The sequence below is a fragment of the Acanthopagrus latus genome, chromosome 19 (genome assembly GCF_904848185.1).
Source record: "Acanthopagrus latus isolate v.2019 chromosome 19, fAcaLat1.1, whole genome shotgun sequence".
In the NCBI taxonomy this organism is placed as follows: Eukaryota; Metazoa; Chordata; class Actinopteri; order Spariformes; family Sparidae; genus Acanthopagrus; species Acanthopagrus latus.
In genome coordinates, this window is record NC_051057.1 from 3782720 (window position 1) to 4359435 (window position 576716).

Below are 576716 nucleotides of genomic sequence, written 5' to 3' on the forward strand. Positions count from 1 at the left end.
TTTTAACTGTTGCTTCTCATTAATTACTCAGCAAAAATGGCAGGTTAGTGTGTCTCTAGAATGTTCTGTGCATAGGGGGGGTTGCTGGCATGGCTTTGTTGATGTGGGCTGCTTCTGACCAGCAAAATAGTGTGCCCTTTGATGCTCAGGAAGTGCAGTGAGTCAGGCAGGCGGTGGTTAGTCAGCGTTATTCTCTCCATTTTGTTTGTGTGTGCATTTTGCCTGACTTGCTTCTCAGCCTCTGTGGCAAATTGTGACCCCCTTCTCTCTTTCTCTGTCTGCCTTCCTGTGATACAGCTTCAGAATGGTACAGGCTCTCAGTTCAGACACCTCCCTGCTTCATCCTCCTCCTCTGATTTGAGAGCAGGAGGCACTGTCTCCACTGACCATGCTGGAGACATCCACCTGACCAGAGGGGAGCCCCGGGACGAACTCTTACCTACCTCTACTTCTGACACGTCTCTGCCCCCTCGCCAACCAGAGGGCCCTACCTGGAGGTCCCAGGACCACCAGAAGTACAGAGTTTTTCCCCAGGAAGAAGACAGAGCTGATCTCTGTGGAGGCAAAAGGAAGCTGCCCTCTCCTGAAGGAGTGGTCAGGCAGGCCAATCTGCCCCAGCCCCACACTGGAAAAGAGAGGAGGGCAGAGGAGGAGCAGCAGCAGGAGGAGGAGGAGGAGGAGGAGCAGTGGTGGGTGACCAGACAGGGGGCGGCAGTGCAGAGCTCAGAGAGCCACATGCTTCAGGAGTGGCAGAGAGAGGAGGTGTATCGGAGGGAGGAAGGACACTACCCGGACAGTCAGAAGAGCAGGGCCATCAGTGGCGGTAAGAAGAGCAGAGGAAGAAATCACACCATCTGTCTGAGCTTTTTACTCCCTGCTGTCATTATAACATAGATATCAGTCTTTGGAGTTTGTGATACAATTTTTTTTTTTTAGCATTTCCTCCTCTTTGTTGTTTACTTTCTTTGAATACGACATAAAATGATTTAAAAGAAATGTTCCTGTGAGGGCCACAGATGTAGTTAGTATGACAAGTAAGTTGGTGTTGAACAGAAAACAATAAAAGGTGAAAGACATGGAATATTTAAAGAGCTGACTAAATTAGTACAACTTTTAATTTGCTTTTTGTGGAAAGTATGTATGTAAGTATGCTTGTAAGGATGTTGGCTTGGTTAAACATGACAAATTGTTGCACATGTTGGCATGCCAAAATGTTGTAGCCGCAAGGTATTGTGTGGATGTGGGTACCACATGCACAAGTGCATCCACCATCTCAGACCCGTCGATCCGGCGAAACTCCTTGGACAAACCGTGAAATGTGTTAAATTAGTCCTGCGGTCAAAGATGATGGTTGTACAGGTGCATGCCCTTCTCAGATCGGGGAGCTACTGTCATTACGAACGTGTTAGCATACTGTTATTAGCATTTAGCATTTAAAACACAGTTTTTCTTTATTTATTTTTATACTTTTTACACACTAAAGGGAGCAATGAAGTTTGTGGATTTTCAAGAAGTAAGTTATTCTGGATAGAGGAGTGAAATGGGCTTGAAATATATACAGAGCAAAACTGTCAGACTGAATAAACAACAATCAGCAACAATTTCAGTTATCAACAACCATGTCTCATTCAACCACACTTCTGTGAAACTGTCCCATGCAGATTGTGTGTGCCTTTATGTCTGAGCATCTGCAACTCTGAGCCAAACAGTTTATTGGCTCTGTATCACTGAGGGCAGACACATCAGTCAGATGATTGTTGTTGTGTAGTTGTTAGTGCAGAGCAGTATTGATGCACAGACAGAAAGCAGGCAGAAGCGCTTCGACAAGCAAGCTCCAGTGTTTCGACGGTGCAGAGTGGGTAATTTGATTAGAGCTGTGACAGGGAGGTTTGAAGCTGTGAAAAGCATCTGCCCTGCTTCTCTCAGAGGGATGAGGGCCTCAGTAGGAATGAAAGATGTTTGCTCCCATGCTCTTTTGTTTTGCTTACTTTGCACTGTGAGAGTGATGACTGTACTTAAATGTAAAAGCCTGCTGAGTTTTTGAAATATCGTGTTATTTAGAGGAGTCTATCCTAAATGGGGAATCGTTTGATAATAGAATTATTTGGACATTTCCTCTTCTTATTCACATAAGCCCCTCCTAAACAGAAATGTAAAATCTATTCCACCATGGGAACCATTTTGTTCTGTAGATGCTGTCATGTTATTGATTTCACTCAATCCTTTGTGTGTGTATGTCTGCTCATGTGCACAGAGTTGCTGGAGTCCACCGTGGTAACATCCAGAGCAGCGTCTCGTCTGCCCAGGACTGCGTGTCAGCCTCCAGCGGCAGACGCACACGTGAACGACAGCAGACCCACAGCAGGCCTGGTGCAGCCTGAGCAGGGAGACGAGCTGAACGACATGATGACAGCCAGACACATGTCCATCAGAGACAGGTGAGCCCAGCTGTGTGGTTAGCTCGGAGTTCAGTTGTTGTTCTCCTGACTTTGTGCGTCCAGAATGTTGTTTTACTGCAAGTAAGCTCTTTTAAACATTTTTTTTTTCTGACTACATCAGATCGGCCTAAATATTCCTCTTCTGCATGAGGTGGTCAGTAAATAAAGACAACAGAGGCATAGATAAAGGAAGAGGTTTCCGTTGGCTCTCTGCATGACCTGTGGGTTAGATGGACACAGAACATGAGATAATGAGCAGAAAACAGCAAGTTGGATGCTTGTTAGGGTTTTCACTGCTGCTGCATGAGTTCAATATTGGCAATAGCAGTATGTTGGAAATTCATTCATTCATTCAACTCCAAAAAATGCCCCTCCTCCCTCTTGAACAACAAGCATGTTAGCAGCAAAATAGCAGTTATTGACATACCTGAGACCGACAAGGCTAGTCATATGTACACTATGATGTACTGATGAGAAAAAATTTGACCTTGATGGTCCTGATTGCTTCCAACGTTACTGGCATGACAAGGAGATCCCACTTGAGATGTTTTCTACGCGGCACAGTGGAGGGGGTGCCATCATGATCTGGGGTCCTTTTTCCTTCAATGGAACAATGGAGCTTCAGGTTGTGCAGGGGCAGAGGGCATCCCTCATGACTGAGGGCCCTCCTCTGTGTGGTAATGACTGGGTTTTTCAACAGGACAACGCTGCAGTTCACAATGCCCACTGGACAAAGGAATTCTTCCAGAGGAATAACATCACTCTTTTGGGCCATCATGCGTGTTCCCCTGATCTAAATCCAATTGAGAACATTTGGGGATGGATGGTAAGGAAAGTTTACAAAAATGGACATCAGTTCCAGACAGTGGATGCCCTCCGTGAAGCCATCCTCACCTTTAGGCGCAATGTTCCCACTAGCCTCCTGGAACACTCACATCAAGCATACCGAAATGAAGTTTTGAAGTGATCAACAGGAACGGTGGAGCTACTCATTACTGTGTCCTATTTTGTTTCTATTTTAGGGGGGTTTCTGCATTTTTTTAAGCTATGGTCTTAAACTTTTTATCAGCTGATGAACAGCCTATTTCAGTGTAATTGTTGCTTACTCAAATTTTTTTTTGTGTCAATCCCATTTCTTCTTTTTGCATTTTGAAACTCTACTTAAACCTTTTTAAGATCCAACAGTGCAAAATGTAAATTCTTGCAATTTTTCAACTGCCCTTAAAATTTTGATGAGGAATGTATTTCACTGTGTGCTTGTGTGCTAACTGGGTTAGCTGTTAAACAAGGCCGTTGCTGCCGGGCTGTGTGAGCTGTATTAGCTGCTGAACTACAAGTTCAGAGGCTGTGTACTGTGAATACAGTTGTCATTGCTAACCATATTCAGCTACCCCACGTCTCATTTACATATAAGAAACCACCTTACATTATCATAACTACTGCATTGCCCGTAGGAAGCATGTATTCCTATAGAAAAGTGGATTAAGTAGCATTTTCATGGATGGCCAAATAAGGCTGTGTTTGAAGGTGGGACGTCAGGGAGTAGGAAAAAGTAAGATTTTTTACTGTGAAAACCACAAATATGTTTAATGAACCATTTTGATTACTTACAATGCAAAAATAAATTGTTGTACAAAGTTATATGTAACTATTTACATTTAAATGCGAGCAATGCCTCAGGCTCAGGTCTCGCTCAGCTTTCCTGCCTGCTCCACATTCAGCAGTCTCCTCATTGTTTTGACTCACAACACAAATAGACAACTACATTACACACTAAACACACTACACCAAATGCTGCATAATACACTAACTATACACTCAAAACATGCTAAATGTCACAAATCTCTCAACTCTCAAAACTCACTATCACTATCACTGTCACTCTTCTGCTGCTGTCCCTCCCACAGCTTCCCCTGTTCCTCAGCAACCAAATCACGCGTTTTGCCATAAGATTTTGTGATTGGTTGGTGTGGTGCCTTTTTCCACAAATAGGAACGTGTTTTTTTTTGTTTGTAAACACTTCCTGCTTGCGGAAACTTTTGTGACAAAAGCCTGTTTTTACAGTTTCTTCCTGCACCAGACACAAAGCAAACGTGACGGCAATGTTCGCAAAAAAGCGTGGCGGACATTATTTATCGTAAATCCAGTTTTGGACGCGCTGGCACGTCCGTAGACTCAGGAGGTGGTGCGTCCTTGTACATCTGGATCTCCTCAGACTCGAACAGATTTGGTCCGGACTCGTTCGGTCTCATTAATCCACAGCAGTCAGTTTAGATGCACAGAAAGGGACCGAACCACCAGCAAAATCCGGGTACAGCTTGCGCCGCTGCAGGTATAAATCTGCTTATTTCTTAAGGTATGTCGTTGGGGTGGCCTCTGCAGTGACTGGCTCTGGTATGCACGTGGCTATGGTGTGCAGTGATTGGCTCTGGTTCACACGTGGCTATGGTAGCTATGGTGGCTATGGTTGACAATGCTAGCGGAATTCGTAAAGTATTTGTGAAATAATTTATTAACGGTATCTTTGTAGTCCAAACAAATCCGACGTTGCACACCCTTAAAACATGCAGCAGCCATGTTGAAAATCTCAGGTTAGTCTGATCCTGATCTGCAGAGGGATTTGAGGCACACACGCACACACACACACACACACACACACACTCCTTGATTTTATAGAGAGGTGAACAGAAACATTGAACGTCATTATTGTCAGAACTCACTGCTGTCAAGCTAGAGTGTTAGTATTTGGAATTTCTGGCTGCACTGTCTCTTCCGTTATTGTGCTGTTGGCAATATATTTGTCTGGACTTGTGAAAGATTCCAGTCATGTACAATGATGTGCATGAGCACAATGTATGCAGACAGACAGGTAGCTTGCATAGGTAAGCAGACAGGTAGTCTGTCCAATCATTTCAATCAGTTCTGGAGATAGGGAACAACTGGAGGGGCTTCTGAGAGGCCTGTGCCAGACACAATACTGGATATTTGTATATTATTTGTCAGAGCATCTACTTACTGTGGGTAAGAAAAGGTTGGCAGATCAGTGATTCTATATTAGTCATTTCTATATTTTCAGTTTTGTTGTTTGAGACTTTGTTTCTAACAGAAACTAGCAGGAAGTCAAAGCCATGTTGCTGAATTTACTTTATTTTTTATGTAACTGTGATATCACATATTTCAAAATGTACTGTAGTTTTTTAGCCAATGTTTGGTGTATGTGGGACTTAGTGAAGATAAACTACATTGTATGTGTTCATGAAAATGAAGGAGCATGTCACCTTGTGCAGTAGTGTGGCTCACTGGTGTGTTTTTATATGTTTTTATCATCATCACACTTATCCCTGAACATGGCATTCTGTTAATTAAGCACACACTGTGTGTTCATGTTGACTATTGTTTGAATGATATAAAGTCATTTCAATGCATTTTAAATGTCCATTATGTAATATTTAACTGGAGCTCAGTATTGGATTCCTTGAAGAATTAAGTGATGTTTACATAATTGGTTATGTCACATGGGTTAACAAGCACAGTCTGCTGGGCTCGCTCTCTCTATTGATTGATGGCGTAATGGAAGCACTGGTGTGTGTGCATGTTCTGCTTGTACTGTGACATCTCAGTCTATGACCATGTCAGGACGTCTTTGGATTTAACTGCAGGCAGGGTCTGTATTCCACATACAGCTGGCGACATCTATTCAGAGTGACTTTCATCCTGTTATTTGGAATCCTGGGGCAGAACAGGGCATCCCCTCACTAGGTCACAGAGGGGTGGTTGTGAGAGGGGCAGAGGGCACTGCCAACACCCTGCCCTTTTATTATGGGTCTTGTCTGCTCCCTGCTAAGAGATGAGAGCTCAATAATCGAGCCCCTGTTCTTGTCTCTCTGTACTTCACTTGTCATCTTATAATCCTCCATGTGCCTAATCTGTCAGCCCACTGTTCTACATGTCATTTGAAATTCTATATGTCCAAAAGGTGATTTAAACAAAAATAATTACACTCTCCCAGCCCCTCATACACTGACTGACATCTCTAAGTGATTTTAATGCATAATTGTACTTAAGCTGTCACCCGTATGTTTATACTGCACATGAGCCAGAGATTCATAGTATTTGTAACTGTTGGCCATTTTGTTTACCTCTGGACAGAGCAAAGGTCATTCCACTTTATCCAGTCGTTATGCTCAGCTAATATGCCAGTATCTGCTCTACTGTTGATGCAGAGATAACATGAGATAACATTTGTATTATCCAGCGAGCAAGAGATCATATCTCTCAAAATGACGATTTCTGTGATTAGAGATGTTTATGCTGACCAAGAATAAAATGTAGTTGTTAGAGGAGATGATAAAAACATAGATATATTGATAAGTAGCAAATCTGATTTACTGAAACCGTTTCAGTACTCGTTTTCAGGATGCTGTTGTGCATAACACAAAATATAGTCTTGTTATATTGATTTTTTTATTTCAAAAAACAAAAATGTCATGCCTTCCATATATGTCATTTTGTCTTTGTGGAATTGAGAATGGAACTGAATATTCATATTTTTAAGGTATTACATTGACGTATGACGTCACAGTTTCATGGCACTACTTGATAGTACACAAACACTTTTCTGACTTCATCACAGATACACTCACTGAACACTGTCAGTGCTGTGAGTACGACTCTGATCAATTTGAAACTTTTAATCATGATTAAGCAAATTTAAAGTGATTTCCAAAATGACATTTTTGTTTTTTTGTGTGTGTTTATTTGTTTTTATTAAATCATTAACATTTGGTTATGAGTTTCTCTCTCATTATGACCTTAATCGTAACTGTTCTCTCCTTGTGCTCAGAGTGGCTTTGTTGAAGAAGAGCGGTGAGCAGGACTGGAGGAACAGGATCAATAAGAAGCAGGATGTGGGGGAACAACACACCCAGCTCCAAGAGGTGGAGGAGAGCTTTAAGACAAAGGTAACCACCTGACCTGCACACATCAGCAGAGCGGCCTGAGCCAGGCGGTCTTTGGCTTTTCTGTCAGTCATGTCTGTTATTCTGCTGTTTATAGTTAAGACTGTATGCTCCATTGATGTTACTAGTGCACTGCCTGTAGGAAGTATGCACTCCTATAGAAAATTGGGAGGTTAAGTAGCTTTCTCATGAATGGCCCAAGGAGGCTGTGTTTGAAGGTGGGAGGTCAGGGACATTTAGGTTTTTTGTAAAATTCAATATTCCAGGGTATAGTTGGCCGTTTTTGACTTTTTTTTAATTTTACCATTATATTTCACCTTAAAAACTGTTTATCTTGCCTTGCTTGGTGTCACTACTTTCAGTACAACCTCACATGTGTGACAATTATTTTGTCGTTTTGACATACTGTATTAACACAATGGACCTAAAATCACCAAAAAAACCATCAAATCCGAGTAGGAAAAAGTTAGATTTTTTTACTGTGAAAACCACAAATGTGTTAAAAAAACCATTGTTATTACTTATAATGCAAATATAAATTGTTGTTTGCTAAATTTGTGCATATGTGACATTTACAAAGTTATATATAACTATTTACATTTAAATGCAGGCAGTGCCTCAGGCTCAGGTCTCTATCTCTACCGCTGTTTTTGTCACCATCACTGCTGCTGTCTTCTTCCACCTCCGTCCCTCCCACGACTTCCCCTGTCCCCCAGCAACCAAATCACGCGGTTTTCTATATCATTTTGTGTGGTTGGTGTGGTGCCTTTTTCCACCAATAGGAACTTGTTTTTTTGCTTGCAAACACTTCCTGCTTGCGGACACTTTAGGGACAAAATCCCGTTTTTACCGTTTCTTCCTGCACCAGACACAAAGCAAATGTGATGGCAATGTTCGCAAATAAGCGTGGCGGACATTATTTATCCTAAGTCCGGTTTTGGACACTCCGTCGAGTCAGGAGGTGGGGCGTGGGGGTGGGCTAGCAGCTAGCTACACACGAACATCCACAGATTCCGATTCCAGTTTGTTGTCCTTGCGTGTACGGATCTCCTCAGACCCGAACGGATTTGGTCCGGACTCATTTAGTCTCATTAATCCCCAACAGTCAGTTTAGATGCACAGAATGAGACCGAACCGCTGGCAAAAACATGGTCCAGCTCAGGCTGCTGCAGGTATAAATCTACTTGTTTCTTAAGGTATGTCGTGGAAGTGAGCTCTGTGCAAGTAGGCTTTTGCTGTAGAAATCTGCAAATGCACCTGGTAACAGTTTTGAATATCTCTAAACAGAGAGGGTGTGTTGTCCATGTCTTTGTCTTTTAATCTCTCTGTCTCTGTCCTCTGTTCTGTCTCAAACTGATTTCATGTATTTCAGTCACGCTGAGTTTATTTCAACTGTATGGAAGTGCCCTGCTGTCAAAATGACATTTAATTCAATTGAAAAATATATTTTTCTGGTAATGAAAATTATTTTTAATAGTCTCCATTTTCAAATGACAGACAGTGTCAGATTAAATTGCCAGCTAATCTGTCACCATGTATCCGTTTCCATTTACATTCTATAAGTGCCGGGCTAAAATAAAGACATTACCCCCATGCAAATGTCCAATTTGCATTTTCATTTTCAAGTTTAGGTTGTATTTTCTCACTCAGTTTGAAAGCATTCATATCACATCTAATTTAGCTTTATGTCATTATCCTGTTATACTGAGGAGTTTATCATTTTGTTTTGATAGCAGTGATAGCATTTTAAACTATGAAATTGGATTTTGGAAATTTCATAGTTTTGTCAAATTAAGTTTCAATTTGAAATCAATTTGATTTCTTTTTCAATTTTTGCAACCATAGACTTTCATACAAAGCATTTCTTGTGTGTGTTTGTCATAGTTGTATTGAAAAGAGATTATAAGGATCAGAGTACATTTAGCCTAATGTAGTGTCAGGTACACACATACTGAGATGGAAAGTCTGTATTCAGCGCAAAGAGAAGATCATTCTCTTGTGTACAGTTTTCAACCGTTTGTTTCACTGCTAGGACTCAGTGACGGTGATGACTAACTCTCCTGTGTGATGTATCCTGGCTTCATGTGTTCTTCCCACTGAGCTGCATGTTACATGTAACTTTTCACTCTTCTGTTAGCCGTTGTCTCTGTTTGCATGTCCTTCACCTTTTCAAAAAATAAACCCGTTTCATCTTCTGCATGTTGAGTGGCTTTCTGTGTTGGCATCCTCTGTTTACTTTAAAGGGAGAGTTTGAGTTAGACTGTTTTGGCTTCCAGCTGCTCATCAGGGTTTGTTCAGCTCAGCTGCACAACTCTGCTTGGTACATATTATGACTGTAGGTTATTAGCCCGTTTAATGTCTGTTAATGCTCTGATGGTGTTGTGATCTATTGCAATGGTCTGAATTTCCTTTTCCGATTTCCTACATAAAGTTCAGATCAGTACAAGTTAGGGGGAAGGACGTTATCAGGGCCATTGGACACAATTATGGGAATTTTCTGTGTCAGTTCAAAAAAGTAACACTGAAGATAAACAGAGTCAAACAAATGCTTGCAGCAGAGCAAATTAGGACTTCCGTTGTGAGGTTTTTTGATGAAAGCCATATATTGTACACAAGTCTTTATATTTTCAACAAAAATGTATACGTTGCTAATTAAAGGCCCTTAAAATTAACAAACAATTCAGAAAGTCAAAGTGGTGTCTAAAATGTGTATCAATAGTCTATAGGCCATTGATCATGTGATTTGGCCACAGTATCATTTTGGGGCAGCCTTCAGAAAACCTGTCCCCTCTCTGTAGGGGGATGAAGCGCTGGTGATGATCGATGAGTTTGCTGTGTCCGACCAGCTCTGGGTAAGGCCAGCATGCAGGGCTAAAATGACACAAACTGTGGTGATATTTATCAAGTGCACTCAAATTGGATTGGATTAGAGATCTGAATTCTACATCCTTGAATGCATTTCCTTGCTGCTAACACACTCTCTTGATAAATTCATCCTGTGTGTGTGTGTGTGTGTATGGTGGCAGTGGTGTTGGTGATGGTCATGGTGATAATGTGCTTATGGTGTGTTTCATTAAAACATCCCACCTCTGGATTCTGACTGTGTCTCACACACTGTGGATGTGTTTTCTGACCGTCCATATATTCAAGGTTTTACATTTGATTCTGAAATTGAATCCTTGCTGGGATATTTATGAGTAAAGTGAGCTGTGAGCGTTGTTTGAAAGCTGGATCATGACTGTTATCCTTCTCACTCTTGCATTATCTCAAAGGCCATAATTGTTGTTGACTTAAAATTATCTGCTATGTTCACTCCATTTCCAGCTACTGAATGCTTTAAAGGATGGTTTAAAGAAATGAAGAATTTGTCTGTTCAAGCAGACTCAATATGAATTTTAATTTAAAGCTTCACCAATCAATATTTTTGTGTCGACAATTTTCAACAAGTTCACCTGTACTGACAAACAAATAATCAACCAGCTCTGCAGTTCTCTTCTAATAAAACCCACCGTATGGTACCTGCAATGAACTACTGTAGCTTTTGAGCTGCTAGTTGTGCATGTGTGCATGTGCGTGTATGCGCATCCTTTCTCTTGCTTTCCTACCTCCCAACCCACTTCACACTGAGCTCTGTAATATAAACTCAAATCACAAACCCCGTTGTTTAATCATGCAACTTCATCATTTTTTTTGGAGCTCACTGGTTGATGTAGAGTATCTGTTGAATACCCGCTTCAGGAAGTGAGACTTTCCAAAATACTGCTCAGCCATACCTTTGTGCTTATTTGGCCCTGCGTTCTGTACAAACCCCCTCACCCTCCAGCTGCGCTGTGTGTCCCTCAGCTTTGGTATAGTAACAATAATCTGTGGTGTTCTGCAGTTCCTCCCAGCCGCCCGGCTTCAGCTTTTTGCCACTTAATGATTATCCCTGTCCCAAACCTTATGCCGCTGCAGCTTTAATGCCTGTGCAGAGCTCGAACTTTTTCCACCATCTTTTCATTCTTAGTCTCTAAATCCTCATCCTTTCTTACCTTCCTCATCCATCCCTGTGGTTGTGAAGGCTACCAGATCTCCTAGACCCATGCAGGTGGATGAGAGACACCCCTGGAGATGGAAGGTGATAGGTTGATATCATTCTCACTGTTAAAGGAGATATTGCATTTAAACACTTTTAGCAATATAAAAAAAGAGATGTTACAGTGCCCAGTAACCCTTAGGTGGATCGCTCCTTTAACTCTAATTGCAAGGTTTTTCAGTGTAACTGATCGTAACTAACTAACGCTCTCTTTTCATAGAGAATATCTGAGTCTGAGATGGAGTGCTACAGCATTGAGGCTCTCATGTCAATCCAGGAGAGGAAACAGCTGATTGTAGCCCAGGAGGAGGCCTGGAAGACCAAAGGCCACGGAGCGGCCAACGACTCCACCCAGTTCACTGTGGCTGCACGCATGGTGAAGAAAGGTCAGAGGGCATCGCCGGGTTAGGGAACAGAACACTTTCTCTTCAGCCTTTTTTCTCCGTCTCCTGGAAGTGAATGCACTCATGCAGAATTGCACTCAGTCATGACACCACAGAGAGCTTAGTCCTCGGTTCAGTCTCAACTCTCTGCCCTGAGTCCTCCAAAGCCCCCATCTCAATTAGCAGTCAGGGGAAAAGACTCTCTCTATTTGGGCATCTGCTGAGACTCTGTTCAGGCACAAAATCATTTCATGGTTGTAGTTTTTTCCTATTAGCCGCGAGGTAAGCCAGAGGAGGCGGCTGAGGGAAGATTTAATTTTGTGGCTTGAGGGAGTCAGTGGCTTTGGCCAGATTTTGGCTAATGAAGAGTGACGTAAAAAGGATTAGCGCCAGACATGTTTGCCTCAAGCCACTTCAAAGCCATCTCAGACAGTACCTCTGTGGCCTTGGCCACCTCTGAGGCTAGTGTTGTTCACACTAGTTCCAGTGAGTTGAGTCCAGTCAGTGATGCACTTCATTACTCATTTGCATTGCATGTGACACACACCTGTTGTTTTTAACAGGTTTTTGTTTCCCAGCATTGATAAACTGAAAAATTATGCTTCAAACAATGTACAAATGTAAAGACAAAAGAAGTAAAAAAAAACAATCTTTTATCAGCAATATTTTCATGCAAGCATAACTTCAAGTTATTCTGATTCAGAAAATCATCCATTCCGTAAGAATAACCTTGAACAGACCTTAACGGGGATCTATTTTTTTCCTTTCATTTGATTGGTTCACATTACGTTTAATATAACACATATGCACACAATGCCTTCGTGATGTAAAGTACAGTTTATGAAAGCACTTAGCATCCAACCAGAAGTGCAAAAAGAAGCAGTAAAGTGCAAAGTGTGTACAGAATAAATCGTGCACATTTAATAGTGCTCATTAAAGTGTGTTTACTCCTTTAGATGGCAGTAAACAAAGGGTCTTCAAGTGTGGTAAACTAAGCCAATGTTCTGGTAACATCACAGTCTTTTTCTTACTGGAACAGTTCACCCAAAAATTGAAATTCAATCATAATCTCCTCCCCCCATGCCGATGGAAAGTCAGGTAAAGTTTCATAGTCCACAAAACATTTGTGGAGCTTCACAGTTAGACAGAATTTCAGCGTTCTCCTGAACAACTGAAGTAGCTAGGGCAACAGAAGGACAGATGAAAGTCTCCAAAAGCCCCGAGATCCTAAATTGATCGGAACATTTTTCATTTATGTCCTCAATGCGTGATCAAGCTTGTGTACCCTCTTCAAAGTGGAGCATGCTTTTAGCTGATCAGTGATAGTGGAGATATCAGCTTTTAAAGGGGTGTGAATACATTTACCAGACTTTCCATCAAAATGTGAGTGACTGGATATATATACATTTTCATTTTTGGGTGAACCTGTCCCTTTACCTATGGGTTTAGACCAGCCCATGATTTGATCACAGATTAACCATGATGGTAACCATGTCACGCTTCACTGGTCATTGCATGTTCATGTGTGTATGTGTTCATACAACAGGGCTGGCCTCCCCCACAGCCCTCCAGTCTACATCCTCATCCAAACCCAAGAACAACAGCCTTGCTATCTCCAAACCACAGGAAGGTCAGTTTTACTTTAAATTTCCTCTGTGTCTGTGGTTCATACTTCAACACTCTGTTGTCCTCCGGTTACCTGTTATATCACACTGCTGTCATGTGGATCCGTTAAGGTCATTCAGCAGGAGTGCTCAGCTGCTGCTCCAATCTGATTTAGACGTAATGACATGGCTATCGAAAGCCGTCACCAGACACACTTTTTCCAAAACGCGTTCTGAATGCAGTTACTCAACTAAAGTGTCTTTGACTTAGATGGATGCTTGTGTATGATATCTAATTCTGAGCCGTAAATTAAATCCACTGATGTAAAATATAGAGGTCTTGAACTGATTCTGGATCAGATCTCATTTAAACACAGTGTAACTGATTCTCTTTGCTTCCCTTTCAAAAGACACAGAGGAGATGTCTGATAATGAAGGTGTATTCTCTTTTTTTCCATTGGTGTTGCACTGAATGGAATCTTCATTATAATCAACAAAACTTGTCACCAACACTAATTTGGCTGATATTGCTGTGACACTTCTATTATGCTATAAAAGCCTAATAGAACATAAATCACAGGGCAGTGTTGCTGTATGTGCATGATTGTGAAGAGCATAACAATTCATATTTAATGGCAGTTTTAAAAATGCTTGTGACAGTGGCCATGGCCATTAATTACCTACCTGTTTGTACGTTCATATCAACTTCATTATGAGAGTTCATGCTCAGTTTTTGTGTGTTTGTGTGTTTGTTTGTATGTTTCCACGCGCCCACGTGTGTGTGTGCAGAGATCAAGGCTGTACCAGATCTGAACCTCGAGTCCGACCTGAAGCTGGATAAACTGGAGTCATTTCTTGGCAAACTCAACAGTAAAGGTCAGTCAAGCAGGTTCATAGAAGTTCAAGAATCCTGTCTGATTTCCAATTAATAATAAGATAATCTATGAGTGTTATTTTTTTCCAGGCAGATATGTCTGACATGTAGTGAAACCTGTGCTAACAGTTTGTAACAGCAAGTGTGTTTTAATAGAGCCCCTTTCAGACATGCACCGCATTATGTAAATTAGATGAGAATTTAACATGTCCATCTCATGTGTGAATAAGCACCAGAGTCACTGAAAAGTAATGTCTACACACATTTCTACACTGCAAAAGTCTATTTGAAGACACTTACACAAGCAGCACAATGTCGAGATGAAGTGTCTTCTTCAGCCTTCATAAGAGTGCTTTCATAAAACATCACTAAATTATTCCAACGTCATTCCACAGTCATAATCCAAGCAGAGAATAGGAGCCTATAAGGATGAAACAAGCCTCAACTTGATGTCTTGATGTATAGTTCAGTAAGAATTACTTTGAACACACGTTATTGGGGATCTATTTTTTTCCTTTCAATTTATTGGTTCACATTGCATTGCATATAACGCAGGTGCACATGATGCCTTAGTGATGTAAAGTACAGTATATGAAAGCTCCTATAATACACACACAAAGGACCATCCTACAAGTTTTCCACCACAATCATAATCCAAGCATAGAATAGGAGCCTATAAGGATGAAACAAGCGTCAACTTGATGTCTTGATATATAATGGATTTAAAAATCACTGTCTGTTCTCCAACAGTGACGGCTCTCATGATCAGGTGCCTAAATGACACCCTCAGGGTGGCACTTACTGTAATGGTTCTGTCAGGTCTGAAAAAAGTTTTAGTGGATCATGTACACATGATCCATAAAAGCACAAGAGCAACAGACTTCTGTCATAATTTGTGCAAATTGACCACTGGGTGCCACAAATATCGCTTGATTCACTGTTAAAAAAGTGCAACAGTGTTGATTATGGCAACTATATTAGTTTTAAGCTTTAATCAGTGCTAAAACTATTCATCAGTTAAGATCCTCTCCTTGACTTAGAGCTAAGAAATCATTCACTAATATATTCCAATTAAATTTCTCTGTGATCTCAGAAACAGCTGTTTGACTAGATACTAACTGCAGTCTCAGAGCTTTTTCTGGTTTCTGGTTTGGACAAGTAAGAGAGATTAGATCAAGCATAATTACAAGCTGTTTGTCCAAAGATATAAATAAATGAACTCACAGGCTATAGAAAATAAGATCAGCAACACGTGATGTAGATTTAGACACAAAAAGCACTTTCACCTGACCGACCAAAAGGTTTGCTTGTGCCGGACAAATTCTAACATTAATTGTTAAGCTCTGAAGCTTGTGAAGTGACATTAGCCGATACACAGTCAGTCTTTTTCTACTAGCAAATTTTCCAGAAGTTGATACAGCTGACGACGCCCAGTAGCACTGACTTTAACTTTAACTTCATCAAATATATACTAAGCTCACATTAGAACTAACAGTGACTGTAGCTACCTGACCAAGGCATTAACAGCAGGATGGTATGTATCTCTTCAGGTGTCTCCCTCACTGCTTTGTGTTTTCCTTTCTGAATTATAAACTGTGTCCATAGATCTGTTCTTTCTTCTAACAAACAGTTTCATTGAAGCCCTCATGTGGTTGCTACTGAACCACATTTGGTTGGGGACAGCATCACCTGGGAATCTGCACATGTCTGTCAGACAAACCAGACACACAGTTGGTGGAAAATAACATTTTTTTAGAATTTTTTTAGAATGTCACCCACCACTTACATTTTTAGTCCTGTCTTGTTAACCAAAACAAAACAAAACATACACTTCTTCATTATCAGAGATGTATTTTGAGCTTGTCAGCTCCTCATCTTAGTCGAGGAAAAAAAGTTTCCTTTGTGACTAAAAGCAACAATGTGAACATGACATGTATTCATAAGTAAATAAAAAATGAAAAAATGTGTCTTATATATTCATATTCGTGCACTTTTTCTTTAGTAGACTGAATGAATTGTCGATATTGTATAATTCTGACAGAGCTCTAATCTTCTCTCTTCTCAGTGTCTGGACTGCCAGAGGCGACCATAACAGTCACACAGAAGAAGGTCAAGGAAGTGATGACGCTCGAAGACGAAACCTTTTCCAAGTTCTACCGCCAAGTCGAGGAGCTCCCCATCACTACCAACAAGATGGAGATAGACAACGACTTTGATGCCATCTTCGGCCCCCAGACACCAAAGTAAGCTCACTGCCAGAGGTCAACTTTGAAGTAACAACCCCGACTAAATCATCACTGTGAGACTTCACTTTTTCTCTGTTGATCCTTCACCTCTGACCTCTCCTTAGGCTGACCTCGGAGATGGTTCAGCACAAGCGGGCCGTGCGCCCAGCGCGTAACGTCCAGGCCTCAAGGAACCCTCTTAAGATGCTGGCTGCCAGGGAGGACATCAGGCACGAATACACAGAGCAGAGACTCAACATCGGCCTGCTGGAGAGCAAGAGGATGAAGGCTGAGAAGAGTGAGTGAGGATTGAAGAAGAGCTGGAAAGTGCATGAAGCCAAAACACTCAGGGACTCATCACGTGACAGGCCCCTTTGTCAACATGAGCTCTACATTTGCAAAATGATACTAACTTTAATTTTTGATGGAACAACAATGAATTAACAGTTCAGCCATAAATTAATCAATGATTTTCCTTGCTTGTAAGTAAATGGCTTGTCTTCAATGTGAAGCAGTGAGGCAGGGATTAAAGGAAACATTCTCTCAAACCTTAAAATTCATATATTATTTCTCCCTCCATGTTTATGGAAAGTCAGGTGAAGTGTCGTTTGCACAAAATTTGGTGGAGCATTACAGCAAAACGGCATTGCAACATTCTCCTTAATAACTGAAGTAGCTGGGGACTTAAAAAGATAAACCACACTATATTTGTCATCTTGTTTTCACCTTCCTGTCAGACAGTAAAAAGTTGCTGAACTTGTGACTCTGTGTGCCTTTATAAATGTGTCCCTGCAGAGATGCAGTGACAAACACATCTACCTTTTTGTGGAGCAGTTGGGTTGTAATCGTTGTCAAAGTCAAGTGCAATAAATGTATGTGTTGTCTTTTTTTCATAATATTAGCAAATAGATGTAGTCGCCTGCTCACATCCAGCGTTTGAAACAAAAGGCTCCCACTTGAAAATAAGAGGGAGCAGGAAATACTGTTCATCTCAAAAGCTTGTATGTTTATGGCAAGCTTAAAAACAACACCATCACATATCATGTCACTTCCTGCATCTCCTCTACAGCAATAAAACCCTTGAACTGTCTGGAGTGTTCTATGTTTGTTACTGTCATAGACGCCTGTCAGGCTTGAAAGGTGATTTACGCTCTGTTGACTCATCGGTGTACTGGGGGCCAAATGTGATGATTTAATGCTGTGTCTGTTTTCTCTCTGTGCTCTGCTCTGTTCGCCGCAGTGAATAAGAACTCTGGATTCTCTGACGTTGCTCTGGCCGGTCTGGCCAGCAGGGAGAACTTCAGTAATGTCAACCTGCGCAGCGTCAACATCTCCGAGCAGATGTCCAACAACAGTGCTGTACCTTACAAGAAACTCATGCTCTTACAGGTTAAAGGTCAGTTAAGTGAACATGCCCCTATGACCACACACAGACAGGTGCACATGTACTCACAACAGTGTTTGATTTAGGGTTATTTTACTGCAGCATAATTCCAGTGAATACAGAAAAAGATTTTGTGTAAAATAACTAATAGGTTCAATTGTAATGGAGCATTTTTAGTCAAATCATCTATGTAATACCCACAGTTCTCATCATGCCCACATCTCCACAGGCTATTGTTGTCAGAAATGTATCATGAGAAGTATTTATGAAAACAGTAAAGAGCACTGGTTCCGAAAAGGTCTAGATCTGGGTCCACATAGGCTAACTTAACCCCTTTGGGTTTATTTCCATTCGTCCAGTCTACCTGACACTTGATTTAAACCAAGGTTTAAATTTTCTTGCTATGTGTAAACACTGCCAACTCCTGTGCTGCCTGTTTAATATCATGTCACAAAATAAATACAGGAAAGAATTGCAACTACAGGGTAAAATTAGAGAAAAAACAAGTATTTTTTAACTTTTAACTAAAAGCGAGGCTAGTTTCTTTTTCTTTTTTTCGCTTTCATGTAGGTCATATTTTTGTTTGGCCCCACGCAGCATTTCACAGGAAAAGGTGAAGACACGATGCTGTGTTTTTGATAATGTTGGAGGTGGGAATTTCCTGAAACTCCCAGCTTCCGACCTCGAAGTGTTCCAGGTGCACGACACCAAAAGGGAACAAAAAACTTGGCTGACCGTGGCAAAAATGTCTCTTTAACAAGTGTCCACACAGTTTAACCCCCAGCAATGCAGCCTCCCTGCATTAGAAACAAAATAGGAAAACGATGATTTTATCGGGTATGATTCTGGTGTTCACCGTCTTATTTCATCTTGTTAGCATGAAATAAGACGGTGGCTGATAGGAGGCTGATGGAAATGTCTTTAGGTCTGCAGGTACTGGACAGCTGAACAATTTGACCTAATGATAGTGTCCAGTGTGTGGCTGTCCAGAGGTGACATTACGGCAATACCATGAATACCAATCTTATTTAAAACAAAACAAAAACAAAAAAAAAACATGGGTATGGGAGTCAATGGCAAGACTGACATTTCCTCATCCAAACTGAATTGTGCCCTGATCTTACACATACAATTTGTGTTCATTTATACAATAATATTTCACTGCAAAGAAGTCGGAGTTTGCCATTAAACTGATGAAGTATAAGAGTGTAGAAGTTAGAGATACTACACCTGAAGTTACAGACTGACAGAACTTGTGTTGTGAGTTTCACCTTTTATGATTAGCAGATTTACACAAAACTAAATTTTGTTCTACGATCTTTATGACAAACTGTAACAACACTGACCACAAAAAAGTTATTTGTCTCTTGCCTTTCACAATTGTACACATTTCTTTCTAAATAAGTTTCCTGGGGAACACTGGAATGGTGTTACATAGCCTCTCTATGCTAGCGTGCTGATGTTTAGCTGGCATGATTTTCACCATCTTGGGTAATTTTATTTATTATTTTTTTTGCTTTTTTTGTTTTGTTTTTCAACTTAAATTCGGGAAAACTGCACCCACAGTATTTAACATTTGAAGGGCAGCCACATGTTTACAGCAGGAAATCTCGCCAAATGCCAGGCAGCCACAAGTCCAGAAACAAGGGCATCTGTTGAAAACACAACACTTACAAAAGTTAAACTGAGGGCTGCCTCCTCAAATATCGTGTGACAATACAGCTAGGCAGCAAGGGATACAAAAACAATGTATCTACATTTTCCTGTTCTTTTAAATTGCTTTGTTTTGTAGAGAGATAAATGTGATGTATAAAGTGATGTTATGTGATGTATATAGAGTCAGCTTCTTTACCAGCAGTCACATTGCCTTGTTTAAGAGGATAGAAAAACACATAGCTGCTCCTATATACAAAGCTCTCGAGGATGCTGCTTCAAGGGTGTCCTTTTCAGGGGATATTTAAAATGGGAGATGAGAGTTTGTCTATTTTCAGTGTCTCTGTGCCTCCTCCACACGTCTGCTGGTGACAGTTGTGGCTCTAAATTATTCTCACCGTGTCACCTCAAGCTATCCTGGGCTGATCCTCTCCTCCAAACCCAACTGTCTTTAATCCTGCTCAAATCCACCGCACCAGGGGCACCGCTTTGTTCAGAGGTTAGCTGGCCCAATGTGTAGTGAGTAATGACTTAGAACAGCTTCTGCTGGTTTCTGCTTGGATCACCTGAAGGGCCAATAGGATTAGGAAGTAAATGTGGCTGCCAATTAATGGAGGTCTTGAGATTTGATGTAACTTGCATAGTGACTACTTTAGTGCTTGACAAGGTTCCTGCATGTACATACATGTCCATTGTCTAACGTTGATGGCTGTCACTTGTTGCCTCCACACCCGCTGTATGATAATCCAGGCATGCTAACAGTGATAATCAGTGCTGTCACTAATAAGCCACCTGTCTGCGTGTGTGTGTTTTTTCCTGCCCATGTATCAACAGGCCGACGGCACGTTCAGACCAGACTGGTGGAGCCCCGAGCGTCCTCCCTGAACAGTGGGGATTGTTTCTTGCTCATCACGCCACACCACTGCTTCATCTGGACTGGAGAATTCGCCAATGTCATCGAAAAGAACAAGGTCCAGCTTTGAGTGCTGCAAAATTCCACCAAAATGATGAGAAAACAAGCTTGATAGACTTGAGCTTCACTCGTGAAAACACAGATGGAGTGAGAGTGCTGTCAGATAGGACAGAACTCATTGTCCAGGGTGTAAACAAAGCCCTGGGAAGAAGCAACAATGGCACAGCACAGGAAGAAGTGTGTTGATGGAAAGGAAAGGGGTGTTTGTGTGTGTGTGTGTGTGAGTGTGTGCGTGTGTGTGCACGCGCACACGTGTGTGTGTGTGTGTGTGTGTGTGTGTGTGTGTGTGTGTGTGTGTGGTGTTGGTGTGATGTAACAGGAAACGGATGCAAAACTTGGCCATTGTTCAAAGCTGGTCTTATGACCTTTGATTGGCTGAACAGAGCACTGACCTCAAATCAGACAAAAAGGGAAGTCATGAGTCACATTATTTGTCTATTTTAGACATCCAAGTATGAACAGCATGTAGCTGTGTATGATATTTATTTACACAAAAAAAAACATCTGTTTTTGGAATTAAATGAACAAATCACCCATTGAATATAATGCAGTAAAGTTTTTCTCCATCTCTTTGCAGGCGTCAGAGTTGGCAAACTTCATCCAGAGCAAGAGAGATTTGGGTTGCAGGGCTAACTATGTCCAGCTCATCGAGGAGGGTGTCAGCACAAGCAGCCAAGCAGTTAAGGACTTCTGGAAGATTCTGGGAGGGCAGTCCAGTTTTCAGTGTAAGTAATCGAATCTGACATGAACCACGAGGAAACCGTCCCCGAGGCAATGACATGTGACCTGATTCCTTTGTCCTTTCTCTTGCAGCTGCAGGAACACCAGATGAAGATGAACTGTACGAGGGTGCCATTGTTGAGACAAACTGCATATACCGCCTGATGGATGACAAACTGGTTCCAGATGACGATTACTGGGCCAAGATGCCCCGTTGTTCTCTGTTGAACCCCAAGGAGGTCAGATAAATGGTTTCTGAACAGATTTCTTCAGTGTGTTGAGATGTAAATCAGTCACGCCATCAGTGTGTTTTTGTACACGTGGATTTAAACCCCTATGTGGAGGGAGACAGCAGTGCACCTTGATGCTGCTGGGTTTGAAAAATAAACTGCGTCTGTGTACAGGTCTTGGTGTTTGACTTTGGCAGTGAGATGTACATATGGCACGGAAAGGAAGTGACACTGGCACAGAGGAAGGTGGCCTTTCAGCTGGCCAAGCACCTGTGGAACGGCACCTTTGACTACACAAACTGTGACATCAACCCACTCGACCCGGGAGAGTGCAACCCACTCATACCCAAGTATGAAAACATTTAGTACAGTACGCATGTTTGATGATTTGATGATATTTACACTTCAAGACCTCATCTGGTGTCATCGATGGCCTTTGTATAAACGTGCGTTTAAAGCAGACATCACACCGTCTTCAGCTGTGGCGGCTTCTCTCCTGGCTTTACTGTGACAATCCTGGTATTGTCACAATGCAATTTGCCATTAGATTTGATGGAGATTTTAAAAAGCATGAACACCCAAATTTGTTCACAGCTTCCCCTGTTAATCAAGTCATCAAATAAAAAGTCTATTTGATTTTAAAATGAAATAATAAAATCTACTGCTGTTAGTGATGGAGATTCGTCAGCGATAACAACAGTCTGCAAAACCTGTTTGATGATTTAAAAATCCATTACATTTCATCATCACTTTATCTTTGCCTGTCTCTTACTATCTGACACAATACTGAAGCTAGACATCCAAATAAAGCTGAATCAGTTGATTTGCGAACGGTGAATTGTTTCTGTCTTCATAGCTTTATTTTTAAATGCAGTTATGTATGCAGTAGATCACCAGAGTATTCCAATTGCTCAATGGTCCACAGTGCTCTTAGTATTGTCAGATGACTGCTATAACTGTGTATTGAGAGCATTTTATTAACTAAAGGCACTGGTGCTCTGTCACTTCCTGTTCACCTGTAGGAAAGGTCAGGGCCGGCCTGACTGGGCAGTGTTTGGCAGACTGACTCAACACAATGAAACCACCCTGTTCAAAGAGAAATTCCTGGACTGGAGCGACTCCAGGAAAACACCAAGTCCCACAAAGAATACCAACGATCATGTGACTGATCAGAAGGTATCAAGGGTCACTTCTGTATCGTTAAAGTTGTGTTGCTATAATGAATGTGGCACACAGGACAATATACAGAATTAGATGCAGTCTGATTTCTGCCCTTCATCTTAACCCAGGAGCAGTCCATCTCGGATCAGCCCTATGCGTACGACACCTCCCGGATGCTTCCCCTCCATGAAGGGCCAGTCTGCACCAAACTGGATGGGTTCAACGTGGGGCGGGGCTACGGCCTGGTGGAGGCAGAGGAGTGGCGAAGCTGCGAGATCAGCACGCTGGCGGTGGAGGTGTGGCACATCCTGGAATTTGACTACAGCCGCCTGCCGCACCAAAGCATTGGCCAGTTTCACGAAGGCGACACATACGTAGTGAAGTGGAAGTATATGGTCAGCACTGCAGGTTAGCATCCCTTTCTTTCACCTATTTACCATCAAATACTGAGATATTCTGAAGCTCATGGACATTTTTCAAAGATTTTGTTAAATTGATATTATCACAAGTAATGAAAACAGTTGAATTACATTTGAAACGTGACAGTTGCATATTAGAGAAACAGGGAAGTATCTCTCTGCTATCAGTTGGGAGAAGACAGAACCCCGAGCAGATGAAGACAGCCGGGGCCGGGAAGGAGAAGTGCTGCTACTTCTTCTGGCAGGGCCGCAACGCCACTGTCAGCGAGAAGGGAACATCGGCGCTGATGACGGTGGAGCTGGACGAGGAGCGAGGAGCACAGGTATGTGAAAGAGTGTGTGAGCATGTCACCGTGAATCATCCTTTTTTTTGTTATTGTTGTTTTTTTGTCTCTCCATTTATTTTACATAGAACTATGTCCCCTTCATTCCTCTCCTGTGTGATCTGACTGTTCACCAGGTTCAGGTCCAGCAGGGGAAGGAGCCGCCATGTTTCTTGCAGTGCTTTAAAGGAGGGATGGTCATCCACTCAGGGAAGAGAGAAGAGGAGGAGGAGAACTTGCAGAGTAAGCCCACATCACTGCTTCAAGATAGTAATCAGTTAACACAAAGGTTCAGTCTGCGCTTTGCTGCTGTTCCATCATTTCCTGTGCAGCGTTGATTAACAGTCTGTTTAGACCTCCATATGTATTTGTAGTACTTTATCTCTTGAAGTTCTAAATGAATGGCTTTTTAGACTTCTGTTTACTGTTGTGATTATTTCTGTTGCAGTCATATACATTCATCACCTGCCCATGAATGACTCGTATATAGTATGAGAACTCATAAAGCTTAGAGAAGAAGTTGATTTTAGATTAGAAACCATCCTGAGGGATCAAAACAACTCACATAAGTGACTTATTCAGGCTATCAGGAGTTTTCTTCTTCTGCAGTTCTACACCAAACACATCTCACATCAACACATAATCATTACCTAAATGCCTTAAAGTGTAAAAAGCAACAATTTGTGGCAATCTCTGTCCCTGACTACTCCCTCTGTCTCTATGCCCCTCCAGATGACTGGCGTCTGTACTGTGTGCGGGGGGAGGTGGAGGTGGAGGGCCACCTGCTGGAGGTGGCCTGTCACTGCAGCAGCCTGCGCTCCCGGGTCTCTATGGTGCTGCTGAGCGTCAGCCAGGCCCTCATCTACCTGTGGCATGGCTGCAAGTCTCAGACACACACTCGAGAGGTGGCACGCACCGCTGCTAACAAAATCAAAGAGCAGTGAGTGGAAAAACTTAATGTTCTTCCCACAAATTTTAGCCTCCACATGCCAAAGTGACATGAGAGGTGGATATGAATTTGGTGGCACTATTCAATTTGAAAGCAGTCCTGAAGCCTCTTATGATTATCTTGCTAAATGTTTTGGGATCCAGCTGTTGTACTGCAATCATCGTCAGTCAGTGTGACACCTTTCTCTTCCTCCAGCTGTCCTCTGGAGGCAGGCCTCCACAGCAGCAGCAAGGTGACCATCCGGGAATGTGATGAGGGAGCAGAGCCCACAGGATTCTGGGAACCTCTCAGCAGGAGGGACAGGAAAGCATATGACTGCATGTTGCAAGGTCGGGGAACCAAACGGCACAAAAGCTGATATGATTTTTCAGTGTCAGAGATTCGTATAGTGTCATGAACTGGTGTGCTTGGGTGAATGTGATGTCGACCTTTGACCCTCAGATCCAGGGAGGTTTAACTTCACACCACGTCTCTACCAGCTGAGCAGCAGCTCAGGAGAGTTTGCTGCTGTGGAGTTTCTCTACCCGGCAAGAGACCCCAAGAAAATCAACTCCATGCCTTTCCTGCAGGAGGACCTTTATGCAGCTTCACAGCCAGGTACACGCGTGCATAAGACTCACAGTGTGTGTGAAGATTAGTTACTTGAGGGAACTGATGAGCAATCACTTATCGACATTGTCCTCACTCTGAAAGTGTCAAAAGGTGTCGTTGGCTTGTTTTATTTCTCTGACGTCCAGGTCTGTTCCTGGTGGACAACCACCACGAGGTATATCTGTGGCAGGGCTGGTGGCCTCAGAGCGGCGAAAGCACCGGCTCAGCACAAATCCGTTGGGACTCGGACAGGAAGTGCGCCATGGAGACTGTGCTGCAGTACTGTAGAGGTATTCTCTTCTCATCTACTGCTTGATGTCACATTCAAAGCAGCTTGTTTCGGAGCCGGTTTAACATCCTCAGACAGCAGTTTCAGCCACTCTGGACATTAATAAAAAATATATATATATATGACTCAGCTGCTTCTTTCAAACCATTTTGTTTCCACAGAAAAGAATGAGAAGAAGCCTCCTAAAGCGTATCTGATCCATGCTGGTCTGGAGCCCCTCACCTTCACCAACATGTTCCCCAGCTGGGAGCACAGAGAGGACATCGCTGAGATCACTGAACGGGTGTGTGAATCAAATCAGACGCTACATCATCTGATATGAACCAGTATTGATCACAGTTAGTGCATTAGGTTATGCGCAGTGCTTGAAATGCATACACTTCCAAAAATAATTAGCCTTCTTTCTCATGACTACAGGTCCGTCCAGGTGGAGGCCATTATCCTTCATTGATTTTACTCATGGCATTGTTATCTGAATGCTTTTTCTAACAAAGATTGGGTGTATTCTGTGTTTGGGTGTGTTCTTAGGAAGCAGAGGTGTGTAACCAGATTATCCTAGTGGAGGACGTGTTGGCCAGGCTGTGTCAGACCACGTACCCCCTGGCAGATCTTCTGGCCCGGCCACTGCCCGAGGGCGTCGACCCTCTCCGCCTGGAGGTCTACCTGTCAGATGAGGACTTTGAGGTAAAAGTCCACTGTGTCTGTCATTATAAAAAAGCTTGTTTAGAATATTCATTGTTCTCTTCTTCTTCCTCTTCACAATCTTGTCTTTTATCATACGTCCACCATCTGCTCTCCATCTTCTTTTCTTTGTGAACTTATCTATTTCCTTCACTCCACCCTCCAGGGTGTAGGGCTCATGGGAAGGTGAGTCATCTGACTTCCTGCTCCTGTTGCACAGCATCTTCACACCTCACTCCTCACGCAACTCTACCACAATCTCATTTCCTTTTATCTCTAACTCATATGTTTGTTCTTCTGATAAAACATGTGTTTAGCATGCTGTTCACTCACAATACACAAGCTGGTGTGGACACCGTATTGAATCCTGGCATTTTGAGCTCTTCGACTATATGTTACTGAGGGTTTGTGCTCTCACCGAAGCATGAGTGTGTATCCATTCAGAAGTAACATGTACTTTACCGTGCAAGCAGGAGGATTTGTCAGCTCGACATTTTTAACCATTTCTCTGTTGAATGATGATGTGACTGCCTCATGCTGATTGTGTGTTGCTACTCCCACAGAAAGCCCTGGAGATGAGCAGAGAGGAGTACAGGGCCTTGCCCTGCTGGAAGCAGGTGAACGTGAAGAAATCCAAAGGACTTTTTTAAAAGTTTGGAACAGAGAGCTGAGCTGAAGTCATCAGAGAAAGCACACAGGAGGTTGTTTTTTGTTTTTTCTCCCGTTTGGACACAACAGAGGCACAGGAGCTGCCTTCAGAAAGTTGAGGATGAATGAGGGAAGTAATGCAGGTGTGGAAGAGGTGATGAGTGAATGAGGAGTATGTGCTGTTTGTGTTTGCTGGTGTTAAGTAGGAGACAAATGTAGGCTGATGCACCTGTGAGTGGATGTATTAATAGTTGTTCTTTAATGTCACAATCTGTTAATGTCTGTAAATATGTACTATACTGACGGAGGATAGCCAGTGCCCTTACATTATGAGCCATGCAGCCATCTGTTAGAGTGGAGACAGGTCTGTCAGCCTGTTCAGCTCTCTTCTTCTGCTATGAATGCTCATGCATTACAAATGATTTATATTAAATATCAAATCTATATAGGATTTTTTCAAAAAAGCTTCGTGAATATTGACTGAGCTACAAATGACTGAACGAACTGTATAATGACTGTTGAGGATCTTTGTGTCATATGTTAATAAATACCAGATTTTACAGAAGTTCTCTCTTGCTGTACAGTTCACCATTTGCCATTTACAAATCAAGTGACGCAGCTTTATTTGGATGTCTAGTGTCATGATTGTGTCAGATAGAAGTCCAGTATATAGTGCCTTGCTTTGTGTACAGTTTATATACAGAACCTAGTCTGCTTTTTGAAGACTTTTTTTGTGATATAAAGAAATATTAGAGAAATAAAACCTGAAAGTTTGATAACAGAACATTTTTGTTGCCTTTTGATGTTTTTTTTTTTTTTTTTTATCAGACACACTCTTTAAAGCTTATTGAATGATCAGGTCAAACACAAGTACAAAATGATCTCATTCATATACTGTGTTATATACACATCAGCTGCAACATTAAAACCCCTGATAGATTAACATTAAAGATACACTATGAGAAGAAATCCAAACTCAAAAATGTAATATTTGAAATATTAATGAGGTATATACAGGTATAATACAAGTCCAGAAATATATTTTTTTCCATAAGTAAATAAACACATTGTTTTCAGTCTTGAAAACAAAGAGAGTTTCATTTAGTTTGTTGAGGCAGAAAAAAAAATGTCAATGAAGACTTTTTCTCTTCTGGTTAACTTTTTTCCACCAAAACTACAGCGTGTACCCACAATCATCTTACATCAAGTGTTCAGCTGGGAATGCAGTCATCCATGTGGGTGGCATCCACCACCCATCCAGCACAGATGTAATGTTACGTGTGTTACTTCGTGTTTTGGTTTACAGTTTTTCCTGATTATGTAAACATGTTTTATATAGCTCAATTTCCATAAAATTCTAAACAGCCTGAAAACAGTTACAGTCTGTCAAACCGCCACAAATCTCTTACAAAACGCGGCACCCAAAACCACGTTCTCTTGTCAAACTGGTTCTTTAGACCAAACCAGTATATGCACTGTATATACAGAAGCATATTGCGTGAACTTGGGAAAATAAAAATATGTTTTTCTGAATTAGCGACATAATTATCTTGTTATTTCTGATAAATGAATAAGAACAAAAAATGTAATTTACTGCCATCAAAATACTGTCAGTATATTCTTTGCTATGTGTGCCCATGTGTCCTTTTTACAGAGCAGCTTCTTTCCTCAGAGACTTCTCAGCTCATCTTCAACTCTCTATTATAAAAAAGTTATTTGTCTTTCATATGTACCATGAAGAGATTTAACTTGCATTTCGTTCAAGAACCCTAATGACTCTTAAATGAAGCGTTGAACCTTTTGTTTTGTGTCCAAAACTGGTTGTACTGTTTATAGTGCATGCACTATAAAGACTGTTGTCACATTGTAATGCAATGGTGTGGATGTATCATATGAATTTTACAGTGATACATCATTGTATCAGAATAGGACAGAATTCATATTTGTCTAATGAGCTCAATTTGGGTTTCTCGGAGTCAAACCACAAAATTAATACTGCAACCTTATTAGAGTTCCAGCTGCAGGTGCACAATATGTATTATATGCTCTGCATGCTGCTACATTTTCCCAACACAGGAGAGGTGTCTTATTGATTTTAGACTGGCATTTTAATGCAAAATGTATACTCAAGTTCAGTTTTGTGTAAATACAGAAAAAAATGTGAATTCATATATGACCACAGTATGTATACTTTACATCCAGCAGAGGGCAGTATAATACTGATTTCTGTGTCATCAACATATGGCAAATGAAAAAAAATGAGACGGATCAGTTGAATTCATGTTAAGTCTCATTTTAGATTTCTCTTTAAAATCAATAACACTGAATACTCTATCCTCTCATCAAACTTTCCTGCTGTATGGTAAACAGTTGAATACTGACAAAATGAAGCTTACTTACCCAGAAAAACATAATATACCGTGTTTTCACTCCTAAGGGTCGCTGCCCTTATAAGTGGCTGGAATATAAATTAACCAGTGATTGATAACACAGGAAATCAGGAAAGCTAGAATTGATCTTTCTCTTTTAAAGTTTCTGTGTCAGTGCATTTTTTTTCTCATGTACTGAAGGATTCAAGACATGAAACAGAAAAAATGTCCAAGGCAACATTGTGTTGTTCTAAGGGGTCACAACCAACCAGCGACTCAGCCGTCGGTTACCGAAAACATTAGGAGAATCCTAGCGTTGATTCCCGACAAGTACATTCTGCTTAAGGTAAATGTTGTCTGTCCACAACTAATGTATATTTTATATACATGACCACGACCAGGCGGGACAAGAAAAAAAAGCTGATTCCAGTCGTCTTTCATAGCAGGGAAATTAATGTTTCCCAGGGAGCCTACATGAACTATACCAGGACAATAAAGCTAAATGGAATTCAGCAACCATTCATTTAATTATTTCCATCTCTAGTCATCCTCCTGTAAAAAAGGAACAATAAAGAAACAAGTGTTCTGATAGCTCTTCCATGAAGACTGAGGTTAGAAAGATTAATTCATTATTTATCACTTATGTGAATTGATCCAATCAAAAATCAGTATAGTGAGAGTGACTACGGTCTTTAGTATCCTGAAGTGAATTTAAAAGCTGTTATTTTCACCCATTTTAAAGCTGGACTCTTCACTGTAGCTGCTGAGTTGAACGCATTGTGTGAACCCCGTCTGAAGAGCTTGGCGCCATGTCAGGGTGTGAATAACGTCTTTTCAAATAAACGTAGGATGTTGGATTACACAAGAAGAGCTGTATGGAGCGACTATATGGGCTTTACTTTGTTGTTTTCCAACAAGTCTCCAGCCACTTCAGTTGTTTAGCAGAATGCTGTGATGCTGTTTTGCTGTGAAGCTCCATGAATGTGTTGTGGACTACAAAACTGTCCATCAGCATGGAGGTGAGGAGATACAGATTGTTCATACTTGAATGAACTGTTACTTTTCAGAATGATCGTAACTGTGCTTTTAATATGCTACAGTACATACTATTGTCTTTGGGTAAACTTTTCCTTAAGACCTCTCATCACCACTGACTACTACTGGGTTCTGATATGCAGAAACAACCTTCTCTTGGGTTTTCTTGGCAACTTCATGAATTGCTGAACTGTTGAAGCTTAAATCGTGATGCAAACACACACACACACACACACACACACACACACACACACACACACACACACACACACACACACACACACACACACACAGGTGAAATCAGCCATTCAACCTGTCAAACCGCACAGCCTCATTTTCCAGGCCGTTCTCCAACTCTATACACATAGACACACACACACTGAAAGCTCTCAGATGTTCTCAATATCAGCCTTTGGCCTGTGTCGAGGAACAAGAGCAATTAGAGGGGAATTTCATGCAATCACAGTAGAACAATATACACAGCAGGTTTCTGTTCATCCAACTGTTGCTCGAGTGTTGCTCAATATTTTAACAGCCTCACTGACAGCCTGTCCCGAAACAGCAACAAGAGAAAGAAGAAGCCGCTGCCTGTTCCAAAAAGCTTGGCACGGCTCTGCGTGGTTCTCACTGGTTTTCATCTGCTCACTCTCTCTTGCATGCTAAATTGTTGGATTCTACTTGTGTGCTGGATTATTCTGTTACACATGCCTCCTCTGAACTCCTCTGGCCTGCAAGGAGTTTGATGTGCGACACAGTGCGTATCCACCCACCCGCTCCTCCACACCCACTCAGTGCACCATGTTCCACCCCACCAACCCTCTCCATCCCACCCTCTGTATCCAGGAAGACAGTAGAATGTAGGCCACAGTACATTGCTCTGCACACAGCCAGGTGTGTGTAGTATCCCTAAGCCCAATCTGACTCTGAGCCCAGTTACTGTGCTGAGCTAGGAGATAGGAGAGAAACATAAACGCAGAAACACCATGACACACACGCACACACACAAATACCTGTTCAGTACAGTGCAGTGTGTATATATATGGATATATGTGTATGTATGTATATTTGTATATGTGTATATATGTAGATATATATGTATATGTATATTTGTATATGTGTATTTATGTATATGTATATTTGTATATGTGTATTTATGTATATGTATTTCATCTTGCGTCAGTGACCTCAGTTAGCCATCAGGAAAGAGAGAAAGTTTCAAGCTTTAGAGTGTCCAACAAAAGAAATTTTGACCGATTTGAGATGATGATTGATGTCATTCCCTGGGATGATGTATATACTCATGATGATGCATATCAATCTTTCTTCATGTCTTTCAATGCTGGATTTAATAAGTGTTAGTAATCAAACAAAAAAGAATAGTACTTCCAGAAAACCCTGGTTTACCCCAAGTCTCCGGAAGTCTTTGCTAGCTAGGAATAGGTTGCATAAAAAATGTATTAGTTATCCATCTCCACTGAATACTGTTAATTATAAAACTTATCAAAACAAATCCATCACCTTATTAGAAATGTAAAGAAAAAATACTATTCAGACAAATTTGATGAGGCCCCAAATAACTTGAAGGGTCATTAATCAGCTCCTAAACAGGAAAAAAGGTCTCAGCTACTCTTCCTTCCCAGTTTGTTAAAATGAAAATAGAAAATATTCTGACCCTTCTGATACCACATGTGCTTTTAATAATTATTTTGGAAATATTGGCACAGTTCTGTCTCAGAGGATAAATCGTATTGCTGGGTCTCGGTCAGAGTTCATGAAAGGTTGCTATCCTTCTATACAGAATTTTAGTCCTCCTACTGAGAAAGAAATTATGGACATAATTATTGGTTTGAAAGATTAAGCTGCTGGTCATGATGAGATTAGGTCAAGCTTAATTATTAAAACTAGCTCCAACATAATCAAGCCATCAATATGGGTTTAGGTAAAAGATTTGTTTTGTTTTCTTTCCACGAGGGTTGAGGGGCCAAATCCAGTTTTACACCCTGGATGAATTGCCAGCTCATCGCAGGACCCTTACTGATGGCATCTGCACATCAGGAGCAACTTTGGTGTTCAGTATCTTGCTCAAGGATACTTCGACGTGTGGCTCAGTTCCATCCAGGCGAGCCGGGATTTGAACTTGTGACCTTCTGATCACCAGTCGACCAGCTCTACCCACTGAGCTACAGCCGCCCCCTTCTACTGATATGGCTATGCTTGAACTGGTTGCTAGAATTCATACTTTTTTATTTCTTCTTACTAACTCACACCAACCCATAATGAATATGGTTTGGGGATTTTTCTTGACTTATCCAAAGCCTTTGATACTGTTAATTATGACATTCTACTCCAAAAGCTGTCACATTATGACATTATATTAGTTTTCTGGAACAACTCGTATGTGGTTTTATAATTAGGGCCCGAGCAGGTCACAGGCCTGTGAGGTCCCTATTGTAAACGTAGGAATTCTTTCTTATTATTGTTCTGCATTTTAACTGCTGTTTTGGAAGCCTGAACATACCCCAAAACTCACAAAATTTGGAATGTACGTCACATCTGGCGAAAAAAATTGATAATTCAGTGTCATTGGGTGTGGCTGTGACCTGCGGGCTCTGTAGCGCCCCCTATTGGACCCATACCGTCACTCCAACATGAAGTCATCCATTTTGATGTGAAACACCATTTTATGCCTCCTTTGAAAATTATCTTCTACTAGAACTTTAACACCAGAGTCTTCACATTCACTCAGCATCATCTTCATGCCTCAAAGATCAAAAGTTATGGAAATCTTTCCGCTACATCATACCTGATGGGCGCGATGGTGGAAACCATTTTTTTTCGAGAAGTATCAACACTTTATAACTTCGACATACAATTTCCCATCTACACCAAACGTCACATGCATATATAGGGTGTCGCCCCAGCCACTTTGATTTTGACCACCATACTGAAATATTTCTAATCCTCGTGCGAGGACCTCCTCCTACAGATTTAACACAACATACTTCACAGTCGAGGTAAAGCATCAAATCATTGTAACTTCAACATACATTTCCCCCTCTACACCAAATTTCTCAGGAATGTAGAGGGAGTCGCTCTGAATAGTCCCGTAGTCTCAGTCCAACCAAGAAGTCAACCATTTTGATTTTTAGTAGGGTCAATTCAGACTGAAACGTGACTGCGGTGAGCGAAGGTCTGTTTCTCAATGGATTTGTCATCTAGGAGGGCTAAAAAACAAATTTGGCCAGGGTGTATTTTTCAAAATGGCAGGGAACATTTTTTAGAGACCAAAATCCAAAATGGTCATCATGGAAATTAATTTTTTAATGGTTTGACATACAATGATGCACAATACATGGTTTCAGACCTTATTTTTGTCAAGGAATACATATTTCTGGTTTACGTAATGATTTGACCTTTTGTTTTACTTTTAAATCCAAGATGGCTGCCAAATTTCGTGATTTATAGGGATTTTGTGTTTTGTTTTGTTTTTTTCCAAATTGTCACAGAGCCTTCAAATTAGGCTCTAATAGAAGCTGTGCTCATGGTGAATTGAGTTATGGACATAGGGGATAGGTAACGACGCTGGCACTGGAGGCCCTGCTTCACAGTGGACTTCACCCTTGCAATGCTGTTTGCATACCTTGTTGTTGAGAACAGTTGATTCTCAGCCTGTAAAAGCTGAGTCCATCCTTGCTTTAGCTTTGAGTTCAGATTCATTGTTGTTTCGATCCAAAGATCGAGTGGCTGGCAGGAGTACTATACTAGTATACTATAGGAGTACTATAGTAGTATAGGTACTCTGAACCATTTTGTGCATGACATGCATCAAGACATTGTGCAAGTGGGTCAGACATCTCTAAGAATGAGACCCAAAAGTCCCCCATGTCTGTGCCAGGCTTCTCATAAACTCTGCGATCAGCTCCTTCATGTCGGCATCATTCTCAAGATCACAGTAAGCTGTCTGCAAAGCCTCTTGATTTTCAGTCAGTGCATTCCGAAGAATGTCGAGGTTCTCCTTGATGTCTTCTGATAGTTCTTTGTGCTCAAGAATCTTTGACAGTTGATTCTGAATAAGAACGTCTCTCCAGAGCAGGATGCACTGCACACCCCGTCTGTAGTGCTTCCTTGTAGTGCTAGGTCTACAGACCCCTTCATTACAACCCCTGTAGCAACCAGAGTGTCTGCCATTCCAGAGCCCTTGAATCTCTTGTAGATGGCACAGATGGCACAGGACGTTAGCTGGTGGAGAGCTCCAAGGATTGGGATGATGTCCTTGAACACTTCTGGATTCCCTGCCTTTAGCTGAGTGATCGTCTTGTAGGTGGGCAGGTCACCAACAAGAAAGGAGAACGGAATATTCTTCTGCCGTATGGCCTCCACATGTTTCAGCATGACGTCATTCAACACTGACTTGCTTGGAGGTTCATTGTATGTTATGTGGTAGTACGGCTTGCTCTTGTTGGGTGGTGGATGACAGCAGGACTGGGCACCACTGTATCCTGGAACTCACTGCTCTTCATGGAGTGGTCTTGTACCATGACTGTGCAGTGTGTCTACCAGATCTTTACTCCTTGTCATGCCATGGCCATTTAAACCCAGGTTGATGGCAGTGGTGGTGTGCCGTTTTGTGATGTGGTACTGGATCATGGAGGCCAGACTGAGTGTGGCTGGGCTGATGTCAACAGTTTTTATCTCTGGCTGTTTAAGCCAAGTCAAAAGCTTCGCCAGCATCTCACACAACTGTTCACCTCCCTCAAGATGATCAATATGAGGTGGCCAAGGAACCGTACGAGTACCTTTGATTTTCTCTGAAAGCTGTGGTGCCAAGTGCCGTATAAGCAGCTCTTCGCTGATGTGAAGCACTGACATGGTAGCCTCTATGTACTCACTGCCACCCCAAACATCATAGACCCACTCTCTCATGGTAGGATTACTCCTCTCTTTGAATCCAATTTTATCTTCATGCTCTTTAACAATTTTATCTTTATACTCTTTAACAAGTAGACTTTTCACGTAATGTGATTTGACATTGCCCACTGGATAGCCATAGTCACTGACGATGCGTCTATAGTCTGCTAAAAGAGACTGCAGTGAATGGATCTCATGCTCATCAAAGATGACAGTATCGATGTGTCCAAACAACAAATTCTTTGCTTCCATGAGAGACACACTCTAGAGATGCATAGCATCATCCGTCTTGAAGACTGTGTGGTGGATATGCTTCATCCAACATGTATAGTGGTGCATTATATCAAGTGCGTAAGGATCTGATAGTGCTGTTGTTGACTCAATTAGTCTCGTGAGACGATCCCTGAGCTCCTTATCTTCTATGAGTATTGTGTGGCATTTGAGGGAGCACCATGCTGACGGTGTGCTGATCCTTAACAGCTTGCCTACACCATACAGATTTCATTTTGTCATGGAGAGGCCCACCCACTGATGAACGAATATGCTTTGGTGACGGTCCCACTGCATCTTCATCACATAAGGCACTCTCAGCAGGCATTTCATATCTCGAACACTGAGCATCTTTACTTTCATTGTCTTTGCATCACCTGGATTGCTAAAGTACAGCTGAAGATGAGATAGAAATATAACATTACAAATGCATGTAGTGATTGGCGGGCAAGTCCTCCCAGGAGATTGTGGTGTTCACATTACCAAATGTATCAAGTTGTGACCAGTTTTGGGCTTTTAATTGTAAGCTGTCCCATTTGCCTTGATTTATAATATCTGTGGATTTACAGGGCTTACCACATTTTAGGACACATTCACAGGACATTGTAAGCATTGTCTTTCATTGGGGGGAAAGCAACTCGCATAGCCGCTGATGGTAGTGTTTCTACACATTAGGAGTGAATGAGATATATATATATATATATATATATATATATATATATATATATATATATATATATATATATATATATATATATATATATATTTATATATATATGACATGTTAGCAAAATCATCTGCCCATCTGTCATACCTGACGGGCTTGGCAGTATTGTCAATTTTGATTTGCTTCCATTGTAAGAAGCACATCAATGTATGGTGTGTTCCATACAAGTAGTCCACTTGGTAGCATTGCTGTCTTTCAAGTCACATGCAATCTATTTAGGTTGGAACCTCTGGATAATTCCATTGACTGCACACAGGAAGTCAGCCTCAAATTTGTAAGATTTTCTTGAAATAACAAAACATACAAACAAAATGTAGCATAAAGCACTTTATATGATAAAAGCAAGCAAACAAAGCAGAAATTGACATTGATACACAGCCATAAATACATTTGTGAAAGAAGGCAACTGAAGCATTATCTTACGTTCATCCATGTGCTGTGATGACAAACATAATCAGATGTACATGACATTTGCAGGTATAATCACACACCACATGTTGTGAGAAGGAAGTGAAATACACCCCCAGCCTATACTGTCTCAAACACAGACAGTTAACACCTCCATAAACAATAATCAAGCAATGGGGCTTCGACCACAGCACGCCTGGATGTCAGCACTGTTTATTATTACTTGTTGTTGCCATTATTATTATTATTATTATTATTATTATTATTATTATTATTATTATTATTATTATTATTATTATTATTACATGTTGTGTATTATTATCTTTTAATTAATGTTGTATTGAGGTAAGGAGGTGAAATTCATTCTATAAACCTCACTGGGTTTTCTGATCGCACCTGCACAATCTGCTTCTTCTGGATGTTGTTAATATTAATTGTTTGTTTTATAGTGCAAATAAAATAAATAGATAAAATAGTATATGTGTATATATGTATATATGTATGTATATGTGTATATATGTATATATGTGTGTATATATATTAGGGGTGGAACAGTTCACAAAATCCACAGTTCGGTTCATGTCACGGTTTTGTGGTCACGGTTTTCGGTTTGGTTCGGTATACTCTGATCGTTAGGAAAATCAATTATGTCTTGTATAGTCAGGTTAAAACTGCAAGAATGAGGCAGTCTGACATTTGCTACATCATTGTGACAGTCTTAGGTTAAAAGTAGATAATATTCTGGCACTGCAACAGAGGTGATATTGCTAGTTCCAACATGCTTTTCATTTATTTGGCAAATAAAGTTATCTTTAACAAATGCTAAATGCAAATAGTTATTCACTGTCACTAATGTAATGTAGTGGGCAGTCACAGTCAGGAAACTTTCAGTAGCCCTGGAGTAGAGCTGGTAAACATGGTTCCTTTTAAGGATTCGAGTCATTATGTGTCACTCACTAAACTGAACTGGGTTGTGCAAGTCACTTGAGTCAGTATTGCAAAATCACCATGGAAACTCAGTCCTAGCCCATTGTCTCTTAACCACTAACGTAATAAAAACACAATGCAATAAGACATTATATACATGATTGGAAAAATAACAGAGATACAAAAATAAAATAAAACAACATATAATAAATAAAAAAGTACTGAGGTAGGAACGATGTAAATGGATAAAGTTTCCAAATAGAGATAATAATAGCCTACTTACAATATACTTAATATTTATATAAAATATTTATATATGAATTATTTTATTTTGCAAAAATTGATCGACCTAATTTCATTTTACTATGCTACATTTACACCAAACCTACAGTAGCCTCTGGCTACCTGCAGAACATTGTGTAACATTATGTTATTTCAGAGGTGGAAGAATGGCTTCTGTTGTACACTGACAGGTATGTGCTTTTCACGCTGACTGGAGGAAGTCTAACCCAGAGAGTCGCTTGTCTGTTACTCATTCAGAACGTAGCTGGCTGTTTGCGCTTTCCTGCTCTGACTCGAGTCGCTGGCGTTTCTGGCATGGTGGCTCGCGACCTAGTGCTATGACGAGTTGGCTGTGTTTCTGGCGTTAAACCTTGAAAGCTAGTCCGCCATAGACATAATATACGTAGACGCCTGCCTTATGGTGTGCTAGAATGTGATCCCATGTCGCCGCCATCTAGATTGGGTCTCCTCACTGTAGGCTAGCATCAGAGTCAATCGGAATCAACGGAGAGCAAGCAACTATGACCATATTTTGTGCAGTTTATGGTTGCAATTACCGGCACAGTATTGTTACCAGATCTTACACTTTCCTCAGTAGAAATTAGTGTTGTGTTGGTCGCGAACGTGTCGTTCGAACGAACAGATCTTTTCAGTGAACGAAGTGAAAGGGATCACTTCATGGACTGATTTGTTCCTTTCTCAGTTCAGTTGAGCTCAGAGACTGATTGCGCACCGTCCCTCAGTAAGTGTACGTGAACCTCAGGGCTGAATTACAACCTGAATGACCGTTTGGCGGCTTATCAGTTCAGGGAGTTGGAGAGCACTGAACAATTCGGTGAACGAATCTTTTGAACGAATCATTTTACTGAACGGATTCTAGAGATTCAGTTCAGTAAAAAGAACTGCCGTTCCCATCACTAGTAGAAATAAATGCAGGGGGGTCGAATTGGAGACCCATCCAAGATGGCGGCCGCGCTGATACGTTACATCCGATGCCGTTCACTTCCATTGTGGATCACTTCCGTTGTGGCTTTTGTATTTGTGTTGTGGCTTTTGTATTTGTGTTTTCACTTTTGTATTTGTGTTGTGGCTTTTGTGTTGGGCCTGACACCTCTAGGCCACCGTATTTGTGCGTCACAGTAAAAAAAATCCTGCTGTTAACTGCAGGGTTTACAATTACATTGGGTAAAACTAGCATAATAGGGGAATTATTACAACTGGTCAGAATTTGAAGTTTTATCCAAAACTATGGGGGGGCAGCATAACCGCTACTAGCCATATTAACGGGTGGACATATGTCAGCACTGCATCCTTGGATAAGTGGGCTCAATCACCCAGCCTCCCAGTTAAAACACCTGGACACCAGACTGGTCTGAACACAGCGTCAAAGGCCGACAGATTTGAAGAAAGGGGTTACACTACAAAGGTGATTTACAGCAACACTGATGGTTGCTGTGATGACAAGACACAGCAGCTGGGGACTGGAGGGGCATGCAGCGGCAGAGGACAGAGAGAGAGAGTCTGGTGCAAACAGTGTGTAGAGCTGTAATATTTTCACATCATACTCCGAGAATTTAAGATTTATTTGGTCCAAACGAGAGGTGATTGTGGAAAGAAAAACAAAGGTTATGAGCTTTCTTTGTTTTGTCAACTTTGAATAAAATGTGTTTTGTGATGAGTTAATACAACAATTAAGCTTTTCTTAGTCCAGTAAAAGAGAGAAACTCGAATTCCGATGGTGTATTGTTGTATTTCTCTGTTTATTAAGAAAATAAACCAGCCAATGAAAACAAACCAGACTGAGGTCCAAAATCACTGCTCCATACAGCCACATTCGGTCAAAACTTAACAGGACCCCTTTAAAGGGCCCTTAAAAAAGAATGGTCAAAATTGATGGAACAGAGTAGCTCTGATGACATCATCGGTGTTATTTATTTGACAAATGGTAAAGTTCCATTTTTATAGCGCGTTTCCAGCCTACTGACCGCTCAAAGTGCTTTGCAATACATGTCACATTCACATTCACACACACACATTCATACACTGATGGAGGAGGCTGCCATGTAAGGCGCCAACTGGTCAATCAGGAGCAATTTGGGGCTCCGTAACTTGCTCAAAGACACTTTGGCAGGCAGCTGGGGGGACGACCCACTCTACCTCCTGAGGTACAGCTACACCTGCTCTACCTCCTGAGCTCAGCCATGTTAAAAAGACATGTTTTCCTGTTCTCACTCGCTGAGTAATCCTCCATATCCTACCCCATAGCTCTGGCTAGCCAGCAAGGACATGTGTTAGCAGCAGTTTACCATGTTCAACAAGCTCTCTTACCTTTTTAGTGTAATAAATACATAAATAAAACTCTCCACAATACAACAATCATACCAACACAAACTTACCACAGTCCAAAGAAGCTGTGGTTGTTTGCTCACTAGCTCAATAGCGTTAACTCATGTGTAAGTGCACATAGACAGATAGATTAGATAGATAGATCCAATTACTTAAGCTATGCAACTAGAGATTAATGGTGCGAGACAAAAACATCCCCTCCCTGATCAGTATGTGATGGCACGTCATACTGAGTGTGTACACAGAATGATGTTGAAGCTCTGCATCTCTGAAGCTGCGCTGGGAAAAAGGTGAAACTGTAATGTTTGTGATTAATTATTAGATGATGCAAAGGGTAATTAAAATATCACTCAATATTTGCTGGGCCATATGCCTCTGGTGCCTCACAGCCATGGCTCGCTGGTGAATTTTAATATCCCAAACAGGGGGTGAAAGGCACCCTTTGGCAGGTATCTCCCTAATGCTCTTAACCATCTGTCGACGCTCAGCCCACTTTCACACTAACATAATGTTTTGTTTATGATAACGGTGTTAATTCAACACAGGCTTAGGTGCAAAGTGGCACAGTTGAGCTTTAGCACAATTTATTCCACAATATTTGCATTTGGCTGTGTGCCTGCCTCGCAGCACTCCTCCCCTCTCCTCCCCTCCTCAATCCACAGAAGATGACAAGTAGCAAACAATAAGAGTCCAAACGAGGCTTAGCACATATTCCTCTGCATGCTGTGTTTCCTTTTTGTTCAGAGTTTCTATTTGTGTGTGGATTATCACTGGCTCTCAGCATCACAATGGAAATATGGGATCTCCTCTCCTCTCTTCTCCTCTCCTTTCCTCTCTTCTCCTCTCCTTTCCTCTCCTCTCCTCTCCTTTTGGTTGGAAAAAAGCTCTAAGCCCCACACTTCCTGTCCAAAATCTAAGAAAGCCACTTCAAAGACTCTAGCCCAAAATGATTTATGGGAAATGAATTTCAGAAAGGAGACTTTTTTTCTCTTTTCTGGTGCCCTGGGCTCTTAGTGGTAAGCTCTGCTTGTTAACCCAGATTTAGATCTCTACCCCGATGGAGCCCATAAAAGTGGTGTGGATTTATATAATGTGGAGCAGAGCCACGTGCCTCAAGTCCTTTTGCTCTCTGTGTATCTCTTCTGTCTCCTGTCCATTTGAAACCTGGATGTTCCACTGTTTTATGATGGCATTAACCTCTAGATGGAAAATAAGAAGAAAGTTTAAGGAAAGCTGTGGACAGGGCTCCAACAAAAGGTTATATTTTGACAAAATAATCTTAAATTCAAGGTCCAATTCTGAACGTTTTCCAGAACTGTTACTGCATGTCAGATCGTATCATTCTTCTTGTGTCTTGCTTCTGTATGTACATACAAAATGTTCCATGGCAATGGCTACAGAAAAGAACAGGGAGGAATTGAATCCCCAGATTTTAGTGTGTGAAGTGAAGATACTGCTTTTGTCCATAATTAAAGATATACTCACTTAATTAGGCAGATTTTCAGTGATCAGCCACTTGAAATATTTTCTGATGTTATGTTTTATTAATGAAGAATCACACTGCAGAAAGAGAGACAGCCTGCCTTATTTTAAATGTCCTCACAGTTTCCCTATAATTTCCAAGAACCTTTCCTTGAGGGAATTTGTAATTCATAACAGGAAGTTACAAATAGAGCACAGCCCCTATTTCTCATATGAGTAGTACTAAATGACACAGTTGTTAGTGATGATTATGAATAAATGACAAACTTGTAAAATTAAGTGTTATCAAATCTTTAAAATGATCAAAGACCATGAAGACTGTCTGATGATAAAGACTTGTGAGGCTGAAAGCTCGTAAGTGGGCCTTTAGTTAAGATTGTTTTGTCAAACTACAGTGTGTGCTATTTTAGGAGTGAATTTACAAAACAATGCTGAACAAACTTTGCTGAACGACCACTGGCTTTCAATCTCCCACAGTACATAACAAACTGAGTCACATCATTCCTTCCATCCAGAATGAAGAGAAACTGCTACTCTTCAATCTGCCAGGGTCAGTCAAAAGGATCTTAGTGGCCTTTTACAGGAGCTCCCCTACTATGCACTTCATCATTTGGTGTGGCCTTGCGTGCGTGTGTGTGTGTGTGTGTGTGTGTGTGTGTGTGTGTGTGTGTGTTCCAAGTGTACAGCACACCTCCAAATCGAGGCCTTTGGACCGGAGTCAAGAGACTGCCCTCCCACCGCCACCTGGCATCATTAGAGGCTCTGATCCTCTAATCAACACCAACAAACACTCTCCCCTCCCTTCTCCTGCTCCTCCATACATCTACCCCTCCACCTCCCCATCCTGCAGCCCAGCCCCGGGTCTGGCAGCCTACTGTGGAGAGCAGAGTGGAGGACGTTTTTAGGGAGGTGGGGGAGGGTGCTGCTAACCAGGTGGTTGATGATGAGCGGAGCCGGCAGACAACATGCTGGGTGGTGGTGGTGGCGGTGGTGGAGGGATCTAGAGAATTGCAGTGCAGTTCCACTCACATACGTGGTACTTGTGGTTGTTTTCTGTTCACAGGCTCACTGTGGAAGTTATTTTCTGCTGTATGAGTGGGCCAGAGGTGGATTTTTGGATTTGTACAGCAGGAAGAGGTTGCGTGTGTCATCCAGAAAACATGTGCCGCTCAGAACTTAAATGAGCTTGACATCAAACATTTTTGGTGTGTGTAGGGAAAAGAGGAGGGTCAGGTGTATAATTTGAGACGCACAGGGACCCAAACAAAAACACAAAAAGCTGTAACCAAGAGGAGAGAGTGACTCAGCCTCAGGACTCGCTCCTGTGCTCTCCAAAACCCAAAGCTGGGGAAATAAAAACACACGGCTCATCTCTTTAGTTTAGCTCCAGTCTTGCTCCGACTGCTCTTTACTGAGGGTAGAGAGCGATGAAAGGACAACATGAACACTCTGGGGGCCCCTGACAGCACATTCCCTTTACTGTTGTGGCACAGTTCACCCTCAGGTAACAAACAAGCTCATTTTGTGCACATAAAGACATATACACATCAACACAGCCGGACGCCAACTGGAGGGAGAGCAAACAGCTGGCTGCTGTCTGAAGCCTAATTAGTGGTTAATAAAAGAGGCTAATAAGGACTTAGCTTTAATAGTCAGTAGCATAATGAAAATGGACAGAGATCAACAGAGTCTGGCACATTGATTAGACTGATACAGTGTGTGACCTACACCTGTCCAAACTTTTTCTTTTTTTTATGTTTAAGTACAATGATTGTCCACTGATTTCCCAGTCTCCAGGATGAAATTGTTGGCAATCAAGTTTTCTAAAAAGCACTGATGTTTTCTCGTGTATTTAGTATGTCATTTCAAGTTCACTTTACATATTCATGTCCTGACTTTCATAGGAGGTGGAGAGGATGGTGGGGGAGTGAACTGAAAAGGCTTCGAAGAACATGACCGAAACTGCATTGCAGTATATGTCAGCGTGAAACCACTGGACATTTTTAACCAGACCATGGCCATAAGCACAGGGTTGTCAAAAGATAAAACTGAAAACCAAACCAAAAGAAAGTTTAACCTATCAGTGGATTAAAGAATTGTGCATTACTAACATTATTTCGAGTGACTGTGTTGAAAATATTATATGCATGTCACATAAATACATACACGTTATACTGTTTAAGCATCATTTTTGCAAGTTGGTTGGTCATTGGTTGTGTATGCAGGAGGCAACCACTACTACATATGTTCTTCTGAGCGAGGAATTCTTTATTTGTCCTTCTGGAATTTATTCAAGTTTTTATTCCTGCTTCTGTACGTTTTTCAGCTCACTTCACCTCCTACAAATGTTGTAAAATATTTCCCATTCATCCAATTTTTCAAACTTCATTCTGCTACTAATTCAGCATGCATTCACCTATCAAAATGTTTAACTTTTTAAGCTATCATCAAGCTTTCACCGGTGTACTTTCATCTTTCAGCCTCTTCAGCTTTTTAATTAAAAAAAATAAAAATAATAATACAATGGAAGTGAATGGGAAAATCTTCAAATCCTCTTCAAAGCCACCCGTCTTTCAGCCTCTTCTCGTCCCTCATACTTGACCCACAGACAACATTCTTTCAACCACCTTTTAAAGAGCAACAAGACTTTGAACTGTTGAGCATGTATTCAGCTATTTAAAATCTTTTACAGTTTTGAAATCATCACAGTTTTAGTTTTAATGATTTTTAGCTCGTCTTTAGATTTTATAATGGGTGTGTACTGCGTGAGCTAGAGTGCGTGACAGACTGTAACTGTTTTAAAAACAGGTAAAAAAAGGATTTTTTACCTTTTCTCACTCCAGCACCCTTATTGGTTTGTGAATGCAGGAGGCACTCACAACGTATGTTCTTCTGTGCACAGAATTAATTTTCATATTATCATATCTTAACTCCTTCCACATTTTTCAATATATTCACTCCATTTAAAGACTAAAATATTCATCTCAATTGGGAACTGATCGCGTCTATTTTCTCATTGATATCATTCATAATTTCAGAGACATTTGATGTTTCTCTGCTGTTTTCTTTCCCAGTCAAGCAGATTACAGAATGTTCAAAAAATGTTCACACTTTTTCAAGCATTTTCAAAGCTCATCTAGTCATTCTCGCTTCCAGATAGAAGCTCCATTCAAACTCTGAAATATTCCACGATTTGTCCAAATTCAAGGTTGCATTCTTTTTCAAATCCCATGAAAACTTTTGAAAATATTCCACTTTGAAACTTTGTTGCATCGCAATTATAAGTCAATTAGAAATCACTTCAAACCCACTCATTTTCCAACTCTTGTCCCTCCTTCTTACATTCTCCTAGGAACTCCATTCAAACTCTGAAGCGTTCACAAAGATTAGGACTTTCTCACATAAATTCAACTTTTTCATTCATACTTTGACATGAAGCCAGAAACTCCATCTTAATTTTGAAATGTTCCCAATCAGTCTCAGTCTGATTCAGAGTATTTGATTTATTCTCACTGTAACATCTCTTTATACTCCATCAGCTGCTTTTCGACACAAAGTCAAATCAGCATTGCAGTTTGACTCAAAGATCTTCTTATATTTTATTTTCAATGCTTCATTCTCACCCAACCATTAGGAGGCTTCATTCTCTTCAGACGAGACTTTAAATAAATAAATTACAGCCATCAATTCAGTTTGGCCTTAGCTTTTCAACAAACCCTACATTATTTAACAGTTTTTAGATATTATGGACATTATTCAAATGTTTCACGGCCAGCAATACACATTTGGCTTCAGCTTCTCATCAGGTAGCATTCACAACAGAAAGAACATATTGCCAAAAGAGAAGTTGTTTTTTTTTTTTACTTTAACGTTTCATAAAGAAGTATATGTTAATTGCACAATGCAATGGCCATAAACAAATGAAACCATTGGCACTGAGATTGGTGCCCCATAAGCCTTGCTTTCACTGTGCTAGTTTGTCTGCCACTGGAGACAAAATCTACCCTTAAAATGAGGCTGACCGGTGTTCCATTAAGCCTGGCACCATTTCTAAACAGACTACTTAAATGTATAAACTCACATTTTGTTCTGAATTGATGGCAGTTGCTGCCTTAAGGAAAATGGAGGAACAAGTTGTCCTTCTGCTTTAGTCAGAATAAATCACTAATGAATGTCTGTGACCGTCATTTTACAGTCGCTATCTTGCCCTCTGCTTTTGAGCCTTGGCAACTACTTGGACCATCCCTTCCTCCTACCTGTATGGATACAAGTGCCTGCCTGTAAGCTGCTCTCTGTCAGTTACTGAGATCACTCGGCCTGCCCTGTTTGGCTACATCCTGCAAATCTGCTTCTGAATCCTTATCTTTTGATCACTTCCACAGCACAAAAACATGACATCCTCATCAACAGTTGTGTCTGGCATGTCTTTACTTTCAGTGACTTTTACCAAGATCCTCCAGTATGAAAGAATGAGTTGCTGTGCAGTGAACCTGATGACATTTTTAAATTCCTTGTGCCTGTGTAACTTTACAGCATCGGTAATATAACACAAGGAAACAGGAAAATGCTGCATTATGTACATCCCTTGGGTAATCTATGACCCCATAATCGTTTTAGAGCAAACATTTTGGGATGAACTTTAGTGCTTTAGTATGGTTATGCAGAATGCCACTGCATTATTTTCTAACACATCGCCACAGTCTCAGCATCACCAACACTTCATTACTTCACAACATTACATTGACATTTCAGTTCACTGACTATAGAGGTGCAAAGTGAAGTCTCCACATCCTGAAGTGCTTTCCAGTTTTTATGACATCATGTTTTACTGAGAGTAACAATCATGGCCATCTTTATGTTAGCATAATGACCAACATGATGGTCTGTAAATACTGCATGTGCATTATTGACCGTTGACTGATATCAGATGACACCTCATCTTTCAGTTGTGTGATCCCATGCCATCCTCAGTGACCTCACCCACCACACCTCAGATCTTTTCTGTGTGTTCAGCTCTGCATGCTACCTGGCCTGCTGTGCTCACTGTAGCTACGGCCGCCTCACAGCCTTATCACTGCTATGATTTATTCTCAGTACCTGAGGGCCAGAACACATAAATGTATATTTAAAACCTGTAAACTCCTACCATCCATAAAAATGATTAAAGTCTGTATTTTGGTTAACTCCGTTCCCCCCAACTGCAACTGGGTTTGATTTGTCAGCGTAAACCAGATGCAGGTGATGTTCCGTGCTCTCTTCCAGAGATGCAGTAAATCAAAACCAGGACAAGTCAGAATCTGATGAGCTCTGCGACGAACCTGATACCCACTCAGGTCTTGGCGAGGACCTGCAGACATACCTATGGGCTTAGGACTATGGATTCCTTGGGGGTCTGCACTGAGCTGTCTTCCCCCTGAACTAAATGTTACAGCTCACAGTTTTATTACCACCTAGTAAGCACTAATTCAGCCAGGAAGGCAAAATGATGCAAGCTGAAGCAATCCACTGAGTGTGGGTTGCTTTCATTGCATTTCCATTTACCAGATAGCTGTGATCCTTCGCTGTCAGCTTTAAAAAGCTCATCAGCCGGGGAGGCACAGGAGCAGTGCTTGGCCAGAGACAAAAAAAATTAAGATTTTACTCATTTCAATAGTACTATTTGAGTTCTCCCATGGAGCAGTTCATTTGCGACCTGAACGTGAGGATTTCCCAAAATTTAGGATAAGTATAGTCATTTTTTTTATCTGTTAAACTCAACACAACTGTTAAGTTTTTAGCCAAAGTGAGAAGAACTTTTAACATTTAAATTAACAATGGATCAAATGATAAATGTAATGTAAAAGGCACTCATAGTGACAAACCCATATTGAATTATGAAACAAATACAGTTCCTCTCAGCTGTATGTTTAGTTTTAGCATCCTTCAGCTCATTGTTTTGGTTCACGTTTTTTTTAATTTATTTATCTATTTATTTATTTATTTTTTTAGTCCATGACTCTACTGTTTCAGTTCAGACTTACAGCTCTCATCAACCTAATTTCTAGAGGTCTACAGGTGTGGCACTGCACACTACTGTTGAGACTCAGTCTGGTTAAGGTCATGCGTTTTTGTTTTAGGTCTTCCTGTTTTAATTTGTAATTCTTACCCTTCCCTCTCGTTTCAGGTGACTTGACTTCCTGCCCTCATGTTCTCCCTGATTGTTCTCACCTGTGTCTGTGTCTCCCCCTTCCCTTGTGTATTTAAGTCCTGTGCTTAGTTTCGGTCCTTGCCAGTTTGTTCTGTTTGTCACGTCGAGTGTCCCAGCCTTATTCCTCGAGTTCTAAAGTCAAGCCAGCAGGTCTTAATTTCCAGTTCAGTGTTTGCTGCCATTCTATTTTGCCTTGCCTTGAGCTTTAAATTTGAGTTTTTTCTGAACCGTTCTCTTTGTGTCGAGTTGTGCATTTGAGTCCCTGCCACTGATCCCTCTCAACTACAAGTGTTTCCCCGTTACTTGAATTAAATTGAGTAACTGAAGTTCAGGACTAACTTATTACGATAACATTTAGCAATTGAAGTTAACCTAACACGGCTAGTGGAGTGCTATTGGCTTCAGCATACATACGTGTTTCCTGTGATAACAGACAGCTAGGGAAGAACTTGTGGATATTCATTGGCTTTTACAGTAGCAAATAATCCGGAGTGTGTGTTAACCTCACCATACAACCCCCCACCTGGCACCATTAGCGATAGTGGTCTGTTCATTCCTTGTGAACAGGGCTGGACCATAACCGCACAACACAGTCACTGAGAAGACAAAGGCCAGTTTGATGACAGGAATTACAGCACCAAGGTGGCGTTCTTGCCAAGATCGACTTTTGTTTTTGGAGTCAGCAAATGGAACTGCATACTAGCTAACAACAGCTACATTTAGAAGCAGTAGTGATCACTTGAGCAACAAAGCTACTTATAACTTTCAATCAGGAAACACCAAGAAAATATGTAGAATAACCCTTTTTTCCATCTGGACAGGGTAGAACAGACACACTTGAGCTGAGCTGACAAGGAGGGAAATCTCACAAAGGTAGCTTGGAAGTGAGCAACAGAGAAGTGAGAGAAGGAGGCGATAACTTGAAGTTTAATCCAGTTTGGAAAATATTTGAACTAAAAAGAAAACCAGTGATGTATCAGCAGCGTGGCAGTTGCTCCAAAGACAAGCTAGACTTCCTGAACTATAGTAGGCAACAATGGCTGGTGGAAACGAGCTGATCCCTGGAGTTTGTTTGGATTGAGCTAGTCTGGTCTCCTTTTCTTAGGTCTCCTCTGGCTTCAGGTTAACATACATTTCCCCTCCTCCTCCTCCACACACTATATTAATGCATCCCATCCCAATCCACTAAACTGAAAAGACCCGACCTGCATTCACACTCCCCCTCCAAACACGCATCCCCGCTTTAAACTGGGCTGCGCTGAACATTCCCGGCTTGTCTGCTATTCATTCATGTCTGCTAAATGTGTTGTCATGCAATTATTAGTCATATCACCTTTATGAGGTTATATAGACAAGTTTAGGAGAATTAATTAACGTATCAGTTTAGACCATTAAGGAAGCTAGTAAATTAACTTTCACTGATTTATGGTATAGGGTTGGGATTATATAGGTTCATAATTCTTCTCTTTTCAAATATGTACATAACGTTATCAAATGTTGGACAATGTCTTTTGCTTTATGGATTTTATTGCCTGTAAATGTTATTATTTCCATTATATGTCCATCATGCTATTAAGTAAATTTTTTGAAGTTATTTGTTTTTGAACACATTTTCTTGTCTGCTGTTTCTTTGTCTTCTTTCAGTCATTTTCAATTTCAATCAATTAATTAACAATGATCAAATTCAAGTAATTGAATTGAAAAAACAATGAATGCACCTTCATTGCATGTTAGAATGTTGCTTTCACACTCATCCACTGAAGTTTTGCCTCAAACAAGTGTTAAACACACAAGCATGATATTGTGACATCATAACTAGATTAACACACACACACACACTCACCATATCAGACAGATTATAATTCAAAGCAGAGTATTTAGACATGGCTGGACGGCATTTCATCTATCTTAATTTAAAAATCTTTTATGTGAAGGAGACCACCACAGTTTGTGTTTTCTTAACAAAATGTCCTAATTCTTGCATTTGTTATTTTAACTGTCTGTCAGTGTGTAATGACATGTTTGAACTGATAACAGATCTGATGATACATCAAAAACTGAAAATACTACGCTGTCATGTTGTGAAGGGGATAAGTCGCAGAGATCCATTTCCACAAACATCTTAGTCAGTTTTAAAACGGTTTGATGAAAGATGACAGAGAGAACCCCTCAGGCAATTGAAGCAATAGCGTACCCAAATTACCATGAACGTTATTGCAGTTGTCAAGCCCATTTTCTACTTTATTGGTATTTTTAAGTCAGGATAAACCTCAGGAATGGAACAACCATTAAAACAAACAGCGATTCTGTTTTCTCTGGCACAGAGCGGCTTTTTGGGGGCAAAGAAAAGAAAAAGAGAAGAAAAAAGGGGGGAAAGAAAACAACCACGACTGCTTTTCTGGCAGAGGAGTGAGATGTGGTGGTAGGGAGCCGAGAGTGCTCGTGCCAGCACATCCACATGTCATTTCTGTTTAGACACACCTTAGAGAATGTGACCTCTTTCCAAGCCTGGCCTGGCAAGGGGTCCATGGTGAAAGGAGGAAAAGCCCTGGATTGAGGATAACCTGTGCCAGAAAGCTGCCTACCACTGTGTGGATGCATGCATGTGTGTGCTTATGACTCATTTCATGGATGGTATGCGTGCTTTTGCGTGCGGGGTTTGCAGTTTGCAGACGTGCACTCTGGCATGTCGAGCTCTCACTGGCTCTATTACTGTATTGCGAACCACTGGTGTCACAGTGTTGCTGCCACAACCTGAGATCAAAATCCTCCCCTCTGCCAACTTACACTTCTGTTTCGGCAATCATGACTCTTGTGTGGGAGCAGAGGTGGCATGAGTGAGCACACCCAGCCGATGGTAAAATTCTTAAGGGAAAACCATGTCAAAAATTACCCAACACAATGGTGGATTTGAGATGGCAGCTTAGCAGCGAGGGGGCACTGAGGGTGTCCTGGGGTTGCGGGAAAACAGTGGGGGATGAGGTGTAGAGAAGACAGGCAGGCAAAAGGCATTCACCTGTGTACTAGAGGGATAAGCAAGCTGCCAGCCACACAAAGTACAGACACAGCAGAATCCTACTCCCTGCCCGCTATTTGGCCTCCGGCAGCGAGGGATAACTGAATTACAGTAGCAGCAAAAAGCTAATCTCACTTCCTCTGTGGGGGTCGCATGTGTGTGCACTTGTACGGCTGTCTGTGGGAGTGTTGTGAGCATTCGTTTGTGAGGCCATGTGCGTTCGTTCAGGCTCAGCATGGATTTTGGAAAGCGTGTTATCCCGACAGTGAGAGTGTATGTTTACTAGATGAGGATGAAGGCTCACATCCAACTGTCCTACAGCGACCAGAAGGTGAGGAGTAATAGAGGTGAAAAGCATGCAATTGTGTGTGCGTCTATGCGTGTGTATGTGTGTGTGTGTGTGTGTGTGTGTGTTTGTAGCTTGTTCACATATTCTGAGCATGTGTCCGCCAGTTAAAGCACGCCCACTGCTGTCACTCAACTTGGCGAGCTGTCATCCGACATGAGGCTGAGTAACCAAAGCCTCCATAGATTTCCAATGAACAGATGGAAAACACAGCAAAAAAAGGACAGAGCAAAAATTCAGATTGTTTGCTGGGATTTTGGGTATGTTCAGGTTTGTTTGCGTGTCGCGTTTTAACCCTAGTTGTCCTAGATCCGACTTTCATGCTCTGCTTACCAGCAACAACCTCAACGCTGGCTACGTTCATGGTCAGGACGCAATTTGAGCAGGATGCCGTCCTCCTTGTTGGTAAATTGACCCAAATGCATTGTTAACCTGCCATTCCTGTTCTTCATCTCCTAGTAGCAGAGAGGGTTCAGGGACAGAGGAGCTGTTCAGTTGAACATATTAGCCTTATCTGCCTGACTCATTTATAACTATGGCATTTATAACTTCCACCATGAATCTGAAACCAAAGGAACCAAAACAGTCTTTGATTAAATGTTGTGAAGCCATTCGTTCTCTTGCCAAAGTTCACTCAGTCTTTCCTCCCTCCAGTTCACTTGTCTCACGAAACAACACTTTCTTGCACACCAGTCTTCTTTTGCTCAATTATTGATATGTGTCCATTGGACGAGACTCAAGTGAGGTCATTGGCCTGAGACAAGGATGTTGGTCTCAAATAAGCATATTTATAAAGATCTTTATAAGAATGAAGGGCAGCAACTGGATCTTAAGAACTGAAGATGAGAGTTTTTACATGTCAAACATATTGTGACAAGCATAAGTAGAAGGAAGTCTTTCAAGACAGATTTGTAACTTCAACACAGGTCCTGTGGTAGTTACGCAGCAACCACAACTTTATTCACTGTTTACAGACAAACAATTGACGAACATCATCACCCATCTTCTCATACTCAGTCATGGTGTACTCAACAAACTCAACATCTAAGCTTACTTCACAATCAAACATCCTTAGAACACAACAGGCACAACAGCAACCATCAGAACATGTACATGTACGTACTTGGTGTCAAGGTGTGAGACCATGGATTAAATTTACACCGGAATATCCCTTTAAGGAATCACTCCCATAAGTCTTTGGGCCAACAGTGCTCCCCGTAAGCAAACGGTACTCCTCCGATCAATGCAATATGATTGTATCTGCCAGCTCTCAACACAAAATCTGGTGACGTTGGTCCCATCAGTTGTGAGGCTCAAGTCCTATTGCAAATCAGCTCACCAGTCATGATGTGTATACATAGGCAATAATTCAATTAAAACGTCAGTAGCTATGAGGCAGCATGCTAACACCATTGCTCGTAATCATTTATTTCTCTGTAAGCCCTTTGAAACATAAGATAACATAAATAAATACAGTTTAGAGAATTGGAGAAAGATATTTGCAAAATGAATGCAGTCCCCTTTCAGTGTGTTACCTCTTAGTTTATGTATTATATTCATGACTGCTTAATTGCAATTAATCAGTATGACCACTAAACAAATCAAAGTGTATTCCCCTTTAGCTAGACCAGCTCAACTGAACTGCAAGTACTACAGCAACTAGACTCTTTCACTGACGCAACCAAGTGCTTTGAGCTGCCTGAACAGAACCATAAGCATTATCATGTTCTTGTTCCAATGGGTGCATTTTTGAACATGGATTTCAAATGAGTTTTCAGATACACTGTTCATTTAAAGTTTTTTATTTTTTCTATGTTGTTATAAATCCATGCCATTTCATGTCCGTGGACGAGGATTAGACCTACTCTAATAAAGATTGAGTTCTGACTCTTTTTAATGATATACTAGATGATAAAATAATAAAATAAATATAGTATTTTCTTTTCTTTTTTTATTTTCTTCTGTGCAGGGTGACCACAGGTATCACATGACATCTGGGCACAAATGTGAGAAAAAGTGTCTATTAAGACCATAAGCATATCCTGACTGAATAAGATTTTATTAAGGGAGCTTCTACACTATTGCCATTGTTACAGTCAAATGCACACAATGATTTGGTAAAGTTGCATGTTGGAGCTGTAAAACAGACATACCTGTCATGCAGCCTCACCTCTGAGTCTGGACAGCAGAGTGTTGCTGTCTCCCATCTGCTCGAGCAGCGCAGTCAGAACCGGATAACTGGGTTAGGCTGGAGCCTAGGTTCCTGTCCAAACCTCTGAGAAGCACATAGCGTGAGCGCGTGTCGTTATGCTACAGTTTCATTGTGGGTTTGGCTTGTGATGTGGCCGTGATAGAGGTAGGACTTGCTGGTGTTCTCCCACACAGAGAGTGAGGCTGTGTGAGATTTGACTGTTTGTCTACGTGTGAATGCTTTCTTGTGTGTGTTTACATTTGTGTGAACATTGTAAGCTGTGATGTTTGCCGCTAAATGTCAGCAGCTGGCAGATAAATGCACCTCCTGCATTCCAAACCATTTGGCTGAGAAAGATACAGTTGACATCTTTTGACCATCAGACTTCTGGAATGTTCAGAAACTGGAAATAACACTGTTGTAGTCGAAATTTGACTACATCTCCATAAGGCCTGTATTTAATCAGTATTGAAACCTGGAAACAGGCAGGGAGGGTGTGGCACTATCTACATTGGCTGTGTATTGGGCCATGTAGTGTAAATCTTTAGAATATATACTCGTGTGGATGAAGTTAAACTTGGAAAGTGCACAACATAGCTACACTGTGTATCTGTTAAGGACGCACATGAAGCAGACTTCTGAAAAACTTTACCAAAATACACAGTACAGTAGACAACTTCTAATGGAGACGTTCGTTGTATTGTGCTTTCTTAAGATTCAAACCCATATGTGGAACTAAAAGTCAGGATATATTAATCTCGACTATATTAATTTTGGCCATTATTTTTGAAAGCTTGAGTATTCCTGTCCAAATTATATAAAGATAAAGCTTGGTAGTACACAAAACATTTCTGTGTCCCAGCACTCCGCTACGTAACTGAAGTGGCTGGAGACTAGTTTTAAAATGTTTTTATATTCAAACCCACGACAGGCGATCGAGCTTGTGCACCAAGCTTTTAGCTATTTAGCTTCAGTGAAGATGCTTAGCTTTAAAAATCTGAATCAGAAAATTCCTATAATAGTCCCACAAACAGGGAAATCTGTGCGTCACAGCAGCCAAAGGACAGCTGGGACTGGAAGGCATCCCAGGATGGAGCAAAAAGGGGGACAACAACATATATTCAAATCAATTCAGGATGTTTGAGCTCAGTAGATAATGCCTAGTAGTTAGGGAAAGTTATCATTTAAGACACTGACTGTAATGTACAGGAGCTGGATCCATTGTGCCCCCCCAGTAGTGGTACAGTGTGTTGTAATTGGGTGAATGGAATCTCGGTCACTTGTTTCCGCACTATGTAACGTCAGTGACAGGATAGGATCACAGTGTTACATGCATGGTAACTTGAACATGCATGCTTCCACACAAAACACTGCTTTAATGCAATTAGTTTTGTTTGTAGTTAGCTCCTACATTATGTCTGACTAATCATCAGACATTCTAAGGACTTCTTTTGCTGACTTTGCTGACACACACACACACACACACACACACACAGATAGAATGTGACCTCCACTTTCCTCATCAGTGGGATCATATGGTCCTCTCTGATTCAGACTTCTTTGCACTGCTGGTCATGTCGGCCCGGGCAGCAGAGCTTCAATCTGTTCAGCCCGATCTCGAGTGAGGAGGGAAAACAAATGTCTCCAGGTCAACATTTCCTCATCTAAAGTTGCAGACGTGTGATATTGTGTCTCAAATGTGATATGCTAAAAGCTAACCTGGGGTTGGGATATCATCATCAGGAAATTGGGCACACTTAATGCCAATATACATTAAATATATCTAAATTCACCTAATGGTGATGCACTGAAGTGGTTTTGCTGCAGCTGTTTTGTTTCCCTTCATTTCGATCATACCACTGACTAAAACTGGATGCAGAAAGAGCAAGGTAGTTTCCTTTTATTTTCCTTTGATTTTGATGCAACATCTTTGTAATCTAATTTTATTCATTTATTTCTTTCTAGAGTAAACAGTTTTTTCCCTCCTCACAGGTTGATAGTGGGCAAAGAATGTAGCTCAGAAAAGCCTTCTGTGTATTTCAAACAGGCAGATTGAAGGCAGAGAAATCACCGGAGGAAGAGAGAGCTAAACCCTGAGCGATAAAAACATCCCCTTAATCTTACCTTGAAAGCCACGACAGAGGGGAGCCCCCCCTCGGAAAGAGAAACAGGCGGATTATTTCCATTTGAAAGAACATGCCAAATTACACAAACGTGTTTTCAGCCGCTCTTTTCAAAAGTGGCAACAGATGGAGGCCAGTCGGCGTTGTGAACAGGTTGGAGTTGACGGTCTGCCGCTGCTGTGTTTCCTGCATCTGCTGGTGTTTATCAGCACACACAGGTAGCCCAAGAATCCACTAAACAGAGCGCTGATCTCATTCAGCCATACTCACAGAGAGATGTTGTGTGCTGTCTTTCACATATTTTATTTTATTTTTTATTTTTTTTCTGTTTTAAATACAAGCTATGGACTTAAAATGTAGCAGCTGCTGCATAACTTATCTCTATAGGAGTTTGGAACAAAGTGCAGGGAGTGATTAGACAGCTGAAAAAGGAAGCTGGGAGCTAGGTGAGTGTTGCTGGAGATAAATGATTGAGTTTTATTTTAGCTGCAGTTCTGTGGCCAGAACATGTATTTGAGAGTAAGCTGTACGCAGTAAAATATTAGTGTGTTTATAGATGTCTTTTTAATCTTTATTTCCCAAGCTTTTTGAGGCTAGAACCATTGCTTCCAGGGCACCTTTCACCTGTTTCTACCAGATTGTGCGTCCTGTTCACGCAGAGTCAGGCATTGCAGCAGAAATGCTGTGCCTCCCTTTCAGTTAAATGATGTAGGGTGTAGACTGTGGCAACAAGCTGAACGAGAATCAACTTTTTGGAGAACTTCAGCCCAATGTCACACCACAAAAACAATGCAAAAAAGCATTGTTAACACAACCACAATAATTTAATTTAATTTAATTTAATAATACATTTTTATTAAGTGATCAAAACTATTGAAAAACACTTTTTTGTGGGGCCAGCACTAAGATGGCAGGATGAAAGACGGTCTACACTGACAGAATACTATAACGCCCTGCTGATCAGAGAATAAACTCAAGAAATACCAAAATCAATTGGATGGAAGCGTAACAACGGAGACGAGGGAGAAAAGTAAGAAAAACACAGCGGAGCTTAATGAGAACGATGAGGAATCATGAGCCACAGAGGTGAAAATGGCGGCAAAGATGGCAGATGGCAGAGAGGCTACGAAAAACCAAAGGTGAACATGGAGCGGACTGTGCAGGAAATCTAAGAGCTCAGAGGAGAGAACAGCCAACAGATAGATTACATAAAAGACGAGATTAATAAAACAAACCAGGATTAAAGAAGCATTGACAATGTCAAAACTAGGATGCTAACAGTAGAACAGGTGATGGGAAGCATGCACAAAGCTCAACGCCAACACGAGGAGAAGCTGATCGACCAAGAGGGCAGCAAGGAGGGAAAATATAGGGGTCTAGTGGGTAAAATCCTCTCTCAAGATCTGGAGATCATTAATCAGAAAACACAAATTGGATGAAGATATTAAAATTTTGAGTTGGTGTGCCTATGATTCGGATTTCACACCCAATAACTTTGACAGTAAATTCAAGGTTTGGATTAAAAAAGGCATTACATCTCTACGTAGCATTACACAGAAGGAGGCTATCATAAGTTTTCAAACTCTAATGGACAATTTTTCACTGGAAAAACAAGATTTCTATAGATACCTTCAACTCCGACACTACTACAATCATAAAATAAAAAACAAGGACACTAAAGAAGCCAGTAAACCTACAGCTATTTGTTGATGCATATGAATCAAACATTAAAAGAGGGTTATTTCCCAATTGTATAAGAGTCTGCAAAATTTAGAAACTTCCTCAACAAAATACATACAGGACAAATGGGAAAAGGAAGGAGGCCTATCAATAAGGGACAATGAATGGGAGGACATTTGTGTATTATAGAGGAAAATTACAAAATCCCATGCATGGAAGGAATCTTGCTGGAAAAATGTAGCTCTATATTTCATCACTCCACTCATGAAGGTACAATAAAGTAATGGTAATACCCAGTGTTGGCGGAATTGTGGATGTCAGGCCGCAGGTCATTACTATGTGTTCTGGGAATGTCCAAACATACAAAGTTACTGGAAAGACATACATAAAGCAATACAGAATATTTTTAAAACACATGTACCATTTGATTTCAAAATAATGTACTTAGGTTATATCCCCTCAGAACTGAGTGCTATTGACAAATATTTAATGAGTGCACCACTGGCAGCAGGGAAAACAGCCCTCACTAAAAGACTGATGTTGCAGACTGGACCTACAATTGATAATTGCATAGATGTGACCACAGATATATATTCTATGGAAAAGGTTATTTTTTCTCTCAACCTAAAGTCAGACGTATTCATGACACACTGGGAAAAATGGGTACAATTCATCAGACCAGTCAAGGTCTCAAACTTGTCAAGCTGAGGGAACGCCCACTTTTTATTTGCTTTCTCTCTTTTTGGGTTTCTCAATGTATATCAGTAATGTGAATACAACTTAATGATGCCAAACTGCTACAGACATTTCTATTTACTTATTCATTTTATGTATTCACTTTTTGCTTCTTTACCCCTCTGGATGTAAAAAGTTAAAAAGTTCAATCGTATTGCATGTTTTATATATATATATATATATATATATATATATATATATATATATATATATATATATAAAATGTATATATAAAACATGCAATACGATTGAACTTTTTTATGTATATATATATATATATATATATATATATATATATATATATATATATATATATATATATATATATATATATATAAAAAAATGGCAAGCATATAGATATTTTTTTTGTATATATATATATATATATATATATATATATATATATGGCAATTGGCCATTTGGAACAAGAAACTATATTGTTACAAAACCCTTGGTTCTGTACAATTTTGATGTTAACAACTGTAAATCTATTTGTACTTGTCAACTGATGTGAAATTTCCTAATAAAAAGATAATTACAAAAAAGAAGTAAAATGCTTCAGACAAGACCTACCAAAAAAATAAGGAAAACACTTTGTTGTTAAGTGCCTAAAATGTTTGTTATAGCGAATAGTTTTTGTTATAGTTTTTAGTGACTGAAGAAACACATACAGTGTTTTCTGGCTTCGGGAGGCCAGTCAGAAAGATGGAGTGTTTGCAACAGATGCCTCTCTACACATCCTGGTTTTAATTATTCTAGACACACACACACGCACGCACGCACGCACGCACGCACGCACACACACACACACACACACACACACACACACACACACACACACACACACACACACACACACTCCATCCATTCTCTTCACCAGCTTAGATGAAGAGCAGTAATCAAGAGCTGGCAGCAGACAAGAGGCCATTTACTCAGGTGAGGTGCAGGGAGATGGGGGCCACTTCAGGAGACGCAAAGCGTAGCCTAAGGGTGCCACTCAATCATTTCCAATCAGGAAAATCCCCAAGAGGCCTCTGAGCAGCATATCACATGCCTGCTTTTGTCTGATATGTATATCCAAGGTGAAACGGGCCTTTTGAATGACAAGACGCTTATTCACGAAATTGTCTTGAGTATTTTCTGGTCTTACATGGAGAGAGCGAACTGAAAAGACGAAGAGCAGCGAGGGCTTTCCAACAGAGCTGCCCCGGGCCACAGCCGGGATGAAGATACAATCCAGAAGAGGCTTCTCTCCACTTCTCCCTCCTCCGCCTCCTCCGCCTCCTCCTGCTCCTTCTCTCCCCTTTCTCCTCTGACTGTGGCATTTGTCAGGAGAGGAAAGACGAAGAAGGAGAATGGAAAAAAAAAAAAAGACAGGCATTGAAGTCAATCCCTTTGTGAATAAAGCAGCCTCTGAATCCAATTTGGGTGAAAAAAGACAGAGTCAGCATGAGGGTGGTGCCGTAAATAGGCAGGTACAGGCAGATGAATCAGGAACAGGAGAAGCCTTGGGTTAGAGAGATCAAAGATAATGTGGAAAAGAGGAGAAGAAGGAGAGACTGTTGAATTATTTTGGAGGTGTTTGAGGGGTATTTTCCATCTAGCATGTCTAACCTCAGAGGAGCATGTACTGCCAGGTCTCGCTGCATGCAAGCCGCACTCACACACATGAACAGAAGTACCTGCACACACAACAGGGCTTTAGCTTCTGATTCTTATGTGAGACATTACCTTTCTCTTTGCAAAAATCACATTTCCTGGATGGAGGGAACGAAGCTTTTCAAGCCTCTTTCGACTTGCTCTCTTCTACACTCAGTGTCACCGCAGATAGTCAAGTCAAATCAAAGCAGGCTGTATGCTGAAGGAGGGATGGCAGCAGGGTCATGGTGGGCTGTGTCTGCCTAAATCCACTTAAATGTGTCTAATCTAATGTCAATGAGAAATGAGGCACCTCTGAACCTTGTGTGGAGGTGGTGACCCAGAACAACCATATGACTCCACAGCACCTATGGCCCCTGGGCATCCAACCAGCCATCATGACTTCTCCTGTGTGTGTGTGTGTGTGTGTGTGTGTGTGTGTGTGTGTGTGTGTGTGGACCGACTAGCTGTAACAGCTGTCTCCTGCAGAGCTCTCTGGGGAATGGCTGACCTTATGCCTCTCAGGTGATCTCAAGTATTTTCTTCTCCCTTTTAAAGGTCAACAAATGCAGTATGAATGCAGTATCCTTTGAGAGCAGGAATATTACTACTTTATTCAATTGTTTGGACTGTCTACTGTGAAGTTTTTTTTCCCCATTTCATTTGACACATTTTATTATGTGACAAGATCACAAAACCCAGTCTCCTGCATATTTTACATTTCTTTATGTTGCAACTTTATACTATACAGTTTAACTTTGATAATGCTTTGATAGTGCAAAATATGTCCAATGCCTCAAGCAACTTTGCAGTGTTTCACTGCTCTGCTCTACCTACCATGTACTTTATCCTCACTTTTGCTGGAAACACATTTTGGTTTCAAAGTGCAGTATCCAGCTCTCTCTGAATGGCTTTTGCCATGCATTCTTTATTTTAGCACTTGTCCCGGTGCAGAAGTTTCAACTTCAGTTGTCCAGGAGAACGCTGCAACGCTGTTTTGTTTTGAAGCGCCATCATTTTTTTGCGGACTACAGAAGTTCACCTGACTTTCCATCAGCATGCGGGGAGGAGATAATGACCACTTTCATTTTTGGTTGAACTTTTCCTTGAAGTAGGTTAGCTGGGGTGTGAGGAATATTGTTGAATTAAAAATTTGATAAAATGATGTTCATCACTTTTAGGAGAGAAGGAGAGGTGGCTTTTTTTTGGTATCATGATTATACATGAACATTATGTTTTCTTGTGCAGAAGTGATTTTTTTTTTTTTGTGTGCAAACTCTACTAAAATGGGCACAGTACAATGGAGAATGAATGGAAAAAAACTGTATTGTGTTAGTGTTCGTGGTTTGTGACTTGCCACCACATGGTGTCTCTGTAGTGCAGTCTGGAAAGGTGTGAAGCAAGAACTGCAACTGAAACCTCCTTCATCACCGTTCAGAGGCTGTCCATCAAACAGAGCATAAGGGGTTAGGGTTAATAAAATATAAAAAACTTTATGTGCTTACCATCAGCTGTGACTAAATAAAGGCAGGGGACAGTAGTGCTTTATTCTGGACTCTCGAGTGTGTCTCGGAAGTGGGATCCAGTTTCCCAGCCTGGCAGAAAACAGGTGCTTGCGCCAGTTGTTCTTTTGTCCCATTACGCGTCTCGCGCCTTGAAAGTGGAGCCAGCACCTGTTAACATTCCTCAGCGCTTGTCAAAGAAACAGAAATGTGAGAGAAAAAGGAAGAAACGCTGCAGTGAAATACAAATGATCCACGTAGGATGAGAAGCTGACTGACATTCCACAAATTCAATTAAAGACAAACTATCATAAGTTCCTCTCCTTCTTTTTTTTTACATACATATGACCTGCTTACTGAAACATTCTAATATTCTTGGTCTTGATTGTCTTGCCTCAGTAAATCAGAGCAACCTTATCAGTTTGCACAGTCTGCTGCAGTTTTACAGGAAAACCAGAGTATGAAAAATAAGAAAACAGATCCGCTAATTAAATATCTCAGTGGCCTGCATTGTTATTTGAGTTGTGGATCCCAGTAATGCTCCACTCAGCTCTGGCCACAGCTGTGCAAAGCTGTCGGGAGGCTCTGATGTCATGTATAATGGGAGTCCACAGGGATGGAGGGATGAGGGAAGAGTGAGGGGCCGAAACCAGATCCCTGCCCTGCGCTGTGCTGTGCTGTGCTGTGCTGTGCTTTCCTTTGCTTTGCTGCTCAAAGCTGAGGCCGAAGGTTAATGTGGAGCCACCTGCTGCATGCATGTATACATCTGATACTGTCGCACGAGCAGAAAGAGAATAAATTGCGAACAGACAGCGTTTCTTTGTCGTTCTTCTTCTGTTTTACATACGGTGACTGTCAATTTAATTCAAACAAATTGGCCATGCAGGGTTGTGTGTTAGTTCATGTGCATGTGTGAGCGCAGGAGGAAGCATGAGGAAGGACGCAGGCTGACAGTTATGGTGACTTAATACCACTTGATATTTCATGGCTGGGGGAATGTGGTGGCACTCCCTGCTTTATGGAGCTGGCCTGGATTATTTAGTTCGATGGAGTCCTGCCCAGAGGAACAGCTGAATGATGTCATGCACACACAAACACACACACACACACACACACACACACACACACACACACACACGAAAGAGAGAGAGAGAGAGAGAGAGAAAGAGGCATTTTCTGTTGATTCACGCAATCAAGTTGTGGACATGCAGTTGAGGTGTTGTTCTAGTTTGCTCTGCAGCTTTTGATTTGTTTGAGGGTTTCAAACAATGGGATGCTGGGTAATTGGGAAGTTGAGCAGAGAGAAGGTGGGTGGGGTTTGCTAATAAGAGCCTGGGTTGATTTCACGGGGGGGGGGGGCACACTGGGGAGCAGATGTTTGTTTGGAGAGCGAGATGAGAGATTGAGGTGGGTGTTTTCAGGGGCCTTGTGTGTTTGCCGGTAAGCTGACCTCACGGGGCATATGGCCGTGCAGATGTGTGTGTGTGTGTGTGTGTGTGTGTGTGTGTGTGTGTTGTGTGCTCAGATGCACGTTTGTTTGCGCCTGCATGTTCCCGCTGCACAAATCAATGTCTGGCTTCACTCTTAATGGATAGAATCAGGTTCTCCCCTCCTCCTTGCCGCTCACGGAGGAGCTTGTTAGCATGCAAGGCCCTCTCTTCTCTCCTCCATATAAGAACCTAAATATGGAAACAGTGATTGGAAATTGTTTAGACAACCTGAAATGGTTTATCCCGGGGCTGCACACAGCTCGCAGATCAAAGCAGAGGAAACATGAATCATTGGGAGTTTCTGTACGGAAACAAACCCTTCGCCTTTCTTCCTTCTGACATACACACTGGCACAAATAAGAATGTTAAGGAAAACAAAGAGGAAAAAAGGCAAAGACATGAGAAAAAGAGAAGAGTTCAGTGGAATTGACTTCTTCGTTTGATCACACTGTACTTGACATCATGTTGCCTGTGACTAAATAGTCTCACGGTAAGGAACCACCCAGAGAGAATCCTGAAACAACCAGGAGGAAAGTCTCCAGAGATGGAGCTCTTCAGAGATCACACTTCTTTCTTGTAAACTCTCCACCTTTCATTTTTTTCCTCCCTCTGCTCTCTCTTTCCCTCCTTTCCATAAAGATCAGCTCGACAGCTCTCCTGAGGGAGCAGCATCTACCACAGGTTCTGCCTCCTCGGCTCAGCGGTAACTGATCCACTCTCTAAAACTTGAACCTTTTTTGTTCTGTCTAACAAACTAAACGCTTCCTTCCCTCTCTTAAGGGCTTTGATTAGGATTTTCAAGTCTTTTTCCTCACTTATGTGTCACCCTCACCCTCTCACAGTGGAGATTTGGTCCCATGCAGCCTGTGGTCAGCCTGTCTGATCTCTCAGTTTGATCAGCTGCACTACTCAACATTCATCAAGAGTAAAGTAAAGGGTGTCCTGAATAGGTTAGTGATATAAAGAAAGTCACTGTCTTGTCACTGCTCGAATTAAAAATGAAAACGTGATTTACGACTTCCCACTGAGCACTCTCCTGCCCACCTCTTCTGTTTTCTGGCCTTTCTGATGGGCCCTCTGCATTCCCTTCTCTTCTCTCCTCCCGTCAGATGGACAGAAGCGGCTGACTCACTCGTTTCGGGGAAGTGAGGCAGCGTTGAAGTCATCTTGACAGACAGAGCTGTCCAGTAAACACAGCAGATGTGGCGTCAGACATCGTACACATCACTCGGCTGACAGAGGTGCGAGGTGATGTCAGCACGTGATGAAATCATTATGCGGGCACATCTTCCAGCTGGTGATATAAGCATGGCCTTGGCATGACTAAGCGCTATGTAGCCATGTCCCCTTTATTACTGAAAATGAGGTGGAACTTGGAAACACATGATGTAGCTACCTTGCTTGTGTTTTATACATTATCCATTGCAAGGTCATCAATTTGATTTGCTTAACTTGGTTTAATCCGAGTGGAAACACCATGGAAACCCTCAAACTATGATAATGGCAGTTTGCAATGAACGCAATCTTTTCCTAAACACAGCCACAGTCCTTGTGTAGATGAGTAGTCTGTAGTAGAGAAGTTTTGAGGTTAAACTGAAATCTGAGACTATTTGCATTTTGAGTTCTTATCATTTGAATGAACTGTCATACTTAAATGGGTCATATGTCATTTTTTGGTGTGTTTGTGGAGTGTTGTGTGGAGGGCAGGCAGAGCATGGAGGCTGTTGCACTGCTAAGTCGGGTCAAGAGTCAGATCTTCTGGGGGAATAAAAACCTGGAGTCATATCAGAGGGGATGGGTGGAAAGTAATACAAGCATCCTTACAAAAAAAAAACAAAAAAAACAGCACTACAAAGATGCTCCAGCTAGCTTACCAGTTGCCTGCAGCTGCACTTCCAACAATATATGTATGTGTGCATTAAGACATTCACCTAACTGGTATAGTAGTTAACGCCGACAGCGTCTCTCTGGAGAGCCTTTATTTTATTTTTTGGGAAGAGGATTTACCCAAGATACCAAACTTTTTTTAAAAAAAAGGTTGTTGTCTATTGCAGAATGTTTTGTTGAACTCTGAAAAGAAAATGTAAAGTTGTCAGGTATAAAACCAGTGAAATATCGACATATCGATATCTTCAGATGGGTGAAACCCTCTCTGCTGAGACTTAGATTTCACCAGGCACGGCTGCCACGTAGTTCTACTCTAGAGCTGAGCATGGCCACTTTAGGCAATGCTTGTGATTTTAGCAGATGTACTGCAGCTCTCTCCTCTGCTCTACTTGAAATATGTGCCAGTCTATTTTTGATGGAAGCCGCATGAAGCTGCACAGAGCAGATCAAGCCGGGCAGGAAGTCAGACACAGGAACAGCAGAACATCCAGTAAACTTTCAAAATAGAACACCCTGTGCAATATACAATTGTGACCAATTATATATAAAAAATGATACCATTTATACACACAAATCAGGCATAACATTATGACCACCTGCCTAATATTGTGTTGGTCCCCCTTTTGCTGCCAGAACAGCCCTGACCCGTGGAGGCATGGACTCCACTAGACCCCTGAGGGTCTGCTCAGGTATCTGGCACCAAGATGTTCACAGTAGATCATTTAAGTCCTGTAAGTTGCGAGGTGGGGCCTCCATGGATTGCACTTGTTTGTCCAGCACATCCCACAGATGCTCGACTGGATTGAGATCTAGGGAATTTGGAGGTCAAGCCAACACCTCAAACTCATTGTTGGGCTCCTCAAACGATTCCTGAACCATTTTTGCTTTGTGACATGGCGCATTATCCTGCTGAAAGAAGCCACAGCCATCACGGAATACTGTTCCATGAAAGGGTGTACATCAGGGGTCATCAACTATATTTGTTCAAGGGCCAGAATTTTTCTCAGCACACTGTAAGGGCCAGATGCTCATAAAATAAAATAAAATTACAATTGTATCCTAAGTAAAATGTTATTTGATATACACATTTTCATTCCAAATGTATGTTATTTTTTAGCCTCTGTCAGTGTTAACAAACCCATACAATTTTATAATATTATTATCTTCTATAATATTATGACAGATTATGGCCAAGTGTTTAAAAAGACATGAAGGAAGCGGTATCTTTTTACTCTCCTCTCTAAAACTTAGCCAACTTTCTTCTTCTTCTTCTTCTTCTTGAGGAGTGAATTTGCAGCATTTCTCTCTTGCAGTTGTTTTGGGGTTTTGTCTGTTTTTGGTATGTGCTGTATTTTTCTGTTGCATATTTTTTCATTGGTTTGTAAGTTTTTGGTTTTCACATTCCCATTTTTGCAGCGTTTCACCGTTGCAATGCAATATTGATGTTACCTGACTTTATGTGTCAGGTTATGTCATGTCATGTCATTGTCCGCAACGGCTTATCCCTTTCCATGGGGTCTCGGTCGCCAGCTCATCGCAGGGCCCTTACTGATGAGCAATGTGGGGTTCAGTATCTCGCTCAAGGACATTCGGCATGCAGCTCAGCCCTGCCCGGAGCCGGGATTTGAACCAGCGACCTTCCGATCACTAGTCGATCTGCTCTACATGGATGCCCATGACCCTTTCGCTGATTGACCTCTGTTCCTTCCTTGGACCATTTTTGATAGATACTGCAGACCGGGAACACCCCACAATAGCTGCAGTGTCGGAGATGCTCTGACCAAGTCGTCTAGCCATCACAATTTGGCCCTTGTCAAACTTGCTCAAATCCTTACACTTGCCCATCAACTTTGAGGGCACAATGTTCACTTGCTGTCTAATATATCCCACCTAATGACAAGTGCCATGATCAAGAGATAATCAGTGTTATTCACTTCACCTGTCAGTGGGCATAATGTTATGCCTGATCCGTATATATGTCACCTACTTATCTCAGGTAGAATCACAAAAAAAAGAAGAAAAAAAACGACTAAATAAACAAAATCAGGCCGAAAAAAATCGTCCACTTTTCCAAACATTTCCCAGTAGGGTATGAAACCCTAAAAAATAGTTGCATGCATGAAATCATAGAGCCATGCCCACTGGTAAAAACACTTCAGGACAGCATTATCTGAAAAATAGATAGAATAAAACAAACATTGTTCTGTTGTATGGTACACATCATCTAACTACAACATCTTCTGTGTGAATCAGGTGAGCAGGTGAACAGTACACCCTCTCTTCATATTTACTGCTGAAGGCAGGTTCCACCTCTCAGACGAGGCCTCTCAGTGATCTGCACCCCAGACTGTATCATGTGTCGTTTTAAATATACCTCTGCGGATGGTTCATTTCATGGTCACTTGAACATACAAGGCATGCAGAATTTAGCGCCTTATTGTGTCACTTCCCATGTTGCTCAAGTGAAGCAGTTTGAGCTCTAACCAGCTTAGCATGGAGAAGAATTTCTCCTTTGTTTCCTCATGCCCACCGGCTCGATGTGGCCTCAATGTGTAGCCTCAAGGAGTCTTGGCCCTGACCTTGGGCAGGTGCACAGAATGTTACCTAACACAAGCCACCTCCCCCCCCCCCCCCCCCCCCCCCCCCCCCCCCCCGCCTACAATCAAACACTCTATTTTCACACCAACAGCATACACATACTGTACATACTCACAGTGGTTCTCAGGTTCCGCTGCAATAAGAGACTGGCTAAAGATCTATCAACGGAAAAACACAAGTTAATGACATACTTAACTTCCTGGTGTTTGTGTGTACTGGTGTGTGTGTGTGTGTGTGTGTGTGCGTATGTGTGTGTTCGTGCGTGCGTGTGTGTGTGTTGTGTGTGTGCTCCCTCATGGATGCACATGCACAAAATGCAGCCAGGGCAGCATCCCCCAATCCTTCCTTGGCCAACTCGGCATCTTTTGCCTCGCCTCATTTGCTTCATGGTGAAGGGGCTGATTAAATATTTAAAGTATGGAGTACTTTCTCCTGGCATCAGGTGTAACTCACTCCTGTAATCTCGCATAGCCTGGTGCACTGCACAGTAATTATAGTTGAGTTAACGGAGAGAGGTCCACAACAGGCAGGCCTTTGTTGTTTATGTCTGCGTACAAGTTTATGGGCCTGTTTTCTCTGTCACTTGCTCCTGTGTGCAGGCATGTGGCCTTTCTGCATCTGTGCTTGTAAAAGTTATATCTTTCTGTTTTGAAAAAAAAAAAAAAAGTTTTGTGAACATGATGAAAACATTGGATTCACCATTACTGCTATTATTTGAAAAACCAAGGCACCCATTGTTCAGGGTTTATAAATAATAGCTATGGCTTTCTTGATGATAAAAAAATGTACTAATGCCTTACACCTCAGTTACAAGCTATTCACAACTGGCCTTGCCTTGTACTCCTGCCGGCAACATGAAATGAAATGCTCTGTCTGTCTGCCTGACCCTCTGCATGTCGTATCAGAGTCCGTCCAGACTTAAAATTGACCTTTTGTTAAACTCCCAGGGAGAAGATATTCAAACACTCAGTTTTCAGTTTCAGAGAATGAGTTATGTTATTGTGGAGTATTTGAGTTTGTACATTGACTGAATGGATGTTAAACTGTCTATATCAAGAGGGACACCAACAGATAATTAAGTGCAATCATGGAACAGGGAGACAAGAACAGCTGTTGGCAATGATTTTATTAACATCCACAAGGATTCTGTGCAGAGCAGTTATGTTCTTGAAGGAAATCATATCAGATTTGTGTTGCAAAACAATATTTTCAAAGCTGACAGGACAAGGTGAGCTAGCTCACTTTGTGAAAATGAAAGTAACACTAGCGTGTTGTGTTGTGATGGTGTAAGGAATAAGCTTAAAGACAACACAAGTGTCCTAGTGGAGGCACATAATTATTAAGAAATAAATAATATAGCAAGCCCTGTGTTATCCTTTTTTGTGGTTCATATATGATCAATAAACCATTTGTAAATTGTTAATTGATAATGCCATTAGAAACCATTAGAAACATTAAAAAAAATGTACAAAGAAGGTGATGGACAAACATTTACACTCAGCTCACATATGACCATGAATTACAAGCCACGAGTGGTCCAGCTGTATGACTATAGATGGCCCTATTTCTGCCAAGAGCGCAGCCAACTGCAACTACCAGATCTAGCTTCTAGACTTGGCCCACCTCTGGACTGCAGTTCACTGTTGGTGAATTCATGCGGGCTCAGTGTAAATGGCTGAGTTGTCACTGGACCATGCCAACTTTGTTTTCTGGGATAGAGGGTTAGGGTTTGGGTGCTCAAAGTAAAGCTACTTCTCTAGAAAACTTTTCACCTGACAGTTAAAAGCCATATGTAGTTTTTTTTTTTTTTTTGTTGTTGTTTTTCAGCGGGAAATTAACAAATACAAACTGTAAAGGTAATAAGTGAGAAAATCCCATAATCCTGTAGGTAAAGCACGAAAGACTTAAGGCCCAGGTGAGATGCACCACTACATCAAAAGCACTTTTCCCAAATGCTGTGCTATGCTGTGAAGGCTTGTGGACAGCCTCCTTTAATCTGTGAAAACAACACACTTTCAACTATGAAGCACAACCTAAGAGCCTTTAGACGAAGAACAATAGATGGCAGTGTTATTCACCTCCAAATGTCTGCGCCAAGCTCTTCTGAACAGACAATTCAGGAGCTGTGAGAAAGTCACAGTGGGCGGCTGGTGGAACATCAAAGCATACAGTCACAAAGATACAGTGAAGAGGATATATGCCTAAATGTCTGCTTTGTACGTGGAGTGAATTGTGACTTTAATCCATTTAGGTGCCTACCTCCTCCAAAAAGGATCCCTTGAATGTGAGATGAGTAATAAAGCAAAAGGAGCCACATTTATTCTTTACCTTAATCCCACACACTCTAATTTTTGTCACTAATCTGACAGATTTACACCCTTTTATTACCTGAATGTGCCGCCCTCTACATATTCCAAATCATGGAGAATCCTATTTGAAAATGTATAAGTTGGAGGAGCATTTCTTCATGGTTTCTGAGAACGCGTTATCTCAGACAACAGTGAAATAGACTGTGTGGAAAAAGGTGAAAAACGTTTAACTTTAAGATCCTGCCAGCTGTGGAGCTGCAATTCTAAATAAAGTTCCTTGGATACGTTTATTATACCATCAGGATTTGAAATACAAGCCCCTTAATTAACCTTCAGAGGGACTAATGTTGTAAGTTTAGGTAAGATGACAGTAATAACCTGCTAATGCATGAGCCTTACTGACTTTATACTCATGAGGCGCAGAAAAAGGGAGAGTGACAAATTGTTATTAGTCATGTTGTGTTCATGTCCCTGTCTTGCCCTCCGCTGACGTTGGTCTGCAAACTCCTTTGTTAATCTGTACTGTAGCCAAGGATATTTATGAGTTTTTGGCTAGTGATTCAGTCAAATAAACAAACTTCCTCACTGTTTCCACTGCAGGGAGAGTGCTGCTCCACCGTGTACTGTGATCAATGATGGTTTCAACTCCTCACTAACTGCAAGGCCCCATCGTGTTATGAGGTGCTGCGAAGCTCCGCTGAAACAGCTCGTGTGGTCGCATTTGGAATCAGTCTAATACCTTACATGTGTCTGCGAGGATGTGAATTCACAAACTGCGGTTCTCTTTGGCTTGTCTGTCGTAGCTTTTATCACGTGGATTGATGAACTGATTTTAAGGGAATGAATCTGTGAGCTCTGGCGCTTCGGTGATGTAAGTGTTTGACTCTGGTTCTTTCCAGCGGGAACAATGAAGAAGCTCTCCTTCAGCGTTTTACTTTCACCCTCACTTTCTGCATCACCTCAAATGTCCTCCGAGTTGAATTTTTCACATGTGCTTCAGAGAGATGATAGAAAATCTCCCAAGTTGTATTGAGTGGGTGGAGGTGAGTTTTTGTGAAACGGCTGTGTGAGAGGTGCTTGTTTTCCCACAAGTCTTCAGGGGATTCCCCTCTCCTCTCTCTGCTGTAAACCAGCATCACCACATCGCTGATGGACGTCTCTGTTTGGCAGGTGCTCATATACTTGGCGCCTACAGTTGCCCACAGCGATGAGGCTGTCAGGGCAGAATGCTTCCAAGAGTGCAGGGGAACATTATATTTCACATTATCTCAGAACAATAGGCCATTTCCTGCTTGCTGCAGGCCAGAGAGGCTGAGTAGGGGCTGCCAAGCTCCAGGAAGAGAGCATGGGCCTCAGAAGAGGTTGGCGTCTAAAGGGGAAACTGTATGAAGTTGATGAATTGTTAGGTAGGTGGTTCCAGAGTGGGTGCGAGGTAACTAACCTGCCAGTTAGTGTGAACAAGAACAGTCACGGTAGGTATTTTAGGTTTGAACAGAATCACTTGTCCAAGACTTTACAGCCAGTTGGATTTTTTTTTTCTTTTTTAGCCATGCTAGCAACATTGCTCCATGGATAGCATTGTCAGCCTGTCAGTAGATGAATCTGTCAGTCCTAAGCATGGACTGAAATGTCAATCATATGACTATTAATGTGCTGCCAGCAGGTCAAGTTTTCTCTCATCCACTGAAATATCTACGTTCTAGCTATATCACTGTGCAGAAGGAAGCATCCATCTACTAGCTAACAAAGCTAACTGAGGAGGACACAGCTATTATTTACATCCCTGTCTGCCTGCCCATGAGTAGATGCATATTTCCTTCTGCATGGTAATACACTGTAGTGAGTTTTGGGCAACTGAAATTCTACAACTTAAAACAAAACCATCTACGGATAAATAGGACTACAGGTGAGAGGAATAATTTGTATAATTATTTGTTGATTTTTGGGTTAACTGTCCCTTTAAAGAGAACTTCGGTCGATTTAATCATGCAGCTTCATTGCTCAAGCTACCCTTGGCTTGCCAGTGCCGAAGACGCGAACACATTTGGGCCAACCATTACAGGGCTCCGTGAATGGAGAGTTAGCATTGACAGCTAACAGCATGGGGTCAGAACTTTACACTGTGTTTTAAGCTTCTTAACATGCTCCACATCTCACCCCAAAAGTTATGGAACAACAGCAGACACCTTACAACACAGCACTGTAGCGTGTATGACTCAAAGTGAATAAAAAAGTAGTTAAAATAGTGTGTTTGTGCAAGGAGCTACATACCGGTTTGTTGACATCCAGTGCTGTGTTGCATGTTGCAGCTAGTTTAAATCACAATGCTGCCTTGTACGGCCTCACAGTTCTGATAGCATTTCTGCAGACTGTGATGAAGTCATTATTGGAGTTGTTGTGGTGGTTGGTAAAGCTCACTGATTTCAACACTACATTTTATCTAAAACACAATTGGGAGGTAACTCGGGGTCACTGGCTGACCCTCCAACTTACCCAAAATCATCCAGCCAGTAAGCACAGGTGCCAACTGCTTCGCAACCTCTGGAAATACCTTTTGCCTGAGTTCTCTCTCATTCTCTCACCCCTTTCTTTGAGTTGCGTAACTGCTTTTGTGTTGTATTATTGAAACGTTTGGCTCTGATTAGTGCAGCAGATGAAACGGCTAAATGCTAATGTGTGATTTCCCAGGGGGTCGCGCGGCTTATATGGGCTGCAGGTGTTTGCAGGGGAGGAGGAGGGCTTTTAAAATGCATCAGTGGCAATTACGCTCTGCATTATTTGTGTTTGTTACTCATTGGGGCAGGTAAATGCTCCAAGATCTTATGTGGTGCCTCTGGCTGCCTGGTACTGTTGGTATCCAATCCCTCCTCCCGCTGCTCGCAGTGTATGAGCTGTTAAAGTCAGTCAGGCATTAAATATGAGAAATGTTGCGAGCCGAACCTCTCTTGGCTGTACTCTGCAGATAACATGGTATTGATTATCTTGATGGACACAAACCCTCCCACATATCAGCCCTAGGTCATAGATCCATTGTTTTCTTCTCAAAAGAATCTCTGATACCTGAGTATTTTTTTCAACAGCTGAGCGTGCATGTCTAAGGCAGTTTTGCTTTGCATTTATGTTAAAAGATGTTTTTACAGCTCTGGCTCATGAGGAGCATTGAAGGCTCCCAGCTGTGTGATATCCTGTAAGCAAACTCAGCTGCCTTCAAGATCATGCATCCAGGGTCTAAGGTGAGTAACTCACTTTTACTGTCCTGTTTCACCCTACCACTCCTCTTCCATCTCTATCCTTTAAGAATGGACTGTTCTCCATTTCTGCTGTGCTGAGCAGACAGGCAGCAGTGCTGAGCCTCCCGGCTTCCCTTCTCTTCTCCTTCATTTAATTTTTTCTACAGTACATCACCGCAGATTTATCACCTTGTACCGTTTTCCTCCCAAAAGCATCGGAAAAGGAGGGGAATTATTCCTGGGTCCTGACAGGGGGCCTCAGGGTGGTGGGGAGGGGTTGGGCTGTGCGTTGTGGAGGAAGAATAGAAGGAAGGAAGGAAAGTGGAGTTTTGAGACTGGGTCTGAAAAATGTGACTCGTGTAAATGCTTCCGAGGAGGAAAAAAGGATGAGTATAATTGATTCTGACCACCTAAGTCGGATGGCGGTCTTCCCCAGGGGGAGACGGTGAGCGGATCCCAGCCAGAGTCACTGTTGTGGGGGAAGGGACAGAGGACGAGATGGGGGGGGCATATCTCACCCCGCACTTTAAACACACATAAATACATGCACACACAAATACACACACACACAGCACACACGCACCCTTACTCATCTTACTTATCATGTAATCCAATACATCCCTTTCCAATCAGGCTTTGGACAAAATGTGCTGAATTTCAGTCTGCCCTCCTTAATCTGCTCAACCAGTGGTTAACTGCGTATGATATTACATATGAATGAGCTAATTAACCTATCAAATCAGTGATGACAATTTCCCCACTTGTGTCTTTTCTTGTCTTAATTGCAGGTGGGAGTGAGAAGAAACAATGCGTGGATGATGGGCTTCGGCTCTTAAATCAAAACCTCTCTTATTCATAGACAAACATGCACTTGCACACAGTTCTGGGCAGAAGAACCCTCCTGTTATTAGCGCACGCCCACGGCTCCTTGGAGCCAGACTAAATAAATAAATTACAGATTCAGATGCTTGCTTACTTACTGACCGTGTTAGCTTTTGCGCTACAGCAAACAGAAACCTCTGTGTTTGTTTGTGTGTGTGTGTGAGACTGTGTCTACTATGATTGTATTGATGATTGTTAGATCTGTACGTGTGCACTCGTATGAAGGGTCCGTTCGTCCTCCAGCAGGCCTGATTCATTAACCTTATGTGTGTGACTGCTCGGTAAATGTAGGTTACTGCTCAGGCAAACGTAATTCCCCAAAGGCAAAGTGCAGCATTAGCATCCAGTTATCTCGCCACATTCCCTGGAGCTAAGATGACTCCAGAAAGATGCTCTCTGTCTTGTTTGAATTCTGCTTGACACCCCCACACATACTCACACAGTAGCAGAAGTAGCAGAAACAGAAACTAATGTGGGAGAAATGGGGCCAGGGGTAAAATAGGCACATCATGACAAGAATAATGACAAGTTTTTCAAGTCCTAGCATGTCTTTGCAGATGTCTGGACCTCAAAATGTGTTCTACTTGATGTCGTTGACACATCAGTCAAGGTGAAAATCAGGATGGGACAGAATCAGACCTTTATCAGGACTGATCCAAGCCCTTGCATGGAGTGGATGGAGGCTTAGGGAGTTATATGAGAAGGGAGGAGAGGATTGGAACAGATGGCAGGAGTCCCCCTGGGCGAACGGCGCCTACCCTGCTGAACACTGGGAGCTTTTGACCATCTGGACCAAAAGGCAATGAGCAGCGCCCCGTAACGGATTCCCCATTGAAGCGACATGGAAAAGGAGACACAGGCTCACTCGGAGCAATGTCACCAACATACTGTCCATCAGCTCCGTGTTGTTCAATTAAAGTGGCCCACTTACACGTTGCAGGGTTGAGTGATCCGATCTGTTGCTCTTCCTGTACAGGAATGAATGAAGTGGGTTGGAGGTTGGGATAAGATTCATTTGTCATCCCTTCAACAGATTACTGTTCCAAACATTTTACACCAAAACTAGGCTTGTCTTGAAGTTTATGTAGTCTTCGTGTTTACATGCCTTACCTTGGAGAGAAAAATCTTGTCTTATAAAGGTAAGATAGGTGTAAACGAAGGTGCAGATGACTTCGATACTCTTTGAGCTGTACATTGTTTCATGTAAGAAACAGTTGATGGAATGTATGACTTTGAAGCAGATGCACTATAACAAATTGCTGTATATTTATGGTGGATTTACAACATACCTACTGTATTTTATAATAATTGTAAAATACTGTTAAATATTTATCCCTCACATGTAAATTAACAGTTAAATCAGTAAATTAACAATTACAGTAGATAACTGTAATTTAACAGCATAAAACAGTATTTGTAATGAACTGCTGTAAATTTACGGTGGATTACAACAGTATCTTACTGTATTTTAAAATAATTGTAAAATACTGTTAAATATTCATGCTTGCATGTAAATTAACACTTAATGCTCAGTTAACAATACAAAACTGTAATTTAACAGCATAAAACAGTATTTTCTGTCAAGCAGTGGAGACAGGTGCTAACATCCCTTCTCAAGTCCAGTCATTATCCATCAGCATCTTACTGATGCTTGCAGGCGTATGTTTCTATTTTGATGATAGCACTTCTTTACTGATCAAACTCCTCAAACTACTAATTTTCAAGTGACATATGTAACCTAACTGGCTATTCCTGAACTTTACCTTGGAGAGCACAGCTCCAGCCTATTAATCCAGCCAGAAAAGTCCATGTGGAGTTCAACAGAGCAGGTAAAGTAAAGTTATGCTTATCTCCCAAAGTCCAGTGTTGTTTTGTCTGCATGATTATTGAGCTGTTGACATTTCAGATGTTTCATTAGGTCTGTGTCATTAGTTCAGGTTGCTAAATAGGGCCAAGTGAAGCAAACTCCGTAGCTAGCTTGAGCTCAATTAACCGTAGGTGTTGCTGACCTTCATAAAGTTTTTTTTTTTTTTTTTAAATTGTAAAATGTATCTTATCATTTATTAATTCAACTCAATTAACTTAATTGCACACTAGTTTTCCAGAGGTAACTCTCCCTAAACTATAACTAACCACCCCCTCTCCTTTCTGTCTTACTTTTCTCTTCTTTGCACTTTTCGTCCTGTCTTTAACCATTTTCTCTCTCCCTGGAACAGTTTATTGCTCTGGCTCATTTCTCCCCCCTCATTTTTATGTTTCTTTCACTCCCTCCATTAGCATTTCATATTTTTATATTTTACCAGAGATGCTGTTTTGCTACTTTCAACACTGCACATTTCACTTCTGCACCTTTTTCACATATGCTTGTTTTCCGTCAGTCAATATCACATTAATGACTTGAAATTCAAACTTTTCTGTCATAAAATATGTAGAGGAAAACTCAGCAGAAGTAGCTGCTAGATGTTTCTCTGTCGACCCCAAGAGAGTGAGAGATTGGCAAAAAAATAAAACTGAGCTTCAGCGCAAAAGGGCCAGGCTGCCTGGTGGAGGTAGGAAGAAGGCTAGCAAGGAACCTGAGATAAACATGCAGGAATGGGTTATCAGCGAACTGGCATGCCACTTATGAGAGTGTCCGGCATGATGATCAAGGCTATGGCGAAACAAATGCACAAGTGACAGCAGAGATGAGGAGTTTGCCGTGAGTGCTGGTTGGCTAAATCGTTTCCTCTGCTGCAACAACTTGACTTGCAGAACACGAACAACTATTGCCCAGAAGTATGCCAGAGAATTCACAAAGAAGCTGGCGAAGTTGTGATATTTTCAACCCGGATGATTGAAACAATCAGGAATTAAACACCTGTTCCAAATTGCTGCCTGGTCCCAAATAAAGGCCTGGTCTGCTAAGTGATTGAAACAAATAAACGCCCCAGCTATTATTTGGTAATCAACAGTATTTATTCAGAAAAAGAACTACTTTCCCATGTTCTGTAGGAAACTGAAGCTGTCTTTTTATTTGTCCTGTATGATGGTGATGTTACCTAAAGACATGCCTCCATCTCCACTCTTACTCCACTAGACTCGGTTTGTCAATCCACCCTCAGATTCATTACTGGTGACTGTTATTCCCCACATCATTGTTTTCTATTTGAAAACTCAGGTGGGCACTTTTAACAGTAAGACACGACAGCCATTGGATTCATTTTTCTTTGTACAGCCTTGAAGTGCTAGTGATTGTATTATGCTCGGAAGTTCCTCGGGTAAACACTAGATTTGGGATTTTCTTTTTTTTTGTGCTCTCGGCATCATTGAAAATGAGGCCTTGCCCTCAAAGATTTTTCAAGATTAAAAATAAAGGTTGAATTTTCACAGAGGCATGACTCGTCTTCTGAACAGTGATGTATAAGGGCTATTTAAATCAAATTATTCAGATTTAGATAAAAGTACAGAGCAGCACAAGACTGTTGGCAATTGCAGATTTACATGATGTGTGGTCCAGACAGGTCGCTCCAAATCACATCTAGTTGAAGATGAGTCCTTAAAAATCTAATGAAAAAAGATTTTGAGTTACCTGGGTCACAGGTGGTTGTAAAATGCATACACCCTGGTGAGAATCAAGTATAACACAAGCCTAATAATGTTCAGTGTCAGGTGCCCTGGAAGGACATGGACTATTACAATCAGAGGCATCATTATTATTTGCATATTGTATCTAAACGTAATTTAACACTTTGCTAAGTAAATGTGATAAAACTAAGTTCCATCATAAATGAGTCCTGGTGTGTGTTTTTGAGAAAAACCTTGCCCATGTTCTCCAGCAGCGGCTCTTTATCCTTTTACTCCTCATGAAACTGACACAAGCACTGAATCCCAATCAGCCCATACAGCACAGAATGTTGCAGTGATGTACCTGTGCCTGCTTATCCTCCTGAGGTTTCTCCTTCCCTGCTCCATTTAGAGCAACAGCACTGCTCGGATCGATGTCTTTCTCCAGCCGCCCATCATCAATTATTCACCTGATCAGCCCTGCTGCTCATTAGATGAGTAATCTGGGGGGTGAGGAGAGCTGGGACGCTTTGAAACCTGAGACCGAAAGGCAGCAGGAAAGGGAAGGGCGGATCACATCTCCAGATCGAGAGAGAGAGAGAGAGAGAGAGAGAGTGAGAGTTCATGGATGTGGGATTACCGATTTGTACATCTAAGTCCTGACATTCAGGAGGGTGTGTAAATCTTTGATGAAACCATAGCATCACTTTGATGAATGTGCACACTTATCACCAACATACTGCATGTGCCGACAGCAGCTTCACAGATGTTAGTGTATTAAGACAGACTGGCAACAGGGCATCATTTGTGAGAAGTGAGAAGTTGGGAGGGGAGCTTCTAATAACCCAAAGACTGCATGTTGCACTCGGGTTTCCCCGCACCCAAGTTGTTTTTGAGGACATCTGTGGTCAGTGTGGGTCACATTTTTTACTACTCAATAAATCTCGCCCCGTCATTCTTCCAGCAATGCTTGTTTTGTTGCTCTGTGCCTCTGTGCATGTTGTTTAGTGGTCTGGTTCCTTTATTCCACAGATCTGGAATTAACAGATTAATAAACTATTCTGAATCTGAATCTGAATTCCGGATCTGTGCATCAGGGTCAAACAGCATTTTCAAAACTAAAATCCTGCTGAGAGTGAATATCAGACACAGTCTTCCCACACCTTAAAATTAACAGCTACATTAAAACTGATTGGAAAACTTAACACTCGGGTTAAGTAGCACTCTGCAACATGACTGAACCTTGAAACAGGTCACACAGGTACACATACTGAGCAGGTATATTTCATCTTAAATAAACAGATCAATAAGTCCAGCATTTGCTCTCTGACGTGAATTTTAAGAGCTGTACAACTGTTTGTCCCACACCTTTCCTCCTTAATCTCAACGCTTCCAGGGCTGTAGCAGTGCTGAAGGGGGTGTAGCTCAGAGACCCAAAGAAAGAAAGAACAAGAGAAAGAAAGAGAGCAGCCCCCAGTTCTCCTTCTTTCTCACTGATCATGTACAAGCAGGGGGGTGGCTTTGATCTCCCCTGTCCCCCTGAGAGCCACAGTGAGGTGGGAGCGCAGTGTGACGGCTGTGGTACACGTTAGCTCTGATTAAAGGGAAATATGCATCACTATATAGCGCTTTCCTTTTTATCTGTGCCTGCGATGTGGTGCGATGGCGACGGTAGATTGGGTCTCGATATGTTCTGATGTCGCAGCCTTATCTGTGTTTGGAGCTGAAAGCCACCTGAAGTGGAGACACTCTCGTTTGAAACCTTTGAATCCCTCACAGGAGTTTCAAGGAGTTGAGGAGTTGGCGTAAACCTAGCGGAGGTTGTTTTGTGTCGCAGAATTGCTCTCTCTCTCTCTCTCTCTCTCTCTCGGGCTGTTGCCTGTTTGAGTAGCAGCAGAAATCACAGTCGAGGTGCCCTTTGAACTTTAAAAGTGGGGTTGTGTGCCTCCAAATCAACTGGAGCTGAGGACCTGCATTCCACACTGGTGTGGCAGTGACTACCAGGGCTGGGCCTACAGCGGAGAGAGCGTTCGGCTCCGACCGCATAGAAACAATGTTCGAACAGATTCAAATGTTTGTTCCCTGATTTCTGGAAATTTGAAAAGATTAGTTTAGCATTTCTGTTTACTTTAAATGCATCTAAAAAGAAGAAAAAGACAAGTACAGGGAAAAAATGGAGCTCATGCAATGTCATCTCCATTCATTAAATATGAAACCACCACAAAACATATAGCCAGCTCTTCTCAGAACATAGACTGTACCTTTCTCTGAACTTCCAGTCTTTCAAATATTCAAATATTCTGCCACTATTATATTACATTTTCAAGCTAGTTTTAGTTATGTGGATCGTGTGTCGTCCTTTTAGTGAAATAGACAATTTTCTGCACATATCTGTAGGTTTGATTATGCTAAAGCAGGCGGCTGTAAGGTCTGTTTGATGGGGGAGCACAGTGGTAAAGCATATGTAGGCTCTTTAAAGCCCTTTGGTTAACCCACTTTGCTTGACCCTAACATATGACACACATGTACAGACTGAAATATCAATTAACCCCATTCTCTGAATCTCATCCGATTAATACACGGTGACCCTGACCTCTGTCGTTTGTGCTTCAGGAGGTGAAAAGATCACAGCTGCAGGCTATGTGTGAACTCTGTTTTTTGTTGTTTTTCAGTAAGCTACATGCACACGCACAATACTCCTCAAACTGCATAGACTAATAAAGAAAACATAATAAAGTCATGAACATGATGTGTTCATGGTGGAGTGTTGAGGCTGAGTTCAGGAGTCTCACAGTCTGTTGAATGAAGTTGCTCTGTTGTGTGGTGGGAAGGGAGTGGATGCTTCTGTGTCATTTCTCAGACGGCAGCAGGGTGAACAGACCGAGGCTTGGGTGGGTGTTGGCTCTGCGCAGACATCCCCATGCCAGTTGATGATGTTTCCAGTCAGATGGATTTTTATTGTTGACAAGAACTAGAACGAGAGCTATTTTTTTTTTTTTTAAATGTTATCAGTTCTTACACATAATTTCATGGATAACACTTTTGGTCTGTCTGTCAGTCCTCATCACTGTCATTTGTGACGATTTCCCCTGAATTTAGTCTGTCATCATCAGGTCGATTTTTAATTTCTGACAAATACCATCTCATGTTAAGTGACTACAAGGAACTTTAAAGCATTGATGAAACAGTATTGATGATTTTAGATGACCTGTAACAGCAAACAAGACCATCAGCGAAAAGAATGTTATTTTTATATAGTTATCATTATTGCCTGTGCTTGGGTCTGACTGCACATATCATGCATAAAATCACATGTCGTACTGCTTTTGTCAAAGCGTTCTGATAAAATCAAGGAAAACTGAAAATTCCTCATAGTCACTTGACATCATCATCAGCCTTGTATTTTTGTTTTTGGGTCAAACTCATTTTCAATGGGAGTGCATCGTTTGCGTCCACAGAGTTTACTAAAAAGAGAGTTTTTGGACAACTCACATTAGCAGTAGCTTGTTCCGCTAGATGCCGTCCTGCCAGCCTGAAGGATTGATCTCAGAATGTGACGCAACTTGGAGGTGAATTAAGGTGGGCCGCTCCTAAAGTTTAGTTAAATATAAGTGCACGGATAATTCGTTGTTTAGTTGTTAACGAAAAACAATATTGACCTTGAAGTTGAAAAAGGAGCCTCATATAAGGAACAATACTAAAATCAAGAGCCGAAAAAGTTACGTGAGATAACGCGTTGCTTTGTTGCCGTAATTATGCTTTTACACAAAGGTTTGACTGGGGTATTGCAAAAAAAGCAGAGGTTGCATTTTGGCAAGAGTTTCGCTTTAACTAAGATGGTGATCATGACAAACATTGCTTGCATCAAGCCAAAGCATTGGTACATCCAATGCCGTGTTCAAGCCACTCCAAACTTGAAACACTTCTGACCCCTACTCGAAAAAGTACAGTGGAAGGTCACTTTAAGTCAGAAATTCCTACTTTGTTCAGAACACAGCTTAAGTACAACTCCACAGCACCACCCACAGGGCAGGAAACTTGTAGTCCGGTCATCACTGTAAACTGTTTATCTTCAGGTTTTGAAGAAACAATTCAAAGATGTGTTGATGGGTTTTGGAAAATAATGACAGGCAATATCCCCTCTTTTCAATGACATTCTATAGACCACAACAAAGTCAACAATCAGAGCAGCATGGTGAAAATTAATGAGGCCAAAAAAGTCAATTTAGAAAATGTATCACAGATCTGATCTCAATTATACACCTGTCCTTGACCCATAAACTGGTCAAATATAGTAAAAAGACTTCTAAGAAGTATGTCTGTTTTAAGAAAGCAAAACAGTCACAGTGTCCTCAACAAAGCATATCTTTATTGTCATAAACATCAGGTTCTTCAGGTACACAAACAGTAACAAGCACAAACACTTTCAGGCTTTTTTGGACACAGTCAAAATATTAAGTGAGCCAAACACATTATATGACCAAATGTGTGATTTTTCACTTTCTGACTTGTGCTGACAGTCATGTATGTTTGTCATCTAACTGAGTTAAAGAAGAGTCTGACCCATAATTCTGTCACTTCCTGGTTTGTGTTGAGGGCTTGAAAACAAAGGACAGCTCACTGACGAACACCCCAACATGGCATCCAATGAACAGTAATACTGTTAACTCTCGTTGACCCTCTCGATATATATGCAAGTGCAATATGCAAACATCAGTGCTTTGCCCTTCATTCAAAGTCCTATGTTTTGTGTCAGAAACATAAGTACAGCTCGACATGGCTTTTGTTTTTTTGAGTTGCCAGTTTTGGCAGTGATATATATTCATCTCGTTTCCCTCCTCCACTGTGACAGAACAAAGCAGCTGATTCACTAGTTACTCTATGTAAATATATATATTTTTTCTCAATATATCTATATATACTATCTATAGAATTAGTCTATATAGCATACATATACTTTTGGTAGAGTTTTTAAAACATTCAGGTACATTCACTTGACCCTGTGATGTTTTTTTTTTCTTCATGTGAAAGATAACAACAGACAAATGTTAGCAGAGCTACTTGCCATGTAGTAATGGCCTTTCAATCAATAAACAAGACATTAAGCATCCCCCAAATTAGAAGAAGCATACATAACAAATGTCCCAGTGCTGGTTCTTCAAGGACCAACAACAAGCATAAATATACTAAAAGACCTCTGTATTAATCTAGAGTACAAAATAGCATGTTTTCTGGACTTGACAACAGTTTACATTAACTCTAATAATAGAGTCTGGGTGCACACAATTCCACAGGTGCGTACATGAGCTGGCAACCACAGGTAGGCAATTCAATGGTTTCCTTTGCGTATCTACTAATTCAACAAAAGGTATTCTGTCAGTGGTTAAAACGCTTAAATGCTAAACTCACTTTTACAATCACTAGTGTGAAAAGACCCTTGGCATATTACAGAATACATATATAGGCATTTATCAACAAGTCAAGGAGATGGAACTTGGCCTACAGAGATCCACACTGACAATAAGCCACATTACGCATGAACACTGATTTTTTTTTTCCAAAGGCCACAAGGATGTCACTTGGGTGCTGGTTAAAGTGTTCCTTCATGGGTCCAGGTTAGCAAAGGACCCTAATGCTGTCCTCATCAGACAATATAAATTTTCCGTTACAGGAGCAATATCAAATCACAAATCATACACATACTGATTATTTTTAACCTGTAAGAATCCAAGGCCAAAGGATTAATTGACAGCCAGTGTGATAGTAGACAGTGTGCCCTTTTAGGAGATTTACATTTCTCAGTATATGGAAGGGTCAATACCCCCCCAAAAAAAGATTTTAAAAAAAATTCACGTTCCCATAGTGGTATCTAGCTATGCAGATTTGGTAGTTTTAGACCAGATGTCATATTCATGTCACATTCAGGATATATATATTATATAATATATATATATATATATATATATATATATATATATATATATATATATATATATATATATATATATATACACACACACACACACACACACACACACACATACTGCTCAAAATATTTAAATGGTGTAATTTGTATGAAATCAGAAGTCAGAATTGGAAAGTAGCTCCAATATTACATATTGTAGTATAAACAATACCTGCTGCTCACTTTATTCTTTGCTGTAGTATCTATGTTTGGCTGTAGGGATTAGCTGCCATTAGCAAGTAGCTTAATTAGCTGTGGAGCTAAATTGCCCTATGAGCTGATGGGAGTCTTCCTGGACTGCGGCCTCAGATCGGGGGGGGGTCACCATGGCTTTCTTGCAACTTGTCCTTTACATGATCCTCAGTGTAACATGGGTACTATTAAGATGTACGTTTTTATTGTTGGGAAGGCAAAAATCTCAGCATAGATATCTCAAAAACTGATAATAAAACCAAATAATCTGCATGGCTAGATAGTCACAAGAGGTGTTTGGGTGAAATGACCTTTTAACAGTTTTATTGTGTCAGCTAGGTTATAAATTACTCTTTTAATAACATTTAAATAAGCAGTACAAAAAAAAATCCAACAGGATATTAAATACATACCTCTAAACAAAATGAAGTCCAAAAACAGAACAGTGCAAACAAAATATCAACATAAAAAATAATTTTGTCTATATGATTGGATTCTCTGACCTGGAGAGAATATCCCATATGAGTTCTAACACAATTTTTAATTTCCATTTTCACCATTAGCTTGATATTCTTTTTCTGTTCTTTTTGTTTTTTGTTTGGACCACGTCAAATGCCTCAACTGGTGAAAGATGAAACTAGTGTTAAAAGACATAAGAGAAACCCTCCATCCCTGCGCTGCTGATTGTTACGACTGAGTGTGTATGATGTGGAGCCACAATGAAGGGCTCCATGCACATCTGAGGGCTAGGCTGGATAGTGTGGGCTTGGAGCAGGAGTGTCCAGATCCCCGTCCACCTCAGCCTCTTCCTGGCCAGAGTATGAGCTCAGGGCATCCCACAGCAGGCTGGGCTGCTCACAGTGGTGGCGACTCCTCCAGTGCTCCACAACTCCCTCTTTAGTGTCCAAGACCTCGCTGCAAAGCACACAGTTAAAGGCTGCACCTGCTGCAAGAACCCCAAGACCATTGCCACTATCTGGTGACGAGAGGGTCCCGCTGTCCTCCCCCTCCCCAACACGGTGGTGGGACATGATGTGCCTCTTAAGCTTGGAGAAGGAGAAAAACTCTTCATCACAACTGCCGCACTTCACCAGGTTACGCTTCTCATTGAGCTGCCGCCAGTAGTGGGCAGCGTGTTTTACAAGCTCCATCTCAGCCTCACGGCCGCCTCGCTGGTGTTGTCCATCGTGAGGTCGGACCTGGACCTCCTCCCCATGCACATACAGCAAATGCATCTTCATGTCAGCAAAGGTTGGAGTGATGGCCTGGCAGCGACCGCATTTAATCTGCAGCTCCACTGGGTCCTCGCGATCCTGCTCATCTGATGGCTCTGGGGAGTTGGCCCTGGTGAGGAAAATAAAAATTACAGCTTATTTCTACATTTTTTTTAAATAAATGTTAAAAAAAGTTCTGTAGTCAGGCAATTCATATCTTAAGCCACCTAATCTATATGTTGACACCTTTGCATAAAACCTGCTACAGGGTTATTGCCACAATGAAGTAGGTGCACAATTGACAATGATTTAAATTTCTCACCCCTCCACAGACACATCGTCCTCATGATGGGTGATGGACGGCTCCACGGTCAGCACCACTTTGTGGACCTCTCTCAGATGACTGAAGTAAACCCCCACATATCCAAAGGCCTTCTCGCAGAACTCACAGCCGAGGGACCGACGCGGACGTACCTCAGAGTGGTGAAGCTTCATGTGGGTGCTCAGGCTGCCAGAGTGAGCGTACGCTTTGCGGCAAACTGGGCACACGTAGGGCCGACTATTGGTGTGACTGTTCATATGGCTCTGGAGGTGATGCTTGAACTGGAAACAGCGGCTGCAAGTTGGGCAACGGTGGAGTGGACGGCTGCCTATGAACACTCTTGGATGGGAGGCACCTCTCAGGTGGAGGGTTACTGGGGCTGATTGAGGGGGACAGTCCACAGCCTTGGATGTGGTAGTGGCAGGAAGCTGATGACTAAGTACAAGCTCCTGTTCATGACAGTCTGGGGTAATGGCAGGCAAACTAACCAGTTGAGGAACTGTCTCCATGACCAACATGGGTTTGGGTCGGATGCTGCGGTATTTCTTTGAAATATCAACTTCCTTTTGTTTAGAGCCTGGAACTACAGCTGGCGGTTTTTCTGGGACCCTTCTACGGAAGAAAGACAAGGACCTCTTCTTTTTGGCCTCAAATGCCAAGATGTCTTCCATTGTCTTTCTCTTCCTCCCTCTCTTCTTGCCAGGTGGTTTCTGGAGAGTTCCAAACTCAGGCATAAGTGTGGTCTTGGCCTGGGACTGTAGAGTGGAGTTTGGCACCTGGTTGTGACCCAAGGCTTCAGCTGTCTCTAGGGTCTTGGATGTAGGATCTAATGGGCTGGTGAATCCTGTTTGGCGAGAGAAACCCTTCTTCACTGGGGACAAATGGCTGAGCTTGGTGGCTGGGATGAGGCTGCTCTTCATTTTAGAGTATGGCAGGATGGGCAGTTTACCCTTAGGTGGGGATGGGATAATCTGGACTGCTTTGCTGAAGATGGCTGGCGACAGGACAGTAATACTGCCCTGGGGCTGGGCTGCAGCGGTCTTAGACTGGCACAGCCTTACTGTAGTCTGACTTTCCTCTGGAGGTTTGCCTGAGGAGCTTTTTACAGCCGCAGGGTACTGGAGGTTCTGAATAAGGCTAGCAGATCGTTCAGAGCCGTCTGGTGCTAGCTCTAACTGAGAATCTGGGTACTGGACAGCATTGTCTGGGAGTAAAGCAGTAACAGAGATGTCAGAGGAGGCTGGGTCAATCAGAATTAATTGCTCTGAAGACTCCTCTTTCGGCACTAGGGTTTTCTTTGTGTGCTTGGACTCATGTTGTTTTTTCATCAACGCTGTTGATGCCCCGCTCACCACTGATTTTGTCTGTACTGTCATTTCATTCTTGGAGGCTGTTTTCACCCTAGCAGCTAGTGGTGGAGATTTTACCTTATCTGTCACCCCCTTGCTTCTCACTGGCTGGTATCTGGGAATGGGCAGCTTGAGATTCTTTTGAATGGACTGGGTTTGTGGCTGCTGTTGCTGTGGTGTCTGAGAGGAGACAGAAGGGGGCAGTGCCACCAGAGAGAAAGTGCCATCCTGACCAGCTATTTGCATCAATGCATAGTTTTGGGTGGGCACAATAATGGACTTGGGGCTGGAGGCAGTGGAAGCTTCAGGGAGGGCAGAGGGAGGCTGGCAGGACAGGACCGCAGGGGAGGGGGAAGGCACCATGGCTGGGGCCTTAGGGGCGATGCTCCGGAACTGAAGACTCTTCATCTGAAAGGCTGGACTCAGTGGCTACCAACTGAAAGAAAGAGGAAATAGTTTTATTAGTTATTGTTAAAACTTGAACCTTTCCAGACTTCAACAGTGAGTATATGATTGCTTAAATCTGTTTGATTTAACAAATTTAATCAGAATCAGAATTCCTTAATTAGTCCCGAGGGTATTTTTGAAATAGGAGCATTTCAGATGGACACACAACTTCCTGTGGTCCTTATACCCCCCTATTTCCTGGAAGGATCAGCCAGTGAAGCGTAAAAGCTGCCCAACAGCAGGATCTTTACCAGATCAGGAGGGGCTCCTCTCTCATCTCCCCCTCCACTGACCAGCACTGCAACCTGGCCGGGGGCAGTGAGGATGACCCTGAAAAAAGCACTGGATTTACTTTATCATCCCTTGTTCACAAACAACATTTCATGGTCCCCAGCAGGGATAAGGCTGTTCCACACAGTGGATTGCCATTCTGACTGTGTTGATACAAAATACAGCTGAAGTCTAGGGGGAAACTATAACCTCAGAGTGAGGTTTTAAACAACTCTACATTATCTAAATCTACCATAGAGTTTCCATCCATCAATCAAAAGCCACAGGTATGGCTTGAAAAACAAAGGCAAATTCCCTTCATTTATATCAATACTGTATCTTTATATCAAAAGGAGGGAGAGATTACAGTGGAATGCTTCAAAGGGCCTAATTGTAAACAGACTCAGAGGTTTGAATTTCACATTATGACCTGACCTTCAATAGCAGTGTTTGATACCGGCAGAGTTCCAACTCTACTCTGTATTACTAATCAGCTTAAAGTGCAACAATCTGGTGTCACAAAAGGCAAATATTCAAAAACAGCTTCTCACAAAAAACCCTCAGTATTCATTTTCAAAGCAATCTGGGCAAGAAGCTTTATAGTCAAAAAGAAAGGGGAAAAGAAAAGCTGCAAAAGGGCATATTGTTTAACAGCTGGAAGTGTTTCTGTGTGGGGAGATTATTTATACAGTACCCCTACCGCATTACGACTCTATAAATCTGGAGATATTCCCTCACTGTGTGGATAGTGGACTCCAGTTTGACTGTGACTTTGGCTGAACACCAAGTGAAACAAAACCGTGGGATGCGTTGTCCTTTGGGCATTTTATGTGGCTATAGAAAGTGGGAGAATAGGATGGAGGCAACGCTTGGCGATTAAGTCTACGAGGAGAAAAAAGTGTGTACCAACAGCTGGAGAAGCAGCAAGTAGGCCTGTAATCCTTTTGTCACAGATGACTCAGCAGAAATCATCTGACACCAAGTAACTCTGGACAAAAACAAATTCAGCTTTGCCATGTTGTGTAATAGTGTCTGCTTCTACCTGTAAAAGTGGGAATAGAAAAGGAGCAGGATGGTCATCGTTTACCTCTTTTGATCCTTTTTTTTCAGACCAAACTTTAATAGAAGATAGCACTTGCCAAACACAAAGCCTGTCCCTACAATTGTGCTGATTCATATGCAAATATGTTCAGTGTGTTTGGTGTTTCAAACTTGTAATGTTCTTGAGTTGCAGTGCATATTGCGGAATTTGGGACAGGAAGAAAACCGGAGGAATTACACTTGTGATTGGATCTCACTTCCCCACTCTGAATGCATATAAACACATATATACATCACTGGAAGAAATGGATCCAGCATTTTTTGCACAAATAACTTCTTAGGGATGTCACGGTTACCAGTGTCACGGTAAACCACGGTAAAATTCCCGACGGTGAAGGTTACTGTTTAAGTTTAATTGCAAGTTGTTGTGAGGGGCGGCAACACATCCAATTTACTTACTTTCACTTTACGACCATCACCATCAACTGTTCAGCCAATGCAAGGTAAATTAACCTCAAGCTTGTGTGCATGATGTATGTCGAGTTTTCTCTGTCCAATCTGCTGTTGTCACTAGTGTAAACTGACCAGATAGTGGTATAACTGAACGAAGTTGATCCGTGATTTGGCACGTTATCTGAACCGCTTATTAATTGCAGATTTTACCTTTTACAGTCAACCTACTAATTCCCCAAACATTGATGTAGAGGTGCAGTGAGGAGGATTTGAAACAAACACATACTGGGTGGACTGAGTTAGTGAATACAAACTGACTGAGGTGACTCACTTTCATCCATAATCATCCATAATTCATTTAACAACAATAATCCTTTTTGTTTTTTTCTGAAAAAGTATCCAACCTGTTCCTCACAAAAGTGATGTGATCTACATTGTGAGTTTTGTGATCTGTTGGTTGCTCCCTTAGTATTAAGTAACAATGACAGTAGTAATTAATAATGACATTTTCTATTCATTTTTTCACAGAGAGGGTCTGCTGGCCAATCGAGTTGCCACTGGTGGCTGCTGCCACTACATCTCATGCTACCTCTGTAACGCAGACATTAAAGGACACGTTTCAAAAACAGGCTGCTTATGTGCCCTCATCACAAAAAGCCAATGACCTATTTTGCACAGTTTTGATACATTTTTATAATTATTTAATGTTGATTTTGCAGTGTTTTGTTAAGGTATTGGATTTGGACTATTTTAGTACATAATAAATACATTTAAATATAAATCTTGATGAAATTATTTCAATTTATCAGTGTTTTTTCAACATTTTGAAGACATTTTAAAAAATACCACGGTATACCGATAACCGTGATAATTTTGGTCACTATTACCGCGGTGTGAAATTTTCATACCGTTACATCCCTAAAAGTGCTTGCAAAATGAGCAAGGAGGCCCAAAAAGTTAAATATTGGTTGTAAATAGCATTACAAAAAAAGTTGAAAAAGTTTCTGATAACAACTCACAAAACTGACCATTGCTTTAAGTAAGTCTGGGGATCGTCTCCACAGGTGTCGAAGGAGTTGCCTGTATTGGTTACGGTTTACTGCTCACTATCAATTAAACTGTGTTTCCATTTATACATTTCCATTTATACATTTAGTATAAATGAATAAATCAGTTGAAACTTTGCTCCAACAACTGTTGAGAAGTAAGATGCACTATAGACACAGATGCAGACAGGCTGGAACAGCAATATCGGAACAAGGAAAGAAATGCTATTGGCAGTGTTCTAATATGCTCATAATGATCTTTAGCAGGTAATGATTGCAATATTCATCAACTTACTTTGGCATGTAAGCATGCTAACATTCACTAAATAGCGCTAGATATAAAGTCAATTAAGCTTATTTTTTTTAGGTATTTAGTCATATACGTTAGTGTTGGACAGTCAATACAATTTTGACCTGATGATGATGTTAGATAATTTAATCAAATTTCAACTGACAAATAGTGTCCAAGAACCATGAGTGTATATCAGATTGTGTGACATTACATATTGCAGATGTTGAGATACTTCAACAGATACGTGAAATATTCAATCTGCTGGTGGCACTATCCATACGATCGTTGCTGCTCTATTTTAATCTGCACAAAAGCGGTGGGCCAAGAGATCTTAACATTCCTCAAGCCTCTCCACTAATGTGGTTCAAAATAACAAGAGAAGATACTAATCCTCAAACTAGTTCATCAACAGGACAGTCCAAAACAGGCCTAGACTGCCTTATAATGAAGCATTCAAACCTTTTCAAAACCATGGCGATGACATTCAGTGCATTTACTACAAAACGTTTGTTTTCGTACAGTGTTTTCATAGTCAGACTAGATTTTCTAATTTGTATGGGAGGGATCTGGAGTACGGTGAGTAGAAGCCGCTAAGGCCAACTGTATGTATAACCGGTCTGAGAACAGCTGGTATTTTTGCAGTAGAGCGTTGCAATGATGTCTAGAGGCCCTGAAGCTACTGGTTTAACACACACACTCACACTCTCTACTGCAGAAGTACACTGATACAACAGGTGAGTGTCTGTGTTGATGACACAGCCTCAGGTCACATCTAATTATTCAATAGACAGAATGGAGCAGCCTCTTTTAAAAAAGTGTAGGCCAACCAGTTTTACAATGAGAAAAACCCTGAAGGCTGTCCATTTCCACGTCCTCTTTCTATTATTTCTCTACAGCATGCGAGTCCTCTACTTTCATATTTTGCTTTATATTTGGGGATTCTCTTCTGTGTGTGCTTCTGTCAGCCTCATCGGCATATTAACAACTCTGCCTGCAGTTCAGCCATGTGGGAGAGGTTAGAGGACAGCGGATGAGAAGAAAGGAGGAAGGCCTTTATTCTCTTGTTGATGTACCGGTGACAGTCAACTTGCCCTGTCATCATCAGTCTCTTTAACCACTCCTCTATTCTTTAATCTGGACCACTTATAGAAGGCTTTGGAAACAGTAGATCTCTTGCCAAGTATTGGACAAGGGAATCATTTCCCTAATGCTGTCAGTGTGCTTTAAATGCAAAACTCAATGCATTTTGTACAGGACTGCTGAAACACTGTCCTAGAGGTGAGAGTTGTTCTCCATCACCTTTGCGATCAAGCTCTCTTCTCTGGAACTTCTTGGTAGGTTCACACTGGTCCACAGCACTACAGTTATGTGCTTTACGAAATCATGTCTCACCAACTGAATATGACACTAATGCAGATCTATGCAGGGAATCTAGGGCAGGGTTTCCTGCCATGAAGTTTAATTTGATCCATCAGATGTTTCCCGTGAATGTTAATTAAAAAAAAAAAAAAAAAAAAAAGAATTATACAAACTGGTCTGTGCAGATTTATTTTTTAATAAAATTAAAATGTCCTTTAAGTCCTCACAAATATTTTCCATACTCTCACACAGTGAAGTGTGCATAAAGAAAAGTGCTTAAAGGATATGTTTGTCTAAAAATGATTATCTCCTCCCCCCGTTGTTTCACAGCAAAACAGTGTTGCAGCATTCTCCTAAACAACTGAAGTAGATAGGGACTTATTTTAAAACATGAAAAAACAAAAAGGAAAACAAAAAATGGCTCCATACATCATCTGACATGATTCAAGTCTTTGGAACCACCAAGATCATACACTGATTTGAAAACACATTATTTATACACATGCTGTGCTTTTGCACCCACTTCAGACACGTTTGCAGTTTTCCAGAGACATTAAAGCTTTTGTCACCAGCTCCTTCAGTCGTTTAGCAGAATGCTGCAACACTGTTTTGCTGTAAAGCTCCAAAAATGTTTTGTTGATTATGAAACTTCACCTGACATTCCATCAGCTTGAGGGGAGGTGATGATAACTGAATCTTTAATTTTTCGCTCAACTCTTCCTTTAATACTTTCAAAAGCAACAGCAACCCACCTGATATTGAACCCCAGGGCTCAGCTGCATTAGCCCATTAACCAAGGTATTGTCTCAGGGCTTGAAAATGCCCTCTACTGCAAACATGTGTCCAACTGTTGGTGAGATCTGACTGGCTTTGTCTCAATTCTAAGGTGGCATCACATGGCTAAGCAAATGGAGAAATGTACAGGGGGCTCACAGATGCTACTCAAATCTGCTGCTGGATTTGAGCAACCACTCTAATCTGACTGAGGTCAGAGGTCACGGCTAGGTTGATGCAAAAACCTGGTTTCTGGAGAGAATGTGAGGGAGTGAGGGGGAGAAAGAAGAAAAAAAGGGTGGTGGGGGGGGGGTTATCCACAGAGACAGATTATCAGGTAAAGCCAGTGGGGTTAGAGGTGAGGATCTGCTGTTTATGCTGGAAACAGGTCAGGGTTGAGCAGGAGGGCAGTGTTGGGACGGGCCAGGCATCCACCTGGAATGGAATGAAATGGTATAATGTGGACTGCACAAGCTACACACACATGCAACTAACACTCTCAAGCCCGAACCTGAGTCACATGTAGAGGTGGTCCAGCCAAGGCCGATTGACTAACCAGCCAAAACAACCTGCTTATTGTTCGCCCCTAATGCAATTTAGTGTGAGGTTAAAGCGCTGCTCTGTGAAATGTCAAAACAGGCAGAGTGCAGTGTTTTGGTAGCATCCCTGATGCATTCTCTGATTCCACTTTGTCTCGCTTTTGGCCAGCTACTGTTCGAACTGCAGAGTCCAGCCTTTTTGCTCTCAGTCCAGTCTGCAGACCTTGGCCAGGGTCCAAACACAAGACAACCTCCCCTGTTCACAAGAAAAAGGTAAGCTTTTCAAAAAAAACATTCACATGTGAAAATGTCAGTCTGTGGATGGTGTTTGTTGACGGAATAGAAAGGGTAAGGGGAGGTAGATTTTCTTTTTCGGTTTTAGTGAGTTCTAAAAAAAAAATTCTAATCTGAGGTGTTTTGAGGGGAGCAGAGCAGGGAGCAGAGGGGTGTGAGCTCTGTTATCTCCCTTGTAGGTGAGAGCAATGCTCATCTGGGACACAAAGATAGAGCCTGGAGATGGAGGGGGTCTGGAATGAAGTGTGTGTGTGTGTGTGTGTGTGTGTGAGTGAGTGTGGGTGTGGGAGGGAGGGATAAAAACCCAGCAGAGACCAAGCTCCCCCAGGTTTTAGCCCAGATGAAAGGCCAGGATCTGGGCTAGATAAGAGAATAGATCACGGGGGGTCAGGGCCAGCCGGCTGTGAGAAGCCATGTCCGGCGGCCGTCTTTCTCCAACCTCCTCCCTCCCGCCCACATACACACACACATAAACACATGCACACAGCATGTGGGATTAGTGACACTGAGAGAGTTAGACAGGTAGTTAAAATAATTTAACATTTCTCTCTCGCCTTTATCAGGCCATTATTAAAACACAATAAAGGACCACTCTGTGACTCATTCAGTCCAAAGGGAAATCAGATCATTCCATTTGTTTTTTTACTCCTGAGTGAACTTAAGCTTTATCTGTGCTCGATTGCTTCTTCCTGCATGCATGCTAACTGTTCATCTTTGCTCTCCAGGCTAAAGTGCACGTGTGTGCGTGCGTGTGTGTGTGTGCAGGGGGAGCTAGGGTCTGGAGCGATGGCGGTCATGTGGAAAATGAAATTAGTGTTTGCAGTGCTCCTTGTTTCATCTCAGAGCTCCTCTGAACGAGAGAGCCGGGGAGTTGGAGAAAAGATGCATGCGTGCCCCCCCCACACACACACACACAGTGAAAGGTGTTGCAAGTGAGAACATTATGGCACCATATGGTATTCATGGCATGCGAACAAGCACACACCCGTATGTCATCCACTGTCACCTGAGCAAATCAATAAGGAGGAGAAATCCATTCCAATTAGGATCCTGCTTCTCTGCCCTGCATGTGGATGTAGATGAATCGATACAGAAACCCCACTGCTAACCTGTCGTTACTCTTAGAGAATACGCTGAACTGAGACTTGTTCATTTACCCGCTCTTAGAAATGAGAAAACTCACACATCACTTTATTTTGCAGCTGTTTCTAGGTATAGATATTCTAAGCAAAGACCTGGATTGGTTTTGGAATTCCGGCTTGGTGGTCACTACAGACAAGCTGGACACTCAAAATGAGGCAGTACTCTTTGAAGGCAGGATGCTGTAAACCGCTGACAACCACTGACCTTTGACCAGATGTCCTACAAGGCCATGTGTCATCTCTGGGAAGCCGTAAAATCTTCAACCAATCCATGCTCACGGATGAACCAAATAAGCAAATGACTGCACGCACAAACAAACAGTCACATGCTCATGAACAACATGGCTGCTGCCTCAGAGCTGAGTGGCGCTGACATGAACTGGAGGTGACAGCAGTGTGCCCCAGTGTGTGTGTGTGTTTTTAAGGTTTCAGTGTTAGGCTGCCAGCACTGTGTTAGCCATCCAGACTTTGCTTGACACTAAACCTTTACCTGACCTTTCCCTCTGCCGTGACATTTGGACCCTTGTGAATAGGTCAAACAGCACTTAAGAGTGGTGGAAAAATGGAAGAGAGATGGAGGAGCAAAAGACTCCGAGAGGGGCTGTCAAAGCAGGAAAGCGACGACGGATATGTCTTTGAGAATGTGTTAGAAACGTCAAAAACTGGAGGCTGCAATATTCCTCAAACTCCGATCATCATAACTGTCGCAGACCAAATTTAGTGATGAGTTAGTTCTTTGGTTTGTAAAGCGCAGAAGGCCATCACTCTGTGTGACAAAACATCAGGATGAGCAATTTTAAATGCCACTATGCTAAATTCAAGTCTGTGAAAAAGCACTGGCAGTGCCAGATATTTTGTTTCAGAAATGTGCCGGGTCACTGATGTCAGGACGTTGCTCCAAGTAGAGTTTGCTGGGTGACCAAGAGGAACAAGACAGGGACGACAACATGCTGATAAAATAGTTACAGAAGTAGATAACCCACATGAAAAATGGCATACCGGTGGGTGAATGACAAAATAGGCCCGGCGATGTATCACTGTCTACCAGTGTGGAAGCATTTAAACTCTCATTGCAAAGCTGTAAACACTTCTCAAAATTGCCAAATAGTGAGGCTTTGGGTTACTGGGTTAGGCTGGCTACCAAGCCAAAGCATCAGTATTCGATGACCCGGGAAAGAGACTCAACAATCAGCCATCTTCATCAAAGAACTAGTGGCCTGTGTTTGGGCCAAAAACTGCACTTGAACAAATCAAACAGACTACAGCTGACAGCCAGCTGACTCATCTGCCTACCATTTTCAGACCACTCTCACAAATAGAGCAACCTTTTAATCAAGAATATGTTTGATTCAGAGCTGCAAATATCACTGACGAAGAGGCAGAGGCAAATAAATAAAGGAACTGCCTACCTTCAGCCGGGTTTATCAGGGTCCTGGCAGGCATAACCCTAATATCAAGACCATGTTCCCATTACAGCTGGACAAGACATACAGGATATAAATTCTGTGTGGAAACCAGCTGATGATGATCTCTCAGTCATCAGTAAAGAGCCACAAGCATGGAGCTTGGTTAGACCCGGGACCACTGTGCTTCAAATGCTGAGGGGCATGAACTTTGGCACCTAACAATTACACTAATATATACAGTAGGTCTGTGGTGACGTGTCCAAGAACCTGTAAGCTAGCAAAAAAGCCATCCAAATGACCTACAGGCCACGGTATGCTTTGAACAGATCATGTTCCATCTGGAAAGTCTAGTGACTTTCCATTATAGACAATAATGAGGAGGTATAATAGTAGACATTTGGAGATATCTGTATCAGGGATCATGGCCACAACTTAACAGGTTGAACATTGCATACAGGATTTGTACATTCAGACATACAGGACTATTTTCAATAGGGTCATCTCTGAGCTGAAGCCTGCTCAGCCTGCAGAGGCAAATAACAGCTCTGTCCTCCTGTCCTCTCTTCATTCATACAGACAGATGTGCAGATAGACAAAAAAAAACTGTTCAGACACATACACTGCCACATATATGCAGTGCAAAGAATTTGGCCCTTCTAAGGAAAAGCGATGCCACTGCAACCTCGACTGGGACACTAAGAAAACACCTGCGTTCCCAGTCACACCTTAATGATCACTCGTCGCAATGGGAGAGCTTTAATGGGGGCCTCAGAAGGAAGGAAGCTGCCAGCTTGCTAATTTTAGGCACTCAGCATCTCAGATGAAATGCAGGAAAAGGCAGAGAGGAGGCGTGGAGAGGCAGGAAAGTTCTCTGTCTCTCACTTTCTTGACTTTTCTGCATCATGTCTTCTTCTAACTATCATTACCCCCTGTATCCGCTACAGGAGAGTCTCATATCTCTTTGATTCTCTGAACCACTTCTCCCTCTCTTCCTGTTCCCAGCCCTCCCTCTCTCTCTCTCTTCCTGGCTTTCTGTCTCTTTCTCCCTTTTTCCGACTCTCCCTTTCATTCTCACCTCCCTCCCCTTCTGTCGGTACCTGGGTAAATAAACAGTGTTGTGTGGGATGCTAATTAGAGCAGGTTCAGGGACGTGACGAGCCCAGAGACAGATAAACAGCAAGGTAGGGAGGAGAAGAGATGAGATAGAGGGGAGGGGGTGGAGGTAACCCACCCCAAGGGCAACACAACACAGACACAAACATGCCAGCTTAGCGGTGAAGGACAGACAAGAGTGGTTTTGGCTTTCAACCCAACTAAGGGCGTCTTTGAAGCGAAGGGCGCTAGCAGGGTACAGGACTTTGAAGGAGCTGCCATGGAGTGAAGGGCAATAGCGAAGAAGGAGGCACATGGAGGAGTTTCAGCCACGACGAGAAGAAGAAGTAACGTTGTGCAAAATCCTTAATGACGTGCTACTAGAGACCCAGCGCAAGATCAAAAGAATATGCAGATGATTCCAACAGTTCTCCTGTTGAGGTGAGCCCGGGCTTCTGAAAGCAGGTCAAAGTGAGACGGCTTGTTCTTACTGAACACAAGATGGCCTGTCTGGGGGGAATAACCCCCTCGAAACGCAGGTCAAAAGGTAATGTTACAAACACAAACAAGTACGCTCACACTTGGTGGAAACATGATGTGACTCCACACTGTCCAAGCAAAAATATAATGTCATCAGACAGACAGAAACTTACTGTTAATAACCTCTTTAATCACTTGTCAAAAATATTACTACTTAAGATCAATTTAATGTGACATGGCAACAGAAATTCAAACTTATTGTCTTTTTCCATTACAAGAACTTAACAATCTGCAATTCTGTTTTAAACTGGAAAAGGATTTTGCTTATTGTCATATATAACTTATAGCAATATATATTATAATATTTCATAAAGTAAAGATTGATGTTACAGTGCAATGCTATGGAAAAGTTACACCATCCACATATAGACTAGTCCTTTTTAACCCTCCCTTTTACTGTGTCACTCTGTATCCCACTGGGCTGGATTTTAATGCAAAAATTAAGTTTGATTACAACACAGAGCAAGTGTGTCTGCCAATGGGCAAACCAAACAGCAAGAGGTATTGTTTCCCCAGTCACCAACCTCAGGTTATAGTAGAACAACTGAAATAGCTGTGGAAACAGGATGAAGAACCCTCATTGATCGAGGAGGCAAAGAAGGTGAAGAAGGAGAGTGATAGAAAGACCAACAAGAGAAAAACAGCAGTCGTGCAGACATAACATTTAATGTTTCACAGGGGAATAATAATAATAATAATAATAATAATAATAATAATAATAATAATAATAATAATAAGGGAATAAGACTTTGTGGGAAAAACAACAAAGGAAGAATTGGCGCTGACGTTGTTCCTGCAAGCATTACATCCAAGTTAATACTGTATGCTGATGGTGAGCCCGGGCCACTGCTGGGGCCAGAACAAGCTGCTCAAACATGGCCTCCAGTGCGGCAAACCAATTTAATCTAATTTTTGGAATGAATGATGTATTCGTTTGACCCACCACGATCTGCACAACTGCTGGCACCCCCCCAAAGTACCAGGCATTTAGAATCACCCACTGAAAATATAGATCCTTAAAGCCTATCGCTGGGTCTCAGCTGTGCACCAAAACATAAACAGAAGTAATACAGATTTGACAGGAAAATGCAAAAAACGGTGACTGCTACAGATCAGAGAAGTTTTCATAGTTTCGTCTATCTTACATTTCGTCATGATGATCATGAAGTAAAGTAGAAATAAAGCATTCACTCCAGTGGTGCTTCGCTCCGTGTGACCTAATGTTTATGACAAATGGACAAACCACCACTGGGGCGTTAATGCAAGTGTCTCTGTGTGAGAGGGGCGACTCTCAGCCTCTGCGGGTACTACCACTTCCTGTTTGGGACGATGCGTTGACGCAAATTATTCATATCGACGAATTTATGTCGTCGATTACGTCGACTACATTGACGTGTCGTCCCAGCCCTAAGTGTTGATTCTACTTTTTTTTTTTTGCTACAGTGAGCAGTACAGTCCTGGTCTATTCAAATGGACATGGTGGGCTACATGTCTTTTAAATACAGTAATATAGTAGAAGACTTCTCTGAAACTGGCAAGAGACTTCCAACACACTGCAACAGATGAAGTTAGCGTCCGACACAGCTTCTTATTGGAATTGTCCAGTCTACCTTAAGTGGCGTCCCTCCTAAAGATGGCATGTAGAATTCTCAACGGGCCTGAAAATTACAACCCGACTCAACCTGGCCCGCGGGTTTTTAAGCCCGAACCCGACACAGCCCGACCCCCCATGCGCCTGCATTGTTTTCCTCATACACCTGTTATTGTACGCAGCGGCGTCAGGTCTGCGTCTGCCCCTCCCCATGAAGCGGGCAGCCAGACTTACTCTTCACCACACGTTAACAGCGACTATTCACAACAAACAATATATCTTTTACAACTTGCAAGAAATGTGTTTTACAAAAAAAGGAATTTGAGAACTCTAATGGCATTGTTCAGTCATTTTCACGCCAGTTCATGGACTCAAAAGCGTAATAAATGGGCAACCCTGGGCAACAGATTGAAAAGAGGTGCGACGGACTGATCTAATGACACACCTTATCATTTACTCAAGTCATATCCCTGTCTCTGCTCTGCTCTGTGTGTCAAACATACGGACAGGAAGCAGAGTGGAGGGAAAGGGGTTAGAAAACGCAACTGCAAAACACAGAAACGGCCCTGCTGGGACATGCAGGTGACAATTGTTAATTTAACCAAAACAGAACTGGATGTATCTAACACTGATTGGCTGGTTATTGGTTGTGGCAGATTATACTGAAAACCATCTGATTTCTGACCAATTGATCGGTGTATCTCTACAACAATTCTGTGAAAAATAAATGAAGTTTCTTGGCATTTCATGCCCCCCAAAATCACATTCAATACACTCTCTCGGCCCTCTGATTACTGTGATTGCATACTTTTAAAACTGTTATAATATTGCCGGTCATCAGTGCCCTGAGCTGCTCCAGAGGAGAGTCCCGGCAGCAGGTTAGGTTAGGGTGACTGTGTATCACGGTGAATGAAAAACAGTGCTTTACTAAAAAAAAACACCATGAGCTTAGCTTTTTTGCGTAATTAAAGTCTTAAGAAATTATTTCCTTTCTCATTCCTAAAGATTTGGTGGACCCTTCCTTTCTGTCTGTCTGTGTGTGTGTCCTTGTCCATAAATTGAACATCTGCTGAGGTGTCTTTGTTGGGTTATTAAAACTGTAGGAAACACTGTCTGGCAGGATCAAAGCTGGCCTTGGACAGTAATGATCACTGATGCTGCTGTTAAATTAACCAGACGTGAGTGCTGTTCAGTCTGATGGGGGGAGTTCACTCCACTAGCAGAAGAGGTGAAGAGAGACATTGGACCAGTTACAAGACAGGAGAGAACAATGGAGTACAACCACCACAGCGCTGTCTTTAATGTTAGTCAGGGACGTTTCATGATTAAAAGACATCTTATGATCCCAGATTACGTGCAGTTTGGTAATGATAGGTGCAGGGGAAACCTTGCAGATGCAAAGACTTGCGTAAGCTTTTAATCTCGCGTTAAGTCCAGCACAACACTGATGAGGAGCCACAGAGGGGAAAGTGGAAGGTAGAGAGGGCCACGGTATATCGAAGAGATTGCGGAGGAGAGGGGAAATGGAGGGAAGCGTGATAGCTGGATGGATGAGCTATTTTCATAATGAGGTCACTGTGAGCTGTGGGATTTCATTCTCCTGGGAGACACACACACACACACACACACACACACACACACACACACACACACACACACACACACACACACACACACACACACACAGTCTCAAAAGAACTGTGGCGATGTGTCATTCCCTGCTGAGCAGGGCTGCCTCTGTCCACAGCAGGAAGGAGGAGATGAACAAGAAGAGGAGGAGTGGGCAGACAAACCCGGATGTCAGAGAGAGGATCTGGAGGAATTTGGTCACAACCTGATTGGTTGCAGTAGTTTCCCCTCTCTAGCACTACAGCACGAGAACTGATGCTTAATTATTGAAAAGGAGTGACATCCACTCATCTTGCCTTTGTTTCAGGACAAACTAACGCATTCCTCCACGCTCATGACTTCTATCATCTCTATTTCAATACATCTTGAAAACATAAAGGCAGAAAACACTGCTACCAAAGAACTTGGCCCACTGCTCAATTCATCCATCGAAGACTCTTGAATCATCTTTAAACATAAATGTTTGCATATTCAGTACCTGTAATGCTTTTTTTACTTATGCTTCACTTGAATGTAGTTGGTATTCATTATGTATCTATGACTTTCTTTTACCAGTGTAGGATCCATTAGTGTATCTCATCTTAAAAGCAAGTAATCCCAAATGAAAAATTGTTTACCGATTGGATGATCCTTCCTCCTCAGCTGCTCCCTCGCTCTTCCCTCTTCTGGATGGCGCCTGGGATGTGGTCCTGTCCCGCCTCTCCACACAACCCCTGTAAAGATATCAAACATCACACCTTACATTAAAATGGAGTCCTAAAGACATCAGTAATAATCAAAAGAAAGCTAATTAATATCTAAACTTACATATAACGTAATGAATGATGAACACCCATTTTACAAAAGCTAAGGACATTAGAAAATCAACAATAAAAGCAAGGAAATAGCTAGCTTGCTGGCAGTCGTGTTGCCTACTGGGAGGATAAGAACAGGTATGATTCGCTGAAAAGTGGAAAGTGGGCGGTCCCTGCTAACAACTCCACTCTCATGACACTTGATATTATGTTGTAATATCATTGTGAAAAAAGCTAATATGAAATAAAAAATATATCCCCCAAAAAATCTATTTACAATAAAAAAGGACCATAGTCATTGTGTACTATTTGTATTACTGTTATTATACCTACAACTGTAATAACAGTAATAACAACAACAATAACAATAGTATTTTTTTTTTTGCAACACTTAATAATAACCATCATTAATAAATGGTACATTTATAGTTAAACTTCAGTTAAGTTCCCTGTTAACTATAATGAAATGCAATTGCAAAACAATTGTAAAGGTTCCTGAACATCAGCTGCAACTTTATGATGGCCATTCAAATAAAGTAGTTATAAGTATTATAGACAATAAACAACTGCTTATTAAATGGTTAAAAAGCATGTCATTGTTTGTTCAGAGTGAAATAACCATTAGATAATGTTGAATAAACTTTAATTTTACACTTTATTAATCATGGTTGTCATAGGGTGCCACCTTTATTTCTTAATGCCTTAATTATTTCCTAGTGACACATCTGGGGCTCCATAAAATTAGCATCAAAAAGACAGTGTCCACAGTGTGCGCCGTCCTATAAATTACTGGAAGCATCATGTGAAGGGTCTCAAATGTTCTGTCTGCATCAAAAAAAAAAAAAAAAAGAAAAGAAAAGAAAAGAAAAAAAGTAACATGGTGTGACGACATTAGTGCATTCAGTCGCAGCTCTGTACGACCTGTTTGAGAAGCGCACATACACACACTATCTACAGACTCTCTCTTATGCACCCCCTTGCTCACTCTAAATGCCTGTCGCTTTGGACCTCCATTAAGCAAAGCAAGCTCGTTTAGTCGGTGTTTCTGCAGTTGGGGACGCAGGCTGCCCACTCAGTCAGATCCAGCCGTATTAAATAAATAAGGAACGCTCTTCTGGGTAAATTATTCATTTAACACGCCTTATCCTCTTCCAACAACCTTGTTAGAGCAACTCAGGAGTGGAGAGGGGGCAAGCGTGGGGGCCAAGGGGGGAAAGAGGCAGACACTGCGGCTCATGTGCGACTCAGCAGAACCTGTGGTGCATCTCTAAACTCTCTGGGCATTCAGTCGTAGGGGGGCTAATTCGCCCTGACACCTCCTTTGTTTCAGGGGGAAAAGTGATGTGTACACACAGCATTTGTTCACATGCACACACACACAGACAGACACACACACACACACCGACATGCACAAACTCAGAGAGAAAGCGCATAAGAGAGGAAATTTTAGTGCATATTCATAGAATAATCATTCTAGTTGTCTGGATAAATTATTGAGAAACAGGAGTCCAAGACACGCAATGCTGGAATGCGGAAGCTGTTTTTTGTGCTGACTTAACTCCAGTCAGACAACACAACAAGCCATCCGCCCCAAAACAAGCTGATTCTGATGAGCCAGGATGTGGATGGAGAGGGGGATGCTCTGTGAAGGAGGAAAACTGTTCTATCTATGCATGTACAGTGGGGTCCAACATACTTACACCATTAGTCAATATACTTCTACTTTGATTAGGGTTAGCGCTTTTCTCCCATCACTAGTGATACTTGCTTTAAACATTTGAGTGGAAAGAGTCTTGTGTTGCTTGTTTAGTAAATTATGCATCTGAGATGAAGTTGCTTTTCTATCTCTTAGAGAACTGAGCACTTTGGGTCTTCGCTGATCGAGCTGAGTCTCTAAGAGTTCCATGCGCTGCCTCCTGAGAAACCTGACCGGAGTCTACCCATGGTTTGATGCTGAAAGAGAGAAAAAAAAAAAAGAAATGCCCTCTAACAATTTGACTTCTGACACTTTCACTTACTTTCTGAATCTTCAAACTTTGTGATTATTTCCAGGGTTATGCTACGATATAAGAGATTTTCAATGTGGTATCTCTCAATGTGACCCCTTTATTTCTAACCCTGAAAAGTTAGAAAACCAGACTCAATTCAAACTTAACTTAATTCCTAATACTTGAAAACTCTTGCAATCCTTAAGTTTTAAGCCCCGGTGTTAATTCACTCCAAGTATGAGGGGAATTTAATGCAGTCACTGTAAATTAACATGATTTACCTGGAATTTTAACCTCTCCTGTGACCATGAATCACAGTTATGGCAGTTTGAAGAAAAGGGCATTTAAGTGGATTTCAAGAAACTGAGATACTTTTTCTCTAATACCATACACATATAAAAGCTATCGGCTCAAACACAGCAAAAACTGACGGGGAACTTGAATGGTTAATTTGCAGACCGTCCCAGGATCACAGCAGCCCACTACGCTCTCTCTCTGTCTCTCTCTCTCTTTATGTCTCTCTGTCTCTCTCTCTCTTTATGTCTCTCTGTGTCCGAGTCCAGTGTTCAGCCCCAGAGCGGGAGGTTGTTATGTCAACTCTGACAGTGCTCATTACCAGCCTCTACGCTCTGAATTGGAGTTAACAGGCTTTGGCCCAGGCAGAGGCCAGCTAGACCCGACTGCTACAATGGAATCAGTGTGTGTGTGTGTGCATGTGCAGAGAGTTAATCACAAAACGCTCTTTCATTTCTAAATCACACCCCAAGGCCACTGTACATTACAAAGGCACTGATAAACAATGTACCGTGACATCTGCTGCTTATTTCCATTTTACTCTGCTCTGTAGCGTCCTTCTGCTAAAATGCTTCAGTCGGAGTTTGCACGTGAACCAATGAGCAACATTTTCATCACTATCATGCATTTATCAAACCAAACACTTAGTTGATTAATCAAGAAAATGATGAACAACTTAATCGACAATGAAAATAATGACGAGTTGCAGCCCTTAACTATGAGATTATCTCTGAGATCACACAGTAAACTATTCTATGAATAATTTGATGAAACAAAAATACTTGTTTTATAATGGGAAGTATCTTATAGAACTGGCATGTAACTTTTTTGCCCACCCACCCCCAAAGAACTTGCATATTTACATTTATAGGCTGCAGATCTACCACAAGTTTTTATTTATTTATTTTTTTTTTAAGCCACCTATGATGGGAAAGGGAAGTCAATAGTTGAGACCTGCATGATGACATCAATGTGTGAATCACACCAAAAACACCACTGCGTTCAAGATCAATGTGAAGGACTTAGTGGCATCTAGCGGTGAAGTTCAGATTGTAACCGAATGTACACATCTCGTCTCACCAAGCGGGGCCAACTACTAAAAATGCGCAAAAGCCCCAGTCTAGACTCAGGTTTTGGTTTAATCTGATCTGGGCTACTGTAGAAAACATAGCGGAGCAACATGCAGCAGACTCTGTGGAAGAGAACCTTGCTCCCTCTGTAGATAGAAAAAAGATCACAAACTCAACACTGGTCAAGTAAAAGAGTTATTACTAAAGCTACATAAGTACTTTAAAGTTCAATCAACAACACCTTTGACCCCCATTATGACATCACTTTTTTGCAAAACATTTCCTGTCCAAGCTGTCCAGCACAGCTCCTGACCAGGTCTTCATCAGGTTTACTGACACCACAATTAGCCCATTTTTTATTTTTTATTTTTTTCCCAAGTAGACTGATGAATTAAATGAACTCTATATTTGCACTGTTCTATTATTCGTTCTGACAGTGACAACAAAGTCCCTAGGGATGAATAAAGTTCCAGCTACTCTTAATGGAAAGTATACAAGAAGAACACTGTTTTCACTCACTGACTCAATTACTTCATTTATTCTGCTGTCATAGCTCCTTGTGTCTCCAGTGACACCAGAAAACGCATATTAAATGTTGCTGCCTTGATCAAACAATAAATAGGGCATTATTAAGAAAGCAACATACAGATATTTGTGTAATATGACTGTCTGTGCAGATCTATGTTTGTGATGCACATCTGCTGGAGTTGGTGTGAACTGCTCGTTCTTTTTGTCTTTCTTTGTTTACAGGCAGCAAAAGACCACAGGACTTTTGCTTATGGAGTCTTGTATTGTTATTTTAGAATTTCTGTATCAGTGATGAAATCGCTTTTTGATTTCTCAGAGAACTAAGTATCTTCTGATGGTGTAGTCACTTTGGCTCTGTCTAACTGGCTTTGTCTAGCCATATGAGAGAGGAAGCCCCTCTTTACTTAGAAGATTAATAAAAGATCAACAATAATCTCTTACTTTCTTAATTCTTAAACTTTATCATTAGAGGTTTATATGAAAGCACAATAGATTTTCGGGGCAGGTAGAGCAGGTCAGCTAGTGATCGGAGGGTCGCTGTTTCAAATCCCAGCTCCGGGCTGAGCTGAGCTGCATGTCGAAGTTCTGCAATATCACTTTTAGGAGCAAACAATAAAAATGTTTTACCTATCTCTAGCTTATCCCCAGAGACAGAGTCTGTCACAATCCTTTGTCTCCTGCTGCCATCAGGTGTCTTGATGGCAGCCCTGGGACATTTCTGCCCCTCCTCTCTAAGGCCAGAAACCACCAAGCAAATGTCAATGATTACTCTTGCGATTAAAAGCTTTCCACTTCAAATGGGCCCCATGTTTATACAGGCCCTGATATGGCAAATGGGATAAAGAGCAGGTAGAGCTCTGTGTTTGTGTTGGTGTGCATGTGTGTTTGGGTGTGTGCCTGGATTGGAGGATGCATGTCATTACGCCCCGGCTCTGTGGACATACAATCATAATGACACCCCGAATGCCATTCTGCATACTGTAGCTGCTTCTTTCTCATGCTCTTCCTCCTCCACCACCTACGTGGGCCTATAGAAACCACACTGTGCTGTCATATGTTGCTTTAGATTCAGAATAAATGCCGTTTTTAATGCAGGAGGTGGTGGGAGGAGTGATTATTTCTCCAAGGCTTACCTAAGAACTTTGGTGGTTTTGCAACAGGGACTGGAACAAAAATATTACCAAAACCTTCGTGAAGTCCAATTTCCATGTCAGTGTTTTGCTGGGAAAAAGTCTTCAAATGTCTCACCAACAGTTTATTCACTTATCCTTCAGTCTGTCTGTCCTCCTGCAAGTCCATGTCTGGGCATGACCAAAGTCCCTTACATTACCTTACAAAACAAGTTGCTTTTCCCATAATTTGTTTTATCTCTAGGCAGAATGAGAGGGACAAACGTGTGAGGTGTCCCACAGCTGCAGCACTGCAACCTAAATTAGCCCAGACCACATGAAAAGCTGTCGTCTCTATTCCAGTCCGGGGCGGGAAAATTACAGCCCTGCTCGCTCTACTCTAGCATTAAACCTCAATTAGTGCACAACTACACTGATGATGTCATCACCGAGGGACCCAAGAGCACTGAAAATAAGGGGTGCGTCGCTTTACACAGGCAGACACTCACAAACCACCTCAAACTTTCAGGTCCTTTTCTGAGCACCTCAGCGGCTCAGAGAAGTTGTTTTTTTCCATCTAACTGGTGAGAAAATGAGGTGATGCTCTTTTGATACAGCCTGAAAAAACAAAAGCACACGAACCTGTGGTCCGCTTCAGCTAAATTTACCAGGAATGTTAATCCAGAGTCGTGACTGGAGCTTTCAAGAGGTCAGGAAGGTAGGACAAGAAAAACTTATGTTTGACCTCCAGTGACCTGGCAAGAGAGAGAGGAGGAAGATGAGGAGGAGGAGGGTGATGGAGCCTGGCTCAAGTCCAAAGACTGTTTCTACTGCCCATTTGTCAGAACCAGTGATATTGTGCAACAAACTCACATAATCGAACGCTGGAGAAATTTCAATTTCTGCTGCACACCTTGAGCTGAGCCTGAATATTCCTGTTTGATTAAAGGGAAGGTCCTGGTATTCTTGAATAATATTAAGGATCAAAAAAGGTGATTCATATACTAAAATGAGGTAGGTGGTGTCTAAATTGGTTTCAATGGGGACCAGTTCTAAATGAGTAAAATCGGTTTCTCATGTCTTTTATCTGTACTGGGGAGTGAGATAAACATTACAATGAATATGGTTTGGTGTCATTTTTGGTCTTCTGCTTTACACACAGTGGGCAGTAGTCATCTCAGACTGAAAATGGTTTGAAATGTGATTATATTTTTTGCAACATAAATTTGCTGATATCAGATGCCTTCCACGGCTCTTTCCACAGAGAGTCCTAATTCCTAGTCCCAACTTCATCGTAAACTGGTACACTTAAAATTAATACATGAAGCTTGTGAGGCTAGAAGCATATATTTACAACCAAGCTCAAAACATTAGTTTAATTGTATGTGAGGGATGCACTGATTCAACTTTTCCAATGGAGACACTGATTCCATTCCAACTGGGCGACACTGCCTTAGAATAAAATTGCAGCATTTTTGGGTTTCATCACAATACACAATATCTATCTTGATATTTTTGACATCGTTTCGAAGCACTTCATAAATGCTCGATACAGGCGAAAAAAAGCAAATGTCACAATATTTCAGACCAGATCCCTCAATGTCGATGTTGGGACAAATTATGTAGTAATGACTATTGGTTATTTCACAAACAAACAAGTAGAACAGTCTGGTAAGTTGAGAAAATGACCTCAAAATGTTGCTTTTAGAACCAGGAAAAGACAACATTTATAAGGACTTTCTATGACTCTCAGTGCCATCCGGCATTTTCTATGGAGTAGTGTGCTAGAGAAGCAGCATCTCGGCAGCAGATAAGAATGACAACAAAACAATAATGACATCGTATTGAGATATTGCCCAGCCCTACCTCAACTCAGGGTATCTGCTGATCCAGATCAAAGATATAACAATTGTGTGCTCTTTCCAGCAAATGTATTAATGACAAATTACAAGCTCTGTTGGATATAATGTCATCATAACTGATTGGAATGATACCCATGAAAATAAGAAGTAAAGTAAAACCATTGACACCGCACTCAGTGGTCAGCGATTATGTAGTCTAATGTAGTCCCTCTTGCTGCAGGGTCACTGTTCCTTTATGTCGTACAAAGGAGGGAGCACCTTCAACACGGCTCGGCATGGGAACGCTCCCAGGCACCACCTCGTACCTTTTTCCTCTTTGTAACACAGAGAGCCGTTCCCCACACCGTGTGAATTATGCATCGACCCTCACAGCAACTTCTCACCGGTTGTTCGAGCGCGCTGCCCGAGGACCACAAGTCCTCTTCAGTGTGCCTCCATCTGAAGACACGGACCGCTCTCACATCTTCAAAGAGAAGTCAATCACGCCATAGATTGTTAGTACCACCCAGTGGGTTTACAAAACTTATACTCCCTCTCTCACAGGTGCAGAGAAAGGGGATGGGGCCCACATTTCTCAGAAAGTGGAGCAGATTTTTTTTTTTTTTTTTAGAGCCAAGCTCCAACAAAAACTTTGAGCATGGGTGGGTGCGTGCAGTGAGGGGGGTGGTGGAGATCAAAAGCCTGCAAGTTCCTGGCGAGCGGACCCAATCAGCCAAGAGGGCCAAGGAGAGGAGGAGAGACAAGCGCTTCCTTTTTAAATTGATCCCACTGAGACCCTCAAGGTTCCCCTCACAGGACTCGTGGAAAAGCGATAAAAATCTGGCCCTGTGGATCAGACGAGGAACTGGGAGGGTAGAAGGCGAAGAAGAAAGGTGGTTTCGAGGGGGGGGGGGCAGAAGGAACAGAGGGGAAAATGCAGGGTACAGGGGGAAAGGAGCCAGTTGAGGCAGATCAAGGGGAGACAAGGGAGACAAGAAGGCTGGGCTCAGTCTCCGAAGGTGCATCGAGGCATCGCTGTGTGCCAGTAAAGAGCCAGAGTAGGCAGGACTGTGCTATCAGCTATCAAACCTGTGTCGTATGTCTGATGATGTGCTCAACCAATTAACTACGGGTGTATCTTTATCCTGCCCAGGTCCTGGCAGCTGAACTGTTGGATTATTTCGTGCTGGCCTGAGATCAGACCCTGGACGGGGCTGGTGTCGTTATCCTCAGCATGTTGGGGCCTCAAAGGAACAAGCGCTATCAGAGCAACCCAGAGACACCACAGCCTGCCAGACACACCACAGACCTGCCCAGTTGACTCCAGGAGCACACTAATACACAGCAAGGTGGTGTGTGTGTGTGTGTCCTCTCCAATTCCATGGATGTAAATTTTACAGTACGATTTGAAGCCATTATCACAGGGCTTCAGGACAAAAGCCAGATGAAAAATAAAAAGATCTGTAAATTAGATTTACTCAGTGTTTCTAAAAATGCATTTTCTCTTTTCACTGACTTTTAACAGAGACCCTACTGCAGTCTTAGTAGCTGAGTTTCCATTTATTCTTTCTCACTTTCTAAAACTTGGCTGAACAATTACCACAGCTTACAAATATGACTTCCTTATGGTTTGTTCATGTTTCTTTGTCTTCTCAGAAAATACTAATATTTCCTCAAAGGGGAATCACACTATAAAATGAATTCATGACATGACAATAGCATGTAGTTATTTTTCCTGACTGGAATACACTTTCAAAATCACATTACATTTCATAAATTCAATTACAAGACGGAATAGCTTTAACAAGTCTGGCACAAATTAATTTGGCAGTTTTCAAATGGAGAGCTTACAGGACAATGCCACATTTTGCACTCATGCTAGACCTTAACAACTAATGTACAGTATGTCGCTGCATGTCCTTGCTGATAAAAACATGCATGGTCTCTTAATAGATTGGGACAGTATGTCTTAAGTTTGATCTCTACATTTCTCACTGAAAAGCTTCGTGGGGTCTGAACCAAACAAACAGGTGTTTCTTATATCTGGAGAACATTTGTAGGCCAGAACATATCTGCAAGACTACACTACTTAATTGTAATGAGTTTGAGTGCATATTAGATGCCAAAATACATTTGCTAATAATGCAACCAGACAGCATTTTACATCTCTGACATTATATTATGGCATAGGAATAATTATGTACGGAGTAACCCTAAGCATCAGCCGAGTCCCTGATCTAGGCTGATGCTCTCGAGGCTCTCAGTATACGCCTCCAAAAAGAAGCACAGCACACAGATCGAGGCATCAAACCTCCTCCAGCTTAGCCAGATTGCTATTGCGAGTCGATTACCGAGTGTGGTTAGAAATGCTCAATTCTGCTCCCTGTCCGCTCTCAATAATAACTATTATAAACAGGTAAGTAAGACTTTAAGAACTTTGATTGCATTTCCATGGAGTAATAATCATACATTTCCATCCTTGAGCTGCAGAACTCTACTGCACTCGATAATCGACTCACAGGGCTTCCCCACAACTGGAAGCTGTTGTAGGAGAGGGATGAGATGTGTTCACTTAACAATAGGGATGTAACGATGCATCGTGACGCGATTAAGAATCAGTAAAAATGCGTCCTGTTATGGACCCACTCCAGTTTGCCTTCCAACCTGGCACTGGAGTGGAAGACGCCATCATCTTCCTTCTGGACAGATCACTGTCTCACCTGGAAAAGCCTGGAAGCACTGTGAGGATCATGTTCTTTGATTTCACCGGTGCTTTCAACACCATACAGCACGCAGATTTGAGGACAAGCAGGAGCTGATGAGGGTGGGCCAACAACATGCATCCTGGATCCTCGACTACTTCTCCAACTGGCCACAGTATGTGAGGATTCCGGACTGTGTGTCGGACACATTTGTCGGGGGGGCCAACAGGGAACAGTCCTGGCCCCTTTCCTGTTCACCCTGTATACTGCAGACTTCTCCCACCAATCACCCCACAGCCATCTACAAAAGTTCTCTGATGACCCTGCTATCATCAGCCTCATCAGGGACGGGGATGACACATCCTTATTCAGGACTGCATGGACTGGTGCCAGCGGAACTACCTCCAGTTTAACGCCGGGAAGACCAAAGAGCTGGTCGAGGATTTCCTCAGGCACAGACAACCCTGCATACAGGTGAACATCCAGGCAGCTGACACTGAGTTGGTGACATCTTACTCAAATACCTGGTACTTCACCTGAACAATAAACAGGACTAGACTGATCACACTGCAGCAACCTATAAGAAAGGTAAGAGCAGACTCCATCTACTGAGGAAGCTCAGGTCCTTTGGAGTGCAGCAGGCACTCCTGACAACCTTCTATGACTCTGTGGTGGCATCAGCCATTTTCTATGGAGTAGTCTGCTGGAGCAGCAGCATCTTGGCAGCAGACAGGAAGAGACTGGATGAACTTATCAATAAGGCCAGCTCCATCCTGGGATGCCCTCTTGACCCAATGCAGGTGGTGGGAGAAAGATGGATGATGGATAAGCTGTCATCGCTACTGGTGAAGGAGTCCCACCCCCTGCAGGACATTATCACAGCTCTGGGCAGCTCCTTCACTGATAGACTGATACACCCTAAGTGTGTGAAGGAGAGGTATCGCAGGTCCTTCCTTCCTGCTGCTGTCAGATTTTACAATATGCATTGCTCCCAGTAGACCTCACTGTGCACCGTGCAATAAAAACTGCTAACATAACTCATTTCTCATTTTGTTTTTCACTAACCAGGCAATTATCATACTCATATTTACATGTCCTCCCAAACTGAAACATTTAAGAGCACGTAAAAATGTTTGATACATTTCCATTGTACCCTAAATTGTTTTAGTTTTTCCTTATTAAGGAAATACAGGGAAATCTTTACATGCAAAGTAGACATGGAATTCTGAATAACCTGACTGTACCTAAAATAATTACTCAAATAAGAGATGTATTATGAAAACAATAAAGTTTCCATTTCAAGCAGTTTAAACTTCAGCTTGATCCAAAAAATGTTATGCCACTTAACTGGGACCTGAAGCCACCACTCTACCACCTGCTCACTGCTTCTGTCTAGTTACTTTCAGCCCTAACAGGAGTATGGTAAAAATATCAAGTTATAGTTATTAGTTGTTATTATTATTGTCTGTAACAACAAACTCAAAGTACTTTTACCTCATACTCAGCTGAAGAACTTATGTATGTAGTGTGAACTTGATGTGTTGTTAAGTTAATTGCAGTTCACTGTTAACGCAGACCAGTAGCTAACAGCTAATGGAGCCAACTAGCTCTCCTCTTGGTGATCTCAATACAGATTGTGGGAGTACTTTTGACGAGATCAGTGCAACATTTTCATGATGTCCTGACTGGTAATGTAGAACACTTCTTGGGTCTCCTGCTGAGAAGCCAGCCAGTGATTGTTAATGGTTCTGTGGAGAGAGAGAAAGAGAACTATGGTACCAGCATGAGAAGACATGCTGCGCAGTAGTCAGCGTAGTAAGTTCAGTTTCTTATTTGATAAAGAAAAGTCTATGTGATTGCAGCAGAGGAAGGAGCAAGAGGTAGTCTTCATCCACATCTCAGATACTAAGGACAAGTAAGAAGCAATGCAAGTGAAGAAAGACTCACTTGGTCAAAAGGGGGACTGGCAGACATCAGCACTGTAACCCTGCATAGTGATCTGAATGAATATGAGAGTAGCGGATGAAAATAACCTTATCAAATTATCAGACAGACAGTCTGGTAGCAGTACAACTTAACACAATAAACCAACCTAGCTGTGATGGATAGCCAGTGCTGAGCATGAATAACTTACAGCCTCATAAATAAGCAGATCTGAACTAACATCATTAAAGCAGCCTTGGGCTGACACGCCCCCTTATCCCAGTGCAACACCTCCACCAAAGCCTCTCCTCAAATGCTCTGAAATCACGTAACTATTCAATGTCAACATTTTGACATTTCATTCAGCTGACTCTCCAGTGGGAGCCATTTATTCAACTAGCAGAATAAAAATTGGCAGGAGATGCAAAGTTGCGTGACTGGGGCTCAGTTGCCACAGGTAACCTTTTTGGAGGGACTTAGTGTGGTAAATTGATTGCTGAGAGCGCAGACTCATCATGAGTGCTAATTTGCAGCAGCAGCACCCAGCAGAGGGGGAAATAAGAGGCTCTGTTTATAACAGAGGAAAACAGTAGAAGGGGATTAGCTTGTCATTAGAATAAAGAGCAAGAGAAGAAGAATCAATTTCAGTGTTTAAAAAGCTGACAAACACAGTTCACTTACTCGTTCTCTCGCTCTGCCTCTGGCTCTCAAGTCACCTTTTGACTCGACAGCCTACTACCAACAGGATATGATAGAGGTGAGTTTTTTGAGGTGGCAAGCTCAGATTTCACTTTAATGATAGCTTTTAATGTCTAGTCTAATGAGCATCTATTCAACAACACAACTGCCTGAAAATAATAGTGGCTGTCTTCATACCACCAAGGTTGGTAACAGTAGTTGTAGTTTGAGTTTGCTAACCTAAAGCATCTTATTACTCATTTGTGATTAAAGAAAATACTCCTTAATGCATGGTTTCTGCAATCAAAGTAGCCTGACAAACAAAAAAGAAAATCACATACATCTTTATAATCCTAGCAAACCCATCATAACCACAACTCAATCTCTGTGACATGTTCCACATTGTTTTCAAAGATGAGGGAGTCAATGCTGCACTCCACAACGTCATTAGTAGAGGAAAGACTCAGGTAGATAATATGGAACCTTAATCTGTCAGGAGAGAGACACTTTAAAATGCTAAGAACAGTTACAGTCAATTTTCACTGGATACGTGTCCGCTGTGTTACGTCTCAGCCACTCCATCGGAGCTGATAGGTTTCACTTTAGTCTATGTGTCAATTTCCACCAGGTCCGATGCGCTGCGTATCTGCTCCATCCCAGATCCCTCTGGCACAGATACGCAGGACTTCTATCTCTGGAGGATGCCAGAGCACGACACAGCAATTCAGCTGAATTTAGCACAGAGCAGACAGGAAGTCAAGCACCAAAACAATAAACAACATCCAGTTACTTTTCAAAATAAAACACTCCGTGTTGACACCAGCACACAAATCTAAGAAAAGAGACAAACACAAGATATTCTGCTAATCCTTCAGTGAGGAACGCTTCGTGTTGTTGTGTTTAATAACACAGACGTATAACTGTGGTCGAGAGTGATCATGTGATTATCACGGGAACTCCAATAGAAATTGGGGGTCAGGCTGGCTGGCTTTAAGGACAGATCATACAGGTGGGGACAGCAGCAACTACTCCTGAAACAGACTGTGTCTCAATTATGGACTTCCTCAGAAAGATGAGAGGTGTGCTGATGAAGGTTCTCAGTTATCCAGGTCATAGTAACGCCAAGTGCAATATCATAGGCAACTGGACTTTCAGTTTCTTGAAGATGTTTCACTGCTCATCTAAGAGGCTTCTTCTGTTCCATCTAAATGAAGGGGGGTTGCAGGCCTTTAAACCTGGTGTGAGTGTCCTCACCGAGTCTTTAAGGACATGCAGCAACTGAGTTTCAGAGTCTTTTGGGCCACTTGTGAGTCATTGACCCAACCGGCCCGGACTTGAAACAACTCCTGTTGCCTGTGATATAGCACTTGGTATTATGTAAGGCTTTTTTTGTCAACCAATAAAAAACTGCATCTTGTGCATCTACCGTGTGACTTTAAAAGTCATGTTTTTGTCAATGTCCATGTTTCAAAATATCAGGCCAAAGGCAATTTTCCTCCTCATGGACATATCCTTACTAGCTTACTTCCCTGTGGGTGTTGCTAGGATGGGTGAAGCAACACTTCTTTCAGGAATTTGCACTGAGGTCAGGCTCCTTAGCCTAATTTCCACCAAGCAGTCCAGTTCAAGTTAACTTCATTTCACGTTAGAAGGGTACTTTTTGCATTTCCAGTATTAAAAGTTGGGTACAGTACCAGAAGAACTACCCCATGCCATCCTGTTTTTGTTTCCATTCTGCTGAGGTACCTAACACACTGATTCAATACTAAAAGGTGAAGTTAAAACACTGCAGAACACTGACTGGTCATCTTGTAATTTCTGATGTGGATTTCCCAAACTCCAGTGTGTCTTCAAACCAGTCTCCCCTGTGGTTTCCCCAACTGCTGGAAACATGACAGAGATTACCCATGAAGCACAGCCATTACAAAACCCGCCTACATGGAAGAGTGGATTAAGGTACAGCTACCACAGGTTGCATACAGGTTCAAAGGGTACTAATCTGAGACTACTCTGGAAATGAGGCCCATCAACATGCTGGGAATGCGCTCCTTTCCAAGAATAGCCTATTAAATCATGATCTAATAATAAGTGATCAAGATGGCAACGCTTCCAGATAGTTTAGACAAATACTTTGTTTTTGATTTGCTCTTTTGTGTGCATTCTCTTTTTTCTTTTTGTATGTTTTGTTGTTTTTGAAACTATGACAAATATGTGTTCTATTCTATTCGATTCTGTTAAAGTGTTTGATATAATAATTGTCATGATTGGCAGTCCACGTGGTCTCACTTCAGGTGTGCATAATGGAAAAGGCCTTGGAAAAAGCAGCTTTCCCAGCATGCCTTCGGGAGCGAGACCAGGAAGGAAGCTCTGGGTTGATTATCAGGCAGAGCCGGTCCAAACTGATCATCCTACTACCCCTCACCGCCCATCCCTCAGCCCCTGACCTGGGCCATCATGTGCCCGCTGTTTAACCTGGACAAGTCATGGGGACAGGAACCACACAGGAAACAGTGTAACTCGACTAGGACAGGAAATCACGAGGGGGATGCTGAAAACAAAACACCACAAAGTAAACTTTTCCAACAACGCCATATTACAGCCGAGGCGAGTTTAGCTGGGCAGAGGCACTGATACGTTTCTCTAGTCAGACCAGGTTTAGCCCACATAGAGCAGCTAAGCTGGCTGTAGGAGGCAGCAGTGGAGGGATTTATCATTCAAAAAGGATTGCTTAAACAGGCACCAAAAGGGGGGATGAACTGAAGACAACCTCCCAATGTCTCCCATAGAGGAAGCTGCCAAGACTCTTCACATTACTGATACAGTAGCAGGAAAACATATTCAATTAATACACTACAGCAGACAGCAATACTGGACTCTCCAATCCAATCCGCTTATAGAGCATCTAATAGCATACAAGGAGGAAGGATATTGTGCTAATTTGTCTAGTCTGTGGAGCGCTCTGACAACCGCATTGATGCTGACATCTCTTTAACATGAGGTTAGTGGGTGTTTGGCCTCCCTTCCAGCCGTTTGTGAGCTGCAGAGCCTGGGAATGATTAGGCCTGGGAGGGCAATTAGCCTGAGCATCGCTGGGCTAAATATAGTCCAGCTTGGCCCAGCTCCGCTCCTGGGTCATATCCACAACACAGCCTCCACGCAGGCATGTTAGTTCAATCTGGATCCCGTTTGTTTTATGACTGATGCGAAGGCTCAGCTGACTCAGACGAGATAACATAACTCAGCTGTCGATCAGGCGTCTCGGGAGGGAAGTAAGTGAGTGGGAAGGAGTCATGGAAGGAAAACTGAAGGTATGACGTCTGAAAAGGAAGCACATGTTAAACTCAATAGTGGGAGCAGCATGTTCCTGAAGTTGACTCACTCACTCACTCAACGCATTTATTTATTCCATCACACTTTAAATGTGTCTACAGGCAGTGCCCTGCTTTCTTCGAATCAAACCTAACAACCTTCTTTCACAAGAAACACTGTTTAAAAAAAAACAGGGTTGGGAAATCATGCTTTTCCCACAGCCTTTTACCAACTAAACGGAATGCAGAGAAAGAATGCGTTCCCATCTCACGGTGCCCTGCCCCTCCAGTCCCTGTATTTCCCACCCCCTGTGAGAGATTTTATCCCTAAAAAACAGGAGGTTCGCCCACTCGTTCACCTGGGACAGCTCTTGGACGGTGGAGGCAAGCTAGAAGGTTATAGGAGCCTGAGAATGTTTAACATCAAGAAAGCAATCAGAACGTAGCTGGAGCTCTGGGATTTAGACAGGAAACACGGAGAGTAACCCCTTCCTGCCTGAGAGGAAAGAGAGGAGGAAGTGATATGGGTTATGTGAAGAATTTCTACTGTGACCTGAAAGGGAGCCTGTTGTCATTTATAGGAATGCTACAATTTTAAGCGCTAAATTTAGCCTATTTACATTAAGACATATAAGGAACCTGAAAAGTTTCACTTCTCTTGCAAGTAACACTTTCTGGCTGATTTTAATCTACATCAGTGTTCAGAAAGGTGATTCCTGCAGACTCTGTGATACAGGCAAAACACAGAAAGAAAAGGTAGTAGCCATGTTACTCAACACAGACTAAACTTCAATTTCCCCATCACTGACCTGACCTGGTGTATCTTTCGGGAGACTGCGGTGAAACACAAGTGGTAATGTTCTGCCGCCGCACAAATTGCAGAAGACAACTCAGGAAACAGGGGTTTGCTTTCTACCTGAGCATTCCAGTGCGGTCCTGTATCCGAGCTGGACAAAAGAGTTCCACACACAACTACAGAGGAGTACCACTAAACAAGACAAATAGTCTACCGGCACACTATCGGCCATGTCATCCATATATGCTCACTGTAAAGGAAACCAAATTGCAAGAATAGATCCAAGTTGAGGTCCAAAGTTTGAGCAGTCGTTACCGTTTATATGCACATAGATATACATGTTATAGTCATGTTGTTCATTCATTAATAGATGATCAACATGCTTTACTCAAGTGAAACATCTGACCTGCTGGTGGCATCAGAGGAAAGGTCATAGGGTCAATAGGTTAAATCTTCTGGGAAACATCAATGTCTGTGAAAATGTCATGATAATCCATCCAAACATCCCAGTAGCTAAATAGAAACACACTAACCGTAGCGTACCGTAACTTAAAATATGCCTCTTCTGTAAGTGTTTTATTTCTCTATTCTGTGGTGTCTACTTGGAAGTCAACATCTGAGACATTAACTGTTTACATGAGAGAGGACTCCCGTGAAGAATTCTACTCAAGAAGCCATTCAGAGAAAAGATGTAGGATTAAAAAAAGTCAACAAAGTAGGCGACAGCACCACCTAAATATTGCCACCCAGAAAAGGCCCGCTGGCTTTAATCCCAGCCATAAATCACATCCAATGTGCACCCACTATATAAAATTCCCTGTAAGATCTAACATTATGGCCATACCCATAGATATCCTTGCAGCTTGTAGCAGCAGAATAAAAATGGAAAATACATCCATCATGAAGAGAGGTTATTTTGGCGGTGTGCGGCGATGATAAAACTGTGGACATGCTCCGTGCCCTGTTTATAAACTGTTTGTTAATCTATCATTTGCCACAAGAGGAATGAGATAACAATATGGTGTGGTTTACAGTCAGCGCTCCCACCGTGGAAAGATCGAAGTGTGTCCTTGGACTGACATTATTTATTGAAATATATTCACTTAAGCTGAAATATGTATAGCGAATGCATTATGAACAGTGCCTCTGATGGAGCAGAGAGTGCTTTAACTCACCGTAACATTGGCTTGCTCTTTTCAACAGATGTCCCTTGTGTGACACACGGTGGGAATGACAGAGAGGGAAGGGTCTGAACGCTTTAATTTACCCTTTTCATGAATGGAAGGGATTTCCTTTTGATGGCCTGTTTGAATGTATAGACAATTTAGAGACCTTCTCCCAGCAGCGATTCTGATCTTAATTACTTTGTTAATTAGCTGTGATTCACAGGGAGAAGCCTTGCCCTACCCAGAGTCCCTCTGCATTGCTTAGGGGGCTTCTCAAAAGCCCTCACATCCGCCTATTTTAGAGCACCAATCCTGCACTTGTGACACTGATTTGTCTTCCTTTGCTGAAAGTGGCCTTTTTTTTTTCCTCAAATGTCAGCAAACCCCATAGACTCTCTTATTCTGCTGCCTGAGGAAAGCGGACCGGATCAGACACAGACCCCCCCCCCCCACCCCCCAGTCTGCTGTAGACTTATATCACACGGCCGCATTCCACAGATTTATGTTTATCGTTTTCCAATGAAAGAGGGACAGCCGGTGCAACATCCTGCATGCTCCCGTCACTGTGTCATAAATATGGCTCCCTCGCTCTGGGGGCCGCAACTTTGCAGATCGATGGAGCATTTAGCTAATCACAAAAGAAAGCCTTAGCAAAAAAGAATAAAGAGGCTTGTCATAAGCAGGAGGCAGACAAACAATCATGCTTATCATTTGCTTGTGAGGTTTACTTATAATACTTCCCCAGAGGAGTTATCACTCATCAAGGTGGATCAACTTTTTTCTTGTACAACAGGCCGTGCAGAACATGCAGTGCAAAAGTAGGTGTTTTGGCATGCAGGCTAGCTTGAGAGAACAACCGGCCAACTGAAAGAAAAGGTAAGGTCCAGCTGAGGCAGCTGCTTGCTATTACCCCCCCCACACCACCACCACCACCACCTCCACCCCCCTGGCAGGAAATAAGCAATCATTTAGTACTGACAGGTACACGCTGAAGCAATGCTATCTCTGCGCCCAAACCAACCAAATCATGGATTACACACGTTTAGAATTAACCTTAAGCCTCTCAAGTATCTCTGCCAAGGTTTGTCAGTTTTATACCTTGCAGTGTGAGCGTATATTTTCATAAGTAGGATAAAACGTGCACACACCCATGAGCATATGTGAGAGAGATTTTACTTTGAACAGCGAAGAGAGTATCAGCTCACACGAGCAAAGATATCAGATGTACAAACCATCTCTGTGTGTGTGTGTGTGTGTGTGTGTGTGTGTGTGTGTGTGTGTGTGTGTGTACTTTCTCTCTGAGACAGAAAGAAAAACATAAAGGCAAACAAAGAAAAAGCTCTCCTCAAATCCTCCTCAAACATGTGAGGTGCTTTTCTGCTTGTGAAAAGCAGCAATTTAGAGGTCTCTGGTGAGCTGTAGAGGGCTTAGCGTGTCCAACTGGATCTGGAGTGTAGCTGCAGACCTGCCTTAATGCACTGCCAAGTCACCGTAACTATGTGAAAATGGCAACACAAGGCCAGTACGGCTGCTTGGCTCTTGGGGCACATAAACAAGGTGGCAGTACAGGCAAACAGCTAAGAAAGTCCAGTATATACCAAATGCCACTACCCTCAGTGTTTTGCCACACAGGCATGGTGCTCAGCTAGGATAACCAAACCCAACAGCAAATAATACTTCTTCAAACAAAACTTCAAAACACAAGTACTTGATAGCAGTTCACGTGTAATTTCTAAGAAATGGACGGAATTTGAAGGAGGTTCCAAATCTGCAGGGTCAGTATAACTACTATCCGCTGCCCACTGTACTCTTTGCGGTAGCTATCTTCAGATGTAGTGACAAACAAGTAGTAGTAGCCAGTTAGCCATGGAGCTAAATGGCTGACAGGAGTCTGCCCGCACCACTACTTCGGATGATGGGGGGGAGACGAGGCTTACTTCGGCTCAGCAGCCAACCAATGAACAGAGCTTGACACCAGACTGGGACTGAACACAGCCTCTGAGAACATTAGATGCGTTGATGTGTTTTATTTTGTTTATGTCATTTGTATGAAGTGTATTTTAGATGTAACTACAAGGCATCAAAATTAAATAAAAATGTAATAAATCTAACATAAATATAGCATGACAAATGAGACTGTGCCAAGGCAGTGTAAGGGCCAACAAAAATGCCCACGTACATACAGTCAGCTCTGTTTTGTCTGTGACAGCTCTAAGGGCCCTGAGGCTCGGTAGCATTTTCTCCATCTACAAACAGCTCTGTTTTTCCAGCCCCAGATGTCTCATTACTGTAAAACAAGCAGAAAGATGAGCGACATACAAGCCACCGGCCCACAGTTCTGCCTCCCTTTCGATTAGAAAGGATAAGCCTAGCCTGAGCGGGCCTTCCTGTGCGTTATGTTAACTTGCATTGCACAGGACAGCCATATGTCAGACCAAAATAAATTACCGTGGAGCTGAAAGCTTGGAGATATCTGAAAGGGAGTTACTGCTCCACTAGAGTGCACAACAGGCTTAACAGGAGGAGGATGCTGTAGCCTCTATAAAACTTTACACTCTATGAGAGGGCATGGGCAGGGACACAAGTATACACCATCCCTGCCTCACTCTCATAAATCAGACCTATAGGATGCCACAATTCCTCAGTAGATTTAGTGGTTTTACTCTGCCTGCATTAATCAAGTGATAAAGCCAAGCCAGTGAAATTTCTGCAGTGTCAAGCTTTGGCCAAGCCAACTGGACAGATCTCATACCGTCCCATGGCACATACTGAAGGAAGAGAGACCAAACTTAACGGGATAGCGAGGCCCTCATACCGCTGCCTGCATCACTCACTTTTATGAGAATAGGGCGGCGTGGGGTTTAACAAGAGGTTTTACTCGTCAGGGGAACCGACATTACATAACCATAAAACGATGAGGTCCACAAATCACCGGTTGACATGTGACGCATGGTAAGGCTGGGTTTTGCAGCTCACAACCCTGCTGCTAAACTCTTGTGATGGTTGCTGTAAGAGTAAGAACAACAAAGAGATTTTTAATGAAACGTATTTGTTCTACGGTGTAATGGAAGCAGGGCTTCTGCTCGTGTTTACTCCCCCCCCCCCCCCCGACATGAAACTGAAAATACAGCTTTGATACTCCAACTAACCCTGCACCCCGCCACTCGCTCGCTTGTCTGCAGAATTTTCCAGCAAGTCTGTGCCATAGCTGGAGCGACTCCACTGACCAGGGGCGTCTGTGGTTGAATCGCGCTAGTCCGCAGGTCCGGAGACGCAGGCAGCGAGCAAGCAGTCAGGCTCCGCTATGCCTGACATGGAGCACCCTCGCAGGGGGAACGACTGAGTAATGGCAGGGTAACTTGATCCAGGGCTAGGAGGGAGTGGGAGCAACCCTGACGCCTAAATCATAGCTGTGGGATGGAGAGAGAGAGAGAGACACACACACACAAATGTGTTTGCAAAAAAGATATGCAGAGGGGTGAGAGGCTGAGGAGACAGTAGGTGGGACGAGCAGAGAAATGAGCAGCGGTGAGACCGGTTACTTGGGAGGCGGCCAAACGACAGGGGATGAAAGTGAACGCCTCTCTGCTGCCTTCCATGCACGTGCCACGGCGAGGTGGGAGGGGCCGCAGAGGAATGACAAGGCGTGGGATTGGGTTTCTAATTCATCAGTCTGTCTCAAACAGAATAAACATGTGTAGGCCCAAAATGACTTCTATTTTCCCTCGTGCCTGACACTAATTGAGAAACTTGAGCTTGTAGACATAAATAAATGTATACCTCTTTGTATAGGCCAAAGCATTTAACCAGGAATTAACCTGTCCCACAGCTCTATGGGCTCATGGAGAATCACTTAATTACCTCTGGTGCAAAAATGCAATACATTTCAACACAGCGAACTTATTGAGGACTTCAACCATACACTGTGATGCTCCCAGAACTCCAGGGACTCCATCAAGCCATGTAAAAAGCAGAACTTGTGATTCCACAATAAATTAACTAGCTTAAAGGCTGGACAAAAAAAAGTAATTAGTTAGTCTTGTGAAAAATCATAAGAAAATCTTCAATGTAGCTTATTTTGACCTACAAACAATCACAAACCCAAAAATGTTATATTCACTATGATGTAAGTTGAAGAAGAGCACCATAAGGTATAACTTAATCAACCCTGAAGAAATGATTGTTCCAGATACAGCATACACTGTATACAAGTATGTTTTAAAATTAAGTTTCTCTTGACTGACAGACAAATCATTTATAATGATATTACATTGGATACATTTGTTTTAAAAAAGGCCTTAATGAAAGTACCCTTGCAAAAAGGCAGAAAAAACAAACCATACAAAAATAAACAAAAAAACAGATTGCAGAACTGTCATAGCATAGCTACACGGCTAAGACACCATGTCGGGACTGTGGTAAAACTAGTGTTGCTTTCGCCAACGAAAATTATGACTAAATATCGTCGTCAACAAACCTTTATCACGTGACGGACACGAGACGAGACGCAACATAAATGGTGGTCATGTGACGAAAACTATAATCAAATATATAATGCAATATTGTTGATGAATAAAAACGGGACTATATGTGGTTTACAAAATAAAAACTCTGCTAAAGTGTCTCTTAATTTTTGTTGACCAAAACGAGACGAAATGTAATACTGTTATTTCGTCTCGCTATTATTATTATTTTGCCTGTGCTTAACAGGCTTAACGGGCAATTGTAAGGCTCATGACTCATGACAGGCTGTAACATGGACATGTACATTATGAACAGAAAAACAAAAATGCTGGAATACATTTCTATCTGCAAAATTCAAGTTTCAGTCTCTGCCAGTGAGGGAGTAAGCGCACGCTTGAGGGATTGACTAGTTTGGTCTAGCTACCAGAAGGCACGGATGTCAACAAACCAGTATGTAGCTCCTTGCACAAACACACTGTTTTAACTACTTTTGTATTCATTTTGAGTCATACACGCTACAGTGCTGTGTTGTAAGGTGTCTGCTGATGTTGCATAACTTTTGGGGTGAGATGTGGAGCATGTTAAGACGCTTTAAACACGGTGTAAAGTTCTGACACCATGCTGTTAGCTGTCAATGCTAACGCTCCATTCACAGAGCCCTGTAATGGTTGGACCAAATGTGTTCGCGTCGTAATGAATAATAACATGAGGTGTGTGTGTGTGTGTGCTGCTGTTACAGAATGACATTGGCCTATGAGGGGAGAAGGGTACGACATAGCAAATGCAAGACAAGTACACAGATAGAAACTGCATTACTAAAAAGAGACTTACTGTAAGTACAATTGTCATTGACTAAAACTAGACTAAAATGGTCATGGATAATTCTGACTAAAATAAGACTAAAATGCTCAGACTTTTAGTCTAGAGTATAAATGTGACTAAAACTAATAAAAACTATAATGACACAATAATAATGACATTTTACACAAGGACTAGACTACAACTAAACTTAAAACAGGCTACAAAAACAACACGAGGTAAAACACAACTTCCTATTTTTTTTTTTTTTTTTTTTTTTTACATGAATGGTGTTTACAGGAACACCCTGCTCCACACTGAGCCTGTTCAGACCTGCTATCAATATCAGTTTTAAGTGGACAGCTCTAAGTAAAAGTATGAAGACTGCCAACGTGCTATGAGGATGCATCTGAGATCTGATCACTCAGACCACATTTCAGAGGTGGTCTGGGCCACATGTGAACACATTTTTTAAGCAGCGTGCACACACGTGTCCTGCGCTACACTGAAGGACTGCCTACTCAACTGATGTGCTCTGTGAAACAACAAGAAGCCACACCAACAGGCAGGATGGTCTGATTTTCATGTGGTTCACTGTAATGTAGATCACATGTTTGGGTTCTCTCTGCCAATGTTAGCAGAAGATGTTTGTGAACACAATGTCTGTTTCAGCTGATCATTGAAAAAAAAAGCAATATTTCCAGTCTCCTTTAACAAATCTTGTAGTTCTAAGAATTGTTGAGCAAGGAGAGACTTTGTTACAGCAACCTGTAAATAATTTGTGCCTACTTTAATTTTGGGATTACATTTACATCACAATACCCTGTTTTGTTTTCCCTGTAAAAACTGTCAGCAGTTTGAATACACCGTTTCAACTGATTTCATTATCTTACATTTAATTGACAGTATACATGTCTATTTTACGAACAGAGGAAACAGTCTGAATTTCCTCTTTGATTTCCTATCTGTACAATCTCATCTGTTGGAACAGGTTGGGGTTAGGGCCCTCGCTTAGGGTCCACTCAGCGGGGTTAGGAGGGAGGGGCAGATTCATTTGGAAAAGCCAGCCTGTACTCAACTCCATTTTCAAAAACTGACTTCACTTTTTCAGTAGCAACTTGTGATGTATCATAAATATATCATTACACTAAGCGAAAGGACAGATCTGTCTCAGCCGTTGCCATGCCAATGACCATACAGGTCTGATGCTACAGTCTACTCTCATCAACCTCTTACCACACAACGACAATTTTTTAACACGCGCACAGCATACAAAATGGTTTGCTAGAAGTGGAACACCGCAAGGAACTCAACTAATGCTCAAAGGAGCAGTCTAATATAATGGTATGGCTTAGCTGCCTGCAGCCTACAAATCCTGTAAAAGTCAGTCATTAAGCTTCACATGTAATTTTCATTAACTTTTCTTGGAAACGAGAGTCTAGCAAGACCAACAATTTAGCAGAAAAAGAAATGTTCACAAGACCATTACTGAACCACATCCTCCCTTTTCCATCCACAATATGGTCTCCATCCATTATTCAGATGAGAAATGCACTTTCCTTGTTCAACTCTCCACTCATGACATCTTTGGGCAGCACTTAACAGGCGGGATACATATCAGCTGCTTATAATTCAGGTAGAAACTAAAAAAAGAAGACTTCACCAGTTTTATTCAATTAGGCTAAATAGGCTGATGGACGTCTTCCAAAACCCACAAAAAAACCAAAAGAACTCCATATTTTAATGCATGACTAAATTAGCTGTGTATAAAAGTTTTTAGTGGAGACCTTTATTTTAATTTAGTCGTGTAGCACCTATATTAAGGCAATAATGTAGTTATGCCATAATTAGAATAAGTAGGCCAAGCCTTGAAGCAAACTTTTGCTTGGAAAAACATCCTGCAAGCCACTTCATGCAGAGTAATGGAATCAACACGTGTCTGTATTATAATACTCCTCGCGCAAATTGTCAACAAGATTTAGGAACAATCTACACATATTTTTGTTGATACCTTCTAGTTGGACTGTTACTTCAAAGTCTGGCTCAATTGGCGCCTGAGTAAAAAAAACGAAAAAACAAAAAAACTTGTGTGTGTTATGGTTACATGATCTTGGTTATGATTGAGCGGAAATGTTAGACAAGCATCTAAGTTTCCTCTGCCTGCTTCCTCCCTCCTCATCTAGCCACATGTGAAACCACACTGGAACTGCTCGCCAGCCAAAGTAAACTCTCCAGTCATCCACTTGGCATTTGTTTACACTGAATGCCAGCTTTACGTGCCAATCCCTTACTCATATTCTGGTGAATAATGATATCACAAAGTGGAACTATTCTATATAATCATTGTATGCCATGAGTGTGATGCATGTTATGGAGGCAGTGTGTGTGTGTGTGTGTGTGTGTGTGTGTGTGTGTGTGTGTGTGTGTGTGTGTGTGTGTGTGTGTGTGAAGTGTTCCTCTCACTGGCTCATCTATAAAGGTACAGAGCTGCTCTGAGTCTGCAAAATATGGTCAGCAAAAAAATGTGGAGGCTAAATTTTCCAAGTAGTGCCCTGAGTTGAACAATGAATGCAAATGTAATGTCATTTAGCAGATGAACTACAGCCAGAATGAAAGCTGATTTATGTGTGTACGATTAGCTTTAGAGCTGGATATGTCAAATGCTCCAGCAAATACCTTAAGTGAACTGTATGGCCTGTTTACAATCTTACGTAACACGGACTGTACAGAGTTCTCATGAGGCATAGAACAGCCAGTAAAGGCAGAATTGGGCATTATATAAAGTTTAAAGCATGAAAGGGTCAGTTCACCTCCAATAAAAAGGTGCAATATGTATGTATTTTAGTTGAAAACGCAAATAATAACTACAATTATCAGCAGAAAGTGAAGAAATAAAGTTTGGACATTAAAATGTTGTACTATGTTGCAGAGATGTTAGCATGCTAAGCTAGCCCTATCTGTCCTTTTGAAAAGTTTTTGTGTTAGTGGTGTAAACATCAACGCATCTTTAAAAAACATATATATATATTCTGCCTCTTAGTTCTTATATAGTTAGTTTTTATCTTAGTTTTGCATAGCCATGCAACTATTTTCAGTTCTCTTTCATAGCATTCGCTTCGTGTCCCACATTGGGAACGCCTTCAGACTGACATCATTCTGCCAAGAATGTCCTAAGAACGTACAGTTGTTCAACAGCGCTCACACTAGCTGTTACCAAACAGTAGAATTAATTTCAACAACAAGCCAAAACCGAGTGGCTGCACGGTAGCAATAACCTGGCTGAGTAGAAATATTTTCCCGAACTGAAGTTAGCTTCAGCAAGCTAACACAGTACGGAGAAGCAATACTCCACTGTATAACATTATTCCACCTAGAGGTTGAGACCCTCCAAGTTTGTCCATGCTTTCATCTAACTACACCAGGTAAGCAGAAGAACATTACCAGGGACAGCATGATGTTAGATTCACTGCTAATTAGCCCTGCTAGTGACCATGGCTGCTGCTAATGTCCCCATTAAAGCAAAGGGGAAAAAACAGCCACGTGCCAGACTCAACAAATGTGTGTGATGTGTCTCAGCCTGAAACATGCCTAAACTGCCTTTGAGTGCTCACATGAAGCCAGTGCTCCATCAACGTCTGGCTTGTCAGACAATTTATTCAGCGGTGACCAAGTTATGACTTTAACTGTGGCGGCTCAGGAGCTGATGTAGCTGGCTGAGCTGATCACCCTCGAAGCTTGAACGTCAACGTTGCCTAGCTGGGGGAATCAACTTGTCTTCATTGACCTGCTGCTTGTCCTGAGGTCTTTGCTAGTCCTGACTTAACAATGGGCTCGGTGGATTGTCAGAATGTAATGGTGGATGATGATTCGCACGGTCCCCTCTGCCACCCCTCAGAAGCAATGCATCGAAGCAGCTCTGGGGCCACTGAGGAGGAGGGGTGTTCGAGTAGCCATGTACATCAACTACTGGCTTGTTGCAGCATACTCCTGCCAGCAGATCACACAAAGTTACTCACGGAACAGAGGCAGAACTAGGTTTCAAAATAAATCTAGAAAAGAGTGTTCTTCTTAAACCGTCAGAGCCCTTTTTCTCAGAGGGAACTAAGGGCTTATGGCCACAGCCTGGTAGTGGTTCCAATGGGACACTTGCATATGAAGGGTATACAGCATTGGGCACCTCCTTCTTGGACTTGGGGGGCCTGATCAAGGAGAGATCTGTAAACAGGGTCGTCACATGCACTTGTCTATAAATGACGTGGAATTGTTAGCCGTTCAGCTGTTCATCTGTTCATCTGACACCAAAATATTTTTATTCTGTTCTGTGTTGGTCAAGACAGACAACACCACTGCAGTGGCTTATATCAACAGAAGCAGGGGCCTGCGATCTGTTCAGTTACACACACTGGTACATAGACTGATTGTTTGGAGCAGCAAACATTTCCTGTCCCTGAAGGACACAGGGATACTGAACCATGGAGCAGACCTTCCGTCCAGGGGGAACCCCCTTAATGCAGAATGGAGACTTGTGGCAAGCCTGGTTTTGGAATGGTACGGTTGGCAATCCGTAGACCAACACAAAGGAACCTGCTGTCCAAGGCCTGCAGAGAAATATTTCTTACCAATCCAGAGAGACTCTGTGGGCCTGGCCTGTGAGTGGTTCAACCTTAAGACAGGGGGTCTCTGTCCTGGCGTGATTGAGACCATCTAGAATGCTAGGACCCCCTCAACGAGGTCCCTTAATGACAGACATGGGGAAGGCTTCCTCAACCATTAAGGTGTACTTGGCAACTATCTCTGCCTGCCACATTGGTTTTGAGGTGAAAGCCGCAGGGCAGCATCCCTTGGTTTGCCACTTCATGAGGGGTGCACACAATAAGCTGCCGGTCTCTAAACCTTAGGCTCCGTCCTGGGACCAACCCACTGCTTTGGATGCCCTTTTGGCCCCACTTTTTGTGCAACTGGAGGAGGTGGAGCTTAAAATGGTGATTTTAAAGACAACTTTCTTGCCGTCTCTCACTTCAGCTAAATGAGTGGGTGAGATTGATGCTCTTTCAATTCACGCAGCATGCACACACTTCGTCTCTGGGAATGCAAGAGTCAGTCTAAAGCCTAACCCTGCCTTTATGTCTAAGGTGCTGGGGTCATGTTCCTCCTCCTCCTCTGGTGTCCGTTAATCCCCACTGTTCTCCTGAGAGGAGCATCAGCAGTTACATATGTTGTATCCAGTTTTGGCATTATGCATTTTTTATGGACAGGACTAAGTGCTGTAGGTAAAGTGACCATCTTTCAGTGTCATGGGGAAGAACCACTCAAAACATCTCAAAACAGTGGCTCTCTCACTGGATTGTGGGGCACATGGCTTTAGCCTTAAGCTCTAAAGGTTTGCAGTCTCCAGAGGGACAGCGTTAACTCTAGCAGGGACCATGCAACCTCATGGGCCTTTTTCAGGAGGATTTCCATTCAGAAGATCTGTGCTACAGCAAGCAAGACCTCCCTACACACCTTTACTCGGTTCTACACACTCTGTGTTACAGCCCCTCCATTAGCCCATTAGGTTCTTAGTGTAGCTAAACCTTACTTACTCTCAGGGCAGTTTGTCACCAGGTAACATCTGCCCAGCAATCCGGGAGATCTTCCTAGTCAGTGTGTTTACATGACACTCAAGAAAACCTAATTACTGGGTTAGTCCGACTATGATCCGATTTTTAAGATGCATGTATACACCTCAGTCTGACTAAAATTGGACCGGATCGGATTTGTCATAGTCGGATTAACACACCTAGATTATTCGATTGATAGTTGCATTACTGCTGCATGTATACGCTCCATCAGATCAGATCAGATTTTTGCGATCTGCACAGGCTAGAGATTTTTTTCCTGGGGCCATGAGCTGGAAGTAGAAGGTCAGCGACGACGACAGCGACAGCGACGGCAACAGCGACGGCAACGGCAGCAGATTTCCTCCGAAATCACCACAAGCAATTCTGCAGCTAGTTTGTGTAATTATCATGTACACCATACATGAAATGTACAAAGATGTAGCTTCTCCTTGCTCTTCGTATGGCATCTTTTTCGAATGCTGAGGCAGCTGGTGAGGTAAAGAGGTCAGCTGGAGGTTGCTCTATTACCACTAGTTGAAGTAAGTACAGCACCACCTAGCATAACGGTAGCATACATGTTTCGGCCAGTAATTTGATTTTCTCACCATCATGTATACTCGGACAATTGCAGTTGTCTGATTGAGTAGCATAGTCGAACTATGGCTGTAATCTGACTAAGCTGTGCATTTAAACACACTGAATGTGAGACAGAAAACGAATGCTATGAAAGAGAACTTTAGGCCACTTGTGTAACCCCAATTCTCTGAGTAGCATGAGTGAGTGTCTCACCAGCCTACCTTCCTTGCTCTTTCATAGCGAGTGCAATAGCAAGAGGTGAACGTTTTTGAATAACGTAGAGGTTTTTGAATGACCGGCAGTGCAGTGTCAAGTCCTTTTTATAGGGGGAGGATTTCCACCCTCCATGACACTGATGTGCCTTGCCCCAGCCAATCCTGGCTGGCAGAATGCAAGTTTTTGCAATGGGGATCGATTTTTTTATTTAAGTTGTTCCTCCGCCACTCCTCATGGGATCCCATACAGCATAGTGGGCTTCGCCCCCGCATTGACTTTCCACAGAAAAACAAATGCAGCAGCATGCAGCACGCCAAGAGCTCATTCCTAAAATGGCACTGTTTCGTTAGTAGCTTGGTTTTGTGGCGTCGGACCTCAAACAAACCACAGTACCCTTGTTCAAAGGCTGTTGTGACTAAAGACAGTGGACCGACACATTTATCTGAGCCTCTCAAACAGGCGCACATATCAGAGTGGGACACTTGTTGTTCACTACAAGAAGACCGCAGCAGGTCAGAAAGCCCCGCTATAAAGCAGCTAACATTAGCAGACACATTTAATTATTGTGTCCCGTATGAGAAGAAAGGGTACCGCTTGTCAGCTGTTACAGATGCAGTCACGTTGCATATCGTTAGAGTTAGAGCAAATAAATACCCTTAATTTGAAAATGAGTATAGTGGCGCTGACCTAGCAGTATAGCGGTGCAGCGCTGTTATTCCACAGTCTGGGGAGAACCCTGAGGAGTTTCCAATGAGGTCACGCCGAAGGAGTTCCCAATTTGAGACATTCACTCATGCTACTCAGGGAACCGGTTTATGCGGTTAACCAAAAGTTTTGTGCGCCTAAATTTGAAAACAACCCCATCTGATGTTTCCATGACCACCACAACTTATTTTTTTTGATAATCCACAACACAGTAATAACAGTTTCCATTGAACTGAAACTGATGATTACTGACCAATAGTTTGGTCTGTAAAACATAAGAGAACAGTGATAACAATCATGATATTCTAGTTTACAAAGTGACGTCAAATGTCTTCTTTTGTCCAACCAACAGTCCAAAAGGTCGAAAAAAATAACACCGACAAAACGTACGGTGGAAGGATGATGAATAAACTCTTTCTCCTGCTCTGAGTATTACCAGGACAAAGGTAGGAATGCGTCGACCCGACTTTTTCGGTCCCTATACCGATACCGATGCCTGGGCTTTGTGTATCTGTCGATACCCGATACCGAACCGATACCGTTGTTGAATTAATAATAAACGGTATACCTTCCACCTTATACTTTGCTTCCACCATGTGGAAAAGACTGACCCTAACCTTAAAGGCAGCAGACGTTCCTAATTAAACATCACTTTCCTAACTAAGACAAAATAATCAAACAGTTACCAAACATTGTAAACAAAAAAAAGAATTCTTATTTATTTGTTGTTAAAAAAACAAATGTGCATTCAAATCTAAAAGAGAATGTAATCAAACTTCTTAAATTAAAACAAATAAAATGCAGACACAGAAACAAAAGAGTGTATTGGTTGAACATACAATAGAAATCAAACAGTAACCAAACACTGTAAACACGCAAAAAAATATATATTAAGTGCATAGTCCTGCAAACAGGAATTCAAAATAAAACATAGCAGCTGAACCCGAGAATAAGCTAATGAAAGTTGGTCAAACAACAACTTGTGCTCAACACGTGCTGCTGACAAATGACGTAGGATGGGCTGCAACAGAAGAAAAAAAAAACGTGATCGGCCCGTGGATCTGTTCATTTTTCCGATCCCCGATCCAGCTATTTTGTTAATATCGGATCGGTGCACCCTTAGGCAAAGAGTGAAGCAACCAGTGACTATCTGCAATTTTGAAATGTTTTCAAGAGCCATTCAGAGCGGATGAACACAAAAGGCGGCACTTTTTCTGTAGACGGCCATATGCTGCTACAGACACTCATTCCTAAATATAAACAAGTGAAAAACAACGCTGACACTCTGGAAAAGTGACAGTTTCAGAAGTCAAACTGTTAACCTAAGCAAATAGAGTTTTCCACATTCCACAAAAACTGGATCAGTTGTATCCAAAGCAATCAGGTTAAGCCAAAGAGAGAACAGAAGAGCAATACAACAAGCTTAGTTCCCTGAGAGTTAGAAGGGCTATTCCATCACAGATACAGGATTTGCTACATAAACAACACAAAAAATTAGCAGGAGGAGCAGTTTCAAAACCACTTCTGAGGATGGGAAACAGGGACAAACACAGAGGGTGTATGTAAGGAAACAGACAGGAGAGAGAAAGATACCTCAGTGTTTCAAAGCCACAATGAAGAGTCAAGTTAGGGGCTGATTTCTGACTCATGCACAACTGAACTGACTCCACCCTGACTGAGGAGAAGCACCACTCAATTCTTCAGAAATATGCTCCACCCTCTTTGATCTTTGTGGAGAAGGATTCATACTGTGGCAGGATAATGAGCCCAAACACCTCAAAGCTGTAATACAACTACTGAGGACCTAAGAAGACCAAGGAGTCCGGACTGTCATGGACTTTGTGGACTTTCCTCCATAGTCACCTGACCTCAACCCAATTTAACATTTATTGTGGCGCGGGATGACTGAGAAATCTAAACATTCAGTGACACCACACGAAGCTTTGTTGAGTGTCAGATCATGCTGGGATAACATGAGTAAGCATGTTTTACACTAACTTGTGTGGTCCATGCAGCTCAAGAGCATGCTGGCATTAAAACAAAAGGGGGACAAAACAAATAAAGATATTCTGAAAATGTTCCACTTCTCACTTTAAGTTTTAAAAGGAGATTATTTAGACTTTTATGCCCCACTGTATGTAAATATCTAATCATTTACATGGCATTTTATTTATGCAATGCATCACTTATAATTATTGTAATAATATAATGAGGACAACTATCATTTACTCGAGTAAAGAGTGCTGTGACTGTAATCAAACTGCAGAGTGTGACAGCTGGAGTGTAAGTTAGTGCTAGCTTGTAGGGGTAGTTAATCAGCGCAATTTCCCGATTCAATTCCGATTATTGAAGTCTCTATTCAATTACAAATCAATTTTCGATTATCAACGATTATCGATTAGATTTTCGATTATTAACGATTATTGATCATCCATTTAACATCAGTCAGCTGCTGAATTATTTTACTACTACTCTTTTGAGTAACACCTCACAGCACCTTCAATTTTGTAAGTGTAAATGTAAAATCAAAATCATTATTTTTTGTTTTGTTTTAAATGTAGTCTTTTATCGATCTTTGGAAATGTAATAATCGACTCATAATGGTCAATATTACAATCGCAATTAATCAATAATCGACTTTTTTCACCACCCCTTCTAGCTTGTTGCCTTGCTGATTTCTGTGGTGTGCCCACTTTTCCATCATCAGCAGAAAATATTGCTGAGACAGCTATTGTTCTGGGAAAAATTTGTAACAGTGAAAGGTCATAACAATACTTCCTGAATATTAGTTCGGCCTTTGTTGAACAGATCTAAGTCTGAGTTACATCAGATTAACCCCTGGATCAAGGCACCAAAGCACCAAGTGCCCTGAAAAATTGAAAATTGTGAAGTGAAGCTCCTGCTGAAAACTTTTCCAACAAAAATACTTAAAATGTGTGGAGTTTAAGGACCTTTTCAGCATTTCTATGTGACAAAAACTGGGCTTCTGCAGATAGTGAAATAATAAACTGTTGGAAAACCATGAACACTCACTGGAACATACTGAACACCACAGTTTACACATCCAACTTGTTAGGAATTTTCTTCATCAACAGATGAAGCAGATCATCGTCCTCACTGTACTATCTTAGAGCTGTTTAATCTAATTATTCAAGTCAAACCCCTCAGGAACAAGAGATTGTCTCTGACAGTAATATCAATGAGACTAGGTCAGTACTTCATATTCAATGCCACATGAAATCATGGTCTCAGCACTGTCTGTCATATAGAACAAATGCTTTTTTTCAAAAATTAAGAACTTCATTTTAAGATAACAATTTTTAAAAAACTGTTTATTTATTTTCACTATTTCATTTTTAAATGCAGCCCTACTTTTCCTTAAAGAGATAAGAAAATAATACATATCGACAGTATTATATATCTGCATAGTTAAAAGTCAATTGACCATAAATATTTTCAAAATGTTTTTGAAATGTTCTTTCTTTATTAGATTTGACAGTCAGTTCTTGATTACATGCAGACGTTGATACTGAACTGCTAGGCTTCAAGTTTAATTAGTTTAATTTAGATATTAAGCTGACTGTGTTAACTAATAAGTTTCATTGTTTAATTTGTCAAATTTCATTGATATTTTGTCAACTTTCATTTCATCGAATGTGAAGACAATGCCAATGTGGAGGCTTTTTGTTGATACTTTAATAATATAAATAATTTCCTGTAAGTATAATTTTACATAATATGACAAATAACAACACATCAAAAATTGATGATGAGAACACAAGAACAATTATTACAGACAGAGCCCTTCAGCGGGTACTATGAATTATCACAGTATATGTCATTTTATATTATCAGACAAAATATTCTGCAATCCTAGTTTAGAAGCCATATACATCAGTTTCAACAAGTCAAGTGAATTCAACATGCCTTGATGCCTTTAACATTAAAGAGCAAGTCATCAAGCACTTTAACACATGATCAAGCACTTCATCAAATGAATGTACAAACTCCAGTCATACTGAATACAGACTAGGGGAAGACCTGGCTGATTACCAGAGCCAATATTGAGCAATTTTTTTTTTTTTTCGGTATGTGTCATTTTTCCGTGAGATTGCTGGTAAGAAAAACACGTTTGAAAATTAATATCAATATCATAACTAGGGATGTAACGGTTACCGGTGTCACGGTAAACCACAGTAAAGTTCCCTACGGTGAAGGTTACCTTTCAAGTTGTAAATACCATGGTAACTGCTGCAGTCGATAACCACGGTGTGGAAAATTTGCGAGATACTTTATCCAAGTCTCACTACACATGCGCAGTGTACAACGTGTGCTTGTTATGTAGTGTAGTAGACATGGCGGAGGGAGGACGTGATAGTAGCGGCCCTCACGACATCTGAAGTCTGGCTGTATTTTGGTTATTGTAAGACTGCTCAGGGACAGCTGGTCGAGGATGGCAGCCCTATCTGCGTCTAGCAGTGTCTACCTTTGGTTAGCAGCCATATGACCAATCAGATTGACTGAGTCCATTGACAACAGACAAGTAGGCAGACAGAGAGACAGACAGCCAATATATATAAGTAATATCAGATAATACTTGTGGATTATTTGTAGAATAGACTATATCTAAAGAATAATATGAAATGGAAAGTGTCTAGATAGAAATAAGAAACAAAATAGAGTATTCATAATTAATTTAACAATAATCCTTTTTGGTTTGATACAACAAATTATCCTAAAAAAAGTGATGTGATCTAAATTGTGAGTTTTGTGATCTGTTGGTTGCACCCTTAGTATTAAGTAACAATGACAGTAATAATTAATAATGACGTGTTCTACCCATTTTTTTTCACGGAGAGGGTCTGCTGGCCAATTGAGTGCTACTGCCTCATTCTACTGTATTTAAGGTTTTTTTTCACAGTTCTGATACATTCTTTTATACTTATTTAATGTTGATTTTGCAGTGTTTTGTTAAGGTTTTGGATTTGGACTGTTCTAATCTATAATAAATCTATCTAAATATAAATCTAGTTGAAATTATTTCAGTTTATCAGTGCATCAGTGTTTTTTCAACATTTTGAAGATATTTTAAAAATACCATGGTATACCGATAACTGGGATAATTTTGGTCACTATTAACGCGGTGTGAAATTTTCATACTGTTACATCCCTAACTCTCACACAATGCCACAGCAACAACACTATCTGATTGGTAACACATCACAATTAATAGCCCATAAACAATGGATCTGAATCTGTGAGTAACTCATAACTAAATGTATCAAAAAAATAATAATACATTTCTTGCAATGGTCTGCACATATACTGACATTATCTCTTACAGCAGGCATATGTCTTTCATCTTACAGAATATTTAAGCAAACTGCCCAAACCTTGGGCCTGTCTACATCAACTCAGTTGTAAATTAAATTATGTGTGTTATGTGAATACAGTTGTGTAATAAGATAAGAGTCAGTCAATACTAACTGGACTTTGTACTGTGTCATCAAATCTTCTGCTCTAATTGGGAAACTGGTTCTTCACTGCATTTAGCATGTATTATTACTAGTACATTGCCCGTAGGAGCCATGTATTCCTACAGAAAAGTGGGAGGTTAAGTAGCTTTTTCATGGATGGCCAAATGAGGTTGTGTTTGAAGGTGGGACGTCAGGGATATAATTGGCTGTTTTTGACTACTTTTGATTATACCATTATATTTCACCTCAAAAACTATTTACCTTGCCTTGTTTGGTGTCATTGTTTTCAGCACAACCTCACGTGTTACTGTACAGTTATTTTTCATTTTGACATATCATATTAACACTATGGACCTAAAATCACACATAACATAAAATCAGAGTAAGAAAAAGGTAGATGTTTTACTGTGAAAAACCACAAATGTGTTTAATAAACCAATTACATTAGTTATAATGCAAATATAAATTGTTGTTTGCTAAATTTGTGCATAAGTTTTTGAAATTTACAAAGTTATATGCAACTATTTACATTTAAACGTATTTAAATGAATGCCTCAGGCTCAGGGCTCCTCAGCTCACTCCTGCCTGTTCCACATTCAGCAGTCTCCTCCTTGTTTTGACTCACAACACAAAAAAACGGCTACACTACACACTAAACACACTACACTAACTAAATAACATACTAACTATACACTCCAAACATGCTATATGTCACAAATCTCTCAACTCTCAAACTCGCCATCTCTGTCATTGTCTGTATCACTTGCCGGCGTCCCTCACACAACTTCCTGTTCCTCAGCAACCAAACTTGCTGCTTGCAGACACTTTTGTGACAAAAGCCCGTTTTTACCGTTTCTACCTGCACTGAACACAATGCAAACGTGACGGCAATGTTCGCGAAAAAGCGTGGCGGACATCATTTACCCTAAGTCCGGTTTTGGACCTGCTGGTGCGTTCGTCGACTCGGGAGGTGGGCCGTGGGGTTGGGCTAGCAGCTAGCTACACATGAACATCCACAGATTCCGATTCTACTTTGTAGTCCTGGCGTATCCGGATCTCCTCAGACCAGAACAGACTCTGTCCGGACTGGTTTAGTCTCATTAATCCACAATAGTCAGTTTAGATGCACAGAAAGGGACTGAACCACCGGCTAAATCCCAGTCCAGCTCGCGCCGCTGCAGGTATAAATCCATTTGTTTCTTAAGGTATGTGGTAGAAGTAAGCTCTGCAGTGATTGGCTCTGGTGTGCACGTGGCTGTAGTGTGCAGTGATTGGCTCTGGTGCACACGTGACTATGGTGGCTACGGTTGACAATGCTAGCAGAATTCATAAAGAATTTATGAAATAATTTATTAACGATATCATTGTAGTCCAAACAAATGCGACGTTGCACACCCTTGAACCATGCAGCAGCCCTATTGAAACGCTCTGATCAGTCTGATCCTGATCTGCAGAGATGTTTGAGGAACACATACACAGACAGAGATTCCTTGCTTTTATAGAGATATCCATAGCAGTTAAATTAGTTAATTTCACCTGATTAACACCAAATATAACTCTGTTCAAGGCGAAAGCATGGCACACATCCAAGTACACCTAGTTTACCCCTCTGCACAATGTCTCCGGAAAAGAAACAAACCAACATCTACCCAGCATGACAAACTCCCTCCTCCTGGCTCCACATCCATCATGGACTCTTGCACAGCTGCACATCCAGCACTGCTCACACAGAGCAGCTGAGTTGAGGACAGACGTGAGGCTGTCCACGGGGACAGGAACAGTCCACTGTCTGTTTGCACATCTTGCCCGTGTACACATCTTACTGCAGGGAATTCTAGCCTGATGACGTATGCCTGCGATGCACAGCTGCAGGGTTAGCCACAGGCCTGCTCTGCATTAGCTACACACGCTCTGACACCCACGGCACCTTTACCTGCGCGCCGTTTGTTGCATGTGCACTGTGCGAAACCTACACTTTGTGAGGACTGCTATTTCAGTTGGACTCTGGTGTTCATACTGTAAATACAGAGCAGAGCCAGAGCGCCTCACTGCTGCATGTAGAGGCTACCGTGATAACACTGTAAACGATCCCGGTTTGGCTTCATGTGCCTCGGAGAAAGCAGCTGGCAGGGTGAAAATGTCGGAATGACTGTAATCATGTCTCACCTGGATCCCCAGTTATGTGGAGGATGCGCCTTCAATCTACAGGCAGGCTCATTTTTTGTAAATACCTGGCAAAACCGTCGATCTTCATAAATGTTCCTCTCCAGCCATTTTGAGCCAAACCGTCAGCTCGGTCCGGCGGGGTGAAACAAATATGACCGAGTTGTAGATAATCACATTTCTCTGCTTGTGCGTGAAAAGACAACCAGAACAATCAAGTTCAAGTGACGTTAGTGCTTCGACGAACAGTGTGCGTTTCAGACGGGTGAGGAAGTGACATCTTACGGTCATCAATTTCCTGCACGAACCCCCGTGTAGGCGCAAATGGTACTGCTCGTAACATTCCGGAGACCTACTTCGCTGTGCTCGGTGAGAGCAGCCAATGAGCGGCCGGGTAGTAATCTGAGCGGGACAACACAGCGCGTCACTGACACAGCTGAGCGCTTGCCACAGACTGTGGATCTGAGCGTCCTGCCGAACGTTACTGTGATGACAATGCAAGGATGAGGTGTACACACACACGGACACACACACACACACACACACTCATAGCGAAAAGTGTCCCATCAACGGTTTTACGTAATACGAATAAGCGATTGCGATGTGGATGAAGTATTTACTGTCATTACTCAGCTGCAGCAATAGCACTGTGTCATCATACTAAATTAAAGGTAAAAGTCATGCGTTTGATTCTCTAATTAAAAGGAAACTTTCAAGTCCAATGCTAGTGCCCTTCTTAATGGAAAGTGTGCCTATATATAATATATATAATACATAATACTATATGATAATTCTTATTAACTGTCATTTTATAATAAATCAAACTTAAGTGAATAACTAACAATGAAATGCTTTGGGCCTGGAAAGACAGACTGGTGAGTAGATGAGTCTCTGTGTTTGCTGTGATGGCAGTTAATGTTTCAAAAACCTCTGTAGTCTCATGTAGACACTTAATAGAAACTGCCATTTAAACACATATAAAAGCTTCACAATTCACAATTACTGACTTATATCATATCAGAACAAAACATTAAAATCTCTAAAGCTTGTGTTTACTACAGACCTTATTTTAGGTATAAACCAACAAAAAAAAAAAACATTCAAAAACCCATTGAATTTGAGACTAGTGTGCAAAAATGCCAGCTGATTTCCTTCTCCTTCCTTCTTACTGAGTTTTCTGTATTTTCCCCTCCTGTTGTGTTCCTAGTGTTCTTCCCCAGCCTGCTTCCCCTCCACATCTGCCCTGCATCTGCTTTGTTAGCCCAGCCCTGTTCCCAGTGTTCTTCCCAGCTCAGCAGGTCTTCACGTCACTCTGCTCATTTGTGTTTCTCCACCTCTCTTCACCTGCACCTCATCGCCTTGTTAGTTTAGTTTTTATTGACTTCCAGTCAATGTGCTGCATTCCAAAGCACTTGGGGGAAAAAAAAAAAAAAACACCTCCAACACAGAACAATGCAATGGAATGGTTGTCCAATTGAGAATTCCAAGTGCTAACCTCAGACAACCACGAGCCTGGCTTCACTGGCATGAACACACAACATCACAGCAACATGCACACATTGGCCCTCATTTATCAAACAAACGTACGGCAGAAAAACGCGCGTACGACCATTTCCACGCAAGCTTCGGCATTTATCAATTTGGACGTGAGCGGAAGCTACGATCAGATCTCACGTCAGGCCTGAGCTCGTGTGTGCAAATCTAAGCCTGTGGATTTTGCGGTGCAGCACAGCAAAATCTTGCTGAGTCCGAAAATAATTATTAAGCAAACCTCAGCTGTCATTAAGCATAAGCAGTCACATATTTAGAACGGATCAAAATGGATTCTTAAAACGAATAACGGTTTAAAAAATAAATAAATAAATAAAAAGCCCACGTTTTTACTGATGCCACTTTTTTTTGTAAAATAAAATATGATAGGCTAAACAGCCTAACATGACAACTAATTAAAGTAAGGCCTAATAACCCCGCTGGTAAACCCTGCTACAGAGCAGGGCATGTGAGCGGAGCGCGCGAAGTCGGAGCGCAGAGCAGGTTTTTATCCAAAAGGCCAGAGCGATGGTTCCGTTTTGCTCCAGTTCCGTTCCGATACCGATCTCCACGAGTCTTGGGCATGCACGAGTCCACACAGACTCACGTGTGCCTTCAAGGGTTAGCCTACATCGGAGGTCATTCGTTGAGAGATGGAGTTTGTAAAATATTTCGAAAAGCAAGCAGACAGGTCATATAGGTGCAATGTCGGGAATTGCTCCCTCTTTTAAATCTGAGCGAGCGTGGAGCGATTTCGCCGGAGCTGAATGAAATTTTAAGTGAGCGGAGAGCGGTCTTTGAGCGGAGCTGTCTGGTATAACTTTGAGCGATGGAGCGAAGCAGCGAACACCCACATAAGAGGGGAGCAGAAATTCTCACCGCTCAGCTTCGCTCACATGCTCTGCTACAGAGCAGGAGCACAAATTCAATAGTGTGCACACACGCACACGGGTGGAGCTGCTTCGGGTTGCTGAAGGGCAGGTGTCTCCGTCTCGGACCAGCAGGGGGAACGCTGCTGTATACCCCAGAGAAAGTGTGCGATATTATTTTGACCTGTTCAGCTTTGCACAACATTGCATTAGTGAATGGAATGCCTGTGATGTGCTGGCGCTGCCGGGATGCAGATCTCCATCTCGGAAAAGTTTCTCTTCTTGCCAGTGTTTCTTCTCTCCAGGGTTGACCCCAGTGGGCGAGGCCTCCTAGGGATGTAACATGTTAATGACAATCAAATTCAGCCGCCGCATTTATCAAGACCTGGTCATTCGTACGCTGGAATTGGTCAGATACGAATGTTTCATAAATCACACGTGGGTCCTGTCGTGCGACCAATTCTGCGCTCAGATCTGCACACTTTTTCAAGCAAGACTGATAAATGAGGGCCATTGTGAGCAATTACCTTTGACCTTTTCATCACTTTTACTTTCTATAATGTTTGTGAGCACGAGGAGGGAGCACACCGCTCATGTATGTTTTGAAGTGCCCTACCCTGTAAAACCAGCTGTTGTAGATGCTGAAGTTCACAGAGTTAACATACAAACATCCATTTGCTGCATGTGTCCAGGGTTTTCCCGAGCAAATTCAGATTTTCAATTCAATTTCCCCACATATGTTTGAATCTTACTGTTTGATTAAATGAAGAATGAAGAGTCCTGATGACTACTTCTTTGTGTCTTGATTTAGTTTGTGCTTCAGTCAGCTTTTATGATCCTAACTGAGTCCATATTAGTTATAGAAATGTGTGGGGTGAATCTGTAAATACATACTCATAAACCCACACATTTAGACATACATGTGAACTGACAGACACATACACACACGCCCTTTCTACTGGTATTTCACACCACGTTCTTGGTGCAATGAAGCATGGTGTTGTTAGTTTTGCAATTTGAGTCACCTGGGGCTACACATGTCCTGTTCTGTTAACCACTGTCACAGGCCGCTGTGTATAGTCTGTGGCAGGTGGCAATGCCTTCTGTCTGTCTGTGTGTGTGTGTGTGTGAGTGTGTGTGTGTGTGTGTGGATGACAGACAGACAGAAACAGAAAAAGACACATTCAGTTTCAAGCTACTCAGGATTTCTATGTCTTTTTCTGTCTCTCTTTCTCTCTCTCTCTCTCTCTCTCTCACACACACACACACACACACACACACGCACGCACACACACACAGTGAGAAGCAGCAGCAGTGACAGAAGCTTTGAGAACAAAGACATGTAATCAGGAACTTCAGTACAGGTGTTATGACTGCTGCTTTTCTCAAAGTCTCTGTTTCATGCTGATAGTGCTCAGCGAGTAATATCAATATTTCTCATCTCCCAAAACAGGATATGAAAGACAGTTGCCTTTTCTCTGTAACCCTTGATGAAACCCTGAGCCACCACTTACTAGCATGTGTGTCTTGTGACTGTAAACTTGAATAAATCCTCAGGTACGACTCTGAAATGTGTTTAAACATTCAAAATGATATATATATATATTTTTTTTTCAGTGGCATGTCTCTCCAAAAGTTGTGGCAATGTACATTTTTGCTGCATGGATAACTTAAAATTTGGTATTTTTTAAAAGTTGCAACTTGTCAATCATATGTTGAAAAACGCTTTAGTCCCTGGCATCACAATTACATAAAAAAGCAGCTGAAAAGCACTCAGCAGTCACAGGCTTGTCTCGCCTGTGGCTCCACCACCATCTCCTCCACTTCCAATATAAAACTTGATGACTGATGTCAATCAAGTTGACATAGCTGTATGTACAGTGGCCCTGTTGATTAAACATAACAACATTTCCGATCACCGAAAAGGTGGGACTTGATTCTGCATAATCACAGCCAAGAAGTGCTGTTTCACCTTTGATCTGTCTCTCTGTGATCTGAAAAACCAGCCCGTTTTCAGAAATGTAGTTGTGTTTAACAAGTTTTTTCTGAATTGTTCTTCTGTTTGCTGAAATGCTGTGGCGTTTCTGAAATGCCGTCGTGAGTTTACACTCAGGGCCACTGCACATACGTATCGCTAGTCTGCAGGGACTTTCATTGCCAGCATTTCATCCAGGAAACTGGGCCGGGCATGTGTTGTGGACTATATAAGCTAAGTGCCTTTTTTTTTTTTTTTTAACACAACACATAGAGGTCTTAACTGTAGAAAAAAGTAGTTGTGGCATCCTGACTTTGTGATCAATACAAGGATCTTTAGCTCAGGGGCAAATAGAATTAGGAATTGCTTTAGGATAATGACAGTATCGACCAGCGCTCAGTAAAGCGTTTCAAGCTGTGGCAGGTTAATTCCCATCTATGAAGGTGTGCAGGGAGCCAGTCTGAGTCAGGTTTTGATGGTCAAAGTAATTCTCTCCAGCTTGGTGCTGCTGAAGCACCTATTTCCCCCCCTGTATCACACAGCCATTTCAAGCTACTGCAACACAATTTACAGCCTGTTCTTTGGAAATTTTGCAAAAGCTAAACTTACATAGACCACACCAGTAAAATTTAACAGCTGCAAGGTTATGGAATAATTCATCCTCTCCATTGGCACGTGCATACATATCTGTAAACCCAAAAATCCTCAGGCGACTCATGGACGGCAAGTCATGAATTACAGGTCAGTGTGAGTTATTGCCAGATCAGACTACAAAGCATTAAGGCTGACACTGTAATATAACATAATAAGACAATTACAGCTCTGAAACAGGCTTAGGCAAACAATCATGGAAAAGAATTAGCTATTTTTGCATGTTAAAACAACTGGCTGCTCCAAGGACACAAAGAATTCTGGCAAAATACAAAAACGACTGCTGTAAGTTCTCCCTCTTCTTTTCAAGCTGATATATTTTTTAAGCGAGGTCCACTGAGTGAGCGCTCCTTGTTGCTTATTCCCTCTGTGAATAAAAGTAATTTACCTTGCTCATTATCTGAGACGTTGAGGTGTTTTGATGTTTGGAGATGAAAATGCTTCGAGATGAAATATTCATTTTTTTTTTTTTTTTGTTGGCTTAATTATGTATGTGTCCACTGTCAAGTTGAAAACTGCTGCTCCTGTGAGGGATGTTTCAAGCGTACCTTTTTGCCATTGGCGCAGAATACATTACCTCCTTATTACAGGGATTGCCTGGCATACACTCATATGCAACCTTATGGAAATATTAAATGAAGAGGCTGCACAGTTCAGTGGACACACTGAATAAGCATGAGCATCTCTTGTACGTGACTCATAATGTGAAGGTTGGGATGATTGTATTTGACTCATTTACTGAGTCATCCATTGTTTTATTTCAAGACATTGTTCTAATCGTATAGATAAAGAATATACCTTATGCTTTGTTCTGTTATTTAAAATATCATCATCCCAACGGTTGTGTAATGAGTGAGCGCTCTAAATGATGGTAGGTGTGCCTTAGGTGTAATTTGTCTGGTGTCATGAGAGTCCTGTACCTGTGTGTGGGGCTTCATGGTCATGTGAGTAATCAGCATGTCAAGCTGAGGTCTTTTCATAGGGGCCATGTCATATGAATAGGTCAACAGTTTGAGAAATACAAAAAATGAGAGTGAGATGAGAAGACTGATCACACACTAATGTGTGTAGGCTACAGTAAATATGAGGATGCAGACAGCAGCCAATTAGCTTTAGTTAGCATTTAGACTGAAAACCACATCCTGCTGTTTTTACAATCAAGTTGTTGTGGAGATGAAACAAACAGGATATAAAATGAGCTTGTGCGGCAATTTTATTACCACCGGATTGAGTCAGGATAACTAACTCGAGCTGTGCTGATTAGTCAATTAATCAATTAGCTGATAAAAAACAAAATTAATTCCCAACTACTTTGATAACAGGTAAACAATTTCAGTGATTTGAACATTTACTGGTAACAACTCTTAATTTAAGGACTTGCTGCTTTCCATTTATGACAGCAAATGAAATGTTTTTTGTGTTTTGGACCTTTGGTCAAACAAAAGAAGCAGAGCAAGAAAAGAAATGTGATGAGCATTTCCCACATTTTTTTTTATATGCTAAATAATTAATTAATCATGAAAATAATCTGCAGACGAATCGATAATGGAAATATTAGTTAGTCGCTTAGGTCTTAAAATAAGCTGCCCATCTGCAGGCTCAAGCTACAAATTGAACATATACAACATTGACATATATGAAAATGGTATTGATCTTTTCTTCTAATTCTTGATGAAAACAAATAAGCATGATTCCAAAAAATACTAAGTAAATTTGAAGATGGCAAATTCTGAACTGAATCTCTCGTAAGTGGAAAAAGTGCTCGCAACCTTACAAAAGCTCACTAGCATGTTGTTTCTAATTTGTGTAATCAATACACAATCAGAAGTGTTGAAACATGAGGTGGTTTTGGATGGAGTCACATGCAGGTGCTATTTGTTGCTCAAACAACAGCTTGGGTCAGTCACAGTGCACAGGATCCCAAAGGGTTGTTGTCCCAAGTTGGCAGATTTGAGGCCTGCCACCTCACCAACTGAATCATGACTGAATTATGCAAGCCATAGCCGCTACACAGAAGTGCAAATAATGAAACTGTTGGTTGTCATTGTATAGCTGTAACATACAATTCCCACTAGAAAATCAAACTAGGATTTTCACCAATAAAATGTGTTAATTAGAGATCTTCGGAGGTGCTGGCAGGCTAACTGTGTTCGCCATATTTCCAGTATTTATGATAAACTAGACTAAGCATACCCTGACTCCAGCTCCATACCAAGAGCAATAACTTGCCATTTTAGGACATTTTGCTTTCCTGTCAATAGAAACACGTCTGTCTCTAAATGCAGATATAGCCAACAGCCTGTTAGCTAAGACTAAAACAGAGGGAAACCTGACTCTGTCTTAAAATAAAAGTAAAATTTGTCGACTAAAGCTCGCCGTTTCTCACGTAATACCTGGTTTGTGTAATTTGTACAAAAACTGAAGTGTAAAATCAACATCTGTCACTATTTCTTGGCTAGGCGCAGTGATTTACAGGAGTCCCTGCTGGTTGCTTGGCAACCGTACAGTGACGACAATAGCCCACATAAACTCAAGACCAGATTTAGTCCAGCACGTAATCTCCCTTAAAACTGAGTCAACCATCTCCTGGCTGTTGCTTCATATTTACAGCACAGACATGATCATTTTAACAAATTTCTCATCAAACTATTTGCAAGAAAGATAATTAGCATATTTCCCAACATGTCAAACTAATCAGTAAATACTGAAATATGAGAATCATACAAACCTTTTCAGTCTCAGAGAGAAAAATGACTCCTTCAGGCACTTCATCTCAGGGCACATGGGGCAAAGAGAAATGTGGAAAAAGAGAGTCAGATGAAATATCTGCAAAATGAAGGAAGGCACATATTATATTTCATATTCTTTTTCCTTGTTGGATTATCCGGCTGCGTTCTATGAGTGTGTCATCACGCTTGTGGTTGTGTAGTTATGTGTAAGGGTTCCAACAGCCACGCTTTGTTGCTCTTTGGACCTCTCCTCCTTTCCAAGCCATGAAGTCAAGGCCCTCTTGCTCTTACCAAGGTTGCAAAACATAAAAATGAAATACTAGTCTATCTCACACTCACTTTTTGTCCAGATGTCATATTGCTGTGACGCTCTCCACATGTTACTAATCTGGACTTTTGCTGCACGCTTGTCTTACACTTTTGAGGGGAATACTCAAGAGGTGATCCGGGTTGAACTGTTAAAAATACACATGAGCAAAACTGTATGTGTGTTGACATCTGAGGCAACAAAATGCCTTCACATATGTACCTATGATACCTGCGAAACTGGACTATACATAAAGGTTAAGTCAATCTGATGCTCTGTGCCAAAAATTCGAGTGGCTGCTTATAAAGTAGTGTTTTATGTATGAATGAGTCATCTGTCAGAAAATCTCATGAAATTGAGCTAAAAAGCAACCAGCTAGCTAGGAGGTAGCTGAAGTTACTTCAAAACAGCTCACTCTTCTCTGCTCATTTTTTTTTTTTTAATTAGTTCAGTTAAATCAACCATGAGTCCACAGTTGCTACATTTAGACAGGACTGCCATGTCAACTGTTCTCAAAACTCACTGTGCTGATGGCGCAGTGCTACTGAGTGTGGCGCTCTGAATAAGCAAGCCTGTCCTCATCCGAAATAACAAAACATATTAACATATTAATATTACCATATCAACATTTGTTGTTAGCCGGCGACCTGTAGCCACTGTAGTAATTATAGCAGCAAAGGAAGAGATGTAGGAGAAATAGTATGATGCGGGATATTCCCATTTGGAGAGGAAGCTGGGGACTGAAGTGACATTACGTACCGAAGTTACTTAAGTAACATAGGTACACTTGTAACTGAAGTAACAGACGTAACCTTGTTATTCTAACCCAAACCACAATGTTTTGCTTAACTGAACCATGTTGTTTTTGTGACTGAATCTAACCAAACTTTGGCCGTGCGACCAAGGTCTGGTACGTGTGTAGCTGTAGAGCTGCAACAGTGATTTGTTATTTAAGGACTGGTGATATATGTGGTTTTGGGAGTTGCTGCCCTTAGCAAAAACTGACTAAGACTAAAACTGAGGCAGTATACTTGAAGTGTACTTTTTATATACTATATTTTATATACTTAAGAAAAGTATAGTGACCTATACTTGGCTTATACTGAAAAGTGAGTGGTGAGTATGGTAATAAATGGCAAATCTCTGACTTGTGTTTGCCATATAATAAATACTAATACTTAGTATATCTTGATGTAAGTACAGAATAAGGTTAAGTTGTTGACCTGTTCTTACATTTAATTTAGCAGAAAGCAAATGTTTTTCATTTCACACATTTGTTTTGAGGTTTTACCCTTGTTATAAACTTACATGTTAATAAACTAAAATGTCGACTAGAAGTATATACTTAGTACACTGGTAGTATATAGATGAGTGTACTTGTTGTATACTTGAAAGTGTACTTCTGTAAACTTAAAATGACCTTATAAAGTATACTTAAAGTATACTTTTATAAACTTGAAATGTTCCAGTTTAGTCTGGAGAAGTATTAAATTAGTATACTTTCTAGTATGCTACAAGTATATGGTCCATAGTATACTTGCTATACTTATACTCAAGCATACTTAATAAAATGAACTTCAGGTATACTAATTTTTGCTAAGGGTGTTTTAGTAAGCAGCCGGTGCAGTTTGTGCCAGCTTGAGCTGTGCGGTATTTATGAAAAACATCCTTGGTGATTTTATAATGAAAGTAAGTTTGAATGAGCATCGTGTCATATTACTCACATTATTCTGTCCTTTTAGAGACAGCCAGGAAAATATTTAGAAAAAATCTGTGTGTGAACCAAATCCTGCAGTGCATCGCTGATAATTTCCATATGACAAATATAAGAATCCCAGTTGATTTCTTTGAACATCCCCTCATCAGATATCTGAACACACCCACTGCTGGGTAAGTTTCCCTTTCCTGAACACTTCATTAGAAACGCTAAATGAGGACTATCTCTGTTCATGTTTATTTCCAAAGCCTTACTGGCTGTTACGTTATTATTGCAGTCATTTCATGTGCTGGAATTTCATTCTGGGGCTCCCTTTTCGCTCCTAAAAGTTACTAGCAGCCTGTCACCCTTTCAGCACCTCTCGGCTGGCTCTTGTAAAGGTGTGGGTGGCCATGGTTGGACCCTGAAGTGGCCGCACGGACGCTGAGCTGTGAAATTACATTAAGCCGCCAGCCTAAGGCCCATGGCAATCCTCCCTTAATGAAAACAGTTTCACAGCACAAGCTGCTCGCAGCACCGGAGACAATCTGTTTGACAACCAGGGCTTAATATGGAGAGGTTGAGTAAAGGGACACCATAGTAATTGGCTGGCATTTTGGATGTTCATTTATAGTGCACCGCCACTATTCATGTGCATAGAAAAAAAAAATGTTCTGATGATGAGTGTGTGTGGGAAAAGAGTAGGTGTGTGGTATTCATATTCATCCAGTGAAAACAGCAGTAGCCTATCACAGATCGAAACATGAGCGCACACACAAACATAAACCACCCACGCACTATTCACTCATAGAGCTTATCATTGTACCTATACACGCTCTCAGACGTGTTACCACGTAATGGAAATGTGGCATACATAGAAATACACTCACATAGGGGAAAGGCAGCATATTAGTGTGCATTAAAAGGCTCTGTCATCAATGAAAAGTGAGCACCATTATTTTTTGTGAGCTGCTATCTGTCTGTTTTTTTTAAGCGCGAGGAGAAGCAAGTCAGGATATACACATCTCCTCTATTACCTTTTTTTTTAATTTAAAAAAGCTCATTCAACCCATATGGTTTCTGGCTGTTCAGATATTTTTGGTTTGACTCGCCAAGTGCTTGAGATACACACTCTCCAATACAACGTAAAATGAATGGACAGCCAGGAGACTAACATTATTGCAAACCACTGATATGTTCAAATTTGTACATGTTATGGGACCGATATACCACACTGACATTTCTACAATCAAGTCATATCAGATTCACATCATGTGTTGACCTGACTGTCATAACAGGAGTTGGCCAACAAGGCTGCCAAGAATTGCGACAAACTCAGTGGTTTGCAAAAACCTTTGACAACATTTTTTCTGCAGGGAGCTGAAGTTCAGATAAACCCGCTGACCACTAACACCTGTTTGGCAATTACCTTATGAATGTGGTGGAATATAAAGCAAATAATGGGAAAGACATCTCCCTCAGGAGTTGGTGGAGACCAAGATCAGAGCTAAAAGGAGCATGGGCAGGACAGAACACCACTCAGTGAGGTGTTTTCTCCATGTTCTGCTTCCTTCCATGGTGGAGACGGATATTTCAAAACCAGCAGAAAGCTTCCTGCATGGATAGACCTCCCTGGTTGAAAATGTGCATTTAGGGCGCCACAACCCTTTAACAGTGCAGACAGGATTGGCTTTCATGTCCAATCTAAATCAGGTAGGAATTGGGCAAGCCTTTTCATTATAGAAGCAGAAGAGAGTCTGAGGCTGCATTACCAGATTAGGAACATCATCTTGCCACTGCAGCAAACCTCAGTTCACACCTACTATTTCACCACACACCGGTTTCAACTGCGAGAGAAGATGGCTCCAAAAATAACGCCTTGATAGACAGAGTTTGACGTCTTTGCAGAGCGCACAAATGCTGTTCCAGCCGCAAGGACAAATGAACAGTAAAATGCAACAGGCGCTCCAATAAATACAATATAAATTTACTCTGGGCTTTCCAGAGGATGGCTGTCTCCTTTTGACAGTCACAAGAGGAGAGAGAAGACTGGGGCAAGCCTGTCTGGAGCCCTGAGGCTGTGAGTGTGTGTGTGTGTGTGTGTGTGTGTGTGTGTGTGTGTGTGTGTGTGTGTGTGTGTGTGTGTGTGTGCGTGCGTGCGTGTGTGTGGTCATGTGTATGTGCATGCATGTGTTCGGAGAACTTCACACACACATGTAGCTAGCCAAAACAAGTATATATCTTGGCCTGCCGTGGAGACAGGCAGCGTTACGTTCACCCACAGGTCAGGAGCTCTCAGTCCCGTGGCCACCCACCCCCGTGGAATCATGGGAGTAGGGGAGTTCATGTTTGTTTGTGTTACTCCGAGTGTCAGAGGGGGCGTCTTTACCCCCAATTCTCCCTGAAAGTTATCTAATCTTCATTTTTGACATATAAGGTGAAGAAAGATATTGATACAGGAAATTAAATAACCCATATTTTCCCTCTAGTTTTGCCTTAGATTAAAGGTGAACTACACCAACTTTTACAAATCACAGTCACTTTATATGTCATGGGTGTCTAACAGTTGTGTTCTGGAGCAGCTTTGTACACTGGAAAAAAAAATCCAACTTCAGAAATAAGTTTAAAAAAAATTATCTTGGTGATCATACAAACATAATTTAGCAAAAAGCCTTCCAACATTAGAAAGAAAATGTTGCTTAAAGGAACAGTTCACCCAAAAGTGAAATTCAATCATCGTCTGCTCAACTCAGTGTCATTTTTAAGTCAGGTGAAGCGTTGTAGTCCGCAAAACATTTCTGGAGCTTCACAGCTGGGGACGTGTTTTTAAAAAAAAATGAAGAAAACAAACAAACTAATAAAACAGTTCCATACAGCTTGTACAAGTCTCCAGAAGCCCAGCGATCATAGACCAGTTTTAAAAGATATGATTTACATCATATATAATGATCATTTTCACCACAGCTGTTTGGCTAAAAGCTTGGACCCTGTCTGAAGTGGGTGTGCAAGCTCTACTGTGCATTGAGGGTGTAAATGACATCTTTCCAAATCAGTTTGGAAACTTCTGGAGACTTGGATTCCAACGGTTAAACTGTACAGAGCCATTTCATATTTGTTTTGTTTAGTGGACTGTGAAACATCACCTGAGCACCATAGGGTGACTAGATGGCGGCTGAGTTTTAATTTTTGGCTTAACTGTTCTGTAAAGGGACAGTTCACCCCAAAATAATAATTCACTCACCTATAGTGCTATTCATTCAGATTGATTTGGTGTGAGTTTCTGATTTTTAGAGATATCAGTTGCACAGTGTCCTTCTTCCCTTATATAATGGAAGTGAAGGCCACTTTGGGAAATCATGACCCAGTTCTCCAGTTAATCCACAGACCTTGTTGTGAGCACATTCACACAGGAACTATTTTCTGTCTATCGACCCACCGACTGTGTCACACCAACTACAGCTTTGAAATAAATGCACTAAAGTAAAATCCTCACGTACTGTAACTGAGTAAATGGATTTAATCACACTACACAACTGCAATCCTCCGTCTCCTCCATCTGTGAAGCAGTCTCTAAATCCAAGCCTGATCATGATAACGGGGTATTTTGAAATCAGGCGAGACTTCAGAAATATGTCTGAAGTGCTCTGGAACACACTCGGTGACTCCGATGAACACGCACATGACATGGAAACCCTTTTATAAACTCTGTCGCTCCAGTAAACTGTGGACTATGTTTCTGAGGGTGGAGTAGTAGAGGAGTATTATAAATCCATTAGGATGTCTGATTGAGTGTTTTGGTCCTGTCCTATTCACCTTTCCCCCCGACAAAGATGTTTGGGGTGCGGCTCACTCCAACAAGTGTGTCAGCTACTTCCCGTCCTGAGAAAAATCCACAGAGGAAGACGGAAGTGAGTTGCGAATACTCCGGCTTGGTTGAGGAAAACCGCGAGATTGACATCTAGTCCCCCAAACATTGCATTGTTGGCTTTCACACTCTGACAGCATCTATTCAACTACTGTTGAATACTTGAGCTGATATTTGTTTCACCAGCTTCCCCAGGGGGGGGCTGACTCGACCTCTCTTGAGAGAGAGAGACATGAGAAAATTCTCAGGCTTGCAATAAGATCTGTTTATTTGCCGCGAGCCAGATAGTTAAAAGCAGCAGAATTTATAAATCAAAAGCCTGTTTCCCTTCGAACTCCGTTTCCATTCTCACAGCTCTTTTTGTGCACTGTGGCGCTCCACTTCAAGGCTGAAATTGATCTTTTTCTCTTCTCCACAGTATCAGTTGCGATGAAGACTCCAGTTATGCGCTTTTATTGTGTATGTGTGTGTGTGTGTGTGTGTGTGTGTGTGTGTGTGTAAGTGTGTGAGTGTGTGCATCTTTTAGCTGTATATCTGCCTTGACTGCAGCTGAGTGGAGTGCCATGGTGGTGATTGTGCTGTGTGGGGGTTGCTGGTCTGTGGAACAGGGAGGAGGAGGAGGACCTCACATTTAGCTGCCGTCTCGCGGGAGAGATTAAGCAGTTTAGTCTTTGCTGTGTCTCTCTCTCTATCACTGCCACTGCCTCCTGCCTCTCCTCTCTATTTGGAGCAGGGCAGGGTGTACCTGTTCTGTCATCCTCCTTTTGCACTTTCTGTTCCTCCGCTCTACTCTCGTTTCCTCTGTTTCTCCACTATCTCACTTTCTTTCCATCCGTCCAGCCTGCCTCTGACACTCTGAGCCCCAGAATGGTTCTATTTTTCACTCTCTTGCCTCCCCCCTGTTTTCTTACCCACCCCTCTGACTCCCCAACATCCAGCTGATTCTCTTAACTGACGGCTCAGATGGCACAGAGAAATGTGGGTTGTGGCTGGATGTGCAAACGTAGCCCCCCCCCATCCAACCCCCTCCATCCCCAATCTCTGATAGGCTGCTCTGGCTCGGCCATCCCACTGAGCTGATCCCCTGGTCCTGCGTGGAGCACCGTGGAGCTCAACCACTACTCACATTAATCTCCTAAACGATCCTGGACCTAAGAGGATCAATACTCATTTTCAGGGAGCAGCATGATCCCTTAATGTAGTGGAGGATGGCTGCTTATCCCTCACTCTCTCCCCCCCTCCTCGCCTCAGGTTCAGCTCCACATAGGAAGAGCAGGAGTCAGCCTTTGGCTGTATTTCATGGGCCATTTTAGTTAAGATGATGTCTCGACTTAATTGCTGATGTCATTCAGGTGAGTAACACCTGTATGTCCTCTTTTGTGTGAGGTGGCTGTTTCTGTGAAATCAGATGAATGTATTCTTATTGACCAATCCGACCCTGCTTTCATCCAAATCAGACAGGGGCCATCAGGAAAGCCTGCGTGGATCTAACAACAAAAGCAGGAGCTATCTTTGTATTTCTCATTTGCTGATGTATGAATGTTCTTCAGCACAAAATACACAGAGGTTTGCCAGAGAAAATAAATCACCCAGTTTTACTCCAGTTCCTCTGAAACACATCAGAGACGTCTTCAGGCTATTTTGTATTAGTAGTGGTCGTATAATAGTTATTCTTTGTTTTCCACAGGCACTGAAAAATGACTTCATGCTAATAGTGGCGTGATCCAAGGAAAATGGGAAAGACCGGACTTTCCATTGGATAACGAGCATCCTATTTTTCCAGGCTGGCTGTGCAGGGAACACCACCAGGACTGCGCGGTTAACATAGTGTCTCATCATTGATCTCTGCTGATGTCAACTGTTTCTGGGGCCTTTTTCATCAGGGAGGCTGAGAGAGAGCGTTTGGACACCCTCCCTTCACCAGTCCCTCTCAGGCAGGCTGTCCATTGGTGGAGGAGGCCACCTGGAACAAGTTTGGAGGTGTTAGTTACACTAAAGTTATTACTCTGTCTGGGCAGCCTGCCCTGAGAGCTGCTTCTGAATTATTCAGCCCAAAGATCTGCCATCCTCTGTATACAAGCTGTCAAATGTAGCTGAATGATACACTGATTGTCAAGCCATGAGGAGATTGGTTAATTGGTTGGTTTGTCAGCAGGATTATACAAGAACTACTGAACGGATTTTCACAAAACTTGGATGGAGGATGGGTCTCGGCCCAGAATAGACTGCATTAAATCAGGGCATGGATGAATTCTGCATGAAACGGAAAGCCACTAGTTTTAGCACTGAATATAAATCACGCCCCCCTGCCATGCAGTTACATGTTGGCCAGCTCGGTCTGACCGGGCCACCAGGAGCTCAGAGTGAACATGACCAATTAAGTGATTTGGAGCAGGCCCAAGTGGCCAGAGTGGAACCTAACACAGCATCCGAGACAGAAGGCGGTCAATTTGACGACAGGAAGTACAGTACCAGGGTGGCTGTCTTGCCTCGCAATAGTCAGCTGATAAAACCACTAGTGTTAGCTGCATGCCCAAACAAGCAAGCTTTAAACGTGTCACAGTAGCTAAACTCTGTACACCACCTCAGTCCTGGACTCCCTGTGTTCAAACAGACTGCAGTTGGTCTCGGAGTATGTGTTTGGACCCGACACTGGCTGTGTTCACTCGAAGCCTGGTACAGTTAGCCACTCTTAGTGGTTACAGTGAAAACACGCTGCTCCAGCAACACATGTGGGCACTGCCAATCTCTCTCAAGTTAAAGAGCGATTGACAGGTGGTTGACATGACAGAAATATGAGGAATTTGGGGGATTTTCTTTGAATATAGTCATTAAATACATGCACAATGTGAACATGGATGTGATATAAAATGATTTAAAAGCCTTCAACATTGTTCCTCTTTTTTTTTAAATTATCTATTATTCTTTCACAAAACAATGGAGGTTATAGTTCCATCTGCAGTGTTTTGTTGTCCTGTGATTGGCTGTTACTGATCTGCTAAGCTTGAATTATGGTTAAGCAGTTACAGTTGGTTTAACAATTAGATTTTGATGATGGGCTTGATTGAATTGGGCCTTGTCATTCTAGGTACCTAAACACTCCATACGTAGAGTTATGTCGATGTGACATAATATCTGGATATATGATGAAATGGAGTCGCCTCATTGAACAGCCTGTCTTGACAATATGGGACACCCAACTGACAGAACTGGGTTATGTAGTCTAGCTGCCACAAAAGACTGAATGATAAGAACACCTCACATACCAGAGGTCCAGGCACCACAAACCTTACAGTCATCTGCTTCAAGAATAGCAGCAACCGCCACTTCTCTGACCTATAATTGCATGTCCTGGGACCTCAAGCATCAGTTCATTCTGTGCTGGGTTTATAAACTTCATCTCTACTGTCCTGAAGAATTCACCTCAAACATGTGATCTTGGATTTTCCTTTTCTATTTACACAAGAGCCCAGTTTGTGTGTGTGTGTGTGTGTGTGTGTGTGTGTGTGTGTGTTGTGTTTGTACACAGAGGTCTGTCCGTGTCCTCTTCATCACCGCTGCAGTGAGCTGGGATCAGGAGAACAGCAGGGTCTTTCTTTAGGTGGAGGATTGAATCAGTGATGACAGTCTCATGACCTCTTCCTCTCAAACACACACACACACACACACACACACACACACACACACACACAAAACACACACACATCCTCTGTCTGGTGTGCTGCTTTACTGTGCAAAACACACAAAGGTGCACATGGACACAAGCATGACACGTAGGTCAGTGGGTCAACATAGGGTGGCAAATTGTCATATTTGAAGGTGCTTTAATAAATGAATGGATGATTGCCAGTCACTTAATTTATGTCATAAAATAAATCTTCAAACAATTATGTATTAATTGTATGTGTGTGTAGGAGATGGAAGGTGATACACTGCCAAACGAAGCACAACATGACCATCCTAAAAGTATCTTTACGACAACCAGCCCCCCAAATATTCCTGAATAAAAAATGCATTCATTAAATGTCCAACCTGCATCGTGATCAGGTAACAAAGACTAATAGAAGGGGACTAAAGTGTAGTTCACCACGTGATGAACAATATGAACACAACCCTTTAACTACCATCACCTCTACCTTTCACTTACTCATGACCAGAAGACATAGCTGCACATGAGCGCACAGCTCTCAGAGGCTGGCCAGGTACCATACACGCAGTCATCCCTCTCACTTCCAGGACTGACTGAACAATTCTGGCAGCGTGGGTCGGGGAGGTGCGGGAAGGTGATGTCGTAAAGCTGAGTGTCGTAAACCAGGTGCGGAGAAGGGGAGGTGAAAGGGAGGGAGGGAGGAGGAGGGGGAGAGGGGGTGAGAGAGGAGGTGACTCTCCAGCAGCATTTAGACACAACGAAAGGATCATGGCGGATGGCCCCAGGTGTAAGCGCAGAAAGCAGGCGAACCCGAGGAGGAACAACGGTGAGTAAAAGTACTTCCGACATGGAGCTTTTCTTTCAGGGAGACGGTCTAGAGGCTGTTCTATCCCCCGGTAATTTCACCGGAAAGTTTGGCGGCCCCAAAGTCCGGTTTTTAGTAGCGGAAAGTGCTGGGAAGTAGCAAGTGAGCGCTGTATTACAGCCCTGTGTGGTGTACCGTTATACCTGGGTCGCGTCTCTCCCTCCGCCTAGCGGTCCGCTGCGCCGGAGACCGTTATACGCACCTCACCCTGTAATGAGCGGACCAGCTTTTGTCTTCACTTTATACCTCTTTAATCATTTTGATGTACTTTGACCCTCTCTGCGGACTCTAAATGTATTGATTTACTTTTATTCTGTCGAGTTTTTGAGCCCACCACCAAACTCGGACCTGTTTCTGTTTCTGAGGCAGGCTACCTGACTGTTATTGCGACAGTTGTTTGTTTAAATAAAAAAAAATGATAATAAAAAATAGAATAATAGCAAACTAAAACCATTAGATATGACTGTACTTCTGTCGTCTTTTGTGTTTCTGGGACAGATGAGACGCAACTGTTTGGTTTGTTCTTTCTTTCTTTCGCTCACTCGGAGCAGGTAGCGGCAGGACACTGTTGCTGCACTACACGGGCTAAAAGAACACGTTATGTCGGGTTGAATCCCGCCTGCTCCGCGTTTCAGATCAGGTTCATATTATCAGAGACACCATTACAGTGTTTTATGGTTGAAAAAAGAAGAAATGGGTGTTGTTGCGTTAAAGCCCGTTCTGAGCAGCTCTTTCATCTTTACGTTTCAACTTGCCACAGTGTTTCGGTCCTGCTGCTCATACCGCTCACATTACATGTTTGAACAAGGTTTTTGATAGTAAAGTCAGGACAGGCGGCACCACAGAAACATGGATGGGGTAACAAGAGGTTCCGGAGAACGAGGGACATCTCACGCGCTGTTTGTGTGAGCAGCCCATATAAGGACAGCGGATCCTCTCCAGCCGCGCGCTGGGAATCCTGATTCTTGTAGACCGCGCGAGCCTCTGACCACACTCAGTGTTTCCAGTCTGCTCTCCTGGAGCCTGGTATCGCCTATTTTAACACAGCCTTTGTGATATTTATCGATACACAGACTGCGTTTCGGTATGCGGAGCTAAGCGGGTTCACGGCCACCTCACCGTGGTGTGGAAATAGTGTTATTGTCGCTGCAAAGTAGAATAAAAGGCTCCGTGGAAGGACACGGTGTTAATCGATGTATCTCTTGTTTTTTTGTTTTGTTTTGTTTTGTTATTACACACGTATTGTTAATTTTGCGTAACTTCATGCTGAATGGAAGGACTTTGTTGAGTTGTCTGGAAACCATGTCCGCGACTATTTGTAATTATTTCACTGTGAAAGGAAGCCTTTTTTTGTCGCGGCTCTGACAACATGTGTAGTATATCAACTAGTCATGCTCATGTGTTGTGCCACCCAGTGTAGCCGAAAGGAACTGGGCTAATGCTGGAAATCCACTGTTACTCTGTCAAAACAAACCTGTGTCATTAGCTGGTGAGAGGCGCTTCTTCCTGTTGTGCTAAAAGCAGTAATTCGTTGGAGAAAAGACAACGGTGTTCGCTTTTGTGGATATCCGATGACTGATGGCCAGAGTGGCACACGTTATATGCGTGTCGTCCGTCTTTTCATCTGCCATTTAGGTTTGGATGTTGTGCGTTCTGTTGTTCGTTTCGTCCCTGGGGCACGTGTGCAGTAAAATGTGTGGACGGTGTGGACACACCTCAGATAACGGTCCGCTGTCAAGGTGTGGATGTGTCTCTGCCTCCTGAGAGAAGGTAGTCTTATTTACTCTGGAGACAAGGTTTTTTTTTTTCTTCTTCCTACAATGACACAGCCCAAGTGGTTTTTAAAGTCACATCTTTAACCCAAACAGATGTGATTCCTGTTACTTTGCCTCATTTGCATTCGCTTCAAAGAGCCATCAAGGTCTGCTTTTAAGTCCTCACTTCCTGCCACAAGGCTGCTGATGTGTCATGTAAATCACCCTTTCTGCTTTTTGAAGGGAATTCTTCAGTAAAAGTTAGATGAAGGCTAGTGTCACAGCCTTGTTTTTATTACATTTTTTTTTCTGAGAAGTTAAAGTGGCACTGTGTAGTCTTGGAAAATAAATTAAGAAACCCAAATAAAACTAGTAGTTTATAGTAGTACTAATACAAACTCAGAAATATTTGTTAAAAAACAAGGTCCCCAGAACACTGTTTGAAGCTTGAAAGGTGGCAGGGTTCGCCACACATAAACAAAGAGAAACAGTATGAAACTGTGTTGTCCTTTAAGGACAGTTTGTTTATTCAGTTTATTCCGAATTTAGTTTGTATAGGAATGAAATGTATCAATGAAGGTTTTACTCTTATGATTAGCATTTCTCCACAAAAACTACATTGTGCTCCATTAATACAGGCTGTCGTCTTTGCAGGAACCAGCTCCACCCCACTGGCTTCTTTCAGTGTTGTAAAAGGTTTCGATAACTATTTCTCAGGCTGTTGTAATTAAGCAAGCCCTTAAGTTGTGCCCAGCTTGTTATGGTCAGTGGCTTCTGCCAAGTCCCTGGCAAGCAGGGGCAGCTGAGATCAAGGTGAGCACCATTCCCTGCTGTAAACAGAGAGGTGTTAACAGCCCGCAGGACGACAGGTGTTTGCAATCGGCGGGATACTACAGCTTCCTTTGTCACTTCTCACCAGTCAGCTCCCATCAGGAATAGCAGCCGTTCCCTGCAACCGTAATTTAACACAGCAATTTGGGAATAGAAGAACCAGGCCGGTGTTAACATTCTTTGCAAAAATAAACATGGCTGTGCTTTGACAGCTTTGTACCCACGCTCAAGAGTTAGGGCTGGTGTTTTCAGAACAGTGTTTCAGAGATGCCTTGAAGTAAGTGGACATACAGGTAGCTGGGATTTCTGTTTATTTGATAGTATAATAAGGGTCATTTGTCTCATCCTCTAATCTGTTTCTCTCTGTCTTTTTTTTTCTGAGGCATACTCTCACACCTTGATGAATCATCCGTCAAATAAAGAAAATGAGGTTGTGCGCTTGGCACTTGGCAACAACTCATGTAATGCTGAAGAGCATGTTTATTGGCCTGGTAAAACTATACTTAAACTATACTTAGTGCCCTGGACTCACTCACCCTGTCTAGAAGCGATTGAATACGACCACATGCTGTAAGCTTGTGGGAGAACAATACAAAAAATTTAACCATAGCTACAGTTTGTTTGGCGCAACAGTGTTTGGGACTACATATGGAGGCTTTGGAGGAGGTGGGGAGTGGCTCCGGAGCTCCACATGCCACTCCAGTGTTTTAAAAGACATCTGTTTACATTTTAAAGAGGTCCACCCCTGTAGTGTGAAGAGTTTAGCAGAGGAGGACATTTTTCATTTATCTCGCTGCTTTTCACCAACTTCCTCAGCAGCTTCATTTGAAAGTGCCAAGTAAGAAGAAAATCCCCCCTCCCAGCCTCCGCTCTCTCTCCCTGCATCTCTTCCCACTCACTCCTCCTTCCAGAGCTTGTCCTTTATTGGGGGGTTAAGACACAGTAGCTGGGGTACTGTTGATTGCCCCCTGACCTAGGCACCCATGCGTGTGTGCAGGGTATGACTTCACCCCCCCACCCCCCCCACCATTGTGTTGCTTCCAGCATGTCCAATTGTGTTTGTGTTTAAGTCTGTTCAATAAAAGGGGAAGAGAAGAGGGAGGGGTGGGGGCAAGTGTTGGAGCTGCAGCTTTTTCTCTGCTCCATCTATTCCTCCCTGACCCCTTTAACTGTGGGCTCCGTGTTCCTGTGGAGTGGAAAGGGGGGGTGTGTGGAGAGACTCAGTGAGAAGGCTGAGGTGAGGCTGAAGAATTTTACAACAGGTGACAACTGAGAGGCTGGCAGATGAAAAGCACGGCACACATGGTGGCTATTTTCCACACCTGGGTATGTGGGTGCCTTACTCTGAGCATACTCATCATAACAAAAATATACTGAAGACCATGTAGAGGTACCGATTACAACCATTCACTTTTTCCTTTATTAAAGGCCTGCAAAAAAAGTTTGATTTCTGGCGACGCTTCATCCGTCAGCGTGTCCATCAGGGTGGGAAAAGGCCTGACCATCCAGCGGAATTAAAATGATGTGATGTACGACCACACTCCCACCTCTGTTAAGGCAGCTTAATGATTAGCTGCTCCCATGGAGGCTGAGAGCATTAGCCTATAAAAAGGTGCTCTCCTTCGTAAAGGAGTTTTAAACCCAGAGTCAGTTTCAGTAACCCCCTTAACTGCGCTTGGATGTGCTTTATTGGGGTTTGTGTGGCTGAATGCTTAAATGAACCATTGTGTGTTCAGGCTTTAGTGAGAAAGCCTGAGGAGAAAGAGCCTAGTTACCTTTGCAGTTTGCCTGCTCTACCTCATACACTTTCAGTGGCAGAAGAAAAGGCCCATTCAGCAGGCCCGGCATGGGGAGGGAGAGCCCTTTTCACACTCAGCTTGTGGGAAACTTCTCCTCCATACTGTGCATGCCATTTGCATATGACCCATTCTTTTCCCAAAGGTCCCCGTGAGGGAGGAATCCGTGGAACGTTCACAGAATTCATCAAATCCCTCTCTCACGCAGCCCTCGGGCCCTCAAGGGCCTGCTTTGCAGCTCTCTGTTTGACATTTTTGTCTCGGAAATGTATCTTACGTCTACGTCATGCATGCCCTCCTGAATATTACAGCCGACGCATCCCTGTGGCGTTTCTGGCCCGTGTATTTTAAAGTGGCGATGTGCACTACCCAGCATGCTGTTTTTAATGTCAAGTTGAGAGCTTGATTTTACACAGCGGACAGGAGTTTCCCCAGATCCTCAGTATGGGCCATGAGGTGTCCATCTGCATGACAGGACAATGTGATGGCGGGCGTGTGTGCCTCGGAGGCTTCCTAACTGATGGTGATGCAGCCATCGCTTACTCTCTCCCTGAAAGGACACACATGTTGTACATGGGAGCTTGTAGCGACGCGTCAGCTCAGTGAACTGAACAAAAACACTCTGGTGCAAAATGTGGCCCCCCATCAACAGCAGCCTGGACTTATTTTCTTAGGCTGTTGTAACCAGAGCTGCTGCCCTGATGTGACGACACGTGGAACAGCATCCACACCGGCATGTTTGTCGTTGAGTTAGTTGTGTTGGTCTGTAGCAGCTCTGAGCCTAAACACTGACAGCGATACAGATAGAGATGCACGTACTTGTTGCAGTGCAAGTAGGGAGGAGAGCTCACTTAAGTGTAACATGGAAGCTAACTGAGCAGAAAAGCCTCCTCTGCCCTCCTCTTCTTTCCTGACTCCAGAGCGTGGTGAGTCATGGGCAGACAGGTGTGTGTGAGGATGACTTCAAACTCTCCAGCTTTTCTTTTCTTTTCTTTTCTTTTCTTTTATATTATGTGAACTGTCCCTTGCTCCCTCTCGGGTCTCTCCCTCCATGCCAGCCCCTCCCCTCACATGTAGGGTCGAGAGATAATATTCTTTGGTATTGTGTGTATACTTTAGGGAGAGATTACCTCTAAATTGCCATCCCAGCAGAGGTAAATATTGTGTACGGTGTGCCCGTCGCTGCCTGTTGATGTGTGTTTTTAATCATGCATTTGGCGGCTGCTCTTCAGGTCCCTTTGGGTCTCTCTGCAGACCCCTCCTTGTCCCCCATCATCACCACCACCTCCTTCCCTTCTCCTGCCCATCCATCCCCTCCCCTCCTTGTGGTCCTCAGTGGAGCGGTTAATGAAAAAGACTGGACCTACACAATAGGCAGAAGGCGGGCCCGGTGAGGGGCTCTTAGGCCAGCTTATGTTTGTGGCAAAAACTCATCAGGGCAAACCTCTGCTGAAACTTTACTTCAGACCACCTGACTGTCACTTTGTGTTACTTTCTTAGATTATTTTGTGACATAGATGTTGGATGTCTCATCCCTTTTAAATGTGCTTGACCTTATTACAGTCCCACAGTGTCTCTGTCTACAGGGATGAAATGAGATGACATCAGTTGAGGAGTAATCCGCTGCCATGTATTGTGCTTTGAACACAGTATATTGGCTGGCATTTTGCCAGGCCGTTATGATGACCATATTGATTTTCCTCTCTGCAGTACACAGAACTGATAATGACCCTCCTGAGGGGGTACGCATTCATATTCACACACTGATTTCAGTTGCGCAGCCTGGCTGTGATGTGACTAACAAATTGAATGTCCCTCTGTCCCTCTAGCCTGCATGTGCATTGAGCTAGGCTAGCCCTGCAAACTCCATCAAAGAAAAAAAAAAAAAACCTTAGTCACCCAGTTGGTTAGTCAGAGAGAAGGCAGGCTGCTATGTTGAATGTCAACATGGATAAACATCCACACAGGATTAATGAGAGGAGAATGGGCATCCTAAAACGGGGGGGGGGGGGTTAGCAGCGTCACGCAGCTTCCGCATCGCCCCATTTAACTCATGAGTGTTTTGTGTTGAGCTCCCCATGGACCCCGCTACTGTGGCCTGATCAAAAGGGGCAGCTAAGCCTAGACACACTCATAGACTGCTATAAGTAAGGAGCTACAGTATGTCTCTGTGAATGACAAACCAAAACAGTGCCTGAACAAAAAGGTTAAGGGCATCAAAATAACCACATCTAAGGTTTAAGTGTCTTTTGCGCAACTTGAACTACTTTCAGACAATTCCAGACGGCCGTGTCCTTTATCTAGAATACATCCACTGCTCAGACCTAGTAGTGACAAATGCAACAGTCCCAAGTTTTCACTGATACACATGTCCTGGTAGTGTTCCAGCCTTGACCATTTTGGCTGATTCCTTTCACACAGTCAGGAGACAAGTTTGCCCTTCTGAATTTCTTGTGTGTCAGAGAATGTCGATTGTTCACATTCATATTAAAGGAAAGAGCCAGATGTCAGTGGGTGTTGGGGTTTTTTTTTTGTCCACTGAAAGAAGTAAAGAAGTGGGCTGCCCTACCCACAGACTCTCATGCTCTGGGACCTTGCATCTATCTACAATTTGAGAAAATTTGAAACTCATTTACATCAGAGGGAAAGTTGAACATGGTTTGAGGATTGCTCCTGGCCTGATGTAGCTTAGCATAACCAACAATCTCCTTTAATGTACTACTTCATATAACTACTGCTATACTTATGCTTAGTTAGGAGATCACCTTACTCTATTCAAGATTCTGTACAGTATTTGTTCTAAAAACAAAAGTAAATCATTTGAAAAGAAACACAGATTGACATATTGAACCATTCAGGCTTGATGTTCTGTCTGTACAACAGGGTTATGTCTGGGATCTTGCTCTTGTTGACCAGCCTGTAAACTTCGGCTGTCCACCCCTGCAAGCACCTGTCACATGCAATCTACAGCTTTCCAGAGCAAAGTGCATGGTGCAGTTTTTTTACACTGGGAACTGGAATGAAGCCAGTGACCTTTGACCCGTCTCAACCCACCTGTCCTGGCTCAGTTCACCGCTGCCAGTGTTCAGGTGTTTGCAGTCTAAACACACTGGGGCCTCCCCGAGCACGTTCCATAAATACATGTGTGGGTGTACAGAGATGTGTGCATAGTGAATGAAGAGGGAGCAGATCCCCTCGGATCCCCACAGCCAGACGATGGTACATCTGTCTTCCTCCCCGTGCTGACAGGGCCCTCCCCTCTCCTGTTTCACTGCCGCCGGCACTTTTGCTCGCAAGTCAATGAAGCATGGCCTTTAATTGATCACGTTTGGAGTTGTAAGACACTATTAATTAGTGTTTGCTCATCACTTGTTTGTTCTGTCCTACTGTTCTCATCAGAACACTCATCATTGGTTGCATGATGTGTCAGCTGCATGCCACTGTGCTTACAACATCTACAAAGCCACATGCTACAGCCTCCACCCTTCTGTGATCCTCCGATTCTCTGTTTCTCATAAAGTGTCACACTCTGGCTCCTCTTTGTATTCTTTTCTTTCTGCTGTCTCTCTTCCTCCCATTCGTCTCTCTGGCAGCTGCCTTGGCTCTGATTCTCCAACACCAGCAGGTGCTGTAGGCATGCAGCAACTCAGCTATACAGCACTCATAAATAACACCTGACAAAAGTACGAGAGAGCCAGAGCTACAGTGGAGTGAGGGAGGGAGGCAGAGATTGAAAGTTTCCTCTGGCAGGAGAACAGGGTGTGGCTCACGGTCAAATGCTGGCCTTCTCAAGAAGGACATGTTCAGAATAGAGAGAGAAAATGTGAGCGTGGCAGAGAAAAGAGGAATGTGAGCTTTTATTGCCATACATGTGTGAATGTGTTTCCTGCTCTTCTAAACTTTGCATGTCTCCTCGATGCAAACTTTTAAATAAACCCTTTCATGCAAATTTCTAGTAAATGGATCTTTTAAAACACAAGGCCAGCACTAAGTGACTGGTTAAGAAGGAACTTCAATTTGAAGGAAAGGTGTGTTATCTTTTCTGTAATTAGGATGTTAGAGCGTGGAACAATGTTAATTGTGCTCTAAAAGCAAATGAAGAGGTCAGGGATGAAATTATATTCACACTTTTATAATCATCATCAGTAATGAAGCAGCACTTGGAATAAATGAACCCATAAATCAGCCTCTGATCAAGGACAATTAATGAATGCTGCTCAAAATCAAATCCGGCCCGTTTCTTTGTCATTTTATTTTGTTCAAGCCCACCAATGCCAGACACACATCCTGTCGCATCAGAAGCTATCGATCAGCCTCTCGGGGCGAAGGTTAGTTTGTCATTTTCTCTTGCCTTACCGCGAACAAAACCAGGAAGTGTGTGAGAGATTACGGCCCAGGATGCAACCTGAAAGCCCTTTATCTCTGTGAAAACAAGAGGCTTCCTGCGGCCCTGCTCCCATCCAGGCCACCTCCCCCTCCTTCACCTCCCCGGCCCCCGGCACCTGTGGCAGCCTATTTAAGGCTCCTCATCAGGGGCTGTGGAGACCACAAACAGGCAGAAAAAAAAAACATGAAAGCCTGGAAAAGAATCAGTGCTATTGGTGAGCTGTAGAGCTGTCTGATTCATAGCACACAGAGGGCAAAGAAAAACAGCATTTCTTTTCAGACACATTTAAAAGGTTTGGCTGTGTAAATTGAAGGGTGAGCCCAGAACCAAAGGTCTTTTTTTTTATCGGTAGAGCACCTTGCTATCATGTCGAGTCTTGGAAACTCTACAACTTTGTCAACCCACTGACTCCCAGTGCTTCCAGTCACTTCTGACCTGCCGATAAAGAGCAGAGAGTGCCTGGACACAGTATGACACGCAGGCCTGAAGAGAAAATGGTCAGCTCTGTTCGCCTGTCATGTCGGAGTCATTCTTTTGAGGAAGGTTCACGACTTGAATTAGCCACATTCGTTCGGCTTCAGTGAAAGAGTTTTTCGGAAAGATTCCACCTCTCATCTGCTAGTGTTGATGAGTAAGCAGTGGCACATCAAATCTTGTCGGTCACCTAATGTTGTGTTGTTAACCCAAAAGCCTCAGCCATAGAAACCCTCCCTCGCTCCTTTGAGTTGCTGCCACAGCTGGCAGGGCCGGTTTGCCTTGACAGTAGCCTGCGTAGAATTTCAATGACCCCCCGTCCTCCCCCTGGTCTTATTATGCCATCGCTGCTAACTGGCTCCTATTCACTGCAGTGTCCTGACTTCCCAGAGGGGCCTAGATAAACAAGGGCTATTCAGTGACTGAAAAGCCCACCCCCTGCCAGCCTCGGTCCCTCCTTGTTTCAGTGCCAGGCTGCAGCGCGTCTCGCTCACCACCGACGCCAGCAGCAGCAGGCAGCGTGCCATCAATTCTTCTGCATCACACAGCACACTTTTTAAAGGGATTAAACTTCGACTTAACTGTGATGACTGATAAATGGCCACTGCTAATGTAATGTATGAATGATGAGGACGGCTGGAGCGGTGCAAGGAAGGGGCATCTGTGTGGCTCCCTGCACGGGCGTGAATGTTTGAGTGTTAGTATGCGCTGTGTGTGAAAGAGTTATCTGGAGGTGTGGTGTGGTGTGGTGTGGTGTGATGTTGCAGGCCAAGCTGACTTCCTGTTGTTCTCGTCCATCAGGGAGATCAGGGGTGGGGGATGCTCCCATGAGACTACCCCGTGAGAGTCACATGGTCCGCCTGCAATGCATTTAAAGACCAGTGTGTGTGTGTGTGTGTGTGTGTGTGTGTGTGTGTGTGTGTGTGGCTTAGTGCGTTAAGCGTGGCTTGTGGATGCATTCCTGACCTCCACCTGAATCCTGACCCAAGCATGAACTGTCTCTGAGGTTCTTCCTTTCTTTTTTTTTGTTTCATTTTCCGCGCTTCCCTCCATCCTTCCTCCCAATCAACAGATCTCAGAGGAATGGCTCACACCTCCCCAGGGTGCCCCTCTCGCTCTCTCTCTATCTCTCCCAACCAGATGTTTAAAAGCTGTTTGTTTGTTTACACAGTGGAAGTCACTTTGATGATGGCGACCATAAAACTGTGCCGCATACCTCTGTAATAAAGAGAATATCATAGGAATAGGACTAGGACTATCTAATTGCATCAGCAGTTGTAAGTGGAAATGATTGCAGACGTCATTGTAATGGCTGGCGACTGTAAACCATTGGTAAGCAGGAGGGACAAGCGTCCCTTAGGCAATGGCCCTCCTGTCCAGCCCACCTCCATCATTCCCCAGCTAATTTAAAGCAGTGCCCTTCTAATCGAATGGCTGTCTGATAAATCTATTGAATCAGGACAGATGTCCGGCTGGGTGTGGCAGTGACACAGCGTCTAGACAGGCTGAGAGGTAAGCAGACGACTCCAACGTGATTCAGATCCAAAGGAATCTCACCCCGATGCTCTCCTTGACTCCACCGGTCGTGTCTGCTGACGTGCGCAGAAGCATTTTAACCAAATCTGTTCCACCTGAGCGTCTGATGGTCGAGTCCTTCGGAGGACACTGAGACATTTTCAGGCTAACGTGGATTATTATGGACACACATAATGACTGTAGAGCACACGCTCAGAAATGACATTAGAGCTGACTGAAGTATGCATTATGGTAACAAGGTAGCAGGCTTATATTTGGGTCAGCCTCTTCTTAGGGAGCGGGCAGAGGCCTAGGGCTGAATCCCACCTAATAATTGTATTGCCCCATGACAGATAACATTGATGTAAAGCTGTTTATTGTCGATGATGAGTCTATTGAACCCAGGCATGCTCTTTCCCTCGTCCTTGGGGAGCTTATCCCTCAGGCAGGCCTGGCTGTGTGTTTTATTAAAACCCAGGTTTAAATGGAGCAGGTCCGCTGATCGACAAGCAGATTAACCAACTAATAAAACATACATCACAATATATAGAGGGGCCCCCTCTGAGACTCTGGCTATTAATATACAAATATGGAGGATTACTGTCTGCCTGTCTCCATGGCCGTGGAGAGGGGATTAGGGTCCTGGTCCAGACAGATTGGATTTAATGTGTGTGTAAGACTAAACGATTGCTGTTGTACAAAACCCTCCTGTACGTACAGACTGATTTCTGCTCTCTGGCTGACACGTCACTACATCCTGTTGTGGGTCAGTTACATCCAGTATATTTGCGGGTCAGAAACATCTGATTTTTATTGTATCCTCTATTTTAATGTACCATACCTCCCAGTTCTAAATGTTCCTGCCTCACAGCCAGGCACTAATCATGTTTTAGTTATATAAAACTTGACCAAATATGTAGGTATGCAAGCAACTCGATCACCAAAATAAATGTTGGCAGTGTATGTTTCAGCAAACTAAATGTATGTTAAAAAAATATATATATATATATATAAATAAATATAAATACATGCTTTTTGTTTCCACAGACACAGCTGGAATGTGTGTGTGCGTGTGTATATATATAAATCAACAATTTCATAGTCTACAAGTATGTGTGACACTGGAAAATGCAGGTCTGGTATACGTGTTGTTCACTCTAGCAACTGATGCACTGTTGGATTGGCAAATGACTAGATAATGCACAAAAGTACAGACCTTGATTAAAGCATCATGATTTATGTGTATACGTCTATTAAAACATACAAGTATACACCCTTTCTTTAAGACATTCCTCTCCAAACGTAAGACACTCCAAGTCACTGTATGGGGGGAGTCATCGTTCTCACAAGAGAATTGTTTTGAATCCTCATAGAGGCAAATATAGATCTTTAAAGGAAGATGGATGAATGCACAGACAGACAGAGGAAAAGACTCCGCAGCGTACAAGTGATTCGACTGACTGTGGCTATAATGACTAGAAAGTGAAAACATGTGTAGGATCCTATCCCACAGATGTCCTCGAGATAGCACTGGGTGTGTGTCCTTTACCTGTTTTAACATGCGGCCCACACAGACACACATACACATGCGTGCGTGCAGACACACACACACACACACACACACCCCCTAGGCTGTTTATCCCCAAGGGCGCCCAGCTAAAGGAGAGAGAGCCCCTTAATCATGTCCCTGTCCCACATCCTCGTTATCAGCCACGATTAATGAGCTCTCCATTAATGAATAAAAAAAAAAAAAAAGGCAGGAGTTGCCCACCCCTCCTGTAGGAAAAAGAGGCAGGGGGGAGCATGTGTGTATGTTTGTGTGTGTGCGTCTGTCTGTGTGTGCGTGTGAGGGGGGCTGATGGTAAACGCTCCCCAATGACATCACCCTCTGAGGTAGCTGTCACAGTTCACTTTCTTTAGGGATGACAGGTCGTGTGTGTGTGCGTGTGTGTGTGTGTGTGTGTATATTAGTACATGTGGCCTCACACTCTATACAGTGTTTTGATTGATCAAACCTAACCTCTGGGGTCTAATCTGTTTTTCCTTTGTATATCTGTCCTCCTCTTTTGTCTATGGTGGCTATATGGCGTTAGAAGGCGGGAGGGAGGGAGGCGAGGGATAAGGAGCGTTTGATGAGACAGTGGAAGAGGAGGAGGTGGAGGAGGAGGAGGAGAGGGCGGCAGGTGCAACGGACACCCGGTGCAATCACCAGCGCTCGGCAAAAGCGGCGACAGGAAATCAAGGTTGTCTTGGCAACCTGGCACTATCGATTAAGCGCCGCCATCTCCAAGCAGACATCAGAGTCCCGATGGAAATGTTGCTGCGTTGGGTTTCAGGAGAGGACTTCAGTGAGGAGGAGGAGGAGGAGGAGGAGGAGGAGGAGAAGGAGGAGGGATAGGCAGCAATGGCTTCAGGTGACTGCATCTGGCTCAGAAGTGTCTCCCCAACACTTTGGTCGTCCACCTCAGATATATGTTGCTCTTCATCTTTTAGGTTCGTGGATGCAGAATAGTATGAGAATAGTATTATCACTAGGTCATTTCCATGGTTGAGGCCCTCTCAGAACCATGCAAACATTTAGCATGTCTGCGTCTTGGTGTCCTGTCCTGCCTCCCTTGTACTGCGTCTGTCTCTGTATAAGGGTGTATGCGAGCACAGTTCTCTCAGTTTTTCCAGGCCATTAGTTCACATTGTGCCGTCTGATTTAAGGACACATGAACAGTTTGTTTTTCCTGTCTCTAAAGGGCAAAACAGGTTGCTGTGCAAACCCCTGCCTGCACACACTGATTTCACCATAATCATACACTGAGGTGGTGATGTTGCATAAGCCCTGCACAGAAGTAATCAATACACAGTATTGACTTGTAAGGAGGAGTATTTTTGGCTGATACTGTGCTCATTGGGTATATCTAAGATGGGCCATGTCTCTTTCACACTCGCTCCCCCTCTTTTTCTCTGCCTTTCTCTCTCTCTCTCTCCTGATAGAAGGTGAAATCACCATGTCCCAAATCTCGATCAGATGTCTCTCCTCTCTCTCTCTCTTTCTCTGTCATACACACATTCACAATTTCAACACTGAACAAATTACAGTTTAATGTCAGATGAACAGTTACTACTGTCACCTCCTGTGTGATGTGCAGTGAACCCTTGTTAAACTGGAAGCTGTGCTGCTTGAGGAGGTTTACTGCTCTCCGCTGATTGGACGGACAACAGAACAAAACTGTCCCTGTCTCCGTGCCCCTCTCTCACTCGCTTCCTCCTACCCCCCATGGTCAGTGGAGCACAGAGCAGTCTTCTGTCCTGCCATCATGTGGGTTCTACAGCCTGGTTAACCCGTAGCTATCTGCTGAGCCAGGCTCTGTATTGTCTCACACTGTGTTTCATTTAGTGAACTCAGTCACTTACTTATCCCGGGCACTGAAAGGAATAGTCAGGTATTTTGAGAAACATTCTCATTTGCCGTCTTGCAAAGAGTAGATGAGAAGATCAAGACTTCTGTCATGTTTGGAAGCTCAATATAAAGCCGTAGCTGTCAGCTACAATTTAGTGCAGCTGATTATGAGACAAGGTTTGCTTGCAAATAGATTTTTCATTTCACATGTCTCTGAATAATTGCCACTGACAATTCATATTGTAAAAAAGAGTGCAGTCAGTGTTTTTTGTAATTATTCCCTCATAACTTAATGATCTATCATGCGAAATTAAAAGACATGTCAGACAGTGCAACATTAAAACAGATATATGACAAAAAGTAACTCTAGTAGCTATTAATGACAATGACAATGATTTCATAATACATAGAATGAATAATTGATACAAAGGAAACACACACATAAGGTTTGATTCTGCATGTCAGATGTTTCTAGTAAAACAAAAAAAATCAACATTATAACATGAGACACTGTTTATGCATTTTTTTAAAATTATTTTTTATGAGATGAAAATTTGAAATACAATTTAAGGAACACTGAAAGATGATCCTGTCAAAACATGTTTTCGCCAGTTCACTTATAACCACAGCACTCAGGAGAGAAAACAATCTCTCTATAAAAGCAAGGAATCTCTGTCTGTCTGTCTGTGTATGTGTGCCTCAAACATCTCTGCAGATCAGGATCAGACTGACCTGAGAGTTTCCACATGGCTGCTACGTGGTTCAAGGGCGTGCAACGTCGCATTTGTTTGGACTACAATGATACGTTGATAAATTATTTCATAAATGCTTTACTAATTCCGCTAGCATTGTTAACCATAGCCACCTTAGCCATGTGCGCACCAGAGCCAATCACTGCAGAGCCCACTTCAACTACATACCTTAAGAAACAAGCATATTTACACCTGCAGCAGCGCGAGCTTGACCAGGATTTTGCCAGCGGTTTGGTACCATTCTGTGCATCGAAACTGTTGTGTTAATGAGACTAAACGAGTCCGGAGGTCTGAGGAGATCCGGATACGCGAGGACTACAAAGTGGAATCGGAATTTGTGGATGTTTATGTGTAGCTAGCTGCTAGCCCAACCCTAGGCCCACCTCCCGAGTCAATGAACGCACCGCCACGCTTTTTCGCGAACATTGCTGTCACGTTTGCTTTGTGTCTGGTGCAGGAAGAAATTGTAAAAACATGCTTTTGTCACAAAAGTGTCCGCAAGCAGCAAGTTTGGCTGCTGAGGAAATGGGAAAGTTGTGTGAGGGACGCCGGCGGTGATACAGACATCGAGAGAGAGTTTTGAGAATTGAGAGATTTGTGACATAAAGCGTATTTGGAGTGTATAGTTAGTACGTTATATAGTGTTTAGTGTAGTGTGTTTAGTGTAGTCGTTTTTTTTTGTGGTGTGAGTCAAAACAAGGAGAAGACTGCTGAATGTGGAACAGGCAGGAATGACCTGAGGAGCCCTGAGCCTGAGGCAGTGCCTGCATTTAAATGTAAATAGTTACATGTAACTTTGTAAATTTCAAAAACTTATGCACAAATTTAGCAAACAACAATTTATATTTGCTTTATAACTAATGCAAGTGGTTCATTAAACATATTTGTGGTTTTCACAGTAAAACATCTAACTTTTTCCTACTCTGATTTTATGTTATTTTGTGATTTTAGGTCCATGTCAAAATGAAAAATAATTGTACAGTCATACTTGAGATTGTGTTGAAAATAATGACACCAAACAAGGCAAGGTAAATAGTTTTTACAGTGAAATATAATGGTATAATCAAAAGTGGTCAAAAACAGCCAATTATATCCCTGATGTCCCACCTTCAAACACAACCTCATTTGGCCATCCATGAAAAAAGCTACTTAACCTCCCACGTTTCTATAGGAATACATGCTTCCTACAGGCAATGCACTAGTTTTTTTGTTGTTTTTTTTTTAAGTAACCCCGGAATTTTCCACCTCAGTTGCCTCTCTGGGCTTCCTTTTGCATCTTAACATGATAGGTGTTTGCTTGTGCCTCATGGTCCTCCATTACATTTCAGTTTTGGCACAGTTTTTGAGCCCTGACATTCATGTACAAGAAATAATTAGTAATTCAACATGTTGACAATTGATTTTTAAAAACCTGTGGAGATGACAGTGGGTCCTTTCATATATGTATGCCACTATATCTGAGGGAGAAGAATTTTACACAGGCAGCACTCATTTTGACTGAGCTTATACTAAATTGAATTAAATAGTGCAGAATAGATACAATCACACTTGAATTAAGCACATGGAAAGGTGAGAATAGAAGAGACCTGACCTGAACACAACTATATGCTATGTGGCCTGAAGTAATGTCTTACAAGACTGTAGGGGCGCCTAACATCCCCTCTCCCCTCTCATCTCTCTTTATTTGGGGCTATTCTGGGCTGGACTAATGTGGCGGCGCTGCTGCGTGCTGAGTGAGTCAGCGGTCATTAGGGCATGCAGACAGCACTTTGCCTGAGGCCACAGGAGCCAGTCAGTCTAATGATGAGGCCAGTGAAGTGCCAGGGACCTGGGAGCTCAGGACGTCCTATAGCTCCATCCAATTAGGCTCCCCGGGCCCTGCCCATTGCCACCGATACTTTAACCACACAGGACAGCTGAGAGACGGACATCGCAGGGTTTAGGTTTGAAAAAGATGTCTGAGAGACACTTTTACGATTGAGGTGCTGTTGATTTCAGCTCCTCATTTCCATAAAATCTAATTATTGATTAATTTCACAAATGAAATGCAGTCAGTTACTGATATATTAAATGCAAATAAAAGACATTTTGAATATGCTGTGTTGTGTGTATTGAATAATATGTGCTTATCTTTTTCCAAAAAAAAAAAATACAAAAAAATCCATGTTTTAAAGACTCAATCCAAATGTAACTATCATGTAACCGATTTGAGCCACAAGAGAGAGGCTCAGCCACAGAGCTCAGATACAGTCATCCTCCCCTGGGAGAGGCTGACTGAACAGGAATGTAAACACGGCAGCTAAATAAACTGCTGTGTGGGCCACGCAGAAACAGAGAGACAGAGAAGAAGGCAGAGAGGTCGGGATCAGTCGGAGAGAAGGACAGAATATTACAGGGGAGATGTTTTAGTGGATGTAATCAAATAATTAAAGGGGAGATGACATCCACTGTGCATCGAGGCTTACAAGGACAGCTCAGCATTCCTCTCCTTTTAACACCTTATCTCAAGCTCTCACTCTAAAATAAGATGCACTCACACCATGTCACATGGCAGCAGCCATCACCCACAGCTCCTCAAATACTCCCCACACTCGGAGAGCTTGAGAGTGCAGGCGGCTGTGTTCAGGCTCAGTGGTGCACAGTTGGGGTAGATTTCATGAACAGCAAACAGGACTTAACACTTAAGTGCACAATAAAGTACATTAACATGTCTACCATAAGTGTCTAGCCATGTTTGTGGTGACCAAAACAGGTGTTTTAAGCCGAAAGATGATCTTTTACTAACACTAACCAAGTGGTGTGTGTGTCCAAACATAATGAAACCATGAGCACAGTGCTGTCAAAACCTTAAACAGAAAATGTAGCTGTTGCTCACAGAAATGTACATTGCTAATATCGATTCAGGCTATAATATAGTATTAGTAGTGATCAGTAGTATAGCAGTGAAAAGTGTCTTGAAAAGCGTCTCCGTCTGCAGCTTCTTCAGGCGCCCTTTGTCTCCACCCCCAGAAGCAGTCTAATCCTGCAGGCTTGTTTTGATGTGGTGACCTGACTGTTGAGCACAGGTGCTGCCGGTTGCTGCCATGAGGCCGCTCTGCTTGCTGTAACCCAGGGCAGGTGGCAGCCATTATGACTCTGTCTGAGGTAGCAGACTGGCAGTCACCATCCCACAGCCTGTTCTGCTCTCTCAGCCCACCGGTGGATGACTGTTGACATAGCTGATTAAGCTGTCATGTGCCATGGCACAGTGTCCCACTGCCTCCTTTCCATTCTCACCTTCTCCCCAAAAACCACCAGCATTTTCTTAAGGGCGCTGCTTTGGAGGCCTGTTCTTCCCTGTTTTTCTTTTTTTTCTCCTCCCTCAGTGCCTTTCATTTTCTCCCGAGGTGGATCAAAGAGAAGAGGTCTGTGGAGGCGTATGGAACCAGACTCAGTGTCACCAAGAAGCTTTCTCTGCTTCTTACTCAGTGAGACTTTACTGTGGAAAAATCCCATTACAACTTCTGAATGCTGGATGTTTAGTTGCAGTAGTCACAGAAAACTGGTGCCAACATGTCCTCCTCTAACACAATGTTACCCTCAAGCCAATGTTATATATCTCTCTTATTCACCAAGTCATGAGTGCTTCCCGATATTCTACCTGATGGGTTTCTCTCATCCCTCTCTGTCCTCTCCTTCCCTCCATCCCTGCCTCTAACACTGGGCGCTGGGCCAGAGGTGCTAAACAGCATCTTAACCTGGTGTCTGAGCTCCGACTCATCCTTTATTCATTCCCATTAAAGGAGCATGAGAGTTGTTCTGCCTGTAGTTGCTGCTGTTCACCCCTCCATTAGAAAGACAAACGGCCGTAGTGCTGGTGTAGCTACCTAGCCTTCCATACATAACTAATAAGTAGGTGTCAGTGAAATATGCATGCTAGGTTTCTCCTGATAGCTATGATTCAGGTTTGTGACAAGACAGGCCATATGGTGATGCTGGAGTAAGACACTAATACAATACAGGGTATCGTATGTGGGCTTGCATTAAAAAGTCTTTTTCTGATGTCTTCACGTGTTTGAATTTAGTTTTTGTCCTCTTAAAATGTTTCTTGGTAAACCAGTGACAGTTTTACCTTCTCTCATTTCAGTTCAGATCTGTGCTTCGATACAGTTGTAATGGTTATCTTGTTTATTGAATTTGGTCTTAAGCTGCTTTCAAAGTGGTATGAAATGGTGGTAGGAATCTTCATTTGAGGAAGCCTGCAATCATCTTGAAATATTTATACTGTACAACAGAGGCACAGAAACAATAGACTCACGCACACAAGTGCCTCCACCAGTGCCATTCAGCTGGCAGTATGCCAAAATCTTCCCAAGGATAGAAGTCCCTAGGCTCTCTTATATACTACTGCATGTAGTGCGCACACACTCACAAATCTGCCAAACAATATCAGCATCTTCCACCTTTACAACCTTGTTTCACTGTGAGGAGCCTGTTGGAAGAGAAAGGGAGAGATAAAGAGAGAAGACGGGGGATGAAGGGAGGAGAGGAGTGAGATAAAGGTTAAGAATGGCGATGAAAACAAGGAAAAGTGCTACGCCAGCAATTCCGGCAGGGAGACAGACAGGACTGAGCATTTCTGCCCCGCTGGTGGAATTTTGAGCGTGTAGGGAGTGGTGTGTGTGTGTGGGGGGGGGGTGTTTAAGGTAGGTAAATTGAATATCAGCATATCCTGTGGACTGTCATCCTCACCCGCTCTCTCTTTCTCCCTTAACCCTCACTGGACTGTACTCACTGCATTGTAATCAATGAACATAAATGGTACCATTGGTCGGAGACCCGAGGGAACAAAGATCATTGATGGCTTAAAGAAATCGAGAGATTCTTCTGTGTGTTTGTGCATCTTTGCATGTGTATGCGGAGGACGGGGAGTGCACCTGAGCACTAATCCAGCCAGTTAGTTTTTGGAGAAGCCATTTAAAATGAGCGGAGGCATTAGAGAGAGGTGGATGAGGAGGTCAGGATTTTCCTTTAATCCTCACACTGCCGCTGCCAGAGGAGAGTGGGGGGGGGGCGGGGCGCCGCCCCAGACAGGCAGCAAACTGCATGACTGTGACGGCATGTTTGGGAGGGTTGAGGCTGGCACTGTGCCACTGTAACACTGTATGTTCGAAAAAAAAGACACTGAGCACTAATCACAGTCAGTTAACATGCCAGTGGGGTTATTCAAATATAAACACATGCATACAGAAAAGGATAGGCCAGATGTAGTTTAATGTATATAGAGGTCCTGATCATCACATACACACACACACACACACACACACACACACATTCCCTGCCTCATGGCTAAGGGGAATTACAGTGGCAGGTGTCTGTCCATGGCAGCAATGCACAGGTTGATTTGATGGTAATCTATAATCTGTAAGGCTTTGATGCTGCGGTTGGTCTTATCGGTGGGGTTTGTTTGGCCAGGCTCACAGTGCTGGTTTTAACAGGATGACAACATTGCACAATTAACCTCTGGTTGGTTTTTCGGCGCTACTCTTTCCATCATTGGAGCTGTTCTTATTCATGCATGAATGGACTGATGCTTTTGATGGGGTGTGCACAGGCATTTAAGTGGGTGAGTTGTGGGGTTATTTTGTGCTAAGAGAAAATAGGTTGTATTTTAATGACTTAACCTGGACTCAAGGTCTAAACTCATAGTTTCATTTTTTATTACATTTACATGTACATTTAAGGCATTTAGCTTTTCTCCAAAGCGACTTGCAATGAGTACGTCCGCCACAAGAAAAAAAAAAAACACAACATTTCACCGTATTAATCCAAATTTGTTGGTGGATCCACCTTGTTACGATGTGCAGGCTGGAAATGCAGCAGACAGCCAAGCTGTTAGTGGTGACATGTGCAGCTCACATGGCGCCAACTGCTTTTATTGGACAATAATGGGAGGCTGCCATGGATGACTTAGAGGGACACAGCTGAAACCTTCCACATGGACGGATTTTATTAGAACGCAACACACTTGGTGCTGTAATGCATGTGAACCACTGTATGATGTATTTTCTGGAGGCTTCATGCAGCAACACCTAAAACTGTGAGTGGGTGTGCCTGTTGGGTGTATGATTGATTGTGTTTGTGCCTCATAGTGAAGGATTTTTAAAACATGCATCATAGGTGATTAGTGGTAGTACATCTGCTGGTTACTTTTTATGTTTTCGTGTCCGTGTGTTTGTGAGTGTCTTTTTACTTGTGATGCTTCAAATGTCCCAGGTCTCGCATAAATTGGACATATGGATCTCATGTTACGACAACAACTGATACTAGATAGACGTCAGTTCCACCATATCAGACAGGACTTCAGGTTATTGCGTAGTCCCGGATGTTGAACTCAAGCAGCTTGTTAAAGAATCAGGTCTCATCATCTCATTTCATAGTCTGGGGATAACGCTAATGAGTTAACAGTGTTAGGTCATCAGATTAACCTAACATTTACCTCCATGGGATTACTGCACTGTGGAATTAAGAACATTAAAGGTCCTATATTGTTAAAGTGAGACTTCCAATTGTTTTTTTAATCTTATTAAAACTGATCTAGGTGCCATATAAATACTAAGAATTAAAACACTATATCCATGGAGAAGTACACACAGTCTGCATTAAGAGAATGTGCTTTTTAAACAAGCCAGCAGGCATTCCATATGGTTGTGATATCACAAGTATACAGTCAACACCCTCAGCCTCACACCCAGCATGACTGGAAAAATGTGAACATTGGAAACATTTTTTAACATCAATACCTTCAAATCTACTAGTAGACACCCAAATAATGTTCTAAAAAAAACCTTCAAGACGGTTCCTCATCTGTGAAGTTGCGCCTGAGTCCTGTCAGATGAATTGTCATCAGGGGTAGTCATTGTTTAGTGGTGTGTTCACCAGCAGTGAAGCAGATTTGGCTGTGAGATAATTTGTGTTTATTTGCCCCAAACAGGAAGATTAACAGTAAGCTAGCGAGCAATGACAAATCCTGAGGTTGTGTGTTTGAATCCAGGTCAGCCGCTCACTAAACTCAGCACTCACAAGATTCTGGTTTCTTGGTTCTATTCCCCTCTCTTCTGTGTAATGTTACATTCGTGAAGCTAAGTCCATCTCCACATACACAGATCTTTGCTGTGGACAGGTTGATAACAGGAGTGATGAAGAATCTGTTCTGCCCCTGTTGGTAAACAGTTCAGGACCAGAGCAAAATCTGTGGTGTTTATTCCTCCTCTTGGTCTGGCTCTGCAAGTGACTCTCTTCTCCAGAGCTGCAGCTTGTGACTACATGCAATGTGCTGTATGTTCAATTCTACATCAACTATTTGTAGCTCATTTATTCAGTTGTTTTTGGCAAAATTAAGCGGCTACCATAATATGTAGACCCGGTTACCACATAGGCCAAAAGTTGGTATTATTCTATGGTAATTAATATCACCTGCATGTCATCGTTGTCTTAGAGCGAGATACATTCCGTGTGTCATAATTCACAGCCAGACTAGCTTCCTCTGAAAGTAGTCGCCATCCTGTCTCCTCTGTCAGGTACTGTGTTGTGTCAGCTCTGTGATAGCTCCTTCAACTTCCTTCTCCTCCTAAGATAAAACGTTCCCCTCCTCTTAAGGGCCTCACCAGGAGATGATCTGTGGAAACACGCTGCAATCTGTCTGCAAAAGAGAGTTTATATTAGAATATGATAAAGGTTGGTTCTGCTATGATGCATGGAACTTATGGCTAATTATAAACAAGACAAACACCAGTACCTCTACTTTCATGAGTGTTTCTTGTTCTCTTAGGAGCCCGCCTCTCTCTGTTCTCTCCCTCCCTCTCTCTGTTGATGTCCAGCTAGAGCACCTGGGATGAAGCAGCTGTAGGTGGTGATTACAGTTCAGAGACTTCAAAATAACCTCTCCTCCTCCCTGCTTGCTCTCTCCTTACATTCTCTCCTTCTCAGCCGCCTTCTCCCAGCCTTCTTTTCTCTGAATCATCCCATCACCCCCCCAAAAATAATGGAAGAAGTCAGAAAATAAGAAATTAAAAAAATAAGAAAGACTTAGGCAGAAGTTCTAAATTGCCTCCATTTCTTATGTGTGTTCCTGTGTGTGTATGCGTGTAGTCATGTTAATAAACTGACTGATACACACTGCTGGGCTCATCAATATGGAGGGCGGTAGACTCAAACAGATGAACACAAGATGAATAATGTTAGCTGAGAATTGCAGCATATGACCACCCCTCTCCACCCACCTCTGGGGTGTGTGCACAATTGTGTGTGTGCATGTGTTTACTGTGCTAAAGCTCCCATCAATCACACGCCCAGGACCTTTCACCAGGCTTCACACACACACACACACACATATACACACACACACACACACACACACACACACACACACACACTCCTGCTGAGTTTATTAAAAGCCAAAGTGTTATCACTGATCTGTCTGACAACAGCTGCACACCGGTGCACACAAACACATATACACGCAAACATATACTCTCAGCTCTAACACAACACAGCCATCAACACAGGTCACAATCATGGTGGTGTTGTGACAAGAGGAGCTAGTCCTTGGACAGAACTGTCTTTCTTTCCTCTTCCTCTGGGCTACAGAGCACATCACCAGTTGAACAGGAAGGCGAGTGTTCAGGGTCACACACTGCCCAGTGGAATTCCCCCTGAACCACAGGGAGCTCACACAGCTCTGTTTGACCCACTTCAGCCACCATAGTGTCAGAGGAACAAAGAGCAAGTATGCAGTGGATGCAGGTCAGGGAGTAAGCCAAGAGCTAATAACAACAGAACTGTGACTCTTTGTGTCTGCACTGATGTTTTCTAGGGATCAGCAATCTGGCCAAAGAATAATATCACAGTCTATTAAATCAGAATTTCAATCAATGATCTAACTTGATCCTTTTTGCCAATTTTGAAACACCATGTATACTCAACCAGACACTTAAGCACAATGAAGTTCTCCATTTGCACCATAGAAATATAATCTAGCATTAGATATTTTGTAGCACAAGCTCCTCATCCTCCACTTTGCTAGCTATGTGGCTTTGCTTGTGTGCGTTCACGTAGTACAGATCAGTCAGTCCATATCGTTTCGTGAAGTTTGGAAACTGAATTAGGAGGGCATTAACTACCGTGAGCTCTACAGTTGTTTACACCTTCAAGATCGATCACAATCCAAAATCATCAGATTAACCCTGATGTTTGCTGCCTTAAGTAGTACAGTGTTTCTTCGATAAGACATTTCAGAAGAGAGTAGTGGAACAGAAAGGGTGAGGTTGTTCTGATCAAATGTTTCACTGTCCCCACAGTTGCCAACTGTGGAGCTATCTTCCTAAATGCTCCAAGGACTAAACTGTTATCAGATAGGTATCTTAAGTGTTCCTGCTTGGAGATACTTGACATAAAAATAGAGGGAAGGATCTATCCCAGAAAACATCTGGCTGCTCCATGCTGAATGACTTCACATTATGGGTGACATCACATGGGATAGTCCCGAGCATTCTGTCCAATGATTGCAGTGCGCTTGGGTAATCGTTGTCCCACCCTGCTGGCTGTCGCACACTAGAAAACCCTGCTCTGGCCTCCATCTCTCAGCCTCAGGGAGCTGCAGCCAGCATCCGACCAGAGCAGAAACAGAACATGACTAAGCTGAATGAAAGACAAGACAGCTGTTTGTAACTTACAGTCACGGATGTAACATCACTATTTGGTTTGCGGTTTAATCAGTCTTAACTGTATCACATAATCAATCAATTCAGCATTGGAGTCTGGCTGACTCACTTGTGTTCCTCTTCGACGTTCAACAGCAACAGTTCATTTTGCCCCTGTTTGCGATGCTAGAATACACTAAGTGAGGTGATATAACACTATCGTCCCACAGCAGCAGTGTGTGACTCATGTAGACCCATTACCAAAGATGGCGGAGGGGAGTGAGAGATCCGCGCCTATCGATCGCCCCAGCTGGACTGTCAATACTCCCCTTCGAATTCTGACACAGCAAACTAATGGTCTCCCTGGCCGGTGGCAACCAGACTCACGCCCACGCACCATCCCAGCACCTCTGGGTGTAATGGACAAAAGAAACCCGTCAATATGTCAATACGTGACGAGCGGCGCTTACCTGCTGCCTCAGCCATTTCACCAATCAGCACCACATGGAGAGGGTGCATTAACACCAGCGCTGCTGGCTCAGCCTGTGATTTTTCATCTGTCCGCCCATTTTTTTTTTCAAATCATAGCTCATGTGTTAGTCATAACAAGTGCAATCACAGTGAAAGGGGAGGATGTTGAATTGGAAGAGGGGCACAGTGGACTGATTTGACCCCGTTACACACACTTAAGGGAAGGTCTTGCAACACGTATACAAACACGTACTCACTCTTTGTCATCTGGTTTAACGAGACAGATTTTTGTAGCTGTCCGTCTGCCTGTAGTCATTTAGCAGCACAGTAATGGTGTGAGCACTACTGGTTGACTGCTCTTCAGCCTTAGCTGCCCTCGAGGCTTGTGTAGTGGGGAGAGGGGGCTAACCCTTCCTGATCACACGGGGCAAAGCCACTTTGCCCGGGGAGAAAGGAAAGGATGTAAAGGGGGGGGGTTGTTGGTGGAGGACTGAGGTGACAAAAGAGCTTTTGTGGATGTAAGTTTACGGCGTTAACCCCTTTCTCTCCCTGCATCACATGAATAACAAGAAACTACTGTGACAACTGAACGATAGCCCCGGGCTGTGTGTTTGAGTGTGTGTGTGTGTGTGTGTGTGTGTGTGTGTCTGTCTGTCAGGGGTTGTCCAGGACGTTTGGCCTCGGGTGTCTTGTGACAGAGTCGACATTCTGGAGAAATGAGAGAGTGGTCAGCTGTTGTCAAAATGCCACAAAGAGGAGGATTTTCTACAAAAAAAAAGAAAGAGCTCTCGCAGCACTTTTGTGCTTTAGTGTCAGAATTAGTGGAGCTGCAGTAGGTTGTCAACATGGATCTCGGCCTTTGGCTTCGCTCTGCCAAGATGTAGATGTAACCAATAAACAAAAAGGCTCTCTTGGGTTATTTCCGCACTCACACCTGTCTGTGAATGTGTGTACAAGTGTATACGAATGTGTGTGCGTGCGCTGCCTGTTGCCCTGTGGCCTGTCCCCTCACTGAGACATCTGTCATGCAGAGCCACAGCATCAGCAGTTGACCTTTCCTGAGGCACAGGCACCCTCAGCCTAACTGCTGTCCATTGCCTTTGCTCTTTTACTGTCTGTCTCTCTTTCCTCCCATCACTTCCTCGTTGTCTTGCACCCTTCATTTTATTATTCACTCGATTTTCCTCCTTTAACATCCACCCTCGTTTCTACCTTTTATGTCTCCTTTCCCCAGCCCCCATCTCTCCTGTGTTGTCTCCATCTTTCTCTCTCTCTGACAGTTTGTGACACTCCCTCCCCGGGGCAGCCATCAGTTCAGATGAGCATTGTACGTGACAGGCCAGCTTTGTCTTTTTAAACCATTAGCAGTTCTTCTCCTCCCACCTTGCCATCGTTCCCTCGTTTACCTTTTCTGCCCTCTTTTGTGTTTGTGCGTGCTATGTCTGTCACTGCCGACTGGCAACCTTTGCGTTAATCTACAAACAACAAACACAGTGTCGACTTGAGTGAAGAACGGACGAAGTGGAAATATGCAACACTGCTGATGATGGTGATGCTAAGTCTTTGAATCAAACTGACGTTTTAGGTGGAAGTCACTGATGCCAGTAAGCACGCTTTAAACCAGTTTTCCAGTTGGAGAGTTGTTTGGCTGTGTAACTTACTCCCTCCTTCTTCATAGGCTGGTGTAATTCTCCCAACTCTGTACTCTCCCACAGTAAACTGTCAAGCCTAATACAGGCAGGAATGTCCAGTCACCTGCTCCTAAAATGCAACAGCCCTGTGCTACACTAACCTAATGTAGACCTGCATGACACACACAAGTTGGATAGCACCGTTGTTGCTCATTGCATATATTTAAACACACACCTCAGCAGGCCCCAGCTCAGTGGCTAGGCCACAGTCCTATGTTGTGGATACTAACATCATGCTCTCCAATTATGTGATTTTCGAAAATATGTCAATACGACAAAAAATGGCGGATTAGAGTTGTGCCAGTGGTTGTTCAAAAAGAAAGTACAAGTATTTGCATGATCTGACGTTGCCGTGTTGGTGCTGCTCCAGGACCATCATTGAAACCAGTAGCAATTCTACACGGGGGCCTACAGGGGCCAGTGCCACTGTAAAAATGTCCCTGGACCCGCTGTGGCCCCCCCCTGAGCTGACTGAATAACAAAATTAAAACAAAATAACTTGATCAAGTTATTCCAATTGCGGCAGCGGCAAAAGCGGAACTAATGTGACTTAGTGTTCTACACGGAGTAATTAGAGTTACGCACACAAACACTGCTTTGCCAGGTGCGCGATGAGAATGGGGACGGCAGCAACAAGTTTTGATGAGAATTACTAATGTCTTGTTGCAGGTAAGCAAAACAATTTCATCTCGTAAAGTGATTTGTTGCACGTAACTGTGTTACTGTTGTTCCTCGTTCCGATAATAACCTAGTTTGTAAATGTCTGGTCTCGCTATATTTGAATATCAAGGCAAACTCACCAAATCCAAATGGTAGTATCCTAGCTAGTTCTACACAATGTTGTGACATTAACCACGTAACTTTATCAGTCTTGGCTGTTGCATTTCGATAAATAATACGTTTATTGAGAAAAGTAGTCAACAGTATCTGCCCGTGTTAAGTCGGGAGGGATGGTTACTTGTGAAATGAGATGTTTGCCTCTACGCTGTCTTTCTTCTTCTAGTAGTTATCATGAAATGAGGAAGGGGCATTGCAGCCTGTTTTGCCCCAGTAAATAAAAAAGTGAGAGACATATCAAGGTATTGAGAGAGCTGAAGAGTTGATGGAGGTTGGAGAGAAGGAGATATCAGCAAGTCCAAGAACAATGTAGCAGGACAGCACAAGTTGAGGGGGGCAGGGGTCCATGCCCACCGTTGCAGCATTGTCCTCTTTATGTACAAAATATACTTTTGTATGATTTCAGTGTGAAGCGAAATGAAAGTGTTTAATGTTCAAATATCATTTGTTAACATTTTCTAATTTGCCCCTCTGATTAAACACTGGCCCCACCTTGGCCCCCCCCCCCAGTAAAATTTGTCTTGAACTGCCACTGATTGAAACTGACCAATTACATGTTTGTAATGTCAGAGCTCAGAGACTCTGGGAAATGAGAGGTTATTCTCTCAAACAGGTGTTTAACATTGTAAAAGGGTCTATTTTAAACCCAAAGTATGTTTTCCTAAACCTAACCAAACGGCGAAAAAATAACCAAATTGACAAGTGAAGAAGAGTTTAACAATATGTTCCAAATGGGATGAAGACCCCAGCGTACTGACAGAGAGTCCCGTCCTTTTTGATGCTTTCTCATAAGTTGAAATGATGATCCTGGAAAAATACTAACTGTAATGTTCCAGCAGCAACACCATCACAGTGAAATCAGATACACCTCAGTATTTGTGATCCTTAACTGTGCTTTTAAATGAAAACATGATGCTGTTAAGCAAAGCACTGTGCAGTGCTACCAAGTATGACGAAAGACTGGTAGTATGTTTATGGTGGTAGCCCTGAAACGCTGTGTGTGTCTGTACCAGAGCTTGGATCAAGATGTGAAATTTGGATTCTGTTGTCTGACAACACAGACAACAGGCTCAACAGTTTGGTCTACCACTTGTTGGTGACAAATGATTATCACACCCTATAGATCCATTTGCTCATTGTACAGCCTTGATGCATGACCGAGCTGATTTTCACACATGTGGGCTAAAATGGTATCTGCTGACCCAGTCCTTTTGCTCTCATTAGTGCTGAAGAGGTTGGAGAAAAAAGGAAACAAGCTATGTAATGAAGTTTGACGCTACTGATGCAACTGACTGCATTTAAACAGGCTACCTTCAGGCAGTCGCTCTAATAATATCCTCCCAGAGACTCCACTCAAAATGTCAAGCCTAGACACAAACTGGCAAAATCAAAGGGGAAGAAGACCATTATACCACTGCACAGCTTTCAAATCCTATCAGTGTGTAACTGAAGCCTGAATGGAGGCTGACAGCAGAGGTGACAGGGACGTTTCATTTTGCCGGCGACACTCCAATGAGGTTTGACGGAGGCAAACGCAACATTAGCCAGATTTGTGTTTGGTTGCCTGCCTGGTGTTACAGAGGCTCTGCGCTTAACTTTGAATGGCTGCTAACAGGGGAGCGACAACTGTTTACCTAGATGTGTGAGCGTTTCATGCAAAGACTAAATATTTGCGTTGCTCTTTTGGTGTTCTGTGTTGGAGGTGATTTCCAGTGAAGTCCTCTGTGACTAAAATCGAGCTAAATGAATGGTGGAGCTCAGATAACATGGTTCGTTATTACTCGGTGTGTAGAGGCCTGATAAGTGACTGACAAGTGGGAAACACAGACCAAGCATAAAGGCATAAAGAAGGAGCAAGGAGGTTAAAGAGAGAGGGGGAAGTGAGGTGGTTGTCGGAAGCGTGACTGCAGGTTTTTGTCCTTACCAGAAACTACAACAGATGTTTCCTCTCTTCACCTCACTGTCTTCCTCCCCCCTGCTCACCCACCTCTTGCCCACCTCCTACATCACTGCTCTCTCAGTCACCTGCAGAGAGTTCAGTTGCTGCATTTGTTGCAGTTTCGTAGGGGGGTATCAGTTTTTAGTGTTAGGTGAATTTCTAAGGTGAATTTCTAATGATTCATCATTGTTTTCTTTCAAGGGTAAGCAGCCATGATCATGTGACCACCTACAATGACTGAAAACCTTCTACTTGCCTAACATGCCTCTTAACAGCTTAACATTCAAAGCACACCACATGCTCTTCACTCTCACTTAGGTGTACCACTGTTATTACCTTGGATGGGGCTGTCTCACCTCCAATATAAACATAGGTCGGGAGACAAGTGTAAACTTTGTAGATGGCATCGCGGTGGATTGTGTGTGTGTGTGTATGTGTGTGTGTGTGTGTGTGTGTGAGTGTGTATCTGGTGCGATCACACCCTCCAGCCCCTATCAGCCCACCTGGCCTTATTTAGAAGAGCCGAGAGGAGCCAGGAGCAGCAACACTCTGAGGACGGTGGTGTAACAGAATGTGTGGCTCATCAGCACACTCATTAGCCCCGCAAAGACATACCACAGCCTGTGACTTCCCCTCAGCAGAAATACAGTGTATTATCTGGGTGTCATTTAGGTATAGCAGCACTATTAGGACTAACCATGAGTAATAAGGGCATGTGGCAGGCAAAGCCCATAGTAGACAAGGTTTAGTAATTTCATGTTTGAAAAGCATTCCATGATCACGGAGGTGCCGTTAAGACTTTTTTTTTTTTTTTTTTTGGCCATTCCTGACATTCATTAACACCCACTGACTTCCTTTACACTTCCAAGTGCCATCATGCAGATTAACAGAACAATAGCCACCATTAGCATTAGTATTATCATGGAAAGTGCTCATCAGATGGGAGATGAGTGACCCGCGGAGCCCCATTAGCTCACATGCTAAAACCTTGATCAGAGTCAAGAGACCAAGAGGCTGAAATGATTCCGATGCTCCTCGGGGTGTTGAGTGACTCTGGCGGAATAATCTTAACCAGTGGTCTGTGTCATCCAGGTATTGTTATTTGGCTAGTTGAGTTTATCATTCAGTGGACCATTTGATCTATTGTAGTTGTAGAAAATACAGAACTACATCAAAAGTGACTACTCTGGCATATTTTAAACTCAGTTCCATGCTAGTGGTTCTGCTTTTCACCCTCCCAGCCTATATTAGAACATGAGTAAGAGTCATTTGATGTTGTATGGGGAGTTTTTGGACCTGATTGTTGTGCCGTGTATCCATGGAGACACTGTCCAGGATATGACTGGTCCTAGATGTGACTGGCCTCCTCTGGTATGGTTGGCAGGCACTTGTGGCGGGGAAGCTTGGCATTCTGTGCTAGGCAAGGCCGAACCTGCTTGCAAAACAGTCTCTTGGGACCCCTAGTGCCCTCTACAGCTAACTGACTGTGTGAAGGGAAACTGTTGTGTCCACAGTTATATCTCCTAAAAACTCCTGGAACAAAACAGTCTTTGCCTGGCCTGAATAGTCTCGCAGGTTTGAGGCAGCCTGCAAACAAGCAAATCATGAAAAAAAAATCCCCAATTCTTTTGTTTTGTTATCGGCACTTGAGTTGACCTTCCTGACTCTGTGGGAGGAAGGCTGTTGTTTTAACAAAACCAACAGCGTTTACCTCAGCGCTGAATGAGGCGCCTCACCTTGAGACGGCATACTTGAGGTTTTGAATGGCACAGCTTTGTTTTACTTTGGTTGGAGCTGGGGTTTTTTTGTAGTGGTTTGCTTCCCTGAGAAAATGGCATTGCGGAGCCGCAAGGGCAGACTGTGTGACGGCAGGGTCTGTGCTCTTTGAGGATGCCTGTGGTAGTTCCACTGCTGCCTGCCTGGCCCTGAGCTCCAAATGAGATAAGTGGCGTACCTCAATGAGGGAGCCTGTACCAAGGCTAAATATAGAGACAAGAGAGAGGTAGAAGGCCAGACAAATAGTTGCTGCTGTTTGTGAGGAGTCAATCTGTCTAATCACAAGCAGAACAACCTCAGAATATGTGTTGGTCAGTTGACTGAATTAGTAGCAGGGAGCGAGCACACCCTTTGATCTGTCTCTTTAAGGGCCAATCTCGGGAAAAGTGTTTTGGTTGGACATTCCAGACATACCTCCTACACCTTCTGGTATGGGGTTGTTGGCCTGCACATAAGACGTATGGGTGTAGGGTTCCATACAGATGTCCTTATAGGTAATGAATCAAGATAAAAGCTAACTTCTAATAGTAATGTGTTTGTTCACAGGCTATATATGTCTGTGTTCTCATTTGAAGCTCAGCTATTAAGCCAGTCACTCACACCTTGAGGGCCTCAGAATACAGAGATAGCTCACTCCTACAGAGGTGGAGCCATGTTGCCATTCCTCTCTGGCACTCCTCGGTGTATGAAATGACAACTCGAGCGATTAACTGTTGTGCAACTACAGCCATATGGTGAGTTTTAGGTCCTGAAATGTGTCTTATTCATCAACCAGGCCAGTGTTAAATAGCATGACAGGGGGCAGCAACTCACCAGAAAGTTGGGGTGTCATATTAACCCCGTCAGTACTGTCATACAATTAGCTGACATTACATTTATGAGCTATCTCTAAATGCCCCATGTTAGCATTAACAGCTGTGTATTTATCAGTCTAGAAGAAACATGCGGCACTCAACTGATTCATCTGCTTAACACAATACATCTGTGACTTTGGCGTGAGGTTATAACTTATTTTTTCACATTCTTTTGATAATTTTAGTCAAGTTTTAAATTAATAGGAATTCAACTAAAGTTCTTACATATGGCTCCTTTAAACAATAAGAGGACAATGTGATAAATGAGCCTGTGTCAAGGGGCGCATGGCACCAATGACACCTGCCAAGGCGATCTCCTCCAATGGGGTTATGTTAGGCTTGTTTGGGGAGTAACCCACCCAGTCACCCAATTCCTTTGCTGGTAATTGATACAGCCTGGTAGGTGTCATAACAACACAGCCCTTTCTCTCTCCAGCAGGCATATTTAAGTGTGGCTGACATGCACTGCCTGGCATTGTCCTTCAGTAGACTCTGGGAACTTTGCAAGGGGGAGAGGGGGTGAAGAGTGATGGTGAGGGTAGATAAATTCAATATGATTTGGCTTACTGGGGAACTCTAGCAATTGATAGCTATTGTACACATTTGCAGCACACTGTAGGTGAAGAGTGACTAACAGAGGAGAGGATTTCATATCAGTGAGCTTGTCTGCTACTAGCTAGGAATAGCTGGAGCTGTGACCGGGATGCATAAGGTCTTCCCTCGTAAAGGTCTGGCTTATAATGTCACATATTGATATATCGATTAAAGTCAAAACTGAGTATTTGTAAAATGTTTTGGTGTTGAACATTGTAAATTGATACATTAAGGTATGGTATCAAAGTAAGTAATTCCAGTATCATGATGACACTACAGGCCTTTCATGTGATGTTGATGATGTGATGAGCCTTAATGAAGACATGTTGTGTTGAGGCTGCTGAGCTTGCTTTGTGTCCTATTAGCCCGAGCCTGAGGACTTTTCTGTGTGGGAGGATGGTGGAGAGGTGTGATCTATGGCCAGGGGTTACGCACTAACTTAAAGCCAAAGCCATGGTTACAGGCCATTATTTTCTCAGGTGCTGATCACACTGCAACCTGTGGAGGAAAGCAAACTTTTTTATGAAGGAAGCTCTTCACCTCCTCCACCTACCAGTGCTTTCCCTCTCAGCTGTGTGGGAGTCTTCCTCCTGTTGTGTGCTAGCATGCTAGCGCTAATGAGGCCAGCTGTCCAAATGCTCAGCCGGTCAGCCAGAAGGGACTGCAGCCTTTGTTGACACTAGGTGTTATATCTCCTGTTGGAGCACACATTTTTGTCTCAACACCGCCAACCATTTGGCACAGGAAGGCCATGTCTGTTCACCCCCACACCACCAACACCATCAATCCTTTACTCTCTCTCTCTCTCTCTCTCTCTCTCTCTCTCTCTCTCTCTCGCACACCAATTTTTGCTGTACTTCGCAGCTCCCGCTTTTATTGTCCTGCTGGCCGTTGCCACCTCCCGTCTGCACACAGCAGCACATTGATTTTCTCTCTACAGCTTTATATTTGATCATTTTCTCTTGACACTGCCGGCTGAGAGTGTTGCCTTTGTAATCGCTGACCTCAGCTCCACACCTGAGTGGGTATGGCCTTAAACAGCCTCTCAGACTTGTTCTAAAGCACCTTCTGTTTCAGAATGAAGTGTTGTGCCCCGTTTGGGCTGCCGAATGGTACAATACATCATCTGGCAGAATCACTCTGACAGAGAGGAGAGGTTGGGGATGGGGGGAGAGAGGTGGAGTGAGAGTGGAACAAGGACGGACATGTTTATACTGTCCATATAAATCCAATTAATTATCAGTTTATTTGAATGGGATCCCAGCTTTGTGGCTCCCAGCTCTTCCATTGTTGGGTTTGCTTGTTAAGAACCTTAAATAGACTATTACACATAGCTTGGATGGCAAGCCAGGTACAAAGGATGTGCGTCACCCCCGACTTAGCTGAATGTAACTCTTGAAAAGAACAATATGGAAGCGTTCATGAGGAAGAAAAAAAAGATGATATTGTGGAGTGAGAAATAGTGTGAGGAGAGGAGTGAGGTTGAGAATGAAATAGCTCTCCTGATGAACCCTGATAGGATTTTGCAGCTGCAGCGCAGCAGTGTTGACCCCGCGAACGACTCGCCAAATAACAGCGCTTCTCCCTCCTCCTCCACCACCTTTCATCCATCCGCCCCCACACCTCCTTCCTCCCCCTCAGACTGAACCCTGCACGTCTACTGAGTTTGTGTGAATACCAAGCAGTTGTAATGACCTGCACAATGCGGAGAGAAAAGGGAGAGACCTCACTGAAACAATTCTCATTGATTGAAACGGAGGATCATGATTCTCTCCCAGATACGCCTCCTCCCGACAAAAAACATCAGCAGCCACTTCAGAAAGAGGTGGGCGAGTGGAGTTGGGGTGACTGAAGATAGACAGAAAAAAAAAAATGTTCGGGTGCTTTGTACATGGAGCGCATATTCTGAGAGTGAATGCAGGTGGTGTGTATGTGCGAGCACTGAGTGTGTATGATGTGAGATAAAGTAGCTGGAGAGGTAGTTTCGGTGCTGCAGCCGAGGCCCTCTGCTGACTGGGCTGCTCTCACCGGAGAATTGATTTGGCCTCCGAGAGGATCTGTAGCTCTCTCAGTGGAACAGAGGGATGGAGGGGGTGGGGATGGGGGGGGGGGGGGGATGGGTGGGTAGTGGGTGGAAGGAACACAGGTGGAATTGAGAGATGGAGGAACTGGTTGGAAATGAAAAGAGGACACAGGAGCACACACTCTAACACATGAAGCAGGCGACAGTCGGTCAGGAAGATGTAGTCCCTGTAATAATCCTCTCTGTGGACTGGCTTCTTCTGTGTCTCCTGGCTCCTTCAGTCCATAACACAACCCAACCAGGTCACACTGACACCCACACAGCACGCACACCACTTCTGCCTGCAATCTAATGATCTCACACAGTGGTAATGTGTGTGTGTGTGTGTGTGTGTGTGTGTGTGTGTGTGTGTGCGTGTGTGTCCTTAGTATGAATTGTCTTTGTGAATCTGTTGCTCCAGGGTTTGTTTTCACCATGGATCCATATCTGTCTCAAATTGTCAAAATTCTTACTCCACTGATGCATCAGAATCATCAGGTGCAGTAGATTTAATCGCCCTCCATTTACTCTGCTGTTAGTGCCCTCACTGTTTTATTCTCTCCTGCTTTAACAAGCCACTTCTCCAAAGGGATCATTTCAAGTTTAATCTCACTTACTAGAATTAGGCCATTGTCCATTTAATTGGTGTTTTTAGCTCCCTCCTACTCTTTTATAGTTTTGACATTTAAATTACATAAAACAAATGTTTAACCTCTCCCACCCATGGCCTTTCACATTGAGTGATCAGAATCAAGTAGCACATATTATCTGATCAAAGTTACCTAATTTGTGAAACCTCTAATAAGCTTTTAAAGACTTATTTAAAAGATGTATTAGAAAATGTGGCCTACCAGTCTAACCTCTGCCCCTCGTGTGCCCTTCTGTGCAGTAACTAACTACAACAATGTGGTGGAGGCCAGATCAGACTCAGATGATGAGGACAAGCTGCACATCGTGGAGGAGGAAGGCAGCCTGGCAGATGGGGCTGACTGCGACAGCACCCTGCCAGACGACGAGCACCCCAGGGGGCATTGCTGGGACAGAGGTGAGAACAGGCACTCACTCACTGGACGCATTGATATCAATCACACATCCGCACAAAGTCATGCAAAACAAACATGTCGTCTTCCAGCCCACCACTTCCACACTGTTCTGTGACTTCGGTCCCTGCATTTTTTCGAAAAGTTTTTGTTTTTTTCCTCTTCTGCTTTATTGACTGCATGCACTTGGCCTGGCATGGACTCAACAAATTTGAATCAGTGATTTATTTTCTTTCTTTTATTCTATCACTCAGGAACAGAAGTACACTTCATATAATGATATCCTGATACGGTCACACTTTCGCTGTGACTGATCCAGTTTCTGCAAAGTGTTTTAGAGTTCAGTGCACAGCCCACTTAGAAACCTTTAGTCCTGGGCACCAAGGTAGCTCAGCTGGTCCTCCCCAACTGCAACGGTTCAAATCTGACCTGTGGCTCTTCGCTTCATGTCACTCTCCCTCTCTCTCTCATCCTGTTTACTGTCACGAAAAGGCCAGACACATAATTTCAGAAGAAAAAAAAAAACTACTTTAACCATGATTTGGCTTGACTTCGTACAGCAGCAGGATAATGAGCCCAGACACACCTCAGAACTTTGACAGCACTACTTGAAAACCAAGGAAGACCAAGGAGCCCTGTCACAGCCGCAGTCACCTGACCTCAACCACACTCGACATTTATGGGGGCACTTGAAGACTGTGAAAGACAAGCATCCTTTGACATCACAAGAAGGTTGTGGAGTGCGTTCACATAATGCCAGGATAATATAAGTCAGCAGGTTTTACGTGAACTTGTGGAGTCCATGCAGCTTGAGTGTATGCTGTCATTAAAGCAAAAGGGGGACAAAACGAATACGAAGATATTCTGAAAAGATTCAACTTTTCACACACTGTTCAGCTGACATTATCATCTGTAATGTAAACGACTGTATTACACTGAAAACAAATGCCTCCAGCGCATAAACGTTCTTTACGTTTTGTTACAGCATCAATTGTTTGACTGCTGCTGTGTCATTTTGACCTCACTGACGTGATGCAGGCTAAGTTAAGACATTTCTCTCTGACATCTGTGTACAGTTAAGTACCAGGCTTTGTCTCATTGTGGGTCGCGGCGTGTAAGGAAACAGGTACTACACGCTGTGGGTTTCCAACTAAGGCAGGAAGCATGATATTAAACAAAGACAATGCCAGCAGAGGGAGAGACCTTCACGCTCAGAAAATAGCCTCAGACCCAGTCGAGAGCTTTATGGCACTGGTGGGCATTGAAGGGGCCGCCGTGAACTCCTTTTTACCTCAAACTGCGTGGAAGTGACATCAGGCCCGTTGCCACAGGAAGGGCTGACGTCACAACCCAGCCGCCCCCCCCCTCAAAAAAAAAAAAAACAATTGCAGGTGCTGAGGGATGTTGGTATTTTCAACGTGAGCCCAAGGCCTCTGTGTCGAATCTCTGCATGTGCATATAAATCCTCTCCCATTGTTTTCAGGCCTGTGCGAAATACAGTATATACAACAGTGTGTACAACAGGACCATATGAAATGTAATTAGATATTAAGCCACAAGAATATTTACTTAAGGGTGTTGCTCCGAGCAGATTTTGGCTGGATCTTTTCACAGCTGAGAGATGTGTGAGACGGCGGAGGGGGGGGGGGGCTTTGCTTTAGCAAGAGGTCGAGTTAGCACACAAAAAATGTCAAGTGACCTATCACTTTCAGTTTAGGGAGGGATTTTTAGAAATTCCTCTCCAATGAGTTTCAGCTCTGTCAGTTTCAGTTGCGAGGTTTCGGTTTGCACGTGCACGCTGACATGTACACGGTTAAACCACAGACCTGTGCACAGCGTAGACACCTATTCCCCAGACTGTGCTGTCATTTTCATCAGCGCTCTCCAGCTGTACCTCCATGCATAAAGGGAAAGTTGGAGGAAGAATAATGTCATTGGTTTTGGCTGGGGCTCGTGAACATTAAACACTTCAAAAGCATGAGTTACACTGAAACAGCTCAGAGAGCTGGCTGCGCTCCACAGTTATGCCTGATCAGGCATATTTTCTTTTGCCTTCACTCATGTGCACACACACACACACACACACACACAACTCTCTTTCTCGCTCTTTCTGTCTCCAGCCCTCATCTCATACATCACACGCACTTTGCTGTCGCTCTGGATCGGACTGATGAAACATGGAGAAAGCCACAGTCCTTTAAACAAACACCAGACTCTCGTCTCTCATCCCGTCACCCCTCCCTCCGTTGGTTTCACTCCTCAGAACAGAGAAGTCTCTGGTGCAGCCTTGAAAGTGACCACCACCCACTAATCTTCTCCTCAGTGTAGCCCAGCTCGCTTCAAATTAAAACCTTGACACCCCTTCTCCAGAGACTGCCGCGCTCCAAAACCAAAAGGTGCTTTTTAAGGGCTTTGCCATCTCTCCTCTGGTCTCCTATTCCTCCCCTGCTTTTCTTTTTTCATGCTCTTGTTCTCTCTGTTTCTCTTGTTCTGAATCACTTCTCTTGATTACATGGTATCATGGGCTCCCTGCTTGCTGTCATTACTCATTCACTCCTAAATACTTCTGTAGTGGTGGAACAGCCCAGTGTCGGTGCAGTAAACTCCAGCCTGCCCTCCTCTAAGAACAGGCTAACTAACCCCAGGGGAGGAAAAGGCAGAGGGAGTGTTGACCTGGGAGGGTTTCTCCTCTATATGTGATGAGTTTAGAGAGCATGATTACATCTCAGAAAATGGGCAGGGTGAAGTTTGAGAGCTTTGATATGGGCAGGCTGCATGGCACTTAATGAGAGTGAAATATAGCTTAAAGCCACTAGAAGACGAGCTGGTTGTTTGTTGAGTGTGTTTGATGGGCACTTGTGTGGCACTGCATTATTCCAACCAGCAGTGAAGTTTGCAAGGCTTTCACGCAGGAGGACACTTGACTGTTTCTTCACTGTTGGCCTGACGTGCGATGCCGATATTTGATGTTACTTAGAATTGGTCTAAAAACCATTTGGATCATTTTGTCAGCAGGGACAGTGTGGACACACAGGAACACCTACATTCCTGCGTGCCTTATGTCACAATGTGATTTCAAAACCGAGCCACCCTTCTGCACAGGAAAGGAAGACTCTCTAGAGAGCTGGGAAGATTGTCCAGTGGAGACGCATCTCAAATGCTTGATAGCACCAAGCCAAGGATAAGCAAATCATCCTAGATTTGGAAAGAGCTCACATCTCTCCCCTGTTGCCTGTTCCCTCCTGTCGATGACAGATAAAGGCTAACATCTTTACTAATGATTGTGGAATATTTCAGCTGTTTGTGCAAATCCTTATCGCTGATATGTCTCTCACATCCAAGATAGAATCTAAAAACGGGCCTGGAAGCACGACCACAGGAAGTGGTGGGGGCAAAGGTCGGCCAGGGCAGGAAATGCATCATGGGATACCGCTGTATCATGTTGCAGAAGATGTAGGCAGAGAAGGATGAGAAGGGAATGGGGGAAAGAGAAGAGCAGAGAGTGGGTGGTCTGCTGATTTTGTTTGAAGACACACCATAGGTTACACTGTAGAATAAATAAAGAACAAACTCTTTTTTTTTATAAATCCGGACTGCAACAAAATGTCCTGCCATGACCTCACGGGGCCCTTGTTTTGAGGCTTTTGAACTGATTTTTTTTTTTTCACTTGTGCAGTGGTGCATTCACATCCCTCTGTCAGCACATAAATGGCCTGTGTGATGTTTCATGTCAGGGGAGCAGCCTGATAACACGGGGCCGCCTCAGCGAGGCTGTGAACCCTTCTGGCCTCGCTCTGTACTTAACAAAGAGCCGAGAGAGACACACACGCACAAAGAGATATACAAGGAGTGAAAACAACAGCTTGTCATACCTTTGCAGTACAGACCCCCAACTGGGACTCCCACTTCACACACATGCTCAACATTTAGTAGCCTAGAGGTGTGTTTGAGTGTTTGGATGCTGCCTTTGAGCACAGGACGGGATCTAAACACAGGCAGATCAGCACTACATTCAACATGTTTTAGGATGTATTGTCAACAATCACTTCATTTCAAACTGTTTCTTTAAGATGGTGAACACTGTTGCAGACATATCTAAGGTATGTTGCTGATGCTGTTGAGGTCATGGGAGAAATGCTGTGTAAAATGGGGGACGGGGGGGTTAGCAGCCCCTGATGTGTTCCTGAGCCTCCACTGTATGCTGAGAATTCCTGAATTCAACTTTCTCAGCACCTGCTGTTGGCTTCTGCTTTACACACACATGTTCACCAACACATAGCCTCTTTCTCTATTATCTCTCACGGGTGTTTTAGAGCGCGGGAGGTTTCTTCGAGCGGTCTCCAATAACCATAGCAACAAATGAGTGTGCTCATATTGTTTCACAGCTTTGTCAAGGTGCACTAGAGGAAGCCAGAACAGTGCTGTAGCTAAGAGTACTGGTATTCACTGTGCATCGGTGACTCATGAAGTGCTACACCTGTTCCTGTCTCCACAGAGGACACAGCTGGCCCCGTCTTTCAATGCACACACAATTCACAAAACACAATTCTCAAATCTCCTCTAAGCAGGGGGAGTGCTTAAATCAATTCATGAAACATCTGCCCAGTATACAACCACAGAAGCCTAACTTTGCTTTCAGCGCGTAAGTCACCATTGTACTTACTCTGTGTATTGATACACACAGGCGTACGAACAGATCCATTTAGGAATAATGCTCGGTTTAATCGCAGACACACTACACTTGGTTCCGGTATCCACTTCAGGAAGCTCTGGGGGAGCAGAGACGGAAACAGCAAAGGAAGCTTTGGTCCGTCCTCAACCCCATCCTCAGGTTACACTTCCTATAAGCTGCAGCTCGGTAATTAGTGCTTGTTGGACTAGCTAGTCGGGCTCATGTGAGGAGAAACACGCTCGGCTCCCACATGCATGTTCTCATTTGCTGGGATATTAAGCACAGTCTCAAGGCCAAGCCTCTCCAGAGAGCACAGCAGCGCGTGTGTGTGTGTGTGTGTGTGTGTGTGTGCGTGTGTGAGTTCCTATGTGATATCTATCAGCACAATACATCAGGACAAGATTCATCACCTAATTATCAGTCGTGGTCTCAACAAGTACCCTTCCTAACATTGTGAATAGAGGCTTGCTATTCAGTTCTTACAAAGCGCCCAATGCTCATACAGTAGCCTGTGGCCTTTGATGCTAATTAGTTTTCACATCCCATTGTGAACAACAACATTCAGGATATTTGTCTTTTTTTTCCCCAATGCTGCGCACCTCATTCCAGGCTGGTGAACTTGTCATGATCAAGGGCCTTGACAGCAAGATCCGGTTGAACTCTGACGACACTCTGACATTATTGGATTATTGCATTTCATATGCAAAGGTTAAGGTTTCATATGTACAGCCTGCGTCAATAGAAAAAACATGTTCTGCCTCGATCATCACTCTAATTCAGTGTGCGTTTGTCCCTTCACAGTGAAGGAGGATTGTGGGTCAGACGGTGAGGACGACGTAAGCGCAGATGCCCTCGTTGAGGAGATGCTCCAGCAAGGAGACACGGCTGTCATCTACCCAGAGGCCCCTGAGGACGAGCCTCAACGTCAGGGCACTCCTGATGCCAGCATCCATGACGAGAATGGTACAGGATATCGTCACACAGCCATCACATCCCGCTAATGTTAAACAAACTAGAAATGTGCCCTGGTAGCTCAGTTGGTAGCGCTTGTGTCCCAATTTACAGAAGGGTTTCCAACCTGCGCCATTTTTCTGCAGTCCTCAAGATATATTGTCAAATAAAGGCACAACAAGGACAAAATAATAATGATAATTAAAACATTCAAATAATTTAAAAAGGGTTATTTCATGTATACTCAACCAGAATTCATAACTTTTCCCAGTTCACGTTATGGACTTTCTTGAAAAATTCATATGCATATTTTTGAAGCAGGACCAAATAACTAGCAGATGTGATATGTGATACTTAGTTTGTCATTAATTTGATTTCTATAGATATTCTGCAACAACTATTTAAATAAACACCCCAGGGTTGCTTGGATGTTCAGGACACATTTCAACCCAGTCCAGTAAAAAGTGCAATTGGTGAGGCTTAGAATACACATACATACATTTTTTAAAAATTATGTATTGTATGAAGTATTTGGAGTACAGCTGTTGGACTTTGCAGGATCCAATGAATTTGATAGAGATTTTTACATATTCTTTCAAGAATATCCAGGCCATGAACTGGAAAAGGAATGACTGAAAACACTCTTATATCCCTTTCCAGAAGGAAGTATGTGTGCTTTGTGCCATTCGTATCATTATTAGTAGCACACACATGCAAGGTAGCAGTGTCCTTAAATCACACATGCACTGAAACACACACCACCATTTCCACCCAAGCTCTCACACTCATTGCTGCACCTACCCAGTAATTACTCGCCCCCCAGGGATGGCTCTACCTGCTCTCTGTCTCACCTCAGGTGTTAACTCCACCCCATTAACACCACTCTCCAACATCATTACACACACCGCTCTTTGTTGAGTGCAGCGCACTGGGGCCTTTATTGCTCCCGGGCTTCTGGCTTTTACCTGTTAACACAGCAGGGGAAAAAAGAGAGGGGGGAGGCAGAGGGGAGGAAGAGAAACAGCAACACCTGAGCAAATTTGTCACGGACGTGCGAGCTCTGACTCACAGCTACCTGGGCAGTAATGTGTGTGCATTCCCATCCTGAGGCCCTCACCTGTCCCACAGGGGAACTTAATACATCACCTGTTAACGAAGTAATGCTTTACCTGTGTGAGAGCCATTCCACCGAGACCCTCTGTTCACCAGCTTGGACGTAAGCGGGCGGCTGCTGTTTGCCAAGCTCACTTTTCCTTCCATGCGTGGGCGTTTTTGAAAGGCCTCTAATGCACAATAGGCAATCACATGATGGAATTTCAGGCGTGTGAAAGCTGTAATCGCTGGGCTTTATGTCAGCGAAAAGTACAAAAGCAAAAAAATAAAAAATAAATCCAGCCCTGAACTGGCTATTTTTATCAGGACGGGAAGGCATTGCTATGGATCACTAATCAGCTTTTATCCATTCGATTACCTGGGTGCTGTTTACCTGTGGGGGAGGATCTCTCAGTGATTGGTGAACTAGCAGAGGAGTGTGACTGTGGCCGGCCTTGTGTAACATCAAAGAACCCTCCTTATTGACCATGTGTTTGTAATCCCCTCTTCTCCTCCCCCTTCACTCCAGCATGTCATAACAACACTTTCCTCTTGTGCCTTTTTTTTCATTCAGGAACTCCTGATTCCTTCTCTCAGCTGCTCACCTGCCCGTACTGCGCACGTGGCTACAAGCGTTACAGCTCCCTAAAGGAGCATATCAAGTACCGGCACGAGAAGACCGAGGAGAGCTTCAGCTGCCCAGAGTGCAGCTACAGCTTCGCATACCGAGCTCAACTGGAGAGGCATATGACGGTCCACAAGGGTGGACGGGATCAGGTAAAAACTGACTGACACACTGGTCATGACCGGATTCTGATAAAACAGTTTCAGCTCAGGCAAAAAAAAACTATCCCAGTGTGGAATGTTTTTGTTAGACACGTTTAACATTAAGTTTATTTAACCAGGATTAAACCTGATTAAATCATAGTTTCCTCTGTCTTTGAGAAGTTAACTGAGGAAAATGATCAGTTAAGTGGAAAAAAAAAATGAGGGGACAGACTCAAACCACATGTGATTTATGATGCTGCTGGATTTCTATCAAGACACCAGTCCAGTAAGATGTGGAAGACTGGACTGACAGTGAAGGAAACCCAGCTAGATAACTGTAGGGCATTAAGACATGCGCTCCCTTGGTGGTAAAATGCACATTTTATTCTCTGCAGTGGTGAAAAGAGTACCAAAAAAATCTACTGAAGTAAAAGTACTGTTACCTTGATGCAATTTTACTTAAGTAAAAGTAAAAGTACTGGTGTAAAAATCTACTCAAGTAAACGTTAAAACGTAGCTCATTCAAAATGTACTCAGAGTAAAGGTTACTTAGTTAATGTAAGCAATAAAAAAGTACAGAAACACAAAGCAACTCAAACTCACTTTTTCACTTAATATTCAGAAATAGCATCATTGTTTTCAAGTTGCACTGACACACCTGTGTCATATTCAGGTGTACAGAAATACGCATGTATCAAAAACTGCACAAATTATTCCAGATTTTACAAAATAATCATGACTTGATTCATGCCTGAGCTTTCATTCACAACTCACTGTACAACAACAGAGGCCTTCACAAATGAAGTGTGTGGCACACACCCACTGCCACCAAGTCTGATGTTTTGGCTTGTTTGCTTGGGTTTTTTTCTGGTTCTATGCCATGAGGTCAATGTAGACTTTCATGTTTGATCGAGATTTCCTCTCTGAACAAAGAACAAACATCATCGTAGAAATAACCAATACCATGTTTTCATCAAACATACAGTTAAAATATATTTTATATTGATAAATTAATTCATATTTTTCAAATGTCACGTAGAAAGAGCAGACTATATCATGGATGGGATCAATCAATCAATCAATCTTTATTTCTGTAGCGCCAAATCACAACAACAGTCATCTCAAGGCACTTTACACATAGAGCAGGTCTAGACCTTACTCGACCATCACTAGACCAGTCGTCCATAAATGTTGAATGGGGTTGAGGTCAGGTGACTGTGGAGGAGGGTCCATGACAGCCAGTATCATTGGTCTTCTTTGGTCTTCAAGAAGTCTTTGCAAAGCTCTAAGGTGTGTGGAACACTGTCAAATAATGCTGGGACAACATGAGCCAGCAGGTTTTGTACAAAATTGTAGAATCCATGCCAGCTCGAGTGCATGCTGTCATTAAAGTAAAAGGGAGATGGATATTCTGAAATGTATGGACATTTTTCAAAGATTCAACTTTTCCCTTTTTTTTTTAATAGAAATATATTACATTCTAAACAAATAGACAAACAAGTAGTTTCACGCATGGTATCATTCTGTTGGACCCTGCTGTAGACACCAACCTGTATCACATGTTTCTGTGATTGAACCGCTCAGTGCAGCTGGATCAGTTGTGACTGGATTCAGGAGCACACTACTCCTGACAAAGTGATTCTTAATTATGTAAACCAACACAGAAGCTCAGTCCCGTTTCTTCAGCAGCTTGCTTCCAAACATGACAAATAAACATGTGCCTTTGCCGCCTATTGATTAATGACAGTGTGACATGAATTAGTAGCAGTTCAAAGGTTGTGTTTTCATTGTGGGTCTCACTGAATGTCCCCTCTCCCCTCATTCGACAGAGACACATCACACAGTCGGGAGGCAATCGTAAATTCAAGTGCACTGAATGTGGCAAAGCGTTTAAATACAAGCATCATCTGAAGGAGCACCTACGCATCCACAGCGGTGAGTGGACCAGCCCTGTCACCATGGCAGCATTCTGTGTGTGTGTGTGTGTGTGTGTACATGCACTTTAGTGTGCTGGTCACATATGTTTCAATGTCCATTGAATCAATATTTATATTTTATTTATGTTTGAGACAATTACTTGTATTTAGAAATCCTTCATGGTGTTTCAGGCCATTGTGTGCTCTTTCCTAATGTTGCATAATTGTGTTTCTTTTGGCATTATGGGACAGCAATTAAAGGAGGGCATTTCCCAGTGGTGTCATTACATCAGCGTTTAAGCATCATTGAAATGCATTAGAGCCTTTTCCTGCCATACTGTTCATTGCCTAGCCTGCTCATTTAGCTTCATTCACTAATGGAAATCTGTTTCTGCCCCCACCCTCTTTCTATCTCCCCTCTGTCACTCACTTTTTTTTTTTCAGGAGAGAAACCCTATGAGTGCTCCAACTGCAAGAAGCGCTTCTCCCACTCAGGCTCATACAGCTCCCACATCAGCAGTAAAAAGTGTATCAGCGTCATCTCAGTTAATGGCAGACCACGCTTAGGGAACGCCAAAACCCAGACCCGGGCTCCATCACCAGTGCTGTCCACACCGCCCTCAGTCCTCCGCACCCAGATTAGAGAGAAGCTGGAGCACAGCAAGCCCTTGCAGGAGCAGCTGCCCCTCAACCAGATCAAGACAGAGCCTGTGGATTATGACTACAAGCCAACGGTGCTAACATCCCCAACGGTGAGCGCCATGAACGGTGGGATTTTTAATGGAGGTGCTGCAGCTCCTCTGCAGGGTACAGTCCAGGCCGTGGTCCTGCCCACTGTCGGGCTGGTGTCGCCCATCAGCATCAACCTGGCAGACCTGCAGAATGCTCTCAAAGTGGCAGTGGATGGTAACGTCATTCGGCAGGTGCTGGAAAGCAATGCCAAAGGCCAGGGACAGGTGAACTCGGGGTTAACCACTGGAACTCTCCACGCCCCGCAACAGCAACTCATCTCAGCCATCAGTCTGCCTATTGTGGGTCAGGATGGAAATGCAAAAATCATTATAAACTACAGTTTGGACCCCAACCAGGGCCAGCTCACAGCCCAGAACCTGAAGAAAGAGCCTGAGCCAAACTTACCAGCTCAGACCACCACTGACACCTTCAAGTCCCAGAAACTTCCAGAAGATCTCACCATCAGAGGCGCCAAGCCCAATGAGACTAAAGGCAAAGAGGAAAAGACCACTAAAACTTGTCTCCTGTGTGATAACTGTCCCGGTGGGCTGGAAACACTCCATGCCCTCAAGCACTGCAAGACAGATTGTCTCAGGCTGAATGGAGCAGGCCTGGATAAGTCTGAGTCTGCTGTTGCTGCCCTGCTGTCTGAGGGAGGACTCTGCAACCAGCCTAAAAACCTCTTGTCCCTGCTCAAGGCGTACTTTGCCTTAAATGCAGAGCCCACCAAGGATGAGCTGGCCAAGATCTCTGACTCAGTCAGCCTGCCGATCCATGTGGTTAAGAAGTGGTTTGATAAAATGCAAGAGGGTCAGATATCACTGGGTGCCCCGACACCTCCCTCAGAGGAAGAGGATACCTGTGAAGCAACCAGTGTGGTGTCTCTGGTCCCAGGGAAGGATACGGCCAATATGAGCCCTTCGGTGACCCAGGATAGCCCTACAGAAGCCACCCCAGCAGAGACCAATGGCACCCACAGCTCCCCGGCCTCGCCCTCACCACTCAACCTGACAGCTGGCGGCCCCGTCCCAGCCCAGCCACCCCAGAGCACTGAGGGACCCCTCGACCTGTCGCTGCCAAAGCCAGCCAGAGAAGAAGCAGAGAGAGTCGTGGCTAAAGCCCACGTATACCCCTCCCCTTCCTCTGGCTCGACCAATGTGGATGAACCCCTGAACTTAACTTGCACAAAGAAAGAGGCATCGCCACTCTCAGCCATGGGCACCAGCCCCATTGCACTGTACACCAGCCAGCCAAGTGCCAAACCCCTTGACATTGTGACCACAATGCAATGCCTCAGGGCACTAGCCACTAACAACAAACAGACTATCCTGATCCCCCAGCTGGCGTACACCTATACCACTACAGCAAACAGCCCTGCGGGGACTGAGACACAGGAAACCATCCACCTCAATGGAATCAAGGTGTGCACCCATATATTTAGAACCTTCCTGTCTTTTGTCTTTGTTAAAATTACGTGTTGACATTTTGATAGATACAGTTATTTGCTTTATTGCGAGTTGGATGAGAAGATTAATTTTACACTCATAACTGTATGCTGAGCCTCTAAGGGTCACTAATCCAGGTGCCCTGTTGAACTTGTTTGATTCAAGGAACAGTTCAGTCAGTACCTCCATGCCGATAGAAAGTCAGGTGTTTTGTTCTCCGCAAAACATTTCTGGAGCTTCAAAGCAAAACACAGCAAAGAAGTAGCTGGGAACTTGTTTTAACACATATACACTCATACAAAAATTCAAGATCTCGATGATGTGCTGCAATTTTATGGAGGGGTCACAGTACTCTTTGTCACTGTCGGACCACTGTGATAATTTTTTTTCATCAAGGAAAATCCTCATTTATTCACTTAAATTCAGAAACAAACTTGTGTAATACGTTTCCTTACTCTTGTGATATTTTTCTTTCTAGTTTTCTAACCAGTTTTCTAATGAATAGTAATGATAGCAACTTCTGATCAGCCAATCGATAAAGATCATTTAGTCTGTTGAACAGATACAGGTGTAGATTTTTTACGAAATAACTCCAACCAGGAGCACTTTTTCTTAATCTTTATTTACATTCGCATGTCAAGCTATGACTTTAAATGATTCTGTCTTTACCCCTCAGTTACTGTTGCCTGCTGTATACAAGGGAAGATGTTATTTTTGTTCTTTCACGGCTTTATTTGCTCTCTCAGCATTCCGGACTAGTGTTTGCTCCTCTAGTTTTTTCAGAGGCCGGCCACAGCAAACAGGTCTAACTGTAAAGCTGTAGTTTCTGCCAGGTGGTTAACAGGATGACAAACCAGTAGGCAGTTTTACACGCAAGTGAACTGGAATAAAGTTGGCTTTTTCTCTTTTAAGGGCCATCAGTCAAACCGTGCAGTCCACATCATTATTTCTCAGCGTTCAAAAGCACGAGGACATGATAGATAGGTTGAAACCGTCCAAAATCTAATCAATAAGTCATATATAGAAATGTCAGGATACAGTGCTTTGTAAAAATGATAGCCCTTAATAGTTCTTCATTGTACAGACACCTAATGGGCCCGTAATGATGGATGCAGATCTCTCAGGGTGTGTGAGTGATCTTCCGGGGCTGTCACCAAGAGGACATGAGGCTGCACTTTACTGCAGAGCCCCTATTGATCTGTGGGAATCTGTTTAAGCGGCACGCCTCTGCCTGCCTCATTGATTTATTGTTGTTGTATTATACTTTTGTGTTAAGTAGATTGGCATAGATCTGCCTTGTAAAAAAAAAAAGAGCCCCGTGTATACGTCTTCTCTTTGATATTGCTCCACATCCTCTCTCACTGGCTCTTCTACCAGCTCAGGGACAGGAGAAAACTGTAGGTGCTCTCATAAGTAATCAGCGGAGTGTTATGTTGTTGGCCAAGGGGATGTTAGTTAAAGGAACAGTTCACCCAAAACTTAAAATTCGGTCATTATCTCCCTCCATGCTGATGGAAAGTCAGTTGTAGTTTCATAGTCCACAAAAGCTTTGCAGCAGGACAGCGCTGCGGCATCTGGAGTGAATGCGCAAGCTCACACACGCATTACTTCACTTGTCGCTTTGAATTCCTACATCTGTGATTTCTTATGTTCTCCAGGAGGAGAAGCAGGACTCAGAAGGCGTGTCCACTGTGGAGGAGCAGAACGACTCCGACTCTGGCCCTCAGAGGAAGAAAATGAAGAAGACGGACAGCGGCATGTACGCCTGTGACCTGTGCGATAAGATCTTCCAAAAGAGCAGCTCACTGCTGAGACACAAATACGAACACACAGGTAAATACATGTGCTTCCCAGGCCTACACACAAACTTAGCCAAAACTCACAGATGGAACCGGAACTTGTCTCACCATCACTCAGTGTTGGGTCCCGGGAAAGATGAGTCACAGTGTAAGCGAAAGGGGATTTTGAGCTACAGCGTAAAGAAGGGTGGACACCACCATTCCAGCAGGTATTACTCAATATGCACAGAAGAGGTCTGAGAAGTTCTTTCCGCCAACTCCCCACCTCTGCACTGCCAGCTTCTCATGTGAAGCACCAAATGTTGCAAGAGGCGAGCTCTGGTAGTGATTTGAATCGCTCCAAGATGATGATTCTGTGGCCAAGTGCAGGTCAACGCTCTCAGAGGCGTTTTATTTTTTTCTTTATTGCTCTGATACCTGGCGTGCAACCATAGTTTTCAGCTCCAAATGACCTCATCCAAGGTGAAACTAGCTGTTCCCTGCCTAGATAAAGTTTCCTTGAAGGTTCTCAAGCACAGTTGTTGTGATTTTGTTGTATTGTTTTGAAGTTTTCCTTGGATACATTGATGATGGATGCTGTTAGGAGTCTATCAACCTTCCACGCGATAATGTGACGAGATTCACTGCCATAGCACCGGAGTTTTTTGTTTTCCTCCCATGCCTGTGCTGTTTTGCTCAACAGCAATTTTCTTGTGTTCTTAAACACAGACACTGACATGTTCATTTTCGCTGTTTCTGCAGGGAAGCGACCTCACGAGTGCGGCATCTGCAGCAAGGCTTTCAAACACAAACACCACTTGATCGAACACATGCGGCTCCACTCCGGGGAGAAGCCGTACCAGTGCGACAAGTGCGGCAAGCGTTTCTCCCACTCGGGCTCCTACTCGCAGCACATGAACCACCGCTACTCCTACTGCAAGAAGGAGACGCAGAGCCAAGTTGGAGGCCGGGAGAGCCCTGAGGAGGACGGCGAGGTACAGGCCGAGATGGAGGCCCTGAGCCGGGTGCAGAGGCGGCTCCTGGCCCCCTCCCAGCTGGACTCAGATGAGCGAGGGAGCAGCACCAGAGAGGACGAGGAGAGCGAGGAGGAGCTGGAGGAGGAAGAGGAAGGTGCGGTGGACATGGACGATATCCAGGTAGTGCAGATAGGTGATGAAGGAGGGGATGAGGAGGAGGAGGAGGAGGAGGGAGACAGGAATGAGGAGGAGATAGAGAGAGTGTTGGTGGAGGGAGGAGGAGAGGAGGAGAAGAACGAGGTGAGAGAGGAAGAAGAGGAGGCTGACACAAGGCAAGAGGAGGTGCTCGGGAGCATTCAGGAAGAGGAGGAAGTCAAGATGGATACAGAAGAAGGGTTGACTGAAGAAGGGGAAGCAGAGGGGGAGGTCGCTGAGGAGAGTGGAGGCGAAACAAACAGGAACACGGTTCCTGAAGACTTGGAGCAGGCGCGGCAGGAGGAAGGAGATACTGACTAAAAGAGGAATCAGACTCCTCCATGAGACACAATCAGATTCCTCCTCTCCCCGTGCAGAGGAGGAACGCAGGAGATGATGTCTGGTCACCCTGACAGATCGTTTCAGTTCACTACTGTGTAGAAATCCAGGTGTGCCTGAAAAAATACTAGTGACTTTTCCACAGGAGAACGATTTCTCACTGTTCGAAAGATCCATTTGTAAAGAAAGTGATGAAGACTAACACAAATTTTAACAAACGGAGGACATGCATTATACAGACTTTGGAAGCTAGAGCCGACACGTTTTAGATAATGTTTTATTACTAAAACACCTTGGGTCATTTCTTTTTATCAGTGTTACTAATTTTATCACTCATATTTTAACCTTTAAAAGCTGTACAGTTGGGAGATATTTCTATACCTTTTTATTGCCAATGAACAAAAAAAAAATCAGTATTTTATTAAGTTGGAAGGAAATTAAGAAAAATCCTGTGCACTACAAGTGGCTTGGTTTACCTATGGATTGAACAGTTGAGTTGTGTTGTCTACCCTTCAGTATTACCGCACTAGATGTACCACGCCATCATCACGCTAGCAGACGTTAGCATAACATGTCTATTCGATGTTCTTTTGATTGAATTGTGAGCCTTAAGAAGAAAGAACTGCGAACTGGTCTTTTTTCAGTATTTTAGTTCCTTTTAGACACAGTGTTGTCAAATTTTCCTTACAAATCAGTGTTCCATAGGAATTAGCTTGACATTTTGGGAAATATGCTCATTTGTGTTGTGGTTAGCGTTAAAGGAGAACGTCTGTGCCACTCTCATATTTAAGGGGTAATGTCTGGCGAGGTGTTCATTACTAAGAATGAATGGACGAAGATGGACACCTTGAAGGGCATCGTCCCACTAATACCGTGGTCACAAAAGTTTACTGTTCATTTACATTGCCATGTTTTGCAATCAAAAGTTTTCTACGAACTCTGTTTCCCTGGCAACACGTGAGAACAGCTGGAACTTAAATTACCACCCCCTAAGGTTGTCATGCTATGGTAATGTATAAGACTCCATTAAACAGGACGCACTTTAGATGCCACTTGACAACAGGAGATAAACTAGTCCACTCAGCTCATAGAACCCTCACTCAGCTGTTAGCCAGACAGCTAATGTTAGGCAATATTCAAAGTCAGTAAGATTGCATACGAACTTACTGTTCACAATTTGACGGCATGTGTAGCATCAAAAGCAGCTGGCTAACCAGTCATTGTCCCAAAATCAGTGTCAAGATTTTCAAGACTAAATGATGTGTACTGTCAGCTGCAGCCTGAAGTAGAGAGGTGAAGGAGCGAATGGCTTGTGTGTTACAGCGGCCATCCTGTGGTGTTCAGAGGATGATGCACTAAAGGACTACACCCAGTGAGATATTCTGATAAGACACAGGCTGTAATGTGTCAATTTAGAACTGTGAACAGACAGTTTCACTGGAACTATTTATTCGTTCCACAAGTCCATTGATTTATCAGGACACCCTGCAGCCAATCAGAATCGAGAATTCACCCAGACCAAGGTAAAGCTATCCGTTAAATATGCAGTGAGCAGCGGCTTAGCCTAGCATAGCATGCAGACTGGAAAAAAGGAAAACAGCTGTTAAGTCTTCTGTTAAGCTAACAGAAATACAGCAGGCTAGCGTTTTCCCCCTGTAGTATTTATGCTAAATTAAGCTCACCATCTGCTGCTTCATATTGACCTGACCGATACGAGAGTGGTATTGATCTTCTCATCACCTCCATGCAAACAATTAGAGTGTTTTCTCAAAGTGTTGAACTGTTGTTATAATGTTCAGAGCAAGCAGAAAGGGGATGTAGAAAACTGTCTGACCCTCCCTGTACCTACCCCTGCCCCACTCTGAGCCATATGCAAAAAATCTAAAACAAGACAAACATGCATATCAGAAGTGCCATTGAATATTGCTGTTGAAGCTATGATCAGGTATTGCCGGGTCAACCAATACGCCGGAATACTGTTGACTTTGGCTCACCACCACACCTGAAAGAGTAGAGTTTAGCTGACCACCTATTCATGTATCATACATTTTAGATAAGTTGCTTTTATTTCTAACCTGAGGGGCTAAAAGACTTATAATGCACACGTTTTGTAATGGATGATGATGAAGTATGAGTTCTAATTATTAACTGTGTCCTGCCTTTCAAAGCTTATTCAGTGCACTTGTTTAACACACCATGAAATGCTCAGATGTCTCTTCAGGTAACAAAATGTAGGCAAATCTGAATCCCAGGAGTTTAATTCAACAATGTTTTTACCTGTCAGTATTATTTTTGTCCCTATGTGGTATGTTCTGTTTCATGTGTGTACTGTATGTTTTCAGCAATGGCAGTATTATCCCCACCCCCAAGGAGATGGGTATGTCTGTTTAGTCATAGAGAACTTTTATATTTATGTGTCTTATTTTTTATATTTCTTTATGGTTATTTATTACACTATGTAGTGTACAATACTGTAGTTTGTATTAATACGATAATATATTTTATTATGGAAAAAAAAATTATTCAAAGGCAAATAACTACAAGCCTCGAAAAATAAGACTCCGGTGTACTGAAGTATGTTTTTTCGAACAAACAAAATTATGTTTTTCCTTGGAAAAAAAAAAAAAGAAACCTGCACCCTGCAAGCCTGAAAATTGGAACTTGTTACCTTTCTGCATCCATTCTCATGTTATTTTAGTTTTCTTTCCCCTCTCTAATATGAAGCTACTGAACTCTTGAAAACTAATAGTATGTCTAATAGCATGAGTGTGTGCTGTTTTTATTGAAGGATTATCCTTAACCACACAAACTGTCCTTTTTGCCAAGCCAAAATAATATTGATGTATGTTCTTATGTTTTTATTGTGCCAATGTGTTACTTTCTATGTCAGTGTCATGACCACCCCCATTTTATATGCCCATCCCCCTTTAACACCCTCATCTTTTTTTTATAGTGATTGTTTTTTTTTGTTTGTTTTCTTTTTTTGTTCATTTTTTATGACTCCCCATCTCACAATAAAATACATCAATTACAAGTCCCTGCCTTTGTTATTGAGTATTTCATATTCCATTAAGTTGTGAGCAACAGAGCAACTCTTGTAGAGTAGAGCATGGGTAGCGTGATGACAAGTGATAAGTAATATCAGCGTGAACAGGAAAGTTTGAACCATAATAACTGTGTGACAAGGTGACACAACCTCAGTGCTTCAGTTACACTAACTGAGTCAGGCTCAAGCGTGTTTAGACACATAAAAAAAAGCCCACTTGCTGACTTCAGAAAAATCCAGCTTGAACTGAGGGGACAATGAAAGAAAAGAAAGATTTAGCATAATTTATATTAAATATATTTTCCTAATTTCAAGGCTACTGCTCATTTTGAAACAATGACATGTTAGATGTGTGCTACAGAAAATGTCACATTGCCTCAGTTTGGCATGGCAGACAGACCAGCTGTACAATATGGGTAAATAATGGATGCTTGTGTGGACAGGTAGTCGGAGGTTCTATGACTGACAGCAAACTCAACTAATGTCTCTGTGCATGATAAAATATGGTAGATGTCTTTGTGAATCACTTTTTGATCAACTGAAAAATACATGCGTGAGCATGCCTGCCTTTTTAACATGATACATTTGGTGTAATAACTGTTTTAGGCACATTTCTGCATAAATCTCACCAAACATATCGTAGTTTGTGACCAAAACAAGAGCTACCACTTCAATAATGTGCTATATTTGGATTGAGAAGAAAAGCAAGCAGGCATAGTTTCTGTTTTTGAGAAAAAAAGGCTTCTTAGCTATCAGATCAATAATATGCTAAATATGAAGCCATTGTAGGTGATTAGCTTAGCTTAGTTTAGCTTATCTTAGCTTACTTGAGTTTATCTTATCTTAGCATATAGACTGTTGAACCGAGACCAGATTGCACCTGGCTATTTTTGATTTCTGGACAGAGCCAGGCTAACTGTTCAACCACTGACTCTTTTTTTGGGGGGGCATTCTCGCAAAAAGTCAGGATCCAAAATTTCATACAGTGCCTCTAATATCTTCTGTAACAAGCTCCGATATTTGAATATGTGATTAAATGAGCAGCACATTATCGCTCAGAGATCAGTCAGAACCTCCCTCTCAGTCCAGTCTGACTGTTAGCAGCCCAACCCAAGGTCAACTCTATTGATCCAGATCAGGTTTCCAGCAGGGCCCCCCACCTCCCATGAATTAGTAATGGCACTAAAAATCTATAGTCTGTTGAGGGGCTGAAAATGATACAATAGCTGTTGAACATATTTGATAGTTCTCTCTGTTTCTCTCTCTCTCTCTCTCTCTCTCTCTCTCTCTCTCTCTCTCTCTCTCTCTCTCTCTCTCTCTCTCTCTCTCTCTCTCTCTGATGTTCTTTGTTTTCCCAGAAGCACCAACTCACTCTGCTGCCAGTGGAGGGTTTTGGGGGCTTTTCTGGAGAGTCCTTAAGTCTTAAGAAGGTGTCTCTGATTTGGAGTCTTTGTTTTAAGAGAAAGCAGGTGTGAGTGGGATGGGATTCGTCCTGCCACAGCCTTTCTTTGTCCATTGATAGAGTGGGAGCAGTCCATTCCATTGTACATCTTTAACTACCTGAGCCTGCAGGAGAATGTGTTTGTATGTGAGTGTTGGTGTGTGTGTGACAGAGGAGGTTTGACCCTGCCATCATGCTGAACGGGCCCCCAGAGACACTTGGAAGAGGGGGCTGGTGATGGAATAAAGCTTTATAGGATAGCTTAAGCCATAACATCACTGTGTCAAACTCTTCCAACAGCATCTTGTAATTGTGCCTATTATAGATGTCTTTAACAGTGGTCACAGCCACGCCGAGGCAACGCTCTGGAACTCCAGAAAGGTCAGAGAGTGTGTAGCCCGTGGCTGCATGTTCAGGATGCGGGACCGTTTTACAGGCTTCCAGTTCAATCCGAGACTTAAAGCCAAGATATTGCCATATGTTCTGCTGGGCTCAGCATTTCAAAGGAAAATTGAAAAGCTATAACTGCTAAGAGGATATGGAGTGCTCTTGCCAATAATGGTGCAAAAGCCTGATGAAGTATCATGGCTGCTGGGACTCTGACACCGAGCCAAACCCAGGGGGCTGAAATTCCCCGGGGAAATTTAGAGAAAAGCCAGGAGGAGGAGGTAAAAAGAAAAGCCTGCGCTCAGGAAATAGCAGTCACTTAAATATCATGTTCATTTACTCAACCACTAAATAGCAGAACGTACACAGAGACATTGTGTGTGTGTGTGTGTGTGTGTGTGTGTGTGTGTGTGTGTGTGTGTGTGTGTGTGTGTGTGTGTGTGTGTGTGTGTGTGTGTGTGTGGGAGGACGAGTGTAAAGGGGCAGGTTAATATGCCATTTCATGTGACAAATGGCTGTTACAGAGCTCCATTTTCAACACAGTGGTCAGCATGAACTCATCAGTAACTGAAAATCAATGTATTTACCTTTACAGCACAACCTGTGAGACATACTGTATCTATCTATATATATATATATATATATATATATATATATATATATATATATATATATATATATATATATATATATATATATATATATATATATATATATATATATATATATATATTACTAGACACATTAGTTAATTGTCAAATACCTGTTACTAAACCCTCACTACTGCATTGGCTAATGTTAATGAATTGTAAAGTTATTGTAAGTTTAACCGCTTAGCATAACAAAAGAACTTGTGATTTGACAAAAAATGTAATACAACACAAAACATGCGTCATATCTGTTATCAAAAGAGATGTAGAGACAAACGGTTATTGGACAGTTCAATACCAAAATGACTTTTATTGCTCAACAATGGCATAAAGGAGTGTAATTAAGTGCCGTGCGTAAAAGCTGCACCCAGTATCGCCTGTAAAGACTCTCTGGCATTACTTTTGAGAGCTGACTTCCTTTTGTTGTCGAAGTCCAACTCCAGGGTCAACAACTGAGGCGGACAGTTGGAACATCCTTGTGTGTGTGTGTGTGTGTGTGTGTGTGTGTGTGCAGCAAAGGGTTGATTGGATTGTCATTGCGCTGTATTTAGCTCATACCTTAAACATCTCCCTGGAGAATTACCCTTCAGCTACAGTAATATGAAACCAATCGTTAACCACGCAGAGATCCACACTGAGGTTTCAGGTGTCCTTGTTTTGCTTGGAGTCATTATCCTGAATCCTGGTCACCTTTAACCAATCATTTCAATCACCAATAAAGCTTCACTTCTCCCCAACATACACGCACACACACACACACACACACACACACACACACACACACACACACACACACACACACACACACACACACACACACACAATAACACACCACTGCACTCACATCGTTCTTCTCTTGCCTTCCAGCTGAATCCTATTACAGTGTTTCTCAGAGATAAGCCCTGGTGAAATCTATCTATAAATGAAATTTATGCATCATCGTTTAAGCTTGTAATTGCTTAGAGACTCTATTAATTTTATTAGACAGCATATCTTCTCTTTTGCTGAAGCCACTGTGTTAGTAATCGTGTTATTTTGTCCTCTTTGTGCAGTTTGCTTTCCTTTGTAATAAGGACAGGGAGTTGATCGCTTCACATGCAGACATTCTCTCACTTCAACTCTAACTCTCTGTCACACACACACACACACACAGATTTAGTATTAATGCTCTGGCAGTTTCATGCTTTCTTTTCAGGGTGAGGCTCAGGGCTGACTTTCACCACTTCCCCTTCTCGTTACCACATCGGGACTCGAGTTGCACTAGAAAAACACCAGCTCAACCACAATCACCTCACAACCCCTGCCTCTAGACACACACACACACACACACACAGTGTTTGCAGGTATGGCTGGCCCTCCCACACTGCTGGGACAACATGGAGCGGTTCTCAGTCATGACTAGAATAACAAGGAGCTGCACAGAATTCAATTAAATAGTCTTGCTCTTTGAAAAGCTACCACCCACCTGCCTGCACACAAACATACACACACTGCACTATGTTGTAAGTAACACACCTTCACCCAACTACCAACTCTTGTATGCTTTGGTCCTCCCACACACACAGGAGAGCGTGCATGAACACACACGGGCAAATATCCACTTCTGCTCTCTCCCGTGTCTCTGCTGTGTGCGTGTGTGTGTGTGTGTGTGTGTGTGTGCTCTGTAATCCCATTGTCCCATCCTCCTCAGAGAAGCTTGGACCTTCAAACGTTGTCTCAAAAGCTGCCACCTGATTGGCTGCTAGAGGTCAGTGGATAAGCCCATAAAAAGGTGTGACATCTCTTTACACTCCCTTAAATGTTCACCTTTTTGTCCTTACAGCGCCCACGTGCTACAGGACCATATCTCACTGTCTGTGTGTCATTCACTGAGTGATGTCTGTTAATGAAAGGAAATACACAGCGCTTTGCATGGAGCCCTGTCTAAACTGCATAGACATTATGAACATATTAACCATATACATGATGCTTTATGACAGTAATCATAGCTCATTATTTCGATATGGAAGTTAAAAGTTTGCTCTGTGGAGATAAACACATAAGAGCGCTGCTAAAAGGCCACAGCCACACACACACACACACACACACACCACTGACTCCTCTCCTGTCAATATCAATATGGATATATTCAGATATGGATGGTCAGTTCAGCTTATCATTCAGGATTGTGTGTTTGTGATCGGTACATTTTCTGCCATCCTCGACGAGGATAGCAAAGTGAGGCCGTCGGGTTCAAGCTAACAGGTAACAGTGCTAAAAGCTGAATGAGCTAACAGCTAATGGCTCACAGGGCTAATAGTTTACAGAGGAACACACAGCAGGACTGAGATCTTCTGCTCAAAAGCAACACGGAGTGCTTGTGTTTGTTTGAAATGTATTTCCTTGCACACATACAATAAAATAAGTTCTTTTTCATTGCTCAACATTTTTCAGGTGATTTTACTATGCTACTTATAACTCACTATAGATGATAATAAAATGAAGAAACATCCTTCTGATCAGTGATCAGTGTTTCCCCCCAAATCCTGATCGGGGCACCCTTGTTTATAAAGCATTATAGAGATTGGCGTCATACAGAGTTATACATATTTATGAGTGCTTATACTTATGATTATACAGTGCTTCAGGCACATTATAATACACTGTAAGTATGTGCCTGATGCATTATGATGCATTAAGGACAGGGCTTCATAGAGAGTGTTACCCAAAATGCTCTCCTTCTCCAATTCCTGCTCATCATGAAGGTGATGATGCTACTTCTGGCAAGAAATCTGTGATTTCCTCACAAGTTTCTGATGAAAATCACATGAAAACAGCATCTTAAATTTGCTCTGTTTGATAAAAACAAACGAGCAATAAGCTTTCAACGTGGAACTTTTCTCTGAATCCTGAATATGTTTCTTTTTGTGGTTGGATACTGTTTAGTTTTTTTTTAGAGGGCTATATATTCATCACAAAGGGCGGTACCATTCGTGTTACACCATTTTAGGGGGATAAGTGGGATTGGGCTAGAGAAGCAGAGGCAGGAGCAGAAATCAAAAGAAGAAGGAGAAGAAGAAGAAGAAGAAGAAGAAGAAGAAGAAGAAGAAGAAGAAGAAGAAGAAGAAGAAGAAGAAGAAGAAGAAGAAGAAGAAGAAGAAGAAGAAGAAGAAGAAGAAGAAGAAGAAGAAGAAGCTCTCTCAGTTGGCAGACCTCTCTCAAAGACCCCTGCTGTTTTTTCTACATTTTCCTCTGGGAGATGGCTGGTTTTGTTTCATTTTCTTCTTTAGGTCCATGGATTAGTATAATAAGTATTATCATCTATTATATTGCCATTATCATAGCCATGATTTGTAATGTAAGAAATTAAAGATATGAATATATCTGAATGCATTCTGTGTAGAAAATCCTCAGCAACCAGCTTTTAGAGTATGAGGTATAGAAACATGGAACTGTTTTTAAATGAATGATTAAAACGTTACGAAACTACAGTGGAACAGTTGTGTGAATTAAGGACTACTGATCTCTTTAAAATGATCTGCGTGGACTCCTCTCACCATACAGCCCTGCCTCACAACTGCTCTGTCGACCAGAAGGGGATAAGCAAAGTCATAAAGCCAGCATCCAGATGTGGAAGGTGCTGTGACTCACTCAGCACCCAGCAGCTGAACTCAGATAAACTAACTCTCAGACCTTCTCCGGTTCGGGTTGCCTCACCACTGAGACGTTTTCCTTTTTGCTCATCTCTTTTCTGCAGCCCACCTCGTCATCCATCGCTCTTATTAGGAATGTGTCCACCACCTCTGTCCCACCGTGCTCAACCTTTGGTGCCTCCCCAGGTGTACACTCCCCCGCTAGAGATGACCTTTAACCTTGGCCTTTGTCTGACTCCGCGGGGAGATGTTGGTGTGTGCATGTTTCATGTGAACAGAGGTTGATATGAATGTGCCATGTTCACAGCACCAGCCCCCCCCTTTCCACCATTAGCAGAGCTGCTGTCCTCCATTTACCTTTCTGCACTTACACACCCAGCTGCCTCCCTCACAGTCTCTGTCCATTCTCACCTCCTCCTCCTCCTCCTCCTCCTCCTCCTCACACACATTTCACCCTCAAATATGTGCTTTCCCTGCTTCTCCTCTGGATAATCAGGCTGAGAGGCTTGGATGGCACCTGTTGTTTCAAATCCAGTGATTATCAACAGTTATGGTCTTCCTCCCCTCTGCTAAAAGCACAGACTCAGAGTTCAGGCTGAGCTGCTGATGCGCCTAAATCACCAGCTCCAGAGGCTCCAGAGGCTCCTGAGGCTCCAGAGCTTCGCATAGAGCAGTGTAAATAATGAATGAAGTTTCTATCTGGTAATCAGAGATGGAAATTAGTTTGTGATCATTTCACATCATCACTTTGCAAACAAAAAAAAGTTTGATGATAATGTATTTGTAAGTGGCTGTTGAAAATGTTTTCTTAGTCCTGCTGAAAGATGGCAGAATGCTCTCAACAATAGCTGAACCACATAGAGAAAATTGCTGATTAGATCTCCATATGTACAGCTGTTCCTCAGCCATGGTCGCCAGCTGTGGCGCTATTTTGGATCACACTACCTCGCTCGGCATGACCCGTCCTACTCTGCGTCCGATTGGCTACATTTGGTGCAATACTCACCAAAGACGGAACAGAGACATATCACTCTGTTGCTAAAACAGAGCGTTCAAGACACTGTGTGAAAAGGGATGCTGCAGCAATCCACCATGTGAGAATGTACCCCCAAATAAAAGTATGAACATGAAAGTTTGCATAATATGTCCTCTATATAGTAAGTCGTTTGCATGAATTTTGCACTGACTTGCTAGATGTTTCTTGATATTATCAGAAAAAAATAGACTGACAGAGTATATTACCTTCAATACTTCCAATGGAACAAACAGGTCTGGATAAGTGACAATATGCAGTCAACACAGGTTTTCTATTATTCAGCAAGAACTGGAGGTGAGATTTTAAGTTTCTGTCCGTAGTATGTTAGCTGATGTTAGCCTCAAGGGCTACAGTGTTTATAATCGCTTGGCAGCATCATCAGCTATTCCATAATAACTCTCTCACTGGTTGTTTAGTTGCAGCTTGGAGGACTGACCGGAACTTGGTTGAAATTAAGAATAAAAATTACTTTGTGAAACTATTTCCTTTCTTGAGTTTTATGAGTTTTTCAGTTTACTTCTTAGACTGTGTAGTGAACACGCTGCTTTTTCATCTTGCAGCTGAAACTTAAGGGCTACTAGAGGATCTCTTCTTGAGGTACAAAGTGGTTTTAGGAGACAGGACGGATGGTGGTAGCTGGTTAGCATGCTAACTTTAAACATTTCAGTGCCTGGTCTGAAGCTGAATGTTAGTCGGTGCTCTCAAAGCAATTTCTGCTTCAGCTACACCTCCCCCACATCTTGGGCAACTTGAGCAGGCTGTATTTTTAAAAGTGTTTATTTTAGAATTAATCTGGAGATTTTCAGTGATCCGCCACATCCTGACATATATGTATAAATCTGACTTGGAGACATCATCACCTTGCCCCGGGGCTGCCAAGGTGGCTCATCTCAGCCCTTGTATCTTCAAATGAGGCGAAAAGTGCCAACATTTGAATGATGAGGGTTTCCACATATCAGAGGAGATAGTTCTCTGTCAATGAGAGCAGCTTTCAGAGATACTGACAGTGATTTTGTGTTTAAAATACCCTAAAATGACCAAAATGAAAGCTAATTCCCATCATTACTCAAAGTATCGATCATGCAGACACGCTCATTTGCTTTTCTTATCATAACCTTTGAAAACCACCCGAGAAATGAGGCTCCCAGTCAGAGGAGGGGTGATAGAAGGAAATGAAGGGAAAAAGGGGGGATTGGTGGGATGATGAGGTGGGATCCTAATCATTGCAGGCAGCATCCATTCTCTCCTTCTGTCTCTGTCTGTCCCCATTTCCTCAGGCCATTTTCATTAAGACACCAGAGGCTTCGTTTCTGCTCCGGCGTCCATCAGCACCCCTGACCTTTTGATCCCCGCCCGGGCCCCCGTGTGAGGGTTAAGAGATGTGTGCGTTTCCTTTTTTGGATGGCTGGGGGGCCCCACCCCTCTGGTCTCTGTCACGGCTTCTGTCCCCATCATCATTCAGTGGGTGTGTGATGGGGGGCATTGTGTAATCCGGTGGATTAGTGTGGATGATCTAGACGAAGAAGCGGACAAAGATGCGCTTCAACAAAGGTGTGTGAGCGCACAAATATGAGATACCATTAAATCCCAACGAGAGCATGTGCATCATGTGTGTAATCCAACCCATCTCTCCTGATGCCCCCACCTCCCACCTCAGGAAGGAGAACAGGTTGGAGCCCCATCTTTCTGTGCCAGATGGCTCCACATTGACAAATCAATTAGGCTCCACCTCATCACCACGGGGGGGGACCGGGGCTACAAACCTGCCCACCTCCACCCCCACCACCCTGGGGCCCTCGGTCGACCACTCCTCCGTCTCTCCTCGCCTTAATCACCCCCCTGATCCCCAGAAAGCTTTGCTGGGGTAAAGAGGGCGAAGAGGCAAGGGGAAAAAAAAAGATAAAACAAAGAGGCTGGCAGCACATGAATCACCTAGCATCAATATGGATGACTTCCATGCTAATGCAGAGGGGGCCGGAGAAGAACAGTGGCAAAAGCTTGATTTTGTGAGTGTCTGTGTGTGTGTGTGTGTGTGTGTGTGTGTGTGTGTGTGTGTGTGTGTGTGCGTCTGTCTGTTTACAAGCTCAGTCAGGGCAGATTTGCCATGTGCTGAAGAGCCAAGTGTCTCTAGTTGTTTTTCCTTCCCTGTGTGGAGGTGGGAGAGGAGGAGGAAGATGATGAGGAGGAGGATGGTGGACGTTTGGGGAAGTTAATCCAAGGAGAATAAACAGCGCAGCCTGGAGCAGGTATGCATCTGGGTCGCGGAGGAGACCGTGAATCCATGTTCTTCACTACACCCTAGTGGGGGAGGAGAGACAGAGCAGGGAGCGAGGCGGACCTGAACACACTCGCGGCGTTAGAGCAGAAACTCCTGGTGGATTTAATCACTGTAGCGTGGTGATTTGATTGAAGTTTTGAGCAAAAAAAAAAAAGTCAAAGTTTCATATAAGCGCAATCAGAGCAAAATGTCCCTGAAGTCAAAGGCCATGCTTGAATGGAGACAGGGGTCACCATTTCTCCCTACACCCCCACGTTTCTGCACCAGAGTCGGGCCGGTTTACTGATGAAGCCCATTAGACTGTGTTAAAAGTTAAGTAACAACAGCAGTCAGTGATAGAATGTAATTTTTTCAACAGTTTTATTTGTACTTTACTTGGTATTTATAAATTCATATATTTTGTCTGCATCAGGCTGAAGGGAGACCGACTGTGACAATAAAAAAAAAGTGCTGAATATCAGATCTGAGAATCAATGAGCCTGATAATCAGGCCTCTGTAGTTACAGTATAGACATATATGTACATATACATATAAAGTACTTACACTTAATACATTTGATAAAAGATACTTTCAGACTTTTACTCAAGTACTGTTTGTCTGGGTGACATTTAAACACAACATAGATACTTCAGCTAAGACTTTTGGGTGCTTTTACAACACTGCTTAAAGTAGTAAAACTACTCATAATGCACAACGTTCTCTTTAGTGTTATTTATCACTGGGTTATTGTTATTGATACAATTACAAACTGTAAGTTAGAACTTGAATAGATGTACTTTGTGGTCATGGGCCTGCGCTGCTTGGTGCTGACGGTGTTTTATAGGTTTTGTTGAAAACAGGCTTGATAAGAACCAAAACATTAAAGTTGCTCCCTTTTCATTGTCGACTGTATGTAAGCAGCCGTCCAGTGCATTCTGGTACCAATGCATTGTGTTTTTTAAAAATCGGGTGTGGTGTTGCCCACTCCTCACTTGCAGTAGGCTGAGGTCTAGGCTACTTAACGCAAATCAGAGGCGTCCAGCACTACACTCTGCCCAAACTATAAAACTGCTGAAAAACACAATTTCTCATAATATAATAGAACATTTGCCACGTTTGGCATCCCGGGGCCGACAGTCCACGAGTTGCGTTCATCCAATCAGTTGCAGCCAGGAAGTGTCCTGTAACATCCCATACTAGGAAAAAGCTTCCAAAAAGGAAGACGTGCACCATCATTGTCTGTGGTCTTATCAGTATGGCCTTCCACATAACAAGCAAGCCAGTTCATTGTTTTACGAAGAATAGTGTAACATGGTGAGCAGTGCAGCTGTTAAGAGAGGTATAAAAGCCACAAGAAGGGATCTTATTCTGGGGAATAAAAGTTGAGGCCTTGAGCTGGCTGATGAAGGAGTGAGGGGAAGGTGGGAGGCAAGGTTTGCATGTTGGGAGGAGCAGCAGGGTGATGAAGAGGTGTGTGGGTGCCCTCCTGGCTCGCCTCAGTTTACTCATCCGATCTGGGGGCAGCGACGAGAAAGAAAGAGAGAGCGGATGCTGAGACCCCTGGGGAGAGATTAGCGCTGACAGCACAACAAAGAAGAATTATGCCGGAGGCCCGCGGCTCTTCGACAAATTCAAATGTAATGTATGGCTTTAACTGCGCCAAGGAGGATCAACATAATATATGATCGACCCACTTTGCGGTGCGCTCTGTTGGCAGTGATGTAAAAGCGATTTATGCCCGTAAAAATGTGCAGGCTAATTAAGTAAGACGTTGGCACGGTAGCAAATCCAATGAGCTTATGAGAGAGCTGGCAAACTAGTGCGGCCTTCCCTCTGAAGGTCTACCTGCGGAGAGAAAGAGCGAGAGAGAGGGAGGGGGATAGAAAACTTCTACTTCAAATCAGAACTGCTCATAATGGAGAAGTGTCTGATCAGATGTGGGCGTCCACGTGTGAGGCTGTTGATCCTTTAATTAAATTCTTGTTTGTGATTTGTTTAGGGGAAGTGGTGGGGACCTGGGGCCTCTGTAATTACGCAGGGCCTTTTCTCCAATCAGACAGCTGTGTTGAAAAGGCTGTGGATGAAATGTCCTGATTACATACTCAGTGGAGAAGGCTGCACTGGGGGAATACATGCGCTGTTAGCACATTCTGGAGCCAACAGTGTTAATGAGACAGAGAGGAAAGACGAAAAAAAAAAAAAAAAACAGACCACCACCCCCTTTTTCACATTAATCAGAGCACCTAGTTCCTCCTGTCTCACTGTCAGTTCTTATCATGAACAGCCTCAGCCTCACATCTCCATCCTGGCTGGAAGATCACTTCACTGCTGTTCTTATTTCCCCCCTCAAACAGGGAACCCTCCGTTTCTCGCAGTCCCATCCATCAGTGTTAATCAAAAGAAACACACAGGGCACTTTCTGACTGTAAAACAAGAACACACCACCGACCCATAATCCAGGGTCTCTGAGGGGAAGAGTGCGTTGGTGCAGAGGAAGGAGGGGCATTCAGCCGGCGCAGCCCATCTCTCTAATGAGCTGCTGAATAGGCTGTGTCACAGACCGACAGAGGCTAACTGCCGGCTCAGGCCCAGGGTACTCCACTTCACGGAGAAGGCAGACAGTATATTGGATGTTAATATTCCAGCGTGGAGGAAGATGGTAGAACCACCGGTTGACAGAGCTGAAGAAGACAAAGTGTTTTTTTTCTCTTTTAGCAGCAGTAGGAGTGCTGCTGGGATGACTGAAGTCCCCGTCCACCTCTGCATACATACGGCATGGCACTATTGTCTTTGTCTTCTCACTCTATCTACAGTTAATTTCCCCAGACCCCCATAGCAGCCACCGCAGGTAGGCCTCAGAGAGGTGTAACATGGGGCCTCATCTCAATTCTCCTGCACGCCTTCCTTCTCTAACAGCCAGCCTGCTTCCATCCTCAATTACAGCGGGAGAGAATATCATATAGACGAAGGCTGTTAAATCTTTAGCAGGTGAAGAGAGGACTAGCCATCTCAGAGTACAGAGGTGTGTGTCCGCTGGAACAGCCGCTGTAACTGTCCACGGGTAAATAAATAGATATTCTGTAGAAGGGCCATTATCTGTCATACAGTCTTGCCTTGTATTTATTGCGTACTTAATGGACTTGATTGTATTACTGAAGGTAAGGAGGGAGGAAAAAAAAAAAAATCCATTGCCAGCGAGAAGGTGCTTTCAGCATCCTGCAATTACCTTATGTAAATCCTGGCCTGGAATGTTGATCCACTGCTATTTAAAATGCATTGAATTTCCATGGAAAATGATCCACTCCTGCCGCCTGCAGCTCATTAATAACAACGATGAGCCGTCCTGACATTTGGAATACTTACACGCTTACTTAGCATTGCCATGCATGTGAGAACACAGCCGAGTCTGCTGCGCGCCGCAGCCATGACAGCACATTTGGAAAACGGATGGCTTTGAATTAAAGCGCACCAGCAAATGAGTTATTTCTGCAACTGGAACCGGTTCTTCTTCTCTTGCATGATGTTTTGCTGTAAGTGCTCATGGGAACCTTTGATGGTGCAGGCAGTGTGCAGGGTGCTGAGGCAGCCTCAGCCCCCTGATTCTTACCAGGATATTAACATGAACACAGTGCACTGTACCATGTATTTGTAGTGCTCAGTGTTTTGAAGAATTTAAAGGGATCACTAACTTTTGCAGGGCTATCTCAGATTAGGGCTTGGAGTTCTAATCTTTAACAGATAATGAGAGATGCTATAGATGCATTATGGGAATAGTAGGACTCTTTTTTTTAATATAATATAACCCTATAAATCTGGGAATCTCAGGGATTACTTTATCCATTATGACTAATATTGTAATCTGTCTCTTATGAATCCGTAATTTCCACTACTAGGTCTCTTTATCAGAGCAAAACACCTTTGCCTTGTGCTGGGCAGAGTGGGGGGGCGCAGAGCTGATGCCCTCAGAGGAATAAATACTCTGCTGCTGCTGCTGCTGGGTGAACTGACCCTTTCTTAGATCGCTGAAATGTTTTGGTGGCTCTTGAAAAATCCAGCATGTGATGGATCACAAGACTCGCACAGCGAGTCACAACAGCTCTGCTGAGTCACAAGGGTCTTCTGTAAATAAGGCTGCGGCACCGGCCTCCCAAAGGTTGACGGAACATCAGTCCTGATAAGTGAATGGGGAGCCAAGGTGGGGGCCCGGTTGCCATTGGAGACCACAAACAGGAGGTCAGTCAGCTGTCACAACATCGTTCTAAGAGTGGAATAAACTGGCAGCGGAAGTCAATACTGTATTTGAGATTCTGGTAATTATGATACTTTAAAAGTGTCCTCTGAAATACTCTCCCTGTACTGATTTATAATCACAAACATACACAGCCATTTGTTCCCTGAGCTCGGAGTAAAAAGCAGTGGGTAGAGCAGAGGGGTGTTGACCCCAGAGTGGAGAAAACTCCCATCCACTTAGTTCCTCATGCAGCCACTTTGCCGACAGTCCACCTGCAAATGAAGCAGGGGGGGGAAGTGCTAAAGACCCATAAATCTTTTATGCTCCATAATGGCTTGTTCACATTACCTGCCCACACCTCAGCCTCCGAGGAGAAGTCCAGGCCAGCAGCGAGCAGATCGGGCCTGAAAACCACCGCAAGCATATGGAGCACTTCAAACACTCAAAGCCTCCCTGGGCCTGAGCTGTGGTCGCACCCATGAATTATAGAAATGATCTAATTGTTTTCTCATTTGGAAATACTGGGGCCCTCCTCTCTTGCGTTTCTGTTTTAACGGCCTGCGGTTTCCAACGGGGTGCATGATTCAGAGCTACCTACCCCCGACACGTTTGTCCAATCCTAGGTGGTCCGCGCTGTCAAAACAGAGCTAGATCTGAGGTGTAAGCTAAACCTGTTGCAGTAAATTAACACGTAGGCCCGAACAGAGGGGAGAGGGTTCGATTTGGCATCAAAAAAGGAACGGTGGTGATCTGAGGAGGGAGGAGGGCACATGTGGTGGTACATACGGATATCTTAAACTTCGTATGACTCATGTTTAACACTTGTGAGGAATCATCCAGAAAAAAGAAGATAAATAAACAATTTGAAGAGATCTTGCAAGCAAAATGTGATCGTGCAGAAGGGTAAAAGAAGTGTGCCGTACGTGCTGTACTGCTAGGAGTGGTTTGAAAGTCATGGAAAAGTCTGCCCGGAGTCTTCGGTTTCTTTTTTTGACTGACGAATACCAACTACTGCCGCCTGGTGGTATACATAGGTATTTTCTTTAACACAGTTGCAGAAAGTACAAGCTAGCTGGCCTTGACTTGAGGTCTTTGGGGTGTGTTCAGTGCAGCTTTCTGACTGAGACACAGGTGACATGAGGCACTGCTCGTCCTTCAGTGAAGGCCTGGTGTATCATGCTGACACTGGCCAGTCATCAGGACAAAAAGTTAACAGTTAATGTTTTGAAGTTTACATTTCGATGTTTGAAACACAGGTTGCTTAAAAAACAAAATGCTGATTTCAGCTTAATGGGAAACATTCTGATTATAGCTCATAATCAGGAATTAGTATCTCATAAATTTGACTGAACCAGACATTTTGACCCGATGTAAAGAAGTTTAGTTTTTATGTTTCCTAACTTTAAATCTATGTCTTCCCCCTTTTTATGGCAGAGATGGTCTTCTGTACGTTTAATATTAGCCACCACTGCACAAAAACACAACCTGCAGTAAAAAAACAGGGGGAACACTCGATGGAAGCTTTCGCTCAGTGCTGCCGGCAGCAAGCAGCTTTGCTTAGCACTCGGCCTGCCTTGTGCTTCTTAATCAAAACTGGCACCATGGCAATTACCTAATTAGACATCAATTAATCCACACCCTTCAGGTCTGCAGCCAAGTTTGACCTGAGGAGTAATGACAAAAATGCCTTCGAATAACGGGAGAAATCGGATTAATTGAAGCCGAGTGGCAGAGGTTGTGCTGCATTTGAGAAATCTGCAGAAATATACTGCAGTTCATTTCATAATTAACAGGTAGGGATATAATTGATTGAGACACGAAAGCTTAATCACTGAATTCAATAACCAGGATATCAGCTGAGTAGATTAATTCAATTCTGTAATTAAAGCAGAGGGAAAGGTGAAGCATTATAGCTGATTGAAGGTTAAACTGCAGACTCACCTTTCTCTCTCCCGTCATACGCTGCGAATATTTAACGCCACCTTTCTGACAAAGGCACACTTTACAGTTTCAACTTTTAGTTTGTCTTTTTTATTAGACATAGCAATTTCACAAACAGCAGTTAGCCTGAAAATTACATTCAAAATGTGCAGCTGACCATGCGCAAACACTCCAGATACACCTTCAAACAAAAGTCACAGTCCATCATGTGTCTGTTTTCCCACTATCTTTGTACTGTCATGTTTTAATTCAAATTTACAAAATCAAAAAAAAATCAAGATCATTTTCACTATTTCACCATCAAAGCATACATACCTGCCACTATTACACATTTTAACAACTAGTTTCGGTCACTGTACATATGCTCTGAAAGGTTTTAAAGGCTCTTCTTTGAATTCTGACACCAGGATGCCCCCACATATCAACCTTTGAAATATTCCCAGTACCGTTTTCCTTCTCTGGATACTCTTTAATGTTAGCTTAGTTGAAGGGAAGGGTCATCAAGCCGACACTCGGAGACAGTTCATGTAAAAATGAGTAACATTGCAGTTCTTAGAAATCCACTTTGTTTTCCAGTAAAACCAGGACCTCGGTGGCATTTCCTGCCACTGAAGAGACCAACACTGAAGTCCACAGGGGAGCACAGACAATGACCCCCGGCAGCTTAACGCACACTTTACCAAAGCACGTAAGACTATACGACATACAGTTTGTACAAAGTGGCAAGACAAGGATCCTTCTGCTCAGGTTAATTCACACACGCACACACACACACACACACAGACACAGACAGGGTCAGTCCTCCATCATTCAAGTCACAAGACACTCTTGTCACAGGGTTAATGCTTAATACTGGTTGATAGGGGGAGGTGAGGGTGGTGTGTGGGGGTTAGGGTTATGGTGATGGGGTCGGGGGGTGTTGCTAGGGGAAGTTGGGGACACAATCTGTAACTCCAGTCCAGTGCCAAAAGACAGTCTGTTAACATAACACTGATTAGTTTTTCGACCTTGTCCAACAACACACATGGCTGATACATCACACACGAAGCTCCAAGACACAGAAAACGTATCCAGTTCGGATTCAGCTCACTCCTTCAGAGAGGGGGTGAGGCTGCCGATTTGGCTTTTAATGCCGCGCGGTCCCGTCCGCGATCCGCCAAGGTTCGGTTGCCTTCCACCAGCTCCACTTTGAAGTTTGAAATACTGGCCACAGGGATCCAGTGTATGTGAAAACACCTGAATACTCAAATCCACCAAAACCACAAGGACGCTAGCACGTCATCACGGCCACTCTTAAACACTGTCCATAGTCCGGCCTGCTTCTCGCAGCAGGAATGGCAACTGAAACGCGGGTGAAATCTGTACACCTTTTTCTGAAATTCATCTCCAAAACTTCTGTAAGTGCAACACTTTTGTAAACTGTCCTGTCAATGAATGTTAATTTTTTCCTCCAACTGCTTGGTCCACAGCAATGTTCAGCTCAGTCAAAGAAAAGAGGGGAAAAAGGAAAAGAAGCCAGCATCCTCGTCTGAGTGGGGGCCTCTACCTGCCGAAGATGCTTTCGTACTCGAGCAGTATGAGCTCCACTATCTGGTTCTGGTAGACCATGTGGACCGCGATGTTGCCTGTCTCGGTCTCGGGCCGCAGCAGCGTGGGTCCGAACACGATGGCTACGCTCTGGGTGGTCATGCGGTTGGCCTCTCCGTGTTCAATCACCCTGAAGGCAGAGAAAAGTAGAACACGAGGACATTTAAACATGGACCGTGTCAGAAATGGCTTCAGGTAAGCGAGGATTTGTTTGACAACCTTTCGTTTTAGTGTAGCTTCAGGGTTTCATCTAGAAAAACAACATTACGATCTTTACACACATCCTTCGGGCTCGAGACCAAGCGCTGAGGCGAGCCTCACGACACACACTCTGTAGCAGTGCTGAAGGCTCCAGGGTAGAGCATAATAGCCTTTTTAAATAGAATCTACATCCTTGCATGCAGATGCACAAAACAATAACATATTCATGGAAGGGAGAAAAAAAGAAGATTAAATCCGCCCGCTGATATACGTAGACTCATACACTGAATGTCACGCTATAAATTCCCTCAAGAAACACCACTTCATAGGTACTGAATTACAGCATACACAGCGCCATATAAATGCAAATTGGAAACCTAGGCAAATGTCATTGTGAACGTATGATATTGCCACAGGCTCCAGTGGGCTAAGGATACAAGGTAAACCTGGTTGTAGTTTGTGTTTGCCCACGGGCTGATCAGTGCGAGGGAAGGTAAACAATCAGAGCCTGAAACTACTTGAGCCAGTGCCGGGTTCAAGAGCTGTGTAGTCCATCTAAAGAAAGTTAATGGCCGACTGTTTTGTAAATTGTCATTTTCAAGTCAAAGTCGAAGACAAACATTTGCTGGTTCCAGCCCCTTAAATATGAGGATTCACTGCCTTTTCTCCTTTTCTCCTCAGAATAATCAAAGAGTTGTTGGGTTTTGATGTGTTGGCTGGACAAAATAATGCATGAATATATTTCATCACTGGTTGTTCTAAATTTTAAACACTTTCCTGTTTACTGTAAATGTATATCAGTTCAAAATATTGGTCTCTTTTTGATTACTAATAATCAGTATCGACACTGAAACACAATATTGGTAGATCCCAAATATAAATCCTGATGATGTGACATTTGGATCTGCACCAAACAAACATGTTTCTGACATCTTGGGAAGGCCAGGACATCTCTGTAGCACTGCAGTACTTCACAGTACATATCTGACTTTTATCAAAAACGTTGCACCTTCTAGCGATTTGGGATTTTACACTTTAATTTATAATCGGAATTATATTAAAACTGGTGCGTGAGCTGTTTTGGTCTTCGCTTACCTGCGCAGGTGTTTGAAGAGGACCTGCATTGTGTCGTGGTTGGGTTTTGGCAACTTCTTGATCAAGTCTTTGATTGAATTCAGTCGCTGCTTGTAGTCTGAACATTCTGAAGCAGAGACACAGATGGCCAGTCAGTAGATGCACTTGTGCACAGCACCATCTTGTGGCCAAACGAGAGATAAACGATGTATAGTCAGTGCCTGCTCATAGTGTATGTGAACAGTAAAGTGGGTTACTCACTGATTGCGTTTACAAAGTCATTGAAGGATCCGTATGTGAAGAGAGGCTCAGGAAGTTCCCTAAAGAACATCTTGAGGGCTCCGGTGGTGACATGGATGTCCTCCCACTTACTGTCATCCAGATCCACCTTCTCATCTGATGGGGGAGGATGGAGAGAGGCAGTGATGGAGACGAGCGATCACTACGGCACAATCAACGTGTGTGTGTGTGTGTGTGTGTGTGTGTGTGTGTGTGTGTGTGTGTGTGTGTTTGTGTAGAGAGTATGTGTTCTGTGCGCTGAGAGCTCATTACACATCCCACAAATGGCCACTGTACCATCCCATATAATGCATTAATGTTTCAGGCCTGTTAGTGGTCGGGCAGTGGACAGGGGTCCTACCATGATTCACAGCAAAGCGGAGCTTCTGGATCACTGCCAGGTTCCCGCTCACTCTGTATAAGCCGTCGACATCGAGACCTGCAGGAGAAGGATGAGAAGAGGGAAAACTGTGGGTCTGACACGCCGAGCTCACCTCTGACTAACAGCACCGACAAAAGTTGTCTGATCAAACATTTGGCATGTCCTTGCGCCACCTTGTGGCCTCTGTTAAAGAGATGCAGTTGAACACAGACACTCCATCTTACATCAGACTGACCATCAGCATTGCAGAGGTGTTCTTGCAGAGGTCGTCCCTATACAATCTTACCGTATTTTTAAAATGTGGATTGATATGATGTCTGAATAGTTTTTTTAAAGAAGGGGGGACAGGTGGAAATTAAGAAGCAACTGTTCTAGTGAAATCACAGTATCGTGGCCGGTGGTGGGTGACATTTAAAAGTCCACAAAACATTTCTGGAGCAAAACAAAGTTGCAGTACTCTCCTAAACAACTGAAGAAGCTGGGGACTTGTTTTAAAATGAAGCAAAACAACTATAAAATTGAATAAGATAAAAAAAATTAATAAAATGGGTCAATCCAGCTCATACAGCATAATCCAAGTCTCCTTAACACCCAAGATCCCAAAGCAATTCGACAAGACTTTATTAACACCTTTTATTAAGCAGAAAGTGTTACTGCACCCTGTCTGAGGTGGGTGCACAAGCTTGACCACATGTTGAGGGTGCAAAAAACTGTCAATTTGGGATCTAGGGACTTGGATTAGGCTGGATGAGCCGTATGGAGTCATTTTATTTATTTATTTTATTTTAGGTTGTTTTTGCATTTTAAAACTTGTCTCAGTCTACTCCAGTTGTTTATGAGAATGCTGCAATGTTGTTTTCCTGTGAAGTTTTGTGGACTACAAAACTTCCTCTGACTTTCAGCTATGAACTATCAGCATGAGGGGAGGAGATAATGACCGAATTTGCTCTTTAAAGAACAAAGAGCTAACAACGCTTGGCTGATATGATGTTTCACTTCCTTTAAATTCTTCATGATGAAAGCACCCTGTTATTTTGCAATCTGAAACACTGTATTAAGAAGCAGCAGATTCAGGAAATGTTGGGTTTTCAGATAACTTTGGCTGTGAAATGGTGCTATTCAAATAAAGATTGATTGATCAGTTGATCGACTGATCGGTTGATTGGCTACTGAACAGAAAACTTTTGGAGCACCATGATGTCTCCAAGTCATGAGCTGTGATGCATCAAACAAAATGATTCAAATCAACAAAGCGTTTGGTTGTTTCCACCTCTATGACAGACCTGGAGATGAGAGCAGATGAAATGAGCTCGTACCTGTGTTCTCCACATGGTCAATGCACATTTTCACAAAGTTGGGAACTGATGTGTTCTCCCGCTGGCAGAGACTGGTCAGACTGCAGCCAAACACCTGATCTGTGATTACAAACACACAAAGGTTTCCAACTGTCTGCTATAACATTCCAAGAGTGGCAGATGATCCAAAATGTGGTGACTTCCTCTTCTGTATTCTGTCTTTATACCTTTGATGTAGCCCTTGTCTCGGACAGCCTGATAGGTGGGTCGACGGATCAGAAACTTTTTGAGCTTCATCCTGGTTTTCTTCTGGTCCGATGAGTCCATACTCACAGAGGTCTTCATGGCTGAGGAAGACAGGAAGGGTATGAGTGTATTTCTTAGAGACACTGATACAGTGCTTCTAAACACCAGCTGACCCACTAAAAATCGCTGATTGTCTCCTTTTACATTCCCAGTGGAGGAGTTTGCCTCTCTGTTGTTTTACTTTCTCATGTGTCAGGTTGGTCATCACGAATGTGTCAGAAACCAGGGAACAGTAGAGAGCAAAAATCTGCCACCTGGTTGTTGTGTTTCCATCACAACCACACAGATCTGGAGCTAATAAACAGCTGGGACAACTGCAGAGGCCACTGACCTGGCAGTGAATGCTAACAGTGCTCATTCAAATTAAAGACATAAGCCAGATGTTACTGTGAAAGGGGTATTCAAATAATACATAATAGTCTTTATTATTGGAGCAAATGTGTAACAACGACAACAAAACATAAATGCAGATGACGGGCAAATATGTAGACGATTAACAATTATAATTACTGTAATCACTGATGATATTTGATGAAATGTGAGAGTCCAGGAGATTAAAGGTAGTTCATGCATGGTTAGAGTGTGTGTGAGGTTGTTTTTACATTTTCATGCGAGGCAGTGACATGATGGATGTGCAGTGATGATATCCTGGTCATGTAGGTTTGGTAGGTATGTGGGTATGGAGCGAGATGTATGAGTGGCAGACAGAGGTAAGGGAAATTTAAATAAATAAATAGATCAATAAAAGGGGGGGGGTGTTAATATAATAGTGATTTTAAATCATGTTACTCCTAAAAATGTAAAGATAATAGTATAATAATTATATGATCATCGGTTAATGTCCCCCACAGCAACACAGCCAAAATCCCAGCAGCCCTGCAGGCGGCCCAATCAGAATGGTTCTGCAATTTCTTTATCACCACTAAAACACATACAGTACATGTGTTGTGCCTCTGTTTGTCTCACCTCTGTTTTTCTTGGAGTCCCTGTGATCTTTCTCCTTGTCCTGTTTCTCAGCTCCAGGAGACTCAGGCATGTCTTCCTCAATGGCCTCGTCTGATTCCCAGGCCTGGAGAGGACAGAGAGATACAGATCAGACTCAAGTCAGTTTAGGCTTATTTCGCTCCAAAGGCCCATTCTTTCCAACCAAGCCTAGAATGGACTGCAGCCCAGCCATATTCATCTATTTCTTCTCCGGAATAGAGTTTTCACTCTGGTTTGAATTGGACAAATGAAGCAGAGGGAAGATGACGCTTTTGACATCTCATGATTTTGCTAATGAAAGATGTCTCCTCACATGCGTGTTGATGGTCTCTGTGAGGGCCCGGTACCAGTCGTTGATGACACTGTCGATCTCAGACTGGATCAGTAGCTCTGTGCCTTGACGAGTCTTCAGCTGAGGCAGGAAAAGTCCACGTTACTTTTTACCAAAACACCATATTTAAATTTACGAGGTAAAGTGAAACCTGACAGCAGCTCTGCTCTGCTGCATCTGATACCTCGATGACGTGTTTCTTGCTCGACTTGTCCTTGGAGGCCCAGTCCACTGACCCACCTCGCAGATCAACAGTGAACTCAGGCTTTGACTGGTTGCTGCCAAACTTCTGAAATCAAGGAAACAGTATGAGACACCACCTCTTACACAAAGATGATCAGACAGGGACAGGCTGCTGGTTTAGGAGGATTTTCAAGATCAAAAACAAAAAAATCAGAAGAGGTGATTAATGTCAAAATGTTAGAGAACTGCTCCGGACATGAAACCAAATCTACCACACTGCTATTGGGAATCTTATTTTGCAGCTCTTTAGTATCGTGTTACCAGGAAAGCAGAAAAAAACTGTTAGTTGTTGTTTATATCGTACATATTAATGAACACACAATGTGTTTGGTTAGAGTCAAGAACAGAAAACTCAAGTCAATCAATAGCTTTCAAGCTCTTCTCACTTCTTTGACTTTGTTCTTTCAGGGTTGTAGCTGAATCAAACAGGGTGTGATGCAGCATTTCAGTTCATATTATTCATTTTTGGGATAAACACTGATAAATCTTTACAACCCTAAATGATAATTGTTGTGACACATTAGCTTCTGCTTAAACCCCACAATTGTGAGTAAATGAACAACTAAGTGTAGCTGGGAATTCTGTCTTTATACCAGTCCCCCGATTTTCTTCAAGGTTATAACGCAAAGCAGCAATATTTGTTGCACGTCTTTCCTTAACTATGCCTCTCCTGTCAGCCTGCTCACCTGTCCTAACCACTCTGATCTAAAACAGGCAGAAAACTCAGATTTTTTTTCTCATGTTGTCTTGCTAAATCAAGCCAACAGAAATTCTACTCTACAACCTTACTGAGGCTGAGCTGAATTTAATCTTCCCATCCAACTTAAAGCTGCAATAACTGATTTATTTGCTCATTACTGACATATATTAACACATTATAAAGACTGTTATGATGAACATGTTAGCCAACTGTGTATCTACACATACAGCAGACAAAGAGAACATTAGCATTTTGTTAGACTCATGTTTGTGTCCACCAGGGTTTCCGTGATCCGGTAATTACCATTATTCCCTCCGCCAAGAAAGTTTTGTTTTCGCCTGTGGCCCTTTGGTGTTTCTATGTCAGCAGGATTACACAAAGACTACTGATGGATTTCCATGAAACTTTGATGGCAGAGGTTTTTTCCCATCACTTCCATTAACATTCCGAGATTTTTTCCACATTTTATCAACATTTGTCATGGAATAATGAATGGACCCTGATGGGAAATCTGGTGTATTTAGATAGCTGGTATTCAAGAGTAAGTAAAGTTTGATGTAGATCCTAGATCTGGTGATCTTTAAGTGTGAATGAGCAGTGATCTGCAGTTTTAAATTCAAGATTTAAGGTTATCGAGCTTGAAACTGAATCAATCGAATTGACCGAATTAAAGGGGACTGTTGGGCCTCATGGAGATACACACTCTACCATGTGCCATTCCAGGTTTTACTGGGAAAAACCTGCTAATCTGCTCTCCTAAGGCTCCATATTTGAATCTGTTTGCTCATACCATCCACTGAAAATAATTACCTTTGAGCAACATCTGAACAGTGGAGTAAGTGGTTCTGGAAAAAGACTGTTGAATCTCATAGGTCATCAAATACACATACTTTGGGTTGGTAATGAACAGCAGTCACTGTGAACTGTTTTTAGTCTCAATAAACAAGTTCACATTCATTGAGCTTGTTCATGTTCTTATTCGCATCACTGCTGTCAAAAGACATTGGCAACTCTGTATTACAGTATATGCAGTCATAGCATTAAAGCCACTTGAACAGAAATTGAAACCTTAAATGTATTTTTCCAGCAGCATTTTTGGCCGCGTCGAGTCAAACTGACGAGCCCACTTGATAAATCTTTCAGCTCTGTATAGGCCTCAGCCAGCTCATGAAAAAAATACCTGACTCTTAATCTTCAAAATGCCCCACTGTGCTTTCTCGCTGGTGTAAAATGGGTTTATTAGAGCTCTTTTTGGCTGAAAGCAGCACAAGCCTGCTGCTGGCACTGCGGCAAACAACACTGATGAGGGATGTGGTGGGACTGAACCATAGTAGTGACTTCTGGGACTGAAAACCAAAACAATGAGCCAAAAAATGCTAAACCACTTTGTACATCTGAAAGATATTGATTAGTGCAGATCAATCAAACTTCACACACACACATAAAAACACTTCCTGACAGTTAAAGCAGGAGTGAGTGAAAGAATGCAGGACGAGCAGCAGCAACACATGCAGAGAGAAAGAGGGACATACAGCGGCAGCCTGCACAGGCCTACAGTTCACATAGGAGACAGCAGGACGGGGCTTGACTGAGCGCTTCCAGTTGCTAAGGAGAGTGAGGAGCAGCTCGGGGATGGAGCCACTGTGGTAGTAAGACTTCAGGAGGAAAATGAGGGGAGGGGAGAGGAATGACAGGCAGCAATGAAGACAGGTGACTATGCAGAAATAAGGAAGAGGGAAATAACACAGAGATGAATGGAATGCTACAAAAAGAACACAAGCCTCCTGGGCTTGATGGGATACGTACCCAGCTGGTGCTGCCCCCCTGACCTTTTGCAAAGAGCAGGGAGAAGCCCTGCAGCACTGTCCACGAGGAGGTCCAGTTCTTCCTGTTGTCACAATAAAACAAAGACATTATCGGTCTGGCGTCAAACAACTCCCTCTAAAGCTCGTCAGGGTTTGAGCCATACTTGTTAAGATTCCTACCTGACTTTCTTTCCATTCTCTGTGATTTTGGTGACATTGAGGACTCCACATTTTTCTGAAGGCTGAGGAGGAAGGCACAGATAAGAACCTGCTTGGACACATCCACACACACACACACACACTGAGGCTTGAGAAGCAAATGGGACAATGCTGTGGTCTGGAAGTAGCTGTGCTTGTTGATGTTACGCTCATATATTACCAGCAGAGGATGCCCTAACACTGCTGTTCTGCTGGTGGAACAATGTTTAGACCTGCTGTTAGATGTAATGCAGTTAGATGTAGGATCTGGCATGCAGCTGATGAGAGAAACCAAATGCAATGTACAGATGGAGAGTTTAGGGGATGTGAAAATGTTTGTATGTTGATGCAGTTAAAGCAGGATGATGGTAAGTGTGATGCGATACCATGCAAGCTGGGATACTAACTGTTGCAGGGTGCTTAGGAGATGAAGGGCAGGAGTCAGAGTCTGGAGAGCTCTGCTTGGGCGCCGGAGCACACTCCTACCAACAAGAGGCACAACATGATGAGTCGATAAAAACTAAGAGCAAACTACAATGACGTGGAGAGAGTCAGTCTGAGGTTAGTGAGAAGAAGAAAGTAGATCAGCAACCTGAGGATGGTAAGTTTGTTGGATGTTAGTGTAAGTCATCAGAAAGTAAAGATGAAGTTATTATCTAGTTTGCAAACAACATGCTTCTAAGCCTGTAGGGCTGTTGATTCAACACCAAGAAGAGTCATTAACATCGTGTGCTTCTTTCCTGTTTATCCGATCCACGATAAGAACAAATCACATACTTTGATTGACATAGCTTTGATTTTCGTATTACCACAGCTAGCTAACGAAAACACATAGACAGTGAATCAAACGGATCATGTTGATTGGAGAGGGGGCTGGAGAGGAGAGGCTCTGTGTGGTACCAACTTTATTACGGTAAAGAGAGAGCCGAAATCTCCTCTTGGGCGAGTCGGAAGAGAAGCGCCAGAGTTTAAAAGAAAACTGCAACAAAACCACCACAGAGTTAGCCTGCAATGTATATTCCTCAGTCTCAAAATGTTTTTTTGAGACCAATGTTTTCATTTTAAGCAAATACAAGATTCTCTTATTATTGTTTTGCAGCACAAGGTTGAATAACAAAAGCTGGGTAGTTGTAGTCCCTCTCTGCTATTAAAACATATGTTAAAAATGTAGCAAGTTTCTAGGTCAGATAATTAATTAAAAAAAAAATTTTGAATTGAGTGTGGAGGATGAATTAAGAAATCTGTCATCTGAAATGACAGGGAGCAAACACATTAGACTGGTATGCATTATGGGAAATGTAGGATCCAAAACCTGAAGTTGGTTTTCACTGTCTGACATTTGAAACAGAGGTCGAAACCCAATTTTCACTTGAACAACAAACCACCCTTTGCTAAGATTTCAAAATAAAAGAGACAGATTAAGCCATTGTAAGCCTTTTCCTCTTTGGAGCGTCATTAGAACTTTGGGATTAAACTCTCTGCCAATAAGACAGGTAAAGGAAAGACCAAATGAAAAGTTTGCCAGAAAGAGTGCATGTGTCCAACCCAATCAGACCTACAGTCTGTGTAACCATGAGTTTTTGAATTTTGAGTCCTGCCATCTTCAATATGTCTTACCTTGTCATTGAGGTCTAAGACGTAGGTGCTGTGTCTCCACTTGGTGAGGACGATAGGATCCTGCTGCTTCCTTTCCAGACTGCGACTCTTGGGAACTTCTCCTGACTGAGGGGAGATATTGTACTGCAGAGACAGACAGGAGAGTTGAAACTTAGACATCGAAGAGTTATTTTAGCACAGTGTCTCCCGTCTCTTCTCCCCTACCTCTCCTTTTACCCTCCACAGCACCATTGGACAGAGGGACTTATCCTACAGTCCAGCCATGGTCTTAAAAAGCCCCCAGTAAAGTTCACTGAATATGTCCATGTCCGTGCGACTGTCTATTCACCCTGAGAATGGACTGCTTGTATCTGATCAGCTCTCCAGATTAAAAGGTAAGTAGCCAGTAATAGTCCGTCACCCAGAGTTCAACACAAACTTGGCTCCTGTGTGAGCCGTCACTTATCCACTTACATTGACAGGACCAGTCTTAAGTATACAACAAGGGGGAGGAGTAGTCACGCAGAAGTGTGTTATTGGGTGATGTAATGTGTGAAGATTTCTATTTCCAAGAGAAGGAGATTACTTTAAATGTGGTGTGACTGATGTAACAGGGAAGACAAAAGCACACTAACAGCCAGTGTTCGGAGGGTAATCTTACCTTGGGGAGCTCCCATTCTGACCTGGATCCATCAGCACTGTAGTAGTAGGGTCGGCCTTGTTCATCCACATGTTTTATCCACTGTGGACACACAGACTAGTCAGCCTCCACGGAGCAGTAAAACAACACCGTTTGACGGAGGTATCAAGATAAAAGAACACACAGAGGTTAAACAATGAGCTTAAACTCTTCCTCCTGGACAACTGTGATCATTCTATAAGCTTCATGGTTAATCAATAGACTGCACCTTCTCCTGTGTGTACTCAGAGACATAGAGTGTGTGTCCATGTTCATCCAGCTCCTCAGACCAGCCTCTTGGTGGTGACCCATACTGGCTGTCAGACTGACTCGAGTGGGTGCTGTGACAGTTTTCCTCTGAGGACAGCGGCTGGGGAGGACAGAAGAAGAGAAAGGGAGCTTGATAACACTGGTTTCATAAAGTCAGTGGAGACATTTACCTTCTGCTGTACTTGCGTATTTATATGCTCCTTTAGTAGCTACTAGCCAGTTCACCATGGATCAGTGACTTCTTAGCTGTCCCACCTGTTTTATTAAGGTTCTATGAACTCTGTAGTCTGTAGGTAATTCCATTTTGCTGACCACTACAACTGAACTACCTCCTTCTCATCCCACACAGACACTGACTGGGGAGGAGAAAGAGGAGAGACATCCAAGTGTTGTTGGCAGAATCTGATATGACATGCTGGTGTTGTCCCTGGTATACATATTCAGTATCGCTACAGGACCACGTGGGAGAAGTTGTACCTTCTAACATGTGTTTAACATTGTGAAAGGGTCTATTTTAAGCCAAACCATATGTTTCATGCATTTTTGTTGCCTAAACTGAGCAGTAACATAAATATGTACTTGCAAAAATAATAAGTCACCTGTATGATAAAATCATTACACATGATGTTCTAGGAACAGCATCAACACTAATCTCACCAAGAGGGTAATTACAATGTCTATTTGAGTTGTCCTTCTGGACTTACTTTAGGCTACTTGTTTTATACAGTTTGGGATTTCTTTGCACTTCATTGACTGAGTGAATGAAGTAGAAGCATGTTGCTGACAGAATAAGAAAGCATAAAAGAAAACTTTACTATGTTTTGTAGTCACACAGCATTTTAGCTTAGGTGTTGCTGGAGATCCCAATACACTATAAAGCAGTCAAACAGACCTATGATCAGGGGGTTTATGGGATCAGTCTGTGTAAAATTCTATTGATGAAATATTTGTTTTCCCCTCAGCTAAACAAAAGAAGATCCATATTTTTACAAAAGTGTATTCAAACACTGCTTATTCCTGTTAAACCACTGTAGATTTTACTGAGATTAATGTGGCCAAAACAGTAGCCAACTAGGCATTACAACCATATAACTATATGTTTTTAACTACCTACATCTGGATGGGCTGAAACTAAGACTTTGGAAATGATGAGGCAAGCCCCCATAGTCTTTGGAATGGAATTTGGGGTATTTGGATGAGTTTGTGTATTGAGTATATCATCCATATCTAGAGAAAAAAGTTGCATTGACAATACAATGATGAAAAAGAAAGACAAAACAGCAGCGGACAATATCTTAATACAAGTATCCTCCTTATAGTATTTTTCTGTAGCTAAGCAACCAACCACAATGTATACAACCTGCTTTCCATTCACACCGTCACACACTTTTGTGGTGTATGTAAAAGGCCACGTGATATGGGTTTCAAGTAGTATGGACAAAGATTATTTCTTAAATGGTGCCAAAATGCTCCTCTACATTGAGATTTTTCTCTTTCAAAACTCTTTTTGCAAAAATACCTATTCACGTGTCGAAGAGACCTTCGTTAAAAGGAGAAAAACAGAACATTCTTACAAATGAGAAGCTGGAACTTCTGGTTGTAACTATTAATGAAACAATACATATGGAAGTTAATTCATTTTCATCAATTCAGCACAGCGGTATATTCAAATCATACTGTACTTGTTGCAACTTGAGCTGATGTAACAAGTGAATTTGGGATAAATAAAGTCTATCGTATCTAATCTAATTATTAGCCATAACATTTGAAATAACAAAACCACCACATGGGGGCGGTGTTGGATAGTATAAAGCAGAAATGCACAACCTGGCAGGAAACCTTCACATTCCCCCATCGAAGGTGCTTTTGTTTCCCTACCTTCACTGAACACCACAGCATTTTAAAAGTCCTTTGAGGTTCACCACATCTTCACCACAGCCTATTTGTTTAACACAGACTGCTAGAGAGTCCATCACACTGTTTAAGCGGCTTGAGCTGACACTTTTCCCTCACATGCAAGCTAAATATCCAAGTGATCGCACCTACTGTAGGTTTGTGGAAAAGTTGCTTTTGTTGCAGTAGTATGTTTGTTTCGCGCATGTTTCCAACTGATAAGCTTTTAAACAGTCACAGTCATGTACTCTCACAACTAGATCTTCAGCTGGCTTTAGCAGCCCTCACCTCACTCTCTGCTGTGCCCTGGCTGTCTCCTCGGATACTGCTTGTGCTGCCACTCGCGTCCCTGGTGCGCGGTGGCTTCCAGGTGCGCTCTCCGGTGGCACGGTTGTAGTAGAAATGCCTGCCGCTGAGATCTTTGTGGGTCTCCCAGTCGCCCAGGATGTGTAGAGGGGAGCCGGAGGGGACGGGCGGCAGGCTGGACTGAGAGATCTTCAGCTCCTGGAGGTTGGTGTAGACTGGCGAGTCAGACCGACCCTGACCTGTAGGGGATGTTGTCTGGAAGAAGAAAGAAGAAAACAGGAGAGGAGGTCACAACATGCACAACTCTGTATGATTTATCTATGATCTATACATTCTACTTTTTCTGAGATTTACTAATGCGTTTTTCGAGACTCCATAACCAGAAGGCACCCTGAAATGCCTCCAGAGTCTGCAGACATCTAAGTATCTGGAAGAATGTTGGTCCTGTCCATCACAGCAACCAGCAGCTATCACATCGTGGACTGAAATGTAACAGTCCGAGCCGTTAAAAGTTAAAGTCACAAACATGCACATTTAGCTGCAAAAAGCAGACCTTCTTTACATAAACCAGACTTGTCTTTCTCAGAGTATGAAGGTGAGGCACCGAGTTATCAGGCTCTCTGACAGAGCGCACGGCAGGATGCAGCTGCTGATAAAAATCAGAAGACACATGTGGCTCGCAGATACTTAAAAACCCTTTCAGTCCAATTCTAATCAGGTCATTGAACCGGATGGACTCAGGACAGTTATGTAATCATTTTTCTGTCTACTCAGAGACCAGAGACAAATGCTATGGACTTAAAGGGCTACTGGTATTAGCAGTAACCCTAACCCCTCCCAATAAATCCTGAAAGGTGAAAGGAACCAATGGAAAGAAGTTTAATTTGGATTTCAGCGTGATATATGCCTAGCCCTTTTCTCAAAACCTTCTGCAGAGTTGTGAACTTGGGATGTGCACAATGAGTCGACTAGATAAATAAACATCTCTAATCCAGCTAGTTGCTGCGAGAAATAGAAGTTAGCTAAATCTTTTTGTTTATTAACAAACACATACTAATTACTTATTGACATACTGTGCACTGAAATGTTATATCTTTCTAGTCAAGTCAGCTGCATTTAAAATGCAATTTGGTTATTGGAGAATGTAATTAGCAATTACAAATGGATCTTACATGCAACATTTTGAGGGACAGTGTTCAAGTTCATACATTAAATCACGCGAAATTTGTGGTTTGTTTTTTCAATTTGTCAACTAGCCTAAGTTTTAAATTTTGTTTAAAGGTAAGGGAAATTGGTTGTTAGGAACATCGCTATACTGGACCAGCTTAAGCTGAGCAACAGAAAATTTACAAAGGCAGATATTAAAGTGTTAGCAGGGATTCAGACTGAAACAGCTCAGCATCAACACAGCACAATGAACAGTGACACAATGAAATGTGGGAAGCGAGTGCAGTGGCAGGAGCGACATACAATGCATTCAAAGCCTCATCAGATGCCAAAACACTGCACAAGAGCTCATAATATACACAGACAAGTCTTGACAACTCCAGTCATCACGATGGTAACCATTATATCTTTCATCACACATACTGTGAGGTAAACAACAACAAAACCTGAGTTTGCGTGATTTGGATAAGCCAACGCAGTAATTTATGGGATGACGTTGTACAAAAACACAAAGTAGAGAAGATAAAGCAACAACGTTTAACTTCTGGTTGGATGACCCTGTGTTGGCACCATCAATGCCAACGAATGAAGTAACATTACTGTCAGTGTGAACATGTCCTAATAAAAGCACATGAGCAGCATGACTTTTTTTCAAATCATCAGACTGAATATGACATTTCAATCGGAGTTTAAGTTTTATGTTGGAATCCGATCATACTGCATCCATACATTATATATGTTAATCTCTTCTCTATACTAATATTTGAGGCCAATATTGTGCCACATGTGAGCAGAGCGCACATTCATGTTGCAGGGACTGATGCTGTCATTTTTCTCTGATGGAACATTCAATCTTTCCTATTGCATAACAAAGACTGGTTAAAATGAAGAAGAGAAGAGTGTGGAAACAAGCAGAGAGGAAGAAGAAGTGGTAGATACAGCTGGCCTTATTGCAAAGGACTGCTGTTGATAAGGTGTCTAAGTAGCACTGTTTAAGTAGCATCAGAGTCTTGAAGAACTATTAGACGATGAGCTTTGTGGAAAGACTGTATTGTAGTTACTAGACATCTGGTTGACAATTTAAAATACACTTGAATGGAAAATTCTTTTGTAAATTACTTTTTGAAAACTAACCACAGTCCACACACACATTAAACTTAATCACAAATGCTGCCCTGCAGGGTCAGCGCAGGAACACTTCAAAGACAGAGCTTTAAATATTTGGCAGCATCCGAAGGTCACTGCACAAAAGCCACAAAGCTATGTTTGGTGGCGACAGCTCAGATAATTAAATGCGCTTCTGAAAGCTACTGAAAAATATTTTAGGGTTTCGGAGTGGAGCGGAGGTTCTGAGACTGATGCCAGCCTTGTGTCTCTCTGGAGGAGATCCAGTACCAGACATTCTGTAGAACACAGAGCAGATAAATGCCCGAGCAGAAAATAATTTGATACCAGCGGCTGTGCCAGCACCACACCTCTACCCCCACTTTGTTACAGGTGAGGAATGTGGACTTCAGTCAGAGGATTTGAACTGTTTTCAGGACACAGATGGGATTTCCTGCCGATCTTGGAAAAAACAGGAATATTTTTCACATAAATTATCATTTAATATCCTGAACACACACGGCAGCAGAGGAAAGGTTTCAACGGTGTCCTGCTGTTTTCAGTTAGATTTACCCGCTGGTTCTCAGTTTCAGTCCAACACACAGCAAGTGCTCGAGGATAGAGGCCAAATGCTGAAAGATGACTCTTTGGCTGAACTCGTCTCAGACTCATCAGTCACAACCAGTGTGGAGCCAGTGTGCTGCAGCTTTAATTGGGATTTTTAGGGAATAATGTGGTACTGATCGAGTCTAAATGCAGAAGATTGAGTGTGTCCTGAGAGTGAGGCTGGGGTCAAAGCTATTTAGATTCCACTCAGCCCAGACAAACCAAACTGCATATGGTAATTAGAAAGCGTTATCGTCAATTCTGACAGAAGTTAAACCAAAACATTTTACTGCGGTCTCCACTTTCACGCAGAAAGTAATTTTAACAATCATTTTAGACAGACAAGAGTGTTTACGTAGGCATATCACTGCATAGAGGAACACAGGCCCACTGTTGATATTCATACTGCACATTTCACAATCAGTTAACCTTGGACTTAACTGGACTTCAAGAAGTAGTTAACAGAACTGCACCATCATAAAGTTAACTGAAGACTGATTATTGAATAGAACATACAGTATTTTTCAGATAACTGAAATATAGGTTTTTTTGTATGACTGCCAATTAAATCAATTAATTCAACAATGCGTTACTTTGGCTCTGATGAACTGACATCCCACGAGACTATCTGACTGGATAAATGTCACAGTAATAACCTATCAAAATGAATAATCTGAATCTGCAAACTAACTAGTAACTTGAGTTATCAAAAAACCGTATTGCAGTAAAAATTGCCACCTTTCCTCTGCTGCTGCATGTGTTCAGGATATTAAATAATAAGTTATGTGAAAAAATATTCCTGTTATTCAAAGACCGGCAGGAAGTCCCATCTGTGTCCTGAAAAATGTTCAATCAACTCTGGTTTCATTATGCTCACAGAAGTTATACTTTGAACTTGACAAGGCTCCCTTATAAGTCATAGAAGTCATCAAACAACTGTCTCTTTGTTAATGTGTAGAATTTATAGAATGATATTATTTTGCAAGCAAACTCCCACACACTGTCAACTGTCTATTTACAGGATTACTAATAACAGATATCAGCCGTGAAAAAAACATCAGTCGACCCCTAGCTACACCTAACAATAATTTTCATAACAACAATCTGACATTGTGTTCACAGTTATTAAAATAATCTTTGAAGACTCTTTATTTGCAATCACAAATGAAAGAAAAGCAGCAAATGGCCCATTTTTAATAAGCTGGAATAATCAAATGTTTGACATTTAACCTGAAAAACAACTGAAACCATTAATTGATAAAATAGTAGGTTTCAACTGACTAACCAATTAAATCAACTAATCATTGTTGCTCTATCTAATACATCAGTTTATAACTTAATCCCTGCAGAACTAATGACATTCCCCACAGCCTTAGCTGTATTTAATGTTAAGTGTGTAATTAGTAAATGACAACATGTCAGTGATAAACTACAACCATACAAAAAACACTGACATAATCAATATATCGCTCAAGCTCTTGCATTACACCTTTAAAAATCTCTTGAGAAAGAAAAGCGGATGACTAACTGCTCACTTGAAACTGAGCAACAACCTCAAAATAGCAGTGATGCCAAGAGACAATGGGTGCCCTCTTTTGCAAAAATGGACTGTTCTGTATCAGACAGAAAAGCCTTATGCAATGTGCACCATATGCCCAGAGAGAAGTCCAGCACATGCCTGGAAAAGCAGAAGACAGCACTTCTCTACAGTAAATGTTTCATTGAACTCAACTTCAAGCGCTTTACTGGCAAACTGCAGGCAGATAATATCTGCTCATTTCTGACAGGGAAACTTTTGTTAGGACCTTATTACAGCTACCTGGAATTTAACTGAACAGTTTAAACAGAGCAAAGCTGGCAATGGCTGCCAGCAGCTGACAGCGGATAGAAAATCGCCCAGCTAGAAACGGAAGAAAAGGACACCAGGAAATTCATTGTTACAGGACAAGAAATCCATCTGCGGGCAGAACAGACACCCCCTCTCTTCAATAAAAACTGAAGAGCACAAGGATACCCCACATGTTAAAGACATCACATTCAAGACATATTCAAGACATACAAAGAAACACATTTTCTGTCCATTGTGTCTCATTTCAGGTCACCTTGTGTCGGGGGCTGCACACAAACACCTCGTCATCATCCTCGCTGGCTCTCCTGTAACCTCTGAATACACTGAACGCACGACGCATGGTGATGTGCTGCGACCATCAACAGTGACCGGACACACACTCACCTCCCTCCAACACAGAGAAACCCACACAAAGCCCTTTTATCCTTTCTGTCTGTGTAATGGTTCGGTTGAGGGTAGGAGTGAATGTGATACCGACTCTGAAGAGGCAAAAGGGGAACAGGATCTCTCTACCCCACAAACACCAAGCACAACACACATCTAACACAACAGGAAATGAAATGTTGAAGCTTCCTCTATCAATGTGGTTCCGTGTGTTTGAGTCAAACACAGACACAGACAGAGGTCTTGTGGACAGCAAACCTGCAGTTTGGAATGTTTCACCAGAGGCTGGGCTCTACATTTAACCTTGCCACTATGCTCCACACACCAGAACAGAGAGTGTGTTAATGGAAAGATAACACCACTCATCACTACTGTGCAAGCGTGTCGGCCTGCTCTCATCTTTCACCTGAACAAATGAACACTAAGGAGAGGTTCCACTGAGCAACAGGGCTTTAGCAAAGTTATTGCCTATTTGGAAGAGCAACTAAAAGGATGAAGATGGAGAAGAAGGCAACAGAAATTAAAAAAACCCTGATATGCAGACAGATGACAGATTAAGCGGTGATGAGGGAAATTAATGCTTTGAAATGCATACTAACATCAACTAAGTATCAACGACAACAATTTCCTCAACATTTTGCAACGTGTGTTGTAATGTAACTAGGCTCTTTCATCATAACAGTAGATGTCTTTTGTCAAACAAACATTATTTCTGTTTTTTGGTTGTTAAGTTTGATATTTTTTCTCTAAAATCACCAGAGAAGTTTAAGAGGCTTTAATTTCTAAATACACTGAAATTCACACACTGCATGGTTCATCACAGGCCAGGACAGGAAGGATCTACAGCAGGTATTTAAAACCACACAGGACATCACTGGTACCATCTACATTGACTCAGTGACATCTGTGAAAGTTCACATTAAAATACAAAAAAAATGGGTTGTCGAGGTCAACACACTATATGAATGTGAATCAAAGACACTTCTTATAGATAATGTTATGCTATTTCTTTTTCTTACACTTACCAGTATGATTAGTTATGTTATTCATTTGTTTCAAATATTTTCAGGCTTCAGTCCGATTATTTTTTGTTTTTGGATGCTGTGTTACAATTTACCATCAGCTAAGAAACTGAGGTTCGATATCACGTAATGACACTGATAACAACAACCAACGACTGAGCTCACTCATCACACATATTTATATCTGAGGTCCTTCCCACAACATATCTGCAGACCTATCCCTGTGTGCCAAACTGTAAATCTATCCTGGCTGTATTCTAATAAGCAGATTCCTGGTTAATCTGAATTGAATGAGACATGGCAGGGAGCTGGGAGGCATAGAATTGAGACCCGGGGTCTCTGACAGGTAATTAAAAATAGAGAGGGGACCTGAAGGGGCTGGACAGATCGCTGGTACAGTTCAGGGGGGAGTCGTATAAATGAGGGATGGATGTAGTGAGAGATATAGGCAGGGGAGAGAGAGGTGCTGTTGAATGCAGAAGGGTCTGAAGCACAGCTGTGATTAATGAGTTTCAGTATAGAATGAGGTACAGTACAGAATCCCGAAAAACTGCATTAGAATACATTATACAGCCTGGAGAGTGTGTAGGCACACCCAACATGGAAATATGTGATTAATTCAGCTCAGAGGTCTAATGGAGTATGTGAAGGCAGAGGGGAACAAACCAACACACTCTCACTGACCAGATGCACACAGCAAAAGCAAAAGAGCTGATGAGAATTGGCTCACTAATAAAGCCTGATGAGATTATACTCTGCAGCATAAACGCAGCTTACTGAATCCCTCATATTTATCACCATGTTGGGAATTCTACTCGGTATTTCCCCCTTCCTCCCCCTTCTCCACTCTACCCAGCGTCCTGTCTCACTGTGCTTGTTCAATCACTTGAAAATGCCTGCGCCTCGCACCATAAATTATTCTGCTGGTAAAGAAGTGCAGATCAGGGTGAGGGCAGCAGGGCTGTGGAGTTGTAGTTATAACCCAAGTCCACTAGGTGTCTCTCTCAGGTTGGAAGGCATGAAGGGGAGCAGGGGCGCTGGTGAGTGGGTGGGAGTCTCCATCAAATGAATGTGGCCATGAGGTGAGTTGCTTGAGAGGGAGGGCTCTCTCTTGGTACACACCATGTGTGTACCAAGAGAGAGCCCTCCCCAAGCCATTCTGCAGCATCTCCATGCTGCACTTTGAGACATTGTTACTATCTGTGCAGCAGTTTTCCCTGAGACGCACCCCATACATCCACACTGCAGCAGCTCAAATGCTCCATCCTTTCCGTTATCTTGAACAGAGCTGTGATGTAATTCAGTCATCTTGCTGCAGCTGATTCAGAAACTGCGGCTGATTCACAATAATGCTGCTGCTGCGGCCAGGATTCTGACTAACAATGGAGGTAGAAAACATTACATCTGTTCTCCAGTTAACACTGGTGTGTAACAGAAAAGAAAATCTTCATGATTGGACTGTATTTAAATGACTAGATGGCAAAGCCCCAAATGAATAAATGAATAGCCCTAATAAAATGACAAACCTATCAAGGGTTCAGTATACCTCAAGTTAATCAATGGGTACAAGGTGTCATGACAAAATCCATAGTCCTAAATGGGCACAGTTAACGGTTTAAGAGCCTACATCATAGCTAGCCTCTTCCAGACTATGTCCCAGAACTTACTCTATGAACTTCATGTCTTGGCATGTCTTTGTAGTCCCTTTCTGATTGGAATCACAAAATAACAGCACACGCTTGAACCATCTCCCGTAAAATCGTTGGTGATCCAGTTGAAGTGGCTATGTGCAGACTGAAAAAGAGGTTGAGAGAGAAGCCTTGCCTACTTTAATGACGCTGCTTAAAGTTGGCACAATTGGAGAATTTTCTTTTCAAAACGTTTACAAATGGTGCAAATCCAAGAACATTAAACACTATAATCTGGCCAGAAGGACAAGTGAAAAATACTAAAATAGAGTCGAAAGACTAGATAATGCTGCATGATATCCTTTTCTGGAACGTTAAAACTAATAAAAAATAAAAATATTTTTCAGAGCTTCCCTTTAAAAACTATATATATATATATATATATATATATATATATATATATATATATATATATATATATATATATATATATATATATATATATGACTATTGGACGATATACTTTATCACATTTTATATACCAGCTTATTAACTCTATTATAAAAAAAATAGGCTAGGGCCCTATGATTTTCGCGATCACGGAATCGTGGACGGAATCGCAGAACTGGCTGATTAAAACGGAATCTATTTTTTAACGCGGAATCTGACATAATTTCACAGAAATGCTGTTTTCGTGTGGAAGAGGAATGTATGTCTGGGGATAACTGCATGGGGGGGAATCAAAACTGGGTGGCACAACAAGCCTCCTCCACAGACTGAGCTCTCCCCCGTCTGAAGTGGCTGCCCGGCTCTGTCTTCGTCAGCGAAAAAACTCAGAAACTTGACTTTTACCCCTCAGTACAGAGCCGTATCAGTACAGGTTTTAGTCGAATTACTGACGCCCCTGGTCTATACGTCGACATATATTTTCTGTTTCTTCCTAATAATTTGTATTATATGATGTGAACATTTAACTTTCTTTACTGTCCTCTTCATTTGGTCTTTGTATGGCTTTACTGATAGAGAGAGGGGGGTGACATGCAGCCAAACGCCCCAGGCTGGGACTCAAACCCAGGGCCTCTGCAGCGAGGACAAAGTCACTGCATGTGGGACACCCACTCTACCAACTGAGCTAACATACATCCTCTTTAAGGCTAAAATGTTCGTACAGCACTTTGAGTTGTTCTTAATAACCGACATGCAAAAGAAAAGTGGAAGCACTAGTCAAACCGGAACAGACACAGATCTAAGTGTGTGACACCCATGGTAACATAATCACATCAGTAAGGCTTAAATATTTATTCTACGTTGCGTTAAAAAGGTCTTTCCTTCTTCCGTCACAGATGGCATCAATGTTACACCTCAGCGCATGTGTTCTCCCTAACTACGTTACATAATGGGATTGTGTAATTGAATTAGATGGAAGCAGGTTAAAGGAAGTGTGGTGGGGTGGTGGGGAGCGGTGGCATGGTGACTGGTTAGGTGTCACCATGGTCACAGATGCAGTTCAGTCGATCAGGCTGTCGTGCAGAGGAGTGTTTGAAGACGGACCGTGGGGTTAGAGGGGAGGAGGGGGAGCACAGCACCTCTGAGCCAATGCATCAATCCACTCTGCTCCCTCTGTTCTTTTGTCCTCAGTCCTCTCATCTATGTCCACTGACCTCCTCCATTTCTCTCTTCCATTTCCCCTCGCAGCAAACACTCCCTGGCCTTTTACGCTGCTGCATCCTCTGATAATCATGCACCGAGCCTCTTTGGCCATTCTCTGCCTCTCTCTGTGCCAACGCCCCTCTCCAGCCCCTCGCCCCTCCCCCCTCTGCTCCAGGAGGTATGATGCTGATCATGATGGTTGTGTCCATATGACCAGATTAACCTACATTTCCAACTCACTGGGTGTCAGACTACATTCACCCACTCCCCCATCATCACATTTGTGGCATTTGACAAGCCAACCCCCCCCCCCCCCCCCCACCTTCCTCTTCCTGAGCAGAGACTGACAGAAATGTTTTAATATGAACGCAAGAGCAGATGCTTACAATCACACGCTCTCCTAGGCAACCATTTCCAGCTCTCTACTGTACTTAAGCGAGGCATGGTGAACGAGGATTGAATACTTCAGTCTGGGTTGAAAGAAATGTTAATGGAATGGAAATATTGACTTCATTCACACATACACAGGTCAGCAAAACATGAGCAGGGTTTTTGAGTGAAGGCACAAGAAAATCAAGAGAAACCCTAAGATGAAAGTGAGTTGGCATCTTTTCGCTCGTCGGGATGACGACAGCTACTTTCATTTCACGGATCAGAAGACTCGGCAGCGCTCACAACCTGACAGAGACGACAGTAATTAACCTTTTGGTCCCGAGCTGATATCGCTCGGCTAAAATGTCAGTAGTTTGTCTGTGGAAATAAACCCCGCTTCTGATAAAACTCTAGTATCTCAACCGATGCAATGTCTATAACTGGTCTGATAGACACTGCTGCTGCTTGGATACTGCAGACAAAAGAAGCTTCAAGGCTGCAGAAAAGGGCGCTTCACCAGATTAGAGCACAAAATGGTATAATCATGTAGAAAACAAGCTGTAATTGACAGCTCATCTAAAGGTTTTGTGTCGAAATGATCTGTTTTACATAATTGCAGACTCTACAAACTAGGGCTGCACGATATTGGAAAAAACTTACATTGCGATTTTTTTTAACCCTGCGATATTTTCATCAGATGACCTGAATAGCACTTTATGTTATGCTGCACTGCTGCTATCTTGTGGACAATTAACCTGCACTGATCTGACCTCTTTTTGTCAATGTTATGAGTATGGCCTCTGTCTGTGTTTAGAGATATTCTTATTATCTTTCATCGCTTGCTTTTATTGTGCAGGGACCTGAGTACATGTTTGTTCTATTATGTGCAAATGTGAATTGAATGATTATAAACAAAACTTTGAACCTTTTGAGCTCTCCATCTTAAAATGGAACATTCTAGCATCATAATTACATTAAGTAATTAACAATGAGTGATAAATAGGTTATTCAACGACTGAAATCTGTTTTTTGTTTTGGACGACAGTCAGATCTGGCTTTGCATTCCTTGTACTGAGCTGTGTGGCAGAGTCTTACAGGGGTTCGGGTACCCGCTGGTGACCCGCACGATTTGGATGAAACAGGCGAAAAACAATGTATTGTGTCCGACACAGGTGCGGATCGAGTCGGACGCCTGGAGAGCGCGGGTCAAGTTTTGCGATTGCCATTTTCAAGGCGTCACGTGAATGAATGAATGAATAAATGAATAAATAAAATCAGTGACACAACTACAAAAATATACCTGCAAAATGATAAGCATTTATATTTCATATGAGCTCATTCATGCCTGCTCGCACCTGCCAGAACTCCCATTCCCCATGCTGGTTTACTTTCATTTTTAAAACTTGCGTCCATCTAATTTTCCTTCAGGTGCGGGTCGGCCATAGGTATCAATTTATAGCATGTAGGCTCGGGTGCAGGATGTAACTTGTGCTACTGTTGGAAAACGTATGCAGTTTTAAGTATGGCGGGTACGGGCGGGTGCAAGTTTGCAAGATAGGACCCGTGCAGGACTCTGCTGTGTGGTACTTACGTAAATGGTCAAACAAATAAGTTGTGTTACCTCTCGTTGTGGCAGAGAACACGTGTTTAGTCAATATCATCCTTCTTGTAGCCAAAATAATTCCAGATAACTAATGTTGCTTTTCTTTTTGGCACCAATTCGTGTCTGCTTCAGCACACTGAATTAGAGCTAATGACTGGTGGATCGCTGTCCATGCAGTATGCATTCACAGTGTGTCAGGTTCCTTTGAAATCAGATGAGTTCATTTGCCTCCTACATTGCAGGCTCTGCATGTGACTATCGCACACACATACATCGCGATGATGATGCGCAAACGATATATGGTGCAGATCTACTACAAACACAGAAGACTGGTCAAGCAGCATCTATGTCGTTTTCATGTCTTCTGTGTGAGTAGCAGAACTGTGCAGCACACTGCCTCTCCGATCATATTCTCCCCCTGAAATGTTAATAAGGAGGACGGGGGAAGCCTCCAGCTCCCCTCCCTCATGCACAGTCTCATGACGCCGTCATTGGCCAAGAACCAGTCTGCAGTATTGGGCCACAGATTTTGCAGTATGAGTGTGCCAGTAAATGAGCTTAAATAGAGCGAGGGAATCAAACAATTCATATCTGGGACAACACGTCCATGGTTATTTTATAGGCACCAAATGGATCAGAGGGTTTGGATTCTAATGGGGACTAAGGTTCGAGTCAGAGCGTAAAAGCAAACACAGCTGAGCCAGAATCAGCCAGACATCTCCTCTTTAGTCCAGTTCCCCTCTTTCAAGCATATGGACACATTCCTCGAGTGTTGAAGAGTATGTGTGTGTGTGTGTGTGTGTGTGTGTGTGTGTGTGTGTGTGTGTGTGTGTGTGTGTGTGTGTGTGTGTGTGTGTGTGTGAGGATGCGCAGTTGCAAGGCACACAATTGGAGACCAGGACTTGCTTACTGTCAGTGTGCATGATATGATTTGTGTAACAAGCTGCTTTGTCTCAGTTCCCCTGGCATGTGTTTTTCTCCTCTCTGTAGTCATCAGATCTGCTCATCCAGGCACAAACAGCTTCTTTTGCATAGTCACAGTCCAAAGTCTGCATGTAAGTTTTAGCTGTGCTAAAAAGTGAACAATTTTCTACTTTTACCTATATGTTCTATGTCAAGACATTGTTAACCTGTGAGGTTCTCAGTTGCTCCTACATTTGTGGCAAACTTCATCTGTGAAAAAAAAAAAAAAAACTGAATGCAGAATGCCCAAGACTTGGACTGAGACCACAACATTACACTTTACATACAGTACATTCCTGGAGTGCACAGAGAACCAAGACGGGTCAAGATTATTAAATCAATATTATTACACTTATTATAGTACTTTTAACCCTCTACCAGTGACATGTAGCTGGCATTTTGTTGCCAACATTTAGTAATGTAACTCTGTAATGATGAAAGGCTCTTGATTGATGATGCTCACTATTAGAGTAACTTTAGTACATCACACAGTACATCATCTTTTGAAATGTCGAAGTCATGTTCTTTTTCTTTATTTTCCCATTATGCATTCTGAATACCATCTCAAGTGTCTAATAAGACAAATCTGAAATCTAAAATCCCCACCATATTAGGGACCATCATCAGTAACTGGGGGCCACTGTCAACAGTCCAGTCCAATCCAACTACCCATGCTGCTGTTATTGTCAGCCGCACTTGCCCCCACAGCAATGGCGATTCCTCTAAATCGTGAAACACACAGATCGGTTGCCAAATTCATCAAGAGGTGGACTCACAGGGCTAGGTGCGAGCTAGGCACTTACCCCCAGTTTCCACTGGATGTGGGTCCACTGCTTTGTGGCTCCGATCCGGTTTTGCTCCGCCGTCCGGCAATCCCCACCGGTTGCGGTGTGAGTCCGCCACAGCACAGTACGGTAGACAGCTGGTGTCGCAAGGCCGAGGAGTTCCCATGATAATCACATAATCACCCGTGACCGCAGTTATAGGTCTGTGTTATTAAAACAACAACACAAAGTGTTCCCGACCGAAGGATCAACAGAAGAGCTTGTGTATGTCTCTCTTTTGAGATTTGTGTGCTGGTGGTATTTTGAAAAGTAACAGGATATTGTTTGTTATTTTGGCACTTGACTTCCTGTCTGCTCCGTGCTAAATTCAGCTGAATTGTGGCGTCGTGCTCCGGCATCCGGCAGAAATAGAAGTCCTGCGTATCTGTGCCGGAGGGCTCCGGAGTACCGGAGCTGGGACGGAGACAAATATGCAGCGCAGTAGACCTGGTGGGGATTAACACATAGACTAAAGTGAAACCTATCTCCTCCTCTGACATGGCGGAGACGTAACGCAGTGGAGACGTATCCAGTGGAAATTGGCCATTACATTCTAGCTGGCTGGGCCAACAATACTCCATCGCAAAAGTTTTTGGGGCTTCTCTCTGTTTTCTCTTCTGATCTGTTTACTTCCCCCTGGCAGTTTGTTCACCACTATACACAATTACAAAGTTACTGAACTAAGAAAATGAAGCCCTCACAATTAACAGGATTGCTAATGGTTGTTGGTACCATGTGATTTGTGACTGCTATTTGTGGAGACTTTTTTACTCCATCAGGAGGTTAATGGCAAGTGGACGGTGAAGACAGCAATCTGGGGACTCCATCCCTTCAAAATGCAACTGCAATTGCTCAACAAAGAAAATGTGTGGGTCAACCGTTACTAAAGTTGACCTGATGCCAAAGATTTGCTTAGATCTACTTCAAATACATGGGACCTCACTTATGTCAGTAATACTATTGGAATTAACTTAATCTGCCAAATAATATATCACCATTTTAAATGCTGGTGTGACCAGGCTTTTTTCCAGAGAAACATCTAGAGGGAGGAGTGTAAGCGAGAGGGTGAAACAGAAACAAAGGGGCTACATGTGCACATAATGCAGAGACTCCTGCATTTCTCTCTTCTGGGGGGGTCAGAGGACACAGATCCACACAGCAGGTGTGACATCCAAACCCCCAGCAGTCCTCCACCCCATTCTTCATCCTATCTTCTAAAACCTGGACTCAGGTGCACCACTTCTTTAAAAGCTGCACAACAGTCACAAGCCAGCGTCTGTGCTCAGCGATCAAAGCGTGAGACAGACGGCCAGACTTGTGGGACGGGGTGACAGAGCAGCACTGCAATCTGTTACCCACACAACCATCCAATGAAAAAAAAAAAGGAAGAACGGGATGTGATGGATTCTGCGTATACTCCTGAGAGAGCAGACTGAACGGGAAAGGGCCCGGTAAATGAATTCTGGCTGCTGAAGTCAAACGACCTGCCAGCGTCCTGACAGCATCAATTTGTTCTGTTTAGTTGCAGACAGGTTTGGGGGAAAAACATATCGACAACGCGCTGAAGGAAAATTCAATTTCTTTAATGGAACCGGCATTGCCAAATCTCTCTCTTATTACTCATTTCGAGTGGTCTTCGCCGTACAAAGACTGTGTGTTCAAAGTCACTGCCATCGGGTTTTCTCCCACTGCAGGGCCAAAACAAACAGAGGCTCTGCTCTGTGCTGACACCACTAAAAATGGCACATTACATTCTCACACTAGGGATAAAAACGCGGTTAATGAGTGCCAATGCAGAGTGTTTTCAAATCAGTTTTTGACAAAACTAGAGCAAAATATTCTTAAGGATGTGAAAAGAGCAACACCCAGGCTACAAGAGCGACTGACACATGTCTGGTACCTGATCCATCCACCAGTCGTTCTGGATATTAACACAACAGCAGACAGCACTGCTTTGATTTTAAGAATGATTTTGCTAGGACAACTATTATTTCTCTAAATGTCTCTCCTGGTTGCAGAGAGCACAGAGCTGAAGCAGAGACTTAGCGGCGTTCCTCTGTAGCTGATAGCTAAGCCCCCAGTTAATGACTAATCCTGCCCTCATGAATTCAGCGTGATTGGTTCAAGCTAATTACACTAGCAACCTTCTGTGGGCACTGAATGGCTAGCTAGATGGGCTGGGGCAGGGGTAAAGGCAGTGAGGGCCTGTAGAGCCTGTAGCCTGTAGCCATCAAGGTGCAGCTCAAATGATGAAAACTGATTTCAATTCAATTATTTCCAAACATTTGATGGTTTCAAGCATCTCAAATATGAGAATTTGCTGTAATTCTCTTTTACATTATAGTTAAGTTAACATTTCAGGGGTTTGGAAAATAGTCGCACAGCAATCTGAAGATACTTAAATGGACTGAAGCAAACTGCGATGGGTATTTTGGGCACTTTGCGGCCGCCCTGTGGCCAGCACCAGCACTGCCAAAGAAGACTAGCTTCATTAAAATTACTAGTGCATTGCCCATAGAAAGTATGTATTCCTATAGAAAAGTAGGAGGTTAAGTGGCCTTCTCATGGATGACCAAATGAGGCTCTCTCTCTCTCTCACATAAGTATACATGTGTCAACACACATGCAGCATATTACTGGTTGCTAAATCAGTTGGTGCTATTAGTTCCCCATATAATTTGTCAAAAGCAACAGGGGAATAGCAACACTGGAGGCAGGTCTCCATACGAAAGAAAAAAAATGGTCTCAGACATGTCAACTGACACTTCAAACCAATTCCTGTTTTTTCGACCTTTGTTGGTAGAATGTTACTTTACACGAGATAAATGCATGTTTTGTGCCCGACTGAAAATGTAAGCAGGCATCATAAAAGCACATAATCACTTTGTGACAGCGCACTATACTAGAAATCAGCTCATATTAGTCAAACCTCCAGCAGCTCACCCTCTCTGTCTTTAGAAGTGGCCTGGAAGGGAGCTGGCTGTGGTTTATAGTCAGTTATTAATATTCTTCCTGCTAATCTGCTCTGTTTGTGGGGAAACAGATAGAGATCTGCAGATGATTTCTGAGAGCTGGAGGAGGCCAGAGGAGAAGAGGGGGGTTATACCACAGAAACCATCAATCTCCTTTGAAATGGGATGATAACATCTGGAAAAATAATAAAAGTAAAACCTTCAAAATAAGGGAGTTAACAGAACACAGAAAACTTCTTGGAATACAGCAAATATTATTCAGTCTTTTAAGTGAAATTGGACAGGAAAAATAAAGGAAGTGTCAAAGTACGACAGTACATGGCCAAAATTAAATGGACACCCAAACATTACATGTGCGGTGATGGTGACTGTTGAAGTAATCTGCTGATCGTCAGATTTGCTGGATTTCCAGCAGATTTTTTAACCTTGCTGTAGGGATTTGCTTCAGCTGAGGCACAAGAGCATTAGTGAGGTCCAACACTAATGTTGGGCAACAAGGCCTTGCTCAGGGACAGCTGTTCCAGTTCATGCCAAAGTTCTTGGGTAAGGTGCACACCGGCTCATCCAAAGCAAAATGGGGAAACTATTTCTTCCTGGATCTGACTGTACACCAGGTCATCATCATGCTTAGAACCACAACCATTAAGTGATTAACTGAATAGTCAGTTGACTGACAGATTATTTGAGGAATTTCTTAACAGGAAATGCCTAAATTCTTTTGGTTCAAACTCCTTTGTTTTTATTATTTGCCAGTTGCCAAGTCATTGCATGCTTCAATATTAAGATTCCCCTTCATCACACAGTGTATATTTGCCAGTGCATTGGACAATGACTGCCAGTCAACTCGTTCCACATATCAGACTTCCAAAGACTTTCCTTGCTAACTAGTACAAGATTTCAATTATTCTAACTGTGGAGTGTCATTGCTGTTAACAGTTACTTTGGGGATGTGCATCATGAATTGTGTTTTTATTTGTAGCAGACCCGACCAGCACATGAATGAGAAGTCATTTCTGTGGCACATCAAAGACAGAACATTCACATTCTTGTACAAACTCTCGCCTTGAGACAACAGAATTTATGCACGTCAACAAATACCATTTTACACATGTGCGACACAAACAAACTCCACGTGCCTAATAAAACCATGAAAAGTACATCAGCCTCAACATGTAAAGGAACAAAGAGCCCTCAGAACGTCCTGTTTCAGTGGATTAGCTTTCAAGAGAAGCAGATTACATGAAGTGGTGAAGTTTCTGTGTTGGACTGATTAATTAATGACTGATGTAAACATGTTGCTAATTTTATTACACATCTTGTAGGCTGCCTGTGTGTGTGTGCACGCGTGCGTGCTGGTGTGTACGTGTGTGTGCGTGTGTGTGTGTGTGTGCGTGCACGCCTTTATCATCTGCAGCAACTTGAGATAAAATCTCATACGTCATGCAATTCCATTGCCAGTATGATTACATGGCATGTTGAACTAATAAAGTGGTATCAGTTTGAAAACTAGAGTTTATCTAAGTTTAAAAATGCAAATAAATCAATGATCAAAATGAGCATCAGTTGATGACAAGTACTCTTCCAACTTAATCTCAGGATCCAGAAATGTTCCCACTGCAGACGTCAACACATCAAGCTGGGATTGTGACAAAAGCAGATAAAGTTACAGTCGTCACAACACAAATGCCAAATATATCAAAGAGTCATCTGCAGCTGAGCTGAGATATCAACATGTTAGATAACAGGGACTCTCCAGTAACATTTATTCACTGCTCCTCACAGATTACTAAAGCCTACATCCCTGCTGATAGGAAACTGATTACATGTGTGCCTTCTACAGACAGACACCAGACAATCAGTTGGGAGACAAAGAAGAAAGTAATCATATTGAGCCACACCAGACGAAGTGCCTTGCTACTAAGATTGGGACAATAAACGATTTTATCACAGATCCCAATAAAGACATTTTTGGGATTAAATAAAATAATATATATATAGATATATATATAAATTGAGGTGGGTTTTGGTAAATCCAGATAATTGTGTACAGTGCTGTGTTAGATTCCTGATTTATTTTGTAATTTGTGATGCAATAAAAAAATATTTCCTCACAAAATAAAAGTGATTCCAGGACGTGCAATTTTAAGAGACAGAGAATATTCTCATGAACAGGGTTATATTGTGAATCAAGTTTTATGTTGGACAGGGTAATCGTGACCTGTTTTTTTCACATCATTCCGTGCATACTTACTGCCATCTGATAGGTCAGAATCAACTAGCAGAGACTGTGTCTTGCCCCAGGACACTTTGGCCGAGTATGCTATTGTTGGCATAAGGTATCAATTTCAAACTTAAAGCACTCAAACTAAAGCAAGGTCTCATGCATGTGCCTTATCTCATGATGATACCATGCCTTACATTTGAGAAGTGTAATATTTACCACCTTGTTCAGAAAGTGGTTTCATACCTAGTTGGTGTTTGTTGAAAAAACGTTATACAGTTTTTTATCTGCACTGATGAATATGAGGCCTGAAGAGTATATCTCTAATAGACAGCCTACAGTGGCCTAGGTTAGTGTATAGATGGCTAAACAAAAGTAAGGTAAGAAAAAGACCAGATTAAATTTGAGGCATCAGATAGCAAAGTCTATATATTGTGTAGCTGCCAGGAATGGATACACTGTTCTGGGAAAGTCTTAAGCACCTGTTATGAACAAGGATTTGCTATACTAGCGCCCTATAGATAATCATGCCTGGGTCTTAAAGGGTATGAAAGACAACATGGTAAGGGATCAAAAATACAAATGAAATTTCATCTTCAATTGTGTCACAATTTGATGGCATGACCTTTTCTCTCAGCCAAGACTTCTACTGAAGCCTTTATCACAAAGTGGAAAAAAGGGCACAAAAATAATCAGCGATCCAGGTCGCTGGAGGCAATGCATGCAAGTTACTCATTATTTTAATTATTGCAGTAATTATCTTGGTTAATTTCAAGCATTGACAATGGGCTCTGGTGGTCGATAGACACATTAAAATGAACAGAATGGGAATGGGTGACTGCTATCTATCCATGCTGGTGGCAGATTGGGATTTCTGTGTCATCAACCCATACTGTGCAGTACTGTACTGTACAACATAGTAATGGTTTGTTGTCATGGTGGGATATGGGTATCACAGGGAACCTCACAAATGGGTTAAACCGTTACTGTGATAGTTGTGTAGAACTATCACAGTAACAGTGTAACCCATCCCATTAGGTTGCATTACACTTGTATAGGCCTTATCACAGCAGACATTTTGACTTGTCATGGTAAGAAAAGCACAGGTGTTCTCTATTGCTGATAGTTTCATCAGTGCTTTTCCTGGTATGACACATCCTAATGTCTGCTGTGAAAAATGCCTGAAACTGAAGCAGCAATAAAATCAATCATCTACACCTGTGCTTTTCCTGCTGTGACGTGATGTGAAAATGCCTTTCATGAAAAAGTCCTAGACTGTGCCTAAAATCACTCTCTATGTGCTACATGATGCACGACCCTGTGACATGCCCTCAAAATTGTCCAGACTTTCTGTGAACAATCACACAATGCAAGGTTTTAAACTTAGCTAAAATTACCATTTTCCCTTTTCAACTAACTAAATGGAATACAATCATCTTTAATGTTATAACTTACATTTTTGTTTCCCTCATGTAGAGTGGTCTAATGTGAAATAGGTCATCTGCAAGATAGTCATCAACTATATGGTATTATAGTAACATTGTATCTGATATACAAAACATACTTGTGGGAATTATTATCTACATCGATGTTGAATTTTTGCATAGTTTTTGGACAATACTGTCATGAGAAATGATCAAATTCAGTAAAACAAGGATGCCTTTACGCACCAGTATCACAAGACAACATACTAAAGACCTCGGTGCCAAAAAAATCAGTCCATTAATCTATTAGTGTGTTCTGATAAACAACAAAATGATGAATCTTTTTTCAACTGCATTTACAAAGATGCAAACTTCTTCAGTGCAAGGAGTTGCTTCTATCATTTGTCAAGTATGGGTTAAGGTTTTTTTCAGATCAAACAAGGAAAGAAGATGATATTTTGAAACTTGATTTTAAATGTGATTCTATGATATTTTCCAGTCAAAAGAATTAACTAATAGAATAGGTAACTGGCAGATTAATGAGGGATAAAAATAATTGTTAGCTGCAGCCCAAGTAATAGATGTTAATGTATTATTGCCATATTGATTGAAAAACAAAACAAGCTGGCATGAAACAAAATAAAACATTAATTACAAAGCAGTCCAGTCAAGGAAATGCTTAAATGTTTTTTCTGGATGAAATTACCCTTTAAACTATAGGACCTGATTTGTTTGAATCCTAACTGCCACACAGATTTGGGGGTTGATGGGCATGACAGAGCAGACCCAGGGGGCCTGGTGGCAGTCGGCCTGAGGTCTATTGATGCTTTGCCACATGAAGTGCACAGACAGCGTGGGACACAAGGGCTCTTGGTACAGAGGAAAACAATGGCCAGTCAGCCTTCAGTTACTACAGTTGAACAGCTGACAATGACTGGACAAGAGAGAAAGAAATGAAAGGGGTGTTAAAGAGAGGTGTGAGGAGTCACAGGGGTTATTTGGCCTTCACAGGAGGGAAGGAGCAGGCCAAAATGCTGTGACACAGGGTTCCAGACAGAACTGGACTGGAGCAACAGGGAATAATAAGCCACAGTAGGTAGATTAGACAGATGTGGTTACTGTGGAGAATTGAGAGTGGAGAGGGTAAAGCCAACAAGGCTTAACAAGGCTTGTCTTTTCTCAGTCTTTACTGTCCTGTGAGGAGGGCAGGTGTGTCAGAACTGAGCAGAAGAGGGCCTTTAACCTGTTCAATACTGAAGAAAAGCTTTAATCCTGAATACAATCGCCTTTGTGCACGGACATGAGCGCACATATGCAACCTCAAGGCACTGTCACATCTCACAATATCAGCTCTGTTTACTGACAGACTTTGTTCTCATCAGCAGGCCATTCGAGTTGAACTGCATTTGCCCTGCAGTTACGTGAAGGTCAGAGTCACTTTGTATTCTGTCTCTGGATCAGGTATTGACTCCTTTTGATGCTGAAAGTGGACACTGAAAACAGCCACTAAACTCTCCTCAGTTACGTAGCACAAAACCTTAACAATAGACAACCAAGTGCCCCTAGAAGGAACTTAAACAGCAAGCATGTGGCTATGAAGAATGACTGTTAAATCAATGTAGCAGACAAACAAGTACCATATCTATAGAACAAGAATCTTAACTATCAGTTCATACAGCTTTTTAAGCCTGTGTTGCATATCTTTTTCCCCAGTTTTTGATAACCACATTCACTGCAAAAAATATTTGTATACTCTCCAATACATCTATTTCATAGTAAGTCTGATTGTCTGTACTGATCATGATTATCAATACTAGATAATTTTGTTAAAAATCACGCATTCAAGCAAATAAAAGGAAAAGTTCAACCAAAAACAAAAATTCGGTCAAATGCTTTGTGGACTACGAAACTTCACCAGATTTTCCATCAGCAGGAGGATATGATGACTGGATTTCAGTTTCGGGTGCTGTTCCTCTAAGCATTTCTCAAATTTCTAAGACCTTGTATGAACCCTTAGCCCCTTACAAATTCAATCTACTTTGGTCATTTTCACCCGATAACAACTAAACAGTAATCCAACAGAGTACACAGTTAGATCAGAAACTCAGTGGGTCTTGGTTCTTGTAATGGTTTGACTGCAGCGCTGCACTGACAGACTAACACCTGCTCTACTTTCCTCTCAGCCAAGTAGCCTAAGCCTCAACGCCGCCCGTCACATTCATTCATCCTGCTTTTAATGCAGAACAAAAGCTACTCACAATGTAGTGTGGGCTCCTCAGGTATGAAAACATGGTCCAACAGAGAGAGGCAGGTCCAGTCGGGGCTGCAGGGTCCCGAGCAGGTATGCGAATGTGGCTAGCTACTATCAACAACCTCGCTGCATCCAGACAGTCGTCACACAGAACAGAGGAGGCCTCAGCAGCTGATTAAAGGATCTTAAGAGATCTATTTAGGGCTATGGTGCTCGCCTTAAATAGGAGTGCTCATTAGCCGAATGACCTGAGCCTCTCAGAGACACAGGCAGAGAGAGGGACGGAGCAAGGAGGAGTGACAGAAAATACAGAGCAGATGAAGGAAAAGAAAGAGAATGAGACAGTGGATTGCTTGACGTGTGGTCATGCTCAAAGTTCAGCCAACATGCCATGAAAGGTCAGAGGTTGTGAACCCAGGGTCGTTAAGTCTGTGGTTCACACGATCCAGTTCCACAGGCAGATCTGCTCTTTACACTGGCATGCCTGATACACCAATATTGTATCATTACCCTGATACAAGGGTAGATATTGTTTTAAAGAGGTCATATTCTGCTTTTTGGGTTTTTGCCTTTCCTTTATTATGCTGTGTGGCAGTTTTGGTCTGTAGACTCTACAAGCCTTAGGTCCACACAAAATGGACTTACTTTTTCCCACACAAAACACCAATCCTGGTCTGGAGTCCATCCTTTACTTCTGTAACTTATCTACATCGCTATGTAACAGTAATTTTAAAAATTACAGTATGTAAACCTGTTGCACCAAATACACGTACATATCTGAAAATTGGTATACTATGACCTCTTTAATATGTTGGACTTTGCCACCTTTAAGTTTTCCAGTTTAAAGGCTGCACTACATTAAAGTGAGTTTTTGAACTTACCAGACTGTTCTACTTGTTCCAATACTTGCTCATTACATCCATGTTACTGATGATTCACAAAATAATAACACAATGAGATTTTTGATAAAGTATCATTTGTCATCTCTACAGTATTGTTTCAACATCGATACTGAGGTATTTGGTCAAAATCATTGTGTAATAAGTTGGTGTTGCCCAGTCTTCGCATTTTTAAAAGGATGCTTTTGAGGAGATTCAAAAAAATCTAAGATTTTGACAATCAAATTCAAAGTCAAATGAATGTGGTTTTAATGTGGCTCATTTCCCTGTTGTTGACATTCTACTCAGTCAAATGTGTGTTCAACAGAGAATTTACTGTCAACTTCTAGGCTGCAGATACACAATGTGTCTTCTTTTCTCCAGTTCAGTTTCCCCTAAAACTGCAAATGTAGTTGTGGAATGTTTTTTCTGTCAGAAACAGAGCTCACCAGGTACTAATTGTACATTTAATTTCCATTTGGTGGGTAAATCTTGTACGACTCTACACCATATTGACAGTTTGTACTGAAAGTCAATTAACAATGATACTAATACATTTTATTTAAAAGCGCTTTTCTAAATACTCAAAGACACTATACAGAAAAAGAACATGAAATCAGCAAAACAATATAAAAGAGTACACTAAAAACACATTAGACTGAGTTAAACTTTAAAAGCCAATTAAAATCAAAGAAAAAAAAAATACTCTTCTGTTGTCTCATTTTGGTATCATTCATCTCCATAGATTTATCTCTGCTTCTGTCTTCTGCTGTCCGTCTATAGCACAGCTGTCAGTGCTGACAAAAAAATGTTAATGTCACGAGTCAAATTGAATTGCGGATTTGAAGAATAATGACACCTCTATGAAAAATATTATGATAATATTTCAAAGATGCATCACCCAGTCCTACCTGCATGAAACAGAGAAATAAGCTAAAAACAACTTAAACGTCTAATCTCAGCAGGGTCTGACTTAATTATACACAGCAAATAACAACCAACAGGTTGCACTCATCAAACTGCCAAAATCTGCTGTCATTCGACCCCTTTGTCGGGTGTTGTAAGAAGAATATGGAGATTAGAATCTGGAGTTGTGGTAAGTCTGCCACCAGCTGTGTGTGAAAACAAAGTGATCACAGCTGATCCCAATGCCTCCGTCAATGGTTCCTCCCAGCCTGTCAATGGAAAGGTCAGCCAAAATAGATGAGGATGATGACAGATTAGTGCAATTATCTACCATGTTAGTCGAGTGGCAGATTGGTGGGAGGAGCTAGCTGCCATGGGAACTTCACAGTTCTATTGTGATGAGCCAGGTGAGAGGCTCAGTGAGAGTGTTGTCTGTGGTGTTCAGCGTGGGTAAAATTACTACGACACTGCTCCAACAAGTGTATGCACCTTTAAGACTTGTTTAGGGATGTGAAAAAAAAAGGTTTTGAAATTAATGATTATGATTGTGAATAGTTAGCTAGTCATATTTACAGAACATTTACATGAAAGTTAAGCTCTGAAATTCAATAGTACCATTGCACAGTTAACAGTAAACATTTTTGGGGCTAAAATAAAAAAACAATATGGAATGTTTTAGGTAAAACTACGCCTAGGGGGTCTCTCTAGGAAAACAAAGACGGGAGCAGAGCGTCCTGGAGGAATAAACAGCCAGAGTCTAATCAGATTCTGTTCTGATCCAGAGCAGTTTACCTACAAGAAGCGAGTTCAGAGATTACTTTTAAACTTTTGGGATGAAAAAGTGGATTTTTTTCTCACTCCTCTTCTTCAAGCAGACTGCAGCAATGATCCGCAGGGAATCAGGTGTTTGTATATCCTGACTGCTGCCTGGAGCTGAATGGGAGATGTACTTAATGTACACAGACATGCATACACTCGCGGTATTTTGATTTTGCTCACTAGTATAGATTAGTATCTAGTATCTTTTTTTTTAATTGATCTTTGGAAATTTAATAATCGACTCATAATTGTCAATATCATAATTGTGATTAATCAATTATTGATTTTTTTCACCACCCCTATTAATTACATGCACAGACCATTTGTAGGCATCCCATTAAACACGAAGTGAGTAAAATCACAACCATATGCATGCAGAGTATGTTCTTCCATTACATGCAAAGGCCCAACAACTGCAACATTACAGCACTGTCTGGGCAAAAGACTACAACTTGATTTTAATATTTGAGTGAATATTGTATGTATTTTGAATGATATCTCAGTAGATAATTGCCTAAAGCAAAGCGCACAGTGTTCAACTTGTACTAGTACTGTACTAGTTGTTTCAACAGTAGCTAGTTGTTACGATATGAGATACAGCTTGTTTGAGTATGCTAACTGAGGAGTTATTAACCTACTTCTACTAATTTCTTTTAAATGAGTCAACTAATGCTTTAACTTAACTGAATTGTTTATTTCTTTCATTTGTATGAGAAGGGATTTGATCATGCCTGCTTCTGAAAGGGTAAAAAATAACCTCTGTATTAACATTTTATTCCCATTATTTACAATAAATTCCTGCTGACAAGTCTTAAATAATAGTGATTTTCCATATCAATGTCATGTTGGGAATCATAAAATCATTCAAATTTGTGAAAATGACATTACAGCAACAGAAGAATCCCCAAAAGCTAGGTCAAGTATTGGCAGAACCAATCTACGACCAAAACTGGCTTACCAAAGTATGCCGATACATCAGGACACCTGTTTCAAATAAAAAATGAATCCCTGATTACAGCTTCTGAATGGCAAGTAATGAAGCAACACAGCACTACAATTATGGATGAGTCACTGTGTAAACTATCAAGGCGCAAAGAAGTAATTTGTACTGTTGAACTGTTCTGCACCCACATGGGAAAACACGTCTCATCATCATCCTGCCTGGACTCAGCTATCATTTGGTACCAGAAAACCAAACATGACAGAAAAGCTAAGTTAACTTCATCTTTAAAATCAAGGCCTAATCTTTATTAGCTTCATATCTGCTCTTCACTGAATGCCCCGTAGCAGAGACAAAGATGAGTGTGTCTGCATGAGCTCAAACAGATGATGATTCATTACTGGTAAGAACAGAGAGGGAACACCTTGAAGCTGCTGAGCACTCTGGTTGTGGCGCATCAGGGTATTAACCCCAGTGAATCAGGTTAATTGAAAATCAAACACGCAGCAAGGAGTGCTTTTATCTGGAAATGCCATTTCAGCTGCAAAATAAGGAAAAGGATGGTACACTGCGGTGTGAGTCAGTGTGTAGCTAACACTTTGTCACTATGCGATTGTGTTTGAATCATGCATATGTATTAGTGTATGTTTGTTCTCAAGTACTGATTTCTTATGCTCCAAATTTAATGATCCCCCTCTTCAGCATGTGACCCAGATAAGCGCCACCCTGCCACCCTGGAGCTTCAAGTGGCATAATTCCATACACCTCTCCCTCTTTCCTTCTCTACTGCCACACTCCCACATAATCCTTTAACCCTTTGCAGAGAGGCATAGGGTGTATTTGCAAATATAGTATAAGTATAAGGGTATGTGTGTGAAGATGTGTACATTAACAGGTGACCAGAGGCTGAATTGTTCAGGCCATCCGTCAGTATAACAAGCCTCATTCACACTGCCTTTCAAGGTGGGAGCCTTGCACTGATATTATGCCTTGCCGTCTGTGCTCAAGTTAAAAAGATGGAATGGAAGGACAGTTTTATTCCACCTCTGATCTGCCAGCAGACGTAGTAACCCGGCAGCAACAGAAGCAAGACGCGTCTATGTGAATGAATGGAAATGCCAACAGCGCAGGATGGGAGTGTGTTCGTCTGACTGTGGTCACAGTCTGACAACTAAATGGATTCTTCACTCATCAAATTAAAGAGAAATGTCCCACACTTCAACACAAAAAGTAACATTACAAGACCAAGCAAAAGTGCTGTGGTAGCAGGTCAGGTCTTCAGCATCTTATAGGAGTGGAAAAGTCATTCCGACTCTTCACATTTCTGCCTCGGTATTGAGGGCTTGGCGGCTCCCGCATTTGAATGGCGATGATTATGTGCTATGATTTCAAGCAAAAATGTGTGCTTGTCTTTGTCTTAGTAACTGTCTCTGACAACCTATATAGAAGAAAAATCATAGTGACGGTCAGCACTCCTGACTGAGACTTCAGTGAACTTTCTCCTGGAAAACAGCATCTGTGCATGCAGGTGAAAAGCCAGACAGGGTCCACTATTGACTGATGGTGATTGGTTGAGCTACAAAGGTCGCAGGGTCCGCCACATATAAACAGACGAAAATAGTAACAACTTTGTTGTCCTTTAAGGTCAGTTTGTTTATTCAGTTTATTCAGTCATGAATACAAAGAGAGATCATTTATTTAGTTTGTTTAGTCAGAAAAAAAATCTGTTAGTCGTTGTCTTCTGATTAACATTCAAAAGAAGGTTGAGAGTTACCAAATTTGGCTTTGTGAATATGATATTTCCCTAAAATGATCAACAAATTAATTAGGTATATTTCTTTCTGTTTTTTGCATTTGTTGTCATGGAAACCAAGCAGTACATCTTTCCACAACAAAGAAAAATCAGAGACAAGTTTATCAGTAATGTATCAGACTAGAACTTTCCAGAAAGTGGTGGTGTAGGGTCACTGCCAGAACAGGTACCCCATTGTGGATTAATGAGACTAAACAAGTCCGACCGAGTCTGTTCCAGTCTGAGGAGATCCGGATACGCGAGGACAACAAAGTGGAATCGGAATCTGTGGATGTTCGTGTGTAGCTAGCTGCTAACCGACCTCCACGCCCCACCTCCTGACTCGGGGACACGACGGCGCATCCAAAGCCATACTTACGATAAATAATGTCCGCCACACTTTTTCGCAAACATTAACGTCACATCTGCTTTGTGTCTGGTGCAGGAAAAAACGGTAATAACGGGCTTTTGTCACAAAAGTGTCCACAAGCCGGAAGCAAGAAAACATGTTCCTATTGGTGAAAAGAGGCACCACACCAACCAATCACAAAATTATATGGCAAACCAAGTGATTTGGCCGCTGGGGAACGGGAAACTGTGGGAGGGACGGCGGCGGAAGATTGACAGCAGCAGCGACGGTGACAGAGATAGCGAGTTTTGAGAGTTGAGAGATTTGTGACATATAGCTTGTTTGGAGTGTATAGTAAGTGTGTTATGTATTTGGTGTAGTGTGTTTAGTGTGTAGTGTAGTCGTTTTTTTGTTTTGTGAGTCAAAACAATGAGGAGACAGCTGAATGTTGAGCGGGCAGGGAGGAGCTGAAAGAGACCTGAGCCTGAAGCACTGTTTGCATTTAAATGTAAATAGTTAATATAACTATGTAAATTTCAAAAACTCAAACTTAGCAAACAGCAATTTACATTTGCATTATGAGTAATAAAAATGGTTTGTAAAACATATTTGTGGTTTTCACAGTAAAAAATCCTACTTTTTCCTACTCTGATTTTATGTTTGATGTGATTTTAGGTCCATTGTGTTAATACAGTATGTCAAAATGAAAAAAATAAGTGTACAGTCACACATGTGTCCCACAGCGGGGTAAATGCATCTACAATGAGGAAATGGAATTACCTGAGCAGATAGAGAAAACCAAAAGCACAGTGGGTGGTTTGGACAACTCATTCTATCCTCTGCCTAAGGCACCTCACAGCAGGAGACATCAAGGAACAGCAACAACCAAATGTTTACAGCAACACTGGTCTCTTTTCTTATAGTCCTCAGGAAAAAATAATACAACAAACATACACAGGATTTGCAATAATTGCTGGCAGAACAAATCATGTGGGGGGGAGGTTGACAGTGCTGCCAAAGGGCATGCAATAATTAAATTAAGGTTAGAAATACAAATGCTATCAGACAATGGGGCAGGACTGGCTTGTATGATCAATGTGGCTGCCTGAATTCCAATATATAAATCTGACTGACTGATTCAGCCAAAAAAAAAATATCTACAGATTGATAGATAATGTAAATAAATTGCACCATTAACCCACCACTTAATATACACAACTGATTTGGCAAAAAGGCCATTTTCCACTGGCACTTTTGGCCATACCAAATCGAACCAAGCTAGACAGAGAGACTGTTTACAGACACTCATCTGACCACAATACAAGCTATGTACGTAATCAGTTAAAGACATACCTTCAAACAGGCAGTCCTGATGTGATGGAGGCTGACTTGCTGAGGCAAACCAAGCACAGCCAGGTCAGCAGATGCAACAGAAAAACGCCACTATTGTTCCTACCAAGCCCTCAAGGCTATGTTTATCCCTCTATTGCTAATTCTACTCAGAAGAATAAGAGAGAGATGAAACAGTTGCTCAATCTATTGACCAGAAGTCAAATGAAAATGCATTTTAATGATGTTGTATTCATGTATCAGGTAAGACTACCAAGCATGTATTGACTACAGCTTTTAAAACATAAAGATATACTTGTTTTCATCTGTTATCAAACTGAATACATAAAGTTATTCAGCTGTTCCACAGATTAAATAGGCAGCATCGATTTTGGACTCATTTTAGATTAATGAATAATTGTAGTGAAAGAGCCAGGAAACATGCCACAAAATTAAAAGGGCATATTTAAATTTCCAGCCCATCAACTCATTGGCCCACATGCCATGACTCAGGGTGTTTGAGTGTGTATGCGTAGAAGCTGGGGGTGGAGAAGCAGTGACAGACAGATCCATTGTGTCCCAGTTCCATGGGTCATGGGTCACTCGGCCCACTACCCACAGACTGCCAAGCTAGCCAGCACTCCCCCTCTCAATCCCCCATTCCTCTCTATATCCATCCAGAAAAAAGTTCCAGTAGCAGACCAGCCACTGTAAAGCCATTGTTGTTTACAGTCCCTGCCAGAGAGAGGGCTGCCTTGTCATCTATACTGCCCTGTCACATGCTTGGGTTCTTTAGAGAAATGAACTGCAACATCAGCTGGCCATTGGTCTGCATGTCAAACTGAAAACATGACCAAATACTGAACTCTAGACAGCCTGCCCCCTCTTGATTAACATGTCAACATATTCTTGGCGATCTAACAACCACCTGCTGCTGTGTGATACCTGCTGCAAGAAGCACTTGATCTCAATGATCCCAGTACCTTAAATTTGGATAAAGAACAAACAACTTATTGGCTTATGAAACAAAATGCAAAACACTGAATGCTTCAAGTTTACTTGATAAAACACTCACCAGATCCAGGTAAATAATGACACTGCTGTAAAGTACCAGCCCAGAACCAACTGTCCTATTCCCGGGTTGAATATCTCCAAGTGGACCATCTTGTTCCTATTCGGCCTCTGAGTGACCCATAAAAGGGTCTTGGTTGGGTAATTGATTGTAAGAGAGCTGCTTGTGTAGAAAGCAATTCAATTTCAACCAGGCATGTCTTGCCACATTATCCAGAATGGCGCTATTGTTTTGTTGAACCACCAATGGCACGCAAAGGCAACTCTGTCCGCCAAATTGTCCGCGGCCTATTAAGAGAATGTGTACCAAGCTGGGCAGGGACTGGGGCACTCGGTAACTTTGAGCCAGGAGGTGTTCTCTCCTGCTGAGTGTGGCTGACAGAGATCTGTAGCAACGGTGTCATTGGGTTGGACTGAAGCAGCAGACAGGGTCAGTGGGTTTGTTTCAGAGTAACAAAGGGGCACACTGGATCAGGGTCAAATGATGCCAAGAGATGGCTGAGAGGAGCTAGGATGAGATTTGTTCCCATTGCCTGCTCAGGACAAGGAACTGAAAGCGCTTTCAGTTTATGTACTCTGGATTTTATAAGTATGACAATGGTCCAAACAAGAATATGCTGAATAGAAGAACTGTTGGAAGGAGTTGTTCAGAGGAGGAGTTTAGGGAACTGAGATTAGGAGAACTTTTTAGAGAACCAATGACAAAATCTGCTGCTCCAATCAATTCACTTTCTGATTCCGGGTATATTTTGCTTGGAAACTACGCCTAAGGCTCAGGACACATTGAAACCTGTATTTACGATGGGGGAAAATAATCATGCCAACCGCAGCTAATGTGCACTCTAGCAAATTAATTCTAACGTCCACATTCCCTGGATATTACTACTGTGATGGGATATGTAATGGTTCCTTTTAATTACTTATTCATTTAAGGGACAGAGAATGCCAAACTTGTCCATAACACCACAGCCCAATAGTAATGGCTGAAGTGGCTGCCACCTCATTGAATAATATCACCAGAGCTACCATCACCTACTCAAATCAAATCAATAGGAGCTCAAGAGCCAGGGACTGGCTGGTAGATCAACGACAAACTTCTCTACTGGCCACCCAAAGGGGGTCCTGGCCCGGGCCACTGAGCAGCATATTAATTGTTATAATAATTATTACTTGCTTTTCTGTAAACACCAGTAAGGAGAACGAAATTGTGAACTCTGTAACAACAAAGAAATAGCAGAAAACACTGACTTGATCCCCATAAATAGTCTGAGAGAACCATAGCATGGCACACTTAGTGCTGGACAGGACAGTTGTGTTTTTACCATCACAATCAAGGTCAAAACCAATAGCACAGAGCAAATACAAACATTGTTCAACAAGATTAGAAATGTCAGATCATGTTGGTGTGGGATGAACAACACTTTGGGTGGGGGGACGCAGAGGGTTTAACCCAGGAATGTACTGTACACAACCCCTTAATCCAGATATGTAAGAAGATTGCATTTTAGTGTGCGTGTGTGTGTGTGTGTAGGGGGTTGTCTGTCCGGGCTTGGTCTGACCTGTAAGCCCCTCTGTCCCACAGTTTCTGGACGAAGCTTACCCAGAGAAGCCAAAAACACTTTTAAATTGATTTTTATGATTTAACCAATAACAATTTTCCTGTAGCAGTTTTCATACCACAAAAAAACAGACAAACGCTGTGTTGCTTCAAACACATGCACAGGCTTATTCACTGATACACCCAAACAAAAGCCTCTCATACTGAAAGTAACACAGAAGGAAGTCAAAGCTACCTTACTCAGACAATTGACATTTGTCTTCAGTAGTGTTGCAACTAAGAAGCAGCCAGTCTTCACAATGATGGTATCATTTATGCAGGTCATACAGAGGGATTAGTATTAAACAACAGTTTCATAACCTGTTCAAAGTACCATAATTATGTGTGAATCCATACACATGTAATACTTCCAACCTGGGTCTCATGACCACCAAAATAGTCAGACTACACTTACTAATTGGAACATGAATGCACCTATGTTAGAAAATTAAGGCATAAACAAGTTCATTTGACCCCAGCACTGCTAACCATCTTTATACTATGTAACCTCCATCAGTAGTAGTCACTGTCACTTACTGCTCCCCCACAGAAGAGAAAAACAGAGATATATTGCAGGAACAATGAAGCAGGCTTAGACAATGACAACATTTCAGTGCTATTAAGTAATCGTGTTGTATTGGTAAGCATTATCTCTTTAAACACGTTCTGACATTTTCAAGTAGGTCAAATCATGGGTGCCTTTCTGCAAGCCGGTTACATCCAAGATTAATCGAAGACCAGCCACGTGCTGAAAAGACGCAATTTAGAGGATATCTTCATTAATACACCCCATGACACTGACACAATTGAATCTGTGTCAACTAGGGGTGTCACAAATTCTATTTCAAAACAAACAACAATGAAAATGAGCCTTCAATTTCGAGTCATCAATTGATCAAATGCTGTATCGATGATCCCGTGTGCACCCGGCCACATCCAAAAGGAGGACACACCTAGCCTACTTGTAGACACTTATCCTGTGCGCAGGAAGATGAACAAGTGACTGGTACTAAGGAATTTAATTCCGATGACATCTCAAATGTTTCAAAGATCCTTTATTACATTACTTTATTTAATACAACAAATTGTTAGTGACATTAAATAAACAGTATGGCTCGAAATCATCCACAGCGGCAAAAGATATGTGGACCAACAGGCCCTTTTGTGTTCAAGAGCACTTCTTAAAAATGAGAATGACAGTTGCCAGGGCATACAATTCAGTGTTGACAACATTTTTAAAATTGAAAGCTGAATCAAATCGTGACCTTAAAATTGAAAGTCAAATGGAATTGTAGGTTTGGAGAGTCAAGACATCACTAATATCAGCACAGAGAGTCACGATTGAAGTCTGCATGATTTAGTTTTTATAATATGGTCCAATTTCTGAATTCACAAGAATTTGAGAGGGGAAGTTAAGCATCATGACAACAGAAAAAGGTGCACAAGGTCAGAAGCCAGCATTGGCACTCACACTCCCGTAAACACACACACACAGACTCAAAGTTTGTTTTGCCTCTAAAGCTTGGATAGTGCTGAACTGACAGAGGTCCACAAGAAATCAGGGAAAAAAACAGCTACCATACTTTGAAAGGGAGACAGAAATATGAAACTGAGGTACCGGAATATGGAAGGTTTTGGGGCATTACTGATGACTGAAGTAGATATTAACGATTCTGTTTATGACTCAAACTTTACAAACCCTCTGTGACATTTTATGCATAATCTACAAGCAGTCAATCAACTATACAAGAGGGGTTCAAACCAGCCAATGCTGCTGTGGAGTCAACAGAGCATGAAGGAAACACTGAGACATCCGTTACCGCTGGCATATCCATTTCATTAATGGACAGCGGGAGAGCCTCTCTGCCAATCAAATGCAAGGGCACTGAAAGGCTGCTAGCCTTGTAAGACTCTTCTGTGAACACTGTTCAGCCTCCTAGTGGCTCTGCTTTACCTGGGAGCTATTTCTGACCAGCTTTGAGGAAATGCACAGAGACATGTATTGTATTCCCCCGAAAGGCAGAAGTCTGTTGGCAAGCTCCCTGCTGTGCCCAAAGCCCATCTGAGTGCAATTATAGGATGTGTATTAATGCTGTGTTAAAATTGGATTTGCTGTTTGAAATTACTCTTTGGGTGCAGAGTCACAAAGCTGGCAGAAGGATCCAGAATGATCCACAGTGGTGTAGTGTGCATCCTTTCTGTGTCCCCTTTGTTTGTCACTGTAGCATCTCTGTTCAGTGACAGCTGCTAGTGGAAAGTTCTGAGGACAAAAACACAGAGTTTCTAGAAAGTAAATTCAGTGGTCAAAATCACAAGGCTGATACAGGACTTTAGGAACAGCCGACCCCAGCTATGAGTGTACAAATGACGTACAAAACGAGAACTAAACCCACAGTAACTCATCTACACTTTTCCATAAGCCTGCAAGCAGACAACCAGAGCTGCTACATCATAGCAGACCAATTCTAATCTCCTTTTCACAGTAAATGACCTCTGGCAAGACAGACACGAGCTGAACCATTTCAGCGCTGATCGATTCACAGCTCATCCTTTGTCTCTTTGGCAGCCACATGAGGTAATTAGCAATAGGAGTGGCATATGACAGAGACAATACGTACCCCTTGATACCCAAAGACGCCCACGCTCCGCTGCTTCCACTGGTACTCGCACATGCCAGCAGCAGCTGTACCTCTCCTGAGGGAAGCAGCGAGAGCACAGAAACACTGGATTGTGCACAAATATTGTCTTTGATCTGCAGTTATGTGCCATATTGTTACACAAAAATCACTGAGAGATATAAGCTGTTATCCTAAAAGACAGAAGGCGACAGGTCAAAGAGCGGCCAAAGCTTATGAATAGAGGCGAGTGTTAAAGAGGAAGGTGGGAGAATAGAAAAGATGCACTTCTGTTACACAACAGATCAGAGTTTCCTAATGCTAAACTCAGTAACTGTTTGATTTATTACGTGACTATTCATTGATAACCAGCTGCACAAGTCTCCCTCTGATGTGATGTGTAACATCCCAAATCACATTACTCGTATTCAGTTCTTGAATAAACAATATGATAAGCATTTTAACAGGAGGTTTCATCTTTAGTATCATGAATTTCAGTCAGTCTCCATGCAGGCTAAACACCAGTGTGGGCGAGAAACAAGGTAAGGTAAATAAACACAGAAACAAGCACTGTGGGGAAGGACGGCGTTCTACTTCAGCACTTTGCTGACTCCAATCCCTCAAGGTGGAATGAGAGGTAAAAGGAAAAATTGGAAACAGGGCACACCACACAGAAAGCAGCACGTAAATCAGCTCTGGAAGAGATACTTAGGAAAACAGTTTCCCAGACCGTGATCGCTGTCCTCAGAGGGCTGAATGTAAGCATAGCTCGACCTGTCCACTCATCCAAAGGACGAGGCCGCTGGGGGGAAATGACGAGCAGCTGTTTAAAAGACTCTGGACACAGTCAGCATCAGTTATGCAATACTGAGAGCCCAGTGCCCAGAACATCATTGCTTGTATGCAAACACAGACCTCAGTGGAAAACACAGCGGAATGCGGTCAAGTTACTTGCTAAATCAATCCCACACATAAACACCCACACGTGCCCAACACTATATCAAACCCATAACAGCACACAAAACAGTTAGTGCCATCAGTCTGAATGTTTCAAGTCGAAATGTAACAGGTAGAAGGGGCAGGGAAAGAAATTACACTGGAAGCTAAAAATGTCCCAAAGAGCCAGATCTGGGGAGGTTTCTGGCTGAGAGAAAGACAGGGAAGCAGAGCAAACAGGTAAATAAATCACCATGCCTTCAAAAGCTAGCCAGTTAGCTTACCTTCTCTGGGTACATGCTGTCCCAGTCCACCAAGATATTGTGGTGAGCCAGGCCCAGAGAAAGGGACAGTGAGCGACAGAACAGGGACTGAATGAACCGCGGCAAGCAATGGCGTGAGGAGAAGAAGAGGGGAAGAGCAGGACTGAGCAAACTGAATAGGTGATGTATCCTCATCATCCGCTCCACGAATAAATGCCACGCTGCATCACAGGCTTACAGGCAGAGCAGCTTTACAGACGCTGGAGTGGAAAGAACTACAACCACCACTGCATAGACAGAGGAGAGAGAGCGGAAGCCTTGAATCTCCACTCTGTCACTGCGTGTTTGTCAGTGACAAGAGCACTCCTGCAGTTAATTCTACTGTAAACCAGTTCCCCAACAATCAAATTCTTAAAGTTTACATTTATTACCTCACTTTGGTGGAGCCACAATTAAGTCATGCAAAGTTCGCATGAAGTCAAATTGATGTTTAATGTTACATCACATATGTCTGTCTCACCTAAACACCAGTATCGGGTCCAAGAATGGCAAAGAAGTTGATTTGTATATGTTGATGACTCATTCTGTATGAGCATACACTAATTTGCATCCAGTAAAAAAAAAATTTAAAAAATCACTAATTAATGTATAAAGTGGCCTCATCGATTACTGTATCAAAGCAGAGCTTTATAACTTTTGCTCAGGATAGATAGCTGTTGTTGCTAATGTAACTGCTAACTAGTGCCAACCAGCAGCCTCCCAATGAACACCACGAGACTTATAAGCCATAAACAGCTTAAAAACACAACAAGAAGGATGATATAAGGAGTTTTCTGATGGACCTATTAACCTAGCATTGTTGCTAAAGCGATCACCAACTGTTAGCGATCCTGTGTGCTGACTCACCTCCATGGTGCCAAGAGCCAAACCCGGCATGAAAACCAGCCAAATACTGTATTCCTCTTTGTCAAACGAACTTTCTTAACAAGGGGCTGAGCATCTCATTATATAAATCTATCTTGTCACCCAAAATGTGATGGTACCATTCCCTCAGTGGTCAGCACTGTTTATGATTGGTTATAGGAGCAAATATTGCTTGTCAATATATCAAAACGCTGCATACATTCATCTAAACTTCCATGTGGAGATTATGACCTCCAACAGCATAGAGCATACATAGAGCTGTGTATCTATTAATGGGACCCTATTGTTTTTATCTTGTGAACATGAACATAGGCGGAAGTGAGGACACATCGTCACATCATTCCACTGATTAAGAGGTGCATAATGCACGAAAAAGCACTAAGTAGGTTTGTTTTTCATTAGTTTCATTTCAGATGAATCACGTTAATTACCACAGTTTGAAGTGGGAGTTAGAATAAAGAACTGAAACAGCACTGACAATGTGCGATGTGTCCTGTCTGATGCAGCATTAAGTAGCTGCTACCCCAGCTTCAACATTGGCATGACAGTATAGAATAAAGATCTTTTTCAAAAATGGGATCCCACTGTGTGCCAAGAATAAAATACAGAGGTAAACACTGAATATTTTATCAAGTTTTGTTGGCATCACTGACTGCTTCCATCCAAAATTGTTGGTCTGACAAATCTATGCCTTAGACATAAAATAAACAATGACTATAATGGAATATAGGTAAGCCACTGCATCCTTCTCACCTTTAGCCCACACTTCATGGAGAGACTTACTAAAGGTTAAATCCTGAGCTGTTCACAACACAACTGTGTCAACGTCAGCTCTTGTGGTCGTCTTGAAGGCTCAGCCTTGGGGCAGGGGGGGGCTTGAGGATTTAATCCTCTCGTTATATCACAGAGGCCTGTGTCAGGATGAATGTGGGGAATAAAAAAGGTGGCCACAGGTTGAAGAGCAGTACAAAAGCTCTGAGTTTCCTCACTGCCCTTCACTGAGACCACATGTGACAACAATGCTCAGTGTGAAAAACGATGGCAGAGACGGGTGAACAGAGGGGAATATAAGGCTAGTAGAAGTAGAAGTGGAAGCAAAAGAGACAGAGTGAGTGGGAAAAGTAGAAGAGAAACTAGAATGTCCAGACAGAGGAAAGAGAAGAGAAATACAAAAATGCCAGCAGGCGGATAAGCAGACAGACATATAGAGAGCTGAAGACTCTCACATGAACACAGTGGATGCACTATGCACTACTAGGTTTAATATTAGATTACGAAAAAAAGGGCCAGTGCTTCACTTTTGAGGCAAAAGAAGACCTTCAGTGACTTAGCTTGCCTGTTGCCTCACTGTATGTGAGTGTGTGCGTGTAGGCACTGAGACAGGAATGTCAAGTATGCACTGGAAAACAAGCAGGGGCCTCCTTTTCAGCCCGTCCAGGAGTAAGACTCTCGGCAGAGTTCCAGATTACAGGACACAGCAGGCAGGAGATGGTTACACTTTACAGCACTGCTCGCACTTACATTTGATGGTATATAGGAGATCATTATGCATTGAGAGCATGCACTTTATTGTACTTACTTCAAAAGATGTCAGTTTATTTGCAAATTGGCTGTAAAGAGTACTCTGCAGCAAATTTTAGACGCCGCAGGCAAAGAATCCACTTAGCACAACGTGTAATTAGCAGGTTATGTGGCGTTGGGAGGTATAGATCTTTTCGGTACAGTAAACTGAAGAGTTTCCCAGGACCCTCAAGTGTGACAGACAGAACCTCTAATCAGCCACCACACTGTCTTTTATAGGAACAATACACACATGCTGCTTCACGTGGGAGAAAACTCACATCACTGGACAATAATGATCCAATTCAATGCACAAAAACAGCAGCAGCAAACTGATCAAACCTTTCTAGGAGTGAAAACATTTTTAAAAGTGCACTTTAGGTGTCCTGTCCACCCACACATAGCAGTCTATTTCACAGCACAGCTTTGCCCCTGATACACATTGTCAGCCCTTTGCTGTGTTGCACAAGTCAGCAAGCATAGAAGTAAGTAGAACCAAGCAAAGAACGCACATGTGCATGTTGAAAGATACAACAGTGCACAATGAACAGTCCACCTACATTTGAGAATATCCCAATGGAAGACCATCAAGACATCCAGGTTTAATACTCTCTACCATCTTTAATGGTGGCCTTGTAATGTTGCTCTTTCAAGTCATTCATCTCATTGCAGCAGCCATTCAGAGGTTTACATCTCATGGGCTTCAACCAATCTCTCTAAAAAAACGTATCTGTCTGGCTTCCTGTCCTCAGGTCTCTGCCATCCTATGACGACCCTTTCAGGGTGTACTTTGTCCCCATCTCCCTACACTCACAAACCCTACCCTCCCTCCTCCTGCTCCTTCAGGCATCACCAGCTAGCAAGGAAGACCACACAGCAGGCTGAAGGCAGACAGACTCTGGCCTAGACTCAGCTGTTTCCTTTAGTTCTTAAACCCGCTGAGAATCTGTCCGGATACAATTACCAGCCTGTTATGTCACTGACTATAAGCGCCCTTAAAAGTGGATTCTTCAGGAAATGTCTGTGAAACAAGACCTGTCACTCTAGATGAGGGACTGATCCGGCTTCTAACATCAAGGAATTACTGATTTTGTTGTTAACATGAATTGCTGCATGGTACGGACTACAAGGAGTTCTTAACAGCTAATTGTGTTGGAACTATGAACGACATAGCGAGCCTATCAGTGGTTGGTATCTTGTTGGGAGCGTGATTGTGTGAAACTGTATAAAAAGCGGAGGCGTGGGGGCCTCTCAAGGTCTTTTTAATCAGACAGTGAGTGAGCGCAGGGCAGCCCGCTGGCTCCACAGTGCACAACCACAGACACAAACACATCCAGGGCCACCGCATCTTCCCCTCAGTGACACATCTCAGAGAAGGAAAAGAACAATCTGGCCTCTCACACAATCCTACTGAGCAGTCTCTATCCGCCCAGTGTGCTTTGGAAATAACCGTTTCCCATCAGAAAAGTACCAATCCCTTTCTTAAGAAGACATGAGTCAAATTAGTCCAAAATAATCCAAGTCAAAATAACTTACAAGACTCTGTGTGGTCATGTTTTTTTTTCTGCAGAATTTTAAAATAGGCACAATGGGAGTGTCTTCAAAACTGAAATGCCATGAAGAAACTCAATATGTTTATGTGAAAAACAGGCGTTTCAATCCTACGATCTGCCACATTCGTTAAAGAAAACAAACAATCCATCCCACTACCAGGTTCCTGAGAAGTGCAGAAAAGAGGTTTATTTTGCCAATCCCTTAAGAGCATAGGAGCTGTGCTGTTAGAGAAGAGGGGAGCACTTTGTGACTAAATAGGATTCAGGAGGCCGGCTGTGTTACAACAAACCCCACCAGCCCCTTGTGGTGGTGAGGAGGTTGAGAGTGAACTATCGAGGTCTGCTGCTGCCACAGCACCAGAGATAAGTAAATTACATATGGAAAGCATGGAGGGACACAGAGGTGTTAATCGTCACCCCGAGATCAAATCTAATCAATTAGGGGTGGCCAGCTGGCACTCAAGGGGAGGCGTGTAAGCGACAAATCCATCTTATAGATCCATTCTTACAGCAGCTCTCTCTCTCCTTCACAGGGCGGACGTCTTAGGGTGAAGGATCTGCAAATTGTTTCTGGAGGGGAGACTGAAGGTGAACTTTTTTGGTGGTTGAATAACAGAAAAATGGAGAGGAAGTAAAAGAGCAACGGGACGGCATCTTCATTTTATCTACAGTCCAATATTTACATATCAAGTTTGGTTTACTTGTCTCAAGGAGTCCTACACTCCTATTAAAAACAGTTGTATAATGCAATTGTATGATATATAATGTGAGGTACACAAATGAAAATGATGCTCCCTGTAGAGCCACATCTTTTTTATTGTCGTGTGACATCAACAATGTTAATTCAACCAGAATGATGAGACTACAATCTTAGCAAAGAAAAAGCAAAGTAAGTGATGTTAGTAAAGAGGGGCTGAACAATTAATCAAAACATCATCTCTATTGTGTAAAATGTGTCTGAACATACTAGGGCTGGGCAAGATGGCCTTAAAATAATGCCCTGATATTTTTTGGGATAAATTGTGATACACGCTGTACATGTCAATAACTTTGAAATCTCCTCAGCCCTTCAAAATTGGTAGATAACAAAATCAAATATCATTATAGTGTTTACCAAATACATTGATATCCATACTGTTACAGTTATTAGCGGGGATGACTATTGGTACCATTTGTTGAATAAGAAATCATCAGAATTACAAAAATAGACACCAAATGGGTATGGACAGTATCAGAACAAGTAGATCAGTCTACAGTTTACTACATTTATGTCACAATACAACAATTTTAAAAATCTAAATCTGATCATATATCGTCTCATAGCATGATTGACAATAAAATACTGGTATGCTGCCAAGCCCTACATCTAACATGATCACCGTCTGTAACATGGAAATGTTAGATTTGCGCACAGCTGAAGAAACAAAACTGTGCTTTATAACAGGAAGCAAGGCTGGGGTTTTATACTGGCTGAGAAGAATGTCAACTTCACATTCAACTCTTGTCAAGAATAGAGAGTATTATAGCAGTGAGCTGAAAATGCAACTGGGTTGTTTTGCATTGCTGTTTCTGCACATTTCCCTCCTGGTTTCCACTTATAGCAAAATAGTTTCACTGTAATGTGACAGATGTTCACAAGTTTATTTTTCAATTGCAAAATGTCCTACTCAGAGCACATGATATGTTGTTCAAATGACATCTAGTTCTAGGGGATCCTTATCGATTGGTCTATACAGCTGTGTTCCAAAGACATTCCTTACTCAAATATTGGCATCAACTTCAAAAATGTGTCATTATTCAGGCTCTTGTGAGCTCTAATAACTAAGGAATCAATTTGTATAACACAGCATTGTCACAAAACAATCTTCTCTCTCTCTCTAGCAGGTTGAGTTTGTTTGCAGCCCAGGAATGACAGGAAGCAGTGTAAGTAGGAGTGCAAGGGTCATTCACTAGCCTTGCAACAGGCCGAACAGGACACACTAAAACAACACCACAAAAGGCACAAAGATTGAGGGAGTGGGCTCCACCAGCCCCGACGACCACAGACAGCGATGAATCCCGTCTGCTGTCTGTTTCTTATCCTCCCCTTCAGCACAACTGTAGGCTGACAAAAAAACACTCCAAAAAGCTGCCCATGCAAATGTAAATGCCTGAGAGTGAAATGTGTGTTTATTTTCGCCCATGTGATTTGACAAGCGTGAAATTAATTCAAAAAGGTTGGTGCAGGCAGGCAGCAACACGGGAAACAACCCTTTTCTCGCCCTGATAGGGGCTTTTGAGATATGTCAATTCCGACCCACAAACCATTTAAGTTGTCCTCCATGTGGGGCTCTGAAGCTGTAAAGTGTTTGCCATGCTTCCATTCTCACTTGCCTTTCCTTGATATGGCCCATCACACATGGCAGTCACACCCACACACGCTTTCGCTCACACAGTGGTCCCCACCGCGGGGCGACTGGGGGCAACAGACTGATCCTCCGCAGATATGACCTAGTTTCTATTCAAGCCTGTCTCTCTTTGTTCACTCATGGTAGAGGATGCTGCTGCAGCCTGTGGAACAAAGAACACAAGCGGCACTTGGAGCCTTCAAACAAGCTGACCCTGCCTAGATACAGCCACCCCAAAATGGCTCCTTCTTTTTCTGCTTTGATCTACCTCGGCTGCAGACGGGGGAGGATAAGCCCCAGTTCCTGCCGTCTTCCACCTATTCTCCTGGCTCAAAAGGATGAATAATATCATGGAGGTGGGAGGAGGTCTGTGTTATCAATCGTGGGACTGCGGGTATGGGGGGAGGGGGGAGTTATTTAATTTATATGTCTGGGGCACCAGGAAGTTTGGATCCATTCACAGGGCTTACTTTACACCGATACCAAATCCCTTGCTGAGATTAGCTGCCTCACAGGCATTTGTTTTGGGTGTAATAACACATTAATACATACCTCTGTTGTACAAACAAGTTTAAAAGCATAAGTGACAGCAGTGTTACGAAACTACATCACCAAGCATTTGTGTTAGGCTTTTCTTTGTATCAAATGGACCTGAAGACTCTCAACTACAGAACCCTTCATTAACAGTGGAGCTGTGAACACACCATTTAGTATTTAATGACTCGACTGCAACAGCCACCTCCCCAGAAAATGCCCATCTGCACAGTCCACACAAATTACACTTCAAGGCCAACAGTAGAGGAATTTAATAAGCACCAGCAACTGCTGCCGTTTTCGTCAAATCTGGCAAATGAGGCACAACATTTTTTGAGGTCAAGTGTTTTATGCCTGATGAATGAATTCAGCTCTGCAAGAGACAGCCGGGGAAGAACATGCAATCTGTGTACAGGCAATATCGCAGAATCTGATGGGAGCAAGGGTGGATATCTGCAGCCATCCCCAGAGAACAAATTCAGCACAGGGTGGGAAATAAACCGGGGAGAATGGAAGAAAGGGATCAAAAGTGACAACCAAAGTTACAGTGAAGGTCAAAACCAGCGGTGCTCTTGAGAGCCACTCCTCAATTTCCAGTTTAGAAGGCAGCAAAGACAGAGGAAGGCGCATCTGTATTGTGTGCAGTGCCCTTACGAACTCTGGAATTGAGTTTGCATTGATTATTCCCTTAAAACAACCAATAAAGGACAAAAGCAAAACTGGTACATTTTTTTACAGAGATTAAAGAAGCAACTTACCTGCATATGTTCTGTTGAGCTGCTGCTCAGCTCGTCCCCAGACTCGGAGTCATTGATGAGCCTGTTCAGCCCCTCTGCTTGCATGTCACTCGGTGGGGAGGTCTTGTTACTATCTGGACTTTTATTGAGGCTGTTCCCCACTTTGAGTGGAGGTGAATCTGCCCGTGTCCTTGGCAACGTGGAATTGTTGGTGTGGTGATGGTTGTTGTTGTTGTGAAGAAGTACCAGTTCGGCTACCACCTTGCAGTGATGGGGACTTCCCAAATTCTGATTAGCATCTTTGGGCAGAGCTGGCGGTGTGACAGAGGATGGCGATGGGGTAGAGGAAGGTGATGGACGCCCAAAGCTCGACATCTCCGGCTGGGATCTGTTGAGGTTTTCATTGGATGCGCGGCAGATATCCAGAACAGTGGGTTTAGCCCTTACTGCAGGCTTCTGCGGAGGCATGAGTGCCCGACGCACCTCCCTTACATACTGTGCTGGCACGTAAAAGGCCTTTGTGCCCTCCTCCTTCTTCACCTGCCACCAGTCCTCATTGGTCTTCCTCACCAGCATGTACCATTCTCCCTGGCGGATCGTCACCATCTTGTCTTTGGCCTTGTACTCATAGTCATACTCCACCTCAATGTAGACCTGGCCCGGGGCGATGGGCAGCCCCTCTCTGTCAGCCATGACTGCCGAAACACGCACTTGAACTCTGACCTCAGCTGCTCAGCGACCCAGGCCTAGAGGGCTCCTCATCGCTGACCAGAGAAACTGCTGCACTGCAGGAGATAAGAAACACAGGGAGGTTTTTTTTTTTCTTCTTTCAGTTAAAGGTCACAAGCTAATTTTTGAGCCAGAAGCCCGAGGGCAACACACACTCACCAAACAACGCAAACTTACTTGCATTTCTTGTACAAACCACCAACCCTGTCAACCCCAACACTATTACTTACCTGATTACCACCAACCACAAAGTACTACCACTTTAACGCACTCACATTATGAGCTACTTCCAGACAGACATACTGTATTGGTCAGTCAACTAAGGAACACCACATGAAAGCTCTTCGCTCTAATCATCAAAAACCACAATAGATAGTCAACACTGATTGGTAAGTGATATCACTGCTAAGGATAGACAGGCCGGTAACCTGATCACCCTCTGCGGCCCTGAAGATGGTGACAACATGACCCCACGTGCTGATCCTGCATGCGATTCAGTGACTATAACAACTCCCTGGAGCTCAAATTCCCTCAGAGACTGCACCAAAAATAAAGTGTGTGTCTTTTTAAAGATTCTGCATTTTGGCATCATTACACATTAATGCAGTAACAAGGCAGAGTCTAAAACCTTTAAAGAGCTGAGGGCGAGCTTCTCGATTTATCATACACAGCATGCGAGTAAGAGGACAGCTGGGCCCTCACCACTCCTGCAGGGTTTGTTTTGGGACGAGGCCTGTCATTGATCCGTCTGTCAGAGAGTCTCCCTTCGTCTGTAAACTTAAATAAATACCTGGACGCTCCCTCAGCAGAGGAGCTGCCACCCAGCCACAGCTCCCCGCATATCAAATTCTTCCTCCCTGAAATAGTATCTACTGTGGACAGACATCCTGGAAGTGCAGGCGGTAAAAGCAGGTGCTTTTAGTGAGGCGTGAGAACACGCTGCTGAATCTATAAAGAGAGCCGTGCTTATGTAAAGGAATATGAACACACATTCTAAAGCTCAGACTGACAGCTACGCACCAAGAATAGTTTTATGCTGAGAGCTGTCTGGGCCAAAGTGCAAGCCCATGAGAGATGAGCAACCTATTCATAACTGGCATAAATTGTTTCTCTTTTATCTGTTTCAACTCTGTAAGACACACACATGCATGCACACACACGCACGCACGCACGCACGTACGCAAGCATGCACAATATTACATCATCATCAGAGTGTGGCTCTTAGTGCAGCAGCCCAGTCCGGGCCTGTCCCAAGACAAGCTGCAGCCATGATGTCAACGCACATGTCCAAGCCTTCATGAATGACTGTCTCTCAAGGAACAGTCACTCACTGTTTTAATTGGTGTATACATTGCAATGAGTGTTGAGAAACGGTCACAAATCCTAATGTAACCCCACACAGACACAATGTACAGTTCACACCATCCCCAGAGGTGCCAGGGAGTCAGGAGTCTAACAAAGCTTCAAGTCACGCACATGATAACACACTATCAACGATGCTCAACGACAGCCAATGTCCTAACCTCCTTACAGTGAGTTCACACTGATGCTGCACACTTTCTGCTGGGTGATTTGTCCCTTGTCCCTCCCTAGGATATTGTGATTGCAAACAGTAAAGCAAATTCAATCAGTTCTAAACAACCTGGCAATTGAAATCAAATCAGCACAGCCAGGGCTGCACAATGTGTTGTCTCAGCATTGACACTGCAGTGTACACACGGTGGTACAATGTCCACAATAGAAACTTAGATTACGAAGATTGCAACAATTGATAAATACAATGTTCAAAATAATGTTCTTGTTTACAGTTGTGAATATAAAGACATGTAACACAAACATCTTTTTTAGTATTAGTGCTAAAGACCATGCAAGGCAATTATCTGACATTCTGCCCAAAAGCAAATAAAAAATGGCAATCGACTGATATTGTTTCTCAATGTCAATACAGAAACAGAATATCAGCAATAGAGGAGACCAACAGAATACCAGTGATGGAATGTGAGTATGTACCATCAATGCAAGTACTGTGCTTACATACTAGGTTGGGGTGATTTATGTGAGTATTTCCATGTTCAGCTACTTTATACTTCAGATACTTTAGTTATTTATCTGATAACTTTAGTTGCTAGCTACTTTGATTATTTAATGCCATTACTTGTGATGGGTAAACTGTTGGATAGTGTAGTAGACAGGACATTGAGTGAGACCACTGAGCGTTACTACAGAACATAAAGAGTGGATAAAGCATCAGAATCAAAGTAACACATTTTAAATCAATGTATTTAACTGACAATGGGACACAGAGAACACCACTAAAGACAACATCAGCCTTAATAATCGGTCAGGCCAACAATCGGTCTATCCATTATGGAAAACACAGGAAATACATCGACTGACTTACTCTAGCTGAAACATGAAGACTGCACTGCAAGACAATACACGTCACATTGACAGAGGCTGTTGCATCCAGGTCCTTCAGGCTACAACAATCCCCCTAAAAAGCTAGAAAGATCTTGAAGGGACTGTTTAGCCGTGTGTACTGTATTGTAGGATAATAGATAAATGAGAATGTCACGCTGTTTGTCCAAAGATAACTCTGTCTGTTGGATAACAAGCAAGCTCTTCATACCATTTGATTCTGAAGTTGGAGACACTTATTCAAAAGATTAAGGTACCCAAACGTACAACAGTGTAACCAGAACCTCGTTCCAGGCAGCATCAAATAGCTGATAAAATGACCTTAAATCTTAAGAATCTAACCCTAACTGCCTTGCTGCTGAAAAAACAAAAGAGAAACCTTAAAAACCAGACAGGAGCTGGCAGGAGATCGAGCATGACATCACTCACCTATGCAGAAGCCCACAACTGAGTCACCGCGACAAAAACTTACTGTTACACTGACTCAGACACAATACAGCAGAAATTTACAACTCCACTCCCCCCCCCCCCCTCGCTCTCAACCGCCGCAGTGTCTCAGAGCTCTGGCAGAGGGCCCGAGAGAGTAAATTTCACTACAAATAAATCACAGTCACCGCGTGGTTTCAGAGCAAAGTGAGGTCCGTTAGCCAACTTCTTCCACTGTGAAAACCCAAAGGATGTCCCTGCTCGTGTTTAAAAACTGGTTGACACAACTCAACACAGCAGTCACTTCAACACTACTGTCCATCTGTCTATGTCGTTTTTTTTTTATTTTGGGAATTAATCAGTTGAGGTCTAAGCTGTCATTAACAGTAGGTCTTATGAATTTGTTTTGATCAGGTTTGACTGTGTGTCCTAACTTGTTCACGGTATCTTACACCAGCCAGGCATTATTCGACCCTCAAAGGAACTATTAGATGGCCAATACATATTTCATTACTGTAATATAAGCTATAGGGCACCTTCCAAGGTACCCAAGGACAAAAAAACCTTTCGATTCATTAACTGATCTTTCATCAAATGACGTTATGTTGTCTTTGTGGCTGCTCTTCAGGGCTCTGGGGTACGACTACTTTGCTCACACACGTGCACAGAAGTTGGCCAGGTGTTACTTAACATTTTCATTGGTTGCACTGGTGCAGCTGTATTTGGTCTGAACTTAGAATTTATAGCTTTACCACAAAGTTTAAACTTTCATGTCAATGAATGTTTTGTTTTTTTTTATAATAGCCTAATGATATTTTAGGTTCATTTATTTCTCCAGCACTTTAAACAGCACATTGTAACTTTAATAATAACCAACTGAGGTTACTGCAATTCTTTACTGCATGCGCTGATTTGAATAAAGAAAAAAAAACAATCTGTACCTTTTTTGCTGTTTAAAATCATTTCTATAGATACTTATATAAACGTAAATGAAAAAGCAATGTGCAACAGTGTTACCAGTATAAGAAGCAAGTCAGAAGCCTTGAATGTTACTGCAAAGTAAATATGACTCAATTTTTATCTGTAGGTATATGTAATTCTATAGAAAACGTCTGTATGTCTATGTCTGTACTGTAATGCCAGAAATCAGCTGTATAAACTGCATTATGGCAAAGAATTCTAATATTCCAACAGCATTCAAAACTAGCTGCCACTTATTAAGGTGAATGAGTGGCAGATAATCAAGCTACTGCATTAGCTCAGAGATCACGACCTGTGCTTTTGTCTGCATACATCTGCAGACCAGCCGCTGTAGCAGCAAAACACCCTGAGACTGACTGCCTTTGTCCCTGTGCTTCATTCAAAACAGATGTGGCCGAGCATCATCCACTCCAACATGTGCTGTTGCATTTCACTCCCATCTATGCGGCTTCCTCCCGGTAGATTGGTTTATGCGCGCTAACGAAAACAGTGTTCTTTGGTCATTAGGCAGTGCAGAAGCCCTGCAAACAAACACCGTGGGTGGATAAATTGTTGGGGCTGAGCGACCAGAGCATGCCCGGGGCGGGAGGCGGTGGTGAGGGGGGCCATAGGTGGGGGGCAGGGCCCCTTGTAGCCCCACACAGACTGCAGAAATACAACACAAAGGAGTTTAATCCGTGTGCATTAATAACAAAGGACCCGGACTCGACATCACCAAGGATTCCCAGGAGCGAGAGAAGGGCAGGGACGTGCCTGTCGGAGAAAGCCCCCCCCGAACGTGGACAACCAGCACAAACACACCGTGACAAAACAAGATAAACCTATAGGTGTGTGTCATACCGGCTGATGCTATCACGTGGAATATTTTGGTTACCCGCCTCTTAAAATGCCCATAACGTCCTGAAACGACCGCATTTCGATTCGTTACCGATGGGAGACATTTGAGTGACAATATCCAGAAGCTTCGTGTGTGGACAAAAGCGCTGCAGGTTCACTGACACGAACCCTCCGATCTGCAACAGCGTGCATAGCAACAAAGTAACTCCGACAGAAGCCAATAGCCTCTCGCTGACCAGGCGGCGACCAGTGCCACGCAAAACGGACACATACTAACCTCGAATATCCCTGGTGGTGTCTCCGTTTCGCGCGTCGACCGTGGAGGTAGTTAGCAGGAACTTTTCCCACCTATTTTGGTGACAGCGGCTCCGACTGAGTCCGCAGCAGACCTCCACTCAGTCGGTCTGTTCGCAATCCCCCGCCTCTCCACACTCGGTCAAACTGCGAGGGCTTCAACGCGCCATATCCGGTCACAACCTTCAAAGTAAAGCTTTAGTCCAAGAACGTGGCTCACGTTTTGTTTCTAGGGTCTCTTTAATTTCTCTGTCATGGACGAGGCTTCTTCACACTTCTCCCGTATTTGATTTGATTTGATTTGATTTAGGGAAAGATGTTACCTTGATTAATATGTGTGGTGGAGTCTGTTGATGCCAATGATTAAAATTCTTGAATTCAAAGAAATTATGAAAAGGTCGAAAAAAGTGTCTTTAAATACACCTCCAATCACAAGTTCACAACCAAGTAAAAATGTACTATAATAATTGCTATAGCCTCAAATACATAGGCAAACATACCTACACACATACTGTATTTTGTCTAAACGTTGATGCCGTAAGGTGTCTGGAGTTTATTAGAATGACTTCTTAAACTTTAGTACGGAGAACTTTCCTAAATAGACTACTGAATGCAAGCATGCTGTCATGCTACATTGTAAATGGGGCTATACATCGTTTGATGTTAACGTAACCGCTGTTGAATCCAATTTCCCATGCACCCAAAGGTTGTTTTATTTTGAAGGCAAACTCGGCAGAGATCCGGGTTAAATCACCGTGCTTCCGTTCAGCTTGACTTGCTTGTGGTGTTTAACCCTGCAGACGCTGGTCTGTCGCTCCACACCCCACCAGTCTGTCACCGCTGATGGACGGCGTCCAGAGCCCCGCGGCCGGCCTTTAAAGCCCCACTGTCCGGTGCCTCTCAAACAGGGGTATGCGGACACAAGGGGGTTAAAACTCTTGCCAATTCACTTTTATTCAGGTCCCTGAGAGTCACTGCAGTTATGGCCTAAGAATAACTATTCCAAAATAGAACATCACTTTAAAGCCATAATCTAAATGTGTAGGCGAAACATATAAACACGTGAAGATGAAAATGCCGCCTCTCTCCTTTCAGGCAATCACAGCAGGGAGTCTCGCCATGTGAGGAGGATCATGAATGATTTACTGCCTGGATGATCCAGGAACACAGCAAGTCCTCAATGGCGAACACTATGACTATGGAAGAGTAAGATGAGCCTGAGGCAACCAGGCTAATTTCTCCTTAATTAGACAGAATAATGCATGAACATGGTCTATACAGTCATTTAATCACACCATTGCTCATTGTTTGTTTGCATATTTGTGTAAAAGCACACCCTGTTGATGCAGAGAGGGAAGTGACAGACGTGGATTTCGGTGACTTCCAGCATTGTTTGCTGAAATCTAACGACTGATAAACATAGGTTGATATGAAAAGATGAAAATTAAACACAGAGCTCATTATTATCTTGCACTCTGATCAAGATATCATTGGGAACTAAAACATTTTTATTTAAAATAGTAATGTTTAATTTGTGCTTTCCCAGCTTTCTACTTATTTTCAAAAACCTTTGACCCATTTATAGAAATTAACAATCATTAAAATAGAAACTCAGACTTTTGTTTAGGATCCAGTATATATTTGGGACAATACTTCAAATAACACTGAAACAGGCTGTGTGACTCAAATCCTCTCATTGTAAGCAAATAAATAAACTACAGTGAGGTTTCCAATTTAAATTTAATATCTCTGGATTATCTCTGGAATAGCATTAGAAAAAGGCGCTTTTTAGCAAAAAGCTCATGAGTGACAAAAAACAAGTTTCGCATTCAGAAGTTGGAGTAAATCTTGCATCAGAGGCTTTAACTTTACTTACTTTACAAAGAGTGCTAGTACGGCACCTACCACAGAGCGAACAGACTTGAGAGTGTTAGTGTTACAGAGTAAGTCATCATCAACTTTTCTGCTGTAAATTCAAGCATTTCCAGCTCAGTCTGGATACATTAACAGGAAACACAACTGATGTCTTGGCGGACAAATTAAACATGAGTGAGCGATTGCCTGGAGAAACAAATCAGGAATAAATACAATTTGTCTCTACCTACTCCCAGTGGCTTTTTTGCCCTGGACCAAGGGCTAATTCTGGTGTTAAAGCTGGGGTTGGTAAATTATTCCAGTAATTTTATCAATTTATTTATGCATATATTTTCTGTAGTAATTTAACATACAGACAGCAATCATAAATCAAAAATCCAGTCTCTGTGGCTGTTGCAGGCGTCTCATGAAGCCCATCCAGCAAACTTGGAATAGTTAGATGGCCATGGCGAGCACAGTACACAGCCCCTGAGCCTGCTGCTCAGCAGCTAGCTCAGTCAGTAGCAGGGTGACCAGCGACGGCAGCAACAGATCTGTTCAGCGGCTAACCTGGTAAGCACAAAGCAGACACCTGCTTGGGTAGCCTTTTTGGACAGAGGTCTGTTTGCGACATTAATTTGTATTTGTATAGTTGTTGCACATAACAGAGTTGTTTATTATCTTTATTAGACTGAAAATGCTGATAGACCTTGTTGAATGTAGCAAACTGGCTGGTGTAGGAGGGGCTCTGCAGGGAGGGGACGGGATTCTTTCAGTTGGTGACGTTCAAATTTTAGAATGCTCTTGCTGTTTTATCTTCATTGTTGTCAACCCCAGCTTTAATGGTTTTAACAAAGCAACATGTCACATTATGTGTTTATTATTTAGCAAGACAGTAATGTGTTTAAATTTCTCTTAGGCTTGAAGGAATGCACAGTGCACAGTACAGGCTATACTTATATACAATATATACACGCTTTGATATTGTAGGAATGGTCCCATTGGATTCAGGTAAAAGTTCAGTGCTTTGGACTAAAAGCATCTCTGGACCTGGGGCTTTGGCTCCTGGCGGAGCGACTGTGCCCCATCCTCAGGAGCTGTGGACGGAAACAGAAGAGAGACAAGAAATTAAACAGACTGTCCTCTTGGGTTAGCATATTAGCTGTTTAGATGTCTGACCTTGATGGGGACATACAAAGACAGAACAGACTGTGTATTCTTTGCTTGCCTGCTGTTGCCTCCTTCTATGATGCTGGCAGGCAGGTTGTTCTGGATGAGGTTGGACCTGATGATGCTGGGAGAGGCTCCCGGCAGCTGGCCTGGTCTGATGGGCTTGGCTGGGTTGGATGCAGACAAATGACATGGGTCACAGAGAGCGGGTTGACAGAACACACCCTTCATATTATACATACAGTTCTCATTTCTTCATTAAAGTTCAAAGGAATAGTTTGGGTATTTGGGAAAATAAGCTTATTGACTTCTTTTTGAGAGTTAGTAGGGAGGTTGATACCACCCAGATCAGATGTGAAAGCATCAGGGGGCAGGTAGTTAGTTAGCCCAGCTTATTGCTTATTGCTAAACTGAAAACTCTCCTTACATATGAGATCTCCTTATAAACACACACATCTGCATCTTCTCGTTGTTCGCCAAGAAACAGTTAACCTGCAGTGCAGGGTTTTTACATATAAAGGAATGTCTTAAATTTTTGCCCAACGAGTTCACAATGCTGATTAAGCCTATCGCTGCCAGATACATCTCTCTGTATTTCCCAGTACACTGGATAGTTTAAATGTGACTGTATACTTGTGACATCACAATCTTATGGAAGTGCTGATGACTCGGGCTGTTGCACTCTGTGGATTGAGCATCATAATACTGTCACAGTATCTATATAGCACCTTCTTTGTTTCACCTCCTTTTCTACAATACACAACCTTTAATACAAGATTTCATGCTTGTATACTCTTTGGTTTTGACTCGTTAATAAACCTTGTAGAGTGTTAAGTTCTTTTTGGACTTGGCAGTTTTCCAAATGTTGGGATATTACCGCATTATTCTTCAACACGTCATCATTATTTTTGGTCCAGTGCATGAAACAGAGTCAGATATTTACATGTCTGCGTCCACCTACCTATCTGCGCCGAGGGTCTCCTGCCCATGTTTTTGGGCCTGGCAGCGTCCTTAATGCGCTCCATCTCCTGCTCGTAGCGGCTTCGGTCTCGAGCTGCATTCTCTTTGGCCTCCTTCAGAGCTGACTCCAAGGCTTTGACGCGCTCAACAGTCGCCCGCAGGCGCTTCTCCATTTTAGGAATCTCACCACGAAGGTCAGCGTTGTCCCGTAGCAGCTACATAAGGGAACGCAGAGAGGGGGGGAGAGGGAGAGGGGGAGACAGCATGCAGCCTTTCAGCACAAAATCAGGTGTAAGTCACTTTTTTTTTTTAATCAGTGTAGCGCTGTGGTATGTTTCTACATGGTTTTACCTGCTTGTGAACTTTGGTGAGCTGCTCCAGGTTGTTCTCCAGGAAGCAGATCTTCTGTTTCTGGGCATTACTTCCTTCCGAGTCGTCCATCTGAGCGTTCTGCTCAAGCACAACGCACAGCTTTATTTATAAACCGTTTTCTCTAACATTTTACCCCTGCCTTCAATTATAAATTTACCTTTGTAAAATTGATTTGTAACATTCAATTCTCATGACTGTGACCAAAACCCCTTGAGCTAAAGCATTAGATGTGTGTCTAAATGAGATGATAAGTAGGAGATTTGTGATGGTGCAACACATGGCGTCGTCTGTGTCTTCCAGGAAAGCCTGCTATTCCTTTGTTTATCTCACCAAGCTTGAGCCTGGGGGCTTGAGCTGCACGCCAGGATCAGGGCCCAGGTCCCTAATTTACAGCTGCTACCTTTGAAGAATCAGATGGCCTACTTATTGCAGACACTTCTTGTTGTGTTCCCCGGATTCATAAAAATTTCATCACAGTGCAAATTAAATGGAGTGCAGGCGGCGCGTGAGCGAAATATGGATCTGTTTGTCTCATTGCAGGTGAGCGGCCTTGTCGGGCGATATCTCACAAAATTGGAGATTAAATCACACGCAGAACCAGATCACAGGACGAGGATTGCAGTGATAGGGTCCAACGCTGCTGAGACTTTTTTTTAAATTTTTTTTTTTACCTTTTTGAGTCTAGTGGCCAGGTCTTGGACAAAAAGCCTCCGGAGGTTGTGGAGTGTCTGCAGCTCTCGGGCCTGTGTGAAGTCAAGCAAACCCAGCTTAGAAACAACAGTTCACAGACCATTAGTGAAGGTTATTAGACACATTAGCTAACTGTTAATAAATGGCAATTATTGAATAAAACTCAAATCATGTATATGTATATATTAGTTCAAATAAAGACCATGAAGATTGTTAGTAACATTATTAGTTTACTGTTAATTGTTAGTTCATCACTATATAAACTAATGTTTAAAGCATCTCTTCAAAGTATTAAATACTGTATAAATACCTTAGTTAACATAAATACCATTAGTTCATATTAACGACATATTAGTAAAATGCTAATTAACTGATGGTTAATGTTTATTGCCGCATCAACTACTGTTAAAATTATCCATATAATCTATTATACAATGTAAGCTATAATTAATATCTTAGTCAACACAAAGACCATTAGTACAGATTAATAGACACATCAGTTCACTAATTGATTAAGTAACATGAAGAGCTGTAGAAAAGGTTAGTTAATGTGTCTGACCAGTCATAACAAAGTCAGTGTTTTTAAATGTTCTTAATGACAGATTTGCATCAGGTTGCAGGCTAATGTAAAAAAATATGTTGCGATTATTCTGACAGATCTTGTAATTGTGATATGGTTTACAATTAAGGGGAATTATCATGTTTGCAATGCTACAGTACTTCACTGTCATGTCACCTTTACCTTTATCAAAAAACTGCAGCTTCTTGCAATTTGAATATTGTGCTTGGCCATATTGCAGCTGCAATTATATTTTGATTATTTGTGCAGTCCTGATTTTTGGTATATTTTATGAGGTAGAAATAATAGAAGTAAAGGAGTAGAAATACCATCTATGCAAAATCTTCTTTGAAGTGTGTAATATAGATTTGGGACATAGCTTCAATCCTAAAGTTGAATATTGTTTTGTATGTAAAAATCCATTAAAATCTTTTGTATTTTGGTTGAATTTGGACATGCCAGTAACTGACCACAGTCTCCTCCAGTCCCTTCAGGTCCTGTCTGGCCTGTTCCCGTCTGTCCTGCTGCACCCTGCAGAATGTAAAATTGATGTTACTTTGTGCAAATGGCACAACGGGAAAGGGCTGCAGTGGATGACACGTAGAGACATTACGTGAGTTCTTGCAGTTGGCGGCTCTTCTCCTGGTCGACAGCCTTGAGCTTCTCGTGCTCCACCCTCAGCCTTTCCTGCTCCAGCATGATCTTCTGGTTTAGACTACAAATGTCAGTGACAGCATCAGTACTGAACTATTAGTCCCATTTAGCAAGAGAGGTACAGGCTGATATTGCGTCTTACTCCTGCAGCTCTGTGAGCAGTTTCTCCTTGTTGTCCAGCTCATCCCTCAGGCTGCTGATCTGTTTCTGATGGATCTCTCTGTGAGACTGGATCTGCCTCTCCACAGCATCCTGCACAGACACAAGCCACAAGGTGGAGTCAAAATATCGATTAGGAGAGCACACTGGTAAGGGACAGCTCAGTAGTACTGTACCTTGACTTCATTGGCAGATTGGATCTCGCTGTCCTTTTCCATGGTGTTGACTCTCTCTGGAAGTAGACATATACATATTATTTTTATATATATATATATATATATATATATACATATACATATACATATACATATACATATACATATACATATACATATATATTATAAGTGTATGATATTATACACAATACTAAAATTGAGATCAGAATTTTTGTGTTTCACTTGATTGTTTACTCTAATGTCTTTTCTGGAGTATTTCTCATGTCATTCCGTTCTATAAGCCCTTGGAAAACAAACTAAATTACAACTCTGAACAGGTCTGGTTCTGGAAAGCACCAAATTAACAGCTAGTGATGGCTCAGTTAGGATGAGTTCATTAAAGCTCAGTTTTCAACAAAATATCATAAGTTCAAAGTTGTCCGAGAGGACAATGAAAGGGTTGAGGCCTAATTTGTTCTATTGCAGCGCAGTAAACTGTACTGTGCTCACCTTGGGCTTTGATCCGGACTATTTCCTCATTGAGATTGTCCAAAGTTTCCTCCAGGTGCCTTTTCTTCTGCTCTACATTCTGGAGGGAGTCTGTCAGGGACTTGATCTTCGCTTCATGCTGGACACCAGCGGGAAAAAAAGCAAAACATGAACAATTATAAACTGTCACCTGTGACACACATGCAGAACAAACACTGTTAAACATCCATAAAAACCATCAGCTGGCTGTTTGACTGGTAACCACATGATGCCATTTTAATTAAGGGCCACATTTGTCACTATGGTGACAGTATCCATGCTGGCAGAAGCAGCAGTTACCTGGGAAATGCGGAACTGGCAAGCAGTCAGCTCCACCTCCATCTCCTCTCTCTTCTGGGTGCTCTCAGCCTGGGTGCTCTCCAGCTGTTTGCTGCGCTTCACCAACGTCTTCACCTCTGACTTCATCTTACTGATGTAGAGACGGGCCACAGTGAACTCTTCATCAATGAGACCAGTGCTTTCTTGTTGCTGAGAGGTCAGAAAAACAGTAATCAGCCATGAAAGATCCTCAGGTTTTGTCTCTGTCTTTGTGCCCGTATAAATTTAATTAACAGTAAGTAACAGTCTGTCGCATATTTCTACCAATGATTCACTGGAAACCATTGAATAACCATTACAGCTCCACACAGAGAAACCAAACTATCAGCCATTTTCAGGACTGCTTAATCTGGGGATACGTTTGTAGATTAAGTTCACCACAAAATGATAATTCAGTTTACGCCCTTTTTTAAACCCCAAATCTTCACTGTAGCTGCTAAGCTAAAAACATTAGTGCACACTGAAGTGGGTACCCAAGCTCCACTGCACATTAAGGCTCTAAATAACATCTTTTCATTTTCATGTTTCATTTTAGTAGGTTTTTTTTCATATATATAATTTTAAAACAATTTCCCAGCTACTACAGTTGTTCAGGAGAATGCTGCAGCTCTGTTTTGCTGAAGCTCGAGAAATGAATCATGCCTGACTTTGCATCAGCATGGGGAGAAGGAGATGTTAAATTAATGTTCATTTTTGGGTGATCCGATGCTTGAGCTGATCAGCTGATTATTCTGTAAACCGTACAGAAATGATAAAAATGCCCTAGATGACATCTTTGAATGGTTTCGTTTGTTTAACCAACAGGTGACAAAAGATTTGAAAATGAAAATGATATCTGATGTATTACATCAGATCAAAGCAGCAAATCCTAACAAACTGGAACCATTAACAAATGATCGGTTATCGACATAGATGAACACAGAAGATCTATGAGATGGTGATGCAAAAAAAAAAACGAGACACTGAAGATTACCATTCTAATGAGTAGAGTGTGGGTGCAGTTAACTTTCCTCTGGGAGCTTCAGTGTTGTAAGGCTTTTACAATTACAAAGTGCAGTTTTTGTACGTTTCCGTCAAGAGATAGTTGACATATCTCTTCTGGCGAGGCACAGAGTTTAAAAATAGGCCGGCCAGGAATTTAACCCTTCAGCTGCTAATACGCTAGAAACTAAAGTCTGCGCAAAATGAAACTGCTGTCATACTGCTTCTGAACACAGCACTGCAAACAAGTGTCAGCATACTCACTTCAGCATGAAGTGGGCCCATAATAACACTATACAGCAGATAGGCCTGCCAGATAACGAGAAACTCACCCCATACTTGCACGATCACATTCCTCCGTTACACTAAAACCTTGATCCAAATATAGATCGACAGAAATGTGTGTACAGACAGCGGTAGGGAATTGCGAAAAAGCATTTTCGCAGTTTACTAACATCTTTTTAGACTTAAAGGAGAAGTTCAAACGTTATCGCCCCACCCCATGCTGGTGAAATTTCCCACAAACCATTTCTGAAGCTTTACAGCAAAACTGTGTTGCAGCTTCCTGTTTTTTCTCTCTTGTAAAACTACTGGTATAAAAACAAAATCTATATAATGGATCCATACAGCTCGTCATGAATAATCCAAGTCTCCAGAAGCCCCAATATCCCAAATTGATTTTAAAACAGATTACTTACACGTCTCGCAGTCGAGCTTGTGCACCTTTTAGTTTAGAAGCTACAGATAAGAGTTCAGCTCTAAAAAGGGTGTAAAAAATGTTTTTTTTTCACATTAGTTTGGTACATCGGGGCTATTAAAAAAAAGTCCTCAGCTACTTCAGTCTTGTAGGAGAAAGCTGCAGCAGTGTTTTACTGTGAGGCTCCAGAAATGTTTTGTGGGCTACAAAATGTCACCTGACTTTCCATCAGCATGGCGGAGAGGCCTTTGTGTATTATTTGCCATTTTTCTAATATTAATTACATGAATATGTATCAGGGTTTGTGAGTGTGGAAGGACAAAATAAGCAAATTAGTAGAACTTGTAAACTTTTAAACTTCACGCATGCACTTAATGAAATGAAGGACAATAGAAATAATTGTTGTGACACTTGGTGATGATAAATAAATTCAATTTTGACATGAGAGGAACATGATGCAAAGAAGCACAAAAAAATACAAAGCACGTGGCCCACAGGACGCATGCAATGGTAGCAAATGTGTCAGCCACTATAGAAGCATAATGTCGCTAACACCAGTGTGTCCTTTTGGGTTGAACAGGTTGTTGATGCTCTGACAAATGTCAGTGTATTCTTTCTCTGCATTTTGTTTCTCAATTCGATAAAACAATACGTCACCACCAGGACTGGTAACCTTTATGTCGTTGCTTCCCACAGCGATTCCAATCTCAGCCAGGTCTTTGAGTAATGATGACATCATCTCAGTGACCCTCTTCTTCTGGTGGTTGGTCATCTCCTTCAGCTTCTGGAGTTCAGAGTCAATGGAGGCCAAGGAGCTCTGGTGGCAGATGACATAACATAAATAACACACACCGTACAAAGTGATCACGCACACTCAGTGTCATCGTTGTCAGTGGGGTCAGATAACAGTACCGATTTCTCATTCAGCTCTTCGCTGAGCGCCTCAAACTCTCTTGCTCTGTCCTCAACTTCCTGACTCTTCTGGTCGTAGTTGACGGCCAGTTCCTCGAGTGCCTGCAGCACCTCCTTCACCTCCTCCTTGGAGGCTTCGTTCTCTGCCAGCAGCCGGTTCAGCTCTGTTTGCAGGGTGTCGTGATCTTGGCGGGAGGAGGATAAGAGCTACAGAGTGATGATGAAGAGGGTGAAACAAGAGTCAATCCTGAAATCCATAACAGGATTTTTTTTAAAAACAAAACGAAACATGACTACACAGTTAAAAGAACCTAATGTGTGCAAACTATAAGGTTGCAGTAATGCCTGCTGAGGGTGAGTTACAGTCTGACCTCTCCTGCAGGGCTACTAATGGTCTGCCATCAGCTGTCAGATTGGGTTTGTGCTAACAGGAATGGCTGGAGGGTTGAGAAGCAGGGTGGGGGGGGGGGGTGGAAGGGGGATGGAAGGGGAGAGGAAGGGGGGGGGAGCTGTATCACCTCCTCCTGGTCCATCATCTGTTGCTCCAGCTTCTCCACCAGCTGAGACTGCTGGTTGATCTCATCATCCTGGATGAAAGGAAGGATGGTGAAGAGGAGAGAAATGTCATCCATGTTTCTTCCACAGCGATCAGAAGCACTACTGAACAGAAGCCAGTCAACGCCACCTGTTGACCAACAGGAGTACTGCACTCTAGCAGGCCAGCTAAAGTGTAGCACTCCTGTTGGTCCTGTGTGGCTGCATCTCATTATGGCAGAATACTGTATGAATACGATGGATACAAGCAGAGTTAATGTTAGCAATATTAACAATTTTTCAATTTCATCAAATCAACATATTGTATAGTAGTCAACTTTAACATGACTGTATCATTTAATGGTAGCACTTGACTATGATCCTCATTAACAAATGGTAATGGTGATGGTTTATTAAATTTAAGTTAATATTAATATTCACCACCTGTAAATAATGTATTAATCATATGTCTGAAGATGAAGCTGTTATGCTATTTTGTAAATAGTTAAATAAATACTGTGTAGTTCATCTATAAAATTATGTGGATGCCTTTAAAAATGCACAACCGATTACAATCGTTTATTTAGTTAACAATGATATAAATATGAACGAGTGGTTAATGAAGTATAAATGTTCTGCTTTAGTTTGACCGTCCCTGGACTACTGGGGTGAAATCCTTTTTTTTCTTCTTCTTTATTTTGTCATTATTTTACAAAGCCAAGACTGAAGCCATCAGGTTCATGATCCAGTCTGACTTGAGGTCACACATCTGATTCACAGTCTTTTAAGTGCATGCAGGCTGAGCTTGTGCATGTTTCCACCATATGGCAAATAACCACATCTCAGTTGAGAGGACCTACATACGTACATACATACATACATACATACATACATACATACATACATACATACATACATTCAGTGGACAAATATGAATAAATATGGTCACTTTGCTTTCATTAAACCAAAAACTGTGTTGTGGTTCTGTTCTTACCTTATCATCCAGCTCTTTGTAGAGCTTGGCAAGTTCTGCCTCGTACTTCGCTTTCTCTGCGTCTGTAATCTTGACCCCGGGCAGGCTGCTCAGGGCAGGTTGTGTTGGTGTCTTATCATTGTTGAGCGCACTGTCCAGAGCCTTGACCTCTTCTTTGGCCTTTTCTTTATCAAACTGTTCCTCTGCTGGCACGCTCTCTCCTGCAGTGGGCGGCAGAGAGGCACATCAGCTCCAGTCCCTGCACGTAGCAGAGCTGTGTGACGGTTGCTCAATCATTTCCTTGTTTTATCACCGAGACCTGTGACAACTCTGTAGCTCTGATGTTCTTTAGATGAGCGTAAAAAAGATGATGATCGTGCACGTGTTTTGTAGAGAACAACGCCAGTCATCAACATGGCTTTGCTAATATGGAAACAAAGGATTATTTCTTTAGGCGTGTCCTTTCCAAATCCAAATTAGCACCAGTGTGTTATTCAGCTCAAACAAACTAGGATAAGGATACTTTGGAGCTTGATTTTCAGAAAGGAGAGGAAATCTCAAAAAGAATTGTTGAGCAATTTGTACCACCAATGTGGTAAATACAATCCCAGATCTATAATAATTCAACAGATGTCATTTAGGTGCTAACACTGCCCAACGCTTATTCATAATGCAGCATATGCGGCATATAGAATTGTGAGATATTACTGGACAGCGTATTCCTCACCGCTCCTCCACCGGTTGAGCTCGGTCTCGAGCCAGGTGACGGTGTTTTTCAGCGTCTTGTTCTTCTCCTTCTCTTTCTCCCACTTGCTCTTCCACTGCTCTGCGGTCAGCTCCACATTCAGACACACTGTGTTCTTGACCGTCTTTGCCCTTGTGAGACAGCAAGGTGTGAATTATGCAGCAATCTTCATTGAATATCACCAGCACAGCTACTTTTAGACAGGTCTGACTGTAAGGCAGGCTGACTAACTGTTGCCTTTTCCTTCTGATATTATTAACAAGTCCAACAGCAAATTCATCCCACTGTCATGTCTGTGTGCTAAATACAAAGCTACAGCCTGCAGATGGTTAGCTTAGCATCATCAAATAGGACAGAAAGCCTGGTTAGTCTTTAAAATGCACATTGACTTTCATCCTCATCTGTGAAGGTGGTGTGACCATTCCCTGGGACTCACTGTTGTGCAAACAAACATATGATCGTTCACTGGCTTCCCATATGAACAGACCAGGCTGGTTATTGGGCACAAAGGCACTAGCCTCAACTCCAAGTGTATTTGTTACCACAGCATTAGAAATGTAAAGCCTGACAGGCAGTATACACAGCAGATGTACTTGTACAGGATACTAATGCAGGGATAAACTTATAAGATATGTTTGATTGTTGAACTTATCACGTGGATCGGCCACCATCGGATGGATTTACATTAATCTCTTTGTCAGTGTTATTTATGAATGGCAGACCAGCAACATGCTTTTTAGCATCACAGTAACATCTGGCCCTTGTGTTGTCTTACATAAAACATTGTCAGGATTTCGCTGTGTGGTAAACAGATTGTGTCTGCATTTCAGTGTGTGTGTGTGTGTGTGTGTGTGTACCTCTGTCCAAACTGCAGCGTGGTCCTGGTCTCAGCATCATTGAAAGAGGAAGGTGAGCAGCAGATGACCATGGTGGTCCGACAGTTCCCTCCCAGGGAGTCCTGCAGGATCCTGGTCATCTTACTGTCTCTGTATGGTACATAGCTCTGACAGAGGACACAGGTTCAAATCCATAATGCAATACACAACATTTATTAACAACACTGAGTGCTTCCACGTGGAATGTTAGGTATACTGTGTCATTCGAGTATGGCATAATGCAATCATTTCCAATTAACTATTACATTATACACACATTATTATGAGTTTAAAGTCATAATGTTGAGAAATTCTTACAAAAGACATAACTCTGTGGGAAAAAAGACCAAAAAGAAATAATTCTAACTATTTATCTCAGAGTTATGAGAAAAAAACATCATAATTGTAAAAAAAAAAGAAAAAAAGACAGAATTCTGACATGGTTCTTATAATTGCTAGGAAAGATAAAGAATTGGAGGAAAAAACGAAGAAGCCTGACAAAAGGACAGAAATCTGAGAAAGAAGAAATAATCCAATCCTGAGGATTCTGAGAAAATAGTCAGAAATCAAATACATGCACACAGTGGCTCTAATCCTCTTCAGCTTCCACCTTTGTGGGAATCCTAAGTGAGAATTTCAACAGTCGTTAAACACAGCTATGATGGACCAATCCATCCCCTCAGAACTGTGACTAACTCACCGAGCCCTCTGCCAGAGCTGAAATGACGATTCCCAGTGAAGACAGGGACTTGTTGATCATCTTGGCTTCATCCAGCACTGTGCCCTCTGCTCCTGTTTTACCCACCTTTGAAACACACCAACGAAGGAGAGTTCTGTTAATGACAGTGACAGGATTGCTCTGCAAAACATGTTAATGTATCTGCTGGAGATGAGTGTTCTCCTTAGTTTATTATAATGTCGTACTGCTGGATGCCATATCTGTAGCACCCCCTGTTGGAAGAAGCAGCAGCAGCTTGTGATTAAAGTTTCATCACACTAGTACATTGCCCGTAGGAGCCATGTATTCCTACAGAAAAGTGGGAGGCTAAATAGCTTTTTCATGGATGGCCAAATGAGGCTGTGTTTGAAGATGGGACATCAGGGATATAATTGGCCATTTTTTACTATTTTTGATTTTGCCATTATATTTCAACGTAAAAACTATGTACCTTGCCTTGTTTGGTGTCATTATTTTCAGCACAACCTCACGTGTGACTGTACAGTTATTTTTTTCATTTTGACATACTGTAGTAACACAATTATCACAAAAAAACATTACTGTGAAAACCACAAATATGTTTAACAACAATTTTTATTACTTATTATGCAAAATAAATTTGAAATGTGCAAAGTTATATGTAACTATTTACATTTTAATGCAGGCAATGCCTCAGGCTCAGGTCTCCCTCAGTTCCTCCCTGCCTGCTCCACATTCAGCAGTCTCCTCATTATTTTGACTTGCAAAACAAAAACGACTACACTACACTACACACCAAAGACACCACATTATACACTAACTATATACTCCAAACATGCTTTAAGTCACAAATCTCTCAACTCTCAAAACTCGCTCTCTATCACCGTCACTGCTGCTGTTACTCTTTCACCGTCGCCCCTCCCACAACTTCCCCGTGTTCCCCAGCAACCAAGTCATGTGATTTGCCATATAATTTTGTGATTAGTTGCTGTGGTGCTTTTTTCCACCAATAGGAACACGTTTTTTTTTGCTTGCAAACACTTCCTGCTTGCAGACACTTTCGTCACAAAAGCCCATTTTTACTGTTTCTTCCTGCACCAGAAACAAAGCAAACGTGACGGCATTATTTATCGTAAGTATGGTTTTGGACACGCCGGTGCGTCCGTCGAGTCAGGAGGTGGGGTGTGGGGGTGGGCTTGCAGCAAGCTACACAAGAACATCCACAGATTCTGATTCCAGTTTGTTGTCCTTGTGTATCCGGATCTCCTCAGACCCGAACAGACTCGTCCAGACTCATTTAGTCTCATTAATCCACAACAGTAAGTTTAGATGCACAGAATGGGACCGAACCGCCAGCAAAATCCCGGTCCAGCTTGCGCTGCAGGTATAAATCCACTTGTTTCTTAATGTGTGTGGTCGAAGTGGGCTCTGCAGTGATTGGCTCTGGTGCGCACATGGCTGTGGTGGCTATGGTGGCTATGGTTGACAATGCTAGCGGAATTCATAAAGCATTTCTGAAATAATTTATTAATGGTGTCAATGTAGTCCAAAAAATTCTGACGTTGCACACCCTTAAACCATGCAGCAGCCATCTTGAAAATCTCAGGTCAGTCTGATCCTGATCTGCAGAGAGATTTGAGGCACACATACACAGACAGACAGACTGAAAGAGATTCCCTGCTTTTACAGAGAGATGAATCGGTTCAACACAGGAAAGCAAAGTGTGCCGTCAGGAACAACAGACGTGAGGCTAAAAGATCAGACAATTAATGGCAATGTCTCATCCCAAATGCAACTCTGAGTCGAAAAAACTAGGAAAACTTTGATAAAGAAAATAGAGGAAAGATGCAGAACAGAAACTGGGAGGCAAAGAGACGGAGACAGAGACATATGGAGGAGGAGGAGTGTAGATGGAAACATACTTTCTCACTCCCGGCCAGATCAACGAGGTACAGCTTGCCGGTCAGCTTGTGTCCAGTCTGAGTGTTTTCCTGCTTTATGTTAATGAGGAAGATGCTGTGACTCCTGGAGCTGTGCTCGTTCATGTCTGACACACACACACACACACACACACACACACACACACACACACACACACACACACACACCAACAACGAAAGTCAGGGGAGGTTTCCTAGTCCAAAAAACAGGGGGGCGCGCTAACGCTTTTAGCCTATAGCTACAGTGAAGATTTCGGCTTGAGAAAGGATGTAAATAATGTCTCTTAAATCAATTTGGCTCCCCGTCGGCTGTAGTTGTTTAGGAGAGTGTTGCAACACTGTGTGAGTTTCTGTTGGCAAGGGGGCGAGTAGATAACGACTGAGTTAAAATGTTTTAGGTGAAATGTTCCTTCAGATAAATTCTTGTGGTGGCATGGAACTGCAAGCTAATACACACTTGACACTTTTAACTTAAATATTAATAAGAATCAGACAATATACCAAAGACTATGATTAATCTCAGATTTACCACAGTTTAAGCAAGGTAGAAATACTTTTCGACATCACTTATTTGGTTGTGTGGGACGCACATACAGTGTCTTGGCTGATGGGAGTCTTGCTGCAGTCAGGAGACCCAGTGAGGTTGAACCCATGAGGCCCAGCCACACTGAAGGCGCTCAGTGTATGAACTCACTTGTGACAGCCACGCTTCGGTTGTTTTTCCCGTCCTCTATGGCTTCCATGACCTCGTTAGGACTGCACACAAAACGCTCTGTACACCCCTGGGGACACACACAATCACAAGGAAACGCTGTGTCTAACAGCCCCGCAGCAGGCCGGCTTCACAGAGAGACAATTATTAGCTGAGGAGACCGTGACATACTGTATCAGACTGATGCTTTCACAGGGAAAATTACGAAGAAAGAGTGATGCTCTTACTTCATTTTCTCAGAAACGTTTCAGTCCGCTATCTAATCAATTAAAACTTACGTATCAAACGTATATGTTGTAAGAACAGTACGACAGAGAAAACACCCCATTCCATTCAAAACAATGGCTGTATGAGTCTGTGTTGCACAGGTTACAAACAGTACACTATCATCTCATCCTGCAGATCACAGTGGCACCATTGTTTTGATGATATTCTCTTGTGTATTCATATCTAATGCATTATAACCAGCCGTCACAAACATGTGACTGTGTGATTGTTGAACTCAACAAGAAACGGCATCTTGGCTAAAAGTTAAAGTGAAAATAAGCCCAGAGTCTCACCTTGACATAAGGCACCCTGTTTTTGTCCTCGTGTACGGAAAGGTTGGTCTTCGTCACTGTGGAGGAGAAAGAAAACAAGCATCGTGCCTGAATAAAGCTCCTTTCCCGCATCAGGGTCTGAATGATGACGATAAGAGACCGAAACGTACCATCCAACAAGTCTTTGATTTTGTCCAAATAGACTTCAAAATATGAAACCTGCAAAGCAAAGCTTCCAGTGAGACTGTCTGATGTGTACATGCTGACGTTTGAAAGCACCTGGTCGAGGCGTTAACATACTTTGATATGAAACTCCAGGTTCTGATCCATGGAGTAAATGTAGTTGAAGATGTCTTGAACAATCCTGGGGATGACTCCCATCATGTCTGGGTCATGAAGTTTCCCCTTTAATAGACAATTATATGAACAAGTATCAACAAGACAGAATGGAATGCCAGATTTTTGAACTCAACACTCTATTCTTCTATAATTATATTATTATTATTATATCTTTATATTACCTCCATAGTGTGTGTTTTGCCAGAGGATGTCTGTCCATAGGCAAATATTGTCCCATTGTAGCCCTCCAGGACATCTGTATACATCAAGACAAAGAAAACACCTCGGTTCAGGCTTATATTCCCAGGTGTCACTGAGACTACATCCATATTCTACTGAATTTCTTACCTTTGACAATCTTCTGAGCCACAGCATTGTAGAATTGTTCCTGAGTTGTGTTGGACTGGAAAACGCGGTCAAAGTAGTACGGTTTACCCTGTGAAGAAGAGGTGAGCACCACGCCAACATTAGTTTTTCACATTGCTACACAGCAAAAGGCCTACATAACTCATATGTGCTCACTTTAGCAATCCATGTGCACTGATCAATAAACTGTAAGCGTTCTGTCTGCATGCATTCATGTGAACAATTGGACTTTCGAAATGGATCTCTGACCCTCGAAGAGTAATGTGACAGTAACATGCTATAACCTATAACACAAGTGATCTGTGAAATAAATTCAGGGATTAATACCTGTGTCATGTATAAACATGGTGCTATCTGATTCAAGTCCTATTTGATTGTTGAATGTACAAATCAAATGTGTGGACAAGTTGAGCCGTGTCAATTCACTAACTTTGTGACCACTCTTATTTGTTTACAATGATTCCATACATTTCACTAGTGGCCACAAGGGATGATATCCATCAAGTAGCATCACACTACAGTAATGCAGCACATCAGTTCTGATAAAGATCTAATTGTTTTTAGAGAATCATACCTCTGTGCTTTTACTCTGAAGGTCAGATTCCCTATGTCTTCCTTGCATGTTGTGACATATTTTGGCTTATAAAACCAAAAGACCATACAACTTTTAGAGGAGAGATGAGAGATTGTTCTTCTCACCTATGAAAAGTTGAATCCATAAGGAATACAATCATACACTTCAGTTCAATGAGATACACTTTGGCAGGTTTGGCTGTTGCAGCTTTACTTAATCTGGTATGGCCAGCAGCTTTTGGCTAAAGTTAGGTAACATTAATTACGTTAGTTTACAACCTTATGACTCCTCTCTACATGTGATATACGCTATGTTCTTTTTCATTTACCATTTACAATAATTCCATAGATGGCACTAGTCACTACAGGGGCTACACAGGGCTAATTAGCCATTATCACCAGGTTGCATTAAGCACAGTATATCAGATAATTCACTTCATTTTGTTTTTTTACAGAAACATAATTCTCCACTTTTATTCTGAATGTCTACCTTCAAATATAAAACACTCAACTTTGAGATATAACTTGAGAGCTTCATCAATGAAAGAGGGACTTACTTTGGTTAATCAAACCAAAAACTATAAAACTTTTGAAATAAGAGATGACACATTCTTCTTCTTACAAACCAAAAGTTGAATCCATAAACAATACAATCACGCACTTATTCAGTGATATACACTCAACTTTTGCTGTTGTAGATTTTCTTACTCTTGTATGGCCAATAGATTTTAGCTAATGTTAGCTAACATTAGCAATCTGTATTTATTAATAAAAGACAGTTTACTGAGTAAAGTATATGAATATTACAGCAATCTTTTATAAACTAAGGTTCAGACAATCCAATCTGAATATTAAATGACTGTAAACACTTGGATTAGAGAGTGTGTTTGTTGTGCTTTGTTCTGAGAGGAAATATAAATCACTTGAGATTCTGGGACATAATGATCATATCGTAGTGATGCGCCTAGCATTAGCTAGCAGTTTGGTGAAATTGATACAGTTGACAGCACAAGACCTGAGCTAACAGATGCAAAAAAGATGAACAATTATAACACAGCTGGGCTCGTGGGGCATACAAATTAAAACTGAACTAAAATCAGTACCCCAAAATAATAGCAAGAGAAGGGCCATCATACTGTTCTCCCATCAGCTGCAACACATGACACATATTTTGCATTGCAATACAAGTTCATCATAGTCATCATGTTGGTGTAGTGGTCTCCTGAATGCCCAGTACAGTAAAGTAGCTGCACTTTCAACCTACATTTACAACTGTTTCACACAGATGTCATATGTTAAATTTGTTTGCTTTCAAAATCAAAATAGGAGATATAGCACAAACTCATGACAGCAAAATGACCTCCAGTCTTTTGTACAATAACACACCAGAGTCTGATGTAGCAGCAGGTACCATACAAGCATGGAGGAAGTGACTTCATCAGGCTTCTGTGTACCTCTGAATCTGTTTCCTGGCCCTGCAACAACCTGCAGTCCCAGTTAATGCTATACTGGCTCAGCAGCAGTGGTTTGCAGTTTGCAGCAATCAGGTTCAAGAGACAGATGATGTCCTGATTCTTTTTTAGAAAGATTGGGCAACTTTAACAAAATAGTAGAAAAAGCAGTTTATGTCTGAGGCCTGGTCCTCGACACGATCTGCACTGGATGGAGTAGATTTCCACTCGAGGCAACTGACTAAAAGTTGGCCTGTGACTGGAAGTCAATACCTCTGAACAAAGCAGCCATTCTTTGTTTTCATTTTCAATGGTCATGAGCACCATGGGTTATAGTTTGCCATGGAAATGTATATTTTCTACTGATCTAAATGATCACCAGGAAAAGTCTGATGCAACACCTGTCACATGGAATAACAAAACCTATCTTGGCCTACAATCAATCAGAGTATATATAAGTATATAGCAAATAAATGTCACAGCACAGATGGGTGTCAAATGGATGAAAACAACATCAGGACTTTAGTAAGGAGTTGTTCCACCACTGACCCCAAGAACGTATTCAGTGTCATACACTCTTCCAAAAGATAAGCCCTTAGCAGGTGTTTTGATGATGAGGGTGGACAGTGCTGTTTGACATGTCACGCCAAAATCCCCCACAAGTGTAGGCAGATGAATCACACAATTTCATAAATCCTTTATTCAAACATTTTGGATTTGTTATTTTAACTTGCGTATATTGTGTCATTGGTGTCCCACTAGCTATCCACTCATTAACCTATGAAGTCTTTCAGCTAGAAGGCTATGTACAGTGGCCATTTTGAAACATTTCAAATTCATCTTGTTTCGTTTCATTAAGCTCAGCTTAAAGTCAGCATCAAATGTCCTTTTTCCCTAACATGGCACGCTAACATGTCGGCATGCTTGCAGTAGCATGACCCCAACTGTGGGCTTGACTGATCCAAGTCAAGACTGGTTCAAACTGAGAAATGTCTGACAACATACAGCTGTTCTTGAAAAAGTGTTCTCTGAAAAACGTTGTGGAAAGTGGAAAAGACAACCAGATAGGATAGATTGCTAAAATCAAACACTGAACGAATGAATGAATGAATGAATGAATGAATATGTAGTGATCAGACCACGAATAAAACACAAATTAAGTTATAGAAACAATAGATGCCACAGGAGCCTTTCTGGGGGCCTGGCCTCACTGTTAACAGAACAGAACACTACTTTATAACTTTATATTTCATTATATTTCATTATATTTCATTGTATTGTCAGAGTTTACTGATGGACACACAGCTTTAGGCTACTTGTTGCTGCTTAGCTGCTTAGCTCAGGTAGCTGTGTAGCTAGCAGCCCTTTCAGTTGATCTGCTCGGACTCGGAACATCAGTTGAGTGTTGGTGTCTACACCTCTAGCAAAGGAGCTTTGAGAAGGAGGTTCCCAGGAAAATATTAAAGAAATATGTGTGTAAATAAATGGAAAAATGGGAAAGTAAATGACTAGGGCAAACAATACAAAGCTAAACAGGCTTAATGCAGAAGCAAAATGATAAAAATATATCAATGTGTCATATTTCTTTATGTCTTTTTGTTTTTGGCAGCTTCAGTCCTCCGTACTACAGAGGCCGAGAACAGCCGTGGATTTTTCTTTTTAAAAAACAACAAAAAACAAAAAAAAAAACACCTATTTCTTGATAACAACTTATTATCTCCTTATCAAAGATTGTTTTCTCATGAGAACGAATTAATTAATAATATGTTACAGAACACATTATTCGTTATCATGAGAAAACAATCTTTGTTACATGGAGATAACAAAAGAAATGTATTCATTATCACCAGAAGACAATCTTTGTTACATCGAGATAACCAGATAATAAGTCTTTACGAGATAACAGTGCATTTAAAAAAAAAAGAAAAATCCATGGCCGTTCTGGACTTCCATACCTTTTGTCTCAAAGGCGTGTTTAGGTGTTGTGACAAAGAAACACTGTTAAAGTTAGAAATGAGGACGTTATTGATCCGCCTTGTACTTAATACAGTAATGCAAACATATCTTGCAATAGAAAAAGGCCGGTGTTTTAATTTTCACGACATGAGAAGTGGAACACAGGGAAGACAAAACAAACAAACAAACAAACAAACAAACAAACAAACAAACAAAACCACTCACAGCAATCGAGACACAGTCATCTCCTTGAAACTTCGGGATGTACTTGTCTCCCCGGGCCACCTCCGCGCTGTTGAGCGGCCTGAAGCGGCACACCACCTTAATGCAGGTCTCCGCTGCGTCCGTCATGTCCGCCGCTGTGGAGGGATGGAGCGCTGCGTCCTCCCGTCCAACAGTCCGCCGGCTGCAGGGGAGAGGAGCAGGCCGCGCCCCTCACAAGGAGCTGTCAGCTGACACAGGAACCCTCGCACCTGAACGCACCTCAACTTCAAACGAGGATGAACCAGACCGGACCAGCTTTGTCTCCAAAATAAAAAAAAATAAAATAAAATTAAATTAAAAAATCTTTAGATAGAGGTGCTCGTTAAATATTAATTTGCACTATTTCTTTTTTTTTTCTTTACAGTTAGTCTATTGATAAATACTTGCGGACATCACGTCAGCCGCACAAGATAAAAATAAAAGATGAGGTAGAACTTAAGGGAAGGACAGTCACAAGGGTCCACTTTGATCCTCAGAATAAATAAAATGCTGCTGTGATCAGGGCGGGACCAAAACATGGTTTAGAGCACGTCTCATGTGAACAGTCACATGGGGCTTCAGGATCTGAGAAACAGTGTGAGAGTTTATTACTGATGACTGGAGACTGTCTTTTTGCTTGTGCTGTCCAGTGAATAGATTGAAGGGCCAGTTTAATGGGAAATCATTTTATTTTCTTCAACCTTGATTGATTGGTTGGAATCATTGCAAACCATTTCTGAGCAGTCTGTTCACCCTGCTGCCATCTGACAACAGATACAGAAGTACCTGCTGCCGCACCACCAGACTACAGGGCAGCTTCACTCCACAGACGGTGAGACTTTGCGACAGGCTCTTCGTGATGTTGATCCCCTGACGCCTGAAACGGTTCACCTGCTGCACCTCAGTCCCACAGCAGCAGCCACTGAAAGTTGTCAGGTTATGGAAAACGAACACGCAGTTGCTCATTACAGCGTGAGTGCGCTGAAGACAGGCACAGGGTGTCTCTGAAGTTGGTTTGTAGTGTGTGTACACAATCAGACAGCCACTTAGAAAAGGCAACTACAGATGTGGTTGAATTGTATCAGTGTTGTGGAAACTGAGGAGAAAACCTGGGTCCAAGTACAAATACACAAAGCTACACTTTAAGGGGCACTGTGCAGTCAAACTCAGACAACAACACATTCTAATATCACATCATATTCCATATTTTAAATAGACACTATATTATATTTCAATGTGTTTATTATACTTCATTTTCTTTTATGAATATTTACAATATTAATGAGGTTATAATACAAAGAAGAAGTATATATTTTTCCATAAGTGAATAAACAAACTGTTCTCAAAGGAAAATATGGTCCCAGAACACTGTTTGAAGCTGGAAAGATGGCAGGGTCCGCCACCTGTATGAACTTGCGTTGTACTTTAAAGTCAGTTTATTCAGTCCTTGAAACAAAGAGAGTTTGTTTTTTTATTCAGGTGGAAAAAAAAAAAAAGAAATCAGTCAATCAGCCAATAAAGATCTTTCTCTTCTCATTAACATTTCTTCAAACAGAACTACAGAGTGCTAACTTAACAGAGGGAGCAACGAGAGGCTGATGGGGCTGTCCGTCATCACCAAGGAGACAGCTGAGAGGCCTTCTCCCCAGTTATGCTGTCTGTGGCACCACCAAGTGGATGACTAACAACTGTCTGCTCAATGACAAAAAATAAAAATGACAGCCTCTATTTTTCATAAAGAAATATTATGTGCAACAACTAATCACCACTGAAATGTGACAAGGGGCCACAACTAGACTAGAACTGTGTTTTTTATAAAGCGTCACAAGTCAGTTAGGACCTGGCAGTTCATTCCTGTCTGTGAGTCTGGCAGGTCAAGCACCATTTTTGCATCCTACCAGTGATGTAACAACTTTCCAGTGATGGGTGTGGCCAACAGAGTGCCCTCTTGGGAGCCAAAATTCATGTTACAGTGCCCTCTTGGTTGGCACAACACACTAAACTGGCCCCTTGGCTGGTTAAAACATGATAAACTGCCCTCTTGGGTGGCAAAAAACGCTCACTGAAGTGCCCCCTTCCTTTCTTCTTTTCGCCCCTGCCCTTCAAAAAGTCTGTGCACGCCACTGGTCATTGAGCTGTCAGGAGAATACTGAACTCAAGAACACATGACACAGATGTTAAAATCTAAAAAAAAAATATTTCTTCACACTCTATTGATCATTTCAGTAATGTTTTGGTTTGGGTTTAATGTTACCCAGCAGTACTGTGCCACATTTAGCTGCTTCCTGAAATAATGTTCCCATCCTAAAAAGCTAAACTGTTCTTATTTTTCAGTGGAAACATACCATAAAATGATGCAAAGTTTAAACATCTACTAAATATTCATAAATGTGAGGGTGTCATCCTGACAATAAGCAGTAGAGGGTGCAGCATCTACATCAGCCAGCAGGGGGCAGCAGGCGCTTTCAATGAGTTGTGTGCAGTCGAGGAGGAGCTGCAGGACAACTGTATGTCCTCAAATAAATACAAGAAATATGACTATAACAAAACATATCAGAGCAACAATAAAGCGAACAATGCAAGGTTTTTTTCTGTATCATTTAGTTTTCGTTCATCACACAGTCAAAACACCCGCAACAGACAGACACTTACACAAGTCAATATGGATGTTCTTTTTTTCTTTATTCCATAGAAACCACAGCATTAGACAAGTGCTGAAGCCGTAAACCATGTTGCAGACAATACACACACACACACACACACACACACACACACACACACACACACACACACACACACACTTGTTTTCTCTCTTTCACACACACCCTCACTCATACACACACATTCAGTCAGTCAGTGCTGACCACTGGTGCAGGGAGATGGGACGGTAAAACACTGAGTCAGGACCAACACAGTCAATCAGAAGAAAAAGAAGAAGGGATGAGAGGGCTCATTGAACACGAGTGCACCATCACACTTATCAGCACGCAGAGGATGGCCTATTATTTCTGCGACGTCGGCTGACCTCCTTAAAATGGCATATTGTCCTTAACGGATAGAAAATATAAATTATCCCTACAGTAAATACATTCTCTAGATTAAGAGCCATAAATATGCGTTTGAGAGCTCAAATTACAGTATGTACAGAGGTCCATGCGTCCACAATATGCATACATGACAATAAATATTGGATATAAGCACATTACAGAATCAAGATGGTTATTTGTTTGAGCAAGTTAAGGGCACAACAAGACATAGCAGGAGTCAGCATTCATAAACCAGCTGAGGGCAGGCATTCACAACATATGTCTGTCTGTTATTAGGTTTTATTAAAGGGCTCCCACAGGAAGAGAAGAGAAGAGAAGAGAAGAGAAGAGAAGAGAAGAGAAGAGAAGAGAAGAGTTTTAGGGGGAAGAAGCACCAGTGAGCTTATATTCCAGGCTTCAACCTGACTCACAATGGAAAGAAAAAGAGATAAAGAGGGGGGTGGAGAGAAAAAAGAAATAATAAGATAAGAGAGAGAGAGAGAGAGAGAGAGAGAGAGAGAGAGAGAGAGAGAGAGAGAGAGAGAGAGAGAGAGAGAACCTAGTTTTGGCAATGTAGCTTCCAATTGCTAAGTAATGGTCTCCGAAAGCAGAAGAGTGGCTCTTTGTGTTATCTTCGAGGTTGTTTGTCTCTCAAAATTAAGAACTGTCACCTCCCCCACCTCCACCTCCACCTCCACCCTTTTCTCCTTCAGTATGGGAATACCTTTCCTGCAGTTTGTGAATGCTGGCACAGAAAGAACAAGCAATTCAGAGTCAGAGAAGTCAGAGTGCAAAGTTGGAACTGTACGCCTCCTGTCTTATTATTCTGCAACGTCTTTTTCTGATGCACACGGACGGTTTGTCCTTAACAGGCAAACAAACAGAGAGCTGAATGATAAGAATATCTACATCAACAAGTCCATAAAACACGGCAGTTGTTAAATATGAAACACGAGGGAACGAGCTCCGCCGTCCACACCGCTGCAAGGATGATACAGCGTAAAATCACCTGAGCATCAGTCTGATCGTTAACCAGCTCTTTAATTAAGATCAAATAAAAAACACTCCGTGAGTCAACATTTGAAAGAACACATGAGAAAATGAGTCCAGTGAACATTTCAATGCTGAGTTTTGAAAATGTATTAAATCCTTGTACTCGACTGTATCAGCTCATAAAATTCCACTCATTAAATATTCAGCGCTTCAGAACTCAGATCTGTTTCAGAGTGCTGCCCAGTGGAACTCATGCATAGATGAGTAATCTACACCCAGCTGCGGCTGATGTCACTGAAAGGCCTTTGCAGACGTCTCACTAATACACAGTGAGGTTGCGATGCATGAATATCCTCCCTGCTTCACCATCACAGAATTGTAACCAACACGCTAAATTAAGCGGGACTTTTGTTCCCGTGTTTTGCCAAGTCTGTGCACTGGCTCAAATGAAAAGCCTTCTGGTCCTCTGATGTTCCTAATGTGAGGCTAATGCTAATGGCACATTCAGCACAGTGCATGGGAAGCTGGCTGACGATGTGTCTGCTGAGCTGTCTGCGTCTCCATGGAGCAGGTTGGGTCCGCGTGGACATGGATAAACCTCCAGCTAGCATCACCAAACTGTGAGTAAATCCACCTTTCAGACACGTGAAAGAGCTCAAGCTAATGTTGAGACACAGTTGGGTTTTTTGAATATCTTTCACCCTGGGACAGTAATGTAGTTAATTCAATCTCAGCAGCTGATTTAAGCAGACTGGATCTATTGTGAGAGGATCCTCACACACACACAGTCCTGGGTAATGAAACCATGACAGCCAAGTTGCCGTGTTCTGAAAACAGACGGTGGATTAGGAGACAAAAGGGAAGAAATGAGAGAAGGTTGAAATAAAATGAATACATTTAAAGCTGAGTTTAGTTTCTCTAAACTTTGACTAAATCTGACTCCTGTTGTGATTCTTTGGGGGCTTACTGAAAACTATGCTAAACTAAGACCATCAAACACACTCCTTTGCTTTTACCCTGCAGAATTCTCCTCATGGACCATGATAACAGCACTGGCAAAACAAGTATGCAGAGCAATGACACATGTCACGGCTGCATCTTTATTCAGCTACATTTCCAAATACAAAAACAAACTTAATTTTGCACGTTTGTAAATTCTCAATAATTTCCAACTGTCTTGTAAGTATGGAAAGAACCATGGAATGCATTAATAATAATAAAGAAGGGGATTAGTTGGCTATGTGGGATTGTGGGTAATGTAGGCACAAGGCTTTTGAAAAGCACTCATATAACACTGGTGGACACATTATGGGGAGGTTAAAAACAAATGAACAAAACAGATTAATTTTTTTATTTCACACATTTTTCTTTCTTTTCAAAACCTGGTGCCCACATTACCCACAATGCAACTTAGCTACTGAGTGGTATTACTGCAGGCATATAATCAGATTCCATGCAACCTCCTCCAGAGACACAAAAGAGTTTTACTTTTTTCACAGACTGTAAGCAGCAGCACTCCCCAAGACCTGTAAACATACTTTAATGTGTAAAATTGATGGAGTTAACCTTTAACAACATATGGGTTGAAAAGGAACAGTTCTGTCAAGGACATTTCTCCGAAATCAATAATAAACCCAACTTAGATAATCAGATTAAATGACAGTTTCACAAATTTGTATTTGAACTAAATCACGTGATGCTTTCCAGGACACATCCAATAAATGGTCACCCGCAATTAAAGATTTACAAATGACTATGGCATGAAATGGATCCTAGTGGTGAATCTACCACAAACAAATCATTTTGTGACTTGTAAATCATATTGATATGAACTTTCTTCAGTTGAGTCAAGGACTTCAACTAGTGGACTAAACCATTCTCAGACTTTGGGGAAGAACTGTCTTTCTTGTTGAGAATTCCTACCCAGATTTACTTTCTATCATCACTGGTATCCAGGTTTCCATCTCTAGTCTCTCACCGTAGGTTCCCTGTACACATTTATCAGTGGATGATTTACATCCAGACTCAACAGCAAAGGCTATTACAGTCATACATGGTGGCAGTCAGGGGGCTACCAGTGACTTCATGTTGAGAGTTTCAACATTTCTAAGTGTGAAACCACTGGCTATTTTTTTAAGAGGACTTTGGAACAATTTCCAGCTGGGATATCTTTAATGAGACCTCCAGATATTTCCAGCCCTGTTTGTTGTGACCAAAGCTGGTCTTCCTAACCCTAGCCAAATGGTTTTTGTGCCTAAACCTAACCAAAGCACAGCATTGTCGCAACATAAGATAGAAGACTGAACCTAAAGAAACGTAAAGTTGCAGCATATCTGTGGTCAACATGTATTCTTGAGACTGGGCATCCTTGCCTACACCTAAATTCAAGTATAAATCATGACATTAATTCAGGACCACTTGTTGACATATCTCAGCTTAATGATGCTTTTTTTAATTAAACTAGAAGAGGGAATTCCAATGAACACCTTGTGCAGGTTTAAATCAGGCAACTGTTATCAGACAGAAGGGGGGAAAGTCTATACGCAGATTTGATAAGGCGCTTGGTACACAAGGAGCAATAATCAAACTTGAGCAATCTTACATGATGATAGTTTATCAGTGTTGGACTCAGAGCGTTTTCAGGCATTTTAGTCAAAGAGGGCGCTTTTCTTCTAAAAATGTGCAACCTCTAAGCGTGACACAGTTCTGTGCAGCAGATCGCACCACAGCACGCACTGTAATGTGTCCTGACATCAACAGGACATTGAGTGACAATTCGAACACTAAACAATAAAAGGGAGTTAAACATTATTACTACTGATACTTTGCACTGTGACCAGCTCACTTTTCATATCAGTGTTTGCACGGGATGACAGTGAGGTTATGTCGGATCATGACTGTGTTGATTGACGATCCATCTTCAGAGCCAACATAAAGCTTTTCATAACAGCGTCAAGAGAATAGCGTTTTGGTCGGTAATTCATAGAAGGGGAACTATAAAAAAGCTGATCGCTCCAAGGCCTCAGTCTCCTGGAAATCTCCTAAACACACTGCAGGTTAGTCCACAAAACTTTGATAGCATAAACGAAGAATAAATACCTCAACACTCATCAAAACATCCCAGTTGCTTGTTGTTGTTTTTTTTTTTACAATTAAAATACATACAGTACTTGTTCATCTCTTTAGACAACCGCATAATGTTGTTTTATAATATTTTCATATGTACATTTTCAGTAGTCATTACATAGATAGTATTTCAGCACAGCTTAAGAACTTGAAACCACACAGGGGAACAGAGATGCATCAAAAAAAAAAAAAAAATCAATCTTTTGGCTTGTAGGTCAGTTCTTTTACCTGTATCGGGTAATATCAAACCTGTATTTGCAAATAATTTCTGACGGTTTGTTTTAGCTCTCTTTTGCGATTGCCATACAGTAAAAAAACAAAGAGTAGTTGGAGTTCTGAAGGCCAGCTGCACTCATAATGCACGCACGTTATGCCCTAAAGGATAAGGCTGGTAATATTATATATATATATATTTCTCCATAGAGCATCAAATGTGGATTAGTCAGCAGCTGAAAACAGTTTCTGATAAATACACATAAACTGAAAATACAGATGTTTGGGGGGGAAAATGGTTGTAAAAAAAACCCCAAAAGAAATTAAACATATATATGTTCTTAAAGCTTCTTTTCACAAGAAATGCTTGTCCAATTTTATTTTTCTTTTAGCTCTGTTTTTCTCTCTGTTAGTGACCCTCTTAGCTTTTAATGCTCCATGATGTTTACCAGCGAATCGTTAATTTTGTGTGTATTGTCAGCGTACCAGACCTTTTTCGCTGAAAAAAAGCTGCCAACGAGGTGAGACTGAACCAAAACAGCTGTTGTCCTTAAAGAGCTGAAAGATGCTTAAACGTTACATAGAGTTAAAGGAAACTGCAGAGTCAGGTGATAATACTTTGTGGGTTGATTGCTATTATCAACACCTTTCACATTACACATTGACCGTTATCATTTGACCCATCATTAATGAAAAAAAAACATTGATTTGTGCAGCTTTAAAGATTGACATCTTCGATAAGAATCAATGATGATTGATGCTGAGTGCCACAGTTGCGTTGTGAGCAGTGCTGATGGGTGGATTTATTTTGTTGGTTTTGGTCTTTTCATTGCATTTGCTGGAACTAAGAAAAAAAAACATAACACCAGCATCCGACCAACATTTAACAACTCTAACAGAAACATAAAGAAATGCTTATCTTAACTGGCTGCAAGTTCCCAGTCTCACTGTAGACGTCTAATTGATGTGATGGATTTCACCTACATTTCACTGCTTTAGAAAGCATGCTAAACGCTCAATCACAGTAGCCTGATGCAAGTGTGACCCGTTGCATTGCAATATGAAGATAATACCCGAACATTGTTCAACAGACTGTATTTATATCCATACTTAAGGCTCAGCACAGATACGTTCACACCACACAGAATTCTGTGTATTTCATGGCCATGCTTCATAAAAATAATTAAAAAAAAAAGCATTCAATAAATAAGAACATTAGTATCACTGTACTGGCCTCCCATGCAGGACTTGCAGCCTGATGCAAAGGCTACTGCAACTGCATAAAGGCATATCATAGTGTGTTTTAACCCTTTACTCCAGGCTGGAAGATACAGTATATTGCATACATAAACCAGAAGGCAAACGCCTCTGAAAGCCCACCAGCCAAACTATTGATTTCTTTTTTCTCATGTTTCACACATACAAAGCAAGCCTAAAGAACAGACAGACGCTGAAGCTATCAAGCATGTTGCTTTTTTTCTTTTTCTTTTTCTTTTTTTTTTTTCAAAACATTCACTTGGCAAACTAACATGTACATCAGACCTTTAGCAACGACACAGCGGCACAGCTTGAACTGAGAAGACTATCATTCTTCCTTGGCTGTCCTCGTTTGGACCCACAGTGTAAGGTGTCTTCCAGACCAAGTCATGTAGAAGAGGAGCTGAGATGAGAGGTGCAATACCATTAAGGTCAAGCAGAACACGATAGCATTAGTTTCACTCTCTGATCTGCCTCCACTGTAGGACTATATCTTGTCTTTCTGTTGCATGATTCAGTTTGACTCACAAGCGAATCTCCCTGGAAGGACTCATTCCTTCTGTCTGGAGGGGAACACAGCAAAGGCTTCCATATAAATAAAGGTTTGATTATTGATCACATTGCTTTTCCTCTAATGCAGAAGCAGGGTAACCTCCCTGTATCATAGTGGTGTAACCTCTCCGTCTGTAACAGTAACAACAGATTTGACAGTGTTAAAATGAACCCTCACTGAATGTAAGAACTAAACCCAGTAGCAGTATGAATACAGTCTCAACAACGGCAAAGCTTTTGTGGCACCACCTCCAGGTTCGAAGGTAACACTGCCGTTCAGCCATTTAAAGGGGTCAGCACTTTACCCGGATGCTAACAGTAGAGCGACATCCTGCTCCGTCGCATGGCCTCGCTGATCAAGTAGGCCGGGCTGATCTCGGGTTCCTCCGTCATCACCACAATGTTCTGCCACTCTCCGCACTGATTGGATTTCTTGATGGTATCCACCACACAAAGAGCGTAAAGACAGTCCTCGAAGGTAGCAGCCATCGTCAGAGGCCTCCCGTCCCATGTCCTCCTGTCGTCTTGGTCTTGAAAGGCCTGCCGCACAGCCTGGATCATGCGGATCGTTCCTATGAGATATGGGGACGGTATGTCACTGAAGGCCTTCTCTGGTAAAGATGCCTTCTCAAGTGGTGTGCTGTCCTTGAGCAGGAGTTCAGGGCCTCCGCCACCTCCTCCACCCCCACTGTTCTTCTGTCCGTACAGGTCTGTCCCCATGACCGTTAACCTTCCGACTGTCCCCACAACAATCACCTCCTGCCGAAACTCTCCGGGCACGTTGAAGTTGAGCGTGACGGTGCAGCAGGCGCCTCCCTCCAATACCATCTGGAACGTGCAGAAGTCGTCACTGGTGATCTGACGGATGCCCCGGATGTGATCCGTTTGTTTGACAAAGGTCTTGAGGAAGCCGTGGACCTTCGCTGCACGCTGACCAGTCAAAAACGTCAGCAGGTCTATGATGTAACTGCCCACCGAATGCAGACCACCTCCTCCCATCAGGTCATCGCAGCTCCAGTTGTATTTCTTCCCCAGGAGACTACCGCTATGGACCTTTAGGACAAAGAGGACAAACCGTGACAGTATTTTTTTGACGATGTATTAGATCTCTTTTTACTTGAATGTGACCAGGACAACTGAGGTCAAGAACATTAACAGTCGTGGTAGAATCTATGTGCCTGCTGCTCTCACTCAAAACTCAAGTGGAAATATAACATTGTTGTCATCATTATAAATGGTAACTGACAAGCAACTGAAAAATCACCATTTTAAAAGACAAGCATTTATAGTTTGTATCATACCTGGGCCTCACAGACCAGAAGCTCCCCGATGTACCCTTCCTCTAGCAACTCCTTCATCCGAACAAAGGCCGGCAAGAAACGAAGCACATTTCCCATAATGCTCAGCAACTTGGGGTAGTACTGGGCTGCTGACATCATTCTGAAGGCATCCAGAGGCGTTGCTGTCCGGTCGCAGATGACATTCTTTCCAATACCTTATAAAAGAGAGCAGAGACAGTTGGGAATGAGCCAAGTGAGCTCTGCTGTTTTGCCGGACAATTTGAAGGTTCTGACAGTTCTTGTTTTCTCTTTACTGTCAATGTAAAGATATAGTGAGCAGTTAGTAAACAAGAGAGGATGAGAGAAAGTAACGTGTCTTTTGGATGTTGTTGCTACCCTGCTAAAAGGCGCAGATTAATGTTAACATTCAAACTGATTTCCAGAATCAAAACACAGAGCCATAAAACAATAACCAGAATCTTAGGACAAAATCTGGATCCCCGAAAGCAATTAAGTAGGGCTTTAATGTTGGCCTGATGGAAGCTGAAAAGACAAACACAGAAGGTGTAGGAAAGATGGAGGAGGAAAGAAAGAGTTTGTGGTCACAGTACGAAACCTTAGTAAAATTATGTTCAGCACATTACAGGTCCACCGGTGCCAGCAGCAACCAAACACAACAGCGAGAAGACAGACAGAGATGTGAGGAGAGACAGACAGAAACACTTCTCTGTTATGACTTTCCTTTTTACTGGACAGTGGACTGGGAGGAGACAGACGGGAGCCGGTGAATGACAAGCAAAATAGATCATATTATATATATAATAATAGATCATATATATATATATATATATATATATATATATATATATATATATATATATATATATATATATATATATATATATATATATATATATATATATATGAATGTTAATAAATGCTTAATTACATTTCACATGACATAAGCCTACATTTACATTACCTTAGCTGAAGCAGCCGGATAGAGGGGAGTTTATATGTGCATATTAAACACATGGGTCTTGTTGGCATGGAGACAAGTCCCGGGATACAAGTGCTGACCCAACCAAAACACATTGTGAAGGAATAATAGTTCGGGGCCCATCGGTCTGCCAGCCGCCATTTGAGAACCACTGTTCTAGATTCTCTGGATATACAGAAAATACCTATCATGGTTTTCTAATTTCAGCCATTTTGAATTTTTTGAAAGGAAGGATGTAATGCAAAATGCAAATATATGGTAATATCACAGAGGTAGCTTCATTACACTTCTGGAATATGAGCATACTCACTGCAAGTATGAGCTATGCCTGAAGTGAGCAGCTCCTGTGTCCTCAAGTGACACAAGCTGAATGCTAAAACACAATATAATAGGAGCACAAGAAGATAAGACACACCACGTCAGTAGCTAACGTTAGCCTAGCTCTGTTTGAGCCTGTCCACTTAGTTGAAGGGCTGGATTGCTTCCCATTGAAAGAAGGAAAGTGGCTATGCACCTGCATTATCAGGAGTGGTAAGGTAAGCAGACATGCATTTTCCAAATCAACATCTTAGGCCTGACTCTTTAAGTATTTCACATGTTAAAACTGAAGACGAGAACCCTAGTCACTCTAACGGGAAGGGGCAGCTATGAGCTCATTCCACAATCGAAAACAATCTTGAACTATCCACACAAAGGTGATATTCACGCTTTATCTGAACCTTTTCCACAGTGTATGCTCCTTTTTATGAAGTGGAACGTTTAAAGGACCATAAGCGAGAAGACTAGATATTTTCTACATATATAGATGTTATAGTTCACTGAGTTCAGATTCTGACTTATCTGGGTTGGTTCTGAGGATGAATTGAGTCTCACAGCCTGAAGAAGGAAGTGCTCTGTAGTGTGGTGGTACAGCACTTAAAGGTTTACTTTGTTTAACTATCATCATATTAATGTTATGAATCTGACATAGCCACAAATAGACACAGTTCCTTGTTCCTGCAAACAGCTGAGATAAATTGCTTGTGTTGCCTCTTTCTTCCACTTTCTTTCAAGAAAAGCCTTATCAAGATCTTCACCACAGGAAGTGATGGTGTTCATACTGCTAATGTCCAGAGGGGCTGCCAAAATCAACACTAAATATAAGTTCCTTGTACTCGCTTTAACTTTCCTACCTCTGATGAGTTACTGGACACTGCAAATCCATAAGGCTGTGGCAGGACAAAAAGGTGTATTTTATAGCTTCTGAACGATCCTTTTCACTTGTAAGATGAAGAATGTGTTATTTGTTTGAAACGTTAGTCATGTAAGTCAAGTCTGAAAACACAGGACTGAGTAGAAAGATACTGGTTTGCGAAACCTCACAGCTGTTAAGGCAGTTACTAAGACCACTTTGGACACTGTTAGCTCACAATGTCATTGAATTGCTTAAGTCACACACGATCACCAGGGAGTCAGACAAAAAGTACATGAGTACACAGTCTGGGCCGGAGCGTTACTCAACACACACATTCACCGAAAACCCTGGAGAGTGAAAAGCGGCGTGCTGCCTCCCTCCCACAGTCCTGGCTGAGGGTTGTGGGTGGGAGCGCTGTTTTGGAAGTGAAACTTCCCATGCTAATCTGCCATTAGCTTCCATCGGACAGGCCAGGAAATTAATCCTTCTGACCCAGTTCCGAGGAGCGCCGTGGGAGCCCCCACCCACACCGCACCCCCGCCGACACACAAAGTCAAAGCAACAACAGTGCACCACCGTCCCCTTCTCTTTGGCAGATCCATCCACAGACAGATACTGGAAGGTTGCTTTGTCTAGGGTAAGCCCCTTCTGGGTAAATGCTAAATGCTGATGATTTTTCTGGCACTCATATTGAGTTTGGTGTCTTTATAGAGCAATAGCTTGGCTAGCTACTAAAATGCCCAAAGGAAGACTTCACTCAATTTCACCCACAGCTTTTCTCTTCATGATTTTGGCCAAAATACATTCACACAAGTCTCTTCAGCGAGGTCTACAATCAGAATTGAGACGAAAGAAGTTGTCCTTTGCAAAATCATTTCAGGTTATGACTGTATTGACCTGTCACCTCAGTCTCGAGTGTCACCTTGAAAGGGATGAAAACAGCTCCTGCTCAATCAACAATGACCTTCTGCTCCACGAGCGCAAAGCTCTGAAAGGTTGAGGCTGGCTTAGATGGGTGAGCCTGTTGAGTCATCAGAGCTAGTGAGCCACAGCCCCCTTCTGACGGTGACAGGATGGATTGTGTGTCCATGCGCTCACCTGATTATGGATGCACCTACAGCACACACACACACACACACACACACACACACACACATAAAGATGCCCCACTCATGCCTCCTTTTACAGGTTTTCCAGAAATGTTTGAAAGGGGTCCCAGAGGCAGACCCACAGCTTGCTGGAGATTACATAAGATGTAGCTGGAGGAGATATCTGAGTGAAGGATATCTGAGGTTAGCTTTCTTAGCCTGCCTGAAACAAATGTCACCCAGAGACGTACTGGAAAACAGATGGATAACTCAACTAATTCTGCACCGATTTTGGACTGGAGAATTTTCTCACAGGAGGTCAAAGGCCAGCGTCAGTGCAGAAGTCCTGTAGCCTTCATCCTACAGTCAGTGTCAACCGTCTGCTCCGGTGGAGCTTCTTTTAAAACTGATCCTCTCCCAATCATATTCCTGGATACTGGTGCCAGGAAATATCTAGGACTTGAACTAGATGAACAACATGACACGAAGTCTTTGCTTTTCTTAAGGTACACTTTCCACCAACGAGCATTAAGAGCAGCAGGAATGACCCTTAACACACTGTATTTTGACCAGCGTAAACAGATACTGTAAGAGTGTGACACTGAGGGCAAGGGTTAGTGCTACAGTAACTCTGTGATAGCCAGGGTGAAGTGAAGCTCAACTCACAGGTAAAGCTCCTGGTCCTGGGGGAGAGCAGTAATGGAGCAGAAAAAGAAAAAAAAAAAAAACCCTCCAGCACAGCAACTTAGTCCCCAAACGTCAATAATGCACATGTATCACACATCTATCTTACTGTAAAGACAGAGAGAAAAAGAGAAAGAGCGATATACCGTAGAAGAGGTGAAGGACAACAGCCATCCTGTAAATATTATGCAAGTGCTGCAGAAGAATTGTATGTCGCAAGGAAAAATAGATAAAAGCTAACAGGTGGAACCAGACCACAGTTCATGTACATCGCTCTGCCTTCTAATATTAGCGCTTCTCTCAGCAGCAATGGTGGCAGCCTGCTTGCCTTCAGGTGCCTTTGGATGCCTTTGATGTGCAGACTACTGACATCCTGTCAGAGAGCATCGGCTAACCTCACAAACTGAAATCGCATCCTGTCGTCTCACAGACCTGAGGCCTGAAACCAATCCAAGTGCAATTGTTAGCTGTGTGCTATCACAAACAGCAGGGCCTTCATTCTCAGAGAGTGATGCACGAACATACGCTAACCAGCGAGGTGAACATCATCAACATCTCATTTCACATCACCACTTAATCATTTGATAGCAGCTACTCTGCTCATGATCACCTGCTGAAAAACACGACATGAATTCCCTGATCTTGTTAAAGAGAGAGGAGAGTAAGAGGGGGAGAGGTGTTATGATTAACTGGCTGGAACAGGTGACTTACTGAATATTCATTAAATGTGCTGTGTGCAGCGTTTAAACATCACTACAGTGAGGATCAGACAGTGCACAGCAACTTGAAACACATGAGACCACTGCCAAGATAAGCAGCCTTTTATACTGATGCAACGTGGTCTGATAAATCAGGAAGTTGGCTGAATGGTTTACAACACAGGGCATGCAGAGGGCGCTGTTCTTCCAGTGAAAGCAGATTTTGGTATGAAAAATTACTTGATCTGTTACAGGGCCTTCATTTTATTCTTGCTTTTTAAAACAAGCAAAGCATTTCTGCTTGGGCGGGGGTCACAGGTAGACAAATTCAGTTTCTTAAATTACTGTTATAATTATGTCTTACTCTCTTAAAATAACAGCTTCAGAATACTGATGATGGTACTGTGTGTTGTTGCAGGGTGACTGGCGTTTCTGTCTCTTGTTTCTGCACTATGTAACTCCAGCGAGAGTGAAGGATCACAGTGTTATATACATTCCACGACTAACTTTGTTATGATGTTAAGTTTTATAAGTCTGATACATTTCTGCCACTTTCTACATAATGTATCTTTAATGAAATTGCATTTAACATTTCATTTTGACAAACACCAGGGCAGTGACGGCATTCATTTATGGTTAATTGTAAGAGTGACAATCTGGTTCACAGTTTTACAATAAAACATGGTGTAACAAATCAGATGGAAATCTGATGCATATTTTCTTTATGTTTACACAAGTTTCAGTCATGACCCTGCTGCATGATATCTCAATCTGCTCAAAATCTCCTTCATTACTGCCAGGACTGGGCAACGGAAACAAATGTCACAAGACTTTTGGCCAAAAACTTCCAAGATGATACTGCAACAACACTGTAAGTTTGACTATTGTTACTTTGACACAATATTAGATTTTTGGTCAATAATCATTATTAAAGTGGATATAAAGACGACGTGGGTAAAGCCATAGAACATAAAGAGCAGTCTGCGAATGACATTACTTTACTGTAATGCAGCCTGCCAAACCAGGAAATAGCAACACTGATGCCATATTACAATATCAAAAATCTCAGAGCATATATAGTCTCATGTCACAATAACAATATTATATCAAGACACTGTCCAACCCTATGCATATCTTTGGAAAAGCAATTTTGAGAATCTGTAATTAAAGCATGTTATGATAATCAATGCAATCTGAATTGAAGTGATCAATCTATCTATAACCTAATACTGTATGTCCTTTAAGAAATATGTGTGTCTACTTTTACCATTGTTATCATTTGGTCATGACGGCAGGATGAACTGGTTACACTTCTTTAAAGAAATACTAACATAAAAGTAAAAACAGGTACAGAGAAAGGAAGTGAGACAGGGAGGCAGAGAGACACGCAGAGACAAAGACAGGCTGAGACAGAGAGAGAGAGAGAGAGCAGCTGCATCATTACAACTGAAGGCCGACTCTCTCCAATCCAACGCTCCTCTCGGCTCACTGCCACACACATCAGCTGGGCCTCGCTGCATGGCTCCAGTGTATTCTACTGAACACCAAAATTTGTAGCAACACACACACACACACACACACACACACAGGGCACGGCCAAGGCCAAAATAAGGCATTGAGTCTGTTGTGTGTGTGTGTGTGTGTGTGTGTGTGTACATACGTGTGTTTGGTGGGTGGGTGTGTATGTGTGTGTAGGTGAGTGGGTGTGTTGCCATCACTGCATGATATCTTGAGCGTTCACGCCTACAGTGACAGTTCACAGCAGTAGTGTAAGGCTCAGGAAGGAAAGGCTAGAAGTGGCTGCTGCGCAGGAAGGTCAGGCTGGGTGTAAGTGAGGGCGAGGCTGACAAATTGCTTCTTAGCAAAGCTAACTTGAGAAGCATGTAATTATTTCTCTTCGTTTACTGTTGTACATTTCATCACAGCAGGATGGAAACTTCCTCTGGTTACTGTGACACAATACACCTAATGTGATCCAGTGGAACGAGCTGGAAATCAGTGCAGAGGAAAATCAGGTGGATTAAGAAGGATGCTGAATGCCACATTGTGACAGCCTTCACAACAGACCCTTCACACAGGGATGCCAGAAATAGAGGAAGCCAGGGGAACTGGTCGGGAGAAATAGCCATCTGCCACGTGTCATGCCGTGCCGTGCACGTGCTCCTGCATGGTGATAGTCAGGGAGGGACTTTTCAAATTCCTACATATTGATAACAATCTTTTGAGGAAACACTGTCAACACAAAGTTCATGATTTACATGCAGGACTGAGTATCACGTTATGTTTTAATGACAGGTTGTCTACAGGTTCCCTCGACTCAAAGTCATCAGTGAGTGCCATTCTTGAATTTAGTACTTCAGTGATTAATGTTGTTGATCAATCAATCAGCTGATCAACAGAAAATGACTCACTCACTCTGTTGTCAGTGACTTAATTCTTAATACTTTTCAGGTTCCAGCTTCTAAGACACAATGTTGTGGATCTTTTTCAGTGTTTAATATCATAATAAAAGCCTTTTGGAGATTGCAACTTACATACACAAAAAAAGAGATTTACATCGCACTAATCACTACTTTTAAGTCAATAATGGTTCAAAAGACTATTTGATTGCAGAATCTGCCCCCATTTATTTAGTTTATTACAACCCGCGACCTTAATGTTGTAATTTGCAATTAGTTAGCAATTAGACTAATGACCTGTGTTAGTGGCTAGTTAGCAATGTTCCATAAACTCTCTTACCTTTTTTAGTCTAAAATACATGGACAACTCCATTAGCCATTGAACTAGTCTGTTGCTCACTTGGCTCAGGGGAACTGAACTGTCATAATGACGCAGACAACAGGCATGGCTTTTGTTAGTACTCGCCTGTCAAGCCAGCATTTGTTCTTGCTAGCAAGTTGTTCGATTCTTTAGTGACCAGCTCCACCAGACCCTGGTCTTGCGCAACAAGTGCACAGGCAGAGTGTGTGTGGGCAGACAGGTATGTACTGTTAGTAGAGAGACAGGTACACTCTCCAGTTATTTTATAGGGCCAGAATGAAATGATTGGATGGGCTTATTACAGGCCTGCAACAGCCACAGATACAACATTTCAAAACAAATGTGTCTAGAAATGTCCCCACAGGTTCTAAGAAGCCCCGTGGTTACAAACAAAGAGCCTAATGGTGCATTTAGTCACTCAACAGCTGGGGTGTGTGCATGATGACACAAGTATATAATACAGCGTGTGGCAGCATTGTGATCAGACAAAAGGAGGCAAGTTGGCCTGAAATATCACAAAGCAGCCTCCAACACCAAAGCACTGGAAAAGTAATTAGCTTGGTCTGTTGTACCTCTGGAGATGATGCACACAGACACTAAAACAGCATTCGCAAATGTTCAAAGACAGACTACTAGCTCATCTTTGTAGAAACGGGCCTGCGTTGTGTGGTCTGCTCAATAACAAACGCTCGTGTCAACAGAGGGTTCAATATAAAAACTGGTTTTAATATACAGCAAAGGTCAGGATTTCTTGTACGTGTTAGAGGAGAAAAAACATTGGGTATAACCTTGTAAAAAAGCTGCGCATGGACATCTGTAGAGAGGAGTAGACACTTGGAGAGACATGCCAGGATCATCTTTCTGTTGATTATCCCAAATCAGATTTGGCTTAAAGCAATTACAAGGATAGGAGGGGTGTAATAGAGAACCTCACATGGGCAACTATTCATTCGTCAGTATAGAGTTCTCATGTGAAAGTAAATCCAAGAAAACAAGCCTCCTGCTTGGTAATTTGTCCTTATTGTGTAACTAGCATGCATTCCCAGTCTGAAATTAACATGGAAATAGCAACTTTGATGGTGATGTTTGTCTTTCTCCTGCAGCTGAAGCAAAAGCAGAGGCACAACCCTCTGCTGTCATGTAGAAACACATGAAGTCAACGTAGAGCACTGACGTTTGTCATCTACTGCCCAGTTTGAAAGGATTTAATGGGTTATTATGTGTGTTTCAATGTGTTTCATAAGACAGACAGTCGGCCTGCTCAGTTTGGTGGACAGATGCTGGTGACAGCAGTGTGGAGAAGCGTATTGTCAAGCATTACAAAATCAAAATGAAATCACGTCTATTCAACTCTTTTTTGTAGTTAAAAAAATAGCGTCAATGGTTTTTAAATGTAGGTTACCTTTTAAACATGTTATTGTTTTACATTCATCACAATAAAAGCTTCAATGTGGATACCTGGACCTAATGTTTGTTAATGTTTAGCGAGGCCAGTTAAGTCTGCTGAGTATCTACTAACATAATGACTTAGGAGATACTAACTCCCAACCAAGTGAGGTTGGTAGATGTACTGCTGAAGATAGATGCTAAGCTCATGAAGTTAACCAACCTAACTAACTTAATGAGTTGGAAAATACTGTGCGGAGCTGACAACTGCATGATTAAGTGTAATGGTAGTGAGTCCGATGTTAAAACACCGTCAGTGGACAGTCATTAACCAGCAGTTAGCTTACTATAATGCCATTTTTAAATGCCACAAGGAAATTAGAATATTGATTCATTTTTAGTATACCACAGTGTAAAATTCTGATAAATGACAGCTAAGCTGATCAGTTTTACAGTAGAAAACTAGAGGAAGTTACATTTTTTCTGACTAATATAACAAAACACTGGGTGGATCTCTACAACGGGGAACTACATATTTTCTGTATACACAAGATAAGTTTGAGTCTCGCAATTATGGAAGATGATTAAGGCCACTAAGAAAAAAGGATGATGCAAGAATAATAATCATAATAATAATAGATTCAATTTATATAGCGCCTTTCGGGGTACCCAAGGACACTTAACAAAGTGGAACAAACGTATATGAAAACAAGCAAAACAAATAACAAATGGAGTGCCTGTCAGTCAGCACGGAGGGAACAGCCGCACTCAACAAGGCCGCCAGCACCGCAGCTACATGTAAAATGTTTTCATAGTGGCCAATATTCTACAAATAGTTCCCCCTGCAGGTAGAGCTGCACGATATATATCGTTTGTGCATCGTCATTGCGATGCACATGTGTGCAGTAGTCACATTGCAGAGCCTGCAATGTAGGAAGCAAATGAACTCATCTAATTTCAAAGGAACCTGACACACACTGTGCATGCAGACTCTGCATGCAGCGATCCACCAGTCGCATTAGTTCTTATTCAGTATGCAGAAGCAGACCAAAGATTTGGTGCGAGAAAGAAAAGCAACGTCAGTTATCTGGAATTACTTCAGCTACAAGAAGGATGATATTGACCAAACATGTGTTCTGTGCCACAATGAGAGGTAACACAACTGATTTGTTTGACTATTTACGTCGGTGCCACACAGCAGAGTCCTGCACGGGTCCTATCTTGCAGACCCGCACCTGCCCGAACCCGCCATACTTAAAACTGCATCCGACCCGTTTTCCGCCAGTAGCACAAATTACATTCTGCACCGAGCCGACCCGCTATAAATTGATACCGACCTGCAGCCGAAGGAAAATTATACAGATGCAAGTTTTAAAAATGAAAGTAAACCAGTGAGGGGAACGTACGACGAACGCAAAGCCAGATCTAACTGTCGTCCATAACAAATCAGATTTCATTGGGAATATTGATATTATCTGTATCCCACTTTGTTAAGTCTATGTTGATAATTATTGTGAGAAATCATTAACGTGATCAGTGTCTTCACATAGATGAGTATCATTAATCATTAATAATCATATATACCTAAAGGCAAAGTGAGCAAATTTGTTATTTCAGAAGAGTGTATCAAACTGGTAGCCCTTTGTATGACTCGGTATCCATGAAGTAGCTCTCAGTTTCAAAAAGGTCGGTGACCCCTGAGCTAGAATGTTCCATTTTAAGACGGAGAGCTCCAAAGGTTCAACGTTTTATTTATTGTCATTCAATTCACGTTTGCACATGATCGAACGAAACATGTACTCAGGTCCCTGCACAATAAAAGCAAGCAATAAGCGATAACAATAAGAATATCTCTAAACACAGACAGACGCCATACTCACAACATTGACAAAAAGAGGTCAGATCAATACAAGTTAAATGTCCACAAGATAGCAGCAGTGCAGCATAACATAAAGTGCTATTCAGGTCATCTGATGAAAATTCCTGTATTTTTTCACATCGCAATATATATCGCAGGGTTAAAAAAAATCGCACTGACAGTTTTTTCCAATATCATGCAGCCCCACCTGCAGGTGTGACAGATGGGTTTGATGGTATTGTTTGTTTCCAGTCTTTGACAAAAACAGTCTACTAAATTGACTCCATGTAACACACTGATTGGAATGATAAAGCAGCAGCAGGTTAGGGTCTGTATTTTGTGTGTTGCAGCTTCAGCTCCATTAGCACACAGCTAAACTATGAATGATGACATGCCATTAGTCTCACTCAGCCGGCTTTCCCGTTCAGCTAATGCCCTTAAGTTGCAAAGGAGTTCAGCATTCCTAAATGTGTTTAAGTGGTGCCATTAACCCCTGAACCAGAGGGGCTGGCTGGCTGGCTACTATGGAGATGAATAGTAACCAAAGGAGTGTCTTCTGCCAACATGGCTCCTAATGCGTGCACTGAAAGCACATTAATGATGGACGTGCACTCAGAAGGCTGCTACGTCAGCACACTTGCCAGATAATAGTTCACTGCATATAGGTTAGACACCAAACATTGATGTTTAAACCTCAAAAACCCACTGTACCTACCATTCTAACATTAGTGACAGTGCTGTGGACAGGCTGCAGTAGCATTTTTTGTTGTTTTTGTTTTTACAGTCACCCGAATAAAATGTTAGCTGAGCATACATGCACATTTGTGCAGGTCATATGTACCATATTGAACTTTTTATAATACATGTCATCATGTTCAGATTGCATGTGTATTAGGTTACTTTTATGTCTGGTGGTGGAGTTGAATATGGGCAATAAGGCTGACTAGCCAGTGACCACAGCTCACAACTGCGTTTCAACATTTGTAAGTGTGACGCCACTGAATATTTTCAAGGAAACCTCGGGACATTTTCCGAGCCAAGTTTGCACAGGCAAAAAAAGGTGTTTTTAACAATGCAGCTGGCTTTGTGGCAACAAAACCAGGTATTTCAAGCCAGTGCAAGATATTTTTCTAACCCTAACCAAGTGATTTGTGTGCCTAAACCTAACCATGCTATAAGTACAGCATTGCTACAACACAGAACATTTAACCTCAAGAAACGTAAAATTGCAACATTGAGAAATGTAAAGTTGTATTATATCTGTGGTTTGCAGAAATGTACATTGCCAACATCTATTCTGGTGATAGGGTTGTTATTATAATGTCATGTAGACTATTAAATTATGTTTTTGAAAACACATTTTAAAGGGACATTCACCCTTTACAAAACATATTACAAAAATACCTCTTTTAATACAATAGTTTTCATAATGGAGGGACAAAAACACTTTATTCTGTAAAACCTGACAACTACTATTGCTGCTGCTGCTACTAAAACATGCAAACATGAGCGTGTATGTGTGTGATCAGCCCTCCACCTGCACACACTGTTATTCTCCAGGGTCTAATTAACTGCTGGGCTGAACTGCTACCCCTGCATTATAATCACACACACACACACACACACACACACACACACACACACACACACACACACACACACACACACACACACACACACACACACACACACCCTAATCAGCAACTTCCCCTCACAGCTCTAATGGTAACACACACAACAGACAAATAGAACAAATAAAACATGGCTGCCAAAGAAAGCGCTGTCTGCCTCCTCACAAAGACTCGTTTCAGAGCCTCCCTTGGCCATTTGCATGTTTCCTATCAGAGCAGCCGTTATTTGTCTCTGTCAGGTAAAGGTCAAGCAAAAGTAATGCTATCTGGACACACTCCTTTATTTTGTTCCCTTAATTGCATAATCAAGGTGATTCAAAGGGCAGTTCAGCTCGTTTACATACTAATGAGTGGTTGAGGTGGGCTCTTACTGCTTTGCAAATATTAGCCATGCTTACTCCTGTTTATGTGTCCCAATTCATTAATTATAGAAGAAGAATAAATGTCAGGCTTTACAAGCTGCTTTGAAGGGGGGGGCAGTGTGTGAGCAGTTTGCCCGTAGACTGCTGACATGGCTGAGGATAGCTGCAGTGAACACCTCCTAGAGACTGCCACCGGTCATTAATAATATATATGTAAGTGATTCTTTGTCCCATAGTAGCAGTGCTGTGGCTGCTTCTTGTGTTCTGGTGACAGAGTTTGGCCACAGCAGGTTACTAAAGGAGCAGTAGGGGAGGGCAGCACATAATAGATGATTGGATATTGCACCAACAAATACTATCAATATCAGAATATACAAGAGAGACAAGAGAGGTAAAAGATGTTATGAATTGTTCTTATACACAGACCACAGCATCATATTCAATCTAAGAAACAAAGGCTGTAGCAGCTGTATCTCAGGAGGTGGAGCAGGTCACCCACTGATCAGGAGGAAGCAAACTGCTCCTCCTGTACCTCCACATTCCTTCATCTTCTCAATGATTTCTTTCGGATCTGCATTCAAATGCAAGAAAGGAAGAAAGGGTGCTCGATCAGAGACACACACACACTTTTGGGAAAAGTCAGGCTTTGACAAACACGAGGTGAGCTCGGCCCCTCTTTTCTGGTGGCTTCTGTCGGGGGCCATGAAGGGCATCTTTGTGCTGGACGAGGCTGCTGACAAGTGAATGAAGGAGATGGCGGGAGGAAGCTCTGAATGCTAATGCGCAGCAGAGAACTAATAGTTACTGGCCACTAAAAAAAAAAAAAAGCCCCTTTTTCCACACACACTAAAACACATCGACACACTGCTCATGTAAGGAGCACATGACCCGCTGCACGTGATTGTTATTCAGCCGGCTGCTAAGCTTATTACTGTCGTACTGTGTGCTGACAGAAAGCCAAAGAAGAGGAAGAAAAAGGAGTTTTGCCTTGTGAACTTTTGAAAATTGAACAAGTTCAAAATTCAGGCACGACATGCAGACAGGAGATTTAGCGTGATGAGAAGACCCTCAAGAACCAACACTGATGAGATAAGGGGGGGGGGACTTTGTGCCGTGAGCTGACACTGTAATAAAAGACACCGAGTGCTCATTAATAACCATTAATGTCCTGAGGCGCACGGGCAGCCAAGTGACCTCAGGCACAAACTAATGGATAGAGACATCTTCACTGAATCACACTCACTGCAGGGCGGAGATGCTTCCTCTGAACAGCTGTGTGCCAGTGAGGCTCCACTATTATTCAACTCACTGTCAGGCCACTCTGGTGGAGAGAAACAGATGAACGTCCCTTTTTGATTCAGTTAAAAGAGAAAAGAGAGGAGGGGAGGAGAGTACACTCACTGATGCTTGGTTGAATGTGGATTGTTTCCATGGTGATGACACCCCCCCCCCCGACATCCCTTACTCTCTGTCTGTCACTGGGGTCGAGAGAGAAAGAGGAGCTGGAGGAACGATAAGACTGAGGGAAATGGAGGACAGATTGAATTTAGTGAGAGGATAATATCAGCCCAGATACTGAAGACCTGTGGATTGTATTGCACCTGCTCGTACATCTATTACAGTTTTTGTGTTTTCTATGTGGTCACCTGCCATTTCTAGACTTACTTGACTTACAGTTTTCAGTTTTTTTAGTATCATTTTCAATTTTCAGTCAGTTTGGTAAGGATTAGGCAAAAAAAACCAAACAAACAAACAAACCAAAAAACTTACTGTGACTATTCCAACAGACATCTGAGGTGCAAATCTCCACTCAGTAAACTTACAAAAAGCAGGTGCAGGCATACTGTTAAATGTATTACTCGGGAGTTTTGATATCATAGCCGAGGGAATTCAGTGTTTACAACGTGACTCCTGAGAGACACGTAACTGTCTGAAGGGCTTGCAGTCTGGCGCTCTGAATCACTAAGATGAGATCAACAGTGATGTAACCTAAATCAACCATGATGACATCCACCAACTATTGACACATACTTGCCCTTTGAGACAGCATGCCAAGTTGAAATACCGTCTTTCCTAGTTGTTTGGGTCATTTGTTACTGACACAGTTGGGATTTGGCTGGCTGTCTCCTGGCTGCTTTGGAGGATATAACTCTTTGGCTGGCAAACAGCAGACAGGGGACTGATACAATGATCCATTTACATGTGGCTCTGGTGGGGTGTGAGACAAACAAGATGAACAATGACTGGGCAGTGAACAATTACAAGTACACCTGGAAAAATATCTAGACTCCTGGTAGACAGTGTGCAGGTCAGTCAGCGTCAGGGTGTTCTCTGAAGAACAAGCCTGATATTGGATCGTTTGTCGGAATAAAGTTGTGACATGGAGTGCAACCCGCTTCAGTGTGCAGTTGTCAAAGTGTCTTCAGAGATCCATACTTGCAAATCCATCACTGAAGCATATTATATATTATATATATATATTACATCTGCCATACAGGTACACTACAGTTGTAGTTCCCTGTGTGGATTTGAACAGTTGAGTGGATACTGTGAACCTTGTATGCAAAATCACCCATTTGCATCTGACCATGTTGATCTAATCCCAACATTCATTATCATACCTCAACAGAGCACAGCGGATCCCTGTCCAATGAACTGACCTCACTTTCATTTCCAAGCATCTCAGTTTTAATCTATGCACTATTTATTTGGAGTCAGTGTTGTTGTTAGTGTAAAGACTGAAGAACTGACTGAAATGCTGGTTGAGTCCGTGGAAAACTGCAGTAATAAACTCAGCCCTATGCTACAGTGTGAGTAAGTCGTGCATGAGAGAGCAAGCTGGTCACACGGCGTGGCCAAAAATAATAAGGATGGAAAGCAAAATCGGCCTTTCAGTAACGCGAACCTGTGACCAAGATGATATACAATAAATGGCGAGACGGAGAGAAGGATGGGTGTCTCTCTGTGGGAACACAAGCTGCTCAATCCATCTTTCCATCCCTCCATCTCTGACTCGGGCGGCAAATGACATCTCTCTTATTCACAAGTTCAGTAAGAAATTTAATGATGAGACATACACTTCTGCCTGCTGCTGACAGGAAGTGATTGAGAAGAATAACAAATTTCCCCAGAAACCTTAACATTTCCACGCACTACACACACACAACAGGAAGCCAGACACACTTCACTGCGGTATACCAAAATATCACTTCCTGTTGCAGCTGCTTGGCTGTAAAACTGTTTTATGCTTTAATCCGCACGTTCAAACTTTGTCAAATCATTCATTCTTGCGTCCTGTATTAAATGTGCTTGTCATCATTCCCATCCTCTCCTAAAAAGCATTCATATCTGAAGTAAAAAGCCCCAAAACACACTGTAGTAACAGTGTCAGTGTCAGAAGAAGAACAAGGCCTCTCGATCAGAGGTCCTAACTGTCAGAGGCGTCTCCTCCCTGCTCTCAGGTCTGCAGCTGCTTCTTGTCCTCTGTCCCTGATGGCCAATTAAGAAACACAGACGGGCCTATTCCTGAACACGGGCACATAAAGGACCTCTGAACAAACCCATAATGGCACAGCTTCACCCAGGGAATACACAGGATAACCTGAGGGCAGAAAATAAAGAGCCCTAAATAAAGTTCATGACACGGCGCGCCAGTGAGCAACACAACCCAGAAAACGATCAGAGAGGGACACTTCGGCACATGTTAGTAGACTCACGGCACAGGGTTTGTGAAATACTTGTCAGGTGATTTCTCAACACCACAGCTGATTGCGCAGGTAGCTTTGTTTTGGCTTGCCACAGTTAGCCCCGTCAGCTACACACACACACACACACACACTAGGTGGGTGTGCACTAATACTCTCATCAGTGAAGTATTTTAAGGCGGAAAAGAATTAAGCTCATAAGTTAATGCAGCTGCAGGTCATAACATGATAGCTACACTGATGAAGAGCGGAGGCAGCAAAGGTTGACCAAAACTACTACTGCCACAATCCATCAGACGGGAACATTTGATTTGTTTCTGATAAAAGCAAAACTTTCTCTCTGCCTCTGTTTGATTTGTCACCCATCTGTATATCGATAGTGTTGCACGCCTGGGTGCACCAGTCAAGTTGCTGTTCTTGAGCTATGCTGTTGAAAAATTGGGCATTATTTTGGATAAATATTGTCTTTGTCATAGTGGAGCTAACCTTTGCCCTTTTGGAGACAAAATATCATCACGTTATCATTTCATTCGATTCCACAACTGTGTAATATGGCGTCTCGTATGAACTGTCAAAGCTGAAGCTCACTTCTCTCACTGAATGACAGCAAGTGGAATAATGGGGCATAAGAGAGAGAGACAGACTGGTCAGCTGTTTAGATTTTACTGAGTTGGCTGATGTGTGAAACAAAGATAACAAAAAAGAAGAAAAAGGGAAACTCAAGTTTTTTTTTTTTTGTTTTTCCAGAACATTAAGCACTTTATTTAAAAGGTGCAGTATGGGGAAGAGATGTTATTGCAAAGAGAAAGCTCTTCATTGGCTGATTTTGTTTCCAACAAACTGACCATAACGGACGACACAGCGACCAGTGTGCGCCTCCGCTCACTGAGAATGTTATCCTGCCACGCAGTTCCGTTCACCTGTGGCTCCCAAAAGAGGTTTATCTCTGAACCATTCATCTGTTTAAAGAGGATCATTTAAGACCTAAAAATATTTACACATTTCTTATATTCAAAAGTGTTTGGAGATCATTTCTATTACAGAATTTAAAAAAAACATTTATTATTGAGAGTGAGAAAATATACTATAATGCTGCACTTTGTAATTTGGGGGAAGAGATACTAGGTTAATACAAGGCTACTTCAGCATACTGTATACAACACTGAATCCTAATGCAAGTTACACATTATGAGGTTCTAGGACTTTGCTTGAGGACATTTTCTCTAACTGGACCCTGCTGAATTGTAATTGAACATCTCTGGTCTAGAGGTTTAAGACACAGGTATGTCACTCCAACACCCCCAGTTCATGTCTTACCGGAGACCTTTCTTGTGTGTCATCCTTTGTCACATCATTACTGTCCACTGTCAATTTGAAGGAAAATGTAGAAAGAAAAAAAAAACGTTTGAAACAGTGTACAGATTTGACCCAAGGAGCAAAAAGCAGCCATTCATCTGTGCTAACAAAAAAAAAAAACCTCATTAAGACTCTAGTCTAATAATGCAGAATTGTTCCTCGTTGCAAGCCTGCGTCCAATCCCATTCTTTAGATTTATTGGAATTATTCCATATCAAAAGCTTAACCTCTTTCTTGCCCCTGGATTTACTAATACAATGTGATTCCTCATCCACAGCCTGCACACCAAGTTCACCACCACACAGCAGTTCCTTATGGACCCATGAGAAGAAAAGCATCACTTTGAATGGGCGGGGACGGGGAGGTCCTCTGCTTTCCCCGTTTCCTTCAGGAATGCTCACTTGTCAGCGCAGCGTGTCGGCGGGCTGAAAGAGCCTCCCCCATCCAGCCATTCATCTGTCACACAAAGGCAACTTCACAGGAAGACAGGCTTTCTCTCTGCCATTCTTCCTCGCTGCTCCTCGTCGTCTCTCCATCCCTTCCTCTCTGCCGCTCACCCATTCACACACACACTCCCAGGCTGTCATTAGCATACTAATGGACGCACGGGAGAACGTGAATGTGACCAAGTGAGAAACTTGGGATGAAAAAAAAAAAAAAAAAACGACAATGGTGACATTGAGAAAGTAAAGCCTTGGAATGGTAGTGCACCTCTCTGTCTGCGGCTTTCTCCTGGCTGACTCAGTCTGAAGCAGTAGCTGATGAGTCTGGATAAACCTATTCGGAAATACAGCTCGACCCGAAGGCCTTAATCCATCAGACTGATGAATGCAAGGGAAGTCACACTGAAGGAAATGGAATAGATTCAGCCTGTTCTTCCTGGTCTGGAAAGCTGTTTCAAGCCTGGTTACATTAACACTTTCATTTTATATATTTGTATTTCGCTTCTCAGGCTTTGAGTAAATGCACCTGGAGTTGACAAAACTGATTGTAGAAAGTCTGCGTGCTTGATATGGGAACACTTTTTTTTAAAAACTTAAAAAACTTTTTGCAAATCGTTCCTGCTAAAATTAAAAAAATTTAAAAAAGTATATCTGATGTCAAACATTTGTATTTTTAAAACTCTCGAAGTGGCGCAGTGTGTTTTCATGAACAGTTGGAATGCCGGTCCTCGTGAAATGTAGAAACTGAACTGAACTGATGGGTGAATTCACTAAAACTGGTAGCCTGCATTTCTAAAACGTATTTTCATAGACATACTGTACTGTCAGTATGTCTAAACGTCTCATAACATTGTCCTCCAGAGTCAATAAATTACTTAGTTCAGTCACAGTTGCAATATCTGATATAGCACTAAAAATTGCTTGTAATATCACTTATGTTCTGAAGGTTACAAAGACTCTCACTAAGATTTGACAGTCTGTCAGTCATTTGCTGACACCACGGCTGAATCCGGGAAATAGACTCAGCTAACAACCGGATAAAGTATGTCCTTTCAATAATGTGGAAGAAAGACAGCAAGGCTAGGCTAACCAGCTTTCACTTTCCAAGAACAAGCTAGTTAGCCTAAGTTGCTAACTGAAACTTTCTTAGAGGATTACTGAAGCTGAAAAACCTGCACAGGCTGCTGTTCAAAGTGCTTGTATTCTATTGGAAAATAAAAAAGTGGGGAGGATTTCAACCCTTTTTTCTCCATGTACACTGTATAACACTCTTCAGAAGATTTAATAGCAATACAGAATATCTGAAATCAGAAGAATCATCTTTCTTAATCTCTCAACTCTTTTCTGGGAATGTTACATTGAATCAGCCAAAAAAAAAACATTTTGGGTGTACTGTCCCTTTAAAAAGTTGAGCGGGCTGCCAGAGAGCTCATCACCGATTGGAAGTGCAGTTGCATAAGAGCATCAGCGGTGGGAACATGTATTTATGATGACGCTTGTTTGCCCTTTGCAGTCAGGTTATAAATAGCTCTTTGCCATTGCATGGTCCTTCAGAGCAGGTGTCTGAGAGCTCATCGCAGTGCTGATGAACCAGCGCTACAACTCAGTGCTAACAATAAAACAATCTCGTGCAGATATCATATGGTGTTCACTCTCATCTGGATCATGACACACCTTACTAAATCATGAACACTTGGTAGATCCACATAATGGTAGGGTAACTAAATCCTTCAAAACACCTGATCCTGCTCAATGGTGTCAAGTTCCTCTCACTGTCATCATGTATTCATTTCTGCTGTCATATTATATAGAGTATTATAATAAAAAAAAAGTTAAATTCCTCCAAATAACACCTAAAAGAGGAGAGAATCTGCTGCACAAAAAATATATACAGTGTAATATATCATCTATATACAATGTATATGAGTCTATTTCTATTTCTTACCCTTTTATTTTATTATATTGTTAATCTTTTACTATTATTATTGTTTATTGCAGTATTACTGTCCTTTGGCTGCTGTGATGAAGACATTTCCCTGTTTGCAGAACAAATAAAGGAATTCTGATTCCAATTCTGATTCTGACTTTCATTCAGTATCCATGCAGCAGTTCGAGGGATGGTTCCCCCCCCCATGTGGATATGTGACAGCTCATCACATGCGGTTTTAATCAGAGAGGAGGTAAAGCTCTGGATGTAATGATCGCGCTTAAAGCTGTGAGAAAGGTATGCCATTAATCAACCTCAGAGCATTTGACATCTTAATTCATTTTCTCAACTTCAGCTAATCAAAACTGGCATCACATTCAGTATATTATTTGTCTTCTGTTGTAAAGGATCAAGTCAGTGAAAAAGTAAGCAGGGAGACATCATATTGTGTTACAGACAGTCATGAGACAACCTGAAGAAACACTTTCATCATAACAAATTCAGCTAGCATGGCTTTAAACTTGCATGTTTATTATTGATTACTATTATCTATACATCTAGACACAGAGTAGCTTGAGCAATAACTTGGAGTCATGTCTTTATGAATGTTAATCTAATGTACACTTAAAAATATACACACATCTGATCTCTAAATCTCTCTAATTACCCAGACTTGCTGTCTACTATACTATTACTGTGTGTATGTGGTGCGATGAGCATCAGATGCTATTCTTAGACGGCGCTGTCTGGTCTAATCGGCAGGGATGACCAAGCGTCTGACAGCACCTGCTATGAGACCAGATAGCTTCTATCACGAGACAGATCAGATCCATTTTGGATATAGCCTACATTAAAAAGGTTCGCGGATGCCTTGTTTTACTGTGTCTGTGTCGGGATAAATGAATTGACACGACTATATCATTATACCAAGTGGCTCATTATGAGAAATCAGTCCGATGATTCTGTTGCAAATAGCCCACTGATGTGAAGTCCGTTTCCTCTTCATTAGTCATGCAGAATCAGTCATTATTGCAATATGTAGCGCTGCTTGACCGCTTCAGCTCCCTCCAGGCTGTTTTTCACTTTATGTAATAACAGAATTTGTACTGTTTCACAATCTCACTTATCGTGGAGCAAAGTGATGAAGGGGACTTTACAAAAGCGTCATGAAGTGATGTTAAAGGCTATAAAAAGATCCACTTCCATGCCTGTTGCTCATCACTGTAAAACAGTCACACAGGGCTGAGCTGAAGGGCCCCTCTCCCACCACTTCCTCCTCCCATCGTCAGAACAGAACTGCACAAAGGGACAGAAAGTGCACCTGAAACTTTCCCTCCTGTAACGTTTCCTCTCAGCCGTCAGATTCCCTCTCAAGCATGTGGCCCCACATACACAGACGCCACAGTTTCAGCAACACACTGCAGGGACATGACGAAAACGTACCAAAGCTAGAATGGCACTTAACAGGGCGCATACCTCCGCCGAGGTCAAAAGGTCAACTTTTGTACTCACTCATAGAAACCAGTGACAATGTTAAAGAGAGCCAGGAAAAAAAGTCCTCGGTCCACCCAGGCATCTATCCATTCCTGCTGACAAACCAACTAACCAACAAACAAACAGACACAGAAGGAGAGAACATGAACTCCTTGACAGAGGTATTAAGGGGACAGCCTTAAAAAGGTGGCACCGACAATTAAGCGATTCATTGAAACACACTTCCTAGTTTCAGGTGCTTAAACACTAATGAAATCACAACTATGAATAGTATATCCTGTTCCTGCCAACTGACCCTACAGTCTTACATACTGAACAAGAAACATAGGGGCGTTGTTTTAAGTATCACTATATCCAGGGCCTTTATAGATCATGTATTTGTGAAAATAATCATCAGAATAACAAATAAATAGTCAGTAGTTACAGCCATAAACAAATGAGCTATCTTCATGACATTTCATGGGATGAAAATGACAACAAATCAGACTCAATGTACTAGTGAAGGCAATCAGGTGTGTGCCTTTTTCTATTTACATGGTTTATTATTACAAACCTTGACCCGAAGAAACTACACCTCTGAAAACAATACAGAGCTATTGTTTTAAGAGACTGTAAAATGTAGATAATATGTAATTCTTCTGCAACACTTTATAACTGAGAAATAATCTACCAAACCCAAATGTATTTCATATAGTCTCTCACACACACACACGCCAGTTTGAACTCCCCAGGCAGCAGTATATTGGAAATGCTAATGTATTCTCTGGGATCTGTAAAAAAAAAACACACCAAAGAAGCTCCAGTCTCCTCTGGTTTAGGAAATCAGACTTTCACAAGCTGGTGGCCAAGAAATGCTTCAGGCTCACACAAGTCTGCCTTTGAAAGCAGAATGGTGAGTGTGTGTGTGTGTGTGTAGGAACAAACAGCATAGCATGAGGTTTCCTGGCGCGGCCGCCCTCCCGACACACCACGAAAGCCTGAGTGACATCAGACGCCTTAGGAATGCCGCGGTAGTAAGAAAGAGAAAGGAGACCAAAAAAAAAAAAAAAAAAAGGAAAAGAAGTGGAAGGAGAGATGAGGCTCGACCAGACGGACCAGTTTGCGGTGATGACAATGGGTTTTCAGGATTCAGGGGATCGGCCTGCTCTGGTAAAACCTGAACGACACGTGCAGCATCTTGTTGACTTGGACCAGTGTTTTTCCATTTTCCTCACCACTCTAAATCCCTTTGGTTAATGTAAGCATTTAATGAATACACATCAGTCAGTTTATGGTTAGTTTATGCCATTCACACAATTAATATAATGATTGTCAACCCTTTTGCCATAGCTGCTGGTACAATACAGGATCCGTCCCAATTACCTGACACAGTTGCATGTGGAGGTTCTATTCAAAATAAACAATGAACTGAAAGACAACTCAAGGCAAAAAAGTAACACACTCAAACTAGAGCCGTCAAAGCCAGAGTTAACATTCCTCTGTCGAAGAAGCCTGATCACACTTATCAACTCGGCTCATGAGGTAGAGCAAGCAGTCAGCCAGCCACAGGCAGATCACTATCAGCTCACACACCCCTGACAGAAGAGGAAGTTAGTTTAACTCTGTCACACAGCCGGCTGCTCTGGTCAATGACCAGTCACTGGTTGCGTAAGACTTTATCGGCGATGTCATGCATTTACGTGACGCAATTCGGTCGAACTTTGACAGGAGTCTTGTGGGGATAACTCGAGCGTGGTCATCTTAGGTGATGGTGATACAGATCCATTTCATTTCACCGACACTGACGCCGTGTGATTGTCCATACAGTTAGATACGCCGTAACTGAGAGGACTGAGACTGATGCAGAGGTTTTAACAACACCTCTTTGTCAGGGTCGCCTCATAGGCTGATGCAGAAAATAATGTTAACATGGTCAGTGTCCTGTGGAAACCGTGCATCTCAAAAAGATCAATTATTTATCATTAGCATTATTCATCCGTCAGGTTCCATCCAGGCTGGTTGGGGGTTGGAGGGGTATCCTCCACAGCTGTAGCTACCAGTAAATGAAGTAAAGACCTTCATCCCACCAATTTTGTGTGTTTATCAAATATAACCAAAGAAATATGTGGATATTCTGGCTTGTCCTGATCACTGAACCCCAGGTTCAGCAGAATTTGCAAACACTGTTTTAAGCAAACAGGACTGGAGCCAGACTTGGCTGGGTGACTGTGGCTGAGGAGGAAGAGAGGTGGGTGGGAAGAAACAGGCAGCGCTCGCACAATGACGCCGTTAGGAAACGAGCCGAGAGGAAGGGGAGGAAAGAATGGCCATTGACAAGTTTGCGGTGGCTAGTGTGCAGGTTGAGTCAAGTTCACTGGGACATGATTCTGGCCCAGGATCAGCTGGCATGTGCAACGTTCATACGGGGCGACATTTGGACTCCACAAGAATTTCATGCAGACGGTGGATTGAAGAAAGGTTTATTAACTAATCAACAGGAAGGAAAACTCAGCATGTGTTTGCATGTAGCTTATGATTCATCGCATGCAAATACAGTATATGTTTACCTCAGTGTAGTCATGGTATGAACAAACACTGTCTACTGTATTCAGGCCTGTCTCTCCTTTTAGCTCCTGCTCCCACTTCACAGGATTTACCGAAGCCAACTAACAAACAAGGCAACAGTGTGAGAGTAAATGGAGCTAAATGGGCTAAATCTTACCGTTCGGTGCCACCGACTGCTTTACGGACACTTTTTCCACCCCACCAACATGTGAAACGCACATAATTCAATCGGATTATAGCCTACGGTCATATGCGACCCTTTTAATTTCAATTCAGTGTGCTGATCATGATATCACAATCATGTAAAAAGCCTGCTGACACACCATGACATTCAGCTAAAGCCAAACAGAGCTCGCTAATACCTATGAAATCATATCAGCCGGTCACAAGACCTCCTGCGCAAAAGTTCCTTCTGCAGCTCACACACAGATCCGTCATCCGTCTCTGTCCCTCACACACACTCACAGTCGGTGCTGATCGTCCTGCCGCGCCACAACAGCGTGACAGGTGATGTAACTTGTTTGGATCTGGGACAATGCTACAGTCAATAACTGTGTGAATGTAATAACCCCAGCGTGTGGTCAACAGAATGCAGTAATGACAGTTCTTACAGCAACAGGATGTGAGTGAACACGTCATGTATCGTGCCCATTCTGACAGACGCTGTAGCTGCAATGTGACTCCATCGCGGAGCTTCAGTGTTAGTTCTCGACCTGGGAACATCAGGTTTGACAAAGGTCACAAGGTCAGCTTTTAAAGACACTATATGTAACTTCTACCACGGGGGGTTTCTCTATCAAAACACAGTGATACCAAAAACACACTTTTACACATTTTAATGGAGAATTCTTAGATATTAGATTTTTTAAACCATGGAGTGAATGATAGATTCTCGCGAGGATTCGAGGATTTGCTGTTCAATTTAGTATTTTGTTTGTTTGTTGTTGAATCACATCAAGCAATATTAACATGTCACCTCGAACTCTAGGAGAGTGTGTCAGTTTAAAAAAAGAACATCACTGCTTGCAGCCCTGGTGTGCTCCCCCTGCTAAATCTTCAGTAGCTCCGCTCCAACACTGTTTCCAGATATAAACCAGTTCCCCGTGGAGACTAAGCATCTTTGGACCCATTTGTTTTTCAGTCACAAACCTGACCTATTAAAGCACACTGCCAGCTGAGCTCTGCTGCCAAACTGTGGGGGTAAATAACGCCCGTGTGGAGTGCAGCTCGGCGGACCTTGCCACCATTCTTTTCACAGCAGCTCCTGAACACGATCTCCAAAATAAACCGCGTTGCTCCAGATTTAAAAACTAGAACGGCCTCTTCTTTGTGCGTCCGCATTCAGGCCTCTTCTCTTGGGCTTCTGTTTCACTAACGCAGGTTAAGTCTAGAGTCTGACTGAGGACGTGGTTTTAAGGGGAAGTCCGGGCAGTGCTGCTGAAGGTTTGTTGCCTCGCACTGAAGACAATCAGGCCTCTGGTAATACAATACATCCCCTGCACAGAGGCAGAGAGCGCAGCGGTTACAGACAACTGTTGTGGCGTTATGCATTATGTGTGAGGAGCGTATCGCTGCAAGACTAACTGTGATGCTACACTGCAACTCAATCCTGTCAGAGCAGATCACAAGGTCTAGTGAATGATCAGTTCCTGCCCTACACTTTACAACTAGCTGCTGCACAGACTGCGGCACCTGAGGAGTCCAGGGGCCTTGCTCAAGAGCACTCAGACCGGAATGCTGACTCCACCTTAAGACCAGCAGCGGCCGCCACATAAGGCAGATAGGAGGGCAGCTTCATGGGTAAGATGCAGACAAGGAACACATGTGATGCTCCTGGTGACATCTTTCTCCTCTACAGCCACACATACTACTGCAACCTCACTACGGGGCAATAAAGTTGACATGTGAACGCGCCAGTGGCCCGGTGGCCTGTCTGTCAGCTCGCCCCCCCACCCCCATGATCAGCCCCCACCTCAGCAGGGCCGCAGCATCCATCCATCCATCCATCCGCCCAGCAGCAGCAGCAGCAGCAGCAGCAGCAGCAGCAGCAGGACTCACCCAGTGTTTTGACTGCGATCTGCCGCGTCAGAGGCGGCGGCAGGTTGATGCAGACCAGATCCACATCCTGATGCAGCAGCACGTCGTCGATCCGGTTGGTGTAAAACGGTACGTTCATCTCCTTGGCCAGCTCCTCCGCCTCCTCCTGCGTCCGGCCCCACAGCGCTTTGACGGCGAAGCCCTCGTTCTTCAGCAGCGGGATGATCACCCTGGCGGTCAGGCTGGTGCCGAACACGCCGACCCCTGGAAGCATGGCTCGGGTGTGTTAGTCTGACGAGGCTCTCTCTGTTTTCACTTTGTTCTCGCAGCTCCGGGTGAAGCCAGACCTGCTGCGGCTGCAGCGGCGGCGGGTCGGGAGTGAAGCGGCGGCTGGGACTGTCAGGTTGGCCATCCACCTGCAGTCAAACACCCGCTGCGCCGCATTCTGCCGTCGCTCCGGCTCCGCGATCGGACATGTAATGTCGTTATTCTCCACAAAATAAAAGAACCCAGAGATAGATGGAGACTGAGCCAGGCTTCCTCAGCGTTACAGAGGACAATTTAAATGCACCATTCCGGTCTTCACCTCGTCTCCGCCTGACGGCGATCAGCGCGCTGACTGCGCCAGGCAGTGAAGGGCATGTCAGCTCGTCCTCAGCTCTGTTATTCCCCCTCCAGCAGGAGCCTCCCTCCAGACACAGCAACAACAGGCAGGCAGAGAGGAGCGCTGTCTGCCGGCATGCTGACACAAACACCGCCGTCGCTTTCTGTCCGCTCCCCGGAGGATCAGCAGCAGCGGAGGCGGAGGGCTGAGCTGCTGAGGGCAGATATGATGTCTCAGCTTAGAGCTGCACGTCAAGTCACAGACCATACACGGAAGCGCTACTGCTACAGAACTTTCAGAATAAAACCCTCATCGCGCCGCATGATGGTTAGCGCCATTGTGGGCTCTGAGGAGTATAAAACATACAGACCTAAACACATGTAAAACTCCCTGATACATCAACGAGTAGTCTTTATTTATTTTTATATTCTGTTTTCATGAAATCCACGCAACGCTCAAGTAAATGTATTTGAATGACATATAGTGACACCATGAAACACAAAGTGACCTGCACCTTTACATGTCCGAATCATGATGACCTCCATTTTATCATGAGAGGATAGTTAATATTCTATGATATGACAACAAAGCCATTACTTTAGGATAATGGAGAAACATTTTTTATACATTTTTATCTATTATTATTATTATTATTATTATTATTATTGTTATTATCATGATTATTATTATTATTATTATTATTATTATTGTTGTTGTTGTTGTTGTTGTTGTTGTTGTTGCTGTAACTCAAGTTTTACAGACACTGGTTACACTTTTATTTCTATGCAGCCTGCTTAACTTCCGGTCTGCTCCTGCCTCTCCGTGTGTCACTTGACGCAGCTTCCGTCCGCTCTCCTCCCCGGTTTAACCCCTCAGCTCCTGGACAGAATCGGCTCCACTGAGGTGTGTGTGCTGTTCTCTGTATGATCATCGAGTCATCACACATTATGAAATATGAGCTAATGTCACAGTGCGAGTCTGTCAGCAGTCATTATCTACACATCAGGTCAGCAGCCACAGAATATGTCTGAGTTGGTTTCAGTGCAAAGGGCCGCACTTTATACTGTCTTTATGACATCATTTGTGAGCTGTAATGTTCACAACTGAATTCCAGTGTTTTGTGAAGAACAGCCTCTCCTCTAACAAGTTGCAATTTCAGACTTAGTGGTTCCAACAGAAAACTTGACTTTTTTTTTCCAAGCATGCATCTATTATCAGTCATCTGGTAGCTGTAATGTAATGTAATGCATGGTATGTCCTCTTCTACTGAGCGCTGAGCATTTCCTGTATGACACACCTCACTAATATCCTTATCTCTGTTACATTCTCACTTCAGCGTACAAACACTGCACCACGCTCTGCTGTCCAGCCTCTCTCAGCTGCACGGGGAACTGAAGCTCTGACCCTCCTGTATACCGTATACCCTACCCTATTTCAGCCATTACGCTCCATAGAGCTTTGTACCTCAGCCTGACAGGACGGAACCAGGCAGATTCTGTCAGTAGGAAAAACATCATTTTCGAAGGTTGCAGATTTGATGGAGTGGAGTTACTGCAAGCCGGGATCAGAGGCCTCCGAAGTGAGGAGAGGATTTGAATAAGATCAAGGCTGAGTCCACTGTGTGCCGCACTCCTCCACACATCATCATCATCCTCTGGATCTCGCCACAGCTGTTGGTTTAGTGCATGCTGATCTGAATAATAAAGAAAGGATATGAAGAGGAGGACGAATCTTTGGAAATGTAACTGAAACTGACGCAACCCATTAAGTTTTGGCTCTAACTGATGGGTGCGGGGGTGTTTGGGGGAACTCAACTGGTATTGTAGTCATTCTTGAAGCTGCAAGTGATGGCCACACCCTCGGCCACAACAGCAGACTCAAACCACTGATAACACTGGGTTCCCTCACCTCTCTCACTTCAACTAGTTCTTATCTCTCACTCGCTTGTTTGGAGAAACAGTATGCGGCTGTGACTAAGTGGTAGAGCCAGCGACTTGTTGCTGGTTCAATACCCCTCGTCTTCATGTCGAAGTGTCCTTGGGCAAGATACTGAACCCCAAACTGCTTCTGATGTGCTGGTCGTCACCATCAGTGTACGAATTACTGTAAGTCGCTTTGGACAAAAGCTAAACGCCTTAAATATGTTGAGTTATGTACTTCGGGTACATCATCCCAAATATTTTCAACAACGTTTAAACTTAGAGAAAGCCACGAGTTTACTCATGGTAACAGTGTGCGTCATCACTCGCCATAACTTATGGGAGAGACATTTGTGCCTGAGTCACGTCGGAAAGACTTTCATCAGGGATGGTGGTTGTTTAACGGTGTGTTCGCCACCAGTGATGCGAGTATAATCACAGGATAAATTGTGTTTACTCGCCTTACTTGCATGAATGTTTCCTCTGGTTCTTTCTCTTCTTTTTCCCCCTCACCTCCCTGAAACATTACCTTGGTAAGTAAAGTACGTTTCGCCTCCAACTGCAGTCAGCAATCAACATTACGCATACACATAAACACCCGACAATCGAGGTCATCTCCGCGGTTCACTGCTGTAGTCAGGTTGATGAACAGGAGTGAAGATAAATCTACTTTTTGATCCTTTAAATTGAAGAGCAGAATCCGGGACTCCAGGTGTTTATTCCACCATAAAGTCTGGATCTGCACCTGACTCTCCCCTACAGAGCTAGCCGGCTCCGAGCAGCTAAGCAGCTGCAGGAACAGTGGGTCATCCCAGTAATTGGAAGGTCACTGGTTTGATTCCCTGGCTCCCCCAGCTGCACGTTGTAGTAATCTTTGCGTATGGTACTGAACCCAAAACTGCTTTCTGATGAGCAGTTGCCACCTTGCAGTAACACATCGCCATCAGTGTATGAATGTAATGGATAAATGTGAGTGTAAGTGTTATAAAATGCTTTGAGCAGTCAGCAGACTGAAAAAGCGCTATAGACATGCAAATCTGACCGTTTGGACTTGCTGTTTGTCTTTAATACATATTAAAGGAGAACTCCACCGATTTTCAAATTAAAGTTGTTGTTTTTTATGGCAGTTCTAACACAGATATGAGAAGATGTATGAAGCCTTTTGGAGGTAACAGTGTCAAAATGCCTTGAGTGACGTCATCCTGGTTAGTGTGGGGCTGATGGAAAAAAATCTGTTGGTGTGGAGTTAGAACAAAGTGAGCTTAGCAGACCTCTGTAGCTGCTCCTCATCTTTTCCACAGGGTCCAGACCACAACAGCTGATACTACCACAACACACCGAATTACTGTCTTAGCTGTTGATGGGTGGAGTTGCATTATGGGTCATGTAGGTGCCAGGCTTTGACAAGGAAGAAGCATGTGTGCATGTGTGTTATTGGAATTTGAGTTATATGTTTGATAGTAAAAAGTTAAACTGGGAAAAGCAAATGTTTTTTGTTTTTTTTTCTCAGGGTGGGGCATCATACAGAAATTATACTAAGGGCACCAAAATGGCTATCAGCAGCACTGCAGGTAAAGTTGTATAAGAATGATAATTTGCATATAGGGAGGAGGCAGAGGTGGATGGTTGGGTTAAACAAGCTCAGGACTTTCATTCAGGAGACCGCTGTACCTGTCCAGTGGGAAATTAGAAGTCAGTTGGTTTTTCCTAAAAATGTAGTAAAGTGATGTCATGTATGTTCGTACAAGACGTTAACTGCTGTTATTAAAAAGTGATGGTATTTTAAGACAACCCATGATACTTTTCTAAACCTAACCAAAGTGACGAAGCTCTGGTTCACCTGTCGTTAGTACAATGCAGTGGCCGTCTCGTCTGTGGGAGTGACCCACAGTCAACCTAGTCAGTCGTTCAGGAATGCAAGTGTGTTGTCTGCTTTGATACAGTGAAGTGGTGGTCATTTCCTCTCATAATGATAAAAACAACACAATCCCTCTACTTGCACATCTATGCATCCGTCTGTCCACTGGCTTTGTCCTTAACCCAAAACATCCAAATAACCCAGCAGGACCTCTGCTGAGCTGCAGCTGAAGGGATTAATCAACATTTCAGCTGATGGAAAAAGTTCAGCGTCATAGCATGAATCAAATATGGCGAGCATACAATGTAACAGCAAAGTGTGCTGTTCATTGTGCTCATTCTGCTTCAGCTGAAAATCAATGAGAACATTTCTTTGGGCCTTTCAATCTTTGTCTGACGCACACACACACACACACACACACAGTTGAAGTTTGGACACACATCGTGCTCTGCTGTCAACATCGAGTCTTTCTTATTGATCTGGCCAACAATGCAAAGAGCAAAGAAAAGATAAAAAGTTTGGACTGACACATCGTGCTGACAGAGTGGTGAAAGGCAAGTGGTCAAAGGTTTGTGCAGGATAAAGTGCAATGTTTGCATATCAGAGACTTTTTGGCAAAATGCATATGCTAAATTCAAAGAAACCAGCAACTGAAGCTTTTTTCGAACACCATTGTTTGGTAACAGGATTCAGGCTCAGGGCAACATGAGCAATACATAACTTCCTCCTTAAGTCACTGCAATGCAGGTCACAGTAATCCTCCAAGATCTGACTTCTTTCACCTCTTAACAGGACGACAACACTTTCCTCTGCACCACGCATTTGACTGCATGTTCGATCACGTTGATGGTAACAGTGATGTCAACATGAAAAGCATCATGTTGGCTCTCTCAGCGGTCACGCTCTAATTGATTCTGATGTCCGTATGGTTTGTTCGTGTGAGACAGAGCATGTGAGCGGTCAGTTCAGGCCTGGTGGATCGCTGGTTGTCCAGTTGGATAGAAGGGGAGGTGCAGATGGGGCAGGAGAAGGGCTGACACCTCCCACAGCAGACGATAGCCTAACAGTACAAACCAGCAGGCATACCAGTGTGTTGACCTGCAGTTCTGACTGTATCTCTGGAGGTCATCGATACTAAATTGGGACCATATGTGATTTAGCTCTGAGGTAAGTCTCCAGTGAGCGGCTGCCATCACCTGCAGCACAAAGCTTAGTTTAAAGGAATTCAAGGCTGCTCTCTAGTGGACAGATGTTGTTCCAGCAGTGTGACCGGCAATCTGCACACTCACCGCTGTGCTGAGCGGTTACACCAGTGGTGTCAAACTGATCCAGTAAAGGGCCATGTGGCTGCAGGTTTTCATTCCAACCAAGCAAAGAACACACCTGATCCAAATGAGGCGTGTTCTCGCTTGGTTGGAATGAAAACCTGCAGCCACATGGCTCTTTACTGGATCAGTTTGACACCACTGCTTTACACCTTCTCTTACTGCAATTCTGACAGATTATTTTACAACCTTTCTGCTGCCGGCTCCTTAATGTTTAGTGTCATAGACTGCATGTCCTTTTTACCCTTCTCAGACTGATTCATATTATTGCTTTTAGAGGGGTGGAATGGTAAAACTAGTGTCTCACAAGAAAGAAACAAAGATTAGAGAAACATTTGGTTAAATTAAACACACTATTATAATCTAGTTTTTCTAAATCACCTTACGACCTGGTGCAGGGCTCCTGAAGACATGATACAGCACAGAAACTTTTCCAAATTTGCTAACAGTATAATGTCATTGTGTTGCACTGACAGCCACACCAGCGAGCTTTTCATACAGCACACATCAACATGGCTCATATAGCTCATACAACTGAGATACTGGAGCTCCCAATTACAGTAAAAAATCACTTTGGTGACCCAGAGTCAGCAAACATTAGCATGCCAACACACAAAACAAGGATGCTGAACATGGTAAACATAATACCTGCTATACAGCATGTTAACACTGCTATTGTGAACATTTTGAAATTTTAGCTTAAAGCAAGAACAACCCAGTCACCAGAATAATGTTTGTAGTGTACCTTTCTGCAGACAAAGATTTCTATCTTATGTTGTGACAACGCTGTGCTTATGATTTGGTTAGCTTTGAGCTCAAAATCAACACGGTTAACGTTAGGAAACGGTCATGCAGTCACTGGATTGGCAGCCTTCTCACCTGTAATCTCGCCTCCGTCCACTTTTCCTTATAGTAACAGTCAGGTCATTGACATGTGATGTGAATGTGATAAGACATGTATTGTTGAAATGTCCAAAAATGTCATATGACACGTACAAATGTGAGAGTATCGGTGGTTTGCAGAAGCTTTAACCACCGACATTGTACCCCATTGATCACTGGGCTCGGACAAACTTTGAATGTTGCTAGCATGATTCCAAACACAACAAATAAATACGTTCTTTATGTAGGCTAAATCATGATAACACCAAAACGCTTCTCAGATCACAAGGGTTTCGCTAAATCGCTGAAACTGACATGTGGAAAGAATCAGGGCAGAGAAAGGTTGTTTATTTCAGCACTTTTAATAATTACTCAGAGAGGCACAAATACAATTTACAGGGCTACCCTCCTCTATATGTGTGCCCACAAGTGACTTCCTTTTCCAGCCCGTGAGGCCTGCCGGCTGAGCCAGACAACAGCAGAAACACAAACGACTTCATCTCACAACAGTATGCATAAGGAACACACACACACTCACACACACAATTCTGCTGGTCCTCTCACTTAGCAGAGGCTTCTTTCCTTTCATAAATCCATACGGAACATCAGTTGTTGAAAGAGATGTGATTATATTTTTTTCCTTCAGCCAAGCCTCAGTGAGGTAGATATCATTCTCTAGCCACCTCAAATATTAGAGCTGTGAAACCCACACATTGCTGACAATCCTATTTTCCTCCTTTTCTTTATATTTAGCATCTTCTCGTTAAGGTTTCATGTATGTTATGTTTTCTTTCTGCACAGCTACCGCTATTCAGCTCAGTAACCAAATTATAAACAAAGAAACTTTTTCAATAATTTATCTTTACAATGTTCAATGTTTCAAACTTCTTAAAACTAGAAATTTTGTAGGTTTACACAAACAGAACTGTTTCATCTTTGGTGGCTAAAATATAAAACTGAATAAGGAAACTGAAATATGAACTTCATGTAGTGACAGAGATATTTAGACAATTCATTTGTTCCCCCGGTTGCTTCGTTCAGTTTCTTCACCCTCTTGAGAGGTAATCCTGAGGGGTTTTCAGTGTGTTGTACATGTTGTGTTTTCTGGTGGGTCCAAACAACGCACAAAACAAGTGCTGCTGTCCTTACACATATACCGCCTCGCTCTTCCTCCTTCCATAAAAATCACACAAAGAAAAATTAACACTTAAAGTAACAGAAGGTCGATGATAATGCAACAAACACTATAACTAGTAACACAGGCATACATCAACAACTGGACGACACAACAAAACACGGATGTTGCATGACTGACAGTCAGAAATGGTCGTTCCCCTGCGAAGAACTACAGGTAAACGCGCCTTCCTGCTTTACAAAATACTGCACATCTAATTTCAAAAAGAAACTGTGGAGGTACACACAAGGGAAGTTTCTGTCTTCTTTCCTCCGACACAAAAGTCGGTGAGGTGTTGGCTGGTGTAAGATTCCCTGGAAAATGCACTATTAGTTGCATTTGCTTGTTTACTCACAGGCAGAAGTTCAGAGGAATTCTGTCTCTGTTGCAAAATAAAGTCAATATTGTGGATTTCCAAAGATCAAAGCAGTAGCGTCTATATGGCCATAATAATACTTCCACAGTTTCTTTCATTTTTGGCACTTTGTCTCCTAAACATGCTCAGAACAAGTTATCTACTCAGTCTGGGGCGCAAAGCCTAAAGAGTTTGTTTGGTAAGTTATTATTAAAAAAAACTATGGAACATGGGTTTTATGAGCTCATGTATCAGTGTGTCTCTCCACTTAAGTCAGAAGGATGTAGTCGTAGATTGACCAGAACAAAGTGTCACAGTCAGCCAGTATGTGATGAATTAAGTGCTGAAAGATCGGTAGTGCAAAGTCAATAGTGCTGTAACTATGTCCGTATGGGAAGAATTACACTAATTCATGTGTCAATTTGTGCTTTCACGTTTTAAAAAGTCTACTTTGATAAATGCCAACAATTCTGAAGGCAAATTGTGCGAACCAATTAGCCAGTCTAATATCTGATTAACCTATTGCACGCTGTCAGACAGCCCTTGAATTAAAAAAAAAATCTAGTTCTAGTCTTAACTGAGCACTACTTCAGACACAATAAATATTTATACATGTGCATTTCATATGTCCACTATAAAGATTACAGGGAGCTACAACATGAGCTATGGCTATTTTTCCCTATTAAAACAATAATGTTCCGTGAGGGTGGAAATTGTTGACCTGCGAGTGTAAGTACCCAACATCACCGCCTGAAGGGAGGAAGGTGATCCAACGCTCAGGCCAAAACCCTCAGAGCACTGTGACTACAGATGCTGCTCTAAGATGGAGCTCTCAGCTACTGACAGGCTCCCAAGTTCCACCTAACAGCATGTTTCAGCAGCGCCTCATCTGTGGCTGAGACCGAGAGCAGTTTCTTCAAATATATTTGAAATGAAAACATCATGTACATATGGTGACGCAGACCATACAGATCAGCTGTATCGGATTATTGAATATTCCTGATGTGTTATTATGAATGACCTTCCTACGCAAAGCCATTTTGTAACTTCCTCTCTTTCCATGTTTTTCTCAGGTCCAGCAAACCTCCAAGAGTTGAGCACACCACACGACATGAAAGACTACGAGGTTCATATCAACAGCACACATTCACTTCTTTGCTTATCTGTACACAGTGAGTGCCAGTAACTTGACAACATAAACACAAGAGGGAAAGAATTTGAAAATGTAACAGAACAGGACAACATTTTCCAGACTTAAATGAACAATATAAAGTGTCTCTATGCTCTATCTTCCATGTGCAGGGGTACAGTGGCCCAGCGTGGACACACACTGTGCTCGTACTCTCAGCCAGTAAACTGCTTCAACCATAACTTTTTCCTTCATCCTGAGGGCCTTCAATCACAAGCGGTCCCGCCTTCCTCAAACCCCCGCCCCTTCATTATTAACCAAATTTTCTGCCCCCGAAAATGCCCGGTGACTGGTATCCATGATGACAGCCCATATGTGCAGGGTGGGGCCTTTTTTTTTTAAGAGTAGATAGTAATGACTTCACGGCCACCGCCTCGCACCAGGAGGACCCGGTTCAGACCCTCAAGGAGAACCTCCAGGAACTCCATGTCTGAGACAGCAGTCAAGGTAGACACATACAGAGACACATCTCATTACTTTGTCTATCACAATGAGCTTTTCACTACAGTTACATCCACATCAAAAATTACATCACAATAAAAAGGAATGGCAGCAATTAAACATGCAATAACTAATATTTTTGAGCATTTAGAGGCAGTGAATATCCAGTAGTTATGGAGCTACAAAATTATTTATCTGGTTTTGTCTCCACCAGTTTCTCAGGGACATATCATTTCCACTATGTTCACCAGCTCATCTGAACTGTGTCTCGCTGCTGCTTGCTTCAGAGCAGGTAGCGGCTTTTAGTTTAATCTTTGACTGAAAACAGCTGCTTGATGCTGCTGGAAACCTATTTTCTCTGTTCGCTCATCACAACAAGAGACTCCTTTTCACATTGTCATTTCACATGTGGTTATAATGCAAATATGGTTTCCAGCTGCTTTAAGGATACAGTTTTCATCCCCTCCTCTGTTCTTCGGTGGTCCGGGCATGTTGAGCAGAACCAGGTGGGCTCCCTGCGACTTGTTGACCACTACCTCGTTCAGCTTGACAGCTGTGTGCATCCGACGAACATTTGACTGGTTCCTAGTTGGACAGTAAGGTCAGAGTGAGAGACAATACAAGGAAAACACTCATGACCAGATACTAACTAAACTAAACCCTAAATCTCCCATAATATAAAAATTGGAACAGTCATGATATTAAGTTGTTTCTAAGACTTGTTCAGTACTTCATCAAATGTTTTGTCCTGCGATAAAGACTTTCTTTATGAAGAGAGTCTGTTGAGGATACAAGTAATCCGAGAATCTCCATGCCTACAATAGTCCTTTTTCACAACAGACATTTTTACTCATCCTAGCAGAAAAAACACAGGTGTTACCAACAACATTCCTGTTTCTCTTGCCCCATTTACACCTTGTATTAAAATGGGAACTGTATCCAGATAAGTTATCCGGATAATAAACGATTCAATGTTTCCTTGGCATTCAGACTAGGTATTTTTATCCCTTCTTATTATCCTCATTTAGATCGGATCTCTGCCTTCAGCAGCAAAGCCTGCCTGTGAGTAATTTGAGGTCACAACAGCCCAAGACTCCCTAAAAAAAATAATAAAATCACAGAGTTTTTGTAGGTTGTTGTGTTAGGGGAAACTCAATAAACTTTGTGAGATGCTGTCTCAACAAATTCCTAATTAGTTATCCCCTCTTGTAAATTTGGCAAACATAATACATTAAGTTATTCCTCTCTTGCTACTGGTCTGTTCTGTTATAGAGAACTGTACTGCCTAGATTCATTATATATAAATGCAGATCAGTTGCACAGATAAGTGCAACGATCATAGTTATTTCTTACTGTCATCATTTCCAAGTATTTCACATTCATATTGCTTTCATTTTCACAGTTTTGTTGAATAACATATCTTTAGGTGCTTACACAGCACAGATTAGACAAATGATCAGTAATCATAGACATCTTTCAGCCTTCTCACCTACTCATTTTCTAAATTTGAACAACATATATAAAACACACACACACATATACATATATATATACATATATATACATATATACACATATATACATACATATATACACATATATATATACATATATATACATATATATATACATGTGCAAAATATGCTGAAAGCAAATATCTGTCTTTCTATACAGTTGCCAGCACATTGTGCGGATTGCGTTTGCACATGGCTGCTCGGATCTGAAAACAATGCAAGCCAGACTACCTTCACATGTGATCAGGCAGATCCAATCACGTCTCGATCAAGTCACATTTTAATTGTGCATTTACAGTCATTTTTCCTTTTCAGGGCACAGACCGCATTTTAATGAAGGTGTAAATGGGCTCTCTGTTCTATTCAAGTTTCCCAGTAAAGCATGACAGTGTGACAGTGTGCCAGACACACGCTATCACAATCCTGAAACTGAAGCAGCGATATCACTTCAGCCATCATTAGTTTTTGTATCCACACCTGTGCTTTACCTCCTGTCACATGTAAAATGTCCTCTGTGTGAAAAGCCTATTGTGAGAACATGGCAGCACTCCAGGCTAAAATAGGAGCTGCACACCAGAAAGTCCTTTACTCATGCCATTCTCTTTAAAGTAGAAACTCATGGAGAACAAGCTCTCTTATTCAAGAGTCGCTTGTTTATGAGGTTAAACAACGGAATAACTAAATTTGTTTTTCTGACTTGCTTATAATGAAAACATCAAAATGACACTGTGTACTTATAAACAAAAAAAAACTTATTTAACCATAATCACTGTATTAATAACATTAATTTAGTAAAAGCATTCTGTAGGTTAGGCTCAAACACAAATGGTAAAACAAAGCATGGTTACGGGACTGAAGCGTATTCAATTCCAAATAAAGAGACAACATCTGAAGACAAAGGGGGCATGCAGTATCACACCATGACCTCCAACATGATCTCACTATCATTATCATTATTGTAATAATTTGTAGTAATTTGTCATAGCCAATTGCACATGCTGTATTCAAACTAATCCAGTTTATTAATAGTGTCTCTTTAAATGTTGTCTCTTCATCATCACCTTCACAATGTTAGACCACAAAGCAATAAAGCACATGACATCAAACTGCCAGAAGCCAAATGATATTAAAGAGAAAAACAAGACAATTCAACAAAATTCTGCTTTCCATTCTACTGAACAAGACAAACGTTTCTATTGTAATGTCACGATCAAATGAAAAGTTTTGTCTTCGCTTATCACCAAAAGCTCAATGGAAAGCACAAGTTTGCACATGCATGTACAGAATGTCATGAATGTTTCATGCTAATTAAATCAGTAAAGGCTTTTCCATGCTCAAACAGGACGTCCATGCACATTAGGACACAGACAAACACAGAGGTATGAGCACATGAGCTGGAGGACATTGAACAAAGCTACAGTCACCACAGCAGCAGTACACACATACAGCCTAGGTCAAAGAGAATGCGACTTACAGACTCTCCCACTCTCTAGAAGGAGGAAAATGGGACAGAACAACAGAAACAGGCTTAGATGCGTCCTACATCAGCTCTCCAGCTCTCTCCACCACACAGCGTGCATCCAACTGTCCCAAATGGTGGGTCATGACACCCTAAAGTGACCGAGGTTAACCCCAGGAGGTGACACGGGGTTGTTTGATGTAAATGGTGAGGCTTGGGGAAAGATTAGCCTTCATTTCTTCCTGTCCTGCGAGACTTTATGCTGTGATGAAAATTTTAAAGTAAAAGCTTTATAAGCCAATAGAAGTGCACTGGGACACACCTGATGAAGTCCACACACTGATCACATGGACAGTATGGGATGAGAGGTGTTAGTCTTAACGGCAACAAGGTGTGCGTATGGGCTGCGTGGTCTGGCCATGCACTAAGACTGAAATGGCTGGAAGTGTACACACATGCGCACACACACCAAATGCAGCCTGAATGCACACGCCATGCAGACAGTTGTCCCATTTCACCCTGTCAGCCTCATGACCGCTACTGCTACAACTACACATGCTGTCCTCCTGCACTGAGGCTTTGGCACCATCCTGAAGGATCGTCACTATTGTATGAGCTGCACTTTACGCCTCAGATAGTTTCTATGTTTTGACATATAAAACATGGGAAAAGCAATTCAAAATGGTGCAAATGTCTCTCACAAGGCACATGCAACAACAGTATGTTATGTACCACCACCTTAACGATATATTTCAGTAACAGTAGTCAACTTTTTTGGGAATGAATCTTAAAGACACAGATATACATGACACAACTTTTTCTTCTTTCAAGCTTTTAAGATAGAAATGTAAAGGCTGTTTTTTGTTTAAAAAAAACCAAAAAACTTACGGTTTCATGTTAAACAGGTCGCGCACAGCCACATTAGCGTTGCACTCGCGGTTACGATTTCGCTCTGTGAAGAGCTTGTCCTTTGTCCAGGTCATGTGGACCTGCTCAGGCCCACTTTCTGCTTTGTCATTTATAGCGGCGTGAGATGCTGTGTTTCTGTCATGGATGAGCTGGGCCTGGAGGAGAGGGAAAGAGAGAGGTGAGGAAAATCGGATATCAACCAGAAGATTTTTAGGGGAGAGACCAGAGGGAAGACAATAAACAGAAGACATTTAAACAAGGAAATAACAACTGACAAATAACAAATAACAGGATGCTAAGTAAGAAACAAATCATGAGAGAATGATAAGGAGGTGGTGAGGTTTCTGAGTCCAAGATAACACCAGAAAGTCAAAAGAAAACTATTTTGGGAGAAACAAGAATAAAAACTGGAGAAGGAGGAAGGTAAGTAAGGTATCAAAAACAGAATAATGAATTAAAGTAACAGACTGGCCAGCATGGATAATACATAAATAGCGCGGGAAACCAAAACATTTCCTTCTACATATTAATAAAAGCTGGGCAAAACCATGCTAAAAAATGGGAATAGTACAAACCTGTTCAATACACAAGGATCATGAAGGAGCTAATATACACTATGCATCATAAGACATCATAAGGTTGAAGGTCCCCCAAGCAGGGGTGAAACACAACATGCATGGGTGACTGACAACAACAGGGCAGTGGTGGTGAAAATGAACCAGGCTGGGAAGATAAGGAATGATGTCAACCAAGTGTTCAAATTGGATACAGGGCCTCCAGAGATTACTGTACATGTTCAAAATATGTTACTGTAGAGTATATAAAGCAGGTACAGAAGCATAGGATGCAGGGATAATGCAAAACAGCATAGCATAGCAAGGCAGGATTTATACACAGCATTAGAATTTGGTTTTATTATTTAACGAAGGCTGGGAAATATATTGATATTCTATATATTAGACTATGTATGATCTTAGATTTTGGACATTGTTATATTGACATGAAGTGTTGTCTTTTCCACTGTTAAAGGCTGAAATACAGTATAAGGTTAAAAGGTGAATGAAATTCCATTTCTGAATTGTTTTTCCAGTCTACTTACCATTCATTCCATTCACACATACAGTCATACACTGATAGCCAAGGCTGCCATGCAACATACCAATTGCTCATCAAGAGGAATTTGGGGTTCAGTATCTTGCTCAAGGGTACCTCGAGCTACAGCTCCCCCTTGTCATTTACTGAAATTGATCAGCCTGTTCTACTTGTTCCAATACTTGCCTTTAACCCGTCCTTTCATCCATATTACAGATGATGATTTATCAATCGTTTCCTCTTTAGGGCAGTCCTAGCATTTATGAAGTGCTTTTGACGATATCTCAAAATACTGAGTTTATGTATCACAACATTGCCAAAAAATACTGTAATATTATTTGAAGGCCGTATCACCCAGCCCTACATTTGAGAATAGCTTTCTTCATTTCTGTTTTTGTGACTGTGCTACAGAAAACAAATCCAACAGGTATATTACCACAGCACAGTGCCTTTATTATCATCCATCATCATCACTGGTTTTTGTATGTGTTGGTGTTCCAATTTCTGGAAGATATAACTCTGGTTACAGGTGTGAGCATGAGGAGATGACTGGGGTCAGGACTTTGTCAAGCAAACTGAAAAAAGTGGGCCCAGTATTGTCGAGTCAGAAAAGTGAGAGTAAAAGATTCCTGGGTAAAAAGTACTTGTAAACTGTTCCTGAAGCCTATAGCCTGATAGCAGCTATGATGTCTCATGACATCAGTTATCAGGACAATATGCCAAAAGTCAAAGATAATTTCCAGGTTTCTGAGACAATACTGTCCACTCTTTCCTCTCACATTCTGTAGGGAGGTAGGGATGAGGTGGGATTATGGAGGTACTGTAATGGGAAGTCAGGCAACAGTTTAAGGGTCCAGCAGGCTGTTATTCACAAAGCAGCTCTTAGTGACAGTAATACATAGTAAGTAGAATTGCTCTTGGGCCAGTCTGGACTGGCGGTTAAACTGTCAGATATGCAAAATGAATGCTATCTGTTATCATAAACTGCATTATTTATAAAGTTGTATTGCCGATGACCTTTCCCAACAGGGCTAATGGCACAGGTTTTACAGAGATACAATAACTAGCTTGTAGTCCTGGGCTGACAACAACTTCATGCTGGTGCCTTCTATGTACAACAACTGGTTTTGCCCAGCTGGAGCTGCACCAGATCAGCTGTATCCCTGATGTAACTTAATATCAAAGTACACTGAACAAGTGCTAGCACATAGTATGAACATGGTATATCAGCCATGACCAGATGCCTTTGATAAGCCGACAGTGACAAGGTTATAATACACTATAGATTATCCAGATTATCCAGATGCTATAACTATGTAGGCCTTTTAGAAGCTTATTCTTATAGAAGCTACAGTAGCTGCCACTCTTTTGTAGAGAAGACTTGATATAAATATAAGTGCAAACATTTGCAACAGTAAGTCTTGTTAGCAAATGCGAACAGAATTATTGTATAGTGAGGACAACATAATTTGGACAAAAACTTCAATTAACTATATCTTAATCATGTCAATCACAATGGCCCTTATCCTCCTTCGTACTAACTCAATAATTATGGCCATATAGGCCTGAAATGACTTTCCAAGGACATTTCAATTTGAAACTTGAGCAGCATTTCTACTGGATCATCCTTTTTATATTTACTGTACAGGTATCACATGTCCACACCAGAGAAAAATATGTTCAAAATGTATTTTATTTTAAACCATGCTGATGATAATAGTAATTGAAACAGTGGAACTGTAGCCAAAGATCCAACTTTGTGAAGACAGGCCCGTGAGTCTAACATTGAGGGACAGTGGGTTGACAAAATTGTCTACCTCATCCTCCTGAGTGTCCTCCATCAGTGAGGACTGCTGGCTGAGGTTGGCGCCCTGGGCAGCGCCCTGGTTCTTCCTCCGGATTGAGCTACGTGATTCGTCAGTGATACTCTGAATCTGAGCGGTGTAGCGCGGCACAGAGTGATGGCAGATGAACAAGGAAAGGGGCCAATTGTCATGTTAACGCAGTGGTAGGCCAGATTTGACCAAAATGCTGTTTAGAGGCAACTATGAAGTATTTTCTTTAAATAGCAAATTAACTTAATAGCTTGTTTTGTATTCTTTATAATCTGACTTGTGTGATACTAAAGCTACTTAGTTGTGTTGTGAGTAACAGGGAGAAAAAATAATGACATTCTGTAATAATAGTCATATTCCTGAAGATGTTAATGAGCTGATCTTATTAGTGTCTAATCTAAGACACACTATAAAAATACAGTCTCTTGCGTTGAATCACAAAGCAGCTAGAGAGACAAAGTGACAGTGAGTGCCGGCTTGTGTTCGGGTAGGTGAGGTTTACATTACCTCTCTCTCCCTTTCAGTCCTGGAAAGCTGCATCTGTTTCAGCATCTGAGACCTCTGCTCCATCACTAGTGTCTTCTCGTAGGTGAAGGCTGAGATGTCATTATCATGCTGCACAGGAGAGGACAGAAATATGCTCATCAACACAATATGGAGCAATAAGAAACTTCACACAAACCCCTGCCAGCACCGCGGAGCCTCCACAGCAGTTGATGTTAAATGTTAAACTTATGTCCCAGATACAATAGAAATATCAAAGTGTATTCACTGATCACTGTATAGGGTCCTCTAAACGCCAGATCTGACCCAAAAACATTGTCAAAAATATGAAAAAGTAAATAATATATGTTAAACAGTAAATGAATATAGTTATTTTATAAAAGAAATATCTCTGTTTATTTCTTCAGCTTCTTGATAAACTTTCTCAACATATGATGTCACTGTATGAGAGGCCCATCAGCCTAATTCCAATGTAGTGATGCGTCACTACCATTGCAGGAAGTTATTCAGTTCTAGTCTCACCATCTCCACCACTTCCACTTCTGCATCCAGTCGTAGGTGGTAAAGGAACATCTGGAGATCTTTCTTCATTTGTATGCTGTTGTCATCCATCTGGGCAACAGTGAAGATACGCATCTTACACTTCCTCCACACCTGGAGGAGGAGGATACACATTTGTTTTGGAAGAAAAGAAAAGAATAACACAAGTCCATCAGTCAGAGGTCAATGGATTGATTAGTGTGGTGAACTGAGTGAAAGAGAGGAGGGGCCGAAGTGATATCGATGTCAAAGATTCATAGATGGTTTATAGGTGAGTATGACAGCAGGAATGCATGAATATGAAAAAAATAAGGAAAAGAAAATATTTGTAGCAAAGGATGTCTCAGAGGGAAAACCCACACCAACCTTGTGCTGTCGCAGCAGGAAGGGCAGCAGCATCAGCATGCCTCCATCGTGAACCACCCACCACACGTCAATGGTGCCCTCCCCCAGGCGGTCCTGGTTGGTGGGAAAACTGTCCACATTCTTAGCCACAAGCAAGGCATGATGGGCTGCTGTGGTCTCCCTCACTGTCTCTGGATGGGTAAAGGAAGAGAGGTGTCTGAGCACAATGTTTCATGAATCACTGTGAGACATCCATTTCAGTGGAAGGACTGCATAAGCAGATATCATACAATTTTAGATGTATAACGTCACTTTCTGTACATTTTTACATACTGTATGTACAAACATACTGTACAGTATGTACAATCTATTGTTTAGCTGTTTCCCCCTCTGTACCTATGAAATTCTTCCATGACTGCGGGTCATTGGACTGCCTCCAGGTGCCAGGCCAGCCCATTAGGACTGTGTTGTGCTTCATGCCTCCCAGCCCCGCAGACTGGATGAGGTGGGAGAAGCCATCTCTGAGGTTTGAAGACACCACAACATGGCAGAATCCTTTTGTTTTCTCCGTTGACATGGCAGACTTGATGTTCTGGACAGATACAAAGAACAAAAATTAAGTACGAAGGAGGTAGGAATATATACGTTACTGATGAAAATGTCTTTTTTTTTAAAAAATGGCACGGCCTAGGTTCCCCATTTAATTCTGGTTGTACTGATCCTGGACTGTGCTTCACCATTCAGCACTCTTGTTACTTCCATCCAGAACGTTTAATAATGGTGGGTCTAAACAATGCCCATGTATACAGCAGTCTGTGTAATCTGAAATTCCGCCTTTGCACGATTGCTTTTTGTCAAAAATGTAATCCACAGATTAGAAACTCCTTAAAGGACAGTCAAATCAGGCTGCCAAGCAGAACCCAAACACTTGCTCTATTTTCCCAGTAGAGGGCAGAGTTTATCTACAGTTGAGGCATTTTCCTTTCCTCAATCCTGACTTACAAAACAGATTGTGGGCACAGTGGTGAATTTCAAGCACAGCCCAAAAAGAATGACTGTGGTAATTTGGTGGATTTTGACTGTAATGATTAGCAATGGATGGACTGTTAACAAATGAGGAATAAAAAGACATTTGATATCTTATCAGCAACTGTGCCCACATTTGGTAGAACACAGTCATCATAAGGTCGACATCTAGATTAACAACAATATACTGCACTAGAGCCTGTATTTTCATTCAGCCTGTCTGTGGATACATCTTCATCATACCTGTTCAGCCCTCTTGGCCTCTGCATCTTTGGTGAGATAGGTTCCCTCTAAAACGTTTCCCACAATTGTGAGGCCTTTCCCTGCCTTCAGCTGAGTGGTGAGGGACAGCAGACGAGGGTGTTTGACTCCTTGATCCGAGTCGACATTCAGGAGCACCAACAACTGAGGCCTAGATACATGAGGACAAGAAGGTGAGGGGGCGCAAAGCCAGACTGCACTGATTTGCAGGGTGGAATAGAGCAGGACAGATGGAGTCTTGCATCAGAGGGTTCAAGAGGAGCAAAAAATTATTTTGTTTAAGACACAGTGAAAGAACGCTTCATTTGAGTGTACAAATTAAATGTACTCAAATTTCTAAGGTGACAAAACTCTCTATATCCATGACTTGATTTCACTCCCGTTTTGACGATCATGATTTGATTCAGTTTAAATTTCTTTGCTGCACTGACGGCTGTTCCATCGTTCGACTTTTGCACGGGGTTTTGTAAAGATCTGCAGATCATTGGTTTTATGCCCTGTCATTTACATTTTCATATTCTTCCCTGGTGGATTTCTGCAGGTAAGGGTTCAAATAATTTAAATATTACAGAGATCACCTTACATACCATCTTTCAGTGAGTAAATAACAAACAACACAAGAGAAAATTCAATTTGTCACCAAGTTTGGTTTCTCAAATCGTTCTTGAGAAAATCTTCATTCTAAGCAAATTAATGGTCTCTGAAAAATGAAATAAACAGTATTACAAGTTCACACTCAGCAATGCAGGGAGACTAATTGGAGTAGAAGCAGCCTTACAGTCCTGGACTAAGGTACATGTTTTTAACAGAGAAAGATATATTAGCAAATCACTCCTTATTTTTGCAGATATGACTTTAGACAACGCAAATAAATATATACATGTTTATAGATACTGACATATTTGTGGATTATGGTACAATTTGTGGGTTATAACTATAAAGTCCAACACTGGCGTAACAAAGCAGTTACCCTTAATGAGAACCATCTGTATAACTGGAAACATCACATCCGTACAAAGTGAATATGCCAAGAAAGTAAATGAAACGTGTTTACTTTCAAATTTATATTTAGGGCATTTAGCTGAGTGTTTGGTTTTTGTACAGGCATTCTGCAAGGTCAGCCAGTGTGGGCCACAGTACAGTATGAAGGCTCATCAACCTTTTCTGTCAGATTAGATAGAGGACCAAGAGATTAATTCAACGCACCCTCTGTGTCTATTCCTGTCTCTCTTCAGTCCACCACAGCCGTGACAGATGGCACTGTGTCAACTGTAGCTACAGCCATATAAAACACACACAAGCACACACACAAGCACACACACACGCACACACACACACACACACACACACACGCACACACACACACACATAAAATATACTGTACCTCCAGTTCTTAGTGTGTGGTGGAGCCTCCTCAAGGCGAATGAGGGCATAGCGTGCAGCGTTGAGGGACAGGCCACGGATGCCATCTCCCCACTCCTTCTCCGCCCTAAAGCCAGAAATTGATCGATGAAGCACAAAAAATGAGAACACACGCAGAATGATATAAACTAATGCCAGTGTATGGATCTCGACAGATCTCATTGTTTTCATACCTGTCTTGTGTGGTTTAAAGTATTTATTGTGTGTTTTGCTGATTTAGTCCAGTTTCTTTGTGGCTGTGAGAGCAATTTCTGTGGTAAACCTAGCAGACTTTTCTTTAGATCCAGCCAGACAGTCAAAGCTGGATTTAGTATAACTCAAAAGGTTAAATGTAAATGTATTACTAAACCCAAACTTATTTTTCTTTGAACATTTAATTTAATTTCCCTTTTATTAAGTCTTTTTCCTGCCTGCTGATATAAGTGAACTTTTTCCTTTTTCAAGGTTTACTCTATACCTATGAATAACATTACACACATTACACATGTATTCTTACCCTCTGTATTCAATGTATTTGTAGATGCAGCCAGCGATGACCATGGCCACAATAGCATAATACCAGGAAGAGATGAACATGAGCGCAAGACACAAGCTCATTCCCAGGAAGGACAGAGCCCTGTAGGAGAGAACACACACTTTACCACTCCAGTCTATTGATGACATGACCATCCATTTAAAGAACAACCCTTTCAGGTTTTCTGCACTTTCATTCATGGAAATGTCTTAATGGAATGTAACCAGCTCAGAAAGGACAGCAGAGAGGCTTAGACCTCAAGTAAAATGATGAAATGATGCTAACAATAGTGCAGTTTTGTATTGTCCTCAACCTTTGTAGTGGAAGTAATCTTAGTAAAGGCCGTCATCAAACTGAACAGGTGTGGCTGCGGTCTGTGTGTGTGTGTGTGTGTGTGTGTGTGTGTGTGTGTGTGTGTGTGTGTGTGTGTGATTCCTGGCATGTTCATTAGGAAAACCTCAGTCATCTCAATGTCCCTGACTGGTTAAATAGGTCTGACAAACCTTTCAGACATTGCTTATTTGAAACCTCAAGATACACTCACTATTCTCCTCCATACAGTAACTGTTAGAGAGTTAATACAGAGAAGGTGGGAGAGGGAAATTGTACTTGTAAGACTGAATCATTCATCACCCACCAGTGGTAGTATTTGAAGCGCGGCCTCCAGTTAGGCGTTCGCAGCAGAGTCTGAACTGCACAGGCCAGGTTGACAAACAGGTAGCACATAAGGAAAAACCTGTAGGAGGAAGACAATAAGCCAATATCTAACACACTATTATGACCCACTGTATGTGCCTTTAAGAAGTCAAACCCTTTACCTGTTGATCTGTTTTTATGAAAAGCAAAAGAAGACTAAGAAAACAGATACTGACATGGAGAGAATCGGAGCCACAGCGTCCAGGGAGGCAATGAGGATGCCGATTTCACAGATCCCAGCAGTCAGCAGCAGAGCCCAGGTAGGTTCTCCATTAGCTTTACCATGACCAAACACCTAACACAAACACACACACACACACACACAGTCAGGTATGAAGAAAATTCAAGTCAAAAAACATGAGGATGAAATTTGCTTTGACTGTACTGATGTCGACTGCGTGTACCTTACCTGTAAGAAAGGTACAATGCCATCTCGTGCGATGGCCTGCAACAATCGAGGGGCACCAGTCAAACTCTGTAGCCCCGCCCCACAGCAGGAGAAGAATGAGCCAATCACAATGACCCAGGGGGAGGGCCAGGATAGTGTGCCTATAACAAGGTTCCCTTTCACCGAGTCACCAAATCTGCAATGCAAAAACGTATTGGATCATAATTACTTATTCAGCCATATAATATACTTAATACTTAACCTAATGTCAAACAATTTAAAGGATACATCTGGTGATTATCTTAGTTTTCCTTTTGTCCTCAAATCCTAAATCAACAGTAAATGTAAGAGTATATACAGTGTATATCTATGACCTGTTTTGAAAAGATAAACATCAATCGGATTGATGGAATAGGAGTGAATAAGCTTGGGGTTTACAACCTTCGACAGGCTGGAGAGATACTGTGAGAGAAAGTGTTGCGATATGGACTAAAGAACTGGTGCTTTTGGTCTTTCATGGGATTTGTTGACACTAACAAAAATAGAAAATAACACAAGCCCTGTCCCCTGAAAAAAAAAATATTGAAAGACAAGTTTCTTTGTATTCACTGAGACAAAATATCCATTTACTTTGCATTAATAGGAGACAATTTGTGAATTAAATAAATTATGATGGGTCTACATGTTTTAATAGAAAGCACACACTGGGTTAATATGTACATCTGATGCATTGTAAAATATCAAAGTTGTTAGAATACTTCATTACATAGTTAAAAAAATCACTATTAAATTATTATCAAGGACCTTCAATGGATCTTGTGACTCAGAAAAAGGATAAAGAAGTGTTTCAGGGGGCACAGTGGTCCATTCACATCACATGAATGTAAAATATGTGCAAGTGATTATGTCTGAAAAAGATCAAATCAGTGATAAGGGCACTTAGTGACTCAATAATTTTAACTATTTGCCCTCAAGGCACAAAAGTTAAAAAGAGACAAGCAGAAGAAATCTAAATGATTCAAAATGTCTACAGTTTAGCTGCTAAAACCTTTTTATAAAAATGTTCCAAAGTTAAAAAATAGGGTGCTCACTTATGCTTACAAAACTTCCATTTCCGACTTCCCAGCATGGGGGTAGGTACATACTGACTGAATTTTCAGTTTTGGGGAAATTTTTACTTTAAACTCTTACTTGTCTCGAAGCAGAACTCCCTCAATGCAGGCACCAAAGAGCACAACACAGGTGACGTCTGGGAAGCACTGTTCAGGAGAGTAAATCCAATCCAAAGATCATGCTGCTGTAAAGCTTTAGACACACTACACATCATCTAACAGGTGGGTGTAACGAAGTATTCCTGCCAACATCCTATAAACCTGGCAGCTGCTAATACTGAGAGTTAAATAACCTTGCAGCAATATCCAGCAACATTATATGCATACATCTATGTAAGCACTTGAGGGCAGAGCTGACCGAGCTAAAACATTTTGATAATAGAATATAACATTTTTAACTCTACAGTTAAGGCTGTGTGACTACATTTTTTGGTATCAGTGTCACAAAACTGTCGAAGGATACAGATGAAGGAGGTGGTAGCGATAGCCATTATGGTCCCAATGGGGATGGACTTTTGGGCATCACGCAGGTCACCTGACCTGTTTGAACCCGCCATGATACCTGGAAGGGGCAGTCAATACAGAAAATGCGAAATGTGAAATAGTCAAAATGCTGTGCTGTCCAACTTGAACCACAAAGGAAGTCAAAAGCTATTACACAATTACTCCCACATCATACTGTGTGTGGTATGTGGCTCTTATCGAATCTCACCAGTGACAGACGGGAAGTAGATGCCGACCAGCAGAGTGAAGAATGTGGTGATATCGTTGACTACGTAAGGCATGTAGATGTCCTGGGCAGGGTCACTCCCTCCAAAAGACGACAAATTCTTGTTTTCCACCATCATACCCAGAGGGCCATACACTGACCACATGTTTTCTACAGGGCACAAGGAAACACAGAAGTTTGAATTTAACTTAAAAAACACAAGCATAGCTCTTTACAAACCAGGATGTCAAGCAGCCTGTAATTGACCCCAAAGAAAATGTGTCTTCTGTATACAGACTGACAGATTAAAGTTAAAGACAGAAACTAGAGAAATGCACTGAGAGACAGAGCCACAGAAATAAAACAGCCAGAGACTGAAATGTGCTTTCAAGAGGTCCATCCAGTGTCATGGACGTGAGTCAATAAAGGTAACTTGACCGATGATAACAAAATTTTTGCATCATTTTTGCTACAAACATATAAATGACAAGAAAGGAGCTGGCACATTGTGTAATAAAACACTGCACTCCATGACTGTGTAAATTCTGATGGAGATGTTGAGTGTCTGACATTGTCCAAGCGCTCCATTAATCTTTTTTTTTTTTTTTTTTACAAGCACACCACATTAGCACACTGCTACTGTTCCAACCTGAAATGACTCCACTGGTCAGGCCTGGGATGCCCTGTATGCTGGTAACATTGTTGTTGATGAAAAATTCGTTGCAGGTGGCATTGAACTCGGACCCATCACAGAATAGCTTCCACAGCTTGGTGGTGACCGTCATGTTACCTATAACCTCCATCTTAAGGCAACTGTCAAAGTTGTGGTTCTGCAGAGTGCGGTTCCCTAACATACAAACACTGCAAAGAAGAAGACAGGACAAGAGAGAGATCTTGTAAAATTGATACAAGTTTAATGATCTAAAGGTAAAACATACTGATAAACACTGAAATGTCATCTTTATTAGTCTATATGACTGGCTGACAAATCTAGCCTGATGTCACTTTTGGATCATATTCAAGGTTATTGTTCACTGGACTCACGGAAAGTCTGGTGGCTCAAAGATAGTCTTGATGACTCCAGCATAGATGGCAAGAATGGAAAGAATAACACAGGCCAGGAAGACCAGTGCCAGCTTGTTGACATATTTCACCCCTACAAAGACAACTATGGACATCAGTGCTAGGCAGCATGTGCCGTAAACACGCATGTTATTGAGCAGGGCATCCACCTCATCCTCCTTTTTCTCTGCCACAAAGATGGCTGCTTTAGGCACGATGTATGTCTGCATGGGAGGGAGGGGAAAGACAGAGAAAATAAGAATCTACACTTATTTTAAGTTTATTAAGTAATTACAAACAATTAATTAATTCAAATCAACTAACTTACCGATTTTAGTGAATAGTTATTTCATTTTAAGCAAACAATTAGATGCTTTATTAACCATTTATTAAGCAAAGATAGTTTTATGAACATCACTTGCAACTTTACAATATACAATAACCTAATTAATGGTTTGAAAAGCATTTAAGTGTTTGTTAACAGTATAATTACTGATCTGATACCTTTATTCAATGATGTTTAAACACTCAGAGTTTCATCTACCATCTGAGTAACATTCACAGGTGGTGCACCAACAGTGACATGGAGCAAACAGCAGAGGATAGCCACTCTATAGACGCAGTCACAGCACTCTCTCACCAGTAGAATCTCTATAGTACCCAGGATGTACATGGAGCCAGCGAAGGTTGTGCCCAGATAGAAACAGAGACCCACAGCTCCACCAAACTCTGGACCCAGAGATCTGGAAATCATGTAGTACGAGCCTCCAGCTGGGAGAAAATAGGGGGAGCAGAGTGAGAAAGGGTACTATGCAAAAAAAGCAAACAAACTTCTCTTCAGTCAGCTTTTCAGAACGTGCAGAATTTCAAATACGTAAATGTATACCAATGGAAAAAAGTGTTTTGGTAAAGCCTGAAATTGCAAGTCAATAATATCTGCTGCCAATTACCATAAAATCAGCCAACAATGAAGGAAAAGGTGGATTTTATTACATACAAATGCGTAAGGCTGAAAAATTGTTTTATTCAACAACCAATAAAAAAGCACCATTGCAGCTGCAGCCCGAGTAGTCACCCTATGAATTGCTGTAACTCCATTTTAACCCCATGACAAGTCTTTTGTCTTAATAATTATGAATCTTACCTGGCACAACACCATTAGTAGCGATTGCACTCATGGATATGGCTGTCAGCATTGTCTGTGGAGAGAAGACGTCACAGAACAACACCAGAATAAACTCAACTTCACACTGATGAAATTCTTCTGAAATATGAGCTTTTTCAAAAGCCCATATTTACAGGCATTTAATTATTTTCAATGCTGCATTATTAAAAGAGAATTTGTGATGTAGTTATCACCCATTCAAACGACAATTTACACAAAACTCCTTAATCTATTTTTCATGCACACAAGCTATTCAATTTATATTTATTTTCCAGATCCAACAATAAAAGACATGAAGAGGTTTATCTAGCATTTAGCCTGTTAAAATACTTCTAAGGGGCTTTAAGGTCTAAATCTTGCGGATCTGTAATGGATATGAGCTTTTCCGTGAAATCAGTAATTGTGGCAAAAGATATTTACGTCAGCATGTTACCTAACAGGGCTTCCGGATGAGAGAAAGGACAGATCAGAGAGAAGGGCAGGGAGACAAGATAACAGGAACAAAGAAGAGAACACAAAGAAAGACGGGAAAGTTAAAAGTAAGAGGATGAAGTATAGAGAGAAAGGAGAAAGCATGAAGGTGAGAGAATAGAGGACAAAAGCAAGAGGAGGATGAGCACGAAGCGGGAGGGGGGGCTGGGACAAGGACACGACCAATATAAACCTTGTAGTCTTTGCCGGGTGTCCGGTTTAAAGTAACAGACAAGCTGGAGTAAATCCAATTAGCTGGCAATTTTACCTCCCACTCCGTCTAAAATCCTATGCAGCCAGGCACAAGATGGTCTTTACCACAAATGTATCCAAGAATTCCAGGCAAAAAACAGCGCTTAAGCAGACTTCTAGAGGAAATTCAACCAGAGTACTACTACTAGACAAACGCAACCATTTACAACATTAACCAAAAATAACTCCGCTTAATTAAACCAATACATCAGGGCAGCTGTAGCTCAGTTGGTAAAGTGGGTTTAAATGTCCTTGAGCAAGATACTGAACCCTAAATTGCTCCTTTGAATGTGTGAGTGGTCAGTAGACTGGAATAGTCTGCAAGACCATTGACATTACTAGCTGTATAATTCATCACCAAAAAAGCTACATTCATTTATTTATAGGCAAAATCGATTAAATCAAACTGCTTGAAATTTTAAACTATCTCAGATCAGGTTATTTCTATTAGTTTCGTATAATAACTTCTCTAGTGTGAAGATGAAATGGTTGATACAGTCATGATAAAGCTGCCTGATGTGTTGCCTGAAAATACTAACATAGAGATATTTTGGTTTTATTCAATATATACAGTACTGAGAAATGAAGGAATACCTCCCAATACCGTCAATGGCCCTATCTGGAATGCTTCATTCTGGAATAATTGTAGGGGATTTTGCGGGGGAGTCTATTTTATGGGACAAGTAAAGCCATACGTTTCATGTAGATTAGTTGTAGAAAATGGGAGCTGTGCAAATGTTCCTTTTGGATCAAGCAATAAAAGAGTTGTAGCAAGACATGTTTGAGTTTATCTGCCACATTTGACATTGTGCATCCTGTGATGTGATTATTGCTGATGAAGCAATATTATGCAGCCCCAATTTAAGTATGTTCAGAAAGGCATACCACTCAAAAAGTGCAGCCATTAAAGCTTCGATTCAATTTACTAAATACTCACATATATCTAGTTTCCTATCCGAGAAGCAGAGAAACATTAGAGTATGGTGCTACAATGGAAAGCAATGTCACCAATAGCAAAGTTGAAATATTTTATTGGCAGTTTTCTAGTATGATGTGACCAATGCAGTCTTGAAAACAATACCACATTGTACGCACAAATGTAATCATGACCTCAAGAGTCAAAAAACAATTATACCATTCCTACCACTATTCATTAAAAGCAGTGAATGTAGCGATGACATGGAAGCATTTTAGAAACCCAGGAGCTGGTCGTGACCTATAAACACAATGCAACCACTGTGTACATGTTGAGCAACACATACGATGGAAATATTCTGTATGCAGTGCTGTGTACTGGGCTAATGAGAAAGTGTGTTTTATACTTGATATGTTAGTGTGAGACCTCTTTGTTTTTATCTGTCCCTCTGCAATGAAATAGACCTGACTAAATCAAATTATATGAGAATAATGCAGTAACACTTTTAGAAACAGCAATTGAACTTTGTTTAAATTTATTTCTGGTGTTGGGTTGAGGGATCATGAATTCTGGCCTATAAACAGTTGGCTTATGTGGAAGCATCAGTTCAAAGTCAGATGTGATCTAAGCAGTGAAAATGAACATTAATCTGTTTGACTAAGCTTGGCTCTCTTATTATGTAACCGCAGCGATGCAGTTGAGGGCAAACCCTCCAAACGCACTAAACTAGATTGAAATATATAAGTGGTGTCCCAGTCTTTCTAGGCCAACAGTTTTTAGAGCTACAGAATCTGATATTTACTTTATAGCAGGCAGAAGGAACTGGGTTACAATTTTCACTGATGGTTTACAATACAAACATTTTGGAAATTAAATAAATAATAATATTAATATACATCCAACATTTGCGGCTTTAATTGCTTTATTCAGTCAAAAAGGAATGGAAATAATTTTTTTATATGTGATGCTTTACTTTGCATAATCTGCACTGTAGTCACTTTGCTAGACTCAGCCATAAATGGAATTGACCGTGTTAAACCATTAAAGCATTCCAGTGTGAGGCAAAAAGCATTCAACTGAGATAGTACTTGAGGTCTTGGTTTGTACTTTCCCTGATTAAACTGATGTAATCCATTGTCTGCTGTGGGATTTGCAAATATAGCCACTGTGTGGGTGTGCATGTCGCTATGTTTCTGACACTTTTCAGATGCAGGGATTACACATCAAGCTGCCAGGTACTATTAGAAGCAAGGAACGTATATATATATGGATATGGACATTCACAGCGGCTAAATTTAGGAGGGATCAATGGCCACTATGCCAACTTGCCAGTCATTCAGTACTGATGTCATCAAGTTAACAGCGTCTGCCCCTAATATCAGCACAGCACTCCAGCAGCATATGGACACATATTCACACTCATGTTCTAATGTATTCATAACGCATTAAAGAGCTGGACGTGTACCTTAAGTTCACTCTTATATATTCTTGCACGTCATTCCCCTAATGGCTTAAACTGCAAAAACCTTGATAAAGTACAATATCATGAGTACCATATCATGAGTCAGACCAGCCAACTGTATTCAACAAACATACGAGCAGGGGTGCAAAATGTTCTAACAAAGACGGATAAATCATGAGACTATTCATGAGGGCTGAGTACTCACACAAGAGCAGCACAAGGCGACAATTGCCAGGGACTCCAAGATGCCGGCGGTGCCGACAATCCATGTAAGTCGCAGAAACAGGATGACGCCCAGAATGTTCTGGAGGCAGGGAAGGTAGACGCCCATGAAGGTCCCCATCTGAGGGCTCTGTGGAGGAGGGGAAGGGATGAAACAGGACAGAATGACAAAAGACAATCAGTCAAACTGATTAATGTGTGATTAGTAATAGGAAGGGGAAGGAGGTAGATGGGAGAAGTGAGAATTATGGCAATGCTGGCAACTATGAGCAGCAAAAAAGACAAGGTAGAAGAAGAGCAGAGGGGGAATGGGGGAAAAACAAGGCCTATGTTAATGGGCAGTGAGGGGGGGCAACAACTGTTTATATACAGTAATATGTACATGGTATGAGACAATTTGGCTAAGACTTCCTCACCCTAATTGCAACACAATGGACAAAGCATGACCATGCAATTACAATATCTTTGTGCTCTTATCTAAGACAACATAAAACATACTTGTTGAATACAATGCTGTCAGTAACAAGTAACAACACTGCATCCAATCTATATACATACAGTTTCTTCATCTGAGACACTGTTGAATATCCTGAATCATTTTCCTGTTCTTGATAATGACTTATAAGCTATGTTTTAACTCATGCAACATTTTATTCTAACCAGCTTTTTGACATGCCATCATAATTGCAAAGCAAAAGCTGCCACAATGTAAAGATCGTACTTAATGTTCTTCAAAACATGAATAAAGCTGTTGTTTGATATAGTTTTAAGACTTACATCAGGCAACATTCATATAAACCACTGTAACTGCCCCGTAACCAGCAACAAAATTTGTCGAAAATCCTTCAATGCTTCCACCCCAAAACATAGCATTCCTTGCAAAAAACAGTAGTTTCGCAACAGCATGTAAGGAGGCTAAGGCAACAGGAACATATTACATTTTTTCTGACAAAAAACACGAACATTTGAATCGATCACTTCAGATTGACAAGTAGCTACCTTTTCAGCCATGTGTCTCCAAATGTACAGCACAAGTCACACCGGTCCAGGCAAAAAGGGGCAACAATGGTGTCAGTCTAATTCTTTAATAAGAAGTCCCTGCAAGCCAATGGGAGGTGCCCGAGGCTGATTTCCATGCAGGGGACAGGATGGAGCAACTGGCATGGGACTGAAGCTGTGGTCACAGAAGCATGTATGTGCCACATGGCAGCACTGTGGCTACTTTTTAATTTTTCTTCTCAAAGAAATTGAAACATGAGTATCCAATGTTTCCAGAAGAAAAACAAGAGCATTTGTGACTGTCGTACAAGAGCAAGGCTTGGGCTGACTCACAAGAGTACTGGACTATCAGCAGTATATTTCTTATTACATCTATATACTGGACTTTGATAGCTGTTCTGTCACTCAACCAATAGGATGTAAATTATGGAATATGGCCAGTATTCTAAAGTAGCTCCAAAAACATAGGAGGCAGCAGCTCACCAGAGTAACTGTTGCTCTTTGCTAGGTTTCCTTGGCTGTAGCTAGCTATAGTTAGCTAACCGGTTCAGGGCTTGGTCAGCCAAGGAGCGAAGAGTTTGTTTGGACTGAGACCTCAGATCACGGGGGAGCCTAAGTGAACACAGCAGGAAACCAGACTAGGAGTAAACACAGCCTCTTAGAATGAGGGAGGTCAATTCTAAGATAAAAGATGCAGTATGGAAGTGATTTATAGCAGCTCAGAAGAGGCATAAAGCAGCAGAACACTGAAAGAGAGTCATTGATGTGTAGAGCTGGAATATTTTCACATTTTACTTACTTAAATTAAGTGAGTTATTTAGATCAAACCAGAGGTAATTGTCAAAAGACAGTGAGCTTGATTTTGTTTATGTCGAGTTGGACTTAAGTGTGTTTAACTACGAGTTAATGAGGTGGTTAAGCTTGCCTTAGTTCAGTAAAAGAAAGAAATGTGATGGTGTATGGTTGAATTGTCCTGTTTATTTAAGCAAATAAAAGCAAGCATATTTCATTACTTGACATTTTGTGAGTTTATCAAGTTTATTTGTCACACATTTAGCTGGCATTATATATATCTCCCAGCTGGAACTACCTGAGCTATAGGACTATTGCCTCTTGACAAACAAAATGCTATTATGAAATGGGAGCGGCAGGGGCTTGCTGGTTAGCATGCTAATTTCAGTAGACATCTCTGCATAAATTAATAAACTTTAACTCTAACTTTAACTTAACTCATATCTTACAAATTGTTCCTTTAAAGAAATGGCCCTTTCTCTACACAAAATATAGCCTTCAAATGAGAGTGTTGCCTCAAAGGAAGCTTGTTGTTTTCGAAGAGTAATACTTGAAAGAGTTTGGTTATACATGAATAAAATTCTCTGATATGGGTCCATTAATTCAGTTTTTAATACAGGCTTAGTTGCTGGACTAATTCAATTTCTTGTAAATCGATACTCCAAACTTCCTCTACACACTGTAAATCAATGGCATACCATAGAGTTTAAAAAACAAAACAATCATTATTGCGGCATCTGCAATGGTACATAAGGAAAAGGGTAGGCGTGGAAACAAAACGCTGCTATGGAGAGGAAAATAATGTCCTCCACTTGGCATACCCACTCAGAATGTTCTGAGGACAAAACAAACGGCAGGGCTTCATCGGTCAAAGACCCTGTTATGTAATGAGGTTCAGCATGTTTAAAAGTACAACTGTTAATATGCAACTCTATGGTACCTTACTGTACTGTATGTAGACAACTCCACCTCATAGCTCTGACAGACATTGTATAAACAAGGCTCTCCGGTCATGTACCTTAACAGCTTTCTTCTTGGGCCCCTCGTCCTCCTCAGCCTCCTCGTGCTCCTGGGCCCCCTGGGTGAGATTGGTGTAGTTTGCCAGTTTGTTGAGGAGAGATGACACCATGGGGTTGCTGTCCATCTCCTCCTGCAAGACGAAAAACATCTGTTCATGTTCTGAACAAAAGTATCACTTGGACTAACTTCAACAGTAATATAATGTATGTTTTGACAGCATATAAAATTTGATTTTTAAAATACTCTTATAACTTTATTTTGGCCTTTGAGTAATTCAGTTACCATAAACTTTTCTGGGATCAAAATGCACAGTGCAATATTTGATGCACTGTTCAAAGTATCTTAGAATAGTACAGCTGGGTCGGCTTCATGCTGAGTGGGGAAATTAGAAGCTGCTGTGCTTAATTGATCCTATACATGTGCCAGTCACCACAGAGCAACAAGGTCTGCCAAATGGCAGAGCAAGGCACCTGGCAGAGGTTTGGCTGAATAAACTTGGAGGAATGCAGTATTTATGGAAAGGACACTTTCTGATTGGTGGATTGAGTGCAGACAAGATTGGTACTTTTACCTCCTTGTGTATATATTTAGTTCACCACCCTGATGCTTTTGCATACAGTGCATTCATCAAGTGCTGTGCTTTACAGGCAGGTTCAAAATAAAAACTGCACAACTAGATCTGCTGGTGAATCCTTACTTAAAAAGAATAGTATTATATTATGTGTTATGTATATTATGTATTATGTATTTGCAGCTTCTATCACTTGACTTCGGGGTTTCTCCTTCATGGCCAAAAGGACATTGCAAAGACAAGTAAGACTGGTTTTCTAGTGTAGTAAAACATCACTCTGGCCTGTGTGAAGAAGCTATATCAACTCAATGATGATGAAAGCTACAGGACCGCTACCTCAAAAAGGGCCATGTTGGTGCCATCATAGCTGTTGCCTTTGTCGATGTCTGTGTTGTTGATGAAGGGGCTGTTCTCCTTTGGGACGCCGTCACCTGTGGAGACACAACACAGCTGTTTCTTTAAAACAAATGTAGTTTAGGTTTAACATGTGTTGTCTGGGTCTGGGTCATACCTATTCTGTTCACAACATAGTCAGAGGGATCTCATCATCATGACCTGATAACATAAAAAACAACATGCAAGTGGTTCCTGCTAACAATCCCAAGCCATTATCAAGGTGAAAGTATTTTGATTTTGAACAGTGCAGACTAAATGCTCCAGAGCCACTGAGGAGTCTCTGCCATGCACTTAACTGCACTTGAGTTTCATATCACTATGTACATTTTTAATAATCCAGGATATCATGTTGAGGACTTCTCATAAAATGCATGAATAATTCAAATCTAAACTTTAGAAATGTAAATGGACTCTGACTTTATGTAACTGAGCGAAGAAAACCAACAAACCACACTCTGACAGCACTCAAATCAGTATGTTTTTTGCAAATTGATACACTTTTCAGAAAAAAATATATCTTATTATTATCCATTAAGATTCTATTAAACATATGTAATCATCAAAATTATACACTGGGAGAGAAAAGAACAATAAAAACAACTTGATGCATAGAAAGACAGCCTTAAACAAGATAATCAGCAAGAACTTGTTCACAAAACTAACCAAATGTACTACAAAACCTGAACTGAATCCAAAAAATTTTGCACCAGATTATCTGAGCAGAATGTGACATTGAGACGTTAACACGCACATCACATGGCACATTGAAAAAAAGATGCATGACACAGCACCAACAGCACATGCGCAAGTGGATTTGACAATCACAGATTGAACTAATTGGCATACCTAAGCAAGTGGTTGAGATATTTGGCTGATGCATTTCTAGCTTTTAATGTGAAAAATGTTTTCAAATTTGTAATCTAAGGATTAAATAACTTTCCAACTAAGAAGCATTGAACATACGACATGATGACATTATTTACTTGGAAGATGAGCCTTTTAAAATGTATAAAACAAACAGAAAATGGATCTGAATAAATCACAATCAATCTGTTTTAACTCCTTAATTAAGAATTTCATCTCATTTTGAGCTCCTACCAAAGTAGTAGGGCAAAAGATGACCTAACTTCAAAGGTCTTATGTTCGACCAAACTCACAACAGTCGAGCCATCTTCACAGACATTCTAACACCAGACTGTGAACAGTGTCTTTGCTGCTGCCTATACAACAACACACTGAGCAAATGTTTTGAATGAACAGGCAGTGTAGAGTGTTGGGCTAAGATATCTGTAAACAGTTAGGGATGTAATTTCGAAAATATCTGTGTGAGCGTGTGTGCTCCCCTTATATTCATCATATGAAAGAAGAAAAAAGCTTCCCTTGTTTTCATTATATTGAATTGCATCAAATTAATTGAAAACACAAAATGTATTCATTTATACATGCCAATAACTGGGATGTAAGGGATTTGTATACAACAACAAATTCATTCATTTGGTTTGTTTAAGGGGAAAAATGACAAAAGCAGCAGCACCAACAAAAATGGTACGTTCTATTGTATAGACAACATTAGAAGTTAAAGTCACTAAGACAAACAACAAAACAATAAACATGGGATTCTAAAAGAAATACTAGAGGGAAAATGCAACAGGAAATGGAGGTGGTGACTATAAACCTCTTAAAGTGAAGGACAAAGTTGTCCTTACTAGAGCACCCTCAAAGAAATAACTGGATTACAGGTAATGAAAGAGACAGCAGCACATCATCCAGGCATAACAAATGGAGCCATATTTTGCAAAAAATAGTCGCATAGTTACCATTTAATTAAAATCCAATGCCTGTATTGACCTCAGAACCTGATAAACATTCAGGTGAGGATCCACTTTGCAAGCTCTAACTGAACGCTCTGGAGGTAGTATCAGTGCCGTATTATTGGTGAACCGAACCAGTATGAAATGAACGGATAAGCTGGCAGTGCGGAGCGAGGGAGTGTCGATCGGATGGTCAGTTAACTACACAGGTCCTTCACTCAACTTAATGACATAGTAACTGTCTTTGGCAACTTATATGAGGAAAAAAATCCCACAGCTGTACGTGGAGAAGCATCTGTCCTCCCGCCTGTCCTACCGACCCTTCGTCACATTTCTGCCCAAAAAACAGCGTCTGTCACCCACAAAAAACTTTAATTCACTAAGTGTTGGTTATGAAAATAAATCACTGCAACGGTCAGCCGCCATCCCCACGAGTGAGGGAGTCAGATTGACAGACACCTTGAAAACACACCAACGTCATCATCATGACGTCACCGTCATGCCTCTTTAGGCGCCGTAGCGCTGGCTTTTTGTGTGAATTCATGGCGGTTCATCTTTAAGGCGGAGATGTTTCCCCCTGTGTGTGAATCACCATTGGCGGAGGATTGGCAAACCGCCGCTCCACCTGGGGTTACCTTTGACAAACTATTGTTCCATGCACTTGGTCTGCAAACAATTTGTGTTTGTATTGCTTTATGTGATAACTTGACAAAGATGAATCCATAACTACACAGAAAAAACAAAACAAAACAAAAAAAAACATCCAGCATGACTTCTCAGAGCTGACTGACATTTTCAAATTGTTAATTCTGATGAGTGGTTTAAACCCAAAGAAGTTCAATTTACAGTAAAACTGTAATCCTCCAATCTGAGCATCTGAAACCAGAGACCGTTTGGCTATCTCATCTGAAAAACTGCTCAAAGGATTCATCAATTATCAAATAGTTACAGCTTTACTCCCTGTTGGACGAGATGAAACGATTGAATTCATAGTTTAATGGATTACTTTACTATACACTGTGAGGAAAGGAAATTTGTTGGACATCCTCAGTTCTGTTTTAAAAGGATGAACACCTAACTGAAGACCAGCTCTGTCCAGGGATTCCATGCAGATCCGTGAAAACATGTTAAATATCCAATACATTAACATTATTACAGATTGAGGGCTTTTTTGTTATTCAAATATACCATTCATCTCCATTATCAATCTCAGTTCTACAGGAAATATCAGGTATGGATGTGGCCATGGCCAATGTGAACGATTAAAAGTACTATAATAAAGTGATTTAGTTCATGAAGACTCGTTTATAAAAAAAATATTTTATGAAGGGACACTATAGTAGCCCCAGACACTACAAGAAATGTTCACAATCATAAGAGTCCATTGTTTACCCGGCTCTTTGCCACATCTTCTTCATTCATTAGTGGAGCTTCCTACTGTGAACTCTGGCTGCTATGGGGATTTCATGGGTAACTTTTACTGCTTGATCCAGCTGCAGGGGGAATAAGAGGCTTGCAGCATGGCTTAGTGCAGCAGTAATCACAGGGAAAGTCACTACGTCCTTGTACTGAGAAGCTCTTTAAAACATAGTCTGATTGGTACAGTAGAACACATTGGATGAGGGCGCCATGATTCCATAAACTGAGATGACGGAAGAATGAATACAACTTAATGACCATTGTAGTGTGAGGATGCAGCCTAGGCTGAACCAACCTGTCAGTCATCGCTTAGCTTGGTAGGCTGCTACACACCACAGGTAATCATTGTCTTAAATGACACCAGCTAAATCCTCTTTGAGGCCTGGGGGCAGGCTAAAACTGGCAGCATCCTTTCTAAATCAGCTGAACTTTCAGCTTTTAGAATGTGCCCACGTGTCAGGTGGTTGAGACATCAATCAGGAAGTGAACAGAATGAGCATAATGGTTACATGACATTATACAAGTCAAATAATACAGTTAAGAAAATATATTGTGACACAGCTATAAAATGGTTTTAGTAAAAATACTGTACTGTGGGAATTAATAGTCTAGTGTTAGTGGCTGAGATAAGCTTTATGACTCACTGCCAAGGCAGAGTGGAAGATGACAAAAACCATTCAAGCAAATGATTTACCAGCCAAACTATACATTATATATATTGACTTTAGTATTTAAGTATTTTAAAAAAAATGCAGCAGTAAAATAGTTAGAATTATTACAAAAGCACTTTGTAACCTATTGTTCAGAATAATTGGTTGGGTTGCAACATAATAATAGATACGATGTTTTTATAGAGAGTTTTTAAAATCTATTGTTGTAGAAATAAATAGGATATTTTTAATGCTTCTGACTTTACAAGGTGCACTTCCTCATAAAAGTCACTGTCAGTGCTCACTTGTATGCTTCGCCGTACAAGGCAACACAGATTTCAGACTTAAAGAGGCGCACCTAAATCCACCATAAGGTTCAGGTCCCTGTGTGTGTCAAACCCTGAGACAGACAGGCAGTAAAGGACAGAAGCAACATGCCAGTGAATTAGCGATTGATGGAATACTTACCTTTTAAATAAGAGGAGGATCAAGGATCAAGTCTGAGTGAAATAACGAGTCAATGGTGTTTAAATCCAAGTTTTCTTTTAATTTTGTCAATTCTAAGCTAGAGTCATCAAACTTGTGAGTCAAGATCTAAGTCAAGACCAAGTCACGTGACTCAACTCCACCTCTGTCAAGACATAATGATATAAAAATTGTTAGGTAGAGTTGTAGTTTAATGTGTTGAGGTATGTTTCTGGTTGTTATAAAAAAAGAAAAAAGATCATCTGTAGAGGCAACTTCTACCAGGGGACACACAAACCATCAAAAATGTACTTCAAGCCATAGACGAGGCAGTGTACATTTCTGAATGTTGTTCATAAAGGAAGCAAACTGAGAAAAACTTTTATATCTTATGTTTCATGTCTAAAGGGAAATAAAAATACCATCACAACGTGGTTACATGCTGGGCTTTCAGGCCGCTTTAAGCTAGAAACACTGAAAATGTCTGAAATTGTGTCCACTCCTCCTGTGACCTAAGGCTTCCCTTACAAATCACCACCCAAGCTAGGCCAAAGTACCAGCCACCAAAAATCCACAAATACTGCTATTACTGCAGTCATTGTAGATTATGTACTAAAGAATAAGCACAGGCACAAAGAACAATAATTCTACAGAAGGTGGAGGTCAACAATGTCTGTAGATGTCAGTCAGTATGTTAACATATCGTAACTATCGGTGTGTAAACGTTAACATGTGTATGTGTGAGTGTGCTTTGGTGTGCTGTGGCTAACAGTCCTAGGGGACATGGTCCAGATTCATATACAGTAGTCGTGACAAGACTCTGGCCTAGTTAACAGATGTTGGCCTCTGTGCACATCACATGTGTTGTCATTTATCTTTGACTAGTTCACTCAGCTTCCTGGAAATCCATGTCAATTTTCTCTCTTTTAATGGGACTTACAACTATATGGGATTAAAAATAAAAAACTGAATGATAAGTAGTCTGGTTTCAGCTTTCAAAAAGCTATCCTAATGTGTGGGTTGAAATCTGGGGAGAAAAGCGTCAGATCATGCTGAGTTAAAATAATTTATAAAGCCTCGACCAGCTCTGCCTTCCCCTGAGAAAATCTATTCAGTTACAATGACTGAATAAGTACATACTGCAAAGATGGCAGCCTGCTCTTTGACAATATTACCCATCCTGCATTGCAAAAACTCTAACATCAGCTGTTCTCATGTCAGTCCAGGAATGCTGAAAGTGCACAGCATATACAAACTCGTTCATGAAGAGCAAATTATGTAAATGTTGGCAAATATGCACCTGCTGTAGGGGAGAGCATGAGAGAGGAGGAGAGTAACACTGAAGATGAAAGCTGCAAGGAGCGTGTCCGAGTGTGCAAAAAACATCCATTTATCCATCTATAAAACCTAACAATGTCTTCAGCTAAAGTGATCTTTATCATGTGATACTGCTACATGCACTATAATGTACCTGATACTGAATTTATTCAACAGACAGGCATGCAATGATACATTTAAACTTCATTTATCTGCACCTTTGTTCCTGTTTGCAATCATTTACATTATATATGATGTTAATAATTTTTTTTTTAATTGAATTCACAGCACACGCAACAGGATAAAAATAACCTCAATTGTTTAAAAAAAATAAAGCTACCAAGTGCTGATGCTGAATATCAGGTGCATCAGAGCAACTCATGAAAATATTTTCATACAAACATACACATCCTGGAGCCAGACATTCTATTAAAAAAATGCAAACCTTGAATCCCACCAAACCCAAAACTACACTGAAACCATAAACATGCTTTTTAAGCACACAGTACTTGAGCTGAGATTACAGCCTTTGCATATACAATGTTCTGTATGTACCTGAAGAGTCATCTTACTTTAAACTCAAAGAAAAGTTCTGCACTACAGGCCACAATCCTTTCCTCTTTCTTGGTATGGTGAAATAAGTTTATGTGCCAGATTTAACGTACAAAAGTGCGTGCAAGGCTACATAAATCTCTTTTATTGTGTTTGTCCTCTTCTCAACACTTATGTTGTATCTTATTTTGTATGTATACAGGCTTGGTGGTGTCTGAACATAATGCCAGACTCCCATACTTGTCATCAGTGTGGCCTGCAAAGGAAATCCAACAAACAAAGCCTAGGTCAAATAAGACCAATGATTGTGTTTTGCCTCTGAACAATAAAATCTGGTACTGAAGTGAAATGTGTTGAGTTGTTGCAGTCACAATCTAACTATTGTGATGACAGGAGCCAGGAATGGACACATTCTGCTTCACTATGTCCCCATTTTCCACAACAAAACATACCATTCAAACACTAGTTAATGTTCTGCGGTATGACAGGCATACAATTAAGTAGGGAATAAATCTCTTAATTACTATGTATAGCTTATTGTATATTTTGACAGTTACTTCAAAACAGGAAGACCAGACAAGATTGTGAACAGTGGAACTCTGTCCAACTTGCTCACATCAAATAGGTTGTCAGCCAAGAGAAGTTGACCAAAGCTAGACATATGGAAGACATTGAATTTTATTGCTCACTCCTTTTTCTTTCTTTTCTTTCTTGTTGTGAAAATATTTTTTGGAATAACCATTCACATAAAAGACAAAAAAGATCTCAAGACATGTTCCTCTAAAAGATCCCTCCATAGAATAATGCAAAGAAGAACGTCACTCAATTTTACAGCTCTCCAAAACTCTGAAGTTTCTTTCACCTTTTTTACTTTTTGGAGATGACAACATCTGGCTGTTAAAGAGACAGATATTTTGTTGGAACTGGTGGAGACAAAACAACAGAGTAACATCTCAATATATTGAATGTGTTTGCCAAATGATGTGATTCATGAAATTTTAACATTCATAAATGATAACACTTAAACTTTCACAGATTACGCCAGACTGAATACAGAATCCAAGCAACCCACAGGCCTGTCTATAATAAAGAGGAAGAAAGGCAGAAGCGTAAAATCTCTTGTGTAATTGTTGATGAATGTATGCAGGTGTGTTCGGTGGGGAGAGCTCTGTGTGTGTGTGTGTGTGTGTGTGTGTGTGTGTGTGTGTGTGTGTGTGTGTGTGTGTTCTACTTGTGCAGGTGGCAAGGAGAGTGTCACTGCGCTATGGTGCATTAGACGACCCCTAAAAATGTGACAATGCTAGAGACTATACAGGACATTAGATAGACACAAAGATTTTTGTTTTTACTGCAAATATTTATTGGTTTCAAATATTGGTTATCGGCCTGCATTGTTACTATTAATCTGTATTGATATTTGCCCTGAAAAAGCTGTATCAGTTCCCTAATGACATGAGAAATGAAGAAGCTGAAACTAAAAATGATGTGGCTCATTTCATATATCTTTATGTATTTTATTTAACTGCTGTGTCTCTAATTGACTGCACACTTATAATCAATGAAAGAGCTTGCTGTCACTGACACCTAAAGCTTTAAACCAAAACGATAAACTTTGAGCACTGTCAGGAAATACATTTTAAAAAATGCCTCTAACTTTATTCTGCTTGAACTTGTGAGTGCCAGAGCAAACAATTCCCCAAGTGTACAATGTTTCGGTCAAAGTCATGGTATCATTGCACCATAAAGCAGTTACATGTGCAGATGGTTTTGAAAATCCTCAATGCTGCTGCATGCTGCACTGCCCTGACATCGGATATTCAAAGAGCATTCTTTTACATCACAGTCAGCGATGTTACATAAGGTAGTGGGATTCCCTGACCCTGCCTCAGAAAGCAGTTATTCATCAGTCTGTCATTTGTCATTAGTGAAAGATTGAATGTGGCGCTTTTGCCATCAGGTTTCTTTAATTCTTCTCAGCGCTTTGTGATGCTACAGAAGCTGTGGTGAAGCTCGGGCTGAAGTCAGACTTCATCAGCACTCTACTAGCTTACAGCAGGTACACTGAGGATGTGCTAATGGTTCGGCTCAGCCTCTCTGGTCACTCTGGTAATAAATGACCATGCATCCTATTTATAACCACTAAGCTGCCATGCTGTGACGACGCTGTAAGCTGCCTAACACTGTCGGAGTTGGCCTGTGGCTTAGAAAAAAAATAAAGAGGGAAGGACAACGGGAGTCGAGAAAGTAGAATGTCAAAAACCAGTCAGAGGTTAATGTAAAAAAAACAAAAAAACATTCATCAGCTTTAAGTTTAAGAAGCAGGAGGGAAAAAAGGAAAATGACTTGAGTCATATGTACTTTGGCTAATGTGAGCCAATCATTTATATGGTGAATTTCTCAACACAACTGGTTCAGTTAGTGCCGGCATTTCTTACAAAGTGATCCACACATGACCACATTCATTAAAATATCATGATTTGAGACTTAGTGAGTGAAGCACAATAAAGTAATTTACTGTAAATACTTTTCCATCAGTTAAAAAATTCCAATTAATCTGGTATAGGGAAGCGACACACTAACACCTCCTATTAAGTAACATGTGTCTTTAGTGGAACAAGTTATCTTGAACAGAAGTATTATACAAGCCAACACACTAAATGCTATCCAGGCACACTACAGAAAGCCCATCAATAAAACAAGCATCCTTACCAACCAATCCTATGAAAAAAGACGGAGAACAAAAACACTGCACATATAACAAAATATCCTTAACATAGCCCCAGTGAAAAAGCCTGAGTATAGTTGTGCTAGCGAAGGGCAACTGAAGGAGTAGCTCAATTAATAAAAACTTACCCTTCCGTCGAGAGCCAGCCCTCTGCTCCATTCTGAGGAGCCAGGCTAAAAAAGGGGGGTGGAGGGGATGGGGTCCTAGTAGTGGTCTCTGGGGAACTCCAGTTACTGGGCTCCAAAATATCGAGATACTGACAGTGAGGTGCAGAAGTCAGGAATGCTGCCTGTGCTGGCTGGATAATGTGAGGATCAGCTATTTCTGTGACACTGTGTGTGTGTGTGTGTGTGTGTCTGTGTGTGTGTGTGTGTGAAAAAAAAGTGGCTGTGACGACGATGTCAGCGACATCATCCACGCATCACAAAGCACCCTCACCACGCGCACATGTGCACACACACACGCACGCGCATGCATACGCACACACACGCACACCTCCCTCTACTCAACCTCCTAGAGCTGCTGATCCCTGCTACACGCATAAACGCACATGCGCATGCATGTTTCAACACACACACACACACAAGAGGGGAGGAGCAAAGAAAGTGAGGGAAGCAGGAATCAGTAGTAGAACAGACACAGCTTTAGAGCAGAGTGTGGCACTTGCCATCCAAAGTAAAAGCTGTGCGCTACATCTATCCTTTTGAATCAATAACTGTTACTATTCTCAGCTGCAGGTGCAGTCTGAGTGAGCAGTTTCATTTACAGTCTGACCTCCAGGGTGTCATAGGTGGAGATGGTCAATTGACCAGCACAGCACAGGCAGCACGTACAGCCAGAGGCTATGACCATGAGCATACTGGACGAGAGGATACTAGTATGGACTAATGAAATCACAGGCATCTTTACATCAGTTTTAATGTCAATAGATTATCATAAACCATTATAGAAATATTTGCTGACTGAAAGTTTAGTAAATGTAAAAAAAAAAAAATCTCAATACACTTCAGTCATAATTTTGTGGTCCAGAATGGTGCAGAATGTCAAGTGGCATCCACATATGAGATGCCCCAGTAGCTCAGTTGGCAGAGTGTGAAACAGAGCCTTGACCTTGCTGCAGTGGCCAGGGGTTCAAGTCTGACCTGGGGCCCTTTGCTGCGTGTCATCCCCCCTCTCACTCATCCCCACTTTCTGTCATTTCTCTATGCTGTCCAAGGACCCAAGATTCCCAGCAGAACACTGCATTGCAACAAGTTCATCAATGATATTCATATTCAGTGTTGTGGGTGATAACTATATATATTGCCCAGTTTGCTCAGATACAAAAACTAGGAACTAACGTAAAAATAGATGACTGTGATGATTTATAATCATTAAAATATTTTTGAGTTTTATGGTTCCAGTGCACTGATTTCATTTTGGGCAATACAGTTTATTGTTTAACTGGTAATATCCTTATATATCTATGTCACAAACACATTTGAGGGAACACTGCAAAAAAGTTGTGTTTATGCAGTTGGTTTTGTATATACCGTATGTGGAATATTGGCCAACATTCAGGGTCTACTCTATTTTACTATATACATTATTGTTGATTGCTTTTTGTAAACTGATTGATTAATCCACTCATCATTTCAGGACATGAAGCCGTCCAGGCTACCCTGCATCCAGAAAGACTCATGAAGTTACTGCACAACAACACATAGTTTTATTGGGAATACATGTCATTATTTAATTAAAAATATGTTCCTCATGTTAATATATACACGTGTATCTCTGTATCAGCTAGAGGGGACATTGCTGATGACACATTTATAATCACTAATATTATCAATATGGATTTATTTAAATAATCTTTGTTTACTTCTTTCTGACTCAATTATTATGCGCTAGACAAATGTAGACCAGGCTCTGCCCCAGCCTTTACCCCAAAGCTTTGGTAAACTTAGTCCTCTGCGGTCTACCTTTGTCATGGCTGGTCATTAATCTGTCTGTCTAAGAGCATGTGAAGTGGGCACTAATCCCTTAACCAGATTAGGCTAATCCTGAACTTTTTATAAAACGCAAAGGCTCAATTTCTGCACCGTGTTCTAGCTGGCTGCCTGTCAGTCGGGTGAGTGACCTTCACCACGCTGAGACATACTTGCTGCTGATCATTCAGCAGAAATGGGAAAAGCAAGGCTCTGGAGCCACCTGTGTGTGGAGTTGTTACTGTCATTACCAACTTCACTGTGATCACCAACTCACTAAGGACAACAATAGTTTGACAGTACTGTCTGATTTCTGAGAGCAAATTCTAAAGAATAATTTCAGAATTAAAGACAAATACACTGACCTCTTGAATAAAAAAAAAACACCCAATATCCACCCATCTTTCAGACACCATGTGAAGACTTAACTGAACATCCGTTGCCAGCATCATTAAATTGACAGATGTGTCAAGGCACAGCTTAAAGAGGGGCTATCAAATCACACAGTAAGAAGGATTAAGTAGTATCAAGCTCCACTTGGTCTGATGTCAGATGGCTGCTGTTATAGTTACTTTGTGTGTCTATGTGTGTGTGTTGCATTTTATTATATCCTAAGCCTTTAAACCCTTCAGGTAAACAACACTGTCTAGTTATGCAACACACAGAATGGGTGGGAGGGATAGGACAGCAAGACACTACTTACTGATAGTGAGTACTACTGTCTATATAGGCTTTGAGGCTTAAAAAAACATCCATACTATGAAGAGGGAGACGGTTGGAAATGGACTGACAGGGTAAAATTCAACATCTGCATCAGAAATATTTTTCAGTCAAATCCAAGTATTGCATGCAAATATAAGAAGAGTACATTTATCTATAGTAGAAGTGGTTAAGAAAGGGTGGAAGTATGCCACAAAGCAAAAAAAAAAGAAAAACAAGGGTCAGCCAAAGCCAGTGGGATCAGTGTTACTTAGTGCAGCTTACACCTGAATCCTCACTGCCATGTGTAAACACAAAGCATGAGATGGGTCACAAAAAATAGTGCATTTGTGATTGCTGGCACAGATTAAGTGCTACTAACAGAAGTCACTCCACTGCCACTACCCGATACTTATAAACAGAACATTCATGTTTTTGAGTTGAGATGGGATGTAATACTTGAAAATCGTCTTCTAAAAGATATATCTTCTAAATAATTCAGGACTGGACTGGACAAGTTAATAACTTATGTACATGTGTATCAGAATTTGTCAAACTTAGATTTAATAAGTGTAGTTTATCAGCAAATGATATTATATATGCAGAGAATCTATAATGTTCCAAAGAATGTAGAAAACTGATGAACATTTCAGATATCTGTGAAACATTGGTGAAATGTCCTACAAAATCATGTGATTGCTCACAGGCACGCACCCTTTCCTTGAATTAAGATGCCTCCACAAGCACAACAATGCCATTTTTATGACCTCATACAGAAAATGGACGCACAAACATACACACACACACACACACACACACACACACACAGAGTGAAGTAGATCCACCTTCCTCCAGTTGGTGTCACTCTCCCACACTCTGAAATAAACAATACATCCACACAACAAAGCTCCCCTAATCACATGTTGACTATGAACTCCAGCTGTAGCTGGCAAGCTAAACTATAGGATTATATCCTGCTTTAAACCAGACCCATCTCTTACCCTTCTCTAATAACTTCCAGTGTCCGCTTTTAATGTAGCAAATACAATTTCTTGGGATATGAAGGGCTCTAGGAACCAGATGTTGGATGTGCTTCCAACATCTGGTAGTATGAGTACTGAATATAAGGGATGGTGTTGAATGGTATTCAAACAAATGAAGAACACAGGAATGTCCGCTCACCATTTCAGTTTTCCCAAAAACGTTATTTAATTGTGTAAAAATCATCCAAAAACATCCAACTTCTTTTCTTTAGGAGGCAAAAGATGTGGTCGGCGGTTCGGTGATGAAGCTGTGGTCAGCAAGTCCACCCATAGATGAATCCGGTGACCAATCTGTGTGCTCCACATAGCGGCACCAGCATTACTGCAGTGGCAAATCATAATGACTCCTCGTCTGCAGTGAGCTGCTGAAAGGACCGCCCTTTTCAATCTAAATTTTAGAACACCCATAACTGCTTAACCATAATTTAAGTTCACCTGATCTAGGATCCACATCCAATTGTACTCACTCATAGATCCCAGCCACCTAAATACAACTGTTTTTTCGTCAAGATCAGCAAGGGGTCTATTCTGGGTCAAGACCTATCCTCCATCCTAGTTTCATAACCTCCTTGGCAAAGTAAAAATAAAATAAAAAAACACATTTGTATATGTATCTGACAGTTCAGCTGAAAAATACTGATCATCCTGTTACAATGCAATGTTCTACTGGAAAATCTTGGGTCCTGGCATTCATGTGGATGCCACCTGACACACACCACCAGCCTAAACACTGACACAGACCAAGTGCACCCCCTCCCTCGCAGCAGTGTTTAGGTGGGTGGTGTGTGTCAAGTGGTTTCAACATGAATGCCAGGAAGCCATTTCCCACAGGAACAATGCATTGTATCAAGATTATCAACATCATTTACTTCACTTGTCAGTGGTTTTAATGATTGGTGTATATTTTGCCAAGAGGCTCTGGCTACTGCATGAAAATACTGCCTGACAGCTATTATACAAAATGGGAATGCATGATAACCTGTATTTCGCACATAACAAAATTCTTGGCTCCTCACCTGTGATGTAACTGGTAAACAATTCATAAAGAACAATAATTTCCTCATAATTTTGGGGAGATTTAGGGGCTTCCTTAAAATGGCTGTAATTTAAAAAAAAAGACTTTTACATGGCCATTTATATCCAAAACCACAGGTATTCGTTGAGCTGTAATGCCTCAACACGTGTTGCATCACATTTGATGATGTAAATGTGAGGCACGTCAATAACAGTGACCAAACACTGGGCCATGCAGAGTAAAGAGGCTGTTAGCTGTTGTTTGTGACCACAACTAAGGGTGGGGCAATTTTAAAGCTATTAAAATGTAGCTTGGTTTGAACCAGAGTTTTACCAACGAGCTAACTGAATCCTGTTTGTTGGACTGCTTATGATTAGAACAGCAAAGTCACTATATTTCCACTGACATCAATCAGTCATGTCACACCCACAATGTACAGAATTTAAACTGATGTTGTTTACCAGTCAACAAGTCCCGGAAAAAATCCAAGAGTGGAACTTTCAGACTTTCAAGTTTGTGAACATTGTGAACAAGTCTAACACCAATAAAAATGACAAAACAGGATTCCTTTTTGCTGGACGTCACTGTTAAAGACATCTGGTTTGTGAGGCTTGTAAACACAGTCAAAAAGGCGGGACCGTGTTTGTACAATCTGCGAATCTATGTACATGAGAGCCATGTGAGAAGTGAGGGCCTCATACAAACCACAGCCAAGGGTGTTAAAATACATAGAGCGCAAAGAAATCTTTGTGTGTGTGCTTATTGGTCTGGGCTTATCAGAGACACCATATTGAGAGGAGGGAAGGAGGAGTGGGGAGGAGATCACTGCACAGGAAATAGGAAGCAGCAGTCAGAGAAGAGTAGACTGACTAAACCATCCAAACAGCAGGAATGGAAATTTTCACTTGGTTGAAAGGTACAAGGTTAACTACTCTTAAGCCTGAGTCGATATTGTTCTTTTTTTCATGTTGGGATTTATCTAGCTGAAGGTCATAAAGTGGCTTTATTAGGAGGTACGTGCAGACAAGACAATGACACAACAATGACAGACAACTCTGCAACTACAACAACAACAGTGTAATGATGTCTTTCAGAGCAATCTGATGAATGATAGACACGCTGACAGCCAATCAAAATCCTACTGAACTTATAGGGCATCAACCAGCTTGATTTTGGGAACATTTTCCAAAAGAATAGTGTTGCAGGATTGCTTATTGTATTAGTTTCTAAATGCAGCCTACCTCTTTTATATAAATTGCAAATTACACATACAAAATGTGATTTTACCAGGAAAACAAAGTTTGTTTTGTCTTTGACGATTGCAAGGATAATTGATGTTGACTCCAAAAATGTCAATAAAATCTCTTGTTGAATATGTTGAATGCTCCGACCTCCTCTTATCTTTGAATACTGTCATTAAACATTTCCATCTGGGTTATCTTTGAAGAACACAAAAGGTCATCAACATCCATTTTCCTGAGCTGCTGACACAGTAGGAGAGCACAACACATCCTTAGCACAAATCAATCAATCAATCAAAAAAATCAACCCAATTAATTTATTATTTAAAGTGCAAAATCACTATGATACATGGTCTTAATACACTGTACAATAAAATCAAGTACAATAATAACAGACAATAGTAAAACACCAGAGGAAAATAATAAAACAGTTATGAATTAGTTTAAACCAAAATATTGGGTAAAGAGGTATGTTTTAAGGCGGGGCTTAAAAATTGCAGTGGATGTAGCTTCTTTGATATCTAGTGGGAGGCCGTTCCATAGAAAAGGAGCACGGTAATAGAAAGCCCTGCCACCAGCTGACGTTTTTATTGATTGATGGGATGACAAGGAGGTTCAAACTAATATAACGAAGAGGGTGTGGCAGAATGTAGGGAGAAAGTAGTTCAGTTAAATAAGATGGTACAGGCCCGTTTAAAGCCTTATAAGTTAAAATAATAACTTTAAAATCAGCTCTAGCCTGAATGGGCAGCCAATGTAATGATGCCAGGACAGGAGTTAAGTGACAGAATCTACTTGTTTTTGTTAAAAGTCTGGTGGCTGAATTTTGCACAAGCTGAAGACTCCTAGTGGTACAGATGGGGAGGCCAGAAAAAATGTGCAGCATGCATGCTAACATCATTATCTTTAAAGTATGGTTACACTGATAGTTCTTGGTATGGATGGCCCTTTATAGTAGGTAGTAGATTCCATAAGTCTAATTATGGAAGTCTCTTCCATTCCCCCAAACAATCTGAGAACTGCAATAAATAAAACCAAATGATGCACAAGTAGATAACATGATGAGTACATTTCATCATGGATTTCCATAGCCTGTGCCCAATATTTGTCAGATAACCTTGGCTAGTAAACTCAGAGCTTCTTTTCCATTAAATCCAAGTGCTTAAATACTGACAACCCAAAATTTCCCACACCTAAGAAGCCACCCTGAATCACTGGAGATTTTGAGAAGTTCTCCTCTGGGAAACTGTTGCTGTATTTTAACAATTACTGATGGCTGTGCAGACAGGCAGACTAATGCAACACATAGGAACAGAACTTGTTCGGTTTAGTAAACATTTTGACCGAAAAAAACAAACTGTCTTAGCCGAAAAACACATGAAGAGTGATTATTTAAGCTTGATATAACAGCACAAGGCTGATAAATTGAATGTTAATGAGTGAAATGTTATTGGATAAACCTTCCTATTCACAGATGAACATGTGTTACTCACTTTAATCAGGAGAAACAATCTTGCAAAGTATCATTTATAACTCCAACCTCAGACAGGTTGCTGAAACCATGTTACATGGGGTGCTTGTAGAATACAACTAGTAACATGGGCAGCATGAAAAAGCAAAAGAGTATAGAGTTTTAACAACATAATAAGGAGAGGAGGAGAAACAAATTACACACAGCTGCTTTGAACAAAACCAGACCTGCCTGGGAAATAAACAGGAAACACATGTCTAGGACAGATGGGCCAACAGGCCAACGGACAGAAGCAGCAACGCCCAAGGCACCACTGATCACCTGCTCAGTTACAGCTTAAAACAACACTGAAATAAAGTTGCAATTTACTATAGCAGGTTTGTCCTCAACTTGTACACAAGTGATTTATTTGAGGGTCACAACCAACCACAACCAGCACTTAAACTACAGCCACTGAAGCCATGAGCTGCACATCGTACCTTCTCTGTGTCATTTATTCACGAGGCGTGGCCTTGTGCAGCATCATCTGTAAGTCTGTGTAGCATTCCCTGTGTAGCAAAAATTAAAGCACTAACTGACCAAAATGAGGGTTTACACGCACTCTTTTGGAGTCAATACTGAAGGTCTGCACAGCAGTGCTCTTTCATATTCCTGCAACAGTCACCTCCAATAGAATTTTTGCCAATTACTGTATATACACTCTCGCTCAGACATCACCCTACCCCACCCACTCCCACAGAAATTATGATCATACTCCATCTACAACACCGTGTTCTGCCAAAAACCTGTCTGCCCTATGCAACAGAGAAAGTATAAGACATATAGGGTTTTATTTGTCTAAACAAAACACTTTGAGACAGTTGTTAAATGAGTTTGTTTTAGATGACATTTAAAAACAGGCCTTAAAAAGAGATAAGAAGCAGCTTCAATGCAGGGCAGTGTAATCCTGAAGTTACAGATCAAGTCCCTCAAATGAAGAATTTGCTTGAGTCAGATGGAATCCTTATGTTGAATCCACAATGTTGGTATTTCCAGGAGAACTAACACAGATTAGTTATAGTACTCAGCAGTACAGAGTCAAACTGCGACCTTCAGTCCAGCTACACACGGTGCACTGACACTATCAGAATTCTGCAACAACAAAGAACTGTGTTTCAAATGTTTTAAACAGCGTATGTTTAAATGAGAATACATACAGAGGAGTAAAACAAAAAGCAATAACCTGGCCAAGATATCATGGTGGTATGTAAGGTCTTGCTTTGTTCCTGGTTACAGTTATCTGGTGTTACTATTTACTTACTGGGAAAATGTGTAGAATGTGGAAGATATTTTGCTCACATACCCAGGAAAATAAATCCCTCTACACACAATTTTGAATTTTATTACAAGCAGAGCGATTCCCGCGTAAGACAGTTAATTGTTTGGGTTGGTGATGAACGGGACATAAAGGAATGTCCCATTTGTCGAGGGACACAAATATCTTTCAGGACACATGAACAGGCACAGAAACTATGTAAACTACCTCATAGTTTTAACACTTTCCCTCTACACTGAGACCAAAAATAGTCTATTTTTAAATTACATTTGGATTGCTTGCCAAAGTTTTACTGTATGTCAACTACAGGCCAATTGATGGTCATTTTGGAAAACTGTATGAGACACAACAACACCCAGAAAGAGAACAGAGACTGACATTATCTGCTGTACTGCCAAGGTACTCAGGGTTTCAGATGTTCACCATAACATCATGAGATGCAGAGTTGGCTATGACATAGACATGACCTCCAGAGAGAGGATTAATAAGCATGGGGATAGAGACAGAACTTAGAACTAGAGAGGGAGGGTAGGACAAAGAGTTTACTCAGAGTGGATGAGCAGAACTGGAGTACATTACATTACAGCATGTGGGTGGGGTCTCACCTCCCCCCACTCAGCCAACGGGGAAGCAAGCCAGCAGGATAATCAATAACAGTGACTGCTGTGTGATTCAGGCCTCCCTACACAACATACTTGTGAGCCAGCAGCACTTGTGCTACCAAGAACTGTTCCAAGGAAACCCTCAGCCATTCCTATTTCTCGGTCCATCCAGCCTTTAGGTATCATTTTAACCATACGAAGATATCTAGTTCTCATCAAATCAAACAGCTATGTCTGGTAAACATAGGCTATCCTCTGGATGTATGTAAACAATACAATTGTTCTTCTAAAAGCAGCAACAGTACAAAGTGTGTGGTCCCAATGCTTCAACTAGCCAAGTGACAGCACACAATTTTGTGGCTGTGGATCCAATGCATGAACTTTGTGACATGTCACCCCCTGCTCTTCCACTATTGTTGTCACCTCAGTCATTGTCAGAGACAAACGGTTGCATGCGCACAGACGTGCACAGGGGAAACCAAAGCATGCTGCACAACCATCATAATAAAATGCCGTTCTCTCCCCCACAGTCTGTAAAAACTAACCCAGCAAGCAGCCGTAATTGCAGCTCCACAGCAGAAATTAAATACTGAGAACTGATTCACTCAGCGCCATGTGAAGTGCTGTAAAAGAAGCAACAGTCTGGCAAAACATGGAATGTTAGAGAGGAGTTTGTAAAATATACTCCATGACCTCCAAATTCTCAATATTCTGAAGAAAAAAAAACAGAGGCTTGAAATGTTTCCCTGGCTTTATGCCTTCAGCGAGGTTGATATCAGGTTGCCTCTGTTGGCAGAAGCCAGAGAGAACGTTTTGTTCCAAGAAAATTCTGATGTTACACATTGATGAACACGTCCAGAAAGAATGACCATTTCAACATCTATCCTGTGTGACAGGAAGTGTAGGCTTTTAGTATAGTAGAAAAAAGTTTAGTCAACTGGTCTTGAGTCGACAAAAATGGCCTCCTACCAACATCCAACTAGATAGATACAGGCTGTATAAATATCATGCTTTACAAAGTATTCCTAACTGTGTAAGATTTGCTTAACTTCACATGTAATATACCAACCAGCATGGTTTAACTTGAGAATATGTATCCTGCCTGAGCCAAGGTTCTGTAAAAGTTGTTATCCTGTTGTTTGTAACAAGTTCACTGTAAGGTCTTCTGTGGGTGAGTCATGTTGGAAGTTGCATGTCAATGGTAATCAACACAGAGAGATGTGAGGAGTCATGGGTGTCCAAATTAGAGCATCTGTGCTGGTCCTGTGTTTGTTACAACAACACAATGGAACCAGGCAGCATAACTGAAAGACTCAGTAAACAAGAATAAAAAAAGGCAAACGGTGGTGTGGAGGGGGCTAAATACAGGGAAAGATATTCAGCAAAGCTATTCCATGCCAATTCACATTGGAAGTGGCGTGTGAGGGAAACCCTCTCATCTCACGCAGTTCCAGGAAAATGAACGAGCCTTCCCTAGAATTCAGTGTCTTCCCTGCATATTATCCACCCACACACAGACCATAAACAGTTACAAATACAGGCAACAGAAAACCATGCAATAAAACCAAATTATCAGCTTGCATTGGATACTGTTAGCAAAGCCTGTAACTTTTCAGGACAGCTTCCCCATCCTCTGTCTCAACAGGAAGGTAAAGGTGCTTTGCAAACTTTAAGAAAGGTTTACAGACTGGCTTAAGTCTCACTTAAAAACAGAAAGCTGTGAATTTATTAAGCATATAAAGTTGTACATTTGAATATGCATTACATATCTAATTATCCACCCATGAGCTAAAAGAATACCTAATCTCACCTGTGGCGTTCTCCTCTTCCTCTCTCAGCACATTGTTGTCATCCAGATCCTCCTCCTCTTCAGCCTTTTTTGCCTTCCCCGTGCTGTCCTTCACCGGGACCACAGTAAAGTTGGTGGGCATTTTTACACCATGTGCTTCCTCTAAATGCCTCCCGTTTGTCACACTCTTATCTCTCTCCCCTTTCTCCTCCCTCTCTGTTCTGCTGCTCCTCTCTCTCTTTCTCTCTCTCTTCCTTGTCCAACAGCTGTCACTCTTTTCTGCTTTCTTGCTCTTCTTCTCAGTCGTTTTTGGTTTTGTTCACACTTGCCGCCCTGGTGTGCTTCCCCTCCAGAAAAGACGTCTGATCTTTCTTCTCAGTTTTTGGTCCTATCGCTAGGATTCTGCTGTACACCCATGTGACCCCGACCCCCCCCCCTCCACCCACTGTCCAAATAAGGAACAGCAGGACTGCCCCGCCCAGTGGGGGCAGAACACACAAAAACACACACACTTTCAGGAAAACATGACATGCATTTGTGCTCATGAGTGTGTGGGAGCATACATGTGGCTCTTTCTGTGCCTGAGGGCAGGTCCTCTGCCCAGGAATGTCGCTCTGTTTCACACACACAAAAAGCCGGCAAAGTCAGCCTTTGTTCAAAGAGGAGAGGAAGTCCAGAGCTGCTCCACTGAGGAAAGTTTGCGCACACACACACACACACACTTATATTTCCTCACTTCCTTTGCAGTGTTATTTGATCCTATATGCATAGTCAGGAGTGGGCAGGGCTGACTTAAAGACGTATACTGGCCATCTAAACACACACCCATACAGAGAATTGGCACACGTGTATGCAAATGCTAACAAATACAATCAATGTATGTACACTTCCTTGTCAATGTCCTGTAAGCGTGAAATCACACTGAAAGAGGGGGAAAGGGTACTGAGAGAGTGTGGATTCAAAGTGAATCAGAAACATTTGCTTGAGAATTACAGTGTTCTTGTTTGATTTAAAGCTTTTTGGAAATTACATGATCCAGTCTCTCCTGTCATTGTGTGTCACTCATATTCACATTCATCACCAGAGTCATGGCTAAACCAAAAGCAATGAGTCATTTCCTCAAAGTATTCAAAGTGATTTGAGGTATTAGGTCTAATCCCAAGTAACCAACCCTCCTGCGCTTGAGCAAAAAAGAGCCTTGGACCCTTGTTTAGCCGCTTCACATCTGGAGTTAGCCTCTCCCCCCCTTTGGTTCTCCAACATGATGACATACAAGATCAATACAGTGAACGGAAGGGTGGGGGCTGCAGGAAATACAAAAGGGAGGAGGTGAGACAGAAGACGAGAGAAAAAAAGAGACAGGAAGACAGAGTGACCAACTTACAGGAAAGCATTGCCTCTTTTTACAATTGCAACTCATGCAAGGCTCAGAGTTCATTTCCGAGAACTGAGCCAGAGCAAAAAATCAATTCAGTACACATGGTCAAGACAGTTGCTAAATGTTTAAACTTTTATTCACTACAGAGGTTCACAGGCCTTGACTGAAGTAGCTTGATAATATTTAGGGGTTGTGCGGTTGTGTACCGAACTCCGAAGTACCGACTGAAGGACATTGGTACTACAGAGTACCGATTCACATTAAATCAATCACTGCCAGGTTTTGGTGCCTGAGAGCACATCTAACAACATGAAAAAGATAGAGAAAGAGAGCGAGACCCCTGCAAAAAGTCACAGTCAGTCAGGGCAACATTTGCTACAATATTCATTCAAAGTCAATCAACACATCTAACCTGAGGATACACTCACTTAAATATACAATACATCTGTAAGTTGAAGAGTGCACCGTATTTGATAGCCTGACAGTCAGGTCCCCTGCAGCAGCTGCAGCTAACATTAGCACAACAGCAGCCAGCGTTACTTTTGTTCACAAAGAGTTGATCCCTTCTACATGAATGATAATGCATCAACATCTTCATCGACATCTTTATGTAATTAATTAGCAAGTTCAAGTTCTTGTTGAAGCTAAACTGGGCTTTTTTCTTTTCGTGGTTGACATTATCTTCACATTTTTCATAGCATTAGCAAAATATTAGATTACAATGTAAATGGCACAGAACCATATTGGGTTGCAAAATTTGCCATTAACTGGCTTTACCAGAATGGACCAACTACAGTGATTAGTTTCATGGAGGTGATATACTATAAAAAATACAGATTTCAGTATGTGTAACAGTTTACCTTTGTACATCCAGTCTATGGTTTCAGCTCTTTACTGTAATCGACTATTTATTTATCCCAATTTTCCCCTGCAGCCACTAATACTAGCCTTCCAGTTACATCTATATCGATTTAAATTCTAGCTTGTTTTCACCTGTGCCAATACTGTTTTTTCCCTTAACTGATTCTGCAGGAATCTGAACTTCACTATACTCTGGAAATGTGAACAGAACACATTTTTTCTTATCACACACTAATATCTCAATTAGTTAAGTTTATTTTGTCTAAACATGCTGCTATCCAGACAACAGGTCAGGTTTCAAAAGTCATAATTCCAGTATGTGGGTGTGGTTGCAAATATGGGTCTGGCTCCAAGCAATATGAAAATCCAATGTTCAGAATGTAAAGTGGGTTATTAGCTAAGTATAGCAGCTACCATTTCCTCAGTCACAGGAGTCATTTCCCAACTGAATATTCACAAAGTATTATGCTGCTACTGCTGAGGTAACAAAGAGATTACTAATCTAATTCCTGACCAGTTGATGAGGAGTGATGTAATTGACATCCGCTGATTAGATGGCCAGACAGTAAGACTGCTTCTCAGGGACAGTTGGCGCATCCAGGCCAGGAGAACAATAGCCCTTTTATGAGAGAGTTTACAAGACTGCACAGTGGGGACTGAAATCTAGGCTGAAACATTGTGCCACAAGCAGTTCTCAGCCGGATTTTTTATTATTATAACCATGTCATGTTTCACGCAATATCTTGCAGCCAAAGCAAAATATGAAACAGAGGAACAAAAGGGTATTTATTACATAACTTCATACTAAAGACTCTAGAGTCTACTGAAAAGCAGTTAATATATCACTGTTTAGTGACAATAAATGAGTGAATATTGAAATAAAAAAGTTGACCTATTTTTCACCATAGCTGCTAATCTTAAACTCTATCCCACATTGAGGGTGTAATTATTGTCTTTTCAAATCAATTGAGGATGTTTATCAGTTGTTTTGTTTACAATTTCAAACAAGTCCACAGCTACTTCAGTTGTTTAGAGAAATGGGGGAATGATTGATTTTTTTTTCAGTTTTGGGTGAACTGCTCTTTTATCTCGGAAAAAGCCTTATAGGCCGACATGGCCAATGTGACAAAGGCTCTACTGTTAAGTCACTACTGTTACACACTTCAGATAACCTCCATATGTGGAGTCAAGTCAAGTTCTAACCTCACATATCAATTAACAACACAGTGTATTTTTCTGTGGCAACAGCTGATCACTGCGTGGGAAAGGATGAGTTAAAGTGAAACTCTCACCAAAATGCAACCTAGGCTTTTTTTGTGAATCTATATGAGTCAACCCTTCGTGTAAAAACAGAATTACAATGAAAGAGGCACTTTAAAGATTGACCGTGTTTTTGTTTTCAGCTCATTTTCAACTCATTTTCGATGGGAGTGCATGGGGCACTTTTACGATAGCATCATGCTATTTTTAACACACTAAGAAGGCTTGACACAACATAAAACTTTGTTTGTAATGTCACATTCACAAAAAAAGCCTTGGTTGCATTTTGGTGAGCGTTTCACTTTAACTATTATGTGTATATACTGTACAGTCTTTGGTAAGGACCAGCTCCACAGACATCAGCCCCAAAAATAACAACAGTCCAACTGAGCTGAACTTTTCCTCAACAGGCTCAGATTTCTAACCGCAAAGTAGATGTATTGATTGGTTCTAGAAAGGAAGATGGGAGGAGACAGACACACCAAGTACAGCTCAAGGACGCAAACCCCAGAAGTGCTATGCTCTTTCTACTCATGGACACCTCTTTTTATCCAAAATGGAGATCATTTCACCTGTTGTACAGTCTCGCAACTCAAGTTATTTTTTATTTTTTTCCAGCTCAAAACTGATGCAACTGATACAATAGTTTAAGTTGAAGTCTGTGACTGCTTTTTTGTTATATTTGCTTACATTGTCATTATGATCTGAAAGTAGAATAAGAAACAGTTCATATGTGAATGAATCCACTGTCTGTGGCTCAGCCCAGTGGCTGTAATTTGATTTGCCTGAATCCACCACTCCAGAATCAAAACAACAAATCAGAGCAAAGGGGAGTGTCTGAGAAGTGTCAATCATGCTCATGCATACACAGCTGGCAGCCCGCTTCCCGCACAGTGTGTTCTCAGCAGTGCCCCTCCCCTGCTCAGACGCAGTGCCTGCTGTTACCTGGTCAGATACGCTCAAACTCAAACTGTAAACAAGGGCAACAGCAGAAAAATTGCCCGACCATTGCCCAAGTCAAAGAGAAAAAAATAAGAAGACTGACAAAGAAAAGCAGTGTAAAAAGAAAGAAATGGACCAAGCTAGAAAGAAAACTAATCATATCAGAGCGTTATTTCAGAGGTGGCGGGAGCTGTGGGATTTGTAAGGACTCAAGAGTGATGCAGAGTTTGCCGCTTTTCTGCTGGACCAGTAAGGACCGCTGCTTGATATACGTTTCCTTCTATGTTTTAACCACAAGGCTAAGATAGCGGTGGTTACAATAATACTCGCAGTCGTGCCTATTGCCTTATGATGTTACGGTCGAGCTACATAACTTGTACGTAAATCTAGCTTGTTAGCTTGTATGCTAACTCCGGTGTTTTGCTTTGTATTTATGGCTACTGGTTAGCGAAGTCTTTCAAGTGACCGGGCAACTGGGGCGCTGCTAAGCTCAGTTAGTAGAGTAGTGTCCCATGTACAGAGGCTTTGTCCTTCCTGAGCAGCCCTGGGTCTGAATCCCGGCCAGACGCCCTTGCATGCGCCCTGCTGCATGTCACTCCCCCTCTCTCTCATCCTGTTTCCTGTCATATCTTGAGCTGTTCTATCAGTGAAGCCATATGAAAGGCCAAAAAAATATACTTAATAAAAGGGAAAGAAAAGTGACCGGGCAGTTATAATGTTGTGTTCAGTACACTCTGAAGTGACTGAATTGGTTTAGAGAAATAACATTACTTATGCTTCAGAAAGCAAGGTAAGGCAAAAATGTTGCGCCAGGTAATGATTAGATGGTAACTCCATCTTTCCCTCTGGATATCTACAGTGATCTGCATGAGGCACTTGTCATTGTAATTTAGTTGTATTGATCAGAAATAGGACAATTACGGCTTATGATGCTGTAATTTAAATGCGCCATCTTGGTTATCTGGCGTCCTCTGTTTCCGTGGTTACAAGCCTGCTAGTGCACAGAAGCTCCTCTGTGGGGAGGGGCTTGAAGGCAGGACTACAGCAGCAGAGAGGAAGTAGGAGGGACCTTTTTTTTTCAGAAATCCAGACTGCAGCTTCAATCAGTTGTAATACAACTGTACATGAATACTGATTAAGCCTTTTGGAAAAGACATACTTTTCACAGTCATAAAACATTACTTCAAAATGTCTGCGACATCACCCATCTGCCCTGCTCAAGACCCTTTCGGTAATACACTGACTCCTCAGCAGGAATATATGGTGCCCTCTGGAGGAGGCAGGAGGAGAAACAACTTTCCTGGTATACAGACGATACAATACACAGAATGAAACTGTGTAAATCTCTGTAATACACAATAAAAATTGCATAAATCTAAAAGAAATCATGGTGGCTATCAAGCTAGAATATATTTTATTTGTCATGTCATGTGAGTTTAGATCATGGCTTCCCTTTCCCTCGATAACTCCCTCCTGCACCAAAAATGGCGTTTCAAGGTAAAAGGAAACCTTTGATATACTATAAGGTACTAACATTACTGCTGCATATATTGCAACTGATGGAAGCAAATTTGATTTTTAGCTCAGGATTGGTCCACTAATTCCAACAACTCCTGAAAAGACTTCCTGGGTCATTTGATTCTTTGCCTCTTCGTCTCAGAGCCTTGCTTACTTCAGCTCTATGCCTTCTGGAAATAGTGGACAGCTGATCTGTGTGACATTATGTGCTTCGACAAACCATCTGAATGTGACTCATAGTATGTGTACACTTTGTATTTGAAAGCTGAAAATGTCCCAGTGTCCTTATGCAACACGTTTGTTACCATTGCAGTCAGCCATTTCATTGGACCAAACAGAAAACTCACACCTGGGTTATTGCCTGCCACTTAATGGCTTCTGGTGTTCTGCGCTCAAATTTGACTGTTCTCCTCTCATCACACAGCAGATAGCTGAAGACTAACAATGACACTCTGTTGCCCCCAATTGATCACATCAGGAAATACAAGTTATACCACCAGCATTACAAATGATGAGCTATTTTTTTCTACATATCTATAACAAAAGCCCAACCAGCACCAACCAAAACACAGAGCAGTAATCTCATATAAACTGGCAAATGGAAAGGCCTTTTAATTTTTTTTACAAGCACTGACTCAAGTAAAACTAAGGGGAAACAGTGCCAGCCATCATATTCAGTCAGACTTTCCTACTGTCCGACTGTAAAATGGTGACTGAACCTTTTAGTTTCCTCTCAGAAACATTTCCATGACTTATATTTATTGGTCTGTTATGGGAAAATCCCACCAGTCACAATAAGCTACTCAGAGTCAAACTAAGCCCCAATAAAATAGCTAAGCAAAGGTAAACTACATGATTGGAGACAGCATGAAGTCTGTAGTGTCTTTACTCCACACATGGACAGCCACAACTCAACCATCTCAGGTTACAGCACACTTGCCTGCTGGTCATCCAATTAACTATGTCTCACACAAGGGGCTCGGGTGACATATTCATCTTTTCTGAAGCTGAAGATTTCTTTATACCTATTTTCTGTAAATGCTGTGTCTCCTCTAATCAGGGCTAATGCCTGTTACAGATTGAAAGGGCACTATGTAGTTTTAGAGAAGAAATTAAAAACACAGACACTTTACAATATCAATGAGGTAATTATACAATATATTTTTTTTCATAAGTGAATAAACAAACTATATACCTTAAATAAGGGATGCTCTGGCGGCAAACAAAATGGAGAGAGGTTTACATCAATTTCTGTAATCTGCAAAGTAATTCTGAGTAATTGAGTAATATCTCAATCGGTGAATTTGGCAAACAACATTAAGAAACAAACTTTTATCATAAGGTTAAGTTTCTCACTGTCAACTCCTATATTACTCCTATATACTCTATATTGTAGCATGTTTTGGTGCATACACATTGTAGCTGTTATTATTTTTGATCCCTTTTAAGTGTTCACTACAAGTCAGTGACAACCAGCTGAATTCAGTGAAGTAGACAACACAATCTAAAATAAGAAAATCAAGTGGATAGCAGCGCTATTGATGAAAATTCTTTTGAAACCTGTTTTCCAAACTGATAACTGCACAAACATCATTACATGGTTACACTAACAGGATCCCTGAACTGTCCTTGAAAACTAAATCTGTCACCACTTCTTGTGTAACAACAACTTTGTCTTGTCTTTCTCTTTGTATGCTCGGTAGCTGGACATTAATATCCGCCAGTTGAGCAAAAACAGAAGTTGACTCAAGTGTTTTGTCAGCGCAGTTCCTTCTTTTTGTTCTGCGCATTTAGCTCAGGTCAAGTCACGAGACATGCTGGAAATGACTGAAGGTTCCACTGTATCAGTTTCATCTCTGGCCTTTGACTGTACTGCAGTCATTAAGGCTGCTGGTGACAGGGGTTGGGTTAAGAAGGTTAGCCTTAGGCTCCTCATTCAGAACCAGCAGAACATGATACTCAGACTTTTCCCTACACATTTCTGACATCTGATATCTACCAACACCACACTAAGGAGCTCTTACTGTACCTAGCTATCTTCTCTCCTCCCATATACCTAGAGTGGACACAATAATTTGAACATCAAATTATTTAATTAATGAACTGGACATAAAAGTATTGCTTAATTTTTGCGATGTCTGCATTCAACAGACCTACAATCAGATTTTCTACCCAAGGCTGCACAGACGTTAACATTATTACAAATGCGTTGGAGTGGGTTCAGTGACTTTTTCTGCACCAACACTGTGTGCAAGGTGTTCACTTAAAAACATTGTTTGCCTAAGATTTAACTGTATTTTTGCTGTGATATGAAATAGAAATATTTTTTAGTTTTGTATCCAAGGTCAGAATTATGGAATTATAGCAAACTATATATCTCCATTCCCTTGTAAGCTACTTGTATAGAAAAGACAATGAGGCCAAAATGTCTGACTTAGACTGAAACTTACTTCACCTTACACATACTGCTGATCAAGGGCCTGAAAACCCCATGACTACCAATTTCCAATTTTCTATAGTTTTTTACGCAATATCTGTTCGACATCTGTCAGCTGATGGAAATTGTTACTGTTACTAATCTGACCACATGTACTGTGTGTCTGAAACAAACAGTCGCTGTATTTTATGTACAAAGCATAAGAAGAGATAAGACCAGGATTTCAGGTTGAGTACAGTTATATTTAGGGATTTTAAAATCAAGTATTTTTGGCCCAACTTCTGATTGTGTCCCTATATTAACCATGGGTCACCTGCCAATACTGACAACAATGACTTGTACGTTAATATGGAAAAAATAGGTATCTGGCACATTGAAAAATTTGACACACCTTGCTCTTCACAAACAAATTTTATTTACCGTTTTCAGATTTTTCAAATGTATTTAAACTTAAACTGAATAGAGACATGAATATCGGCCTCATAACTATCATTGGTTGGCCCTACACTTCCAGTTTGCCACAGACCATTAACACATGGCTGCCATAACATAACGCTTTGGACTGCAAGCACATGCCAACTATATCTTGCTGACAGCTGGAGCTTTGTATCTCACACAGTGTCTTTCAGTAAGGGACAAAAGGAAACAGACAGTGCGTTTACATGACACCCAAGAAAACCGAATTATTGCGTTAGTCCGACTATGATCAGATATTTAAGATGTTTGTATACACCTTAATGTAACTAAAATCGGACACCATATACGAAATGTACAAAATTGTAGCTTTGTCTTGCTCCTCGTATGCCATCTTTCTCGAATGCCAGGGCAGAATTTGGTGTTGCTAGTGACGTAAAGAGGTCAGCTGGAGGTTGCTCTATTACCACTAGTTGAAATGGGTACAGCGGCACCTAGCGTGCCAGGGTATGACATGCTTCGGCCAGTAATTTGATTTTCTCACCGGCATGTTTACTCAGACAATTACAGTTGTCCGGTTGAATAGCTTAGTCAAACTATGGCTGTAATCCAACTAAGCTGTGCATGTAAACATACTGAGTGTAGCGTTTTTTTTTCAGGTGAAGATATATGTGCACTGTGTAGCTTGTTGTGAGTTCACATGGGCAAAAGGGGTTATTGATAGGGATTGATAGCTAGGCCTGTCACGATAACAAATTTTGCTGAATGATAAATTGTCCCAGAAAGTATTGCGTTAAATGATAACACTGTCATTCTGAGACAATTTTTCAACTGATATAATGACAATGGCACAATACTGTAAGTACACACTTTCAAAGATCAATAAACTTTTATTTCTAAAGAATATTTAACATTGGAATTGAAATGTCAAGAAGACATTTTAAATATCCAAAATACATAAACAAAACAACCAGAAACACTAAATAAAAAGGACTCTCAGTCGCTGTTAGCAAAAGTTGCACTTGAATTACACACAACCAAAAACAATAAACCTAACCCTTTAGTATGTCGTCAACAATGATTCAACATCTGAACCGAAAGCATCACCTGCACACACACACACGCACACACATCCAAATTCACATAATGAAATAATCAAAACTTCTGAAGCTCTGACCAGAGATAATCAATGATGTTAAAACAGCATGTAATAATGAATCACAAACACCAAAGTTTGAGGAAGACTGCTAGAGGGGATAATGTGTAATTTTTTGACTCAAGACATGTAAGAGAAGAAAGATGTGTCCCTGCATGCCTTCAGGTCAGGATTGATCAGAAATATACTTGCAGCTGAAATTGACACTGACAGACAACAAACCTCGTGTTTTTCTCCAAGGCTACTGAACAACTGTGAACATCAGAGACGTTAACCTGCATTATCATTATTTTGGCAAGTATGCTATTAAGCATGCTCTGAATCAAAGGCATGACACCACTGTTGACTATGATCCTGATGAAAAGGTATTTTGGATTTTTGGCTTAAATTTGTTTGTGCTTATTTGCCGAAAGAGGAGGAAAGTTTTCTGAAAACCCTTCTGTCTGACCAACAAGGGACACACCCCTCCTCTTAAGTGTTGCGTGTAATTAAGGACCAACTGGAACCACATTGGCAGGGGAGGCGGCGGACTGGGAGGCCACTCAGGAGCAGGAGCAGATATAGTGGAAGCCAGGGCCCAGTTGGCGTCCATGTGCTGACTGTTGGGCTCCAAATAAAGCAGAGGGCAGCACATGATAGCCCAAGGTGCATGCCTCTTTAAACATGAATGCACACACATGCATGCAAACATAATTCTGTGCGGTGAGGACATTCTGAAGACTCACACTCATTTACCAACCCTAACATATTCACACTGATACCCCCGACAATATCTATGCTGTGTTTACCATGTAACCTCAGGCTCCACCTGGAAAATAGAGCCACTCTTTTATGTCCTACACACACACAACACTTCTCTGTTTTTGAGGTCCATCTGGAGCCAAATGGTTATAAAACCTTGCAAACAATCATGAGCATTTATACGGATGGACACACAAGCACAAACGCACACACGTGCACGCACACACACACACGTATTTGTTCCCTAACTGAATAAACAAGCTGAAAATAAGGTCCAAGAACAGTAGCCCTTTTCACAAATAGACGCCGCATTATCTCTGCAGCGGAGGTTCGCCAATTCTCCACCTTTGTTTACAAGCAGCTCCGGTGTAAAGCCGCACCAGTGTGTCAATTCATACAGAAAGTCGGCACTGCGGATCAATTAGAGGCTTGGCGGTATATGTCATGATGATGATGTCTGTGTGTTTTTTTCCAACATGTTTCCCCCCAGTGTCTACCTTTTAATCTAAAGGCAGGAACACACCCGCCCAACTGCTGGACATCTGAAGCCTTTGGGGAAAATTGGACGATGTTGGGAGCAGATCTGTTCGGTGTGTTCAACTGTGTTGGAAGCTTTCGGAGCCGTGCGGACGTTGTCTGCTCCAATTCAACATGCAAAGTCTGAGGAGGTGGGCTGTCAGCTGTCTCTGATTGGTTGTGTGCTAGTTGTATGACCATTCTGATTGGCAGTGTGCTAGTGAATCAGCACGGTGTGTGGGAGGGGCGGAATACTGTGCGCTTTGTTTTTCTATGCACTCTGCTCCATCATTTCCTGTTTTCATGGAGCGCCACCCGCTTAGACGTCCAACTGCCTTATCCAACCACTCTCCGACCACTCTGATGTCTGACCTGTTCGAGATGCAATAAGCGGGTGGCGCTAGTGTATAAAAAAGACACTGGACTTGAGGTTTATGCACGTAACTCTCTTTACTTTAGATCAAAACGAAACTTAACTATTTCAGACAAAAACAGCTGCATACTCAACATGCAGTGAGGCATTACCAAAAGAACACAGATTAATTTGTCCTGAACGGACATAATAACAGAATCAAATGGCTCAGACGTCCGACAGCCAACCTCCTCAGACTTTGCATGTTGAATCGAAGCAGACAACGTCCGAGAGGCTCCGAAAGCTTCCAACGCAGCTGAACACACCGAGCATATTTGTTCCCGACCTCGTCCGAGTCTCTCCAAACGCTTCAGATGTCCAACAGTCGGGCCGGTGTGTTCCTGCCTTAAGTGTTTGTCTCCTTCTGCTATTGTGTTGTTGTAGTTACTGTCTTAAGTTAATTCAAACTTTCCCCCAGAGAACAGCATCCCTCCCCATAAGTGAGAGAGTCTGACAGCCTCCTGTGTACTGATGGAGAAAAACGTAACCGTGTCACTTTCCAGGATGCATGGTGGGTAAGTAACTCAATCACACCTAATGTGTGTCTCATCAGCCGTGACACCCCTTTCAGATCCCTTATGACCTCTGACAGCTTAAAGGCAAAACAACATCACCTAATAAGGGCACAACATTCCCACCTTGAACAGGCTGAGTAAAATGGGTTTCGGATTCCATACGAAGAATCTCAAATAATGAAAATGATGCACAACACAAAGCAATTTCATTGCACAGAGGAAGCATGTATTACAGCAAGGTACATCTGCTGCAACAAGCAGAATGAGTAGTTTGAAGCTTTATGTGCTACTACTTCAGCTTAAACAGGATTTCACCAACCCTAAATATATGGCAATGTGTCTACCGTCAGACTGACAATCACTGTCTGCATACTGTTGCATCATGCTTAAATCTGACACCTTTTGGAGACCCTTATCCCGGTACAACCTCATCAATCTTTCACTGCCTGCTTAATCCCTCATAAATCCAAATGTAATCTTAGTCAGTCTCTGTATCTGAGGGAAGCAGCAGGGTGCATTCTCTGCTGCACCCTCTTCATGTGTTTTCATTAACTATTAATATATTAATCATATCTTTATTTATTTAGACACTGTGTTTACAGTGCATCAATATATACAATCGCATCTTTGACTATGTGCAATATACTTAATACATAAAACTTTTTTATATTTTTTTATATATCACTTTACTTAGACTAGGCCTTTGCTTCACATAGTCTGTGCAAGAAACAAGCAAAAAGGCTCATGATTAAATGGCCTGAGAGGCTTTAACAGGAGAGAATGCCACTGAAACAAACAGCACCACCTTCTTTTCTATCGTTTCCATTTCTTCATAACCACCACTTCCTCTTTGCAATATGTCTGCAACCTAATCTCCTACAATATTTATTTGTTTTGTAATCTCAATGACAGGACTAACACACAACCCCCGTCAGATGACTTGTTTCACTGTCAGAATTTGATCCAATAACAGTTGGATAGTCTAGAAGAGCTGCCCAATTAAACTGTTTTAGCCGCCTTCAAGTTAGCTGGGCACTAAACTGGCTAAGTCGGCAATCCAGGTATCTTCATAGCCTGGAAGTCGATCTTTTATTACTTCAAAACCCCACTGAGCAGCTTTCATAGGAATGAATGGCAAGTCCTTAGAGTCCTTAATAGACTGCACCCTATATTCCTTCTTTAATTATGCGGGACCACCATGTGTTGATAATGCGTCATCAGGCCGAGCACAGCAGAATTTAGCGTAGTCACCTAGGTCTTGCATTTAAATCAAAGCCCACCCAGGTCAAGGTGATAAAAACCTGTGTCAACTGCAGACTCCATTGACCTGGGTGTAAATGCCGAGTTTACACATTCCCATTGCACATAAAATCCAATCTTAAGTGGGTAAAACTGGGATTCTTGGCCAGCAGAAAAGGGGTATTAATTAACCCTGTCCATCTTAACTGTTAACAAACACAAATGAAAGAACCACCATAATTTTCACATGATAAAGCCACAGACTTTCATTGTGTGATCACAAAGGGGATACAATCTTCTTCAGTGGTCATGAGATTAAAATGTTTGCTGATGAAAGCTCACACACATACTATTCTCTATCACTGTTTAAGTGAGAGAAACACAAGGCATCGGCCATAACAAGACCAAGCACTGCATGCTCAAGCTACTCCACGTGCATGAGTGCACTTGCACACCCATCTTCTTACAGTAACTTAATCTGATTTAGAATGAAATTCAATCTATGCATTAAACCTGAATAGACAGGATCCAACCTGTCCTTGTATCACAGTGGATAAAATCAAGGAAGGCAGTTCCACAGCTCTGCAGCTCTGTGTTACCTGGGCCCTAAGATAGACACGTCTGTTATTGTCCTGGGGTGGTTTTAGACAACATTTCTACACTCTAAATCAAGCTACAGATGATAAAATCAAAATCAATTCAATCTTTATTTCTTATCATAGGCTATGAAGAGCAGATATCAATCTTTTTACACAATCAGAATTGCATTACGTTTGAAATAAAACAGAAGTCTTAAATTGTCTAAATCTTGTTTCGATACCAAACAAAAGAAATGGAACCCATTAGTTCTCATATCATTTTGGTACTCCTCTGCAGTTGGGCCTGAAATGGACTTGTTATCTAGCTGGCATCTTGTATTGGCCCTGGTTCAGTGGGACATATTTTATTGGACCCAACATAAACACCCTGGCACACTGTGTCATTAGCACTACTCACTCACCATCGCCGTCGTTCATCACCAGCACAACAATAACCACTTCAGGGGCCGTCTCATTTGTTTTCATCTACATTTTAACGTGTTTATGAGTTGTTTCATGGTTAATGTTTTCCTTTTTTTATTTATTTTATGACACCCATGTTCATCTGACCAAGACACAAAACTCGAGCCTGACTGATACTTGATTTTCAGGGCAGATGATGATATAAAGAAGCAAATATTACTACAATCAGACGTGGCTTTTTGCTGGCATCACCTGTAGTTCTCCAGCAGATTAAAATGCAGCAAAAAAAACAAAAAAAAGTCTGGAGATAAATATGTCAAATCAATCGATTAATAAACAGAATATTGAATGACCCTCATATTGTGTTCCCTATTAAATATTGCCAAGACAACAAGAAATTGAAAGAGTCAGCATTTAGTGTTGTTTATTCACCTGCAGGGTTTTTTGTTTCTCTCAATTGAAAACCCAGATAGCCCATAGAACTCTTACTAGGATTTCAATAATTAAAGAGCATCTGTATAACACCCAAAAATGAGTCGGTGCATATTAGGCAACACATACCTGATACGGGTATGTGATTGATCAATTATAGCCGCTAACATTGGCCAACTGATATATGCCAGGCTCTATTCAAAATAGTCCAGAACTAACTACCTTCTTTAAGCAGTTCAGCACCATTTAACAGAACAGGCTTTTCTCTAATGGTCACCAATCGATATACACAACAGATTGCCTGCACACATGAAGACATCAGCACACTGTAATTTAGCATGCTTGCTTGGACAGTGTTCCAGGCAATTATTGCAGCTGCCCTCATCCTGTTGCTATAGAAGCACCTTGTTTGTGAGCAACTGAATAGACAAGGCTTGAGGACAGAGCGCAGCCAAATCATGGTTCAGAGAGACATGTCATAATAAAACAGTTACCCTGCAGTGGATTTTAACTGCATACCATGCAAGTGTCATTTCATATATGAAGTTAAATGTTTCTTTAGAAATAAAAGCCTAGAATGACCTAATGACATCATGTTGAATGCCAACACGCCACAGAAACACCTTTCCATTCTCAAGGATTACTATAGTGTGTTCAAATAGGAGGACATCTTGTTCAGAAGATTTGTTAAGCCTAACTCAAGTTTCTCTTCTTTATTTTGATCAGCTCTCCATTTGAGCTCGCCATTGTTCAAGACTCAAGCTGAATTTTCTCCATTATTTTTGACAGGCACAGCGACACAAAACAACTGACTCTACTTACACGTTCGTGATAAAAGAAGAAACTGAAGCACATAATGGCTGCAGTTCAGCTTATTAAGTCGTATTCATTTGGTTGAGGCTTAATTAGACATAGGCCAATGCTAATTTAAACTCTGTTTTTAGGAAAGCGTCCGATTCTTCGAGAAAACTGAGGTGCCACTTTTCTCTGAGTTGAGACAGACGACCTTTCTGACGCCACCAAAACTTAACCAGCTTATGACTTTCAACAGGGGTTCAAAGGCTTCGTGACTCAAGTTAATGCCAGGTATATCTGCCTCACCACAACTTCAGTTTTGGGGTAATGACGCCCCGGCTTCATTACATAACTCGGAGTGCAGACAGAGCCCAAGCGAAATGCACCGGCTAATCCTAGACAGATGAGATAAGAAGTGGGACACGGAGTTTGTGACAGGCAGCTGTCTTACCGTATTTGTTGGGCTCCCTGTTGTACTCCAGGATAGGCACCACAGCGTCGGGGTCCTGCGGCTCGAACACGGAATCCTCCCCCGCCTCTCTATCATCCACTGTGCCGCCGCCTGTGGTGCTGCTGCCGGTGTCCGGTGCCGGGTCAGAGACAACCGCGTCCGAATGCACCCCCTCTACGGCGACCCTAACCCCTCCGTCAACCGGGACTACCACAAATCTTTCGCCCATGTCCCTCCTTCTTACCCCCTCTTGTTGGACTTTTTAAGGGGGGGGGGAAACACGCCGGCCGGCTAACCTCTGCGGTTCACACTCGATGAGAGCGAGCACACAGGACAGCTTACAGAGGGACACACGCTCACGGGGTGATCAGAGGATTGATTACAGTAGAGACGCGCCCGCCCCCCACCGTCGCTCATTGGTTGAGAGAGCCAAGGAGCGCTGTCAATCACCTCCAGAAGCAAATCACAGTGGGTGAAATTTGGTAATTGTGGAATGAGTGAGTTCTAAAATATGCCTCGACATAATTAGATTCTCAACAAAGTTGGACCTCTGTAGTTTTTTTGATGTTACATAAGTACATCTAGTTAAAAATGAATAAAATATAAATGGTTTACTCTTAAAGCCAAAGAACAACTACCGTCTGTCAGATGGAAAAGGGCATTATATACAGTATAAGGCTACATATGAGTTAGAGTAGTTTTTTTTTTTGTTTGTTTGTTTTAAATTTCACTTAATATCTTGCCTGTACATTTTGTATGCTTTGGAGCATGTAACAGCATATCTCTAAACTAAACATACACTAAAATTTGTATTGATAAAAACATTTATTGTGGACTTTAAAGTTAAGGTAGGCCAAGAAGCCAAACAATACAGCTGAGCACAAACTCATTACAAGCTTCTTTAATGGTCTCCAAAGTACAGGGTAATTAACACTTACTCTGTACTTCCTCCACTATCAATAGCCTGCTACAGGAACTCAGTGCATCATTCTAATTTAGAAATCAGTGATGGTTTAGTCATTTGTCTGCCCTTAGCCAAAATAACTTCAGCATGTAACAGCGTAGAACACATAGTTTGTCAGTAAATCAGGATGGGATACTCGCTCATGTTTGCCGGCAGGTTGTGATACATAGCCTTCACTGACAGGTCTCAAAACACTCGACTGCTGAAAGGACCACATTGGAACCCATCTATGTCAAACTGGAACAACTATCTTTGAACAGAGGAGGTGGCCTATGACATTACTTTTTACCCACCTATGCAGTACTGAGTTCTCACCCCAGACACCATTCACACCTGGGCTCACCTAGCCCTAGCAATGTACATGATGGCCACTTGGGTCAGTGACCCACACATGGCCCTAACGAGTCTGAAACTCAGAGCTCAAATGTGTCCTTAAAGACTTTTTAAGGACACTCCCACACAGAGTTTTAAAGCCCGCAACTTCCCCCCAGTTAATTAGAACTGAAGAAACCTCTTGGATGAGAGGTGAAATGTCCTCAAGGAACTGAAACAGGTCCGGTTGCCTACAATACAGCACTTCGAACATTGCAGCTGTTTCAGTTTGACACAATTTAAAGTACAGGTCACTGCCTCAAAAAAAATTCCAAAATGTCCATTTATACATCTGTAGCAGACTCTTGCAATCAAGCTTGTTCTTTAATCATATTATCAGCTTGAAATAACATTTATATGTCTTTTGGGTTTAATGAAAATACATGATCATCTGGGGTTGGAAATCCCAGATCAGGATCCCCGCACCGGATGAATAAAGTGTTCCCTGTGCAAAGACCCATTTGTTGGCCAAATTCAAGTGGACGTGTGTTGAAAACGTATCCTCTTCCCATGAATTAGATTACAAAGCATAGATTGCTTCACTGAACGTCTTGAGCACACCATAATAAAACAGTTAATGAAGCATGGAAATCTCAGGTCAGAAGGAAGACGGGACACATTTCTGTCAGGGGCAAGGTAAGGGTGGTGGCACACCCACCATGAATACAACTACCCTCACCCCACTGAAATAGGCAGGAGAGATGCAAAATGACAGCAAAGAGGCACAGAATTACCAAAAAGAAACACAAGGCTTGCATGGATGCAGCGGCCTCTCTAGGGATCAGCGAGAGTGAAAGTTTTGGGTGTTCTACCTATCCCAGACGTTCAGTCTGCAAAATTTACAGCCGAGAGACTTTACTAAGAATCAGGGTAACGCTGGCTGACACTTATGCCAGAATCCTGTACATGGATTTCAGCTCAGCATTTAATACCATCCTCCCCCAGAGACGAATGGAGAAAGTCCTCCTACTCGGCCCGAACACCGCCACATGTCTCTGGATCCAGGACTTTCTGACAGAGAGACCTCAGTCTCAGTCCCAGTCGGAAATAACACTTCCAACTCCATCGCACTGAGCACATGATCTCCTCAAGGCTGTGTACTCAGTCTATTGTTGTTTACACTGCTAACGCATGACTGTGCATCCAGACACGAGGGGAACCAGATCAACAAGTCTGCGGCGGACACCACAGGGGTGGGACTCATTTATAAAAATGAGGAATCTATGTACAGAGAAGAAGTTAAACACCTAGAGGGTAGATCCAGAGAAAACAATCTGGCGCTCGATGCGGACGAAAAGAAGGAGATGATTTTCGACTTCTGGAGGTCACAGCCCGAGCAGGGCCCTCTCAGCATCAGTGGCCGCACAGTGGAGAGAATGGAGAGCATCAAGTTCCTCAGAGTGCAGATCTTGCAGAACCTAATCTGGAATAAAAACACCTCAGGGATCACGAAATGGGCCCAGCAGCGACTGTACTGCCTGAAGAAGCTGAAACAAGCCTTTCCCCATCAGCATCCTCAGGACTTTTTACAGTGGTGTGGTGGAGAGCGTTCTAGCGCCTTGACATTGTACTCTAGCTGCAGTATGTCAGACAAATAAGCCCTGCAGAGAATTGTTAGAGGAGCTGAGAGGGTCACTGGAGTTTCCCTCCCCTCTGTCCAAGGACTCTTCCTAAGCCGCTACAGGAGCAGGGCACTGAACATTGTCAGGGACGCCTCCCACCCTCTCCACACATTCTTTGAACTGCTCCCATCAGGAAAACGGTTCAAACTAACAAACGAATCGACAGCTTCCTTCCACAAGCTGTTAGATTGCTGAACTACTGATCTGGAGCATGTGCACTACTGCATTTCATGAGCCCTTGTCATAGTTTTAGTTCTAAATGATCATATTCATATATTGGATGTATTTATTGTGTTTGTGTTATGGGATCCCGGAGAAATGTAATCTAATTTTTCTTTGCACTACTTTTGTTGGTACGGCTAAATAACAATACATCTTTGAATGATTGCTTGATTGATTGATTGATTGATTGATTGATTGAATGAACGATTGAATAACTGACTGATAGATGTCTCCGTCCTACATATGACATGTCTGTGTCCATGGGAGTGAAATATTTATCAATGCTTATTCCGCTTATTTGCTGTTTATTTGTTTATTTGTAACAAACATTAATAATGCAATATTACTTTTGATTACATTTACTGTACGGTACTTAAAAGTCTTTAACCCCCAGCTTCCAGCCAATCCCTGATTGTTGTATATACTGACTAATAGACTGGTTCCTGTCATTTCCTATTCAAGGCTCTCAGGTTGCAACTTAACCTTGTCAAACAGGCCACCATTTACTCTTCAGCTATCCAAACCTTCAGAGGAGGGAATATTTTGGATGAACTCCAAGAGACCACTCAGACAGTAATTGCTTGAAAGTGTTACATGGACATCTAAAATAGACAGCTGGCTGGACAGCTGGTTTACCAAGGGGTGGTGGGGTCACTGGGAGTGGCTGTATTGAATAGTTTAAGTCACTTTATTTCAGCTCCTGTTTAAAACATCACCTGAAATTGCCTTTGACACAAATGAATGTCATTGTGTTTTGTGTCTTGTGTGTATAATGATTTTTTACACATCTTTATGCTGATCTTCTTGTCTTTTTAAATCTGACTGGATGAATGTAAGAAGGGTGCATGCAGCACACCCAGGCTGTGAGCCCAAAATACAGGGCTGACAAAATAAGATGTAATCCTCCATGTCCATGGTGTTTTACTCATCCGCAGTTAAACTCATCACCTCAGTTCAAAATGACTTGCAAAATGAAGTGCAGATTACTTTTTTAAGCTGGGTAAGAACAGATGTGCCCTTTACAACACAGCCACAGCTGCAAGTGTTCAGGGTGACACATGTCAGCGTTCGTCTTTGTGCTGTCCTCATTTTTGTCTAGTCATATAAATAATGGAGATCCAATTCTTTAAAGAAAATGTGGAGGATTTGTTCTGTTATCGCGACCTACATTTATGTTCTCGTTAAGCTGGATCTATAGACTATATAATTCCCAATGTGAGTCAAGATTTTGACGTGTTTAACTGTCTTTCTCATAATTTTGACTTAGTTGTTAAAGATTTTTTACTTTACTTCATCTAAAACTTTGACTTATGAGTATTTTTGTACCACTGGTTGGTTGTTTTAAATGACCATATTTCATAACCATTCAATTGTTTTAATCGCAAGTATTTTTACATGACTGTATTAAATTATCTGGCATAACTGCAGTTTAAGGGATTTATAAAACTAAATTAACTGAATGTTATTTTACATTATTTTAAGAGACTATATCCGTTTTCAAGATCGGCTTTTGCTATCTTCTCATTAGCCTGTTGTGGGCCTGCTTTTACTTTGTATTTTTACTATTTAATTGTTTTGTTTGAATCGATGTCATTGTAAAAGAGAGTACTCCTCAATGATCTCTTGGGTAAAAATAAAGGCTGATTGATTGATTCATTGATTGGTTGATTTTCTTGTCTAAATGTCTAGCTTTATCTGGGCCTGGAAAAGACCCAAATAAAGCTGATAAAGTCACTGATAATGACCAGTTACTATTCAGTGCATTCCCAAAGAAGACAGCCTGTTGCAGGCTTAGCTTCATAGTGACAAGCGCATTTCTTTCTCTATTTCTTTAGTTAGGCTTTAGTTCTAATAAAGATAATGGTTTAGTACATTTGCTTAACTGCATATGACTGAGTAGAATATGAATTCTATATTCATATTGTAAAAATGTATTATTTAGGTGTGTCATTACACTTTTCTTTGCAAATAGAGTGACAGAAAAGTGCAGGTTCGTGCAGTTGACTCCGATACACACGATTAGTCTTGACTCATTGGAAACATGGATGAGCAGTCGACAAACAGCCTCCTCTCTCCTTGCACTGTTGTCACAGAGCTTGTCCTCTGGGAGAGAGCTGAACAAACTGGCTGCTGAGGGGAAGTTGTTGTTGTCAGAGTTCTTGACTGAGATATATTTAACCCTTATCTTGACCTAGCTTTTTTGTTTTTTTAATGACAAGAGAGAAAAGATTGTGACATGGTTGGGAGCACAGTCCAGAATATGGTTACTATTTGATGATCCAGACATTAAAATATTATAGTTATTGCTGCAGTAATGTCCAGTTTGTATTTCTGGATCACTTTAGTTTCTTAAATGTAAAACATTTTTAAGCTGAGTCTACTCTTAACATTGCTCTGAGTCACGTTTTACTCTCTAAGCCTTCAGAAAATTAGAACGAAGACCAATATTTGACTTACAACTTGCTCATGTAAATGTCACTACTTCACTACTATCCTCAAAACTGTCTAAATCCAAGGTGGGTAGGCTGTTGCAGTCAATGCTCCTCCACTGCGGTCATATACTGCAAGGCAGCCGTTCACTGGACCCCTAAAGACTGCTCCAGCTGTGTTGGCGAATTTACCGGAGCCAATGATGCATGCCTGGAGTGTATGTGGGTCAGAGCTATAGCATGAAAGAAATCTTTTATTCTGAAATGGGTCCCCCACTGCTGTGTTATTGTTCTCCCACGTCTTACAACAGACAGTGGAGGGTCATCAGCGGTACATCCTCAGCTCTCTAGTCTGAACAAATCTCAGAGGTGAACATGACGTAAGAGATGCTCTGAAGAGCAGAGGCCCAGCTGCAGCACCTACATGTGTTTAGAAGAGCACCACAGTAACCAGTTCAAACAGATTCATACAGTTTAACATTAAGGTCTGATATTTCAAATTTTAGAATTAAAATGTCACTGCTGACAAAAGATTTACAAAGTCAATCATGGGAACGGCTTTGGGCTGATTTTGCTTTGCTTTTTTTAGGTCTCACAATTTCAGTAATAAATCTTTGGTCTGATTTTCAGATTTTTTCTGGCAGGTGAAAACTCAAATGTATTGATTTTCATGTGTTGATTTAGCGGAGATAATAATCAGCCCCTGTGTGTGAAGAGGAAATGGATATATATTACTGATTGTGTTCAACACATTAAATTCATCTTGTGCGGCTTTTGTAAATAATAGTTTCTGTAACACGGTTGAACTTGCATAAAATGTCATTTATATCATTATGAGCATGAAAGTGCCTGTATGTTTTGTTCCATATTTGAGCTTCCACATGAAAATGTTGTAATCACTCCTCATGACAATTAACCCTTATTTATTCAGGCGGAGTGATGTTCTCTTGTTACACCTCAGTGGTGGCAATGAGAACGGAGGAGGCGCAGCTTTTCACTCTCCTGATTCACAGATTTATCATTCCAGTCACTTCTACAACCTTCGGGCCGCCACTGCCCAACTTGAAAAACTTGAAAAAACATAATGAAACATAATAATTTGCTGATCAATAATGACAAAAAATAATTAGTTGCAGCACTTAACATATGCATTATGATTTAATAAATCCTTTGTGAGACACTGTAAAGTTATGTTCATGTGTGCAATCATCAATTACATGCTATTTTACTCTGTGCTATGAATCCTTCGATTTGTTTACACCAGTAAGATATGTTTGTAGAAGTGAAAAATGCTGACAGATATTGATAAACACTTAAAATGAACTTTTTCTCTCCTACATAGGAAGTTATGGTCACCGATATGAGGCTAATTTCTCTGGGGTTTCCCTAACATTAGCTGGATAAATAGTTGTGTTCTTTCCTTTTTCAGTTAACTGAAGAGTAGTTAAAGCTTTGGTAAAGGTTGTGTGATGGAAAGCACAGTCCAAAGGGGGTTAGAGACTAAGTCGGAGTTAATATAGAGACAGCAGTCACAAGACTTGTTTTTTTGTCTATGTGCAGATGGCATGCTGCTGGTAACAAGATCCCATGGGCTGCACTAGTCAGGAGGGAGAATGTGTATTGTGCAGACAGATAGAGATGATATGAGTGTAGTTCACATCAGGGCGTTATCGCTGATTTTTCTTTGCAAGACCTGCACTACTGCGGTTGAGCGGCATAAGATCAAGCGGGAGGCTGAGGAGGTTGTTGTATTTACAAGGAAAATTACAATTCATAATTCACTGTATCAGAACTAAGATAAACAGACAGACGTGACCAGAGCTACGCTATGACTTAACAGTTTGAGTCAAGCATGCAGAAGGCAACCAGCAACCACTCAGGGGCGAGACGTGAAAAGAGGACATAACAGAGCAAGGACGAGCTGTTAAATCCTCTGGAACAATTGTCTTTACCTTGCCGTCACTCCTGTGATCCCAGACTTTGATGTGTGGTTTGTGGGTATTGGGTGTATACTAAAGGAAAAGGATCGTGACCCTACTTCAAATTTGTGAGCAATACATTGGATAGAACTGTCAGTCCAAGTAAAGACAAATAATACAGCCTGTGTTGTACAGTGTGATTGTTTTGAAGAACAAATATAATCAGAATCGGAAATTCTTTGTTTTCATTTTTTTAAACACTACATTGGTGGTCCATTAGCTGTATTTTAAGAAGATTATAAGAAGTTATAAAATAAGATAAAATGGTGAAGTAAATAAAATAAAATGCTGAGGTATCGTGGAGTTAAAGGTAAGTGGAACTGTAAGGTGCAAGAGCATAAGGTGCATTTTGATGTGAAGAGATAATAATCTACAGTGCAACAAATAATGAGTGTGTTTTGGAGCGAGCGTTGTAAAGTCTGATGGCACCAGTTAGGAATGATTTCCTGTGCCGTTCCTCTGGGCAGCGAGGTTGAGTGAGTCTGTTGCTGAGGCTGCTCTTAAACTTGTTCAGAGCTTTGAGGAGGGAGTGAGAGGCATTGTCCATGATTTCCAGCAGCTTTGCCAGCATCCTGCCCTCCTCCACCTTCAAACAGGGTGACAAGCTCAGAGCCAACAACAGACCCTGACTTCTTTATGAGTTTGTTCGCTCTGTTTATCCTCTTATTCAGGAAAAAGAAGGATGTCCCAACACTGAAGTTATGGCTTACAGGGTTGGTGGACACACTTCATCTAGAGATATCCGGTTCTTCATTAAGGACAAACTTAAAGACTTATTGATTATTGAAGAAAGAAAACTTGGCCAGCCTTGGTATTAAATTGCAGGACTCAAGCTGAATCTTGATCGCAGTCCTGGGTGGGTTGTTACAGGTAAGGGATATGGGTCTTTTTTATTTTATTTTTTATTTTTATTTTTTTTTACAGAAACAAGAAAACATGCTTAAATTTTCCACAGCAATGCAGTTTAGCTCACAGTCAGTATCCAAGCCATTAAAGAACATTACAGTTGGTATGAGTTAAACACTGAAATAATAAACATTTTTCAGTTTTAAGGACATTTAATTTTACAAAAAGGCTATAATGGCAATTTAACTACAGTATTAGGGTAGAAGATCTCCTCAATTAGAAGGGTAGCACGGCGGTGCAGTGGTAGCACTGTTGCCCCACAGCAGGAAGGACCTGGCTTTGAGTCCTGGCTGGGGCAGGAACTTGCCCCAGACAAGTTTAACTGCAAAAAAGTTTGGTTAATCTAAATTGCCTGTAGGCATAAATGGTTGTTTCTCTCATGATCTCACATGTGCCTTCAATGGCTCTTGGGGGCGTTAACATCTGTACTTCGAGCTGTCCACTTGTGATCAGATCACTCAGGACAGATGATAATACCATGTCTAAGTGCTCTAAGATTAATTGACAACTCAATTTACCTACATCATGAAATCTGTCAATAGTAACTGACTGCAGTTATCATGACAGTGATCTTGCTGAGATGTGCAGCCAATCGCCTGCGGACCTTAATGCGACCACTCGCCGCAATTTATACTTTCTTGATAAGAGTAAAACCTATTACACAATCAAATAGTGAAATGATTTAAGAGGCATTTTGGTTAACAACAGAGGTCACTTCTTCATTTGATGACAAACTCACTGCATTACCTGTGGACACTTAACACTGAAATAAAAGTCAGCCAGTATTTTGCAAGTTGAACCTTTTTAATATGATTCTGTTTCCATCAGCAGTACCTTAATTCAGCTCCAAGAGAGTGAGTGATGACCAGTATGGACATTATCAATACGATAAAGCTGTGCTGGATTACATGCATCCATAATTTCTCTGCGAGTCCCTTTTACTTAGGCAAGTAATCTTAATACAGCATGGGAGAGGCGGACCCCGCCTCTAGCCCCTGTACTGAGAGAAGAAACTTTTTCACCACAACTCTCAGTCATAGCTCTCTTCCTCTACAGCAACACAACGATGTACCTTCAAGGATTTTGGCCAAGCAAATAATCTTTTGCATTGAGAACACCAGTATGGTTTCTCTCCAGTGTGACAACACAGGTGTTCATTGTAACTACTTAATTGAGTGTATCTCTTTCCACATCGTTCACACTGATATGGTTTCTCTCCAGTGTGGACTCGCAGTTGCGTCTTGTAGTTACTTAGGCGACTAAAACACTTTTCGCAGTGGTCACACTGGTATGGCCTCTCTCCAGTGTGGACACGCTGGTGGTCCTTGTAACTACTTAACAAGCTGAAACTGTTTCCGCATTAGTCACATTTGTATGGTTTCTCTCCGGTGTGCACAAGCAGGTGTCTCTTGTAATGACATAAGTAACCAAAACTCTTTCCACAACAGTCACATTTGTATGGTGCGGAATGGTTACACAGGTGCGTTCCATATGAACCCTGGTTGCTGAAATGTCTCCCACATTGGTTGCAGCAATTTGGTGTTTCTTTATTGTGGGTGAGTAAGTGTAGCTTGTAAGCTGTAAGTTCATTGAAACTGCATGGCTCACATTGATTTCTCTGCCGTTTGAGTGATTCCATGTCTTCTTAGAAGACCAAACCAGCACTTCTGACATCAGTCATGTCTGCATCTGTTTCAACAGGGAAAAATAAGAAAACAGAAACAGAGAAATTAAGATCAGTTTAGCATCCAATAAAAATGCTGCTTGTCAGTCAGTAGCCATGCAGTAGAACACTACAACTGTAAAATAATTTGCTTCCTAAACATCACATTCAAAATTCTGTCCTCCATATTGGCCGAAAGTTGCCATAATCAATAAAACTCTGGCAAGATGACCACGATGTTACTCAGGGCTTAAAGGTCACAGAGTCCCGATGCCCGTCGCATTTCCAAGGTAACATGATGCTGTGAAGAAGCTCCTGCTTTTGTTCAGCAGTTACCGTAAGGGTGTGCTTTTGGTGAAATGTTTCAACCCACTCATATCTCAGTGACTGCCGAAGGAACAACATGTTCTTCAGAAGGAGACAGAGCCACCGAGGTCTGTTCCTTCAACCTGATTGATGCTGCTGCTTGCTTCCTCTAACAGGAGGACAGCCTGCCATCGCTAGCTGCTAGGACGCTGCAGCTGACCCTTGTTTAAATTAAGAATTTCATTGCCTGGTGCAAACTGTGTGTATGACAATAAAAACATCTTGAATCTTGACCTTAAAGGCCTGTTTGATGCTAGAAAGGTGGCAGCTAACACTTCTGAGATTGTGTTAGTACCTCATTACTAGTGCAAATATTAAACATTCTGAGTATGAATGTCTTCTCCAGTACTACAAGGTGCTCCTTCAAATGTCATCTTGTTTTCAATGTTCTTTTTGTTTGTTTGTTTGTTTGTTTTTTGTTCTTCTTATACTTTTCCCCAACAACAACTGCACTGCATGCATTACATGCCACTGGTCATGAAGTCAGTTTCATTTCATAATGGAATTGTCTATTATTTCAATATTTGACTTCCGCTCACTCAGGGCATCAGACCCTTCAGTAGTCTGAACACTACTGACCAGTCAGCTAGCATGTCTCCGGCTGGACTGACAAGCTTAAAAACCTGTTGTCATTAATGAGAAATAAGACGAGAGAAAATAGAGCAGCGTACCTCTCCACTCGTCTTTGTGCTCACCTCCCACCAGATGAGCGCCTTCTATTGCACAAGCCGAGGCGGGTCAGGTGACAGCCGGAAACAACCGAAGCATTTAAAGAAATTAAACACTGTGCATGTCAGCCACAGACATGGGGAGCAACGCGTTGTAAAAAAATAGCAACAATTGATTGTCCACAAGATATTAAAACAGTCTTCGACCATGAATCCTAATGTTGGTTGACAATGGTTTATCAGACAAGTGAAGTGCAGACTGGAGTCTCTGGTGAAAGTGACAAAGATGCATTATACTGTGTAAGCTCAATGAATAACATTTGCAGAATGTACAAGACAGCCCAAGTAATAATTTTAAAAAATCCAATCGACAGCTTTTCACTATCAGATATGGCCTAGCACCTGTGAGCTTCCAAGCCTCCCTTCACCAGTACATATTAACCAGGCAAATGTGAACAAGTGATTCAAACAGCTGAATGACTTGAATATTTTGCATTCATGACAAATATGTGATCATTAATGTTCTCTCACTGTGGTGACCTGGAAGGCCACACAAGATAATTAGTAATAGACAGATCGGACTTAAGAGGCATCACATTTTACAGAAATACAGGTATAAGGAGAAACTGAAACACAGTGAACAGTAATGATCAAGCAGAGCCCTTAGTGTGAAGATCTGGTTCCGTCACCATGTGAGACAGCAGGAGCCAGGAGAGGTAGATGGTCCCAGGGGCCCTTGGTCCATCAGAAGGGAGCCTGAATGAAAAGAGAGGAGGAGGCAGAGGAGGACGAGGTGGAGGAGGAGGAGGAGGAGGAGGAAGAAGCTATAGAGAGTGACACAGCATGCAACTTCTAGGGACAGAAAACCAAACCAAAAGTTAGACAAATGCCACTGAAGAAAGTAGCAATCAAAGTAAATGACTAATTAAAGGCTAAGTCAAAGAAGTGAGTTTTGAGTTTAGATTTAAAGGCGTCAGTAGAGCCAGATTGTCTGCTGTCAGCTGGGAGGTTATTCCAGAGGAAGCGGGGGCCCGATAGGGAAAACCCCTGCAGCCAGCTGACTTCTTCTTAACCCTGGGGACCGTCAGGAGCCCTGAGTTTTGAGAGCGTTGCTATGATTGCTGGGCTGCTATGATGAGGAATTAAAACATTTGTGTCACCGGTACAAGGACAGGCTAATGATGCTTCAAGTGTTATAAAAAAGTGGTCCGACACAGCAGAAGAGACAGAAGCAACATCCAGGGCTGACACATCTAATCCACGGGAAAGGGTCAAGTACAGAGTGCTACTACTGGAATGAGTAGGTGTGATGAACAAGCTGAATGAAGCCTGAGATATCAAGAAGTCCAAGAAAAGCTTTACTTGGAGGGTCAGAAGACTTATTGAAGTGGATACTGAAATCTCGAATAATTAGGATCTTATCTGCATGAGTCATACGATCTGCAATAAATTCACCAAATTCTTCTAGGAATTGGTTTGAAATGGTTTTAAAATGAGAGCCTCAAATGACGCACATTTAATATCCTGGTTTGAGGTTAAATTGAAAATAGATTTGTAGAATAGAGCTTCACCTCTACTGTTGGTCTCATCATTACCCTGCTGGGTTAAGGGACCAGAGACAATTATTTGATGCCGACCCATCTTTTGTGATCTTTTTTTTTTTTTTTTGGGAGACTGCTTCTGACGATTATTGCTGGCGCCAGCATGAATTTCATGACGCTTGCAAGATGCGCATAAAAAACTGGTGTGGAAAAATCAGAAATGTTACAAAAAATAAATATTGCTAAATCAGTTTTTACACTTCAGTAGCTTAATTATCTGTGGGGATATGTGACCTAATAACCTGATTCTGCCTGCAGTGTACTTGACCTGATTCAAGCACTTTGCAGTGAACATGGCTGGACACCAGAATGGGTCCGAACACAGTCTCTGAGAAATAGAGTCCAGTTTGAAGACAGGGGATACAGTACAGAGGTGATTCACAGGACTATGACTCTGGGGACAAGAAGACATGGCAGGTGGGGATAAGAGAGGCCTACAGCAGCACAGGAGAGAGAGAGTTTTGGACGTCACCAGTGGGTGAAAATGACGTGTAGAGTAAAATGCTTTCATATGTTATGCAGAGAATTGCGGATTTAATTGGACCAAACCAGAGGTGATCGTGGAAAGACATACCACGTCTGTTTTGGTGAATGAAGTTTATTTCAGATGAGTTCAACGACCGATTTAAATTTGTGTTAACTGCCTATCTTAAATGCTTCTCAATACAATAATGAAATTCTAATTGACTTTTTTTTCTATGCCAAAACAATCCAAGAAATTGTGCTTCAATTTGCACATTTGGATGGAAACTTGAATTTATGTAATTTTCTTGTATGGACCAAATGTGCTTTCCTTATTAAATATACTGGTAAATCCTTTTTAACACCCAACAAGTTTATAAGGTCACACAACCTGTGAAGAGTCTGACCCGTGTACATGCTTCTTTCCTTGTTTCTTTACCTAGTTTATCTTTTACTCTTCTACTTCCAGCTGTGTTTTTATCATCAGACACATCACTGCATTTAAACCTCTGTGTCAGCCCCACAGTGTGACACTGGGTATGGAGATGTTGCATGTTGGAATAATCTGATTCAACACTACACCCTGTTTTGACCCAGCTATGAATATCCTATGAAAATGAGTCAGTGACACAGCAGAGTGTTTCCAGTGGTGTAGAAAGATCTAACAGTAAACACATTTGTACTGAGCGTATGTATTTCTGGAACAGACGTCGGGCAGCTGAGGCAAGCTTGAGCTTTCCTTTCCTTCCAAATCACACCCTCTTATCACACTGAACAAAATGAAAATAAAACAAATTGCTCTTTGTAAAATAACATTTTAAAACTTCCCCTATAATGTCTGAACATGATTGAGAGGGTTGTGACTTGGCAAGGAACACTCATATCAGATTGTTCTCATTTAACAGTTAGTGGAGGACTGTTTGCTTCAGCATTCTGACATGTCTGCATTCTTGTGTTTTAATTTAGCTAACAGTGCTAACTGTTCTTTATCTTGGACTTAACAGTGGAGGAACATACCCCAGTGTTTTGGATTAACGAGCAACCTTACCTGGCAGACAGCTGCTGGAGCTGGCGACCTCTGGAGAATAGAGACATGGGCAGATCCCGGAGCCTCTGGAGGAATGAACACCCAGAGCTGGCGAGAGAACAAGATTTAAACTTTTGGGAGTAGAAAGTGGATTTCATCTTCATTCTCACTACTCAACCTGTCTGCAGCAAACCCACTGTAATCTACTTTACTTTATGAACCTACAGGGAAGGGACGGTAAAAAAGGAAAGACACTGCAAGCTTGTGTTGCATGAAAATTGCAGCTAAGGAAGAGCAAGGTATTCTGACTATTCAACCTGCTTGGAGTCACATTCCCAACCACTTCAACACATTTAAAGGCATTCTGCCTCCTCTTGCTTTTGGATCCAGCACAATTTAGTCAGCATTACCAGCCATGACAACTGTGGCCAAACTCACTTCTTTTCATTCATTTTGTTATCCCAGGTGGGAAACTTGATTTGCAGTCAGGGCCGCACGATAAATAACAAACAAATACAATAAACAAAATTACAAAAACAAACAATACACATCACGTATCATGCAAATAACCTGAATAAACATTAATTATCCCGTGATCAAAGATTTGATTATCTGTATGCATGAACATAGATGGCTCGCTAGCGTTAGCTAGCTTGGTAGCTTCCAGCTAAGTGAGCTTGTTAACCATCTCAGTTTGCTTCCGTTCACCCCCACGCTGCACCTCTCAGGGTGTAGTTTCAGGCACTGCCAAGACGGCTACAGTCACTACCACCCACTTTGACTTAAAATTAGGGGTTGTTGTGTTGGCTGAGTCCACTAAGGCCATGTTGTACAATCAGAAGTCTGCCACACAAAGGAGACAAGCCAAAAACAACACTGGAAACAGTGTTCCTGAATATCTTCACCCTCAGTTTTCACTCACCTGAAATGCTGTTTACATGTGTACGGAAGGCTGAAACCACAGGCAAAGTTTTGTTCTAAGAAATACCCATGTACATGTGTACTGGGCCTAAAATACCTTTTCAAAATACCTATAAAAGTATTATTTGCCACTGTTTGGCCTGATGCTGGCATACAGGTGAGATAAAGCAACACAGGAACTAGATGTACGGTATAAAAACACTTCTGGGAATCAAAAGAATACGTTTTCTTGCATGGCATATAAAGGACATTTTTATTTTTATTTTTTCTTCCAGAATTTGAACACTGTAAACTGTATTCATTTAGTAAGCAGTTGAGAGATAAACTGAACCTTGAGGATCCTTCCCCTCATTAAGCAAGTATGTGTTCGAATGCACGTATCTGTGGGTGATTTTATGTGCATGGTGCATGGTGATGTGTGTCCCTGCTGGTATGCCAACCATCCCATTCCTCTTTGTCCACTTCTCAAAATAACCCCCACCCCAGAGCAGCAGCTGAAACAAAACTTCAGACAGACAGACAGTCTCCACAAAACAGAGAGCAAGAGAGAGAGAGAGAGAGAGGCATTAAAGGAGAGATGGGAGAGCCATTTAAATCACCTTACACAGGTGGATTTTAGCTAGTCTCATATCATCTGTGACCAGAGCTTAATAACACTGGATCTTACACTTGGCATACTAAAATGTTTTTGTGTTTTTAAAAAATGGACCCATCCTGCAAGTTCCACACAGGACATTTATTCATGTGGAGCTGATTTTGGAGTCTGAGAAGTACTCCCCATGATGAATAAAGTGATCGTCACATGTAAAACTGATGCAGTTTCCCTTTACCTGGAAACATTTCTCCTTAGAAATTAAGAGGTGTTTCATGGTTTACTTTACTAATCAAAAATTTGTGCAACACTCGGCAAGAAGGTAAGTAGCTCCTAAGGAGAAGTGAATCACAATCACTAGAACTATATGATGATTGATGAATCGTTAATGAGTAGTTTCCTGAAAAGCTTTTAAGGACTATATGGGAGATAATGAGTTACTAGAGAACAGACTGATGGATGATACATTAATGGGGCCACCTCTAATACATTCAGGGGCAGTAGAGTGGTTTGTCCAGTAATCGGAAGGTCGCTGGTTCGAATCCCTGGCTCCCCTGGCTGCATGTTGAAGTGTCTCTGAACCCCAAATTGCTCCTGATAAACAGATGGCACTTTGCACAGCAGCCTCTACCATCAGTGTGTGAATGTATGTGTGAATCAGTGAATGTGACAAGTATTGTGCAGTTTTTCAGTAGACTGGCAAATATAGATATAATTAATAGTTAATCCAGAACAACTCATGAAGAAAGTGGTGAGTATGTTGAATCACAGATATTTATGAACTAATCATTACCTAATGATTTGTAATGTAGTACCACCCAGTCTGTTCTCTGGTAGTTCATCATATACAATATTTTCCTCAATTCACTTATTCAGTAATTACTCATTAATAATGCAATACTTGTCAAGTCATCCCTGAGTTATTCCTCACTCACTCCTTAGCATCTACTCACATTTTATTGTACATTATTGGAAAGTGTTTCTTTAGGCAGACAAACACATGGTTAGAACATGCACAACAGTTTTTATATATGCATGCTAACTGAAGAGTAATGATGTACATTTTCGAAGGACTTCCATGGCATGTATCCACTGCAACTAGGCTTCAACTGATGATCTGACCGAACAAGCAATTACTCCAGAACCCACTAGGTGGCGACACCTTATCAATTAAGTTCCCAGGCATTTTATTTGGGGACTGTAAACCTTTAAAAAACAGGAATGTGTTGTATAAATGCAGACATATGGGTGTGTTGGTTGTCTCATTGATTTATGCAGATTATCTTTGTAGTTACTTTTGTTTTATCAGTATATCTAAGTGTAGACCCTATATTTACTCTCACTTTACTATTATTTGTGATCCAGTGTCCTGTTAAACTTAAAATTAAAATATATAGGCTTTTATTTGTCAGTATTATTTTACCTTTTAGGCTGCTTTTAACAGTATGCCTTCATCAATTTCAGACTGTCCATTAAGTCACAGAGAGATTTCACACCACACAAGCTCAATTATTTAAGGGCATCTCAGCATGACATTTACCTTTACGGCATTTAGCTGATGCTTTTGTCCAAAGCAGCTTACAGTAGTTCATACATAAATTCGTACACTGATGGCGGTGGCTGCCATGCAATGTGCCGACCAGCACATGCTGGGGGCTTCAGTATGTTGCACAAGGACACTTTGAATTTACAGACCAGGGGAATCGAACCAACACCCTTCCAATAACAAGACGCTGGCTCTACCCTTGAGTCACAGCTGCTCTGAGTGTACTGAACTTTTACACTGATATGTAAGCTGTTGTACACATAAAAAGAACCACATTGCCATTTAGAATGTATAAACTTGTCTCATGTTAACTGCTTCCCTATAGTTTTTTTTTTCTGTTGTGACGTCAGGACCGTCATTGCCATGGAAATAGCCAGAGGAATGCTTGTTACCCAATTCACATTGTTTTTTGTCCTCTCCTCTAACGCCGTTCATTCATCCATGCATGCATTGCTTTCATGTTATTCCTCTTTTACCACGCAAACTGTAAAACATCAGCACACACTTATAAAAAGGGTTTTTAGAACAGTTGTTGGCCAGAATCCTTTTCCCAAATCCAAAACACTAATTATTTACCCGTCACACAAACCGACTGTTCCACTGCAAAATCCACCTCTGTCTGTCCTAACAGTTATATCTAGCTTTCAGCGCGTGTTAATCGTTGCTGAATACAGAAGACAAACAAACAATATGATCAACAGTTTGATTTATTCTGCACTTCATTACATCTTTTGGTTGAGAACTATAAAGTTACACTGGTATGCAAGGAATGTGTACATAAAAGACAAAGCAGCTACATGTGCTGTTGATATTGAGTACATTGTGTCATATTGTTTGTAATGTTAGGTTTCCAGGGTGATTGCCCAGCCAGGAGGTATCCTGGACTGTTTGCAGGGAAGGATCCGGAATCAGGCTGTTTGCTCTGTAAGGCCTGTTGTCTTTCCAGTAAAAACATTCCCACAGTAGGGGCAAGTAGTGCACGCTGAGGGCCAGCAATTTACCACAAGCGGGGCGGATACGGAGCATCCTGCATCCTGGATGCTCGCTACTGCTAAACCTCAACCATGGAGACCCAACATGGGATTACAGGAGCTCTCAAGGCCCCTTATGCCCCACACCGCCTCCCCTTACCTCTGTCAGGTTGCATGTGCGGTTTCATTTGGTGTGGTACATTAACTTTGACATTTAGATTATCTGTGCATGTGTAATATGTATTGCAGCATGAACGATTGGTGAGAGGCAGCGACAGACATTTAGAGCAGTTAATGCAGCAAGTCTTATTTTATAGGACAAAAAAAAATAGGATTTGAAGTTATAGTCTACCAGCAGGCAACATTTATGAAAACAAATGGGACACTACACCAATTTTTCTCTTCCTCTTATCTGTCTTTTTTTTTTTTTTACATGGATCTTGTTTTGTTTAAAAAGTAAATATTAAAGTTTTCACACTGTAAAACATTACAAAGAATAAATCTGACTACATGTAACTGAAGTGATTATTCTAATTCTGAGATTCACGATTTGCAATTAACTTAAATGGAGCAAAAATTATATTGGCACAAAGAGCAGTTTTAGACTCCTGCATATGTGCCATTGTAAAAGAATGGCTTGTCTGTCACACAGTGACCTATGACCTCAGGCGTCCATCTCTGGACCTTGGGCTTGCCGTCCTCGCCTTGCCGAACAATCACGGCGCTTCTGGATGCCAACGAAGGGTCTTCGTTGAAGAAATTGAAGGGTCGGAGGAAAAAGCCAACTGCGTTGCCGGGTGTTGCCGTGTTAGGGATGTCCTCCGAGTGAGGCACATGCAGGAAGCCCACTGTCACCCAAGCAACCAGGTCCTGCACACAGGAGAGTCAACATTATACAAGGTTTTCAGAGTAGGACACATAACAGGTAGTTTTTAATCTACTTGAAAGTGCAAACAGACCAAAATGTCAGCATTTGTGAGTCACCATGATGGTCCTGACCAGAACGGATGAACAGATTATTTTAGGAAGTGCAAATATGAACCATTGACGTAACCTCTTAGAAAACACCCTGTTCCTGAAATGTAAACCACATTTCTACGGAGCTAGATGCAACATCACAAAGGATGGTGTCCATTTACTTTAATCATAACTCACCCTTAAAATTCCAGAAACCATGTAACAAAAATGACAATTGAACCATCACCTTGGCTGGTGATCATAAGATGATATTACAAAATAAAACACTTTTCTGGATCCATTTTTCCTCAATGATTATTCAAGGTAATCTGTACTTGTTGCCAGTTTTCATTAATGTCCTGTGTTGTGAAAAAAAATATAGATTTAAATGTTTCTACCAAACAGTTTGAAGTTGGAGATGTTGAATATTTCACTGGAAAACCGTTTAGGTCAAAGCAATGGTTCAACATTTTGGAAAATAGGTTTGATTTATAACACTTTTTAAAGCAATTGTTTATTGTGAATTTGGAGCCAATGTTTAATGACACTTTGTAAATGGTTAGTAAATACTGCGTATATCATCAACAACTTATGTTCATAAACCATTACCACTGTTTAATAAATGGTTTATAAATTATTTCATTGTTTGTTAACAGTCAAATAACTATTAACTAAAGTCTAATGACCTATAATTCACTTTTTTTAATGTTAGTTATTACAAAATGTTACCTTACCTAATTTCCGTCTGACTTTCACAAATATCGTGGACAAAACCTGTGGATTTGTGACGTGTATAAACAGGGAATGTAGATGCATCTGGACTGTACCTGGTTCACTATGTCTTCATTGTTGCGGATGTAGTCCTCAAAGGACACTACAGGTTCCCAGGGGTTGTTCTGGGTGTAAATGCTACTGCTGGTCGCTTCGCTATCTTTATGACGAGTCACAGCCAGAGGATACCTGTAAGGAAGAGTGTTTCATACTCACTCTGTAACTTTGACATTTGATTGAGTCCTTCTCCTTACATTGTTTAACCTTAGTTATATTGATTTTGTCCACACAGTGATCTTCCCCTGGGTAATGAGGAAGACGGATGTTTCCTGAGTCAGGTGCAAACACTTAACTCAGATAGCCCAATGGTTGGAGTCCACAATTAGGGGACAAAGACAACACTGTAAAAAATATTATTTGGCTGTTAGCTGCACCTCTGTTCCTCCATAAACATAATTTGATCTGACCAACAAAATTCCAATCAAGAGATTAACCTCCTGAGCCCACTGATCCTCTGATGTGTCGATCATTACAAACTATGTTGTCACCACAATTACGTGTGCAGACTTTCTTAAAATGCATTTATATAGTGGACATTCAAATTCTACTGAAGATACCCACGTTTCCAGAGATAAGATATATGATGGATTTGGGGGGAAACGTGTCTAAGATGATGGATGAGACATTTGGAAGTGTGGCATACATAGAAGATAGTATCTGAGGTTTTAAAAGTTTGACTCAAGTTATACATTTATTTTTGTCCAACAACAAAAGGGGTACAATTGTTATTACCTTGACCAACTGATGCCGTTTTCCTCTCTCCAGCCTCTTGGAAGGACACTGTGGGCATGTGAGTTTAACTGAATACGGTAACTCTTCTCGTGCCCCCACTTATTTTTCTCATTGGGGTTCTTAAAGTGCACGTAGCGGGGGAACTTTTTGCCAAAGCGAAAAGCTGCAGATCGCTCCGTCTTGTGCTCAGTCCTGTGGAGTTTCGACTGGACAACAAAATTCTCTGGGCTCCAGGGGTTTGTGAAGTTGACAAATTTCAGATCCAGCGTCTCAAAGCTGTTCGCTCGACCTGTGTCACAGTGAAGGAAAAGTGGGTTTCAGAAAAGTTATAAGCAGTCTGTTGAGATACTATACAAAGTTTCACGTCTGCATCATGAGTCTCCATTGCTTTTTCTTTTAACTCAGAGTAGAATTAGTAGACAGGTTTAACAAGCTTGAGTTGTTGTCTATGCATGGCACAGAGCCTAGATCATAGATAGCCTGGATCACACATTTCAACAGAACAGTCTTGCAGAATTTATAGGTCAAGATTGGCTCCTTTATGACAGGGTAAAGTCCAGAAAGTCATCCATTTTTATCTTGAAATCAATAAAAGCCTTGGTCAAAGCAAAGTTTCTTTGTGCCTTTCTTTCATCTCACTGCACTGCTTTCACAGCTTCAAGTTGAAATCAAAGCTCTTTGAAATGCCATGGTGTTGAAAGGTGATATACTAATAAACTTTCTTTGCCTTTCCTTCAAAAATACACACTATAAACCAAAAAATAAAGGTTGCTTTTCCACTTTCCTTTGAAGACCACATTCCAGGCATTCTGGTTACCCATTGTCTTATGTCAATATAGGAAGAAAAAACACTGGATCATCTTTATGATCAGTACCAATGTTTATGAGATTCTCACTTTCTTCATTCAGCTTAGTCTCACACTAAAGTGAATAATAGACCTGCTGATCCACCAGAGGACAATATTGTGAGCTTCAGTTTGCCTAGGTGCGAAAAGCTCACTTGTTTATCAAGGTGCAATACCAGCAGGGGGCGATAATGACAGTGTGTGTATGAACGGTGGTTGCTTCTGATGAGCAGGTGGCAACCTCTGCTGTAAAAAACTAGACACCATAATACTCACCAGCAATATCCAGGTCCACTTTATAATGGATGAGGTGTGTGTGCAGGTTCCCCAGCACATAGTTGTATACTTTGGTACCATAGTGAAGTCCGTTAGGTGTAAAGAAAGTGGCGTGGATGTATCCAGTAGCGCTGACCTTTACCTCCACCACTCCATTCTGGTAGAAGAGGAAGTCCCAGATGTAATCATAGTTGTAAACTGTCGAGGTCGTCCGCAACACCAGCACAGTGTTCTCTAGCCCTCCATAGAAGTTGTATCCCCCTTGGAAGTTGGAGTTGAAATGTCTTCTCAAAGGCATAGCAGTGGTCATTTCGAAAATACACAGTGCATTTTTGTGGTGCACAGGTTTGTCCGTGTCATAGTAGTGGTAGAGGTCAACAAAGGTGGCAATTTCCGGACAGTCGATTCCAGGCGCCAGCTCAAAGGTTGAAGTGCCCATTGCCCAGCCAGCATCGATGTACTTTGTTTGCATGGCAGCAGGGGTGTCACCAGCATAGAAGGCAATAGCTTCTTGGAGGCTGACCTCATAGGCAATCCTTTCTCCATTGAAACGAAGGTCAAAGACTTGAAGTCCGGCTGATGAGCGGACTCGGTAGGCAAACGACCATCCAGCATATTCAACAAAATTGTGGTCAATGTGATAGCGAGGTCCCTGGGGCTCGACAAGCTTTGGCCCGTGGATATCAGTGGGAGTGTTGCTCTGACCTCGGGGGATGTAGGTGGAGTAGAGGTCATTCTCATCATGATCGGGTAGTTTGACCTTCTCGACACCTCCTGATTCATATTTTTCTACCAGTTCCTCAACACTGTCAAAGTATATGCCGTTGTACCAGACCTTCTCAACAGTCCACTTTTCTGGATCCAGGTCCTTGTGGTTGACCAATACCTCAAACCCAACTGGGTGGATGAAATAACCCTCCACAAACTTTTGCAACATGATCCAGCTCGACCTCTCACCTGGACCGACCCCACGAGGGGCTATGTCTGAGAATGTCAGGCACCGGTCAGAGCAGTTAGTGAAGGAAAACCCTCCCGTGGTCTCAAACAGGAGCTTGTGCGCTTTAGTGGTGATCTTTGTGAGGATGGCGATGATATGGTCATACTCTACTGCGGTAATCGGCCTCGACTCAAACTGGATGGGCTTCTCCCCCTTAAACATCTTGACTCTGTGGGAATTTGGAGATGGCAGAGGACTCACAATGTACTCAGTGATGTTGGGCTTGGTCTGGTTCCCGAACTGGATGATCACGCGGGCTTCGCGTGGGGGTTTGGCCTGTCCACGGTCCAGAGCTCTCAGGGCTTCATGCTTCCTTGGCACGTGGAGTTCCATCAGTAGGATGTTGTTCTTCTTCAGAGTCTTGCTGCGAGCATTAGTAAGCTGCATCTCAGGAATACCATGCAGGTAGGCCCGGACAGCTTTCATCTCAGGCACAGTGAGGTCCGAAAACATTGGGGCGCCATGATGAGCCCACTCTCTTGATCTGGAAGCACTACAACCAGCCAAGCAGACCAGCAGTAGACAGATAATCTTCATGGCTCTAGTATAAGGAGAATAAAATATCCAACATTAATAAAGTGAATGAAGGTGGAAAATCTTCTAATCTAACATTTTTCTTAGATTTATGCTCTTGTCAATGACATCATTTCTCGATTAAAACTAGAGTAATTCCTGTGCTTGGCTCTCCCTTTTTCCTCCACTTTTCAAAGCCTGATAAGCAATTCTTCCTTATTCGCTTAACTCTATTTGCTATCTTCTCTACCTCTCCATGGGAACACAATCAGTGTGGATCAGCCTCTGCTGTAACACACTCACAGTCACCACTGTCATTCTCTATACTCTATCTCCCTGCACTGTTTAGGCTGCACATTTATGAGATAGAAAACCATCAATTTCTCAATGCGAGTCATCACATTCTTCAGGACTCATTTGATTTTATAAAATGCTTGCATAATGGTATTTTTGTAATATTACTATAATACATGGTGTACTTATTGAGAAACACTTTCAGCTCTACATCAGGAAAAAGAAATAAACCATGCTGACTGTACCTGCAGTCGTCCTCCTGCTTCAAGCACTTTGCGCAACTAGTTTGATCAGTCCGGTCGTCCTGCTTCGCCCAATGAAGAAAACTCTCCAACGTAAACAAGGATCACTGCACTGCTGCTTATGTTTAACCTCCTACTTTGCAGTGACGGAGGCTGATTGGCCAACGGTGGGTCGTAAATATGATGAAATAACAGGTGCCATTTTAGGTAATGCTGCTGATAAACTGAAGTTTAGCACTGTGCCAGAAAATCACATCGTCTTAGACAGTCCAGTAATATGCTGTGGTGAAGGCATGCAACGCTGAGATCTAATAATACCAAGGGGGAAACATGGGCTTTATAAATAGCAGTGTATTAATTTAGGGAACAGACTAAATATTTATGTTGTGTATTTTGATTTTTTTTTTTTTAAATTGAGAGCATTAATGAGCAACATTCTTAGTTAGAAATAGAAATTGCTTTTGTTCAAGTGTGGTAATTCTTTACTAATATATGCTGGGGAAATAAAATGACTTTGGAATTGATGCATGGGAAATCATAAAAAAAGAAGTGTTTACATTGGGAAATCTCAAGTTATACAGATAGTAGTGTGAATTTCTGTAGAAGTTTTGAGGCTTCATAAAAGCAGAATACACTTGATTACTATAACATCACCTTATGGAAAATGTATGCAATTTGTTTTAGAGGAAAAGTTTACATGAAGTTTACACAACATGGAAATTCAGTTATTATATCCTACCTCCATGCTGGTGGAAAGTCAGGTGAAGCGTTTTAGTCCAACAAAAAAGTTTCTGGAGCTTCACAGCAAACAGTTTGGCACATTCTCCTAAGTAACTGAATTAGCCCGTTTTAAAATAAGGAAAGCATCCAAATAACAAAAAAAACAAACATTGCAGAAACTAAAATGGCTCCATCTGAATCCAGATTCAGAATCCAGAGATCCCAAAATGACCCCTCATGGCCCTGTGGAGGTGAATGAGCTAGATCACAAGTCAAAGGAGTAAGTAACGTCTTTTCAGGGTGTAAATGTGGTATTTACACCTGATGATCCTCAAGAGACTTTTTTTAATCTTTTATTTTATGTTTCAAAACAAGTTTCCTTTTAGGGGGAACTTGTACTAAGCAGATATCAATGTAGAATGACATTATATATGTATATGTGTGTGTGTGTGTATATATATATATATATATATATATATATATATATATATATATATATATATATATATAATTACTTACTTACTTACTGTTAGATAATTACTTTAAAAGTAACTTATTACAAGATTACTGACATTAAAGAGTAGCTTGTCACGTAACTGTGTTAAAAGTTTGCATAGCAGTACTTTAGAGTTACCAGTAATATGTTACTCATTGCACATGTTGGTTACATTGTCCGGACAGCGTGTTGCCAGCTGTACATGTACCCTTGAATGTGCTGACTCCACCATCATTTTATAGCCTTTTTTTACAGCCCACAATCTGTAACTAATAATAGGAATGACAGATGCAATATCACATTTATAGCTCTTCATTTTGCTAACAATCTGAACGTGAACAAGGCAGAGGCATACAGTATTAGGCACAACTGTTAACATGAAAACAACACGACAAGCATTTATCCTCCAGGCACAACTTGTGTTGTGTTGCGCATGCTTTTCGCCCAAAAATTCTAAATAATGTGAATATTCCGAGAAAGTCAATGGTGTCGATCTCTGCCATCTTGCTACCGACACAACAATTGGTTTACCTTCCACTGGCATGCAGCCCAACACTGAATCATCATATCATATCATATCTGAACACTGAATGTTTTGAAAAATACAATTTTGATAAAAATCTTGGTCATATAACCTAAAATGATTATGTTCTCCTTCAATCAACTGAACAGTTTGTTCTTTCCCATATTAAATAAACCTTTTTGGGCAATGGTAGTAATCTTCATCAAGAAAAAGTGCTTGTTGTAGATTAATGCTGTTTTGGTTTTACACACATTTAGCTCCTCATCAGCTGGTTAAACAGCTTGATGCACAATGTATGACTCTTCCTCAGGGCTACAATACTCAGACGGTTTCTGCATTTCACCCTGTGACTGCATGCTAGAGCAGTGTGTAGTGCAGACACAATCCACTGCAGAGTTCTTAAAAAATTATTATTTCACCTTCATTTTGCAAGTAAGAACTCGTGCTGATGTCTGTGTCGGCATACCTCAGCGTTAATGCAGGGAGTAAATTTGCATACTTATTTAGTTGGAAGTTCAGTTTGTTTTTAGTCATGGCATCAGAGATGGCAATGTCTGTCTGTCAGTCAGTTGGTCAAACCCTTTTTGGTCCAGACTCAGTAATTATCTAAACAATTACTCGATGGATTGCCATCAATTTTTGTCCCCACTGAGCTAATCGTAATGACCTTGGTAATCCCCCGAAATTTTGCCTGGGTACGTGAGCAGACCAACATTTTAACTATTCCAGGGAAATACCTCAATTGGATAAATTGGCACAAATTCTTAATAAATTATCGCATATGAAATAAAAACTGTACTGAACGCAGATCAAAAGCTACTTCATACAATTAATTATTAAACTATTTTCCATGTCTGCCCCCAGCCCCAAAACAAAGAAAAAAACAATGCTCAGACAGGGACAGCCCACACACACACACACTGTATATACATATATGTATATATGTATAGGGTTAGGACTAATTAACGTACAAGTGTATTGATGTACAAATTAACAGTAAACCACCCAAAACTACCCAAGTGAGTCAAAAAATACCCAATCTGGCATGCTAGCTTCGGGGTTCCCCTTACTTAAAGTATCCACAGCCATCTCGGATGGATTATCATTAGTATGGACACCTCTATAGCAAAGCCATAAGTGTCCATAGTGGGCTGTGTACACACAGAATGAGTTGTAATAACTTTGACAATCATCTGACTTTTCATCTAGCGCAATCATCAGTTCAAAATCTTAATTTGTCCATTACTTATTGAGGTGTCTGGACGGCAACACATTCTGGCCTTTAATTCAACTCAGTTTAAATATAACCTGTTCCTCCTTGTGTGACTTAGGGAATGCAGACAATACGGGGCTCACAGCTCCAAGAGACCTTGGAGTCAGCATTCAGCTGTGTGTGTCAAAGGTTAGCAGGGGACAAGGCCACTATAGGAACTGAATTGGAGCCTGACTACTGTGTCAGATGGAGGATGATATCTAAATACATACATCTCCAGAAAAGGATAGTGGGCTCATCTAGGTAATTTTGGAGGACAAGCCTGAAGGAGTGACAGTAACAGATTTGGTCATTTATGGGAGATGAACCTTCAACCCACCGCAGTGACCAATTAGGAGTAAGCAGGTACTGCCCAAAGGACTTTAAGAAGGGTCCACGAGTAGAGACGGGGGGTGGCACTTGGTAGAATTCCTAAGAGCGAAGGCGTAGGAGTTCTGATAGGGCAAGAAAGGCAAAAACGTTTGGCATTACTTTGCCCTAGATTGGAGATGATGTGGGGCCACACTCTGCTCGGACGCTAGGCTCAAGTCTGTTTTAATAAAGATTGCTCTATCATTCCACCCAGCCTTGCCTCCGCAGAATTTTTATCAACCTACTACACGCCGACATTTTTGAGGCAGACAGCCCAGAAACAACATTATCTTATTGACAAATTAATTACAAACTGTTGGCATTCCCATCAGCCGCAGTCTTACTTAGTATTCAACGCTCATTAGCATATTTTAGCATGCTATCGTGGGGAAGTAACATTCTGTACATGGAAGATCTGTCAAACATTAGCATTGCCATGTGGCAATGTTAGCACGCTGATTAGCATTAGCACTGCGTTCTGACTCCAACTCTTGTTTCTTGTTGTGGGAATGTGAAGCTCATATAGCCCTGACCTCCACCTCCCTCTCTTCCCTGGATGATGACGAAGCAATAAACAAAGTTCATCCCTTGGGGGGGGAACGTGGAGGAAAGACGAGGAAACTGTGGCACACTGTTTTGTTATTCCATTAAAGCGAGCCCTTGAGACAGTAGCTTGTTCTTTGTCCCCTCTGGGCTCGAGCTAAGGTGTACTGTGGTGACAGCTGTGTTTGAGCCTCCTCACTCCGGGGTCAGGAGGTCGGACTTGGGATATTGGTGAGTCTCAAAGCCTTCAGTCTCCATGTCTGTTTACACGCTTCATTGAATAAATGCCCCATCATCCTTCCCGAAACGCTACTCTTTACAGGATTAGGCTCTGACAAACATCTCTTTATTCTGTGGCTGAGACACCACCACCCCCGCCATCACCTACGGCGTCCTCTAATGTTTGACGGGGTGAGGTCAGAGGATGTGTCCGTCACAGGTCCAGAGACCAATGCCTGTGCTCCCAGCTGGGACTGTATCACTTATATCCAATAGCAGCAGGTTCAGATGCGACTGTACATCCCAAGAGTCACCCCCTATATTTAAAACCCTGCATCTGGGTCTCCACTCCCCCATAAGGCAAAGTGTCACTTCACTGAGGACTCTATCACATACTGTTGACCTGACAATAAGATAAATAGTGACAAGAACCGTGAACCCACAACAACTTATTAGTATTGATTACAATCGAGCCGAGGACTTTTTAAGATTTCCCAAAAGCACTTAAAGGTAAGCACACCGTTTGTTAATTGTGGGAGGAGGACGATAATCAATGAATGTGTATAGCTTCAAGGAAGTTTATATAGATTGGTTGGATTGGTTTGGTCACTCACAATGACATAACACAACACTCAATCCTTGGATTGGTTAAAGTGATTTGGCTGCTTCTCTTTTATCAATATATGTCAGGAAGAATGTCATCAACTGTCTGTGAAGAAGTATTTATTTTTATTCTTGAATCTTCACTTAAATTGAGGTTTTAACGCTGATGTAATGATGTTTAAGAAATCATGAATATAAAAACTTCTTTACAGGATTTTTAAGCACAAACACTCCGGAAGGATAATGGAAATACTGCTACTGACTCTGTTTGGACTGCAGTCAGTGATGGGAAAGGGGTGAGTATAATTCAGATCAGTAGAAGCAGGATTAATCACATTTTGTAGACAATATATTAACGTATAGGAGTATAGAGAAATGCGGGAAAAATAGTGCAAGGACATGGAATGAGCAACCCACTGACAAACTCGGTTTAAGGAGGAATGCTAGTTTACATGCTGTTTACAAAACTGTTCATGAAGATTATCGGGATAAACATTATAAAGCTGCAAATGATGTTTATAAACCTTTACAATTGCTTAATAAATTATTTATTAAGCATTTAATTATTAACAGACATAACTGAAGTTTAATCAACTATGAATTTTCAATTCATTGTAGTGTTACCTATATCACGTTGCATAAGAACATGGTTACTGATGATATTTTAATACTAATTTCAATGTGCTTTTTTAATAAAAGAACCTGATTCTTTCAGGTATGATGTATAACAATTTGTGATTGGACACATGACTGACCAACTGCAGATGCATTTTACTGTTTTACTAGAAAGCACTGGGAGTTCCTTCTTAAGCCTTGGAATTCAGGCGGTTGAACTAAACTTAAAGGACAAATTGAAGAAAGTGAACTTATGTAGTTTAGGAGTTTAGGAGAATGCTTCAATGCTGCTTTGCTGTGAAGCTCCAGAAATGTTGTGTAGACTGCAAAACTTCACCTTCATCAGCATGAAGGGAGGGGATAATGATTAAAATTTCATTTTTGGCTGAACTCCTTTTAAGCAATTACCTGTGTCCACGGCAGCATACCTGAGCACGAAGTACTTGAGGAAATTAACTCTGTATTGTGCTGCAGACACTGGTGTGACCACACTGTGCAGGAGAGAGTGGAACGAATCCTATCCCCACGTCTGCAGCTTGAAGTGGGCTGTTCAGAAGTGTATCAGTTTAACACCCAGGACTGGAGGCTGGACGTGGACAGGATGCGCATCAAGCATGGGGGTGATGATGGCATTGCATTATACTACAAACAACAGGGCCCCAAGGCATCCTGTTACTTGTACAAGTAAGTGAAAAGTTGAGTCTTTCGGCCTATTTCCTGGTCTCTGTGGTTTAAAAGAGTGAATTAAAAGGCAAGGCAAGTTTATTTGTATAGCACAATCCAGTCATGAGGCAACTCAAAGTGCATTACAGGGGCATACAATTACATTAAAAAACATGTAGGAAGACATCAAAAAAACAAAAGGTTAAAACAAGTTAAGAATAGGAAATTAAGCTAAAATAGAATAGGTTTTAAAGACTAGAGACTTAAGAATGAAAGTCACAGGACAGTTCAGTTATAGTCCCCTGGTGATATAGTTATGTAAATGTGTGTGTCATCTGCATAACTATGGTAACATATTTTGTTATTTTCCATTATCTTAGCTAGATGGAGCATGTAAATGTTAAATAGCACAGGCCCCAGAATAGAGCCATGGAGTACTCCGTAAGTCATTTTCATCCACTTAGATGTGTAATTACATATAGACAAAAAGTAGTCTCTATACAGTTGTCAGACCCAGTTTTCCAGCCAGTCCAGTAGTGTATTGTGGTCGACAGTGTCAAATGCCACTGTCTGAGTTTGAATGAATGTCATTGAGGACAAGAGCAGTTTCAGTGTTGTGATGTGGTCCAAATCCTGATTGGGTGTCATGCTCTTGAGTAAATGCAATTAACTACATTCAGTCACTGGAAAGCAGTCCAGGAGTTATCACCTACATAAAAGTGAGATATTTCTGAAGCAATGCTTACTGTGACATGCGACAAGGTATGTCTGTTCATCCGTGGTACATGTTCATTCATTTGAAGGTTCAACAGTATTGAGGCCCATGTTACCCTTCATTTAGCATGTAAGTGTATCATGTATCTGTACAGGGTGCTGACCCCGAAGGAGGAGAATGTGAAGAAATGTCCTTGTTTCACAGTGACAAGCCAGTTGAATGAATGTACACGTTACTGTGAATATACTGACCATTCAACCAATGTGTCTGTCAATCTCAGACCCCCAGAGATGGAGAGCCAGGTGGTGAACAGGACAGTGAGGGCGTGCTGTGAGGGCTGGGGTGGACCACGCTGCTCTGAGGGTGAGAACAGGCAGCATGCATGGATCGTGCTTATTTTACATGCTAAATGAAACCCTGCAAATGCAATGCCTCCTGATTTGAAATATCACACACTTGCATATAGAAACCTAGAAAATATGTAAATGAAGAGTAATGTTAAAGACAATGACACTACCAGCATTCTCCTTCTCACTGACCCCTTCTATGCCCTTCACTTTCTCGGCCATTTTCACACAATATCTCTGTGTGCTTTTCCTCGAAGGTGTGGGTGTGCATGGCCAGTGTTACTCTACGTGGAGTTGCAAGGACTTCCCTGGCGTTCACAACTCCTCATTGATGCAGATGGAGCAGTGTTGCAGCAGCCTTTGGGGGCTGAGCTGGAGGAATGCCTCTGACCAGACATGCTTGTCTTGCAGCTACACCCTCCTTCCCGGTCAGAGAAGATGCATGAGCATATGCACATACACACAGCTTTTCCTCCTTTTAACACACAAGAAGTCTGCAGCTGCAAACTGCTCAGACTTTATCTGACGGCATCATACCTGGCTCTCCTTCCTCTCGCCCTCTTCTGCAGACTCCCAGTCCTCCCCTCTGGTGCGTGGTGGTCTGCTGGGTAGTGTCAGAGTGCCTCAGAGCTCGGCCACCTGCATGTCCTGGGGTGGGGCTCACTACCGCACTTTTGACAGGAAGCACTTCCACTTCCAGGGCACCTGCACCTACCTGCTGGCCTCATCTACTGATGGCACCTGGGCAGTCTACATCAGTACAGTCTGTAATGGGAGAGGAGACTGCAGTAAGGTGGGAAATATTGATGGATTTCATTAAATGTGATCATTAGTGGTGTACTTTTCTAGACTCCCAGACCACCACTAGCCATAATGTAGCAGCAGTTAATGGTGATGGTGGCATCATCATCATCACATTCTGACTGCTGGAAAAGCAGCAATGCAAGTGACTGCTTATAGCTTGTTCTGTATGTGAGTATATGCGTGTTAATGTGTCTGTGGCCGTCTGCTTTCAGGCTCTGAGGATAATGCTGGGTCTGGATTTGGTCTCAATCCATCAAAGGAACTTAACTCTGAATAACCTCCCTGTTCCTAACGGAGAACCACTCTTCCAAAATGGTAAAATAATTTCAGCAGTCTGAAAAGCTCTCTCTTAGTGCCATGTCCTGTCTGATATGAGTAATATGAGACCTATAAGTCCACCTCGTGCACTTGTTACATCATTGCCACATCAGTACCTGCACTGAACAAACTGAAGCAGGTGAGCTTATGACTTCCAGTTAGACTTGACAGAGACTTGGGAGTTAAAGACTCATTCCTTGATTTGACTTGACACAGCCTGTGACTTGACTTGCTTTAGCCTTGGACCAAATGACTCGATCCTCACATAAAAAAACAACAACATTTTAGTTCTTCATAAATTGATATTCAAATTCGAGTATCTTATTGCATCATTTGGCCAGTTTCTGTAATGAGCTCCTGTACATAACACATCTAATAGGACAGCAGATCAGTAGCTCCAGGTCTGTCTGTTGCTTCTGCTGGGCCATCAGAAGATTTTGTAAATATGCAACCGATAAACAACGTAAAAAAATGATTCATATAGTGTAAAACACAATATGTATTAATGCAGTAGTATAATTTAAACAAAGTACCTTCACTCAAGTAATGTGCAGTATAACTTTGAGATACATTACTTGAGTATCCTGCCTTCACTCCACATTTTGGAGGCAATTCGGGCAAATATTGTACTTTTTAGTCCATTACATTTGTTTGATAACTTAAATGATTAGTTACTAACTAGACCCAAAAGCAGCTTTTTCTAAATGAATGTCTTTTATTGGCAATCATAAGAATAAAAAAAAGAAAATCTGCCAGGCCAATAATCAGATTACTTGTACTTTTGATTTGTAGTACATTTAATATCAGATATTTTGAGAGTTCTCTGTGGCATTTTTTTGTCACTGAGATGAACGGATGAGTATAATAAGTGTAATAAATTCCAGTTAATGATTTATGAATTACGATATGGCAATTTATCTATAGTCTGCCTCGCTGGCTTTACTTGTCATCAATATCTGGTGCACTCATTTTTTAGTCGCACTTTATCTTAAAGTACACTAATAAGATGTAATAAGCAAAAACTAGACATAATATGGTCTTTACTACATAGTAAGCAAAGACAGTTAAAAGCTAAATACACAAAAAATCTATAATTTATATTAAATTAGAAACGATACGGTTTTCACTAGACGGCAGACACAATGCTACACTCTAAGTAAACTAATAAAGAAGTAATAAGCCATAATCTGCACCCAATAAGGCAAAAAACAGAAATGATAAGGTCTTTAATTAAGTTTACACTAGTAACATATTACGGGTCTAAAAAGGTTTTTAATAGAAACAAATTACCCTGTAATAAAATTGAACTATGTTTAATATAGCCCAATAATAATTGTCTGACCATTATTAATATGGCACTGCATTCAAACCAGCCTGTGTTGTCTAATTAAGCCATAATAATTATAATTATATGCAGTTTGTAATTACAGTGTGATTTAGGTATTTAGGTGTGCTTTATAATGAGGATATGAATAAGGATAATATATATAGTTTTGACCTGATTTAATATAATATACAATTTTTTTCATCTGAGTTACTTAGGATATCACACCATTTGTTTCTAATAAAATATATATTTCTACTTTTTTTGCCGACTTTAATACAAATTATGGCTTATTGTGTCTCTATTATACTACTTATCGTAATACGTGTATGTTTACTGTCTAATACAGACAATATCATTTCTAGTCTTACTACATCTTATTAGAGTACTCTAAAATAAAGTGCGACCCATTATTTTTATGTTAACATATTGTAGCGCAAATTATGAACCTTTTTTATCTTGTTAGTTCAGGTTTTGTTGCTTACCAACAACATTGTCTTTATCCAAATGCATGCACATACGAGGTGATAGCTTTCTTACCCTCCAATAGTAGAAACAGAATGCAACATATATACATATTTTTTTTCTACTTCTTCCAGGAGTGAGTGTTCATTGGCTCGGGGACTTTGTGTTTGTGGAGAGCGGTCTGGGTGTTAGAGTCAAGTTTGACTTGAGCAACACAGTCTACCTAACAGTGACTGCTGAGCACCTGGCAGCCACTAGGGGTCTCTGTGGAGTCTACAACAACAACGCTGATGGTGAGGAAGGTGTAAAAAGATGCAAAATATTCTTTTACGCTGTGATTTATTTATGGCTGCTGCCTCAGCCAAGAAATGATGAACTCAATAGGATTTCCTGGTAAAATTAGCTTGAAAAAAAAAGAAAAAAAAAAGTCACCAGTGCTGTTAATTCACAACCCAGAATAAATGTTAGTAATTATTTTAAAGTTATGTTGTGACAAAATGCTCTGGTAAGGTTTGGGCACAAAAACATTCGGTCAGGGTCAGAAAAAAATCACATTTTGCTTTTAAGTACCACAAACAGGTTTATAAAAATGTCCTGACATCTCGTTAAAAATATCCTTTGTTATCACGTTTCATGGAAAAACAGAACAGTATCTCAAACAGTGGTTCCTTGTTAACAATATCAAGCGGTTTCATGCTAGATTTCAAACACCGTCTCAAACTGTGGTCTCTGGCAAGTCCCCCCCCCTCCTTTTCATTCGACAAACTGCCGCTGGTCTATTTCCCATAAATCCAGTCCAGGTTTTGCAGATATGTTAAATGCCAACATTTATTTCTAGTGACTGGGCTGTTTTTTTTTCCGTTGCACTACCCATTTGTTCCCCATCTTTTCTTAATAGGCCATAACTTAGCTAGTAATGCTTTTTAATGTTCACATACCTTTGCTGTGCCTCAGTAACCTATTTGTGTCTTGGTGCCACAGATGACTTCACCACAATGGGTGGAATTGTGTCCCAGTACGCCGCCAGCTTTGGCAACTCATGGAAAGTTCCTGACCAGCAGAATGAAGTACTGCACTGAATGCATCGAATGAGTATCTCGCTTCATTGCAACAGATTATGCCTTTTTGTCACCGCTATTGTTGTCTAATGTTTTTTGGATGATACATCTGTGCTCTCTGAATACACACTGAAAGCAACCACATCATTTAGATGCTTCGAATATGATCCCAAAAGTCAGAATCTGTTTCCGCAGCTGTCATTTGGCGTGCATGTGGAGCACTGAGACGCTTCTGAAATCAGTGGCGTAGTGTATTTACGAGATGCACTCTGTGACTGAGTATCTCTGTGTCACATGGTTCCTCTCAGGGCTGCAGCGACGCGGCTGAGCTCGGCCACAGCTGCGATGTCTCAGGAGACCCTGTCCTACGCAGGCAGGCGGAGTCATTGTGTCACCAACTGCTGGAAAACCCCTTCACACACTGCCACCTCCGGGTCAGACACCTCTGATATGAGTCACCATCACATGGCATACTTAACGTTTTCTACGTTTATTTCTTACTCGATGGCAGGCCTTTTGGAGAATATGCTTTAATGTCATTTCTATGTAAGCCAAGCCAGTGACGGGCTGTAAATCTACATGTTCCTCCGAGTAAATAATTTACCAGGAGTTAATTGTTAGAAGAGTTCCTAGAAATAGGTTAGATTAATAAAGGCCACATGGAGAGCAGCTGAGAGCCAGTGGCAGTTACTCTTTAGTTTGTAATAAAATTCTGGTTAATAATTTATGAATCAAGATATAGCTATTTATCTATTGCCTTTGCCTGCCTCTCCCCGACTTTACCTATCACCCAAACTGGGGCTCTCATTATTTTTATGATTACGTATAGTAGTGCATAATAAGCATATATGTTATCCTGTTTGTTTTTTTTTTGTTTGTTTTTTTGCAAATATCTTCTTTCCAAGTGCCTTTGCCACTTCTATTTATCACTGGACACAAAAATTAATTCACTTTCTGCTTCACACTAAGCTTACAACCAACACTGTATATCTCTGTTGATTAAAGCACAGGATTCGTAGCCTCATAGTTTCTGACTACAACTTCTGACTGTAGACTGTGAGTGGTTGTATCTGACAAGCTTTTGTCTTTGTGTATTTCAGGTGGACCCAACAGCATACATAGACACCTGTCTCTACCTATACTGTAGCCTACAACCTAAAGAAAGAGAGTCAGCAGTGTGTGACACCCTGGCCAGCTACGCCAGAGAGTGTGCCCAGCAACACATCATCATAACATGGAGGACAGCTACCTTCTGTGGTAATCACATATAACTGTTATGTTGGGACGACTGAGTGAGTGTGGGGCCTCGAACTTAGATGCTGTGAGTTTTGGCAAGTCATCCTCTCTGTCTATCCCTGCTTCAGTGTGAAAAGGCTACTCGCTGTGACAGTTACTCCTCACCGCTGTAGGTGTGCTGTGTGCTAACCAGATCAACTAGCTGCTACACGACAAGCTCTGGGACTGTGTACTGTGCAGCACACTGTTGTCATCACTATCCAACCACCTCATGTCTCATATGTGGGAAAGCATCTAACATTATTAAAATAATGTAAATAAGGATTATGCTCTCGTAGCTTTGAAGTCTGATAAATGCCTCATTAAACAACACTGTTAAGATTACAATCAATATACGCAAAATAGCTATCACAAATCAACCTCTGTCTGAAAAGGCTGCCCTGCACGACAGCTTGTTTGGTTATGCTAAAAATTGTCATTATGATCTGACAGTAGAGTAAGATGAAGGCCAGCTGTGTAAAAATCCACTTTCTGTGGCTCCACCCAGTGGCTGTGATTTGATTTGCAAGAATCCACCGCTCTGGATCAACACAACCAATCAGAGCCAAAGGGAGTGTCTGAGAAGTGTCAATCATTCTCTTGCAGCCCCCCTCCCTTACGCAGTGAATACTAGTGATGGGAACGCAGTTCTTTTTGCTGAACTGAATCTCTAGAATCTGTTCAGTAAAATGATTCGTTCAAAAGATTCGTTCACCGAATCGTTCACTGCTCTCCAACTCCCTGAACTGATTAGCAGCCAAACGATCCGTCACTCAGTCACTCACTGAGGGACGGTGCACAATCATTCGCGGGAGATGCAGTGCTGCTCTGAGTGGTATACACGCACTAAAATTATTACACGGTGAAAGTGTCCTCTGTGAACAGTAAAATCACTTAACATGATGCTACATGGATGTTAGCAACACAGCGCTAATTTTCGCAGTACGGTTATTGAACGTGAATCATGAGAATCATGAGTAAGAGACAGTGCGTGAACGAGAATCACGTCCTCAGCGTCAGTTCTCCGCCTGCAGTAGGTTCACGAATCATGAATGAATGACAACGCGAACGTGATTCACGTCCTGGCGTCCCTCGTTCGCGAGCGACCTGCTGAGGACGTGAATCACGTTCGCGCTGTCACTAAATCAGCGTGAACGTGAATCACGTTCGCGAACTTGAGTGACGGCAGCTGCTGAGAATCACGTTTGCGAACGTGAGTGACTTTTACTGTGCAGTAAAATCACTTAAGATGATGCTACACGGATGTTAGCAACACAACGCGAATTTTAGCAGTACGGTTACTGAATGTGAATCATCTCCTCTGCCCTGGGTGAGTGTCACAGCGCCATTTTCAGCACAGTACCTGAACGACAATCACGTCCTAGGCGTCAGTTTTCTGCCTGCAGTAGGTTCGTGAATCATGAACGACTCATAGCGCGAACGAGAATCACGTCCTGACAGTTCTCTGAGTGAGTCGCGGCAGTTCCACTCCCGGCCGGCATGATCGCGGCTGAGCTCAACTGAACTGAGAAAGGAACGAATCAGTCCAAGAAGTGATCCCGTTCACTTCGTCCACTGAAAAGATCCGTTCCCCTGGCGCAAGGTACAAGTGCTCTTACCTGGTCGGAAACGCTCAAGCTCAAACCCGCTGTAAACAATGGCGGAAAAGTAACAGAGCTGAACTAGGATAAATATTGGGGCTTCATTTCAGAGGTGGAGGGAGCTGCAGGATTTGTAAGGACGTTTCTGCTTCATATGTTTCATTCTATGTTTTAACCACAAAGGGTATGGTGGCGGTGGTTACAGTAATACTCACAATAGCGCATATTGCCACACAATGTTGTAGTCGAGCTACGTAGCTTGCTGCTAAATCTATCTTGTTCGCTTGTATGCTAACTCTAGTGTTTAGCTTTGTCTTTATGGCTACGGGGTAGCAAAAGTGTCTTTCAAGTGACCAGGCAGTTATAACATTAGTTTGTGGAAGAAAGAGGGACCTGGGACCTGTATCATGCAAATATTCTGACATATTCTGAAGTCCACTTTTTTCTCAAACCCCCAGTCTGCAGCTTTAACGTTTTAGGTGTGTGATTTGTCATAGTTGGGTTAGCTGATGACTCAGGGGCTGTGTCCTGTGAGCACAATGCATTGTTGTCATTCCTACCTCATGTCTCAGTCACAAGTAAGAAATGTAATATTAACATGAAATAAAAACACGTAATTCAAGAACATGGCTGTTGGTAGCACTCACTGCTGTTAAGCTAGCACGTTGGTATTCGAAAAGTTTGGCTGCACTTCCTCTTACATTCTTGTGCCACTAGTTTGCTATTACATTTTGCTTTTGTCAGAGAATTTGACTTATTATTATTTGTAACAGAAAAATAGTTGTGTTTCCTATTTGAGTTACATTGTCTTGCTGTCAATAACTATTATTTAGCGTAATGCAAAGTGTGTTACTTGACATTATTCTCAATCATTTGCAAATATTCCCATAATTTGTACGAAAAAACAATCCATTACAGTGACTATTTTGTTACTTATATGATGTATAGTCTATTGCAGAATAGCAATAGTTTCCCCAGGCACATAAAGCAGTCAGCAAATAATAGAAAATAAATGCCAAGAAATGTTGTCCCTGCAATTTGATGAATCCCTGTCTATAAAAACGCAACAGTACTCTGTGGAAAAACTGTCATGAAGAAAATAAAGTGCATAATGCTAAAACAAGCGACAACAGTAGTATGGTCTTTAACTATTTCTTCCCATTTTTCTCTGTCTCCCCAGGTCGTGTCTGTCCCAGAGGGCAGGTGTTTTCAGACTGTGTGTCCTCCTGTCCCCCTAGCTGCTCCTCTCCCCAGCCCCCCGGGCCTGCTGCGGCCATGGGACAGTGCAGGGAGGAGTGTGTGGGGGGCTGTGAGTGTCCACCAGGAGTCTATCTTCACCAGGGACGCTGTCTAAAAAGAGACGATTGTCCTTGTTTCCACCGCAGACGCACCTACCAATCAGGGGACACGATACAGCAGAGATGCAACACCTGGTATGAGAAAACTCCTTGTGTGTTCGCTTTTTCCTTAAAATTCCTTCATAAACCATTCCCATTTTTTTTCTTTCTGACTCTCCTTTCTACTTATTCACTCTTAATCCTCCCAGTGTGTGCAAAGCAGGCCAGTGGCAGTGTACTGGGGAGAAGTGCGCCGCCCAGTGCAGCCTGATGGGGGCACTACAGGTGACCACCTTTGACAAAAAGAGGTACTCACTGCAGGGAGGAGACTGTCCCTTCACTGCTGTGGAGGTGAGAGACATAAAATGCAACCATGCACACAGTTAGATACACATCAAAAATACATTTGACATTTGTGTGTGTGTGGCTAGTTCTCCTTTGTGCTGATGTTCTGTGTGTTCAGGATTTCGTTGACAGGAAGCTGGTGGTGAGTGTGCGCTGTGGGGAGTGTACAGCCGGAGGAGGACGTGGAGGAGGCCTGGGCTGTCTAAGGGAGATGTCAGTTACAGCACTGCGCACCACAGTCACCATCACTGACACTGGTTAGTTGATTCTAAACTCTGACCTGACCATTTGTGTGTGTTGGAACTGCAGAGTGAAGCAGTTTTCTGAGATATGGCCAGAACTTTGGTTAAAAACATTCATGAAATATACATTATCAAAGACATCCCTTGCAGAGATGTTTAATGAATTTTGCAACCTAATCAGCTAAAACGTCCCATCTCTTAATACTACTATGTAACTCCAGAGGCGATTGTCAGAACCTGTAGTTTCAGCTGGTTATATGTACAATAAGTCACTTCAATTCACAAGCTGTCCTTGCTCTTGTGTAGCAGGTGAATGAAATAAACTCACAAAACGGAATTACCCTTACACCTCATCAGTATCTTTATTAAAGGTATGAAAAGCTATTTTGGAAAAAAGATAGTTGATTGTTGACTCGTTCCCATCAAATACTGATCATTTGGGTCAGTATGTCGGGCCGGCCACGAAACCAGAACGTCAGTATTTTACAACTTGGGAAAGAGACTCATCAGTCATCTAACAAATTGCACTTTCATGAATTCATCGGAAAACACACTTCATTCTCAACACAAAAAAATTAAAACTCACCAAAACAGTCTTAGTTTGTCTTTCCACACTTACCTTGGGTTTGGTCCAGATTCATTCAAAATATCAATTCATAGAGAGAGATGTGTAAATATTCCGGCTCTACATGCTGTTTTTGCACATTCCTTCTGTCCCCACCTGCCATGTGTTTTCATTCCAGTGTTGCAGCGTTAATGAGAGCCACTGTAAATCACCTCTGTACTGTATCCCCTGTGTTTAAACTGTTCACAGCCTTGTGGTAGCTCACACTTGGTATTCTTACTTCCAGGTACAGTGACATTGAATGGCCAGAGGGAACTGTTGCCTTTGGTGACAGGGGACCTGGTTGTCCATAGGGCCTCCTCTTCATTTCTCCTCATCAAGACTTTTGGAGCCCAGCTGCTTTGGCACCTAGATGGACCTTTGGCTCTCATCACCTTGCAACCTGGTTTTGCAAACAAGGTGACCCTCACGCCTCAGATGGTTCTTTCACTTGAGCTCTTCTTGTGTTTTTAACTTTCCAAGCACGTTGCACTATACTTTACTTGGTCTATACCTCTGTATGGAGTTGTTCCTTTGTTTGAGCTGTTGATGAAAAAAAAAAAGGTGTTAATTCCTCTATTCAAGGTACGCGGCCTGTGCGGAACGCTTACCTGGAACCAGCATGATGACTTCACCACCCCAGAAGGAGATGTGGAGAACAGTGTGACATTGTTTGCAGGGAAATTCACAACAGAGCATTGTGCTTTACCGAGAGGGGCTCCACCTGACCCCTGCGCCACATACACCCAGAGGAGACGGTATGCAGAGACAGTGTGCTCTGTCATACACAGCACCATCTTTCAGGTAGTTTGTTGCTCCTTAATCTCCTGATCTCCTGAGTGAGGCAGTCATCTCTCTTTTATTCACATCTTCGTGATTTGTCTTTGTAGGCGTGTCATGACGTGGTGGAGAGGGAGCCGTATTTCCGTCTCTGCCTGTCGGAGGTTTGTGGCTGCACTCCACATAGGCCATGTCACTGCACCATCCTTACCGCCTACACCCGACAATGCGCGCAGGAGGGTGTACCCATTCACTGGCGCAACCAGACCTTCTGCTGTAAGTGTGGAGACCAGTGGTTAAAGTGACTGGTATTTTGTGTGATTTGGCACGTTGTTTTGAGCTTACGTGTGTGGAGTAAAGGAGGCTTAAAGCTCATTACGGTTTCTGTTTTTGTAAGGTTGGCAGTAGTACTTTGAAGCTACAAAACTTGAATTAGAAATGTGTGTGTGTCTGTACACCCTCATATGGACATTTCCAACTGAAACAGTTTCCTGAGAAACTCTGACAGAATGTTGTGCCACTACGGTTTAACCTTGGTGTACCGAGCTATTTTGAATTTTTCAGATTTTTCAATTTTTTCTCTTGTCTTGTCTTCGCAGCGGTCCAGTGCTCAGGAGGTCAGGTGTACCAGGAATGTGGTCGTGCCTGTGGCAGCTCCTGTTCACAGGGCTGGAATTGCGATGATGGTGGTGATGAGATGGGTCTTCAGACGTGTGTCCCAGGTTGCCAGTGCCCACCTGGACTAGTGCAGGACCACCAGGGCCAGTGTGTTCCCATCACTATGTGTCCCTGTGTGCAAGGAGACAAGATGTACCAGCCTGGGGCTGTTATTCAAAACAACTGCAATACCTGGTGTGTAGAAACTGAGTATTCGTTGAAAAAGGGTTTGCTGTGAGCACGATCCAATTTACTTGGTTCAATCAAACCACAACTTAAACTATTATATCTGCTAGATAGATTTGAGCTCATCAAAACCTTTGACTTTTATTGGCAGAATATCCTTAGGTGTACTAAATATAAATGTAAATGTAAGTTAGACCTAAACAAGGCTGCATGGATACAGTACTCTTGCAACAAAGTCAGCAGACATGTTAAACCTGTCAAAGAAAATGTCATGGTAGAGGTTAATTAGGTTCAAGCTCATACTGACCCAGTTGCAAAGATGATTTTTTACAGCACATCATAAAAGCAGTCCTTTCTCTTTTATGGCTTACTGTGCACTGATTTTATCATGTGTCAGTTGTGATAAAGAATCAGAGGGCATGAGCATGTTCTCTCTATTGTCAGTGCATTGTCATGCACCTACAATATAATATTGGCACAGTTTCATGAGCATGGTTCTAGTATCTTTGAATGAGTCTTGATCTCATGAGCTAACTGAATCCCTGAAACAGATTTATTAGGTGCTATTTTTATGTAAAGGAATAGGTACATTTTTGTATGACGAATTTTCAGATTTGATTGCATTAACCTATTTGTAACCTGATAATTTAACTAATGCTATCAGAACAGAAAAAACTACACTTTGACGGTTTGAGCAAAATCTATATTTAAGGATATGCTTGCCTTACACTGAGTGTAATTTTTATGTTGAGTATGAGAACATGTTGTCCCCCAGTCCCTGGTGGTGCAAGAGCTCTGATGAAATCACCCTATGTCCTGCTCTTTGATACAGGATAGGTTGATTTCATTGTGTCTCTTCACTACATACCCACAATGATCATTGCTTCATGGGTGAGTCGTTTGTTAGCCCCCCCCCCCATTCACACACACACACACACACACACACACACACACACACACACACACACACACACACACACACACACACACACACACCATGAATTATTTAATGTAGGTGTTAAAGTTAAAAAAATGAATTCCCTTCAGTCAGTGTCAGTTGAAATTCTGCTCATTCTCCTTCCATTCACAGTGTATGTAAGCAGGGAGAGTTTAACTGCACTCAGCAGCCCTGTGAGGAGGTGAACCAGTGTCCAGGCTCACTTATCTACTCTCCACGCTCCTGCCTCCTTACCTGCACAAGCCTGGACCCTCCTGGCCAACAGCAGGGGTCCGGTGAGACACAGCGGAGCTGCAGAGAGCCCCTGTCTGGCTGCGTCTGTCCTCAGGGCACTGTGCTACTGGTGGGTGAAAAATGTATACATTTTTTTAATTGAATATTTTTCTAAAATGTGAAGTGACCCTACAGACATTAGCGTTCAGGCATGTCTGATTAATTAAGGGGAAACACAGATAGTAGACACTTACAAAATGCAAGAATTTGACACCTGTTTTGCACACTCAAAACAAACAGGCAGGGAGCCTATCATTGTAGCCAGTAACTACTGCTAAGTGTAGCTGCTCTTAGTTCTCAGTTCCCCATGCAGCTAGCAGTTCAGACTGGGAGCTTGCTAGTGCAGAGGCTTTGGACCAGGACTGGCTGTCGATAGCTGGTTATGCTAACTTCAATAGATACCTTTGCAACACAATGTCATAGTGTAAAAACTGTATTTAGTCACATTCTGTGGATCATTTTAGCATATTTTTGAATGTTTTTGAATCAGATTCGTACATAGAGCCACTTTAATTTTATCTAATCTATATTTTGATTACTGGATGATCTACTTTGCAGGGTGATCACTGTGTTCTGCCAGATGAGTGCCCATGCCACCATAACGGTCGGCTTTACTACAGCAACGACACCATCATCAAAGATTGCAACACATGGTAACGTATGCAGCTGTCACATTTCATCACATATCTTTGTGATTTCATCCTCTCAACTCTTTATTGATTCCTGCAGTGTGTGTAAGGAGCGCCGCTGGCACTGCAGCCAGTCTGCCTGTGCTGGCGTGTGCGTGGCAACTGGCGATCCACACTATGTGACGTTCGATGGCCGCTGTTACTCTTTCCTGGGCGACTGCCAGTATGTGCTGGCGAGGGAAACCAGCGGTTTGTTCAGTGTCACGGCAGAAAATGTGCCCTGCGGGAGCACCGGGGTCACCTGTACAAAGTCGGTCACCCTCAGTCTGGGAAATACCATCATACATCTGCTGAGAGGTAGGAGAGTTGATGGTGTGGGGAAGCAGAGGCTTATTGTTAGGGACAAAAGACAGATTATGTATTAGGGAAGAGCTGCTTGAGGTAAGCTTTCTTGTCTCTGTTCTTTAGGTAAAGCTGTGACAGTAAATGGGATGCCAGTCAGTCTACCAAAGTCTTACAGTGGCAGTGGTCTGACTCTAGAAAGAGTCGGACTGTTTGTTTCCCTTTCCTCCCGGCTGGGGGTCACTTTGCTATGGGATGGAGGTAGGACACACACACCTCGCCTTTTGCAACCTTAAAGGATAAGTTCACTCAAAAATAAAAATTCAGTCAATATTTCCTCACCCACATGCTGATGGACAGTCAGGTGATGTTTTGTGGTCCACAAAACATTTCTGGAGCTTCACGGCAAAACAGCATTGCAGCTTTCCCCTAAACAGCTAAAGTAGCTGGGGTAAAAAAAACTTACAGCTCTTCCAGCGTTATCCAATTCTCCTGAAGCCCAGAATACTGACTTGATATGAAAAGATGTTTTTTTTAAAACCTTTTCAAAAGCTGTATCTGTACACTGTGGCTACCTAGCTAAAAGCCTTAGCTTGAATCCTGTCTGAAGCTCGACTGAGGGTGTAAATAACAGCTTTACAAATCCATTTTGAATCTTGGGGTTTCTGGAGACTTGGATAACTTTGGACGAGCTTGTATGGCAAAAAGGTTTTTTTTTCTCCATCTAATTTTGTTAATCTGTTAGGAGCATTCTGCAATGATGTTTTAATGTGGGGATGAGGGTATAATGACAGAATGTTAATTTTTGGGATAGCTCATCCTTTATATGATGTCTTAAATAACCCTTTCATGCTCAGGTCATGTGTCTCTACTCTGTAAATGGTTTTGTCAATTTCTTTTATTTTCTTATTTATAAATCTGTATGCCAAGACATGCCACTTATTTGTTTTAATTGTTTTCTAGAATATGATTTACTCTAGTTTAATTTTGAACGTTATTGTTCAGAAATTTAGCTGAGGGCTAGTTACAAATCAGTGGTAATGTATTTTTCATTCGACATAATGTCTGCAGGTATGCGAGTATATGTACGTGTTGCGGCCCACCTGCGGGGTCGGGTTGGAGGGCTGTGTGGAAACTTTGATGGAGACACAGAGAATGACTTTACGACACGACAGGGCATCGTGGAGTCCACTGCCGAGCTGTTTGGAAACTCCTGGAAGGTCAGCCCCTCCTGCCCTGATGTGGCAGACCAGGACCTCCGAGACCCCTGTGCTGTGAGTTCAACACAGACACATGCACACATACACATAAGTGCACACACACACACACACACACACACATTTGGAGGAGCATGTTTTTGGTTGTCTGGCAAATCAGTTTTGCCAAAAGTCCAGTTTTGCTTTTTCTCATAGACACAAATGCAGAAGCGCATTACCTGCTCTCTCTTTGTCTTGTTCAGCTGAACCCCCACAGGATGACCTGGGCCAGGAAAAGGTGTGCCATCCTGACTCAGGAACTCTTCTCTCTATGCCATGCTGAGGTGCCTTTCCAGCAGTATTATGACTGGTGTGTCTTTGATGCTTGTGGGTGAGTGACAACACTAATCTACACTGAATGCCTCAAAATGTCCTGCTTTTAAAGTCCACTTCTACTTGCTTTCTATGTCCACTACCTGTGCTGTATACAAAAAATAATGTGTCTTGCCCCATGCACTGATTTTAGAACCATTTTTCCTAACTTTCAGCATTTTGGATTTTAGTAAATGAACCCTGGTATTCACATGAGAATGTGTATACCAGGGTTAATTTACTAAACTCCATTCACTGGCACCAAAAAAAGATGTAATTATCCTGAAAACCCCTTGAAACATTTTGAGTCAATTGCCTGCCTCTGACAACATTTGCCCAGCCTTTTGAAACCTACATTGTTGAGATGCAAACTGTTTTCTTATTCATATATGGGAACAATTCTTTATACATAACTGTTCCCAAGTAATGTTCCACTTAAGTTAGCAGAAATGTAGAATGTGTTCACATTTTAACAAAACCTCATTCATCTTTTTTTTCCTACAGTATTAGAAGGACCATGCAGCAGCCCATACTAATTCACTGTATTGTATATGTCTCAGATGTGACTCAGGTGGCGACTGTGAGTGTCTCTGTACAGCCATTGCTGCCTATGCTGAAGAGTGTAACCGCAGAGGGGTTTACATCCGCTGGAGGTCCCAGGAGCTCTGTCGTATGTCAAAGACACACAACACCCTCACACACTGCACATGTATCTTTACTCCTGTCTTTTGTGAAACTTGTTTTTTTTTTGTCCTAGTCCTGCTGTCTTTCTTTAATTATTCTCTGTTTCCCTCCCTACCTGCAGCTCTGCAGTGTGACAATGGGCTGGTTTATGATCCCTGTGGTCCAGCTTGTTCTCCCTCGTGTCCCAGTGTTCAGCAGAGTCCACATTCACAGTGTGATGCTCTTTCCTGTGTGGAGGGCTGCTTCTGTCCTGCTGGCACAGTCCTCCATGGTAAAACAGATTAACCAAACTAATCCTGAACCACTGAGGGTGCAAGACTTTTTTTCTAATGTATTAATGGGCGCATTCATCTCATTTATGGATAGTTGGATCCTCCTCAACACTCAGGGCCCTATTTAAACAATCTATATGGCGTGATCTGTAGTCCATGGTGCATTTAGGGCATGTCAAACTCACTTCTGCTTGTTAAAGAGTACATAATCTGGGCACAAAGTAGGGTGTAAGGTGCAAAGGGGTTGTGTTTGAACTTAGATTTGGACATACCATAAATGACACCAGGGTGTAATTTTCCATTCCCTTTAATAACATTTTTTAACAACGGTACTCTTCTTCACTGAAGGACAGCTATGTGGCAGCTGGTCCCCATCTCCTGTACCCCATTAACACAAGGGTTACAGTATCTGACAGTCACATTTCCAGCTGACAGGAAGCATTCCCCTGTGCTATAATGAAGGCGGTTTTAAGAAAATGATAGAACCTACAAAAAAAAACAACTTTCTAGAGAGAAACCTTGCTCAAAAATGGTTCGTTTTCAGTGCTTCCCATGGTCAGTGGTATGTGCACAGTATCTGGTTTTCAAGTTTTTTGTGAACATGCTCTTCCTTCACTGTTTTGATGGGTGGGCCATAGATAAACAGATTTTAATGGGAAAAGGAGTTCAATACAACACCAGCTCATAAAAGTAATAGAGATGAGATGTGAGTGGGTGAAATAATACATTGTTAACAAGAAAAATATGTATTGCCTTACCTGCAGCAATCCTCTGGCAGCAGAAATGATAAGGATGCTCTCCATTAAGAGAGAGAATTTACGCACATCGCACAGCTGCTTAACTTCTTTGATTATTTAAATCAACACGCCGACAGCGTCTGTTCATCTTCACATTCTTACAGTTAAATTGTTTTGAGTAAAACAGCTGACTTCCTGATAAATCCTGAGCTCCATCAGAGCTGTTGATTAAAATTTATATAAATAGCTTCATGCTGTTCTATCTGGAGACTTTCCTCTGTCCTGTCTCGTTTCTAACTACAGCTTTTGGTTTTGCTGCTTAAATGTGCCACTATACTGTCTGTATTGACATTACTATAACATATAAAATGATTAAAAGCAGCCTTTCTGGTCATTACAGCAGAGTTTATGCACATTATGTACTTGCCTCTGGAAGCCAATTGTACTATCTGAATAATACACTAAGATAAATGTATATATTTAATACACGTGCCACTTTGCACCGGCAATAAAATGAGGTCTTTAAGTGTTGATATTCATGTACCCCAGAGGATCATTTATCATGCTTTATTGACCAACCTTTAGCATAGATCCTTGCCTAGTCAGATGGAGTGAATGCATTTTGGTGACTGCCTAATGTTTTCGAAACCGCCACCAACAGACAGATTTGATTTGAAAAATCAAAAAATACATCAAAATATAATGTGCAGATTGCACTGAAATATACTGAGCACATTCATGCTTCCTAGTAGATGAAGCTTTTCTGCTTTAGACAGGTGAACTTTGACTTCTACCAAATTTGGCCTAAAGATGGCCTAAGGAGATAGTATGTTTTAATTTGATCATTTGAAGTCTCTGATTTTAATAAGATGTTCTTTCATCTTGCTCCACCCTCAGGACAATTTTCTTTTACTTCTGGCAAATATGAAAAAATAGCAGAATTGTCTGTATGTTTTCTGCTCAAAAGGGGAGAGCTGTGTAGTTCCCACTCAGTGTCCATGTGAGTGGGATGGGTCCGTTTTTCCACCAGGAAGTACCGTCACTCAACACTGCCAGAACTGGTCAGTTGATCTGAATGCTTATGAAAGTATATTCCACTCTTTTTTCCCCTGTCACAAATCAGAGGTTTTTTTTGCCTGTGTTTGTCCAGTTCCTGTGAGGATGGTGTGTGGCAGTGTGAGGGTGTGGCTTGCCCCCCTGTCTCCCCTCCCTGTCTGGAATCTGAGTTTGCCTGTGTTGGGGGGCGTTGCATCCCCTCCCAGTGGGTGTGTGACAACGAAGATGACTGCGGTGATGGTTCAGATGAGGTCTGCCCGTCTACCTGCTCTCCAGACCACTTCAGCTGTACCAGCATGCCAAGGTGAATCCAAAACTCACTTTAGTTTGTCAATAAGCACAGATCGTACAGGTTGAGATACGGAAGACTAATAACTGAGGGATTATGCTCAGCCAGAATAAATCAAACATGATGTCATAACCTCAAAACTTAGTGAGTGGAGGCATTTTTAAATTTACATTTTAGGTCTATTAGCAGACATTTTTGTCCAAAGCGACTGTATGAATGTATGTAATTCATACATATATACACTGAGGGTGGTGGCTGCCATGCAAGGTGCCGACCAACAAGACGGTGGCTCTATGCCTGAGCCACTGCCAACCTTTTACACATAAAGAATACAAGATAGACCTGTATTATTTTTTTAACCATGCTAACAAATAAGCTCACATAATGTTAGTGTTTGTTTTCCAGCCTTGAAAACTGGACAGAGTGAAACATCTGGATAACATTTATTGGATACATTCAAATTTCCCAAAGGGTAGACAGATTTTTTGGTCTATGTATCATCATGAAATAAATATTGATTGCACAATGTAATGTAGAATAATGACACCATCAGCGTTTAGAAGGGTTCGCAAGGAAAATAGAGGCTGACTGGTGATTCAGTCAGCTGGCAGCCTGGAACCATATATATCTGTTTTTGCATGTCAATTGTAGACAATTGTTTTGTCCTGTGTTGTTGGTAGTTGCTACCCTGAGGTAAACAAAAAAATTGACCCCAGTGGCCCCAACAATAACACCAAATGTCTGTTGCAACTTTAAACAGATTTTGTGTAAGCTAAAATGCAAAGTGTCATGGGCTAACTCATGCAAAGTTAGCAAATTATGGAAGCAGAATAAACACATTTTGTTGTTTGTTGAAATATGTTTACTGAATGTGGAGACCTGTTCTCAAAGGCTCCCCTCAGGTGTGTTGAACAAAAATTAGCATGTAATGTTTAGCATGTGAGTGTTAGCATGCATATTATTACAACAATATTTGCAATTTTTTCCTAAATATTACATACTAGCTACCACAGCAGTTAATGTGAAATTACATGCATGATAACTTCTAGCAGTTTGCTAGATGATACATGTTTGCCTCACTCGTGGTGAGCATCACAGCCAAAGTCTCATGTCTCATGACATGGCTCTAGATATTTATTCGTATTTCTATGTGAAAGAGTCACTCTAATCTGAAATAAAGTAAATTGACCCCAACCCTGCAGTGGACCATGTATGAACCTGGCTCTACGTTGTGATGGCCACCCAGACTGTGCTGACCAATCAGATGAGGAGTTCTGTGGACCTTCCACCCCCGTGCCCCTCTGCCCACCAGGGGAGTTTCAGTGTGCCAGTGGAAAGTGTCTGCCTGCCAGTCGTTTGTGTGATGGACGGCTGGACTGTGGTTTTGCTGATGGGTCTGATGAGCAAGGTAATCTATCACTGCACTACACTCCATGTTAGCAAATGTATAACAAAAGGTACACTTGTCTTCTGTGTTTTCATATGTGGCCACACCTTGATGATTATTTTTTGTACAGTGTGTATGTGACTTCAATGAACTGTACTTTTGTTGGTCAAGACTGTGGTGTGGTGTGTGACGAGGGAGAATTCCTGTGTGCTGGAGGACGTTGTATTCTCTACTTGCACCGCTGTGATGGGCATGATGACTGTGGCGACCTCAGTGATGAGAGAGGGTGGGTTTTCAGTTCTGCTGAGTTTTGGTGCTCTCTAATGCTGATAGGCAACAAACAATATTGAACTTTCTTCATCAGTGTCTCTGTGACATTTTCTGAATGCTACATTTATTACACACCTTAACAGTTTTTTTTTTTAAATGTCCATGAAATGATGATTTCACGACACACTGATTTTCTTTTAGCTTAGTGGGTTACAGCTCTTGATGTGATTTTTATCTAAATATTTTTGGCTGGTTTTAGGTGTGTGTGTGGACCAGGGGAGTTTCAATGGTTACAGCTCTTGATGCGATTATTATCTAAATATTATTGGCTGGTTTTAGGTGTGTGTGTGGACCAGGGGAGTTTCAGTGTCCTGGGGACAAGTGTGTCCCTGCAGACAGAGTTTGTGATGGACTCAGAGACTGCCCGTCCGGAGCAGACGAAGCCGTGTGTCCAAGTAAAGGTACAAATCATAAAACAGCATTGATAGTTTCATCACTTACATCAAACTTATATAGAATTGTGTCAGCTGTGAGATGAATACAATTTTGCCCAAAGCTGCCCTCCATGGTTTGATCACATTTCATGTGCCTTGTGTGTGGCAGTGACCTGTGCTCCTGACCAGTTTGCCTGTAGTGATGGTACATGTGTTGCCACTACTCAGTTGTGTGATGGAACAACACATTGTCCAAGAGGAGAGGATGAGAACACAACCAACTGCCACACCATTATCACTACACCGCTACCCTCAACTGTCACCCTGACTACGCCCACTTCAGGTAATGATAGTCATGATTAGAGATTTAGGAGGAGATTTTTTTTACTCAGTGTTTCCCTTAGGTCTTTTCTACATAGAGGTGGGTATTTCTCAGATCATAGGTTTTTCTATTTGTTTTTACCTTTCGTACATACAAACATCATTTTAGGTCACTCAAGACAGAAGTTTTGGAAAAGGCCATTGTGGCCACACGTAACTCAACTGCTGTTTTGAAAATTTAATCATTGGTGGAAAACTCCAAAACATGAGATGTGGTTTTGGGCCACATTATAAAACATAATTCTGATAAGAAAGTCAATAGATCAGGCATTTACTGAGAGAGAAGACAGAGACGGCAAGCCATTGTGTGTGCATTAAGGTGGACGATTATAGCAACAGGCGAACTTGGAAAGTGATTTTGATAAAGATAGTTGGTTTTTGAGTCTCATACTCAGGTCGTCAGATACCTAACAGTTAACCTCCTTATTCCTTATACCCTGTTTTCCAAAAAACCCTGTGTACACATGGGCTAGTCCTTATTCAACCCCTGATTCTCCAGCTTGTAGGTCTTATGAGTTCAGCTGTGCCACTGGTGGGCAGTGTGTGCCTCAGGCCTGGCGCTGTGACGGAGAAACAGACTGTATGGATGGCAGTGATGAGCAGCAGTGTGCTGCTCCCTGTGGCCCTGGCCAGGTACCTTGCCAAAGTGGGGACCAGTGTGTGGACTACCAGCAGCTCTGCGATGGCACCCCACACTGCAGGGATGCTTCGGATGAGAGTGTCGACAATTGTGGTAAGTAATGCTAAGGTTAAGGCACAAAATATACTTTAAACATTGAGAAAACCCTACAAATGATATCATTTAGCCACATTAAGAGTTTTTTGGTGTCTAAAATTGTGTTAATGAACACTGACAATAATTCCATCCGTCTCTTAGGCTCTACATTGATACCTCCATGTCCAGGCAGCTTCTCGTGTGACAACCGCACCTGTGTGAATATATCCCAAGTGTGCAACGGCGTTCCAGACTGTCCACGGGGTGACGATGAGTTGGTGTGTGGTGAGTTCTCAGATAACAGGGAAAAAAAAAAGGTGGGAATGACGGTGTGGATGGATGGAGTGAGGATACGGAGCAATTGACTGAAGAAGATCTTACAAAATGTTGAAAGAATGGGGATTAAAAAGGAAGTGGGGATAGAACGACGACTGAGAGGATGGAAGGCAGGGGTGTATAGAGAGAGAGGGGAAGAAATAAGGAAAGGAAACCTGAAGGCTGATTAAATCCTTGTTTCTTATATTTACACATTTGATGATGACTGATGTAATCTCTGTTGTGTTTGATGATATTTTTCAAATGTTGTTTTGTCCAGATAAAACTGTCTCACCAGTGCCCCCTGGTGGTAGGAATACCACTGTCACCTGCTCTGAATTTACCTGTATGGATGGATCCTGTGTCCCCTTTAATGTGGTAAGTCAATGACTGACATGGCATTGACCATCAGGAAGCCAAACTTTATGTATTTTTGGCAGTGAGTGCTTGATTAGGTACGAAAAGGGTTGGCCTCGTTGGTGCAAAACAGTTTCAGCTGTTGCACTGCATAATTGCATCATAATTTGAGAGTTTGAATTCTTCCGAAAGTTTGCAAAATGGTTGCATGTTGATATTTGTGCTGTGCTGTTAAAAGAAAAGACACACAAAAAATTAATTTTTAACTAACGTTGTAAGCTGAAATCTTCACTGTAGCTGCTGATATAAAAGCATTGGCACACATCCTGTCTGAAGTGTGTGAATGAGCTTGACTGAATGTTGAGGATCTAATTAACTTTCTTTCTAAATTGATGTTGGATCTTTGGACCTCCAGAGACTTATGCTGGATAAACAGTTTGGAGTTATTTTACGGTTGTCCCAAGCTACTTCAGTTGGTGGCTTTCTGTGAAGGTCCAGAGATGTTTTGTGGAGCATGATACTTCACCCAGCTTTTCATCAGCATGAGGGGTGGAGTTGATGATTGAAATTCATCTCTGGGTGAACTGTTCCTTTAAATTATTACATTTAGGAAAAAAAATCTTAATTCAGATACAGCTGTTTTGCCTATGTCTGAAAAAATGTTAACAATTTCATTATTTCCTCTCAGCTACAAAACCCAAGCTACAAAAATGAATGCTTATCACCTACAGTTTCATTCAACCCATCCTGTCTGCTAACCTGATTTTGTTACAAAGGTGTGCAATGGTGTGGCTGACTGCCCAGACTCCTCACTAACAACACTAGAAGGTCCCTCTGATGAGCATGGCTGTAGAAGCTGGAGCTCCTGGGCTCCATGGAGTCCCTGCAGCACATCTTGTGGTGCAGGCTACATGAGCCGTCAAAGAACCTGCCCTTCAGGAGACCCACTGCGCCACTGTCGAGGACAGGACTTCCAGAGGCAACAATGCTTCAACATCACCTGCCCTGGTAAGGAGGCGGGCATGTACTAGATTAGAATATAAATATGTTTTATGATAAACAGTATTGATGCGTAGTTTAAAATCAAATATGTATTAGTTGCTCAAAACTGAAGTTCTCTCATTTCCGTTTCAGTGGATGGTCAGTGGCTGCCATGGGTGAGCTGGTCCAACTGTTCCAGTGGTTGTGGTGGAGTGCAGGTCAGACACAGAGGCTGCATCCCTCCTCGCTATGGTGGCCGAGACTGTTCCCAGCTCCCTGGACCATCCAACCTACCCATGGAAATCAGTAAGAGTCATCTAGATTCTAAGTTTGAAATGAAATGCCTCGCTCTAGGACAATAAATGAGGAAAAGAAAAGAGACTTTAATGAATTGTTTTACCCAGAATTCCTGTGAGAAAGTGGTTTGTATGAAAACATATTGATCCCAGAGTAAACGCGGCTGTATTTCAGAGAAATACAAGTTTCCTCAAAAATGTTTTAGTACAGTGTAAAAAGTATGGAAATGCTAAGCTCCATCACAAGATTGAAAATAATGAACTTCTCTCCTCCCTGTCTCACTCCAGAACCCTGTCCTGATGATGGATGTGCCAATACCAGCTGTCCCACTGGGCTGTTGAGATACAGCTGTGCTCCCTGCCCGATGTCCTGTGCCCACATCAGCAGTGGGACAACCTGTGATCAACCTCCAGCAGCCTGCTCCTCCGGTCAGTCAGTCTGGGGGAATTTGGAATATATTATGCTTAAAATAAATTGTCACCTCCTGCTATTTTGAAATTGTTGTGTTAATATATTTCTCGCAGACTTCTTTCTAACATTTCATGTGTCACTTGCTTCAGGTTGTTGGTGTCCGGAGGGCCAGGTGATGAACCATATGCAACAGTGTGTGTTACCAGAGGAGTGTGTGTGTGAGGTGGCAGGTGTGCGCTACTGGCCGGGCCAGCAGATGAAGCTGGACTGTGAGATTTGTGTTTGTGAGAGAGGAAGGTCTCAGAGATGCCAGCCTAATCCAGACTGTTCAGGTGAGTCACATACGCTTACTTGTTTAATTTAAAGATCCAATCCACAGTTGAGTGTTAGCTTCATACAGTACTGGGTACCCTGAATGTCTGAGCAATAGTAACTGGTCAGCTTTGTCATGCTGCAGTGCACTGTGGCTGGTCGTCCTGGTCTGAGTGGGGGGAGTGTTTGGGTCCCTGTGGTGTTCAGAGTGTCCAGTGGTCATTCCGCAGCCCAAACAATCCTACCAAGCATGGAGACGGGAGAACGTGTAGAGGAATTTACAGGAAAGCCCGTCGGTATGAAGCCCTTTCTTAATGGACTGTTTAAAACTGTATTCTTTTCTACTCGTCATCTTATACTCCACATACCACACTTGTGCTCATTTACATTCATGGTCCCTGTAAGAACATTTTTCAAAATTTTGGTAACCTCACTGACGTTTTCCAGAATGTACACTTCTTCAACATTGGTCCAGCACACGTTTAAGTAATGGCAATATTTCCACTCTGCTGTGCATATTCAGCGTCCCGAGAAAATGAACAGCAATGGGTGACACTTTAAACTAATATAACATTATTAATAAATGGTACGTGTATAGTTATTTTAACTACACTATAACTGACACTATAATTCTGTATAAACCATTTATTAAAGTTCCTATTTGTAAGAAAAGTTGATTTTTGAGTTTCATTCCAACTCATCAAATACTGACACTTGGATTGTAGGTCAGCATTTGCATAGATTTTTAAACATGAGTTTAAACATCATCTAAACTCTTTTTAGGCCTATATATGAACTACACAGTATTAACCATTTAAAAAGTATTATAATCATCATAAACAATTGCTTAATATATGGTTTATAAAGCATTTCATCATTGAACAGTGAGATACTATTAACTAAATTTTAATTAACTACAAATTTGTGTTGTTACCAAGCCATCATCCTGTATTAACCTAAATGCTGAGGTAAATCAGTGTAAATCAAAATTTACTGAGGACATTCAGGTTCCTCTTATGGAAAACACTAAAAACTTACAAGTAAAGACATATGCATCACATCAATAATGCATGCGTTTTCTGTGTGTGTGTGTGTGTGTCTGTGTGTGCACAGGTGCCAAACAGACCCCTGTGATGAGTGTGAGTACCAGAGTCAGTCCCATGCTGTGGGAGACAGATGGAGGTCAGACCATTGCCTGTTGTGTCATTGTCTGCCCAACCTCACAGTGCAGTGTTCCCCCTACTGTCCATACGCTGTCAGTGGGTGTCCACAGGTAACAATAAGAAATGTATGACAGTCTGTGTGTCTCATGTGCATTTACACATTTACACACTCATTACTGCTTGTGTATGTGCCCATGTTTTATGGATATATGATTTGGTACATTTGCACATTTTTAATGCATCTGCAGTTCTTGTTCTATCTTATCTCATTTAAACAGTCCAGGACATAGTCTCTCCTATCCTCAGCTCCACTTCCTTTGTATCCTTTCCACTACGTAGTAGTGTCTCATAGCAACTCTACCACGCGTGTGACTGAGTCAAATGTTGAATGCTGGTTTGTTTGTGCAGGGTCAAAGTCTGGTGCCTGGAGAGGGAGACAGGTGTTGTTACTGCCAAGGTAAAATCAAAACTGTTGTCTGCAATCTGTCTGTCTCTTTAGTGACTTGCATTGGTTACTGATGTTGTAACTGAGTGATCACTGATGTCACAGATGACGTTGATCCCAATAAATGAAAGGAAATATTTTGTTTCTTTTACCTTACACACCTTCACCCTATCTGTCCAGCCTTGGCGGGAGTGTTTTATTTTCCTTTTAATCCATATATGTGTCCTTTTTAAAAGGTTGCTTGTATTGAGACAGCGTCACACAATCTCGAAATTTAGCACAGAGATGGGAATCCCCGCTCCCCTCTTCTTCAAAACAAGAGAATGGTGGTTGGCAAGGGACTTAACAGTTTATCAAACACTAGCTCAGTGTGTTTTAGTTTGTATAAATGTATAGATGAACTAAGAGCTTTTGAAGAGGAAGAAAATGTATGGAAATAATGATATGTAAAACAAAAGCTATATAAAGATAATTTAGTCCCTCACAACAAAATTGCAGCCCTCCAAATATATATTAGTCCACTTTATTGCTGTGATAAACAAAGTAAGTGCTGTTTGACACATCCTGTAGGAGAAAACGACACCATGCTTGTGACTATCAGCCCCGTCAGTGTGACTTCAAAACCTGCAGTTGGCACTACACCTCTGGTTCCAACATATCCACTTCCTCCTGGAGGTTAGTGTCTTTTTTAGTTCACAAGTTGGCGTTTCACAGGTAGAGCATTTCGATACTTAAGTATTTCATAGATTGCGATGTCCATTTTATCTCACCTTGTGTCCTCTTCTGTTCAGATGAGTGTTGGTCTCCTCTGGGTGTTCAGTATCTCCCGGCTTCCAGTTTCAGTGCCTCGTCACAGCAGAGTGGTCACCCTCCTGAAGCGGGTCGCCTCCATGCCTGGAACCCCCATCTTGACCTCCAGGTACACCAGGCCTCCACGTAAACAACATGACCAGACCGCTGTTTGCATTGTTTGTCCTGGTGAAATGTCCCCACCACCTCCAAGACTGCTGTTCTGTAGCTGACCCTCACCTTTGAAAAAAGCAATGGGTCAGATTGATTTATCAATATTAATCGGCAAGATCCAAATGAAAATACACCTGACTGAAGAGGACAGGTACTAAGACCAGGGTTAGCAAAAAAAAGGGTTGACAATTTGATTGCTTTAGAAATGTAAACCATTAAATTTATAAAACATTTTTTCTATAACTGACCATGGTTGCACTGTTCACACTTGTAAGGCCCTTAATATGAACTGTATTTTGACCTTCAGGGATATCAGGTATAGGAATTCCTGGACCTGACTGTTGCTCCTTTGGTTTCCAATCCCAGGCACCTAACAATGTCAGCTGAATGATTGTTTGGCCTCTCCACCACAATAGTCCAGGCTGAAATATTTTCACAGTTGTTTGAGGCAGACATTCAAGGTCGCCTGGGTATAAATCTGAAGGTCTTTGGTGGTCCTCTCACTACCACTACCTCTAGTGACCGGAGCAACATTATACTTCTGGAAATACTTCTGGAAATATATTCAGTTATTGTAATTTTAAGTAAAAAAAAAAAGACTTTAAAGTTATAATTCCAAAAGGGAAATTTAGATTTTTCTGAAGGAAAGTAATGCTTGGCATTTACTCAAACAGAAGAGTGTCAAAACCATATTAGATGCCTCATACCAGAATGTTGGTCGATGTAATTAAACCAAAATATCATGGATGGTGTTTAAATCGTGAGTGCACAGTAATTTAATAATCCCATGATATAATCATACAGCTGTGATGGTGAGGTGACCCCTTTTGAGTCATCAACACTCAAATCTTTCCCAGCTCTACCATTAATGAAGGTCTTATTTTAATTCAAAAGCACTGCTGCTGCAACTTGAACAAATCTGTAAACCTTTCATCTGCAGGGCTGGAGTCCAGAACCCGAGGAGTATAAGGACCTACCACAGAGGCGACCCGAGGGACACAACAGCAACACACAGAGCCCCTTTCTACAGGTAGACCTGCTGAAACCATACAACATAACTGGTAAATATCCATGCACCATCAAGCAAGTACATATTGAGATGCTGTTTTTGTGTACTGTGTGCTTAAAGTCAGTTCCTATGTGACATTATGTCCTTTATATCAGTAAATAGATAAAATGCTTTCTACCTCCCTGCTCCTCTGTAGGTGTGCTGACTCAGGGTGGTGGTATGTTTGGCACCTTCGTGTCCAGCTTCTACCTCCAGTTCAGCCAGGATGGCAAACAGTGGCTCACTTACAAAGAGCTTGTCACTGATGCACGGCCCAGAGCCAAGGTTAGACATCAGACAAGTCCTGCAGCTTTACATCATATACATTGAAGGCCATCTTGAAACTTTTTGTTACCGTTTTCCCTCCAGGTTTTCAATGGTAACCAAGATGATCGAGGGGTGTCAGAGAGCCGACTGGACAGGATGGTGTCGGCTCAGTTTGTCCGCCTGCTGCCACACGACTTCATGAATGGCATCTACCTTCGACTTGAAATAATGGGCTGTGTGGAAGGTTAGTAGATGTGTCATGCTACTTTGCTGGTATCACATAATTTTCTGTACTAATGTGATTTTAAAAACGGTCTCCTATCCTCCTCTCCTCCAGGCTTGCACTGGTTGACGACCCCCACTCCTCCCTCCTCAGTCACTCCAGTAGGTGGCTGCAGAGAGAAGGAATTCCACTGTGAAAACGGTCGCTGTGTGCCAGCAGGTCCACTGGGAGTTGTCTGTGATGGGGTCAATGATTGTGGAGATGGATCAGATGAGACGTACTGTGGTAAGAAGTTTTCTTTTCTCTTTCTTCTGAGATTTGTTAAAAAAGAAAAAGCTCTTACACTGATGTTATTGACAAATAACTGTTAGAGATCCCTTGTGGGATATACTCATTCTTACATAGTCTGACCTTTTCATACATGCAGGTACTCAGCCATCCCTAATAGCCACCAGTCCACGCAGCTGCCGTGCTGGCCAGTTCTCCTGCCCCCCACCAGGGGGCTGCATTGAAGCAGGACAGCGGTGTGATGGGGTCCCCGACTGTCCCAAAGGAGAGGATGAAACCGGCTGTCATCCTCACGGCAACGTCACTACCCAGTCAGACAGGTGAAGGGCATTATTGTTATTTGTGGCTGTGGTGGTAATGGTTCTACTTATTTTAATATTTGGTGAATCATGCTGTTGTGAATGCTGCTTCTTACTTTTTGTCTCATCTCTGTTTATCAAGCTCTACTTTCATTCTTTGTTGTTTGTTTCATTCATTGTAATGTAATTGTTCTGAATTCCTCGTGTTACAGAGACCGTGTGGGTTACTGTGTACAGGGTTAAAGTGCAGTGAAATCCTCCTCATTGTTGTTTGCTAATTCACAGACCATACACGCCCACTCCTGCTCCTCTCAGGACTCCAACCATGTCTACTGTCACTCATCCTGCAGTAAAACCAACAGTAAGCAAACATGTAATGTATTTGTTATCATCAGTGCCTCCAAATGCTGCATTTCTTCTTTTCTGCCTAATGTGATCTAAAGTGAAAGGATAAGTCAGGTGAAGTTTCGTACTCCACGAAACAGCATTGCAGCATTCTCCTAAACAACTGATGTAGCTTTGAGCTGAGAAACTAAATTTTGAGTGAACTGTTCCTTTAAGAGTAATGGCTAAACAAGGTTCTCAGAGATATGACACATGAGCCAAATTGTGATTATTAGTTATAGATACCTAGAAACACAAGCACTGTATATGCTTAGACATACAATAATATAACACAGAAACAAGCTTAAGGATTAATCGGTGATGACATCACCTTGAATGTCTTTATTTGAGTCCTATACAGTTTTACCCGTCCCTGTTTTCACTAGTAAGAAATGCATGCATACAGAATTAGACTGACTCAAGAAGTCAGGTGTTAATAAAGGTACACATCATAAACACTTTTTTTTCTAATGTGTTTACAGGATGGTGGCCCAGGATATCGCGGTGAGTGTTAAATGCAGTCTTTTTATGGACTTTTTTGGGAACAGTGTTGTCTTTGAATTTCTTATCAAGAGACATTATGTAACTTTTTTGATGCTAAATGTTGCTTAAACTAACAACTTCAGAATCATGTTGATTGTCCAATGTTTTGTAAAAGAATGAACGGTGTCTTGGTCATTTGTTTCTGCACTATGTAACTTAAGTGAGAGGGTGGGTACACAGCATTATATATGTGTTTATTTCAACATACAATTTTTCAACGCATAACACTGTTTTAATGTAATAAGTTCTCTCTATAGTTAGCACATTACATCTGAGTAATTGTTACACACCTGGGATTTGTATTTACCACCGTGATGTTGCACTCAGAAACTGTAGGGGGCGCCAAATCAGACAAAATGCCAGTTTCTACACAATGTTGCTTGAAAAAAGGAGATATTCCTGCAAACCAAATACTTTAATGTCTTTGAGGTGTTCATTTTGCCAAACTGGATCTGATGGATGCTCTAAGAATTCCTCATCTTCTGCAGGCATCTGCTCCTCTACACTTGGACTGGAGGATGGGAGAATTCGATATGGTCAGCTGACCTCATCGTCTCATCGTGAGAACAACCCTGCTGATGGTGGACGACTGAACATCATCCCAAATGTGTGAGTGATCCAGTCTTTGTATGGTTGGTGCCCTAATAGCATATCTCAGCCTGAACATTTGGTTCTCCGCGAAGCCTTTTAAATGTACTCCTGTTAATTCTTTGGAAAGGAGAATAAAAAAGCAAACAGAAATATTGTCTGTGCAGTCAGGTTATGGAGCCTGGATGGAGCCCAGTGCCTACAGATCCCCAGCCATATTTCCAGGTGGACTTCCTGGAGCCTACATGGGTATCAGGGGTGGTGACTCAAGGTAGTGAACGCATGTGGGGTTACCTCACTAAATACCGGCTGGCCTTCGCTCTGCACAGCAGCCTCTTCACAGACTACACGGAGGATGGGAAGCCTGGTAGCCCTGTTAAGGTATTTGTAGTAATTTAGATAGTAAGACTCATATTTAACAAGCCTTATCTATATTTACATGCAGTATTCCTACATATGATGAAGTGTTTTTTAGTCATTGTGTTCACACATGAGAGATTCTTTTTGTCATCATGTGCTCATGTGGAAGTTTATCTTTGTCTGGTTGTAGGTGTTTGAAGTACGAATGGTTGGTAGGACTCCTGTGACCCGCTGGCTGGATAGGCTGGTCAGAGCTCGCTACCTACGGATCATCCCTGTAGAGTTCAGGCACACCTTCTTCCTGCGTGTGGAGATCCTTGGCTGCAGGGGAGGTGAGGAAGTGTACTGAATCCACAACCAAATCACAGAAAAATGATCTAAAAATTCTTAGTTTTACAAATCCACTGAATCACATCTTTCACATCAGTATTAATATGAAGCCTTTTCTCCTGCTCTTGGAGATGAGCTGATGACCCCCAGCAGTGTGACCTCGTCTCCCTCTGGTGGTGGGAAAGTGACTGTGCAGAGCTGTAAGCCAGGCCAGTTTGCGTGCCAGCACAGTGATGAGTGTGTCTCTATCTCTGTGCTCTGTGATGGTCGACCGGACTGCAAGGACCACTCTGACGAGATCAACTGTGGTGAGAGCTCAGCTTTGTTTGGTCATATGTAATTTTAACGTATTGTTAGTCATCTCACAGCACCAGTTTTTAGTCTCCTTAAGCGTAAAGGTAAGTAAGTAAAGTAAGTAAAGTAAGTAAATACAATGAAGGCGTAAATCAATCTTTAATTTAATCAAAGACACTTTAAAAGTTAAAAAGCGTAATATTAAAAACAACACACCAAAAACATAAAAAAGATACATTTAGTGTAGATGTCTTGAACAACAGTATAGTTGACCAAATGGTCTGATCCCCTGATAATGTGATCAGCCACTGCAACATGATGTTGGGGTGGGGCTTTCCAAAAGTTTATTCTGTTTTAACTTTTCACCCCAGGGCCACTGTGTTTGTTGGTTTGCTTCTTTGTTTGTTTTCCACTGGCAAACCCCTGTAGCCCACACTGCAGCAGCTTAAACATACTGCTTAAACATACTGCTATCACTTAAAGCTGTAGTCTCTAACTATTTTTTGTTAGAGACATCTTTTTTTGTTAGAGACTACTTATATTTGCAAAGATTGTCATTATGATCTGACAGTACATTAAGATAAAAGTCAGCTGTGTAAAAATCCACTGCCTGTGGCTCCACCCACTGGCTATAATTTGATTTGCAAGAATCCACCGCTCCTGATCAACACAACCAATCAGAGCCAAGGGGAGTGTCTGAGAAGTGTCAACCATTCTCGTGCATAAGCAACCCCCCTCTCCTGCCCAGTGCATACTGGGCAGTGCCTGCACTTACCTGGTCAGATACTTTCAAGCTAGATCCCAAACTGTAAACCTGTAACCCTAATGGCTGAAAAGCAACAGAGCTGAAAAATGCTCCACCATTGCCCATGTCAAAGAGACGAAATAAGAGGACTGACAAAGAGAAGCAGTGTAAAAACAAAGAATTGGACCAAGCCAGAGAGAAAACTAGCATAAATATCAGAGCATCATGTTAGATGTGGGGGGAGCTGCAGGATTTGTAACAGCTTTTCTGCTTGACAATGAAGGACCGATACTTGATATAAATTTCATTCTATGTTTTAACCACTAGGCTGTGGTGGCGGCAGTTACAGTAATACTCGCAATAGCACATATCACCATACGACGTTGCAGTTGAGCTATGTAGCTTGCTGCTAAATCTAGCTTGTATGCTAACTCTTGGTGTTTAGCTTCATGGCTTCTGGTTAGCAAAAGTGTCTTTCAAGTGACCGGGCTGTTATGACATTAATTTCTGTTCAGTACGCTCCGAAGTGGTTGAGTTGGTTTAGAGAAATAACGTTACTCATGCTTCAGAAAGGCAGCGTGGTGATGATGATTACCTGGTAACTCCGTCTACCACGATGTGAGGAATATAGTTTGTTCCTCAGGTTGCTTCAGTGACTTGGCATATGGCACTTGTCATCGTAATTTAGTTGTATTGGTCAGAAATAGAACAGGGCTTATTTTGTTGTTGTTATTTTAAATGCGCCATCTTGATTATCTGGCCTCCTCTGTTACCGTGGTTACAAGCCTGCTTGTGCACAGCAGGCTCCTCTGTGGGGAGGGGTTTGAAGGCAGGGCTGCAGCAGCAGAGAGGAAGAAGGAGGGACCTGGGAGGTGTATCATTCAAATATCCTTTCTAAATTCACTTTTTTCTCAGAACTCCAGACTGCAGCCTTAAAGAGTTCATGTTATGTTTATTTCCAGGGTTCATACTTTTATTTGGGGGTCCAGGTAGAATAAGTTTACATGCTTTAGTTTTTCAAAATCACATGATATTTCTCATATGGTGCATTGCCGCAGCATCCCTTTTCTTGTTGTGTCTTGGACGCTCTGTCTTAACTACGTGTGAGACAGCTTACCTCTGTTCAGTCTTTGGTGAGTATTCCAAATGTGCATTACGAAACCCCTGTTAACACCTGTTACATAGTTGCTCACATAAGTTACAGAATTAAAGGCTTGACTCGGGTGTTTCAGGCAGTGCAAGAGCAGTGTTTTAACTCCCTTTGGTGTGGACTTTGGGCTTTTTCTCTTTGTAGAACTTTTACAGAACAAAAATGCTACATAACAAAATAAAGGAAAGGCAAAACCCCAAAAAGCGTAATATGACCCCTTTAAAGTGAATGGGATGACTGGTGCTCTTGCTTCAGTTCCTGCTTTCGTCTGAATGGGGACTTACACTCCTTGGTGTTCCATTTTCACAACTCCATGTCTGTCTCTCCTCAGGTACGGCTCCAACCAGAGGCTCTCCTGGGCTGCAGAACCAGACCAGCTCCACTGGGAGACCAGGTTTTCATGGTGACAGTACGACAGGTGCCCCAGGCTTCCATACCACCAGATCCCAAGGTGGCGTTCCTGGTATGGCTAGCCCAGGGGTCACGGGTCAACCTGGACTTCATGAGGCTACACCCTCAAGTACAGTTAGAAACTGCTTTTGATCAAACTGACTTTTCACTCATTGTTAAGCTTCTACCAAGAAATTAACATGGATAATCTTGGGTATGACACCTAAACAGGCAACTGGACCAGAACGTCCATCAACCCAGGGGTGACCACAGGTCAACCTGGACTACATCTATCAACATCCATCCACTCTGGAAGACCTGGGTTGCAAACGACAAAAGGTAAGAACACAACAACCTTGTTATCCTACAACCAGACAGGAACGATGGATCTCTACAGAATAGAAATGTATTGGAACCTCCATTTTATTTCAATTTACAGCCCCCTGGATTGCTACAACCCCTCATGATGGCGGCCTACCGAGAGTGCTTTGTGTGGAGGGGCAGTTTGCATGCTGGTCATTTGGCTGTATCGACGCGGCACGGGTGTGCGACGGCAGACAAGACTGCTTGGATGGTTCAGATGAAGAACGCTGTGGTATGCATCACAGGAGAAAAGTGTGTATTGATAAAATTAGTACCATAGTTTAGATATATACTGTGGTTTCACGATGGACCTCATGCCAAATATGATATAAAATGAATGCTTGGGATAAGTGATAGTTGATCTTTTTTTCTTAGATAAATACTTGTGAAAGTTGAATAAAGTTATGTTATTTTGTTCATGTGTTTTATCAGGCACCACAGTCAGACCAGCCGTAACTCCACAGGGCCCACTGGTGCCCAGTCCCTGCTCCTCAAAGCAGTTCTCTTGTGCCAGTGGGGAGTGCATTCACCTGGACCGCAGATGTGACCTGCAAAAGGACTGTGTGGATGGATCAGATGAGAAAGACTGTGGTAAGATATATCGTATGCCCACCTCAAAAGTTATAATAAGGCTGAATAAAATATCTCATTTCATCTAATTTCCTTTCCTCTCCTCAAGTGGACTGCATCATGTCCCTGTGGACAGCATGGAGTGCTTGTAGTGTGTCCTGTGGTCTGGGCTCCTTGTTTCGGCAGAGAGACATACTGAGGGAAGCTCTACCAGGAGGGGCCTGTGGTGGAGCTCAGTTCGACAGTCGAGGCTGTTTTCCTCGCGCATGTCCAGGTCTGTTCCTTGAACATGATGTCAGGACGTGTCTTTCACATCTCCAGTATCTGATGTAATGGTTTTCTTAGTCTCATTCTCCCCCGTCCTCTCTTGTAGTTGATGGTCACTGGTCAGAGTGGACTGAGTGGTCGGAGTGTGATGCTCAGTGTGGAGGTGGGGTCAGGCAGAGGAACAGAAGCTGTTCTTCTCCTCCTCCCAAGAATGGTGGGTGGGACTGTGAAGGCATGACCCTGCAGAGCCAAAGCTGCAACAGCCAGCCCTGTACCAAAGACATCGGCACACAGACAGGTGACTCATTCTCTGCCACAGTCAGCTTTGTTGTTGGTGTTTAAAGTCTCTAGTTCTTCTCTTCCAGCCTGAGGATGATAGTCGAATGCCCTGACCACGTTAAATATTTCGTTGCTATGTGGCAAAGGCTGTCAACTGTCTGAATCTGTTCCCTGTTTGGTCTCTCAGGCTGCGTCAACGGCATGTTGCTGGTGACGGAGGCAGACTGCCAGGCTGGGAGGGTCGAGCCCTGTACTCCTACCTGCTCGCATCTCAGCTCAACCAGCAATTGCACTGCAGCATGTACACCAGGTAGGACAGAGAGGGGCAGATGGCGTGACATTTTGGAAGTGTGTAGATTGATGTCACTTTTTGATTTATTATGTAGGTAATGAGAGCTTGAAGTCATTTTCAGTACATTTCAGAGACCCAGTGCCAATGTGAATGAATAGATGTTTACACTGTATTGCTTACGAGGTTGAGTTGATGATGCTGGATATATACGGCAGGTGAGTGTGAAGTGCCATACAAAACTTTAAATGCCGTTGAGCCATTCAGTCTCTACTATTGCACATAATGCAAGCAAGTACTTGATAAAGCCTCTTTTATAGATTTTCATAGTTTTAGTGCATTCTATACATTTTTAGACAAATTAAACAAAAAAATTAAAATATATTTTTAAAAACCAACAACTGAAGTAATGGACAATGTATTCTAGAATGATTGTATCTAATTTAGGACCTTAATTGTGTCTCATCCAGGCTGTCGCTGTCCTGATGGTCTGTATCTTCAGGGTGGGCGCTGTGTTAATGCCAGCAAGTGTGTTTGTCTCTGGGACGGTCAAACATTGCAGCCTGGACAGACGATCAGCAGGGACCAGTGTACCACATGGTGACAGACACACTCATTTATTTGTTATTTTCCCCTTTGAAAAAGAGCCTGGTATTTAAAACTGAACAGAATTGTAAAATGCTTACTAAAATTTTACTCTCTAAAATATATTTAGTTATGCAAAAAAATGTTTATTTGTGTGTTACTATTGATTAGTGTAAAACATATGTTTTGCCCCCAAAGTATATGTAGAGATGGACGAGTAACCTGTGACAGCTCCAGTTGTGTAGCAACCTGTCGTTGGTCAGCCTGGTCATCATGGTCACCATGTGATGTAACCTGTGGTCTGGGGCTACAGCAACGCTACAGGTGAGCCAGGTCTCAAATTATTATCTCAGCCTCATTTTATTTTTTACAACAACAATATGATTTTATTGAATTAATCAATAATTCTAAATCTTATTCTGTGCTTATTTCCCCTGTTCCCCCTGTCTTTTGTACACTCCAGTGATAGTATATATTCTAACTGCTTACATTATGTATTCTCCCTAATATTTAGGAATTCTTGGTTTGTACATGTTGAGTGTATTGTTATGTTGAGTTTGTTCATACTTCCTACTATTACTTTATACATATACTAATGTTATTCTCCAACAATGTGTTAATGCACCTGAAATGCAACTATGTTTTTTATTGCCCACCTATTGAATTTGGATCAGGATAAACATACAATAAAATACTTTATTGATCATTTACATTTACAATACAAACTCCACATGTTTTATGGTATAGTTACAATTTATATTTATGATTACGGAAAAAAACTGAAAACACAGAATTCAATTTTTTCATGTGTAAAACCGAGTGAAAAAAATCTTTTTCCATGATTTTTTTTTTCTAGGGCTCATTTTGTGAGTGTTTGTTTCTGTTATACAAATTTTGACCACAAGAGACTGAAGTGCACTACAGATTAGCACCACGAGTGACACATTCCTTGCCAAAATTAAGACACAACAGTAATGCTACATAACTTGCTAACAAATAATAGATGTATCTTGTGTTTACTATGCATGCAGAACTCTAAACTCTACTGGAAGAAACTTGAATGCTTTTAGTGCTTATTAGATAATGAGGTTGTGGAGCACTTCAGCCTCATGTGATTGAAATGAATATTACACAAACAAACATTTTGACAAATTAGCCTTTTTTACCCACTCAATTTCACAGATAGAAAAAAACAAATAGGAAGTCAAGTTTATCCTGGTAAAACATTTTTTTTCTGTTTTTTTTCCCCCACCAGTTCTCAAGTCATTAACAGTGGAGAGAAAACATTTAGATCAGACTAGATGGATCACCATTAAAACAAATATCTTCGTATACCCCTTAGGACTTCTGTAGTGAATATAACCTGGATGGCTATTATAAAGCTGCAAATGTTGTTGATGTTTATAAAACTTTATAATTGCTTAGTAAATGGTTTATAAAGCATTTCATTGTTTGCTATGCTAAATTTACCATTTATTACTGATCGGCTTTTTAAAGTGTTAACAGTACTCATTATACCTTGACTTTGTCTCCACAGGTCTCCAGTGAACCCAGCTGGGGAAGTCAGAATCCAGCCCTGTCCAGGAGACTCCTCAGAGGCCCGCCGCTGCTCCAGTCCCTGCCTCCCCGGTACAACAACTCACAGCCCAGACACACATGATCAAACCTTTGTTTCCCAAGATAATTCTAGCTGAGATCAGGGATTTCCTTTCACAGAGACATTTTGAAAAGTACCTTTCTTTGTAGCATCAGGTTTATATTTTTTAAAAGTTTTAGTAACGTGGACTTTCTTTTTTAACACTGTTTATGTTGTATTATAATAGGTCAAAGAGTATAATGAAGCCTGTCTGATAAAGATGTAATGAACAAAGTCAAACCTTCCTTCAGATATAGTCCCAGGCCAGTGTCATAGTTGCCTGTGGCTTATTTGCTCACTGTCCTCCTCTTGTGTAGCGGTACCAGATGGAGTGTGGAAGAAATGGACCAGCTGGTCAGAGTGCAGCAAGACATGTTTCAACCACGTAGATGACGTTGGAATCAGACGACGTTTCCGCAGCTGCAACCAAACGCTCGCAACTTTAAGCCACACACACCTGGACTCTACCTGTGATGGAGACAGTGAGGAGCAAGAGCCTTGTAACACTATACACTGTCCAGGTATACCACACCCATAAACCACAATGTCCATGATTTATCTGTCCCCTCCACTAACAGTGGAGTGATAATGATACTGTAAGAGAGTAGACTAAAAAACTGATTATATTTGTTTGCTTCCAGTGAATGGCGGATGGTCACTATGGTCAGTGTGGTCTCAGTGCTCATCAGAGTGTGACTCTGGTGTCCAAACAAGAGAGCGATTCTGCAATTCACCCTCCCCACAGCATGAGGGCAGCAGCTGCCCCGGGCCTCACATCCAGACTAGAGACTGCAACTCCCACCCCTGCTCGGGTACTGCATCATGTTTTCTTATTACTCAAGCTCTGGAAGGCCATGGGCAAATATGTGTAGAACTGTCTTTGTGTTGCTTTGTTTTAAATTCAAGCATATTTCAGTTTTTTATATTATATATTTATATTTTATAACATTCAATAAATGTGTTCATGTCTAATTTACAGTCCTGATTTTCACTCCTCTCCTCTCAGGTGTGTGTCCAGAGGGCATGGTGTACATGACAGCAGCAGAGTGTGAGGCTCACGGCGGTGCATGTCCACGGGTGTGTTTGGACATGACCTCCACAGAGGTGCAGTGTGCTACTGCCTGTTACGATGGCTGCTACTGCTCCCTGGGCTTCTACTTGCTCAACGGCAGCTGTGTGCCCCTGGCACAGTGCCCATGTTACCACCAGGGGCAGCTGTACCCAGCAGGTGGCACCCTGCCTCTCGATGCCTGCAATAACTGGTACTGTCAGCACAAATTGCTAAGTCTAAAATTTGCATGAGAGTTTGAATTAGTGTTTTGATTTTTGCAATGTATGGCCATTTCTGAAATCAAATTGTGTGCCTCAAACAGCACCTGCACTAATGGAGAGATGGAGTGTGGAACAGCTCCCTGTCCTGGTTAGTGGCTTTACTCATCAGTTTGAACTCTCCTTGACTCTCCAGAGACTCTACAGGGGTACAATCTGATGTGATGAATTTTGCATATTTCCCCCCCATCCCCACCTTCTATCTTGTGTGTGTGTGTGTGTGTGTGTTTCTCAGTGGACTGTGGCTGGAGCAGCTGGACCCTGTGGAGCGCGTGCAGTCGAACATGTGATGTTGGTGTCCGAAGGAGGTATCGTTCAGGAACCAATCCTCCTCCTGCTTCTGGGGGTCGCCCCTGCGAAGGAGACAGAGTTGGGATTGATACCTGCAGCATTGAACCCTGCTTTGGTAAATACTCAGAGTTGCCTGATACAAACAATCCACAGATCCAAATAAACAAAAAGTTGATGTAGTTGTGATGTGTCTGAAGGTGTGAAGGAGCCATGGAGTGCCTGGTCAGAGTGCTCAGTAACGTGTGGAGGAGGTTATAGGACCCGGACCCGTGGGCCCATTCGAATCCACGGCACTGCTCAGCAGTTCAGTGCCTGTAACCTGCAGCCCTGTGGTACAGCAAAACCCACACTCATCTATAACTATATTGTCATGTTTGATATCAGAATTGCATAAGTTGGTACTAGAAGGCATAGCACAACATTTTTACATATTTATTGCATTAAACACATTATTTTGCGCAAAAAAAAGAACGGTAAGAAGTCATTAGGAGAACCAGTCAAGGTCTTGAAGGTGCTCAAACAGCATTAACAATTCATTTTAATTTAATTTCAGTGGTGTCATAGGGAACTACAAAAAAAAGCAATTCTCATCTCTATTCTAATATATCAAATTCTACCTGTGTAATAAATGCTTAAAAAAGAGAGGAAGAAAAAAGAGGGCATAAAGTATTTATGCATAATTTATGACATAGATGGATTTCACTGCCAGGTTGATGGATTCTACAGTATATATTGTTTACGATTCAGGCCTGTGAAGGCCAAATAATGTGAGGAGCTTCTGCTTCAATAATAAGGAGCTTCTGTTTTGAATACTGAACAACTCCGGATGTTCGGTTATTAATCAAATCAGATAAAAAACGATTTAGATGGGGTTTTTTTTATTACACTGAGAGGGTTTTCATTGATCTCTGCATGGACTCTGTTGCTGTGTCAGGAGATGGCAGGGTGTGTCCTCCAGGCCAGGAGTGGAAGCAGTGTGTGAGGGGAGTAGTGTCATGTACAGACCTCACAATGAATCTGAGCAGGAACTGCACTCCAGGCTGTCAATGTCCACAAGGAACTGTCCAACAGGTGGGTGGGGTGGCTAAAACACACACACACACACACACACACATGCAAACATGCACACACTCACACCCATACACATACAATAGTCACAGCCATATTGTTGATTGTCTATGTCTTCAGGATGGTGTGTGTGTGCAAGAGTCTGACTGTCGCTGTGATGTGGGTGGAGAGCAGTACAGACCAGGAGACATTGTGCCCACAGACTGCAACAACTGGTAAGTAAGATTGACTTTATTCTTTATTTTGTTTATGAGCCATAACGAATCTAGAACCACCAGCTAGTGCTTATGTTCACCATAAAGAAGAGATTGAATTATGATTGCTCTTGCGTGTGTTTATATTTCAGTACATGTGAGGCGGGGAGACTTGTAAACTGTTCTCAAATCAGCTGCAATGGTAAGCCAATGATGTTTACTCAGCCAATTTAGCTTTTTCCTGAGTATTCATTTCATTGTTGTCCTGTCCTTATTTAGATCACCCAAAACTTGAACATTCATTTCTGGAGCAAAAGAGGATTGCAGCATTCTCCTAAACAACTGAAGTAGCTGTTGACTTGTTTTAACAGAAAAACCAACTGAAAAAACACAAACACAAGATGGCTCCATCCAGGTAATTTGGTGTAATCCAAGTCTCTGGAGCCCAAAGATCTTAAATTAAACTGATTTGATAAGCCATATGTTTTTGTTTTGTTTTTTGCTTGTTTTCTTTACAACAAGTCCCCCTCCTCTTTCATTGGGTAGGAGAATGCTGCAACACTGTTTTGATGTAAAGATGGTTGAGTAGATATTATAGATAATGACTGGATTTTAATTGTGAGTGCATTTACCTTTTTAAGTAGATCATTTGTTCACACTTTTATTCTTGTGTTTGCTGAACATACAGTTGTATGCCAATAAAATCGAACTCATCTTCTGTCTACACTAAATCATCTCTAAAACTGAGCTTCTCAAGTTTGATGAATTTGCCGTATAAGGCAAAACAACATATATGAATAAATTGCATTTTTCTTCCTAAAATATATCTTTCTTGTGCTGCTCCCCCACATACAAACACACTCTGCAGTTGATGGCCATTGGTCAGTGTGGACTCCTTGGGGTCAGTGTTCAGTGTTGTGTGGAGCAGGTCTCCAGTCCAGGTACCGGTTCTGTTCTAGCCCCCAGCGCTCTGGCAGTGGCCTGCCATGTGTGGGCCCTCACAGAGAAGACCAAGTCTGCGTCACTGCCCCATGTGACCGTGAGTTTGATTTGCATTAGTGCAATTCAATTTAAATTCTTTATAATAGCCTTGAAATTATTTGAAGTCCTCTCTGGCTGTTGCAGGTGACGGTGTCTGGGGTCAGTGGAGTAACTGGACAGATTGTACCAAATCATGTGGTGGTGGTGTTCGAAGCCGAAGGAGAAAGTGTGACAGTCCCAGTCCAGAGGGGGAGGGGAACTACTGTGAGGGGCTGGGAACTGAGGTCATAGCCTGTAACACTGACCACTGTCCAGGTACGTGTGTAGAGTGCAGATAAGGCTCAAACTATGTTTGGTGTACATCTGCATATTGAGTCTTATACAGCTGATTCTTGGACAATGTTTTGAAAGTTTATCATTATGTGTATGTTTTAGTGGCGCCATGCTCACAGGTCCCAGGCACAGTGTTCAGTAGCTGTGGTCCCTCCTGCCCTCGCTCTTGTGAGGACCTAGCTGTGAGTATCACTCTAACCTTGACTGCCGGTTTTACTAATTACTGCTAGTTTTAACAGGAAATCAAACTTTGAAAATATGAAGAAATCTGGTGGTGATAATAGCAATTTTATCCTGACCCTCAGTATTGTGAGTGGCAGTGTGAGCCAGGGTGCTACTGTACAGAGGGGAAGGTCCTGTCGGCTAATGGGACAGTCTGTGTTGCAAGAGAAGACTGTCCCTGCCTGGACCTTAGCACTGGACACAGTCTGGAGCCGGGAGAGACCACTAAAGCCCCGGATGGATGTAACAACTGGTCAGAATAGTCACACACATGGAAAAAATACTTTGCATGCATATACAACACATTTGTCATTTGGCAAAAAGGGACAGGAAAATAAATATGTTGGCTTTCCTCTTTGTTTCAGCACCTGTGAGGGTGGGAGGTTCAACTGCTCCAGATACCCATGTCCAGGTGGGTGAAACCAGCTGTGGATAATCAAAGCACAACACATGAAACTTTTTTTATTGTTTGTGCAGTCTTCTTCACCTGCACAAAAAATGTATGCAGTCTATTCCGACTGACAATTACAAGACGATACTGCATTGTAAAGTGATGTCTAGGGTCGGCCATAAATGTAGATGTCACATCCCTCTGCGTGTTTCCAGTGTCAGGTGGTTGGTGCGAGTGGTCAGAGTGGACTCCATGCTCCAGGACCTGTGGGGCAGAGTCTGTGACCCGCTATAGGAGCTGTGGCTGTCCCGAGCCAAAGGCTGGAGGAGCTGCCTGCTCTGGAGATCAGGAAATGCACAATGGGGTTGGAGTTCAAATCCAGAGACAACCCTGCCCTGTCATCACCTTCTGTCCAGGTAAGTAGCCACCACTCATGTCATTATTTTTTAAAGACTGAACCTCAGCAAAGCACTTAAGTAGTTTTTGACAGTATTTAGCCCATAATCTTAACTTCTCAATCACAACACTTCCATTCTGTCCTCTCCTGCTTCTTTTCTTTGTATCTATAAGTGTGTGTCTTTTTTTATTATCTTCTATTCTATTACCTGTTCTATAAGTAGGTTAAAATAACTTATTTTACTCACTCTCCCTCTAGTCCATGGTTCGTGGAGTCCCTGGTCAGTTTGGTCAGAGTGTGATGGGTGCGCTGGGTCGTCCACTCGCACAAGGGAATGTAATAGTCCTCCCACCAGGTTTGGTGGTCTGCCCTGTATTGGAGAGCGCAGGCAGAGGCGTGGTTGCCATGACAACATAACCGTCTGCTCAGGTCAGCATGATAAAGGGTTGAATGATAATTGTGGATTCATGTTGAAAAGCATTTATGTCCCACTTCAAGGAAGGTTAATGGATGAAAATGAGGATAAAATGAGCAAAGGAAGAAGAAAAGGTGGGGAGAAATTCTAAGAAATGAAAAGGCCTCACAAGATACAGGACGGCACCTATTAGCAGTTCTGTCCCCTCTAGAGTTGGATGCCAAACGATTTATTAAAACGAAATGGCTGCCTGTAAGGGAAGATCATTTCATCAGGCTGACAATGTTTTCCCGACTCTACAGCCATAAGACCCATGCTTCCACTCTGTGTGTTACTCTTTTCAAACTGCTCTCCCTCCTGTGTTTATAGACTGTGGTGGAGGCCAGGAAGAATGGCCTTGTGGGAAGCCCTGTCCTCGCTCCTGTTCAGATCTCTATGGTGACACAGAGTGCTTGGACTCCCCCGGGTGCAGACAGACCTGTGGTTGTCCGGGTGACATGGTTTTGCAGGATGGCGTGTGTGTGGCCAGGGAGGAGTGTCGCTGCAAATACCACAACAACTCTGCTACTGGTTAGATCCACAATCTGTTTGTGTAAACATTGCTAATGGAAGTGGTTTCATTGTATGGGTTAACTGTGTTGGACTCAGCAGAGATTGGTCTCATCAACAGATTTTTTTCTCTGATATAGAAATAACATCCAGTATGCCAGATTCCAGTAATGCGTCATGGGTAGGGCCTGGTGGAACTGATTGGCAGTTTGCAAATCCAGGAGACAGCATCATGAGTGACTGCAAAAACTGGTACAGCTTGACTGAATTGCTCTACGTTTTGATTCTTGTAACAAGTTTGATTTGCATATGTATAACTGAATTCATTTATATGTACAAAAAAAACTCAATTCTTTTATTTTCCTTCATTTTGCTGTTCTGTCATCTTTCTCACTATATCTCAGTACATGTGAGGCTGGGGTTCTGCAGTGTCAATCTGTCCCTGGTTGCCATGTTGATGGTGGCTGGAGCCAATGGGGGGTCTGGACTGAGTGTTCACTTCCTTGTGGAGGAGGAGTCAAGTTCAGGAGACGCCAGTGTGATAACCCCTCCCCTCAGAGTGGTGGGAGAGGCTGTCTGGGAGTCGCTGAACAGCAGAAAGACTGCAACACACACCTGTGCACAGGTAGTCCTGTCAGACCAACCCAGTTTAAACTTGAAAAGATGAGAAAAATAGAATTGTATCTCTCGCATTACCCTTTGGAAACAAAAGATGTTTTCCTCCATCTGGCTAACTTGAAAGTCCTTACCTACAATGCTATTGTGTCTTTTCATCAGAGTATGTTTTTGCTTCTAGACTCGGCGGGCCTGTGGCTCCCATGGTCTCAGTGGTCTTTGTGTTCCGTCAGCTGTGGTGGAGGACAGCAGTCTCGTTCTCGTGTCTGCAGCTCTTCACTCTGCAGCGGCCTCAGCCGCCAGAGCAAAACCTGCAACACCCAGGTCTGCCTCGGTGAGTCCTGCTTTCCTGTAGATCACCTGTAGCTAACGCATTCATGTGATTTGAACTGTGACGTCCAGTGCAACTCTGTAGTCATTTTTTGACTCTTTCTGAATCTCTTTAATCTGTGTCTCCATGCTGACATCACGTTGTACAGAAGTGGGCTGTCCTCCTGGCAGGTTGTACAGGGAGTGTGAGCGAGGTGAAGGCTGTCCATTCAGCTGCGCTCATGTCAGTGGCAGGGAGGGCTGCTACTCTGATGGCTGTGAAGAAGGCTGCCACTGCCCCCCACAAACCTACCAACACCATGGAGCATGCCTGCAGGTGAGTCCCTGTCATCTGAGCAACTTTTCTAGAACTCTTCTATTATTTTTCTGCTGTTGTTTGTTTACTTCTGTGAGGCACTTTGAGGTACTGTTTTCTGTATGAAAAGCGCCATATAAATAAAGATTGATTTGATTTGACATTCTGATATAGAGATGATAATTTGCAGCACAAATATTAAAGCTTGTGGCGCATTTTCACAATTTTCCACATTTTCAAACTGTGTTAAATGGGCTAGAATGCTTTTTAATTTAATAAAAGCTGAAGATAGTCGCTGCAAGTTTCCTAATAGACTTAACACTGATTTCTGACGATGAAAACAAAAGTACCGAAAGTTTTAAATGCAAAGCAAATGTGTGTGTTTTAGGAGTGTCCGTGTCTGGTGGACAAAGACTTTCTGGCCTCTCTGCAGAGTTTTTCTGTCACACCCGTCTCATCTCTGCTCCTCCATAACATCTCTGAGGGAGTGGAACTTCAGCCTGGAGACACTCTGATTCATGACTGCAGCACCTGGTGAGCACAAAATCTTGGGCATATTTGCAGATATACTTTTTCCATATAGTCCCACACTGCCTACTACATATGCTAACTCATACTGCAGGACAGATAACAAGGTCTCTTCTATCCCAATATAAGACCTTATAAACTATCAAAATAAAACATACCGACCTCACAATGTTTAAGAAAGAGAAAAGACCTATCCTATCCAGATTTCCATCCAAGTTTCATGGAAATAAATTGTGTATTTTTTGTTTTTCTCTGCTGACAAACCAACCAACCAACCAACAAACAGATACAGGTGAAAACATAGGAAATTTAAAACATATACTGTATCATGAATTTCTCCACCTCTGCTCCCTGTAGTGGCTGTGAACATGGCAGATGGAACTGTTCCTTGGAGCACTGCCCAGTTGACGGCGGCCTGTCACCCTGGGGCTCCTGGAGCTCCTGCTCGCTGTCCTGTGGTGGTCTGGGACTGAAGACTCGCACCAGGGGCTGCAAACAGCCCGCTCCGGCACACGGAGGAAGAGACTGCCATGGACCACGCCAAGAAACCACCTACTGCCAGGCGCCGGATTGTCCAGGTACAGAAGCCAGTAGAAGAGATTATTCATTTGCTGCCATTATTTATGGATATACCAGAGACACTGAACAGTATACTTTGTACTCATTGATTTTGTGTTTGTTGTTGGCAGTTATTGTTGGTCCAACAGAGGAACCATTATTACCAGGTAAGTTAAGTTTAATACTAGCTAGTCTTCTCCGTTTTTCATTTGCTGTATTTTTTACTGAATTACTTTTTTCTTTTTTTCTTTCACATATTTTTTGCTTTCTGCTCACTTTCTGGTGTTTGTAATTAACTGTCTACATGATAAATTACAGTATATTGTGATATTTTATGTGTGTTTTTCCTTTACATCTAGCTACCATGGTGTCACTCATGAAACAAAAAGAAAAAAAATCCTATCCTTCCTATCTCCTCCTTCCTCTTTAGATGAGGATGCTGGCTTCTCTCCCTGGTCGTTATGGAGTCCCTGCACTAAGACCTGCACCAGTGCTCTGACCCCGGCCATGAAGTCTCGTCATCGACAGTGTATCAAACCTCCCTGCTCTGGAAGTTCTCACCAAGAGAAGGCCTGTAACCTGCCCCAGTGTCCCGGTACAGCCACTCATAATGTCTCTCTTTGCTGCTGTCAGTGTTTATGGTTATTGCTTCTTGTACTACTAAGGCAAAACTTTCACAAGCCAAAGCTGTTTTGCATTGTAAACATGTTATATGTTGATGCCTTTCTAGTGCTTTATGCAACATTAATAGGGAATTTGGGGTTAAATTTGTCTGTCAAAAATAATTGATGATTATCAGGGACAAGTATTATTTATGATAAATAATAAGATCCAATTTCCATTAGACTGGACAAAGAAAGACTACAAATCAGATGGCTTATTAAAAGGGACTACAAGATTGCTGATTGAAGGGTTGGGCTCAGGTCCAAGAGGTGTGTGTGTGTGTGTGTGTGTGTGTGTGTGTGTGTGTGTGTGTGTGTGTGTGTGTGTGTGTGTGTGTGTGTGTGTGTGTGTGTGTGTGTGTGTGTGTGTGTGTGTGTGTGTGTGTGTGTGTGTGTGTGATGCCGGGTTAGTGAAGATGGTCAGTTGCATGCAAAGACCCTGAGTCTGTGTGAAGTAATATTCACCTAATGTCAAGTTAGCCATGTAGCAATGCAAATTACCAATAACTGGATGACAGAAAGATAACAATAACACCACATCAGTGAACAAACACATTGATTGAACACATGTGCATTACATCAACCAGAGTTAAACAGTCCTGTGTGTAGCAGTGCTATGCTATGCGTTTCGGCCAGAAATGTGACAAAGAGTTCCCTCATATAAGTTGCCAAAGACACTACCAGTTACCACATTACCGTTGCTTGGTCTTGTAACATTGTTTTTTGGGTTGAAGTGTGGATCATTTCTCTTTAATTTGATGAGTGAAGGATCTATTTAGCTGTCAGACTGTGAACACCATCAGACCGACACACCCCTGAACCGTGCCTCTGGCTTTTCCATTCACACAGACACTGTCTTGCTTCTGCTGCGGCTCTGATACTGTCTCTGGAGACAGATAAGAGCCGCAACGAAACTGTCCCCCCTTTCCACATCTGAAACTTTCATTCAGTGATGCAGAAAATCGGTGCAACAATACCGATAAATGAAGCTGGCTGTGAAAACATTAAGTGAGCTACTGCTTTGACAAAAAAAGCCTGCAGACTTTGTGATAACATCAAAACTACCAGTTTATATCAGATAATACAGGTTACATTATTTAGATATTAACAGCCTGTGTGTGAGCGAGCACATGATGTAAGCCATGAGATTTCCTCAATTAAAATTATTTAACAAAGATCCAGAACATCTGTCAGTTTGCCATTTGGAATTTGTGTTGTGGTTTGGGTTGTTTATCTCAGAGATGATAGAGCAGAGTTTGTATTGCCTTGCTCTTTTATTTACTGATCAGCTCAGATGTCAGTATCAGGGTGGATAAACTCTTCATCTGAAGTTTTGATTCCAGAAAGATTGTAAACTGTGGCATGCACAAACAAATTATCCTGCTTCAAACAAACTAAAAAGTCCAGTGTGTAAGACTTAGGAGAATTTATTGGCAGAAATTGCGTCTTAGTGGTGAAGTGAGGGATGTTCAGTTGGTTGGGATTTGTGTTCAAAACAAGCTCTGTGCACAGTTTCTGTTTTTTTTCTTTTTTGTTTTTTTTTCTTTTCTGCCTTTATTGACAGAACAGCTGAAGACATGACAGGAAACAGGTTGAGAGAGAGCGGAGGCCCACTCTACCAACTGAGCTAAACGGCGCCCACAGTTTCCTTTTTAATGATAAACATTGCGACATTGCAATCAATGCCATAAACAAAAGGTTCATACTAACTTTAGTAAACTGTTACAACTGGACTGAGAAATAGAAAAGGAGATGCAATGCCAGCAATGAAATAAACCATCACAATTAATTAGACTGAACTATACAGATGTTGAACTATAATATTAGACAATCACATGTCTTTTTGTAATATGTTCCCAGATAGAGATGACGCATGTGTAGGGGCTGACTGTGCACTCAGGAACTGTTCATGGACAGAGTGGGGGGAGTGGGGCTCTTGTTCGCGGTCCTGTGGAGTGGGTCAGCAGCAGAGGATCCGAACCTTCTTGAGCCCCGGCACCAATGGCTCGTGGTGTGAAGACATCCTGGGAGGAAACCTGGAGCATCGCTTCTGTAACATCAGGCCCTGCAGAGGTCAGTAATCTCTCTACCATGTAGAATTAGCCTTTTTCAATTCAACCCATTTGAAAGTTCTGCTTGTCATTGTTCATCCTATCTTGAGTCAATGTAGGGATTGGCAAGCTTTGTTTCAGTTTTTGGAGCATATTGATTTCCATTCATTTAAATAGGGTATGAAAATCCGACAATAGAGACTATCAGTGAACCACATCTGTGGTAATAGTCTGAATTACATTGCTGGTGTGTTGCAATGTTGTTGTGTTTTTATAGAAACATTTTCAAATGATATAATGACCACAAATTCAGCCTGGTTGATAAGCCAGCCTTGCTCAGTCACCAACCATAATAAACTTTTTCTTCTTCTTTTCTAACTTTAAAGTCTTCACTGTAAAACTGATTAAAATATAACCCCAGTTTACTGTTTCAAAATCCCAATCTGCATATATAATATCCATCAAATTAACTGCAGTAAGGAGTTCCTTTGGTGGATACACTGTTATCATAACCAAGATAAATGATGGTCAAAATTACAAAAATGAAGACCCAGATGAACTAGAGTGTATATGTGTGTGTGTGTGTGTGTGTGTGTGTGTGTGTGTGTGTGTGTGTGTGTGTGTGTGTGTGTGTGTGTGTGTATATATATGTGTGTATACTGTATGTATGTATTATCAGACATGCAGAAACACTGTGTCGTATTGAATGTCTGTGCTTATTTTCATGTTTGTGTGTTGCTGCTGTAGTGGATGGGGGTTGGTCTCGCTGGAGTCCCTGGTCCCGCTGTGATAAGCGCTGTGGTGGCGGACGCTCTATACGGACTCGCTCCTGCTCCAGCCCGCCACCCAAGAATGGTGGGAAGAAGTGTGAGGGAGAGAAGAACCAGGTCAAACCTTGCAACACCAAACCCTGCGGTGAGACAGACCCACCATGGTCACTTGCACTTGCTATGTTTAGATTGCTAAGAGCTCAAGGATAGTTCATCCTGTGCAAAGACAACTGCTCATTAATTCAGCACATGGATGTTTTTTTAGGTCTTTGTTCAAATAGTCAAATAGCGCAGCCTGTGATCAGCATTCTTGGTGAGGCACATTACACGGAGAGAATGCCTGCAGCGTCATGGGAAAACTCATGACCTTCTGTTTATGTATTGTCAGATGAGAAAGGGTGCCCGCCAGGCCAGGAGTTCGTGTCGTGTGCCAACCAGTGTCCACAGCGGTGCTCGGACCTCCAGCAGGGCATAGAGTGCCAGGGCAACACCGAATGTCAACCAGGCTGTCGCTGCCCCAAAGGCACTGAGGATGCTATCATTTTATTAACAGATAAGGCTGTGTGTGTGAGTGAGTGAGTGTGTGAGTGAGTGTGTGTTTTTGTCTGCTTATCTCAGGGATTCTTTCCAAAAGGTTCTGTGCCTGCTTCTGTTCGAAAGATAAGCACAATATAATGGTGTTTGTGTGTGTGTGTGTGTGTGTGTGTGTGTGTGTGTGTCTGTGTGTGTGTTTGTGTGGGTGTGTGCATGTGTGTGTTGGGTGCACAAGCTACAGTATATCTAAGCTACAAGCCTTGTTGCTGTTAGCTCAAATTGTATTTTCCAAAAATGTCCAATTCTTATTCATATTCAGGGGTCAATTCACCTCAACTTCTGTGGCTACACAGATGGTTTTGGGTTTATTCATCCAGGTCTCGAGATATCTGTCTCTGGCATGTCATAGGATGGTAAAGTAACATAACTTTTAGAATATGAACTTGTCCTGACTCTCGCTGCTAATAGTTTTCAGTATCCAGGACCATTTACACTCATTTTCATCATTCATTTTTCAGGGAACTTGGGGGTTTCAATGCCATCAGGCTCTTACATATTGAAATGATATTATAATTGCATTTTAATAATGTACAACTGCCAGATGATTTATAGCCTGACTCCTTTTTGTGATCAGAGGATTCAGTTTATGTCCTCAAGGAAGTAACCATCAAATTCAGAACTCAACCTGAAAAATCCAAATAGTTTGAAAAAAAGAGACAAGAAACAATTCTCTCTAAATTCTTTCTAAGTTTTATTTATGACTTATGACTTTTTTAAAATTCTGTCTATACCTCAATTGGAATTTTTGCCTTTGCAATGAGGTCTACAGATTATTGTTAGACACAATGTGGGAATTATGTTTTTGTAATAGTTGTTGCTGTTGCATTTTTAAGTTTTCAAGTCTGTGAGCAGAACAAATGGCTTGACCTCCACTATACTGTGTTTGAGGCAGAAATCTCTGACAGGCATCTCAAGACCTGGACTAATGAAACTAGAGGCTATATTCATGAATACAGATAGAGGTAGGGGATTAATAATGTCTTTTGCTATTCTGGTAAAATGACCTTTAAAGTGAAACTCTTGCCAAAATGCAACCAAGGCTTTTTTTGTGAATGTATATGAGCGGAACAAGCTACTATGTACTGTGTACACAAACAATGTTCTCAATGCTCGTGTTCATGTGTAGAGACCCTGGTGATACTACAAGCAAAGTTTCATGTTGTGTCGAGCCTTCTTAGTGTTTTGAAAATTTAAATGCTAACATAGAATTTGCCCCGTGCACTCCCATTGAAAATGAGCTTGACCCAAAACGAAAATACGGCAAATCTTAAAAGTGCCTCTTTCAACGTAATTATACACAAAGGTTTGACTCATCTACATTCACAAAAAAAAAAAGCCTACGTTGTATTTTGGCAAGAGTTTCTCTTTTTCTGGGGTTATCTTAGAGGAACCTACAGTATGTCCCAACTGCTGCTGTAATCTAATGCAATGATGCCTAATCAACATTCCTCATGTCTGTTTATTAAAATAGCAACTAGCCTAAATGACTACTGTGTGTGTGTGTGTGTGTGTGTGCGCGCGTTCAGGCCAGTTGCAGCAGGATGGGATGTGTGTGCAGCTGTGGCAGTGCGACTGTGTTGACTCACTGGGACAGATTTGGGCAGCCGGCAGCTGGCATCAGGTGGACTGTAACAACTGCAGCTGCTCTGACGGACAGCTCCTCTGCACCAATGACAGCTGCCAGGCCTCCTGCGTTTGGAGCTCCTGGTCCAGTTGGGCATCATGCAGCGTTTCCTGTGGGCAGGGCCAGAGAACTAGATACAGGTAAGGGAAGGCAACTCATAAATACCTGATTAACACCTTAGTTATTACATTATTGCTCTTTGAAAATTGAAATCTATAACACCTGTGCTCTCAAGGAAATATACAGCACACTAAACCATAAATGTACTGTTGTGTGTCAGATCTCTTATCCCGGAAACTGATGGAGCAGATTGCCAGTTTGAGGAAGTGCAACATAAATCCTGTGACCCGGGACCCTGCCCACCTCTCTGTCTCCATGACAATCAGGAGCTTAGAGTGGGAGACACCTGGCTGCACGGCGAGTGTAAACAATGGTGAGAATGATGCAAGAAAACACAGACATGAAGTAAAAGTTGCAGGAAAAAGGTTTGGTAATAAGAATTATCTCTGTTTTAAAATCTGTAATTTGTTTGCGTACTAGCACGTGCACCCCAGAGGGACATTACTGCCAAGACATTGACTGCAGAGGTGAGTGACTGCATTTACTTAAAAAGAGTAAAGATAAATGAGAATATACAGATAAAATACACATGTCCATCATTTGCATTAGTGTCAAATGAGCCCTGTGTGTTGTTTCCAGTGGATGGTGGCTGGACCCCATGGTCGGTGTGGTCTGACTGCTCTGTGACCTGTGGTCAAGGCACACAGGTTCGAACCCACGCCTGTATCAACCCACCTCCACGTAACAACGGCTCTGACTGCAGCGGGCCAGAGAGAGAGACACAGGACTGTCACACTCCTCCCTGTCTGGGTTGGTTTAAACATGCCACTATTGTATTCATTCATAAAGTATCTGTCTATTACCAAGACCGACATCATTGGAACTTATATTTTAAAACACACTGGATGAACTGTATGTAGAAAGAGATTGTCAGCAAAACAGGATTATGAGGTAAGTTAATACAATTTCCTTTTCCTCTTATGATATTGACTCTCCTTTCTACAGATGACCTTTGCCCGTGGTCGCCATGGTCATCGTGTTCCCGAAGCTGTGGTGCTGGTTCTGTGTCAAGGCGCAGGGTGTGTGTGTGTGAGGAGGGAGGAGATGCAGCGTGTCCAGCTGAGATTGAGGCAGAGAGGAACAGAGAGGAGACCCAGCTGTGTTACAAACAGCCTTGTCCAGGTACACACACGCACACGCATGCACACACGCATACAAAACTCAGCAAACAGTACTGTTGCTTTTTGTTGGCAACTAGGTAAACACATGCTGGACAGTCAAACAGCAGGAGCCACTGTACAGCAAAGTAAAAACTCCTCACTCTTCAATTCAAGACAATTAAAAGCAAATTAAAATGAATTATTGTTGTTATAATTTTTATTATTATTAAATAAATGTTGGGAAGCAAATTTTGTTGTTGGTATTTAAGGCTGGAAAATATGGCCTACCATCTGAAGCGCAGCTCAATATATTCTCATATTTACCTCCATTAAAAAATAGTGTATATCTTTCCTTGTGTCTGCTCACTTGCTTGTCCTGATTAATTACTAAGTGCTTGCTTTACATTGTAGGTACGATATTGAAACTGTTGTCAGTAAATGTATATCTGCTTATACAACAAGTAGTTCCAACCAAGCAATCTGATTGGTCAACAAGAAATTTAGAACGTGTTCAAATCAGCATGACAGCACGCCTGACTCACTACTCAAAATACTGCTCCGCCAAGTCTGTGGCAACATTGTATTCATCTCCATGGCAACACTGTAACTGTCAGAGCTAGAGTAGGAAACGCCGGAAAAATATGCTACAAAATGGATCAGTTTGTAGTTAATTTTGATTATTTGGCTGTCTCAATTTGGATGAATGGTTGGAGGAGGATGAGAAGAACCAAATGACAAAAAAGGGAAGATTTGTTCCTATGTCACATGAAGAGCTCAATCAACTGGAATTGTCCAGGAATGAACAGACTTCATCCTGATCAACTGCTATAAACAGTAGCCTACCGAAAATTACCAAAAAATAATAGCCGGGTTTCAATTAACTGCAGGGTCTTCTTGTTAAATACCTGGTGCAGGTATATTTTGGTAAATAACTGCCAGTTCCAAATAAATGCCGGGTCTAATGTATTTATTTTTTTAAATCAAGGAAGAAGACGTGACCACTGACACGCCACGTTTTTCCTCTTCCCCTTTAACACGTATTGTGCTTGCTTTCTGTCAGTCAATATCACATTGATGGTCGCCATGGCATCGCCATGTACGACTTGGAATTCAGATTTTCTGTCGTAAAATATGCAGAAGAAAAGACGTGTCTCTATCGATCCCAAGAGAGTGAGAAATAGACTAACCAGGACTAACACTGGATAACAGAAGCACATAGGCTGCTTCACAGATTCTGAGTGAATCTCCAATAACATGAAGCGTTTGTTTAAGCATGTAGTAGCTGATTGGTCGATCTGTTTTCTCCTGCAGGCTGTCCCATGTCAGAGTGGAGTGTTTGGTCTCAGTGCTCCTGTGAGTCACAGAGGCAGCAGCGCTACCGTGTAGCTCTCTCCCCAGCAACCAGGGGGCAACAGTGCACTACTGTTGAAACCCAGAGCAGGTCATGCAGTGTCAGTCATTGCAATGGTGAGTTAACAACTACTGTAAAAGGAAAAGGGAAAATGTGTATAAGAGAGACCTGTTAGCGGTCTTGCTATTGTGCTTATCAACTTAAATTTTATTTTTCTGTCCTTCCAAAAGCAGACTGAGCGCTAAAGAAGCACAACCCAAGGAAATCAAACACCTTGTTGTGTGTTTGATCCAGTACATGTGTATGATTGTCATGTTTTAGTGCATGTTGATACTATCCATTTTTTTGGGGGTTTTGCTCATATTTGTAGATTGTGAAGCCCCATTTGTGTACTCAGCATGTGGCGCGCCCTGTGAGAAGCAGTGTGCATTGCAGGGCCATGAAGATCTGTGTTCAGGTGTCAAGGAGTGTACGCCTGGCTGCTACTGCCCACAGGTGAATGTTAAATCCAAAGTCTATTTTATATCATATCAAATTAATCACAGTGTTTGTTTTACCATAATTTACTGGCAGAAAAACTCTGTGTCTTGCACTAACTTACAGATAATTTTATCATCTTTTGTCATCTTATGTCGTTATTTCAAATTGGGTTCATCAAATTAATCTAAAACGCATGTTTGATGTTAATCAATAGCAAAACTTTTACTAACATTAGGATGAGTAGGAGACCTAGTTAACCAGTTTGGCCACAGTCTAAACAAAATGACTGCTTGAGTTTGCCCTAAACTAGCAGTAAGACCGAGATTTTGCTGTTGTTTAGATATCAAAGATATCTAAAGCACCACAGTACATAAAATAAGCATAGCAGAAATAGGATCAGGTAAGATAGGTCAGACCATCTTGTTTTACTATATACAAATCTCTGCAGCACAACTGTTGATGTTCTGCCTGGAAGTGATTGTTTTTGTTTGTGCAACGTCACAATGATTCGGTCCATGTAAATATTGTTTGAATCAAGTTTTTACATGCAATAAAGCAAACATTAATTGGATCAAAAACATAACAAAAATAATAATAAAAGATGTCTTCACTGTTCAGGATAATTGTTTCTGTAAACGGTCATTTGGTAGGTGAGACTAATCTTGATACTGTATGGATAAAGGCACATTATTGGTTACTGTAATGAACAGTAACCAATAATGTGCCTTTATCTGACAAATGCCAACCAGTTAGTTGAATCAGATGAGTGTAATGTAAAAAATGCAGATATTATTGATTGATTCTGTTTTTTGACATGTTTCACAAACCACGGTTATATTGAACACATTGTGTACGCAAAACTACCCCTCTACTGTTATCGGTGAAATGGTCGACAGCAGTTGAGAGAACAATATGTGAGTGGTTCATACAGTATAAGCCATGGAGAGTTACTCTACAAATGTAGCAAGCGTAACAATAGGCCAGACCTCTTTTTATTTTTATGGATCATCAAATGTCATTATTTTGTTAAAATATACGGTTTTGAGAGTTTCTATTATTTACTTGTTCTTGCCACGAGTTTCCTTTGATAGAAGTCAACAACAGGACTTGAAATGGCAAACTGCAACACAGGTAAATAATGACAGTAAATATGAAAGTGATCAGAGTTTATATCAAGAAGGTCTTCCACTTTGTGGTCTAGATAAATCTGTCAGCATTTAAATAGCAGTTTGTGGTTGCAGAGTAATGATGTACTGTACTTGAAGAAAACTAAAAAAAGACAGTCCTAAAAATGAAACCTTACTGTCTTGTTTTGCCTGTGACTCAGACTACACATTACGTGCACTGCAGGTATTGCCAATTCAAAGATATTTTCCACTGCACATTTGCTCTGCATGAGTCTGCATAAGTAACGTGTTCAGCGCAGCAAAATAAAACACCTCGTAGTGCTCATTCTATATTTATGCCTTAATTATATTCTTGAATACATGAGCTGTAGAGGTAAGTAATCAAAGGGTTGTCTGTCTGGTTGAAATTTCTGCTCCTCCCTCACAGTTTGTACAAGCTCTGTGCTTGAAATATAAAGATTTTAAATGTCACTGCAGTAAGTATGTGCTTAACATTGGTGATACATAAGTCTGACAATATTGCAATCTGCATGTCACAGCAATTCTTTATTGCTAGACTACTGTGTTGGCAAGTCCCGGGCAAAAATATGCTGGCATGAATTTAAATGGTTGGGGGAGAGCTACTGCCTCAGGTGGAGGAGTTTAAGTATCTTGGGGTCTTGTTCACGAGTGAGGGAAGGATGGAGCGTGAGATTGACAGGCGGATCGGTGCGGCGGCCGCAGTAATGCGGTCGTTGTACCGGTCTGTCGTGGTGAAGAGAGAGCTGAGCCGAAAGGCGAAGCTTTCGATTTACCGGTCAATCTACGTTCCTACCCTCACCTATGGTCATGAACTTTGGGTCATGACCGAAAGAATAAGATCCCGGATACAAGCGGCTGAAATGAGTTTCCTCCGCAGGGTGGCGGGGCGCTCCCTTAGAGATAGGGTGAGGAGCTCTGTCACCCGGGAGGAGCTCGGAGTAGAGCCGCTGCTCCTCCACATCGAGAGGAGCCAGTTGGGGTGGCTCGGGCATCTGTTTCGGATGCCCCCGGGACGCCTTCCACGGGAGGTGTTCCTGGCATGTCCCACTGGGAGGAGACCCCGGGGAAGACCCAGGACACGCTGGAGCGACTATGTCGCCCAGCTGGCCTGGGAACGCCTTGGGATCCTCCCAGAAGAGCTGGAGGAAGTGTCCGGGGTGAGGGAAGTCTGGGTGTCCCTGCTCAGACAGCTGCCCCCGCGACCCGGTAACGGATAAAGCGGTAGAAGATGGATGGATGGATGGATGGATGAATTTAAATGGTGAAATTTGGATTGCTGCTGCATATTTTTGTTTATACATTGCTGCGATATAAGTTGCAATGACAACTTTATAATGTTGTTTGGTCCAGTTTGGGAGCCTCCAGCTTTGATTTATTGCAAGAACCTGGAAAATTGTCTCTGATAGACTGATGATATGCACATACAGCAGCAGGGAGCAGAGATAATGAAATATGGAACAGAGAGCAGATCACCAGAGGCGCACAACACGCCCGTAACCATTATTCATTTAACAACTATGGATTACTTTTATGTTTCATTGAATACTTAAACCTGCAATAAGTGATTTATTTGACCTTCAGGGGTCGGCAAAAACAGTGGGTGTACAGTGAGTTTATCAGATCTTTTTCACTGAAAACAGCTGGTGGCTGGGGCCAAAACGCTACAAACACTAGGAAAATGAACCAGAAAATAGCAGTGTTATGTTAAGTTATGCACTGGATAGCTGAACAATGAGCAACTACACCATAAGGCTCCATGACGCCAAGACCAGCTGATTATTTTCCTTTCACTTTGTCGTTTGATAATCTTGAAGTCCCTTATTGCCGCTCTATATGTTAAAATAATGACCAGCTGCAACATAAATGCATATTTTAGTGATGTTTTTGTTTGTGCCTTGTGTGTACAGTCAGCAACATATAGTATATTCACCAAGCATTATACTACAGATACAGGGGAAAAGAACTGTTAGATTTCAGTGTACATCTGTACAAACAAAAACACCATCACTGCACCAGTTCTCCTCTCATGTGAATTGTGTGTTTTCCAGGGCCTGCTGCACCAGAACGGGAGCTGTGTTCCTCCAGAGGAGTGTGGCTGCGTCCACCTGCAGCACCAAGCTTCAGGAGAACCACCCAAACCTGTCACTGTCCCTCAGGGGGCCACGGTCACCATAGGCTGCAGCACCTGGTTGTTAAAATCATATATTGAATATGTTTTTATATTTTAATGTGGAGCCATTGTAGAGGGTGTTTCTTTCTACATATTTTTTCCTGTTAAGCCAATGTAGTTCAACTTTACAATTTTTTTTTCATAACATAAATTTGGGTCTCTTTCTAAATAACAGCCACTGTGTTTTAGTTTGAGATGTATTTAAGCCATTATTTCTTCACAATACCAATTCATGAAGAGTTCATCAACTAACACTGTGTCCCAATTAAATACCTGTGCATTACGATACATATATACTATTCCTTATACATGTACTCAGTTTATATCCAGTACAGTCAAAATTTGAGACCACCAACCAAAATGCTTATAAACTGTGTACTGTGAACTAATGACTGTCATGGACTTTGATCCACAGTTACATGACCTCAATACCACTGATCATTATGTGGCACACTTGAAGGCTGAGAAAGCTAAGCACTTAGACAAAACAGATCCTAAGATGTTTGGAAATGTATAGACATTATTCTCAAGTTTCACTTCAAATTTTAAGCTAATATAATCATTTGTAATGAAAGAAAAATAATATTGTGTTTAAAAACAAATGAAAAATAATAAGAAGTATTTTGACTAGTGGTCTCAGACTTTGGACTCTGGTCTAAGAGTTGCATACAGGTGTACTGGAGGCATATGCTATATTGATATCCTATCAAAACAACCCTAATTCCGTGTGTCACTACACCAAGCAATGCTTAAAAACAAGATCAATGCAGTTTGAGGGACTTTTGTCATGGTTAACAACCTCTGTGTTGCATTTCAATCTGTATCTACTATTTCTCTTTTTATTGACTCTCTGTTTTCTCCCTTCACTATTTCTCTGGGATCGTTGCCTCAGTTTGACAAATTGTTCTTATCATCTTTTGGGCTCTTCTGTCATCTAGCCTCTGCCATGATGGAACTTTACAGTGTGACATTAGAGAGTGTGAAGGTAAGAAAGCAGATAAATAGGAGTAATATAAGGAGCTCCTGGGTTAACAATCCCATCACTCTGTTACCCTGCCTTTTTTTTTTTTACCTTCTTTTAGTCATCCTCAGCGAGTGGTCAGAGTGGACTCCGTGCTCTCCCTGTGTGCCCTCTGCCTCCCTGCTGCACAGCCCCTCACAAGCAGGAGTTATCACTGGCAGCAAAATGGTTTCATTTCAGAGGCGTTTCCGAGCCTGTTTGGACCTGGATTCTGGTCTTCCAGTCTCTAGAGAGGAGGAGGACAGCCAATGTCCAGGACCACTGGTAGAGGAGAGGCCCTGTCCAGATTCTAACATCTGCAGAGGTAATGGAGGTGTCCAAGAGGACAAAAGTGGTTCACTCTGAAGCGAGTCAGCCTTTTATCTCAGAGCAGAAATGCAGTCAGTTCTTCAGTCTGCCTTTGTCAAACTCTAGTTGCTCCTTCAACTCCTCAGTGAGGAAAAATAATGAATGGGACAGTTTTGCTCCACCAGAGTGTCCCTCAGCATGTTGCAGCAGTTTGATACTTTGCCCCAACCATGAGATTGTATGCATACAACACAGTGAATGAGACAGAGCTAGAAAAGCATGGCACCAGATTGGGTCAGACAGTGACTGTTGTGATGAAATGACTCTCTCTGAGATGGAGAAGGAAACACTTGGATGCCAAAATATGGCTAGGAAACAATGCAAGGCGAAGGTACTTGTACTTACAACTTTCACTATTGAGAAAATTTGTGATGTGATTTACATAAAACATATAAGACATTAAGACAAGAAAAAGGAGCCAATATAAAAAGGATTTTGAATAATTGAATGAAGGATCAATATAAAACAGTAACAGTATATTGAGACATGACTAAATAGTTCGTAATTTAATTCAGCTCTATCAGAAAGCAGAGGAAATAGAAACATCTTTGGCATATTATTTATGAATTCAGTTGCAAGAATAAATGTTGGTGATGTACATTTCTGCTAATTACAGATTTGTTTAAACTTTACATTTCTCTATGTCACAAGTTTGCTTAATCCCTTTGGTTTCCCAAAAAGGTCAGGGTCAGGAAAAGATTGTGTTTGAGCTTAAAATACCTGCTTTTGTAGCCACAAATGCGGCTGGAGATTGTCCCAATGTCTCCTTAAAAGTAACAAGTGGTTTCACTCTAAGAAGTGTTAAAACACATTCTCAAATTGCATTCACTTGCTTGACTGCCTTATTACCTGCCCTCCACCTCCTATTTAGAAAGTTGTCATAAAAATTTGATGTGAATGCAATATGAAAGGTATTGTAAAAATGACACAATTAATGGTACAATTTAAATGTATCAGTGATTTGCCATGAGCAGTTTATCCTGGGGACTGGGCCAGAAAAAAACTGAAAATTTTTTGTCCTGGCCCAGTTGCCAGTGGGATTTGGAGCCTTAAAACTACAGGTCGTTTCTCCATGTTTAGTTATGGTCCAGGGAATAACCCTGTCCCAGAAGGCATAAGAGGTCTTGACAGCTCATGATGTAGCAACAGATCATTGATGTATTTTAGCCCTAAACCCTTTGATGCAAGATCAGTTATTTGACACACAGGAGGCCAGTGCCAAGACCTTTGAAGTTTCTAGTCTGAGTGGGGGTTTAGCAGCCGTGTTCTGAATGAGTTGCACCTGATCCATCACAAGTCCTTTAATGCTTGTTAAATTCTAAAAATCATATTAGGCTTATGCAGTAATTTTCTTAATGTGAATTAGATTTGTAGAATGCAGTTACTCAGTGGTTTTAGGGGACTGTTGTTACTTGGTAATATTGTTCTGTAAATCTGTATGTAATTCACATAATTATGGTAATTATTTACTTTGTCTAAGTTGGTGGGAGGTGGTTGTAAAGGATGCACAAAAGAGGCCCAAGAATGGGGCCTTGGGGTTCTCAGGTAACACCTTATAATAATTATATTATTAGTAAATGGTAAATGTATCGTTAATTAAACTTTAGTTAATAGTTATTTCACTTTTAACAAACAATAAACTGCTCTATTAATCAGTTGCAACTTTATGATGGCCATCCAGCTACACAGTATTTATTACCCATTTAGTATTATAAACAACTTTACAATTAACACTTGCCTACTAAATGGTTTGTAATGCATGTCATTGTTTGGTTATAGTGACATAACTATTAATAACTATCAGTGATGGTTATTATAAAGTTTTAATGGAACTAAGATTCAAACAAGGTTAGAAAAGTGCCACAAAGTCACAGCCAATTTTTTTTCTTAATATAAGTGAATTATGATGACTGATAACAGTTTTTCATCAGTCTTTCTTTTTGAACGTCAGGTCACTGCTGCCTGTTCAGATGAATAGTTACCATCAGTAGATCGTTTAGGAGCTTGCAATCAGTGTCCACTGTGAAAAATTCAATTGTATGTGCCCACTGCCCTATTTCTTATTATTCCCTAAAGGAGTAAATATGGGAAAGCGATTTGAAGAAGAAAGGAAGAGTTTGATGTCCATATGTCTGTGGGGATACATCAGGTTGATTGGATTTGGTGTTGTGTCTGTGCAAAGAATGATTCATCTTCATCATCCCTCCATTCCTCTCTGACCTGTCCCTTTTGGACATGAAAAGGGAATGGCTTTGAATTACTACCATGCCTAATGGAGCTTAGGTCTGATTTGCATTTCAAATACTTGATGTATTATACTTCATCACTGTTAGTCCAGATATCTGAGATGTGTTAAAATAAGTACAACAAACTGTAATCTCTGATATGAATCAAAAATCTCACCATCTTATGTATGCTTGAACATAAATCCATAAACAATACATTGGCTTTTGTTATTGCTGATGATGATGAGTATAATAGCAATTATGGCTGTTACAGCAGTCATCATGATAATTGCAGTCATTATAATTAGGAGGAGAACAGAGCTGATGGTAGTTATGATAATTATTCTACCCTTTCAGATTTGTGTCAGTGGAGTGTATGGAGTGCCTGGACAGCCTGTGCAGAGCCCTGCAGCGGTGGAGTCAGGCAGCGCTACAGACGGCCCCTGGCCTCTCCTCAAGGGCCTTCTTGTAAAAGCCAGCAGACACAGAGTCAGAGCTGCAACACAGGACTCTGCCCAGGTACAACTCTGTCTTTTTTTAAAATTTCACTAGACTTAGATATCAACATATTGTAGCTAACACAAGGGACGTTTACAGAGAGGTAAGTGGAAACATCAGGCAGCACTTCGGGTTTAAAAAAAGGTCACAAGAAGGTAAAGTCACTTCCTGAAGCACATTCAGTGAACTTTGCTTATATCTTTATTCATGAAGAGTGGGAAAAATTGATTCCTTGCTTCCTAGGTGAGCGCTGTGAGGATAGGGGACGGACCTACCAAGGGAGCTGTGCCAATCAATGTCCTCGCAGCTGCACCGACTTATGGGAGCATGTGCAGTGTCTCCAAGGAGCCTGTCACCCAGGTAATCTTTGCCTTCTAATAAGAACAATATTCTAAAATATTTCTGGATCAGACAGCAACATTTAGAGAGAGACTATTTTTCGATTTCTCTTACATTTTTCTGTAATCCTTACCTTTTTTAGGTTGTCGGTGTCCAGAGGGACAGTTGTTGCAGGATGGCCACTGTGTGTCAGTGACAGAGTGTCGCTGTGGTATCCCATCAGGCAACGGGACGCTGGAGTTCCTCCCAAAAGATGAGCTTTCCTTGGACTGTAACACCTGGTGAGAGTGGCTTGGTGTCTGTCTCATTTTCAGATGTGAATAGTCAAAATCAAGAGTTTGAGCTTACAGAACAAACTGGTCTATAGTATTATAAGAGGAAATTTACTTGAAGAGCAACTTTCAGACTTTATACTGCACAGGTCTGTTCAACCTTTCTTTTCTGGTAAACATGCTCACACTTTATCTCAATTTTCCAAACACCCCTATATCCGCAGTGTGTGTGAGAATGGCACTCTGGTATGCACCGAGCTTCCCTGCCCGGTGTACGAGCCTTGGAGCCCATGGAGCTCCTGCTCAACCTCATGTGGGCGTGGCCAGAGGAAGAGGATGCGGCTCTGCCAGGAAACAGAGGGTGGTCCTTCCTGCAGTGACACTAATCAGACAGAGATCTGTGATATGCCATCGTGTCCAGGTCTGACATGGAACAAGTAGCCGCGTGCACAATTGAGAAAATGTTTTGCACCACACAAATTCGACCCAGTGTTCATTAGACACATTTCGGAGGCTGTCTTTGTTTTCACCTGTCTATCCTGTGTCCTTTGTCCTCTCCCCAGCGGGGTGTTTGTTGAGCGAGTGGTCACCCTGGAGTGAGTGCAGCGCCACATGTGGTGGTGGGTTGTCAATGCGGAACAAGACAGTCCTCAGAGAGCCAGAGCCTGGTGGGCCGGCTTGTGTCAGACCACTTGAACAGCACACTGTCTGTAACACCAATAGCTGCCTGCATGGTAACGCTCCCATCTACTCATTCATACTGGAATTAGAAATGTAACTTAACTTTCAAATTTTCCACATCTTTTATACATTTTGGATACTACTCAGTTTTCAAATCTTGGGCAAAGTACTCAGAAAACCTTTACACCCACTCATCTTAAACCCTGTCCCACTTATTCATACAATTACGCAGACGTTCCGATCAGACTTTAAAAGATCCACAACTCTCTAATTCAACTTTTTCACATCATTGATTGCAGTTTTAAGTTTTCAAGTCAGCCCCCCTTTACAGTACTATCTGTGGGGTAGAATGTTCAGAGCTAAAGTAGGACAAAACAAAGTGGGGAGGAGCTTTTCAGTCTTTTTTACTCGCCAAACTTTAACCCAGTATACATTACATAGACATAAAAAAGGGACATTTTTGCCTCTCACAGACATCTAACTACAGAAGCAAACAGACTTAGACTTTTGTCTCCTCCAAACGTAAGTTTCCCTTGCAATGCAGTTTAGCTCCCAGCCCGTATTTCAAGTATTCATTTTAGCTACCAGACATTATTCAAGCAATGCAGTTTAGTTCTGTGGGATTAAGGCAACGCAATTTGTCTCTTAGCTTACACTATTTTTGCATCCTTCATCTCCTGCATTATTCATCAGCAAATATTATACTCTTTTCAACCTTTATCCACTAATTAATTCTTTCAGAATTAAACCCCCGTAAACTTTGTAATGTTCCACATATTTCATCCAATGAGTTGTATTCAGCTTTATATTATAATAATCATACCAATCATTCAACTTATACACATTATTGATAATATATGACTTTGAAAGCCAGCAATGCAATTTGATATCAGCTTTTGTATATCCTGCATTTGTTTCTTCAGGAATTTCTTCCTCTAGTGTATTAACATTCGGAACAATCTGTTCTAAAAAGACACACTTTGTTAAGTGTGCATAGAGAAATAAACACACAACTGTTTATTCAAATATATTTGAGAGGTGATGTTAATAATTGTATTTCCATTTGTCTCTGTGTGATGCAGATTGTCCCACTGGGAAGGTGTTTAGTGACTGTTCTGGTTCATGTCCATATACCTGTGAAGACCTGTGGTCACACACTCAGTGTTTGCAAGGACCCTGCACCCCTGGGTGTACTTGCCCTCCTGGACAGGTCTGGGCACTTTACTTTATGCTTGTCTCTGTGTTTGCATGTGGTCAGATGTGATTGGATATTTTTACCCATGATAAGATCGGATTCTTGCAAGTTTCACTGTGTCTCTCATAGGTGTTGCATGAAGGCTCCTGTGTGTTCCACGCTGACTGTCCCTGTTCACCACTGTCTTTGCCGACTCCTTACCAAAGCTGGAATATCAGCACTGAGGAGCTCAAAGAGACTCTGCTGCCACCTGGAACAGCCATTCAGAACCTCTGCAACACATGGTAATACACCACACATGGTTTCATCAACTCATTCGTTGATTTAGTTATTTTTTAGGTCGCCACGGTCATTTTAAGAGCATCCAGCCTTTCTTCTTCTTCAAACAGTGGAGTATAGGATCCTGATAGACACTGCTTGTGTTACTAAGACATAAAAAGCTGCATTACTTGGACACATTTGAAAGATCCATTTTGAAATATGTTATGCAGACTACAGAAAGTACAGCCCAAAGCCCATAGTATGCCTCTTATCTTTAATGCATTCAAGAGCGGAGAGCTCAAACAGGAGGGGATATGATAAGCAGCTTTGACCATGCGTGCTGTGGGACTGAATAAAGTTCATGTAATTTGTCAGTTTCAAGAGAACTGCAGATATTCTCAATAGGGCAAAACAAGGGATTGTGGTGGGGGAAAGAAACTGATACCTAATGTGTTCCATAGATGTCTTCCTGAAAGTGGACAAAGGTAAGCACAAAATAAAAATGTGCATTTTCTAACATCAGTCAGGGGTGAGGAGTTATGGCTGTGTGTGGTCAGTGAACCTGAACTTGATTTTCACTGAGCGACTAATATAGTATGACAGTTTCATTTTGTTTGATTGAGACTCTTACACTGAGGTGGCTTACATTTTTTTATCAGCATTGCCTCTATTTGATTTTATTACGAGTTTGTCGCTTTTGCCTCTTAATCAAGTGGTTTCCTGAATATTAATGCAGTCATGTATTTATTCATCAACGGTGGCCCTGAAGAACAAATGACAGAGACAAAAGGAAAAACGCAACCACAAAAAGAAAAACACATCGACATTAACAAAAACATGACAGTAACAAAAACAGATTGACATTAACAAAAACACAATGACAAAAAGAAAAACACAACACATGTTTTTGTTAAGTCGTTGTGTTTTTGTTAATTTGTTGTCTTTTTCTTTTTGTTGTCTTTTTGTTTATGTCGTTGTCTTAATTCATTAAAAATTCCTGAGGTTTGTAATATGCAATACATAGTCTGCCTTGAAGAGAGAGAATTCCCTCTTGCATTAATTAAGTGAGATTTTCATCCCTTCATACTAAGACCATGCAGCATCTCATGGGTATGTACCTCTAACAATAGCTTAAAAAATGATTCAAATGTAATTAAATCATAAGAGTCTTCAATTGAATATAACATAATTTATAAAAAAAAAAAAAGATTTATCATTTCTTTTTCCTAAATTGCAATTTCATGACTAAATAGAGATAAAACATGCATCAAGCAATTGCTAAACACACAAATCATATTTTAGTAATTCAATACTTTCATTGATGTACTCAGCCTTGATTCTCTCAGTTCTCTCAGTGTAAATTATTAGTGGAAAGTGTAACATTTTAATCACAGAAGAAGTGTTAGGATCAACAATACATTTTGATAATATATGTTCCAAACAGACCTCCAAGCCTTCCAGAATAACTCCTCAGACCAATACAGAAAGGGAGTACTTTATGATCTTCTGCCACTTTGGTCCAAGGTGAGTGAAAGGTTGTGGTCCTGCTTAAATTGAGCAATGGGGACGCTTTAGCATAAGGGTTGGTGGTGGTGTCCACCTCAGCTTCAACATGCTACTCATATCATCTTCAAGTGCAAGTGCTGAGAGTGTCAGCAGAGTTGATCAGTTATACAGTCATCACCAGTCCAGTTTGGTACTATGATATTTCCTGTAATAGATAGTCTGACGTGCAGCAGACATGCCGTAAGTCATTTCATCTACCTCACAGTGGTTTTGATAATCATTTGATATAGTCTGATGGTCTCAACTGAGTGACATGGTGGTGGCATTGATGTGTCAGTGTTCAGTAATATCAACCTCACTGTTTTGTCCCACATACTGTATAACCTCCCTTGCCTGATTCGTCTTCTAACTTCTTCCAGCGTGTGCCAGGGAGGAGAGTTCAACTGTACCTCAGAGCTCTGTGATGGTGAGTGATAATCCGTCACAGCTGTTCTCACCAGGCACATTTTCTGCACTTTATGGGGCCTCTCTGTTTTAGCTATGAAAGCACCAGCAACAATATTCTTTAGGTGACCTGTCAGGATCATGATAGATATGTCCGCCTTTCTATAGTTAGTAACAGCTGCTGCAACAGTTGGCTCAAATAACTGAGCGGCAGTCACATCAATCACATCCTACAAAGACCTTTACTGGGTTTTCGTTTTATAAACATGCGATACCATCTTGAACTAGTGGTAAAGTGCTGAAAGATAACAAGGAGTAGGTTGCAACCCCTTGTATCCTCATAAGAGAATTTGTGAATAGCTCTGTGATTTGACCCAGGATTTTTGCTTGCCGTCATCTCATCAGCCATGCCTTTTATCCTCCTCTCTGGCAAGAACAATGTTGATTAGAGTGTTGAAAAGTGCTGCCTCCTACAGCTTTCAATAGAACTTCAGTTAAACAGAAATCATGGAGGTGACAGCTTACAATTTGTAAAAATAGGATCTTTTTTAACACTGATCAGAGCAGTGATAAGAAAACAGATCATGTACTAATTATTGATGGCATTAAGTGTATAGAATAGGTTTGACTTCCCATCGTCAAAAGTGATAAGTTTAAATGCGTAAAAAAAAAAAACAGTTTACACAAATAACCTGTTAATGCACAGGATTGCATGATTTCTTTAAATTGTTTAATTCTTCTGGACTGTGGATTTCTTATTGGAGGGACTAAGGTCAGATTTTCCACGTCAGTCCGAAGTGCCTCTCCCTGCTCCGCTATCAGAGAGCAATAATAGCCCATGTTAGTTTGAAATGGAGTCTTCTGTCATTAACTGACAACCAGTTTCCAGCTCAACACAGTAGTTCCACACAAAATATTTAAAATTTGCAATTGGGAAACTTTGGGAAAGCAGACAAAATCCTTCTCATCTGCCCCTCCAACTCTAGCATACACAGCAAAAGTAAGTCACATTCTCACATCATTGGAAACCGATGCATGAATAGAGCAGTTAAATCAGCCTGCGAGTAAGTCAGTAAGATGATCTGCATTGCAACGAAATTCACCACAGTAGATGTAGAGATTTGAATTGTTTTAGGTTATTTCTGTGTTTTACTTTGTTCTTGCCAGAGTCTGTGTTTCTCAAACCTCTGCATGGGAGATGATGAGTAAAGGTTCTTATTATGGATACAAATAGGATGATAAGAACTGGCTGTCGCTAACTGATGTAAACATTTATGCAAACAGATTTATATGTGTGTCCTTTTTCTTGCTTTTTACATTTTACTCTTTTGCTCTCTTCCTTTTTTCCAATCTCTCCTTCCCATTAATGCTTAATTTTATCCAAGACATCTCTAAGTTAAATCTAAAAATATAGCAAACATAACATTTGTCTAGAATTTGTCTAAAACTGTACACATCAATGAGAAAACAACCTTATTTCATCTTATGTTGGCATTCAGGGTTTTTTTCATAGCATTGTTCCTGCTAGGTGTTAACAAATGGTTTTAATAAAAAGCAAGTGCTCAGAGGACAGTTTTTTTTTTAATACTCAGCGCTTCAGGTAGATGAAGGTAAGATTAACACACTGACCTAAAGGTGTTTGTACTCTTCTCCCACTCTCTCCTCCTACAGTGGACTGTGAGTGGTCCAACTGGTCCAAGTGGAGCCTGTGCTCAGCAACCTGTGGTACGGGACGACAGAGCTCCACCAGAGTCATCCTGCAGTCCAGCCAGTATGGAGGGGCTTCATGTGAGGGCCCCAACCACCGCACCACAAGCTGCATGGCTCCTGACTGTGGTGAGTGAAAAGAGGGGAAATTGTTCATCATAACCAATAGGTTATATTGTTAAATGATAATGATATTTAGTAGAGACCTCAAAGTTCCTACTGGCATTTTTGTTGTGGCCATTATGCCACAACAGCTTGACTGGTAGAGGCATACAACCACGATGCAGTGAGTCTACCTAACATAAACTTTAGCCCCACAAATTATGTAATTATGACCCTAGGTGTAATTACCAGACGGGGCAGGAGGAACACAAACTCCCATCCTCGGAAAGATATGTGTGCCCCACCCAAAATATCACCTGAAACACAACCGTGGTATTTAAATGGTATTAATAAGCCCTAGAAGTGGCACATGAAAAAGGTAGGCCAAAAGTATGTGTGTGGGGATCTGAGTCTGTTGTTGGTGGCTGACCCACAGTGAGAATTTCAAATAAAGGATGTTACATTTTCTTTAATTCGCACACTACAATAAAACACATTTATAATTGTCACCAGTTGTCTTCATTTTCTCTGCAATGAGTAACAGGTCACTCTAAATGTTAGCTCATGGTTAGGTGACATTTGCGATCCACAGTAACATTAGCCAGTAATTTGAAGTAGCAAATGTAGCAGTGTAGCTTCCGTAGCTGGCAGTGATTGTAATACCTTTTCAATTCAATTCAAAATACTTTATCTGTCCCTGGGGGCCAATTTAAGGCACGTGGAGTAGTTGTACACAGAAACAAACAGGTCAAGTGTCCCAATCTAGAGTAGGTTAAATGTAGTAGACCCCTCTAGAGTTGATATTAGATTTTTGCTCCTGATTACAACCTTGACTTAAAATAAGTTGTAAGGCTAAAAAAAAAAAAAAAATCAGGTATTCCTTTTTTGACATACACTTAATTGTAAACTGTACACAGACGATATATTGAATGTTTTACCTCATCGGCTTCATTAATTTTTGTGAGTATTTGCTTGTTCTGAATTTTATGGCAGCAACATGTTTTACACAAGCTGTACTGGGACAGGAGCGACAAAAGGCTGTCAAAACACTTGTTGGAACAGTCCACAGGTTCACTGGCCACTGTCATGATTGGGTGTGAAAGGGGCATCCTCGAAAGGCTCAGTCATTCACAAGCTGGGCTGGGGCGTTGTTCGCCACTTTGTCAAACACTTGAATGTATAAAGGAGATTACTGCATGAGCTTACGACCACTCTGTAAAACCGTTGTCTGTAAACACAGTTGTTTGCAAATGATTGCATCGTTTTTTATTTTCACACAGCAGCTCAATGTTTTTGGAATCACGCTTATAGCTAATGAAGCAGTACACTGCTGCACAGGGTGAAGAGTAAAAATTAGGATCCCACTAACTTTGTGTAGTTACTCTTCTATTGCAGAGCTCTGCATTGTTTACTAGAGTCCGACCCACTTGGGAATATAAAAATGTAAAGCTTGACCGGCCCGCTGTGTCTGCTTACACGTGCTGAACTCTGATTGTACCGTGTCTGTTGGGTTGAGTTGTTAATTGAAAGATCAGTTAGCATTGCATGTTAATAAGGAAATATAACTTTTATGTCACAGCAAAAGTGAAAGGCACTGAGAGACACAATTCATTGTTGTTATGATTAATAGTGTGCCTTCAAATGCGCTGTTTCCCTGTGCTCCCTCTTCCAACTTATCAATCACCTCTCTCCACCCTGCTGTCTACCCTTTCCATTTTCTCCTCTCCTCCTTGACACGTTTTTTTTTTTTCGTCACTCCCTTCTCTCTCCTTCGTCTGCAGTGTGTCCTGTTGGGGAGCGGTGGAGGAGGAGTGTGTCTGAGGAGGTCCTGCTGTGTGAGAGGAGTTGCCAGGACATTTATTCGCCTCCCATTAACTGCAGCCACTCTGCCGAGGGCTGCGTGTGTCAGGAGGGGCTTTACCGAAACACTGAGGGTGTGTGTGTCATCCCCGCCCTCTGCCCCTGCCATGACCAGGGCATGCTGTGGGAGGTATGCATACACACACACACCCACACACACACACTGGCTAACACCCAAACAAGACATCTGCTGCCCAGCTAACTTGGTAGCTTGTCCCCATTGTGCCTGGATCATTGTGGCATTTATCTGAATCTTACCTTTAGCGTGTTGTTTACGTCCCCTCCCTTCACCCCCATTGTGTTATTTACTCATAAAGAAGGGCCTATTAGAAGATGATTGACATGCCCCGCGGGCCACATTACACCACAATGCCTTCAGCCTCATCAATTATGAAGGAAGTGCTGTAGAAAGACGGCACTCAGGCCGCAACTTGGCAGGCCTGTCAGGAATTATTTATTATAGAGGGGATATTATAGGATTATAAGAATTAATCATACACTGACAAGTGGTCATATCCCCCCTCTTGATCTTCCTTCTGTAGGCTTTTCTCTTTCATTCTTTATTTCTTTCTTTATCCTATTGTACCTCAGCTTTATCGTTCTCTGGTCTCTCTTCTGCTTGCCTTGCACGATCTTGAATATCTCACTTCCTTTTTCTCCTCAGCACCTCTACTTCAGTCTTCCTCCTTCTCTCTTTTTCTCCCTTCATCTATCCCTCTCAGTAATTCCTGCTACCTGTCTCTTTCTTTCTGCTTGTCTAGTCTGTTTATCCCTCTCTTTGTCTGTAGACCGGCAATGACTAATGTCCATTTACCTAAAGACCCTCTGTGGTTTCTTAATCAACCACCTCATGAATATAACACTAAATGGCTCAGTGCGAGTTACGAGGGCACTCTCTTGTGGATGCAAATCACAGCAAATACACCAAGTAAATAATTTCGCTCACACAAATATATAATTGTATAATTACAGCATCATAACAGGCGTACATAACCTAAATTATGCACCAGGGTGCAACCAGAGCATCAGTGGATTCACTGAATAAATAGATCGTGACCAGTCATGTGTGTGTAGGTGACAGAAAGACTAACAGCCTGTTGAGGCATCATCATTTTACCTGCATTTCAGAAATCTTGTGATTGAATGCAAATATTTTGTTTTTTTTTTCCCTTATGTGTGAGCCAGGCAGGATCAGAATGGGAGGAGGGCTGCCTGTCATGTCGTTGTGTGAACGGGAAAAAACTGTGTCAGTTAAGATGTCCGCCGATCCACTGTGATGAGGTGACAAACACACACACACACGCACTCATGCACTCCATGCTATTTGATGTCTGTCTGATTGTATTTTCCTAGGCCTTCTTTCTCTACAGAACATGACGTTGATTAATCATGACACGCTTCTTGTAAACCAACACATTTTTTAATTTAATTGTTTTTGTACCAAGATCATATATTCAGAGGCACTGATAGTAGATGATATAATGTAAATTAGATAATGTGTCATTTTATATTGCGATAGTAATATGTTCAGCTTTCTATTTTATGTTGTGACGGTACTGTATTTGTGAGGTTTAGGTACAAAAAACACTGGGTTAGGGTGAAGAAAAGATCATGTTTTGGCTTTAGATTACTGTTTTGGTCTCTAAAAAATCTGGGCTGAGAGCTTGGTTGGTCCTGAAGGTCTGCACAGATTATCTGTTAATGTGATGGGTGTACACATCCAGTCTTGGTCCAGACTCATCGGGGTCTCCCTTATTAATATTCCCACAGTCAAAGAGAGAGATATCCCAGAGCACTTCACAGTAGTGTTGCCAAGAAAACAGTAAACAACCATAGCCCTCAAGGCCAACATTAGCTAGCACACCACTGTTGACAGATAATGAAACCGACAGTTAAAACCTCACGTCCTGTTCTCATTGAATAACACAGAAACCCATGTTGACCATGTCACCATTTCATCATCCAGACTTGTTTCTTCTGCGTTGTTGTGTGTGCAGGTTTGAGAATAACAAGAACATCTTTGAAGATGATCTTTCTCCTTATTTGCATAATGCAACCTGGATTCAGTGTTGGTTTTAAGGCCCAGCCTTACAAATGCTGTAAACTGTGCTTTTCCTGTTAGCTCAACAACTATCCCTTCTACCTTAAATGAAATTGTAGAAATCTCAATGTGGTACATTGGTACGTACATATGTAAACATATGGGTGGTTCACAGAAACATTAACTGTATTATTATATACTATATATTTTCTGGCTACTTGGCTGTTTTTTTCTATTGATATATAACCCATTCACGAAGAATAGTCCTCTTTCAAGCCTTTCATTACAGAGTAATGTCTAAGGCAAAGTTTAGAGAGAAGATTATCTTATTACCTACACTGTTAATTATCCCAGAAGCCCTTAGATGTATTTTGTGACCTTCTGTGTGAACTGGGCCAACAGCTGTGTATTTACTATTATAATGATGAAAGTAATAGCAGAATCACAGCCCACGTGGTGAAATGTCAGTGGCTCAAAAGTGAGTTGAAATCATGGCGATGTTCACACTATACTATCAGACCTGAAACACCGGTGCAGTCAACTCACCACAAGCATGTGGACACATGCACATAGTACACTGCCATATCCCACACATCAACATTTTCTTTAAGATCTAAGAACTGTTTCTAGCTATTGCTGAGCACTTCTGCAGGTGTGTGTGAACCAATGCTTCCAAACAGGCAAACAGAGATGAAGGTTCATATACAGAGGCGCCATCAGCCTCCTGGACAAACGCATCAGTCCATTTAGCTGCCATTGCTTCCACCGGGGTGGTACAGTTCACTCATCTCTACTGGGCACAAACATCTCAATTACTCTGAGCAAGGGAGGAAATGCACTGCTCCCTAAAGAATGTGTGGGATGTTCTCTGCAAGTCACTGGCTGAAGCAGATCAATACCTGAGTGGCCGATCCTTCCACAAGCCTGCCCTTCTTCCTTTACCATGCCCCTCTATCTCCCTGAACACTGAAACCTGGTTTTCCTCATTAACCAACCAATTCAACGAATGCAGTATACGGCGAAGCTGAGACCTGTTCTGCAAAAGTTGGTACGTAGGTATGAAAAGCATAATTTTAGTTCAGGTGCACATTTCAGTCGGTTATACGATCATTATATCACAAGTTGAGCATCATCTGTAGAAGTTAAATATTCATCACTTAATTAGTTCCAGTAACATTTTGCATATGGTCAGGGTAATTGTATTGTCATGCATAAAGGATTATGGGTACTGGTGTACGGTTGTCATTAAGGGTGACAGCCTCTTTACAGAAAAAATAACCGCCTTAGTCTCACAGACAATGCTCAGTCATCCACCTGTGAGTGGATAACAGCTGGTCATCTCGCAGGAGACGCTGAGCTGAGTGTCAATTATGCATGTGCTCTGTAAGGCTAGAGGCAGGTGTAGAAAAAAAATTAACTCCATCTAAAATATGAATAAACTTTTGCAGTCCTTCACATAGGCGAAACTTTTGGTGACACATCAATGCAGATTCTGTCCACTGAGACTGTACTGTTTTTGAAAATAACTAAACATTCCAGTAACTCTCATCAATGCTTCTAATCAGCTCTGCATCATATCTAAAGCATTAGTTCAATGAAATTTCACCATCTATCTCCATCAAAGTAAATATAGTTTAATTTGTGGTGCTCACAGCATTGAAGAATTGCATATGAAAAATCACCAACAACAACACTTTCTAGAAACAGTGTCCCTGTTATTCTGGATAAACCATACAAGTCTGATTTTTCTGATGTAAGATGAGCTTAATTAGAAAACATTGTGTTTTTTAATCTTGTCTCAAAAACTGGATAAATAAATGTAAATATATCTGCATGGCTAGATAACACAAGTAAGTGAAAGCAAATGATTATAAAGTGAAAATATGTTCTGTGTATGATTTTAGTGAACTAACCCTTTAAGATAAAAGCTACCACCTACTCAACACACCTTTTTTTAAATAATGTCTGATTGGTTACTTGTCACAAGTAACATCCTATCAACACTGAATAATCTGAATCTGCGAAGCAATTTATCAAATCAATGTGATGGAGTGGAAGAAAATGGAATTACTGAAGTAAAATACCTCAACATTTTACTTTAAAACTGTTCTTGTATAAATTGTAGTAAGGTACATTCCATCACTGGTCATTTAAAATTTTGACTACAAGATTTTTACTTTGATTGCAAGATAATATCTGTTCAAATATTAGTTATTGGTCTCCTTGGTTACTAACAATTGGTATCAGTATTGGCAATGAATAATTAAGCATATCGGTGGATCCCTATTTCATGGTGATGAAGTAGAGAAAAGTCACAGTAGCAGAGTCTATCTCATCCTTGACACAGTAAGCTGAATTTATATCTTTAGCACACCGCGCTGTATAAAGGCCAGGGTAAAAATACATTCTGCTGACATCTGGAACTTTAAAGGAGAGGTTGATTACATAGTGAGCTCCACAATGTAGACAGTCAACTGAGCGTACAACCTGTGGTGTACCCCGGTCTTGATGCCAGTGCACTGTGTCTCTGGAGGGGCTCGGACTCGTGTAACTATTTCTGCATGCATTGTCAAATCCCTTACCTCCCCGGGCTGCACTCAATTATGCTTCGGTGAAAGCACTCCTTATCCTGGCCAATAGGAAAAGGTCATTTAATGCACTGTGTTCACTCTCCTGACAGGCTCAGAATTGGTTACTGTAGGTTTAGTTTGTTATTTGGGACTCAGATTACATTTGATCATATTGCTTCTTTTAAATGATCACCAGATACGATAACAAAACCTTTAATGCATAAGCTTTGAAAAGTGCTCCACCACTTTTCAACACTTTTCCAAGGTTATGCACTAAAGGTTTTGTTATCATATCTGGTGATTGAAACTAGACAGATGTTTTCCTATCAAACATACTATACTATTTCTATACTAATAAAACTCTAATTTCTATACCACTGCCTATAGACAACACAGATTTGACAACCATTTACTCCAAATGCCAAGTACCAGATATCCACATTTTACATAATTTCTACTTTCTGCCACATCACACACACACACACACACACACACACATACAGACTCTTAAGTTAAAAGACTTAAAAAGGTCCTCTTTGTGATCTCTCACCCTTTAAGTGAGTGGGCTCCTCTCCCTGAGGGAAGGCTGGCAGCAGTACCGAGTGGGAGGAGAAGTCCGCGGGGTGAACAGTTAGGAAAAGTGTATGTTTGTGCACGCATGTGCACGCATGTGCGCGTGTGCGCGAAATGTTACAGTTGGGTGAATATTGAGGGCTAAGCTGAGACTGGTGTTGCTGCCGAAGCCTGCTGTCAGACTGTATCTGACTGTGTGACTGTGCATGTTAACAGCAGCTATTCTCAGACAGGGACACCACAGGACACCCTGCTTTCCACTGGACTGTTCTGGATCTCTCTCTCTCTCTCTCTCCCTTTCTCTCTCTCTCTTTCTCTCTCTCTCTCTCTCTCAGTGGCTTCACTACCTCTGTGTATGTCCTTTGTGTCCTTACGTCACTGTCTCGCCCTTTTGCTATTTTTGGTCTTCATGTCTTACTTTTTGCCTCTTTAATTCCTTCTCCTATTCCTATCTGTTTAGCTGGTCTGATTCTCTGTCTCAGTCTCTCTGCCTCTCATCTCCACTACTAAGCTGAATCTCAACCTCGGCCCTCATGACCCATTGCTTCCCAGGTCTACATCAGTTCTAAACTGGTTAGAAGGAAAACCAGTAGTTGTCTGGGTAGAAGGGACTTGATCTGATGATACATGTATTGACACAGTCCATTCACACAGTATCTCCACTGGTGTGTTGTTGTGTTGTGAAGTATTCTATTCTACTGTAGTTAGCCATGCTAATGGCATGCTAATGTTAGCCCACCACTTTGGTCCAGATTGAATTATATTTCTCTACTGGATGGATCACCATGACATTTTGTAAAGACACCTATGATCACCGAAAGGATGAATTATAATAGAATGAATTAATAGTGGATTCAGTGATCAGCTGACTCTTACTCTCAAAACCATCCAGTGCACCAAAATATGCTAAGCTAATGTCCTTCACATCCACGTCAGAGTACTTTGTTTAGTACTAATTGCCATGTTATTAGTACTTGTAGCATGCTAACATGCTATACTAAGTAGCATACATGGCGGACATTATACCTGCACCAGAATGTTAACGCTAAAGTCAAAGCAAACCTCAGAGTTTCTAGCATCTAGTCTGTTGGTTGTTGAAGAATGTGTACTTACATACACTATGTGATCATTGTCACATGTTTAATTAAATACAAAAGTTATGTTTGTCATGTTGCATTAGTTAGTGCTGGGCATGATTTTTGATTGCTTGTTGAACCCACTTCACCTGTTTGTTTTCACTGAGACTTGTGAAAGATTGTCAAAAACACACATGTTATCTCTCTCTCAGGGGGAGGTCAAGGTGGAGGAACCAGGTAGCTGCTGTCCAGTCTGCAGAAGGCAGTTTCCAGGTTAGTAAAACACACAGCATGCAGAAAAACACATCGCAAAATCTACGAAATTGACTGGATTTCAGAAATAACATGCAAACTACTAGATATACTTTGGGTGTAAAAAAAGGAAAAAAAAGTAATTCAGTGCTCTGAGTAGGTGTAGGTTAATTTTTTTTCTCAAAAACACTGATGCTGCATTTTTACTTTGTGGCTGTTGTTAGTTAGTGATGCTTCTCCATCCATTATCACTTAAATAAACAGAGCAATTAAAGTGCTTGAAAATAAATCTCAAACAGATATACAAAATCATTCTTGTTCCCTTTATTTCGTGTTATAACTTCCTAACCGCTTCATTGGATTTGAATGTTCTACTGTTAATTTTACAGGAGGCTAAAAAACCAAGTGCTGCTCTCTCCAATTAGTGAGAGATTACATTACTTAACCTACGTTGGAGCTTTAATCTTCCTCCCAGTGGAGCAAATGTCACATGCTGCGAGGGACCATGGCAATGTCACTGTGTTCTCTGGCTCTGACTCTTCCTTTGTCTTTTTCCTCATTCTTTTCATGCAAATACAAAAAAATATATATATATATATATAATTATTTTTTTTGCTTCTAGCTTCTCATAGTCTCCTTTTCCTCTGCCCTCTGTATTCCCCATTTAATGTCATATCTCCTTTTGCCCTTTTCCCTCCTTCCTCTTCCTCCTGGCTGTGTTTCCGTCAGGCGAGCCCGTGCCAGAGTGTCGGCGCTATGTGCAGGTCAGGAACATCACTAAGGGAGACTGTCGACTGGACAATGTGGAGGTCAGCTTCTGCAGGGGACGCTGCCTGTCGAGGACTGATGTCATCCTGGAGGTACGCAGAAGACACACACACACACAGAAGATATTACTCTCTGAGGCATCATTGATGCGTATTGACCTCAACATGAGTGACAACTGGTGGCACTCTAAAGGTCAATACAGCAGCGAAGTGGACTTGAAGGGACTGGAACTAGAACAGGAATAAGATGTTGGTTCTAATTGTTTGCAAATTGCCCACCAGGCCTGCACAATCATTTATTTTCTTTTAAATCATTACAGCCTCTACAGCCAGTAGGTCGTGAAGCATTTATTTAAGCGTGAATGTTTGCTAAACAAAATCCACTAACTTTTATTAAGAACGCTGTATGCAATGTGCAAGAAAATAATCTGGATTATTGCCTTCGCTATCACTGTGAAGCCAAATGTCCCATCTGTTTTTCCCCCTGAAGCATAAGCTGGCATCAGGGTGTTAAAGAGAGTTTTTACAAAACAAATTGAAGTCAAACGTGTGTCTCCGTTCAGCTGGTCGTGCCTGCTGTATCTCACTTCTTCATACATAAACAAGGTAGAGCTAACAGGCTGTGACAGTCTGTGCCTTCTGCCAACTGTAGTTACAGTTATATACACACTTCACACAGATGACATGAAAGCAGGTGAACAAAAATCCATAATTCAGGAGGTGAGTCACCAGTGATCTAAATATAGATGTTTTGAATAGGAGTAGGGGACACGTGTAGAGTCTGCCAGTGATTCGATCGCCTTTTTTCTTTCTTGCATTCATTTGTTGTCTTCTTCTTCTCTTGTAACACAGCAAGCTCATCACTTCATCACCATGGTGACTTTGTTCTCCCTTGGCATCCATACATCTCCGCAGTAAAAATAGAGTTCGTCACATTCGTAAAAAATAAACATCAGCTCAGCCAAATGTGTCATTACCTCCTGTTACTGTGGCAACCAGGGATGGTAACCGGTGACTAGGCCGCACATAGAAGTTCCCTTTTGCATTGATCAGCAGGACTGGAAGAAGAACCAGCGTATTCACAGGAATCACTCCAGCAGCTGAAGTGTAAAACATGCAAGCACACACGCACGCACATATGTTCACATACATTGCTGGAGTCTTTTCAAAGTGTATGAAGCTGTAATAACAGCTACTTAAAAGATGAAGGTGCCTCGTAGGGTTTGATCCTGGACTCCCTCCCTCATCTTACCTGCCTTTCCCACTGTTATCTGTCATTCACTGCTACCTTCCATTGTACTTTCCCTTTATCCCTCCTCCTTTGCCTGCCATAATTGGATACATGAGTACAACTTAGAGAAGCTGCCTTCTATCGTGCAAAACAGGCTGGGCTTTTTTTTTTTAATCAAGTATTTCAATTTTGAGTTACAAAAATGTATAAAAAACAACAACCGTAGTCCCAGATTTGTGCTTGTTTAAGCGTTCTATGTTCTTCTTCCTATATTAACTTAATTTGCCAAGTAGACTGTCTTTGAGTATCTTGAAATGCACAATTATCATTATGAATAATAATAATAATAATAATAATAATAATAATAATAATAATAATAATAATAAGCCAACTCACAATTATGAACCCGCAGATAATTACTAACTCAGTCTGCTGTTCACCTCAGCTCTATAAAGCATTTTAGCATCTTTCAGCTCATTGTTTTGGTTTATCAACCTGCAGCTTTATTGTTCTGTTTGACTAGCTGGTCTAGCTGGCGTTGTGATGGCAGGTTCCCGACAGCAACAATCAGAGGATGCCCAATAAAACTAAAATGTAGTTTTAGCGAGCGACAGACATGAGAAAAAAAGGTTGCACAAAGTTAAAAACACGGCGACAATGGTCAGCTGCCACAAGTTAGTAGCATTTGCAACATGGTGGCCAATATGCAGCGGGATGACGAATTGTGGCCACACAGCAATGCCCACCTGAGAGGAGAAAAAGGCCTTAATGTTGGAAGTCAACGTTGTTATTTGTGATCAGGTTCACTAGTGTACAACTGTTTTACAGGTAAATGATTTTGGTTTTCTTCTTTTTTTCATGCTACTGTTCCTTACAGCAAGCAGACACAAAATGCAAAGTATTAAGTCAGTTAGAATAATCAAGTATAATGTCAGTGGGCTGGGAAATCCAATCAAAAGGAGCAAAGTTATGACAAAATTGAAGAGGGAAGGGAATGACGTAGCTCTTTCAAGAGACGAAGAAAGATGAAAGCTACCAAAAATATAAAATGAATGATTAAGGAGCTGAAACTCTCAGACGTATGGAAGGATTTGAACCTGACAAATAGGGACTATACCGTTTAAGATGTGTGGGCATCAAGGATGAGAAACAACCTGCTTGTATGTATTGTGGTTCAACAAGGACGACGCGGTTGCATTTACTGTAAAGCTTCTGGCTTTGTATTCTGATAGAAAGTGTATTATTGTGGCCGCTCGGTGCACATGCGAACGTGGATGACAGCAGAGGAGAAAGGAGGGTCTGCTTTCATTGGTTATAGCCTTTTCCTGGTTCCTCAACCTGTCTGCCACTCAATCTGTTAGATATCTGGTGGACATCGCCATCACATCAGCAGGCTGTTGGCTCAGTTGCATTACATTGGTGTCTGTTGTGATTTAATATATCCAGAAATGCCCCACAGTAAATGTTGTACAAAGAATGCCTTGTAAATACTGTATACCGCAGTTTATACTGTATTATCTTGTAATCTGATATAAAGTTAGGGGTTCTTATTTCTCCCCCTGCCTCCTCTCTCCTCCTCTATCAACCTGCCCATTTGCCTCCTTTAAACTTATCCTGCTTTTTTCCTACTGTTTTACACCTCATTCTCTCCCTGACCTCCGCTTTCTCCTGTACACCCTGCAGCCTCTCCTCCTCATCATATTCCAATCTCCCTAATTGGCCCACTCCACCTTATCATCCATTTATTCTCCCTTGGCTTAACAACTCTATCATGTCACTCTCTCCACAGGAGCCCTACCTGCAGTCAGTTTGCGAGTGCTGTAGTTACCGCTTGGACCCTGACAACCCAGTGCGTTTCCTCAGCCTGCAGTGTGACAGTGGAGAGAGCGAGCCTGTCGTCCTGCCTGTCATACACAGCTGCGAGTGCACCAGTTGCCAAGGTGGGAATAATGAGTGTGGCCGAGAGGATTTCCCTGTGAATGACGGTGTGAAAACATAGCATTTAGATATATGTAAAAATAGTAGCAGGGGATGCATGTTTACACACTCAGGTCAGGAAGTGGCAGGAAGTGATTCAAACAGGGGAAGGGCAGGGAGTTTGATCCAAAAATAAACATATGCCGAAGTATGATAATTGCGTGTTTGTGAAGTAGAATGCGATACAAGCTAACATCATGTGAGCCAGAAAGCAGGATAATACTCATGTAGCTAACGTCACAGGTTTGAACCTTGGATGAAGTGATAATACTGTTTTTTACTTTGATATATTGGCTTCATGATTACATATTCAAAGCCATGGTCACTCACATGCTGATGTATAGATCATTTAAAGCTGTGGAAACACCATAAACATGTTTTCACTCTGTCAGACTCAAATGAAATAGATTGAAGGCACTCAATCTCACTTAAACAATTTACCCATGATTTACTGAGCGTGGATTGACTATTTTGTTATACATCCTTTTTATCTTTTATATGTATTTATCAATTGTACTTTAAGGAACTGATCATGAAACAGTTTCAGTTTAATACTGATGCCACCATATGACCCACATAAGAAAATGGGACCATCAGAGACAAGACTGGCTATTTATATATTATTATTAAAGTTCCTCTTAATTCCTGTCACCATGTCAGGTAAGTGAAAAAATATAAACTGTTTTTTAAGGATGGAAAATGGCATCTCAATGAAGTCAAGTACTGCATGAGGATTACATTGAAAGGACTGAATTCAGCCTGTAATTATACAGGTTTGGCTTTGAGGAGTCCTTCTCTGACAGCAGATACTATTAAACAACAGCAGGAATACCTTTGCCTGTTTCATATCAATAATTTCATTCAATTTAAAGATTTAAAGTTCAGTTCTCATCTTACAAAAAATACACCGCTTATACACATATACACGAATAATAACAATAAATAAATAATACGTATTACAGTGGTTTAGTTGTTTGGACTGTGTTACCTTTCAAGTCAACTTTCCTGTACTTGGGTCAGAGCAGGTGACAGATGTCCGCAGTTCAGATGTCACAACTGTCTCAGGTTTACATTTACATTTAGGGCATTTAGCAGATGCTTTTGTCCAAAGCGACTTACAATAAGTATATTTGTCACAAGAGAGAAACCATGACATATCACTGTCGATGGAGTAAAAGAAATATAGAAACAATAGTCCAGCCCTCATTGGTGGGGTGTGTCCACTACTATTGGTTGCTGTGATGATAAGCATACTGAAGAGCTACATTATGATCATTTCTAATCCTATTAGTGTGTTAATTTTCCTTCTAAACAAAAAATATGAGGATGGTTTGTTCCACGGAACAAATCTGGAAAGGGGAAGTAGAGAACTGTTTGAAAATGGCAGGCACTTGACAGGTTATTGGATGAACCATCTGTCCATCACTATCTCTCTTTGGCTAATACAACCAGTTAGCTCAACAATAGGAGGGTGCTACCACCGGTGGAGCCAGTTGGTAAATCAAACTTTTATTCAAGTCAGTCAAGAGAACAGCAGAAACATGTTTGATAGTGCTGCAGGGATAATGTATTTTTTAGGCTAACCTGGATGTTAGCAATGACCCGGTTCCTGTGACATAAAGCCTATGAGATAGTTTCATGGGATTTTAGATTATTGCAGAAAAAAAACTCTGCAGCAAACACACGTTTATGATACTTAATGAACATCAATTTAGTGATTTTTGAAGTGTAAATTAAATCACTCCAAGTAAAAAACTAACGTTAGGCTATAAACGCACCTCATCTCAGTCGCACTGCCATTGAGGATCCTGCACTATAATATGAACAATTAACTATAAAATGATTTAAGTGTTTTATGGCTTAGAACAAAATGTGAAAATCACTTAACTTGAGAGTTTTAGTCCTTTGGTGTGGGGTTGTATGGGATCCCTAGTCAGTGTATAACCTGCGGTAGATGACCGTCAGCTCCCACCGTGTGGAGAAGGAGTGCGTAGCGCCGCCAAGGAAGAAGAAGAGCACTGTACTCGACAATGTAAAGCTCCAAACATTTTCTACATATAGCTTACACATACGAGGGTTTATTGATTGATTGATTGATTGATTGATTGATTGATTGATTGATTGATTGATTGATTGTGGGCCTTTTTTTCCAGTGGCTAAATTAATTTTGCCACCAGTGCTGTTAAAGCTTTGCTTCTGTGTCGATGCTATGCACTGCTTCTCCACACAGGGGGAGAGCTCACTTGTTACTATGCTTTTGGTACACCTGGTTTGGTACACTTGTCGCATAAGCCATTATTATTAAAGGGATATTCCGGTGTAAGTTTAATCCATAGTCTAACACACCTTGACACTGAGTACGACCCCTCCCCAAGATAAAGTTTGTGGACCACTAGCTTACATAGTTTTAGCATCCTCAGAAACGACTGTAAAACTACATAAGCTAGCGCTCCGCAAACTTTATCTCTCAAGGGGAGGTCGTGTTCGGTGTCAAGGTGTGTTAGAACATGAATTAAATTTACACCGGAATATCCCTTTAAGCCCAGCAGACATATAAGCAGTCATGCCGCTTTTCCGCCTGGAACTGAAGGGGAATGAATACCATGCCTACCTGGCCCGTGCAAAATGGCTCTGTGCTGGTCAGTTTTTTTGGAATGCACCCATGAAAAACACCTGCGGTAACATCACTGATTGAGTGTAGCCAGTGCAGCCAGTCTGAGGGTGTAATCCCACAGAGAGCAGCTCAGTAAGTGGCTGGAACACTCCAACCCCTCAATACAATTTATCAGTCACTTTCCTTTCACTCTAGGTCGCACACAAACATACACACGCGCACACACACACACACACACACACACACGGTCACTGAAAAACATGCATTTACACAGAGTCACACGTGCACATAGACTCTAATCTTAGCAAAACATACGCTTGCCTTTGCCCACGATGAATAATTCAATCAAGGATCCCACCTCTGAAGCAATTATGTGCTAATCCATTCATCAACATGGCTGATTGCCTTAGTTAATTGGATGTAGCCACATACGACACAGAACATCCCCCCAGCCCTGATTCCCCTCCTAGCTCTACACTCCCGTGGACATCACGTCTGACGGATTTGGTCTCGGCGACAATCAATCTTTGCTAGCGTGTGGCCGCGCTCTCTCTCTCTCTCTCTCTCTCTCTCTCTCTCTCTCTCTCTCTCTCACACTCACACACACACACACACACGCATTTTGATATATATACACTGTGGTTCATGCATGTCATAGCTATACATCTGTAGTTGATTTCATTTAATAGATTTAATTTTAATTCAGTGTAATAAAGGACACTGTAGTTTTGGAGAAGAAATGAATTCTCAGAATGTTGACGTTTCAAATATTAATAGGATAATAATACAAGCTCAGAAATGTATATATGTAAGTTAATTCAAAAGCTGTTCTCAGAGAAAATTAAGGTCCCAGAACACTGTTTGGAGCTAGAAAGGTGGCAGGGTCCGCCACATATAAACATGGGAGAACAGTATTAAAAATTGTGATGTCCTTTAAGATCAGTTTGATTATTTAGTTTGTTTAGGCAGAAAAAAATTAACCAATGAAGACTTCTTCTTCTTCCAAGCGCAACTTTAAATTCAACTATGCAAAGGCAGATATCCTGTTCTATATCAAGTCATGCTGTTCATATATATTTTTAATTCAGTCTCTATCTTTTATCCTGCAGCGCAGACGACTGACATTATTACAGACATAACAGTGAAGTTATGATTTCACCAGTCTGGCTGTTCCTCTTCTTCACAGGAGGTGACCTGTCCAAACGCTGAGGGAGTATGATGAGTGTGTGTCTGTGAGCTGAGTGTGTGTGAGTATAGATGTGTGTATTCACGAGAGACACTGAGAGCAGGACCACGAATACCAAATGAAGTGGGAGCGCCACACTGAAGACTTCTGGGGTGGATGGATGGATGGATGGATGGATGGATGGATGGATGGATGGATGAGTGGAACATAAAGCCCTGAGAGCCTGTTGGTGTACATGTTGTTCTGTAGTCCTTAGTCATCATATGACTGGATGCTACTGTTGATTCTGAAACTTTGTTTATTCTTCAGCCTGTACAGCTTATTCTACTGTATATTTAAAGACTAAAGATACAATAATTCAAGCAATACCCATTTTGCATTAAAATATGTTTCCTTTGTATTTGTAATGAAAATGAGCCAGCAGTCTGCTTTAAGTTGGAGTTCACTGTAACTGGTTAGATGTTTGAGCATGTTGCAGTTTACAGTGTACCGTAGTTTAAGTGGACATGTCAATAAATATTTTCTCCACATGGAAAATACTTTGAACTGTCTCTCTTTTTAAAAATCTTTTAAAGCCAGTAGCTTCCTGTACAACAACGTCATTTGCCATTTCATGTGTGAAAATCCCCTTTGTGTTTTCACATATACATGTGAAAAGAACATGTCACATGTGAAGTGGACATTTTCAAAAGTGTTTGGCTTTTATCACACATGCATTAAACCTTCCACTCGTATGTAAATGGATGATTTACATGTGGTTGGCCTTTTTTCACATGTAGAAGAACACACTCGCACACAAATCCCAAATCCCATGAAATATGCTTATTCAAATGTTAACACATTTTTACATGCAAATTTGAAATAACGTCAGAAGTGAGCTGGGTATTTTCTCATGTGATCAGCCTTTCTCACATATACATACAATTCTACATAAGTAATTTAAATTTTTTATGTGTGAATTACAAACAAGCTGCTTTTTGACCACATGTGGAGTTGAATTTCTACAGTAACCAGCCGGATGTCCGGGCCATCCCTTACACTTTTATCATTTTCTTCCAAGTTTCTTACCTGTTTCTTTTCTTTTCTTATTTTTGGATTTTGTGTCAGTACATGAGACTATCAACAATATTACCAGCAGCATGTTCAAAAAAGTGCCCATTTTAAACCTTTTGTAAGGTCTACAATGCACATATATTGAAGCAGGAGGCTCATTTCTTCATTTCAACTCAGTTTGCCTCTCAAAGTCTTGTGGCTCAGGGGAAGCCAGTGTCCTGTTATCTGAAGGTTGCTGGTTCAGTTCCCCTGGTCTGCATCTCAAATTGTCCTTGAGGAAGATACTGAATCCCAAACTGCTCCTGATGTGCTGGTTGGCAAGTTGTGTGGCAGCCACAACCATTAGTAATATAAATGTATGTGAAATGGTCAGTCCCATACAACTGTCTTTGACTTATCACTTAGTTCATGTTGAGCGCGATAAGGAACTTTTTTTGTAATATACGTATGCATATTTGTGCGCATTATCCAAAAAACTGAAGATGCACAGCAGTGCAGCTGGCAGGGCGAGCCACAGAGAACCAGAAAAAAAAAAAATCAATATTCCAGCCCACACCAGGATACAGCTGACACTTTTCCATTAACATTTACATTTAAAACAAAAAGGAGTGAACTACTAGTTTTGCATGTTGCTTCAACAGATTCAGTCAGTGAATTTTTAATCAAGTAGCCTCACTCGTATTGACATCCTGGTGTGTTGTCTAAGAGAGTGTCTAACTACTCCTCCTATTTTAACCAACTTATCATCGGCAGTATTGTTGATTTATCCTGTTAGATCGAAGTTACCCAAGGTTGCATCATCTACCAGCCCTTCTGTGAGTGCATTATATTACAAATCTAACGTCCACACGCAGTCTGAGCTCTGCGGTTTCAGTGGAAGCGGATGTAGGCCGACGATGAGCATTTTTTTGGTCATTTTCTTTTCCCAAAAAAGGACCGTGTGGACACACACTGATTCATTTTTGCGCCGAGTGAAAACTGTTTCCCTGGAAATGTTTTGATGGCGATGTTTCTGACCACAGAGTTTAATTTGCCGCTGTGCTGTTTATTCATTATAAGACCGTGTCACTTTTAATGAATTTGTCAAGACGGAGTCTGACGCTTTCTCACTTCATTTATTTGGACATTTATTCATTGTCGTGCGCGGTGAAGTACATTAAGAACTCCTGGAGCAAATAGCCATCTTTCTCTCCGTCTGTCTTTACGTGTGTGTGTGTGTGTGTGTGTGTGTGTGTTTGACAGGCCAGGATCTGTCTCATCAAGAAACTGTCTGCTTTTTCCTCCCTCCTGCCCCCTCCTCGCCTCCTCTGTCCCCCCCTCCCTCTCTCTGTTCCTGAGTTAAGGGAGTTGAGAGAGGAAGGCTGACCGGCAGCACCTCCTCTAGCATCCAGCCGCTGGAGTAAACACTGCTGGATTTAATATGTACACATTTTTAATTCACATCAAAATGTCACTTTTTGATGGATGGCTCCTGAGGCCTTTTCCAACTACAAGGCTGCAATTCATCATGTCTGACCAATCATTAAAGCGCTGGTCGCTGGAAAAAGTTAATGCATTTGTGCCGCTCGTGTTTTGATGAATGCAGCGAGGGGGCAGCTGTGCTGCTTTGTGCTTGAAACAACATTACTAAGAACAAGAGATTTTTTACTCAGTCAAGGCCTATTACTTCTGCACTGGACTGATCCAACAGGTTGTTTCTGATGGATTTAAAGAGACTGTGAGAAAGCTGAGGATGATGGACAGGTAGGGGAGGAGCGTTGTGTGCTGCTGCCTTCAAGTTTGTCAGGAAAAGACAAAAAACTCTGTCCGTTTGCCCACATCACATCTCCCTTGATTTCCAAAAGGAGGAGTCAGCCACCAAAAACTGCTTTTGGTTCAGTTTTTGCACGTGTTTCTGAGCAGACACATAAAAAAAGACTCAAGTGAATACTTGCAAGCCTGTGAAGAGCAGGGATCTGAGTGGGCAACATCCACATATCTACACTTCTCCTCCCTCCACAGTCACTCCGGAGCCGTTCTGACGCAAAGATGGCGCATGAATGCTGTCTCAGGAGGAGCAGATCAATCGTCCGTGCGCGCTTAGAACTTACAGCACAATATCCGACGGTCCGTGAAGGCATCATCCCCCAGCATAAATGACGGAAGGGGGAACCCCGGTGGTGTGACGTAGCAGAGCAGCCGGAGTGGTGAATCCCCGTCCAGCGGTACAGTAACGAAGCATCGCAGCCGCCTCTCCGAGCGTGTGTACGCGGGACCCAGCGATTCAGGGGCCGCAGAGACGCTCCACTACATATGAGGGCCGTGAACACAGCAGGGGTGTGCGTGCGTGTGTGTGTGTGAAACATATCCTACCCACACAAGAAGACAGGTCGTGTACAGCCGAGCACACCTGTCAGCGGCGGCCGTTTGACCGCAGGTGAAACACAAAGCGCGCTCCCTTTTTATCTGACTCCAGCAGAAAGGCTGCAGCTGTGATTAGGGTTTCCTCTGAGCGGCCAGTGCCCTCAGCTGTGATACACAATCACATAAATATTTTAATAACGTCATTTCTGGTACTGAGAGAAGATTCCCCCCCCCCCTCACTTGATCACCTCAGGTGTGGCTGAAACTCTTCCTCTCGGTGATGAAGATCACCTTGGTCGCTGAGAGTGCTTCTACTCCTGCTTCCTCCACATCTCCAGCTCCTGATGAGCAAAGGGTTAAAAGAGGCGCAGCTAGACGCCGGTGGAGAGCTGAAGTCATCCGGCAGAGCGCACAGCGAGGAGGAGGAGGAGGAGGAGGAGAGACGCAGAGAACACCTCCAAAAACACCCATCTAGGACGACTCAAGCTGCGGATCTGCGCTCTGCTCTTCTTCCTTTAACCCGTCGTTGTGTTCCCTCTCTCACTCAGACCATCCAGGAGGCTCGGGGAGGGGGGGGAGGAGAGGAGAGGAGAGGAGAGGAGGTGGGATGAGAAACAGCTCAGAAACGCGCAGCTGAGCGCCCCAACTATGGCTCCAACGACGCTCGTCGGGAAGCTCGCCCGGTCCGCCTCCCAGGAGCGGGCTGCCGTGCGGGATGAGAGGTCCGCTGTACTCCACCGAGTGTGAGACCAGGAAGGAATATCACCTGACAGGCGCCCCCCCCCTCCCCTCCCCTCCCTCCCCTCGGGGTTACAGAAACAGACGCCCTCGCTCCTCTCAACCTGGAAACTGGAGGCTGGAAACGGCTCAGATCCGCCGTGCGTCCAGTGCGCCCGCCCTCCTCCACTCTCCTCTCCTTCACTTCCCTGCGGGAGACCAACCGCGAGCCTCTCGTCTCTCTGAGCAACTTTGGGGGAAAAGTTTGGCCCCGGGATTACCGCCGCAGAGCCCGTCAGTGTCGAGTGCTCCATGCGGGGAGCGCGCTGAGGCATCGTGCGCACTGGAAACACAGCCTCGGCGTGATATATAGAGTCAAACTCCTGCAAAGTCTCTCAAAGTCCGGGGGCCACCGCAGCGAAGATGCCGGTCCGGAGGGGCCATGTGGCTCCGCAGAACACCTTCCTGGACACCATCATCAGGAAATTCGACAGTCAAAGTAAGATCACTGTTTTCTTACCTCCTGCGGGAACATTCCCAACCCTGCCTGCAGCCTCTTTTCTCTCATTAAAGCCCACTTTTAATAATCGGTTTGTTAACTCCAAAGGGAAAATGGCATTCTAACGACGCGGGCTTCCTGCTGACATTTCGTTTTCCAGAATTAGCCTCAATAATGATGTTTGCCGATGCATGGTTAATGCCTTGACGCGTCTCGCAGTGGCGCGGAGACGCTGTGAGCAGCCGAGGTGAGAACATGTGTGAAGACTGAAGGAAATGTGACGAGGAGGAATCCAACAAAACTTCATTAAAAAACAAAACAAAAACGTGACTCTTCCTTTTCACAGCTCACATCAAACCAGCGTACATCAGAGGGGTTTCTTTCTTTCTTTTTTATTTGTTGTACACCTAATTCATTTCTGATCTCAACATGAACACTTTGTGTAGATTTGATCGGCTGAAATCTTGTTTGTGGGTCTGAACCTTACAGCTGCATCAGCCATATGTCATACAGGACTGATTCAGTGCAATAGAAAATCTGATTAGCTTTGTTTCTGCAGATCCTCTCCATGCCTTAGTGTCGCCCTAAGTGTCTTATGCTGCTGCTGTCTTGACTGATTTAGTCAGATAAAGCAATCTGCAGAAATTTTTTTTTTTTTTAAAAATGACACCCTGAGGTGCTTTTGGAGGCACTGACTCTATTATCTTTGGCTCAGCTGGTGTGGATATGTAAAACAGTTTTTCTGCAGAAACTGCTGGAAACTAAACCTATTCCAGCGCGCAGATGCTTTCTGGACATCATCAGCTATCACACACTTTGTCTTGTTTAGCTCAAAAGAAAAGAAAAAAAAAAAAATCTCCTATCAATTAGTCAGCTGTAGGTTAGAAGCTAGAAAACACAAACAGCTGCTAAATTTTTCATCGAGCCCCGGGTCGTGAAATTTGAAGCTGCCTATATTTCAAAATACACGGGCTCCATCCGTCCTCGCCTTCCCTGAGGCGGTGGTTTTTTTTTTTTCCATCTCCGAACGTGTGACCAGACTTTCAAACGTGCCTCAGCGGCCACACGGAGGCACGTCTCCCGCATGAAGCACACCTTTAACGGCCGACGAGGAAGATGAGGATGGTGATAGCTGTGGCGTGAGTGAAGAGTTAACGTTTGAGCGCAGGTCAGGTTCTGACAGTCGAGCTGATGTACGAGACGTTCAGTGCGGATATAAATGCGGGTTTTAAGGAATGTAAATGTCAGATGCTACCCTCAGGAGGAGATCAGGGAAATCTGGGGATGTGAGCTGAAGCGAAATTGACCAAATCCTCTGCAAACTTGACCTCGTGAGACTTCTGAATTGTTGAGCAGAATCCTGCCTGTCTTCCACCGTCCACCGTAAGATTTCGCTCACCGGGCTGCGTTGGTGGAGCGTTCGAAACACCCCAGAGCCACAGCAGCTGTGGGGCTTCAAACAAGGTGTGAGAAGGATGGATCTGGATTTCTGAAGTCGGGTAATCGAAATTAATCCTGCCGCATTTATGTTTTGCATCCTGATAAGCGCGGGCGACCCTGCAAAGGTGAACACGTTCTCCCTCTGCTGAAGCGCCGCCGACTCATTCCGCCATGCTCATCTCTTCAGTGTGTCTTCACCGCAGATTAGACAGGGCTTCAACTCGTGGCAGGGCCGAGTGTGTGTGAGAGGAGCACTCATTGGAGTTACAGGGGAACATAATCTACAGCTGAGAGGCACAGATCGTCACATCGGTGCTCTCTAAATGTTTTCCCAGTGACTCATATCTTCAGAATCACTTACTATTGATTATTTGCTGGCTTTTGGTCCGGCCAGCCAAGCATGCTGATGAAGGCGATGATAATGGCTGTGGGTAATGAGCTGCAGGGCGTAGAGGAGGACTGTCAGTGGACTCTCGCAGGTGTTTATACATCCTAAGTAGTTTCAGAGTTGTCCAAGTAAAAACCCAATGGCGGAATAAATGGCAATGTACGTTTCTGTGAACCATGGTTATGTCGCAACCTTGTGTTTTGTCTATGTTGTAACTTTTAGTTATTTAGGTTTGTTTTTTCCAAAACGTGTGTCTGACGGTCGGTTCCTCTTGGGGGTAAGGACAAGATTTCCAAGGCTAACAAGCCTCTCCACCGGCACACTGTATGACAGTAGCGTATTACTTTTGTGACTAAACTAACTAAATAGCTTTCAAATTTTGAAACATAGTCCTGAACTGCCGGGCTGGACCTGAATATCCAGGATTTTTGTCTCTCGGTAGCTTTTTTTCTTTCTTTCGTTTTTGTGTGTTTTGTTCTTCTTTTGTTAAACGTATGCCATTGAACGGCAACTGCAAAACAGCTGCGATCGCGTTGCACAAGGTGCACACGTTTAACCTAAACTGTCAGGATTACAGATTTGCTTAAAATACACCAAACCTTTTGAAAAAATCGATTCAACAACAAAAAAACAACACTGCAGACAAAATTGCAATGTGGTCTCGGAAAATGTCCGAATCACAGTAGATCTTTTTTTTTTTTCTATACTGTACTGTGCAGCGCTGCTCAAGGATCATGTAATCCTTGCCAGTTAAGACCTTTAATGAAATATCTGGAGCCCAGGGGCTGGGATCTGACATAACCCTACAACCCTTTGTCTCTTTTATGTAACTCCACCACCATCCCCTCCACCTCCTGATATGACAGTCAGGTCACAAACATGTGAACTTGATTTGACGCATATTATAGAAATGCCAGTACGGTACGTAGCCTGATACATGCAAATGTGAATGTTTCAGCGCTTTGCAGAAACATCAGCTCCCAAGATTCTATCCTGTTGACTGGGCACTGGAGTGAATCTGTTTCTCACACAGCGAACTCCTCTACCAGTCGGACTTTAGACTGCCGCACTGCAGAAAGACTTGCGAATCCTGCCGAGTATTTTTCAAAAGCACCCTCAGCGTCTTCCCATATCGTCCTCTGACTCCATTTTGACCCCGCTGCTCCACATCGCTGAAACGTGAGCCCACTCGTAAAACACGAGTAACGTGAGCAAACTGGTGTTTCTGAAAGGTGGACCCTGGTGTGGGCTCCTGCTCTGCACTCCCTCACTGTAATGGAAGCCGGCTGAATTTCACCTGAAAAACAATCAAAAGGACTTCCGTCCTGTTTATTCGCCTATACAGTACATGATGGAAAGCATCTCCGAACGCAAGGCTGTAGAGAGCAGCCTTCATAGTTCAGCGAGCGTGGCGGAGTCATTTCTTTTCCACGATGCGATTGCTTTTAGAATAATGCGCTGAAGAACACAAGCTGTAGATACTTGATGCTCGGCCGCGGAGGAGACGATTAATGAGCGAACTACGGACATCTGTTGTCACCTCACACCACACGGAGACCGTTCCCACCTGGCATATTGTGTGACAGGACAGAGAAATCCTGTCGGAGATGTTCTTGAGACGCTGTGACAATTTCATCAGCCAGCTCTGGGATTTTATAAACCGGTCACACAATCGAGTGCATAGGAGGAGATCATTGCCTGTCCTGCAGCGAGATGTGTCTGTTTCACAAAACTCGAGAAAAACAGCGGTGGTTAGCAAAAAACCTCATGTTTGGATCGTTTTCACGGATTTGATCTTGAACATAGAGCCACTGTGTCGCCCATTTCTTGAAAATAAAAGGCACGGGATGATTCTTTAGGTTTTTATTTCACCCCTGATGTGCCATCTTTTGCCTGATTTCCCCCCCTGGAAAACACAGATATGTAGGGATGCACCATGTTGGCATGCACATCTTTTTTTCCACTTTATCGCCGTGATCATCAAGTCTCCTCCGTAGCATAATTCACACAGTATTGCATCACAGATTGTGTTTTATTTGTGTCACCGGTCAAAATAGGAAAATGGGTTTGTTTGTTACTTACGCATAATTTAAGCTTCATCTTATCATACTGGCTGAAATGTGGTTTTCAATCTGATGGCAGTATTTGACTGATCACGTGCCAGTGTTATCATACATCCCAAACATGCACTGTTAACGTCAAGATTGCTCTCAGAGACTAAAGCAGAACCCCACAACAAAGTGGTTATTAATAAAATCTTACTTAAACAAGGAGCTATAGCTTTTTCCACGTTTCAAATGAGCCATTCAGACCAAAAAAGCAGCCCTGCATTAGAATTCCAGTAACACCCATTCCTGTAACACAGTGATATATGATCCTGGATGCCCATTTGATTAATAGATCTGAGTCTGATTACTAAACAGATGCCAAAACATTGCTCGGTGCTTTATAATACTGTGAGACAACTTTTATAACTCTGGAAAGTTATCATGCCTGCTGCTATTTCATCGATTTTTGCAACAATTAAAGTTTGGTGCTCATGTGACAAAGTGATCTACCATCAGCGTGTGCTATCTGTATTTAATACACGACCTTGGTTCAACTTTATTTTATTTTGTTTTGCACGTGTCAGAATGTTTCTGCCCTCCACGATGTTGACCAGTAAGAGCACAAAGCGCTCTTTCTTGCACAGACGTGGCAGAGTGGAATGATGTTGTTGATGCAGCAACAGTGTCACACATTATTTCAGCAACTAAAGCACCTCCATGCTGGTGACATCACACAAGTCAAGAAAAATGGCAAGCTACAATCGGTCTTGATGTTGTGTGACTGTATTTCAGTCAAATCATGGCAAAATTTTATCACTCTTTACTCTGACCAGCGTAAAGAATATGTTTCCTGTAGCTTTGTAGCAAACTAGCGATGCAGTATTCCCCTAAATTTACAAACTTGTTTTAAAAGGTAAAACTGAAAAAAAGGAAAAGAAAAGATTGAATGGCTCCACACAGCACGTCCTGCGTAATCAAAGTCTCTCGATAAGTGTGGGGCCCACATTGATTGGAATTGATTGATTGGTTATTTACATGGTTTGCAAAGCCAAAATCTTCACTGTGGCTGCTGAGGCGATAGCACTCGCACACACTCTGAAGTTGTTGCACGAGCTTGACCGCGAGTCAAAGGTTGTAAATAATGTCTTTTCCGAGAAATTTGGGGTTTCAGGGCCTCTAGAGACTTGGATTTACGTTGGATGAGCTGCATGGAACGATTGAGTCCATTTGTTTTTCAGTGTTTTCTCATCCACGTGGACTTGAGGAGATAATGACTGAATGTACATTTTGGGGGGGGCGGGGGAGTTATCTTCTCTTCAAAGCAGGGACTGTTTCAAAGCAGCGACTGATCGGCTCCAGGCCTGCTGTTTCCTACCCAAAATGTCACATTTTGACCACCGATCCGCTTATGATAAATTTCAGTGAATAATCTGTGTTATTGCTTCAGTGTGACATATTCAGAATTTCACATCTAATATCAGATAATCAGATTTTTACAAAAGATGCTTCTCATCCCTCTGTGCTGATCATTTGGGAAATGGCACTGATTGGCCGAAGGCTGCGCTATTCGTTCGCCAAGACAAACTCATTTGCGAGCGGCCCTGACAGAGAATGCACAGATTGTTAGGACAACATGTTTACTGTTGCCTCGTTTTAGATTGGTACAGAATGAAAAGAATTACATGTGGCCTTTTTAAATCAAAAACGAATCGGATCAGTTCGCGCAAAGCGTGCAGAGAAAGCAGCTCCGAGACAGGTGTTGAAATCTAGCCCTCGTGGTTTTCCAGCTCATTATTTTGCGCACTGTCATCCTCTGACTTAATACCTTCTCTGCTTACTGTACACCGATCGTCCCGTGATCCATGATGTTTGATACCCATGCCGCTCCGTGCAGATTAGACCGCACAGACAGCCCCGTGTGCCTCCCTGACAACAACGCACAACACATTTGCCCTCCATATGAGGACACAGCAACCTTTTGGGTCATGGTTTGTTGTCTGCTCAGTGCTCCTTAGAGAAGACTTTGCCCAATTACAAGCCTCAAAGCCACTGTCCTCCAGGGAGGATGCTACCATTCTCCAGCTAAAGTACAAACACCTCATCGCCATGGCAACTGCCCCCTGACTCTCCCACCCACACACACACACACCCACCCACCCACCCTCTCACACACACATACACAGCAAGAAGAGGTAGGTTACTGGTCAACTCTAGGTCATTTTATGTTCTCCATCTTTAAGATATATTTTAAATATATATCCTACAGCTTATTGAATGTTAACCAGAACCTTTGGAACTTCAATCATGGAAAACTGAGACATGGCTTGGATTAAGTCATACACGTAGATTAGATTTTACCAACAAGTCTTTAGTGATTATATCTGAAGCCTGATATCTAATTCCTATCTAAGTAGCCCCGTGTTGATAAGGTCTTTCATTACAATATCAGATAATCAGATTTTCACACATGCAGAGATTATTCTAGATTCTAGATTCAGATTTCAATGAAGAAAATGTAACTTTTTAAATTTCTTTAACTGAAAATACATCTGTCAACCCCAGGACAAGTTCTGCACCAAGTGGGAACATATTGCCCATTAAGATTCCACCTTTCAAGCTTTATTCAAAATGGTGATATAGTTTGAATAGTTTTATTAAACTGCAGTATTAAAGAGTCTAGTAAATATAGGTCAGTTTGATCTAAATATAAGCTCAAGAAGCAGAATAAACCCTTTGGCTCAGAGCATCCACTGGATAAGACAGATGTGTTTTCAGTCCCAGAATTTATTTTTTTTTAAATATTGCACTGGAAATTTTCTAGGCTATTACACTCTGTTTACGAATGCCTTTGTGTGCAGCAAAGTGACAACACCTTATCTAGTTGAATATATTGTTTTGAAATGTCCATTTTTCTGAGGACAAGAGATGCGACAGTAATTCCTGAATGACTCTTCATTCCAGGGATGCACTGATGAAAAGTATTACTTTGTGAATTGATAACTCATGCGTTAAAGGGATACGAGGGCAGAATGAGGTGTTCTAGAATAGACAGTAATAAATGGTCAACATGTACATCAATTAGGATAATCAGGTGCGACAAGTCAAGTTTATTTATATATCAAAAGATTTGTCTCGGAGGGCTGTGCAGTCTGCTCATGTAACATATGGCGCACTCTATCATAAAGCCATCTTTCTGACAAGCGCCTCAGCTGCACGGTGCAAATTCACCAGCGTGCAGCCTAATCAAGAAACAGGAGGCTTGGTGACTCACAGGGTTAGCTGGTGAGCTACCGTAGCTGATGATCTGATCATTGCCGAGGCCAGGCAGTGCTCGTGCTCTCCAGTCACGGCGGCTCTTCTCAGTTTGTTCAGTGAAGAAATACCAAAAGCTGATGTTACACAGTCAATATTTGTTCAGTCTCATTCAAATCATCCTCATCAGAGATTCCAACTAAATAAAGTGGTTTGATAAGATGTGTGTACACGCCAGAGTAAATCTTGTTCGACATAATGCAAAACGGTTACACCCGCTGTGAAGCGTCTAGTGTGCCGATAATACAACAAAAGAAGGTCCTTCTGTTGACGCTGGGCAACATATTCCCAGTTTTTTCATAGTCGTATTTTTATCATTACTGTCTGCCGATTGTGTTGAGTAGTTTATTCTCTAGCAAAGGAGGGTTAAATAAACATGGACGGAGCAACATAGATGATAGGCTATCAAAGCTCCCTCCATGGTGGACTCTGCAGCTTTCCCTGCTATTAAATTTGTACGTCAAGGCTCGACAACTGAGAACATTTAAAGAGGAGCAACCTGGATGTGTCTCTGTTCATAATGCACAGAAATGCACCATAGGTGCCAGATGGAGAGTAGAGATAAACAATTACAGTGCAGAGACAGAAATATAATATCAACCCAAGAACCGCAAAATATCAACGATACGCAGTTCTAGGAATACAGAGTAATATTTTGGTGGTAGAATCGTAGTGTACCAAGACCAGTGGTGTAATTTACATGTAGGAGCAAAATGCAGCCTTACAATGTGTTTTCTTCTTTCCAGCTCATGTCAGTCAAACAGGCCTGTTTGCCTGCAACAGGGCGTCATCCACCAGAACGTTTAGAGCTCGAAGCTTCAGTGCTTCCTCGTGCTTTGATGAGCTCGGCTCAGAGTTGCGTAAGTCGTTGAGCCTTGATGTTCCCGGTGCAGGGAGGAAGAGATGCCCTCTGTGCCGCTCTGAAAAAAGACATACAAGTGCTGCTTGAGTGCATGCAAATGTTCCATGCACACAGCAACATATGGCTCGCAAACATGGATTAGGCTGTCAGTTTGAGGGTTACATCTGCAGGCTCACTTGTTAGCTTTTTGCTGATTTTACTCCTGCTGTGGCAATGTTACAGAGCACACGTAGCCGTCATTTAGCCTTTCTCCCACCGAACGTTTCCGCGGCTTCGTCGCCGTCCTCGAGATGTTTATAAAACCAAACAGGATCAGTATTCTTCTGCATAAATGCTGCCACGGTGTGCTGTAGAGAAGAGAGGATGGAGGGTCTTCTCTGATGGTTAGCTTTATTCCTCTGCGCCATCTGTTTCACTGGGAGGGTGTAAACACAGCAACGCTGCCACACTGGTGCTGAGGTCAGGAGTGAGTCAGTGCCTCCTGATTGCACTTTATTGGTGTGAAATCACTCGTCTCTCTCCTCTCCTGTCTTCTCCCTGACTCTCTTTCATGCACAAACACCCACACATGTTACCAAGCGGGCACACAAAAGAACACACACACATACTTGTAAACTCTTGGAGCTTGTAAACACTCTTCTCTCTCTCGCTGCTCTCCATCTCCACCTCGCTCCTTTCTACTGTCTGCTCTTTGTCTCATATGACAGCCTGTTTTCTCCCCCTCCCTCTCTCTTTCCCTCCTCTCATTCCCTCCCTCCATCTCTCCGGTGCCCAGCAGATGCCCACTGCGCCGCCATGCCTAACTGCCTTCTGATCTCAAACAGGCATGCGTCCAACCAGGCAACATGGCACCTGCTGAGGGGTGCTGAGAGGGAAGTTGTGTGTGTGGTATATGGATACTCTATATGTGCGCTTATGAATTCAAGGTTTCTATTTCTAAGCCGGGCACAAGGCCTATCGTCGACAAAAAAACCCCTCTCAACAAACAAGGAAAATATTTTTGTTAAACTGGATCATTCCACACAAAAAATGCGCAAATGGGTGGAGTGAAAGATGATAAGCACAAGCATAACAATAAGGCCATTACACAGACTGTGCTGTTAAAGCTAGTGGGAGAGTTGAGATAAACAGTGACACTTCAGTCATTCAGCAAAAATGAGCATGCAGCATGAGCATTTGTTTATTATTCGACAAAGAGAAGTAAAATGCCCAACGTGCAATTTCAGCTGTGAGGGCTCTCGATCAAAACAAAACATATGATGTTTGTGTGGTGCTGAGCTGCTGCTCAGCTGATCAGAGCCTCCAGCTCAGGAGGAGAGAGTCTGGTGCAGAGCCAGGCCGTCTGGAGGAATAAACACCTGGAGTCACTTCAGATTCTGATCCAATCCAGAGCTCTTTACCAGTGGGAGGAGAGGTCAGAGATGACTTTTTAATTTGTGGGATTGAAATGTAGAGTTATCTTCACTCCTGTTTATCAGCCTGACTGCAGCAGTGATCTGCAGAATTGACCTCCATTGTCGGGTGTTTATGTTCTGTCATGATGGCTGCTGAGTCTCTGCTCAGTGCTGAGTTTGATGACTGACCTGAATTCAAACCCACAGGCACCTGCACCCTTGGTGCCTGCTATTGCAAGCGAGCTAATTGCTAATGTAATCAGCAGTGCAGTAAGCTGTTCTAAGCTGGGGCGAATAAACAAATGGTTTGCTTGTGGTGAAAACGCCATTAAACAGCTTCTATTCCTGATGATCTATCTGACCTGACTTTTTCATATTAAGTCATGTTCACCATCTTCTTTCCCATTCTCAGACTCTCCACAAGTTATAGAAACAGACCAAATGAAACACACCATTTCTTTGAGTAATCTTGTCTGGATTCCAACATTTTTGAATTTTGGAACATTTGGTATTTGTACACAACTCAGCAAAATATATAACAACACTCTAGCTGCTTTTTAAATGCAGGTTTCATACCTGTTACATAAAAAATATGAATTCTTGTCTTTCTTTATTTTGAAAGTCAAAGCTATCGATTTATCTTAACAGCTGTTGGTGATGTTAATGTGACATGTAATCTTCATGTCATGTCATGTAATCTTTTTTCAGATCATTCTTGTCATCCCATGCGAAGAAATACTGCAGATAGAACAGCTCACTAAGAACAATCATGACTAATTACACCAAATCTGGTGAAATAAAAAACGACTTTTTTCTCATTCACCATCACTTAAACCTGGGCAGGAATTCAGTCTTTATTGCTTAATCTTGGCTATTGTGGACCATGAGAGAACATGTTGTTTTAAACCTGCACCTCATTCTGTCTGAGTTTGGGATTGTTTTTCCAACTATAAACATAGTTTGATGCACACGGCAGTTTCAGCCTGTGGTCCAGGACATTTTGATAAAGATGCATTCTGACTCTGTGGTTATTAATCTTTCTTAACCACCAGGACAGTGGAACACCGTGATCCTTTGCAAAGGTTAGTAAATATTACTGTGGGAATTATGTCCATAAAGGGCTGTATGTGTGATTGATTTGTCTTCTCTCCTGCAAGAAAATGATTTCATTTACATAGTAAACAGCTGTTGGAATTGGGTCTAAGTTTTTCAAAGTTCAGCTGAATTGTTTTTTGACTCTAGCTGTCCATAATTACATGATCAACTCTGAGCTCCTAGTTGAGGAAAACTACACACAAGCATCTAATTTTAAAAATTATTAAAAATGAAAAGAAATGTTATTTATTTTTTGCCTGGATTAAATTAAATGAATTCATACATGAGCTGTTGATCTAATGTCTGATACTCTGGTTAGCACCCAGGCTTAAGGAGCCATCAGGAAGTCAAATAACTGCTGTATGTAACCTGGAGCTGAGTCATGTTTTGTCTAACTGGTATTTGAAAAGGGCAGTGTGTTAACATTCAGCTGCATCTGACATTTTCTATGGGTTCTACTTCTCACTGTGTTTCATATTGTCTAAAATATACCCAATAGAAAGCAGGGTACAGTGCATATTACATGTAATATCAGATTCATGAATTGCAAGCTTGATGAAGATCTGACTGGGAAAATATGGGAGAGAAAATGGACACAGAGTCCAAATGTTGGGGCACTATTTCATTCCGCTATTAGTTGCATGGAATTGCATTGGGATTTCATCACCATCGAGTTTACAAGTCGATGCAGGTGGGTGTTCTCTGTATTCGATCAAGCCGCGAGCGCTCTTGGCCTCTCTTGTGAGAAAGCTGAACTCAGGAAAAGCTGCAGATGCCCTGAAAGCAGCTCTTACAAAAAAAAAAAACACTTGTGAAAAACTGTGTTTTTCAAAGTCAGAATGAATGTTTGTGGCTGCGCAGCGATCGCAGGAACGATGAGCTCCCTATCTGTTTTCTCAGATCGTAGCACGCATGCGAGGAGCATCTCTGGGAGAGCTGTAGCTCCCTCCGCATCATCAGCTCCTAATTGGCTGTACCTTTTATAAAAGCGTGCACCCCAAAGACCAAAGCATCAAACACCGCCTCACTGCAGTGTTTTTTTTCCTTGCCACAGTGAAAAGATGAGACAAGCTTGGATGCATCAACAGCGTCTTGTCAGGTGAAGCTTTAAGACTCAAAGACAGTCAGGCTGTCTTTTCCTTACTTTGATGTGCTGTATAGATGCTACATGGGCAACATCTTCATTGAAACTAAAAGCAAAGAAGAATGATGAAAATGCAGTAAACTTTTGTCACAGTAGCCAGTGATTGATGTATTACTGCATGGGCTATTTGTGTTGGATTTTGATAAATAGACGAGGCAAATGAAATAAAATGCTGAGGTATCGTGGAGGAAAGTGGAAAATACGTGGAACATAAGAAGAGAATAAGGTGAAGTTTTATTTACATTATTAAGTATTTAAAGTGAAACATCATTAGTTTTGGAGCGAGCGTTGTAAAGTCTGATGGCACCAGGTAGGAATGATTTCCTCTGCTCTTGCTTTGGGCAGCGAGGTTGAATGAGTCTGTTGCTGAGGCTGCTCTTAAGCTTGTGCAGAGTTCTGTGGAGGGGCTGAGAGACATGGCCCATGATTCCCAGCAGTTTTCCCAGCATCCTGTCCTCCACCACCTCCTCCAGGGTGACAAGCTCAGAGCCAACAACAGACCCTGCCTTCTTTATGAGTTTGCTCAGTCTGTTGGCATCCTTCGCTTTGATGCCAGTAAATACTCCTAATGATAGTTTAGACACTTAAATGGGGTCGGATGCTCCATCTGTGATCCTGCCATATATCAGTCACAGGTCTGTGTGTGTGTGTGTGTCTGTAATAAGTTATGAACAAAACACGTCTTTAAAGTATCCACAAACCATCAAACTGTTATCCAACAAAGGGGAGACAAGTTTCCCTTGGAAGTCGGGTCATATGAGAGGATAGCCAACAATTTAGACATAATTTGGGAAGAAGCCATTGTGCTTGTTGGCTCTGAAATATCAGTAGGGTAACTCTTTGTACTGGTAAATCCTTTGGTGCTTATGTAACAGACAGAACTGTATGTTTGGTGTAAGGTGTCCTGCAACAATGTGCTTGGGAGGTGTGTGTGTGTGTGTGTGTGTGTGTGTGTGTGTAAAACCACAGACCTATTAGTGTAAGCGTAATACATGTTTTAGTTGGTGGAACTTTACCAACCACAGCCATTTTTGTACATGCTTCTCTCAGCCAGATTATCCAGAGCCGTGGTGTTTCCCATCACTGTTCTGCAAATTATATGCGGTTTATCCACAATTTCCTTTTTTTTTTCATTCCCAGAGTACTCTCATGCAATTTATGCCAGCATCAGTAAAAGCTTCCTTCCTTCATTTTGCGCGGAACGCCAAGAAATATGAGTGCATCACTCGAGTGGCTGTGTGTTTTATTTTTTTATTGATTTTAAAGTTTTACTCTTCACTTTTTAAGGTTTAAATGCCCTCGCCCCAAATGACATAAAAGATTTACTGACTCCGCATGTGCCAGGGTGTTACCTAAGATCTGTGGATGTAGCTCTGCTTGTTGGTCCAAAATCCTAGATTGTGATTATAGGTGAATTATTGAAATCATGCGGGCGACATCACCAGCATGATCACTATGATTTTACGGCCTTGTCTTGTTTTCTGCTATTCTTCTTCTGCTATTGTTTTAATCTGTTGTTTTGTTTTTTTTTCTCTCTTTTCCCAAAGACAGTGCTAATGGGTATTATTATGACTATTGTTAGCAGCAGCAGCAGTAGTAGGAGTATTAAAGTGGATTGTCATAATCATGATCTCACCGTGAATCTTACAGTAGGAGCCATGTGCAGATGGTGCGGACATAAATCATTCACAATGGAGCTGAGTGATAAAGACGGTAGTCAGTACAATCCAATGTGGGACTGTGTCACAAAATCAGCTGTTCCATACAAGGCTGCAGATATCCAGAGCTGACACAGGTATATAGTAAGTCATGCGAAAACAGGGCTTGAGAGAAGCCTCCATTCACATTGCTGTCTATAAAAAGAACACACTAAACATAATGACTGCCTTAATCTGAATTTTACTTAGTCAGAGTTACTGTTTCATCTTTAAATAAGGTGGCTGTGATCAGTTCATGATCCACCTTTGGTTACTCAGCAGTTACAGTGTGTTTATCACCACATGTTGTCTCAAATCCAAATCCTCCTGTCCTTCTCCTCTCAGCCCTTTGCCTGTACCTCGATTTGTCACTGCTTTATCTCCTGGCAGCTGCCCTTTCACTCTCGTCCTCCCATTCATCATGTCCCTCCCCTTCCAGGTTCTTCGAAAACTTGACGGCGCCTCTCTCATCCACTCTCTCTTTGTTTTCATATCACCTGCTCGGACTCCCTCTCTCATTCACCGCGACTCCTCTGCCACCCCGAGAGCGGTGGCACAGAAAAAGGCCAGCTAACTGACTTAAAGACCCCGGAGTCCCGAGCGTCCCTGGGATTAGACCTCATTTGCATAAATCTGCATAACCTCGTTAAGGCAGAGGGAGACGCTGTACACACTGTACCCTGAGACACTTCAGAGCGAAACAGCCCATTAAGGATTGCGGTGATTATGGTATTATCACTCTTAACGACTGTTGGGGGACTGGACCGTTGTGTACTCTCTGAAAAGTGCCACGTCGCATGACTGCATCTCAAACTGTGTTGAGGCAGGGAATCCAAGCTTTGAGTCAGGTGACCTTCATATTGCGTTTGCATGGGCTTTGTTCCTGAACATGTTTTCATTTCCATTGAAAGTGTTTCACGTAGCCTATAGTAGAGAAACCAATGAAATTAACCGTGGATTAGGGATACAACCATGAGATCTTTCTCCCACTTAAAGCACACACTGTGAATTGTAAATCAGATTTCAATTTATGATGCTTTAGACACTGACACCGTTAGTGTAGGGGTGTCATGTGACCTGCCGGTTCAAATGTGACCGCGACACCAAAGTCACCACAGAACTCTTCCTGGGCAGATAACTCGATACCATTTTAAAAAAAGCTCTTTTTGATTTAAGTGTAATAAATCAATGAAAATAAACTCACAAAGTGTCCTGTAATTTTCTTACTAAACCAAAAAATACAACCATACACCTTTTTTGATTTCAAGTTTCTCCCAATGCTCTCCCATCACATTGCGCTCCTATCCCTGCCTGCTGTGTCTTGTTGCCCCCAGGGCCAATGTCCTGGTCAGAGCAGCTGTTAATCACCTCTGTTCTGCATCCTCTGTCTTCAAACTGGCATCCTTCAGTCTCTGTGGCTGTGTTCAGTCCCAGTTGGGTGTCCAGCTGTATTCACCCCCAGGCTGCAAAACTCAGCTTAGCTGAGCTCCAGTGTCCACGATGACTCCCGCAATCATCCAAGGTCTCAGTCCATGCAAACTCTTGGGTAACTGGCTTCACGGTTAACTGAGCCATGAGCCAGTGATGTAGCTAGCTACAGTCAAAGATAGATAGCAAACAGCAGCAGCTTTCGGTTACTCTGGTGATGTGTTCTTCAGTTACTAGCTGTGAACACGTTTGCCTTCAGATAACACATTGTGTAAACTAGTTCACTTGATCATGACTCAGCATCTAGGTGATATTAGTGTGACAAAAGTAAGCATCAGAACAGATGAGCAACAATACAGAATGCTTATTTATTAGGATTAAATTTTTGCCTCCTAGTTGGATGGCATATTTGTCATTTTCGTCCCAGTGTAGCCGTTTACTTCCTCATGTATTTGCCTCAAAATGTGCGGAGTATCTCCCGTGATATGAGCTGACAAAGAAGACAATATGCCAGCAGGTATTTCTGTCAACACTTCTCTGGTCAGTAAATAAATGAAAGCATGTTGTTGGGAATGTATTATTTATACACACTGTTTAGAAACTGCTCCAAAATGGAACCCTGTGTGGACCGAGATAAATGCTTGGACTGTCAAAACATGACAGGACCCCCATCCTCCTGTCAGCTGTCTCACACTGATGACATCAGCACTTCTCCAGCAGCGTGCGAGTCTTTCGTGCCAACCGAGTGTCCGGCCAGCATCTCTAATGGGACAGAATTTGAGTCAGTTTTGGAAAGACATGTGCTGTGGCAGCATTTTCATTTTGGGTAAACACAGTAACACTTTTGCAAACACTTTTAATTATTTATCTGGCAGCGTGAGGGAGAGGGAGCAGGGAGTATTGTTCTACTGATTGGGTAATCAGTGGGATACTGACTCTGGCAGCAATGTGTCCCACCTGTGAGCTGACAGCTGGAAGCTGGATTAGTTCACAGCTACAGTACTCAATGATGCACATGGCTCATATAGCAGTGGAATCTATTAAGTGGGTGTTTGCAAATCTTAAAAAAAACCACATAGATTTTACTTAGCTGGTATGCAATGTGGGGATGTCCTGATGCTTATGGAAAATGTGTTTCACATGCTATCAGAACTATTATGATTATCATTCTACAAAAGGCTGTACTTTTAAATACCGACTCATCACTTTCTCTCCGAAGATTAGTTTTTTTTAGGTCTGATGGCTGCTTAGAAAACACCAGTTGTAAGCTGGAAACACCCCTTTACAGTACAATATGACTCAATGGGCCGTGTTATTCCTCGCTATTCTTTCCCTGGAACTTTATAGCTCGGACCAATAGAGCCAGCAAAAGAACAAACTAAGGCAGGAGAGTGCACAGTGAGGAAATACTGCTTTTAACATACTATAATACCATCAGATGTGCTTATATAATGATACAGACTGATCTGTGAGCGTGTAAGTCTACAGTCTACTTACTAGTTATTGCCTGAGCTTGCAGCTAGCTATCTGTGTATCCTCCTCAGTAAATGGAGTTACATCAGCTGTCTCTCCACATGGTAGTCAGGGCCAGGGGATGATAAAGCCTTAAGCATTTTAAGACATATAAAGATCTTAAGGAGATCTCCTTAAGATCTTAAGGTGTTGTGATAGCAATACACAGCGGGTTGAAAATGGACAAAGTTGCTGTTCAAGGTACAAACTCACAGCCAACAGACGCAACTCTGCTCCATTCAAAGGCCATGAGATGCCGTTGAAAGCTGTGTAAAAAGCTTGTGAGTGGACCTTGAATCAAAGTGACATTTGGAGTATTGTAGCAGCTGAATGAGTCTACACTTCATTCCAGCTGTGTTCCCTTGCTGTGTTTTTGATGACTTAATTGACACACTGATTGCTTCGTTACTTAGTGATTTACGCTTTGAGACAATGTTTCTTTCTTGAACACTCGTTCCATTTATTGTCCATTTTATTCATGATGTTCCAACAAAATATTTCTCCTTTGTAAACACAATGATGCTATGCAGACGACACCCAACTGTTCCTCTCTTTTCCCCCATCCGCCTACACCAACTCCTGGTCCAAGTGCTTGTAATCTCCAGCCTGGACTACAGCAAACAAACTCTGCGAACAAACCATTGCAAGCATATCCAGAACGCTGCAGTGCACCTCGTTTCCAATCTACCCAATTTGCTTTAATACAGCAAAAATTTGCCTCAGCAGGGTAAAAACTATTAACCCTTGGGCAGAAACACCTGCCTAAACAAAGGTGGGTTCCTACTTGCATTCGGTGCTAATTACAATGGTTACACCTGATTACATAATTCACATTATAGCAACAATATTCTGGCTCCAACAAAATCTTTACCCATATACAGTAACTGATTTGCGGTTCAAGTTCACATCACAAAGACACATGTTCTCTCTCTAAATAAATGATTTGTTCATTCAACAGTCTCTCAATCAAAGCCTGCTCAAATATATAACCTATTTATCCAAACTAACTTGTTTGGTGGCAAATATTAGTAAATTTTGGCTTGCTTAAGAGATTAATATGGAAAACATGATATCCAGCAGAATCAGTTTTTTCTGGGAGATTTCTGAGGAGTGTATTCTTAATTCAAACCACAGTTTCTCAGTCATGCAAACACTGCAGTGGATCGTATCTCGGTGCTATGAATCCACTGTCTGTAGGATGCAGCTCTAGTATGTGATTACAAATTAAATTTGAGAATACAAAGAGTCATGTTTATGGACACTGCCAAGGCTGGCTGGTAAAAGAGACAGCGTGGCATATAAAGGGTTCTACATTTCTTCTGAATTTATAGCGAGTGTTAGCACTCAGTGTTTGAGAATTTAGCATGTGTCAAATCTTCAGTTTCCATGGCAATTGCACAGTAAGAAATGGGTGAGACAAAAAAAATCTCTTGAGCCTGTCGGTGTAACCCAACCGATCACACACGTCTGCTTCTTTCTCTTTTCTCCTCTCCTCTCAACAATCCTCTCTACTTCACCCTTTCTTCCTGTGATCCATTCATCTCTTGCTCTCTCTTTTTGCAATAATCTCTCGCTCTGTCTTTATTTCTCTGTCTCTGTAGCTAGCAGGCACAGAGCTGGTGTGTTGACTTGTGCTTCTAACACATGGGCTTCCCTCCTTATCCGCCTACGCAGTGTACTCAGGGAGATTCCAAGCACATACACTCGCTCGCACATACACACTAGCTCTCACACACACACAAACACACACACACACTGGCAGACTGCAAAGCCCCCAAGGTCTGGTCTTAGTGAATTATTCAGTCTGCGTTGGTGGATCTGTGTGAACGTGTATGTGCGTCTAAGATATATGTATATGTGTGTGTGTGTGTGTGTGTGTGTGTGTGCGTTTGGATGTGTGCATGCTTCATGAGTCTGTGTGTTTGTGTTTGTGTCTGTGGGAATATGAAATGGTGTCTTCCTCCTCGTCTTTAATCAGCCTCTCCATCAGCCCCCACCTCTCTGGCATCAAAAGCTCATTAACAGGAAATTGGGGGAAGAAAGATGTGGACAGTGATGTCACCAATAGAGGAGACTGCTGGGGGAGGGGGTAATTACATAAAACATAACTACCAGACATCATGGAGTCACATATTTATGATATGATGTTGCATTGGAAATGTCACTGGTTTATTGTCTAACATGATCATAAACAATGTATATTATTCACTAAACATGATGTAATTAGTGGGGCTATTGTCACGAGAGCGTAATCCAGATGTACTGTTTATATTAAATAATTTTGCACTTCATAATCAATGTCTAGTCAAGTTGTCAAACTTGATAAGTCTTTGTATTAAGGTGCTTGTTAGAAACATTAGTTAATAGGTAATACGTTAATAAGATGGTCATTAACACTGTTATGTTTTAATTAGAGTGTAATGTGTTCTTAAAGCATTAAAAACAAATTTATTGAGCTGAACTAATCAAACTACTATGCAGTTATTAACCTTAACTAGGGTTTTTGTTGCATAATTATGCATTCATTACCAGTTAATGATGCAGTTAATTATCCTTAATATCCTAAGCACCCCATTTGCAGCTACCAGATCGAAGGTGAAAAAAAATCTAATTTAAGATATAAATGATTGCTTGATGTTAATGGTTTTTGTTATAGTTTTATGGTGCATTAAAGCAACATTGTGTAGAAATTAGCACTTTGTGCGATTTAACTGCCCACAGAAACTGAAAAACAGTTCGTTAGACATAATGTAGTTGCTAACTTATCTTATTAAAACAGTGTTATATGTTGAAAATGTGTATGTAAGTGATCCTACCCGCTCAATGAAGCACCATCATCATGATTCTGATGCTGCTATATTCAACCCAAGAGAGAAAGGAGGACCAAGAAGTGGGATTACGGGCTGTGGTGCAGTGAAGGGCGGTCTGGTTAGCGCTCTCCGTCTGTCCAATTGACTGTGGATGATAACCCAATGTGAGATTAGAGGTGGTGCCAAAAGACCGCTATCTTAAACAGTGTCAGTGGGGAAACCATGGAACCAGAAAACATAGAAGATGAGCAGTTCAGAGGGGGATGGGAGCTTGACCAAGGGAATGTAATGAACTATTTTGGAGAAGCGGTCCATATGGTAAGGATAACGGTGTGTCCATGAGAGAGCTGAAGACCCGTGAAAAAAATCCACTGCTATGTGGGACCAGGGACGACTGGGAATAGGCAGGGGTCTAAGGAGGCCAGCGGGAGAATGATGCCTTGCTCTGTACACACACAACGCAGGCCACCACATACTACTACTACTACTGCTACTAATAATAATGTTAATACATTTTATTTGATGGCGCCTTTCCTGGTACTCAAGGTTGGCTTACATCAAGTACAAAAACAATCAATAAACAACAAGCATTAATTAAAAAAAGCAGCATAGTCATTTGATAGAGCGGAGCTAAGTAAAGAGTTAAAATCGACATTTAGAAACAAACATAAGGTGCAGCTGATGCAGTTAGAGTGGGTAGTCTAGTTTAAAAAGATGTGTTTTAAGAGCAGCTTTGAATTTCTAATGGAGTCCAGTAAGCATGTGAGGCCGGGTGGGAGTTCCAAAGTTTGGGTGCAGCACGGGAGAAAGCCCTGGCACCCATTGCGCTCAGTTTGATGACTGGTGGTGCCAGTAAACCTACTGATGAAGATCGCAGGGAGCAAGGGAGTGTGTGGGTTGGAAGCAGGTCCGTGAGATAAGGAGGGGATAGATCATGCAGAGCTTTAAATGTTAATGGTAAGATTTAAAGGTAATCCGTTGTGACACAGGGAATCAGCAGGGGAGTGACATGTTCAGTGGACTAATGCTGAGTGTCATCAGCATAACCTTCTACCAAGAGGTAGAAGGTAAATGATAAACTGCTGGCCCCAGCACTGAACCCTGTGGAACTCCGTGGTGAACCGTGGAGCTTTCTGACCAGCAATTCTGAATCCGTACAGAATGTGTCCTTTCAGCAAGGTAGGAGGCAAACCACTGATACACAGTGCCCCTCAATCCAATGCTAGCCAGACGATTCATGAGGAGCTTATGGGAGACAGTATCAAAGGCCGCAGTGAGGTCCAGGAGGATGAGGGCGGAGAGGGGACTGGAATCAGCTGCACGGAGGAGGTCATTGGTGATCTTAACCAGAGTTGTTTCAGTGCTATGTTTGGGGTGAAAACCAGACTGGAATTGTTCAAGGAGGTTATTGTTATCAAGGTTGGTTTGGAGTTGGGATGAAACCACTCTCTCAAGAATTCTGGAAATTAATGGTAGATTAGAAATAGGCTGATAGTTGTTTAGGTCATCAGAGTCTAAGCCATTTTTTTTCAGAGTTGGTCTGATTATGACAACTTTCAGTGAAGGGGGAACAGTACCAGAGGAGAGAGGAGTTCATAATGGAGGTCATCAGTGAAATGATAGAAGACAGGCATGCTTTAACTAGGGTTGTGGGAATTGGATCCAGGTGGCATGTGGAGGTATTGGACTTATTAATGAGTTCAGAAATGTGATTTTCAGTTGGGAGACTGAAGTCACACACACAAACTCACCCACGTCCCTTGACAGACTGGGCCACCAGAAGTGTTGGCGAAGAAACTGCAAGTCCGTTGGGCTCAGGGATGGCAGGTGAACCTGGATTATGGGCCCCACTCTAATACCTGGGATTGGACCTGGTCTGGTTTTTAATTTCTGTAACCAGGGGGGTAGGAGATGGTGTACTCATCTCAGCTCAGGAAGAGAGACCAGCAGTGACACGGCTGTAGTCAAAAATTACTCTATGGTAGAAACTGGCAAATCCCAGGAATCGCTGTAGCTTCATAGGGGTGGATGGTGTGGGCCACTCCTCCACTGCCAGTTGACTACAGTCGAGTGGAGCTTGTTCTCCAGGAGTCTCTGAAACACCAACCTCACCTGCTTGATGTGATCTTCCAGGGTCCCGGAGAATATGTCGTACAAGGTAATTTATTGAGCTGAATAAGGTTACTACAGGTGAAGGCCGGTTGATTCTCAGGCTTGAGGCTCCATCCTTGAGGTGGAAAGAGGAGGAGAGGTAGCTTGTGGTGGCGCTGATGGATTGCGGGCCAAGTAGAGGCTCAGGTGTGTGAAGGGCAATGCTGTTGGCTGCAGAGGTACAGAAAGCTGGGTTACTGGAAGTGGAGCCATTGGTAGACAGTAATGCAGGGAAAAACTGGAGACACAAACAATGCAATATTAGATCTTGAGGAGGAAAAACGAAAACAATAGAGGTTACTCTTGTAAACGACTTATCCAGAGCTATGTATCACTTCTTTTTTTTTTAAGGTATATTTTTTGGCCTTATTGACAGAGCAGCTGAAGACGTGACAGGAAACAGGTTGAGAGAGAGGGGGAGTAACACGCAGCAAAGGGCCCCAGGCTGGGACTGGAACCCACTGAGCTAAACGGCGCCCCACCATATGCCGCTGACAAAATCATCTAGCAGCAGATAGCATGGACCGTAGGGCTTATCAACAGGTGCTGATTAAAACCCGCTGCAGGTGGGTGAAGGGAAAACTCTCTCTGTGCACCTCTGCAAGTGCGACAGAAAGTAAAACCAAACACAAAAATCCACCACAGAATTATGAGATCGTAACACCTTTCTCTTAATGTCTTCATGTGTTCATTCATTCACATTTTTACAATGAGTGTTAAACATTAAAGGGGTAGTTTGTGTTTTTTGAAGTGGGGTCATATAAAGTACATATCTATAATTGATCTGTTCCCTATTGTAATCAGCAATCAGTGCAGCCTCAGTTTGGAGAAGTAGAGAGCCGCTCCAGCCCAGACGCTCAGCTTTGTACTGCAGTGAACGGGGTCCAGAGAAAAAGAGAAATAAACCACCTAAAACAAGGCTCACCTTAAAAAATCGATAACAGTTCAAGTGCGCGTTGTATAGAGAAAATTCACACCGCTTTACATCACCGTCAGACCGCCCTTTCTTTTGGCACTACATTTTCTCAACCGTAGAACCTCCATATCCCTAAGCATTAGTGCAAGTGGGCAAAAGGTGATCTGCGAGCTGCGAAATACAGCGCGAGGCCCAGTTGGTGAACAAGAGGTTTACTTCCGATAAAAACGAAACTTAACAGACCGTCAAACCTCCGTATCCCTACGCATTAGCACAACTGCGTAGGGATATAGAGGTTCTATGGTTAAGAAAATGTAGTGCCAAAAGAAAGGCAGGTCTGACGACAATGTAAAGCGGTGTGAATTTTCTCTATACAATGTACACTTAAACTTTTCTAGATTTTTTCAGGTGAGCCTTGTTTTAGGTGTTCTCTGGACCCCACCCACCGCAGTACAAAGCTGAGCGTCTGGGCTGGAGCGCCTCTCTGCTTTTCCAAACTGAGGCTGCGCTGATCGGTGATTACGGTAGGGAACAGATCGACTGTAGATATGTACTTTATATGGCCCCACTTCAAAAAACACAAACTATCCCTTTAACACATGCTGTTTTTCAAACTCACACTTCCATAATACTACCTGAGAGTTCGATAACAGCACAGTTACCGGCTGGTTGCTGATAAATGTCAACAGAAGTCAGTAAAGCTGAACATCCCTGCCCATGAACTGACAATATAAAGCACCTCTTAAGAGAAGTGTGCTCCAAACAAAATGAAAATATGCTTTACTTGCTGTGAATAGCTGCCCACCATTACCTTTGTTTAATTTGAACACATGGCCCATTGCTTCCAAATATTGCCATCTCTTGCATTGTCCTCTCTGAGTGCCTCCAGCGTAATAATACAGTGTCTGACCCCCTCCCTGGTAGAATAATTCCAAATGTAAGGCATGTAGCTGTGGCGTGAACACTGAGCTGCACAAACACTGAATCAACTGGTTTTCACCCAGTAGTTCAACCAGTGCCATTTAGAATGTCCATATGACGATGGTGTTATATATCATCTTTATGCTTGTGTATGTCTGAAGAATGACTACATTATTTATACATCTCATCTCTAAAGCTGCCATTCACTCTGAAGGGCTCAGGCTCTAACACATAAAACAGCTTAGAAAAAAAATCACTTACTACTAGTACCTTTTGACATTAACAATGACTAAAAAACACGTACTTAAGAGCTGGAAAATGACAAACACACAATCCCACACGCGCACACACACACACACACACACACACACACACATCTAAGCCTTTGTATTGCCTAGTGCTCATTGCAGCCAGACAAACCCATCAAGCTTTATGAGCCTCTAAGGGCTGCTGCTGCTGCTGCTAATTCATGACGGCAGGCTATCAAACGCATCCACACAGCCAATCTCCACTGTTCCCATGAATATCTGAACAGGCCCTTCCACTGGTTTATGTCTCCCATGCGAACAGCCTGTTGAATCCAGGACGTGCAGCCTTGATAGATTGATATGTCTGTTCCCCGAAGGAAGGAGGGAGAGAACGTGATAATCGTGTGCTTAATGCTGAGAGAGATGGGCAGAGGCGTTTTCATTGTGGAGCGCCGATTTGATGGATGTTCACTTTATGTTGTGAAAATGGGCAAAGTCACTCTTGATTCTTGTTGCATGACTTTGAATAACAGACCTTTAAAGGGAGAGAGAAGAAACTGAAGAATACCAAACGGTAGTATTTCAGAGGTACACTGTACTGTGGTCCTCATCCTTATTAGAGACCAAAAACAATGACTGCTAGCTTGCTGATGTCTCTAGCTAGCTAGGTAGCTTGCTAAGACTACATTGGAAGTTGCAACCCTCCTTTAATGGCATATTTTGCCTGAAATTTCAGTCCAGCAGTGAAGCTGATGATAGATTTAAGTTAAGGCCACATGGGTAGTATTGTCACCATTAACTGTTGATTGCAACCTGTCAAAGCAAGCACTGGTGAGTAGACACAACCAAAGGCCAGAGCTGCAAAAACAAAACTCACATTGTAATATACTATAGCTTCCATGAACAAATATGAATATACTGAGCTCTTCTTGGACAACATGGAAATCTTTGAGAAAAATCAAACTGTCCAGAAAATCCACAGTATCAGTCAGACTGCAGGCGAATCAGATTTGTTTCTCAAATCCGATCTGAAAGATGGACTGTTGGAACTGTTATTTATAAGTGATTATATCAGATTTATGAGTCCAGACATCGGCAACCTCTTGCAATAAACAATGAAGGGGTCGCTCACTCTGTAAGCTGTGTGTCTGTGTGACTTTCCAACAAGGAAGCATGGGGAAGGAAATCCGTTGTCTTGCTTTCCAGACAATCATGCTGTCAAAATATTTCAGCACGACTGTCCACGGACTGTTGTTCTCTTTGTCATCATCATTTTGCTGCTCTGCTAGTTACAGCATGCATTCTGCTGAGCTGCGCTGATGCACTTTTGTGAATCTGGATTTGACGTCGTTGTTGTGTATCGCACTGCCAGTGACACAAAAGACCATTTGAAATCTGATACGAGTAGCCGGAGCGGCAGGACTGAGACACTTGTGTGTAAATCTGATTTGAATCCCATTTCAAACCACCTCAGATAAACTATGATATTTCCATAACCCTTACCAAGTGGTTTATGTGCCTAGACATAATGGAACTTTAACCACAGTACTGTTGATCAATAAATGTCTCTGGTGAATATGTTTTTAACTAAAATTTTAGAAAAGTCACTTTTACATGTTGTTGTTTTGTATTCAGCCTTTTATGCCTGTCTGTTAATAATCTGACTGATGTATACATACTTGTATTTGAATGTAGGCCAGTCTGTACGTACTGATCCTCACAAGCATGCTGTGTGAGTGTGTTTTGTCTGCTCTGCTTGACTTCTGTCTTGATTAGAAGCCTTTTATTTATAAAGCCAGTGTGTTGCTTGCTGTGTCTCTGTATTTTCTAACACAGGGTCACACTGTGTTGTGTCTTGCTGAGTCCTCTCTTATTCCATTCCACTCAAATTCTGTGCTTCATGCATCATCATTGGTTCTTTCAGAAAACACCCTCTGCCATAAACACTCACACACACACACACACACACACACACACACACACACACACACACACACACACACACACACACAGAGTGCACAATCAATACAGTCACAACCCACATTTCCATGTTGTGGCTCAACAACTGATACGGAAACAAATCTTTCCAACACCCACAAAACATTTAACTGCAGCCTCAAAACTCATTCAGACATAACGATAACTGCAGTGGCTGAACAATTACTCCAAATCACTGTGGCTCTCTTTGTGCACCGCGCCGCTTGAGTCTTTGGTCAATAGGTGATTCTGAAAAGAAATGAAGTGTGCCGAAATGTCTAAGCGTGGCACATGAGTCTCTCAGTGCTTATGAAATGACTTACTGGTTCAGAGGGGGAATTGTTATGCATCACCTCTGTGAACTGCTCCTGAGACATCATTTACAGGGCATAATCACTGCCTACCCTCCTCCTTGGTAAAGAATAATTCCCGTTAAAGGGCCATTTCATAATCAAGTCTAACGAAGAACACTAAGTGAGAAAGATTGCCTCAGTGTGTGGAGTTTGTTTTAGTGTTCATTAATTCATTCATCATAAGGGCAATAAATGATGTGTTACCCTCTCTGACAAAATCTTGCTAATGGGTAGAGGAAGATCCAGGCTGTTGATATATTCAGACACACAGTACTGTAGTGGCATTGCAAAAGAAGCTTGACTTAAGGAGATACATTAATTAAGGTCCTTTGGAGCTGTATATGATACTAAACAGGTAGGAATATTTCACAAGTTGTGATTTGAAGTTCAGTCACTTTGAACTCTGCGTAAGGTGAACCAGGTACGATCAGTACCGGAAGCATAAATAGGTCTTTCGTCCTTCTTCAGGAGCACATTTTGGTCTCGCCGCCACTTAATAAGATAGCGTGTAATTCAAGAGAAGACATTTCTCATGAAGGCAATAACCAGGTCTGCTGAATTGACAGAAGCAAGGTTGGAGGTTCGAGAGATTGGAAAAGGGTGGAAAGTGCGGTCAGAAGATTTCTCTTGGGAGATAGTGATGGATATATCTACAAAGTTCAGTTCAATGGACACAGCTTAAAGTAGCTGCAGTTTAGTCAATATTTTTCAAATAACAATGTGAAAACAATGAGCAAAGGTGCTCCTTGTATGAATGAACTGAATCTGCAGCTATCCTTTATTCAGCTTTGTTGGTGCTGTCCAGCTCAAGACATTTTAGCTCACTCTCATTGCCTTCAGGCAGCTAAGTTTAGTCCCTAAAATCGAGAAGCATCATTAGCCAAAGTCAGATATTTCCCTCAGCAGATGGTAGAGATGAAATCAGAGCTCAAAGTGAAAATAGTGAAATTTGGACTTACATTTGCCAGATGTATACAAACACAACTCCAAATGAAGCTAATGCCCCTCTGTACCTACTAGATATGTTAATACCTGTTTGCTTACAAGTCCATCATATGGACTTGTAATATACAGCAGGAATGGTAGCTTCGGCTCTTTCTGCCTTGTGTTCATAATTACAATAATTATTTCTGCTGACTCCTAGTGGCCAAATAAACAGTTGTTGTAGGTACAAGCACTGGCAGATATTTCATTTCACTGTTGGTGGGGGTGTTACACCATCATGTGAAGAAAGGTACTCATATTGATAAGACTCAGCTGCCGGTTGTGCACCGAACAGTAAGAGCTAGAACATAAATTTGTACTGTAAATAAAAATGTCAGATCACTTTTGTTTTGAGTACATTTTTGCAAACTCGCTAGTAACTGGAGGTCAGCCTCCACCACCAGCACACTCTCAGAGAGCGCTCCAACACTAATAATATATAATAATAATAATAATAATAATAATAATAATAATAATAATAATAATAATAATAATAATAATAATAATGAGGATTCCCAAGGTCCAAAATCTAAAGATTTCCTACACTTAGGACGTAAAATACATCAGTAAATGTCCTATGATTTAATCACGAGGCCCTTACGTGTGTTAAAAACGGCAGTCTCTGACATGACATGTGCCTGACATGAGACTACAGAGGTTGTCGAGGAGATCAGCGAACACGGAGACTCAGTTACTCACTAGTGTGTCTTTACAGGCTGACTTTAGTTACAGTCTATTCTAACTCTAACTTTACAACTTGAGCCTTGATCAGTTTATAGAAAACCTGTATGGTAACTGTGTAGTAAAAGTCTTAGTCGTGGTGACACTTAAATCATGTGACCGTGATGTCTGTTTACAGCCTTAAATCAGCTTCAAATTTTCAAATAACATTTTCAACTATAACTGTGTGTTCGTCACATGAATGCACATGCCTGCATCATAGGTGTGCTCTGGTACTTCTACAAATAGCACTACAGCCCTTGATGACACAGACTGATGAACTGCATATATACTAATAATACTAACTGGTACACTGGCATCAATAGATGGCCTCTGTAAGAGATGTCACCCTGAGTTATTGCAAGCGTATTGATTTTTCTTTTTTTTTTTTTTTTTACTTATCATGCTGTTTTTTGCGACTCCATGCAGCACCTATCTAGATTTATACAACGAATGTGATTATTGCTATGGAACAATTCGTAACATCTGTTAAAGTAGCAATTAAGATAAATTACAAATATTTGATCATCAAATTATGCTTGATTGTGTCATTTTCAGTGATCACTTTGGTTATCCCTGTGGCCCCTGGTGTGTTACTTATTTTAATGGCACATGCAGACATGCAAATACTTTAATAAATGCAGTGATTATCCTACCTTTCACCAGCATTGTAAACCTAGTTCCCAGGAGCTGGCACTGTGTTTTAGGTACACTGAGATCAAGGTCTGAAGTTTGACATACTGAGCAAGAAGCAATTACAGGAAAGAAATCTCTCAGAGTTTACAGCAGCAATGAGGTGCACTTCCCTTTTCACAGCCTGAAGTCCTTGAGGAAGATTTATCGCTGGCAGCCCTTGTGAGGATCTCCCAACATGGAATGGAAATTACTGAAAAAGTCAGGCAGTTTTTTTTTTTGAGGCCCAGGGTGAAGCGAGGACCTGCATGGCTTGTTCACTGCAACAATAATCCTGTGGCTGAAGCAAAGTTATTTATGTCACCTAGAAAGCTTAATGGTCATGACTTTTTCCTTTACCAAAGGGTCTCACAAAAAATGTGTCTGATGAACGACTCCGGCGATCTTCTACTGAAAAACAGTGTTCTGTGTCTTACAGCGTCTGTTCTCATTATAATGGACATGTCCTGCTTAAAATGAAGCCTTATTAGTGGCTTTCAGATGTGTTTCCCCACCATCTGAGTGACCATTATCTTTGCTGTAAACTTCAGCAGACAGAACCAGACAGAATTCAGCTTTGTGCAGATATCCTCAGTCTACCTAAATGGCCAATCTATCACCTTTATGATTCATCTTTCTCAAAATGAAATATTGATTGAGTGGTGTTGCCATTTCAGGGAGCTCAGCTTTTTTAAGTTGCATTTTGAACTTATGTGAGGACTCTTATATTCCAGCAGGAGGATGAGGTGAGATTACATGGTGGATGGAGCTGGCCGGCAATTAAAGGAGAAATCTTTTTTCCATCATGACCCTATTTTTTCATGTGTGTACAATTTTTGAAATCTGTCCAGGATTATACAGGCAACTGCAAAACGGGCTGTAGTGTAATTTCAGTGGGCAGTAGTCCTCTTAAAGTGTTTGCCACTGAGCGACTCAGTTTGATATTCTTAGTGTACAACAACAAAAAGTATTCCTGCAGAGACAGGCCTTTTGGTTTAAGAATAAGATCCTATTTATTTAACCAGAAACAGCCACAGTGGGTTATTGGTGGAACAGTAGAAAGACAAACCATGATTGTATCAGTGCTGTAGCCATCTTCAAAGCTTGCATTCAGCTTGAACTTTTCATTTTTATATGTATGTTGCACTGTTGTTCAAATGCAGTGTTGTGTCTTTATGTTCTTGTCTAGAACAGACTTTCAGACTTTTCAGTTTAATCCAAACAAAAATTGCAGACCACGGTCTGGACCAAAGAGCTAAACCCTGGTCTAAATTTGACCCATGGGTCAGTTCCTTCCTAGTGTGACAAGGTATTTTTGAATAGATGCACCAAAGTAAAAAAACAAGCTGTAATAGCACATGGGCAGAGCAGTCCAAATGTTTGATCGACGGGTGGTCTGAACTTTATAGCGTTCAGCATCTGTTGCAAGAAAATAATTGTTCCCTTATTAAACAGTGGCAAATCATGCTTGGTATTCATGCTTCACTTGCTGCTTGTAAGTGTATTTATCCCCTCTGCTATCCATCTTCTAATTCTTGATAGCTTATTATCTATGTCTCTGTAAAGTCTCATTACATTTGGTCAGGTTGTTTTTAAATGATTTTTATCATTATTTTTTGCCAAGTCTCCCACTATTCATTATCTTGCTTCTGTTTCACTTCCCTGCCATGCATCATCCACCCTTTCCTAAATCTTTCTCATTCCTTCTTCCTTTACAAAGTCCAAATCAAACGATTGCATTTATCCATCCATGTATTCATCTTCAATCAGCCCTGCTCCTGCTGTTCTCTGGCTTCACCCACCCTCGTCTGTCACCGGCCATTCCATCTATGTGGCTATTTATGAGTGCAGTATTCCTCATAGTGGGACCTGGTAATAAGTGAAAGTAACAGGGAACATTGGGGCTCTTCAGAAGCTTAAAGCTCTTCAGTGGAGGCCATCTATCAGCCTGTCAGACGAGCACTCTGATGCACCACAAACACAATCACACGTCCACAGAGGACTTAGGTGCTTGCACAGATTTCTATTGTTTGTATGCGTTCCCACAAGAAACTCGAGAGAGAGAGAGAGAGGCTACGAAGATTGTTGCTATGGTTTACACTTTTAAATACATATATATATATATATATATATATATATATATATATATATATATATATATATATATATATATATATATATATATATATACACACACATACACACACCAGATTATTTTCATAATCCTGGCCTTGAGTGTGGAAGTAGATCAATTGCCATATCAACTCATATCAGTAAAAAAAAAAAAAAAAGTGTGAATGACCAATAATTTTGGTTCATAATACTGAATCACATAGATTTTATAACTTGACTTGACTTCACCACTATCAGCCCTAATTTTTAGGTAAAACAGCACACTTTCCTTCCAAAATGTACAAGTCAACGGGCCAACAGGCGCGCATACACTCAAAACGGGTAACCGTGACAAACTATTGAAAATGTGGCCATGGAAGGAATACAGAATGTGATATTGTTTCGTTGGTGGAAAAGGGACAAGGTTTGTGAAAGATTCATGTATAAACAGGGGTGCAGTGGTCGGGGAACAGCTCCCCCAGTCTATTTGGCGAGATTGATTGATTGATTGATTGATTGATTTTTTGGCCAGTTTTTTGTATTCATCCTCCTTTCTTTCCTCAAGAAGATTTCAATTACTCTGTTGTGCAGATTATCCATGCGTTTCAGTTCCATCAAGAAGTCCTTTTCTATCGCCATCGAAGCTAATGCTGAAAGTCGAGCCTGCCCTGTCGTATTTCTGGCATAAGTTTTAATTCGCTTTAGGGCTGAAAATGTCCATTCAACAGAAGCAGTAGACACGGGGATGGTCACCGCCAAACACACAAATGTGTATAGCTGCCTCATGCTCTCATTCAGATTTTTCTGCTGAAGGAAGTCAAGGAGATCAGTGGGAGATTTTCCTGCAAAATCATCCATGGCATACATTACAGTCAGTTCTGTTCTTAGCCGGGGCAGATCGAAAAGTGTTCCGTGGCTCTGTGCTAAGCTGGAAAAGGCTGCATGCCTTATATATATATATATATATATATATATATATATATATATATATATATATATATATATATATATATATATATATTCATTCTTTAAAAAAACATCGCCTCTGTTATTATTTCGCCATTGTATAGCTTATAATAAAGTAATAATAAATACTGCAATTCACAAATATCATTAATACAATTCTTATTGTGTCATGGGGGGCGCAGTCATGGCGGCCGCGGTCGCGTCAGTGCGCGGGCGCGCCGATAGCAATTAGCGTTAAGAAATGTGGCGTTTTCTATGGTGAGTAACAGTTGTTGTTGTTGTTGTTGTTGTTTTTTGTGAGGGGCAGTGCCTATATGAGAGAGGAGAGAAGCAGCGCCGTCTGCTAATTGTGTGTGTCTGTGTGTGGGTGGGTCAGGCAAGCAACGCCGTCTGCATGGATTAATGTTCTCCGTCGCTACGTCGGATTTCCGTTATTCAAACTTCACAGAGGCGACTTATGAGATCCATAGACATAATATACGTATATTATGTCTATGGTGAGATCAATGTAGTTCGGAGGAGAACAAGTGTTGGCTGATTTTAATGACAGATTGTCTCACTCTACAGCCAATGGTCTCGTAACAGCGTGTGCGCGCCTGACCAATGCCGGCGGCGGCGGCGTCTTTCCTCCGAAATCACCGTAAGAAAGAGCGCCATTATGCACCTAGTTTGTGTAATTATCATCTCCTCGCTCTTCGCACGCCATCTTTCCTGAATGCCGAGGCAGCTGGTGACGTAAGAGGTCAGTCGGAGGTGTTTCTGTTACCACTAGTTGAAATGGGTACAGCGCCACCTAGAGTACCGGGGTATGACATGCTCCGGCCCAATAATCCGACTTTCTCACCGGCATGTATTCTCGGATAATTGCAGTTGTCTGATTGAGTGGCATAGTCGAACTATGGCTGTAATCTGACTAAACTGTGCATGTAAACGCACTGACTGATGACAGAAAGGTGATAACTCGCCATCAGACTGACATGGCTGCAAAAGTTGCTGTTTGTATGATGTATTTTTCTCTTAAACGATAAGAGGCTCACTTTAAACAATAGTATTATTAATAATAGTAATAATTAATGATGATGATGATGATGATGATGATGATGATGAGAAGAAGAAGTAGAAAAATAGCATACTGAAAAGTTCTGTAGATGGTTGATTATTTGAAAAAGTAACACTTGAGAGAAGCTTGGCAAAAAAAAGTACAGTTTGATTTCATAGATTGAAAATTACTTTGACCTGCATGTTGAGGTGTCCTTGAGCGAGATACTGAACCCCACATTGCTCATCAGTGAGGGCCCTGCGATGAACTGGCGACTTGTCCAGGGAGTACCCTGCCCTCGCCCTGAGACATGGATGGGATTGGCTCCAGCAGTAACACCCCGAGACCCCATGGAAAGGGATAAGCAGTTACGGATAATGACATGACAAGACAAAAAAAACATTTGAAGTGTGAATAGAACAGCTGTTCAGATCATCCTGTAAAACACTGTTGGTCCAATATTCAAACTTGATGTCTGCATTACAGAACATGGTGTGGGGTGAAGCTGTAAATTTGATCTTTTAGCACGTTTCAAGTAATGTGCCCTGAAACATGTTTCACAAATTACAAATTGGGAATATGACTTGGCTACAGCTCAAAAAAACATTCCAGTCAAAAGATTTTTTTTTTGCTTTAATCCGTGCGTCTGCTATTTGCAATGCCATATGTCTGTACGTCAAGCATTCAAGCAATTATTAGGACTATAATTTGTCACTTTTTGCCGTGGGGCCAAATTGTGCAGCATTTTGAATCTGTGTGTTGAGAAGCGCTGTGTGTGTGTGTGTGTGTGTGTGTGTGTGTGTGTGTGTGTGTGTGTGTGTATATATATATATATATATATACATATATATATATATATATATATATATATATATATATATATATATATATATATATATATATATATATATATGGTTATCTCAATATAACAAACGTTGTTTACTCGTGATAACAAATTGATTTATTTTGATATCTCCATATAATAAAGATTGTTTTCTCGTGATAACGAATTAATCATTAATGTGTTCCGTAATATTAAATTAATTAGTAAACGTTTAACTAAATTTCACATTACGTTGTTAAGTTAAGGTTAGCCTACATTTATGGGCTGGTAAGTAAGTCAGCCTCTCATCTGCTAACCGGTAGCCCCTAAACAAACACAGTTAAGTAAAAAACTAACGTGAAGTGTAACTTACCAGTAGGCTACAGCTACAGCCGGCTACGGAAGCCGTTCTTGGCAGCTCTTGTAGGCTGAAATCAAGACAAACACATTATTGATTATCACGAGAAAACAGTCTTTGTTATATGGAGATAACGAAATAAATTCAATTGTTATCACGAGAAAACAACCTTCGTTATATCGAGATAACAAGATAATAAGTCGCTATCACGAGATAACAGTGTATAAAAAAAACAGAAAAGTCCATGGCCACTCTCGGCTTCTGTAAGATGATTCTTGTTGTCTTTGATTAACATTCCCTGCTAATTGCTCTGTGGAAGTGCCCATGAACCTGCTGTAACTCTGGAATGCTCTTGCTGGGAAAATCACACGTGTTAGTATTAACTTTAATAAATAGTAGCCCTGCTCCACTTCTGCATCCCAAAATGCATACAGTTAGCTGACCCTGAAACTAACAAGGCTTGTTTCCATGCATTTATTTGCTCATATGTCCCTCTCCCACTCCAGTATCATGACATGGACATTGGTGTCGTCATGGTGAAAAGCGAACTAACCTTGTCTCGTTCCATCCACAGGTCGTAAATTCGTCATAGCCAATGCGAGAGTGGAGAACTGCGCCATCATCTTCTGCAACGATGGCTTCTGCCACATGTGTGGTTACTCGCGTGCTGAGATCATGCAGAAGCCGTGCACGTGTAACTTCCTGTATGGACCCGACACCAAGCGGCTGGCCATTGCCCAGATGGCGCAGGCCCTGCTTGGGTCGGAGGAGAGGAAAGTGGAGATCAACCTTTACCACAAAGATGGTAGGAAAAGAACCTGTTTGATAGAATGATTTGGGGTGTGTTTGATTGGATGCAAGAGAGTGTATGTGCACCTGTTATTGACCTGTTGAATTGTACAAGAAAGTGTGCTGTTTTACACAGAAGTGAGGGCTGACAGTGAATGTAGTCATAGGAATGTATTGATGGACTATGATAAAAAGGTGGCCAGTGAGGTTTTACTTCGTGTTTGGAGAAGGAAGTGGTTGCTCAAGAAGTTAGGAGTGTGTTTGACATGTTAGTTGCTGTGTTTTTGGGAGAGCACATGTATTGTGATGGGAAGAGTCCTTTGACAGGTGAGTAGGTATTTGAGTACGCTTAAATGTGAAATTTGCAGGTGTTAAAATGGTGCTGTCATTATAAAGTGTTTCTCAGCTAGCCTCAGTATCCGTTTGTGTAGTGTGTACACACCATTTGGCACCCAGCAGCTCTTGTTTATGTGTGAGCTGTTATGTGTGAGTGACCTGACTACTGTTTACTGATAAGTCCATGTTGTATTTTGTCTCTTGCAACCTTTAAGTGCCAAGATTTCTTGTTGTGATGAGCATGGAAGTGCAGAGAATGCAGTATGGTGCGCTAGGTCTGTTTCCAGATTGTATTAACAGAAGACTAAAGTATGACTGTGCTTAGATTACAGCTGAGGACCTTATTATTATAAGTATTTAAATCAGTGTCTGCACATGTAAACATACGTTGACTTTTGTTTAAAGGCCAAGTCAAAGTTAAAAAGCATTTTGTAACATACTAATGAAATGGCATTTCTTCTTCAGCAGAAATTAAATGGGGGAAGCCCATGGAGATTTTCTTTTTATTTATGTCTTTACACATGCCAACTGGAGCAGGACCAGGTAACAGGGCACTGGTCAGAGCAACAATAGATGGCCTCTATGGTGATAAAGAGCTGCCATGGTAATAAAGTCATCAACTTCCTCGGCTGGGGCTAAAGCATCAGCTCAACATGTTCCACCTGTGGACTGACATGAGAGAGAGAAGGAGAGGGACAGAGAGAAAGGGGGGGAAGAGGAGGCAAGATGACTAAGAGGCAGGAAAACAGCACAGCTCTGAAAAAAAAAAAATGAGGAAAAAACAGTGGGTGCGAGGTGGGAGAAACAGTGAGAGAGAGAGAGAGAGAGAGAGAGAGAGAGAGAGAGAGAGAGAGAGAGAGAGAAACAGTGACTGCCAGAAAGCATGTTTTTCACGTAATCTGAAAGCATTGTTGGTGGTGAGAGAAAGCAAGTAAAAGAGAGAGTGAGAAACAGAGAGATGACGCCAGCTGTCTCATGAATCTTCTGAGGAGTGCCTTGCCAACTCAAACCCTCCCCTCTGCACATTTTACTTTCCACAGTTTATACTGGAGACGTGGACACACACACACCAACAGTCTGCTACACAAAGTACCTCTTAAACAGCTACAACCCTGTATATAGAATTACAGAGGTGTTGTCATTTCTGTCCAACTAGCTATGTTAACAAGAGTCCACCATGCTAACAACACATTGTTAAAGGATTTGGAGGCAACATCTAATGCGTGCAAGTGTCTTGAAATAGTGTGGGCTGTCAGCTGTAAAGCTGCTGTTGGCAAACACAGTGCAGTTGCTTGAAAATGCCGCCCCTTTCTAGAAAAATGAGAAATTAGCATCTTAACAAAAATGGCTTACTAGTTTGTAGTTTGAGAAAGGAAGTTATTCGTGTATGAGCATACTGAAATCACAGACAAATGTGATTAAATATTCATAAAATAGAACTATAACAAGGGGTCAATGAGGGGTCGATGAGCCCGACAGGGCAAAGCAATCCTAATACCCAACCAATATTCTATTTATCCAATAAATATGTATGTAAAAGTATCGTCAGCCCTTTGTTTGTGTGATACAAAGTGCACCCAGCACACTTAATGTTAGCTTCCAACCAGTACTAAACCCAATGGGCTGCTGCAGATACCAATACTCGTATTCTAGGGAAGTAAAAAAACAGTCTTGTATTGGTACTGTATATCAGACGGAATTATTATTTACACAGATTATATACAGAAACACACATTTTCACACAAGATCCCTCAAATATGGTTTTCAAGCAAGTGTGAATAGATTATTTACATAATGGATGCAGGATTATTTTCTTCTCAACAACAAACACTATACCAATACCGATATATCTGCATTAGGCCACTGTCAGCTGATTATATCCGCCAACAGGTATTAGTCAGACTGTACTTAATATAGCAGCTTAACTCTGCCCAAAGCCATCAAGAGTCAACTGAGCATGCCTGAGGTTTCCATCAATTCACATGTCAAACTTTGCAAGAGAGCTTAGCAGTGGTAAACAACAACACCTACCAGCTTTCTGCCATCACATTTTCTTTGCATCTTCCCATGACAAAGTTATTAGCTTGCTTGTAATGCAGACAAGCTGATGGGATCATTCATGTTGCCAGCTTTGAGCATCTGCTCTGTTTGCCCAGGGATGTGTGTAGTGGATTTTGAGTGGGATTTATATTCACAGTTGCTCCAGTGATTATACTTGGCAGCATCCATGTGTGAATCCACTGAAACTGTATTAATGTGCTGCAGGGATTCACAAAACAAGTGTCCTGTAGGGGTGGGGAAACATCTAGAAGCATCACAGTTCTCTGTTTAGCGATCATGTTGTGTTGCACAAAGTCAATAACTGGAGCTTTAAAAAGTAATTCTTGACAGTCTGTAACAATTTATTAAAGGTCCTATATTATACTGTTTTTCATCAATTTCACAGCTGTCAGAGGTCCACCAACACTGTATTCGAAATGTATGGGCCCAAACCCATCCATGGTCCTGAATTTCAGCTGTCTAAAAGTCGCTCAAGTGAGCTTTATTGAGAGCAGGCTGTTTCTGTGCCTGCACCTTTAAATGCTAATGAGCTCCATATGTCGATGCTTGCTTTGCCTGCTACACGCCCCTCTCAGGGAGAGGATGCTTCTTATGCTAGCGGTAGCATGCGCTAATGTTTATGGTGGATGTATCGCTATGGCAGGAGCTTAATCTAAACAGCCTGTAGGAGTGCTGTTTTACCAGTGGGTGGGCTGCAGAGACCATTCAGGACTTGTTTGCTTTCCTCATTGTGGGAGTTGGCAGGTTCAGGGAGGACCAGCTTATATATGTAGAGACCAGAGAAAATGTGTTTTTCATAACATGGGACCTTTAAGACCTGCCCAAATCTTTCTGTTTATTTTAACTATGGATCATTAAAAATAAGCTAATGTCTAAAAGTAGAATGTTGTCTAAAATAGTAGTTCTAAATAAATAGATAAATAAATAAATGTTTAGAAATAAAAAAGTTGGGATGTGTCAAGATGTATCAATGTGCATCAATAGTCATTTTGTAATGGCATCATAGCTCTCTTGGATCCAATCAACCACTGTCAGTGTCTACAAGGAATGTCATGGTGTTGCAAAATGGAGCGAAAACCTTACTTTTTTTTTAACTCACTTTTTATTTCACATGTTCAGTTAGCAAAACATACAACACATATCATTTAACAAGGTGAAGATGTATAAACACATGCCTCTGGTCCAATCAATAGTCTCTTCTTTTATCTTCATCCTTTATCTTTATCTTGTATCTTTTATCTGTCTTTTATAACTGTTAATGTAAAATAGTCATTTTCCCTTTGTTAAGGGTAATTCTTTAGTGCCAACAGTTACTGGTATGCCGGTACATTTCTCATCACCCTTATACTGATAATACAGTTAATGCAGTTAGACAGCCCCATTTTAGGCCCAAATTACAGAACTCAGACAGAAGGACATACGTTTCTCCAGAGCACAAATCCAAATAGAAACATTAAAATAAGACAACCAAAAAGAGGAAAAGAAAAAAGAGATACTTCTGGTATTGCCTGTATCACTGGTGCCCATCTTTCAGCAAGCCAGTTTGTTTTCAGCTGTAAACTGGCTGTGATTTTTTCCATGATGTCGACATTTTTTACCCTGTCTCTGCACTGTATTACGCTTGGTGCCTCTGGCTTCAGCCAGGAGGCGATCATTGTCTTTTTGGCTATTAAAAACAAAATCCCCAATAAGGATCATGCATCTATCCATCACATTCTCAGGTGGTTTTGGAATGAATAGTGCAGGATTAATTAAATTAATGCCTAAGATCTGCCCAACAACCTTCCTTAAACCTGTACAAATCTGCCACTTAACCAGCCCCAAAGCATGCCAGACCACCACATTTCCTTCACCATGCTTGAAAATTGGCATCAAGCACTCCACCAGCATCTTTTGATTTGTTCCGCTGTGGCCTTAAAATAAGACTGTATGGTGATAAACAATATATATCTTGATAAATCCTGAAACCCCTTTGTAAATGTTAGGACGAAGCAAATATATTTGACCTTATCCCTCAATATTCATGTGATAGTAATGTAGGAATGACTATTGGCACTTTTGCAAAACATCAATACAAAGAGATTTGTGTAGTGGGTACAGGCAAATATAAGGACAAGTCGAATAGTCTGGTAAGTTCAGGAAATGACCTGACTTTACTGTAATGCAGCCTTTAAATCCAATAACAGACAACAATATTCATATCTTGAGATACCTCAGACTCATGTCACGCTATTGTGTTAAAATTGCCCAGCCTTCTGCTTCTCACAAACTGTCTTTGCAACTATAATAGGGGAAACTCACTGTTACCACAAATTCTGGAGCACTACCAGCTCCAGAGCTGAATTCTAACAGCTATAACTATGGAACTGAGATAGAAGGTTGATTCCAAATCGTGGTACAGCACAGACACAAGGAAAGTGTTTAGTGTGTGTTACAGCAAGAGGGAGAATAACTAGTGGAGGTTTGCATTCTCAGTCTTTTAGCCAAACTAATTGACATCAGTAAACCTGACAGTATTTTTTTTCCTGCTCGCTGGAAGGAGGTAATGAGTGCTGAGAGGATCGAGGAGTGTTTAAAACTGTTATCTACTGTGGCAATATGACTGAGCTCGGCTGATGGTGCACAAGGCTATATACAAAAACACACACACTTGTGCACACACACACGTACACCCACACACACATGCAGTGCACCCACACACCGGCATATGTATCTCTATGAATGGGGAGTTGTGTTTATCATGTTGCCATGGAGTTTGTAGAGAGGCCCTCATCATGTTGTCACAGTAACCAAGGGACACTCTTATGACTGATGGAAAAATGTCCGTTGCACTCTTCCACAGGGCCGATCTTATTTTTGTGGAGGACACTGTTTCTAGGTTCATGTTAAAGCCTAGTGCGTGTCATAGGGGTAAATTGTAACCTAAGAGTAAATTATTTTGAACTGTTGCTGAGGATCGTGTCTTCTGATGAAACCCTCGGGTGCCTGTTCTCAATTGTCCGCCTTTGTGCTGAGCCAGTGATTTCTTCTGTAAGTGAAAATCCTTTTTGATTTGTGCTCAAAGATAGTTAATGATTACAAACTTTTGCTCAGGTGAGGTGTTTGATATCTATTTGCGTGTGTGACCCTGGTGACTCCTCTCTCTCTGTCATGGTCGCATGCACTCAAGCCCACAAAGACACAAACAGAGAGTAACCCCAGCAGGCCACCTTCAAGCCATCATAGAGCCACTGACCGAACACGGTCAACACGCCTCATCCATAATGCACACGGGGAGGAAACACTATGCCACCTCCTCTTGCCCCCTTTGCCTCCTTCCTCCAGTCTCTCGCTCATCCCTCCTCTTTCAAGGGGAAAAGAAAGCATAGCCTCTGATTTTGTGCTTGTGTTCAACTTAGTAACACTGCGTAACCATGACCCACACCTACATGCATACAGAGACTTTACACACACAAGAGCACATTGCACACAAACACACACACACACACACACACACACAGGCTTCATCTGAGCCCATTTATCTAGTGCCAAGCTTGGGCATGAGCTTTCATGATGATGGATCTCC

General features: G+C 41.9%; 10 protein-coding genes and 1 long non-coding RNA gene across 32 annotated transcripts in view; 5 read left to right on the top strand and 6 right to left on the bottom strand.

The window, feature by feature from the left end:
- The window catches only part of svila (supervillin a), an 84369-nt gene extending 57007 nt beyond the window's left edge, over positions 1-27362 (top strand). For 8 of the 12 annotated variants that reach the window (XM_037078934.1, XM_037078935.1, XM_037078926.1 and 5 more), the window contains 26 exons: positions 298-823; positions 2255-2438; positions 7282-7399; positions 10195-10248; positions 11457-11513; positions 11692-11857; positions 13401-13484; positions 14248-14334; positions 16398-16575; positions 16683-16855; positions 17798-17953; positions 20429-20565; positions 21145-21292; positions 21381-21526; positions 21692-21867; positions 22540-22693; positions 22807-23086; positions 23266-23420; positions 23558-23663; positions 24153-24360; positions 24565-24698; positions 24811-24966; positions 25107-25250; positions 25411-25532; positions 25778-25933; positions 26494-27362. In XM_037078934.1, the coding sequence (XP_036934829.1) occupies positions 298-823; positions 2255-2438; positions 7282-7399; positions 10195-10248; positions 11457-11513; positions 11692-11857; positions 13401-13484; positions 14248-14334; positions 16398-16575; positions 16683-16855; positions 17798-17953; positions 20429-20565; positions 21145-21292; positions 21381-21526; positions 21692-21867; positions 22540-22693; positions 22807-23086; positions 23266-23420; positions 23558-23663; positions 24153-24360; positions 24565-24698; positions 24811-24966; positions 25107-25250; positions 25411-25532; positions 25778-25933; positions 26494-26580 (4092 nt within the window). In that variant the 3' untranslated portion in view covers positions 26581-27362. Of the gene's footprint in view, positions 1-297; positions 824-2254; positions 2439-7281; positions 7400-10194; positions 10249-11456; positions 11514-11691; positions 11858-13400; positions 13485-14247; positions 14335-16397; positions 16576-16682; positions 16856-17797; positions 17954-20428; positions 20566-21144; positions 21293-21380; positions 21527-21691; positions 21868-22539; positions 22694-22806; positions 23087-23265; positions 23421-23557; positions 23664-24152; positions 24361-24564; positions 24699-24810; positions 24967-25106; positions 25251-25410; positions 25533-25777; positions 25934-26096; positions 26117-26493 lie in introns of all 12 variants that reach the window. The other 4 variants (XM_037078932.1, XM_037078938.1, XM_037078927.1 and 1 more) reach the window with 3 other exon arrangements.
- Positions 27363-70867: 43505 nt separating this feature from the next.
- LOC119009125 lies at positions 70868-73227 on the top strand. Its single transcript, XR_005071633.1, has 3 exons — positions 70868-70940; positions 72175-72267; positions 73053-73227. It is a non-coding gene; the product is annotated as an uncharacterized LOC119009125 (long non-coding RNA).
- A 7811-nt stretch (positions 73228-81038) lies between these two features.
- Positions 81039-138105, bottom strand: znf438 (zinc finger protein 438). Of its 3 annotated transcripts, none has more exons than XM_037079593.1 (4): positions 137911-138105; positions 100264-100359; positions 84383-86167; positions 81039-84190 (listed from the first exon to the last, which is right to left on the bottom strand). In XM_037079593.1, exons 3-4 carry the CDS (start codon positions 86137-86139, stop codon positions 83593-83595), a joined length of 2355 nt encoding a protein of 784 aa, XP_036935488.1. In that variant the 5' UTR covers positions 86140-86167; positions 100264-100359; positions 137911-138105; the 3' UTR covers positions 81039-83592. The 3 variants fall into 3 exon arrangements, with proteins under 3 accessions (XP_036935488.1, XP_036935487.1, XP_036935489.1); XM_037079592.1 differs by having other exon boundaries at positions 137846-138105; XM_037079594.1 differs by lacking the exon at positions 137911-138105 and adding an exon at positions 121071-121234.
- A 17744-nt stretch (positions 138106-155849) lies between these two features.
- On the top strand, positions 155850-209715 carry zeb1b (zinc finger E-box binding homeobox 1b). The gene is made up of 8 exons (XM_037079774.1): positions 155850-155939; positions 191672-191827; positions 197296-197457; positions 199112-199314; positions 201135-201240; positions 201666-203374; positions 205057-205231; positions 205939-209715. The coding sequence occupies exons 1-8, from the start codon at positions 155882-155884 to the stop codon at positions 206667-206669; spliced, it is 3300 nt and encodes a 1099-aa protein (XP_036935669.1). The 5' UTR covers positions 155850-155881; the 3' UTR covers positions 206670-209715.
- A 15661-nt stretch (positions 209716-225376) lies between these two features.
- Positions 225377-288552, bottom strand: arhgap12b (Rho GTPase activating protein 12b). Of its 5 annotated transcripts, none has more exons than XM_037079523.1 (18): positions 288337-288548; positions 282690-283453; positions 239421-239693; positions 237199-237339; positions 236952-237032; positions 236312-236434; positions 235102-235176; positions 234677-234738; positions 234498-234579; positions 231933-232034; positions 231731-231829; positions 231400-231502; positions 230355-230474; positions 230149-230247; positions 228812-228889; positions 228433-228567; positions 228193-228298; positions 225377-227026 (listed from the first exon to the last, which is right to left on the bottom strand). In XM_037079523.1, exons 2-18 carry the CDS (start codon positions 283359-283361, stop codon positions 226852-226854), a joined length of 2526 nt encoding a protein of 841 aa, XP_036935418.1. In that variant the 5' UTR covers positions 283362-283453; positions 288337-288548; the 3' UTR covers positions 225377-226851. The 5 variants fall into 5 exon arrangements, with proteins under 5 accessions (XP_036935418.1, XP_036935417.1, XP_036935420.1 ...); XM_037079522.1 differs by having other exon boundaries at positions 231933-232037; positions 288337-288546; XM_037079525.1 differs by lacking the exon at positions 235102-235176 and having other exon boundaries at positions 288337-288552.
- Positions 288553-289970: 1418 nt separating this feature from the next.
- On the bottom strand, positions 289971-310559 carry LOC119009018 (kinesin-1 heavy chain-like). Its single transcript, XM_037079868.1, has 26 exons — positions 310309-310559; positions 306086-306173; positions 305920-305993; positions 305699-305803; positions 305569-305617; positions 305420-305475; positions 304842-304929; positions 304130-304254; positions 302211-302315; positions 301493-301638; positions 300618-300766; positions 299912-300111; positions 298902-298970; positions 298384-298590; positions 298145-298288; positions 295755-295943; positions 295437-295554; positions 294948-295003; positions 294755-294864; positions 294572-294673; positions 294429-294489; positions 293381-293452; positions 292689-292787; positions 292339-292552; positions 291436-291544; positions 289971-291304 (listed from the first exon to the last, which is right to left on the bottom strand). The coding sequence occupies exons 1-26, from the start codon at positions 310432-310434 to the stop codon at positions 291298-291300; spliced, it is 2868 nt and encodes a 955-aa protein (XP_036935763.1). The 5' UTR covers positions 310435-310559; the 3' UTR covers positions 289971-291297.
- Positions 310560-317458: 6899 nt separating this feature from the next.
- si:ch211-276f18.2 (glucose-fructose oxidoreductase domain-containing protein 1) lies at positions 317459-347755 on the bottom strand. The gene is made up of 3 exons (XM_037079043.1): positions 346941-347755; positions 320795-320988; positions 317459-320546 (listed from the first exon to the last, which is right to left on the bottom strand). The coding sequence occupies exons 1-3, from the start codon at positions 347191-347193 to the stop codon at positions 319806-319808; spliced, it is 1188 nt and encodes a 395-aa protein (XP_036934938.1). The 5' UTR covers positions 347194-347755; the 3' UTR covers positions 317459-319805.
- Positions 347756-353849: 6094 nt separating this feature from the next.
- slc12a7b (solute carrier family 12 member 7b) lies at positions 353850-416849 on the bottom strand. Of its 4 annotated transcripts, XM_037078921.1 has the most exons (26): positions 416473-416849; positions 380261-380355; positions 379352-379483; positions 376526-376672; positions 373199-373253; positions 372695-372825; positions 372037-372278; positions 371642-371853; positions 370996-371163; positions 370747-370845; positions 370363-370420; positions 369193-369367; positions 368960-369078; positions 368725-368823; positions 368070-368189; positions 367536-367640; positions 366134-366302; positions 365261-365456; positions 364886-365055; positions 364502-364633; positions 363983-364090; positions 363458-363574; positions 360528-360703; positions 359655-359669; positions 357118-357251; positions 353850-356655 (listed from the first exon to the last, which is right to left on the bottom strand). In XM_037078921.1, the coding sequence occupies exons 1-26, from the start codon at positions 416699-416701 to the stop codon at positions 356564-356566; spliced, it is 3495 nt and encodes a 1164-aa protein (XP_036934816.1). In that variant the 5' UTR covers positions 416702-416849; the 3' UTR covers positions 353850-356563. The 4 variants fall into 4 exon arrangements, with proteins under 4 accessions (XP_036934816.1, XP_036934813.1, XP_036934815.1 ...); XM_037078918.1 differs by lacking the exon at positions 363458-363574 and having other exon boundaries at positions 416473-416848; XM_037078920.1 differs by lacking the exons at positions 363458-363574; positions 416473-416849 and adding an exon at positions 400426-400801.
- Positions 416850-435200: 18351 nt separating this feature from the next.
- aoc1 (amine oxidase copper containing 1) lies at positions 435201-440618 on the bottom strand. The gene is made up of 5 exons (XM_037078752.1): positions 440474-440618; positions 438425-439962; positions 437304-437592; positions 436568-436700; positions 435201-435653 (listed from the first exon to the last, which is right to left on the bottom strand). Exons 2-5 carry the CDS (start codon positions 439956-439958, stop codon positions 435384-435386), a joined length of 2226 nt encoding a protein of 741 aa, XP_036934647.1. The 5' UTR covers positions 439959-439962; positions 440474-440618; the 3' UTR covers positions 435201-435383.
- A 4157-nt stretch (positions 440619-444775) lies between these two features.
- Positions 444776-532522, top strand: scospondin (subcommissural organ spondin). Its single transcript, XM_037080137.1, has 117 exons — positions 444776-444851; positions 446215-446497; positions 447472-447554; positions 447796-447966; positions 448108-448331; positions 448555-448657; positions 450584-450742; positions 451431-451516; positions 451816-451941; positions 452608-452764; positions 455564-455816; positions 455930-456071; positions 456184-456322; positions 457159-457331; positions 457497-457715; positions 457802-457967; positions 458291-458543; positions 459625-459835; positions 460324-460418; positions 460495-460751; positions 460863-460997; positions 461808-462010; positions 462196-462323; positions 462865-462974; positions 463110-463259; positions 464965-465058; positions 465148-465357; positions 466545-466750; positions 466901-467015; positions 467339-467460; positions 467603-467776; positions 468314-468547; positions 468692-468814; positions 469125-469222; positions 469978-470209; positions 470336-470488; positions 470767-470907; positions 471040-471222; positions 471348-471498; positions 472316-472475; positions 472774-472822; positions 473381-473485; positions 473602-473729; positions 474714-474834; positions 474979-475106; positions 475191-475332; positions 475426-475596; positions 475739-475919; positions 476184-476259; positions 476765-476786; positions 477314-477434; positions 477581-477794; positions 477964-478105; positions 478235-478411; positions 480624-480812; positions 480914-481021; positions 481122-481277; positions 481478-481636; positions 481725-481889; positions 481989-482180; positions 482349-482471; positions 482921-483050; positions 483234-483359; positions 484573-484664; positions 484989-485192; positions 485313-485483; positions 485678-485933; positions 486045-486091; positions 486236-486406; positions 486489-486623; positions 487226-487362; positions 487480-487574; positions 487706-487755; positions 488422-488592; positions 488679-488849; positions 488970-489049; positions 489173-489342; positions 489455-489501; positions 489696-489896; positions 490136-490306; positions 490662-490862; positions 490982-491093; positions 491246-491466; positions 491638-491790; positions 491936-492102; positions 492470-492615; positions 492967-493187; positions 493299-493334; positions 493598-493762; positions 495690-495902; positions 496628-496795; positions 497039-497173; positions 498771-499008; positions 499149-499301; positions 499409-499455; positions 499568-499738; positions 499934-500110; positions 501400-501555; positions 501810-501934; positions 505116-505255; positions 506176-506222; positions 506320-506562; positions 509189-509350; positions 509573-509689; positions 509811-509949; positions 510165-510361; positions 510504-510674; positions 511704-511831; positions 511946-512100; positions 514003-514049; positions 515699-515863; positions 517618-517826; positions 518882-518977; positions 524169-524229; positions 524938-525068; positions 527996-528146; positions 531984-532522. The coding sequence occupies exons 1-117, from the start codon at positions 444776-444778 to the stop codon at positions 532004-532006; spliced, it is 17379 nt and encodes a 5792-aa protein (XP_036936032.1). The 3' UTR covers positions 532007-532522.
- A 3162-nt stretch (positions 532523-535684) lies between these two features.
- Positions 535685-576716, top strand: part of kcnh2b (potassium voltage-gated channel, subfamily H (eag-related), member 2b) — a 246851-nt gene continuing 205819 nt past the window's right edge. The window contains exons 1-2 of one of the 2 annotated variants that reach the window (XM_037079655.1): positions 535685-536595; positions 570540-570770. In XM_037079655.1, coding sequence (XP_036935550.1) covers positions 536520-536595; positions 570540-570770 — 307 coding nt within the window. In that variant the 5' untranslated portion in view covers positions 535685-536519. The remainder of the gene's footprint in view (positions 536596-570539; positions 570771-576716) is intronic. The other variant, XM_037079656.1, reaches the window with a different exon arrangement.

Excerpts from the sequence above, each read along its gene's own strand:
- slc12a7b (XM_037078921.1), bottom strand. The coding sequence starts at position 416,701 with ATGGGCGAAAGATTTGTGGTAGTCCCGGTTGACGGAGGGGTTAGGGTC. Across the intron at positions 370,846-370,995 it reads CTACTTCCCGTCTGTCACTG|GTATCATGGCGGGTTCAAAC; the intron begins GTGAGATTCGAT and ends TGCCCCTTCCAG. Across the intron at positions 365,056-365,260 it reads GTCATGGAAGAATTTCATAG|AGACAGTGAGGGAGACCACA; the intron begins GTACAGAGGGGG and ends TTACCCATCCAG.
- LOC119009018 (XM_037079868.1), bottom strand. The coding sequence starts at position 310,434 with ATGACGGACGCAGCGGAGACCTGCATTAAGGTGGTGTGCCGCTTCAGG. Across the intron at positions 298,591-298,901 it reads AGATGATGGACCAGGAGGAG|CTCTTATCCTCCTCCCGCCA; the intron begins GTGATACAGCTC and ends ATCACTCTGTAG. Across the intron at positions 291,545-292,338 it reads GAGACCCTCGGCGCAGATAG|CCAAGCCCATCAGACCAGGC; the intron begins GTAGGTGGACGC and ends CATCCAACCCAG.
- aoc1 (XM_037078752.1), bottom strand. The coding sequence starts at position 439,958 with ATGAAGATTATCTGTCTACTGCTGGTCTGCTTGGCTGGTTGTAGTGCT. Across the intron at positions 437,593-438,424 it reads AGTGGACCTGGATATTGCTG|GTCGAGCGAACAGCTTTGAG; the intron begins GTGAGTATTATG and ends ACTGTGACACAG. Across the intron at positions 436,701-437,303 it reads AACGGCATCAGTTGGTCAAG|GTATCCTCTGGCTGTGACTC; the intron begins GTAATAACAATT and ends TCTTCCTTACAG.
- si:ch211-276f18.2 (XM_037079043.1), bottom strand. The coding sequence starts at position 347,193 with ATGCTTCCAGGGGTCGGCGTGTTCGGCACCAGCCTGACCGCCAGGGTG. Across the intron at positions 320,989-346,940 it reads GATCGCAGTCAAAACACTGG|GTATTGGAAAGAATGTCATC; the intron begins GTGAGTCCTGCT and ends CTCTTTTATAAG. Across the intron at positions 320,547-320,794 it reads TTCTGGTCTGTGAGGCCCAG|GTCCATAGCGGTAGTCTCCT; the intron begins GTATGATACAAA and ends TTTGTCCTAAAG.
- scospondin (XM_037080137.1), top strand. The coding sequence starts at position 444,776 with ATGTTTGACGGGGTGAGGTCAGAGGATGTGTCCGTCACAGGTCCAGAG. Across the intron at positions 496,796-497,038 it reads TTGCAACACCAAACCCTGCG|ATGAGAAAGGGTGCCCGCCA; the intron begins GTGAGACAGACC and ends ATGTATTGTCAG. Across the intron at positions 515,864-517,617 it reads CTGCATGGCTCCTGACTGTG|TGTGTCCTGTTGGGGAGCGG; the intron begins GTGAGTGAAAAG and ends CTTCGTCTGCAG.
- arhgap12b (XM_037079522.1), bottom strand. The coding sequence starts at position 283,361 with ATGGCTGACAGAGAGGGGCTGCCCATCGCCCCGGGCCAGGTCTACATT. Across the intron at positions 231,830-231,932 it reads GCAAGAAACACGTCATCGAG|CTGAAGACTCGTCAAGGCAC; the intron begins GTATCAGATGCA and ends TTCCTGCCTCAG. Across the intron at positions 228,299-228,432 it reads TGACTTTGTAAACGCAATCA|AATGTTCAGACTACAAGCAG; the intron begins GTGAGTAACCCA and ends TCTCTGCTTCAG.
- zeb1b (XM_037079774.1), top strand. The coding sequence starts at position 155,882 with ATGGCGGATGGCCCCAGGTGTAAGCGCAGAAAGCAGGCGAACCCGAGG. Across the intron at positions 191,828-197,295 it reads GGGGCATTGCTGGGACAGAG|TGAAGGAGGATTGTGGGTCA; the intron begins GTGAGAACAGGC and ends GTCCCTTCACAG. Across the intron at positions 205,232-205,938 it reads ACACAAATACGAACACACAG|GGAAGCGACCTCACGAGTGC; the intron begins GTAAATACATGT and ends CTGTTTCTGCAG.
- znf438 (XM_037079593.1), bottom strand. The coding sequence starts at position 86,139 with ATGAAGAGTCTTCAGTTCCGGAGCATCGCCCCTAAGGCCCCAGCCATG. Across the intron at positions 84,191-84,382 it reads GACGATGTGTCTGTGGAGGG|GGCCAACTCCCCAGAGCCAT; the intron begins GTGAGAAATTTA and ends TTTCCTCACCAG.